The 565,396-nt window shown below is 40.0% G+C and overlaps 139 protein-coding genes across 139 annotated transcripts; 81 read left to right on the forward strand and 58 right to left on the reverse strand.

The window, feature by feature from the left end:
• Positions 1–630: 630 nt before the first annotated feature.
• On the forward strand, positions 631–2,639 carry EAF01_006726 (uncharacterized protein; the record flags this gene model as incomplete). The annotated part of the gene is made up of 2 exons (XM_038914980.1): positions 631–919; positions 970–2,639. The coding sequence occupies 2 exons, from the start codon at positions 631–633 to the stop codon at positions 2,637–2,639; spliced, it is 1,959 nt and encodes a 652-aa protein (XP_038769935.1).
• Positions 2,640–2,701: 62 nt separating this feature from the next.
• Positions 2,702–5,072, reverse strand: EAF01_006727 (uncharacterized protein). Its single transcript, XM_038914981.1, has 2 exons — positions 4,865–5,072; positions 2,702–4,819 (listed from the first exon to the last, which is right to left on the reverse strand). Exons 1-2 carry the CDS (start codon positions 4,899–4,901, stop codon positions 3,069–3,071), a joined length of 1,788 nt encoding a protein of 595 aa, XP_038769936.1. The 5' UTR covers positions 4,902–5,072; the 3' UTR covers positions 2,702–3,068.
• Positions 5,073–5,472: 400 nt separating this feature from the next.
• On the forward strand, positions 5,473–6,921 carry EAF01_006728 (uncharacterized protein; the record flags this gene model as incomplete). The annotated part of the gene is made up of 5 exons (XM_038914982.1): positions 5,473–5,544; positions 5,594–6,190; positions 6,241–6,410; positions 6,463–6,596; positions 6,656–6,921. 5 exons carry the CDS (start codon positions 5,473–5,475, stop codon positions 6,919–6,921), a joined length of 1,239 nt encoding a protein of 412 aa, XP_038769937.1.
• A 977-nt stretch (positions 6,922–7,898) lies between these two features.
• EAF01_006729 (uncharacterized protein) lies at positions 7,899–9,973 on the reverse strand (the record flags this gene model as incomplete). Its single annotated transcript, XM_038914983.1, has 4 exons — positions 7,899–8,084; positions 8,186–8,845; positions 8,916–9,008; positions 9,083–9,973. 4 exons carry the CDS (start codon positions 9,971–9,973, stop codon positions 7,899–7,901), a joined length of 1,830 nt encoding a protein of 609 aa, XP_038769938.1.
• Positions 9,974–11,420: 1,447 nt separating this feature from the next.
• EAF01_006730 (uncharacterized protein) lies at positions 11,421–12,486 on the forward strand (the record flags this gene model as incomplete). The annotated part of the gene is made up of 2 exons (XM_038914984.1): positions 11,421–11,882; positions 12,006–12,486. The coding sequence occupies 2 exons, from the start codon at positions 11,421–11,423 to the stop codon at positions 12,294–12,296; spliced, it is 753 nt and encodes a 250-aa protein (XP_038769939.1). The 3' UTR covers positions 12,297–12,486.
• Positions 12,487–13,279: 793 nt separating this feature from the next.
• Positions 13,280–16,831, reverse strand: EAF01_006731 (uncharacterized protein; the record flags this gene model as incomplete). The annotated part of the gene is made up of 2 exons (XM_038914985.1): positions 13,280–14,460; positions 14,509–16,831. 2 exons carry the CDS (start codon positions 16,829–16,831, stop codon positions 13,280–13,282), a joined length of 3,504 nt encoding a protein of 1,167 aa, XP_038769940.1.
• Positions 16,832–19,128: 2,297 nt separating this feature from the next.
• EAF01_006732 (uncharacterized protein) lies at positions 19,129–23,934 on the reverse strand (the record flags this gene model as incomplete). Its single annotated transcript, XM_038914986.1, has 1 exon — positions 19,129–23,934. The coding sequence occupies one exon, from the start codon at positions 23,932–23,934 to the stop codon at positions 19,129–19,131; it is 4,806 nt and encodes a 1,601-aa protein (XP_038769941.1).
• Positions 23,935–34,805: 10,871 nt separating this feature from the next.
• On the forward strand, positions 34,806–36,052 carry EAF01_006733 (uncharacterized protein). The gene is made up of 6 exons (XM_038914987.1): positions 34,806–35,224; positions 35,316–35,380; positions 35,439–35,499; positions 35,556–35,576; positions 35,704–35,745; positions 35,808–36,052. The coding sequence occupies exons 1-6, from the start codon at positions 34,992–34,994 to the stop codon at positions 35,833–35,835; spliced, it is 450 nt and encodes a 149-aa protein (XP_038769942.1). The 5' UTR covers positions 34,806–34,991; the 3' UTR covers positions 35,836–36,052.
• Positions 36,053–36,720: 668 nt separating this feature from the next.
• Positions 36,721–40,454, forward strand: EAF01_006734 (uncharacterized protein; the record flags this gene model as incomplete). The annotated part of the gene is made up of 5 exons (XM_038914988.1): positions 36,721–36,901; positions 37,045–37,127; positions 37,244–37,620; positions 37,676–39,662; positions 39,711–40,454. Exons 2-5 carry the CDS (start codon positions 37,119–37,121, stop codon positions 40,452–40,454), a joined length of 3,117 nt encoding a protein of 1,038 aa, XP_038769943.1. The 5' UTR covers positions 36,721–36,901; positions 37,045–37,118.
• A 402-nt stretch (positions 40,455–40,856) lies between these two features.
• On the forward strand, positions 40,857–42,283 carry EAF01_006735 (uncharacterized protein; the record flags this gene model as incomplete). Its single annotated transcript, XM_038914989.1, has 6 exons — positions 40,857–40,949; positions 41,007–41,141; positions 41,224–41,550; positions 41,617–41,928; positions 41,990–42,127; positions 42,182–42,283. 6 exons carry the CDS (start codon positions 40,857–40,859, stop codon positions 42,281–42,283), a joined length of 1,107 nt encoding a protein of 368 aa, XP_038769944.1.
• Positions 42,284–46,662: 4,379 nt separating this feature from the next.
• Positions 46,663–47,448, reverse strand: EAF01_006736 (uncharacterized protein; the record flags this gene model as incomplete). The annotated part of the gene is made up of 1 exon (XM_038914990.1): positions 46,663–47,448. One exon carries the CDS (start codon positions 47,446–47,448, stop codon positions 46,663–46,665), a length of 786 nt encoding a protein of 261 aa, XP_038769945.1.
• A 1,593-nt stretch (positions 47,449–49,041) lies between these two features.
• Positions 49,042–50,402, forward strand: EAF01_006737 (uncharacterized protein; the record flags this gene model as incomplete). Its single annotated transcript, XM_038914991.1, has 3 exons — positions 49,042–49,107; positions 49,176–49,426; positions 49,487–50,402. 3 exons carry the CDS (start codon positions 49,042–49,044, stop codon positions 50,400–50,402), a joined length of 1,233 nt encoding a protein of 410 aa, XP_038769946.1.
• A 514-nt stretch (positions 50,403–50,916) lies between these two features.
• EAF01_006738 (uncharacterized protein) lies at positions 50,917–54,545 on the forward strand (the record flags this gene model as incomplete). The annotated part of the gene is made up of 2 exons (XM_038914992.1): positions 50,917–53,430; positions 53,478–54,545. 2 exons carry the CDS (start codon positions 50,917–50,919, stop codon positions 54,543–54,545), a joined length of 3,582 nt encoding a protein of 1,193 aa, XP_038769947.1.
• Positions 54,546–55,335: 790 nt separating this feature from the next.
• Positions 55,336–55,898, forward strand: EAF01_006739 (uncharacterized protein; the record flags this gene model as incomplete). Its single annotated transcript, XM_038914993.1, has 3 exons — positions 55,336–55,482; positions 55,547–55,744; positions 55,800–55,898. The coding sequence occupies 3 exons, from the start codon at positions 55,336–55,338 to the stop codon at positions 55,896–55,898; spliced, it is 444 nt and encodes a 147-aa protein (XP_038769948.1).
• Positions 55,899–56,538: 640 nt separating this feature from the next.
• EAF01_006740 (uncharacterized protein) lies at positions 56,539–57,465 on the reverse strand (the record flags this gene model as incomplete). Its single annotated transcript, XM_038914994.1, has 1 exon — positions 56,539–57,465. The coding sequence occupies one exon, from the start codon at positions 57,463–57,465 to the stop codon at positions 56,539–56,541; it is 927 nt and encodes a 308-aa protein (XP_038769949.1).
• Positions 57,466–58,762: 1,297 nt separating this feature from the next.
• On the forward strand, positions 58,763–62,356 carry EAF01_006741 (uncharacterized protein; the record flags this gene model as incomplete). Its single annotated transcript, XM_038914995.1, has 3 exons — positions 58,763–60,452; positions 60,506–60,580; positions 60,633–62,356. 3 exons carry the CDS (start codon positions 58,763–58,765, stop codon positions 62,354–62,356), a joined length of 3,489 nt encoding a protein of 1,162 aa, XP_038769950.1.
• A 1,528-nt stretch (positions 62,357–63,884) lies between these two features.
• On the forward strand, positions 63,885–65,296 carry EAF01_006742 (uncharacterized protein; the record flags this gene model as incomplete). Its single annotated transcript, XM_038914996.1, has 2 exons — positions 63,885–64,082; positions 64,310–65,296. 2 exons carry the CDS (start codon positions 63,885–63,887, stop codon positions 65,294–65,296), a joined length of 1,185 nt encoding a protein of 394 aa, XP_038769951.1.
• A 550-nt stretch (positions 65,297–65,846) lies between these two features.
• EAF01_006743 (uncharacterized protein) lies at positions 65,847–67,262 on the reverse strand (the record flags this gene model as incomplete). The annotated part of the gene is made up of 1 exon (XM_038914997.1): positions 65,847–67,262. One exon carries the CDS (start codon positions 67,260–67,262, stop codon positions 65,847–65,849), a length of 1,416 nt encoding a protein of 471 aa, XP_038769952.1.
• Positions 67,263–74,307: 7,045 nt separating this feature from the next.
• Positions 74,308–74,601, forward strand: EAF01_006744 (uncharacterized protein; the record flags this gene model as incomplete). Its single annotated transcript, XM_038914998.1, has 1 exon — positions 74,308–74,601. One exon carries the CDS (start codon positions 74,308–74,310, stop codon positions 74,599–74,601), a length of 294 nt encoding a protein of 97 aa, XP_038769953.1.
• Positions 74,602–75,988: 1,387 nt separating this feature from the next.
• On the forward strand, positions 75,989–77,584 carry EAF01_006745 (uncharacterized protein; the record flags this gene model as incomplete). The annotated part of the gene is made up of 2 exons (XM_038914999.1): positions 75,989–77,130; positions 77,194–77,584. The coding sequence occupies 2 exons, from the start codon at positions 75,989–75,991 to the stop codon at positions 77,582–77,584; spliced, it is 1,533 nt and encodes a 510-aa protein (XP_038769954.1).
• A 5,410-nt stretch (positions 77,585–82,994) lies between these two features.
• On the reverse strand, positions 82,995–86,003 carry EAF01_006746 (uncharacterized protein; the record flags this gene model as incomplete). Its single annotated transcript, XM_038915000.1, has 4 exons — positions 82,995–85,423; positions 85,478–85,528; positions 85,596–85,918; positions 85,996–86,003. 4 exons carry the CDS (start codon positions 86,001–86,003, stop codon positions 82,995–82,997), a joined length of 2,811 nt encoding a protein of 936 aa, XP_038769955.1.
• Positions 86,004–102,200: 16,197 nt separating this feature from the next.
• On the forward strand, positions 102,201–104,252 carry EAF01_006747 (uncharacterized protein; the record flags this gene model as incomplete). Its single annotated transcript, XM_038915001.1, has 3 exons — positions 102,201–102,520; positions 102,579–103,224; positions 103,291–104,252. Exons 1-3 carry the CDS (start codon positions 102,503–102,505, stop codon positions 104,250–104,252), a joined length of 1,626 nt encoding a protein of 541 aa, XP_038769956.1. The 5' UTR covers positions 102,201–102,502.
• A 1,186-nt stretch (positions 104,253–105,438) lies between these two features.
• On the forward strand, positions 105,439–105,645 carry EAF01_006748 (uncharacterized protein; the record flags this gene model as incomplete). The annotated part of the gene is made up of 1 exon (XM_038915002.1): positions 105,439–105,645. The coding sequence occupies one exon, from the start codon at positions 105,439–105,441 to the stop codon at positions 105,643–105,645; it is 207 nt and encodes a 68-aa protein (XP_038769957.1).
• A 4,449-nt stretch (positions 105,646–110,094) lies between these two features.
• On the forward strand, positions 110,095–110,931 carry EAF01_006749 (uncharacterized protein; the record flags this gene model as incomplete). The annotated part of the gene is made up of 1 exon (XM_038915003.1): positions 110,095–110,931. One exon carries the CDS (start codon positions 110,095–110,097, stop codon positions 110,929–110,931), a length of 837 nt encoding a protein of 278 aa, XP_038769958.1.
• A 1,721-nt stretch (positions 110,932–112,652) lies between these two features.
• On the reverse strand, positions 112,653–113,603 carry EAF01_006750 (uncharacterized protein; the record flags this gene model as incomplete). Its single annotated transcript, XM_038915004.1, has 1 exon — positions 112,653–113,603. The coding sequence occupies one exon, from the start codon at positions 113,601–113,603 to the stop codon at positions 112,653–112,655; it is 951 nt and encodes a 316-aa protein (XP_038769959.1).
• A 771-nt stretch (positions 113,604–114,374) lies between these two features.
• On the reverse strand, positions 114,375–116,398 carry EAF01_006751 (uncharacterized protein; the record flags this gene model as incomplete). The annotated part of the gene is made up of 3 exons (XM_038915005.1): positions 114,375–115,921; positions 115,973–116,124; positions 116,190–116,398. 3 exons carry the CDS (start codon positions 116,396–116,398, stop codon positions 114,375–114,377), a joined length of 1,908 nt encoding a protein of 635 aa, XP_038769960.1.
• A 2,220-nt stretch (positions 116,399–118,618) lies between these two features.
• On the reverse strand, positions 118,619–120,176 carry EAF01_006752 (uncharacterized protein; the record flags this gene model as incomplete). The annotated part of the gene is made up of 3 exons (XM_038915006.1): positions 118,619–119,239; positions 119,310–119,628; positions 119,683–120,176. 3 exons carry the CDS (start codon positions 120,174–120,176, stop codon positions 118,619–118,621), a joined length of 1,434 nt encoding a protein of 477 aa, XP_038769961.1.
• Positions 120,177–123,002: 2,826 nt separating this feature from the next.
• On the reverse strand, positions 123,003–125,004 carry EAF01_006753 (uncharacterized protein; the record flags this gene model as incomplete). The annotated part of the gene is made up of 3 exons (XM_038915007.1): positions 123,003–124,178; positions 124,231–124,721; positions 124,791–125,004. The coding sequence occupies 3 exons, from the start codon at positions 125,002–125,004 to the stop codon at positions 123,003–123,005; spliced, it is 1,881 nt and encodes a 626-aa protein (XP_038769962.1).
• An 804-nt stretch (positions 125,005–125,808) lies between these two features.
• On the forward strand, positions 125,809–127,626 carry EAF01_006754 (uncharacterized protein). The gene is made up of 2 exons (XM_038915008.1): positions 125,809–127,010; positions 127,058–127,626. Exons 1-2 carry the CDS (start codon positions 125,941–125,943, stop codon positions 127,488–127,490), a joined length of 1,503 nt encoding a protein of 500 aa, XP_038769963.1. The 5' UTR covers positions 125,809–125,940; the 3' UTR covers positions 127,491–127,626.
• Positions 127,627–130,404: 2,778 nt separating this feature from the next.
• On the forward strand, positions 130,405–131,439 carry EAF01_006755 (uncharacterized protein; the record flags this gene model as incomplete). Its single annotated transcript, XM_038915009.1, has 2 exons — positions 130,405–131,018; positions 131,067–131,439. 2 exons carry the CDS (start codon positions 130,405–130,407, stop codon positions 131,437–131,439), a joined length of 987 nt encoding a protein of 328 aa, XP_038769964.1.
• Positions 131,440–133,189: 1,750 nt separating this feature from the next.
• On the forward strand, positions 133,190–140,293 carry EAF01_006756 (uncharacterized protein; the record flags this gene model as incomplete). Its single annotated transcript, XM_038915010.1, has 3 exons — positions 133,190–133,669; positions 133,737–134,396; positions 134,438–140,293. 3 exons carry the CDS (start codon positions 133,190–133,192, stop codon positions 140,291–140,293), a joined length of 6,996 nt encoding a protein of 2,331 aa, XP_038769965.1.
• A 75-nt stretch (positions 140,294–140,368) lies between these two features.
• On the forward strand, positions 140,369–140,614 carry EAF01_006757 (uncharacterized protein; the record flags this gene model as incomplete). Its single annotated transcript, XM_038915011.1, has 1 exon — positions 140,369–140,614. One exon carries the CDS (start codon positions 140,369–140,371, stop codon positions 140,612–140,614), a length of 246 nt encoding a protein of 81 aa, XP_038769966.1.
• Positions 140,615–143,531: 2,917 nt separating this feature from the next.
• EAF01_006758 (uncharacterized protein) lies at positions 143,532–145,286 on the reverse strand (the record flags this gene model as incomplete). Its single annotated transcript, XM_038915012.1, has 4 exons — positions 143,532–143,663; positions 143,729–144,302; positions 144,361–144,979; positions 145,040–145,286. 4 exons carry the CDS (start codon positions 145,284–145,286, stop codon positions 143,532–143,534), a joined length of 1,572 nt encoding a protein of 523 aa, XP_038769967.1.
• A 1,156-nt stretch (positions 145,287–146,442) lies between these two features.
• Positions 146,443–147,457, reverse strand: EAF01_006759 (uncharacterized protein; the record flags this gene model as incomplete). The annotated part of the gene is made up of 2 exons (XM_038915013.1): positions 146,443–146,631; positions 146,672–147,457. The coding sequence occupies 2 exons, from the start codon at positions 147,455–147,457 to the stop codon at positions 146,443–146,445; spliced, it is 975 nt and encodes a 324-aa protein (XP_038769968.1).
• Positions 147,458–149,132: 1,675 nt separating this feature from the next.
• EAF01_006760 (uncharacterized protein) lies at positions 149,133–149,929 on the forward strand (the record flags this gene model as incomplete). Its single annotated transcript, XM_038915014.1, has 3 exons — positions 149,133–149,247; positions 149,307–149,630; positions 149,691–149,929. The coding sequence occupies 3 exons, from the start codon at positions 149,133–149,135 to the stop codon at positions 149,927–149,929; spliced, it is 678 nt and encodes a 225-aa protein (XP_038769969.1).
• Positions 149,930–150,733: 804 nt separating this feature from the next.
• Positions 150,734–150,943, forward strand: EAF01_006761 (uncharacterized protein; the record flags this gene model as incomplete). The annotated part of the gene is made up of 1 exon (XM_038915015.1): positions 150,734–150,943. One exon carries the CDS (start codon positions 150,734–150,736, stop codon positions 150,941–150,943), a length of 210 nt encoding a protein of 69 aa, XP_038769970.1.
• Positions 150,944–152,171: 1,228 nt separating this feature from the next.
• Positions 152,172–153,894, forward strand: EAF01_006762 (uncharacterized protein; the record flags this gene model as incomplete). The annotated part of the gene is made up of 8 exons (XM_038915016.1): positions 152,172–152,394; positions 152,455–152,554; positions 152,615–152,721; positions 152,776–152,853; positions 152,909–153,075; positions 153,129–153,213; positions 153,264–153,711; positions 153,768–153,894. 8 exons carry the CDS (start codon positions 152,172–152,174, stop codon positions 153,892–153,894), a joined length of 1,335 nt encoding a protein of 444 aa, XP_038769971.1.
• Positions 153,895–179,064: 25,170 nt separating this feature from the next.
• EAF01_006763 (uncharacterized protein) lies at positions 179,065–179,785 on the reverse strand (the record flags this gene model as incomplete). Its single annotated transcript, XM_038915017.1, has 3 exons — positions 179,065–179,166; positions 179,210–179,532; positions 179,587–179,785. The coding sequence occupies 3 exons, from the start codon at positions 179,783–179,785 to the stop codon at positions 179,065–179,067; spliced, it is 624 nt and encodes a 207-aa protein (XP_038769972.1).
• Positions 179,786–180,185: 400 nt separating this feature from the next.
• EAF01_006764 (uncharacterized protein) lies at positions 180,186–181,932 on the forward strand. The gene is made up of 2 exons (XM_038915018.1): positions 180,186–180,405; positions 180,477–181,932. Exons 1-2 carry the CDS (start codon positions 180,271–180,273, stop codon positions 181,746–181,748), a joined length of 1,407 nt encoding a protein of 468 aa, XP_038769973.1. The 5' UTR covers positions 180,186–180,270; the 3' UTR covers positions 181,749–181,932.
• A 410-nt stretch (positions 181,933–182,342) lies between these two features.
• EAF01_006765 (uncharacterized protein) lies at positions 182,343–183,910 on the reverse strand (the record flags this gene model as incomplete). The annotated part of the gene is made up of 3 exons (XM_038915019.1): positions 182,343–182,770; positions 182,827–183,642; positions 183,727–183,910. The coding sequence occupies 3 exons, from the start codon at positions 183,908–183,910 to the stop codon at positions 182,343–182,345; spliced, it is 1,428 nt and encodes a 475-aa protein (XP_038769974.1).
• Positions 183,911–184,507: 597 nt separating this feature from the next.
• EAF01_006766 (uncharacterized protein) lies at positions 184,508–185,924 on the forward strand (the record flags this gene model as incomplete). The annotated part of the gene is made up of 3 exons (XM_038915020.1): positions 184,508–184,795; positions 184,846–185,475; positions 185,547–185,924. 3 exons carry the CDS (start codon positions 184,508–184,510, stop codon positions 185,922–185,924), a joined length of 1,296 nt encoding a protein of 431 aa, XP_038769975.1.
• A 960-nt stretch (positions 185,925–186,884) lies between these two features.
• EAF01_006767 (uncharacterized protein) lies at positions 186,885–188,256 on the reverse strand (the record flags this gene model as incomplete). The annotated part of the gene is made up of 4 exons (XM_038915021.1): positions 186,885–186,892; positions 186,970–187,273; positions 187,367–188,105; positions 188,195–188,256. 4 exons carry the CDS (start codon positions 188,254–188,256, stop codon positions 186,885–186,887), a joined length of 1,113 nt encoding a protein of 370 aa, XP_038769976.1.
• Positions 188,257–189,029: 773 nt separating this feature from the next.
• On the reverse strand, positions 189,030–192,524 carry EAF01_006768 (uncharacterized protein; the record flags this gene model as incomplete). Its single annotated transcript, XM_038915022.1, has 3 exons — positions 189,030–192,290; positions 192,341–192,411; positions 192,464–192,524. The coding sequence occupies 3 exons, from the start codon at positions 192,522–192,524 to the stop codon at positions 189,030–189,032; spliced, it is 3,393 nt and encodes a 1,130-aa protein (XP_038769977.1).
• Positions 192,525–192,832: 308 nt separating this feature from the next.
• On the reverse strand, positions 192,833–194,825 carry EAF01_006769 (uncharacterized protein). The gene is made up of 4 exons (XM_038915023.1): positions 193,906–194,825; positions 193,818–193,847; positions 193,437–193,730; positions 192,833–193,285 (listed from the first exon to the last, which is right to left on the reverse strand). Exons 1-4 carry the CDS (start codon positions 194,099–194,101, stop codon positions 192,993–192,995), a joined length of 813 nt encoding a protein of 270 aa, XP_038769978.1. The 5' UTR covers positions 194,102–194,825; the 3' UTR covers positions 192,833–192,992.
• A 1,210-nt stretch (positions 194,826–196,035) lies between these two features.
• Positions 196,036–197,311, forward strand: EAF01_006770 (uncharacterized protein; the record flags this gene model as incomplete). The annotated part of the gene is made up of 4 exons (XM_038915024.1): positions 196,036–196,092; positions 196,152–196,409; positions 196,478–196,625; positions 196,689–197,311. 4 exons carry the CDS (start codon positions 196,036–196,038, stop codon positions 197,309–197,311), a joined length of 1,086 nt encoding a protein of 361 aa, XP_038769979.1.
• An 891-nt stretch (positions 197,312–198,202) lies between these two features.
• On the forward strand, positions 198,203–199,077 carry EAF01_006771 (uncharacterized protein). Its single transcript, XM_038915025.1, has 4 exons — positions 198,203–198,570; positions 198,631–198,671; positions 198,729–198,806; positions 198,859–199,077. The coding sequence occupies exons 1-4, from the start codon at positions 198,556–198,558 to the stop codon at positions 198,947–198,949; spliced, it is 225 nt and encodes a 74-aa protein (XP_038769980.1). The 5' UTR covers positions 198,203–198,555; the 3' UTR covers positions 198,950–199,077.
• Positions 199,078–199,186: 109 nt separating this feature from the next.
• On the forward strand, positions 199,187–200,581 carry EAF01_006772 (uncharacterized protein; the record flags this gene model as incomplete). Its single annotated transcript, XM_038915026.1, has 2 exons — positions 199,187–199,404; positions 199,453–200,581. 2 exons carry the CDS (start codon positions 199,187–199,189, stop codon positions 200,579–200,581), a joined length of 1,347 nt encoding a protein of 448 aa, XP_038769981.1.
• A 326-nt stretch (positions 200,582–200,907) lies between these two features.
• EAF01_006773 (uncharacterized protein) lies at positions 200,908–201,231 on the forward strand (the record flags this gene model as incomplete). The annotated part of the gene is made up of 1 exon (XM_038915027.1): positions 200,908–201,231. The coding sequence occupies one exon, from the start codon at positions 200,908–200,910 to the stop codon at positions 201,229–201,231; it is 324 nt and encodes a 107-aa protein (XP_038769982.1).
• Positions 201,232–201,962: 731 nt separating this feature from the next.
• Positions 201,963–202,756, forward strand: EAF01_006774 (uncharacterized protein; the record flags this gene model as incomplete). Its single annotated transcript, XM_038915028.1, has 2 exons — positions 201,963–202,115; positions 202,166–202,756. The coding sequence occupies 2 exons, from the start codon at positions 201,963–201,965 to the stop codon at positions 202,754–202,756; spliced, it is 744 nt and encodes a 247-aa protein (XP_038769983.1).
• A 153-nt stretch (positions 202,757–202,909) lies between these two features.
• EAF01_006775 (uncharacterized protein) lies at positions 202,910–206,788 on the forward strand (the record flags this gene model as incomplete). Its single annotated transcript, XM_038915029.1, has 8 exons — positions 202,910–202,957; positions 203,013–203,298; positions 203,733–203,760; positions 203,811–204,269; positions 204,323–204,989; positions 205,043–205,131; positions 205,411–206,324; positions 206,586–206,788. 8 exons carry the CDS (start codon positions 202,910–202,912, stop codon positions 206,786–206,788), a joined length of 2,694 nt encoding a protein of 897 aa, XP_038769984.1.
• A 715-nt stretch (positions 206,789–207,503) lies between these two features.
• On the reverse strand, positions 207,504–208,413 carry EAF01_006776 (uncharacterized protein; the record flags this gene model as incomplete). The annotated part of the gene is made up of 4 exons (XM_038915030.1): positions 207,504–207,652; positions 207,712–208,121; positions 208,178–208,262; positions 208,314–208,413. The coding sequence occupies 4 exons, from the start codon at positions 208,411–208,413 to the stop codon at positions 207,504–207,506; spliced, it is 744 nt and encodes a 247-aa protein (XP_038769985.1).
• Positions 208,414–208,893: 480 nt separating this feature from the next.
• Positions 208,894–209,496, forward strand: EAF01_006777 (uncharacterized protein; the record flags this gene model as incomplete). The annotated part of the gene is made up of 3 exons (XM_038915031.1): positions 208,894–209,035; positions 209,121–209,384; positions 209,471–209,496. The coding sequence occupies 3 exons, from the start codon at positions 208,894–208,896 to the stop codon at positions 209,494–209,496; spliced, it is 432 nt and encodes a 143-aa protein (XP_038769986.1).
• Positions 209,497–210,584: 1,088 nt separating this feature from the next.
• EAF01_006778 (uncharacterized protein) lies at positions 210,585–211,867 on the forward strand (the record flags this gene model as incomplete). Its single annotated transcript, XM_038915032.1, has 2 exons — positions 210,585–211,597; positions 211,690–211,867. 2 exons carry the CDS (start codon positions 210,585–210,587, stop codon positions 211,865–211,867), a joined length of 1,191 nt encoding a protein of 396 aa, XP_038769987.1.
• Positions 211,868–212,653: 786 nt separating this feature from the next.
• On the forward strand, positions 212,654–214,535 carry EAF01_006779 (uncharacterized protein; the record flags this gene model as incomplete). The annotated part of the gene is made up of 4 exons (XM_038915033.1): positions 212,654–212,721; positions 212,783–212,963; positions 213,021–213,597; positions 213,656–214,535. The coding sequence occupies 4 exons, from the start codon at positions 212,654–212,656 to the stop codon at positions 214,081–214,083; spliced, it is 1,254 nt and encodes a 417-aa protein (XP_038769988.1). The 3' UTR covers positions 214,084–214,535.
• Positions 214,536–214,694: 159 nt separating this feature from the next.
• Positions 214,695–215,913, reverse strand: EAF01_006780 (uncharacterized protein; the record flags this gene model as incomplete). The annotated part of the gene is made up of 2 exons (XM_038915034.1): positions 214,695–215,618; positions 215,665–215,913. 2 exons carry the CDS (start codon positions 215,911–215,913, stop codon positions 214,695–214,697), a joined length of 1,173 nt encoding a protein of 390 aa, XP_038769989.1.
• A 3,983-nt stretch (positions 215,914–219,896) lies between these two features.
• On the forward strand, positions 219,897–220,928 carry EAF01_006781 (uncharacterized protein; the record flags this gene model as incomplete). The annotated part of the gene is made up of 3 exons (XM_038915035.1): positions 219,897–220,453; positions 220,507–220,817; positions 220,885–220,928. 3 exons carry the CDS (start codon positions 219,897–219,899, stop codon positions 220,926–220,928), a joined length of 912 nt encoding a protein of 303 aa, XP_038769990.1.
• A 549-nt stretch (positions 220,929–221,477) lies between these two features.
• Positions 221,478–222,061, forward strand: EAF01_006782 (uncharacterized protein; the record flags this gene model as incomplete). The annotated part of the gene is made up of 3 exons (XM_038915036.1): positions 221,478–221,522; positions 221,575–221,703; positions 221,762–222,061. 3 exons carry the CDS (start codon positions 221,478–221,480, stop codon positions 222,059–222,061), a joined length of 474 nt encoding a protein of 157 aa, XP_038769991.1.
• A 1,260-nt stretch (positions 222,062–223,321) lies between these two features.
• On the forward strand, positions 223,322–224,369 carry EAF01_006783 (uncharacterized protein; the record flags this gene model as incomplete). The annotated part of the gene is made up of 3 exons (XM_038915037.1): positions 223,322–223,372; positions 223,422–223,665; positions 223,717–224,369. 3 exons carry the CDS (start codon positions 223,322–223,324, stop codon positions 224,367–224,369), a joined length of 948 nt encoding a protein of 315 aa, XP_038769992.1.
• Positions 224,370–225,309: 940 nt separating this feature from the next.
• EAF01_006784 (uncharacterized protein) lies at positions 225,310–226,643 on the reverse strand (the record flags this gene model as incomplete). Its single annotated transcript, XM_038915038.1, has 5 exons — positions 225,310–225,745; positions 225,824–225,966; positions 226,025–226,252; positions 226,304–226,408; positions 226,485–226,643. The coding sequence occupies 5 exons, from the start codon at positions 226,641–226,643 to the stop codon at positions 225,310–225,312; spliced, it is 1,071 nt and encodes a 356-aa protein (XP_038769993.1).
• Positions 226,644–227,342: 699 nt separating this feature from the next.
• On the reverse strand, positions 227,343–228,035 carry EAF01_006785 (uncharacterized protein; the record flags this gene model as incomplete). Its single annotated transcript, XM_038915039.1, has 1 exon — positions 227,343–228,035. The coding sequence occupies one exon, from the start codon at positions 228,033–228,035 to the stop codon at positions 227,343–227,345; it is 693 nt and encodes a 230-aa protein (XP_038769994.1).
• Positions 228,036–228,408: 373 nt separating this feature from the next.
• EAF01_006786 (uncharacterized protein) lies at positions 228,409–230,615 on the forward strand. The gene is made up of 7 exons (XM_038915040.1): positions 228,409–228,699; positions 228,755–228,825; positions 228,884–228,997; positions 229,056–229,540; positions 229,616–229,821; positions 229,867–229,986; positions 230,042–230,615. The coding sequence occupies exons 1-7, from the start codon at positions 228,499–228,501 to the stop codon at positions 230,492–230,494; spliced, it is 1,650 nt and encodes a 549-aa protein (XP_038769995.1). The 5' UTR covers positions 228,409–228,498; the 3' UTR covers positions 230,495–230,615.
• A 4,776-nt stretch (positions 230,616–235,391) lies between these two features.
• On the forward strand, positions 235,392–236,094 carry EAF01_006787 (uncharacterized protein; the record flags this gene model as incomplete). Its single annotated transcript, XM_038915041.1, has 2 exons — positions 235,392–235,431; positions 235,550–236,094. The coding sequence occupies 2 exons, from the start codon at positions 235,392–235,394 to the stop codon at positions 236,092–236,094; spliced, it is 585 nt and encodes a 194-aa protein (XP_038769996.1).
• Positions 236,095–236,269: 175 nt separating this feature from the next.
• On the reverse strand, positions 236,270–237,487 carry EAF01_006788 (uncharacterized protein; the record flags this gene model as incomplete). The annotated part of the gene is made up of 1 exon (XM_038915042.1): positions 236,270–237,487. One exon carries the CDS (start codon positions 237,485–237,487, stop codon positions 236,270–236,272), a length of 1,218 nt encoding a protein of 405 aa, XP_038769997.1.
• An 814-nt stretch (positions 237,488–238,301) lies between these two features.
• Positions 238,302–241,017, forward strand: EAF01_006789 (uncharacterized protein; the record flags this gene model as incomplete). The annotated part of the gene is made up of 3 exons (XM_038915043.1): positions 238,302–238,571; positions 238,624–240,298; positions 240,353–241,017. 3 exons carry the CDS (start codon positions 238,302–238,304, stop codon positions 241,015–241,017), a joined length of 2,610 nt encoding a protein of 869 aa, XP_038769998.1.
• Positions 241,018–242,243: 1,226 nt separating this feature from the next.
• Positions 242,244–242,989, forward strand: EAF01_006790 (uncharacterized protein; the record flags this gene model as incomplete). The annotated part of the gene is made up of 2 exons (XM_038915044.1): positions 242,244–242,776; positions 242,857–242,989. The coding sequence occupies 2 exons, from the start codon at positions 242,244–242,246 to the stop codon at positions 242,987–242,989; spliced, it is 666 nt and encodes a 221-aa protein (XP_038769999.1).
• A 1,721-nt stretch (positions 242,990–244,710) lies between these two features.
• Positions 244,711–245,250, forward strand: EAF01_006791 (uncharacterized protein; the record flags this gene model as incomplete). Its single annotated transcript, XM_038915045.1, has 1 exon — positions 244,711–245,250. One exon carries the CDS (start codon positions 244,711–244,713, stop codon positions 245,248–245,250), a length of 540 nt encoding a protein of 179 aa, XP_038770000.1.
• Positions 245,251–245,939: 689 nt separating this feature from the next.
• Positions 245,940–246,682, forward strand: EAF01_006792 (uncharacterized protein; the record flags this gene model as incomplete). The annotated part of the gene is made up of 2 exons (XM_038915046.1): positions 245,940–246,412; positions 246,589–246,682. 2 exons carry the CDS (start codon positions 245,940–245,942, stop codon positions 246,680–246,682), a joined length of 567 nt encoding a protein of 188 aa, XP_038770001.1.
• Positions 246,683–250,987: 4,305 nt separating this feature from the next.
• On the forward strand, positions 250,988–251,862 carry EAF01_006793 (uncharacterized protein; the record flags this gene model as incomplete). Its single annotated transcript, XM_038915047.1, has 2 exons — positions 250,988–251,280; positions 251,319–251,862. 2 exons carry the CDS (start codon positions 250,988–250,990, stop codon positions 251,860–251,862), a joined length of 837 nt encoding a protein of 278 aa, XP_038770002.1.
• A 7,562-nt stretch (positions 251,863–259,424) lies between these two features.
• EAF01_006794 (uncharacterized protein) lies at positions 259,425–262,390 on the reverse strand (the record flags this gene model as incomplete). Its single annotated transcript, XM_038915048.1, has 5 exons — positions 259,425–259,639; positions 259,761–261,630; positions 261,686–262,021; positions 262,126–262,153; positions 262,251–262,390. The coding sequence occupies 5 exons, from the start codon at positions 262,388–262,390 to the stop codon at positions 259,425–259,427; spliced, it is 2,589 nt and encodes an 862-aa protein (XP_038770003.1).
• An 8,411-nt stretch (positions 262,391–270,801) lies between these two features.
• EAF01_006795 (uncharacterized protein) lies at positions 270,802–273,040 on the reverse strand (the record flags this gene model as incomplete). Its single annotated transcript, XM_038915049.1, has 5 exons — positions 270,802–271,676; positions 271,724–272,337; positions 272,426–272,753; positions 272,876–272,913; positions 273,003–273,040. 5 exons carry the CDS (start codon positions 273,038–273,040, stop codon positions 270,802–270,804), a joined length of 1,893 nt encoding a protein of 630 aa, XP_038770004.1.
• A 1,169-nt stretch (positions 273,041–274,209) lies between these two features.
• EAF01_006796 (uncharacterized protein) lies at positions 274,210–275,521 on the reverse strand (the record flags this gene model as incomplete). Its single annotated transcript, XM_038915050.1, has 4 exons — positions 274,210–274,669; positions 274,729–275,108; positions 275,178–275,282; positions 275,372–275,521. 4 exons carry the CDS (start codon positions 275,519–275,521, stop codon positions 274,210–274,212), a joined length of 1,095 nt encoding a protein of 364 aa, XP_038770005.1.
• Positions 275,522–277,435: 1,914 nt separating this feature from the next.
• EAF01_006797 (uncharacterized protein) lies at positions 277,436–278,459 on the forward strand (the record flags this gene model as incomplete). Its single annotated transcript, XM_038915051.1, has 3 exons — positions 277,436–277,502; positions 277,612–278,040; positions 278,101–278,459. 3 exons carry the CDS (start codon positions 277,436–277,438, stop codon positions 278,457–278,459), a joined length of 855 nt encoding a protein of 284 aa, XP_038770006.1.
• A 2,296-nt stretch (positions 278,460–280,755) lies between these two features.
• EAF01_006798 (uncharacterized protein) lies at positions 280,756–284,846 on the reverse strand (the record flags this gene model as incomplete). The annotated part of the gene is made up of 4 exons (XM_038915052.1): positions 280,756–281,260; positions 281,316–284,386; positions 284,437–284,738; positions 284,792–284,846. The coding sequence occupies 4 exons, from the start codon at positions 284,844–284,846 to the stop codon at positions 280,756–280,758; spliced, it is 3,933 nt and encodes a 1,310-aa protein (XP_038770007.1).
• A 1,425-nt stretch (positions 284,847–286,271) lies between these two features.
• EAF01_006799 (uncharacterized protein) lies at positions 286,272–288,310 on the forward strand (the record flags this gene model as incomplete). The annotated part of the gene is made up of 5 exons (XM_038915053.1): positions 286,272–286,439; positions 286,571–286,979; positions 287,029–287,568; positions 287,622–288,102; positions 288,160–288,310. 5 exons carry the CDS (start codon positions 286,272–286,274, stop codon positions 288,308–288,310), a joined length of 1,749 nt encoding a protein of 582 aa, XP_038770008.1.
• A 3,202-nt stretch (positions 288,311–291,512) lies between these two features.
• Positions 291,513–293,151, reverse strand: EAF01_006800 (uncharacterized protein; the record flags this gene model as incomplete). Its single annotated transcript, XM_038915054.1, has 3 exons — positions 291,513–291,608; positions 291,660–292,194; positions 292,247–293,151. 3 exons carry the CDS (start codon positions 293,149–293,151, stop codon positions 291,513–291,515), a joined length of 1,536 nt encoding a protein of 511 aa, XP_038770009.1.
• Positions 293,152–295,657: 2,506 nt separating this feature from the next.
• Positions 295,658–296,435, reverse strand: EAF01_006801 (uncharacterized protein; the record flags this gene model as incomplete). Its single annotated transcript, XM_038915055.1, has 3 exons — positions 295,658–296,142; positions 296,194–296,312; positions 296,359–296,435. The coding sequence occupies 3 exons, from the start codon at positions 296,433–296,435 to the stop codon at positions 296,009–296,011; spliced, it is 330 nt and encodes a 109-aa protein (XP_038770010.1). The 3' UTR covers positions 295,658–296,008.
• Positions 296,436–296,728: 293 nt separating this feature from the next.
• On the reverse strand, positions 296,729–300,155 carry EAF01_006802 (uncharacterized protein; the record flags this gene model as incomplete). The annotated part of the gene is made up of 8 exons (XM_038915056.1): positions 296,729–297,050; positions 297,099–297,279; positions 297,524–298,021; positions 298,072–298,366; positions 298,422–298,993; positions 299,235–299,628; positions 299,675–299,817; positions 299,867–300,155. The coding sequence occupies 8 exons, from the start codon at positions 300,153–300,155 to the stop codon at positions 296,729–296,731; spliced, it is 2,694 nt and encodes an 897-aa protein (XP_038770011.1).
• Positions 300,156–317,192: 17,037 nt separating this feature from the next.
• EAF01_006803 (uncharacterized protein) lies at positions 317,193–332,304 on the forward strand (the record flags this gene model as incomplete). The annotated part of the gene is made up of 3 exons (XM_038915057.1): positions 317,193–328,139; positions 328,191–331,838; positions 331,948–332,304. The coding sequence occupies 3 exons, from the start codon at positions 317,193–317,195 to the stop codon at positions 332,080–332,082; spliced, it is 14,730 nt and encodes a 4,909-aa protein (XP_038770012.1). The 3' UTR covers positions 332,083–332,304.
• A 637-nt stretch (positions 332,305–332,941) lies between these two features.
• Positions 332,942–334,621, forward strand: EAF01_006804 (uncharacterized protein; the record flags this gene model as incomplete). Its single annotated transcript, XM_038915058.1, has 1 exon — positions 332,942–334,621. The coding sequence occupies one exon, from the start codon at positions 332,942–332,944 to the stop codon at positions 334,619–334,621; it is 1,680 nt and encodes a 559-aa protein (XP_038770013.1).
• Positions 334,622–335,002: 381 nt separating this feature from the next.
• EAF01_006805 (uncharacterized protein) lies at positions 335,003–337,885 on the reverse strand (the record flags this gene model as incomplete). The annotated part of the gene is made up of 1 exon (XM_038915059.1): positions 335,003–337,885. One exon carries the CDS (start codon positions 337,883–337,885, stop codon positions 335,003–335,005), a length of 2,883 nt encoding a protein of 960 aa, XP_038770014.1.
• Positions 337,886–338,072: 187 nt separating this feature from the next.
• Positions 338,073–343,418, reverse strand: EAF01_006806 (uncharacterized protein). Its single transcript, XM_038915060.1, has 4 exons — positions 343,061–343,418; positions 342,328–342,766; positions 338,692–342,271; positions 338,073–338,641 (listed from the first exon to the last, which is right to left on the reverse strand). Exons 1-4 carry the CDS (start codon positions 343,171–343,173, stop codon positions 338,358–338,360), a joined length of 4,416 nt encoding a protein of 1,471 aa, XP_038770015.1. The 5' UTR covers positions 343,174–343,418; the 3' UTR covers positions 338,073–338,357.
• Positions 343,419–344,971: 1,553 nt separating this feature from the next.
• Positions 344,972–346,279, forward strand: EAF01_006807 (uncharacterized protein; the record flags this gene model as incomplete). The annotated part of the gene is made up of 1 exon (XM_038915061.1): positions 344,972–346,279. One exon carries the CDS (start codon positions 344,972–344,974, stop codon positions 346,277–346,279), a length of 1,308 nt encoding a protein of 435 aa, XP_038770016.1.
• Positions 346,280–347,907: 1,628 nt separating this feature from the next.
• EAF01_006808 (uncharacterized protein) lies at positions 347,908–348,792 on the forward strand (the record flags this gene model as incomplete). Its single annotated transcript, XM_038915062.1, has 1 exon — positions 347,908–348,792. The coding sequence occupies one exon, from the start codon at positions 347,908–347,910 to the stop codon at positions 348,790–348,792; it is 885 nt and encodes a 294-aa protein (XP_038770017.1).
• Positions 348,793–350,092: 1,300 nt separating this feature from the next.
• EAF01_006809 (uncharacterized protein) lies at positions 350,093–350,713 on the forward strand (the record flags this gene model as incomplete). The annotated part of the gene is made up of 2 exons (XM_038915063.1): positions 350,093–350,376; positions 350,461–350,713. The coding sequence occupies 2 exons, from the start codon at positions 350,093–350,095 to the stop codon at positions 350,711–350,713; spliced, it is 537 nt and encodes a 178-aa protein (XP_038770018.1).
• A 13,590-nt stretch (positions 350,714–364,303) lies between these two features.
• Positions 364,304–365,973, forward strand: EAF01_006810 (uncharacterized protein; the record flags this gene model as incomplete). The annotated part of the gene is made up of 4 exons (XM_038915064.1): positions 364,304–364,436; positions 364,511–364,794; positions 364,894–365,750; positions 365,868–365,973. The coding sequence occupies 4 exons, from the start codon at positions 364,304–364,306 to the stop codon at positions 365,971–365,973; spliced, it is 1,380 nt and encodes a 459-aa protein (XP_038770019.1).
• Positions 365,974–367,311: 1,338 nt separating this feature from the next.
• EAF01_006811 (uncharacterized protein) lies at positions 367,312–369,507 on the forward strand (the record flags this gene model as incomplete). The annotated part of the gene is made up of 1 exon (XM_038915065.1): positions 367,312–369,507. One exon carries the CDS (start codon positions 367,312–367,314, stop codon positions 369,505–369,507), a length of 2,196 nt encoding a protein of 731 aa, XP_038770020.1.
• A 973-nt stretch (positions 369,508–370,480) lies between these two features.
• On the forward strand, positions 370,481–371,272 carry EAF01_006812 (uncharacterized protein; the record flags this gene model as incomplete). Its single annotated transcript, XM_038915066.1, has 1 exon — positions 370,481–371,272. The coding sequence occupies one exon, from the start codon at positions 370,481–370,483 to the stop codon at positions 371,270–371,272; it is 792 nt and encodes a 263-aa protein (XP_038770021.1).
• An 835-nt stretch (positions 371,273–372,107) lies between these two features.
• On the forward strand, positions 372,108–374,968 carry EAF01_006813 (uncharacterized protein; the record flags this gene model as incomplete). The annotated part of the gene is made up of 2 exons (XM_038915067.1): positions 372,108–373,112; positions 373,271–374,968. The coding sequence occupies 2 exons, from the start codon at positions 372,108–372,110 to the stop codon at positions 374,966–374,968; spliced, it is 2,703 nt and encodes a 900-aa protein (XP_038770022.1).
• A 1,358-nt stretch (positions 374,969–376,326) lies between these two features.
• Positions 376,327–377,365, forward strand: EAF01_006814 (uncharacterized protein; the record flags this gene model as incomplete). The annotated part of the gene is made up of 4 exons (XM_038915068.1): positions 376,327–376,337; positions 376,395–376,512; positions 376,597–376,659; positions 376,739–377,365. The coding sequence occupies 4 exons, from the start codon at positions 376,327–376,329 to the stop codon at positions 377,363–377,365; spliced, it is 819 nt and encodes a 272-aa protein (XP_038770023.1).
• A 1,012-nt stretch (positions 377,366–378,377) lies between these two features.
• Positions 378,378–379,406, forward strand: EAF01_006815 (uncharacterized protein; the record flags this gene model as incomplete). The annotated part of the gene is made up of 2 exons (XM_038915069.1): positions 378,378–378,513; positions 378,562–379,406. 2 exons carry the CDS (start codon positions 378,378–378,380, stop codon positions 379,404–379,406), a joined length of 981 nt encoding a protein of 326 aa, XP_038770024.1.
• Positions 379,407–380,346: 940 nt separating this feature from the next.
• Positions 380,347–382,252, forward strand: EAF01_006816 (uncharacterized protein; the record flags this gene model as incomplete). Its single annotated transcript, XM_038915070.1, has 2 exons — positions 380,347–380,945; positions 381,035–382,252. The coding sequence occupies 2 exons, from the start codon at positions 380,347–380,349 to the stop codon at positions 382,011–382,013; spliced, it is 1,578 nt and encodes a 525-aa protein (XP_038770025.1). The 3' UTR covers positions 382,014–382,252.
• Positions 382,253–384,372: 2,120 nt separating this feature from the next.
• Positions 384,373–385,073, reverse strand: EAF01_006817 (uncharacterized protein; the record flags this gene model as incomplete). Its single annotated transcript, XM_038915071.1, has 3 exons — positions 384,373–384,540; positions 384,591–384,852; positions 384,904–385,073. 3 exons carry the CDS (start codon positions 385,071–385,073, stop codon positions 384,373–384,375), a joined length of 600 nt encoding a protein of 199 aa, XP_038770026.1.
• A 1,528-nt stretch (positions 385,074–386,601) lies between these two features.
• Positions 386,602–390,220, forward strand: EAF01_006818 (uncharacterized protein; the record flags this gene model as incomplete). The annotated part of the gene is made up of 2 exons (XM_038915072.1): positions 386,602–386,727; positions 386,783–390,220. 2 exons carry the CDS (start codon positions 386,602–386,604, stop codon positions 390,218–390,220), a joined length of 3,564 nt encoding a protein of 1,187 aa, XP_038770027.1.
• Positions 390,221–390,609: 389 nt separating this feature from the next.
• Positions 390,610–392,760, reverse strand: EAF01_006819 (uncharacterized protein; the record flags this gene model as incomplete). The annotated part of the gene is made up of 1 exon (XM_038915073.1): positions 390,610–392,760. The coding sequence occupies one exon, from the start codon at positions 392,758–392,760 to the stop codon at positions 390,610–390,612; it is 2,151 nt and encodes a 716-aa protein (XP_038770028.1).
• A 610-nt stretch (positions 392,761–393,370) lies between these two features.
• Positions 393,371–394,125, forward strand: EAF01_006820 (uncharacterized protein; the record flags this gene model as incomplete). Its single annotated transcript, XM_038915074.1, has 3 exons — positions 393,371–393,373; positions 393,476–393,803; positions 393,995–394,125. 3 exons carry the CDS (start codon positions 393,371–393,373, stop codon positions 394,123–394,125), a joined length of 462 nt encoding a protein of 153 aa, XP_038770029.1.
• Positions 394,126–394,394: 269 nt separating this feature from the next.
• On the reverse strand, positions 394,395–397,103 carry EAF01_006821 (uncharacterized protein). Its single transcript, XM_038915075.1, has 3 exons — positions 396,618–397,103; positions 395,425–396,520; positions 394,395–395,276 (listed from the first exon to the last, which is right to left on the reverse strand). The coding sequence occupies exons 2-3, from the start codon at positions 396,236–396,238 to the stop codon at positions 395,119–395,121; spliced, it is 972 nt and encodes a 323-aa protein (XP_038770030.1). The 5' UTR covers positions 396,239–396,520; positions 396,618–397,103; the 3' UTR covers positions 394,395–395,118.
• A 3,049-nt stretch (positions 397,104–400,152) lies between these two features.
• EAF01_006822 (uncharacterized protein) lies at positions 400,153–402,363 on the forward strand (the record flags this gene model as incomplete). Its single annotated transcript, XM_038915076.1, has 2 exons — positions 400,153–400,915; positions 401,006–402,363. Exons 1-2 carry the CDS (start codon positions 400,411–400,413, stop codon positions 402,361–402,363), a joined length of 1,863 nt encoding a protein of 620 aa, XP_038770031.1. The 5' UTR covers positions 400,153–400,410.
• A 685-nt stretch (positions 402,364–403,048) lies between these two features.
• Positions 403,049–404,233, reverse strand: EAF01_006823 (uncharacterized protein; the record flags this gene model as incomplete). Its single annotated transcript, XM_038915077.1, has 2 exons — positions 403,049–403,435; positions 403,523–404,233. The coding sequence occupies 2 exons, from the start codon at positions 404,231–404,233 to the stop codon at positions 403,049–403,051; spliced, it is 1,098 nt and encodes a 365-aa protein (XP_038770032.1).
• Positions 404,234–414,256: 10,023 nt separating this feature from the next.
• EAF01_006824 (uncharacterized protein) lies at positions 414,257–416,548 on the reverse strand (the record flags this gene model as incomplete). The annotated part of the gene is made up of 3 exons (XM_038915078.1): positions 414,257–414,844; positions 414,908–416,430; positions 416,509–416,548. The coding sequence occupies 3 exons, from the start codon at positions 416,546–416,548 to the stop codon at positions 414,257–414,259; spliced, it is 2,151 nt and encodes a 716-aa protein (XP_038770033.1).
• A 10,021-nt stretch (positions 416,549–426,569) lies between these two features.
• On the reverse strand, positions 426,570–427,739 carry EAF01_006825 (uncharacterized protein; the record flags this gene model as incomplete). Its single annotated transcript, XM_038915079.1, has 1 exon — positions 426,570–427,739. The coding sequence occupies one exon, from the start codon at positions 427,737–427,739 to the stop codon at positions 426,570–426,572; it is 1,170 nt and encodes a 389-aa protein (XP_038770034.1).
• A 1,046-nt stretch (positions 427,740–428,785) lies between these two features.
• Positions 428,786–430,798, reverse strand: EAF01_006826 (uncharacterized protein; the record flags this gene model as incomplete). Its single annotated transcript, XM_038915080.1, has 3 exons — positions 428,786–428,806; positions 428,868–429,944; positions 430,073–430,798. The coding sequence occupies 3 exons, from the start codon at positions 430,796–430,798 to the stop codon at positions 428,786–428,788; spliced, it is 1,824 nt and encodes a 607-aa protein (XP_038770035.1).
• A 444-nt stretch (positions 430,799–431,242) lies between these two features.
• Positions 431,243–433,439, forward strand: EAF01_006827 (uncharacterized protein). Its single transcript, XM_038915081.1, has 3 exons — positions 431,243–432,435; positions 432,487–432,532; positions 432,581–433,439. The coding sequence occupies exons 1-3, from the start codon at positions 432,264–432,266 to the stop codon at positions 433,428–433,430; spliced, it is 1,068 nt and encodes a 355-aa protein (XP_038770036.1). The 5' UTR covers positions 431,243–432,263; the 3' UTR covers positions 433,431–433,439.
• A 131-nt stretch (positions 433,440–433,570) lies between these two features.
• EAF01_006828 (uncharacterized protein) lies at positions 433,571–434,880 on the reverse strand (the record flags this gene model as incomplete). The annotated part of the gene is made up of 4 exons (XM_038915082.1): positions 433,571–433,771; positions 433,826–433,875; positions 433,928–434,657; positions 434,716–434,880. The coding sequence occupies 4 exons, from the start codon at positions 434,878–434,880 to the stop codon at positions 433,571–433,573; spliced, it is 1,146 nt and encodes a 381-aa protein (XP_038770037.1).
• A 490-nt stretch (positions 434,881–435,370) lies between these two features.
• EAF01_006829 (uncharacterized protein) lies at positions 435,371–437,650 on the forward strand. Its single transcript, XM_038915083.1, has 2 exons — positions 435,371–435,866; positions 435,921–437,650. Exons 1-2 carry the CDS (start codon positions 435,787–435,789, stop codon positions 437,404–437,406), a joined length of 1,566 nt encoding a protein of 521 aa, XP_038770038.1. The 5' UTR covers positions 435,371–435,786; the 3' UTR covers positions 437,407–437,650.
• A 3,162-nt stretch (positions 437,651–440,812) lies between these two features.
• On the forward strand, positions 440,813–441,958 carry EAF01_006830 (uncharacterized protein; the record flags this gene model as incomplete). The annotated part of the gene is made up of 2 exons (XM_038915084.1): positions 440,813–441,510; positions 441,601–441,958. The coding sequence occupies 2 exons, from the start codon at positions 440,813–440,815 to the stop codon at positions 441,956–441,958; spliced, it is 1,056 nt and encodes a 351-aa protein (XP_038770039.1).
• A 649-nt stretch (positions 441,959–442,607) lies between these two features.
• On the forward strand, positions 442,608–444,286 carry EAF01_006831 (uncharacterized protein). Its single transcript, XM_038915085.1, has 4 exons — positions 442,608–442,848; positions 442,910–443,214; positions 443,265–443,496; positions 443,546–444,286. Exons 1-4 carry the CDS (start codon positions 442,677–442,679, stop codon positions 444,184–444,186), a joined length of 1,350 nt encoding a protein of 449 aa, XP_038770040.1. The 5' UTR covers positions 442,608–442,676; the 3' UTR covers positions 444,187–444,286.
• A 45-nt stretch (positions 444,287–444,331) lies between these two features.
• Positions 444,332–445,724, reverse strand: EAF01_006832 (uncharacterized protein). The gene is made up of 3 exons (XM_038915086.1): positions 445,379–445,724; positions 444,899–445,226; positions 444,332–444,746 (listed from the first exon to the last, which is right to left on the reverse strand). The coding sequence occupies exons 1-3, from the start codon at positions 445,556–445,558 to the stop codon at positions 444,634–444,636; spliced, it is 621 nt and encodes a 206-aa protein (XP_038770041.1). The 5' UTR covers positions 445,559–445,724; the 3' UTR covers positions 444,332–444,633.
• Positions 445,725–446,461: 737 nt separating this feature from the next.
• EAF01_006833 (uncharacterized protein) lies at positions 446,462–447,454 on the reverse strand (the record flags this gene model as incomplete). Its single annotated transcript, XM_038915087.1, has 1 exon — positions 446,462–447,454. One exon carries the CDS (start codon positions 447,452–447,454, stop codon positions 446,462–446,464), a length of 993 nt encoding a protein of 330 aa, XP_038770042.1.
• A 2,792-nt stretch (positions 447,455–450,246) lies between these two features.
• On the forward strand, positions 450,247–451,889 carry EAF01_006834 (uncharacterized protein; the record flags this gene model as incomplete). The annotated part of the gene is made up of 5 exons (XM_038915088.1): positions 450,247–450,270; positions 450,332–450,701; positions 450,764–450,871; positions 450,958–451,086; positions 451,230–451,889. The coding sequence occupies 5 exons, from the start codon at positions 450,247–450,249 to the stop codon at positions 451,631–451,633; spliced, it is 1,035 nt and encodes a 344-aa protein (XP_038770043.1). The 3' UTR covers positions 451,634–451,889.
• Positions 451,890–452,471: 582 nt separating this feature from the next.
• On the reverse strand, positions 452,472–453,623 carry EAF01_006835 (uncharacterized protein; the record flags this gene model as incomplete). The annotated part of the gene is made up of 1 exon (XM_038915089.1): positions 452,472–453,623. The coding sequence occupies one exon, from the start codon at positions 453,621–453,623 to the stop codon at positions 452,472–452,474; it is 1,152 nt and encodes a 383-aa protein (XP_038770044.1).
• A 1,904-nt stretch (positions 453,624–455,527) lies between these two features.
• EAF01_006836 (uncharacterized protein) lies at positions 455,528–457,645 on the forward strand (the record flags this gene model as incomplete). Its single annotated transcript, XM_038915090.1, has 4 exons — positions 455,528–455,633; positions 455,895–456,181; positions 456,369–457,176; positions 457,431–457,645. The coding sequence occupies 4 exons, from the start codon at positions 455,528–455,530 to the stop codon at positions 457,643–457,645; spliced, it is 1,416 nt and encodes a 471-aa protein (XP_038770045.1).
• Positions 457,646–458,477: 832 nt separating this feature from the next.
• Positions 458,478–461,046, reverse strand: EAF01_006837 (uncharacterized protein; the record flags this gene model as incomplete). Its single annotated transcript, XM_038915091.1, has 3 exons — positions 458,478–458,766; positions 458,816–460,861; positions 460,919–461,046. The coding sequence occupies 3 exons, from the start codon at positions 461,044–461,046 to the stop codon at positions 458,478–458,480; spliced, it is 2,463 nt and encodes an 820-aa protein (XP_038770046.1).
• A 1,833-nt stretch (positions 461,047–462,879) lies between these two features.
• On the forward strand, positions 462,880–464,289 carry EAF01_006838 (uncharacterized protein; the record flags this gene model as incomplete). The annotated part of the gene is made up of 4 exons (XM_038915092.1): positions 462,880–462,930; positions 463,007–463,822; positions 463,882–464,170; positions 464,222–464,289. The coding sequence occupies 4 exons, from the start codon at positions 462,880–462,882 to the stop codon at positions 464,287–464,289; spliced, it is 1,224 nt and encodes a 407-aa protein (XP_038770047.1).
• A 503-nt stretch (positions 464,290–464,792) lies between these two features.
• Positions 464,793–465,724, forward strand: EAF01_006839 (uncharacterized protein; the record flags this gene model as incomplete). The annotated part of the gene is made up of 2 exons (XM_038915093.1): positions 464,793–465,266; positions 465,400–465,724. The coding sequence occupies 2 exons, from the start codon at positions 464,793–464,795 to the stop codon at positions 465,469–465,471; spliced, it is 546 nt and encodes a 181-aa protein (XP_038770048.1). The 3' UTR covers positions 465,472–465,724.
• A 908-nt stretch (positions 465,725–466,632) lies between these two features.
• Positions 466,633–470,207, forward strand: EAF01_006840 (uncharacterized protein; the record flags this gene model as incomplete). Its single annotated transcript, XM_038915094.1, has 9 exons — positions 466,633–466,749; positions 466,847–467,122; positions 467,182–467,488; positions 467,583–467,815; positions 467,864–467,966; positions 468,016–468,051; positions 468,101–468,788; positions 468,841–469,943; positions 470,032–470,207. 9 exons carry the CDS (start codon positions 466,633–466,635, stop codon positions 470,205–470,207), a joined length of 3,039 nt encoding a protein of 1,012 aa, XP_038770049.1.
• A 421-nt stretch (positions 470,208–470,628) lies between these two features.
• On the reverse strand, positions 470,629–472,029 carry EAF01_006841 (uncharacterized protein; the record flags this gene model as incomplete). Its single annotated transcript, XM_038915095.1, has 1 exon — positions 470,629–472,029. One exon carries the CDS (start codon positions 472,027–472,029, stop codon positions 470,629–470,631), a length of 1,401 nt encoding a protein of 466 aa, XP_038770050.1.
• A 731-nt stretch (positions 472,030–472,760) lies between these two features.
• EAF01_006842 (uncharacterized protein) lies at positions 472,761–473,611 on the forward strand (the record flags this gene model as incomplete). Its single annotated transcript, XM_038915096.1, has 2 exons — positions 472,761–473,245; positions 473,302–473,611. The coding sequence occupies 2 exons, from the start codon at positions 472,761–472,763 to the stop codon at positions 473,609–473,611; spliced, it is 795 nt and encodes a 264-aa protein (XP_038770051.1).
• Positions 473,612–473,783: 172 nt separating this feature from the next.
• EAF01_006843 (uncharacterized protein) lies at positions 473,784–474,551 on the reverse strand (the record flags this gene model as incomplete). The annotated part of the gene is made up of 2 exons (XM_038915097.1): positions 473,784–474,157; positions 474,209–474,551. The coding sequence occupies 2 exons, from the start codon at positions 474,549–474,551 to the stop codon at positions 473,784–473,786; spliced, it is 717 nt and encodes a 238-aa protein (XP_038770052.1).
• A 1,164-nt stretch (positions 474,552–475,715) lies between these two features.
• EAF01_006844 (uncharacterized protein) lies at positions 475,716–477,715 on the forward strand (the record flags this gene model as incomplete). Its single annotated transcript, XM_038915098.1, has 3 exons — positions 475,716–476,364; positions 476,423–476,787; positions 476,837–477,715. 3 exons carry the CDS (start codon positions 475,716–475,718, stop codon positions 477,713–477,715), a joined length of 1,893 nt encoding a protein of 630 aa, XP_038770053.1.
• A 4,852-nt stretch (positions 477,716–482,567) lies between these two features.
• EAF01_006845 (uncharacterized protein) lies at positions 482,568–483,401 on the forward strand (the record flags this gene model as incomplete). The annotated part of the gene is made up of 1 exon (XM_038915099.1): positions 482,568–483,401. One exon carries the CDS (start codon positions 482,568–482,570, stop codon positions 483,399–483,401), a length of 834 nt encoding a protein of 277 aa, XP_038770054.1.
• Positions 483,402–485,030: 1,629 nt separating this feature from the next.
• On the reverse strand, positions 485,031–485,928 carry EAF01_006846 (uncharacterized protein; the record flags this gene model as incomplete). The annotated part of the gene is made up of 2 exons (XM_038915100.1): positions 485,031–485,594; positions 485,707–485,928. The coding sequence occupies 2 exons, from the start codon at positions 485,926–485,928 to the stop codon at positions 485,031–485,033; spliced, it is 786 nt and encodes a 261-aa protein (XP_038770055.1).
• A 1,472-nt stretch (positions 485,929–487,400) lies between these two features.
• Positions 487,401–488,323, forward strand: EAF01_006847 (uncharacterized protein; the record flags this gene model as incomplete). The annotated part of the gene is made up of 2 exons (XM_038915101.1): positions 487,401–487,483; positions 487,567–488,323. The coding sequence occupies 2 exons, from the start codon at positions 487,401–487,403 to the stop codon at positions 488,321–488,323; spliced, it is 840 nt and encodes a 279-aa protein (XP_038770056.1).
• A 707-nt stretch (positions 488,324–489,030) lies between these two features.
• On the reverse strand, positions 489,031–489,679 carry EAF01_006848 (uncharacterized protein; the record flags this gene model as incomplete). The annotated part of the gene is made up of 2 exons (XM_038915102.1): positions 489,031–489,480; positions 489,629–489,679. The coding sequence occupies 2 exons, from the start codon at positions 489,677–489,679 to the stop codon at positions 489,031–489,033; spliced, it is 501 nt and encodes a 166-aa protein (XP_038770057.1).
• A 767-nt stretch (positions 489,680–490,446) lies between these two features.
• EAF01_006849 (uncharacterized protein) lies at positions 490,447–491,515 on the reverse strand (the record flags this gene model as incomplete). Its single annotated transcript, XM_038915103.1, has 3 exons — positions 490,447–490,819; positions 490,873–491,245; positions 491,305–491,515. 3 exons carry the CDS (start codon positions 491,513–491,515, stop codon positions 490,447–490,449), a joined length of 957 nt encoding a protein of 318 aa, XP_038770058.1.
• Positions 491,516–491,929: 414 nt separating this feature from the next.
• EAF01_006850 (uncharacterized protein) lies at positions 491,930–492,829 on the forward strand (the record flags this gene model as incomplete). Its single annotated transcript, XM_038915104.1, has 1 exon — positions 491,930–492,829. The coding sequence occupies one exon, from the start codon at positions 491,930–491,932 to the stop codon at positions 492,827–492,829; it is 900 nt and encodes a 299-aa protein (XP_038770059.1).
• Positions 492,830–493,495: 666 nt separating this feature from the next.
• Positions 493,496–495,473, forward strand: EAF01_006851 (uncharacterized protein). Its single transcript, XM_038915105.1, has 2 exons — positions 493,496–494,162; positions 494,231–495,473. Exons 1-2 carry the CDS (start codon positions 493,622–493,624, stop codon positions 495,319–495,321), a joined length of 1,632 nt encoding a protein of 543 aa, XP_038770060.1. The 5' UTR covers positions 493,496–493,621; the 3' UTR covers positions 495,322–495,473.
• A 604-nt stretch (positions 495,474–496,077) lies between these two features.
• On the reverse strand, positions 496,078–497,442 carry EAF01_006852 (uncharacterized protein; the record flags this gene model as incomplete). The annotated part of the gene is made up of 2 exons (XM_038915106.1): positions 496,078–496,202; positions 496,263–497,442. 2 exons carry the CDS (start codon positions 497,440–497,442, stop codon positions 496,078–496,080), a joined length of 1,305 nt encoding a protein of 434 aa, XP_038770061.1.
• Positions 497,443–502,266: 4,824 nt separating this feature from the next.
• Positions 502,267–504,814, reverse strand: EAF01_006853 (uncharacterized protein; the record flags this gene model as incomplete). The annotated part of the gene is made up of 2 exons (XM_038915107.1): positions 502,267–504,657; positions 504,707–504,814. The coding sequence occupies 2 exons, from the start codon at positions 504,812–504,814 to the stop codon at positions 502,267–502,269; spliced, it is 2,499 nt and encodes an 832-aa protein (XP_038770062.1).
• Positions 504,815–506,663: 1,849 nt separating this feature from the next.
• EAF01_006854 (uncharacterized protein) lies at positions 506,664–507,176 on the forward strand (the record flags this gene model as incomplete). Its single annotated transcript, XM_038915108.1, has 2 exons — positions 506,664–506,952; positions 507,019–507,176. 2 exons carry the CDS (start codon positions 506,664–506,666, stop codon positions 507,174–507,176), a joined length of 447 nt encoding a protein of 148 aa, XP_038770063.1.
• Positions 507,177–509,750: 2,574 nt separating this feature from the next.
• EAF01_006855 (uncharacterized protein) lies at positions 509,751–511,349 on the reverse strand (the record flags this gene model as incomplete). The annotated part of the gene is made up of 1 exon (XM_038915109.1): positions 509,751–511,349. One exon carries the CDS (start codon positions 511,347–511,349, stop codon positions 509,751–509,753), a length of 1,599 nt encoding a protein of 532 aa, XP_038770064.1.
• Positions 511,350–511,367: 18 nt separating this feature from the next.
• EAF01_006856 (uncharacterized protein) lies at positions 511,368–512,691 on the reverse strand (the record flags this gene model as incomplete). Its single annotated transcript, XM_038915110.1, has 5 exons — positions 511,368–511,384; positions 511,601–511,617; positions 511,673–511,812; positions 511,874–512,373; positions 512,547–512,691. 5 exons carry the CDS (start codon positions 512,689–512,691, stop codon positions 511,368–511,370), a joined length of 819 nt encoding a protein of 272 aa, XP_038770065.1.
• A 970-nt stretch (positions 512,692–513,661) lies between these two features.
• On the reverse strand, positions 513,662–516,037 carry EAF01_006857 (uncharacterized protein; the record flags this gene model as incomplete). Its single annotated transcript, XM_038915111.1, has 5 exons — positions 513,662–514,811; positions 514,870–514,882; positions 514,958–515,128; positions 515,199–515,354; positions 515,902–516,037. The coding sequence occupies 5 exons, from the start codon at positions 516,035–516,037 to the stop codon at positions 513,662–513,664; spliced, it is 1,626 nt and encodes a 541-aa protein (XP_038770066.1).
• Positions 516,038–517,062: 1,025 nt separating this feature from the next.
• Positions 517,063–517,560, forward strand: EAF01_006858 (uncharacterized protein; the record flags this gene model as incomplete). Its single annotated transcript, XM_038915112.1, has 1 exon — positions 517,063–517,560. The coding sequence occupies one exon, from the start codon at positions 517,063–517,065 to the stop codon at positions 517,558–517,560; it is 498 nt and encodes a 165-aa protein (XP_038770067.1).
• Positions 517,561–518,017: 457 nt separating this feature from the next.
• On the reverse strand, positions 518,018–518,814 carry EAF01_006859 (uncharacterized protein; the record flags this gene model as incomplete). The annotated part of the gene is made up of 2 exons (XM_038915113.1): positions 518,018–518,758; positions 518,812–518,814. 2 exons carry the CDS (start codon positions 518,812–518,814, stop codon positions 518,018–518,020), a joined length of 744 nt encoding a protein of 247 aa, XP_038770068.1.
• A 15,293-nt stretch (positions 518,815–534,107) lies between these two features.
• On the forward strand, positions 534,108–534,614 carry EAF01_006860 (uncharacterized protein; the record flags this gene model as incomplete). The annotated part of the gene is made up of 1 exon (XM_038915114.1): positions 534,108–534,614. The coding sequence occupies one exon, from the start codon at positions 534,108–534,110 to the stop codon at positions 534,612–534,614; it is 507 nt and encodes a 168-aa protein (XP_038770069.1).
• Positions 534,615–536,657: 2,043 nt separating this feature from the next.
• EAF01_006861 (uncharacterized protein) lies at positions 536,658–537,761 on the forward strand (the record flags this gene model as incomplete). The annotated part of the gene is made up of 5 exons (XM_038915115.1): positions 536,658–536,781; positions 536,836–536,974; positions 537,054–537,223; positions 537,281–537,585; positions 537,654–537,761. 5 exons carry the CDS (start codon positions 536,658–536,660, stop codon positions 537,759–537,761), a joined length of 846 nt encoding a protein of 281 aa, XP_038770070.1.
• A 779-nt stretch (positions 537,762–538,540) lies between these two features.
• Positions 538,541–538,857, reverse strand: EAF01_006862 (uncharacterized protein; the record flags this gene model as incomplete). The annotated part of the gene is made up of 2 exons (XM_038915116.1): positions 538,541–538,636; positions 538,708–538,857. The coding sequence occupies 2 exons, from the start codon at positions 538,855–538,857 to the stop codon at positions 538,541–538,543; spliced, it is 246 nt and encodes an 81-aa protein (XP_038770071.1).
• Positions 538,858–542,206: 3,349 nt separating this feature from the next.
• On the forward strand, positions 542,207–544,416 carry EAF01_006863 (uncharacterized protein; the record flags this gene model as incomplete). The annotated part of the gene is made up of 8 exons (XM_038915117.1): positions 542,207–542,526; positions 542,584–542,939; positions 542,992–543,167; positions 543,220–543,423; positions 543,473–543,616; positions 543,668–543,907; positions 544,000–544,183; positions 544,247–544,416. 8 exons carry the CDS (start codon positions 542,207–542,209, stop codon positions 544,414–544,416), a joined length of 1,794 nt encoding a protein of 597 aa, XP_038770072.1.
• Positions 544,417–545,002: 586 nt separating this feature from the next.
• Positions 545,003–547,234, reverse strand: EAF01_006864 (uncharacterized protein; the record flags this gene model as incomplete). The annotated part of the gene is made up of 7 exons (XM_038915118.1): positions 545,003–545,232; positions 545,291–545,414; positions 545,478–546,033; positions 546,166–546,392; positions 546,442–546,489; positions 546,552–546,974; positions 547,043–547,234. 7 exons carry the CDS (start codon positions 547,232–547,234, stop codon positions 545,003–545,005), a joined length of 1,800 nt encoding a protein of 599 aa, XP_038770073.1.
• Between the last annotated feature and the right edge of the window lie 18,162 nt (positions 547,235–565,396).

Consider the following 565,396-nt stretch of genomic DNA (forward strand, 5'->3'; position numbering starts at 1 on the left):
TATCTCTATCTAGCAATTTCTAAGGTGAAGGATTGATGTTAGGACATGGACTAGATGTGATAAATCGGAATACAGGAAAGTTATAAAAAACCTCGGTCGAGTAGTCGCCGTATGCAAAAGCCATTAGAATAAGGAGAGTAATCCTACAGGCCTTGGCATTGTTCAAGTAGCTACTCCTAGGCACTGCCATCAATATTTCAATTCCAAGTGATTACGCTGGGCCCATCAAAGGCCTATGAGCATCTATTCCAATATCTAAGGGTATTTGGTACCACTAAATATTTATCGTCCCCCAAAAAATTCTCCCTCAAGAGACTGATTTTTGTCGTAAATTAGCTCTGGTCATCTATAGTGTCTACAGTTTCATCAGGTGGTCGGTTAAGAAGTTTTTTCTATGTAAATATGATCAAGAAGTTCAATGTTCCGAAGTTTGCCTGTCTGCTTTTGCGCTACAGTTTTGAGGTGCCTGTTGCTTCCTTCCTTCTTTAACGTTTTCGCTGTCCCTCCTTCCTAAGGGGGGGATTACAGATATTTTTTTCTTTTATTATTATCTCTCTCTACTCACATTCTTCTTCATCTTATTTTGCTTCTCTTTCTCAAACTTATCTCTTTGGTGTATCGATTATCAGAATGGTAGATTCCAGCGAGTTTGCTCATTATTTCCTTATAAGATGGAAAATCGAAGACGACTCCTTATCTTATATTGATCATGATTATTGGGAAGGATTAATAAATCAAATAGTCGAATCACTACGGGTCAGGAAAGTGTCGGATCGAGGTCGAGACAGACTATTTCAGATGGCTATTGATCGCGCCAACAAGCCACCGCCTGATGGCGATTCAAACCCAAACCATTACAGCCAATTGTCAGAGGCTCGAAGGTTCAAACTCATGATAGCAATTATATGGAATATCTCTGGTATGTCACAATCATTCTTTAATAGGCGCTTAAAAGGCTGATGCATGCAGCTGGTAAGGATTGTGGTCGTAAATTTTACCGTGAAGGCGAGATACGAATGCCTCGCGATTCAGCAGATAAAAACCCCCGTGGAAAGGATTTTAGCGACACTGTATGCTCTGTGCCGGATGATACTGAAGGTTTCTTTTCCTTCGTGATGGAAACATTGAAGGCTGCCAAAGAATTCGCGTCATGTCGCAGTCAGATTCTAGCTCTTCGTCAGTCATCTGCAATTGATTCGAAAAAAAGACAATCAAAAAGGACTTCTTCATCTGTGCGCAAAGAAAGCCCGAGCAACCAGAAAGAACTGAACCTTGATCAAGTGGTATCAATCTCATCAAACAGAGCAGGACATTCAAGAGAAAAATCCTCATCTGAAGCCAACAACTCATCAAGCAGACTAGAAAAACATATAATCGGAGATGCAACGTCGTGTTCGTCGAATATTGCGGGACGTTCGGTCGAAGCAGGACCAAATATTGATCAGCTAATTTCCAATTCATCAAATAGATTGGAATATTTAACTGGAGAGCAATCAGACACGGATAGCTCAGCGTCAACATCAACTGCATACGACCCGTCGGAACGTTCAAATGAGTTTGGGGAAGTTGTTAAACCGTTAGCGGTTTCATCAAATGGATTTGAACACCTAGCTGTAGAACAACCAGAAGTCGATCGTTCAGCATCAATGTCGATGGCATCAGATTCGTCAGAACAGTCAGACCCATTAGGACATTCAATCCAATCGGAGGAAGTTACTGAGCCGATAGCACTTGCACCAAACAACTTGGGACATCCAATTGGACTTTATCATCCACCACTAGTTGGCATTGATATTACAGGTCATGGCAGTCTCATTATCAAGAAAGCCTTCTTGCACAATAGGAAGAAATCGCTCATTGCCCTTGGAGTTCCTTTGGACGTTGTTTGTACACAATCCAAGGACTACATTGTATGTGGACTAAAAGGTTGGAGCGAAGGAGGATATGTACAGGGACAATTGGCTCTTGACATTGTTGGTGTTTGGTTTGAGAAATCAATGCGTCAATATTATTGTCACACCTTGATAGATTTCATACGCGAACTCAGTGCAGGACAACAGTTGAATTTCGGGCAACTTTATAACGCCGCTGGTGGATTTCCCCTCGTGGCTAGCCGAAGTAAATTCGATATAGTTCCAGGAGACGCAGTGGTTGCAACCCGGTCTCAGAACGTTTCGCAGAATTCTTCTTCTCATCGACACTTATTTCAAATCACGAACCAGAATGTTGCTGGTAAGTTCATCGGTCGTGGCGGAGCCAGTACCAGAGAGGCCGAGAAAATTCTGAGGCTATCCATTTCAATCAAGCAGTTTAATGGAAAAGAATACTTTGTGTGTAAGCCTTGCGCACATCAAAATCTTGATCGACAGGAGATGGTCAATCTTGAAAGATGCCGAATTGGTTTGGAAATTATCAGTATATGGCTTTGGGAACATTGGAACGCACAAAACGACTACATCAAATTGCTGGAGTTCCTTTGTGGCCTGAAAGGATCAAATGATCAAATGACATTGGAGGAAATCTATGAAGCCGCGATACATTCTATGAGACGAATGAGGCTGCCATATTCCCACAAGGCTTTCTTCGAGTCGAATTATTCCATAGAAGCAGAATCAGAAGATCAGAAAGACAGATTTTAGAATCTGCTTCAAACCACGTGTTCAAACAGGGGGAGCAAGCAACTTAGTAGTCATATATCTTAGGGTTATGCACAATATGAAGGAGGCAAGACGATTATCACAGGGAAAGAATCGATGACTGAATAAACTTTGAACTATAATACTAGAGAGTTCATTATACCAGAATAAGACTTAACTACTTTGTCTTCTCCTGTTAACCATGACTTCACATCGTATCATGTACCAGAGACTAATCCGATAATAAGTAACAGGTGTGAAGGATACTGAGTTTCTCAATTCGCCAATGACAATATCTTACGGGAAGTCGAGAAATTTACCCAATTGAAAGCAATGCTCTCCCAACACCACGCTAGAATGGTTCAAGAACCACCCAAAGAAGAACGAATATCCATTTAAAGTAGGTGCAAAAGAACACAAAAATTAGATATATCAAAAGCCAAGAAAAGTAACACGTGGAGCATCTCCTTCCTTAGAGCACATCTCGCGAATCAAAGACATATGAACCCTCGTTCCACTAAGATGCTGAATCTTCAACACCTTTTTCAAGACAGTCTTGAACTTTCCAGATGAGAATTTTTCCAAGATCCATTCCCGATGTATAGTATCCGTGGTTTCAATTCCTGCCATGAATAAAGGCCAATGAAGTCTTTCAAAATGTACTTCGTCGCCCTTTGCAAAGATTCTTTGAGCAATGTCTAAGAGTGATTTTAGAGCTCGTTTGACTACCTTAGGTCTTGCGTTGCGATCTTCATTCTGGGTGGTATATCGAAAGTGGTAGATGCGTATCGCGTAGAAGTAACTGAGTATCCAATCGGCGTTAGTCAGAAATCTTGGACGAGTTTCTAAATCCATTGCAGCGAGTTCAAATATAGAGCTGTAAGTTTGTTCGAGTTCACAAAACTGTTGTTCTATCTCGTCTGAAGGAATTTTTGGATCAAGGTCATTCACTAGCTGACACATTATTGCCGATTTCCATGAAAGATCTAGCACTTCAAGATTCTGAGTATCATCAGCTGCCTGATCTGGTGGATACTCTCGGTCAAAGTTCAGAGCCAGAACAGCACGACCCATTTCGACGATTTTCGATATATTCTTTGCGTCGGTGCAAAGATATCTTGCAAGATCCCCACCACGATAGCAAAAGCAAAATCCAACATCGGCGTAAAACATCCAAATCGTAACTCGAGCGAGTAACGATTGGTCGCGAAGCTGGAAAGGTAAAGGAGGATTTGCGTGTCGCTCATTGAGTGGATCTAGATCTAGAAGACCCGCAACATGTTTTTGGACATAATCGCATACAACTCTGCTCAAGAGCATCATTGTACCGATACCCGCATGGATTTGACTTGATCCAAGCATATATAGGAACCAGAAAGCTGCCATGATACTCAAGTGATGTGGTGATTCTTCCTCGGAAATAGCTGTCAGTAAACGACCAATTCCAGCTCGAAAGTGCTTTTGGGCAAGGTCGTGAAGTTCATTATCTTCATCTCTGAAACACAAATCACGAAAGGATATTGCAAGCAGCAAGTGCATAACTAGAGGATCTTGAGCACCGAGACAGATGTATATCTGCTGTGTTGACCAAGTTGGATTTTTGGTGGTGAACTTTAGTGACAACGTCTTCTCGTAATGCTCAACAGCCCGTTTCTCTGATGGTGAGAGTTTTAATGGACTCGAATGGCGTAAATTGGGGAAATGAAGTGTGACGCATCCTTGAGCATAATAGTCATCCTGGAACACAACATTGTCTCGATCCACAAGGTGAAGAGCTCTTAAAGGTTGAAACGGCGATGAAGGGCTAGTAGTGTAAGTGTCTTTGTTTCCTGAGGCGAGTTCGTCAAATATCTCGAGATTGAAGGAACCTTCGGGCAATATGAATCCATGCCCCATACTGGTCGGCCATTCATGCATGCTCCACACATCAGGAAATACTTCATCTTCCACAGCATTCAGAAATTCATTGACTTCTGCATGAGTTGGATGTGGCAGCGATCCAACGATATTTGGGATGATCTGAACTGGAATCGACCTTTCTCTCGCTTCTCGATGCCGTCGCTCCTTCTCCTTTCGAGAAACAAATGGCTGGTATGAGCAATCTAATCCAAGACGATTACACCTTTCACATATCGGATGTTTTTCGTCACATCTCACTCTAGCACGTCTACAAGTCATGCATTCTATACTCGATTAGACTAAAACTTTCGACTCTCAAGAACACCTACCTGATCTAGACCTGATGCCTCTCCTAGGTTGTGACATGGTAGATTCTGTGCTCTAAGTTGGTTCAATGTTCTAGGTGGGGTCCAAGTCTAATCCAAGTGCTCAAACAATTGTTGGAGGTTTCTTTCCAACATTTCCCCATCTATGTGAACATTTATACACAGATCTAGGACTTTTACAAGACACAACCAATGTCATAGTGACTGCAGGCTTGGTTGAGCTGATGAAGTGAGGTTGAGAAAAGGGCTGAAATGATTGGGTGTCATCATATCAGACCTGTCAAGTGGGTCAAATGCGGCTGGTCGTCTCGACTAACCAATCAGAATTGGAGCTCGCCAATTTTGACTTCACCCCGCGATATTGATGTCTCTGAATAAAAGCATGCTATTGAACGAATCGTGGTACACATTTCGATTGTTTACATATATCAATACTGAATTGCTGTGCTTTTTATAGATACCCCTTCATTCCTCGTAAGCTCATTACCGATTGATTTTGCATTAGTTTATTAGTAAGCTACCATTTACTCTCCCTTGTTTCCCATCCGCACATCTATCTATTCAGCAATCAAGCAGCCCACCAAGTATCAAAACAAAAACTACTCTCAAAAATGGATGACGCAAATTTTTTCGGTCAAGCTATCGGTCAATACGATGAGAAATTGAAAGCAATCAATCAAAAGGTAGCAGTCTTCTATCCATCTGCAATCACACCTCATCTCACAATTTTAGATCCACGAAAATCCAGAACTTGGATACAGTGAAGTAAAAGCACACGACAACATTACGTCTATGTTAAAAGAGCTAGGTTACTCTGTCACAACCGGAGCGTATGGTGTACCAACAGCATTCTCAGCTGAGTATGGTAGTGGAGGACGTCTTGTAGTGTACAACGCGGAATATGATGCTCTACCCGATATTGGGCACGCGTGTGGGCACAATCTCATAGCTACCGCTTCAATTGCATCATTTCTTGGTCTTGCGGCCGCAATCAAAGAGCGTAATATTTCCGGCCGAGTCAGGCTTTTGGGAACACCAGCCGAGGAAGGAGGTGGAGGAAAATTGAAGCTCATCGATGCGGGAGCGTACAAAGATGTCGATGCTTGTATGATGGTTCATCCATCCATTAGGGATCCGAGCCATGGCCTCGTTGGCTCTGCTTATAGCACCACGTTGGCAAACCACAAGTTTAAGATCCATTACACGGGCAAGCCTTCTCATGCGGCTATGGCACCTTGGGAGGGTATCAATGCGCTTGATGCTGTTGTTCTTGCTTATAATGCCGTAAGTGTATTGAGACAACAGATCAAACCATATGAAAGGATCAATGTAAGTCCAATAGATGTTTCTTGAGCCACATGTATTCTAACCAACACCAGGGTGTGATTGAATCCGGTGGTACAAGACCAAATATTATTACGGCTAGTGCAGGATTAGTTTATTACATCAGAAGTGCTACTCTCAAAGAAGCCGATGAGCTCAAAGCCCGAGCCATCAAATGTTTCGAGGGAGCTGCTATTGCCACAGGCTGTACCGTTGAGTTTGAAGAGTATGTTTTCAATTTCCTTTTTTGAATTCAAGATATATATTGACATTGTCAGGATCAACACATACGCGGATACACGACCCAACAAACCAATCTGCTACCAGTACGCCCAAGCGATGGAAAGTCTCAAATATGCCGTTACATGTGATTTCAAACATATAGATAATGCGCCTGGCTCAACAGATATGGGTAAGTATCGAATCTCTCCCAAATACGAATCCGATCTTCTAACAAATCTCTTATCTCAGGTAACGTAACATACGAATGTCCCGGTTTTCATGGCTGGTATGGAATCTCCGATACAGCATTTAACCACACTCCTCAATTCACAGAAGCGGCTGCTACAAAAGAAGCTCATGATATTACTCTTGTAACAGCTAAAGCGATGGCGATTGTGGGGTTGAAAATCCTTACAGATGATGAGATTGCGGAAAGTGTGAGGAAAGATTTTGAAGAAGATAAGATCTTGAGGGAGAAACCTAGGGGTGTGGTTTCTGTGGGTGGTGCTTGTTGAGGGAAAGTTCGTTGGGTTGTCTCGCTCATGGATGGGAATGCTTTTGATGCGCATAAGCAAACATACTAGCCTTAACTCAGAAGCTCAATTAAATTGATATGATTGATTTCCCTGCGAAATATCTCCAGCCCAATATCACACATCAGACAATCCCTTCCCTGTCACAAATTATCACTTTCTTGTCCCTCACACACACACTCAATAATCACTTTACATCACAACCCATTTTGTACAGGAATTGTACGACGTCAATCCAAGTCGTATAGACGAATAACATGACAAAGGTTTCTCGTCTCTCGATATCTCATCCCGTATTGCACGGAGGTACTGATTTCTGGTTCGCTTCGTACCTATCTACAAATCTCCTGGGGGTTTCTTTTGGGTAACGAATGTTCCAAATTGCTTGTCTGCTTATCAGAAACGAATACCTCATCATTCCGTATCAGAACACGAGAATTAACCGTGTTAATTTACCCCTTATCACTTTCTTAAGCGACACATACCTAGTTACCTCTTAACCATGAGACCACCTCGTTAATGCTGAGCTAGGTATATAGTCATGAGTATGAGATAGAGTTAATTTGTATCACTTATGAAAATATCCTCTAGTGTGTTGTTATAATTTATAACATGTATTTAATTCATAATTGATTTATTTCTTATTCATTTATTCATTTATATAGTCATTTATATCTTGATTTATTCATTCCTTCATTCATTATTCATAACCCACTCCCTTAAAAAAATCCTAACCTTTTCTTTTCCTTTCCTTTCCTTCCCAATCGCCAAATCAAACCCACACGACACCAAACTTATACCGTAAATCCAAACATACAATTTTATCCCTGTCCCTATCCCTATCCACTCATTCATTTATTCCACCTGTATATACCAAAACATCATTTTCATCTCCCTCCTCACAATACATCTCTCCTTCTCTTCTCCCAATTCCATCATGTCCCCTTTCCCTTTTCTCCTCACTTCCTAAACCCAAGTTTCGGCAGTTTAATCCTGATCGTTATACCAAAAGATAAAATACTCATCACCAACGCAAAAATATACGCGGCTTGTAGTGCTTGGGCGTAGGAATCTATGACTTGGTCTCTGTAATGGGGTTCGAGTCCTGCTACTGCTTGGACGGAGGAGCGGACTGCTTCGATTACCTATTTGTTTGTTAGTTTGTAGTGCTTTCTCTTCCAAAAAAAAATGATAAAATCCTAGAGAGGATACAAAAAACACGTGAAATAAGAATGAACAAAAATACCTTCTCCTTATCCGACCCCACAACATTCGCATTCAAGAATCCCACCAACGAATTCTGCACAATGAGCGAACTGACTGCCACCCCCAGAACCTGTCCCATACTCCTCCACAAAACTAAGGTCGTCGTAACAACCGCTTGTTCCCCCTGTTCACTCACAGCCAAAACACACATAAAGCTTCCCGGCATTTGGAATCCTTGGCCCATACTCGATGGAATCAAAAGTAAAACATATACCCAATTCTGTAGGGAGCGATTCATAGCTACTAATCCTATAGTTCCGATGACGTAAAGAGAGACACCGAGGACCAAGGGGGTTTTGAGGTTGCGAGTCCAGGTAATGAGGAAACCGGTCAGGGTACCGATTGCGCTGGCGGCGATGGAGGGGATGATGAGACGAAGACCGGATGCGGTGGGGCATTCGAGGAGGACGGCTTGGAAATAGAGGGGAATATTGAAGAGGACAGCGTTGATTACGATGGAGCCGAGGGCGTTGCCGATGATGAGGGAACCGCGGGGATTGTGAGTTATGAGGGAGAGAGGCATGACGGGTTGGGGGGCGTGGTGTTCGGTTATGACGAATAGGGGAAGACCGATGATGGTGAGGATTATACAAGTGAGGATTAGAGGGTGTGTCCAGGGGTAGATATTACCACCGAGATTCTGATGAGTGTTAGATTAAGTTGTACACATAAGTAAAAGGAATTTGATAGGCTTCTGAGAAGGTACTTACAATCGCTAGTATGAAGAAAGTGATAGTAGCCATTAGCAACAACGAACCTTTGTAATCAAAAACACTCAAAGCCTCTTTTAAAGTCTTCTTCCCCTATTCAACCCCAAATCACTCGGAAGAACAAAACACGAAACTATCAAGCAAAGAATCAACCCTGGAACCTGAACTCCAAATTCCCATCTCCATCCAAGATGATCCGCAATCGCACCACCTAGTGCCGCACCCGACGCTGCTCCAATTCCAAAAACAATATTCAGATATGATTGATACGCTCCGCGGATCTCGATGGGTATGAGATCACTTGTGATAATCGATCCCATGGACATGACACCCCCCGCACCCAAACCACAAACTGCTCTTGCGATAATAAAACTCGTCATACTTTGAGCCAGAGCACACCAAATTGTCGATACTAGAAACAAAATCATAGAGAAAATATATGGAGGTTTTCTTCCCATCGCATCGGAGAGCCGTCCAAAAATCGGTTGGAAACTGGTGGATGTGAGGAGGAATGCGGTGGATAACCAAGATGCACTATTTGACGCATGAAAATACGAAGTGATAACTGGATGACTCGAAACCATGATTGTAGAATCGAATGAAGATAATGTATATGTTAGCAGCACACCGCTGAAAATGAGCCAAAATCTCTTGACTCCGACACCGCCTAGAAAAGGGGATTTGGATTCCTCGTCATCGTCCTCGATGGTTTCTCGTATACTCCGTATAGAAGCAGAAATGGATTTCCTTCTCGTGCTTACACGACTGGAATTTCGAGATCCGCGTTTGGGGTGGTGATGAATGCGAGAACTTCGAAACATAGATGATTCTTGAGGATTGGTTTCAATTCCTATGGCTGTGAATGATGTTGTTCTCGATAACATCAAATCGAATTCATTGGGATCGACATTCGTTCCTGTTGAATCGCCATCATTGTCTACCAAAACTTCTTCAATCGCAGGTGTATCGTTCCTTGGTGGAAAGAGAAGTGGTGTATTTTCTGTTGCGGTATGGGAAGAGGTATTTTGACCACCCACTCGATGATGATTTTCCGCCATGATTCTCTCCACTATGAAACCGAAAATACACAACAAAGTTCAAACAAAGTCAATCAACACAAAGTAGCCATCAACATATATATACACATCCGCACTCCCAAAGCACACTCGGGGTCACCGCCAAATGGAGCAATCATTTTGTTATCACCGACACCCTCACAATCATCTACAAGGTAATTGCTGACCCCAACTCCTCCACTTTCCTCCAGAGGTTAGAGGGGATGGCAAGTATATAACCCTGTGACCCTCTATATAACGCAATCGAGCTACAAAAATCACTCATCCATTTTGATGCGTCAAAGAAGAATTCACCGAGTGAGTCAGTTCCGCTTTCATACATAGTACATATGTAAGATTACATACAATGCATCTAGAGAAAAAGGAAACAAGGATTTTGGGAATGCATCGTGAGAACAGCAATTGCATCCATCCACCAGTTACCCGTCGCACCATAACGAGTGAAGGACTCTCGTGACGGAGAACCTATCAGGGCGCAAAGTATGATTTTCCCGCTTCGTCTCTTGGGTGGGATGTAGCATATACATATGAGATTTCGATTTATCATACAATTGGACGTTACATTTTCAGACTGAACAGGTCTTATATGATGACTTAGAATGTGACCTAAATGAGCTCCGAAAGTGGTCCGTACGTAGAGCAAGAACATCAATAACTTTATAAATAACATTATAAATAAAAGTCTCTATATTGTATTTAAAAATTAAAATTTATCAAATTATTAATAAATCTATCAAATATATCTCGATCTTTTTTTTTATTGAAAATAATGATTAATAGGTCTTATAGTTATATATTATTACAATTCATCTTTTGAAATCAGTGATATTTGATCAGAATTCTCAGAGTTCTCTAGATTTGATTGGTTGATAAGCCCCTGTTAAGCGACGGAGCCCATTTCTCGCGCTTTAGGGGATGGAATACTCTTCATGTATCCTATGAGCCTAACTAATACGATATAATCGATTATCATCATGCAAGAGGCTTCGAATCAATACTCACACACTTCAAATACAACCCCAGACTTTCTTGCTACTCAAGCATCCTGCATGCAAACAAGGATCCATTGCAGACCTCGAGAGTCGAGAGCCATTACTGTCGAATCTTCGGTTAATATTCGGTAGAATATATTACCCGTTATCGATAAGAGATGCAATGCAATGCAATGCCGAAAAAGATATCCCGGAGCAATATCGGACTTCATATCAGATTCATATCTCAGACAATCCATTTACCAAATATTAATTTAATCTTTTGACCTAAGTTAACTTATCTAACTTATTGCATAACTTATCGTAGCAGTTAAACAAACCATTGATCTTCAAGATCTCTCTCGTTGTCATCTTGGAATCCTCACTCTTTCATTTATCTACCGGTATATCTATATCCCTAAAACTTCAGTACACCTACATCAACACATCTGTCCAGCATGCCCCCACCCCCCCTCCGCATCGCAATCCTCGAATGCGACACCCCCCTCCAAAACACCAATTCCAAATACGGCGGATACGGGGGCGTATTCACTTCTCTCCTGCAGCAGGGAGCCTCGTCACTTTCTCCTCCGCTCCCCTCCTCCTCTCTACAGATCACCAAATACGACGTGGTAACCCTGCAAGAATATCCCTCTCTCTCTTCCATCGACGCAATTCTCATTAGCGGAAGTCGTCACACATCTTTTGATTCCGATGCGTGGATACTAAAATTGGTGGAGTTTGTAAAGGGGGTTTTGGAGCAGGAGAGAGTGAGGATCGTGGGAGTGTGTTTTGGACATCAGATTGTGGGGAGGGCGTTGGGGGGGAGGGTGCAGAGGAGTGAGAGGGGGTGGGAGGTGAGTGTTACGCCGGTGGAGTTGACGGGGAGGGGGAGGGAGATTTTTGGATTGGAGATGTTGGTATGTTTGTTTGTTTCTTTCTATCTGTTTCTATTTCTTTGCTTTGCTTTGCTTTGCATCGCTTTGATTTCATACATGAAATTAGAATTGAGAATTGAGAATCGAGAAACTAACAACCCCCAGAACATATTCCAAATGCACAAAGACATCATCTACGAATATCCCCCCGAAGTCGAACAACTAGCCTACACCGACAAATGCGCCACCCAGGGAATGTACATCCGCAAAAAACTAATCACCGTGCAAGGACATCCAGAATTCACCGAGGAGATCGTGCGGGAGTTGTTGGAGGCACGACATGCGTCGGGAGTATTCGACGATGAGACGTATAGGGATGCGGTGGGGAGAGTGGATAAGGACCATGATGGGGTGAAGGTTGCACAGGCGTTTTTGAAATTTATCATGGAGGATTAGATGAGATTGGGGGTCTTTCTAGATTGGGATGGTTGTGCTAGAATATTAGACGTCCACGTATCTCCGATCAGCGATGGAGTCGTTTCCGGATCTTGAAGCATATGATTAGTAAAGGTTTAATCCCCCCTCCATTCATTGAGCATTCAAATCATGACTATTAAATAATTCATCACTCAATCTATCCTCCACATCCCTTCCCACACTTCCCCATCATATTCCCATCGAAAAACTCTACATCCCACACAAACTCCACCGCATCTCCTAATAATTTGATCCTCTCCCCCAAGACGCTACTCCCTCAACCCCTTTCCACCTCCAACATCCCATACCCCGAAGCGAGACTTTATGAAAACTCCATTCCATCGAGCGAGGAAATCAATACAAATCTTCCGAGTGACATCCACAAAGAATCAGAGTTTCCAAAGCACAGTTTAAAGTATTTCTTTCTCGGGTTCGAAGATCATCTCATCCACATCTTCTCATCTATCTCCTCGCATCACATTCTTCTCATCTCCTCACATAACATCTCACCCCCATCATCACACCACCAGAAACAGAAATAGAAACACAAATACATCAATAAAAATTCATCATTAATAAAACAAGAAACACCTCATCTCACCTCTCCAAATCCTATTTACATATTTACATATCCCCATACATCCATCCATCCATCCATCCCTCATTCATTCAAAGCATAAAAGGAGAAAACCCCCTCCAAAATCCCATCCACATGCTAACCTAACCAACCAAACAACCAACCCATTCCTATATCCCGAGGTATCTCCTTTCTTCCGTGGCGTGGTATAAGTATGATCTCTGCTTCGTGTTCCCATGGTATCAATCAAAAACTCTTCTTTTCTTTTCCCCTTCGTCTGCATCATCCCCTTCTTCATCTTCATCTCCACCTTCTTATATATTAATTTTCCCCTTGCTTTCCTTTGCTTCATCTGCATTTCCTCTCTTCATAACCCCTCGCCCCCCTAATTCCTCTTAACCGCATTCCCCACACTACTAATCCCCTCGCTAATCCCCTCACTAATCTTCGAACTCCACCCTCCCATCCACCTAGGAACCGTCATCGTCAACCTAATCCTACCCTCCACAATCGCCTCCACACAATTAATAATTCCAAAAGCACTCGATCCCACCGCTCTAAAAAGTGCCAAAGCCGCCACCGCCCACAAAAGGAACGTCAAGTAATAATTCGTCCCCAAGTGATCCGGTCCATAAGCTTCACTAACCGCCATTGCCAACGTTCCATTTGCAATCATCCAGACGAGAACCATGTACGTACGCACACTCTTATAGTAATCTTCCTGCTGTTGCGATTCCGAGATAGGAGGAACGGGGACTTCGAGTCTGTCACGGAGATTGCGAAGAGCTTCATCATAGCCCGAATCGATATCGAGTTGCTCAGAGGGCATTTCGAGTTCGACCGTTTGACCTTTTCCAGAAGCGGCTCCAAGATCATTGGACATGACATTGTCACCCTTAGTTCCCCATGTAACATCGTGAGTATTGCAAAAGGCGTAGACTTGAAGTGTACAGATGTAACTTGGAAGAAGAGCAAAGTAAGCACCGGAACTGGTGAACATATGCCAAGGATCGAGATAGAGGAAAGACATGAGGAAGTAGAGGCCTATTGTTGAACAAAGCGATACGACAAGATTCGTGAACAGATTATTGCCAACTACGAGACTTTTGGCATTATCGTGGACTTCTCGGTAAACGATATAAATGGTGGAGAAGAGCGTGTATACCATGATTATCGAGTAGATGATCATGGACATGTAATATAATTTTCGAGCTCCTTGTGGTCGATTTCCCATAGATAGAATGAATTGTGTGGCAGTAAGAAGAACGCAAACATATTTTAAAATATAAAATATATATTTTCCAATACTGTGACCGAATGGATCCATATTGTCAACCGATAACGAACCGGCAATGAAGTAGAATGTGAGGTAGAAATTGGCCAGAGAAAAGTAAGTGAAGAGTAGTTGAATGAATTGATAGATGAATTCAATATGAAGAAGAATTTTCCGTCCAAGGGTGTGATCTGTATGCCATACTTGTTTGAAATGGGCCAGAGAATAAACTGCTGCAAAGAAAGCTCCATTAAGCCATCTTCTTCTTTGCGATACAAATTCAGGAACAGTATCTAAAAATGATCAGCCAATTCCAGAGCAACAAAAGCGATTGAACTTACCTGGCACATCAGTCTCTCCAGTACATCCCTTCACATATTTCAAGACCCATCTTTCATCTCTCTTAGCCACCAATTCCCAACACAAAATACGATCCTCAGCCAAATACATATTTGCCGTAAAGACATCTGCATTCTGACCATGTAGCGTTTCTCCCTTGAAATATTGACTCAAAGGACCATGGCCCGTATGATCATTCTGTAGAGCATGATATCTGTATGCACTCAATGCACCCGGCAAAACAGTAATATAGCCAAACACACTCTCAATAGGCTTATCAAGAATATTCGACATCTTATATTCGAAATTCTGAGACGCCACCAAAGGATTCAGAAGTCCCACCCATCCTTTTCCCTTCATAGCTTTGATTTCTCCACAAGCACCAGCAACATTAGAGTCGGTATCAAAAGCTTTCCACAGATGATAAAGTGAATTGCCTCCAGGTTTGGTACCCACATCCAACATGATACAAATATTCGGTGTGAGTGCCCTTCCAAAAGCATTGAAGAACCAACGATGAGAATTCAATTTCTTTGCATTCTTCTCCTTGAGACAAAAAAGCATCTGACAAGGAACAATTCCCTTCTCAGCACCTTTGAACTTAAGATCCGAATCCAAAGAAACTTGAGTCGTATACTCATACACATGAGCCTGGACTTCTCTCCCATTAACCAAATTCTTCGCGATTCCATCTTGATAAACACCCATAGCAGCCAGAGCATCGAGGGTTCTCGGGTGAATCTTTTGTCTGCCATCCGATATAATAGCAACCACAATCTTTTGCCATCCATTTTCTCCCCACGTTCTAGATTTCGATCGAGAGCAAAAATGTGAGATATTTTTCATAACAGCATGCATCGTTCTCGTAAAATCAATCTCCGTCTCATTGTACATAGTAATACAGATGAAAAGTTCAGTTTCTCTAGCCGTGACTCCCATATTTTGACGTAATTTGTAACCTTTCGCAACAAAATCATCTGGATCGCATGTAACAGCTGTATATCGCATATGTGTGAATTCGATCTCATCTCTTCGTGGTAAGAAACTGTAAAGGATAGTAGGGATTTTACACTCCAAAATCAGTTCTCCGTTAATAAGTTTGACTTCTCGTTTCTTCATTTGAGTCGTTCTATTAGCACCTCTTCGTTCTTGCTTTCCAGAAGGTGCTGGTCCATAATGTTCGTAGTCCTTTGCACTTTCCATATCATCACCTAGTGTCGAATATGATTGTCTCGACCTCATAGTTCCTCTCACGTCCCTCTTTTCCGGCGCAAAAACATCCTCATCTAACATTTCTTCATCATAATCGTGTTCGAGTGGTATATGAATCGTTGCATCATCCCCAAATGGTGACCGAGCACCATGAGCCGCAAACAAAGGAGCCGGGGGTAATGGTCTTCTTGGACTTCCCCCATAAGCTGTTGAAGGTGTACCAGGTCTTGGACTTCCATTCAAGTCCGATGGCTCATATTGATAACCCATTGGAGGCGGCACGTTGAATTCCGAAGAATTCCTCTCCTCTCTAATTGGAGACCAAGTTCGGGTTGGAGAAGCTCGACCAGAGGGTGAATATTGTAGAGGTGAATATGGACGATATGCGCTTTCGGGAGGAGGTAAATCTGGGACGTTATCTATAATTGAAGGTGCTCTTCGATGATCGTCATATGTGGTTGCCGTAGGAGGTCTTCTATGGTCATCGTAGGTATTAATTGATGGAGGTCTCCTATGGTCATCGTAGGTATTCATTGATGGCGGGCGTCTATGATCATCGTATGTATTTATCGAAGGAGCTCTTCTATGATCATCGTACGAATCTGTAGACATAACAGACGCTTGATAAGATCTGCGATCGGAGGAAGTACTAATATTTTTCACCAGTGAGCTTTTTTTACCTATCAATTGCGATTTCAACGTAGACAAAGGAGAGGAAACCGGGTGTCTCAGAGATCTTCGACGAGAAGGGCCATCTGGAAGAACCGGCAAGAGATGCGCGATATCATTGGGGTCATGGGGATTCATAGCTGGCGCGGATATCTCGACTTCTGTTTGCAACTTGCAAGATGAGATGACTTCCTCTTCTTCCTTGGGAGACGCGAGATGCTCTGGGGTCGCCACGGACACGGCTGGAGGGGGTTTCCTGGGAGATAAATGAAGAGCTCGCGGAGCGAGTGGTACTACATACGGACGGGTATCGGGATCATCGTAGGAAGTTAACAAACGGATTTCGGAGCCATGTCGATTGTGACCTGCAGGTATTGAATCATATTCATCTGGATATGTCTCTGAATACATTGGAGGCATCGAGGGCGTATTTGAGCGATCCATATTTAAAATTAAAGCTTATTGTGATTTGGGGGAGTGAATTTTGCGACGGAAATGCGCCAATTCCAAACTTCTTGGGGGGGGGGGGAATGCGAATGAATGTTTATTACTCTTCCATGAATGGATTTGGAATGGTTTGCGTGAGAAGCGAATGTTTGGTGTCAATATTGATATTCTTTTGGGCGTTGGAGTCTCAGAATTGGCTTTTCCAAGGGTTTTCGTGGGATTCAGATTCAAGTTCAGATTCAAATTCAATTCCCAAAATCCAGTTCCAATATTCCCAAAATAAAAGTATAATAATTATCAAATATCATAGACTAAGTGGAGAGAGGAAGTGTATGTAGGTACAGGACGGGCACAGGATAGGAGTGTCTTTCGTAGACACGCAGCATCCAATTTTCCTCTAGGGCAGACAAGGCAAGGCACGCAAGCGTGGGAGGGAACGAGGAAACGAGGAAACGAGGAAAAGAGGGTAAAGAGGGTAAAAAAGAATGGATCAACATCTCCACGAAATGGAATGGCGGGAGGACGAGTTGACGGGGCAACGATCCATTCGACTTAACTGTTTTTTATTTCTCCCAGCCACGTTTTCGCGTTCTCCAGCTATTAACCATGCATACATACCTCAAGCATACCTCGAGCATACATACCTAGTATCATCCCTAGGTGCGTAAGATAGCAAAGACTTGACAACCAACCAACCAATCCCATACCATACCATACCATAATCCCACACTCCGCGAGCTCCGGAGTCCGTACATACATATCACATCTACATACCATACGTACCTACATGCTGCAGGATATCTAGGTACGAGTACACAGCCATGAAAACGGAGTACCGAGAGCATATTACAAATCTATATATCTATCTAAAAATACATTTATACATTTTGTACCCCTTTGTGGATCATTGTCTGTTTGTTTACTTACCCATCTATACACTCGTATATCCATTAGAATAGATATACCGAAGTGGCCGACTCTCTAAGTTATTAGTCCGTCTCGTTATTGTACGATATATCCGAAGTAGATACCGGTACTAAATACTATACAGATAGAATTCTATTCATAAATCATATAAACAATCTACGATGTAATCAACGACGGATAGATAGATAACTAGACAAAGTCCGTGACAGATCTAGAGCTAAATCCACCTAGGTACCTACTATCTACTACCTACGACCTAGTAACGATAGTAATACAAAAATGATAAGATAGGTGTGATATTAGGTACCGGTAGGTAGGGAAAGTCTGTCTCACTGTTCACTGTTCACTCACCTGTCTATGTACACACACACTCATAACCCATAACTCACCCCTCACTTATTTCACTTATTTCACTAATTTCACTAATTTCACTTATTTCACTTATTTCACTAATGTCACTAATTTCACTCATCTCACTCATCATTTCATTAATTCATTCTCTACAGTTCACAATTCACAATTCACAACAAAGTATAAAAATGTAAACAAACAATTCCTTATTCATACCTCAGGTATCTATTTATTACGTTCCCCAACTTCCCATCTATCTCACATTTCCATCCCTCCTTTCCCTTCTCTTCCCCTTGCTCTCCATAAACAATTATTACTACTATATTTATTATATATCCATCCTACCATTAAACACATCCAAATTACATTTAATAAAACAAACAATCAAACAATCAAAACATCAACATCAACATCAACATCAACATCAAAATCAAAATCAAAATCAAAATCAAAATCACCTCAGAATTTCACATACCAGATATCTTTGCTTGCTTGCTTGCTTGCTTACGACAGCTACAACATCTTTCACTCTTTAAAGAAATATCCGCGTTCGTAGGATCGTAAATATACACAAAGGTTTTGAAATTCATCCTCATTCCTCACAAAGTCCTTCTTCCTCGAGACCTCAAATATCTTTCCATCTTTCCCCCTTTCTCTCTTTACTTCTTCTTCTTCTTCTCCATTCAAATCCTCCTCGGTCCTCCTAAATTTTCTCCTCCTCTCAACATGAATAGAATAAAACCTTCCATATCAAAAAACCATACCCGAAATATTAGGAACGTTTTTTATATAATGATGCAAAGAAGGGGGTATAAAGACGATACCCAACGCCCAATGACTTGAAAATAAATAAGGAAAAAATGTTGAGCGTATTGCTCTTCTTCAGACAGATGCTGAGATTTTGGAGAGGATGTATATGATACAGCGAGATGAAGTTCTTGAGATTACCTTCATGAATTTTGAATTTGGGGGTATATGTTGTGAAGAAGAAATTAAATTGACCCGTTTGACAGTTTTCAATTCCATCCCAACGAATTCTCTGCCATCATGGGTGCCGAGATTTGTTGTGTACGTGCTGAATGTCCTGCACTTCTTCCACTTCCTCCACTATTTCTATCGGTTCCTCCAACACCAGGTGTTAAACGTCCACCAGACATGAATGCACCACCAGTGAAAGCACCAGATTGTCTCATTTCTGATGCATTCATGATAGAATTCGATCGACGATGACTAAGCTTACGTTTCTTATATCTTCTAGCAATGAAGAACATGGCAGCACCATAGGCAGCTGCTGCACCTGCTGCTCCAACAATGATCCCTGCTGTGGTACTCTTAACCTTTGGTGAGGTATTTTGAGCATCAGTATTGAAGACACCACTATTGCCTGAAGCACTAGTAGTTGCTGCTGATCCGGAACTATCAGTACCCGTTCCAGAACCACCTTCAAGAGTTGATCCAGGTGTTAAAGGAATAGAAGGATTGATATAGCTAACAAGTGTGCTAACTGAAGTATCTGCATTGTTATAGATAGCTGCTGTAGGTGTATGTAAATCAAGTTCCAATGTGCTGACCAAGTTGGTTGGAATATAAGCGAGTGCCAAAGTTGTAATGTATTCCAATTGAGATTGTGTATTATATGGAATTAGACTGTGCATAACAACTTGTTCTTGCTTAATACCTAATCCATTTGCGATACCTATTGGAAGGTATTGGAAGATTTGTGCTGATGAAAGCGGGTTGGCAACAACAAATGCATAATTGAGTTGGAAAAGGAAACCAAGTTGAATCAAGGTAGAATTTTCTGGACTGGTTGGAATAGATCCACTGGGTGTAATGACCTTTGGTAAAGTGGTGGCAAGTGCAGTATTGGTATGAGTAACTTGATTGGTAGATGAAGATTGAACAATGATAGTTTGTGGAAGCCACATTGATGTAGCATTGTTTGTAGCTGTTGGGTAGATCGTGAGAGGAGCTGTTGTTTCACTAGCCGTTTGAGTCATAACAACTGACGTAGTACTTTCTTGAGTGGGGGAAGCAATTGTTGATGGAGTAATAGTCGTCGATGGAACGGAAGTAATTGGTGCAGTAGTAGCGGAACTTCCAGATGTAACAGTTGCTGATGAGGCCGCAGTTGAGGAAACATCAGTTGCCGTTGTATTTGGAGTTGTTGTGGCAGAAACTGATGTTGCAATACTTGAAAGACTTGAGGCAGAAACGGAGGAAGCAGAAATTGAGGTATCCGTGACATTTGCTGATCCACTGGTTACAGAATTTGCGGAGGAAGTCGATGAAGTAATAATTCCTGTTCCTGAACTGGATGTGGTAACAGTTCCGGTTTGAATGCTGGTGGAAAGGCCAGTCGTAGATACTGCAATCGAGGTCTCATTTCCACTGGCAGTGGTTGGGAGAACAGTTCCTGAAATTATAGAGGAAGATCCAAGGCTGATGGAAGTACTTGATACAATATCTGTTCCAGAAGTAATAGCTGTAGCATTTGGAGCACCAGTTGCAGTTGATATATCACTAGTAATCGTAGCAGATAATTCACTGGCAGTGCTAGAGCCAAAAATACTCGATATTATACTTCCCAATGGAGTAGAACTGGAGGAAGATGGAGTAGTAGTACTAGCTGCAGTGGAAGAGAGATCTGTGGAAGAACCAATGATAGAAGTAACACCAGAAATGACGGAGGATAATAATCCTGTGGGTGATGGACTTTCTGAAGTTATTGTACCAGAGGCAGACACATCTGTTCCGCTTAGAATTGTTGAACTTGGGACACTAGATATATTTGATGTGATTGGTCCAATTTCAGAGGTTACATTGGAAGTAGCAGAAGAAAGCTCCGAAGATAAAACTGAAGTGGCCGAGCCAATATCCGAAGTTACTGATCCGAGAAGAGAAGTAATACCTGAAAGAAGACCAGTTGATGTTGGGGCAAGGGATTCAGTAGAGCTAATTCCTGTAACTGGACCGGTAATTCCTGCAGATGATGCAGAGGCACTCAAATCAGTAGCGGTAGTAGTTGGTAATGAATTCGAGGTCTCAGATGCTAAGACGGAACTCAAATCGGAAGTAACTCCAGATACAAGGGATGAAATCAAATCTGTAGCGGAAGCAGTATTTGAAGCATTAGTACTGCTCATAGTACCTGTAACTTCTGGTCCGGTAGCCGATGCAGTACTTGTAAGTAAATCAGATGTGAGGGATCCAACATTAGAAGTTACTCCAGATAGAAGAGATGATAGTAAACCAGCTGGGGCTGTAGTAGATGCAGATCCACTAGAAACACCAGTTGCAGGTCCAGTAATTCCAGCGGAAGTAGGAGTAGCTGTAGCACTCAATCCTGTGGCGGGTACACCTGTAGTAGCTCCAATAATACCTGCCGAGGAGGCCAAAGCCGAAGCGACAGAATCCGTAAGGGAAATCAAAGAAGTTGGAAGAATATCTGATGTAGCAGAAGATACCAAAGAAGACACGCCACCAACCAAGGATGAGAGTAGATCACCTGAACTGTAAATTGGAGCAGTTCCTGTTGAGGCTCCAGTAATTCCAGAAACTGTGTTTGAAGGTGCTGAGACACCAGTAGATATTCCAGTAATTCCAGCAACAGTTGTAGGTACTGAACTATCTATAGTAGCGGTGTTTGATCCTGAGATATCCGAGGCAGCAGTAGATGGACCAGTAACACCAGCCAAAGTAGTTTCAGAAGAAACACCTGTAGCAGGTCCAGAAATTCCAGCACTTGAACTTGAGGCTGATGATTCTGTTGGTAAAATAGCACTGGTTACTTGAGAGACTGCAGTTCCCAGATCTGATGTTACACCACCAACCAAACTAGTTAATCCAGTGCCAATAACTCCTAAAAGACCAGATGATGAATCAGTTGGAACAGATACTGGGGAAGTATTTGTATCCGAAGGACTTTCAGTGATAGTACTTGAGCCGGATAGAACTCCACCTGGTCCAAAAGTAATTCCACTAGCCGATGAAGAAGCAGTAGCTGAAGTTACCAATGTACTTTGAGAATCGAATCCAGAAGTTGTGGTAGGAAGGATAATACTGATTGGAATTAAACCTGTTGAAGCGACAATCGGTTCCAAAAGATTGGAGCTTGAAGAACTATCTACTGATGCGACTGAAGATGGGGATACAGTTGTACTTGGAGCTGAGCCAGTTCCGGCAACATCACTGGGAGATCCAGATTTGGCAGTGGTGGCTACAGAGGTTTCAGAAGATTCCGATTGAGCAGCACTGGAAATAATGGTTGGGGCTGTACCGGTAGGTACTCCAGAAACACTTGAGACAGTTAAACTTTGAATTGGAGTCTCGGTTGAAGTCGGAACTGAAACTGGCGCAGTTACTGATAACCCAGATCCAGTAGATGCTCCAGTAATACCCTCAACTGAGCTCGAGGATGGGATTGAAGCCTCTGAAGTAATACTTTGAATAGAACTTGGGACAGTGCCTGTGGATGCTCCAGAAATTCCAGCAATTGTGCTTTGGATTGAAGTTTCGGTAGTGCTAGTTTCACTAGATTTTGGAGGTGTACCTGTTGATGGTCCAGAAACGCCAGAATCTTCGGAAACGGACGTGCTTGAGACGCTAGAGACGCTAGTGGCACTGGTGGTTGTGGGTAAACCAGTAGAAGCTCCAGTTAATCCAAGGGAAATATCAATATCAGCACTACTAGAACTGCTAATTGGTTCAACAGCCGATTTTGTAGTAACTGATGAAACTCCAACAAGAAGATAAGAACTGGTGGATGATGGGCTAGATACTCCAGTTATTCCTTCAAGAATTGAAGTAGAGGATGGTGTAGAAACGATTGAACTGGATCCTACAGTTGGTACTCCAGTATTTCCATCCACGGTTGAGCTAGAAGAACTAATGATTGTAGGAACCGATACAACAGTTTGGGATGTACCAGTAGATGCTCCGGAAAAACCAGCATTGGAACTTGTCTCCACAGACTGTACTGATGAGCTAATCAAAGTCGAACTGGGTGAAGTGGTCGATTCAACGGGTGGAAGACTGGATTCAACTCCGGTCGAAACACCTGTAATTCCATCCATAATTGAAGTCGAAGAGCTGGAAATAGTTGGTACAGGGACAATTGAGCTCGAAGAACTGGTAGTCGTGGGTACAGGGGCACTGGTCGTAGGTACGGAAACGATGGTTTGACTGGTTCCAGTTGATGCTCCAGTATATCCAGCATCAGAACTCGAATCAGTACTCAAAACTGAACTTTCCACCGTCGATTGAGCACTTGGCGATGCAGTTGTTTCAACGGGTGAAATCGAAGTTGGAGTCACACTTGTCGTTGGTGGAATCACGGGAACTTCACCTGATCCAGTTCCTAAAGTCACAGTACTCATGACTAGAATGGTTGTGATATCATTTGAAGATATATCACTAACGACAATCGTACTCAAAGATGCGGTACTGGAAGGAATAACAGTAGGAATGCTCGTAGCTAAACTCGAGGACGAAGGTATCGATGTCGTAGTTGTCGCTCCTAAGCCAAGTATGGATGAGAAAGTATCCAAGAATGAATTGCTTGAAGATGCCCTCTTATTTGTCGTAGTATCTTGAGTTCCATCAACTGATGTTGGATCTTTTATGGATGAGAATGAAGATGTAATTGTAGATTCATCTGTCGTATGCGATGTTTGAGCTGGTGTATTGCTTGTAATGGTATTGTTTGAATATATTTGTCTTTTGACTTCTCGTGGAAAGTAATATTTTGGTCGATCCCCTTCTGCGGAGGCAAGAGAGGAAAGAACGACCACGGAGGCCAAGAATAACGAAGGTGTGTGCATGATTGTTAAATTTATCTCAATCTATTTCGAACTTATTATTGAGATATTAGTATTTGAAAGTATTGGACCAAGGTTTAGATCGATCTAAACATAAATTAGTTGAAGTTCAAAGTTGAGTAGTACGACGATGGCGTTGGTTGACGAAGTATGGCCGCGGCCATCAAATATGAAGATTGAAAACTAACTGTCAGGGCGAATAAGTAATAACGAGTGTACTTGACAAAATGTCAAAGAGTGTATCTGTTGATCATTGGCATTAGTATGTTAACTTATTGAATATCGCATGAATATCGCATGAATGATCAACATAATCTAAAAGTCAAGGTTTGGACGATAGTTTGCGAATGAATTGATATCGCGACCTCAATCCGAAGAACGGTCATCATTCAAGTCGAACCAACATTTGCCATCGCAAACACTCTTTTATTTCTGGTGAACAAATATCGACTCACATCTTAAAATTAATTGGACCAAATCGTATATGGATAAATCGCGAGTCTTTAAAGGAGTGTCGTGACGATAAATCGTCAATTGTTGTTCGGGTGGGTATATCCTCCTTTCACAACTTTGAATCGAAACCAAATCATCTACGAGCGACCATTATCCATAAGCCTCCGGAGGCTCTCACGGTTAAAGATGTTGACAATCTCCGATGAGATACTATCGTTCGATTAACCTTCGCTTTTGAAATCGATGGTTGGTGATTGTATTCCTGATGAGGTGTCGAGGGTTGGGTATAGAGAGAGTGTAGAGGTGAGGTCGGAGTGAAGAGGTGGGTGGGTGGGTGGTGGAGAAGGATGGCGAGGAAGAGGTTCAATGGAATGAAGGAATGAATGAGTGAATGAATGGATGAATTGAAGAGGCCTCGATTTCGTGAGAACCTTTTGCCTTGGGGCCTTGTGAAGCTTTCAGTGTGAGGATGAGATATTTCTGTGGATACTCTCAAGTTGTGGAACGTAGGCGTGCGGGCCAGGGAGTCAATTTACTAGAATTATAAAGGTTAGGTAGGGGGAACGTCCGTTGTATAGACCAGGAACCAAAAAAATAGTATGCCAGGGGGTTGTGAGATTGATAGAAAAAACGGGAGGAAGAGAGAGATGGTGTAAGTCACAGTAAGTGTGAATACAAAGTAAGAACTAATAAGTAGATAGATTGAAGCACGAGCACATTTCGAAATGATATCGGATAACCACGGTAGACTTACGGACGATGTGATGGAAGTACGATGGAAGTACACGATACACCAAAAGGATGTATTGAGATGAATGAGGATGAGATTCTATTGTGTAACTATGGTTACAATCATACAACTTCTCTAATATGAGATGACAAGCAAGCAAGCAAAAGGAAATACAATTAATAAGAGGTACAAAATACTCATATATGAAACTAAATCCATAAAATACCAAAGTATATTATTATGGAATTATTTCTATATGCATCTACCATCATAATTTTTATGTATTTTCTATCTAGTCAGCCGTCTTGTCTTTGACTTACTCATTGCCTACGGACTCACTCTGTCTATCCTTCGCTCCTCTCTCTATCTGATCCATTTATCTTTGCCTCCAAGCCACCAGACAATCATCACCTAATTAGCATTTTCCCTTACCCCGTGTTACTTTCGCCTAAATACCAGCCCAGTAACTTGTCACTTTTAGCCTCCAACTAACCAATAGAATCCAACAATTGGTATCTAGCGTGTTTTAGAATAAGCCTTTAATCATATTTTAATATCCGAATACATGAATGAAGGTGTATTATCGTGCTATGAAAACAAGGGGCCAGGTTATACTTGTATGGGAAGGCAGGCTTTGAGGCTTTTGCTTCTTCTTTCCACCTGAGCATCGAGCAACAGTCAGTCAAGTTTCATTTGAACAATTCATAAATCCAAGAGAGAAGAAAGGAAAATAGTCGGCAGTTGTTTCAATGTCAATCAAAATTTGTGATTCAATTACTTCTTACAAGGCTAGACAAATAACCTAGTCGATTTGTTTCCTTACGCATGGAATTATAATGGTTCATGAACATGGTAACTTGGGGATTGACGGTGGGATGGGATGGGATGGGATGGAATAGAAACAACCAATCTGTTTGAGATGAAAATTGCAATTTTATATTAGATATAAAAGACCACTATGAAAACATTTCGTCTCTTTCATAACTTTCATCCTTTTCTTTCCTTTTCTTTGCTTTCCTCTCCTCCCCAAAGAATGGCATGCAGCTCCGCCACTTCCAAACATGAATGTGATGAACAACATCACCGCGCCAATATTCCAACAATTGGTGAAAATCTCCTACTTTATGCATTGACTGATTGACAATGCACATTCTTCTATCGGAAAATAGATTTATTGATTCTATTCAATTCTGTCCAGGCCAATCCTGAAGCCACCTTACTCAATGAGTTAATCAACCGAGATTTTTCCCCTTCATTTCGATATTTTTCGTTTACTCGGTACACCACCAACATATTGACAACCAAACCATAAACATAGACATAATTTCCAATTCGCCTTCTACTACTCTTTAACCTTCAATCTATCGTGAATCGTGATTAAACATCTGACCATCACAACGTAGTTTGTATATCATCTTAATAATTCTCCTGGTGCAACAAGCTAAGTCAAAGTCTATGACCTTACTCAACGCTCAGGTCCCTGGAAAGATTATGGCGTCGATCATTTGGTCTAAGAACCATCTAAGAACCATTCTGTAATGAGAAGCTCTCCCCACATACGGACGGAGTGCAGTGGTACACATATCACAAAAATGGAGTACATACACATCACATCATCACACACACCCTAGGGCCTACTTCGTACACCTGAGCTCTGTGTTCAACATCGATTACTATCCACTCTCGCAATCCACTCTCTCTCGTTCCAATCCAGCTATGGTTAGTTGGATCATGCTCCCCATCTCGCTCTTGTTTCTGTCCCAGGAATCGTTCCTGTATCTAACCGCTAGATCTACGAAGTAGGTACCTTTTCTCCATTCTCCATATCATAATGCGTGTCTGGGTATGCTCTGATTCGTTCATCTGAGCTACTAGTCTTACTATATGTCAATAATTAACGCGCAGTGATTGAACCTACGCAATCCGATCAAAAGTCGACATGACATGTGTACGGGGTCTGAAAATAGATACAAAGTCCTTATAAATATTTTCTTACTTTACCTATCCAACCGTAGGACATGTCTACGGTGCAGAAGAATAAGATGATATTCGGAGATTATGATATCTGAGCAAATCCGAGCAAATCAACTTTTTTTTTTACTTTGCAGTCTGTACCCTTCATATCAATAAGTAGATTCAAAAATCCAGAAAGGTCCGAGGCATGTACATCAATAGAAGATTCCCAAGGGGAAGTCGACGCAATGCGGAAATTATCATCAGATTTACGACCTAAGCGTCAGAAACTTTATATCTTCCCACTAGAACAAATATCAAATATCAAATATTTCATAGTTTACCCTGCTCCCCTCCTCTACCCTACCTGACAAGTTCCCTAAAACTTACATGCGGAAACCATCAATTTAACTCAATTCTCCGATATACACTTACTCACACTTACATGCTTAACTTGCTTAACTCACACTTGGGACAGGAACCGGCCGAGCGAGCGAGCCCTAACCCAAAAAGTCCTCGAGCTAGAACACATACCCATAAACAACCCCAAACCCTTTAGAGAGAAGGCAGAAACCCGCCAAGAACACCAGCGCTACCAACTCCCAACTACAAGCTTGAGAATAAAATTACCATCAGGTCTCTTATGCGTACCGAGCAGAGGATTCGATCTTGTACTTGAAAATTGATGGGTTTCTCGTGTCTGTGAACTGTGGAAACATACAAAGCGTAAATATCTCTCTGATTTGATCTTAGTCGAGATCTTTTTAATTACCGATGGATGTGGTTTATTGGAAAGTATCTTTCTCGGTAGCTGTTCTATCTATCTACCGATATACGCCCTCAAAGATACGATTCAAACGAGAGCGGGCGAATTTGCCTCTGAGCCAGTCTCGATCTTTCTTTCATGAGTAAGTAAGTGAGTGACTGAGTGAGTGAGTCTTCATGAGTTTCATCTACCCGTCTCTCTATCCCACCTTCAACGATAAATCACCTCAACAGACCAAAAGAAATGATATGATATTCCTTTCTCTCATTGTCGAGTTTCCACCTTTCGATTATCCGGATACATACATACATACATACATAGGTACATTACATTCATAACTTCGTGAAGACTACTCAATCCAGCTAGCCTACCTACACATACAAGAATGCAAATCAAGGATACATACCTACACACATACTTACATACACACAAAACCACATACTCCTCTTCCCCGTTCATGGACATGGCGTCATATCCAGTGTTTCATCTTCCGCACATCACAACTCCCTTCGTTCCACATTCCATCCCTTCATCCGTTTGTATTTCAAATTTCACCTAATCCGCCATGTGCATTGTGTATGTATGTACCTAGGTACGTATGTATCGTCATACAAAGGGAACATTCTTCCATCCTTCCATCCACACTACAACACTACAACTAGAAATCCGATACCAATTCCTTCCTTCTTTTCTTCATGTTACCATATCTTTTTCCTGTTTCGAATTCAGCTCCTCCCTCTCTCTCAAAATCCACACTCAAAATCCACAATGAAATGAAACGAAACAATCCCGCCATCTTCTCTTCCCTTCCTCTCCCCCCTCCTCCCGTGCATACTCCCAAACTCCAAAGTCCAAGCACACCACCCATCTCGTTTCCAAACATGAAGGGAAGGGTTCTCCTTGTAATGTGTCTATTTGTTTTTCTTTTCAGGTTCTTGGATTCTTCGAATTTCCAGCTGTGTAGTTTTCACGACTGGGTTTTGGGGTTTGCTGAGGTTTGTGTGTGATGTATATTATATCGTATAAAAACAAGAGAAGAAAAGAGGAAACACATCGGTCTCTCTCGTAGTGTATCTTGTGAGTATAGCTGAAGTATAGTAGTACTGTACTTGGACTATTAGGGGGGTTGAGTTTGCTTTATTCTGATATGTATATGTGCATGTAATCTTACATATATATATATAACTATATATATATACAAAGACTAAAGATCTGATCTAATCAGATCAACACGATTGAATGATCGATACATGGTCCTTATTCTTATTCTTATTCTTAATATCGTCGTACCTATCTACCTATTCACTATTTTCCTATCCAACCAATTGCATCCCATCATTCATTGCGCAAGTCGAAGTACCAAAACATTTGTTATTCATCTATTCATTATTCATTCATCTATCATTCATTTATTCTCGTAATACATCCATACTGTAACCTTACAAATTCAGCACCAGAACCTTACTGAATGAAATTCTCTTTTTCTTGGCTTATCCATCCTCCCCCTTCTCCACCAACTTCTCACCACTTGTTTCAGAAAATGAAAGAAAAGAAACTTTTCAGATGAGATAAGATTTATTATCAGATTTATGATGAGATGTACTTAGGTAGTATGTTCATCCAATCTATCTCTCTATCTATCTCAAACCGAAATTCTTAATTCTGTACCGTGTGATGAAAAGTTTCCATATCCGTTCGTTTAATTGTTCGTCTCATGTTTTTTTTCTGTGCTTCTTTTTGCTTCTCTTGTTTTGTTTTGTCTTGTGTTTCCTTGGTATTGCGTAATGTGTATGATATAGATTGTATGCTGTGGTATGATATGATATGGTATAATATGGTAGAAGCTGTATAACATGTGGAACTATATGGGATACAAAATATGAGATACATAAAAGAATAGGTGTCCTCCCAATCTAAATAGAAATACTGAACCCATTTCTCTCCATCCAATCCAACTTTCTTATACATATGAAGCTATGAAGAGGTGATAAAAGTCCAATTTGCCCTCAAACTACGTCGCCCTCGTGTAGTGATGCTATTCTATTTTACTTCACTGTATACATCACACTGTATACATCATGTACACGAATAAACTGCTAATTGTATACACATACCTCCATCTCATGTCCCATGTCCTTGTTCCATTCCAATCTCACATCTCCAAAAAGCACAATAGACTCAAACATATCATCCCCTCCACGTACCCTATCCTCTCCGAGAAGAGAGATCACAATGTCATCATGTGCTCATAGTCCATTACTCACAAGCTCGGTATTTTACCCTAATCTACTGCATAGTATTGCACTTTTGCGACTCCAGTTCCCAATTCCAGTTCCAAGTTCCAATTCCAGTTCCCAATTCCAAGTTCCAATTCCACGTTCCATTTCCAAGTTCCAATTCCAAGTTCCAATACTCCCTCAAGTTTTCCACATACTTGCTCTCCTATGGTTTCGAAATTCGAAATTCGTATATATCATTAGGACATCAATACGCTTCTTCTGAGTATCACCATGTCACGTTCATTACCTACATATGTACATAGTATATCTGTCTAGACTACCTAGATTGCCTAGATTACAATACATAGCATAGTAAATGAATCCTCGATACTCGTCAACTCACTAATCTCTCTTTATCTTGAGCTTTTTGTTGAAAGGCACTTGTGAATGTTAGATCTCCTTTTCTGTTTCCGCCTCATCCAGTATCATGTAATGTAATAGGTACCCACCGCATGGAGACGAGTGACAAGATATAGGTTACTCTTGTAGAAACTCGGCATGAAAACTGCACAGAACTGCTCATAGGAACTCCCCATGAAAAATCTTCTACTGTGCACCTTCACCTCTCCTCAGAACCTTAGTACCTTAACATCAACACAATCTCAAACCCACATCCAAACTTCCGCTCCCCCCCTCATTCTCCTTCTCAAAACTCTAGATTCCAACCCAAGTAAGATTAATAGATTCAATACTCACCTCACCTCACCTCACTGTATGAACTCGATCTTAAACTTGGATTTAGAATCTATCTATCAAATGCGTACCTGCTTCATGAATCATGCCTAGGTAGGTATTCCTTACGAAATTGCTATCTTGTGATCTGAATTTTGATTTTGATTTCGGCGTGTCTGTGTCCGTCTTTGTTCATATGAATATGAATATTCATATTCGTATGAACCACCATCTATCTATCTATCTCTTTACAATCTAAACATTCTAAAGCGTACAGAAAGTCAAGATCTCCCTCCTCCCAGATTAAAAAGAACCACATCATCTGAACCCTCCTCCTCCCTCTCCCTCTCCATCCCCATCCCTCCCCATCAACAACCACCAGCTAACCCCCTCGATTTACATCTCTTAACTGCCCCCTCCAATGCAAACCCAACAACAACTTGATATCATTGCGTTAGTAATCACATTCTCATATCCAGCTTCCATACTTACGCTACTTGCATCCAAATCAAATTCCAATACAACGAAACTCCCGTGGTCCATCCCAGTATCTCCTCCACCTTCTCTCCTCACTCCTCTCTGCACTCACCACTTCCAAAATTCAAACACATTACAAAAAAAAAAAAAGATTAAATCCCATAAATTCCACGAACCCCATAAACCTTTCAATCTCTAGAAAATATTTAATAAAACCATTTACTTACTGATTGCTCTATCTCTCCTCTTACTCCTAGAATTTGTATCTCTGTATATGAAGCAGTTATTTCATTTTATTCTATCTTCTACTACTTCTTCTTCTACCTACTCTTAATTTTCTGTATGATTACGATATATATCTCCTCCCCCTCCCCCATCCATCAATCCGTCCATACATCCGCACATCCATCCTCCCCTCACCACTAACATACATACCAAACCTAAGATTATACGACAGACCGTCTCATCTCATCTTATCTCATAACTCACCCGATACGTTCCTGTTTGATTAACGAGATCTAATCTCCAAGTTTTGATACACATGTATATATCACATGAAGATGGATTTTGATATGCGCCATAAAGATTTAGGCTGGAATATCAGGGTTTTCGTACACACTGGTATGGGATAAGATGAGTTGAGCTGAGATGATACGAAATGGTATGGGATAGGATGAGTTGAGCTGAGATGATACGAAATGATATGGGATGTAGAATGTGAAAGCTGGACTAGATATTTCACATGTGGTAAGAGGTGGAAGAGATAGTGTGGCATTATTCTATTGTATTCTATTGCATTGCATTGAAGATGGGAACTCTGGCCTCATTCCCATTCATGTCGTCCGGCCTAAGGAATGAGATGAATAGAATCTCCCAAAATCCTATTGGATTCCAAAATAAGAGATCATATACATTTTGTTATCAAACCATGATCCAGACTACATGAAACTCTGTGTAGATTAAAAATGAGATGTATGCTCCACCGGGGAACAACAATGCATCTTGACGTGCTTCAACACTACAGCAATATTTACAGGATGGGGGATTTGGTTGGAAGAGACAAGGAATACGTGCATTTACGGTATAGAAGGATCCATTTATGTGGATATAAAGTTGACGATGGAGTGAGTGCCTAAATTGAAGTCATAATCTAGAACCCGTAACCCGTAAAAGTTAAAGAAGAGACTTGTTACTTGGTTGGATGTAACCTTGACATGCAATCCGACGTGTTTAGGTCTTCAAATGATTAGCCAGAGATATTCCTGTAGAGACATTGGCTGGATAAAAACGGATAATTGAGAGCTTACTTAGCGGGAACCTGATTACTCATATTGTTGGTACCGAAGAAAAGAATGATGCAAACATATCTCCGTTCGACATAAGTGTGGTAACGCAGCCAAGGTGTCAACATCTTAGATCGCAGATGATTCCAGACAATCACCTTGGTTCGTTAGAAGAACTTCTCTGGGCAAGATAAGGAGTATGCTATGCAGTTCAAAAACAAAAGTTTTGACACGAGGAAATTTTAATCATCATTATTCACGGGTAGCCCGCCTAAAAAGATCTTTCAATATACCGTATGCTATGGTATAATGCACTTTGGTGGATCTGATGCAAGACTTTCTCAAAATGGAATCTTCAAATCAAAATTATCACATGATCCGGTACTCATGTTCAGGTGTGATAGTGGCCATGAGAGGGAGAGCTTGGTGAGAAATTGAATATACTCAAGCTGATACCCCTCATTAAAAGGCAGGGCACTAATCTGCAAGCCTGGCGTCATGCTTATCAATCTGATACAAAGGTAATAAATAACATTAAATAGAAAGACGTCAGGTGTGGTGGTGTCAATCATGGCATTCTTCCCTATCCGGCCCGACTTGGTTGCCGACGGAGATCTTGTTGTACCCGATAGATCAGCCGGAACAACTTGCCCGGATATCATTTATATAAAATGTTTCAGACCTTGTTTGCTCCAAGTGTATACTTGTTCTTATTAGGATAACTTGTCCTTGAGATCGGTCATTTTTCTCAAACCTGACATATCGTCACACTGAAAATATGCGGGATGTCAGATTGTATAGGATCAATCTAAGTGGGAAAGAGATTCCCACACACCAAGGTTCCGATTCGTAAATGATATGCAGTCAGAACCCGTGCTATGAAGGAGAAGGTAGATTTTCTTTTGGCACAATGTCATAGCATAGCCTTGCTAAAGAAGAAAGTATGATTGATGGCTTCTCGTCTCCAAAGTTAGAAAGGTATTGCAGATTATACAAATGTTTGTTCAAACATGCCAAGTACAACTTCATGTTTGGGATTGTGGAAGAATCAAGCCGCCATAAGCTAGACGTTATAATTCGTGGGGTCACTGTGAATAAGAGGCTTTATATCTGAAAATTGACTGGTTGACTTGACTTCAAAGTCGGACGAAAATAGGATGAGTTGCATCTAGAGGCACCGCTGGGATGATACCGACATGCCGAGACCCTTTGAAAGTATCATCAAGGTAAGATGAGTGATGAGTGATGCGTGATGCGTGATGAATGATGAATGATGAATGATAAATGATCTCCCAACATTTGGCAAAACCTTATAGTAGATTGATGATTTAGTTATTGTCAGATTGTTGCTTTTGATATTTGGTACGAGCAACCTCAATCAGTATCATCCGGAGATCCGATTAAGAGCCCCCTCGTTTCTCTTACATGTTTTCCCTTGCATAAGCCGTGGGATGCTTTTTTTGATCTCCTGGAAAGAGCTTGCAATTTGTGGTGCCCCATGTTTTCCCATGTTAAAAGTCTGACATCTCATAGGATTGGTGACACTGAGAGAACAGCAAGTGTCCCATGTCCATGCGTGGGGAGAAAAGTAAAAACTCCATTCTAAGATTAGTCCCTCTCCCCTACATATATCAGAAGTAGCTAAGCTCAGATGGAATGAATTATCGGCGGTAGATGCGATAAACATAATGAATCACCTTTTGGAGAACTAGACCTCGATAGATGTGATAGATGTCGTAGGATTGATGCCCGGAAAAGCGGATAGAAGGAGTTTGTAAGGTTGTCAGCCAACTTTATTGGTACCTACCAACTCAAGGTACGAATATCAACATCAAAGATCGGTCTGAAGGTAAGGGTGAGGTCAAGGTGCAAAGTGTAAGATGTAGTGTGCATATATGATGTATGGCTTGATCTTTTGTCTTGGATGACCACCCACCTACATACAGCAAACCCTTGTTGTCGTGAAGACGTGGTTCTTGACAAGTTCCAAGTTCCAGTGATATATGTTGGACTATCACAGAAGCTACCTAGGTACTGTATCTAGAAGGAATGGGGAAGGGGAGGGAGGAGGAGGGGCTTGGGAGACTTGGGAGACTGGGAGACTGGAAGACTGGGAGACTGGAAGACTGGGAGACTGGGAGACTGGGACAAGTACCAAAGGCAGAAAATGAAACCAAGAGAGAGTCTACTTGCCGTGTTGACCTAGTGAATACCTAGCAGGTACATTACGAGATGGCTTCAATTGCTTACATGGCTGTTGTGAACTGAACTGGGAGCTTTTCTTTCTGTGAGCCCCACCATTTGTTCGAATATTAAATATTACCCACCACCGGAAACCTTTGAAAACTTCCCCCGCAGCAGCCGTTGATCCAAAAATTTACATAAAGCCATTCACCCCCTTTCACCTTTCGAAACTTCTGATTCTCTTTCTACGACCTTCTCTCTACATGTCATATATATTCTCACGTCTGAGATTATCAACTACAAGAATTCCAACTCAAGCAAAATTTCAATATAGAAACTTTTCTCGCACAAACGTCATCATGGGTGTCACAAAGCATGTTTTGAAGGAGGGCGAAGGTGCAACTCCTAAGCCTGGAGATACCGTCACCATTCAATACACTGGATGGTTGAAGGACTCTTCCAAGGGAGACACTCTCGAGACTCAAAAGGGCAACCAGTCAGTTCCTCTAGAAGCTCAATTCTTATTGTCATTGTCATTTGCAATACAATACTCTTTCGTGTTTGCATACTAACAACCCGATTCACAGATTCGATTCCTCTGTCGGCCGTGGTGCTTTCGTCGTTCAAATTGGTGTCGGCCAAGTCATCAAGGGTATTTTACCCCGCTATCCAATAGAAGTGACGTTGAATGCTTATTGACTTGGTATTAGGTTGGGATGAGGGTGTTACTCAGATGAAGGTCGGTGAGAAGGCTACTCTGGAAATTACCCCGTAAGTTATACCTACCAATGGCATTGTTAAATGGCCTTGCTAATATGTCTTCACAGTGATTATGCCTATGGTGCCCGGTAAGATTATTCACCCTGTCTTTCCGATCATTCCTCATTCCGAAGGTCGACTTGACGACTTTTAACCACGGAAAAAAGACGGCCACACATTTTGGACGAACGGCATTGCTGATCTTTGTTTCTGTAGCGGTTTCCCCCCTGTCATCCCAGCCAACTCAACTCTTCTCTTGTAAGTCTTAAATCTATTCAACACACCAGATCTGCAAAGTACTCCACTAACAATATTTGCAGTGACGTTGAGCTCCAAAAGATCAACTAAATACGCGAGATTCAAAAGTTTTCGATCATAGACCGCCATTAAGGCGAGAAGGCTCAGGCTCACGAAGAACGAACGAACGAGTAAATGAATACATACATATTGGGTGGTGGCATACGTGAGCCGCCCATTAAGTTGAGAATGAATACCACGTTGTTTCTATGAAATTACCATGCACTTGGACTTTGTGATGGTCATCAAACCTGTGATTATTACATCGGGCGTGAACAGACGAGATACATAAATGGTGAACTTAACAAATCCGCAACGCACCCTTAGAACCAGGGTTTGGGTACCAGCTCTCATGTATAGCTTGTATAGATTGGTTCAGAATGACGAGGGGCTGCGTCTTTTCCAACCTAAGTAGGTAGTATGAGTATGTGATGCCGTCAGTCTACTCATCAGGCATCACGCATGTCAGGGAGGGTCGATTTCGGCGTCGATAGAAGAATATAGGTCTCTTTCAACGAGCCTTATGACTCGAAAATGACATGGTTAATACAAGTCCGACTCATCTACTGAAATAAATATCCTTGAGATGACATAATTTCCATCACCTACGAGTACCATTGTTTTATCTAGAAATTCGAAAAATTGCGTTGTTTGTAACAATAAAATAGCAACTCCACATACAGCGAGTTTTCTTAAAATATTGATACTCGAGCACATCCTCAAGTGTCGATATAATTATTCCCATATAATTGTTCCCTATCAAATCATGTCCTACCTCGTAGATTCCTACTAGGTACGAGGTTTGCCAGGTCCAGTGTCGTTATGTCATTTTGACTCTAGATGTTTCTATTTGTCAGGTCAGTGCTAGAGCCTCAGTGGCTAGGGAGGTGGTGGATTGTGCGAGGCGAAAGGCATTTGATACTGTAAGCAGCCCGCTGCTTCCAATTCCAATTCTTATCAATAAACATTGATCAAAAACCTTTCACATTTCATCAATCCATTCTTTTTTTTTTTTGGAATCAAAAGAAACCCCAAACCACAAACTGCAGTGAATTCCAAATCGTTCAACATCCGACCTCTTTTCGAGAACGTTATTAGCTCAGTTTCCTCTACCTAGGTAATACTGCACCTCGCAAGGCGATAACCCCACAATATTCAACTACTCACGATCCGAGCCTTAAGTTGGTACAATCTAGTGAGCCAGAAGAATACCACCCTCCTTCTAGAATCCTTTATCAAACGCCAACATTCCGTCAATAGTAGATTTAAACGGTGCTGGTAACCTGGGAAAACGTAAACTCTCCAACGCGGATTCTCAGAGGCCAGATAAAAAGATGATGACGGTAAGTGAAAGCTACCCCTCCAAGTCAACAGCTCTCCTAAAAGCTCGAGCTTCAAGCTCTCTCAAAACATCTTCTTTCTAGTATTGCACAGACTAATATAGTTACTCTCTCACCAGGCCATACACACAAAAGATAAAGATATGGAGACTAAGATGCAGGTAGATGAGTCGGTGGTTGGCAATAATGAGATCGATGAATCCCTCTACAGCAGACAACTTTATGTTCTAGGACATGAGGCCATGAAGCGTATGGGTGCTTCGAATGTGTTGATTGTGGGACTCAAGGGACTCGGTGTCGAGATTGCAAAGAACATTGCTTTGGCAGGTGTCAAAAGTCTTACCCTCTATGATCCTGCGCCCGCAGCCATTTCAGACCTTTCATCTCAATTCTTTCTACATCCTGAAGATGTTGGGAAGCCAAGAGCGGAAGTGACCGCACCACGCGTTGCTGAGCTAAACGCATATACCCCGGTTTCCGTTCACAAGTCTTCAAGGTTAGTAATTCATTCTGGCGCGAGGCTAGAATTTTGCTAACAATAGCTCCCACAGCTTAACAGAGGACCTCACTCAGTTCGATCGATACCAAGTCGTTGTCTTGACCAATACTCCACTCAAAGACCAAATCATCATTGGCGATTATTTACATAATAAGGGAATCTACCTGGTAGTTGCGGATACATTTGGTCTCTTTGGATCAATCTTTTGCGACTTTGGTGATAAGTTCACTGTTCTTGACCCCACAGGCGAAGCTCCAGTTAGCGGCATAGTCGCTGGAATCGATGAGGAAGGCTTAGTATCCGCCTTGGATGAAACACGACATGGCCTTGAGGATGGGGATTACGTTACCTTCACCGAGTTGGAAGGATTAGAAGCTTTGAACGGTGCAGAGCCTCGAAAGGTAACAGTAAAAGGACCATACACTTTCTCTATCGGAGATGTTACTGGACTTGGTCAATACAAGAAGGGTGGAATGTACCAACAGGTCAAAATGCCAAAGTTCATTGACTTTAAGCCATTGTCGGTTGCTTTGAAGGACCCAGAACATCTTATTTCCGACTACGCAAAATTCGATCGTCCTCAGCAGCTCCATGTCGGTTTCCAGGCTCTCCATGGATTCCAAGAATCTCAAGGTCGTCTTCCAAGACCGATGAATAAGGAAGACTCCATAGTCATTATTGAGTCTGCTAAGACTTTCATCAAAAATCAAAAGCTGGATATTGAAGTGGATGAGAAGTTAATTGCCGAGTTAAGTTACCAAGCTCAAGGTGATTTGAACCCAATGGCAGCTTTCTTCGGTGGGCTTGCAGCTCAAGAAGTATTGAAGGCTGTTTCTGGGAAATTTCACCCAATCAACCAGTGGATGTACTTCGACTCTTTGGAGTCCCTTCCAACCAGTTTCAAACGGACTGAGGAAACATGCAAACCCCTCAATTCTCGATACGATGGTCAAATTGCTGTATTTGGTCAAGAATATCAAGAAAAGCTTTCCAACATCACCCAATTTTTGGTTGGTGCCGGTGCTATTGGTTGCGAAATGTTGAAGAATTGGGCCATGATTGGTTTGGCGACAGGCCCCAAGGGTAAGATCTTTGTCACTGATATGGATTCGATCGAAAAGAGCAATCTCAATCGTCAATTCCTCTTCAGACCTAAAGATGTTGGCAAGTTGAAGAGTGACTGTGCTGCTGAGGCAGTTCAAGCAATGAACCCTGATCTTAAGGGTCATATTGTTACCATGCGTGATCGAGTTGGTCAAGATACCGAACATATCTTTAACGAGCAATTCTGGTATCAACTTGATGGTGTTACTAACGCTCTCGATAATGTTGATGCACGAACTTACGTTGATCGTCGTTGCGTCTTTTTCCGAAAGCCTTTGTTGGAGAGTGGAACTCTTGGTACCAAGTGTAACACACAAGTTGTTCTTCCTCACTTGACCGAGTCATATTCTAGCTCTCAAGATCCCCCCGAGCAATCCTTCCCAATGTGTACACTTCGAAGTTTCCCTAACAAAATTGAACATACCATTGCCTGGTCTCGAGAATTGTTCGAATCATACTTTGTCAAGCCAGCAGAAACAGTCAATTTATACCTTACGCAACCAGATTACCTTGATAAAACCTTGAAGCAGGGTGGCCAAGAAAAGGCAACTCTAGAAACGATTTTAGATTTTTTGGTTGAGGATAAGCCATTGTCTGTCGAGGACTGCATCAAATGGGCTCGTCTACAATTCGAGAAGCAATACAATAATAACATTCAACAACTACTGTACAACTTCCCTAAGGATTCAACTACATCAAGCGGTACACCATTTTGGTCTGGACCAAAACGTGCTCCAGATCCATTGAAGTTCGACCCCAAGAACCAATATCATTGGGATTTCGTTGTCGCCGGTGCTAGTCTTCACGCCTTCAACTATGGAATCAATACTACTGGTCTCAACTCAAGCACAATTCAAAAAGTTCTTGATAACATGATCATCCCTGATTTCTCTCCCAGCTCTTCTGTCAAGATTCAAGCGGATGATAGTGAACCTGTAAGTTTCATTTTTTTGTTGCCAATGAAGTATGTCTGACAACCTTAGGATCCAAATGCTGGAAACAGCTCATCTTTCGATGATAGCACGGAGCTTCAAAATCTCATGGAAAAGCTTCCATCGCCTAAATCATTGGCTGGTTTGAAACTCTCACCAGTAGAGTTTGAAAAGGATGATGATACCAATCACCACATCGACTTTATCACCGCTGCCAGTAACTTACGTGCTGAGAATTACAAGATTGAGCTTGCCGATAGGCACAAGACAAAGTTTATTGCTGGCAAGATTATCCCTGCTATTGCAACCACTACTGCTCTTGCCACGGGATTGGTTATCATGGAATTCTACAAGATTGTCGATGGTAAAGACGACATTGAGCAATATAAGAATGGCTTCGTCAACTTGGCCTTACCTTTCTTTGGATTCAGTGAACCTATCGCTAGTCCAAAGGCTACATACAAGGGTCACACCGGAGAAGTCTCTATTGACAAACTCTGGGATCGATTTGAGGTTGAGGATATTACTCTCCAAGAACTCATCGACGACTTCTCAAAGAACAAGGGTCTCGATATCACTATGTTGAGTTCAGGTGTTAGTCTCTTGTATGCCAGCTTTTTCCCCAAGGCAAAGTTGGCGGATCGAATGAATTTGAAGCTCAGCGAACTTGTTGAGCTCATTTCTAAGAAGGCTATCCCAAGTCATCAAAAAACGGTGATCTTTGAAATTTGTGTTGAAGATCAAGATGAAGAAGATGTAGAAGTTCCTTACATTATGATGAAGTTGGGCAATTAACAACGATACAATGAAGATGAAGGGGCATACATTTTATGGGATTAAAATTAGAATCGCACGCGAATTATGAATTTTAGCAAATTATAAATATCTTACATACAAACCATAATGTGTTGAATAATGACAAACCATATCTGGATAACTACTCTACTCTGTACGTAAGGCATTATGATTATTTTTATATTAGTGGGTTATGTAATAGACTTAGTAAGTGCTTTGCAGAAGGAATGTAAGCAGACTCGGCAGATTAGCAAGGATGCACCGATATAGCTCCAATCAATGACAAATCTCTCTACCCCGCCATCCATCATCTATCTTCATGCTTCCCATCTTTCCTTTGTATCACTCACTATATATAAAGGGGAACAACATAACCTCTCTCCTTTCAATTCAACTCAATTCATGATTTCTAGACTCTGTCAGTTATCTTCACAGCTTCCAGCATTTTCAAATTTCCCAAGAAGAGGTTTCAGTTCTACTAAAACGACAAATATGGTTCGTTAGCTTTACCCTCTCATGATATAGACATGTACTGACCTGAGAAATACATAGGCTGAACAAAAGATCACCAATTGGGTAGCACCTAATGATAAAACGGGAGAATTTAAGAGAGGACAGTCTCAATTCCGAAATTTTATTAAGAAAGGGGGAGAATTTCCACCCGAGAAAGGAAGATATCATCTCTATGTGAATATACCTTCCCTGTTTCCCACTTCCACTCATTCGTTTGAGGTTGAGCATTTCCAAACTAACCATAAACCCCAATTAGGTATCTTATGCCTGTCCATGGGCTCACCGCGCATTAATTGTGCGCAAACTTAAAGGTCTTGAGGACATCATTCCATATACTAGTGTACATTGGCATATGGCAGAAAAAGGATGGCGATTTGCGACTTCTGAAGATGATGTCACTGGTGAAAATGTTACAGCTTCTCCAGTTGAAGCTCACAATGGATTTACGCATTTGAGAGATATCTATTTCGAAGTCGATCCGGAATATACTGGGAGATTCACAGTTCCCACTCTTTATGATGTGAAGCAGGGAAAGATTGTTAGTAATGAGAGTAGTGAAATTATTAGAATGTTTTACACTGAGGTAGGTTTGGACTTTTTGATTTGTTTCCTGAAGATCTTTGGACAATAGGCACTGATATTGAGATAGTTCGATGACATCATTGCTCCGGAATACAAGAATGTCGATCTTTTTCCTGCCAATCTTCAAAAGGAAATCGAAGCTACAAATGAATGGACATACAATGATATTAACAACGGAGTCTATAGATCTGGCTTTGCTACTAAGCAGGAAGCATACGAGAAGGCTGTTATTCAACTCTTCACATCCTTGGATCGGGTTGAGAAACATTTGAGTGAAAATGAGGGACCGTATTATTATGGAAAGAATATTACCGAAGCGGATGTTAGATTGTTCACCACAATTATTCGTTTTGACGTCGTTTACGTGCAACACTTTAAGGTAGACATTCACCCAGCTCGGCATTTTGATCAAACACGACAATTGCTAATGAGTTGAAAAGACAAACATCCGAGATATTCGATCAGGATACCCATATATCCATAAGTGGTTAAGGAATCTGTACTGGAATGTTCCAGCATTTGGAGAAACCACTGAGTTTACTCACATCAAAAATCATTATACCAAAAGTCACACTCAGGTATGTATCTTTATTTCCTCTGGGTAGGTGAATTTCATGCTAACTCAAACACAGATTAATCCATTCAGTATCGCCCCCGTGGGACCTGAGCCACCTATTTTGAGAGAAGATGAAGAAGTTCCAGCTGTTAAGTGGGCTTTGAGTTTGAGGAAGTGAGATGGTGAGAGATAATGCTGTTTCAAGTTCAGGAAGGAAGTGGGAACAGATGAAAGGTGTAAGTTTTTGGTGTCGTGGTAATGAATATATTTAGAACATTGTCCTCACTTTGGCTGCTGAGTTTGTTTGCCGCTGATTGATACATGAAAACATTCATCTTTGCTCAAGATTCTTTAAAGGTTGTTGCTTTAATTCTCAACAAGTTGGTTACACGAACCTTCCTGTTTGATTTTTTAGGAGTAGTCTCCCGGTTCTCTTACACCTATACAGGCTAAAGATCTGAAAAGGTCTAACTCGCTTGGTTAGGTAGTTAAATCAATTAAATCTTCTACTCGTGAACCGGAACAAAATATCACGTATCTTGCGAGGTCTCTACTGTGCGATTCATAGTTTCTCTCTTCATATCCTTTTCTCCTATTGATTATTCTCTTACTCACTGCCCGCTTCTTTTCTCGGTTATATGTTATCTTGAATCATGCGGCTTTACACGGCGTTAGAGACGAATATCACTTTCGAGAATCGCTGTTGATGTTTGCGTTGTCCTGATTACTCATTGTGTGGTTGAATTGAGGTGATGGGAGTGATGGGGATGATTGAGGAGAGTTGATTTTTGTGAGGTGTGAGGTTTGAGGTGTGACAGGTCTTGTGGTGAGGAGGGGAGTTATCTTGTTGGTGGTTGAGGGTGATGAGAGGGATGCGAGGCAGTGAATGGGGGAAGTGAATGGGGGAAGTGAATGGGGGAAGTGAATGCGTAAAAGGAGGTTCTAATATGAAACACGACACGAAACAATAAGAATTACCTAGGTAGGTACAGAGATAGATCTACACGCGAGAGATTAGACGTGCCCTCGCAGAGTGTATATTCCATAGCAGACGGACATCATATTCAAGGAAGATTACCTAGGTAGTACACAGAAGCATAGCAGCATCTAATTCTACAATAAATCCATACCACAATCGATCAGAATACATATCTAGACTAACTCAAGCTATCCCATACCTTCTTACAGAAACCCCTCTCAATTCTCCAAACGTTACGATATTGACATGATTTCTTTTGTAGCTTGCAACTTGCTTCAATATCTCCCAAGGCTAGGTACAGGTAGGAGATTCGAGATCGCCATTCAATCGATATTCAATCGATAGATACTGGATTGTTTCTTATTAGGGATATTGATATTTTTAAGACTAGAGACTCTTTGATTTTTTGAAATTTGGGAATTGGAACAATTGCTTGAATAGCTGGGTCTTGGGGAGGTGGAGAGGATGTCCTGGGTATTAATTTTTTTTTTCTCTGTCCAAGATTTCTGTCTTTTCTCCGGAGTGTTCTGGATAGATTGGGAGGCGTGGTGAGAGGTATGACGAGAGAGGGAGGGATAATTTGATTTGGGGCTTAGGAGGGCAGAGTTGTGAAGTTACCTGTACTTAAGCTGGTAAATTAGCTATGGCGCATGAACATAGTGAATAGCTTCAATTCAACAGCTACTGCATTGTAAGCTCTAAGCGAAAAAGAACGAGGCTAGTTCTTTTAGTAGACCTTATATAAGGTCTAATACTTCCGATATAGCTAGCTCTTCAGACAGAATACAATATAGACATTTAGGACCTACAGATCGTAGGTGCTACGTCTTCCATTATCCTTCTCAAACCAACATTTAGAGACCATTGAGGCCTGTGGGGTGAGTGAAGGGAGAATGTTTAGACGCTAGATAGTAGACGCTGAATCTAAATAGTATAGATGTTCAAAAATGTCATGTTTCCATATATTTATCAATCTGTCAGTCTGATATAACAGCAATAGCAATTTTCCTTTCTTTCTTTCTTTCTTTCTTTATCTTCCTTTCTTCCTTTCTTCCTTTCATTTGTTCATAGCCAGTCATCAAGGAAGTGTCGAACTCCACTATTCCGTCTTGTTTGAAAGTATAGATTATTTATTTTTTGTAACTTGTGAAGATTGTTATTGGGATTTCAAAGATGTACGTGGGTGGGTAGTTGTGTTGTTGTTTGATTGTACTCTGATGCTTTAATGGATGGTAGCTTATATTTAAGATTGATTTTGTACTTTTAGATTTTAGCTTGGGTGTTTACTTGATGGTATAGTGGTATAGTGTAGTATAGTATAGCACAGTATAGCACAGTATATACAGTATATACAGTACAATGAAGTATTATAAAGGAGAGTATTCTGAGATGAAATGAGAGTATGGATATTTTCTAGGATTTTATTGAGAGATAGATATGATTAATAATATGTATGAATGGATTTGAGATAGATATACGTACACACACTATCCCAAATTCCCATATGTAGCAGCTCATTATCGATTTCTCAAATTGTATATTCGCCTCCTGTGCACATCATCTCCTTTTTCTTCGGATCTTCTTCTTCACCCTAGCTACTATCTATTTGACTCGTAGCATCTGTTTGCTTTGTTCTTGAACAATTTACTCTGTAACCTGTATTTCAGCCCCAAAGTCAGACTCCTGACTCCTGACTCCTGACTCCCAGCGCCCGTCTTCCTCAACCGAGCTCCCTATTCATTATCTCCTGTCCTCTGCTCCAAATTCCAACTCATCTTCATCCAAATCTACTGTTATACCAACCCATATTCATACCACTCCCCCTTGGCTCCCCCTCCGCTCCATCTTTCTCCCCCCTCATCCCTTCTCATTCCCTCTAAATCCATGAACATCTCTCTCCTCCGCTCTAAATCCTAACCCACCTATAGAATCATACATTCTGCTCCTCCCATTCACACGCACACACCTCCCTCTCTCCTTCTCTCACCATTCATCAATCTCCCTCTATCCTCTACCTCCCCCCTCCATTCTTTCCCCTCCCTCCTCTTCTTCGTCCAAGCCTCCCAATACACCACAAGCCAGAAATCTTCATATCACTCCATATCTCTCCATCGAATACACAAATCTACCACACAAATCTTCAAACCCCTTTGTCCAGTAAACAAACCCATTGCAAAAACCTATTACACAAATTCCCCTCTTCTCTCCCTTTACTATACTTCTCTATCTCTCCCTTTCTCCATCTACCATCACATCGTATTATATCATCCATCACATCATCTCTCACCCTATCATCATAAGATTATCTATCAACCTTGTATTATCCATACCTGCAATACCAACCATATCGACCATCACATCATGCATATCTATCACTATCACAAATTTCCCTCCCCTCCCCTTTACTATACTTCTCCATCTATCAACCCGTTTGTCACAACATCCCTTACCATCATCTATCAACCACCCATACATTTCCCAAATTCCCATTTCCAACCATTCCAAGATCTATCCACATCTACATCCATATTAGCATAACAAACGTCATAAAGTTCCTCAACATTCCTAAGATTCCCAAACTTTTAGGGGGAGTTTTGGGGATTGTAGTTTAGTGGATTATGGATGAGAGAATAAATGAAAGAATAAATGAGAGAATAAATGAGAGAATAAATGAGAGAATAAATGAGAGAATAAATGAGAGAATAAATAAAAGAATTATTAAAAGAATTATTAAAAGAATTATTAAAAGAATTATTAAAAGAATTATTAAAAGAACCATCAAACATCAAAGAACCCACGCAAAAACAAACAAGAAATTACCTCTCGCTAAAGGACCATAGTATAAGTACCTAGGTATATAAAGAATTATTCCTGAGGGGAGGGGGGCAGCTTCAGGATTTAACAGACGATAAATAACAAATGAGAGAATACTCCAATCGAGCTGAGTAACCCGTGGGAGGAATGTGAATGTGAGGAATGCAGGGAATATATATCAGAATTCGATCATATGAAATATGAATAGATATATAACTGCTAAGCTTTATATCACTTGGTGGAGATGTAAGCTTTACTAGTCAGTCACTACCTGTTGTAGATATTATGTATGATGTACATGTCGGTAAGAAAGATATCCTGCCCACATCTCATATAATCTCATTCGTTACATCGCGCGAGGCTGATTTTTTTTCTCTCTCTCTGAACATATATATATATATATATATATATTCTGTAGATGGGGTTGAGACCTGGATACTGCTTGAGTTTTCTTGATATATATATTGAGTTGTATCTAAAGAGTTTGAATATTATTCACCCACAATTGACGTAAATCTGCCCCCAGAAGATTTTCCTCCATTCCATCGTTGAAAGTGCCAGCTATGTTTCCCATTCATGTGCGTTCCATATTCGCGCCAAGAGCATAAGGGCAAAAGGAAAGCGAATAACAAAAAACATCATTAAAGGAACATTGCTTGCGCCCAAAAATCCATTCTATTCCCATTATAAGTATGCGCCATCGCTTTGGGTATACCATATAAAATACACCAGCTAATACCCAATTACTCCATGCCTTGACCCTTTTATACAATTCCCTTTTTAACCTTCGTTTGTACCCTCACAGTTGGTAAGGCCCACCCCATGTATTCCTTCTCAAGACCCATAGCGATTTCCTTCAAAGTTCTCTCTTCCCTTACGAAACTTTGTTTGAAATCCACCCATATTCTTAATATATCCTCTGGTTCCATTCTCGGTTCTACAAATTCGAAGTCCTCGTCCAATCTTCCGCATTCCCTTCTCTCCTCTCTAATGATCAGTTTAACCAAGTCGAGATTCGGAAAAGATCGCATTAATGTCGCTTTATTGTATGATTCCCACGGTCTCTTGATTTCTACATCCACATGATCGATTCCAATTGCTTTGACATCATCGAGAAGTTCTGGTGTATGTAAAAAGGTACGAAAGTCGCGAAGGGTTTCATCATATCCCATTGCACGATGCCGAGGAAGATAAAGAACATCGATGTAAGGATTGAAATATATTCTTGGTTTGGAAGTCTTTGTTCCGAAAGAAAGTGTATATACACGTAAAGCTTCGGTTCGTGATTCGTGATTAGCTTGGAGGATTGCAGGCGGTGGAGTTCTCGAACGACATCGATCGATGGTAGGATCATATCGAACTTCGACGGTACGACTTGTGCAGGCATAGCGCCAGACGAGAATTCGAAGTTCAGGTAAGAGTTTCGGGAAGAGATGGAAATCGTGGAGTGGCTCTTGAGACGGTGAAATCATGGTAGATTGTGGTCTGTAAATCATTCGTAGAACTTGAGGATCCATTGATGGATTGTTTTTGATGTAAGAAGTAAACATATTGGCAAAGAACAAGTAATAGAAATCGTGTGAAACGGCTGAATGTGAAGGTATTGTATGGAAAGAAGAGCCTGTCACTATTAGATGATTATACGGTCGGTCAATCTTGAGCGCTCAAGGGAGAGTTATCATCTAGCCTTTAAGACTTGCACTTTTGTGTGTGTTGTATTAGAAGTGAAGTGAAGTAGAGTAAAGTAGAGTAAAGTAGAGTACAATATAGTATAATAGAGTAAAGTAAAGTAAAGTAGAGTAAAGTATAGTAAAGTAAAGTACAAGAGAGATGGAATCAAAGTCGACTGAATGAATCATATACAAGCTCCTAGAGAACACTTCTTGAATTGACACATGCAAGAAGAGACGTCGGAAGGTTAAGGAAGGAAAAGATGTAAAAGCTAAGGAAGGGTATGGGAAAGCCTCACTTAGGACAGGAAGCCGATCAACCAAATGAAAGATGGATATTGTGAGCTGATTAATCTAGACTTCACTTGATTGATCAACGATGGCCGAGTTTGAAAGAGTCCAACTTCCATCCTAGCACACATCCATCCATCGTATCTACGAAGTAGTCGCCAAGACGAAAATGATAGAGATTTCTTGATACAAATCACTCGATCAAGGTATGAGATCAACCACCACGCTTCACTCAATTTAAGCGCATAATCATCTATCTATATTCAGTAAGGGTTGAGGGACCGGTGTATATGAGGAAGGTCAGTGACGTTCCTGTTGTGTGGTTTGGTGTGGTTTGGGTGTGGTTTGGGTGGTGAAATCCTTGTTGGGCAGAAGAAAGTGGTCTGATGTTTTGGTGGGGATGGATTTATCTTACCAAGAGAGGATTGGTTGATGTTATGACTAACAGGGAAAACCCTTTGATGATCAACCAAAATGGGGTGATATTTACGACATGATTTATGTACAAAGTAGGAGGAGGCATGATATGATAATAGATGGGTAATTTATTTTATCAGATATAACGTATAGGAATATAGGTATAAGAAGAAAGTCCTGGTATATATTGATGAATGTATGAAGTAAAGTCCGCCCATTCATCCACTTTCCTTTGCTCGCTTACCTAAGCAGGAAGCATAATTACCTAATTACCTTAGGGAAAAAAAGTCCGGGACCCCAGTTTATAATACCTTCTAGCGTCTGCTCTGTACAACTCCCGCATACCGGGTATGACCTTAGCCTTAAGCCTCGTGTCGAGCATAGACCAAGGCTCTGATCAATAACCCCCCACCAGGGCCACCACCAATTCCACTCTAATAATACTTGTAACTCCTTCAAGAAATATTCCGAGACATTTTAGAAGATTAACGAATTTAAACAAAAATTATCACAAAAAGAAAGAGAGAAGGAAAGAAAGAAAGAAAGAAAGAGAGAAAGAAAGAAGGAAAGAAAGAGAGAAGGAAAGAAAGAGAGAAGGAAAGAAGGAAAGAAAGAGAGAAGGAAAGAAAGAGAGAAGGAAAGAAAGAGAGAAGGAAAGAAAGAGAGAAGGAAAGAAAGAGAGAAGGAAAGAAAGAAAGAAAGAAAGAAAGAAAGAAAGAAAAAAACAAAAAAAAACAAAAAAACAAAAAAAACATAAATCCAGAGATGATGGCGGCTTCAAAAGCTCCTATGCCCTCGGCGTTAACTTTCGAGTTATTGGCTCGTTGCTCTGTAAGCTACCTATCCATTACTTTTCTTTCGCTTCATCACCGCTCTCTAATTGCCTACCAATATGCTAGACAACAAAAGCAAGAGCCGCCAATTTGACTTTACCTCATGGCCCAGTCCAATTACCCATGTTCATGCCAGTCGCCACACAAGCATCATTAAAAGGGTTGACTCCGCAACAACTTGAGGAGACAGGTTGTCGTTTATGCTTGAACAACACCTATCACCTAGGCTTGAAACCAGGCCAGGAAGTTTTAGACAAAGTTGGGGGAGCGCATAAGTTACAAGGATGGAGCCACAATATATTAACAGATAGTGGAGGGTAATTCTGTCCACGCATCAACCTACACACCCCGTTTGAAAACTAACATAATGTCGATAGTTTTCAAATGGTCAGTCTCCTCAAATTGGCCAATATCACAGAGGAAGGTGTACGATTTTTGAGTCCGCATGATGGATCTCCCATGTTACTTACGCCTGAGCATTCAATGTCTCTTCAAAATTCCATCGGAAGCGACATTATCATGCAACTCGATGATGTCTTGGTCACTACCTCTCCCGATGCCGAAAGAATGAAAGTAGCCATGGAAAGAAGTGTGAGATGGCTCGATCGATGCATTACCGCACATGCGAATCCGACCACCCAGAATCTATTCTGCATTATACAAGGAGGATTGGATTTGGAGTTGAGGAAAAAATGTTGTGAAGAGATGGTAGCAAGAGGGACACCAGGTATTGCAATAGGTGGCTTAAGTGGTGGTGAAGCCAAGTCGGATTACTGTCGTGTAGTAAATACATGTACAAGTCTCTTGCCAGAAAATAAGCCCAGATATGTGATGGGGATTGGATATCCTGAAGATTTGGTAGTCAGTGTAGCATTAGGCGCAGACATGTTCGATTGTGTATGGCCTACTCGCACAGCACGATTTGGAAACGCAATCACCAAACATGGAGTTCTCAATTTACGACACGCATCTTACGCGAACGATTTTGGACCAGTGGAAGCAGGATGTGGATGCATATGCTGCAGAACAGGAGATGGCGGTCTAGGTATTACCAGAGCATATGTTCACCACTTAGCTGCTAAAGAGACTGTTGGTGCGCATTTGCTCACCATGCACAATGTTTGGTATCAACTGGAGTTGATGAGAAATGCTAGGAAAGCTATTATGGAAGACAGATATCCCGCTTTCATCAAGAAGTTCTTTGCAGATCTTCATGGTGGTGAGAAGTCTAAATATCCAGATTGGGCAGTAGAAGCACTAAGAACAGTTGGTGTTGATCTAATGGAGTCATGAGAGAAGATTTTAGGATTAATTCAGAGATGAATAAATAGATAGGTACCAATAGTAAAATATTATGAACAGAATTGTTGGGCACTGCATGCAATGACAGTCTGACAAAAAAAAAAAGAAACAAAACCTACCCCTCCCTAAGTAACTAGAGATATAACTTGAAACAACGGCGTTTCTACGAGCATAAGAGATTGAGATTCAAGATTTTATGATTTCATTCAGACGACTTCTAATACATCTCTATCCATATTGAACCTTTTTTTTCATTTCATTACTCTTCTCTTGGCTTCTCATTAAATAACGACACCGAGGCTGAACCGTTAATCGGCAGGGGTTCGCGATCTGCGCCAATACGCGATTTATTAGGGATTCTCTGTCGCATATTCCTTCGTCATCGTCATAGCTTCTCTATCTGGAAACTTCGCGACAAGGAGATTGAATTTAAGTGAAGGGTCGAGAAATCAAGTGAAGGTCGAACTTTCGGCTCTACACAATTTCACTCATTCACCCATTTTCAATGGCATACTCATCGCCAAACGGTGGCAGAAATGCCAGCCCTTCGCCCGTCCAGTTGCCCTCCTCGACAAGTAGTAACGATACTCCAATATCAAATTCACTGAGACGCCTTTCAATCAATAACGCTTCGAGAACTGGTCTTCCAATTTCACCTCATACTTCTTCTACAAGAGCTATATCATATGGTGGCCATTCAAATCTCTATCCATCACCAAGTGGTAGAAGCCCCGTTCTTCCGAGCCCCTTATGCCGAAGTTCCAGCACTGCGAGTTTCGACCAACGTCGCTCATCTACTTCACATCTCTCCCGGAAACCGTCTTTGAATTCGCTTAACGGTGGAGGTTTAACTCCAAACAAAAATTCGATAAACAGAAGATCATCCACACAGTTTGCACACAGGTCACCATCTGTCATGGGTGGTAAATCACTCCTTTCTCAAAGGGAGGAAGACATGCGTGAGCCTTCACCAAGGCATACTGCAGCATCCATCGCAAGTTCACATTTCAAGTCGGAATTGGATTTACAAGATTCGAATGATGGTTCACGATCTGCCGAGACAATTGTTATACTTCACGACTCCGTTTATGGACATCGCTTTTCCCGACCCAAAACTTCACGAACTGGTTTGAGTACAATTGTCGAAAGACCCGAAAGAATTCATGCTAGCATACTTGGAGTGTCTGTAGCATATGTGCGACTGGGCGAGAGACACTCTGAAGGTCAATATCCTCTTCGCCCTGGTATGGAAGCTTCTGCGGTACCTAGTACGCCCTTTCGCATACGCAAAACCACTCGTCGAATGTCTTTATCCTCGCAAGCGATCACAAATGTACATGGAGTAAAGTGGATGGAGGAGTTGAAGATTATGTGTGATAACGCAGAAGCCAAGCTCGCTATGAATGGAAAAGAATTGGCTAGACCTGAGATGAATCGAGGTCCCCATGACGCAGCCCCTTCAAAGTTTCACGAGGGTGATCTCTATCTGTGTTCGGAGTCTTTGGACGCTATGGAGGGTGCGCTGGGTGCCGTATGTGAGGGTGTTGATGCTGTTTTTGAAGGCTCTTCTACCGGATTAGGACCACGCCGAACTTTTATCGCGATAAGACCTCCTGGACATCATTGTTCAGCTAGTTATCCTTCTGGATTCTGTTGGTTAAATAATGTTCATGTTGGTATTTCACACGCTTCGCTCACTCACGGTTTAACTCATGCGGCTATTATCGATTTTGATCTTCATCATGGAGATGGATCTCAAGCAATTGCTTGGGAACATAACTCTCGTGCCAATGGCTTGGCTAAGAATGCGTTACCGTGGAAGAAGACTTCGATTGGATATTTTAGTCTTCATGATATCAATTCATATCCATGTGAGATGGGTGACGAGGAGAAAGTCAAGAATGCTAGTCTGTGTATTGAAAATGCACATGGACAAAATATTTGGAATGTTCACTTACAACCGTGGAAAAGTGAAGAAGGATTCTGGGAACTATATGAATCAAAGTATTCAGTACTACTCGAGAAGACACGAAACTTTTTACGCACACAATATGAGCGGCTTCAAGCATCACCTAATGGACCAAAGCCAAAAGCTGCCATCTTCCTGTCGGCTGGTTTCGACGCCAGTGAGTGGGAAAGTTCGGGTATGCAACGTCATAAAGTCAACGTTCCAACCGAATTTTATGCTCGTCTAACCCGAGATGTTGTGAAACTTGCAGCTGAGGAAGGTACAGGGGTAGATGGAAGGATCATTAGTGTTCTTGAGGGTGGTTACAGTGATCGTGCTTTGTGTACCGGGGTTTTGAGTCATCTCAGTGGTTTGTCAGGAAGTGATCCTGTAGCTCACACCGAAAAGGCATTCACAGGTCTAAACTTTGAAATGGGACAGAGACTTGGTGTAGATCCATTGAGCCCTGGACCACCATCTCCTTTTGGTTTCATGCCATATGATCCGTTGTGGTGGTCTCAAGGTCGACTGGAACAACTTGATGCTGCTATGAATAGTGCACCCGTCCCCGAGGAGCCGAAGATTCAAAGACCTGCAGGACCTCAAGGAAATTTTGCATCTCCTACACAATCCTTCATTGCTAAAGTCGTCAATACTCCTACAGCGCAACGTAGTGTGTCAACGATGGGTATGAGAAATGGAGTGCCAGTTCCGAGGTCTTCACCTCCTAGGCCACCTACTCCTCCACCACCCGATGTTCATTGGACAGTTGCAGCTCATGAATTGAGTAAATTGCTTATTCCAACCGATAGACAGACAAAGAGCTGCCAATGGGAAGATCTTGCTGCCGAAGCTACAAAAGCAAGAAAGGAACGTCAATCATTAGCAAACCCCGAAGGCGCCCAACAACCTGTTAATCCGGAACCTGTTAATGCCAGAATGTCTTTACGAACAAGAAAACCTCCACCAAAATTGCTTGATAGTATCGAGAAGGATGAGGGCAGAAAGCCTGCTGCAAAATCAAACCGTCGAAGAACCGTCCCCAGTACTGCCGCTTCACCTGTACACAAAGTATGTAGTTACGTCATGTCGTATAGTTACAAACTAACAATTAATAGGCCCCCCCCGCTCCAAGCACAAGTCAAGCATCCGATACGAATTCTAGTCAGTCAACGCAAAAGTATACTCGGAGACTTAGTGCCGCATCTATATCCACTACTGCGGCAATGCCTCCTCCTTCTCGACCGGTACCTGCTGCTAATAAAGCACCATCACATCCTCATAGACCTGGTAGTTCTATGAGTGTACGACCAGGATCTGCTATGAGTTCTCGTGGACCTCCTCCACCACCTGTCGTTGTAAAGAAGACAAGAGCACTTGCCAAACCTCGAACTGATGCTTCAAAGCCAGGTCCAGGTCGACCCCGCAAGAAGTCTCCTGCAGTGACTGGTTCTGATAGTAATACGAAGAATACCACTGAGGCTGTTCCAACTGCGGAAAATAGTAACCAGTCCTCTGACGTTGATAGTCTAACTTCTGGTATGAAGAAAATTAAGATTAGTCTTCTGACTAAAGCACAGAAAGAAGCCAAGGAAGAAGAAAAGCATAGGGTAAAGATTGAATCGAGTCAGGAAGATGGGAAACCATCCTCAGATATGTCAAACCAAACACCACCTAGAACGGCCAATTCTGACACGACCTATAATCAATCTGCAACTTCCACACCAATAATGAGTGTCTCACCTGGACCTTCAACCCCTCAGTTATTTGTTCCTCCACATGATTCTGTTCAATTGGATGAGCCTGAACAAGCTCACTTACCGGCTAGCTCACCTATGGGTCCTCCCATGGAACGAAATGAATTCGGAAATGTTTCGGATCATTCATCAAATGACAGCGCGGACAACTTTGTGCCCGTTAAACCTCAAGGCCCGATTCCAAGCACGATAGCACAACAAGAACCACTTCGATGGTTGCCACCGAATACAAACACACCAGCTGCGGAGAGAAAATATGACCTTCCAGTATTTACATCCACCTCCGCCATACCTTTTGCTCCGAATTCCGACGTTGACAATCAAAACAAACCTTCAAACTCGCACGTCGACCAAGATTCATCCCCATCTGAATCTACACAATTAGCTTCCTCGATCTGGGATATTCCTGTCACACCACGGGATCAATAGATCATTCTTAGGAAATTTTCATTTGTATACATAGTGAACTTAATCGACCTTGGTAATCGTACATTCATTCCCATGTTGGTAATAAGCTTCCGGCTTTTCTTTATTCATGATACCCTTTAGAAGGAAGTGCTTGGGGGAAACCGGGGAGGGAAGGTCTGGATATTTGTACGACTATAGAGACTTTCTTGTAGAGAGCAATTAATTATAATTACCAATGTTTTATGGTTTGTGTTACATATGAATTCTATTTTCATGTGGGAAGAATTTGCTTGATACATTCATTACTGGAGATTGAACTAGCTAAGAGCAGTGTATTTGTGCAAAGTACTCGGTAGCCATATCATCATATGTCAGATGTTTTTTGTAAATTAGATAACTCCATGAACTTGATCTTGTCGCGCCCAGATTGCCTATTTGTAAGAGAAAGAATAGGTAGAACTGATTACCACTACAAACCTTTCAATGATTAGATTACTTTCCTCGAATATAACATAATTCAGAATTTTTGAACCATATCCAGATGGCTAAAAGCTATTGACTATTTTACTCTTTCTGTATTCATACATTGAATCTATGGTTGATTTTTGATTCGATTAATTTGGGGTTTCCTCGTACGAACAGGCTGTGGAGGTGGTAGTCACGTGAAGTCAAAAATGACACTAGCGTACCAGCTAGCGAGACATCGACAACTTTTCGCACACAAAAGAATTTTGAAGATTTTATACCTCTCAATCGACAACCGCAAAAACTTTCGACAACCACCACATACAACCCCCTCAATACCGTAATCATGGGTCGTGTTCGTACTAAGACTGTTAAGAAGTCCGCCAAGGTCATTATCGAGAGATACTACCCCAAGTTGACTCTCGATTTCGAGACCAACAAGAGAATCTGTGATGAGATTGCCATCATTGCTTCCAAGAGACTCCGCAACAAGGTAAATTTAAACCTGCAATTGGATGGATTGGAAAATGATAGATATCTAATAATTGGTGCAATAGATTGCCGGTTACACCACCCATTTGATGAAGCGTATTCAACGTGGACCAGTCCGTGGTATCTCCTTCAAGCTCCAAGAAGAGGAGAGAGAACGTAAGGATCAATACGTTCCAGAGGTTTCTGCTCTCGATGTTTCCAGCACTGAGAGCGGACAACTCGAGGTCGATGTCGAGACAAAGGATCTCCTCAAGTCCCTTGGTGTATGTATTTTGCGCAATTCGATATTGATTTTCACATCTGACACTTTTGTTACAGTTCGATTCTATCCCATGCAACGTCACCCCAGTCACCCAAGCACAAACCACCGAGCGTGGACCAAGACGATTCGGCGACAGACCTGCCCGCAGAGAATAAATTTATGGATTTACAAAGGGTATGGGGGATTTTATTGGGAAGCACATGGATCTGATGGCTACTGGCGTATAAAGGACGGACAGGAAGTGTATACAGATCAATGTGAGAGAATTCCTCCCAAAACCAGGTGTCGCCCGTGATTCTCTCTTTATGAGAGATGAGGCTTGATTGCCATCCTTCGGGAAACCCTTTCGATTTTCGTGAATTTGATGATCTAATGATGTATGCTGTGAGCTTGATGCATACGGCCGACATATTAACAGCAAGAGCTACGGTCTCTACACGGGACTTCTTCTCGAAGTACACTTCTCAGAAACTCTACATGGAACCTTCTGTGATCATAATATTTCGATCTTTTCGTTCAAGTCTAGTTCACCCGGCCCCAAGATGTATATACAGAATGCGTTGAGGATTTTATATAGCCATCGTTCCTATGTGGCGGTAAGTTGTGCGTGAACGATAATATTGTATGATTTTAGTCCCAGGAAAATCGATTTGCGGTTGGAATTCGAGGTTGGAATTCGAGGTGCACCAGTAAGAATGGATTCATTGGTTAATCCATGTCATTGAATGTGACAGACGCGGGGTATCATAGTTTTACTCCTTCCTGCCATGAACTCCAGAACTCCAAGTAATGCAATCATATTTTCCAGTCTGTATCCATTTCTGTATCGTCATCCTCTTCCCCAAATAAATCTCCATAATTGGTGCCATGATTAAATGTAGATGTATGACCTTCCAGATCTAAATGTAATGTATCCATCCTATCAGCAAGTTCATTCGAGTCGAATGTCGGTGGCTTGACATCACTCTGTTTGACTTCCTTTTCAACTATTGAAAAATTCGAGACATGTTTTGATGAACCTTGGCCAGTCTCTCCCCTCTCCAATGCCAGGTTTCCAAATTTCTTCTGCTTGTCTTGAGCTTCCTGCTTGTTCAAGTCTAAATTCTCGATTCCGTCCATGACCAAATCTTCCTCTGTCTTAGGTTCATCCAGTAAGTCTATCTTCGTAGCAGAACTGTCGCCACTCCTCTCCCACGCTGGACATTCACTCAATTGAACGCGGACATATAACGCTCTCCTAGCACACGTATCCGAGCACCATTTCTCCGCATCTTCCTTCTTCGCAATCCTGAAATCCTTTGCCTTCCCCGACATGCCCAGTAATCTCCACTGGCCACCTTTATTATCTCGCGGCCGCGGATTGGCACACAGGGTATACCCGCACCGACTATCGAGATTGCGTTCGAGGATTAGGGCATCGTAGTCGCTGGGTTGGAAGGGTCGAAGCATCTCTTTGAAAGCGCGAGCGTCGGATGCGGAGGGGTTCGAGGCATCGTGCGGTGCAGAGGCGAGCGGGAAATCGATCAGGGATTCGGTGGACGAGAGGATCTCGAGCTCGATTTCTTTGCGTTCTTGGATGAGGCGCGCGTGGTAGAGGGCGACTTCGCGGTCGCGCTCGGCTTTGGTGGGTGAGGGGTTGGTGGTGGTGGTGGTGGTGGAGGGGTAGGAGGAGGAAGATGGGGTTTTTTTTAATATTGATTTGGGTTTTTGGAGGGTGGACATGTTTGTGTTTGGGGTTTATTTTATTTTTTATTTTCGTTTCCGTTTTTGTGATCTTCTTCCTGAGTTATGCGTAGGTAGGAAGGTAGGTAGGTAGGTAGGTAGGTAGGTATTTGATATATAGATTGGAACAGATCTGATTTTGTTTGAGCCGAGTCGAGTTGATTGGATTGGATTGATAAGAATTGATGGTTGGTTTTCTTAATCCGTGGATCGATCAAAGAATGGGATTCAATTCCATTTGTTCCGTTGAAGAGTAATCACCTACAGCCGACAGCCTAAAATATAGATAGCTGTGTATGGCATGGCATTGGTTTCCAGTACCTGAGCTCACCTGCAGTTGAGGAAAGAGATGGAATGGAATGATTGATTGATTGGAGGGGGAATTGATGATTGATTTTTTGACCAATGTAATTATATTATACCTGGATACTACTGTTGATTGATCAGTTGTACGTTTCTTACATGAATGAATACATACATACATCGTTTAGGTTCAGCCACTCTTGACCTGTGCCTCAAAGTGCCACATCCACATTCATCAAAGTGCTCCTCAGCAAATCTTTGAATAACCTTGGAATCACTCGCAACCTTGGAAGCTTTCCTTTGCCCACCAGATCATGCAACTACAACTACAGATGGTCTTATAGGTAGAAAGCCCCAGAGTTAAAGGGAAGTCCGCAAAGCACCACAAATCAATTCGCATCCCCAGGCCAGGTACGTACCTAGCATATGTATGCCCGCCCACCTTACGCTACATACAAGCCTTCCACCATTATAAGGTCTCTCTCCTCCAATAAATTACTAGTCAATGATACCTACATACATACACACATACATACATACATACTGGTTTACCTCAGTAATCAATCCTTAATATTTAGTTTCTTTAAAGGAATAATAAAGGAATCTTAAATCTTAACGCTCTGGGTAAGTTAGCAATGTTACACATATTGACAACTTTCAAGATATATCCCGTCTATGACTTCGTTTCATTCATGCGCTGACGTAGACTAGTAGCAGAGTTTAGATACAAACACCGCCCCGCCTCTTTTCAACAGATTCCCGACATTTTCCTCTCTCCAACTGACTACACGCTTTCAATCACCGTACATCTTACAAAAGAAATCTTGTGCAATTGTGTTTCCACCATTCAAAGTTTCATTCCTTCGAATCCACCGCTAGATTGTTACGAACATCATCCGTCACAAAACCGGACTTCGGTGGTTGGTAACTAGTTGGGACCGAGTTACAGCATCAACAATAACTCTGAACCACAACATCTGCCTTTACCTTCAATATGCCCATTCCACCGTTCAAAGTGAAGGCTATCTTTGAATATACTTCACCGCATGATGATGATCTTCACTTTCCGAATGGACAAATCATTACGGTGACGGAGGAAGAAGATGCGGATTGGTATGCGGGAGAATATGTTGATGCTTCAGGAGTCAAACAAGAAGGTATTTTTCCACGCAATTTTGTGGAAAAGTATGAGCCTACCGCACCTCCAAGACCTATGCGTGTCAATCGACCAAAGAAGGAACCCGAACCAGCTTCTCCTGTGGTCGCTTCCGAGCCAGTAAGAGAACCAGAACCTCAGCCGGAAATCGAAACACAGCCTGAAGAGGCTCCTGAAGCTCCTGTGGTACAAGAAAGACAACCTCCTCCTCCTCCTCAACCAGCTCCACAGGCTAAAGCACCAAAACCTGCATCTCCACCTCCAGCACCAGCAGCTACAAAACCGCCTCCAAGTCAAAAGCCAACTTCTCCTGTTAGTGAAAAACCAAGCGGTGGGTCATTTAGAGATCGTATTGCAGCATTCAACAAGGCTGCACCTCCGCCAGCGCCATTCAAGCCCGCAGGTTTCAGTTCTGGAGGCTCGAATAATTTCATCAAAAAGCCATTTGTTGCCCCACCTCCAAGAAAGGATGCTTATATTCCTACACCGCGCGAACCCCCGCCACAAAAGATATACAGACGTGAGGAAGATCCCGAGATTGCAGCAAAGGAGAATGAGAATCAAGAGCAAGCTGAACGAGCAGGATTGGCGCCCACATCTCCAAATAATAATGATGAAGAGGAACAACCTAAGCCAACGAGTCTCAAGGAACGTATCGCTCTTTTGCAAAAACAACAAATGGAACAAGCTTCTAGACATGCGGATGCCGCGCAGAAGAAAGAGAAACCTAAGCGCCCACCCAAGAAGAGAACAGAGTCTCACGAAGTCGCAGAAGAGGGCGGCGAGACTGCTAGCTTAGAACGACCGGATACTGGGGATAGGCCTGGAAAGATGTCAATGGATTCTGTTAGGGAAGAAGAAGGTGTGCTACGAAGAACGAAGTCTGCTCGGGTACCTATTCCATCGATTGAGGATGGAAATGAAGCGGATATGTCAGGAGCAGCTGAAACTGCGGAAGAATTGGAAGATACCGGAAAGGATGATAGCGACGACAAACCTAAAGTCAAACCATCTCAACCTCCTGGTCGTGCGCCAGTAGCGCCAGCCGTGGAACCAGATGTTGGCGAGGAAGAAGGCGCCGTTGAAGAACCTTCGCCTGTTGAAGCAGAAGAGGAAGAGGAAGAAGAAGAAGAGGGAGACGATATTGACCCCGAAGTAAGACGCAAAGAAGAATTGCGTGCTCGAATGGCAAAAATGAGTGGTGGGATGGGTATGCATGGAATGTTTGGTGGTGGAATGCCAATGGCAGCTCCTCTTCCGCCAAAGAAGAAGAAACCATCATTGCCACTTCCAAAACGCGGAAGCACTGCTGGATCAGACGCAATAGTTTCTCCAATTGCTAGTGCGCCACCTGTACCGATGATTCCTCTTCCTGCTATGTCTCGAGTTCGAAGTCCGGATGAAGTCGAGAAACAGGAAGAGACTGAGGAAGAGAAGCGACCAGTCTCATCTGCGCGTCCTGCTGATGTAGTACCGGATGTTGAGGATTTAGTACCTGAGAAGGAAGAAGAATCGGCACCTCCACCGGGTGAATATTTCGATCTCATAGCGTGATTATTCAAAGACTAACTGTTTTTGTAGTTCCAACTCATGGTAGTGGCGCACCACCCCCGCTTCCGAGCGGACGACCAGCTCCTCCTCCTATTCCAATTGATTGTAAGTCATCTATCAGTGAAATCCAATTACTTTGATATACTTACAATATTAGCTCGACCAGTTCCAGCTCCTCCTGCAGAGATTCTGTCACCAGGCGCTGGTTATGAGTCTGATGATGAAATGGCTGAGCAAACACGAAATATGCCATTGGCTGAACCTCCTCAAGCTCCTCCTCGACCTTCCGAGGCACCAGGTTCCCCAAGATCACCAGCTAGCAAGAGAGCTTCATACTTTAGTTCTGAACAATCACCGCAATCTCCAAACACGCCTGGTAGACGTGCCAGTAGAGTGCCGCCTATCCCGCTTGGTATTCCTACTCCAGCTCAAACTCGAGCCCCTCCACCGCCTCCACCCGGGGCTCCATTGAGTAGATCTTCAACAGGCGATCAAAATGTTATTCCCCACTTGAATCCCCCTCCTCCACCTGTGGATGATGAAAAAGAGGATGATTATGAAGGTGATTATGATACCGATATCGCTTCTGCGGTACCACATAAAGATGCTTTGAAGCACACCAAAGAAGCAAGTGTTGACGATACGGCTCTTCGATCTCCAATTGCTTCTCCAACTTTTGCTCCTCCACTTCCTCCACCTACAGCTCCAGCTCCAAAAGCTGTTCCTCCACCATTGCCATCACAACCACCACCTCGTTCATCAGCAGAGGTTCCTAGCGTTGCTCCACCAGCTCCACCACCGCCACCACCTGGAAGAGCTCCAGCTCCATGGGAACCTGAACAGAATGAATATGATCCTTACAATTATGCACCAACGACAACAAGTGCTCCAGTGCATATTGCTCCAGGTACACCAAAGATGGAACCTGTTGAGGATGATTTATATTCAGCTTCTCCACCAAGATCATTTGCTTCGCCTAAACAAGGTCGAGCTCCAGCTCCACCTCCAAATAAGCCTTCAATAAAACAATCTTTGGATCTTAATCGAGCGGCTGTCACTGGTGGTGTAAGAAGATCTATGGATTTAAACAGAATGGCTATGGATTCAGGTTTTATGGCTAATGATATTGATTTGGGAATTGGTAGTCAATGGTGGACTATTAAGAAAAGTCTTCCTCCTGTTTTCCAGGCTCGAAAAGACATTTTGACCGAATCGGAAGATACATCATCAATTTCTGGTACGAATCAACCTGTTGTCACGAGAGAACTTTTTGTCTTATTTCATGATTACTCTCAAACAATCATCGCAGCTCAATACAATCCAAAGGATCCTTCTGATTGTCAACTTGAACAAAAACATGAAGGACCACCTGCTCGTTTACGCCAAGATCAATTGGAAGAAGCTCATGAACGTTTTGGTAAGCGTCTCATTGAAGCAGTAACTGTTAGACAAAATACTATTGTTGGTGATGGTACACCTCAAGGATTAATTCTTGAATTACTAAAACCATTAGCTGGTGTACTTATGCCAGTAGGTACTCGAGCATATGGTGCTCTTGTCTATAGTAACATGGCCAATGCATCGACTCAACAGTTCGATGAGATCCGAGCGGGTGATATTGTTACACTGAGAAATACCAGATTCCAAGGTAAACATGGATCAATGCATACGAAATATACAGCAGAAGTTGGTAAACCCGATCATATGGGTGTAGTCGCTGAATGGGATGGTACGAAGAAAAAGTTAAGGGCATGGGAACAAGGAAGAGAGAGTAAGAAGATTAAGTTGGAGAGCTTTAAGTTGGATGATTTGAGAAGTGGTGAGGTTAAGATTTGGAGGGTAATGCCGAGGAGTTGGGTGGGTTGGGGAGAGGGGAATTAAGTTGTGAGGGGTTTGGGGGTAGATGTGGGTGGTTAGATTGTGGGAGTAAGGGAGGAGTGGGTATGAAGCGATCTTAGGACGGGGTGAATTGATGAAATTTTTTGACACTGAGCATTGTGATATGCCAGCGGGGATTGAGATGGTATGTTGTAAAGATAGTCAATTACAGTGGGGTTTGTGTGTGTATATGTGTATACAGTTAGTTTATTGGGCAGGCATAACATGATTGATTGATTCATTAAAAATCTACATTTTTCTTTTTTTGTAATTTCTGAAATTCATCCCTTCCTCAGGCCAGTAATTCTCTTAACATATATTCTTTACCTACCAGTAGATACACAAAGACAAGCTTTATTACAGATTAAATCCACAAGAACACTGTCTTTTATTTTATTTTATTTTATTTTTTACCCCTGACTATAAACAAGCATGCCAATCAATCTACGGAGTATTATCGCGCCACCCGATCGGGACTAAGACTCTAAGAGGGGTTTGAAACAATAGTTATAGTGGTTATAGTGGTGCTTGGTTGGGTAGTTGGGTTCATGGAGGCTTTTGCGTTGATCTTAATTTTGGGGGGGATTGTGAGGGAGTTTGGGAGGGGGGTTTTTAAAAGGGTTTGGGAGGAGGTGTAGATTTTTTATTGTGGAAAGGAAAGGAAAGGAAAGGATGGGGATGGGGATGGGGATTTAAGGGAGGAAATTGGGGGAGGGAAATTGGGAAGAGGGAAGGTTTGAGGTATGAGTTTGGATGGATGGATAGATGGGTGTATCTAATATGTACTAGGGATTGGGGATTGTATCGGTTGTCGGTGTCGATGTTAGTATCGGTATAGGAAGGTAGATAGGTAGGTAGGTATGGAGATAAATAAATAGATATACAATAGACGGTGAGTATAAATGATCTGAAATGGAATGGCGATATGTTCTAATAGTTACATCGTATCCGGCACCGATGTATGTATATATATATATGAACTTCGTATCTACTTCACATGCACTTCACATGTACATCTATGTCTTCGTATATGAGTGTCGATAAGTAAAGTTAAATAAAGTTACATCAAATACCGATATGAACACTCCATCCATCCATACATATCCTATCAAACAATGGGTGAACTAAGGCAATGAATAGATGTATTCCGTTCGTATATTTCCCTGGCTTTGTTTAAAATCTCGTATTGTCCCCGCTTGATCTTGGGGGAAGGGGAGGGAAATTGTGTTATTTCTTTACATATCATAAGTACGAGTAGCATATCCTAGAGTAGGTAGAATAAAGTGGAATAAAGTGGTATAGACTACAGCAAGTGCATATCATATGCACGGGTTTCTATATTAAGTATATTAAGTACCGGAGATATATGGATATCTAGGTAGGTATACTAAGTTACTGGTAGAGAGGATTTTGTATATATGTATCAATTGATGATTTATCTTTTTCTCTTGACATAATTTTTGGCTTTCGATCTCCAATTCCCTCTTCCTCCTCGATCTTCTCTCCTTTGAATTTAATCACATCACATACAATGAAAACCTCATCATTAACAAGCCTGATGGCTTTAAATACCATCACGCATGCACAGACAGATGCAATTTCAATGCCCATTCGTCACCTGTATGGATCGTTGAGTAAGGTGACTACACCGGTGACGGTGGGCAGTGGGAATGAAGAGATTGGGCAGAGTATTGAGGTCGTGGTGGATTATGGGAGTGCGGATTTTTGGGTATGTTCTGTTTTTTTTTGGTTTTTGGTTTTGGTTTTGGGTGTGGGGATTTTTGGAGGAGGTGAGATTGGGTTTGGGGTTTGAGGGATGGGGTTTGAGGGGGGGAAGAAGGTGGAAATATCGGAATTTTTTAAGATGGAGAGAGAGACAGAGAGAGAGACAGAGAGAGAGACAGAGAGAGAGACAGAGAGAGAGGTAGGGAAAAACAAAAACTAACAAAACTCAAGGTCTTCGCACCAAACGCAACCATAAACTACGGATCCCAATACCTCGGGTTCACCGGTCCATGCAACACCAGTCCTTCCTACTACTACCACCCCGACAACGCCACCCTCTCCAACTTCACCGGATCCTACGCCTACGGCGGGAATTCCAAAATCCTCGAGGCCAACCATTCCGTAAACGATACCCTGTATTTCCCTTCCAGCCCCTCCATCCCTAATATCGAAATCGCGCTCGTCTCTTCCGGCGTCGTACGTCAGTATGTTGCCGACGGGGAGCCCTGTCCAGAACTCTCCTACGACTACGGGATCATGGGTCTATGTTCCTCAACCTCCAGTAACAGCGGTCCGAATCTCAAAACTAATCTCCTAAACCAAGGACGCATTTCCGCACCCATCGCTTCGATGTATTTCGCGCCTCCGCCAGCCGACGCATCGATCACGCATAATTTCACCGGAACCCTCCTCCTGGGTGCGCTCCCCCCCGCGGATTCCTATACCGGGGAACTCACCCCCGTACCTATCGTCACACCGGAGGACGGAAGCGGATATTACATTTCCCAGCCCATCATCTCGCACGCCAATACATCCATCCCCACCGACTACCCCACCGAAACCTGTCTCGTGGATTCCGGCTCCATCGCTCTCACCCTCCCCTACGCATACGACAACACCGCGTTCCTCGAACGTGCCGGCTTCCAAAACTACGAAAACGCTATCGTGTACCCATCCAACTGCGAAGAGATCCCCCGCGATCTGACGCTCGATTTTGAGTTTACCGGTAAGGGAAATGCAGCGGTGAGTGTGAGAGTGCCGTATAGGTATTTGGCTCGAGGATCATCAGGTCCCGGGGGCGTCACGCCAGAGGGTATGTGTGTGTTGAGTGTGGCGATGGGGAGTGGGTGCACGTTTGGGGCGCCGTGGTTTTTGGGCGCGAGTGTCGCGGCGGATGATGGGGAGGGGGTGGTGTGGATTGCGCAGGGGGTTTTGTAGGGGGTTGGATGGATGAGGGGTGGAAAAGATGAGGAGGGGATGAGAGGTGAGGATGTGATAGAGAGAAGTGAACACGGAAGAAGATCAGAGGAGTAGATTGAATGGAAAGATGTCTCTTGATACGGATGCAAGAGTTTAATTTAAATCTAATAGATATTGCCAGGTACTCTTTATTCGGGGACGGAATTTCAGTTAATGGGTGGTGAAGTCTTCACCTGTGTGTAAGATTGCATGTATATAATCCTTCTTGGTCTACTGTTAAGATGGATATTGGAGAGGTTTAGGTAGATTATCCGGAAAAAGAATAAAATACTTCTCATATTCTTTACACGACCATATCTCAAGCGTAGCGAGCTAAAGAGGGTTTGGGGGCTTGCCCCCATAATCTCCATCCAGATGAAATCTCACTGTGAATATCTATGAATTTAACAATACATTTGTAGAGGATGCTTGTAATGATATCTAAGATTCATTTGAATTCTTTCTAAAATGTACATTTGCAACATAATATACACAATTCATTTACTCAATCGATTGCGATTTGCGATTTCTAAAATCCACTCAATCCGTATCCTTCACCACTACCATTCTGTCTTGTAAACGTCTTTCCCGCTGGTAAATAATTTCTCTGCAGTGGTTCTGGAATCTCATCTACTTTTCCCTCTTTCACTGCCACGGCATCTTTATCCGCTGGAATTACTGAAAGTACAATCTTTCCCTTTGCATCAATATATGCATGTTTAGGTTCGACCCACGTTTTACTACCTCCATATTTCTGCGGCTCGACAAATAATAATCCGGCAACTTGATCGTGAGATCTGGGATTACTACTTCCAAGAGGTTTAACATCGAATTGAATGAATCCAGATGGGATATCCGCAACCACACCTCCTACACCGAGTACTGGAGGAGCACCCGATGCGTTCTTGGGCATGACGATACGGGCTTCGACGGGAGGAGCATGGGCTTGTGGTCCATAGAGCGCATGGTTGTATGTCCAGCTGTTATTGCGCGAATAGGATAATCCGGCACTCGGATGGGTTTTAGGAGGTCCGGATTCGGCATACGGAGAACTGGATACGACCTCGACGGGTTTGAGGCGACGGAAAGAAATTAATTCATCGTAAATCTCTGTTTCGTCTTGGGCTCGGGGAGCAGGAGAAGGAGCAAGATCGAGAAAGGCGCGGATTTGGAGATTTAGTGTGGAGATATCGTATCGTAGATGACGGATATAAGTTGACAATTGTTCTTCCGTAACTTCCTCTACAGAAGTGGTTTTGAAATCTCCCAATCCTTCATCATTTTGAACTGCTTTCTTTCTCGCTTCGTTCGTCAGAGATGCAGCACAGGATTCCTTTAAAAATTGTCTGAATTCGGATTTTCTCCTTCCCACCTCCTTTGCTACATATTCTTGAAATTCGCCCTCGGTCAAACCCGCTAACCATGGACCTGAAAACTTCCAGCGCGTATCGTCTTTTCCCTGCCCTGTAATTCCCGCCCGGATACTTGAATTTCGAACCGTCGTATCAATGCTATCATCAAAAACACTTCTATGTTTAGGAATATTCTGATCGCGGTTCACAGAGGCGGATTTACTAAGTCGGGGTGTCGAAATGGGAATATTCATTTCCTGCCATTTTTGTAGAGTGAGACTGTGGTCTGCCGCGGAACCAAACTCGGTGACGTGCTCAAAGGTATCGATAGCTTTGACGCGGATGATGGGGGTGGAGGTGCGCGTGGTGGCTCGTAGAGGGAGGGGTCGTTTGAATCCCCAATCACCTTTTGCGAGGGAGGATGGCGGGGTGCTAATAGATTGATGGATTGGATGGGGGAGCGTCGCGGTATCGGAATCGAAGGTTGCTTGGGAAGAGAGGGTCCCGGTTGGTCGGGGAAGAGGATTGGGAATTGCGAAGACTCGGGAGGCTCGTAGGAGTGCCCCGCCGGGCGACATTCGAGTTGATGCCATGAGTGAAAATTCGAGCTCTTTTGAGCCCTGAAACGGGTTCTTGCAATATTCGATTTATCGCTCTTTGTAAACAGATCTTCTCCTATATCTGGGCCTGCACCCCTTAAATATCGTAGATGTTGTGCGTGGGAAGCAATGGCATTCAAAAGTTATAATTCTGGCGGGACAAAATAATTGAGGTTCGAGATAATTTTTGGGATGGCGCTAGTCTGTTTTGAGACTTTGATGATTTCTAAAACCATGAATGAAGATTTGAATTAAATTTATTATTAAATCAATGAAATTATATTTCTTTCGATTTCTCGAATTAATATCAACCTGACTTTAACGATTACCATTTTTCGAGTTTTGAAGCCTTCGATAGATACATGAAAGACGATGGTATGTCGATATAAACTAGAGGGTTGAATCTTGAACACGCGCATTCACATACAACTCAACATCACTGCAACATGCAAGGTTTGATTTTGAAAAGTAGCATTTCTTAGCTTATAAACTTCTGAAATTTTATACCACATAGTAAATCAGTCCATATCTCGTTCACATAGACCAAAACAACATCAATCATTCAAAACTAACTCATCATCTCCCTCCCTCTCAAACTAGATTAGACCAACTCAGAATCAACAACAAAACTCCTCATGCCATATCATTCAACCTAGTCCTAACCTCATCATCTTCAAAAACCACCAGTTCAATCTTCTTCTTTATGGGGGCAAGCCCCCAAGCCCCCATAGCTCGCTGCGCTCGAGGATGTCATGTATGATATCTTCCCCCTCCCCTTCTTCCTCCACTCAAAATAAGCGATCCATCTCGCAAACTATTATTTTCTATTCTTATTGAGAATATCGAAGAGAAAGCGAACCATACTGAAGATTATATCTCACCGCTGGTCAATATTAATCCCTTTCTTCTTCTCGATACTCTGAATATCCACACAATCCCATTCAACTCGAACCCTGACCATCATTCCGGGTTTGCGTCACTTTCTATCTCAACAATCATCAGAACACCAGCATAATTCAGTATCAAGAAATGAACTCGCTCACCCACGAAATTTATTCATTCATTTCCTCCCCTTAGCAACATATTACCTACAGTCACCAAAATAACACAACATCAGATAAATTTCACATCGAATCATAACCTTAGTTCTGATACATCATAGTGTACAAGTCATGGAGACCCTACATACCTCTAGCTCACAATAGATATCCAGTCTAGTCACTCACCTCCTTTCAAGCTCCCCCCCCCAACCCCCAAAGTTTATTAAGCGCCCCGAGACGGATTCCTGAAAAGATATTCCTGAGTTTAGCGAGCTGCTTTTCTCATATCAGTAACTTAATTCAACAGATAAATTCAATTCTCTCACAAGTATAAACTGGAAGACTTCTCCAGCCATTCTGTTCCACGTCATTCTGTGATTTCTATCGCCCCTTAATTCCCTACTCAACCATGAGATGAAGAATCAGATATCCTCCTCCAGAAGATACCGCAAATCCCACTTACTCTACGTCTCTCTCGCTTCTTATCTCCCATATTTCTATCTCCCAAACGCGAATCGAGATAGCTGTTTCCCGTCTTTCAATCTGATATTCATTAACCATCCATCAAACGGTCTCCTCGCTCCTTGTTTCGTATCATTTGACCGTAGTCGACCGCACAGTGCGCATACCTTGATATCCTTCTCCCTATCATTATTCTCCCTTTACTCCAACCCAAATCATTTCACCTCACTCACCCCAAGAACATAACAAAGTAACAAGCTCCCCCCCACAAACTCCTCAATCACAATCCCTCAATGATCCCCTTCATCAAACCCCTCCCAACATCACCATCGAGTCCCCAAAATTGAGCAAGTAATTAAGAATGAAATTCCCCATTCATATGAATAAAGCCCTTCTTTTTTCCTCCCCTTCCTGTCCTTCCCATCAAACACCCACTTCTCACCTGTAAGAAAGAAAATCCATATGCCATTTTCCCCATCTCATCCCAAGAACTACAATCATCATTATCCAAACATCACACCAATTCACAAAACTCTCATCTCATCTCATTCCTCAAACCCCCTAATCTAATCCACAAAACACAACGAAGCAAATTGAAACGAAATGAAATGAAGAGAAACCCGAAAAGGAATCCGAAGAAGAAAGGAGAAAACGAGCAGTAATAATCACCGAATACCCGCACTGAGTGATGAAATGCCATGTCATCTCATCTCAAATAAATGAAATCAAACAAATGAAATCTACATTCAAACCTCCAAACCCAGATCCAATTCCAATTTCAATTCAGTCTCAATTCAGTCTCAATTCAATCTCAAACATCAAGCATTTCAAAACTTCCAAAACCGCAGAAAAGAAAGCAAAAAAGAAAGCTATAACATAACTCATTAATCTGAGAAAGATGAATGACCATGAAGTACTTAGTGAACACAACAACAAGAAGAAACTTATCTTCTCCCTGAGTCTCCTCGCCTCTTTTCCTCTTTTCCCCTTTCCCAATTCTCTATTCCGCACTCTGTTTCCCCCTTTTCTCCTTCCCCCCTAATTTATTTAGATGTCCAGGATAGTATAGCATATCAAACTACAGGCTATGGAATATTCTGACATATGATAGACGAAAGTCTGATAGATGATAGTCTGACAGATAACAAATGCCGGATGGCGGATGCCAAATAACGAACGACATATGTCAATCTGACAATCTGATAATCTCATAGTCTGATAGTCTGACACAACAATCACAATAACCATCAAAAACAATGACGTCTCCAGATTACCTATGATTCCATCGAGATCATCAAACACACACACATATGATATAAACGCATACATACCCAGGTAAGCGCATAAACACACACACATGCACACAGGTCCATGAAGAAGAGATCATCGATGATTCTGTAAGTCAAGTACATCAAGTTGAGCTAAGATAAGTTGAGTTGAGTTGAGCTAAGTTTAGTTACACACGTTAAGCACGCTAAGTTAAGTTGAGTAGTGCTTACCTGCTCTCAGCGCTTACCTACTTCTAGCGCTTGCCTACACACAGCGATTTCTCTCTCACCTCACCTCACCTTACCTAATCTGACCTGACCTGATCTGACCTGATCCGCACTGCACTGCACTACACTTACTGTACTGTAGTCAAGTTTCACAATCTCAAAATCTCAAGTTTCAAATTAGCTCTCCTTTCCTTTCCTTCTCCTTTCTCTTTCCCTTCTCTTTTCCATTCTCTCCTCCCTATGCATATCAGGAATCTCACTAGAAATAAGTAATTTTCAGAATCTTCAGAATCTCCAGAAATTATACAAACCGCATCGTATCGTATCTTATCTCATTTCATTTCATGATATCTTATCGTGTCAAGCAAGGAGAGAAGAGAAGAGGAGAGAAGAGGAGAGAAGAGGAGAGAAGAGAAGAGAAAAGAAAAATTAGTATTACGAGAACAAACACACATCAAGTAAAAAATAACTTCATACTAAACTGAAAGCTCCCCTGAAATCCACATCTTCACCTCCATCTCCATCCACCCACATTCCCCAAACTCCACTCCACTCCACAACATGATGATGGTGATTGATCTACCAGTGAGTAAGTAGATAAGTAAGTAACTCACCCGCTAGCTAACTTACCCACCCATCAACTTACTAACTTACCAACCCATACCTCAAATCCCCGATTATCAATCATCAATCCTCGATATTCGATACTCCATACTCAAAGCCAGATACTCAAACTCAACCCTCTAAAGCGAATTGAATTCGCATTATTGTGATTCATCACAACGCATAATCGAACGTCGAACATACATACACACACATCAAACCTCCAACACATCCTCCTCCATCCCCATTCCAATTTATCCACCTCCCCTCCCTCAGGAATAATTTTTCACACGTACTTCACACAACATCACATTCACATCACATCACATCCACATCCACAAGTCCCCGAGTAGGATATGTATCTACATGTGCAATATGTAATTTGTATGGATATATACAGCAAGCTTTGTAGATGGTCATGTATGCACATATGCACATATGCTTATATGTATGTATGTATGTAGATCTCATACCATAACTCGCAACCCGTCACCAACTTATTACTCGTCACTAATCAACTAACAATAACCGCTTCCCTCAAAAATCACATGTTCACTCGATCTTCGATCTACTCCTGTAGCTACCAGTGTACGTAGCATTCTACTAGAAATTTATGGACACTGTAGACAGTAGATAGGTTCAGCGTGTTTCAGATGAATGAAAGAAAGAAAATTGTGAGGTTTCTATGATGATTTTATATAGGGCAATGTAGCATCTTTTCTACATTTATATGTGGGGGTGTCTATTTCTTTCATGCTTAAAGGTAGTGGCGCAAAGAAGAGAGATGGGTAGAGATGATATGATATGATATAATTGCACAATAACTTTGCTAACATGTCGGATAAAGAGCCTCTTTCCGATATTTATATGTTGGGTTACCGATCCTAATAAAAAATCTTACCCGCCCTCGGAAGGAAGGATGAATTCCTTCCTCATGGGGGTATGTGGGATGAGGTTCCGGAAGAACTGTGCCACTTACTTACATTATTGATAACGATTTAGTTGTCAGTGATCATGATCACAATATATGATATAATCCATGAGATGACATGACATTACCCACGAGAGAAGAACATCGATCGACAATCCTTCTCAATATCATAAGCAAAAGCAAAACCAATTTTCTCCTATTCCTCCAAAATTGTGGTTCGCTGTACGAAATACCCCGCATCCAAAACCTAAACTGATCACTCTCGCATGACTAGTCGGATTTTTTTTCTTTGGGCGAACCATGGCAAATACCATCATGATGGACAGTTTGAGGCCATTGAATGGGCCAGTTTCGGTGATTCCTTATAGGTGTGGCACAAAAGAAAAGGGCAGCTGCATAGGATGCATAAGATCTGGTCGCCTTTTTCCTTCGGTGAGACATGTGGGAGACCGAGAACGTGGCACTGATTGGAGTGGTCGTGAAGCACAAAACCTGCTCTCTGAAAAATCATCCGCTTTTCATCAAAACTTTTCGATCATCGATGTGTGAAGATTACACCTGTTTTCAACTCTCTCAGATACTAGCTCTCCGATCAAAAGCGACACAGCCCAAGAAATTGGGCAAACCAAGACAAATTTGATTGATCTCCTTCACTTCGTAAATCGTACACTTGATAACGAGTCACATGAAAGTAATAAATATAGCAACAATTCAAGTAAAAACACAAATGGTAAACTGCCACACTTGCAAGCCTTGCATGACCGTTGTCATACGTATGTACAGCGGAAGCGAAGATAGGTGGAGAGATATCAATTTGCCCTGATTTCCGCCATATGTCACAAAGAATGAAAATAGATGATAAGTCTCGAACATTGTTTTTGTTTGCCCCATAACTCTATCGGCCTCGTGTCTTTCTTAGACATACAGAGTATACGAAACAATCATGGCTCAGATGAAACGTAAAACGTATACATTTCCATGGAAGATGGGCCATATGAAAGTTTGATGGAGTGAGAGATAGGCATATCAATTGCTGATAGGAAATCATTGGAGGAAAACTTGTACGAAATATAGAAAAAGCTGTAGGGCAGAAAAATGGAGTAGATTGAGTGGAGTGACTGGTCTTGCATAAATAGGCGCGTGAAAGGCTTTGGAAAGAAATCCAACCAATGACCATTGTTTAGGGTAACTGAATCATACTTTGGGTCAGCACAACCTTGAAGCAAGCCTTCCTTGGGGATACTAATCAACTCAGCTTATAATGGATGTTGCTATTCGTATTGAGGCTGATTATCTTGGTACTCTTCTGTACGTAGGTAGAAATAGTCATTGGTTGGAGTAACCTAATATTTTCAGATGGTCCGCCTTAATGTCCAACATGACTTGTAGGATAGAATAGTAAGATGGATTGATAAATATTCCATCGGGCATCGAATATTCTCTTGGAGACTTTTGCAGGGCAAAATTGGAAAGAAACTGGCCGGTCGCTTGGGTCGTTCATGATAAAGATTTGATAGAATCATTTACAGTTTAGTAGTATACATGTAGAAATTTGGGCATCCAGTCAATCCATTCAATTGAAAGTGGTGACTAAGGTTTCTAGGTTGCAATTGAGGCTGTGTAACATCATCGAGGGCGGATTGAAGGAAAGAGGAATAGCAAAATTCATCCAGATAGAATTTTAATGGTTGATATTTGATGGTTGATGGTTGCAGGTTGATGGCGACAGGTTGAATTATCGGTCCACTAGGCCTAGTCCTACCTAGGTCCATGTCCACCGCCAAAGGAATTTATTTAATCGAGCTGTGCGAGCTGTGCGCGATGTACGACAGTAGATGGAGGTGGAGGTGTAGGTGGAGGTGTAGTCCTTAATCCGAGTCTCATGTAACCTGTTCCGAGCTGTTCGAAGGGTTCATGTGGATTCAATATGGATTCAATATGGATCCATCTTGTAAAAACAGATGAGTAACAATCAGCTACCAATTTTGAGTTGTACATCGGATCGTAGTAATCGTACAGCTAGCTCGTTACCTGGGTAAGCGATTGATTTGTATATGTCATCGTGCACGTCAAAACTGCCACGAAGGAATTGTCGGTGGATGGTGGTGGATGGTGGTGGATGGTGGAGAGAATTAGATGGGAATGTTCGAAAAAGAATCGGTAAGAAGTTGGATTGGCAATCATTATGAGTGGTCGAGGTGGCTCAAAAGGGAACTCCGGATTGTGCTACTGTACTCTGGTTCAACTGGGATAAATTCCTTTGGTAATGATTAACCTTGATTTACTCGAGGATATGGGAAAGATATACCAACTACCTAGAAATGTATATGACCGAGTGCGTTGGATCAATATAAAAAGATATATCTAGATGTACCTTATAGTAGTTTTAGATCAATATAAAAAATATACCCAGAGACGATAGTCGCGTTGGATCAATATAAAAACATATGCCTCCCTAGGTACCTAGGTGTGACATACCCAGGAATCTTACCTAGCCATGTGCCTAGATGTCAATCCACAATGTGATGAGTGCGTGGATAATGTTAGTTTATGCTTTGATTGATGTTGATTCATTGGTTGACGGTGGAAGTGCCCAGATGATATTCCGATACTGTTATCCTATCGGAAACCATCGCGCTACTCTTCAACACAACATAACCTTATCAAGGGTGGATGGATGGATGGATGAGAAAGATGGGAAACATGGGAAAGACGGAGAGACTGAAAGAGACGAAGGAGGACGAAGGAGTAAGTTGTTCTTAATGCCCCAACAATGCCCCGGTAGTCCTTTGAGAAATTGAGAGAATGATTAATTAGCTATGGGTTATTTGCTCATGGATGCAACCTTTAGTCTGGTGGCTTGATCTAGACAATTGGGAAAGGGGCGAGGGGGGATTATTGGAAAGGAAATATAACAATCTACTCGTAGAATATAGAAGAAGGATGAGTAAGAATTGAAACTTCCATATAAGATTTTCTCCACAGGGGTAAAATGGTAAATAATGAAAGGAATTCTTGGATTTTGCTAGTCTCGACTATCAACTCTCAACTCTCAACTCTCGAATTCTCTCTACTAGTCTTGTCTTCAACTCCCAAGTCTCTCCATTCATTCCTTAATTCCTTCAGCCCAATTCTACCATATTCCATTGTTTCTTTCCTGTGCCTCTCGCCTCACTCACTACCTCTGTCTCTCTCTCTGCCTCACAGTCATATCGACCCAACCACCCCCAGAAATCAAAGGCTTTCCCGCTCCAAACCGCCCAGCCCACGCCTTAATAGGATCCAATTCCTGCCCCCATACACAATACATACATATCTAAGTACATATAATACATACTCCTAGCTTCTAGCTCCCAGCTCCTAGCTCCTAGGTACATACGACTATACTTGCCGCACGGAGCAAAATAATGAATCATAAACTTGATTAAACATCAAAAAGAAGAAAAAATATCTCCACCGCTGGTTCCACCGTTCCACCGTTCCACTTTCTTGACTTCATCCATCTCATCACTCCACACTTTCGAAAATCCCATAATCATCAATTATCGAAAGGCACAGAAAGAGTATCCACGTTGGAATTACTTGGATTCAAGGATATTTGTCTGCAACTGTCTCGGAAGATTTTACCCCTCTATCTGTCAAATCACATCATCAATATCAATATCAAAAACGTCTAGAAGCATCAAAACCCAGAGAGAATCCCACTTAGGAACAACAACAACAACAATCCTTCTCCATATTCTTCTGGAAAACCCCATCATTACCAATACAAATATCAGGAATTGGTCAAGGATTATATGGATGCCAATTCATACATCAATTTCGAAACACCACGTTCTATACCCCGTTCTGCTCCACGTTATCGAATGTGTACATACACTACTACTGTCATGTTATGTTAATATCTACCACCGGAATCGACCGTTTTTAATAACTTGATTATTATTACTTTTTTCCAAGAGATTTCTTTTGCATACTATACTCCTCAACAGGTTTTGAATACACCTCATTCACATACTATATTCATTCAAATATACTTGGTACCAATTCACTATATCGAATCTACATTGCCACCGTTTTACTCTTGGATCATTCCATTAGGTATCAATAAATACTAACCCTACTATTCACATACCCACTACACCAAATCTACCCTACTTTTCGCAAGTAAATCAACCCAATTTCAAAATGCCAGACTACATGCGAAGATATACTACCGATCACAGTACGAGTAGTAGAGGTTCCCGTCAGAGTGATGAATCCTCTCGAGAATCTCACAGTACAGCACCAACCTCCATATACAACAGTCCTCGACCATCAATTTATCAATATCAACCCGAGAGACCTATCTATTACCAAAAGGAGTCGATAGATTTATCTCCCAGCGATATGACACCTATAGATTATCCTCGCTCATCTCAAGAAACATATGCATCAACATCTGCATCCCAAGAAGATCTCTATGATGAACCCGAAAGCTATGATCCAGAATACGACGTCCCGGAATATAAAACCGTGGTTGAAAGTAATCTGAGACCATCCACTGCTCAAGATTTCGCCCGATATTTCCCTTCCACAAAACGTCTTTATATCCGTCATGATGATACTTCATATGATGGAAATATGAATCTTCGCGTCGACACCGAAGATGGTCATGGTCAAGATAAAGAAATTATCCAAATCTTTCACCTACGCATGCACGATCTCAAGAATCGCGAATTCAGTCTCCGTCGCTACGAACGCTCAAGTGGTCGCGAAGTATGTCACTCGAGTCGCAAATACGCGAAACCCACTGAGAGAAGACCTTCCGTCTTGACCCGTTCCGTCAGTAATGCCTTTGCAAGTATACGCAAGCCCAGCATTTCTCGACAAAACTCGACAACTTCACCCACCAAACCTATGGGAGGAGTTCAAAGACACGATAGCGGATACGCATCGAATTCTGAATCTGACTCCGATGTCGAAGCATTTATGGCTTCGAAAAAAGCAGCCGCTCCTTCCATCCCTACCAATACGACGAAACTTGAATTCTCAAATTATGCGCAAATCGAAGTTAAGCGTCGAGGCGCAAAATCGCAAAAGAGATACGAGTTTGAGTATTGGGGATACTCATATTCATGGAAACGAGTAGTGGAGAAAGATGGCGAGGGAAAAGCTATTTCGTATCATTTGTTCAAAGGAGATTCTGGCAATGCGGTAGCACATATCGTACCGGAATTGCGATCTAGAGATCAGATTCGAGAGGAGGAATTGGTGGGGGGTTGGGTCCCACCGTGTCAAATGTGGATTAGTGAGAAGAGTGTCTTGGAAAAGGTTACGGATGTTGCTGAGTAAGTATTAATTTTCCTGATCAAATCAAATTGTGTTTTCATAAATCTAACACTTAACCCTAGCGTCATTATCTCAACTGGCCTCATAGCCCTCGTCGACGATAGCATCAAAAGACATTTCCAATCTAAACCCACTTCCTCTCACTCCAATTCCCACTCCCACTCCCACTCCCACTCCCACTCCTACACCCCATCTACATCACCACACACAACTACAACCACACCCTGCACCCCTCACCCCCATTCCCAAGCCCTCTCCTCCCGCTCATCACCCCGCACCCTCCCTATCCCTCCCCTAAACTTGAATCTCGAATTCGTCGGTCCCCGCGCCATGGTTGAACACATGTTCAAAAGACGCAACTCGGGGGGATCAAGTAAATCAAAAGAACACGAGGAGAAGAGAAAACATTCGCCGTTGAGATATGCACAAGGTGCAGGGTTTGGAAGAGTATGATGAAGGAAAATATGATATCGACAGTTTTTAAAGAAATACAGATGCAAATGCCAATGCAAATACGAATGCGAATGCGAATGCGAATACAGATTTGGGAATCACAGTACCGGCCGGGGGTTTAGGTTTCTGGGGTGGGTTTCTGGGATTTGGTTTGGGTTTGGTTTGTTTTCTTTGGTTTGGGGGGTTGGGAATTGGGATGGGGATTGGATGTGGATGTATTGATTTCTTTGATATTCTTTTCATGGAGGATTTATGATTATGATTATGACGATTTGGTTTTGATTTGGTTCTTGGATTGAATGAGATGGGATGGGATATGAAATGAAAGAATAGGATGGAATCTCAAGAAACAGGAAAGAAAGCAGGAAAGAAGGAAACTATTAATGATGGGATGAATAGGATATGACAGGATGGGATAGGATGGGGATACTTAGGTATACAGTACATATATGTATGAATGACGATATTTGATGAAGGTTATTGATATATCATGGGAATGAGCGAATGGATAATGAATAATGAATGGATGGTGGTGAATAAGTGATTGATTGATTTGCTTGCTTTTACTTTGACGTGTTTTCTTGTCTTTTTAATTAATTGTATCTCATCTCTCCATCCCGAGGTCCCGTCTGACACCCAATTCCTCCCCCCCTTTATCTATCTAAAGACTTGTCTCCTCATTCATCTCTTCCAAAGCTCAAGCTTAAACTTAAATCTCAATCCCTTATGATATCATGAATAAACATCCACACAAAGACTAGCGTTACTAATACTCAGAACAAACCAACAAATCCTTTCAACTCTTTCGAATTTCAATCTTTCTATCTTTCTATCTTTCTATCTTTGTCAGAATCGGTAGTTATACTTAGAAGTGATCTAGATTCTTGTTTCTAATAGATTATTATATATTTCAAACAAGGTTGTAAAACATTTGATTTAATAAGAAGTAAATTCAAAACTGTTTATGAGTAATAAGTAGATAGACAGATAGGTAGGTAAATAAATTGAAAATACTAATCTATTTTATCTCATCTCCTTTCCATCTCATCCCATCCGGATCCCATCGATATCCCATCCCATCCCATCTCCTCCCATCCCATCTCCTTACATATACCTCCTCATATTTATCTCCTCATACTCAATTCCTTTTAATCTAATTTCTCAGCAAATCCAAACCCATTCCATCTCATCTCATTCAATTCAATTCATTATAGCTTAATTATATGATTTCAATACTAAATAAGTATTTACTATTTATTATTTGTTATCTATTTGATTAGAAAGATAAATATTTAAGTATATAAATGAGTAAGTAAAAAGGAAAGAAAGTAAGTAAGTAAATCATTAAATACTTATAAATGTAATATATAAAGATTCAAATATCTAGAAAGATAGAGATATAGAGAAAAACATATAAGAAAGAGAAGAAACATATAATTCAATTTGTAATACAAGATATATATATATTCATTTCCTTTCCCATTCCCCCTTCTCCTCCTCGCTTTTTGCTTCTATTTCTATCTCCCTCATATACTATCCTATCTACTCATCTATATTCAAATTACTTTCTCATTTACTTTATATCCCTCTTTCCTCTTTGCTTTCCTCTCCTCTTTCTATTTTTTCCTCTTTTTTTCTCTTTTTCTCTTCCCCCTTCCTTCCTTACTTCTCTTTACTCCTTTTTCTTTTCTTCTTTTCTTCTTCTTCCTTCTTCCCCTCTCCTCCTCTCTCCTTATTTCTCTCCTCCTCTCTCTCCCCTTTCTCTCTTCTCTTTCTCTTCCTCTCTTCCTCTCTCCCTTCCTTCTCTCTTCCCCTATCCTACACATCCACTATCCTACCCATCCACTTATAGATATTCAAAAGTTAAATAATCACCATTCTCCTTCTCTTCTCACCTCCCCCCTCTTTCTCTCTTCCTCTTCTCGCTTCTCTTTCCCCTCCCTCTATACCCTATCTCACTCATTTATTCACAATCAATCTGCCTTTCCTCCTTCTCTCTCTTCCCCCCTTCCCTCCCTCTCAACACCCAAAATCCATACAAATCCATACAAATCCATACAAATCCATACAAATTCATATAAATTCATATAAATTCAAAGATCACATACTAAAAATCTCATAAATAAATCCCTACAGACCGTCCCTAACCCTAACCCTAATACCTAATACTATTCTTAATCCTAATTTTAACTTCTATTTCTAACTCTAATCCTATTACCAATACCATCTCTAACCCCAGCACTCAATACTATTCTCAATACCATTCTTAATTTTAACTCTAATACACAATACTATTCTCAACCCTAACATCCTAACCCTAACCCTATACCTAATTCTACTCTAAACCCTATCTATTCCTACTCTAAAAACATTATTAGTCCTCTCAGTATAAGATATATAAGATATATAAGAAATAAAGAAATAAAGAAATAAAGAAATAAAGAAATAAAGAAATAAAGAAATAAAGAAATAAAGAAATAAAGAAATAAAGAAATAAAGAAATAAAGAAATAAAGAAATAAAGAAATAAAGAAATAAAGAAATAAAGAAATAAAGAAATAAAGAAATAAAACAGATATAAAATAATCGAAATACTTTAATAAATATATTAAGAATCGAAAAGAGAGTAAAAATCAAATATTAATATTAGATAGATATAAAAGCTATAAATTAATAACTTTTCAAATACATTATAAGAAGAATAATATTATAATACATGTTTATTATTATATTCAAATTATTTAATTTAGTTATTTATTATTAATCATTTTAATAATCTGAAATGTTTATATAATAATCAAATTAATAGATTTATTAAAATATATATCTTAATTATATCTTAAAAATTGAATTCTTTATAGCTTTTAAAATTATATATTAATAATCAATTATATCTTAGAATACAAATTTCGAACTTAAAAAGTAGAATTAGTTTTATTTAATTTTGAAATAATATTTTTTAAATTAGATATTTGAATTTATATGCTTATTTCTTTTTCTTTCGATTTACATTTTTATTTCTCAAACTCCTTATAATCCTATAGAAACTCTTTCTTAATTAATATTAATTAAATCTCGATTATTTCATTGTTATTATCATTTAAGTTTATCTATATTTATATTTAATAATATTTTAGTTTTAATTAAAAGTATAAAAAAACTAATACATGAGAATATACTTTTAGGTATAGAAAATTATATATTTTGAAAAGCAAATAAAATCTTAAATCGATATTAAATATGTAAAGAAAACTTAACTATATTAAGGAGAAATTCTTATTAAATAGAAGGTTATAGATATTATATTTTAAAAAGAGAATAAAATTTAAATTGAAGAGAATTCTAATAAGAAAGAGATTTCTAATTAATACTATAATAAGTATGAATTAATAGAATATAATATAAAACCCTATCAAAATGATAAAATGGATTTTAGATTATTAGATTTTAATAGCTTTAATCAATTGATTTAATAATAATTGACTAATATAAATTTAAATATATTAATTAAGGTGAAAGTAATTCATTTGATATTATAATCTACTTATATATAAACCACGTTATATAATACATAAAAGAATTATTTCATTAAGTTTAATATATTTTAATTAGAATTTATAACTAATTCTAATATATACTATAAGTCGAGTATTCTACTTTCTAACTATCTCTCTTTTAAGCTACTCGTTTACATTAAAAATCGCTTTTTAGCTTATTAATAAATTTTTTATTTATGAATGGAATTTATTGAAAACTCATATATATATATATAAATCAGATCATTTTAAGCTTATTCTGAAAATTTTAGATTTTTAGGATTTTTCTGAATGAAGATCTGAAGCTTCAAAATATTAATTTTAATTTGTATAGGAATTATATATGAATTTTACTTTTTTTTAAGATCTTTAATAACTTTTTATTCTAAATTTTCATTCTAAATTTTCATTATTTATAATATAGGAGATTTACAAGAATTAAAAAAATTCTAATTAATAATTATTCATAGGAGTACTTTTAAAATTATAAGAATTATTTTTCTTTATTCAAGTTATATCTTTATAATTATTAATTTTTTTTTTTTTCCTATATAAATTTAAATTTAAAATCTTTACAAAAGTAATTAATTTCTTCTCATTAATTACAATTAAAAAGTAATTAAAGATTTAAAATTAAAATGAAAATTATATATAATTCCTATATAAATTAAAAAATCGTTATTTTAAAGTATCTTTAGCTCTTTATTTAAAAAAATTTAAAAATGTAAATTTTTATAAAGATTTAAAATAATCTGAATTATATATATGTAAATTTTCAATAAATTATTTTGTATTCTAATAGAGATATTAATAAGCTGAAAAAGTACTTTTTAATATAAAAGAATAACTTAAAATAGAAGTAGTTAGAAAGTTGAGTATTCGACTTATATTTTTTAATTATTTTATTAAGTATTATTACAAAGATACTAATATATCCTATAAATCAAAAATCAAAAATCAAAAATCAAAAATCAAAAATCAAAAATCAAAAATCAAAAATCAAAAATCAAAAATCAAAAATCAAAAATCAAAAATCAAAAATCAAAAATCAAAAATCAAAAATCAAAAATCACAAGTCACAAGTCAAAACAAAACAAGTAAAACAAAAAAATATAAAAATGCATTATGTATATGAGTTCTCCCCTTCCTCTTCTTCATCTTCTTCCCTCTTCCCCCGTCTCCATCCTTCAAATCCACTATTTGATTCATTCACCATTCACCATCCACTCTTCATCCGCTTTGTCCCTCCACCTCCACACATCCATCCTACCCGAAATCCGCATTCTCACTTCCCCTTCTCTCCCCTACCATCTCAACAACTACCCTCCCAACAACCACCTAACTAATATATAGCGATTGAAGAAACACACACACACACACACACACACATCCATAAATATGCACGCCTATACCCCCCAAAACTCAGAAAAAAAATCCACTATATCCGATTTCACTCTCCATTTCACACTCTTTTCACATCCATCCCTATTCACATGCCCAATAAAAATCCAAAAGAGGGAGAAGATAACTCTCACAAAAAAGCTATCATTATCATTGCCATTGCCAGTATGTCATAATAAACCTAAAAATCCTCAAACCCAATAAATCAGAAGAAGAAGAAAACACAATACTAAATTCGCAAAAGATATTTTTTTATAACGCTCAATCAACACAATCCTATTTCACTCCCCCCAAAATGAATCCCACGTAACCCAATATAGTAAAATCACCTCGATTCATTCCAATCAAACTCCCACTCCTCCTTTCCTTCAAAGTAAGGAAATGTGTCAATGAGGAGACTTCTCATTCATTAATCTATCTATCGATGGAATCCCCAGTGAACCTTTCATTTCAATGCTCAACTACCCCACACCATTAATTCCAAGCACCAGGATGTCTCTCAACAACTTGAACCCAGCTATTTTGAGGTTGCGCTCCAAATTGTGGAACATTCCAAGGTTGAGATACATCATTGAACGATTGTGTAAAGTTTTCCATGGTATTTGTATTCATCGAAATACTTTCCAAATCATCAATCCATGCATCAAAAGGTAAGACATTAGCTGTTGAATCTCGATTCCATCCTGCTTGAGTACTGGGTGGTGCCATATTATGAGGTTGATGAGCCATCGGAGGATGATATTGTCCCATTTGTTGGAGTTGATTATAATTTTGAGCTTGTCCTTGATTGCTATAGGGAGAATTAATACTTGATGCTGAATCACCATTCCCTGGACTAATCAAGCTAGGTGGATTCGAGTTTTGATTAGGACTTGGTTGATAAGCTCCGTTTGGCATATATGGTCCGCCAGGACCTTGTTGCATCTCCATACCCATATTGTTATTTGAGGCATTGATTGGCGCCCAATTAGAAGGTGGTCTTGATCCACTTCCTTCAACGCCTTGCATTGACTCGCCATTAGGATTATTAGCAGCCGTAGTGGAACCAAGATCGCTGGTGCTACATCGAGAGTTGCGATTTGGATAATCATCTGAATGAGAATCACCTCCAGTGGCATCTTCAAGAGTACCAAATTCCTTCAAATCCTTTTCGAAAACCTTCCATTCATCCAATCCACCACCTTTCCATGAAACATCTTTCTTATATCTCTTGAATTCATTCTTCACCACTTTGTAATATTTCATCATCTGTTCGATTCTTTTATGGTAAGCTTTAGCCATGGTTAACCTTGGCACCATATCTTTCAGAATCTTGATAGGTAAAGCGGATCGACTTTCACCCATATAATCGTTAGGATCCATCTGTGGGAAGTGAACAGAGTAAACACCTGTAAACGCTGAATGGAAAAGAGCGAATACAAATAATGGTGATTCTGGCAGAGCGTTATTATCCTGACAAGTTCTCATAATATCAACAATATCTCTGGCCGACGAGAAAAGTGAGTCCGCACTCTGTTCCCAAAATCCTTCGGGTATATCGAATTTCTCTCTTGGAAATGTTGGTTCATCCAAAGGACCTGAAGGCTTATCAGCTCGAAGAGGAATGAAAGGTATGTATTCTCTATGGAGCATGATTCGACATAAGGAGACAAGAGTATGCAAACTTGCATACGTGGTAGCATTTCGTTTTTCCAAATGTGCATTGAGGTTGTCCTCGGAAAAGGTAAGATTCTCTGGTAGGGCGCTATAGAAATCTTCCAATTCATGTGAAAGTTTATAGAATTGTGTTGATTCATCCCATGGTGGTAAAGTTTCAGTTCGGCGACCTCCATGAAGACTCCACTTTGAGAGTTTCCCCCAAATTTCAACCAAACGACAATATCTGCCGAGTACTCCACCTTCTTGAATTTTGACATTTGTCAAGGTAGCTTTCTCAAAATCTCGATTCAAGTAACCAGTTTGAACTGATTGAGTGAATAAGAATTGATCATCAGAACATGGGAGTTGTACTCGAAGAGTTTCAGACTCAACCATCGTAGGCCTAGCCTTTCCAGCGGAAAGCATCCGATCCATAATGAAACAACTCCAAAAAGTACGTCTTCTAACTTCCTTCTCAATCGCAGTATCACGTGCTGGACTCTTATTCACTTCTGGTCGGTATGAACTTGCGGCGGTTACCGTTTCAGGCTTGAATGTCCTAGCCGATGGATCATCCTCGTAGGGTAGACCCATTGCTTGTGCTAGTCTGGTCGCAATACCTACGTACACCCAAGCGCTAAGGCCTCTAGTTTGACCCCACTCATACAGACCAAGCATTAAGAGTGCCTGGATCCTTTCGGTGGTAGGAGTGCTTAGATCTTTACCCGCAGCTCCAAATATGGTCGAGGTTAAAGCGGTTGCGTAGTAATCGCTGGCAGCCAATGGGTCATTCGGTCGAGGGGAATTTGCCGGTGCATGATATGCGACCAACTCGGGATGAAATCGGGCAGTGAGAGTAAGTACACCCAGCAATAAGATCTTGGCATCTTGAAAGGCGGGCATGTCGGGGACTGAAGTAGGGTCTCGTGGATGCGATGCTTGACGCATGCGATTTCGAAATGACGGAGGATGCAAGAAAGGCATCTCGGTTGAGAAGTTTAACTTGAATATGTCATAAACTTCATCCCAAACCTTTCGTGTTAATATTGTGGCCTCCAAAGGTTCTTCTCCTTGTCGTTGGCTATTTCTGCGACCGGAATCTTCATGCTTTCGAACTCTCTTCTTACTCTCACTTTCTCCTTCGACCTTTATTCCCATGGGTGGATCGGTTCTCTTGGGTGTCGCAGCTGCGGCACTTGGATATGTACATTCTCGGTTCGAGGACTCACAAGCCCTGCATATGGAATTGACACCATTGTTGACACCTGAGCTTGAAATTAGTTCAGGACTCGAATCGATGTGAGATGTATTGCACTTACATTTTACCTTGCTCCGTCTACATCGTGCGCAAGCTATACTAGATCGTACCACTTTACACCAGATATATCAGCACGACCACATCTTTTATTACATAGCACAAGTTCACGATCAACTTACTCTTGGCCGGCTTCTTCTCCTCTATCCCACTTCGGCCACCACCACTACCATCATCAGCCCCTAAACCACTGGCGCCCAATGCGCCGGGGCTGGCAGCTCCAACAGACGTTATATTGGGCCGATGTTGTTTTGGTGAAGCGGGATGAAGATAGGTTGGGTCGTTCGCAGAGGAGAAAGCTTCGGCGTGGGAACGTTTTGGACTAGACGATCGCGAAACACCAACTGCCGAATCCGAATCAGGTGGTGCAGAAGGCGATAGTATCGCGGCGAGAGAGTGAGGTGAGGGAATGTTTGCGGTTGGGGGGGGGGGGTCCCTTGAGACCCTGAACTTGTAGATGGAAGGAGATTTTTTAATATTATTTCTCAAAATGGCCTAGAAAGAAACCCGAAATCAAGTTACTTTCTCATTCGGGAGACGAAAGATTGGAGGGATGGCTGGGTTTGGTGCAGAATTGGTGGGAGGGTGCTAGGTAGCCCTTCAAAGTTGCAATCGTCCACGCTGTAATAAGTCTCGCTGGTGTGACGGCGAAGCGAATGCCGCAGATGCAATGCGAGTTTCCGGTTCAAGGAATACAAAGTAACTTTGACATCAACGATTGGACAATGAAAAGGAAGAATATAGGGATATATTGATTGATTTGTTTGGAAGAAGAGAAGGAAGAAGAAAAATCGAATGGAAACGATCGAATGAAGGAATATAAAATTTAATTTGTATTGTATTTATGAAATATTGGGATGGTTATGGTGGTATTTGGCTGGGGGGTTTATACAATAATATGTAGGGTGGATGGATGTGTGAATGGATGGATGGTTGGTTGGTTGGTCGATGGATTGACTGGTTGATGGATTGACTGGTTGATTGACTGATTGATTGATTGATTGATTGATTTGATCGATCGGTCCAAACTTTGAATGATTTGTATTGTTGATTTCGATGTTGTTGAGGTTTTGTACTCGAGTATTGTGGTACTCTTGTAGGTTTTTAGGTACTTGAGTATTTATTGAGGTTGAGGAGAGGTTGAGAGTATACTAGTCAGTCGTGAGTGGTAAGTAGTGAGTGAACAATAAGATGTGTGTGTCGTTGTCGTTGATATCTCTCCCTTTCTCTTTCTCTTTCTCGCTCTCGCTCTCGCTCTCTTTCTTTGAAATTCACGGATGAGGACGGGATGTGAAGGATGAAGCGAAACAAGAGGAAGCTTTGATTTTCGGTCGGTGGACGATTAGTGTGGGAGGTGTGGGAAGTGTGGGAAGTGTCGGTGATCGGAGTGAAGGGAACTTTCGTGCTTTGAAGATGTGGATCGTTTGGCTGGATTTGCGGGAACCTGGCGAAGCTGGGACGGAAAGGAAGGGTATAAATGGCGGAAAGGGTACGAAGCTCGCGAAGGTATAAAAATGTAAATGGTCTTTCGCAATAATAATTTGTCAAGTCGGTACGGTACGTACACCGAGTGATGCGTGAGTGAGTGAGTGAGTGAGTGCGTGAGTGAGTGAGTGAGTGAGTGAGTGAGTGAGTGATTACAAGATTGATAAACTTGATGGCTAAATTGATTGTTGAATTGAATTACAAGGTATGTATTGAATGGATGATATTATTACTCAAACCAACCCATCAAGTCTTTTCTTCCCGTCAGGATTCTTCCAAGTGCGAGTCGGGTTGCCAAAGAATGGAGAAGCGTTGCAATACCAATACGGACGGGAAAGAATGGAGCCGAAAAATGCTATGGTCGTTTGAGTGGAATTCCCTGGTTTCTTTTCACCTGTAATCAATCGTCTTTCGAGTCGTCGTCGTTGTCTTCTTTTTCCTTGGGTAAATATCAATAATATATCTCCTTACCTCTTACCTCTTACCTACTCATATCTCATGTCTCACGGTGATTAATTGATAGTATTCCGTATTCCGTATTCTGTATTTGTTATTCACCATTCACCATTCACCATTCACCACACACCGGCACAATACGCTTTTCGTAAGAGTGATCACTGCTGGGTGGAGTTGAAAGAGATCCGAGCAAAATGCCACGGAGAGAACGCGATCTCGGCCGGAGAAAAGAGGAAAAGAGGAAAAGGTAAAATGTTGGTTTGTCATCCGATGATTTGATGGAAAATGATTGGAATCGGCTTTTGGGGGAGGGTGGGAACGATTATCGGCCGAGAGGTGCGATTGAAATGACAACACGCTAATTAAACTTAAACCTAATAAGGAATTGAAATAAAGCACGTTCAAAACTAAACTTTTATACATATATAAAAAAATACTACAAGGCTTATTTAAAGTCTTATGCCTTGATATACAAAGCTTATAAATTATATTTTCTTTTTATTTCTAAATCGAAATAGATTATCTACCTTTACTATTATATAACATTACATTTTAATATCATTCCCTATTCGAATTAGTTTTATTACCTTTTATAATATCACATATAAAATACAATTTAATCTAACTAATAATTAATAATATTTATTTTATATATAAATTATATATATTATATAAGAATATTACTTCTCATTATATTATATATCAATTTAAACATTATACAAAACCTATTAATCAAAGTTTCAACCCTATTAAAAAGCATCGAAAAAGACTTGAATCTATATACAACATGACTTTTAAAATCCTAGAATTTATTAATCATTTCGAATTTCATTTTACAGGGGAATCAATCAATTATACATATAATCTTAACGAATACAATACTGATAAACATCATTCCTTTTTAATTAAATTAGTTAAAGCCAATATTACAAAAGAATACCGGCTAGTACAAATACTCCAAGTAATTAAAAATAAGGAGACTAAATTTACAAGTTTTAATTCAATTCTTCAACTTATAAATGAAACCTATCTTACCTACTGTCACGGATCGGCCTTAATCACAACTACGATTACTCATATGCGTATATATACATATACACGATTATATATATATAACTAGTATATAGATATATTCTATAAGCACTTTGCTCTTGATTTTATAATTATAAATTCTAAGAATAAATTATATTCTATTCTTGTAATTCTTTTATAGCAAAATGTTATATTATCTATAACTTATTATATAATTATATAATCATTTAATAGCTGATTAAATAATACCTTATAATTTAATACTTTCTTAAATGAATTATATTAATTTAATATTACTTGTAAAAAGAAAATCTATTCTAAATAATCCTTAATGAAGATATACTCTTTCAAATATTTGAATTACAAGTATCATTATTATATCTATATATATCAACTCTAATATTAATCTATATTAATATTAAAAGTATATCAATCTCTAATTAATTGATCTATTTATTAAAAGTAAAAGTAGTTTTATAAAAGCAATAATGATATCGTCTTAGACTTTAATATTAATATTAATAGAAAAAGAAAGAATAAGGAAAAGGAAATTATTTATCAATTTCAATATAATAATAATATAATTGAGATATAAGTATACTTACTTGTAAAACAAATATAAGTATTTTAATTTCTATAAGAATAGATTACTTAATTATAAGTATAGATTAATAATACTCAAAATACTATTAATCTATTTTATATACTCTTATAATAATTTTATATAGCTCCTTTTATGAAATATAAAATCTAGATTTTTAATATTCTTATAAAATCTATTGAATAGGATGCTTTTATATCTAAAAAAAAAAGAAAAATTATTCTTAGAATTATACTTTGAAACAATCTCGCTTTTATTCAGAAAGGAATATTTATTTATTAATAGTTATTTTTAATTATAACTCACTACTTTAATCCACACCCTATCTACATTTTAATACTATTCTTACAAAAAGATTGTAAATTTCAAAACCCATTAATTTCTTATTAAAACTTAAAGATGATATAAAGTCAAAAGCAAGTTTTTAATAACTATTAGTTATTAAACAATTAGAATTATATATAATATTATTTATTTCGAAATTATAATATTAATTTTATATAATAAATTAGATAAAAGAGAAAGTATAATAACATTTGTACTTCTTATATATCTAAATCCTTTTTTTAATAAGACTTCAATTGGTCGATAAGCTTGTAGCAATTTATAAGAACTTTGTTGAAATTGATTATATATAAATTGAATACAAATATTAGATTATATCTAATAACGCTCAACAAGGTAATTTTGTATTATAATACTAGAAGTTTTAATTATTTATTATATAAATAGAAATTAATAATAATAAGATGCTTTTCCATAATTTAAAAAGGAAAATGTCTAATTTCCTTCAATAAGTTATTAGCCTTCATATTAAAGAATATATTATTATTAAAGATTTTACTAATAAGCTTATAGAAATCAATAAACTTGAAGTTATTATTTAAAAACATAATTGTTATAGATAAATTAGGCATATATTAATCAAAAAGTTTATTAATAATACTTTTATATAAAATATATCTAGAAACACTTTTCAACTATTTAATAATTCTATTTTATTTCTTTAAACTTATACTCTTTATCCTCCTTATACTTCAAACAATTATATAGGAATCTTTAAATTAAGTATTACTCCCATTCTAAAAAACAACTTTAATTACAATACTATAATTCCTATTTCAAAAGTAAACTATAATATAACATTATATATAAATAACTTTAATATTATAATTGAAATTCAGAAGGTTGAAGAATCTGAAGATTTTTATAATACTAAAGAAGGTATTAAAAAGAATATAGATTTAAAAGTATAAATAAAAGCTATCAAGTTTGTTTGTACTATTGAAAATCAATATTTAAATTAAAGTACTTAGATAGAAGTTTCTATTTAAATATAATTTGGAATATAAGGTTTCTCAATTTAATAAAATTAATAACAAGTAATTTTATAACTTTATTTTATATATTATTTAAGAATGAATATTTATTTGAAACTCAATTTCTTATAAACTCTAAAATAAATAATTATACTTTTATTAATAAGATATTCTTTATATTATTATCTTCTATATTTAAACTTTTTGTTTTATTATTTGATATTGTTATTAAAATTAAAAATTATAATCATATAATAAGCAAAACTTTTATTTATTATATATTTCTTAATTTTATAATTGGTATTTGATAATGGTTATATATATTATTTTGTATTATAAATTTAGGATTTTATAGTATAATTTTAAATCGAATATGATTAATAAAGATTTAAATTAAATTAAATTATTTTAATTAATGTTTTAATTAGTTTATAAAATATCTTCCTATTATTTCTTTATTAAAAAATATAGTTTTAATTAGAGATAGCTTTCAAGCTTCTAGAATTAGTTGCTTAAGATAGTAAGATGTTGATAATTAGGATGCCTGATTGGACGATATATATTATAAACTAGATAACAAATGATAAAAGGTAATAACGATTTTATTAAAAATACTTATTACCTTTCCTTAAAACACTAAAGAGATATTTCCAATTCCTATTGAAGTTTAGATTTTAGTAAAATTAAAAAAGAAATCTGCTTTCTTTAAAGCCTCTATTCAAACTACGTACAAATTACTGCCTCTCTACATCTCTAATATATTCGACATTTATATACTTAAATCGATATAATTTCAATTCATTTATGAGAAAAGTAAGAATTATAAGATTTTCATAATTATATATATAGAGATTAATAATGCCATTTTGATTTATTAATCTAGTTAAGATAATAATTATTGAATCTTAATTACAATTGTTTTTCTAAATAATTCTAAATTAGAAATAATTATTGCTTTTAATTATGTTATTGTAAATATTGAAATAGAACTATTAATTCCTAAAACTTATTAATAATACTATTAAGTATTCTCCAAGTATAATTCCAATATCCTATCTCCCTTTTGATTATATAATCACAAAATCATTTTTAAAAAAGAAAATAAAAAAGCCTTCAAATATAATCTCCTATATAAGATATTATTTGAACAATTTAAAATTATTAAAGAATATATTATTAAGAATCTTATTAAAGGATTTATAAAACTTAGTCAAGTACTCTTTATTATATCAATTCTCTTTATAAAAAAGCCAAATAGAAGTTTAAAGTTTTATATAGACTTTCAATTATTTAATTCTTTAATATATAAAAACAAATATTCTTTACCTTTTATTAATAAAATATTTATACAACTTATTAATACAAAGATATATATTAAATTAGATATTCAACAAGTATTTTATTATATTCATATAAATCTCATTTTTGAAAAGTATATCACTTTCTATACTCAATATAATTCTTATAAATACAAAGTTTTGCTTTTTAGATTAATAAACGGCTCTATAATTTATTAATAATATATAAACAATATTTTATTTGATTATTTAAACAATTTTTATACTACCTACCTCAACAATATATTAATCTACTTTAAAAACAAAAATAAATATAAAGAATATATTAAACATATTCTCGAACAATTTAAATCCACCAACCTATAAATAGATTTTAAAAAGTATAAATTTAACATCAAATATACTAAGTATTTAAATTTTATTATCTTTATTAAAAGAATATAGATTAATTCAGAAAAAATCAAAGTAATTACTATTTAAACTTATCTCACTACAATAAAAAGTATTCAATCGTTTTTAAAGTTTTATAACTTTTACTACTAATTTATTAAAGACTATAATATAATAACAAAACTTTTTTACAAACTTATAAAAGTAAACATTAAATTTCACTTTAATAAAATCTATTAGAATATATTTATTATATTTAAAAATAAACTTATCTCTACCTCTCTTTTATAGTATTATAATTATATACTACTTTATATATTAGAAACTAATACATTCAATAATATAATCACTAATATACTCTTCTAAAAGTATAATAACAAATGATTATTAATTACCTACTTTTCGAAAACAATAGTCATTATTAAACTAAACTATAAAGTTTATAATAAAGAAATACTTATAATTATTAAATCTTTAGGCTATTAAAAAATCGAATTTTTCAAATCCTTATACTAAATTAAAATCTATATTAATTATAAAGCTTTTAAGTATTTTATATTAATTAAATAATTAAATATTTATTAAATATACTAGGCGAAACTACTTATTAATTATAACTTTATTATTATATATCATACTGGAAATATCAGAACACATAACCAACAACGTGACATTACATGTTATGCTTTACTCCACATATATACGAAATGTGTAAGTGGGGGTAGTATATATATATAGATATAGCAATTCCCTTTTCATATAAAGAGGGTAGACAGAAATAAACAATTCTTTTACCTATATATATTGTGTATATACACCTTATCAAGTTTGCTCAATAGGAAAAAACAATCTTCTTGTAAATGTACTTGTACATTATACTAACGAGTTGAATTAATAAAATAGTATTAAAAAGAAGAATTATTTATAACAGTTTATAAGAGATAATTAAATGAATATAAAAATTATATAAAAATTCTTATAATAAGATTTAAATATAATTATATATATCGATATATATATTATTATATTACTTTTTGATATTATAAATCGAATTATTAAAATAAATAGATTTTCTTTAAGTTTAAAAGTTTTATATAATTATATAATCAGATTGTATAAACATTTCATTTTCAAAAAAGAATTCTTACTTTATAATAATCAACTTTATATACTAAACACTAATAATTTATAAATCTATCTGATTTATAAAGTTTATAATTCAATCTCAATTATATATCCTAATATATAAAAAATATTCATTTTTTTAACAAAATAATATTATTAGAATAAAATGATTTAAATTATAGAACAATATGTATGGAACTATTACAAATATAAGTATAGCTTTGTTTTAAGAGATTACATTCCCGATCTTCTATATTCATTACCTATTTCAATTCGAATATAATAATATATTATTATGAATTATTATAGTTTTAATAAAGATAAATATAATTATAATAATATATTTATTATAATTAATTAACTCATTAAACAAATAATTTTCATACTTTATTATAAATCAATCAATTCAAGAGATTAAGTTTGTCTATACTTATATTATGTTTATAGGTATTATAGATCTTTAAAGTCTATAATCTCTAATTATAATTCTTAATTTATATTAACTTTTTGAAAAGAATTCAATAATATCTTAGGAATATAAATTAAATATTCAATTATTTATTATTTATAAATTAATAGTTAGATTGAGATTTATAATCAATATCTTTAATAATACTTATAACTTTTTATAAGCTATTATCAAGATGATTAATTTGAATTCTTATTAATAATAAATTACATCTAGTTTATATTTCTATATGAATATTTAAATAATTAATTTCTGTACAAAACTTTATATAGTTATCTATTCTATAACTCTTAGAATTGAAAATCTAATTTAATATTATTAATTGATAATTTGAATATAATTAATATTAAAGAATATATTAAATATAATAAATTAGTTTTTGATTAAATAAAAGAGAATATCTTATATGTATAAGAAAAGATATCTTAAGTAGTTAATTTGTATCGTTAATTAATTGACTTTAATATTAAAGATTGAGTATAGTTTAATATAAAAGACTTTTCGATATAACAATCTTTCAAGAAACTAGATTATTCTACTCAGAAATAATTCAAGATTATTAATCACATTAGAGATTCCTTTAAATTAAACCTATTATCAATTATAAAAGTCCACTGTTACGGGAGCTGCCTCTAGGGTTACGTGAAAATGTCTAGAGATCTCTCAAAATGGTTTAGATTAGATTTCAAATAGGAATTCAATAGTGTTGTAACTGGTTATAATTCTTATAACTATAATATGAAACTAATAATTGTCTTGAGCACGAAGTTTTATATTGTAATGAAACCTATTTCCTTATATAAACCTTCGTATTGAAGTCGACCGATAAATCGATTATTGTAAAGCTGATTTCGATAAATCGGTTTCCTAATTATGTAATGTCCATCCTGTAACTGATAATGATGCTACTGCTTATCTAACCTGTACTCTCTAGCCAATTATCCCTACAGCACTGTTTCCGTAGGTCCTAATATTAAGGCCTTAGGTTTATCTTATAATCCATATTGCGGTGCGGGTACCTCCGTAATATCCACTTTATATTTCTATTTAATAAATTCTATAAAATAATAAATAATTTACTTCTCAAACAAATCCTTAAACTATCATTTCTAATTAATATTACTAACAATATTAAATAAAAAATAGAATATATTCTTATTATTAAGAAAGTATATTAATAATTTAATATAGAATATTATAGTTAAATATAAACAATAATTTTATTTAATACTCTACCTCAAACCTTAAAACAGTTCTATATTTTCTTTACAACTTTTACCTATAAAATCCTTCTTTATTAAGATTCCTTATATATTTATTCAAATAGATTTATTTTTATAAAAATGAAAAGAACGATTATAATTTTATAAACAATAATTAATATATAAATGAAAAAGATTAAAAGAACTTTTTTTATTTATTAAATTAATAAAAGAAATTACAATTTTATAAGTAATTGAAAATGATTAAATAAAACTATATTATTAAGTTATAAACGAATAAATAAGTTTAAAAAAAATTAAAAAAATATTTTCTATAAATAAAAATGATTATAATTGAATAAGGTATAATAGTAAAGATTAGATAGTTTAAATTAAAATATTAATTAAATCTTTAATTAAAAGTGATAATAAAGAAGGAAAGAATAATTATAAATCGAAAAGTAAAATAACAATTAATTATAATTTGAATAATAATAGAGTCGAATTTATGCTCAACCTTTTTTAATTATATTTGAACTGTTAAAAAATTGACTTCTATCTGAATTAAAGCTAGTTAATATTATTACTTCAATTCTTCTTTTTATTTTATTACTTTATTTATTCGATAGTCTATATTCTTTTAAACAAAAATAATCAAAAGTATTTCCTTCGAAATATAATTTTTTAAATCTTTTTGTAAATCAAATTATATTAATAAAATTAACTTTATTAAAATATAATAAAGTTATAATTTATCTTTATCATATTATTATATTTAATAATAACTAATTAATATTAAAGAAACAGAATACAAGTTTGTTCTTTAAATAAATACTTGTATTTATACTTTATATTTAAATAAAATAAATAATAAATTTGATTAGAAATTTGACTAGAAATATAATAATAAACATTATTACCTTTTCCAAAAATATAATTACAAATATAACTAGTACAAACCCAATTGTTCTCTCAAACGTATTATTCCCGCACTAACACTACCTTCTTTAAAAACCTTTTATTCAAAAATCTTAATTTATTAATATTAATAAAGCTAATACTTCAATAATAAATCATATCAAAATTATAATTAGATTGACTCTAACATAAAGTTTCTATAATCTTCTCCCCTATAATTTCATTCCTTTTAAAATCTTGAAAATAATATACTATTAATCAATTTGTTAGCGAACTTCTTTTCATAATTATTAATATAATTGAAAAAAAAGATTGTATTCCTTCTTTGAATTCTATCTTAGAAAACAATAATATAAATATATTCAATAAGTATATCGACAATTAATTACATTCTTAAATATATTATCCTCGATACTTATAATTATACTTATTAGATAAGTCAATTATATATTAAAAAAGAACAAAAAGAAAAAATTCATTTACTTACATCTTTATAATCTGATTTATTATTATTATAATCCTTTAGCTTGAATTCCAGGATATCTTCGTTATTATTTAACCTTTTTACAATAATATATTTATTCTATAAAATAAAAAATATAACTTTTTGTTTTATTATAAATTATTAATAGGATATATTAGTATTGAAAATATGAAAGATAAGATAAACAATTTATTATTATATATACTACTTTCTATTACTTCAATTATACTAGTAATAGTTTACTTTTATTAATATAAGTTTTCAATAGTATTGAAGGTATATTGATAATAAAAAATAATAAAAAACGAAATAATTAAAAAAGAAAAAAAGATTGAAAAGGTTTATATACTCCGAAAATTCAATTATTATTAAAACTATAGAATAATATATTTTTTTATATGCTTTTTTATTATGAAAAAGAAAAGTTTATATTTAAATCAGTTTATTATATTATTTAATTATATAAATAACAATACTTTATTATAATTGTTAATATATAGATTAAATAGACAATTATAAAACTTAAAGGTAAGCTTTTTTAAAAAAAGAAGTAATATCATAGATCGGCCTTAATTATAATTATAATCGCTTATATATATATACATATATATACACGATTATATATATAGCTAATATATAAATACGTTTTATAAACACTTTGCTCTTGATTTTATAATTATAGATTCTAAGGATAAATTGTATCCTACTCTTGTAGTTCTTTTATAGCAAAGTGTTACATCTATCAAGATATTATAAATTATGAATTATTCTAGAAAAAAAAAGAATTTAAATATTTTATTTATCGATTTAATTATTAAAAGCAATGTTATACTATAAGTATATAATACATTTGTAATCATCAATTGAATTAAATAAATTTAATAACGTATTATGTTACGACGGCATCCAACATACCGCGTCACATGGTCAGGAAGTCACGTGATGGACCTAGAGGATCTAGGGGATCGAAGAATAAACATCTAGATCCATAGGATCCAGAGGATCCAGACAAGACAGAACTGTAGGTTCTGCAGAGCAGGAAGGTCTATATAAGAGAACAGATTTCATTACAATGTAGAGCTTCGTGCTCAAGAACAATCATTAGTTTCATTACTATAGTTACGAGAATTGCAACCAGTTACAACCTTATTGAATTCCTACTTGAAGTCTAGTCTAAACCACCTCGAGAGATCTCTAGACACTTCCACGTGACCCTAGAGGCAGCTCCCGTAACATATTACCACAATTAATACAAATAACGATTACAAATTAAACATAGTTTTTATTAATTCTAATTATTTAGATAATATTGAGTATTTCGATTATTTAACTTCAATTAATTCGATATATAAAACCAATCAATTAAATTGAAAACTATTTACTTTAATAATTTATAATTCTATTAACTTATAACTATTTATGGCTTATACACTATTATTCAATGAATTTGAAAAATTAATTATAGAATTTCTTTTAATAATTAAGCAATAATATACTTAGAATTCGACTCCCTAAAAGCTTCAATATATTCTAAATAATAATTCGTTAATAGAGCAAAAGGGTTTTCACTTAACTTTTCAAAACTTAGATATAAAGAAAATAAAAATTAATTTTTCATTTCTTTTTATAATATTTAAATTAATAACTAATAAATAAATCACCTTTTATACAGAGTTCATTATATACAAAGCTTGACTTATAAATTAAATAATTCCCAAATAAGAACATATATAATGAAGGCTTTATATAATCACAAAACTCGAGTTGGTATATTAAATGTAATAAAAATATAATAAAATTAATCAATTTGAATTTGAATTAGAATTATATATATCGATATTGATTCAATCAACTCTTAATATAAGCTAATTATATGTATACTCATTCTTACATACTTCTACAATACTTTTCAATCAATTTAAATAAAGCATAACATCAAGCTTTAAAGCATTAAGCTAAGTTTACTAAAACTACCAATCCGAAATACTCCTTTACCAAAATTGTTAAACAAATTACTGTTTATATTATTATATATAATATATAAACAGAAAAGATAAAAAAGGATTGAAGAAAAAAGCTTTCAGAATACTATCATTACCCTTAACTTACATTATTCCCTAATCCTATATAATATTTATTAATTAATGAAATACATAATATAAAACAAAATATAAAAGATAGAATCTACTTTTATTAAATTAAAGAAAATAATAAGGTGTATAACTATATATTTAATAAATAATAACTTTTCTTATACAAGTATATATTTTTATTATAATTATATTTCAAAGAAATAAAAAAGCTTGATTGATTTAAATACAATACAAAATTTAAAGAATATAGTTTTAAACTATATATAAATATAAAGCAAATAAAAATTGATAAAGAATTATATAATATTAAATCAAATAATATATATATAAAACTAAATATAAAAAAACGATTAAAGCAAATTAGAATTAAATTCTTTGAATTATTAAAATATTCTAATTTGTTAGAATTAATATAAAAAGTTATTATTATATAAAGATTTGAAGATCATTTAAATAAAACTACAAATACTTTAATTAATCTTTTGATTAAAGATTTCATTTTAAAATTGTAATGTAGATTATACTTAATAGAGTTTAGTTTTCTTAACGTATCGCCATTTCAATTACACCCCCGAGAGGTATCAAGGTATGTACGAGGTGGAGAGGAGAGGATACCGGTAGATTGATTATAGGGAGGATAACAGAGTTAAGTTATTGCATTGAACAATTCATCGTGCATTTATCTACAACCTAAGGAGCTAAGGAAGAGACTGACTGTCTACTCGAGTAATTGAATTTGATCAAGTCTGATTCATGGTAGGATGCTAGTCATATAACAGATGTTACTCGAGATTCACATACATACCCAGGCAGATAGACTCATAGGTAGTGTGGAGGAGATATGTACAACATAAATACCTACTTCAACTACATGCAGTTCGATATCAAGGTCAATAGACATCTCCCTCATGGCATGAACATATACATGATCTGTAGAACTTCACATGTACCTACCTAATCAGTAGGTAGAGATTCAGAGACCTTTCATATAAGATCTGTTCTTCTCTGTCCATTCTCTCCCTCTCCCTCTCCCTCTCCCTCTCCCTCTCCCTCTCCCTCTCCCTCTCCCTCTCCCTCTCCCTCTCCCTCTCCCTCTCCTTCTCCCTCTCCTTCTATATCCATTCACCTCTCCAACTCAAAATATCTACCCACATACACTCAGCAAATCATAAGATTACAATATCTTACACCTTTCTTCTTTCTCCATCTTCACTCTTAATCTTATGTAATATGTTGTGCTCAAAGTTACCTGCCCCAGCATGAATCAAACATATTCTTAGAAGATCCTTTCAAAAGAGATATCCTGACTCCTGAGGGGTAGTTGGTTCTTAACGAATAATATTGCTCATCTCTATTGAGTTATAACTAACTATTTGAAATATTCAATAACCTATTCACACACCCACCATCCATACATGAATCGAGACTGCTAAACAACAAATCCCAGATCCCTCATGATATCCTGAACAAATCATCTCACACTCAATAAATCATATGCTTCACGAGTCAATAAACCCCAGTTTTTAAATGTCCTAAATTTCACCCATCTAGATACTTTACCTCCTTTCCTTTCGCAAAAGAAAATCAAAGATGCGGGGAATCTAGATCATCATTTGGACTCGAGAACCCCTACTTGTACGACTGTACACTAGATATTCGACATCTATCTTCTACTTGCTATACGGAGTACATTGATTAAAGTATTCGGGATGGAGAATACTCTTGAGTGACTCGAGATGTCGATTTGGTTACGATGCTTTACGGAATGGCATTTGTGTGGTACGGTGATATGTCAGTTTGTGAATCAGGTCTCTCGTGTAAGGTTATTGATATCCCGTGGATATGGATATCTTGATCTACTGGAGTGTGGTTTGAGAAGGATATACTCGTATAGCAATTGAGATGAGAAACTTCACATGTAGATTATCCTCCCTTTTCACCACTCACTATAAATAACTGTTACCGTTCAACTTCTTACATACATATACATGTACATATACACATGAATAAGCATATCATATCAAACCATATATATGTATTCGAACGGTCTCGCTTTACAATCCTTACAATACCTATTACCTACCTAGATACTCTATTCACCCGATCACCAGATCCCCATCAAAACTTCCCTCCACATACAATTCAATGCTGACAAGTTACCACTCGACTCAATTCAGTCCACTACGTCGTGTTCACACTCTGGTATCACATACAGCGGGTAACGGAGGTATTAAAGCGCAGTTAATGTAGTGCATAGCCAACCAACTAAGCCTACCTGCTTCTTCTCCGCATATCTGCTTGCATCTCAAGCTGCTGTCAAAATCACATAATATGTAAGTACTAGGTAAGTAAATCTTGAGTCTAGAGACTCGAGAGTCTCATGCTGTAGAATGTCTCCTCTTTTTGGTTAAATAGCATACTGTAATAAGTAATCTATGTTCAAATATCTATCGAGTATTTCTATCTATTGGTTTATACCTACTATCACCATACGATTCCCACATACCAGCATAATCACCCATCTCACCACCACCTCCAACCCATCCAAGACCCCAACGGCAAAACACACATAACCTCCAAAGATCCATTCGGAAGTAAGTGATATATCTAAGGAGAGTTAAGAAACACTATCGATAACACGCAATACAATATCGTGAAATACCAAGACTCTTGAGTAACTTGACTTCACCCGTGCACATACATAGTACATATTTTTGAATATACATGAATATAATATAATGTCTGTCTGGCTGTCTCTGAAGTTTGTATACTCCGTACACATCCCATTCGGGATTCAACTCTCCCCACCTCATGGATACACAAGATTGAAAAAGGACTCGAGATATCTGGAGATTTAACCTTATGCAGGGGATGAGGTTCTTTGGTTTCTCTTCGCTTTTCTGGAAGAGAGGAGATCTTCTGGTGGGTTGGGTTGGGTTGTGTTGTTTTGCTTCGGGAAGGGCTAGAATAGAAGAGGGAAGAAGAAAAGCAAAAGCAAAAGAATGAATACACCTTGTGTGGATGCCTGACCTGAATAAGTCGAGTGTTACTCTCCTGCTCAGTTCTAATGCTTTGATAGGGTATGGCATAACATGGCTTGTGAGAAAAAGAAATCATAATTCTCAGCAACGGAGCTGTGAAGAATGAAAACAAATCTCAACAAATGTATCGATGATCATTACATATATCATCAAGAAGGCTTTCATACTATACTGTACACAAATCTCGCAAAATCACTAGATTAAGCAGCTCCTCATATATTTCTTTTTCCAACGTAAGATTTTAATCCATTTTGTATGGAGTTACTCGGCCACTTTTTCAGCCATGGTGACTATCAAGCCCTTTATCAAGATTTGAGATTTGGTGAGAGGTGAGATAGAAATCCAAGCTTCTATCTAAAGTCTCGATTCATGTTTGATACAGTGTGTGATATTTGACTATGTATTTGAACATCTTGAAGATAGTTTGATACTTGAATACTAAGAAGAAGAACATCAAGTGGAAAGAAAGCCTTTATGATGATCTCTTGCCTCGGATTCTATATCTTAATCAAAATCTAATATTAAAACAATCAACCAATATTTCTTGATGAAATCTGATACATTAATTATTTATCAATAAAAGAATCTCAATATTCAATCTCGAAAGAATTAAAATATAAGAAAAGATTTACTTTCTATTTTGAAAAAGATGGATTTCTAAATTCTTTCTATTTTTGTAGGTGTGTCCGGCTTTTTCTCTGGGTCGAGCCTAGGTACATTTTCATCGCAACACAAGGAGGGGCAATGGTAAACGCCCTGATTTTTGATATTCCTTGTACGTCATCGCCATTGGCTCTTTTGCATGTTCTCTTGGCTACACATCAAACTGTTTGGAAGCGCGTAAGATCTTTTGAATAACCGCCCTCCTTAAGAATGGTGATTAGATTTATTCTTTTAGAAAGTCAAGTTGATTGTGTTTTGGATTCAATCTCCCGTTCGGTGTTCATCTTCGTCTTCATCGGTTTTTCTATTGGAATCCCCCACGGTACAAGGTAGTTGATTACAAAGATACGATACTCTGATAGATAGAAGAGGCTATTGATCCTTCACTGTTTACAAACGGCACGGATATTCTAGAAAGTAGATATCTGACAGGTTCGCTCGCAAGAAATCACCATGGCATCCGGACATAACGTAATAACTCTTTAACCATTTCTCTAATCTTCCCATCGCAGATTCTAATATCATATAGGATCCTAAGCTTCTCTATGCCATCAACGGTATCAATGCATATCATATCGAAAATGGCAAAGAAAAATCCATCACCCCAAATGGACCTCAAACCCTCTCTCTCCTAATGGTCCCTACCTCTTCCCCCTTCTCCGGTCTCTCAGTCGCAGATCCTCAATCCCAAACCCCAGAAGAAGACTTCTATCTCCACCTCCATCTCCCTCCCGAGCTCGATCTTCCCCTCCCAGCCACTACCCAAATCTATCATCAACCCCCCAGCAGCTATCTCATTCCTCGATGGGATCTAGGACCCGACAGCGGCGTCTTTACCAAAATCGAATTCCCAATCGTAGGAGCATCGAAAGTTAATCAAGATGATGTCGATACTTTTGAAACTATCTTGGCTCAATGCACAGCTTTCCTCGAGCGTGCACCACCTCCACAATCATCTCGTCCGAAGAAAGAAAAGGCGAAATCTACAAAGGAATCCTTGCCTGCATATAATCCGTCGGATTTCGCGCCAGGAGAAGCTTATGTTTCCGGAAGTGCGAGTTCTCATGCGGGTGGACAGATTGTTTTGGTGGATGAGGAAAATGGAAGCGTGGTTGGTGAATTGGGAGAAGGGTTTAATGTCGTTGAAGATGCGAAAATGAAACCGGGATCGAAAGGTATGTATATTGTTTCTTCCCTTGACATTTCACTCGCATCTCTTTCATATCCCTAACAACCTCTAGATCCAGTTGAAATCACTCTTCCCCAAGATGGCTCTCTCAACATTGGTGTCGCCCCAGCATCTCCCGCTTACCTCGAAATGGCCATGCACCCCGCCTACAAATCCTCCAATCTCGTCTCTACAGCCGCCATGGCCTCCCGTCTCATCGTCACAACCTCCAGCTTTGTTTCCAAAACCCTCACATCTCAAGCCGATAACTATACGACGAAATCCGCTCCCACCACTAAACCCATGACTTTTACTCCCACCACTCACGCTCACATCCGTCGAGTCCATACCTTTACCGAAGGCGCCGCGGGTCTTTCTGCAAAAACCGTAGGCCAAGTAACAAAATACGCACAAAACATCGGTGCTACCCTCGCAAAACGTAATCAGAAAGCTCATAGAGGAATTGCTCCCGATGGTAAACCGGTGGATAATTATAAACCCGGCATTCTCAATAAATCCATGATGGCTTTCTCGACTATCGCAGATGGTATTGATCAAGCGGGCCGTAATCTCCTGGCTTCGACATCCACCGCGGCAACTACGGTGGTGGAACATAAATTTGGACCGGAAGCGGGTAATATATCGCGTAACATCGGGGGCGGAGTCATGAATGTCGGATTGGTTTATATTGATGCGACGGGGGTGAGTCGAAGAGCAATTGTCAAGAGTGTAGCGAAAGGAATGGTGGTTGGGAAGGTGAGAGGAGGGGGTGATTTGATTGTGGGGGGTGGTGATGGGGGTGCGGCGATTACTCAGGGTAATAGTCCGCAGAGTGGGAGTGGAAGTGGAAGTGTGACGCCGAGTGAGAAGGGGAGGAAGAATGGTGAAGAGTCGATTATGAGTGGTGGGATTGGGAGTGGGAGTGGGAGTGGGAGGGTTTCGCCCGAGGTGGTGGGGTTTGGGAGGAGTGCGAGTTCGAGGAAGCTGGGGGTGGGAGAGAGTTTGAGTGGGCAGAATGTGGGGGGGAAACGATAGGGTGGGTGGATGGATGGATGGGGGGGAGATGGAGGGGTTTGGTGGAGGAGGCTAGCTTGCTTGCTAGCTTAGGCGAGAAATTAGATGGGATGGTGAATAGTTAGTTTAGTTGAGCAGTACAGTACAGTACAGTAGCGGTCGATCTCGCTAGGATGTAGGTATCCGGTGGGGAGAACAGGGGGTTCGGGTCGGTAATGGCGGTATGAATTTATATGATTTGATATGAAATGATACAACGGGATATGTATGATATGAAGTATAATCTATAAGAAATAACAACATCTTTATTTCTTTTAGTATTGAGAATTTACATCAAATGTATAGGAGTAGTCGGATGATAGAAATTGAATGAATACAAAAAGGGATTTCAGATTAGAATGAAAGGATCTCGTTAAGCGAATGTTGAGGAGATGGAGATGGAGATGGGGAGGGTGATTCGTTGCATGTTTCTTGTGGATGAGAATTGGTGGGTAGATGGATGGATGGATGGATGGATAAGTGGGCTGAGAGAAGTATGAAGTTTGTAATCTTACACAGTAAGGTGAATTTATCGGGGGTAGATGAAGACAAGTGATTATAAGAGTAAGGATTCAAGTAGAAAATATTTTTCAGTTGTCAGTAGGTAGGTGGCTATAATCATTATATACGTATACAAGTGCCTACTGACTCCCTACTTGGTATATCCAACCCATCGCAAAGTTCACCCGCGGATCGTTTTGCGTGATGTTGGAGTATCTCATGCCCGTGTAACCCCAAGGAGGTATAGAGAGGAGAAAGGTATTTGTTGGATCTCTCCATAGACCGCGAGGAAGTACTTGTTTTTTGAATCGAGAGGAAGGTAGGTGGGTGTGTAATCTCTACTTCGAATTACTGAATTTCTTGGTTTGTGAGGAATCTGTAATGGTAAACCTTTTCTGTCTATAGGATCTTGCGATACGGGGGACTGGGATTTTGAAGCCTTTGGATTTTATGGGCTAGGATGAAGATGAAGATGAAGATGCAGAGCAAAAGGATAAGGAGGATGAGGATGAGGATAGTGAAAATCAAAAAGCTTGGAAATAAATGAAAACACAGGTAGATATTCTAGGAGATTTAATAGGGAGGATTAAAGAGGAAGAGGAGATGAGTTTGGTGGGGATGCAGAGGGGATGCCGAGGGGGTAGAGAAGATTGTGGGGATGATGGGGATGTTGTGTAGGGGGGTGTTGGGTGAGGAGATTGGGGAGACTAGGGAAAAGGAGGAGGAGCAGGAGAAGGAGGGTAGGGATGAGGAGGAGGAGGAGGATGAGGATGCAGGGGATGAAGAGAATATAGAGAAACTCTGGAGACGGAGGAGACGGCGGAGACAGCAGAGATGGAAAGTTGAGAAAATGAGGGAGATCAAGGATGAGTAGATGGTGGGTATAGGGTGTGGGATGAATTAGTCATTTTGAGTGGTTTTATGAGGAAGGAACGAAGGAAGGGACGAAGGTAGAATGAGAGTGAGTTTGAGATTTGAGATCTGTAAGATGTTGTTGGGATAATATTAAAGTGCTTTTTCTGGTTTTCTTGAATGAGCCCTGTAGTGACAAAATTAATACTTCAAACGAAAAGAAATTTAATTTAAATCTTCATATAAATTTCAAAGATATATATTATAACATTAATATTCTTTTTGTTATCAATAAAGTACTCATTTTATTAGTAATAAGCATAATCTATTTATTCTAAGATTTGTTTATTATGAATTTTTATAGAAAAAAAAGAAAATAAGAGCTCTAAAAGACCTTAAAGATTTCAAAATCTTTAAATATTAGAATTATAAGAAAGGTGGATGAAAGAGTATATGTGTAGGAATTAGAAAGAGGTTATAGAAGAGAGAAGAGGAGCGAGTATAAAAGCTAAGAGTAAGTAAAAGTTATTAGTTAAAAGTTTAAAGGAGAGTAGACTCTTTTATAGAATATATTACTTTTAAATTATTCTTTAATTATAAGCTTTATTATTGTACTATAAATATAGAACACATTATATGAATAAGAATTTAAATAATTTTTAATCTATATATAGATAAATTTAAATAAGAATTTAAATTTATCTTTAATTTTTTTGTATTATATATATTATGTTATTATATTAATAAATAAACAATTCTATTATTTATTTATAGTATAAAGGTAGTTATGATTCTTATAGATTTGAGAGAAAAATTTTAAAAAGGAGAGGGAAAAGGAGATCGAAAAACAGATAAAATCTAGAAACTTTTTGTATATAAAATAATTATTGTTTTAGACTAAAGTTTTCCATAAAACTTTGAAAATCCAAGAAATTCACTAAGATCTTGTTGATTAGAATAAGCTTTCTTAAATATAATAATTAGATTAATTAGATTAATAGAATAGAAACGATTTATTCTATATAGTATTAATGTATTGAATATTCCCTTGTAACTAAGTAGATGCTTCGTTAGGTACGGAATTTGCCACCATAGGGGAGATGGAAGGTACAGGATGATAGACTACCTTGCCTTATTGAAAATAAGTTCTCATTGTTGTTTCAAAAACAAACAATTGTATTTTCATTCATAATGATTACTTAGTGAAGATGTTTACACGGCATGTTGAGCTGTTTGTTTAGCGGGCTTAAAATTCTTTCTCGCCATGTTATTGACGAGAGCAATAGGCGAGTGTGGGAGAATGATAGTACCTTTCTTGTTCTAGGAGCAAGCCAAATACGATGTAAGTGAAGTCATACGATAGTTAAGAAGTACTTACTAAGAAATGAAGGTTGATTGTCGAATAATTGCTAAGTAACTGATAGTCTGCCAATCTGCCAATGATTCATTCGTAGGCTCTTGAAGTATAACGTAAGTCATGGCGTAATGCGTCTAATGGCGTAATGCGTCTAATTGCGGGGAACCACTCTATTAAAATCTCAATTACTCAACAATCAACTATAATACAATCTCCAGTATCACTTTCAGATTCATCTTCAACTTCTTCTCCAATATCCTCTTCAGTTTCAGTTTCATATTCAATTACTTTCCCTTTCCCTTTTCCTTTTTTCATTGTCTGTACCTTAGTAGCTTTTTCGACTTCCACTACTGCATCACATAATTCTTGCGTAGAAATATGAAAATGACCCTTCAAAACTAGTCTCTTTCCTTTCTTACGTATCGTACGTTTCTTAATAATAGCTCGTAAATTATTCGCATCGTGTTGGTGAACAATACTTTGAGCTCGAAGTTGCTCACTCCCAATCGTCAATTTTCGAATGTATTGACGAACCGGGGTTGAAAGAGTCGTATCATTTTCAATTGTTGAATTTAAAAGGTTATTTGCTGTTTGTAAGATTGCTACATCCGGGGGTGAGCTATTGACGAAGACTTGGTTAAAAATATCAAATTGGGTTGGTTCTTTGGATATTTCGACTTCGGGGGTAAACTCTCGACCCAGTGTACGGAACACTCTCTGTGGATTAAATGGATGTAACCCAGCTCCCCGCCATGCCGATTCGATATTTTGATGATGGCATACGTCGGCTCGAGCTTTAATATATGCCTCCATCCATTCAATCTTTTGTATTCGTACAAGTTGAGCTTGATTCAAATCAGAAAGTGCTGCGGTGAGCCGTTTTTTCAATGGACCGAAAACCGCAACATCAAGTGGCTGAAGCAAATGCGAGGTATGAGGAGGAAGTATAAGAAGTACAATTCGATTTTGAAGGCAGTGAGCTATAAAGCTTCCACTAATATGAGAATCGTGGCCATCGCAGATGAGAAGCCGATATTTGCCACCTGCTTTTGCACGAGTTGCAGGTTCGAAAACGCGTTTTAGCCATTCTAATCCATGAAGATTGCTTGTCCAGCCCTTTGTATTTGCTGAAAAGAACCAGCTACCAAGAACTTCCTTCGGAATCCAATTTTGAAGGACATTTTTACCTTTAAAAATCCCGAGTGGTGGAAGAATGGATCCATCCGCACAAATACACTCTACCATTGAAATCCACTCTTGACGGCCTGGATGTGCTTGATGTTTTGTACGAAGTGTAGAATCGATAATAATTCGAGTTGATTCCATTGTCCCAATTGAATGTCCAGATTCATCCATATTATATTCGTCTTTCTTCTCAATTCCATAATCCTGAATCGCTTTTTGATACGCGTCAAACCAAGTACTACATGTTTCCCTGGTTGCACCATCCATTCTTACAGATTCAATTCGACGGCCAATAACAACTGTAAGATGAGGATGTCGTTTGATAAATCGTGGAACCCATTCATGACCAAGAAGGTGTTGTGGTGGGAGTTCAAGGGAGTCAAATGAGGGGCATTCCAAATTATAAGTCCGTTTTGAACGTAACTCCTCAGCCAATTCTTTTAACAACTGATGGCCTGGTGAATAGCCGCTAATTGTCAATTGCTTTATCCACTTAAGAAGTACATTCTCTTGTACAGCAGAAAGTTTCTGTTGCGATTGACGTGCTTCAGAACGCGATGAACCCCCTTTGACGCGTCGCGTCACAGTATCTTTAGAAAGCCCCAGTTCTTTTGCAGCTTCATATAAAGACTTATACTTTCCATTTTGAACTCCTAATACTGCTTCAGAAAGTCGAGATTCCATTTCCTGCACTTTTAAACTTTTTCGACGGACCATTGTTGAATTGTTGCTTTTTTGATGGGGTGGTCCCCCACAATTAGACGCATTACGCCATTAGACGCATTACGCCATGACTTACGTTATCGTACTTCCAACTTTTCTCCATATCTTGATTCATTGTATCTACAGCTCAATGTCAGCCCTTTTCATTTATCTTTCGTGAATCCCGGATATTCCTCGGATGACGGCATTGATATCTCGTTCATTATTTGTTGCCTCGTAGTTTGTCAAGGTCTGTAATTAGAATCTAGTTTTGAGTAGCTCACAGTTTGTTTTGTTGTGGGAGTAACGTAAATTCCCTCTGTTTATAGTGAAATACTCCTTCTTAGTAGTAGCCCCTTTAAATAAAATGGGTCTTCTTCCGAGTTGAAACCCTGTTCTAGGGTAAAAACTTCGTTATGAGTAGACTGTTCACGAATCTCATTTGTTCCTTCTAAATTGTGATATTGAATTACAGATCAATAATTTGAAACCAGTAGAATGTTCAGTTATAGCTTGTAATTGACAACGGAAGAATCGTGAGAATGGTGAATTTAGCGAGCACAAAAATTGTGAGTTGCATCAACTTCACTACGTCTTCGCTCATTACATAGGTGTTTCACACATGGTATAACACTTATGCCATGCTCTTGATATTACAATATGAGCGAAGAGTGATTACTTGATTTCCACCAGTAGCTAGGTATCTACTTAGTGGAATAGGGAATGTAAATGCAACGGTCGTAAAGTAGCCATTTAGTTCACAAACATTTGAGACGAGAAGATCTAATCGTCGTAATACATTTATTATCCATGCTTCTAGATAGTGGTTCAAGTCGCACCTTCTTGTGTGATTTCCTGTATACTCATTCTAGTCGTGCTTTCCCCTCTCTTTACATCATCTCGTAGAAGATCAAAATAAACAAGGATAAAGACTATATTAAATCCTGTTGTTGTATACTTCATCCATCGTGTAAACTTCGCTCCATCTTTATATTATGGTAAACTTCACGGTATATTCTTAGTATTATGTTTCAAAATCATCACTAAGTGTAAGCTCATTATTCACCTCACATCGATAGCCAATCGTCTTCTCAGTAAGGTATGCTAGTTTTGAATATGCTACATCCAAAAATAGCGCTGATACCAATATAGCTAGAAGACGCATTGTTAACCATCACCTCAACACTCGATAAAATAAAGTCACACATCTAGCCAAAGCAATCCGCCATGTCGAAGGGTCTGGGACATGTCCCGAATCGCCTCGGCTTGAATTATGGAAATAAAGCAAGTAAAGTGAGGAAACCTCCGCCATCACCTATCAAGATGCAAGATAAGACCAAGGGGTTGGATCGACGTCTAAAGGAGCAACACAATCAAGATAGGAAGACTCAAGACAAAGTCAAGGATTTGAAACGGCACTTAGAGGAACAACGCAATCAACATGAGAAGATGCAAAATGAGATCAAGGAGTCGGAACGACGTCTAGAGGAGCAATACAATCAAAATGGGAAGACTCAGGACAAGGTCAAGGATTTTGAACGACGTCTGGAGGAGCAATACAATCAAAATGAGAAGATGCAAAATGAAATCAACTACTTGAGACAGCGTTTAGAGGAACAATACGATCAAATTGAGAAGATTCAAGATAAGACCAAGGACCTGGAACGGCGTTTAGAGGAACAACGCGATCAAAATGAGACGATGCAGGAGACCCGAGATCAGAAGTTGCAGTACTACAATGATCAAATAGAGAAGCTGGATGAGTCGGTCCAGAAATTGATGAGTTGGACATCGCAGTTAAAGGATTCTATTGCGGAAGATATTGAAAGACAGCATCGAGAAAGAGAGGCCCAGGATAAAATGCAGGATGTCCAACATGCGATGCAAAAGATCCTTGCTACTATCATGGAACAGCAGCATAAGCATATATCGGATATGATTGAGTTTCAAACGCAGTTACCGAACATGATTCGAGGAGAATTATCTCTTCAACAAGCATCGAGTTTAGAACCATGGCTTGGCAGAGACCCAGGTTTTGATGCCAAATCCATACGGTATGAATAGGAGGATGCGGAATTTGCCAAAAATACGGAGATGAGGACAAAAGGAGCGATGGAATCAATGGATTTACAAGAAGAGCGATGGGTGGAGCGTAGAGAGATGGAGGAGTAAAACGGTTAATTCTATTTGTGTTGGACGTTGTTCTGAGAAACTCCGAGTAGTGTGAAGAGAGGAAAGTGGTTCTCAGACTTCACTTCATTCTGGGATATAGCTCTCAATAGATTAGATAATGGATAAACAATTAAAATTACAATTCAACCAGCCCTAACCAATTGAAAAGGACTCGCTTCTTCCAAATTCCCTGTGCTGAGCTGCTCATTGCCATGGTTTGATTCCTTGCGAGATATTTTAACCTTGAAAAAACACAGCACACAACATAATCCAATTATCAGGTATGGATAGTAACAACAATTACCAACAAAATGCCGGCGAAGGAGAGAAATCCAAGAGAAAGGATTTGCAGATACAAATAGCAGACTCGCATCCGCAAATCCAATCACTGCTTGCGCAGGTTACATATTGGCGAAACATTTATGTGCGAAAGATGAGATCGGATTTAGTTGGTCAATCTCATAGACAGCAATTTGATCATTTATCAGAAGATCAAGATATGACTATATAATATGATGACGAGGAGCGAGGGAAAGCGAAGCGAGGTTGAGTATCTAACACTCTATACGCGATGAAATGATACGGACTTGAGGTTGCTAGCCTTGCAGTTATACATATATGAGGTCCACTAGTGAGTGCGTAGATTGACGGGACACTTCTCAACTTTCAAGAAAACTGACAAATTCAATCTTCAATTGTTTGATATTAGAATTTATACTTTGATTGTTTCATCCCGAATAAATGATTGTAATAATTCTTAAAATATAAAATTGAATATATTAAGAGATATCTACAAGTCCATTTTTGGAGTGTTCTGTCAGTCCGTACACCCACTGGTGGTCCTAAGAATAGAAATATTTATCAGCTACAGTGATGCACAGGAAACCGACTACCCATACTACTTTATTATTTCGGGTGTGTCAACAGCACAAGTATGGAGCATCATAGATAAAATTCCCTAAATCAAGAGAACTTCCGGGTCTAATCTTAGCGCATATGTACTCGTATTTTATTTAGGGATTGAATTTGGGGAAGATAACTGAGACGCTCCGATGCAGATGTAAATATTGAGAATGAGAATGACTACATAATCGAATTCACACCACACCATAACTCACAGAATGCAAACGATATACTAGAATGCTGCTGAAATGAAGAAGGTGTGCACGATATTTCGGATAAAGAATGTGTTTCCATTTTTAACAATCATCTAATGCTGTGTACACGTATCTTCAACCTATTGCTGTATGAATCTATACTGAACATTGTTCCCGGGCAAATGAAATCTGTGCTGTCCAGCAAGAAAATTGAAGTTCGCTTGAAAAGATGTATAACCCCGTTCCTAACCCTCGATAATTGTCTATCCCTCCTATTGAGACATCTCGCTGTTGCGCAATTTGAGAATGCTTAATTTTGAAAGGATTGTTGATGCTTTTTTTCTCGTAGTCGCTTTGTTCTGAACTGTATGGTTGAGAATTCTCGAGTGCGGATACAAGTAAGTGCATGTAAATATGCCTTGCCATAACTCATCTGATATCGTGCTTCGTTAACAGTCTTGCTACGGGCCTTATAAATTACATCTTCGTAGAATCTTCAATCCCCAACATCGACATTTATTCTGGAGTAGAAGCTCTGCCCGCTCGCATCTCAGTCAGGTAAGAGTCTGAATTATGGCGGCGAGGAAATTTGGGTAGCATCAGTGGAATTCTGAATAGTGTTTGAGTTGGAGTCAGTGGTGTGGGCGGTGTGGGTGGTGATGTGATATCGCTGCTGTTCACGGTACCTAAATCATTGGACGTCTCAGGTTCATCTCCACTTCCCCCCTCCTGTGATGAAGAAGATTGATACGCCGAGTCAGCAGAGTGAGCACGAGTATCATCACGAGGCTTCGAAAACACAGGTGCTGCTGGGTTGAGTGTAGGCCGTGAAGGCGGAGATTGGTTTGGCACCGTGAGCTGCACTAAAGTTTCGAAGTGGTTGCGACCGATATGGGTATTGAAAGGGTTCGAATCTCCCGCTGCATTTTGTGCCGTTCCATTCCCTAACTGCAAAACTCTCTGTAACATGTTGTGAAATATTTTTCGTGCTTGTTCAGTTTGGGGTCGATGTTTTCTTTCTTCTTCGTATGCCGTTTGAAATTCATGATAAGCTCTGGCGGATTCCGCCCGGAGTTGCCAATCTCTTTCTTGCACTGTCCACAGATTTTGCCATGCCATGTGGAGTTCCTTGTAGCTTTCCTGCAATTCTTGACGTTGCTCTTGACGTTGCTCTTGGGCTTGCAAGCATTTTAACTGTGAATCTTGCAATTCGGCTTGACATTTCTCGAGCCAACTTTTCTTGATCTGGAATAAATTCTTCCAATCAGTTTGGGGTGCTGAGCTATGCGACGACCCATTCGAGATGTTCTCATTCGAGAGGTTCCCCTTTGAGCGGTTCACATTCGAAGAGTTCCCGTTTGAGCTGTTCTTGTTGGAGCGGTTACCGTTTGATCGATTGCCATTCGATGACTTCCCATTCGAGAGGTTCCCGGTCGAGCGGTTCCTATTCGAGTGATTTCCGTTCATGATTGTGACTAATAATGGAGTATTGAATGATAGACTATTGAAAGTTGTTGATATCGAAAATATGATATTGTTGATACTGAAAGTTGTTGATATCGAAAAGGTTATGATGTTAAATAAGTCTTTAGAATCCGAAGAGTGCTTCTTAAATAACAAACATTGCTTGGTGCTCTTTCCTTCTTTACTAGGAGAGCAACCCCAAACGTCAGGTGGGACTACCACATTGGGTTTGGAGTTACAAAGATCGGAGTGAGTGCATTATAAGAAATAGAAGGTTTTAACGTCTGTTTTCACCTATGTGGTTAAAACACTAGTTTTGTATATCGTATTGCTTTCAACATCGACAGTTCCTGATTATAGGTAGCAGTCCAAACTATCCGACATCCTACCAGGAACAAAGTATAAGAAAGAAGCACCCACAAATGACAAACAAAAACGACTACAGCGGGTTTATTTAAGATAGCAATCAATTCTTCCTATATCGGTACATCCGATAGTACGGAATATATGTACAAGCAAAATAACCTCAACGCCTTTCCCACCCAATACCGGGTCCGTAGACTCGCCGGTCGATATCCATATCCATACCCAATGCTTATACATATGCAATACCATAACTCCCAAAAATGCTAGATTCCATTTCGAACGCCGGTATGTATGCCCTTGACTATGCCTTCCCTATATGCTATGCCGCCGTATTATGCAATGCTCAAACGCTATGCCTACCGATGTATGTACCGTCATTGATTAATCATATACCCTGTCCTCCAGCCATTAAGCATCACCGTTTCTTTCCTTCCCATTAATTGCAGAGTCATCGGCACTCGTATCAACAGGATCATGTTCTCGAATCGGCTCCGAAGGCTCAATCGCTTCCTCAGATTCCCCATCCGTCGAAATCGAAAATTCCTCCTGAACAGGCGTCATGGCCGCCACTCCGGCCCCAACACCAACCGTTCCCAATCCATCGGCCCCTTCAACATCCCACCAACTTCTATCGCCTCTTCCTCTCTCCATCGCCAAACCATTACCCGCCTGCGCCTCGAATCTCCTCTGCGCCAGCTCCTGATCTCTTCTCTTGTACGCTTGTCGCGCTTCCCTAGCCATTTCATTCCTCGTTTTCCCCGGCCCATGTCCCTGTCTCTCCTTCCGCTTCCCAAAAAAGATAACCCAGAATTTTAGACTCCCGAAAAATGTGCCCTCCGTTCCGGGAATATGTTTCCACGGCTTCTCACGGGTAGAAAATAACCAACAATCCACAGCACCCTGTGCACAAATAAAAATGGTAGTTAATAGATTAATCGCAAATGGCGGATTGACCGCCAATTTATCATTGAATTGTAAGATGTGGGATACAAATGGGACGGTCCACATTCCCAAGTATACCAAGGGGTAAATAAATAGAAATCGAAGTTGTCGACGGATTTTCTCGCGTGTACGTATCATTTCCGATACGGTCAAATCTTGACCACGGGAATTGACAAGATGCATATCGTAAGGATTTCCTTGTTCTGCTGATCCATTTTGTGGTTGAAGGGTAGCGGGGTGTATGTATACGGAAACATTCGAGTCGAGAGACAATCGTCTAGCAATACTTTCTCTCCATGATGTATTTCGAAATTGAGGATGGGGAAGTGGATTGAGTATTTGTTGTGGCGTTAAGAGAGTTGGATTGGTTATCTCGGGTACAATTTGTGGAGTTGATGCTCCAGCGTATGAGTCAGTATCCGGTGCAGAAATCTCTGATGGAGGAGATACGGAATGAGTTCGATTGCGAGAGTGGAATACTGAAGTCCACATGAATTGATGAGCATTGTTCCTCATATTGGCAAGGGAATCCAAAGTCGATGAGGATTGTTTCCTTCTCTCGGGAACATAAGCAGCGGAAGGACGTCTTATTTCAGTCACGGGTCCATTAAGAATTAGAGCTGGAGGAGGTAGACTTCTTCGCACTTGATTGCGTCTGGTCGAATCACAACTATCTTGAGAATGACTGTTCTCAAATCCACGAAACCTAAATCGTACATAGAAATATATGGAAACATAAACAGTGACAATCGTGATGAAAATAATGTATCGAGGGATCCAACTTAAAGCCAATCGATACCAAAAAGGTCGTACTGGTAGATAACAATATGTTCCTTGAGCAACATAAGCTTCCTGATCATTAACAAAAGCCAGAGATGCCGTTAAAAGTGGAAAGACTATCCAAACGGTGTAAGCTATCCTACGATATGGATAGAGACCCCCTTCGCCAGACGAGGATTTAGGTCTGAAAATATATAATGCAGTATGTACAGCAACCATAAGAACCGAAACATCTATACGCAAATTAACAAGTGTTGATACACATATAGAATGGTATCTCAAACCTGACGCTTCAACTCCTAAAGCTAGAAAAAATCCACTTATTTGACAAAATTTGGAATCATCTGCTACAGGACCATGTAAAAAGATAACGATTGGAAAAACCATAAACCATAAAGCTTTAAACATATCACTTTGGATTAACAACATGATGAGACTAATCGGTTATCAGTACAGGGACATAAAAATGGAGGTGGAGGGGTAAATGGGGTAAAAGCTCACTCATGTCTGAACGAACGTCTCATTCTAACAAACCAATAAAAAGCTAGAATCGAAGAAGCAACACTAGCAGTTGCAAATGTCAATGCAAGTTTTTGCAAAATCAATCCTTCGGATATCGATACATCTTGACCTTCATTCGTTTTATCTCCAATATCTCTCGAGGAAAATTGAAGCACCGTTCGTGCTATGTGTGTTGGGAGGGGTGCCATGGAGAATATGGCATCTGAGTCTTTTCCGTCTCGAAATGAGGGGGAGGATGGAGGGGAATTTCGTTATATGTTATGGATCGGGCTTTTCCTTCCAACTTCTAAATTCCTCCAACATGATCACCAATGTTATTTTACACCATTCTCGTGCTATCTCCTATGCTTTCGAGGTTGCTGTATATTGTATGGTGTGTGTAGCACGAAAGCTTGTTGGTTGTACGGTAGCGTTGACGTCAAAACTAATAGTGCCTAGTTCTTCGTAGATTTTCTTTTATGATGTGCCGGACCGAAAAACTCAAGATCTAAATTCCGAGACTTGTGAATCTATTGTAGTACTTTCTCTGAATGATATAAGTTTTCTTCTTCAAATTTATTAATCGGCGGTACGCGTAGTGGGGATCTGAATGCCTACTTGAAAGGCTGGTCGGAAAGGTGGGCGAAAGAAGCGGTAAAAGGTTCCCTCGAGTTGGAAGTATGCGTACGGAGTTATATTCCCCTATTATAGGAAAGTATTTGGTATTTTTTGGGGAAAAGAAAAGTGTAATAGATCGTAAGAGGACCAAACACGTCAAATTGTGAAGTATGTATAATAATAATAATTGCATGTACTAGATTACCTACAGATAATTGATATTGAAACCTTGTTCCCGTTTCGAGCTGTGGAATTATTGTTGGATTTTTCTTTTCCTTCTTTCTCATTTCGTAGACGCTGTAGATCATTCGAATCCAGCACGAGAGCAGACCGACGCCAACCTACCGGTTGATGGGACACCTGACTTATTTACAAAACTGTGTGATTCAAGACGACCTTCCTCAGGGCCAATATTCAGAAACATTAAGATGAAGCGGGTATTTCAGAACTTTGGGAACCAATTCATTTGAAAAAAAAAATGAAAAATGTGAAAGCTATATGTAGATCGTTTAATATTAGTAGTTCACTAGTTATAGTATTGTAATATGTCGGATCTTCTTGAGTTAGTCGAGTACCCTCACCACTGCCTCTACTTACTCTGTGTGGCAAGCCAAGCCAAGCAATGAAAAAAGCATGGGCGGGATCTCTCTGCTCTGAGTCTCTGTACGTGATTGATCCAGGTATTTTGAGACCGAATAAGTGATCAATCTGAATCTTCCCTTTTCATTCTATGGTGGTCTGAGTGAGTGAGTGAGTCTACCCATCGCTTCCTCTACCTGATATCTAATAAGCCTTGCTTCCAACATGCATAAAATATTCACGATGACGACTGGGCTAAATATCGAGTACGGTCTTATTATCGCCAAATCCATAAAAAAATCTCGATTCTAGGTCGATGCTCTTCTTCAAAATGGATATGGTAGGGGTTGTGTGGTTCCGCTACAAAGGTTCAAAGTTTACAGCCACCCATTTACTTTACCGAATTTTTCCCTGGGGCTGCACTGTTCATGAAGGGGTTGGAGTGATGGGTTTTTTATATATCTCCGATTCCAGGGTCGGATTGGATGGAACTCATTGGACCAAAAGGAAGATAGTCCAAAGCCCTGGGGTATCACAAGAGTCCACAATCACGAATTAACAAAATAAGCTTCGATAGTTGGGTATAGTTATATATCTAATTTACCTTAATCAGCTAAATGGGAAAGAAAGATGATCGGAATCATCGGATACATAGATCCCAGATTATTATTAAGTCATTTGATATTCCTTCATCACAAGTGAAGATACAAAGATCAGCATATTTCCCAAATGTTCATCATTCGCCCACCACCACAGCACAAGTCCATTAGCCGGTAGATACCCAAGTGTTTTGATTTTCACGTTCATGTCCATGTGGTCATGACATGAGAGAGAAAATCCTGCAAAACCTCTTCTTCTTGCGCATTACATCCGCAACCTCCGTTCACCGACAATGCTACCAATTCTCTTCCCCGCCAGCCTAATAAAGTGGGCAAGTTCGTATGAAAGGGAAAACAGTTTGTCGTGAAAAACAACGCAACATCTGACCTTGACCGATTTTATGCGGTTCAAATTGTTTTAATGCATGACAACCCCGCATCGATTTTTTCGTACCCTTGAACGTCGCAGAGACGATCCTGAGGAGCTTAATTGGGATTGTGTACTCGGTCACGTGATTGAGACCTCTTCACCGAGCGGTTGCAATGTCCCAAATCTAGCAACCTCTGCAGGAATTCTTTAGGCTTTGAGATGATTTGTCTCACACACAAGTGTGTATGACTCGTCATTACTTCTTATCTTGCATGTATCAAGACGTCTTGACTCTCAGATGGACGTAATTCGTGTGCTCTGCCAAATTGATTGTAAGTATATGGGACCTCCATCAAACTGCTGCTGAATCGTGATGATTGTGGCGATCCAGGTTCTTCGGTGACAAAAGTACTTGAACTTGAGCGGTCACTTCGATATGTTCTATCCGATTGCTGGGTTAAACGAGCGGATCCGCATTTTAAGTATGAGCCAATACTCAGGCTTGCTTCGTCAAATTCCATATCTCGAGTATCATAAGTTTGATAAGACTGATGATGGTATGATGATGGATTTGATGATCTTTGTAGTGATGATCGCCGATTTGATGATTGAGAACTCAGATATGATAGCGGAAGCATTTGTCTGGATTTCCTCATATAATCAGGAATCTCCGTTTCTTCAGCCATTGGATCTGACATGTCGCCAATGTTGAAAGATTCTTCAGGTCGTTTGAGCTCGTTTTGAGATGGATACATTCTGACCTTGGAAGGGTTGTGGGCCGATGATTTGTATAGACTTGCGTCCGAAGGTTGATTGCTATGCCCGAATAGAGACGGAAGAAATGTGGAGAAGAATGGCTTCGTAGCTGGGAGTGCGGTGCATATCTAGAGTAGTCGGGGTTAATATCACAGATTCTTGACGTGAGACAACGACAGGTAACTGAGGGAATCTTACTATCCCTATGTATAAATTCAATACACTAGATATCCATAATGGATATGAGAACCAAGTTCTATCATATGATGAGTATGTAACGTGTATATACCATATCCTAACAACACCCGAAGCACAGACGACCAATCCAGCAGCGAAGAGGAGGAAAAGCATCAGTTGTTGACGAAAGGGTATGGGAAGGCTAAACACGGTAGGTATAGGTAAGAAGAAGACAAAGAAATCGGAGCAAGTATTAATGATTGCGCTTGAAAGTAAATGTGTTTGTTCATCGATGCAATTTTGAGGCGAGTAAGATAATTTCCAGTAATCCGAAATGGGACTATTGTATATGATCAGCAATTTTTCAATCCTACAGCAAATCTGATCATCATACCTGCAATTGTTGATAATAACCACATCAAAAGCAACTGCTTCACATGCCACCAACACAATCATAGCAATAGCTAAATATTTAAGTAAACCAGTTCCCCTGGACATGACCCGCATCACCAAGATGAGCAAAGATATTTTCGTTAATGCAACAGCAATTCCGAACAAACACTCTAGCAGTAAAGATATTTTGAGTCCAAACTCGGTATCATCTTGTGCAACATCCCAAATATGGCGATTCCATTTCCAACGTTCCTGGGCGATAAGTGCAATGACAGCGCAGACTGTAGTCGGGACGAGAGCGATTAGAAGAAATACATCATCAATACCGAAATGTTTGGATAGATAGATCCGTGTAAAGGTTCGTAAACCAACCACAATATATACAATAGGAAGAAAAACGGCGGTTATTATGAGAAGTAAGGGTCCTCTAGTCACTGGGTCGACATAGTTCGGTTCTGGAAAGGTTGACAGAACTTGAGGTGGAGGGATTTGCATGTTGAAAAATCGTTGAGTATTGAGCCAGCAATGCAATGATTTCAATTCCACCTACTGGGCGAGAGAAAAGGGAAACACTCTACCTTAATATTAGAATAGTTCGCATTATAGCTTGGACCTGGTCTCCATACGCGAAAGTTGTTTTTATCAGACTACTCGCTTGATAAAATGGAATCATTGACTATAAAGTCGTCCATAAATGTGGCTGCCAATGGTGGGATGAAACTAATTTTATCTACTGGTACAGACTGTACGAACGCTCAGATGTTCTTCGGAATACTAAACTCACCGAGAGATAGATTGCAGGCACGTATGGGTGCTCGGACGGTTCCCGTGAAGAGTTCCAACAGAAACAGAAAACGATCTCGAGTCCGAGAAACTAAATGTGGTACGATATAGATTTTTATTTGGAGTTCATTCAACGGAAGATATTTGACTTTCTCGTAAGGGGAGGGCTGATCAAGGGACGGTCACCAGACTACAGATTGACACCTTCCAGCGAGTGACTACTTGAACTGCCACTGCAAGCCCTAGAAATGACAAGCTTTTGTCATTTTCAAAGTATAAGATTGTGGCAAAGAAGCAAAGAAACAAAGAGTATGATTGATGGGGAAATTCGAGTGGAATTACAATGCGAACATGCTGTCTGTGCATCCTTAGTAAGCGAAACAAATGAACAACCTCAATAAGTGTATTACTCCTACATTTGCTTCAACTTCCATGGCATCTTGGTCAAATGGTCAAAGTATAACGATCTAAACTCGCTCTGTACCCTTTTCAGTTTCAGACTCACTAGCGAGGCACCATGACACAAATGATTAGGATCCATCATACCATGAGCTTATGCACAGCATACTGGGCATCATTGAGCGGCTGCAACTTCGCCGATTCTACACTCCAACATGAACAACCTCGGAAGTCCTTATAACCAAAGAGCACCTCGTAGTACGCGGAGTATGACCCAAAGGTAGTATGGTGCTGTACAAACGCAGAGAGCTGATCGTCGAAGGCAAACCTCTGCCGGATTCCTGGGATTTGTCCGACGAATCACATGATAACTGTGCACACATCACTCGATGCTTTACACTGATCGCCGCTTCTCAGATAGCGGCTCGATGGTCTTCCGATGCCAGTAAAACTCTCTTCAATGTGATACTTGATAAACAGTCTTCCAAACACTGGGCTAAGTAAAGTTTGGAGACGCTGTTCATGTCACATGATCATGTCTCGACCTCGGAACTTAAGGCTCAATCAAGCCTTGGGAGTGTGTTGTGAAGTGTTAAGATTCACACAATGGTTTTGTCGTAATGAGAGAGGCTTCAATGGTCGAGTATCGGTTCGTTGAAAAATATGTTCAAAGCGTTCAGGGCATCTCCCAGAGCAGAAAATGAAAAGCTATAATCACAGATGGTTCTGAAGCATATCAAGATGTCAAGTGAGTGAGTATAAATCACTAAGAAACAAGCTTTCAATATGATACAAAGACAGAGACGATTTAATTCGGTTCATAAAATGATAAGTTTGTGGTTTATAAGTTTATTGGGAGAAATAAAGTGTTGACGGCAAGAGATACAAATAAATACTACAAGTGCACTAGTGGCTGTCACTTCATTCTAACTTTACTTCATTCTGACTTTACTTCATTCTGACTTCACTTCACTTCACATTTCATTTATCCCCTCAAATAAGCAAAACCGATAGCCAATAGAACAATCTAAACTCATCAACCCTAAATCCCAAACAGTGACCACTTGTCTTCGTCTTTGTGAAGCGCACTTGGAACTTTGAATATGATTTTTTGTGGCCAAAATCCCTGATCCTCTAAATTCTCATCACAGCATCCAAATAGCGACAAACTTACATGCCACACATCACGAAATAAGAAAGAAAACCCCAAATCGTTGATGCAAGTCAATCCCACGCTCTACGAAAACATACCCAAGAAGCTTGAGGAAAGCTTCCCCATGACACCAAGAAAGAATGTTGCATGGCTCAATAATGAGCTCAATCTAGAGAAGCCAACGATCCCCCCCCCCCCAAAAGAAAACAATGAGGCGTACAACGAAGACAATACATCCACAACACCATTCTAATTTCTTAACAACAAAAACTCTAGAGATACAACCCCAAAACATCCCCCGAACCGATAGGCTTTACCAAACCCGACATTCCCTGTAACCAACCACATACCATCCTTACATTCAACCGATATCACGGGCCGAGACCCCGTTCCTCGAGTTTTGATATAACTTGGAGGGATATCTGTGAACCAATCGGATAATATTCTTAGAGTGTATATACGAATAATGCAGATTTTTCAAGGGAAACGCAGGAAAAATTATATGATCGTCGAGTCGAAGTGACCCGATCTTTCAGATATAGGGATACAGCAAGGTTTTAGGCTGCAGTGAAGGTTATTCAAGGGAGATAAGAAGCTTGTCATATTGTCGAGATAACAAGTCGCTCTTGCAATACCTCAAGAAGGTACCTTAGCTTTAGCAAGACTATCGAACGTGAAAATAAGCGAAAAATTAACGATACAGATTGTTCATTTCTATGCCGTACTGAGGAAAATTAGATCTTGATTTGCAGGTGAATCCTGATCCAAAAGATGCAATGTTGGAATACTTGCAGGTGAACCCCGATCCACAGGATGAAATCTTGTTACATAACAAGAGGAAATCATATCTACAGGACGGATATTCCTTAGTTGGGTATGATCCCCACCAATTCATATATAATAACGCTCCATGTTATGTAACATAACTCCTATCAACTATATTGCTTCTCCTCTGTCAGCATAAGGATGTGGACAATATGTTCAATCTACCATCCATGCCTCCCCACTCCTACCCCCACAACCCTAACCTCGACTCCGACATCTTTTCCAATCTCCTCCAATCTAATTCTATCAACAACACCCCTTCCATCAAATATCCATCTTGGTGCTGTCATCCCCTTAACTACTCTTTTCCATTCAATGTCCTGCTCTCCTTTTACATTTATCTTTTTCCCATACTCGCATTTCGCGCAACCCTCTTTACAGGGTGGCTCGGGATATAGTCTTCCTAGTGGATCATCTACATCTACCTCTTCACAAGACTGCGATGATAGATATCTTCTTAGCTCTAACAAATCCATTTCCGAAGGAAATCCGAAACATGGTCTCGGATCAGCCAATTCCTCACTTTTCCCCTTTGTAGAATTTTTCAGCTCTCTGCAGATAAGAAGCGCGTCTGCCCTTTCACAAGCAATATAAAGATCGACCTCTACCCTCACATTTGCCATGCTCTTTACCTCTTCCCTCAACACATCCCCATCACACCCATCATCCCAAACCACAATTTCCCCCGGTTTCTCCTCACCCAACATTTCAATTACTTCCCTGGCCAAACTCTCCCTCAAATCCCCAGTTCCCTGCTTAAAAGTATACCCCAACACCACTATCTTCTTTCCCCTCAACCCACCACCCATCTTCTTTACAATCCTCTCAACCCATCTCCTTCTCTGCCACTCATTAACCACTAATACACTCTCCCAATAAGCCACCACTTCGTCCAGTCCCAATCCCTCAGCCAAATAAATCAAAGATTTAATATCCTTCCCAAAACAACTGCCTCCGAATCCAATCCCCGCTTTCAAATATTTACCCCCAATCCGAGAATCAAGACCTACAGCTAACGATACTTCATCAATATCCGCATCGATAGCTTCGCAAATCGCGGAAATACTATTGATGGAACTTATTCGCTGGGCTAACATGGCGTTGGAAACAAGTTTCGATAGTTCGGAAGAGGCAGTGGTGGTATGGATCAGTTTTTGGGAAGGAATCCAGTGGTAGAGGGAAGCGAGGGAGTGGGCGGCAAGGGTGGAGATGTGAGAGGAAGAGGAACCAATGAGAATACGATCTGGATGTAAGAGATCTTGAACAGCGGAGCCTGCGGAGAGGAATTCGGGAGATGAGAGAATTGGGAAGATTTCATTAGGACGGTGAATTGCCAGCTGGGGCTTGTTAGTTGCTTTTCCTATATTATGAGAGTGAGGAATGATATACAATGTCTTTGATAAATTCGCCAGTTCGACTAGGCACGGTGCTTTTCTCTACGATTATAGCTCCAGATTTCGCATGTTTTCCAATATCTTGCACAACCGATTCTACAGCCGTCATATCTGTTGCTTTTCCGGAACCTATTCCATAAGTCTTTGTGGGTGTATTGACTGCGATCATTATTATATCTGCTTCGCCCAGACATTTCTCGACATTGTCAGAGAAGAATAGATTTGGTGAGCGTACTGGAATGTGAATAGAATCAGTATGTTCAGAGAAATCTTCAGAAGATGATTCAGAATTTTCAGGCGACGGATCATTGGAAATAGAGAAGGCTCTCGATCCATCACGACATATACGTATAATCTCTGGTAGATTCGGTTCGTGGATTGGTAAGTGTTTTGAATTCCATTGATTGATGCGATAAGTATTTTTATCGACAATTGTGAAATTTATTTGTGGATTTTGAAGCGCCAGGATAGCTGCTGTTGGACCACCTAAAATACAGATGTCAATACAATTCCTCTTCAGGATGATCTAGGAATGCAGGTAGAAAGTTCACATACCAACATATCCCGCACCTACACAACATACATTTTGTACAAGACGATGCGTCGAGTTTTCACTTCTAAGAGAATTTTCAAATGCGATTCCGTCATCTAAACTCAAAGCTTGTAATATGGGACTGAAAGTAAGACTTCCATCAGGTGTCGTGGGCGCGGTTGATATATCGTGGGTAATCTCGTCTGTATCTAGTGGTGTCGAATCCTTGAGTGGCATATTTGAAGAGTTATGTCTTCTTTGAAATATGGAAAATATCTAGGAAGCGTATATACTATTTGAAAAAGCTTGAGAAGACTGAAGATTGAGATCTGAAGTGCTAAGTTAGGACCGCATAAATTGAAGGAAAGAACAGAAATTGTGGTGTTGCTTGGATGTATAGTAAAGAAGAATGATGAGGATAAAAGTATGGGAAGAATAGAGATTGAGAGTATAGACTAGGAAGGAACATATGACAAAAGCAGAAGGCACACTTCCACAACTGGAAATAGTTACCCTCCGTCATATTCTCAGAGATATCATCATGAACATAATGATAAGACTTCCCAAAATTCAAATCACTCATCACCAGGACACAATCGCGAAGAAATCCTAAGATGCTCGACAAAAAGCGATAGCCAACAAATTCTTACACGTTGACAGCAATACTGGTTCATGACTCATCTCGAGACAAACAAGAACGTTGGTAGCACATGTTTTCCCTGAAACTGATTGTCCTCTGATAAGACATTTGATAACTGTATGTTGTCTAGAAGGTGTAACGAACAATGGAACTATTAATTGGTTTCCGAAAATCAGGACCAGGAATTCCCCCACGTGGAGCTATGGTCTTACCTATCATTGGTCGAGTGAGGTTGCACAAACAAACATCCAATAAGACAAAGCTTGGGCACAGCATGGGGGTAAGGATTCACGAAGTGAATAATTAGAATACACTGAGTAGAATGTAGTGAACAGTTGACGGCGGAGGGCAGATAATGGGAATCGTGATATAACAACCTAGGCGCTTGCCTGAAAAGTCTAACCCAGTGGACGACCTTATCAATTTCTTGGTTGGGCACCACTAAAGATATTCTTTCTTTAACATGATAATTAAGTCGATGCTCCTTCATTGGCCACAAAATCTTTGGCATATAATTTCAACACGTTGAATAAATGGATTTGAGAATGAAGCTATCCACAGGTTGTCCATTTCAAAATACATCACCGAAATTCCCAGCCACTCTAAAAGGAAAACATATCCTCCTCGCCACAGAATCATTTGGTCCTGTAAATGGTGTGAGTAGAACGACTTTAAACTTGGTGGAATATCTTCGCAGGAATGGCGTATCTGTCGCAGTTGTCGCGCCTCACAACTCAACCGGAGCAGGTCCGATTGCTCCCACAACACACGATACCAATCATTTAGAAGTGAGATTGAAAGGATATCCATTACCTTACAATCCCGAACTTTCAGTTGTTTATCCTGTACGTCTGTCGCAACTATATGCTAGGACCTTTGGAACAAAACCAGATCTGCTATACCTTGCAAGCCCTGCATCTCTGGGATTTCAGATCTTGTTACAGTTGAGACAGCAGCAGAGAAAAGAACAAGTTCCTGTGCTCCTCAATTTTCAGACAGATTTATCAGGCTATTGCGAGATATTATTTCCAACGCCTTTAAATAGATGGGCAGTTTGGGTGTTTGGAAGTGTACAAAGATATCTTTTCCGATGGGAGGGCGTAAAGACAATATTTTATCCAAGTGCGTCTGTGAAAAGATATCTAGTCAAGGCAGGAGTACCGGTGGAAAAGATGATGAATTTGAGAAGAGGGGTTGATGGTTCTATGTTTCATCCCTCGAGACGATTAGAGAAATATAGAAAGGATTGGGCTCCGAATGGCGAGCTAATCATGATCTGTGTAGCTAGACTTGCACCAGAAAAGGGGTTTGAATTTTTGAGTGAGGTAGCAGACGAGTTGGTTAAGAGAAATTTCCCTTTTAAGCTCATTATAGTTGGAGGCAATCAGAGCCAAAGGGTTGAAAACGAAATAAAAGATTTGTTTGCAGACCTGGCGACGAAGAAAAAAGTCATCTTCACCGGGATGCTAAGAAGCGAAGCACTAGCCTCAGCTTATGCTTCTGCGGATATATTTTTGCATTGTTCAATTACTGAGACTTTCGGTCTGGTAGTTCTAGAGTCAATGGCAAGTGGTGTACCAGTCATCGCAAGAGATGAAGGAGGGTAAGTTAGGCCCTTTTATGGATTTGGGAGAAGCTGACTATTGACAGCCCATCAGACATTGTTGCAGAGAATAGATCAGGATATTTGGTGGCTCCATCAAACCTTGAAGGATTTGTTGAGAAAGTTCTCAAACTTGGCAACGATCTTAAATTGAGATCAGCCATGAGTATTGAGAGTCGAAGAATGGCGGAAGAAGCAACATGGGATAGTATCGGTAATCGTGTGGCATGGAAGATGGCCGAAACATTGGAAACAATCAAATCGACAGATAAAATCTCCAATGATAGAATGCCGCTGTATAGTTTGTGGATGATCACTGATGAACTGAGAAATCTGTTGACATCATTCATCGTGGATGCAAGGCTTCTTGCGGGACTTGGAATGATATGTGGAGCTTGGTTAGGGTTGATTGTAACGTGGATATTAGTCCGAATATTGCTTCGATTGAGGACGAATCTAGATAGATTTCTCAAGTTCTAGAATGGAGCCGAAATATGTGGTTAATGTAAAGTCAACATTTCATGCCACATGTAATTCGATCATCTACCCCAGAATTCTCATAACGAGCGAGGATGGATGCCTAAGAGTTAAGCATCTATATGTTCATGCTAAAGCTCATGTGTTAATGCTTACATGATGTTCATGATCATAGCAAAGAATGTGTTGAATGACAATAAAACCCCAGTGTGTGTGATTAGTTTGATCGACGCGGGCCAGCAGAGATAGGATACACAAAGTTGCTAGACTAACAGTGACGCAAGAGCAGATCAATGCAGTAAGAGTATTGCTAATCCTAGAGGATTGTTCACGTCCTTACTAAAGCATTTTTTCAGGCAAAGCATCGCGAGCGCTGCCTTTGTGATGCGCTTCGGAGGCAATCTTTTCGATATCAATAGAGATTGTTTATGCTGTGACGCAGATAAATCCTACGATCAATGCATGCGATGAAAGCAAGAAGGGAATTTGATAAACCCTTCAAGTATCCTCTCATCTGGCGAAAAGATTGATGGAAAAATCTGTTCTCCAGGTAATTAATATCAGAATCAATGTGAGAATTTGTTGGTCAAAGAAGACAGCCTGCACCGCACCATGTCAGGCGGTGAGTATGCAGAAGGAATGCGCGCATCAAATGAAAATATGTTCGACTTGATTAAAATAGAGTTAAGACAGAAACATGGTACGAAGCCTGCTCGGAGGCCCGTATTCATGTGCCGTGAACTAAAATGCTCCTTCTTACTTTGATCTTGGCTGGTGCTCATATACTTGTGTAAATTTAGCTCTGCGATACAAACGGCCTGCTATTGACCCACTTCGGAGGCTGAGTGTTAAAAATGGTAGCAAATGTCATGCGACGGAAAAGAAATCTCCACAAGCTGACTTGCGTCGGCGATGAACCGAGCGACGAACAAAGTTTCAAGGTGTAACGGTAAAAAGCGACGCTGCAGTAGGAACACGTCAGTAGGATGACTTCAAATTGTACAGGGTACTGCCGAGTCCTGACACGTGAATTAGAAGATAGGTACTCGTATCCTCTGCTCTCATTGACCGTAGACTTTTATCGAATTTTACAAATGATATATTTGCCGACTCCTTGAGTCTTGGCCGATTGACTCGGGCTCAGAAAATGACATTGAATGGTGGCAAAGTGTGGCCTACCCAAAAATGAATACGAACATAGTAAAGCATGGTTAAAATACAGAGAGGCCGCTATGTCTTATACCATGCTATTATCGAATTAGAATTGAGGCTCGTCGATGTCAGATGAGAGACGTGTTGATCCGGAACGATTGGCGCAGCAGATCTCATATTGATCTAACCAACAGTTGAACGATCTCACACAGGGCGCTTAGAGGAAAATTCACGACCTCTCATTTGTTTGCTGCCGCAAGAAATATCTTCAACGAATTTCAATTGAAGAATCCTCAGCCAGTCTTTGGAAACTGGTGTGAGTACACTAATACACCCACATATGTGCGTGCAAGGCGGGAAGACTTGACATCCATCAAAACCATGTTGAGGAATTCGTGTCGTATCCTCCCGCCGTAGAGTAAAATTATGAGGATGTCAGATGATCATTCAAGAAAGTGGGATCATAGAATCCTACCACTTCACTGGTTCATTAGGATTGAAGTTTGGCGGAGATGGGAAAAATTATATGAGGTTATTCACGTTTCGTTGGTTGTCGACGTGAGCTTATTATCATTGACACCGTGAACGATCGTGAAAGGGTCTGTGAAACTTCGGCCAAGTTGAAAATCCGGAGGTAGCAGATATTTATTACTTGATTTGGCTAGACCTGTGAAAGCTCTGTCAGCTTCTAACCGATCAGGTTTAGTTGATTTTATTTCATGCCAAGTTTGATGAGACTCGGGAAGCTTCACACCTCATTTTCCCAGACAAGACTCAGTCTCAACAACTCATTTTGAAAACGCTGGAGCCTTCTTCAATCCAAAGGACATAGCTGAGGTTTGATTGATCGATCATTGTACCTATAACGGTCCTGCGATGCCAAATCCTACCTTGGTAGAACATCCTTTTTGGTGTCGTGGATCATATCTCTCCTGCCCCAGATTAATACTCTGGATGCTTCATTACTCTAAGCGCTCTATCAACGGTATGTATGTATTGACAAGCGTCATCTGTGCCGCCATTATCTGACAAGTCGTGACCTCCTTGTGTCGATCACATTCATACATGAAAAGTCTCCCAATCAACATCATCTGTGATAAGCTTGACCGCGCATCATACGATGGTCTCACTGTCTCAAAATTGCCATAGGACTGACCCTAAGACGTCTCGCACATGCTACACCCCTCTATAAGTAGAAATGCTAGTAGTTCTGATTATGGAACTATCTCTCAGCAGACAGGGCTAAAGTTAACCCCCCAAACCAAGAACCGTCAAGTCCGACACAATTTGTCTGGAGTTGCTTACATGCTTATCCCCATCTTGTATCGACGAGTTGAGATCACCCCCTGGTATGAGCTTCATATCGTTGTTTTTGCCTCCGAATGTCTACGACTTTCTGTTACGGGATTCGTGTTTTTCCATGCTAAGACTGTCTAGCATTTTCATGTGGCATGGCACCTTTAGACTATTCCTATTCTTCTTGTTCCTTTCTTCTTTCTCATATTCATAATATTCTTCTTGGGTTGGCAAATTAAACAATATCATCGCCACTTCTCCCACTTCAATTCTTGGGCAGGCCCATTTCCTCTTTATACCTTCTTTTCATTTTAAAATTGTTTTCTACCTCTTGCTTGAAGCAGGAAATTGTTTGCATTTTTCTTCTCCGCCGGTCGGGTCATTCAGATCAAATTTTACTAATCTTTCAACCATACCTTGGGTTTTTCTCACTCGCCGGTCTCGACCTTTTTAATCAACACCGCCCATTATGTTTTGGCACGCAGCCGTAACGGCGTCACTGCTACTTGCCGGTCATGTTAGCGCAGGAATTATGGATATGAAGCCAGTGGTTCGTCGAGATAATCAGGAGGAGATGTTAAGACGATATATGGATAATATTATTGAAGATCGCCGAAGATCTATCACGGATGCACCGGCGACCACAGCAGCTACGAACATCTCGGACTGGAATACTCAAACTGAGGCAGCATGCACTCAAGCTCTTGATTTATTGAATGGAAAAGCTACCAATCCATCTGGTTTGGCAGCTTGTTATAACTTACCATATGCCGACAACAGTACTGGAGTTTTCAAGGCCGATCTCCGAATTTATAATGTTTCTGCTCCCACAGGAACATTTGCCAATATTCCAAGTCAGGATGTTCAGGTTGGATTGAGTTACGAAGGAGCTACAGTATCGGCTGTTAATATGTCGACGTTGATGGCCAGAAGCGATGGTACATCTATAATCTCGTGGCCACGAGCAAATTCAAAGCGACAATCAATAACAAACACCACCACGGGAAGGACCATAACTTTAGTTCAATCATATGCTTTTGTTGGCCAAATGAATAAGGAATATATTGGCATGGATATGGACAGGTATGTTGAATTCCATGAATTAAAAGAATTACAATCTAATTTGTTTAGCTCAACCATGGAAGCACTATTAACTCCAACGGTGACTTTGACTGGCAGAGATGTCTCCGGTGGAACCGTGAACACAACTCTTAATACCAACCAAGCATCTTTCGTTAATGGTGAATTCTCTACACAAGCCGCCGGAGTTACTAAGACTGTCCTTCAACCACCTATTCAAACTCTCGTCGTCGCCTCTGAATCTCCTTTCGTGGTTCCAGGTCTTAATATTCTGATTTTCCCTATCGGTGGTGTCATCACAGGTGTATGGGCAATTCTATTCATTGGTACACTTTCCTACGGTACCATTGGTAGAATACAATTCAGGGACCAATTTAGATCAAGAACCGCTAGAGCCCAAAAAGAAAATATGTCACGAATTTAAAGAGGCTTGGGATCATCAAAAGGTTTATGGGAGGTGTACAAGATTTATTTTCTGAGAAGGGGAACTATACCATTTATAGAATTTTTGCGCGGGTAATCGAGAAGGGTGGCGTTGGAATGGAAGGACGGCATGTTGAGGGATGGGAATGAGTATGACAGGCCCAGGGTAATCAGCCCGGAGCTCGAGTTGATGGAGCAAAGATTTTTTTCTGGAGCTTGCTGATTGATTCCCCCTCCCCCGGGCTACAAATTCACAAGCTACAATATCATTATTATTTCTTTCTTTCTTCCTATTTGTGGTTAAAATGAAGACTAGCAACATTACAATCACGAGACACGATCATTACCTCAGTTTAGAATGTATAATACGAATCAAAATAATGCAAAATTGAGTTCGTTTGATTTTTATATATACCTCTAAAGCTCGATAGACAATCAAGCTTTACATTTGAAAACTTATAGCAAACCTCAAAAATTCAAAGACGTCGTGATAACAACTACGCCCTTGGCGAACAGCCTTACAATTTCACTTCTTACTCAAGCTCATGAACCGCATTCCTCCTGCAATCCTCCCGCTGAAAATATACGCGAGATTCGGTATTTGCATATTAAAAGTTCATACCACCACGCATTGTCCGTTTCTTTACTTTACCTTCCGACGCTGATCCTGAATTTCAAGTACCGAGATAGATGCCTTACGTACACACATTTGGAGAATGGGATTGGTTACAGAAAAGCAGAATCTGGAGCTTGAAGTTTCAGATGCGCGACGTGTAGGAGATCCGAGCGAGGATGGTGACTCCTGTGTTTAAGATTGAGTTTGAGGGGACCTGAGCGAGTCGCTGGTGGGGTTTGGCGGCTTTAGATATTGGTAGCGATACTGGAAAGGGTTTAAATAAGGGATCAGTTCGTGTGGTTTGAAGAGAGATAAAACGAATACAGATTGAACTGGCCTTGAAAAGGAAAGGAAGGAATTGTGCCATGCACTCGCTCAGACGGTAATAAGGGTCAAGCACATGCGCGAGTAAGTTTAGAGTCAGGTGACCATCACGCTCGGACGTTGTTGATAGCGTGAGTTCGAAGAAGGATTTGGAAGCACGACGGCAATCCACGATATCTCCAATGTCAAATTCTATATTGCTTAGAGTTATTCGATTGCCGGCGGCCTCTAAGGTCGATGATATATCGAAAGAGTGACAACATGCTCAACCAGGAAACATCCCGAATCCTGAACGTCCATCGGCTGCGCCGATGTTGAACAACCCTCGAGCACTAGGGGCTACCCTAGGTGTAAATATATTGTCTGAGCGAGCATGAGCGATCAAAGCATGAAGTACGAAACAACGCATCTCATGCTTATGTTCATACTAAGAATCCCATTCGATGAAGACAAGTATCCATTGTGATGGTGTTTAGTGAAACTAGCATAATCCTTTCCATCTTTACTCTAACAACCTTTTCGTAAGAAACGAAAAGCGTCATTTCTGAGTTGTCCTTTTGAATTCGTTTCCTGTTTTTGTTTTCTAGAAACTCCAACAGCGACTGGATCGCATTGAATCGCTGGAATTAATTCTTTGTGATTGGATTGCTAGTGGTATCATACATTCGTTTCTATATCCATAAATTTCATCCGAACTTCTTGAAATTCCCGTTTGTTCCACAGGACATTGTCTCAGCTGAGAAGTTCATCTTTACGTACCTACTTATACTATACTGCAAGTTCGAGAACGATCACTCAATTAAAAAGGAAAATGGTTTCTGTGGCAGAGTTAGTAACGAAATTGCATTCCAATATTGATGAAATTCACAAGACTATCGCTTTAATCAGCGACACCTCGAATCATGATGCGGAAATTACACTATTAGAAAGAGATCGCGATGAGCAGCTTCAGCAATTGAAGATGGCTCATGAGAATGCGATGAAAGAAGGAGAGGAAGCACAACTCAAACAGGAACAAGAGATCATGGAACAAATCAAGAGAGAAGAAGAGGAGATAATAGAGAGGAGGAAACGTGAAGATGAGGAGAGAAAATTGAGAATCGACAATGAAGTAAGGGAGAGAGAAAAGGTAAGGCAGGAGGAAGTAGAGAAGAGGGAGGCCGAATTCCAAAGTCAACATAAAGAACTTGAAGATGGAATCGATGAAAAAATGGAGAGATTGGAGGATGAGTTAGAGCAACAAATGATAGATGGGCAGAAAGCTTTGGAAACTTTAGATTCCGCGAGAAGGGTATGTTTGTATTCTATATCAAATTTACCTGGTGATTCTCGATTTACTAAAACTCTCTCGAAAACAGGAAATTAATAGACAAATCGACGAGCAACTTAATATTCCGACTGTACTACCTAAAATTCAATACAAGAGCCGCAGAAAGGTTGTATTGAATAACCAAGAGCCAGACCAATTATCGGAAAATCAGAACAGCAAGGGTACTGAGGGGGAAGCGGAAAGAAATCCCATTACAAACGAAGATTTAAGTCGTGATGTGAACGAGCACAAAGATGAAGATCTTCAGAATAATGTAGCTGATACTAAGGACAGTGAAAAAGACCTTGTGGTAGAGCCAACAAAGGACTTAGAAGTCCAACCAGACTCCTCACTCTCAAAGGAGGTCATTCCCCAAGAGCAAGAGGCGCAATCACCAAATATTGAGAATTTTGAAGAACCATCACAGCCTATCGAAGAAACTTCTAGCTTAATCCCCGAGGAGCAGCACATCGAGCTTGAAGAGAAACACCAAGCTGATCAGCAGCCCGAATCTGATGATATCGCGCAAGGTAGTCAAGATCATTCCAAACCAGAAACATTGGAGCCTATAAAAGAAATGACCAAGGAGATTGATGACGCACCTGAGCCTTCCCAAGAGGATACAACCGTTAGGGTAGATGAAACCCCAGAGGAACCAATTGAATTGACTCGTTCAATTGATGCTCTACAAAATGAGACCAGCGACAATGTAAAGCAAATAATGTATCTCAAGAACCGGAAATGATCAAGGATCATATCGAAGATAGCCAATCAACTGAAACTTCTCAGGAAGATGAAAACGGCAGCTCAAAGCAAGACAACAGCCTAGTAGAGGCACCAACAGAAGCCGAGACTGTACCAGTGCTTGAGCCACATGAATCCCCCGAAGACAGAGCAGCCAGAGAAGAAATAGCTAAGCTGAATGAGGAAATTCGACGTGCTATGGAGGAGGAAGCAAATGAAGCAATGGTTCCTCATTCGGAAGCCAAGGATGTTTCTCCGAATGCGCAAACTACAGAATCGGAGGTGTCACATGCTCAAGAGACTATTGAGGCTGAAAATCTTGCCAATGAAAACGATTCAGAGGACAAAGACCTCGTGGAGGAAGATACGTTACCTCAAGACGACAGCACACCAGTTACCGAGGCTTCCGACATTCAGATCGAAAATGATGACTCTGAACCAAAGACAATTCCCGAGACAGTTGAAGTTGAGAACGCCCCAGAAGATCAAGTTGTCTCTGAAAGCAAAGAATCCGAACACGAAAAAGAATCTCTCGAACCAGAAGTGCAATCGGACGATGTAACACATGATCCAGTCCAAATTGAAACCGCAGATCGAGTTCTAGCTGAGGAGCCTTCGGTAGAGAAGCCTTCATTAGAGGACGCATTAAATGATGATTCCCCACTTGAAAATTATGAAGCGTCTCAAAATGAGACATTGGCTGTCGATGAACCTGCGAGTGGTGCCCAACACAGCACAATTGACGAGATGCCCTTGAGCTTGAAGAACAAGGCAATCTCATCTCCTGTGCCTGATGAAGAGTTCGACACTGCTATCAATGATCAGGGTGACTCGGAGATAGAGAATGGAGATATTATGATGCCCGAAGAGCCTGTAATCCCAAGTATACAAGAAGACACTGAACAAGCATCAATTGAGGCGAAGGAAACACACGACGACCTAGAGCAGGTACACAACGAAGAGTCAAACATTCTAAAGCAATCTATGGAAGGAGCCGTTGAGATACCACTTCCAGAACCAGTCGATGCAGAGGTTGAACAACTAGATGAGGCACCAGAGATAATTTATGATGACTCGGAATCTGCCTATGAAAGTGAGAACGCCGCACTCGAGGAACCTGAAGTTCATGCAATTCAAACGCCACTACCTAAACCAGTGGAATCAGAGAGCGCTCAGCTTAATGAGGAACCAGCACTAGAGTCTGAACCCTTGCCAAATAATCTACCAGAAGTTGACAAAGACCAAGAGGAAGCTATCGAATCAACAAATGCTGAAGATGCTGTCTCCGAACCTTTGCCTAATTCTACTGAAGACACACAGCCTACTGTGGCCGAGAAAGATGTTGACGGTGAAGAGCCCACAGATACCAAGGCGTCGGAACACGAGAACGAATCTAAAGACGAGGACGTAATTTCAGACCAAGATCACACCGAGCAAGTTAAAGAGTCTGAAAAGGACCTTGAAGATACTGCAAGCATGGATTTAAAACCTGAAGATACCGAAATTTTGGAGAGCGTACATGCTCCCGAAAGACAGGAAGCATTGCCAGCTGTCTCAGCCGAAGTGGGAGAGGCGATAAGCATCTCTAACGAAACATTTCCACACTCAGAGCCAACTCTAGATGTAGGGTCGGCAGAAATCGAAGGCCATGAGAGTTCCGAAACTCATGTATTAACTACCGATTCAGAATCTGCAAGCAAGGACAATGATGTTGTCAATGAAGCTACTGTTCTGTCGCAAGAGGAGCATCATGTCGAAGATACTGATATTGGTTCTATTACAAACCCTGCAACGGACACCAATACAAATCACGAAATGGAGTTATCTGAAACTCATGATATCGCTTCAGACAACACTGTCGAAGAGACTGAGATAGCTGCCAAGCCGGTTGTTACGGTCCCCGGACCAATCCAAGAGGCAGTTGAGTCTCCTGATGTTGGTACACGTGATCTAGACGTACCAGTCGAAGGCGACGTAGAGACAGACGAGAAACTGGATGAAGAAGCTCCTTATAGCGATTTAAATGAGATCTCGCAGACCGTTGATGATCCTATTCAATTGCCAGGTCACATCAAGTTCCGAATTGGTGAGCCAGCTACTGTTCAGCAAGAGAATAGCAATGCACCAGAGAGTGAGCCCCCCACCGAAGAACAGGAAACTATCCCTGAGATGTTAGTTCCTGACACTGAGGAAAAAGATCTAAAGCTCGGTCAAGAGAGCGAAGAATCGGTGGTAGAGGCTAATAGTACTGCGCCAGTACCAATAGTTGAGGAAACACCCACACCTGGTCCTGAAGAATTTGAAGGCACTGGAGAAGCAGCTTTGAATCTTGATGTTGGGTCGCCGCTTCCTTCGCCCACACTTCAACAGACTGCTGGTGACGATGATGATGAAAGTTCCCACTTAGGTGACGTGGCTCAAGATGAGAACCATGTGAATTCAAAGGAAATAAGCCTCGAAGAAAATTCTGAAGATAACACAACTTCTCCCCCTCACATGATCGAAAGTGTGGAACTAATGGCATCAAGTCAAATACCCTCTGAGGATATTCAAACGTCTGAAAAAGTGATTGAGACTGAGCCGTTGATTTGGGAAAATGAAGCGCCAATACAGCAACAAGTCGAAGAAGTCCCAGAGCAGACAAATGATGATGCTATAGTGGAGACTCAAGAGCATCTTGAAGACAAGGAACTTCCCGCTATTTCTATTGATGAGCCAATGCATCTTGTTGATGAAACACGATTGAAAGAGAGCACAGCAGAATCTGAAAGGCAGCAAAATACAAATTTCGCGCCTGAGACCGTTACCTCGGTACCAGAGATATCTGCCCTGGAAAGCGTGAATGGCGAAGCATTTGAAGTGCCGTCTGAGGTAGAACAAATAAATGCCGAGAGACACAACGATAATGATAAGGACAGCGTTAATGACAAAATTGCCGATGCTGTTCATGAAGAAAGCGAGATCGACGAGACACAAGACCATCACGTTGAAGAGTCTAGAGAAACTGACCATCCTATTAATCTCGAGACAGAAGATGAGTCACACATAAGTCCAAACAACTCAACCAATTCTGAACCCGTCCACAATGAACCCTTACTTCAAGAGAACGAACAGCCTGCTGCTATCGAATCAGAGCAAGTCAAGATTGAACCGGTATTGAAAGTGGCCAATTCAGATATTCTATCTCCACCTCCACAAACACAACACGAAGACCCTGAGGATGTTCGTGCAAGAGAGGAGATTGCTCGTTTGAATGCAGAGTTTATGAAAGCTGTCGAGGAAGAACAAGCTGCTGAACAAGAGACTGAACCTGTCGACATGAGCACAGAGAAGAATAGCAATGATGTCGACAAAAATGAACTTGTTGAAGCAGAGCAAGAGAGACCAAGAAGAGAGAGTGCCGAAGATATCGCAGCCAAAGAAGAAATTGCCTTGTTGAATGAGCAAATGAAACAGCTAAGTCAACAGCAAGATAATGGGGATAAATCTGCTGAGATTCAGGGTGAAAAAGAAAAGAACCATGTTGTCGATGAAAATAAACCTCAAACACTCGAAACGAAAGAGTCATCGGGTACCCTGAACAAAACCCCTCAAAATGAAGAACATACGGAAGAGGAAGATTTTCACACCACACTCATTCAACAAGATGAGCATCTAAATCCTTTCGAACATCCAGATGCAGTACTAAGTGAGGAACAAAGTGCTGAGTCAATCACTGACGAGCCAAGTGCTGAAGTTAACGCTTTACAGTATGAGCATGAAGATCATAATCCAGAAGACTCGGGCTCGGAAGGTGAAAGGACCGAACAAGGTGAGGAAACAGAGAACTATTCTGAAAGCGAAAACGAATGGGATCAATCCTCAGAAGAAGAAGAGGGGCCGCTTCCTTATCTTGAGACAATCCGGGAAGAATCACATGATGGTGCCTCCCGTGTCGGCGAAGATGACGAGGATGACGATGAAGATGAAGAAGACATGCCTAAGAGTAGATTCTTCCATTCACATTGGCAGTATGAGGACTCCGGTGATGATAATGGGTTGAAAGAACAAAGAGATAACAACCCGTTAGTATCAGAGTCAGAAGATCCAGCTAACAAGGAAGTCTCAACAGGAATCCTTCAAGACGAGCTTGGCCATCCAAGCGGATCCAATCTTGAGGTTTCAAATTCTGGGCCGAGCAAAAGATCACATACACCAATGGCATTAATGTTTGGTTCCGATGTCAAAGATACAGAGTCACCTCACGAAGTCAGCTGCACAGATAAATTAATCGATGGCAGTCCAGAGGCACCAATTGAAAACGCGATCATCTCTAATTCTACGGATCTGCCACGAGTGTTAGAGCCAAGTCCTGACATTGAGGAAAATCGTGGAAAGTCCGAGCCGGTGGAAGAGGAAGATCTTGTCGAGAATAACAACCTCACTCCAAAAGCTAAACCTCGACGTCCAGCATCGATGTATCACCGAAATAGTGATTTAAGTCCAGAACATGAAGCAGTATTCTCGAGAGTTTCACAAATTCGAAGCAGTCTAACACCTTCACCGGAACCACATCCATCACCTGTATTGAGTCCTAGAGCAAGATCTGAGAGATTTCCACCGGATGAACACAGAAATTACTTAGATGCCTCTATTAACAACGCCTATAATGGATGGGGATATCCTCAAGACGGTGATCAGCAACAAGATTACAGAACTCAATCGAATAACGATAATGGTCGTAACCGTTCTCATACAGTTGATACAGTTCCATCATTCGAACATTATGCATCAGATGATGGTGAATCAGGTCCTCCGACTCCACCTCAACAACCACAATACTCTGATGCTGTGTCTCAACAACCACACATTAGTCAGATGATGGCAACAGAATTTGAATCGTCGGAAGGATGGTCACATCAAAATGATGATACCCAGGATGATTCAGCAAATCAAGAACAAAACCTGGATGAAATTATCAAATCTCCTAATCTACAAGATGCTGCGGAATTTGATCCTTTCAACCCACAAGATTACAAATCTCCAATTATAAGTCCTGCACATTCATCTTCCTTTCACGTAAGCAACGTGCATTTGGATCAAGAAAATCCTCCAGTTCTAGCACCAACTCCACCATCGCTCATTCCTTCTGAGAAGATCTTGAGCTCCAATGCACCTGTATCGGCCCCAATATTCACGGCTCAGACACCCATTCAGACCGAAGAGAAGTCATCTTCTGAACTACCCCCAAATCTTCATTCCATTCCTTGGACACAGTCAGAAGATCTCTCCAAAACCGCAGCCGTAATTCAGGAAAAAAAAACCCCATCCCCACAACGGAATCCAAGACCTGTTAGTTCCATCTTCGCTCGAACACGTTCTCTATTCGAAGCAGGAGCAAACGATTCAAGTCCACCGCCTAAACAAAGACCGCTTTCCGGAATGAGCATTTTCAATGTTGGTTCACCGAATCGTTCGAACACACCGGTTCAAACTAGACCACATAGTCTTTCGGTCTCGAGTCTGAGAAGTAGGAGTGAGAGTTTGTCAAAGAGATCGAGTTTGAGTTTTGGGGAGAATGCGAATGTTAAGGCTGATGTAAACGCGAATGCCAAAGTCAATGCCAATGCGAACGCAAAAGATGACTATGATCCAGATACAGATGCAGACTTCCTGCCAAAGAGTCTAGATGGCGATGGAAGATTACCTAGTCCGGTCTTTGGATTACCGGGGCATAAAAGTAGTGGAAGTCTTGATGGAGGGAGACTATATGGAGATATAGATGATCCCTTTTTTACGAATGGTGGGGACAAGGGGAGTACGGGATGGATGGGGGGCATGAGGGGTGCGGAGAGGGAACCTCTCTTGAAGGATGGAAATTGACTTGTTCACCCTGTATCTTTAAGGAAACAAAAGGGGTTTAGAAGGACTAGAAAAACGAGATGGAGAGCTGGTAGAATGACTAGGAAAGTGAAGGAGAAGGGGAGAGATGAGGTTGAGAAAAGAACAGAGGGGACAGGAGAGAGGATAATTGCGAAGGGAGATTACAAATTAGCTCATGCATGGGTAGAAGGATGGAGGGAAAGATTGAAGAGAACGAGCGGTTTGGTGGATAAGGTGAGGGAAGATGGAAAGTATGAGGGAGAGGTCACGAAGATTGATGTAGGCTGGTTGGAACAGGGGGTCGGGAGGATGGGGACCTAGAAAATTGGAATGGGGAAACGGAGTAAGCGAGGATTTTGACTTGGAAAGGGGGTTGGCTCACTAGGATATCGTGAGAAATTGGAAAGGGGAGTTTGGCTTAAAGGGGAGTTTGGGTGTATTTTGTATATCTATGTATGTTTATTTGTGTATGTGTATATGCTCTATTTGGGAATTCTAGGTAGCTATTCTGTATGAGATTAAGTCCATCAATCTTTTATCTTCAAGTGTAACCCCATCTTTCTCTTCTCTTCACTGAACTCTTGACCTACCACACCACGTGATACACAAACTACATGATCCATCCCCCCATCGTATTTCTCATCACCCATAGTCCTCGACCGACTTTGTGCAAACCAAAGGCTTTGGTGTAACAACAAATAAGATAGGCGGTATAATCTGGACATTTGCCATGCCAAATAAACTAAATATGTATGTAGATAGATAGGTACCTAATGCCAGACTTCCAGTCATCTACATATACATGCATATGAGACATACATGTAGAATTTGACAAGTAAATTTTGTTTGAAAGAAAGAAAGGGTGAGTTAGGTGCTGTACTGTATAGTGGATATGGACGGAGGAGTGTGCCGATGGGGAAGTGGTAGGTGGTGTGGTGTAGTGCAGTGTAGTGTAGTGTAGTTTGGGTAACTTGGGTTTCGATATTTGATATTTGGTAGCGAGATGCAGGAGTTACGAGGTGTGCTTGAGGGTTAGGAGTATAGGGGATGGTGTTTGTTGGTTGGTTGGTATATTGGTGTTGGCTGTGTTGGAATGCAGGAATTTTCGTTATTTTTATTTCATGGAGATACTTAGGATGCGGAATGCGGGATGCGGGTATGGTATAGAACGGAACGGAACGTTTGGTGTTTTGGTGATTTGGAAAACTGGAAAACTGGAAAACTGGAAAACTGGAAAATTGAGAAAGTGGGAAATTGAGAGATTGAGAAATTGGATATGCAGCTGAGGCTTTGGGAAATGCGAACGTCTGGATCGGGGTTTAAAGGTCGGCTATGCGCGTGAGAGGCGATTGTTGGGATCTTGTATTTTTGATGTATGAGTGATAAATAGAAGGCGCTGTTGGGACTAGATACTATGACTTTAAGCAGGATGCGAGAAGCCGGTCTCTGATGCATATGCAGTGAGGTATTCGGGGTAGTGAGGGCTACTAGAGGGCGTTTGAAAGCGTTTGAGGGACATTTGGGAGGGAACTTAAAGACTAGAAAGTGATAGGTGCTGTGTGTTCGAAACGGCTCTTCTGGATAGCATAATAGAGATTGAGAGGAGAGAGTATAAGAAGCGGTTGTTGGGATCTAAAAATCACAATAACAACGTTGAAAATCTATCAGAACTCAATCGCTGTTCTTGGATCCAGCTAAATTATCCCCTGTAATACGTTCACCACACCTTTTTGTAGAGATGAGGCGCATATTTGGCGCGGTCGATTGCTTGCAGAGCTGCACGCTACAGATATCTCATTCAAGACGGAAGGCTTGAGGAATTATATTTGCAAGATAATGCGTTGCTTTCGGATTGGATCGAAGATTAATTCAAGCTTCTGGTGTGTTGTGAATATTCTAAAATTGCTTGACCTCTGCTTATCTGCAGTCTCCCGACCGGCTTCAGTGCAGAAATCATACCGGTTGAAGAGCATGTATGAATCTTTCCCTCAATCCGATATTATGGGTAGCCGGAATTGTGAATTTGCAGCATGAGATTGATAGGTAGATTTGAAGCTTTTGTAGCTCGCAGCTTTTGAAACATCTGTATACCTATTCCTCGGAGTTGTTAGAAACATGGTCTGGCCACGTGGGTCGTGTGGATTATTCGGAAAGATGATTGCAAAGAACGTGAGAGAAAATTGGAAAGTCGCAGTGGGTAGACATGGCTTCACCACTTAAGGAGTGATTATAACGAGATCGAGTGAACTAAAACCAGTTGAGCATGAGACAAAGCTATCAAACGGTACAAAAGCAAACGGGTGGCTGGAGAGATGTGAGTCTAGAACCAACTGAATAATTTGAGGCGCCCCATCTCAGAAGACTGCAATTCCAATTTTAGATACATAAACATTCAGTATATCCATAAGCTATGATTCATACGAAAAACACGATAGTTCCGGATGGGAGAGACTTCCCTAGCGCAAGATTAGACAAGACAGGTAATGAGAATACTCATGATACATCTCTTCTGCTGCCTAAAAGGGGTCGTATAGATATTCGTTTGCTAGGTGTTTATTTGAGAATCAACTTGTGCTGCACAGTTTTTAAGACGCTAAACTATTTAGAATGAGATATTTGCTTGCCAAGAAGCTTATACTGCAAGGCATTCTATGTAAGATATGCATGACTCTGTATCTGGGTAAAGTGAGTCAACAACCGCATCTTTAGTCTACTTTATCCTCAAACTTCACGTATATCGATCTAGAATGTGTATGACTACACAATCAATATAGTGTGATATCGAATGAAGCGGGGGATTTGAGATTTTGCGGCACTTATGAGACTTTTATTTATGGCGTGATGAACAGAAGGATTGAGAGATTCAACCCCAAGGCTATGAAGCGGTATTGGTTAATTTTCGAATTGGAAACTTACAGATGGCGACATGCATCTGTCTAACAAGATAATAAAATCCCGGATCTGTTCTATTTTATAGGGTGTGAAGTCAAAGTTCTCAGTGACTTCGAATTAGATTTTAGGAAAGGCACCAGAGTTTAACATACAACAACACAATTAAGTAATAGATTCTGAGCTAATGATCTCGGAAATCATAGTATAGAGTAGATCAACCCCGCACCCTTCCTTTTCCGTTAAAGCATGATCCTAAACCTAGGGATAATCACAATGAAATGAAACTTTTGTCTTTGAAAACCCACATGACAACTGATTTTTCCTCATGATACTATTCTGATGCATCTCAAACCTTACGCTTTTCTAGATCAAGCCAGATATTCTGCCAATGAAATAAACCGCCTGCTGTAACACGCTTGGGTGGACCAGGTATTTCCTTACTCGATGCACATAACTTGAAGTCAAAACTACGAAAGAACTAGATAGTGTGTTTGTCAGTAGATGTTAAATTATCAATTGCTTGGTAGCAGAAAAGAGACATACCATCAAAGGACCTTTCATCAACTCCATATACGCAAGGTCCTTGCCTAAGCATATTCTTGATCCATATCCCCAAGTGAAATTGTACTTCTCAAAAAGCTTCGCCTTTTCATCATTTTCAAGCCATCGTTCGGGGCGAAAAGTCTCGGCATCTTCACCATATATTTCCTTGTCGCGGTTTGCAAAATAGGCAGAACAGCTGATTTCAGTACCGACTGGAATTACTTTGCCATCAATTACTAGAGGAGGTTGATGGGCCATTACTTCTCGAGGAAAAAGTACTGGTGAGGATGGGGTAAGTCGAAGAGCTTCTTTTATGCATGCAACATAAAACGGACAATGCTTTGAAACTTCTGCGGCTGTTGGAACAGGCTGTGAAAGATTTCCGGCCGCAAATCCGGCATCTATCTCAGCCACCATTCGTTTATAATCACCAGGCGACGAGAGGATATCGGTTACAATGGAGCTGAAGGATGTACCCGTAGTATCTGCTCCGGCAATTAGGACAACCAAAACTTCGGCCTCCAATTCATCTCGGCTCATAGGGTTTCCTTCGGGTGTTCTGGCCTCGAAAAATCTTTAGATAATTTATAGATTAGCTGGCTGCCGAATCCTGAAGGGCTAAGAGGACTCACGATTTTAGAATATCTACACGATCTCTTCTTTTTCCTTCCTCAATTTCTGTAATTCTCGCATTGATGATTTTATTTCTCCATCTCATCAGCTGACCCATGCCATTCTTCATATCTGGTGTCGCGGTAAAGAACCGACCTAATGGCCCTGATGTTACCCATTCTACAAAGGGGTATAAATGCGCCATGACACCAAATATCTCAATGCCATCATGTACACTTTGAATCAATCCGCCCACATCTTCTCCATTCTCGACAAAGCCTAAAGCTTGCCCGAATCCCACTTCACTGATTGTGTCAAATGCAAAGTAAGTAGCCCAACTTGCCATATTCACAGGTTTTCGAGTCTCGACAAAAAGCTCATTCAGTCTCGTAAGCCATGCCGAGACTATCTTATCAACGAGGGGCTCGGCTTTTATTATCTTTGAGTATGAGTAAGGAGGTCCTATAAGTCTTCGACGATAAGAATGTGCTTGATGGTCGCGAATACTTATAACAGGTTCAGCAGGGAAACCTCCATTGCTGTAGAATCTGGATTTGACTGCATTGCGGTGATAAATGATGGGTAGAGCGAGGGCTGATTTGACTAGGAGAGTTGTGGGTGAAATGCGTATTACAGGAGCTATACATGCAATGTTTATTAGTGACTATCATCTTCAAAGGTAAATGACATCATAAGCACCTTTCGTTTCTTTGAAGAGATTCTCATAGACTACCAACTCGCTTTGATTGTAGCTCTGATAAGTATACCAAAGTCTGGTAACGGTACCCCAGAATGGACCTGGATAGTTTTTAAGAGGATGGAAGAAACGATAGTAGACAATCTGATACAGAAAACTGGCTAAAATCCAGCCAATAATCGAGCAAATTCCATTGAAAAGGGTCAAATAGGAAGTGAGATTTGCTGATATTGTCCGAGGGGTCTCCATTATGATATGTCTTCGTATAAATAGCTCTGACAGACTTAAGATTCAATCAACCTGGTTAGAAAGATTATATGAGTGATGCAGAGAGGTCGACGATTGAAGATTTCAATGTGAGGAGTTCTTGATAGATAGTAATGTATTTACAAACAAGCTTGCATCCTTTTATGAACAATTTCTTCTTTCGTGTATGGCAATGACGAATTGGTCTTACTTCCGTGGGATTTTCGACTCATATTCACTAATACTCACTCACTGTACAACATGAACTCCCTTTACCCCGCTCCATGGAACATTGAGAGCTCATGGCTTGGAAGAGGTCGCTTATTATACTTGCTATGATACCTAGATATGTATAGACGTCAATACTATTCATCGTGGAGTAAATGAAGGGGTAGGCTTAATTCTTGCTCAGTCTGTGGTTAGACGTCTTTGGACTCAGACAGTATTATTAATAAGACTACTTTGATTGAATTGGCTTTAGATGAATAGGTTAATTGGGCGGTGACCAGAAATAGCTACTAACGGCAGAATCTCTGACCGACGTTGAATTTTGAACATACGCGACAGACAGTTAGAAATGATAAATTTCCGCAGATTTCTCTAGCAAAGGTATGTACAAACTGAAGAAAGCACCTGAGTACTTGATTGCTACGTCTGTATGGTTCCAGAGAAAGGATAATTCATACTGACTATAAAGTTGGTGCTACAGAGCTCGAGAGATCTCCCTCGCGTCGCATACACTCGACCACAATTCATTTCGACTAATTGAACCTCAAGCTAAGCCTTTCATTACATTACGATATCGGCATTTAGATTAAGCAATCTCCATGATACTCGAGATGGCAAAACTTCTGTATTATTCGCACACAGTCACGATATCGGGCCCTAGTTTCAAGAAGGATATGTCAATGGACGCATTAGAAATGATCATTGCAATGTGCTGGAATTGATCCCTCTATTCATTGTCTACTCTCTTCCACACCCATTTTAAATCCTTTGTGCCTCTACATGCTTCAGGGGGTATCTCTATAATATATGCCAAACAAGATGCAAACCAAAAATACAAAATAATACAGGCTGAGCAAGTGGTTTTGGGAATGTTGCAACTTGACTCGAAGGAGGTGAAATACAGTTAGCGGAGCTAAGGACATTGATGGTCTTAGGAACATTTGCGCTTCGCGGGGCGACAAGGTGTATCCAAGAGATTGTTGAGTAATGGATGGCTTCTGACAGGAGAGACACCATTAAAATCCCTCACATCTCGAGCCTCCTTTGAGATATCCTCTGTTGCTGGCCATGTGGATTGTTCGTTCTGCCCGCCAATCACAATATTGGCTGCTTTGGAGGTCTGTTGAAGATTGGATGCTCCGAACGCTCGAACGTGTCACCTTCTTTGTAGGCCTCTCGGGAGCACCCGTGGAAGCTGGTTTAGTTGCCCGCGCAGGCGCAACTTGTCGCTGTCCGAAACCGAAGCTTTGAGGCAAATTCTCTGAAATCTGTTGGATATCTGTAGTTGATTTTACTTGGAAATTATTGCAGAAGGTATGTTGTTGTCCATTTGTAGAAAACATCATGACGCAATACTTGCAATTCACGCCTGTCATTACGGCGTGTATTGTACACCTTATCATATAAGATGGCGTCAATTCGTGAAACCTTTTTTGTTTCAACTCCTTTAGGTCGATGCCACTATCCATTGGGTTCCACCGAATCCTGTCCAATTTCTCAGGGTCGCGAATCAATGCCCCATGTGTATTAACCAATCGCCCGTCCTGGCGCAAGAATACAAATCTCTCTCCTTTGTCAGGCGTATAATTTATGGTGTATACCACGTCTTCGAAATTTAGATCTTGGAGTGACGTGGTCGTGGAATAGCGTACGCGGGCGTCCTTGAATCCCTCAGATGAGACTTTGTAACTGGAGTCGACCAGCTGACCCTTCCTGGCCAAGAAGTAGACCACAGATACATAGTGTTTGCCGTCTCTCTGATTTCTCCACGTGTCTTCATTTCTATATCCTTTACCGCTGAAGCGCCTGACTGAAGAATTGATTTCCTGGTAGGTGACTATACCAACTGTATACTTCAAAGGGCGGCAGGTGATGAAGTCTTCCTGGGACCTTAGCCAGACAGCGCCTTTTACAATATGTGCTTTGTTGTGGCGTAGTTGACACATTTTTAGGTGATGAAACTCTATCCGCAGTGCTTCGGAGATATATGTGTTGAGGCACATACTTCTACTCATTATCAAATAATCAGGAACAAATTCTCTATCTTGATTCACTAGTCTTTAGACAACAGCTATCAATCTCTCCATAGGATTAGCGAAACACTGCACGATTTCTTCGTGATAAAGTTTCAGCTCATTCGCCAGACCTAGCATTAAAAGGCAGAATGGCCGCGGGTCTTTCGAGATTCCAAAATAATTGTTGTATCCTTTGTTGAACGAGTTCAAAGCGTGTTGGGTACCTGTCAACTTGTAGGTGACCATACACTTATAGAATCACTGTTAGTATGAAACCAAAAATACCTACTTCGATATGATAGGATCTTGGACTAAAGCATTCTGCACCTGTTCATGTGCAATCGTTGAGCGTCCCGGTGGTACTGGAACGATAACCTCGATTTTTAGGTCTTCGAGGTTTGGTATCATCCCCTTTCTCAGAGCTGGCAAATTGCCGAAGGAGTCATAAATCAGCTCTTTATACACAATCGACACTCAGTCCCGCGAGAGGTCCTCCCTCGTTTTGTTCAATTTCTCTAGCCTTGCTAGCATTGGTTTCTGAAGTGAGGCGGTGACCGGGTTCCTAATGTCGTGGAAAAGTAGCTTCCATAGAGGGAAAAATCGCTCTGTGTTGAATGGTATTGCGCTGTCCAGCAGCATCCTCAATTCGTTAGCAGTCACTGGCAAAGCCTCCTCCTGATTGTTTTCGTTATAGTAGAGTGCTGTCGGAGAAAACTCATCTCCACTTCCCCAAGAGCCCTTCCAGTCGGCAAACAGGAAAGGTTCTGGCTCATGCTGGTGCCCAAGCTTTTGATCGCCGCTCGGAATTAGTAAATCGGCAACCGCACCCCTGGTAGTTCCCATGTCTATGCCCATGATCAATCTACCTTTCGACGCCGACTGATCATTGACGACACTTTTCGATTCCATAGCAGACATTTTCGGAGTATAAATTAGTCCAAGTAGGTAGAACACAAAGGTGCTCAGTGCTGGATGTTACATAGGGATCTGTTATCATCAAATTTTCTTCACCAGGCTATGCCAAGCTAATCGAAATATGTATGCTAGGACAAGTGTAAAGCTTGTGAACGACTATGCTCAGAGACAGTCCTGTCCCGCGCTTGTGCAACTAACGTGCCACATTACATTATAGTAACTATTAGCTAGTGCATATTCCCAGTTTGAATGGTTACACAGCATTAGATCCTTTCTGAATTACTGAGTTGTCACCAAAACAGCTCACCTAATTCGTCAATCCGTACTTTGCCATGTGCATATTCTGCTACATGTTAACTGGGGTCATTCAAGACGCCTTCTTCAAGAGTGCTATACCACCATTAATTAATGCAAACTGGCTTGAAAAGACTGGATGTCAAGGGCTTTCATTTGTATCTGCCTAACTGCAGTGTTAGTGGCGTGGTCTTGTCTCACATACCGATTGTTACCAGTTTTGCAACAAGGATTGAGAGCACCAAAGACTGCAAGATCACCTCACCGAGCTGTTCCCTTGCCTTCAAGATGATAGATCGTTATCCATTGAGATAACTAACGTTCTTCACAACAAGATTTTACTTTGTTGTTTCACATCCAATACACAAGGAAGATAATCTACTTCCCAGACAACAAAATGGCAATGTCAGTCTTTGCCCCAAATATGAGCCCCATTACCGAAAATCTGCCTGTCAGTGCCGCTGAAGTACAGCCACTAATTGGCAGCTCAGCTAGTGAGAGGAATCTTCGTGGTAGGAATTTTGATGCTTTAGACTTATATCTGCCGCACAAAATGCTAACAAAGCCCTAGAATTAATCAAATCGCCTATAGTGGCTCCCACAGTAGAGGAACTCGCATCTCATCCAAGTACTACTGACTCTAGTCTTTCAACCATCACGAATATATCCAAAGCACAGCAAATTACATCATCGGATTCGTTCATCACCATATCATTGCAAGAGCAGATTGCGAAAGCACTAGTTTTGCCAAGACTCAAGCGTCACCATGCTATGCCAGCTTATTTTTCCGTTAAGGGTAACCTCAACTCGAAACTTTCTCATCTTAGGACGCGCCGATGCACGCAATGCGAGCGACACAGGCTGCAATATCTAAAGGAAAGCGCCCATATGGCATGTAATTCATGCAAATATTCTAGAAAAAAGTGAGTCTTTAACACCCAATTTTTGAAGGCAGACAGACTCTTGAACTTTAAGGCATCGGACAAGAACAAGGCCTCTGAGCAGTCCAATACAGAAGTGTCTCAAATTCGGGGTCTAATAGCACTTGAACACAGATCTGTCTATGAACGTCAATCGACTGACGACACAATACCTCAACCAAAATTCGGTGAATTCATTGGCCTTGTCGACATATACCACGGTTTACGCACAGAGACAAACAGAAACATTATGGTCCAACAGGATTGGATTTAGGTATCTCGAAAGGGAAAATGATGCACAATCACATGCCTTTGTGAGGCAAAGCTGCGATATAGACAACATTCGTTCTAGACTCGGTAGAGCAAGCATCAATGACGACAAGATCACCAGTCCTTAGCATGTCTAGAAACATTGATGCTCCAATACACTGAACTGGTAAAAGGTAGTGCTATGGCACCATTGGCTAGGGCCAAAAACTTCTGGGAACCTGTTTGCATTGAGGATGAAAAAGTTCCGGCTTCGAATGCTGGCACAACGTTGGCTAACATTCGCGGCTTATTGGATGTTCCAACTGCGGTACTTATCAGGCACAAGGTTGACTATCCTTTGCTGAAGACGCATTTGAAACCATTGAATTTTTTGAAGGGAGTAGTTGCATACATTATATGCGATTTTACTTTCCTAGGAAGCTCAGCTTTCGGTGACGATACAATATTGTAGAAGACAGCATACCTTTGTAGGATAAGACGCCACCTGCTTTTCTAGAAAGATTTCACTGATCAATTGATTGCAGGCTTTTCCAAGCACGTTGCAGATTTATTTTTGCAGGAATATCACCGGCAAATGGCAGAGACCCAGCCTTTTGAAGACCGCATGAAATTGCGTCGCACGAGCATGTCAGAAAAAATGAATATGATCATGCAGCCCTTGATGCTGGTGATAATACGAACAGTTTTCACGAAAGCATGGCAAAAGTGGGCAATGAGCTGCACACCATCATAGGTTCATACAAAGGAGAGTTTGAAAGCATTTGGGCGCCTCCAGATTCAAAGTTCAACTCAAGTATACACGCCCTGGATGACTCCCAATTGTATCCGAACTTTTGTTACCGAAGGTGGAGATATCCTCGTAACCACATGTTTTGGAGTCAGGTACAAAGCTCCAGGTATAGACTGGAGAGTTCGTTTCCCCGCAAAAGCAATCTTAGCCACACCAACCATGGTAAGATCAATAGCCAAGCGCGGTCGGGAGGAAGATGTGCCGCCTGCTCGGAAGTCTCGAAAATGATCTCCCTTGATTATCACAACGCGGATAAATCATTTTAGACACCTTATTTGAGCTTTACAATTCACTTTACAGCCGTTGTGTTATTTTTTGTCACAGATTAACTTCTGGCATTCTAACGTTACCTAAATTCTAAACACGTATAATGTAGAGCTCAGCCAATCATTTTGCATCTCCTTTTCTTGGCGGGTTGGCAGCAGGTTCGAAGCTCAATTGATATTTCTTTTCATTCCGTTGTCATACTCGTTAAATGAAGGGGCTTACTCATTTAACATTTCGGTACGGCGGCGAGATATCCGAATCGCAATTAATTCTCTCAAGATTAAAGTCTAGTTGTTTCTTGGTTGGGATCGAAAAATAGAAAGACTACCTCGGGTGAGAATAGGATATCTCTGCATGGTGTCAATGATTTTCGTTGGCTTGGTTACAGTGCATTTAGGCAGTCTATTTAACCTTAGTAACCACGTTTCCCAACAGTCATGGATTGATTAACAACAAATCATACTCGTACAACGTGTAAACCGGCAAGTCGCCGGAAAAGCTTGTATTCATTTTGTCATTACCCCGGATTTCCCCAGACTTTAGTCTCTTTTGGCTCTCGAGCCTTGTGACCCCACGTTTTATGGGGTCGGAAATGTTGAGAAATTTTCCACCTACAAGGAGAGTCCATTAGCCGAATCGACGGTCTAATTTCCTCTTTTTGCAAACCTTTGTCAGAAGATAGTAAATCTTAAGTAAGGATCTTAACAGGCCCTCCTTTTTCATTCATTCAAAACAAGGTTTTTATTTTTGGAAAATGGAGAAGGGCGCAAAAGTGGAAAATCGTTCGGAATTAATTTCAGCACATCGGGGTCGGTACTTTTTATGTCGTATTACGTCTTAGGACTTGAATCCACCGAGTGTCCACAGTTCAGTACCCATTTGTGTTTAAAAGTGTACATTCAATATTTATAGATGTCAAAAAATATCGCATGGATATACGTTTCCGGCTAATCTGCAATCATTGGTGGGATGGACGAGGATCTACCGTCCAAATTTCTGTATGTATTCACACTTGTTTGATAGGAAGCGTGGACAAAGTCGTTCACGGGTTCTTCTACGCGGTTGCAGATATACCGAAAATGCTGAACCCCCTTTGAATACGGAGTATTCAAAAGATACGTGATCGCCAGTTGAAATAGTCGATCTTTGCATGTACATTATTTCTTCCTCACCTCTCTCTATTGTCAAAATGAAGTCCTCGGTCTTTTCATTCGTTACTGCCTCTCTATTGGCCCTACCAGCTTTTGTGGTTGGTCAACTTTCTGGTACAGTTGGTCCTACCACTACGACAGCTCAAAAAGCTGCGGTAAAGATCTGTAACATTCTCAACTACGGTGGTGTTGCTTCTGCTACCACCGACAATGGACCTGCTATTTTGAAAGCATGGACAGCATGTATAGGCGGAGGTGAAGGTATGATATCTTAAAGTCTTCTTCGATATCGTCGTCGTGCTATTGCTAACTCATCGCAAGTCTACATTCCTTCTGGAAGTTATGGTCTCGGGACTTGGGTCACCCTCACTGGAGGAACCGGTGTTTCCATTAACTTGGAGGGAACTATCTATCGAACGGGGTAAGAGATCAAATGATTGATCAAACAATCGCGACATTCACTGACGAATATTTGTGCTAGTACTGCGAGTGGAAACATGATATTCGTCGAACACACAACCGATTTCGAATTTTACAGCGGTAACTCTAAGGGTGCTATCCAGGGTTACGGCTACGTCTTCCACTCGGGTCAGTAGTCCATTGTCTTAGTACATTTAAGTCTGTGTGCTAACTGTATGATAGCGGGCACTTACGGTCCCAGAATATTGCGTCTATTTCAAGTTACGGACTTTTCCGTTCATGGTATCGTCTTGGTTGATTGTAAGCATTCACTATTCGTTCTTTTTTATCTGCATCGTACTAATTCTTCTCATAGCCCCTGCATTCCATCTCGTACTCGACACTTGCACAAATGGCGAATTATACAACTTGGTCATTCGTGGTGGCAATGAAGGTGGTTTGGATGGCATTGATATCTGGGGAACCAACATCTGGGCACACGATATCGAAGTTACAAACAAAGATGAATGTGTTACTGTCAAGGTACGGCATCAATATCATGTCTCTAAAGAAAGAAAGTCTCTAACTGTCCACAGAGTCCTGCTAGCCATATCCTAGTCGAAAACATCTACTGCAATTGGTCAGGAGGAAGTGCCATCGGAAGTCTTGGTGCTGATACTGGTAAGCTATGTTTTTTCTCGACTATATTCTCTAACTAACACCTGTCCAAGCAATCTCCAATGTCGAGTATAACCACGTATACTCCCAAAACTGCAACCAAATGATGATGATCAAATCAAACGGTGGTTCCGGTAGCTTCAAAAGTGCAACATTCGACAATTTCATGGGACATAGCAATGCCTACACCCTTAATATTGACAGTGCCTGGACCGGGCAATCCGTCGTAGCCGGCAGTGGAGTCACCTACTCCGACTTAACTTTCTCTCACTGGCACGGTACCTGTGCAAATGGTGCAGCCAGAGCTCCTATCCAATTACTCTGTCCCGCTGCCATCCCTTGCAAGGATATCACCATTTCCAGTTTCTTTGTCTGGACTGATACCGAATCTTCGGAATTGTACAAGTGCAACAATGCTTATGGTACTGGACCTTGTCTTAATTCTGGAACCACTTACACAACTTACACTTCGACTGCAACTGTTACTTCTGTTCCTGCTGCGTAAGTCTTCAATCCTGTTTTTTGGGCTATCGAATTAAAGCTAACTCATCATTAAGTTCGTATGCCTACACCACCATGTCTGGAGAAATTTCCTCGGGCCTAGGTATTAGCGTTAGCATCGCCATCCCAACTCATCCCGCATCATACTACCCAGGTATTGCTCCTTATAGCGCGCTTGCATAGGTTGAACTCCTATTTGAGTAACTCGTTGATTGATGTTCACTGTTAATCGCCGCGATATCGTCTTGTATATCGAACTTTGTGTTCGAAATTGTAAATAATTTATTTCTTGTATATAGTCGCGCTTGAAAATTTGTATATAATACCTTGTTCTGTATTTCTGCTTTAAAATTCTGACAGTAACTCTTTTGTGTGTATGGATTTTGTGATTATTGAAGCTTTAATATTTAATAAATAAATCGGGTACCCTACTTTCAAATCACTTTCCTTTTGAATTACTTTTTATATCAAAAATGGAATTTTTAACTTTCTTATTTATAAATAAAATTTATTGAAAATTTATATATATATAATTTAAATTATTTTTAGTTTATTTTGAAAATTTTAGATTTTTAGGAATTTTCTATATTAAAATCTAGAACTTTAAAATATCGATTTTTAAATTTGTATAGAAATTATATACAAATTTGAAACTTTTATAAAATCTTTAATAATATTTTAATAAAAATTATTAAAAATAAACTATAAAATTTTATTATAAATTTATAATATATTTATTTTAAAGAATTCAAAAAAAAGAAAATTTCCTATAAATTAATATTTAAAAGAATATCCTTAAAATTACAAGGATTATTTATACTATTTTAAATTCACTATATATTATATCTTTATATCTATTAATTTTTTTTTAATTTTTATATAAATTTAAATTCAAAACTTTTAAAAAGATATATAATTTTCTTTTAATAATTATTATTAAAAAGTTATTAAAGATTTTATAAAAGTTTTAAATTTGTATATAATTCCTATATAAATTTAAAAATCGATATTTTAAAGCTTTAAATCTCAATATAGAAAATTCCTAAAATTTTCAATTTTCAAAATAAATTTAAATTAATTTAAATTATATATATTTAAATTTTTATTAAATTAGATTATATATTAATAAAGATATTAATAAATTAAAAAAGTGATTTTTGATATAAAAGAGTAATTTAAAACAGGGGTGGTTTGAAAATAGGGTGGTTGATTTAGTAGGTTATTTGACAAGGGTGATATTCGATAGTCTATTCGTGCGCTAGAAAGTACTCATGCTCCACTTAGAAGTACATCCCATAGGGTGGTACACTACAAAGTGATTAATGAATCATTTTTAGATGACATGTTACATATTTTCTTACTATAATATTGAGCGATTTATAACTATATAAAGTATAATCATTATCAGATTATTATGATATATAATAATAATTAAATCAATTTTGCCCCTTATTATAAAATATAGATTTTAAAGAAATATTGAAAGATTTTTGTTAGGACAGGGATCATGTGACTACGCTAGCGTTGACGCTAGCGTCTTCCGACACTATAGTAATACGTTTCGTAGTCCTAGCTTTTAGAACCTCAAATAATATAACAATAGTATGAATTATAATACTATATTGACTTTATCATTCTTATAATAATATTAACACTGATTAGTAATATTATAGATTAGGAGTTTAACATCTTAATTTTAATTACAATATATAGTTTAAATTAAGATTAATATTTCTTTGAAAAGTTGTAAACTTTTGTATTATTCTAATATAATTTGATATTTGTCTTTATATGAATAAGAGCGGTTGATAATATAACGGCAGCTTTTATATTAACTTTAGTCTACATTTTATTTTTCATTATAATATATATTAAAGATTAAGAATTAATAGTATTTAGTTTGAGCTTAGTATTATACTCTTTGAACTTAAACTTTGTTATATTTTAATAAAGCTAATATCTCATTATCTATTTATTATCTATTAAATACAATAGGATTATTTACAGATTCTTTTATATCTTGAGAATGTTATATCAAAAATATTGAATATCTAGTTCTAAAATAATTCAATAATATTAAATCTATCAAATCTATTATTAAATTTCTAATTCCATTAGAAACTATACCTAATAATTATAAATTAATAATAAATAAATAGAAAAATTACCCTTTTGATATTAATTATATAAATAAAAAGGAAATATAAGATTTCTACAAATATAAATTATATGAATACAAATCTAGTAATTTTTATAATAAGAAATTGTAATTGGATTATACTATAAATTTTAAGGATTTTGAATTAAAGCATTTTCTATTTATTGGAATACAATTATTATACAAATTATAATACAAACTCTATGTATATGAATTACTTATTATAAAGCATACCATCTATTTGAAACGAATAATCAATAAGGTACTAATCAATATACAATATATAATATTTCAATAATAATTAGATCCTAAAATTATAAATGTTCTTAAAAAAAAAGGGTTTCAATTTCAATTACCAAGTATACTTAAAAGAATTATAAAAAAGTTAAAAATATTATTAATTACCCCTAAAATAATTAAAATAAAAGATTCAATTAAATAAGTTATTTATAATCAAGATAAACTCCTACAAGTCTTAAGCATTATATCTAAATTATCAAGTATTAATTTATATTAATATAGTAACAAGAATAAAGGTATTAAGAAGTATAAACTATATATTCCTTTTCCATTGAAATTATTATTATAATAGTAAATACTAATGATTCAAAATCACATTATTAATCTCCCTTAATAAGTAACTATAATTAACTTATTATTTATAAAAGAGTATTATAATTTAATAAAACTAATACCTATTCGATCTATTTAATAATTCAATATTAAGGCTATCCCAATACCATTATAATTATATTCTCAATCTAATCTTTGAAATCTTGATTAAAAGCAATTGATATTAATTCTAATAAAGGTATAAATATGTTACGGGAGCTGCCTCTAGGGTCACGTGGAAGTGTCTAGAGATCTCTCGAGGTGGTTTAGACTAGACTTCAAGTAGGAATTCAATAAGGTTGTAACTGGTTGCAATTCTCGTAACTATAGTAATGAAACTAATGATTGTTCTTGAGCACGAAGCTCTACATTGTAATGAAACCCATTCCCTTATATAGATCTTCGTCCTACTTGGACAGCTGGGACAGCCGGGCGCTCCTGGAGCGCTGTCGTTCCTGAGCTGTCCATCACGGGACACTAATCCCGTGACTCTTGGTGTCCTAGCTTATTCTTTTGTCCTGGGGCTAATCCCCTGGGACATTACTAATCCTAGTGAAGCCTTCTTGCTTACTGTGTTCTGTCTTTCCTAGGACCTATTGTCCTGGGAACTATGTCCTATGTTTCTAGGGTATCCTATGACTAATACTATATACGTGCCTGAGGCTCTCCTGGGTGCCTAGCGTCCCCCGGTATACTGCAGCTGAATCACCGAGGCTTATAGTACCATTATAGCCTATACGTTGGTGATTCTACAGCCTGTTACTAATCCGTTGTAACAAAATATCCTATCAATTCAATAATAACACAATCCCATAACAACAAACCGAATAACTAATTAATAATCCACCTAATAATAACGATAATATAAACAAGGGAGAAGAAAATAATAGAAATGAAAGAAACAATATTCTAAATTAAGGTCAATATTATAGAAATAAAGAAAAAAAAAATTTAGAAAATATTAATATTACTTAAAACACTTTATCTCTTTAGAAACCTATAAATATTAATTAGCTTTTGAATAACCTTATAAAACTTTATAATAAAACTAATAAATATAACAATCAAAATAACAATTTTGCTCACAAATTCTTAATCTTTCTTAACAATTATAAACATATTAATATATCTATATTATTATTAAAGAAAACATTTTCTATTATACTTATTAATACTATACTCAACTTTTACCATATAAATCTAAATAATTTATTTAATATAATAACTAGGATTTATAATTTAATGATGTTTATATTTAAAGGTTTAGAATATAAGTATAACCTTATATAGTAATAGGAAATCATTACACTCAAAAGTATAATAATAGAATTAAATAATAAAGAAAAGATAATATTTCAATACCTATAATTTATAATTACAAAACTTTATTATATATATAAAGAATTTAGTTTTATAATAAAAATAAAAGAATTACTTTATTAAAAGATTATTATTATATATGTTTTAATATAGGTATACTCTTTAGCTTACTTTCGTCTTATTAAAAATACTTTAAGTCTTTTAAAGAAATTATATTTAGCTATTATAATATAAGAATAAGCTTATTCTAATGAAGTCATGATATTCTATACTAATTATAAGTATTATTATGATTGAGGTGGATATAATTAGAATAAAAGTTTTGAACAAGGTAATTAATATTTATTTAAATTATATATAAAGAAGAAATACTTTATTTATAAAAAGAAAGATTATTGATTAATTTGATACAATAAAAAGAAATGTAAAGAATTTCGATGTAAATATAAGGAACAATTCAAAAGTAATAATTTCAATAAAAGCTTTAAACAATTTCTTATCGAATATAAAGATTCTATTAAAGATTCTGATTTTAATATAGATAATGAAGTTATAGTTTATTTTGTATAATTCGAATTCCAAAACCTATCTATATAAGAATCATATTCAAGCTTTATTACCTAAAATAGATATCACGGTGCAAGGGATAGGTACTAGGTAAGATGTATGATATTCTACAAAGAGTGAAGAAGGAGGTGGAGAGGTGTCGACTATATAGAGGGTGGATGCCTTAGGCATCTATATAACTACGTATTGAACCCGTGACATAGATCTATAAATAAATAAAAGATTGTTAAGAACCTATTCAATAAGTTTTTTATATATACTTTAATATATTAATCTCAATTTAAAAGTATAATATATATTAGTAAATATAATATAAGGGAATTTCAAGAAATTATTATTAATATAGCTATAGTATAATAATTAATAATGGATTATAAGTAGTATGTAATATATAAGATAATAATTAAGGATATTACCTTAAATATAAAAATAATAGGAGTTATGAGTATAGTATTCAGAATTAATAAAGTCGAATTAATTGGTTCAATATAATTAAACTTATTATTAGGAATTATCGAATTTCATATTATGAATATAGAAATATTGTTTTATTATCCCTTAAAGATATAAACAGGCTTGATATATATTATAATAACATTCTTGATATAATTATTATAAATAATATAAAAGAACGATTTCTATGTATTTATTATAATGAATATGTAATATTCTTGTAGCATATAAATATATAACAATTTATATAATAATTTATTGATAATAATACATACTACCTTATCAATATAGAATTATAATATCTATACTATTGCTTCAGTTATTTATCAGCATATAGGCTTTTACAAGTACTCTAATAAGCTGGTTATAATAATGTTATATAAGTTAAGATTAACAAATTTATTAAATTTTATTAATATTATTAAAAGTATAGAAAATTATTAGATCGATTTAAATTCAATTTATAAAATAATATTGATTTTAATTATTTAATTATAATAAATATAATATATATTAATATTAATTCTATCTTATATATTATTAATGAAGGTATATAATTCTAAGTAGTATAATGATTAGACAACATTATTGTAAAGTATATCTTCAATATATTTTAAAAATGTTAGATGGATATTTATATTAACTCTTTAGATTATATTATATATGATATTAGAAAGAATTTTGTTAGTAAGGAATTTATATAATATATAGCAATTATATTGATTAGAATGAAAAGTGTACTAATTATAGTTTATTAATTAATCAAAAATTGTTGAATACTATTATATAATTATTAGATAAATATATAATATTATTATTGATGAATTAGAGATTTTTATAATAAGAGAGATGATATTATAAATGACTATTAAAATAATAAATGATACTATAGAATCAGACGGATTAGTTCTAATGTTTTTAGTATTTAGAGTATATTTATGAATAATCGACCTTAACTTATTAGCATTTATAATCCTATAATAGTAAATTGTAATTAAAAAGGTAATGAATGAAATTAATAAGTTATAATGTAAAGAATGTGGGATTCCGGGGGAATCCCGGCCGGGGCCGAAGGTCACGCTTATATAATATATCATGTCATATGATGAGAAACCGGACCTCTTCGAGCCCGGTAAGGGCCCTATAGGTATTTAAAATCCCTATATATACTACCCTTCGGGTAGTAGGCAATAGGGATAACGAATATAATTCAACTCTTCTTATAATACTATGTGATTCACCTCATATGAATAATAAGATAGGTATTAGATATATTAAATTAATATAATGAATTATTTATAATAATATTATACAATCTATTCATTAATTTAAAGGTTTAAATATAAAAAGAACATAAAGACTGAATAAGTCCGTACTATTTATTAGAAATAAAAGATGAGATATATATTATACAATTAACAAGTAGCTCAATAAAGTTTTATATTATCTAATTAAATTATATATAAAAGAAGAGAATTGACTTTAAAATTAACTTTATAAAGAACCTATTAAACTAATATAAGTAACAAAATTAATACAACCTAAACAATCTATTAAAAATATATAAAAGGTATAATTAATATAAATGATATAAAATATATTATATAAATTTTTTTTATTGAAAATTAATAAAATTAAATTAATTACTTTATTGACTATTATATAAAGTAGAAATAAAAAGGAAACTCTTTTAAATTTGTTTAAAAACCCTTAGCTTCTACGATTATTAATTCTTCAAATTGTAATTTCTATACTAATAATCTCTTTTATAAACGAAAATATTAATTATATTGAATTTAAGAAATAAACATTAAACCTAATATTCTATTTCTCAAATAATAATAAACTTAATAATATTAAATATACAAACTACTTCATAGCATTTATTAATAATTCAATATCAATAATTTTCGTTGAATTAAAACAAAAAGAAATTAATAATTTAATAAAAAATAATGTTTTTTAATTTAAAAAGATTATAAATGTACTTGAAAATATAAGAATATTTAATTTATAATTTATTAATGAAATAAAAAATGAGAAAATTAATAAAACATTCCTAAAATCTTGATTAATAATATAAGTATAAAAGAATTAAGGAAAAGATACTATTTTAATATAATTATTTATAATATAACGAGTTAGTTAATGAATTATATTATTAATAATAACTGTGACACTTTGCCATAAAAAAACTGCGAGAGCAGAATATAATTTATTCTTAGAATCTATAACTATAGAATCAAGAGTAAAGTGCTTATAAAGCGCATCTATATATTAGTTATATATATATGATTATGTATATACACGTATATGTATATAAGCGATTGTAATTGTGATTAGGGTTAATCTATAATATTACCTTCTCTTTCAAAAAAGTTTGCTTTTAAGCTTTATAATTATTTATTTAATCTATACATTAATAATTATAATAAAGTATTGTTATTTATATGATTAAATAATGTAATAAATCGATTTGAGTATAAACTTTCTTTTTTATAATAAGAAGGTATATGAAAAGTAAAGTATATTGTTTTATAATTTTAATAATGACTTGAATTTTTGGAATATATAGATCTTTTTAATTTTCTTATCTCTTTTAATTATTTTATCTCTTCTTATTCTTTATTATTAATATGTCTTTAATATTATTGAGAACTTATAGTAGTAAGAATAAGCTGTTATTAGTATAGTTGAAGTAATAGGAAGTAGTATATATAATAATAAATTGTTTATTATATCTTTTATATTTTCAATATTAATATATTCTATTAATAATTTATAATGAAATAAAGAGTTATATCTTCTATTTCATAGAATAAGTATTCTGTTATAAAAAGATTAAATAATGATAAAGATGTTTTAGAATTCAAATTAGAGAATTATAATAATAATAAATTAGATTATAAAGATAACATGGTTTAATACCGAGTGTGTTACGACGGTCCTTGCGAAGTGCCGCGTCATATGACTATGAACAGGTGACAAAGCGTCAAGGAGTTGTAGCACTCCTGGAACGCAGTGAGGTCTATAGCGATTCAGTTTATAAAAAGGTTTCAAGGAATATAATAAAGAACGAAGGTTTATATAAGGGAACAAGTTTCATTATAATATAGAGCTTCGTGCTTAAGAACAATTATTAGTTTTATTATTATAATTACAAGAATTACAATTAATTATTAACCTTATTGAATTCCTATTTGAAGTCTAATCTAAACCACTTCAAGAGATCTCTAGCCACTTCCACATAACCCTAAAGGCAGCTCCTGTAACAGAGTGCACCATATCACCGAATACACTATTTTTACCTCAATTTACACTCTTCAATTTTAACACACGATTTATCAATCATTTATTATATAATCAAACAGAAAAGAAGCTCAAATACTTTTAGTTATCAAAACTATTCAAAAAGATAAGAAACTCAGCATTTGAAAGGCTATTAAACTATATAATATAACATATATAATACTTCTCTATAGAATGAATAGTTTACTTCCTTATATAGAAATTCAAGTAAATAATTATAAAATAACTGATTTAAAAGAGAAGGTGCTTATTTAATATATAATTAATATAAATAATAAAGGATTCTCATCTAAATTAAATGATATAAAAGATATAGTGAATTATATTTTTCAATTATAAAGAGCAAAGAAGGTTGGAAAGCTTTGGGCTTATTAATTTGTAAAGTATTATATAAGATTAAAAATGTGTTTTAATTATATTTATAACTTTCAAAAAGCTTTTTGCGAAGATCTCAAGCTTATTGAAGACTGGTTTTGTATAATTTCGAACATGTAGGCGAAATATGGTATTCTTGATTGCGATTTCTACAACTTCAACGAAACTGGCTTTATGATGAGTATAATATGCCCCGGAATGATTGTAATTAGTGCTGAACGAAATGGTAGAAGAAAAGCAATACAACCAGGCAATCGAGAGTGAGCGATAGTGATTATATATGGCAATAATAAGGGGGATACTATACCTCCATTTCTAATAGTTCAAGGATAAATGCATCTTTCCAATTAATATACCGAAATCGATTTTCCTACGGATTGGGCTATTAAATCTATATCTAATAAATGAACGAATAATGAGACAGAGTTAGAATAGTTGAAACACTTCGATAAATATATAAGAAATCGGACTAAAGGTAAATATAGAATGCTAATACTAGATAAATATGAAAACTATGAATCAATATTATTCCAGAATTATTATAAGGAGAATAATATTAAATATATATATTTACTATTATATTCAAGTTATTTAATTCAACCTCTTAATATTGAATGTTTTAGTACCTTAAAACGAGAATATAGTACTCAAATTGAAAGGTTTATAAAAGCACATATTCATTATATTTTAAAAATCGAATTCTTTATAGTTTTTAAAATTATATATTAATGATTAATTATGAATCAGAATATAAAAGCTGGATTTCAAAAAGTAGGATTAGTTTTATTTAATTCTGAAGTAGTACTTTCTAAATTGGATATTCGAATCCATATATTTACTCCCCTCTCTTTTGATTTAGATCTTTAAATCTTTTAAACATCTCAGAATCCTATAGAAGCTCTTTTTCAATCAATATTAGTTAAATCTCGAATAACCTGTTATCAATTAAGCTTTCTTATATTTATATTCGAAATTGTATTAGTTTTAATTAAAGGTATAAAGAGATTAGTTCATGAGAATATACTTTTGAATATAGAGATTTGTATACTTCGAAAAGCAAATGAGGTATTAAGTAAGTATTGATGTGCGAAAAAAACTTAATTACATTAAGGAGGAGTGCTTATTGGATAAGAGGCTCTTGATATATTATCTTAATAAAAGGTTGATATTTAGATTCAATATGACGAGCGTCAAAACAAGGGTAATCTTAATGAGGAAGTATCTTTTAATAGATGTTATAATAAATGTGGAAAATCAGATTATAATTCAAGAACTTATCAAAATAATATAATAGATCCTAGATTATTGGATTCTTAATAGTTTCAATTAATTGATTCAATTGTTATTGAAAAATATAAATTAGAAAGTACAAATTAAAGTAAAAGTAATATATTCGGTGATATAATACACTCGGTGTTAAACCACGTTATAAGTAAATAAACTTTTTTCTTTTGTTCTTTTTTGGTATATAATTGACTTACTTGATAAGTATAGTTATAGATATTTGTTACGACGACATCCAACATACCGAGTCACCTGATCAGAAAGTCACGGGATTAGAGATTCCCACTGGATCCCACTGCTCCCACCTGGTGGGACACGATGGGATCAATGGGACAACAAAGAACGAAGGTCTATATAAAAGAATGGGTTTCATTACAATGTAGAGCTTCGTGCTCAAGATCAATCATTAGTTTCATACTATAGTTACGAGAATTGCAACCAGTTACAACCTTATTGAATTCCTACTTGAAGTCTAGTCTAAACCACCTCGAGAGATCTCTAGACACTTCCACGTGACCCTAGAGGCAGCTCCCGTAACACTTTGAGCACCATTTCTGCTTCAAGTACCAATTCAATACCAACCGACGATATGGCACCCACCAATACATCCGCGAGCAGTCAGGCACAAGCACCCGACATCAACGATATCGAGATGACCGACGCTCCCAAGGAGATTACCATCAACGAAACACTCAAGATTGCCTTACCAGACAAATACCAAGGAATTCGACAGGAACTCGACACCTTCCTCTTACAACTTGAAATCTACTTCAGATTCAACGAAGACAAGTTCACCGAAAAGGAATCCAAGAGTGTATGGGCTGTATCATATCTCAGAGGAGAAGCAAGCAAGCGGATTCAACCATATTTACGAGACTATTTCGAGCATGACGACCAGGATCGCATGCAACCCACTCGAACAATCTTCAACAGTTTTGAAGGATTTAAGACAGAGATTCGTAGAATCTTCGGGAACTCCAATGAGCTAGAGGTAGCGGAAGATAAGATCTTCAACCTCAAGCAGACAGGATCAGCATTGAAGTATGCTACGGAATTTCGAAGATATGCTGGAACAACCAAGTGGGACGAAACCGCCATTATGAGTCACTATCGTAAAGGACTCAAACCAGAAGTCAGACTGGAGTTAGAAAGATCTGCCGAGAGTGTAGACTTGAACGACCTAATCCAGGACTCCATCGAATCAGATGATCGTCTTTACCGATATCGACAAAGTCAAAGATCATACAAACCCCAGGGAAATCAAAAGCAAGAGCGTTACCGCAAGAATGAGGGAAGACCACGTTACAATCCACAGAGATATGGAGACCCTATGGAACTCGACGCTACGCACCACAAAGGTGGGAAAGATGATCCGGAAAAGAAACGAAGACGAGAAAATAACTTATGCTTTGAATGTGGGAAAGCAGGGCATCGGGCAGCAGAATGTCGAAGCAAGAGAACAGGGGGCAAGAAGGGCAACTTTAAGAATAAGTTCGGCAAGGGCCAACTAAATGCCACCTTCACGCCACAATTGTGTGCTGCTAGCATGACAGGGCTAGCCACGCCACCACCAGCTTACGAAGAAGAGCTCGAAGAAGAAGAAGAGGACGAATGTCTCTCATGGGTAAACAAAGACCCGCAGTTAGGAGAATCATGGTCTATTCGGGAAATTGACCAATGGAACCGTCGTATCTGGAAATTTGGAGATACAGCCGAAGGAACTATGAACGAGGACCTCAGCGTAACAGACGCTGAAGAGGGCGAATCGTATGAGGTTCGGTACGTCGATCAGCATCGAATTCTATGGTTTGGAATCACTACGAACACATCATTCATAGAAAGGATCAGTACCGATCACCTCCAGTGGCCAGACAGAGGAGAGCTATGGGAAGTGTTTTATCACCACACATCTGAAAGAAATGAGAATCAGGTTCTATTTTTATGCAGAAGAGTAGGAAAAGAACACCGGGTCCAGGCTCAAGCCATATTACCACCACCAGTCGTGGGTACGATAATGAAAGTCACTCGAGGGAACTACCGGTACACCCTATGGAGGGATTTACTTGATGACAGAGCTATATCAGGGACAAGCGCTGTCTATCTAGAAGAGGAAGAGCCTCGACGTGTAACATTTGCCGATGAGATCATCCAGAATAGCGAGAATAAGCAAATTACACCACAGCTGAATGCTACAGGACAAGCAGGACAAATATACTGCAGAGTCAAGATAAACGGACAAATACAACAAGCCATGATAGATTCAGGGGCTACAGGAAATTTTATTGCACCAGAGGCTGCAAAGTACTTGGGAGTCCCACTCCAGAAGAAACAAAACCCCTACCAATTGCAGCTAGTTGACGGACAGCTAGCAGGATCTGACGGGAACGTTTCACAGGAGACACGACCAGTACGAATGAATATGACCCAACATTCGGAGGTTATACAGCTTGACGTTGTGCCATTGGGCCAACAACAGATCATCTTAGGAATGCCATGGTTGAAGGCACACAACCCTAGAATAGATTGGTCACAAGAAACAGTGACATTTGATCAGTGCAAGAACGGTCACGACGACACGTTCAAGGCGTCCGCGAGACGTAACACGCGCCAAGGAGAGTTGAACGCGAACAACACCGGCGACGTAGGACACCCAGTCCAGGGTCCTTCATTAAGAGCGAAGGACAGTACACCTCCTCTACAAATGCAGAAGCCAACGACACGGCACGAAATCGCAATTAAGGCAAAGGAGCCTATGATACCAGAACAGTACAAGAAATACGAACATGTTTTCAAAGAACCAGGGATCCATGAGGCTTTACCAGAACACAAGCCATGGGATCATGAAATAATATTGGAGGAAGGCAAGATGCCTGTGCACACCCCAATTTATTCAATGTCGGCCGATGAGCTAAAGACGCTCAGGGAATATATCAATGACAATTTGGCCAAGGGATGGATCAGGGAATCCACGTCCCAAGTGGCAAGTCCAACTATGTGGGTAGCCAAGAAAGATGGTACTAAGAGACTAGTTGTGGACTACAGAAAGCTCAACACGCTTACCAAGAAGGATCGATATCCACTTCCATTAGCTACGGAATTAAGAGATCGATTAGGCGGAGCTACCATATTCACCAAGATGGACCTGCGCAACGGGTACCATTTGATCAGAATGAAGGAAGGCGAGGAATGGAAAACCGCTTTCAAAACAAGATACGGGCTATACGAGTACCAAGTTATGCCGTTCGGGCTAACTAACGCACCAGCTACTTTCATGAGACTCATGAACAATGTGTTGTCACCATACTTAGACACTTGTTGTATATGCTACTTGGACGACATCCTAGTATATTCAAACAACGAGAGCCAACACATCAAGGATGTTAGCAGCATCCTCGAAAGCTTAGCCAAGGCAGATTTGCTATGTAAACCAAGCAAATGCGAATTCCACGTCAAGGAAACAGAATTCTTAGGGTTCACCGTATCAAGCCAAGGGCTCAAGATGAGCAAGGACAAGGTTAGGGCAGTGCTCGAATGGAGGCAGCCAACCACAATCAAAGAAGTACAGTCCTTCTTGGGATTTGTCAACTTCTACAGAAGATTCATCAAGGGTTATTCAGGGATTACTACACCCTTAACCACGTTAACCAGAAAAGATCAAGGAAGCTTCGAATGGACCGCCAAGGCGCAGGAGTCATTCGAGACGCTCAAACAAGCAGTGGCCGAGGAGCCAATACTGTTGACATTTGATCCAGAAAAGCAAATCATAGTGGAGACCGACTCCTCTGATTTCGCTATAGGGGCAGTTCTGAGCCAGCCGGGCCAGAATGAGAAATAGCAACCAATCGCATTCTACTCTCGAAAACTATCACCAGCCGAGTTTAACTATGAAATATACGACAAAGAATTACTGGCAATAGTCGACGCATTTAGAGAATGGCGAGTTTATCTGGAAGGATCAAAATACCCAGTACAAGTGTACACAGATCATAAGAACTTGGTTTACTTCACCACAACGAAGCAGTTAAACAGACGACAGGTCCGATGGTCGGAGACCATGGCCAATTACAATTTCAAGATTTCATATGTTAAAGGATCAGAAAACGCTAGGGCCGACGCTCTTAGCCGAAAACCAGAATACCAAGAAAATAAGTCGTACGAATCATACGCAATATTCAAGAAAGAAGGCGAATCACTGGTTTACAATGCACCACAGCTTGCAGCTACTCATATATTGGAAGACAACCATCTCAGAAACCAAATCCAATCACATTACGACAAGGATGCTACAGCTATACGCATACGCAAGGCAATAGAACCAGGATTCACAATAGAAAACGAAACCATATACTTTCATGGGAAAGTATACATTCCGAGTCAAATGACCAAGGAATTTGTGACGGAACAACATGGGTTGCCGGCACATGGACATCAAGGAATTGCAAGGACGTTTGCAAGAATCCGGGAAATCAGTTATTTCCCGCGAATGAGAACGATAGTTGAAGAAGTTGTTGGAAGTTGCGACACCTGCATACGAAACAAGTCATCACGACATGCTCCGTATGGTCAGCTCCAGACCCCAGACATGCCTTCTCAGCCATGGAAGTCCATCACATGGGACTTTGTGGTCAAACTACCACTCTCAAAGGATCCTACTACAGGAGTTGAGTACGATGCGATACTCAATATAGTAGACAGGCTAACGAAATTTGCATATATGATACCATTCAAGGAAACATGGGATGCTGAGCAACTAGCATATGTATTCCTTAGGATCATAGTAAGCATACACAGAGTACCGGATGAGATAATCTCGGATCGAGACAAGCTCTTTACCTCGAAATTCTGGACTACCTTATTAGCACTTATGGGTATCAAGAGAAAGTTATCGACATCTTTCCACCCACAAACAGATGGTCAAACAGAGAGGACCAATCAGACAATGGAAGCATATCTTAGATGCTATGTAAATTATCGACAAGACAATTGGGTAGAACTATTACCTATGGCACAATTCGCATATAACACATCGGAAACGGAAACCACGAAAATCACACCAGCACGGGCTAATTTTGGGTTTAATCCACAAGCGTATAAAATTCCGATACCACAAGAAGTTAATGCCGAATCAGCAATAATACAAGTCGAACAATTAAAGGATTTACAAGAGCAGCTTACTCTCGATCTAAGATTCATATCATCCAGAACAGCAGCGTACTACAATACGAAACGTAGTATGGAACCTACGCTTAAAGAGGGGGATAAAGTTTATCTGCTACGACGAAACATCGAAACTAAGAGACCAAGCAATAAACTAGACCACAGGAAACTAGGACCATTCAAGATTGATAAGGTAATAGGAACAGTTAATTATCGATTGAAATTACCAGACACAATGAATATCCACCCAGTATTCCACATATCCTTGCTCGAACCAGCACCACCAGGAGCGCCAAACGCGCCATTTACAGAAATTGAACCAGTCAATCCAAACGCCATATACGATGTCGAAACAATACTAGACTGCAAATACGTCAGAGGCATAGTCAAATACTTGATCAAATGGTTAGATTATCCACATACCGAAAACTCATGGGAACCGAAAGAAAACCTCAACTGCCCTGAGAAGTTGGAGGCATTCCATCAACAATACCCGGATCTGCCCAGAAAGAAGGAGAATCCATTGAAGCAAGGATCGAAGGATCCAAAGAAGAACCAAAATCGAAAGAATCGTCACCAGCAACAACGGAGGAACTAGAAGCTTGTTCCTTCTCCTTTTCTAGACGTTCATTTTCCAATCGTTGTTCCTCGGCTTCAAATTCCTCAAGGGCCTCGATGGTATGCAAGTCATGTTGCAACATCTTACCCGCCTTTTCACGAAGAATCTTTTGTTGCCTACGAATTCTCATTCGACGAGCAAAAGCTTCTTGCTCCAGTTTTGCAGCAGCTTCTTCCTCCGCTTCAAGACGAGCTTCTTCACGCTCCACGCGAGCCCAGTTACCAGCAGAATGACCATAAACGTTACAGTCACCACTTCCTACGCTTTTGGCGCATTCACCACAACGAGAACTATTAGGAAGAACCCTACATTCCAGATTTTTATCAACACAACGACTACACCTAAACGGCATAATGATTCCTTTTTCTTTGGAACGAAAATAAATGTTTTTTCGACTGCTAGCAGATTTTTCAGAACGAATGGCTGGCATAATGAGAAAGCAAAAGCATTAGAGAGAGCGAACTCCTGAGTGGGGAAGCTTACTTTATGAACGCTTGGGGCAAGCGCTAGGATAAGAAGGGGATAGTGTTACGACCGAGGTCGTCACATGACTAGATTGATTAAAATATCACCTGACCAAGGTGTCCCACTGAGTCCCACTGAGTAAGGCCCAGTGGGACACAGTGGGAAGCAGTGGGACAACAGAGAACGAAGGTCTATATAAGGGAATGGGATTTCATTACAATATAGAGCTTCGTGCTCAAGATCAATCATTAGTTTCATACTATAGTTACGAGAATTGCAACCAGTTACAACCTTATTGAATTCCTACTTGAAGTTTAGTCTAAACCACCTCGAGAGATCTCTAGACACTTCCACGTGACCCTAGAGGCAGCTCCCGTAACAAATTACTATAGGCTTACTTTTAGCTCTATATTATCTTTAAGTTTTAATAAGAAATTAATAGGCTTTAGGATATATAGTCTTTTTATAAAAATAGTATTAGAATATAGGTGGGATATAGATTGGGATAGTAAATTATAATTGAATATGATTACTAACAAATGAATACTTCTTTTTAAATAAAAATAAGATTATTTTAAAGTATAATCTTAAGAACAATTTTTTTTCTTTTTAGGTGTAAAAGTATTTTATTTAATAGATTTTATAGAAATATTAGAAGTTCGAACTTTATATTCTGTAAAAAAAAGCTATATAAAGTTGTTATAAGAGAGTATAAAATGAATTAATAATATTTTAAGTATTATTAATCTGTATTGATAATTAAATAATTTAGTCTTATAGAAATTAAAATATTTATATTTGTTTTATAAATAAATACACTTATACTTCAGTTATATTAATATTATATCAAGATTAATAAATAATTCCCTTTTTCTTATTCTTTCCCTTCTTATTAATATTAATATTAAAGTCTAAAACAATATTATTATTATTTTTATAAGATTACTTTTACTTTTAACAAGTGAATTAATTAATTAAAGATTAATATACTTCTAATATCAATATAAATAAATTAATATTAAGGTTAATATATATAGATATAATAATAGTACTTATAATTCAGATATTCAGAAAAAAATATTTTCATTAAAGATTACTTAGAATGAATCTTCTTCCTATAAGTAATATCGAACTAGTATGATTTATTCAAAAAGATATTAAATTATAAGATATTATTTAATCAATTATCAAATGACTATATAATTATATAATAAATTATAAGTAATGTAACACTTTGTTATAAAATGTTACGGGAGCTGCCTCTAGGGTCACGTGGAAGTGTCTAGAGATCTCTCGAGGTGGTTTAGACTAGACTTCAAGTAGGAATTCAATAAGGTTGTAACTGGTTGCAATTCTCGTAACTATAGTATGAAACTAATGATTGATCTTGAGCACGAAGCTCTATATTGTAATGAAATCCCATTCCCTTATATAGACCTTCGTACTGTACTGGAGCGTTCAGGACCTAGAGAGGTCCTGGACCTTTGGTCTGTATGGACCTACATTCCGTTATGCCTGTCATGCAGGGTCCATCACGTGCTAAGAGTCATGTGACGCGGTACCGAGGATGGACCGGCGTAACAATACCACTACAGCCAACTTATTAGCAAACTTCTTTTCATAATCATTAATATAATCAAAAAAAAGATTATATTCCTCCTCTAAATTCTACCTTGAAAAATAATGATATAAATATATCTAATAAGCGTATCAATAGTCAACTATATCTCTAAATACATTATCCTTAATATTGTTACGGGAGCTGCCTCTAGGGTCACATGGAAGTGTCTAGAGATCTCTCGAGGTGGTTTAGACTAAACTTCAAGTAGGAATTCAATAAGGTTGTAACTGGTTGCAATTCTCGTAACTATAGTATGAAACTAATGATTGATCTTGAGCACGAAGCTCTACATTGTAATGAAACCCATTCCCTTATATAGACCTTCGTTCCTTGTTGTCCCATTGATCCCATCGTGTCCCACCAGGTGGGAGCAGTGGGATCCAGTGGGAATCTCTAATCCCGTGACTTTCTGATCAGGTGACTCGGTATGTTAGATGTCGTCGTAACATAAAAGAATTATAAGAGTAGGGTATAATTTATTCTTAGAATCTATAATTATAGAATTAAGAGTAAAGCATTTATAAAACGCATCTATATACTAATTATATATACGTGATTGTATATATGCGTATATACGTACATAAGTGATTGTAGTTGCGATTGGGGCTGATTCGTGATAATAACTATATTTTTAAAGAATAAAATAACCATAAGCATTCATAATATTATATAAATATATATATAATTAATATCGAATTTAGTTTGAAGATTTTATATATAATCATTAATAAAGATAAATGTTCTAAAAGGTTTTATTTTATAAGTAGTATAATTATTATATAATATTCTGAAAGTAGGTAACTATTGGTTTAGTACCTACTATAAGCATTATATTAATATCTTTAAAATAATATAATTGATTTACAATTTATATCTCCTGTATATAATTAAGAACAATATAATATTCGGTATTATAAAATTATAAATAGATGATATACTTATTATTATTAATAATAAATTCGTAGATTATAAATAGAGAGAACTCTATAATACTAAATCTATAATAAAAAAGTTTAAAATATTTATATTAAATATATTATTTAAGTTTAATAATAAATTAATTACTTAAAAAGATAATAGTACAATTTATTTTAATTAAAAAAATCAATATAAAAATTTATATTTAATTAAATTAGAACTATTTGATATATAAGAAATATATAGGAAACTAAAAAAATCTGTAATAATAAAGGATTAATATATTATATAATATATTAGAAAAATATATATTATAATAATGTGTTAATTAAAGGTAATTTCTAATCTATTTTATACTATACAAATTATTAATTTTAAAGGAAAAAATGTTGATTCTTTTAATAAGCATATTTAATAATAGATTGATAATTCGGAAAAAAGTCTATAATTTGTTATACTCGATATGAATTCTCTAAAACTGGTTATATTTACTAATATATCCTTTATTAATAATAAAGATTTATTCTTTTAAATTGAATATATTATTGTTTTAATAAATAAGTATAATAAAACTAATATTAATCATTAATCATTTATTAAATGTAAGAGAGTTATTAAAAGTATATTAGTATTAAAACTCTATATTATGGTTTTAGGTTTTAATATTAGTATAGTAATTAAAGGTATAATTGATAAGATCTTTTTGAACTATAAAATCCCATTAGTCATATACATCGATTTTAAATCACTTTATAACTATTTTACAAAACTTAGAACTATTAATGAAAAGAGATTAATAATTAATATAATAACAATCCAAGAGGTATATAAGAAATAAGAGATTATAGAGATCAAATGGATTAATAAAGATTCTAACCTTGTAGATATAATGGCTAAATCCAAGCTATATCAAGCTTTAAAAGGTTTGATTAACAATAATACTATAAAGATTAAGGTTATAAAATAAATTAAAAAAGATTAAAAGGATGGATAATTATATAGGTAAAAAAGATACTAATTAGAAGAATATGATTCAACGATTTTAAAAAGTTGCTAATATTAGGATAGGGATTATGTAATTATATTAGTATTAATACTAACATCTTTCGACATTATAGTAATATATTTCATAATTCTAGCTTTTAGAACCTTGAGTAATATAATAATAGTGTAAATTATAATACTATATTAACTTTGCTATCCTCATGATGATGCTAACAATTTTAAATGAATTTTAAAGATTTTTTAAAATAATATTTAAGAACTATAAAACCTGAATAAGGATATAAATTATATTGTGAAAAAATATATACTATGATATTAATATAATAATTATCACGGATCGGCCTCAATCGCGACTGCGATCACTCACATGCACATGCGTACACATGCACGATCATGTGTATATAGCTAGTATATAAGTGTACTCCACGAGCGCTTTGCTCTCGATTCTGTAGTTGTAGATTCTAAAGATAAATTGTACCCTGCTCTCGCAGTTCTTCTACAGCTGTTGAGATCACTTGGGGGGGGAGTCGTCAACTCGAATTACTATATACAGTACTGTATAGCCTATATAAAATGAATAATATAAATTGAGATTATCTAAAATAAGGTATAATTCTTTCTACTATATATATAATAGAAAGAATTATATAATTTGCTTAAGTATATGATTATATGTTCTGATATAGGCAGAATTTCCATTTATAATGAAAAACCCGGAATATATAATATAAAAAGCGAATTGTACTAACTAAGTCGTTTAAAATCTAAAACCAATTTAACTAAAGATTACTCCTCCTTCTTCTTTTTATCTCCTTCATTCTATACTTAAACTAAAAACAAAAGGGAAGGAAAAGATTGAATTAAATTGAAAGTTATATATAAATAGAGAAAAACCTTATTCACTAAAATAAAATGATTAAGAAAGAGGAATTATTGAATTGATTCGATTGAATAAAGTATTCATATTCAATTGAATTTTGAAAGAACTGAGAATAAAGGGGGGGAGATTTAATCATTATATAAGGATAAATAGAAGTAGATTATTCTTCTATTTCTTTACAAAACTTGAAATATAGGAGATTGAATTCTTTTTGGTAAGGGAATAACGGTTTGAAGCTTATAAGGCTTCAATTTCAATGTATTCTTTTAAAGGTATAAATAGAAATTGAATTTATACATAATTTTTGAAGTTATTTCGTTAAATAACTATTTGGATTATAATAGGCTCTTCAACTTTATAACCTTTTTCCTTTGCCCTTTCGAATCAAACAGATTAGGTCTATTGAAGATAATAGACAGGCCTTTTTTATTTAACAGATGTACAAAGAGAGCGTTTCGTATTATAAGGTGAAGGAGGAGGGCCTAATGAAAGGTTCCTAATGAGAGTAGCGGAGCAGTTCTTTTCGTACGAAGAGAGATGGTTTCGAATTCGAAAAGTATACTGAGCTCTAAGCAGGACATAGTGAACACAAATTGAACTATTGATTTATCAAATTCTATAAACATAATAGTCTAGTTTATAAATCAATCAATTCATTTAATTCTAAAGAAATCAATTATAATTAGAAATCCCTTCTTAACATATTAATTAAAAAAAGATAATATAAAGAATATAGTGTTCTAATTCTTTATATAAATTATATATAAACATATAGTCTAATATAATCTTATTCGTTTTCTCAAAGAATATTTTATCAAATAGTTTAAACCACCCTCTTTATTTTCATACGAATATCTTTATACAAAATCTTAAAAAGTGATCTAATTTATGAATACCTTTAATAAAAAGGTAAACATTAATTAATATTGAAATCATTTAGGGAAGAGAATCGTTAACTTAAATCATTATATATAGTACTATATAGTCTATATAAAATGAATAATATAAATTAAGATTATCTAGAATAAGGTATAATTCTTCCCACTATATATATAATGAGAAGAATCATGTGATTCGCTTAAGCATGTGATCATACGTTCCGACAACAGCAAAGTGTCATAATAATTTATAATAATCAAAAACCATTATATTATATAATTACATAATGATCCTCTAAATTAAGCAGATCGAGGAGTGAACTATAGACTCTCAATAACGAGGTCTCTCAGAGCAGTATAATACTATTGCGCATCAGAGTTTCGTATTTATTGAATATATTGATTGAATTCGCCAGCTGAACCCTTTACATGTTTGATCGTTGATGTGTAGTCCAGACTTTGAAGACCCTGAAGCTTAAAAATACTTGACAGGTTTAGTGGAACATAAAGTTTCATGCAAGGGCAAAAAATATTTAGAGGAAAGTTGAGCCAAGTGTGCTTGTGCGTTTGTGGGTCTGAGATGAAGGCCCCTTGTTTCACTCTGACTATGTTTTGTGTACCCATGTGTTCGTCCGACTTTTAGAGCCGATACCATAATGTAAACAAAGCTGTCCTTAGTAGACCATTATGGTCAGGATATCAATTCATCAAGCGATGTATAATTTCCGATGTGTCTCAAAAGCTCGTGGAGAGTAGAGTACCTACCAACCCCGAACTCCATAAAGTCGTCAATAAAATCTCCGATATCAAGAAACTCGGACATTTAAGATCGAAAGAATTTACTAGCGAAGGGTATGCCTGTTATCATCTAAATGAAACGAACTCTTAGATCCTAACTTCTGGATCTGTGAATCCGTGTTATTGACAGGCATTGTTTTTCTAGATCATCCTTGATACTCGTACTTCGTACGTCTTCCTTTTTCCGTCGTTCATATTTTGATTTACGAGATTAAATTGACCACCCTACTTTCGGGCCACCCCTGTTTTGGACCATCTTTTTACACCAAAAATCACCTTTTTAGCCTATTAATATCTTTATTCATATATAATCTAATTTAATAAAAATCTGAATCTATATAATTTAAACCATTTTAAACTTATTTTGAAAATTTGAAAATTTTAGGAATTTTCTATATTAAAATCTAAAGCTTTAAAATATCGATTTTTAAATTTATATAGGAATTATATACAAATTTAAAACTTTTATAAAATCTTTAATAACTTTTTAATAACAATTATCAAAAAAAAACTATATATCTTTTTGAAAGTTTTGAATTTAAATTTATATAAAAATAAAATAAAAAATAAAATAAAATTAATAAATATAAAGATATAATATATAATGAGTTTAAAATAATATAAATAATCCTTATAATTTTAAGGGTATTCTTTTAAATATTTATTTATAGGAAATTTTCTTTTTTTTTTTTGAATTCTTCAAAATAAATATATTATAAATTTATAATAAAATTTTATAGTTTATTTTTAATAATTTTTATTAAAAAGTTATTAAAGATTTTATAAAAGTTTCAAATTTATATGTAATTTCTATACAAATTTAAAAATCGATATTTTAAAGTTTTAAATCTTAATATAAAAAATTCCTAAAAATCTGAAATTTTCAAAGTAAATTAAAAATGATTTAAATTATATATATAAAAAATTTCAATAAATTTTATTTATAAATAAGAAAATTAAAAATTTCATTTTTGATGTAAAAAGTAGTTCAAAAGAGGGGTGATTTGAAAGTAGAGTATTCGATTTACTTAATGTTTTAATATTTTCGAATGGCGTGAATTTTTGAACGTAAATGTATCTGAACCTTGACTTTACCATGTCTTTTTCTTGCAATATTCTTGGTAGTCTCCTTCGAGATGCGCTGCTTCACGCTGCTTAGACCTGGCAAGTTGTACAATTCTTTTGTGTTATGGATAATGTAATAGTGATTTATGTTCGTTTGACATAGTTTATAGCTCACAGCATATCATGGAATTCTCCTTGAGAATTTGCGATACCTACAAGAGTAGAAAAACGAGCGCCAGCCATCGATTGTGCGTGATATCCCATTATCCAAACAGCAATTACGTCGAGACCAACTCATTTTGGTGGTTATTCTTTCATGGCAGCAAACGCTTTAGTCATTTGTTGGATGATTAGTGTTTGATGTTCTTTTGTTTCAAAAAATTTAGTCCGTCGGGATTTGATTTAAATCGATACTGATATTAATACCTCGAAAAATACCAACTCTTTAAGTCTTTGTACACGTGGGTCATATGAGGAGTGACTATAAACGCCTAAAGATCGATTTTTTATGGCGTTTCCAAGATGTTTCAACATGTAGTGTGAACGCAGTCATCGACCAGCTGCAGGTTCAGACGATATCCTTTAAACTAATTCAATATAGCTGTCACTACATTGAAGTCCGGAATTCTTCCAAGCAAAGCCCCCAACAACCGTGATTGAATCGTCAGTGGAATTGAATCTCACTTCAGCATCTGAGATGGTAGCTATAGATCTTCCAGTGAAGTGCCCGATGATGTAAATTGCAGCCATCTTGCGCAGATAGCGCAGCTGAATGATATCTCTTTCAGGGGCCGGGTGCGTCAATTTAAGGGACGTAGTGAAGGCTAGCGAAATCTCACGAAAAAAAGACCCTACCAACTCTTCCATGATACCAATACTATGAGAGACAATCATGACAAAAGAATCTTGGACCAGCCGACTTTTGATCTCTGTCTTATATAGGTTGTAAGAAAGATCGTTACTAACCGTTCATATCAGATTATGGACAGTTTACAATTCTGTGCACTCCTCGAATCCGTCAGTCATTATTTTGCTCTGAGATAAATTCATCAACAACACTATTGCCATGTGTAAATCGGCTTCAATACGACCACGCTCGTCCCAAGGGCTCAAAGTAGTGATAAGATGTAGCCCATGCCTTGAGATGACCTTTGTGCTTCCCTTTGCCTGCAGAATGTCCGGTGAGAAGTTCTCGGCAGTATCCATATTTGTCCCTTTCTTTTTGGATTTCCTAGCTTAATATCTCAAAACGATCTTAACACCATGATCTTCGAAGGATTCAAAAGAGTTATATCCATAAATAACTAAGGTTTCTGATAGGAGCTGTGTAAATATGCCAAAGCATGTGGTTTGAATCGTGCTAGTGATTTTGTCCTATGATATATAAATCCTCCGCTGGTCATCTTCAATAGCGTAAAGATTTTGAGATATATTTGGAGTCCTCGAAAGATAACAACGTGATACTTAGATACTGATACTACAAGCAAGTACTGACAGTAGCTTGGTAGGGTAAAAGTCCTTTTCAGGCCATGATTAACTAGCGTCGTTGCATCTAGATGAGCTAGCGTTAGACGATTAGCGACATGTGAGATAGGAGGGAAAAAAATATCAACTGGAGGCACGTTGCGATCCAAACAGCTCACTAGCCAATGGTTTCGACACTAGTCCATTTGAATAACTACTCAACATTAGCTGCCCCAAAATCACCACACTGTTCCAGCGTTATGCGGCATAAAAGTTTGATGAGTCACTTCACTTCAACACTTGCGAAGACTTGTTCAAGACGAAAAGCTTATCTTTAGAAGAAAAATAAATAGCATGAAATGTGTATTGACCCTCAGCAATCCATTCCTGTTTCAACAACAGAATCTAGATAACTGTATTGAGCTCAGCAACAAACGAGTGAGAATCCTTCAAACTCTCGACAGCCTGTTTAAGGTGCTCCACTTTATCTAATGCCATTCTCCGTCGCTATACATGTCAGAATATTTCAACAATGTTTCAGGGAACTTACCTCAATTCCACTCCAACCGATCAATCCCAGAAACGTTCTCTCTGGCAAGTTTACACTAACACCACTCAGAATGTGTGTACCCTTCAACGCTACTGCGAATGCTCCCCATGCTGTTTTGGCAGCAATCTCTTTCTCGGAGTCTTCATGAATATTAATTCTAAAGACTTCGATTATTGGGGATGCAAAGATATCTTTTGGTGAGATATCAGTCTCGTATAATTCTGGGCTTGTGGGAGCAGTAAGATATGGCTTTATCTTTCCAATAAATATCGGAAGCTGTTTACTCTGGATAATACCATGAAATGATTCCGGGTTCTCCCATTCTGTATCACATTAGCCTGTCAATTTTTGAAAGGGTCTTTGATCGGATAGCTTGCCTACGCCCACAATTGGAATGAATGAAGACGCTGGTACAGCAACATTGTTTTCGAACAAGATGTATCCGGCTGTGCCAAGTTCGAAACCAGGAGCTGATTTTACGAAAGATCTAATTGCTGGAACAACAGTGTTGGTGAACGCATCAACTGATTCATCTGATTGAACAATTGAAGGCTTTATAAATTCGGTGAAAGGCATCTCGAGGATAGATTTTGGTGATCTGGATACACGAATTGTTGTTTAAGAACCGATTGAAGAAAAGATATATGAAGCTGATGTCAAGTCGACGAAGTAATTCTTATATACCTCGATATCTGTGTCATATTGTCTACTTTAGCTGCGCTAGGCCAATATCGGGACCTCATCGTAGGTATACAAGACAGGGCCAAGAATCTTCTTCAGCCCGTCTACAAGACGAAAACTTAAGAAGATGAATAATGGTACACCAAAAAATACAATATATTCAGGTCATCGTCGTGGAAATAATGAGGTAAGCAGCCAGGTACCCACTTTATGCTTACAAGCAGTGGAACTCCGCTGGAACCACAACGCCTAATCCATTTCGGCTCAAACTACAGAGTATATAATTGTAAATCGGAGTGGAATTCCGCTTTTATACTGAATAATTGTATTTTACTCACGATCAGAAGTTCTAGGCTTAGTTCCATTAAAGTACCATAGATATGACGACGCTTTTAGTCCACCAAAGCAAGACTCGGAAGAAGGCGTGTACGGCCTGCGTCAAAGCAAAACGGAGGTGCGATTTGTTGTTACCAGTATGCTCCAGATGTGATATGAAGAATTTGGGTTGTGTTTATGTAAGTAGATTGTTGTGCCTCATCGTATCAGCAACACCGTGATGTATAGAATGCTGAAATTGTGGATATAGGTGAATGAGGTATCTTGGATGAAATCAACAAGGTCTTCTCAACGTGCTAAACCAACCACGGTTCCTGTGGAGAGCAGTACGACAGCACAGTCTGCACAGATATTTACTGATTCGTATGAGGCATGTCTCGATTCGTTGCCCTACGACACTATACCACTCTTAGATTACCAAGATCAACAATCTAACCTGGATCTCACATCGTGGAATTCCACCAGCAACACCGCCCTTTCTTTTTCACCTGACATATTATTTCCAATCACCAATCCACTTACATCACTTAATCCTCAGACTCTGTCTCCCTCTATCGATCCATTCCCATCACCTTACTCATCTCTTCAATTTCCTCCTCGCAACACCCTTAACCCCGCTCAAATCACCTACATCTCAACCCAACTAAAATCATTCGTATCATCCTTCGCACTGCACTCCCACAACTCCTTCATCCATCCAGTTTCATTCCATAATCTTGGTAAACCCCTACCCACCCCATATGCCGACGCACTATCTATCTGTGCACTTCATACCCTCGGCTCTCCTCATGTCTTCTCGATTCTCGACTCTAATATCTCAGATCTTATTTCATCCAGTGAAAAAGGTTACTGGCGTTCATCCGAATGGCTGATCGTAGTTCAAGTTTTGAATTTATATCAAATAATCCGTCTCTGGTCTTCAAATGAAAGACAAAAGATAAACGCCGAAAGACATATACCATTGCTAATGCAATGGACAAATCAACTACAAATGGAATATGTAGGATTGTTAGCACAAGGTATAGACACGCGACTTCCCACAGACGCTGCCTTTGGTAAAGATAGCAAGCTACAAGATCACGCAGAAAGATGGGTCCTTCTGGAAAGTATACGACGAGCCGTCATGATTAGTATGATTATACAATGCTTATATGGCGGGATGAAGAATGGGTATATAGGGGAATTATTACCTGTATTATTTCACCTACCAGTCGGTGTTGATGCGGGTAAAACATGGGAAAGTTTGGGTAGGCAAGTTCTCAACGAACATCACACATGGGAACATCACTCTGACGATGCAACAAACATCGAGTATGGAGAAATCTACGCATACAAATATTGGAGCGAGGGCTGGACGATTGGGATTGTGGGAGGAGGTGAAATGGAACAGGAAATTTATGAGAGGATGTTGTTGGTAGCTTGTGCTAGTACTAGAGCGATTGAAAGATGGGGAGGAGATGTGGAGTCGGAACATGGAGAGGTGGAATTGCCGGTTGTGGGAAGCTTGGAGATGGATGTGTAGGTTTGATGGATTGAGGACTTTGGGGAAGTGGGAGGTTGCATTTGGAGGTGTTTTAGAATTAGCATAGGCGTTAGGGTAAATGCCGCGCTCTTTCGCTTGCAGGATCGGCAGTCGCTACATATAGCACTGACAATACGTCAACTTATTAGATATTCCACTCAATACGTAGATTTTATGAATATTTTTGAAACTGCAATGATCACTCTCCACCTAAAACCTGAAAGATTTCACAAATCCTGAATAAAATTCGATTTAGATACCCCTCGAACACAGTGAGATATTTTCAGTTCTACTATGCCCCATCAATGAATAACAATCAATTTCGACGAAGTCGATGATCCTCACAAGCGACTAGCCAGCAGAAATTTCTTGAAGAACTAGGATTCCCTTTCTCAAAACCACAAAGTTTAGCTCGTAATTTTCTATCTCCTCTTCTCACACCAATACACTCCTTGCAATTGTAATTTCAATATAATTTCGAAAATCGTTAAATCATTGGATATATACGTTAAAACAAGTACTACCAAAAACCACCAAAACCCTATGCAATTATCCACAAATCACACCCTTTTAAGCCCCCATTAAACCCCCCAATTAAGCCTCCTCACACTTCTCCAAAGCCTTGTTGAAAACCTGCACAAAGTTCCATACATCCTCATATGTATTATAAAGTGGTACAGGCGCCACACGAATAACATCTGGTTTTCTCTTATCGGCGACAATGCCGGCGTCTTCGAGCATGCCTGAGAGAGTTTCTAAACGTCCGGGCTTTAATAGAACGCTGAGTTGTGTTCCTCTTGCTGAAGGATCAGAAGGAGTGATGATGCGGAAAGCGGGGGAATCGGAGGTATTGGTTGATAAGAGGAGATGTTCGAGGTAGGCGGTGAGATGGAGAGTTTTTTGAGAGATCTCAGCCATGGATGTTTGGTTGAAGATTGAGAGGGCGGCGCAGAGAGATGTGAGATCAACGACTGAGGGGTTGCTAACTTGGTAGCCGGAGGCACCGGGTGAGGGACGGAATTCTACAGAATTTGTTAATATTTGTTCGAACGAAAAAGATGAGATAGAAAGAACTTACTGTTGTTCATCAAGAATCGACAACTTTGATCTCCTCCATACCATCCCATCAATCTATGTCTGTACTTTGGCTTGTCTTCTCCTTCACTGTAATCCACCTCTCCATGTCTCTCATGCACATATGCACCTGCGATACTTCCAGGTCCGGCATTCATATACTTATACGTACACCAAACCGCGAAATCGACATTCCAATCATGAAGTTGTAGTGGGACATTTCCTGCTGCATGTGCTAAATCCCATCCTACCATCAATCCCTTAGATTGTGCATATGCTGTAATAGTCTTGATATCGAAAAGTTGACCGGAGTAGTATTGGATACCGGGTAAGAGGAGAAGAGCGGTAGTAGATGCATGCTCGTCAATTGTGCGGAGAACTTTCTCAGTGGAAATCTCATAGCTTCCCTCATCCGGTGCAATCATCACCATAGCTTCTTCGGGATTATATCCATGTCCTCTAATTTGTGATTCGATAGCATAATGATCACTAGGGAATGCTTTCCATTCCATAATAATCTTGCTCTTTTCCGGAGTAGGTGTGTAGAAAGAAGCCATCAATAAATGTAAATTTGTAGTCAAAGTACCCATAATGGCAACTTCGGAAGCCTTGGCTCCTACAATGGGGGCACATTGCTTGGAAGCATGTTCGGCGAGTAATTGCCATTGTGTCAGAGGAGAATCTTCCAAATCACGGAAATGGCCGTGAACAGCAATAGAAGACCAGGTATCAAGATGAGCCTGAAGGTACTCTTGAACACACTTAGGTTGGAGACCTAAACTATTTCCACAGAAATATATGGATGGTTCATCGGAAAGACCTAATGAATCGTGAGCTGATGTGCATATTGTGTCATGTGATGTGATGGCGGGGTATGTCAGTAGAAGGCACAGTGTAAACGAACCTGGTTTTGCAAGCTTCTTTGTTTTGATGTTGGCTTTGGATGGAATAATGAATTGATCGCGAAATCTTCGCATATGATCTTTCGCATCAAGTGACTGCGCAAATTCAAGTGTATTTGCTTTGGATGAAAAGGATGGCTTCTCAACCTTTGTCGATGGCTGTTCTTCCTTTGCTATGGAACCCATTTTGCTGAGATGGCGAAATTCGGTGGTAAAGGTGTTGTGGTATACGTAGTCGTGGATAAAAATGTACAACTACAAGTCTGGTAGTATGTTGCGAAGCAATCGTTTCTTAAGAACCGAATAAGATGGATGAAACTAATCTAATTCAAAAGATTAACGACAACGTCAAGTCTGATCACTTTGTAGGCGATCCTGTTCTTCCTTCAGTCTCGTCGTGCTGTCATCGATATCCGTGTTCCGTCGGAAGAAGCAAAGTTTCCTCTGCATCCGCTCCCGTTTCCGTGTTCCGTCTCCACATATTTAGCTTCCTCCTCCTATTCTTACGCGATAACAAATCACGCGCATGGTATCACTTTTATCTATGAATGGATGCCGGTATTGTGGAAATGTGGAAATGCCCGAAACTCTCCCTGTCGTATATTATACGGCGTAACAGAAGTATGAGACGAGAGTAGAAAGGTAATACTGGTGTCCTTTGTATAAGCAAAAGTAAAAAGTTACAGCATAACGAAAGCCGTGCTTGAGTTAGCATTTTTGGTCTTTTCGTTGCATCCTGCTTCTCCTGCATATTCCTCAACAAAATCTATAATTCCGTTCAGAATGCTCGGTCCATTGAATATCAATCTCTCCGAATTTGGAGTTTCGACAGAGAATGGATTCCTTCCAGATATCAATCCTCTTCCACGATTGAGCGCTTATGTCGAGTGGGAAGATTTAGTAGATGAGATGCCTTTTCTACTCAAGGAAGGGTTGTTCAGACAGCATGCTGATGCTTTGCCTATACTCGATACATCGAATTTACATGAGGAAGATGAATGGCGAAGAGCTTACCATTTATTATCCTTCATGACACATTCGTATATCTGGGGAGGAAAAGTTCCATCAGAGGTAAACCAGCCAAAACCATCATTGACACATTCTTGTACTAACAACCACAGTTATTACCCCCTCAAATATCAAAACCCTTCCTAGTCGTTTCATCCCACCTCGGTCTCCCCCCAACCGCCACATACGCCGGTCTCAATCTCTGGAACTTCACCAGTAGTTCCCCAACACAAGATCTCACCGATCTAGACAAACTCTCCTGTCAACACACCTTCACCAACACCCCCGATGAATCCTGGTTCTACCTCGTCTCCGTCGCTATCGAAGCCCGCGGCGCAGAAGTCATCCCCTTGATGATAAAAGCTATGAATGCTGTTCGCTCCGACGAGCCGGAAATCTTAATATCCTGCCTCGAGAAATTCTCAGCCTGTATAAAAGATTGTGGTAAAATCCTGGAACGCATGTATGAAAAGTGTGATCCCGAGGTCTTTTATCATATCATCCGACCCTTCCTAGCAGGTAGTAAGAACATGTCAGTAGCTGGTCTGCCAAGGGGTGTATTCTACGATGAGGGTAATGGAAGTGGGGAATGGAGAACGTACAGTGGAGGAAGTAACGCACAGAGTAGTTTGATACAATTCTGGGATGCGGTGCTAGGTGTCAAACACGTACCTACTAGACCTATGGGCAAACCACAGAGTGAAACCGTGGAGCCTAAGAAAGGATGTCACGGATTCTTGGAAGTATGTTTATCTCTTTCCCCTTAATTTCATCTTCACCCCATCCCATAAACATCTCACTAACCCCCACCCAGGAAATGCGCAACTACATGCCGGGCTCTCACCGCGCCTTCCTCAACCACATCTCCTCAATCTCTCCCATCCACACCTACGTCGACTCATCCATCTGTTCCTCCTCCGCCACAAAAGCCTACAACACCGCTGTTGAAACCCTCACCGCATTCCGCAACATCCACATCCAAATCGTCACACGATACATTATTAATCCATCTCGGAAAGCGATGGCTCAGGACACGGAAAAAGAAAACGCGGGATTAAATTTAGCGGTTGCGACGACGAAGAAGGGAGGAAAGGATGTTAGGGGAACGGGAGGAACGCAACTAATTCCGTTTTTGAAACAGAGTAGAGATGAGACGAGGAATATGGTGGTGGATGTGGTGGAGAGTCCGTGAGTGAGGGGAAAAGGTTGATGATGTGATGTATATATGGGATGGGATGGGATGGGATGGATGGCGTTGAGATATGGTTCATGATATAGACAATAATACCCAATGATATTTTGAAGCAAGAAGCTTTAGATTTCTCAGATTTGCGGAGAAGTGAATCTATAAGCACGGCATCTAGCCAATACCTTCAGTCTAATAAATCGAACATAAAGCAATTGAGGCATACTATCATTGGATACCCACGTAACCCTGCCTGTGAATTCTGGAACCTACACTACTCAAGGTCTCAAACTCTCCATTCATCACCACTTAACCAACTATTCACCACAAAACCACACGCCCGCTCCCCCCAACCTTTTCTTCTATCCAACATTAACCGAGATCTCACCAGCAATCACCAAAACAAAACTCCGACAAACACATGTCCCATATCATCCCATCTTCTAACGACCTTTATTTTCAGCTGGCTCTCAATCAAGGAAAACGATCTTAGCTCTTAAAAAATATGACACGAGGGTAAATGTGGCGAATCAATGGCTACGGGGTCGATATCAACCAGTTTTCCTTGGGGTTTGAATCTGACATTCTTCACGTCATGGATATGTATGTATATTGAAATGTAATTGCAATATTGACATACTGAAACGTGGTCAAAAGGAGTCAAGTTGAAATATGAGTGATCGCCGACAGATGAGGATAATTTCTCTGCTCAACATCCCCCGTAGATCGACCTTCAACTCTCCAACGGTATATCACATCACATCCTCAAAGGTAAACCCCAAAACTGCCAAATAGTGAATCCCTTGTCATATATAATTTCCATGTACTTATATTATAATTCAACAAACATCAACACAAGCTAGAAACATCATGTACAGTAGAGCACTTCCACAATCCAATCTCAGACTTCCTAGATTCTTTCTTTGACCATTCCGAAAATAGTAGACACTCTCCTAGGATATACAACTACCTATCTACCCACATACAAATTAACCCTCTCTGTGCTGACACATATATATTCAGTAAATATGACAGTAAGATCACAACTTACTCTCTTTTCCCTTTCCCTCTCCTCCATCCGATCCCTTCACTTCAATAATTAATTTCCCAAATTGTTTCCCTCCCTTCATATCCTCAAATAACTCTTCTATCTCCGCTAAATTATCGATTCCTTTTACGACTCTTGATACTACTGGTTTGATTTTATGTTCATTCACGAATTGAACCATTTCTTTGAATTCTTTACGAGATCCCATGGTTGAGCCTTTGAGCTCGAGATTCATTAGGTTGGCGAGCATGGACCAGTCCATTTTGGGCGAGATGGTCATGCCGTATTGGACTATTGTACCGCCGAGCTGTGATGGAAAGTTAGCTTTCTAGTTTGTGAGAAGATAAAGCTTGGTGGTTTGGTTTCAAGGGGGTGAAGTAGTAGAAAGAATAAAAAATACCTTCAACAATTTCGTCGCCTTCCTAACAATATCTCCTCCCGCCCCATCAACAATCAAATCCAACGATCCCTTCCCATACCCCTTCAACAATCCCTTCAACTCCTTCTCCCACCCCTCACTCTTATAGCTCACTCCCCCTTTTGCACCCAACGCCTTCGCCTTCTCAATCTTCCCTTGATCCCCACTACTAACAAAAACATTACTCCCCAACCCCACCGCAAACTGCAACACACTCAACGCAACCCCCCCTCCAATCCCCGTAATCAAAACATTCTTCCCCGTCCCCACATTCCCCTCTCCCCCCTTCACAACCAGCGCTCTCCACCCCGTCAACCCACAAAGCGGCAGCGCCGCCGCCTCCTCATTGCTCAAATGCGCAGGCGCCTCTTCCACCTCCTCCTGCTCAATAACCACCTCTTCAATAAGCGTACCAATGGGAATTATACCCGTCCCGCCTAGGATCTTATACCCGTCTGCATCTTCGGGGCCGAAGGGATCGGAGTGCCAGCCGCGGCCAGGAGTGAGAATCACGCGTTTTCCGAGCCAGGATTTCGAGGCGGCGGAACCGATCTGGGAAACGTAGCCGCAGGCATCGGCGCAGAGAGGGGTGGTGAAAGAGGGGGAGGGGTAGAGATGTTGACGGAGGAAAAGGTCTCGATGGTTGAGAGCCACGGTGTGGATTTGGATTAGGAGAGAGGTAGGGGATAGGGAAGGGGTGGCATGTTGGGTTACTTCGAGACTGGGGCGTTGTTAGAAGTGGATTGAATGGATTTAGGCAGCAATTGTGAGATGAGGTGGTGTGAGAAAGAGAATGAAGGGAAAACATACGGATAGTAAACCTTCCCCGGTTTCCCACCCTCGATCTTCTGCATTGTTAGCGCTCTTGGCATGATGGCTTTTATTCCCTGAAGACCGTTATCTCTAGGCTTGTCGTCCCGTATTACAGTCAATATGAAACAGAATGTCCAAGATACAATCTACACTCAATTGAAGATTCAAATATGCAGAGTAAAACAACAAGGTTATCCGCACCCAAGCATGAAGAAAGATAGATTGATAAGCCACCGCTCACCATATCCCCACTCAGTAAGCTAAAAACCCAAACACCCCCACGTTTCCCGCATTTCCCGCAATTAGCCTCTGTGAGAACCCCGGCCCGCGAAAATGGAAGACAGGGGTGATTATGTCACTCGGTAAGACCTCCATTTAGCCGTGCCGTGCTCTATTCACATGAAACTTTCGGATTCTATCTTGATATTCGACCAGATGTCGTACAGTATCTAATCAGCTATCAGAGGGAGACAGGGGAAGAGTGTTCTTTAAAACCATCTCGTTTGGACATACTGAAAGAAACCACTTTTATGGGGACGACGTGCACTATCAGCGCGTACTAGAGCAGTATTGCAGCATACTCCGTAAGCATGCTCGAGACATGCTGCATGGAACAAGCTGAATTAATGCGAGATTATCGTCTCATATCTCCACAACATATGAGTTTTTCATGCACATTCGACAACTGAATAACCGTGATCAGATCCCTGAACTTTTTGAGTTTTTCGTATCGGAACAATTCTACTCGGACTTCGTACGTTTTTGTTACCAAGACCACAAGGTCCCCAACCAAGAAACTCCAAGAAATTCAATTCTAATCCTCAGCCACCCATTATTTTCTTCTCTTTCCACCACCACCACCATCTGTATCTGCTCTCCTCTTTTTTCCCTCTTTCCTCCAGTACTCCTGCTTTTCCTTCTTCTCCCTCTCCCCCCTCTTCTCCTCATTCTCCGCCACCTTCTTCCGATACACTTCTCTCCTTTTCTCATTTGCAACCTTTCTCTTTGCCACCTTATCATTTCTAAGTGTCATTAATTTTTGCATCAAATCTCTGGCTTTCTTTTCTTCTCCTCCTACTACCACTGCTCTCTTTTGCATATATGTTGGTTTACTCTGTTTCTTCATTTGAACAATTTGACTCTTATATGGAAGTTCTGCAGCCAATGCACGAGGAACTCGTAAAGGATTGAAATGCCGAGCTACTCTTTCCACAGGTTTGTAGTGACTATTCTTTTGGTCTGGTGTAGGTAGATTCTGATCTCTTCGGACTTCACCGGTCAATCGCATGCCTTCCCATCCAATGAGATTAGTGACCGGATTGTAAAATCTGTGAGGCTTGATCGGATACCAAGCCCGTAAGAAAACAATGTCACTCATGAGAATTTTATCTTCAAAGGTGGCACGGAAGTAACCTTCTGGCTTGGCCAATGCACGTTTGATTTGACCTCTGATACCAGAAACTGTCTTGATCGAGGCTCCTTCGAACTTGGCGATCTCCAATGACGTGTTGAACATATCCTTGATGAAAGCCGTATTTTTATAGATCTTGTAAGGAGTACCAGTAAGCTTGAGCTTCTTTACTGTTTCTGAAGATTCATCGACTGTCATAACAGTTCCAGTGGCAGCGATTCGGAAACCAGGGTTTTTGTTAGAAAATGATTGGTAACACGAGAATCCAGTATTGGGCGCAATGAATGGACCATAAAATGTACCAAAACAATGCATATGTTCTGGAGTATACTTAAGCATACGATTTCTTGTTCGATTATCCGAAGTACTGTAGATTGGGAGAGTTTGGAATCTCCTCCATCCTAAGGAGATAATAAGAGGGTCGTTTGTTTTGAGAATCTTCTTGTGCCATCTGTGTCTCTTGATCTTGACTTGTACAAAACCAAATCGATCTTCGGTTGGGGTCAAGCCTCCCACAATGATTGGCATTCTTGGATTAAATCGAGTAACAAATTCAGATGGTACTCCTTCGATAACAATTTTGCCGTACATTCCGGCGCGATAACCCTCAACTTGAATTCTTTGACTTTCGTCAAGATTCTCGAATTCGGATTTATTGATATCGAGTTGTTTTTGAATTTGTGCTTTCTGTGCATCATACCATTCATCCTCACCAAATTCATCATCTCCACCAGCTTCTCGTCTAGCATTAGCTTTATCGTTGTTGAATCCATCTCTGTCTTCTTCTTCGAATCGTAGTTTAAGTTCTTCTTTTCTTCTAGCGTTTTTCTCTCTCTCGGCGTCAATGTCCACTGGTTCGTCAGCTTTGTGTTCTTCACCGGTTTCCAGATCCTTGAACTCTCCATCACCCTCATCATCTTCGTCTTCCTCATCATGCTCATCATCATCACTACCACTACCATTACCCTTGCCCTTGCCCTTCAATAAATCTGCCGTCGCAAAACGTTGTCGAAGTTCTTCGATATTATCCTCTACAGACCACTTTGACTCCAATTTCTCATAATCAAGTAATGGAATTGCTCGGTCATCCATGATTGCATCTTCATCCTCTCTACCAGTCTTCTTGAAGAATTCGTCTTCATCTTCTTCCTGTTCAATATCTTCTTCTTCCTCTTCAATCTCCCCTCTCCATCTTTTGAGCACCTCTGTAGGAGTAAGCGACTCATCGTACATAAGTTTGGCCAAATCTGCAGTTCGGTAAGATTTTCGTTGTCCATGAAGTTTGCGTGCAGTCTCCAACATATTTTCTTTCCAGCGAGCTGCCCCATCTTCATCATCCAAATCTGAATCATCTTCATCCAATTCATCACCAGAAATTGAGCCAAGATCAGAATCACTGTCGGCAAATTCAATGTCGCCACCTGCCTCATCTTTATCTTTCTTGAATGCTTTTCCTAATTTGTCTTCGGTAATTTCTGCTTCATCACCAGAATCGAATTCTTCGTCGCTGGCAACTCCATCAAGGTCCTCATTATCCGAAGCTTGATCTCCTCCTTCGACAAATCTTGCGCGTCTTTGATGTTTTCGTCCAGAATCTTCTTCCTCGGGAACCGACTTGATAGTTTCACCACTGCTGAATAATCTGACACCCTCCTCAGTCTCACCAAGAAGCCTTCTTTCTCCTTGTAAACCAACAATCAATTCTTCACCCTCTCCGCGCTCGTCATCCTCGGCGTCTGCGTCGAAATTAAAACCCTTCTCACGAGTGATCCAAATAGTGTCTCCATCAATTTTCAATCCGCTCTTGTCAGACATTGGCGCATGGAGTTTCTTTTCCTTCTCATCCAAACGTCTTCTACCAGTCTTCCCAGATGCTTTTGCAATCGCTGCATCCATGAATGGTGTAGGGCAAGGATCTGGTAGTGATTCCATAGCAGACACTGAATAATCTCCCAAGCCTGGTATGTGAACCCTTTGACCTTGCGCCGCGAAATTTGTTCCTCGTAGATAACCCGACAAGACAACCGTTCGATCGCACTTCTCATCTTCCTCAATTTTGGTAGGATGGGTGATATCCCTGAAACTATCGATAATGGTATAAGGATGTGTATTGCGCCAAATCAAAGGTCTTGGGTTCTTCATAACAGAGATAAATCTCGACAAGTTATGAATTTCTCGATCCGGATAACGTCCATTGATAACTCCAGACAGATAGAATAGATGTGCACCCTGGTATAATTCGCTCCAAAATCGATTCTTGAGTCGTTTCTTCGCATCCTTCAAAGTTTGTGGTTTCTTGAAAAGATCTAGATGTGTTAGAATTCCAAAAACATTACCCGGCATACCACTCGAAGATAAAATGTTCAGGAATTCCATAGTCTCCATCTCGAAACCAAAATTTCCGTCAATCATTAGCAATACAATATCTGCCACCTTGGATATATCCACCATAGCTTCGAGTTCGTTTGGACATTCTACAAAAGTAAGTCTTTGACGCTTCGAAGTGACCACTGTAATTGGTCCTTGCGGATCTGATAATGTCTCTTTCGCATATCGTTTGACTAAAGATTTGAGAAGAGTCGTTTTTCCAACACCTGGTGGTCCAACAATTGTAACAAGTCGTGGCGGCGGTTCTTCTGGCAATCGATCAATTTGAGGAACATGAAGACGCCTTTCTTTGATCTGCAAAAATTAACAACCTGGCGCATAAAGCTGTGGATGATTGTACATACATCATGCGATCTGGCAGCACTTTTTGCCAATCTTCCTGGGTTTGCGAAACTGAACGCTTTTGGATTGCGCTCTAGTAAACATATTAGCACATAGAAATCACCAATTGGAAGGGGATTACTAACCTCCAGTCTGCTTTTTCTTCTCCTTAGGAGCCCGGTGAGGCCGGTTCTTTTGTTCTTCCATACTTAATTGATTGAAGTAGTTGGAAAAGCTACTTTAATCCGCCGACGACATTGAAATCTTCACCAGATTCGAAATATTTTTTCTACCTAGCATCGGAAAAATTAGCACCGATCATGGACGCTAGGCCCACTACAGCTAGCCTCTCCATAGAATCCATCCTTATCCCTTATCAGATCACAAGGATTATAATAATGGAAGAATCTGGATTTGTTAAAAGTTAATCTATGGACTAGCAACGGCTAGCAACTGCTAGCCGGACACATGGAAGCATCATTGAACCGTAATAGAACCTTGATAAGACGACGACTTGCTTTCGCAATTTTGTTATGGGTATGAGGTACTGCACATTTTATATTCATCTACACTTCTAAGTTATCTGTTCTTCTCTAATCACGCAATCTTCCCACCACCTTCTATATTATTGTAATTCAAGTTTCCGCCCCTGATCAAAGACCAAGCTTTCGTCTTCTATACCTTTTCCTTCCACAAACCCCAGACTAGGGTTAATGCAATTTTACACCCGCCAGCGACCCAGAGCATAGGACTAACACTCTTCGTAACCTTGCTAACCCACCCTCCAACAATCGCACCTACCATGGTCAATACAAAAGCTATCGCTCTTCGATTTCTCTTTGGGTTTTTCGTTAGGGGAGTAAAGAGAAGAGGATCGGATAGTAAATCGCAGAGAAGCGATGTAATGACAATAGTAGGAACTTCTCCCACGCCTAGGAAGCGAGAAGAGACGATTTGACCCGCCGCTTCTGTAAAATTGTTAGAATGATATTGACGTGGATGTGAGCTGGAGTAGAAGATTCTAGATGTAAATTAAAGTAATAGAAAGTGAGAGTAGTTGTGAGACCATCGTAATTGCGACGAATCAACAGAGCAGGAATCGAATAGAGACCCACGTACGAAAACTTAACAACGCAATTGGACCAACCTGGTCCCAATGAGTTCCCAAATCAGCCGGTACATTGCCTTCAATGACAAACCCCTGAACTAGACTGGCTGATAGCAAGATGCAACAACTCTGGATTAAAAACGAAGCAATAAGGGTACTCCGCTGAAGGGGGCCACAGAAGCGATGGCATCGTGAGAAGGTAAAGGAGCCAATACAAAAGAATCCGATGGAAATGAGCGATCTTGCCCAACCGAAAGGTCGATTGTTCTGATCCGAGGCACCGAGAGCTACGAAGATCGTATTACCTGTACCATATTGACAGATTAGAACGCGTCCAAAAGAGAGAGACGTATAAATGGCGTGATGTGTGGAGATCCTTGGTCATTACTTACCAGTTTGCATAGACACGAAGGTCTTGAAAGCTATGATTGATCGTCAGTCATTGTCTCTATCTTCTAATCGTTTACATGTCTACCATACCATTATACAATGTGCTGTCTAGAAATCCCGTGATGAGACAACAAATCAACATCAAAATGTCTGCATGATCCGTGCTTACTTCTTGTGCGAAGTGTTTTTTCATTTTCGCATGAAAGGATTTCTCAGTAGGATCACTGGGTCTCGTGATGTCCATGCTGTTGTGGTGTGGCAATGCCTCTTCAAGCTCTTTCGACATCTTGATCTTCTTCTAGTCTGATTCGGTGAGATTTGTTCCGAGATCTCTTTCAAGTTTGAGAAACTTGAAATTGGGCGTCCGAGGGAGGGAGCGTAATAAAGCGGGCAGGAAATTGAGCTCCTTGGATTCATGGATTCATGAGCAGATAAGCGCCAAACCCCCTCTTTATGAAATGCGCATCAGCAGCGTTTTAATTGACGAGAGCAACCAAGGAGGTCTGATGGAACAATTTTCAAGGGAAAAGCTCCCGCGCGGGCGAATTTCATTAATTTAAGTTATCGAGGTAACATCGTTTCTTGCCAAGCCGGAATATCCTCAATTCGTCTCCGCTACCCGAGAGTGAGGAGGAGGTGGGAATTATTTCTACATATCGTAGATTGCGGGGCCACAACGCTTTCGCCACTACGCCAATTATTTCCAAGATGAGTGAATTAATATGGGTGTCTTGAGAAAGACTCGATATGACATTCGCAACATTATCACCTAAACCTTATCTCCTAAATCTCCCTAATGCATAGAACTCGGGTCAGTCCGTTATCTTAATCTTGCCTTGGCACTCTGCGTGCTCCATAGTCGCTAATACCCGTTGAAAAGCTGTGGAGAACTATGCGAACCCCTTTCCGTAGATGTGCCCAAACCTAAAGACTTTACTCTCAATTTTTACCTGCTGAACCATCGTGTAACAACAACTATACACACCGCTTTGCTTGAACTCAGCACATCGTTTTTTTGTCAATAATGATAAATTTTTCCAACAGCATCACAGGCTGATTTATTGACGATTTCTTGTACAAAAGGGTGGAATACATGTTGTGGATATCTTGGCTTGGCCAGCTTGGCTCTTGGAGCGTTTCTTCAACAAAATTGAAAAGGGCCTTTTTAGCGCTGTAACCATATAAGCAAAAAGTGCAGCTGAAGGCTGAAAATTTGATACTAAAGGACAATTGTCACACCGAGCGGACCTATCAAAATCCTTGTGATCCAGGCCGAGACCTCGAAATACGAGTGGATGTTATGGATATCTTGACTTATAAGGCATAAGAAAGAACTCTATTGAGTGGAGCTGATATTGTAATCTCTTCGTAAGCTCATGCAACTGTAGAGGATGTACTGAATGACTTTGAAGTTTCAAACAATGAGAATAAGCTTGAGGGCAATTATCGCCAAGGGCTGGGTACTGAGGAATTATCCGGCTTTAAATTTTCCTGTAGCCCTTGGTATTACTTTGTAGGGAAGATGAATTTTAATTCTGACAATGCTTGCATCACTTGGTATTGATTTGAAGAATAACGGGCCTTCAAGATACTGGAGCTTGATCCTTCATGTGTGTCTTGGTATTTCTTTGTATGGCAGGGAATTTGATTCATGCTCTTGCTGCAGCTCTTAGGTTTTGGTGTAATCTAGAAATTTGCCTGCATCTGATGCCGATTCTTCATGTATCTCTCGGTATCACTTCGACGGTAGTAATGTACCCGCCGGCACTCACATCAGATTGGTGATAGCCAATCTAATCTATGATATGTGATAAGGACGTGACATTGCGGGATTTTCTGCATCTACATCCTCGTGGATGTAGAATACGACTCAAAATACAGTACCAAGACGTTACATTCTCATCTTCCTTCTGCGAGGTGATCCATTAGGTATCGATCAGTGAAGTCGAGATTCATTTCTTGGACGCATCTCGTCTTCGCTGGCGCTGAATGGACGGAAAAAATAATGTTCAGGCAAATGCGAAGAGGCAAAGAAGATAGATACAGAAGACCGAGACCGAGGAGATGTCGTCGGAGAGATCTATAAAAACCCCCTTCAGTCCCCGCTTGGAGTCACCTCGATCATCAAGCACACCAATAGCACAGTGATATCTGCCATACAATTATCAACAAGATTACTACTTACTCTATATTACACTTGAAATCATTATGGCTCCCATCATGGAATCACTCCCAATCCTCCAAGAGAAGTCTATGGCGACTGTAACTGAGTATTCGGTATGCAACCTCCATCAAAGCAGTTACTCAAAGAGTCAAAGCTAATGATGATTGTCTAGATTCCAAGTTCGCCCGATGGTGCTGTTACACCTTACGATGGTAAAACTCATGTTTTCAACATTGATATGCCCGCCTACTCAGACAAAGTCATGTTGACATTCAACAATGCGGTCAAGCAAACCACAGGGTTTGAAAGCGGTGCAACAAAGTTAAAGAATATGCTCAGGGACTCCAATGAGTTGATCGTTTGCCCTGGTGTTTATGATGGTATCTCGGCACGAGTTGCCCTGCAAGTCGGCTTCCCAGCCCTTTACATGGTACGTTTAAAGTTCCATGGCAGCACTAGCTACCCGTGGGGAAACACGTTGCTAATCTTCGGGTTCAGACAGGAGCAGGTACCACTGCCTCCCGCTTGGGCATGGCAGATCTTGGCATAGCCCAACTGGCTGATATGAAGGAACATGCCGAGATGATTGCAAACCTTGATCCTTATGGCCCACCTTTGATTGCCGACATGGACACAGGTTACGGTGGTAAGTGAAACTGTCCACAAGATCCTTTACAAACAAATAGCTGACCCTTTCGCCAATATGCAGGCCCTCTCATCATTGACAAAGCCGTTAAATCGTATATCAGAGCCGGTGTTGCTGGATTCCACATTGAGGACCAAATCCAAAACAAGCGTTGTGGACATCTCCAAGGCAAAAAGGTTGTTCCAGCAGAAGAGTTCTACATGAGAATTCGTGCAGCCAAAGCCGCCAAAGAGGCCATGAACTCAGATATTGTGTTGATCGCACGCACAGATGCACTACAACAACTTGGCTACGACGAGTGCGTCAAGAGATTGAAGGTCGCTCGGGATATGGGTGCTGATGTTGGTTTACTCGAGGGTTACACTTCGAAGGAGATGGCTGCAAAGACTGTAAAAGAGTTTGCCCCATGGCCAATACTCTTGAACATGGTTGAGAACGGCAGCACCCCAATCATCACCACCAAGGAAGCACAAGAGATGGGATTCCGTATCATGATCTTCTCTTTTGCTGCTCTCGCTCCAGCATATCTGGCAATCCAAGAGACTTTCTTGCGATTGAAGAGGGACGGTGTTGTAGGAACTCCAAAGAACCTGACGCCCAAGGCTTTGTTCGATGTTTGTGGTCTGAAAGATAGTATTGTGGTTGATACTGCGGCTGGTGGTGGGGCTTTCGCGGATGGTGTTTGAGTAGATGTAGTATCTTGTCCATATTCCCTAGTTTGTTTAGTTTCCTTATGTTCTACTCTAGTACCTGGTCGGTACTAGATATGGTGCAAGTATATTATAGGGGTTTCGTCAAATCGTCAAAGTAGATTTTGTTATACACACAATACATCTTACTATTTCTTCTTCTTCATGGATGATATTCTGGACAGCGAATGTGTTTATAATGTGCACGTATGCCATTCAATTGAACCGTTATCATCAAAGTACCCGTGGACCTTCTTGGACAGGAAGGTGTCAAAGTGTGGCGTTTGTGGCACTGATCGAGAGGTGTGTGGCACCGCGATAAGGTTAGGTACCTAGGTACTATAAATAACTCCACTCCACCATCTTGACCCAGATGGGAGGAGGGCTGCGAGTAGATAGCTTACCATCTTGCTGGTATGTATGGGGAAGGGGAAGCTGGTCTTCGGATACCATATTGACTTACCCAATCCAGAACACGCTAAACCCTTTTAAACTCCATCTTTCCTCTTATTTTCTACTCTGTACTCAGGTAAGCAGAAATGTCCAATGCTCTATCCACCTTAGAACTAACGATCCTGCCCATCCACCCCTCCTGAGATATCCTCGTCTCTATTCTCCTGCCTTGTCGAAAAAGCGACGATTAGATTGAGAAATGGATCCCACTTAGTCGTACCTACATCCAGATCTCATTCCAGGATAAGAAACGTGTGTTTTGGATTTGATGAGTTTAGACGGTAGCGGGCTATTGGCTGCTATTGGACCAGCTTTACAGCTGAAGATATGCAGTGGCACCTGATGAAGAATCTCATGCAAGTAACACAAAAAGGGTAAAATCTGGGTAAAATGTACGGAGACTTCATCTCCCCCTATGACCAATCGAGCCGGTCTACTCAATTCTCTGCAGACTGGTATGCCTCATGATAACCTTGTGGGCCGGTCTCGAAAGCTTATCCCCTCCATGATCACAGACGTGTCAACCCAAGAGATGACGTATGAGTAGGCCATTATGAATCGCGATAGAGGTCCCCTCCATCTGCTTGGTAACATGTAACCCATCCCACCTGAATCCTTTCTGCTCAAAATCTATATAAGACTTCATCTCTACCTTCGTATTTTCATCCTTTCCTACTTATAAAATATATATCGACCTACCTAGTAGCTAGCCTTCATAATCTGGATCATTCACTACACCTTCAGACATACGCCACTTCACTAAACCCCTCACAAGCCAAACCATCACCATGTCTTCCTATATTGTACGAACGCCACGTCCATTCCTGTCATATGTGGACATACAACTGACTCACTATACCTAGGTCGGAGTCAAGAAAGACCTTTCAGAGGAACAATATGCTGCGTACGAACGAAAAGTATCTCCAGCGACGGCATAGCAAATTACTTACAAATATTGTAGAGCCAGAAAGGCCATCGAAGAGCAAGGATGCGAGGTCAAGAGCGAATTCAACCGCACCGGTGTCTCGCCAGGTTTTGTGTAATACATTACAGTTTCTTACTTGTGTATTTTCTTTCTGACATCTATGTAGTGTCGTGATGCCGAAAGACACCGTCACAGCCTTAGAAGCGCACGACCATGTAGTATTTGTGGAAGCAGATAGCGAGGTAAAAACCCAATAGGGATAGACGTCAAATGAAGAAATACGACTATGGTCGAGGTGGAATGGGAGTTTATGGAAGCATCATGTATTTATCTAGTAGTAGAAAATCAACTGAAGTGGGAACATTCATACCCTTCTCCTCCAAGAATTTCCTAGGTGTTTGTCTTGTGTTTAGCGAGTCCAGTGTTGACAACAGAAGAACCGTACGCCATGTTGTTACGAAGATTCAACAAATTCCCCGAACCCCAATGTCGCCATGAATAATTGCTTTCGAAATTTGAGCTCTGCCCGGCCTGCAAAGAGATGGCTTAATCGCCCTATTTCAGCCTTAAGATATGCCAGCACCGCCCGTTACCCATCGCCATCGGCTCATAAATGGTCACATCCTCCAAGCTCAACCACCATTGCAGACAGCGAAATCGCGAATCTTGCAAGCAAACCTCTGCATACATTGAGCTTGGCAGACTTGGTCAAGTCCGTGATATCATTCTCGATTGCTCAAAATACTAACCTATTGACCAGACATGGCCGCCCATCCTTATCAACAGAAGCCTTGTTTTCATCTGCGAATTTCACGCTCGATCTCCTTCCCATTCGCCTTGCGCACAGAATACAAGCGTTGCGAAATCTGCCATTTATTGTAGTATCAAATCCGAACATCTCAAGAATCTACAATAATTATCTCCATTCATTATCCACCCTTTTACCATACAAAACTATATCTACCTTGGAGGACGAAATAAGGTTTACGGAGGTGTTGGCAGATTTGGTAGAAACACACTCGCACACAATTCCAACTCTTGCGAGAGGTTTTCTTGAATGCCGAAAGTACATAAGTCCGTCTGAGGTGACACGTTTTCTGGATGAGCATCTTCGTGCTCGGATAGGTACTCGATTAATCGCGGAGCAACACATCGCATTACATCTCTCCTCTCAACCTCACCAAATGGGGCATTCCGAGGCGGAGCCATCATCTTATATTGGGGTTATAGATACAGCTTTAAACCCGGCGTCAATAGTTAATTCATGTGGAAATTTTGTCTCAGAAATCTGCGAACTCAAATACGGCGTCCGACCGACTTGGATTATCGATGGAGAACCGGAGACAACATTTGCATTTGTGCCCGTCCATTTAGAATACATAATCACTGAATTACTCAAAAACGCGTTCCGTGCGACTGTCGAATCTGGTAGGTCTAACGAACCAGTAGTCATAACGATAGCTGCAGAGCCAGAGCTCTCTACGATAAGTGATCCACAGAGTAAGTCTAGCCCGGGTGCATTTCTAGATGGCAACCCCCCAATCAAACCGTTTGAAGATTCCGCTCCTGGTGTTACAATTCGTATTCGAGACCGAGGAGGTGGAATCAGTCCTGAAGTGTTACCAAACGTATGGTCATATTCATTTACAACATTTTCGGAAGAAGACGAATTACCCGGGCAAGGCCATAGCAATGGGAGCATGGATGCTTTGAATGTTTTGTCAGGCGCTGGGGGTGAGAGTAGCTCGATTGCTGGACTAGGATACGGGCTACCACTTGGAAGAGCATACGCTGAATATTTTGGGGGTGGCATCGAAATCCAATCGCTCTATGGATGGGGCTGTGATGTTTATTTACGACTTAAGGGTCTCGGAAGACCAAATAAGTAAATAAAGCCAATACACGGCTTCAAAAATCTGATCCTAGGTGGCAAAACAAGTCTTTTCAAGGATAGAATCCAGCCTTGGTCGACAGAAATTATTGTTGTTGAATCACACCCAAGTGTTTTTTAAGGTGTGGTAGAAGTATAGAAGCGGAGTTTTACAGGGCTACGGAGTGCGTGGATAAGCACTCCCTGCGTTTGAACATGCGCTGGGCGCTTCATTCTCCCTTGAAAACAATATAGGGCAATGGCAACCTTTAATGAGGCTTCTAGTGCTCGTAAATCCATCTCTTTATTTTTTTTGGTATTCTTCTGCAAAGTATTTTTTTCAGTATGGAAGGGCTTTCCAGTGCTTCAGCTGCCTTCGCTGTTATATCCCTCGCCGTCCATTTAGCCGAAAGTGTCAATAAGCTAGTTGAGTTCTGGCAGGCTATTGAGGATGCACCAGCAGATATTTGTGACCTCTTCAACGATTTGAAGCTTTTGTCGGCGGCCCTAATACAAAATGGGAAAAAGTTTGCTCAGCATAGTCCCTATGATCCGATTGCCGAGAGGACCTTAAGCAAATGTCAAAAGAGAGTTCACGATGGCCGCATTTACCTCATTTTCGTCTCGCAAAAGGAAGTGCGCTGCTCTGAAATTTACTTTGAAAAATGAAGAAATCAGAAAGATGCGTGCGTCGGTAGGAGAATCTTTGGTGGCCGTGTAGATGATCAAGTAAGATGCTATTTTGTGAGCTATCCATCCATCATCCTTCAAAAGGAGAGACAAGCAGGGCTATTGAATGTTCAATGAAAAGACTCTCTAAACGAACCTACCACGCCTATTAAGCAAAGAAATTTTCTGATCTCAATGGTGATATTGTGGAAATGGCTCTTCGACATCAAGAAGCTACCTCGAAGGGCATGAGCGCAATTTAGGAGTTTGTAGTACAATACTCGCAAAGCCGCGGGCATATGGATAGGTCCACGTCGTTTCTCCTCTCATATGATACGTTTATACTCTCAGCGGGTGGGAATACTTCAGATGTAGGCGTACCATATTTATATCAAGGCAATAAAATTCATGTCTGTTCCTAGACTACCGACACCGTGGTCTTGCGGAACAATCTATCTGCGCCGTCAGGAGGAGTCTCAGCCAATAATTCCAAGGAACAAATCACTGCTCAAAGGGTTTCTAAAATGCAGTCGTGGGAGGCTGACGGCTAGACACCTATCTTCTCATTTCGAGTCAGGTCCTCGTCGACGAAAAGAACAAGTAGACATGTGTTGGGTTCTCGGGAGACTGTCGAGACAAAAGTTGGCGTAGTCTTCTATCCAGCCAAATGGTTACATCGCCTTGGTGTAAGTGTGGGAATTTGCATGTCAGCAACCGTTGATAATGGTTGGATGTTCACATTTAGTTCCTTTGGTGCTGGTCCCGAGGATGCATTGATTTTCGACCTTTGTCGACAAGGTAATGTCGCCGGTGTCAAGATACTCCTGGATCGTGGCGATGCATCTCTAGAATGTGAGAATCCGCTGGGCAAAACGCCATTATGGGTAGGCCAACTTCGTACAAATTCTTGTAATTGATTACTCACACGTTGCAGATCGCGGTTAATTATGGCCAAGTAGATGTGGCGAGATTTTTGATATCCGCTGGAGCCAAAGATACAGCTACTGGTATCAACCTATGGCGAAACCCTCTTGTACTTGACGCTCGGTTGAAAATTGCCATGGTTGAGACGTTAGAATTTTACTCAAAATCCAAAAACGATGATAGTAAATACGGTACCATTGGCAGGATGGCGATGTTCTACACTCCAAGCAAACAGCTCAATATGACTCAAGAGGAACTCTCCGACAACATGTTATGTGTATTTGAAGCTTTAACTCCATCTCTACGCACTGATAACGCAGCTCAGGCGAAGTACCTTCGAGGAATGGTATCAGATGGTCATGCAGGAAAGCTCATACATTGGTTGATAGGTAGAATCAAGGGAGCTCTCGAAATAGAGGAAGACAGCATCAGTTCCTACTCTTTACTTCACTATGTAATTGGGGCCCGGTTCCTTCATAGAGATCAGCTATCTGTGAAAATGATTATGGAGAGGACAACAAACTTACAGATTTGCTATGGTTACGGGTCTTGGGGCCTATACGAACTACAGACCTTAACAGTTCTTGCTATGTATGACTAAGACATGTCATTCTATGGCGGAGGCTTCTTCAAGAAACAAAACAAGACATGAATGCGTTTATCGAGCGGGAGCTCGATGCTAAACTGTTGCCCTCTATGGGTTGGACAAAGGCAACACAACACACCCATTTACAAGGGAAGGAGAGCCCTCACAATGGGTTTCCTGAATGTGACAGGTGCAAACATCTCAGTGTCTCAGTTGGTATGTATCGCGTTAAGATCGATCTTGAATTCAGATGACAACTTCGAGAGATTAGGACTGGTCGTGCTCAAATGCTCCATTGTATGCAAGACCTGAGAAGGATGGCTCGACCCCGGCCGTAATTGTTGACAAAAGTGGAAATTCGACACCAAACATTCAACGGAAGACGTGGCTACCATTACCTTATCGCTTTGTATGTTCTGATAAATGCAAAGATGGCATTTCTGTTCACGATGCATTCGAAAATGATTCAGAAGACTTATCAGCGTTTCCGATATATGTTTCTGAGGAGGAAAGACTGCGTCTGGAGCATTTACGCTCAGAAGAGGAGGAGGCAAAGTGTCCTACTCATACGATGCCAGGGGCTTTTACTTCATAATGCTCTTTAATGTTCTCTCCAGATAAATCTCATGAATGATTCTTCAAAGCTTCCCAATTGCTTTTCCATATCCCAATCCAAATCAAAAATTAGATTGTTTCCGTGATCAATACTTTCCGAAATCCCTATCTATATCGACCTCGAAATCATCTCTTGTACTTTGAAGTTCAACTTCTTGTTTTGATGATTAATCGATTATTTCGGTTCTGCGTTTAAATCGGTTGACGTGGTAGGCGCGTAATCTCCAGGAGGCCTGTGGATCTATTGTGTCGGCAACCCTGTCATGCATCTTCGCTTCTGCATCCTACCACATCGAATAAAATGATTCGACGTCAGCAAAGGATGCGCGTTTCAGCTGCATAAGGAGGGCGAATTTTGAATTTAATCCTTTGTCAGGCTATGGAGGCAGTGCCGGGTATAAAATGTGTGTGTCTTATATAAGGTTTCTCGCACAATCGTCTTATCTGACTATAGGTCATTATTCCCGCTACTTTTAGCAACATCATTCGTCATAGATAGTCTTTCTAGTGCTTCCGCGGTGTTTGCTGTTGTATCTGTTGCTGTCCAGCTTGCAGAGACTATTCATAAGCTAGTCGACTTTTGGAAAGCGGTCGAAGATGCTCCAGATAACATTGCGAATATCTTTCGAGAACTTGGACTTCTCTCCAAGATCTTGACACAAAGCCACGAACTAGCGCAACTCCACTTGTTTTCTGATATATTCGACGAAGCCCTGAAAGATTGTTGCTCCAAGATTCTCAAACTTCATTCCAAAGTGGAAGACACGAGACGGAGCCTCAGTTCTTCAAAACTACGAAAGCGAAAATGGGCTGCTTGGAAGATTGTGTTGCAGAAGTCTGAAATAGATTCTTTACAAAAGTCTATCTCGGAAGCGAAAACAAACATACTACACATTCAAGTCAATAATCTTTTGTAAGAATTTAAAATAGACGTATGTCGATGGATGCTAACTTGAGAATTGGTAGAGCGCGGGCATCCTCAATATCTAACGTATACCAAGTTTTTCAACAGAGCTCTGAATTGAGCGCTCAAACATTTGGAAGGATGCAAATAACGAAACAGCAGCTAGCAAAGATTTCAACAGAAAATCAGAATCCGTCGAGTCTGTCGGCCAGATGCCATGAGGAAAAGCTAGCGCACTTCCGCCCTGACTTGATAGGACAAACATTAATTCGGCAAGATGATGATAAACAATTCAATCAGCCACCACTCGAATGTGCGGTCGCGGTATCGCCCAAACCAAGAGCGATCGGTTCACGAAAGCGCAACGTCTATGTTTACAGGAGACGTCAGATTACTAGTCCATTCTCGAATTTCTGGAAAGAATCTATTAAAACTACGGAGGAAGTCGTCCACGCATCTGGGGTCAAAGAAACCGTGGAAGAAGAATCTCAACTGATCATATACCCTTCAAAGTGGCTTGCTAAACTTGGTGTTGGATATGGCATCGAGTTGTATATTCTAGCATCAAGAGGATGGCGATACTCTTTCCAGCCCTTTCGCGCAGTTCCTGAGAGCTCTTTAATCTTTCAATTTTGCCGTGAAGGTAATCTTGGTGGCGTCAGAACGCTACTCAGTAGAGGAGACGCTTCTCCTTATGATAGGGATCCATTGGGTCGGACTCCATTATGGGTAGTACTCTCGTTTGGTACATTTTTGAACAAGTATTGACGTACAATATCCAGTATGCCGCTCTCCATCATCAAATGGATATATCCATGTTACTGCTCTCGGAGGGTGCAGATGTACAGGTAGGGGAATGGACAAAGCGAACGTAAGATTGTTTTTAGTTTTTCTACAAGTCCCGATTTTAGGCCGATGATCAGGTCTTGAGCGTTGCATCAATTTGCGATATTCGAATTTTTTGGATTTTTGAATGCACTTGAGATATTCTTTTTTTCTGAAGTGCTCACGCAGCTTGGAATATCTATTTGATCTGGAACGCAGTTTCTGTGCCATTCAACCATTTTTGGAGGTTCGAAAAAGTCGACACACAATTTATTGAACTCAATTGAGGTATGAGCAAACGTTGTGCTAATATTAAGTGCACTAGGAAACCCATTGGTGCTCTCTATCTTGGTGAATGCAATGATGTAAAATTGAGAATTGCAATGGCCGATCTTCTGGGACGTTATGATACAGAAGACGAGGAATTCAAGTACTGTATAATTCAGAGGTTTCTACTTTTCTTTCGACATGGAAAAAAGTTGGGTCTTTCCTACACCGAAAGAAATGAGGCGGCACTTTCTATTGTCCAGCAGATAGGCTTTCTCTACCTCCGAACCCCCGCCGACCTTTGCGGGTTTCTTTGGAGCTACATGTTGCCCTTCCTTTACGATGGCCCAGTACTACAGTGGGTTCTGCACAGTGTACCAGGCAAAATACATAACACAGAGCAAAGACCGATACTGCATGATGCTTTAAAAAAAGGCCTACTGTTGCGGGATCCTTTAGGGACGAAGACCCTTGTTGAAAAAACCACGACGGCAGATCTACATCTTTGTTTTGAAGGTCTATCCAATTATCCTTCAACTTTGGGAGAAACGCCGACTATGCTAGCAATGTACAGTGGGAGGGGGTTCTTGGTCTGGCGTACTGTTTTGAGAGATCTAGAGTTTGATATATCAGACTTCGTCACTCGAGAGCTAGCAGCGATGAAATCACAGTATGATGGATGGACCCAAGATACGCTCATGGAATTATTTGAGAAAGATCCACCTGTTTCCCCCCTTCCCGAACAAGATAGCCAAGCTGTACCCGGTATCCATCACTGTGATAGATGTCAACGACCTATGACTATAGGCAATATACATCAAAAAGTTGATCTTGAATGGAGGCGCACACTCCGATCAATTAGAACGGGAAAAAAGAACGTGGCAATCGTCGATTATAATTCGTCACCGGCAGGAGAAATCGGCTCTACTATCATCGATCGCACTGATAAGAATACTACGGAAACAAGTTTCGGTGAGTCTCCCCCAGAATGTCAGACATCCAGAACCAGATACTATGTTTGGCTTCAGTCTTTGCATACCTATTTTCTTATGCAAAAATCGAAGTTTTGAGGTGGCCTGAGCATTTGAGTCGAGTTGATCTCAACGTTTAGATCGACTCGAATGATCGAGCTTGATTCAGTATCCTCAATTCGTTTCGATGTTCTTGTCAATTCAGATACTTTCAACTTGACGTGGATGGACATAGAACTTCATACTGATACCGAAACTATAGACCTCCTGCCCTATCGTTTGGTATGTCCCCATGATTGTGAAGACGGAGTTTGTGTGGCATGGGAATATGAGGGTTTTAAGCCCCCAAATTTCCCACCGTACATCCCAAAAGAGGAAAGGGAACGTCTCAAACAATTACGCTTAGCCGAGGAGGAAGCGAAATGCCCTACTTACACTATGCCTGGGGCTTTTAGTGTTCAATAATATGAACTGCAGTCCGCCTAGGGATTGCGAGATTGCGAATCTCTTTTTAATTCGAAACTCGTTGAAAAGAGATTGTTATTCAAATCTTCAAAGAGAATGTGGATGCTAACTCATATACTTGGCCAATGCCAAAGTACTTACCTGAGGAGGCTCATAATAGTCATCACTAGTAGGGCCGCGAATGCAAATTGCCATACATATTGATATCGTGGGGTTGACGTCCTCCTCCAGATCGTTTGAAAAGGGCAGCATTTACGGTATTGCGACATGGAGAAGCTGCTTCTTATTATTTTTTAACAACTTTACGGTTAATTAATCGTGTTGAAAAGTCGACGTGAGATATATGGTCGGGGTCGAGGAGGTCGAGGTAAGATTACATCTAGTTTATAGATAGCTTCATTTAATTCGAGAGATGTATATAGATATAAGAATGTATTGAAAGGTTAGTTGGAAGCTACAATGGGCATTTGAAGAACAGTCTTGAAATGTCTGATTTTTATGCTTGACTCTAGAGACCTTAGGTGTCACTTGTAACATGTTTGTGAATGTACACACAGATATGTCAAAATTTGCAGCTATTCAAGCAAGAAGCAAGATAATACATTAGTGCATGGCATCTCAAAACATCGCATGAGTTGACGAATGATCTAAATGAGAATTGCAAGACCACAAGTATTGGTATTTTTCACAGATTTGAACTCCGAACATACATTTCTCAATGATCACCCCGTTTCAACCAAGGGTTACAGGCTGTATGTAACTTTCCCAAAGAGTCCTCCATTTCTACCAACCGCGCGAAGATTTTTGCATCAATCCTGTTGATCATTTGAAGAGTAGCAACGATAAAGAAATCCGCATACGTAGCTATCACATTATCTTTGTTAGCTTCTCTTTATAAATCCAGTTTTCCAATTTCAACTTACGTGTCTCTCCCTCAATAAATGGACCACCCTTAGCTTTTAGCAATTTCCCCAATCCGCAAACGACTGGTTCAACATCTTCCCAACACTTCTCTTTACCTTCCTTTTCACCATACTCGTAAATATCCATACCGACTCTTTCCTTTCGGGTTTCTTCAAAATAGGCACGTGAAGCGTCATTCAAAAGCCCCTTAGCAAGAAGAGGCAACCAGAGTGGACGAATTGAAAGTTGAAGCTTGGGAATCAAGTCTTCGACTTGAGAGAGTTCAGGAGTCTCGATTTTGAGAGATGGAGTAGGGTAGCACTGTTCTAGGAGGGTAGCAATGGTGTTGGAATCCTGGATATAGCCTACTCCTGGGATTTGGATTGTGGGAATTGTGTAGGGGATGCCGGAGGTGTTTGGCTGGACATGGCTGTTTAGAGAGAGTTGTTAATAGCATGATGGATGGGAGGTAAGGGAACTACGAACAGAGACTTGAAGGTTGGTTCTATGTCTGGATATTCGATCCATGTTGTCTTGTAGGATATCTCTTTGTAATTTAGAAGTAGACGAGCTGAGAGGTATTAGCTTTGAAATAAAGCTAGAGATAGGTTGGTTCAAGTACTTTTCAACGCATTGTGTGACCAACTTGCACAGTGACCCTGGCTGGCTAGATCATAGAGAGTGAGTTCCGAGCTGGCTGTTTGAGTTCCGGTTTGAGACATGGTTGTGTGTTTGGTGCTACACAATACTGAATTCCCTTAGGACTTGAATTATTGTAGAGTTGTTTACGAAGATCACGAGTAATCTTTACAATTTGAATGATGGTTTGTCATATGCAGGGGCAGGGTGCAATCTCACATGAGGAAACAGTGAAGAATGACTAATATAACGGAAAGAGCAATGTAAGTTTAAGAACGATTAAAGTACATAATATAGATGTATATCGTAGCTACTTGCTAGTTGGCAGTGATATGTATCAATACACTGTCCGATCCTTCGACGAAATAGTCAACAGGTGCAGCGAGATTGGTTGGAAGTTATAAATCACGTGACTGTCAGCTTTTCAAGGCTTAGCGCGATCTCCCCGTCATCAAGTCTCTCTGGTTTCCACCTGGTGTAGGTAGTGTCAACTCTATCTTCGTATCAACATTGCGTTTCTCTATTAACATCTCCACATACATAATTCTACAAATTCCTTTACTATGGGTTCCGTCGTTCTTCCTCATCTCGTCACCGGCTGGCATGTCGACCAGGCTATCATGTCAGAAGAAGAGAGACTGGTAGTGATCCGCTTTGGACGCGATGTTGATCCAGATTGTATGCGACAGGATGAAGTGCTTTATAGTCTGTGCCCTCTTGCTCAACTCTTCTTTCATTCCCTTCTATTCGATATCTATTGCCAGGCTATAGGCTAACGAAAGTATAACAGAGGTTGCCGAATTAGTTAAAAACTTCGCCGTCATCTACGTTTGCGACGTCGATCAAGTCCCCGATTTCAAGACCATGTACGAATTATATGATCCAGTCACGACCATGTTCTTCTTTCGAAACAAACATATGATGTGCGATTTTGGAACGGGTAACAATAATAAACTGAATTGGGTGCTTGAGGACAAGCAGGAAATGATTGATATTATCGAGACGATTTACAAGGGTGCTAAGAAGGGCCGAGGTTTGGTTGTCAGTCCTAAGGGTATGTCGCATTCAACTTTCCGCCTCTTATCTAGGATCTAGGGAGCAAACGTTTGAGATTAAGGACGAAGGCTAACTCTGCGGCAGATTACTCGACTAGATACAGATACTGAGATGCTCATTACGATGGTGTTGGGGCAAGAATGTATTTGCAGCCTCTGAGTGTGATCATTCAGTGGGCGTAAGGAAGGGCGTTAATGGCGGATTGATCTGATGGAAGATGAATCCAGAGGAATGTAAAGGGTTGGTCTCACACAAAGAATTTTATAATCGTACCTGGAGATGCTAATGCTGCTTAAAGTATGTGAACGTTCCCGAATTCAAGTGGTAGGTCGATTTCTCCTATTTGTTGACGGAAAAGAAGTTTGGTCATATTTTGCGCTCTTTCCTTGCGACCTCGCAAATATTTGTTTTGCGCAAGATACACATCGAGTGCCTTTCCAAATTTCCGCAAGCTGATGGCGTATACATACTATTAAGTAGTGGTACTACTATGCCATATAGCCCGAGAGAAGAATGTCTTAGTTCATCAAACCCAGACCTCAGTGGCGTAATGCAAAAGTGCAAATATCTACATCTTCGACAAGTGAGAACAATTTTCATATTTGAGCTCATTCATAAGATCTCATGTAAGTTAGAATGCTATACAATATGTTGTGTTCGGATGTACAACCGAATATCCGGGGTAAATTCACATCTCAACCGGGAAAAATGATTGAGCGAGTGATATCTGATACCCCTCTTCACTCGGTTCCACATCTTGAGCTTGAACTCCCATGCATCTTTGCATCGGAATGTCAAGGGGGTTACTTCGCTGGAGTTGACCTCCGAGTCTAGCTTCTGCAGTGTTAGCCACATAATTGGATAATTTTTTGCCTCTTGAAATGCGGAGGCACACTTTCCGCTTCGGCTAAAGTGGGAGGCACGATCTTTACTTTTCTATACCCTTTCTCAGATCACTGTTTGAATTAGCAAGTGAAAAGGCTTTTATTATATGCACATGATCCAAGATCCTAGATCTTCTCCAGACGACATGCGTCAACTATACTGGAAAAAGGTTTGTCCAGCTGTATGCCAAGATTATTCAGGAACCCTTGTAACTGATTCTGACGGGTAAGTAAATTTCGCATTACTTTAAAAGAGTCTGGAAAATCCTCAATTATGAGTACCATTGTTCAAGAAAAGCTTTTTGGTCTTCAGGATGAGGTCTCTTTTGACAGCTCTTGTTTCCCTGCTCCCTTTGACGACTGCCCTTCCCCTAGTCTCCTCTGAATCTCCAAATGCACAACCCAAATCACTTTATTCATTTTCCTCCAGCGGAAGTAATGCTAAAGTAGCTGGTCGTCTCTTCAACATCGATGGGAAGATCCAATACTTTGCAGGCACAAATGCTTGGTGGCTTGCACATCTCTCATCCAATAGCGATGTAGACCTATCCTTCTCACAAATGGCCGCTACGGGCTATAAAATTGTACGAGTATGGGGCTTTGGCGACGCAAATACTCCTCCACCTTCCACCAACACGGATCCAAATCTTGTCTACTTTCAAATCCTGAACTCTACAGGAGCGTATATAAATTATGGTGCAGATGGTCTTCAGCGACTAGACTATGTGGTCCATGCAGCATCTAAATATGGTCTGAAGCTGGTACTGAACTTTGTTAACAATTGGGGTGATTATGGTGGAATTGCTGCCTATACCAATGCTTTCAATTGTTCGTCAACATCCTTCTATACCGATGCAACTTGCCAAAAAGTTTACAAGAACTACGTCAAAACAATCGTCACTCGTTACCGCTCTAGCACCGCCATCTTTGCTTGGGAACTCGGTAATGAACCGCGCTGCAATGGTTGCGAAACATCTGTCCTTACCAAATGGGCTTCAGATATATCAAGCTACATCAAATCCCTAGATTCACATCATATGGTTACATTGGGCGATGAGGGATGGTTTGCACCAGCTGATGGAATCGGCGATGGGAGTTATGCGTATGGGGGTGGAGAGGGCATTGACTGGGTCGCAAATTTGAAGATCAAAACATTAGATTATGGAGTATTCCACTTGTATCCAAATAGTTGGGGATACAATTACACATGGGGAAATGAGTGGATTGAACAACATGATAAGGCCGGAAAAGCGATTGAAAAACCGGTCATCTTGGAAGAGTATGGGACGCCGTTCCCGTATAACCATACGGAGACTGAAGGACCTTGGTATGTTTTTACGTTACTTTTCTATTTCACTTTAAGCTAGAGGACGGGAAGTGAATTGAAAGAAATAATGGCTGACAAACTTTCCCTCATAGGCAAGCAACGGTACTTAAATCTGGAATAGCTGCAGATCAGATCTGGCAATTCGGTCCTAATGCAACGAGTGTGCCAGCGGAAGTCTTTGGTGATGTCAATACTATCTATTACAAGACTCCGGAGTATACTACACTTGGGACGGGTCATGCTAAGGCTATGTTGAAGAAGAAGGTATGATTGGGATTAGGTATTGGGGTGCTATGCTATATATATGGTGAGAGTTAATACAATGAAGATTCTTGCTGTGCGGTTTTTTCCAACGTGCTATTCTTCCAACAAAGCTGTGTGTGAAGGTCTACTACTAATAATTCTGCGGACATTGATAAAATCCGAGAAAACTCTTGTGCTCGAATGTCAGGCAAACAGAGACCTTAGGCATGTGTCTCCTGAGGCAATCTAATTCCAATCATAGAGATGCTTTTGTTGCATATCGCAGCGCCAGGCATGAATATGAGGCATTCTACTCTTTATAAGCAAAATAGCTGGAATCTTTGAACCTCAAGAGTCTGTACGAAGTTGCATCCATCCTCAAATTAGCTTGCAAGAATATCAGACCTTAGGCTTATGTTCATATAAAATCGTCGCTAAAGTAAATTGTGTATATTTTTGCAAGATTTCAATGCAAGCTTGAATTAAGCCATAAATCATGAAGTATCGACAGCTTATAAATCCTAAGTAGCAGAAAGAGTAACTTATACGAAGTATTAAATAATAATTAATATTTCTGATCAATTTGCAAAGTATATCCTCATTACCTAGTCCCGGTATTGATGACAAATCCAGGGTAGGTTAGGCTCGGCAAGTGCCTGTGAGAATTCCGAGCCGAGGTATCTTCATTTCGGTATTCCCCACAGAATCACCTCTCTCCCCGGATTCCTTTCAAAAACAATATCAATACCCTTTCTATCTCTCCTTTTTCATTCAATCAATCTTCAAAAGAATTATATATATCAACAACTCAAAATGGCCGTTGAAAGAATCAGCTCAATTGTCAAGCATTTGACTCCTGGTACATCAGGATTGTCTGCAATGTAAGTAAACATTCCAGCCCCTTCATCACTAAACACATGCTTACAACAATTTTGTAAATAGTACCTCGAAAAATGCCGACGATGTTGTTATCACACTTGCAGTTCGCACACCATTAGCAAAGGCTTTCAAGGGAGGATTCAAGGATACAAAGCTTGACTATCTCATCTACGCCCTTCTCCAGAAAGTCAGAGAAAAGTCCAATCTCGATCCAGCTCTTATCGAAGATATCTGCTGTGGCAATGTAAGCACATATGTATATTTCTCTCTTGCAAGGAGACGACTAATGATGGCATAACAGGTCAGCGATGGCAATGCCGCATACAAACTCCGTGCCGCCGCCTTGGCAGCAGGATTCCCCAATACCGCCGCAGCCTCTATTGTAAACCGATTCTGCTCCTCAGGTCTCAAGGCCACTCAAGATATCGCGAATCAAATTGCTGGAGGTAGCATCGATATTGGTATCGCCATGGGTGCTGAGATGATGTCGGTTGGAGGCGACCAGCTCGAAGGTGTTTTCCACCCTGATATTCTCAAGTGCCAAGACGCTGCCGATTGTATGCAACCTATGGGACAAACATCTGAGAATGTAGGAAAGGACTTCAACATCACTCGTGAACAACAAGATAAATATGCGGCAGAGAGTTACCAGCGTGCAGAGCGTGCTCAAAAGGCTGGATGGTTCGATGATGAGATCGTACCAATTGTTGCGGAAGTCAAGGACCCAAAGACTGGAGAAGTTAAGAAGGTTACTTTGACAAAGGATGAGGGTCCAAGATATGGAACTACCTTCGAGAGCTTGAATAAGATCAGACCAGCTTTCCCAAAATATGGTGATAGATCTACTGGTGGAAACTCTAGTCAGGTCACTGACGGTGGTACGTAACACATTCCATAAGCCTCTTTGCAGGTATACATGCTAACATATATTCACAGCCGCCGCTGTTATCCTCATGAAGCGTTCCCGCGCCATCGAGCTCGGCCAACCAATTCTCGCCAAGTTTGTCGGAGCTACCGTAGCAGGTCTCGCTCCACGTATCATGGGTATCGGTCCATCCGTTGCTATTCCTAAACTCCTCGCCAAATACAACCTCACTATCGAGGATTGCGATGTCATCGAGCTTAACGAAGCTTTCGCTTCCATGGCCGTATACTGCAAAGATTTCCTTAAGATTCCTCACGAGAAGATAAACATTAGAGGTGGTGCTATCGCACTTGGTCACCCATTGGGTACAACTGGTACTAGACAAATCGTTACCGGATTGAGTGAGTGCAGGAGACAGAAGAAGAAGATTTTGTTGACTAGTATGTGTATTGGTACTGGACAGGGAATGGCGGGTTTGTTTGTTAATGAACAGTTGTAAGATTTATATGCGATGATGTGTTGATATTTAATGGTTATGGTTTCGGTGCATTGCATTGCATTGCAAGTAATATCAATTTTTTGAAGTTAAATCATTTTTACTTTCAGTTTGTTTGTATTCTAGATCATGATTCGATGTGAAGGTTTCGTTTATGTGATACATACAGTAACTAGATGAACTTGTCTAATCCATTTACTGTCAACAAAACGTTCTGTGCTTCGCCTTGGGGAATTCTGACACTCTGTTCTGTTATCGGCATCTCGTTTGGACTGTTTACTCATTGTGATTCAAAACATGAAATGACATCCAGAGATATGTTGAGATGATAGAGGGTGGAATTGGCCCAGGTATTCGATGTCAGTACGGGAATCGAGATCTAATCTTAAGACGGTATCGCGGTTCCATACAGAATGAATAGGTTACCTAGGTATTATTCGCACTACAGTTTTCAGTCACCCATTTTTCAAAGACTCAAGTCTCCGAGCACGTAAGTTGGACAGATATATTTTGACCACAATTTGCGATGTAGAGTAAGTATTGGACATACTCATTGAAGCTCTTTTACACTATCTAGCACTTCACTCATCCGGTAAACTATCCTTGATATCCATCTAGACAAACTGCAAGCACCCATTGTTATTTCCAATTCTCTCGTCCAAGTTCAAAGTACTGGTGTGCCATGATGGAGCAAGCTCAGCCTCGAGCTCCTGTCCACCACGCGCCAATCTCACATTTCTTGCCGACGCACCGAAATTACCACCGCTGTGGCCGCCGCCGCCAGGAACCTGTAAGTTCTGACCAGGCCAGATCTGATCGGGGTTGGTGATGTTGTTATGTCTTGCGAGTTCCTCGTACGAACAGTGCGAGAAGCGGTCGGCGATGGCGCGGAGTGTGTCGCCTTGTTGAACAGTGTATGTAGAGCCGCCGTGGCCGCCGCCGGAAGACCAGCGTAAGCTACCATTGTCGTTCTCGATGTATTTGTTCAGACTGATGGTGCTAGATTGGTAAGAGCCATCTGTGCGACGGCACTGAGCGTGCAGATTATAGTCACCGTGAGTATCGAGACGAACTTCATTAGACGAAGTAGTGAAGTTTCCACCAAAGTCACCTCGAGCACGCTCATCACCTCGAGAACGTTCCTTGCCCCGGGAACTACAACTGCTGCTGCGGCGGCGGTGATGTTGAGGTGGGGGACCGCCGTGCTGCTGATTGTATTTCTCGCGCTTCTGTCGCTCCTCTTGTTCTTTCTCCCACTTCTTCTTCTCGTCGTGCTCGTCCTTCCAGTCACCTACTGCGTCTTGTGTCTTGTGTCCTGCAAAGGCACCGGTTAAGGCGCCGATGATAGTGCCTGCAGCCCCATGACCTGCTTGTCCACCTAGCTTGTGTCCACCATAAGCACCGGCTGCACCACCGGCAATACCACCCATGATACCACGGTCACCCTCTGGGTCACCCTCACCGCCGTACTGGTTCTGGAAGCCCTGGTTGTGCGAGTTGCGTCCTGAGTTGGAAGAGTGCGCTGCTGTACTTGGGTACTTGGATTTGTTAGTTTGGACAGCAAACCCCAAGGAATGAACTTACCTGCTGGTATTGAGAAGGATCCTGGCCATAGCCTCCCTGGCCGCCGCCATATGGCTGTTGGCCCATGTGTTGCTGCTGTTGGCCATAGCTATTGTTCTGACCTTGCTGGTAGTATTCACTAGCCTCGCCTTGGGGCTGTTGCTGCTGGCCATATCCTCCTTGCTGGCCGTAACCTTCTTGCTGACCATATCCTCCTTGTTGACCATATCCTCCTCCTTGCTGACCGTATCCTCCTTGATTGTAAGACATATCGATGGTTAAAGAGTGATGAAGGTGTTGATTAGGAATGTATGATTTGCAAAATCGCAGTCTAGCTTTCTCCATAGAGCCATCTCCTTATATAGTCCCCCAGCTCCCCCCTTGTGGGGCTACCCTATGCTGTGCCATCATGCATCATTCATGAGTTGTCTGCAACAAGCCGACACCGCCACGTTCCGCGCAGCCGACTTTGTGGGGTTGTGCTACGGTCCATCGTCACATCAATCCACCTCAGCCACAACATGGGCCAATAGGGCAGACAGTCTGACTCGGGCAGTCTGAGGGCAGTGGAACGCCAAGTCCATACCCAATCGAATGAACTGCCGATATTCCGTTTAACATCCCGGTGAGCCAGTCAGAACTGGGAATTTTGAACTATTTTTACTTCTTCCAGTGCATAGGCTACTCTACTGGTCAGGTGATTAGCCACGATGTTTCAATCATTCTTATTGTGCTAGTCGATGATCAAATGACGCTTTCAAAAGAAGAATTAGGTATCAAAACAACTAGATTGATTGAGTCGAAAAATCAAGTTAGATACGTTGCGAAAACTCTCAACACATTCATTGCGTATACCGTATTCATTTGGTAATTCGGGCTGTACTAAAGTAGGGGTAATAAATTTAAGCTTGAATTAGATTACTTTAGAGAGGGGCAAATCGATTGGAAAATAGGAACATTCAACAGAAATAACCTTGTATTAATGAACAATCCATCGAATGAATGAATCAAACAGGTTGAGTGTTTTCCGTAACTATTCCAGATTCTAGACGAGCCTTATATTTACAATTACCGAGGCCGATTTGGTCGATATGGCCAAAACCCTAAAAATAGATTTCTACCTGAAGCAAAAAAATTCTAAAATTTGTATAGTGTAGCCATAGAAAACTTGGAAAAAATATTTGTATCATACAGAGCGCGATCTCATCGTATATTATTATAAAAACTATATATAATGTATCTTTAATTCTTCGAATAATATAATAGCGATAATAATATTATTGAATTATAATACTTATTTTAATAATAAACCTTACTTTCTATTAATTATATAAAGCTTATATTATTACCTTAATATATATAATCTTATAATAAATAAATATATTTAATATAAATAAATAATTTAATTTATTTACTTTTCAATTAAAAATCTTTTACTTAATTTAAAGAAAATTAATAATATTAAATTATATAATTAATATATTAAAATAATATTTAACTTTATTATAATTAATAATTCTTTTTTCTTTTCACTAATCTTTAATATATTAAATTCAAAATATTTGTAGAATTTATTAAAATTTATATTCTTTGAATTATTAGAAGTTAATAAAAATCAATATATTAATTTCTTTTTAACTTATATAGTATTTTCTATATAATATTTATTAATATTTTATTAATTAAAATATTATTTTATATATATAAATTATTTAAAGTGTTTTGAAAAAAAAGATTTAATATAAGATTTAATATTAATATAATATAAAAAGCTTATTAATATAATAATGAGATTATGTTTTATTCTTTTAAATTATATAATGATTTTAAAGATTTATATATTTATTTACTTTTTCTTTATTAATTTTTAATAATATTAGTAATTAATTATATATAAAAAATTAAAAAAATTAAAAAAATTAGATTAAATATAATGAATCAAGAGAATTTTTCAATTATTTTAATAAAATAAAATAAGAAATAAGAAAATACATTTTTCATTAATATAATAATAAATTTTAAAGCTTTTATTATTAATTCTTAATATATTAATTTCTATTACCTTTTTTAAATTAATAATAATCTTTAATTTTCTTTATATTTTTAATAATTCTATTAAAAAATATAAAATAAGCTTTAATTAAAAAAAGAACTTTCTTTTATTATTTACTTTAAAACCCCTAAATATTATATTATTTTTAAAGTATTATATTAGATATTAATATATAATTAATTCTAAATATTTATATAATAAATTAGGAATATATATTAGTATATATATGAATTTCGATTTTATAAATGCTAATTTATTAATTAATTAATTAAAATTTAATTTAAAAATTTGATATTTTTTATAAATCGATTGAAATTATTTTAAGAATTCATAATTTAAAATATATTAGATAATATATTTTGAAAATAAATATAAAATATTAATATAAATGTATTTTATAATTTTAATTAAAAAAATTATATTATAAGATAAACTTCTTTTTCCTTTAAAAATAAATATATAATAATCTTTTATTATATTCTTGAATATATTATAATTTAATATCATCTTTTAGAATTTTAAATTAATATTAATCTTATTTATATTATTCTTTAAACAAAAACTTTTTATAAAGTTTGAACAATGAATATTTATTTTTAATATATTTTATAAATATATTGTAATTATTAATTTTAAAAGCTTTTCTTTAATTATTATATAATAAAATAAAATATATAATAATTTTATTTTTAAATATAAAATTATTATAATTAATTTTAAACTTTTAATTGAATCTTTAAATATTAAAGTATTTAATAATAATTCTAATTTTAATCTTAATAATGGATTTAAAAAATATTATTTAATATTATATTATTTACAAATTAATTCTTTATATTAAGATAATAAAATTTAAGATTAAATTATTATAATTATATAAATAAAATTATATTAAAATGAATAAGAAAATATTAAAGAAAGTTGAATATTTATAAAGTTTGAAAAGAAGAAAGAGTATTAAATTACGAAAGCAATTTAGTAATAGATATTAATTTTTATTCCTATACTCCTGAATACTAAATACACTTTTTCATCAGGCAGAAATCTATTTTTGGGGTTTTGGTCATATCGACCAAATCGGCCTCGGTAACAATCCCTGCTTAGCGTAATACAAATTACCAAATAAATACTGTGTCTATGTGTCTTTACCCAGGCGATAATATAGAATACCAGCCACTTCTCTTCAATTCTATAGTCGTATGGATGTGGTGGAGATGTGGCTCAGGGGGGAAATATTTGGAGTAAGTTCGGAAGCGAAGTGATGGATGTCCCTAGATGTATTCCATGGTGTTCTTCGAGAGAGTTCGATGGGGTTGGAACTTGGTTGTACGTCTTGATGGCTTGGTAGAGAAAGATGGCTGTGCTTGCCTCTAGGAGCATGCGATAGATTCGGGGGTAACATGTGAGGAATTTGTGCAACCCGGTACAAAACTTCAGAGATCTATGATGGATGAGAATATTCTCGTTATCATGACCTTCGAAATTGTGACTCCCCTTCTGAAATCTTCTATCGATGTTTATCGGCAAGGTTTCCTTGTGCCTTTTCCTTTCGTAGGTAGGTATCTTGCTTTGTAAAATTTGTTTCAAAATTCGGAAGTCCAGACGGTCAACGTATACCCTCCGATACGGAGTTTTCTGACTGGTTTGCTTGCATATCATTTCGTGATGGTTAAATCCCTGATTGTGATATTACACTGTGCGAAACAAGTAAACTTCGAATGAATATAAATTTCACCCAACAGCAAGATGGTTGGTTCAGTTGGTCTCCAACAGAAACCACGGGGAACAAGCGTTGTTCATTTAGTCCGGGTGACCAGAGAGGTCTTTATTAAGTATTAAAATGATACTTACTGTACTCTGTAAGGTTACTGTCTATAATCCGATGACAACAACCATCTCACAATATGCGGCTCGACAACAGACAAAACATATTAGAATCACCGATTTTTGGTACGAACCCTGAAACCTGGATTCGAATGCATAGATTTGCTGCCTTCCAGTTATCCTCCAAGCTGGATGACAATTCAGAGGGCATCAAATCGAAAATTGCGGATGGTTCATGATTCCTCGACAGCCTCGCTCAGACAACACGCAAGTTTCTCTATCCGAAATACAATTCATCTCATAGAACAATCCAAACTTTCAACACACTTGCAAGCAACTCAACAAAGAGAGCAACGGCCAATATCACAAAAACGAGATGCCTCGCCAAACTAAAAAAGGCACGTCGGCAAAGGATGTTCCTCTCCCTCAAACCATCTTTTCCCAACCACTCTCAGCCTACAACATCCCACTCATAAAACGCATACTCTCCATATTCTATCAACAAAGCACTTTCAGACAGCGCGAACCACGGATTAGCCTCCTACACAAGCTCGCGCGTGTCGAACTAACTCGAACAAACAAAGAGAGAGATGCTGTAGCTCAACTTCTTCGCCTCGATATACCCATCACTAGAGCTGCTGTGAAAGCAGGACCTCATGAAGAAGACGTAGATGGAGAGCTATCGGGGGTAGAAGAGGGCACGGATTGTGAAGTTTGTTTGCGAACTTTACCCCCAGAAAGCTTTCCCCAGCAGCATATCGTAAACAAATGCGAACACAAGACACATATGTGTACGTCGTGTCTCGAACAAGCTGTTGTGGCGAGCGTAGAGAGCAACCCTTGGGACAATATACCTTGTCCATACTCCAGTTGTGAAAGGATGTTGGAATCGAGTATCATGAGGAAGTATCTCAAAGGGCAGCTACTTGAGAAGTATAAACCTTCAAAATGCTGGCCGCTGTTGAAGAAGCTAATTCTCACACCAGTTATAACAACTACATAGAGAAGTTGGAGATCCGCAACCTCCCGAACTTTCGATGGTGTTTAAGTCCCAAATGTGTTTCTGGTCAGGTCCACAACGAGGGACCGAGATATTTGAGAGTTATCTGTCATGCTTGTCAATCCGAGAGCTGCTTCCTTCATCAAATTCCACGAGGTGAAGGAAAGAAGTGCACGGCCTGCGATAATGCTGTTTCTCAAGATGAGGGGCGTGCAAAAGCACTTAGGATTACGAAACCGTGTCCAAGATGCGAAGTACTGACTATCATGGATCCAATAAGATGTGGCAGGGCAGTATGTAAGTACCAAACCATCTCTAATCTTGTGATGTGCATTTTGCGTGTACTAACACTTATACTCTTTAGGCCGCTGTAAATACTACTGGAAAAATTTTAGTGCAGGTTGGTGAGATTGGTTTATTGCTCTTCAGTCCCACCTCTTTATGGCTGGAAATGAGTAGGAAATGTGATGTCCCACCTGCTCTTAGTTTTTTTAATTCTTCAGTACCTGTGCAGCAATAAATTGGCTTGAAATTCGAAGTATCATGGCTAGCTATAAATGAAAAGGAAACATTCACCTTGAATATGTGTTGTACAAGACAAGTGACATAGATTTGACTGGCCCCAATGTCCAGATGCGCATGCATGGATTCATCCAATCGGCTTTGGTAGCACTAAAAATCGCTTGAACCCTTCCCGGGAGACTAACCTTTAGCTTGAAGATCTAGTGCCGAAGTACGCTAAGATCGATCAACGGCTAATCCTTGGCTTCTCCAGAGTGATTATCAACAATGACGCCTAGGATATGGACTTGTTTGGAATGGACCCTTAGGTCTTGATGAGCTAATAGTCTGCTGGCAATTGCCCCGAGCTCTTCCCAACACTTTCCTTCTTTTCACAACAGATCCGTAACTGAGCTTCATATTGGCATACTTTAAACCAAAATAAAGTCATAGAAAATGTCTGGCCTCCTCGATACAACTCGCAACTTTTCTCTATACAGTGTAAGAATAACAGCCCCGAGTCGACCAATGGCAGTTTCTCACATCTTTACAGGTCCCCGCAGCATGGCTCCTGGCTCACTTGCCTCATGTGTACGCTGTCATTTCGTCTAAATGCTTTGATAACCGCTCCCCTAGAGACTTCAAAAAGAGTCTCGAAGATGATCAAACGCTCGATAAGGCTGCACGTTTCCCTAGCCCATACTTCTCCTTCATTGAATTGAAAACTAACATTTTCCCAGAAAAAGAACAAAATTCGACGAGCCCACGCTGCCGGGGCCAATGGCTACGAAAGTATCGGGTTTTTCGCTTCTGCAGTGGTAGCTGGAAATGTCGCGGGACTTTCCCATTCAACATTGAACACCCTTACTGGAGGATATTTGATCAGTCGCGCGGTTTACAACTTCATTTATATAAATAATGAGACTCAAGGGGCAGCAGGAGCAAGAAGTTTGGCGTGGCTTTTCGGAATTGGACAGATTGTCACACTGTTCATCAAAAGCGGGAATGCCTTGACAAATAAGGCGGCAAATTTGTTGTAGCTGGGTGCGGAAACGTATGAATCACATGGATCTGCGAAGTTCTGAATGACTCGTCCATAGCGAACTGTACATACTGTGACAATGAAAGTAATCATTGAAAGTCGTCTCAAAACCATTCGATAGCTTTGATTGAGCCTGTCCCGGAATCGGGTGAGGACTTTCGGACATTTCATCATCTCTGTTTGAAGGATGAGATACTCTGGGTTAAAGTAAGAAGCATGAAGTGATTCTTCTGAATACCACTTCGCCCAAGCAATAACAAACAAGTGGTCATCGTCCAGGTTTCTAAGCATAGCTTACTTTGGCCTCGGACTCAAGATCTTAGATAGGACTATTGTTGATTACTCAAGAGGGTCAAGTAACCTCTTAAAAGCACCACAATCGCGTGATGATCTCAACCAGATTGTTAGAGCCAATATAGCAACAAGGGAACACATCACCATCTCTCACCAATCATGTGCTTACTCATGAATATTCCAAACCCATCCATGTTCTCCATTTGGATATTAAAAGAACACATTCTTGAATTTTCTCGTCTGAAAGAATTTATTGGCCAAACTAAAGCTGATCTATCAGCAAGTATTAGCAACAAGGATCTCCACCGAAAAATTGGCTTGCTTCGTTGTCTTGGAAGGTGTATTCTTTCGTGCCGCAACAGAAAGTCAGGATATATGCTTCAAGCTTTTAGTAATTGATACAGGACAGAGGAAAGGGAGTTTGATCCAAGTCGCAGGCAATGGGTCGGTGATCGTGAAAGAGATGGTATGATTCGTGAATTAGATGGAGTGAGTACACTTGGTATTAATCAGATGCAGGAAGAGATGGAGGTAGCTAGAATAAACGAGGATATGTAATCATTACATAGTAATTCGCGGAGAAGTTCAGCAACCATCACGTGGTCTGACTAGCTAACCTATCTTGCCGAGCTTGCCTGCGGTCGTCATGAATCATTAGACGTGGATATACTTCGTACCATGGTCTAATAAGTTGCTATCGACTACTTGAGAAAAAGGGGTAGAATGTCGAGAATCTAGATGCTTCATCGGCTTCACTAACTTTGAGCCGTTCCAGAATATCGTAGGATTCCTTTGGTTCTCTCGAAATTCGGCGGGTCTTCACCCGCGCCGATGCACCAATCACTGACGTCACTACCTCTTATCGAGCGGGCTTGGATAAGGGAAGTTTTGGAAGTTCACCTGCTATATATATATTGTAGTAGTTCAAGATGATTCCCTCAAGATTACACAAGTACATCAAAGAATGGCCATGTCTAACAACACCATACCAACAGTCGAGGGGGGCAAGAGGATAGTAAGTTGCCAATATTCATGTCGCTAAACCGTTGATTGACGCTGTATAGGTTTTTACAGGAGGTAGTGGCAAAGCAGGGCGCCATGTTATCCCATATCTACTCTCCAAAAGACACAAGGTCTTGAATCTTGACCTCATTCCATTTCCCGATCCATCTGTTGATGTATATACACTCAAAACGGACCTCACAGATTCAGGTCAAGTTTTCAATGCCCTCACATCTCATTTTAACATGTCCGGATACTATGAAGGACTAGTGCCTGGTCCTCCAGATGTGGTTATACATTTTGCTGGTACAATCTTCCGTTCTTCCTCATCGTGTGTACAATGCTAACTAGCACCAGCCTATGCCCGAAATATGCTTGTACCTGATAGCGAACTCTTTCAAGCCAACACTCGCAGTACATACAACATAATTGAAGCAGCCAGCAAACTTGGTGTGAAGAAGGTCATAATAGCTAGCTCCGAAACCGTGTATGGAGTATGTTTCGCACAAGGAGATACTGATTATCATTCCTTTCCTCTAGAAGAAGATTATGATGTTGAGCCCGAAGATTCTTACGCTTTATCTAAAATCTGTGGCGAGAAGACCGCTCGTACATTTGCGAAACGGTTTAAGTCAGATATCTACGCGTTAAGAATCGGAAATGTTATTGAACCACATGAATATGAAAGAGATTTTCCAGGGTTTATGGAAGATCCTATGTGTAGGAAACGAAATGCTTGGAGTTATATCGATGCAAGAGATTTGGGTCAAATTTGTGACTTGGCGATACAAAAGAATGATCTAGGCTTTCAAGTCTTTAATGCTACAAATGACGGCATCACCATACCTGGGCAAGAGACGACAGAAGACTTTTTGAAGAGAGTTTGTCCAGGAACGAAGGCTACAAGAAATTTGGGAGAGAGGGAAGCACCGTTGAGCAATAGAAAGATTAGAGAAGTATTGGGATTCAAGGAACTCCATGATTGGCGCAGCTATGTCAATTCAGAGTAGGGAGAAGTTTTACTTTGAGGTGATAAAATAAAGGAATCAACTTGGCTTTGGAAGCCTCTTCACATAGCACTATTTACCATCCCAAACTCTCATGCCGTATGCAAAGGCGCAGCTATATTCAGTAGTGAGCATACCTCAAAATGATACCAGAAGTTCTCAGTATCTGTTTACATGGTTTGATTTGAAGTCTGATGCTGTCATTAAATGCCCGGCCCACAACCTTGGTTCTAATTCCCCATATTTCCTTGCCACATTCCCACCCCACTCTGGTACCACAGCTCCCACCTTCGCACCCTTCTACTATATACCCTGCACCCTGAAACTCTCGCCCCCGCCCTGACAGATTGTTACAATATATACTCAAAATTCAGCCACCTCCTAACAATAACACAACATCTTTGATGGTCTAACGGTCATGATTTCCGCTTGTCAATAATATTACAAGTCGCGGGAGACCGGGGTTCGACTCCCCGTCAGAGAGTTCAGTCATATAGAATTCAATGAATCTCATGTTCATTTACTCTTTTGGTGACATTTTGCGATTTTCGTGGTGTTGCGAAATTTTATTTCATCAAATTTTTAGCCGAGGCGATAATTTTCGGGTGGTGCGGGAGGCGAGGGAGGGTTATTGGGGTGTGGAACTTTTTTTCTTTCGAGTGGGGTTTCTTGCTGAAAGAGAAAGCGGCGATTGGGATGAGAACTTTCTGATTTTGATTGATCTTGATACTGTCGCGTCTAGTTAGTGCTAGACGGAGGTTGCTAGGAACCATCTAGTGAAGCGAGAAATTCCATCGACATAGCGAAAATTGCTATCCCAAAAGGCTGTTATGGAGGGCCAGTTCATTGTGCTTTACTTGAAAGCCTTTTGTTGATGGCCTGAGTTATCAGTCACATTCTGTTTTGAAAATGTCAGATGGACAAGGAATACCATCCATTTTCTCTATGAGTGCCATTCAGCTTTGCTTGTAGCTGGGCTTGTTGACCCTGAGATCATTCTTTCTTGGCTCTCGGCACGGCTGATATATTCGTTCAATTCTTGTGCTTCACCTCCAGTAGCAGTTACAATTGTAGTCGTCCTAGATGCAACTCCACTTAGGAAGTGTGAAGAGCCTTTAGTGTAAGAGTTGTTTTTTCCCCTTCCTGCACCTTTTAACCGATTACTTGGAAGGACCCCGCTTGTAGTGTCTGTTATGATATGTGGTGCGACGACAAGACTGTCGATGATGGATTTGGAGAAGGGTATACAGGACAATATGATGGCGAAAGAAGAGTGTAGGTTTGTTGTTAAAGCCAAGTTAAATGAATCCCACGTATAATTTGTAGAATCAATGGTGTTGTAAAGATAGACTATGCGGAGAATAACAAGGGACAAGGTCCTATTATTGATGAATTTAGTCACATATCTTTTGATAGAGAACATAAACGGGCTAATGTTTACATAAGACAAGTCTTACAAAAGGTTTGGCGAGAATAGAAGTATTGTCAGTCTTTTCTTGGAATCCTCCATTCTCAAGCCATTCAGAATATACACAGGAAGCAGACCAATGAAGACCTGAGTCAACGCATCTACTACCGCGTTGATTGTCCAAAAGGCTCTCTGTGGAACAGCAATTGAGGTTAGAATGTAGAACTCGAAAGACTTGAGGGTATCTTACAACGTTGATACATTGCCCCGGCTCATACACCCAGGGATCTGGAAGCTGGCATTGCAGAGCGATCACAATTATACTGATCAAGTTCCATGTTCCAATCCAGACAATGCTTCTATGAATCAATCGGCGTTTCTTGCTTCCTTCTCTAGTGAGACAAACGAAGAAGTAAAGACTTGATAGCTTGGTGAGAAAGATTGCTGAGATATACATGATATTACCAGTATATTGAGCCTGTGAGTTCTTAGTGCTTGTCGATACTTGGCCTTATCGCGGTTATCTCACTATATAGAAGCAATTTAGCTCACTCTGAAGGACAGTCTCTTGTTTTTGCCCAAGTCCATGAGCAATTTGTTCCGATGTGCATATGCATTGACCGACCGAGGACAACTAATATTACGGATAATTGTAAGTCCAAAACAAGATCACACAGAGACCAGAATGAGAACGCACTGGATCTACATACCATAGCAATGAGACCCAAATAATCATCAATCTGGAGTTTGCGAAGAGTGCCGTATTTGGTAAAGATTTTGGTCGAAGCTATGATAATCATAGGTACCATTACAATCCACATAGCGACATTTAGAAGTGGCCCATGATTATCGGCAGTTACTACCGCCATCTTGCCCAGATAAGTAGCTACTTGTCGGTGTCAGTTTTGGATTGTTGACAGTGGGAGGTTCAAAAGGTTCATGTAATCGACATGCTGTTGAAAAATTACGAGAAACTGAAGACTTGCATTCAAAATATGAATTAGCTTCACTGCGTGAGAATATGATTGCTCCTAGATCCTATGGTCAACATCCATTTCCTTTGGGTCACAGATTCTCATTGCTCAAATAGTTCGAGATAAGAACCAGTATTGTGGAATATTAGTCCGCATGAAATTAGAAGCTGGACTGCAAGGGAATTCAAACGTGTGCTGTGCCTCACTTCGTACTCTTTACCGAATTTGCGAAAGTCAACATCCGATTGGAATTTCAACAACACTTTAGCAATGTAGTTTACAAATCTATAAACACAGGAGGCTTAATAATATCACGCTTTTATTTTCAACACCCGATCGATACACGCATATTAAACATTGACCAATGAGCAAATCGAGATCTAATTTATTTTCTTCTCGTTGTCTCCGGATAGATTAACCCTGTCCGAATACGTGATGCCGAAGTGCTAACTTAACTGTGACATGGATCAATGCTAATCATTCTAATTTCGAAATGCATGGTGTCAATTCCCGTCGATCTGTGTTCTATCGGGGAGGTAGGCTCAACTTGTCCAGGCTCTTGTTGGACCTTGAAGCCACACCTGTTGTGAGCGCTTATCCATCAGAGTGCTTGCGTGCTGTAATGTAATAATGCGGCTCAATATCACATTCTGCATCTGCAGGCGCCTGAAAAGGTACCATTTCTGTCTTCACCACCTCGAACCCAACCTTTCGCAGCAAGTTCCCCCAACCCTTTCTGGTGTAAAGAAGATTTCCAATCCGCTTTCCCATGAATGTATGCTCAATACCTCTTGCACACTCCCCATCCTCGTCAAACATATGTGGCTCTGTTGGAAAGTCCTCAGCTACCATGGTCCCGAGAAAAAGGTAGCCTCCGGGAGCAATCCATCTTGACATCCTTTCAGCCGCTATTTCCATTTCCTCGCGCGAAAAGTGAAACAGTGAGAATATCGCAAAGGCGCCTTGAAATTGAGGTGGAGATTCAGGGGAGAATTCAAGCATGTTGGTCAGCTTGAAAGTTCCCCCAGGGACTTGTCGCTTGCTCAGCTCGATCATGACAGGAGAAAAGTCAATCCCATATAATTTGCGGCCACTGCTCACAACGAGGCTGGATGTTGGGATCCCAGTTCCACTGCCGATATCAAGGACCGTCGTATCAGGGCTCGCAGGAAGACGAGTCAGACTCTCGGTAATGAACGCTATGAGACCTTCATCGTGTCCGAAACTATGCTCGTATCTGATTCCTAAGTTGTCGTAGAAATCGGCTGCTGGGTTGATAGGTGCCATTTTATTGATTGATGATGGATGTTTAAGATAAGTTGAGATCACTTTATTGTCTGGATGATAGAATAAACCCAACTTTTAGTGATCCGGTCTCACAATGTAATATATGGATAAATACTTCCGACATTACAAGCCATGGTCTGCTCTCGGTTACAGCGATGAGACGCTATCATATCCCCTGTTGATGTTGCAGTTAGGCCTCCGCTTTCCCGCAGGGCCGGAACCAGGGACGTTAAATTTGGGCAAGTAGAATGTAACGCATGAAATGCAACTCGCCGTTCTTGTATTTGATAAGTGGGTTAAGCAATCTAGGCTCAATGGTTCGTCTGATTGTACGAATCCATGATGGAACATGGCATGGCTTGTGGAAAAACTGCATCCGTTATTGAGCGATACCCCCCTCTTTGTCTAACTCTGATTTACTTTCTCTTTCTTTGAAGTGACATTTTGTGACACTGTAACGATAATGTCTTCCTACGAGCTTGCTGAAGCTAAGCCTGGTGTTTTGCAAGAAGTCAAAGTCACCACTTCATCCGGAATTACTCTTGACCAAGAAAATGGAGGCATGAACCTGACAGAGCGAGGGAAGTTATCGGAGAAAGACTACGCAAGTAAAGTCCAAGATGAGGCAACTCTGGCTGTATTTGGAAAAAAGCAACAGCTCAAGGTACGATCTCACTCGGCTAAGCGTAATTATAGATCATTGACCACTGAAATTTTAGCGAAGATTTAAATCTTTGTCTTCCGTGGGCTTGACTTGTGGTTTGATGTTGACATGGGAAGTTATTTTATTGTAAGAATCCCAAACAATCCTTTCCCCTCAAAAGTGCTACTTGACTTACCATATAAAGTACTCTTCAATTTGGTTTACAAAATGGCGGCCCTGCCGGATTGATCTATGGATTTCTAGCGGCATGGTCCGGAGCTATGCTTCAAGCATTAGTTATGGCTGAGATGGCATCAATGTGAGTTAAATATTTAGAATCTTGATATAGTTAAGGATATAGTGCTCACCAGATATAGGATTCCGCTCGCTGGTGGCCCTTTCAATTGGGTTGCTATTTTGTCCCCTCCTTGGTGCAAGAAGTTTCTCAGCTACTTGGCAGGATGGCTCACTGTTATTTGTTGGCAAGCCTTTGTTGCAGAAACATGCTATACTGTCGCTTCATTGATCCAAGGCCTCCTAATTCTCAACTATCCAGACTATGATCCGAAATTGTGGCAAGCGACTCTGCTTTTCTATGCCATCGCTCTCTTTGGTGTTTTCATTAACACTTATCTGGGCCGTCTTCTACCGCGTATCGAAGCTATGATGCTTATTTTGTATATTTTGGGATTCATTGGAGTGCTCATTTCCATAGTTTATTTATCGCCTCATACACCCGCCGAAAAGGTCTTTACTACTTTCCAAAATCTGGGTGGATGGGATAGCATGGGTCTTTCCTTTTTTGTTGGATGGATCACATCTGTCAGTTCTTTCGTAGGAAATGATGGAGCTGATCACATTGGTATGCTTGTCGTTTTTCCTATCGAATAAACCTGGACCAGGACCAAGACTGAGGCTAATCACTCATCCTCTATAGCCGAAGAAATCAACCAGGCGTCAAGAGTCATACCTTTCAGCATTTGGTTCTCAACCTTGTTCAATGGCATACTAGGCTTTTCTATGATGGTAGCAGTATTGTTTAGTATTCAAGATATCGTTGCCGCTACTCAATCAAACACTGGGTTCCCTTTCATGGAGATATTTCAGACGGCGTTGGGGTCGACAAAAGGAGCCAACGCACTCGTAAGCATTGATTCATGGCTGAACGCATTGTTCTAACTCGGGCAGACAATCGTGATTACCGGAGTGAACGTTTTTTCCGTCAGCAGTGTCTTGGCCACAGCGTCTCGAACTTTATGGGCCTTTTCAAGAGAGAATGGACTGCCATTCTCTCATCTCCTTGTGAAGGTAAGAAATGCCGCATCTCTAGGCTCTGAATAACTTTAGCTAATATCAAGTATAGGTTGATCCCAAGACCCGACTACCAATCAACGCGATCATAGGAACGCTTATAATCAACGTACTACTAGGACTAATAAGCGTCGGCTCATACACCGCATTCGGAGCATTCTATTCTGTTGTACTGGCAGCGTACCAGTCATCCTTCTTGCTAGCGGCCAGTGTAATGTTGGCAAAAAGATTAAAAACGCCAGCGTCCGAGATGCCATGGGGTCCTTTCCGACTTAAGAAGTTAGGTGTACCCATTACGATTGTGGCTATAATCTACACTATTATCGCACTGTTTTTCTCGTTCTGGCCTGCTTTCTCGACGGTGGACGCGGCAAACATGAATTGGAGTTGTTTAATTTTTGGGGGCGCCGTTATCTTTAGCATGATTTTCTGGCTGGTACATGGTCGGAAAGTCTATGTAGGTCCTATATGGGAGTTTGAGGGTCAGTTCGTTAGAGCCAAATGATGAAACCCAAGAGCGAGTTTAACTACTCATGTCATCATCAACTCAGATTGTTGTTTAGTCTTGTGAGATAATCAGAATTAGAACGAAGAAATCATCTCGGCCCTCTTTTAGGCCTTTATGCCAAAAGAAACCATCACGCACCACTGATCCAGATTTCTATTCGTGACATGATTACTACACTGCCAGCAAATGTGCTCATAGACACAGATTGACATTGGACATTGAAATTAAAATCCCGTGTAGAGAGCCCAACAAAAGACAAGGTTTCAGCCGAGTGTACCTGTCGAACAACACATACGAAAAAACTCAACTGATAGCAACAATGCCCTGGTAAGTCCAAAGAACTTTCCTGGCAAACAATAGGACCCACAACATTGTGCGCTTGTGAACTAGTACCGCGATGTCTCTAGCGTATCTCTAATCTATCACACCCCGGTAAGCTCAGTAACAGGCTATATAACGTACCAACAGGTCGGTACGGTCCGGCCCCTTAGCCAGCATCCCGCATATTTCTGACGATGTTTATTGGTTGAGGCTTGTTAGCTCTCCACTTAAGAGATTTGATTTATTCCTTAATGAGGATGGTAGTATTGAGATTATCTCACATTCTGTGGAACTGCCTGATAGTAGTTGTGAATGCGCGGATTTAACAGTGGTTTGTTGAAATACAGATGATCGACTTCCGTTTTCCCGAGAACTTTCGGGATCCCTAGTAGTTACCTTGCTCAAGATTGTTCTGGTCGTCTGGATTTTGTTCTTGTTCTTGTTCTTGTTCTTGTTCTTGTCAAGTTTTAGGAGATATTTGGGAGTTATAGACTACTAAAGCGTTGGATAGAATTCTAGGACAGCTTAGCAATATGATAAATTACCAAGGACTTCAAATATACCTCATTTATCGATCCTGGATAAGTTTGTCCGATCCGAGCGTAAGTTCTCAACCTTCAATTGCCTTCAACATCATCATTTCTCGTCCCGCATTTCAACGCTTTCTTCGCCACGTTCCCTTCAGGCAATGTGCTCAGATATCATTTGTACCTCTTGGGGATCTTAACGACCTGGTTGAAAAGGGAGAAGCGATAAGATATGACCGACCAGTAACACCAGCTTGCGAGTAGATTATTGCGTTCAAAATCATGAGCTGTACGTTTGTCTGAATATTCGTCTGCTTATACGTCTGCTCCATCTATAACAACTGTAAGAAGAACGGCCCATCATAATTGGGCTTTCACCATCCACCCTCGTAAATGTGACTCTACTATATCGAGATCGGTGCCGATATTGCTACAAGTACGCAACATTATGAGAGCGTTCAGCGAATTTGGCTACGCTTTCTGCGATGCTGTAAATTCAAGTCTGTGTGGGATTTAAATTACCAACCTGATGTACACCTTTTACCCAAGCCAGAAGGTCCTGAATTTGATTATCATCTGAGGTTGCACGAACAATTTTCAAGGTACACAGAATTCAAGCTACGTACCATGTAACGATATCATTTGCCCCTGACAAGGAGGTTTTCTGAACAACCTTAATGCTTCAAAACATTGGTTGGTCGGGGTGGATTCAAAGGTTTATCTAGTTAAATAGGAGGCCTTATTATTCGATATGATAGTTTAAATATGGCTTAAAATCAAGGAATCAGCATAGACCTTCTGAAAATCGAACGACTCGCTCTAGAAGGAACATGGAGCACCATACCAGAGGACTTTGCAATCAGTAAAATACCTTTTTAGCCCCTCTGCGTATATATTAATGCAAGTCTCAATAACAAGAGGCACAAAACCGACCAACCCCCATACGTTCGAATCCGTCTTTCTAGTAGTGAAACAAGCATAAGATTTCATTATCAATCGCAAACTAAATGGTTGCGGGAAAGAAAAACAAAGCTATAACAAATTTGCTGCTAAGCCATATCAACACAAAAGTGTGTTTGATATCTTCCCAAATACTAATGAACATGTATCGATATTTTGCGGGAGCTCTAAGATCTTGGTTCAGGTTGGTGTGCTGTGGTTTCATTCATATTGAGAAGGAATGGATAGCCATCGAGCCTAAAAGCTTCTGTAAATTATATCGAGATTTCAGAACGCATCTCCAAGGCGCTCGACGTGATTGGTGATATGATTGATTCTGGGAAGAGGCAAGTGGAGGGATAACCAAATTAATATACCAGGAGCGCCTTGGCAAGATTGTATAAGGAGGTCTTTTCGTATTTGAAAAATTGTACGGATTAGTAGAGAAAGACAGGCAGAAGTAAGTGTTCTGTGACGTGCAAAGTTCAACAGATTGTTAAATTTTGTTATAGTGAAGGCATATTGATCTTTCAATGGGGATTTCTCTGATCGTTTCGCTAATAGAGTAAAATGTGTCAAGGATGTGGCATAGGTAGTATATCATGAAACCACACTAGGGGTAAATGGAATCTTCAAATGATGATTATTGAAAATCGAGATGAACAAAAATCTTAGACAGAAAGTTTGGAGCAACAACGACAGGCACAATTCGGAGCAGGTATAGCAGAATGGAGAGTATTGCGACAACAGATGCTTGAAGGTGGGGGTATTAATATTATTAGTCCACGTTAGAATTTTCTTGTTTATCCTAAGTGATATCCAACAAGACATGCTTAAAATGTACTAGGAACCATGAATCGGGAGCCCGGTATACGAGCCACTGGGATATTGAAAGGAATCTGCGGCACCAGCAGTTGAGAGCATGAAGATGCGGAGAAATCTGAGTCTATAAGTGATTGAAGAGTGAGTGTATTCCTTAAAGACGAAGGTCTTCTCGAACGAGTTGTGGGAGCAACCCCGCTCGGTCAAAAACGAGAATATACAAGCTCAATAATCTGCTATTCTTTGCAAGAACTGGAAATATTCATCAAAACTTGACGGATCACTTGAATGCTTTACTACACTCGCCTTGAGTAGCCACGCTTGTTGCTATGAGACTTAGAGGATGGCTAGAATGCAATAATTGCACCATCTTATGGATTCAAGGAGAAATCGACCACAAATACCCCTCTAATCTCTTGGCACTTGCTGGCTCTATGACCGGTGCTGCTATATTATCGAAAACGACTCTAGAACATTAGGTAATGCCCTCGAAGCAGACGAGACCGTGTCCAATAATGAGCCAAGACATCAAACTACAGGAATTTCGGGTCAGTATAGAAGTTAGTCTTGCGCTAAGTATCAGAATTATAGAGCAATAGAAGCCTCGATATGTCTTGGAGCAGGTGTCTATATCATCTTGATATATATATGAGCAGGGCGTGGTCATTGACAATACGTTCGTACATAGCCGCATATTGAAAAGTGCAAAATGACCTGACATCACATTCCACCACTCAAAAAACAATGTAGGAAGATGTGCCTGCTTGATCTGCTCAGATCGATTTCGACTGAAGCCGAAATTCTGTAATGCGGAGGGCATTTTCAAGTGTTTGAGACAATAAAGTATATTCTTGTAGTGTCGAATTCCAATGTTGAAATATGTCTCGTCTGATAAAAATGGAGAGTTATAACTAATTGTCTGTGTTGGTAGGTGCAGGGATGGATGAAATCTTCTTTAATCGGCAGATGACAGCCAGAAACTCATCCCAATTTCCCCACACTTTGAATCCCAGGTATGCAACAGACCAAGTTTCTATCTTTACCATGTGCCTTACCTAGTACCTCCAATCTCGTATGTCATCACCTTCTAGTTCTTTCTGGACAAGCCCCTCTTGATTGCGAACCCATCTGCATTTTGTAGCCTCCTATTTAGATACGAGGTACGAAAGATGCTATGAGGTTTTAAGATAACAAGAGAGTTCACACGTACCACTCTAACTGGACACATATTGACGTTTTTAGTCAGACTAGATGATTTGGTTGTAGGTGACTTTTGTGTGATTGACACAGACTTATGGCCTAGAACTGAAGGTAGGCCAGTCATCACTGCACTCAAGCGTGAGTCTGCATAGATATTTGCAGAGTTTGGCTCGAACACACAAGGAACACTCGAGCCAAAATATATGAAAGTAACAGAGTAAAGCTATATAGGATTGCTTCGATTCTTCAAGACAATCTTAGACTAAGCTAGCCGTCAAAACACCAAAACACAATTTCCTGACGATTTTGAAAAAGCTCCACTACAAGCTCAAGAGTGAAATTGAGATAATTCTTATCTATATGCAAAGAACATCCCAAAGATGGTGACAATCGAGAACTTCAAGATCGTCTCGTCACCTGGAAAGAAGAAAAAGAACGAAATACTCGGAATATGTGATACAAGCCGATACATCGCGATGGATCTGGAGTATGGAGAGTGTTTGATTATGCAGACGCGCCGAATAAATAAATAAATTTTATTCAGCAAAGTTCCTTATCAATTATTAAAGGGTGTATTTATCCACACTCCATCATCACTTAACAATAATCCATCCTCTCCAACCATGACCTCCATCAGCAATGTTATTCATCATTCACTAATTCCACCCACCCACACTCAAAAACTCACAATATCACTCACACCCAAGAATTTCGCACCCGCAATTTTCCCTCTCTCACGTGCCTTTTTTTACGCATTCACCGCCTTCCTTTCCGCTCTTCACCGCTTTCAAGACAAGACCAGCAGAATAACAGCCCATCCCATCATCCATATGCAATGCTCTTGACTCATGTGCCCCGCATCACGCCCTTTCCTGCTATCATTCTTGACATTCTTGATATTGATATCCAGCTCTCTGGGTCCTAGATAAAATCCCCAAACCTATTAGATTCTAATCCGATTTTCTGTCTTTCTCATCTTCGATTGGGTATCTTCGATTGGTATCTTCAATTCAGATAACCTATCGATTGTTTTGTTGAGATCACATATATACCACCTGGTAATATAACATTCTAAGATTACAAAAATGGCGAAAGAAGCAATAATTCGTCATGCACGTCGTGAAGGTAAGATTATATCAAAGTCCATACAACTATTCCCTCCTCAAATCCTCAAGTCCTCAAACCCCATCTACCTCTCCCCCCCCTCTCAAAACCCCCAAACTAACCCCCCCTCTCCACCCAGACATCCCCGGAATCCTAACCCTCATCCACGAACTCGCCGCCTACGAGCACGAATCCGCCTCTGTACTCGCAACCCCCTCTTCCCTCTCCAAAACTATTGCTTTCGCCCCTTCTCCCCTCATTTCCGCTGCAAACACTACTCCTTCAACCGGAGACGCTATATCTCCTACTCGACCTGCGCGATGTTTACTTGTGTTTCCTCCCTCTCCCTCTTCTTCATCTTCTCAACCCCCCGAGCCAATAGGCATGGCACTCTATTTCTATAATTACTCAACTTGGCGGGCTTCAGCGGGAATCTATCTCGAGGATTTGTATGTACGGGAAAGCGCGCGGGGAAAGGGATATGGATCGAGATTGTTGAGTATTTTAGCGAAGGAGGTTGTGGATATGGAGGGAGGGAGATTGGAGTGGAGTGTGTTGAAGTGGAATGAACCTAGTATTAAGTTTTATGAGGGGAAGAGTGTGGGTGCTAAGGCGATGGATGGATGGCAGACGATGAGGGTTGATGGGGCGGCATTGGTGAAGCTGGCGGAAAAAGCTAGGTAGTTTCAGAGGAGATAGGAAGTGTTTTTGGAGAAGTCAAGGGGCGTCTTAGTTACTGAGCAATTGTGATCACATGAGAAAAAAATCAGAGACCACCTGTGTGAAAATCACTATACAAGACTTTTCTTCCGCCTTAAATAGCAATGCTAAAGATTGAACAGTAAAAGTGACACCAGCTCTAATATATCAGTTGTTGTGTTTCACGCTTCACTGACTTCCTAATCTTTCTATCCGTAGTTCCTTGAGCTAACCCATCAGCTTGCAACTCGAAGAATTCAGCATCTTTCGATGATGGCTTTGTGATCTCTCCCGCAGCGGATGGTGAGCGTTGTCCTCCCCAAGTTATTGTATATTCTTTAGTATTCTCATCTTGCACCATCTTTGATGAAAGACTCCAGATCATACCGTACAGCCTTCGCATCGCTCGTGTCCTGTTATGTTGTGGCGTATTAGAAGCTTGAGAATCATCTAGGTCAACTTTCGTTGTTTTCTCGTCCCAAACATCCGCGTTAAGTCTGGCTGGTTTGTTATATAGTGAATCCATCTTTTCTCCAGCGGACTTAGCATCTTCATCTTGATTTCGGAGAACGGCAGGCTTTCTTCTCGGGCGTGGAGACTCAATCGATTGTCTTCCTTCTGCCAAATCTTTCAACCTATTCCATTCGTATTCAGGTAATGGTGGTAGAACTCGTTCTAAAAGACTTGCCCACCATGTGCGTTGCATATTTTCCTTCCGTTTTTCTGGAAGTTTACGTCCCCATGCATTCGTTGACGGTATATCTGGTGTAAGTTTCTTAATCCTCCCTCGCATCGATTCCATAGGATTGGTTGCTTGTTGACTCATGAGAAACAACTGTATTTCTTTGTTTTCTCGGCGCTGTCTTTTGGGCACAGCGTTTGCTTGGTCTATCTCAACATCTTTCATCGCATCCAGATTCTTTAAAATTTGACTGTCGATAATTTTGGACAGTTCTGTGTCATCTTGTGGTAATTCATCCTCTCCAGGTCGCAACAATTCAGTGATTAATTCTCTCCTTCTGTGTCCTGCTCGACCATATGTTCTCAATAAAACATGCTGTAAATCTGGTATACTCCCTTCCAGATTTACACGCTCTAGTAAATGTAATTTTGTGGCATTCTTTTTGGATCTTTTCTGCAGTTTCTTCACATCAACTTTAGATCGTAAATAATCGGTTCCCCAATACTTGGGATTGAGTTTTCGAGGATCGGGAGGGTTGAATCGTTTGACGAGAAGATCGTGGACGAAAGATCTTGCTGCAGAATCAGGGAGATAGGTCGCTTCTCTTAGGAGAGCTCGATATTGTTTGCGGAAACGTGGTAGGTATTCCTTTACTTGTAGTGGAAGTGGGTAAACGTTTTTGCTTATGGACGGCATTGAAGCTATTGAAGCTGGGATTTGTCAAAGGCAAGCAGTATTTAACAATGTAAATTGTATTAAACGAATGAATAGAATCAACGAGAAACAGAACACTTCCTGATCCTTTGGGTAGAGTCAAAAGATACCTGGGTAGTTGCCAAATTATTGCATTGAAGGTTGATGAAGAGAAATGTTGTTGTCGCCTTTAAATATAGGCATTCAGTCGCGTTGTTAGGAGGATATGATATTCACCTACAGAGTACAGTATAAATTTTAAATTGAACGAAAGGTCTTAGCATTGAGTGATGGCTCATATGAAGATATTCGTGTCGACAGCGAAGAGCCCTGACAATTGTATATGCGAATGTACGTATAGAGCACGAATATAGTTATTATGCTCGAAGTATATATGTATATTCCCCTTTGCTGAGGTCGTGTCGAGGAGTGCTTACATAATACTCCCCATTACATCTTTATCCACCCAAAAGGTCATTCTAGCTTCGCGAACCGTCACGTCAAAGTCCAATTAAATTTCCATCCATCCCCCCACACCAAATACATTCCATTAATACACCAATTCTCAAAACCACTTTACATCTCCTCGCGCTTGATACACGAAAGACACGTCGACCTCACCCCTGTTTAGATATTGAGTCGCGTCCCCCTATCGTCATTGATCTGAGTATCATTCATTGTAGGTGAATGCGCTCAGTGAACATTGAATTGATAAAACTCCTTGATTCAAGGATCTTACCGTCCTCGGTGACGCGATTGGCATTCGACTAATACACATCGTCGCAACATCTCGATATCTGTCGATATCTCTTATTCTATGGCAGCGACGAGAATTAAATCCAATCCTCTACCTCTTGCGAATACATCCGAATCAAAACAAAATCATCTGCCGCCCGACACACATTCTGCAAACAGTAGCGCCCACGATCGTGGCCAAGATTCGACTCGATTTCGATCCGAAATGTCAATCAGTATGAGCCAAGGGTCACAGCCTGGTGGTTTAATGATGCAACCAGGTGGACCTTTTCGTCAATACGACTCAACCAGTGCCATGAATCGTAGAGATATGGCACCTCAAATCTATTCGGTGGGTTATCTTCGGACTCATTGTGAATTAAGCTGTTACTAATCTTTCACAGGCCGTATATTCCGGTGTCGATGTATATGAAATGGAAGTTAATCGTATAGCGGTCATGCGACGGAGAAAAGATAGTTGGCTTAATGCTACCCAGATATTGAAAGTGGCAGGAATCGAAAAAGGAAAGCGAACAAAGGTCCTCGAGAAAGAAATTTTGATTGGAGATCATGAGAAAGTTCAGGGTGGGTATGGAAAATATCAGGGAACTTGGATTAGATTCGAAAGAGGTGTTGAATTTTGCAAACAGTACGGCGTAGAAGAACTTCTACGGCCACTTTTAAGCTATGACATGGGTCAAGATGGAGGTATTGCAGGACAAGGTGGCATTGATACTCCAACGAAGGAACAAGCAATGGCTGCACAAAGAAAGAGACTTTATAATTCAGGAACCGAAAATCGTAATATTGGACAATCCGGAACATTTTTTAAAAATATTTCGAATCAAGCCTCACTCGCAGTCGCAGCAATTAGCAAAGCCCGATTTGATTCACCTGTCCCCAGGAATCGCAACGGTAGCGCAAGACCTCTTACTTTTAGCAGACAATCATCACAACAAATGAGTCAAGAGACTACATTCCCGAACTCACAACAAAGTATACAAAGCTTTGTTTCTAACGAAGGTTTAACGAATGGAGATTCGGCTTACGCAACTCAATCGCAATTCCAATTCTCGCATACTGGTAGAGAAGATGGTGATTTCCAAGAGCCGCCACGAAAAAGACGAAGAGAATCTCTCGAGCCACTGAATGATAGCCAACAGTCGATGAATGGTGGTTATAATATGTCATTACGAGAGCCGTCTCCAACCGAACCTAATGATTCATTCTTCTATCGTCAAGAGCTAGGCCTATCACAAGAGGAAGAAGCCCCAATGCCGTTACCACCTCTACCAGAAAATCAACACAACGGAAAGAAGGGGCTGACTCTATTGTCACTCTTTCATAATGAGAATTCTTACTTGGGGACGAATGAGCACAATGACCAGGAGGCGTTTCGTACTATGTCCGGTGTAGAACTCGATATTCCTATAGACAAATCAGCCAATACTGCCGTTCATTGGGCCGCTACTCTTGCAAGATTACCTGTTTTACAAAAGCTTATTCAATCCGGCGCAAGCATATACCGAGTTAATCTCAGAGGAGAGACTGCACTGATGAGAGCATGTTGTGTGGCTAACAATTTGGATCAAGGGAGTTTCCCGGACCTTCTCGAATTACTCGGCAACACTATTGGATTCCAGGATAATCGTGGACGAACAGTCCTACATCATATAGCTGTCACATCAGCTGTCAAAGGTCGTAGCCCTGCTAGCAAATATTATCTTGAATCACTTCTCGAATTCGTCGTTAGGAAAGGTCGTTCATTTAATGGTCAATCACAGAACAATGAACCTAATCCTCATGCCATGGATATTGGTCGGTTTATGTCTGAAATGGTAAATGCACAGGATAACTCGGGCGATACTGCTCTCAATATTGCAGCTAGAGTCGGTAACAAAAGTATTATATCCCAGCTCATGGAAGTTGGAGCAGATCCTGAAATTCAAAACAATTCCAAGTTACGGCCATCAGATTTCATTGGTGGCTTGACAAACCCTGGAGATCGTTTAGGTCTTGCAAGTCCTGATAAGAGAGGAAATAAAGCCACGCGTGAAACTAGTGGTGAAATTATTGACTGTAAGTTTCTGTCATTTTACTACCTACCTTTAATCCTTTCTAATATAATTTCAGCAATAAATGCAACACTCCAATCAACATTGGAAGACTTCGGAAAAGAAGTAGAAGCTAAACAAGCTCAAATCGACTCAATTCATGCCAAACTTCGCGAAGCATCTGCAAGCTTAGGAGAAGAACGACGTGCCATGGAAGCAAAACAAGAACGTAATAGACAACGTGAAGAACGTGATCTGAAAATCGCAAATCTCACTCGAGCAGCAGAAGAAGAAAGTATGAAATTACTTCAACTTCAACAACAATTCAATCAACCTACTTCAGATCTGGACCTTGAAATGCATCTTGGTGATGCAGATAAATCTTTGGCGGTTCCACAAATTCCTGCAGATATCAATAATACTCCTACGAGGAATTCGAATCTTAAAGTAGATCATGCGAATAGACAAGCGTTGTTACAACAATTACCTTCTCTGCATATTCTTCAAGCGAGAACTCTGGCTTATAAAGCTAATAATGATAATTTGGAAAGAAGTGTTCAGGAATTGAGAAGTAAAGATACTGGCAGGATAGCAAAGTATAAGAAAATTATTAGTTTATGTACGGGTGTAGATGTTTCGAAGGTGGATAGTGTTATTGAGGGATTAGCGAGAGCGGTAGAGAGTGAAAGTGATGTCGATTTAAATAGGGTTCGAGAGTTTTTGACGAGGGTTGAGGGGGTTTAAAAGGGAGTTTCGATTTCTGGTGGAGCATTCGACAAGAGAGATGAGATCTGGAATAATGTAGAAAGGTGTGGAAAATGTGCATATATAATGGTATTCTGTGGATTCGGTCTAGTCTGCATGGTCGGCGTTTGGGTGGAAGGTTCGGTATACTCATGTGGATATGATTATATGTTGGGGCATTGCATTACTTTGTACATGGATTTTGGGAGGGGAAAGGAGGGTTTTCTTGCATGCAGAAAGACTTGTATCTTCTATCTGTGCTGTGCTATAGATATATGGTAGGAATAGAACGGGACGGGATTAGTAGAAGTTATCACCTATTTAATGGAGATTCTGAGTCTATTGTCTTTCTCTGAGTTGTATTCGGTTTTGATTTTAACGTTATCACTGCAATGTGTGGGCGTAATGTTTGAATGTACAGCGAAGGGGATTTTCATTTCGTGGTGCTTCTTCCCTCAGCCGAACTTCTCATTGGCTCTTTGAGGGAATGGATTCTGCTAAACACCAATATCTAAGTGGGAAAGGTCCATGCAAACCTTCATACATGATTCCAAATTATAAGGAGTCATGTCCCGAAGTGTGATATTCTTAGTGGACTACTTATCAATTGAGGTAGGTGTGTATATCGTTTGACTCACTGCGGTGAGAAAAATATACTCGTTGTAAGAAACTCTCAGATTGTGAGGCCACCAGTCGGTGGGTTTATGGAATAACAGGATCCTTTTGTAATCGAAATTTGTAGGGAATTTATGCTTCGATTGTTTGATATTAGAATCTGTACTTTTGTTATTTAATCTGGGATGATGAGGTTATCTCTCGTTTCGGAGTATTTGAATCTGTATACTGAGAGATTTTGCTGAGTCTCTTTTCGCAGTGTCCTGTTAGTATGTGCAGCCAATAGTGATCTCTATCATTCGGTGCCGCGTTTTTCAGTCTGATTCAAAGGGTTTCTTTGCAAAGATTAAAACTGCTCATATATCCAAATGCGAATCATCGACGAATGAATTAATGACTGTTACGATGTAGACACCTAGAATCATCCGTGTTGCATGCTTTGGAACGACTCATTTGTACAACATTTTTTCTTTCGAGTCATTTTCTTCCATCTTGGTTCGAGGATTTTGCTTTTTAAGGACTCGAAGTCCCCCTAGGTGTGGATTTCTTCTTTTCCACTACCAAGTTTCACAACCTTTTGTTGAGATTACCGAAAAAAAGCAAAGGCAAAAATGGAAAACAAGAACTCAACTCCCTGCAGCAATTTTATACTTGGAGACTGCGGAGCTGCGATTGGTCGTCAGTACAGTAGAATAATGGGATCGAAACGAAACTACAGAGATGATCTAGAAGCAAATATTCCGGGACAAACTGATATAGGCGCTTCTTGTAGAGATTTGAATAATCGTACATCTCGTCCCAAATCTCGCGGTCCTGGTAGTCGTCTTCCTCACCCTCCTATCCCTTCTCAAGCTCAGATTTATCATCGCTCATACCCAGACAGACAGACTGGACTTGAGAATGGGACAGCTCCTTATTCCACGCAAATCACACGTTCCCAACCAGATACACAACCACCAATGCGATATCCCATACCATCTACGAGCCCTCAAGGTGCTCGTGCAGGTTCTCGGGGAATAGCTACACCCGGTAGATCTAGTCGTCTCAGTAGCTCATCGAATCAGATAGCAAGTAAGAGCTCTACTAGATTCCGTGAGCCAACTACACGGAATCATATTCGTGGCAAGCAAAATATAAGAGCTGAGTATGGAGAGTTTTTATTAAATCGTTCTTGTGATAAGTTTCCTGATTTTCTGATTCGGATCATTAATTTTCTTGATGTAGATCGGGTTCTACGATTCTAAGGCCGAATAGCTATGCGTATGTCTCTGCTAATGATTCTGCAAGATGTGGAACTGCGGGAAGTGTAGCGAGTCATCGGCTGGATAGCTCTCGTTCTGGGAAGGAAGATGTTTGAGATATGGAAGTTTTGCTTGAACGTTGGGAAGTTGTGGTTTTTTATCTTATGGGAATATTTGGGGTGAGAAGGAGGAAAAGGAGAAGTTTAGATAGAGAATAAGGAGTCAAAGTGATGTGAAGTGTGGTGAGAAGAAGGAAAAAAATGTAGCTTGGATGCTTGTAAATTGGGATTTGTAGACTAATCAATAGAAAAGAAAAGTACGTGCAAAACCTTTGCAGAATAGTATCGAGAAATAAAACTACAAATGAGTAATTCGAAACGAGAGAATCGAATACACTTTTTGTGATTATTGCTGAATTTTAATGGAGTCAAAAGATATGAATCCTCGAAATTTGAAAATGGGATTTAAGTCAAATTACCCTGTCATATTCGCTTGAAATTTACCTCTTAGAGATTCAACTTCCCCTGGTTTGAGGATATGTTCTGTTCAACTATCATACTTTTTTGTGGAACACATACATTTCAATCTACGTTTGAAAGCAATCACGAATGTTGGATAGATTGAGACAAATGGTGCGGAGATTCAAGGCACAGAGGTCGACGCCGTGAGGATGCCGGGAGAGAGACTGTAGGACATATCGGACAGAATGAATATCAATACCAAGGACCAGCTCCATCAAATTCGTAAGCTCAATCAATTTTCTCTCCCGGTAGAAACTGGAGTTTTTTTTTTAGGTCCCGTGCTCGATGGGAAGATTCTACTCCCCCTGTTGATTATGGTTCTCCCAATCCTCCTTACTTTCCTCCTTACTTGCCTCCTCCTCCACTTTACGGTACTCCTCGCGAGGCTTCTTCTCCTCCATTTGAGCATGGTCGCAGATTTACATCTTCAAGGTCTGAGAGTATTGCATTGGTTCCCCGTAATCAGCACAACATGGTGGCAGTGAGGCATACAGACGCAGATTCAAGACGACAAACCGCCGCAGGTAGATTTCCCGGGAGTTATCCTCCTTCCTATAGATCAGCTGATGATACAAGCTTTCACCTCTACCCATCAAGAGAAGCCTTTTGTTCTCCTCATACATCACGCGAAGGGGGTCCCGTTCTTCTTGTGCATCAATAAGGAGGCGAAGTCATCGTTATTCTTATGGATCACCAGAGAGACCTCACACTTCTTCTTCGAGAGCTGATGAAAGTGGCTATTCATTTTAATTTAGCTGGGGGAGTTTCCTGTCTTAAATATGAAATTCTTTTGTGTCACTGGAGTTTTAAGTCATACCCTTGAGCCTTCCTATTCTATTCACTGATGTCGCCAACTTCAGACCCAGATCCAACAACATTACTGCACAGAATGGTTTATATCTATCTGCCACAGATCCACCAATTCATAGATACAGTTGAAGTGATAGGATGTGTTTGGAAAGTTTCAGAAGCTGTGATAAAGGGATATAAAATCAACATATGAGGGAATTGAGAAAATTTAGAGATAGCAGGCCAGAGTACTCAATTATCAACGGCATGAAATTATAAAACTCCTCATGTTAGTCGGAAGATCAAATGGGCAGCTGAAAATAGCGGATATGAATGTCAAATATGACAATCATCGCATGTGAATCCTCAACCTTTAAAATTCGAACCTGAATTTCGAGTCAGATTTGCTCGCCAGGTCTGCCCAGAATTCACCTACTTCAAACTCGAGTTCCCAGGCTTTAATCCTTCTATTTATCAACTACTTTCCATTGGAAACCAAATCTCATTTAAATTTACAATAATCAAAAATGTTTCGCAATTTGAAGAAAACACTCCGAAAGCACGCCTCAGGAAAAAAACAGTCCGAAGATGGTGAGCCGCTCCTTGCAGAGTCTGAACAGCATAGACCTTCACACCAAGGTACACATCAATCTAATGTGAATGCTTCACCACTCCCCTTTCTCTCTTTCGGTAGACATCGAAAGGATAGAGAAACTCTCAGTGCTTCATCAGTACAAGAAACCAGAGTCCCGCAGACGAATCAATATGCCCCCCTGTCTTCTCATCGTCCATCTCGTCACAATCGACGTTCTACTTCTCGTTCTATTCGAAGTGATGAGAATAGCCGTCTATCTACATCTACACGGGCCGAAAGTGTTGTATCAAGCTCTGGTAGTCATTGTACTACATCCAATATGAACCGTGCAAGTGGGAATCCCAGAGTGGTAATTCTACAAGGTAGATCATCTAGAGATGAGCATCGTCCCTCCTCTGCATCAAGGGATGAGCCCCCCATTCTTCCATTGCAAGATCTAGCACTGTCGAAAGGTCGATTATCAAGTAATTAAACTCTTCACACTGTCGAACACCTCCCCTAGCCCCCTTTCCAACTAAACCCCAAATTTGTCGAGATATATATACATGACCGGGTTACCAACTCTCAGTTCTCAGACTCGGGTACCGCTATTCTTCACTTCGAACTATTTAAAGAGAGAATCTCCAGCGTCGACGTTGCCATGAGCAAAATAGATTAATATGTGATGATAGATGCGCCTTTTATATCCTGGGATCATATTAGTTCATTAAACAGATAAACTATTTCAGTACGAGAGATTTGGTAGGAGAAATCATTGTCGGCTATGAAAGGATTAAGGGATCAAATGATGGAGATATTAAATGTGCAATTTGCAGTCTGGACTTTGAGGATGAAAGGATAGGATAATTAGGAATAATGAAAAGTATGGCTTTATACTCACCTTGATTAAAAGAGTAATTGAACAATTGAAGATGATAAATGTGGTTGTTTGTACGCTATGGTTGGTAGATATGACAGTCATCAAATATGAATCATTGACTTCAATTTTCAATTTTCGAGTCAATCCCTTTTAGCAGTTTTTGCTTACCACCTTTCGCCTTTTAGGGACTCGAGTTTCCCTGGCTTTGAGTTTTGCTTTTTGTTCTTTACACTCAAGACACTTTTCTTCGAACACTAAATTCTCAATCAACTCTCGATATCAATACTCAACAAAACTCAACCATGGGATTTCTCAGCATTATCACGGCAATTACTCCGGGAGACTCTCGGCCCCGCGTTGCATCCCCACGACGTGAAGATAACAGTAGAGAAAGGAGCCAACGTGCTCCTCCTTTTAGTCCCCCCCGCTATGAAGCTCCTCCTCCTCCTTCTTACGAATCCATTTCAACTGCATCTACGAGACCTAAGGGTGTTGTATCAAAGTCTGATAGTCATCGTGCCACAGCGAGACCGACTGGAAGTTTAGTTGCGCCTAACAGGCCATCTAGCAGACCGCAATCTTCTCGTTCACCACAAAGAGAGAAGCCTGATTCTTCGTATACACTAAAAGACGACCGCCGATTTTCTCAGGCATCAGCCGAGGAGGCCCATCGTTATCCTCGTACTTCAGAGGAAAGTCGCCGGTCCTCTAGAAGTGAATCTGATCTTTCCCAGAAAATGAACCAGGACAGGCGACGCTCTACCACGGGAATCAGGTATGAAAATTCTGCAAATTGAGGGTTCCATACATATCAATCTCTCTAAGGGCCCTCGGTATTCTATGAGAAGTACTAACCTTCAAGTGCAAATCCGAAGGTACTTCTCGGTCCCAAACTCCCCATGAATCTTCAAATGTGGATAATCATACCTCGGGTACTTTTAATCGCCGCAGAACTGAAGCTTCACATATCCCGAGAAGCTCTGAGCAAGATCGGGCCACTACTGGTTTTGCAACATACGATCAGTGGTGCACTCGCTCCGGATAAATGCTTAGGGTTATGTCTTCTAATTGGCTTGTGAGAGAACATCAGAGGATTGTTAGTTGAAGGGTTGATGGGGGAAATTTCTATCAGGGAAGATCCGTAAAGACCATGGTAATGATGCGAAATGAGATGATATGTAATGGTGAATCTACAACTTACAGGTTCTGAAAGAAAAAGAAGAGATATAGATCAGATTCAAAGGAAAGAATACACAGTAGAATACAACTAGCATGGCTTTTTATAATGAGTTTGGAAAGACCAAATGAGAATCAGAGACCAGTGAATATCTTTGATGTAGAATCCCCACGAGAATCAAAGAGTTATGATATGATATGACTTGAATTTTCCATATGCGTTCTTGCAGTCAAATCTCTCATTCTGAATATCCGTTAATATTTTGGGTCGCCGTTGGAGTCATTTCCTCTCCATATATTTGGATTTGTTGATATCAAGACTCGAAGTCTCCAGACTTTAACTTTGGTCTTTTTCAGACCATTCAAGTTTTATCCACTCACAACTCGATATTCAATGAAAACCGACCATGCAGTTAACAAAACTTATAAACAAAGTCAGATACAAGAGACCAATAAAAGATCCACAGTCGTCCATCAAAAAAGTATCAAATGATACAAATGGAACCCCGTCAAGAGCACAGTGAGTCCCAGTGATTGGAGTAGTGTAAGTTGTATTTTGGTGGCTGATATCGAGGCCTTATATATTAAGCTAGTACTTATAATAGCCAAACTATCCACTGGAATATGTATAGGATATATTGACAATACTAGCAATATATGGGAATACTGTAATTTAATGAATTTCTAAGGGTTTCAGCCAAATTTCCATAGGAATTCAGAAATATTCAATAAACTTCTTCTCAATTATATAATATTGAAGCAATTTCCATTGGAATTTTCTTAGAATTTATCGAATTCCCGTATTTACGTATCCTATCAGTGATGTGCATATGAAGTAATAATATTAATAATTCTAATGATATAATATTCGATAATATATATTGAAATAGGTGATGGAAAATGTAATACGTTTCACTATAATGGGGCATATAGAAAATAAATCATATACCATCTCAATGACTGGGCTCATTACGAGACATGTTCACCATTGTTTCCTCGACTTGATGTACATGTATTTCTCTCTCTTAAGCTTTGAGCTTATTCACAAGGTATTGCCGAGGTTGCATCCAATGAGGAAGTCTTAGCAAGAATGGAAATAAGTCGCAGATAAGAGCTCAAGGAAGAAAATCTGAGGTTGAAGTTATGAGCAAAAGCAAAATAGCGGAGAGCGGAGCTATGTAGTATTTGGACATGCTCACAGAAGTATGACGTCTCTCAGAGCCTATACATTTTCTCAATACGATTGTCCATGGTGTCATCTAGTCTCGCGTTGTAAATAGCTCTGTGTAGAACATTGATTGAAAACTTATCACATTCGAATAGAAAGTTGTCTGCGCCTGTTGCCAACTTCTGAAGAAGAAATAAAGACTCTTCCTCCTGGTTGTTTTGGAATATCTGCAAGTGCTGTTTCCCTAGAAATTTGTTATAGATTTGTCGAAGTTTCCGGAAAGTTTCTCCCTCTGGCTCGAGGCACCACCCTGAAAGGCATTGTCTTGTGACGAAAATTATTGTGCATCGGCCTAGATGATGTGGAGGTTGCTTTCTGTTTTAGAAACCAGTTAACACAAGCAGAATGCAATAAGTCTTTCACTACGGGGGCTTCATTTAAACTTACCCTCTGTAACAAACAATGAGCAGCTTGCAGAGTATTGATCATAATGACAGGACAAGGGCCTAGCCACAGAGTTGCAAGGTCTCCATAGCGCCGAGCTAATTCGTTGCATATCTTTGCAGGTGTAGCATTTATTCTGTACATGCTGAAGAGGGTTCTAAAATAAGGTAGGCGGCGTGGCCCTGGGGGAAGTTGAGGATGTAGCGTATGTCCCTGCCGCATCCAACGAATTATAAAGTAACAAACGATGACGGCGGCAGATGTCAAGAATAAACAGCCTAGAATGAAACCATTTCTTGGAGGGCTTGACATGTTCGGAGTTCCTATCTTAGGTAACGGCAACTAAATATGGACGAAAAAAGTCTTGTACTAACAATTTAGATTTTCTGGTAGTCAAATTGTTTTCTGGTAGTTGAAATGGAGGTATCCCAGGCTCAGGGGAAGTCGAGTCCTTAAGAGGTAGATTTGAACGGTCATGATGAAGGAGGATTGACTCAAAAAGAAGATTTGGTATGCTAATAAGTAACCAAGAAAGAAACGGAGTTGATGATTTGATTAGCAATATCATTCGAGCTCGTACAGAGTCCTTGCAGCCACATCAATATGCACCTCGCTATCTTCCGCCTCTATTTTCGGATCTCAATGCAGACGCCTGTGCGATTGCAGCTATAATTGATGAAAAAGATGGACCAGGTAAATTTGGTGAATGTGCGGAACCTCAGTTGTTATATGCGGATGTACGATACTGATATTGGATGTTGAAGTTTGATATCGAATCTTTTTGGGTGCTCGCAATGTATAATCAGAGAGTGGGATGGCATGTATCTCAGAATGAGATAGATCACTATTCTCGTACAAGAATTGGAGGGGGAGACCGGCTTTCCTCATGTACGGTTCGTCTAGATGTGAAAGCTCTTTACCTAATTCTTTGTAGGCCATCTTGATTCTCTACATCGCGATCTCTTCATTTTTCTAAGTTACCGACATACACATAAGCACTTCATTCACATCGCTAAATTCGCATGTTCAGATGACTCAATCCCTATTACACTAAACTCAGCATTTATTTGCGACCCTGCACCCGTGAAAGTTTGGAAATTAGATATAGTCGACATAGTTTCGAGCTGCCTAGTATCAATGATTGCTATTAGATAAATAGCACGTAATGACACAGACTGTCATAAATTCTAAACACTTATTGACATTCTTTGATTTCGAGAATAATGAACACTTGAACCTATTGATTGCAAAAATATCAGAAGGGTTATCTGCGTGAGCAAAATGAGATGCTGCGGGGTCCTTGAGTAGTGAAAGTTGAACGAGATATAGACATCAGATTGCTATGTGAGCAACTGAGGCACCTCAATCTTGGGAATATCGAGGAATACAATAAGCCGAAGAGAACATGTGTAAAGGATGCTTTGAGATAAATGGAAAATGGTATAAAGTACAAATCATTTTCTGCTGAGTTCCGGATGCATCTTTCTTTCACATCCTTCGACGTCAAAAATCAAAGCATCCGAGTCCCGATACGCGAGTCAAATTTACCTTATGAGGTAGAAGAGTCGGATATCTGGAGTTTTCTATGTAAGTCAAGACTCATCAATGTACTGGCATTTCCCTAGAGTCATTCCTGTCCCTGCTTGGATTATTTTCTTCGAAAACTTGACTACCAACTGTAATCTTTGAATATTATCGACCCCCAGCCCTTCATCAACCTCAAATTTTTTCCAAGTCGGAATCATTATCAATTTTCCACTATGGAAGTGTATGCATAAACTTGCGGCCGTAGTTTTTTTCTTTCGCCTAGAGTCATCAAGAATGAGTCCTCGATATTTCTTGCGATCCAAATTAATCATTATGAGTTATGAATGGGAATTTTAGGTATGATTCGGGTTAATTCAACAACTTATTCATACATTGAAGACTTATTCTACTATTCCCTGGATCGTGTGTTTGTATTTCGACATTTGAGTTTTTAATTTTGACTTGTCTTAACATCCAAACTTCTCCCTAAATTAAATATTCAAACCAACATCAACATCAAAATCAAAATGTCAAGACAAAGCAGCGTAAACCATAACAATAGATTCGTCTCTATAAACCAATCTATGGGCCAACTATCAACCGCCTCACATCCTCGCGATTCAAATAACGGATCGGTCGCTGGAACTTCAGATTCACAATGATCATCAAACGATTGTGGAAGAGAAAGAGAATCGAGAAATATTTTCGGAAAGTACCTGTCTTCCAGAGGACGGCAGGAAAGAAGAGAAAACAAGAAATTTGTAAATCCTCGCGAAGAAGAAGAAGACAGATGTTCGGCTGAAAAACGCAGAAAAGAATTCGAGAATAGACATAGAGACGAGGAAACGAGACGCAAAGAAAGATTGCCAAGGATATTAGAAGAGAAAGATATAGTACGAGAGGAAGAAAGAGCACAAGAGATAGAAAGAAAATGGTGGTTGGTATCAACCTGATCTGGAACGGAAAGAAAAGAGAAGACAATAGAGAGAAACATCCTGAAGAATAGCAGAATTACCACTGAGACAAAGATTGCGAATGGCAGAAAGAGCAGAGGAGGAAAAAATCCAAAGGGATAAGTCCCGAAAGGAAGAAATAGCACGAGAGCTAGACAAATTGAGACGAGAAGACTACATACAGGAGGGAAGAAGATTGTACGAGAATTATAGATGTAGAGAAGGAGAAAGACTGGGAGAGGAAAGTCAACTTTTGCGTTTGGATAGTGCATGGGAACATGGATTTGATGTTCGAAGAGAAGATGTCCGGAGATGGGCATTAGGATTGACATATCGACCAGATGATCATCCTGTCGTGCTTTTTTTTAAAGTCGGGTGGGAAGTCGTCCTTCAATACCGTTACCGCGACAAAGGCCTTCTGGGCCTCAACTTCATCGACTTGCTCCACCCTCTCAACACTCTCAACCACCTCAGCCTCCCCGACCTCCTCCTCCTCCTCCTCCTCGTCGCAGTCACCGTCCTGCTCCGTCTCCGCCCTCCAACACCATTCCTCCACCTAGAACTCAATCTGAACACATTCCATTGCCACCATCACCACCATCACCACCATCACCTCGCAGGTCTCGCCATCACCACAATCCCGACCTACCTGAACCTCGCTCTTCAAGCCGCGGTCGAAGTCATTGCTCAACCTCAAAGCACACCTTGACAGCAACAAATATAGCCAAACACAATGAAATCAATAAGTCATCCATGAACAACAAACCAGCCGCCCCAAAAACCTCCCGATCTAAACACAAAGACAAAAAGTTTATTTCGAGAACGTCTAGAATCAAAACATCTGGAAAAGCTCGAGTGAAGGATTGTATTCAAGTAGGGGCCGCTGTTGGGAGAGCTGGAGCCGAGGTTGGAAGAGGGCTATGGAACGTAGCAGTAATCGTCGCTACTGCAATTTGAGACTAAGTGTATATACCGGTATCTCCTTTACTTCCTCATGTCAATACTATTTCTCCTTCTTGTTTTTTCGAGCCCAACAAATGCATAACCCACAAGGATCGCTTGATCCGAAGCTCAGACTCATCAGAACTATTACTTCGTCAAGTTGGATATACATATAATCGCCACAACCATGAAGATATATGTGTACTGGGTATGTATCTGCCTATGCCTAACAATATTGGGGTGTTAATAATGGATAAAGATTAAGCTGGGTTCATATTTTTATGTTACAAATGGATAATCTTAATGAAGCATCTTGAAATACTATTTCCATGAATTTACCATTGTGTGTCTACGCTATTTTTAGCTTTACACACTTCTATGTCTTCATTTCGAAGGGTGATAATCATACTACACTGATAGTTGAATATCGCCGATCTTCTACAGGAAAATTGCGTGTATCTTTTCTCAAACTCTCACATTTCTACTTCCTTCCCTCGACCACTCCACTTGGCTCCCCCATAACTTCCTCATAACCATCTGACCCCCTCCACACCACCAGTCCCATCACCCAATATCATCTTCCCCTTCCCTCTACGCCCCATCAAAAGTGGAGAACCACACCAAGCATACCTACATATCTCCCACCCCCTCCCCACAATAACCCAACGCCACCCCCCAGACATGCAACAAAATCCACCTCAAGCAGCACTAAGCATAGCAAGTATGCTATCTCAATCCACAAGACCAATCCAGCTAGCGCCTTCGCTTGGAGATCTACAGTGAAATTCGCAATGTAGCCTGCATGAGAAGATCAGTTGCATAAATAGCAACTGTGTTATACTATTCACCATCTCAGGTTCACCCGAAGCAAGTCAGCGCGAGTATACTGAGATATGCAGCAAATCACTCCTCGAGTAATTTGAAGCAAATAGAGTAGGAAAGACAAGGTAAAGAGATGGCATCTAGGTTTGCGCGAGGCAAACATCATCAATGAGGTTATCGACCACCATCATAACTCTACACTGAGCCCATTGTTTTAACTCCAATCTCCCTTTAATATCATCACAACGCGACAAGAAGTGAATGGGGTGAACACCAACCTCGCACCTCGTCGCGCGTCGTCTCTTCCCCTCAAGAGTCAAAACTCCAACCCCTATAAAAACCAGAAGATCGCCACCGGAACGCCCGAAACACCACGACCTGCAACAAAAACATTCCCAACCTCTCTCCCATCCCAATCAACACGCAAACCGCTCTTCATTTTCTATGTACCATCCCATGATTTGTGCAGCAACAATAACAACCACAAAATAGCCTGAACACCCCTAGCACCGCGCTTACTAACCCCGCGCGCACCCACCAATCACTATTCTCTCACCAACCATCGGCGTGTCCGAAAGTGGAAATGAGACAGTTGGTCGGACGTCTTGTGCTGTACGAGGCAGATCTTAATGTTTTTCTAGAGTCACAGTCAGAGTCAGATATGGATCTATCGATTCAATAGATGTATTATTGATTTAATCAATCGATGAATAAATCAATAAACAAATATCCCATCCTCGAGACATCTCGACTCGTAAACTCCATATGAACTACCAACCAATGAGAGATTCGGAGCTCGTCGTGGCGTGTCTGGTCGGGCATACCGAGACTTGTAGATGTGCAACAAAGACTCTCCCTGTGTAGGTATTTCTCTGAAGAAACCATGAGGTTGGAATACATATCTCAGATTTTACATAATACAATACACACGATACCATACGATAACATCATATTCAACTCCACACGTACTCGAGACTTCCCTTGGTTTTCCCAAAGGTAAAACTAGGTAATATACTGGTACATCTAGCCACACATCCAGCGCCGACCTTCCAACTTCCAGATCCGAACGGAGATACCGAGCATTGTAGATATGCAACAAGAGATCTATTTCTCTATTTCTTTGTTCCAAACCCATTGACTTAACACACCACACATCCCAACTCCCCATAAATCCAACCACCAAGTTTCAAACCTCCCCTTTCGACCTCTTAAACGAATATAGTCTCAGGCTGCGCTCGCAAACATATACGGACAGACCGAGAGATGTAGACATGCAACAAGATCTGTATTTTCTGTTTTTTGAGGACTGGATTGTGGTGGTTCGAGATTATTAACATGCACTCGTATGATGTACTATGATTAAATTATACCTAACTATTCAATTCCTTCTCAGCCTCTTAATTCTACTCCGTAGATTCTAGTCTAGTATCTATACCCAATCCCAAACAACCCAAACCTAAACGGCCATACCGAGAGATGTAGATATGCAACAAAATCTCACATCCTCATCCATCCCGCATCCAAACATCTTGAGACTCTACTAGCTCTCTTTCAGTTTGTTGATTCTGATCTGGATTTAGTCCCAAACATTTTATATACCAACAGAAATACGAGATTCTGTAGACATGCAACAAATCTTCAAATCTTGTAATTCTGACCCATCTATTCTCCATCGTAACATCTTGAGACTCGACTATCTAGCAGCTATACAATCTATTCAATTACGAGCTTCTCAACTGTTCCTCTTTCGACCTATTGATTCTAGTTTGAATATAGTCTCAAACATTGTGCGTATACAAGAAGATACGAGATCTGTAGATACGCAACAAATCTTCAAATCTTGTAATTCTGACCTATCTATTCTCTATCGGAATATCTTGAGACTCGACTAGCTAGCAGCTATACACAACCTAATTCAGTTACGAGCTTCTCAGCCTTTCCTCGATCGGCCTGTGAGTTCTATTGTAGCTTGAATCTAGTCTCAAACATTCTGCGTATTGATGATATACGAGATCTGTAGATACGCAACAAAACCTCTCCTCTCAACCACTCGAGCCTAGATTCTAGCTTTGATTTATTAGTCTCAAACACTCTGCGTATACACAGAGATACGAGAGATATAGATATGCAACAAACCTTTCATTCTTTTTTCATTTCCTAAGCACTACTCGTACTTATACGACCGGTAGGTTATATACCACACTCCACTCACAGACATACTGTGAACTGAAAAACTCGTATGTCAAAAATATACTCCATCTTCAAAACTCTTGATTAAATCAAATGACAAATATTTTCATCTAACAGATCTATAGAAGCATTGTGAGATCTTTGAATCATAACAGATCGCTGATTTGTAAGACTATTAATATATTTATGATTTGTTATTCAATTTCAAAATAATAGTATTTTCGTAAGATTTTCGATCCTGGCTAGTTTGGTGCATGTATCAGTTTTTCCATCCACGCTCTAATTACGCTGTACGATAGAGAGCACGCTAATAAGATCATAAGGTTAGGTGCATTAGGTAGCCAAAACGATTGGACATAAGTCACATAACTTAACTAATCCACTTCGGCTTGTAATAAAATACGCACAACACTTCATTCAAACTGACCTCTTTCTTCTGCGTGTTTTCCACAATGTAACAGCACATCCTACACAACGCCAAAATACGAAATGATTAGTGGGCATGATGTTATTGAAGTGGAGTAATATATGTAACCGATATCCCTACATCGTGCACGCCCCTATATCGTGCACACTTTTATTTCTTTTAAAAAAGATATTCTAAATTCAATATATAATTAATCAATCATTGAGTTCTATTAATAATTATAAATAATATATTATATTACTATTTATTTCTTATAAAGTAATTAAAATATAAAAATAATTATTATATATAATATAATTTCAATATTAAAATTATTAATAAAAAATATTATATATTAATTTATTTATTAATAGGAATAACGAAAATTGATTTTTTTTTATTAAATTTGAATATATTTAAATATAAAGAATTGAAAAAATTAAGTTTTTATATTGTAAATTTGATATTATATCAATATATTATTCTAAGTTTTTATAAATAATCTTTTTTAAAATAAAAATTAATTATAAATCAAGTATTTTATAATAATTTTTAATTTTTTTAATTATATAATATTATTAATAAATTAATTTTAATTAGAAAACTAAAAAAAAACTATATTTTATTAAATATACAGTAGTAAATTCATAATCGATTCGGTCTATATAGCTATGCTAAGATCATGCGATGCGCCTGTATATAATTCTAATTGAATAAGGTAGATGGGAAAAGAAAATAAAAACCCACCCCCCCCCGAACTTCCCTATTAAGACCCACGGGCAAGCTCCCGAGCAATCCTTTCAAGTCTTAAATATATATATATAATCAATTATTAAAAGAATTATAAAAATTAAATATTAGGATTATATAATTAATAATAAGATATTTCTAAAAAAGATTTTTCTTTTAAATTTATTAAAAATAGAACTAATTTGAATATTAATAAAAAACAGAATATATTATAATATTGAATTATAATTATATTTAATCTGTAAAATTATTAGGAATATTATAAAATTTAAGGACTTTTTTAAAAAAAAAATTCTTTTAAATATGGATTTATAATTTTTTTTTAAAAAACTAATAAACTTATTCATCAAGAAATTAGAATATATTATTTCATTTATTATTTTTTCATTTTATATATTAATTTATAATATAATAAGTTATAATTTTTAATTATTTATTATTATTATATTATAGATTTTCTAATATATAAAAGTTTAATTTTCTAATTAAAATCCAAATAATAATTTCAGATTCTTAAAATCTATAAAGAAATATTTTAATTTTTTTTAAAAAGAATTTTAAATTCTTTTTATTTTTTTAAATATTATATATATTTTTGAAATTGTATTTAAAACTTAATTTTTCATATTTTTCAAAATTTCAAACTTTTTTTCAATAATAATAATATAAATCAATTCGAAAAACTTATTTTTAATAATATAGATTCATTCCAATATAAATTTTATTAAATTATTAATATCTTAAAATATTATTTTTTAAATCAATTAATATTCTATTTAATATTTCAAATTCATTAAAACCTAATTATTATATTTTATTAATCTTTAATTTGTTTTTTATAAATTTTGATATTATTATAAATAGTTTTGGATTTATAATCAATTTTTAATTTAATAAATTAAAGCGTGCAAGATACAGGGTCGTGTACGATGCAGGGATATCGGTTATATGTATATGTATATATATTGTAGGCCGCCGATCTCTAAACCTCTCTAGCCTCTTGGTTCTATTCTAGCTTGAATCTACAGAGTAGTCTCAGACATTCTACGTATACATAGATATACGAGAGATGTAGACGTGCAACAAATCCATATTCACCTCTCTATATCTTCATCTCTCTAATAATTATACACCGTACAGAGTATTTCTAGGCCTCAGATCTCTAGTCTCTTAATCCCACACTAATCTTAGTCAGCTTCAAACATTCCATATACGAATGGAGATACGAGATACGAGATACGAGACGAGATACGAGATCTATAGACATGCAACAAGATCTCTTCCAACCACCATATTAAATTTGATCCAAATATTATATATATAACTATATGTATATATATACAAAACGTATATACGAGACCTGTAGATATGCAACAAATCCTCTCACTTACGTATCTATTTCCTAATCACAGGAGCTCCAAATCTCTTTTGATGATCTTTTTAACCTAGCCGCCACATTTTCCGCCGAAGTTATTAGTCAGCGTCAAACACTATACGTAGTTATACGAACAGGAACACGAGAGAAGTCCGAGTAGATATACAACAAATCCTCTTATTCAAGCCTCTCCTCTAACAAGTCCTCTCAACCTCTCTAGCCTGCTTCTTCACTCTAGCTTCAATCTTAGTCTCAAACATTCTACGTATAAGCAGAGATACGAGAGATGTAGATATGCAACAAAATTTCCCACGGTGATATTTTCCAAGCATTAGGTTTCCATGTTCTGCCACCTCTTAATTCCACACGGAACCTGTTAGTCAGCTTCAACACATCCTGCGTATACACAAAGATACGAGAGACGTAGATGTGCAACAAATGTTCCATTATTCTTCTATAATTTCGCGAATCCTATATATCTCCACCTCTCCACCTCTCCACCTAATATAACCTCTTAATTCTACACTGTCTAAACTTACTCAGCTTCAAACATTCTGCGTAAGATCTCACATGAACGGGAATACGAGAAATATAGAGACTCTCTAACATCTTGTCTTTACACGGAACTTAGGGCTCGTTCTGATCGATTTTATTTTTCTTTGATGAAATCTCTAATGATGATAAAATGGCAAGGGTATTGAAATATTGAAGCTAATATATATTTGAGTAAAGCTAGTATATTGAAAGTAATATTAGAATATACGAAATTGAATTGAAAATGAAGGAGATATCGCTTTTTCTCAAATATATTTATTATTACTCTATAATACCTCAAAAGCTACTATTAATCACTATATAAGAAAAGTTAAAAAAAGTTAATATATTTATCATTTTAATATTATGAAACCTAATATTTATCAAATCTAATATTACATTCAATAAATACATTCATTTAAGCTAATATATATTAAGCTCAATATTACATTCGGTAAATACAATATTAGACCTAATATAGCTAATATATTAACTCTAATATCGATCCGAACGAGCCCTTAGTCAGCCGCACACATTCGACACCATACATTAAGCAAAGATACGAGAGATGTAGATATGCAACAAAACCTCTTATTCATCTTCATTCCCAGATCTCACATCTCCAATTCTTCTCTCTCAACCTCTCGAATCTATTAATTTTGTTATATCAACTGATCATCTGATTCCAAACACTTTTCATATTAATAGAGATATAACTTATTATAATAATCAACCAATATATCCCCTCCTACTACCCTCTTTAGCTTCTGAACTTTACTACACCAACTAATCTTAGTCAGCTTCAAACAATCTACACACAGACACAAATACGAGTTTCTATAGATATGCAACAAATCCTTTCTTGTAAACCATCCCCTTCCAACCCTTTCCTCTCTCGATCTCTCTAGCCTCTTAAATTACACCAACTAATCTAGTCCCAAACACTCTACACACAAACAAAGATAAGATACGAGATCTATAGATATGCAACAACCCCTCTCCTCTCCTCCCCTCTCCTCCCCTTTCCTTTCCCTCCCATCCTATCCCACATCACCAACTCTAATCACACTCCAATCAACTCCTCCACCTCACTGGCTCAATCTCAATCTCACTTACATCAACAGGAAACATCAGTAGAAGTAGTAGAAGCAGTACTCACCAATCTCAAACATAAACCCCCCAGTTTCCTTTCTCAAAATCCAGAAGTCAAAAAATGTAAATAAATAAAATTAACATGAATCATATCGTAATGTGATTCCCTATAAACCGATCGTCATTGATGACAATGAGAAGATAACAAGACAAGATATCAATCGCAACAACCCACCAAAGAACTTCCTTATCATCCACTCCATCGCCTATTACCATCATCATTCCCTTTTCACACCATTCATCCATCCATCCATCCATCATCACCTCATGCAAAATAAGAAATTAAAATCAAGAATCATAACCCCCTCCTCCCTGTTTTCTTTCCCTTTCTCCTTTCAACCCCTCTCACTAAGTATAAATACTCTCCGTCCAACTGTTTACCTGTAATCCCGTTTCCGCCATAGGTGCATCCTTCAAGAATTCTAAGGGCATCCAAACCAAATGTCCCTTGATCTGATCCAACTTCTGTCTGATTTCCTGTGGTGGAATCATACGATCATAAATATGACCTGAACGAATACCCTTTGGTGGAAGGAATTTATCATAATCATCAAAAGTTTTGACTGTAGATGGTTAGTGAGAGTGAAATTAGAAGGGGTGGGAAATAGGAGGCAACAGAGAAAGAAAATTAAGAATGGCTAAGCTGCAATGGGATAAATGATAGGAAAAGAGAAAAAAGCATACCAAAGTTATCTGGATCAGCATGAAATAATTGTCTAAACATCTGAGTATTCTTTGTCGCTCTACCCACCCACATATCCCAAAGCTCATCACTTAATGGGTCCTCAACAAATCCATACGTTTCCCCCTCGTCATGAATATCATTAGGAATGTTTGGTGGTTGAGCATTTGGATCATCATCTGCATCCAAATCTTGTGGTAGCAGTAAACCCAAATGTTCACGCCAAAGATATTTTCTTAGCGTAGATGCATGATAACCTGCTTCGTATGGTTGTCCATTCATTGTACTTTGAACAGTTCTTGTATCCGTCATGACGATTGAAAGTTCACTGTCATGAATACCCAATTGTGAACGATCGTTGAGATTTGAACTTCCACAAATGACTGTTCTATCATCAACAATGAGAACTTTGCCATGGATATAAAGTTCTTCCTGAATCCAGTTATCGGCTTCTCCCGCAAGATCACCTTCCCATGGCTCATCAACCAAATTTGGTTGCATGTGCATAGCGTTCTTCGCCACACTATCGGTACTATTTGGTTTGTGATCCGCACCGGCAGCTTCTGCCTTTGCTTCGAATTTTCTCTTGGCATCCGTTTTTCTTTCTTGAGCCTCGTCTCCAGAATCATCATGGTGTATAGCACGTTCGAACTTATCTTTTAATTCATCATGCTTTTCAACTTCTTGAACTCCTTTCCCGTGAATACCAGAGTCCATAATTTCCTCGGCTTCTGCTCTTTGTACATCTTGGTACTTGACACCAGATTCTTCCTCTTGCTTCTTGATTGCTGGGGTAACATTCAAACGATCATAAGATCGTAAATTGAAGAAGAAGATATGTTGTTCGGGTTCAACACCTTCCTTTCTAATTTGTTCGAATATTGAATGTTCGCCTCGACAAATAGATTTGTACTGGTAATCCATAATAGCTCTCGTACCTGTCGCTGCATCATCTCTAAGATCACCAGCAAAACCTGGAATAGAAGGAATCAAAACGATGACTCGGAATTTTCTACCTTCTTTTCCAGCTCTGACAACAGCATCAACAATCGCTCTTCCAATAGTATTTCTAATTGGAGCTTGTTGATCACCCGTAGCAGTGATGAAGAATTGATTTTCGATATAAACATAGTGTTGAGCGTTTCGAATCAGCTCACTATAAGCATTTTGAATGCTGTGTTCCACAAGAATACCACTGGACCAATCGGCACTACTTCGAACGACTTGAGCGTGAACCGTTCCTTGCTGTCCTAATGATTTCGTACTCAGTGGTGTGAGCGGATGATTGACGTAATCTCCAACTGGATGTTTGGGTCTTTGTACTCCAACCAAATCTTCATTCTCACCGTCTCTACCTTCAAGAATTAACCAATTGAATCGCTCATCACGTTTATATTTGTCTCGCTTGACAAAATTCCATCTCAAAACAAAATGTTCCGCGATATCATAAACGCAATCTCCGACAACACCCATAGCAACATCATGCCAAGGCATACGTCCATATTCAGCTTTCGATAACTCATTGGCTTTCCAATCTTTGACATCTTGAAAATCCATAACACGGTTGTTATTGAAATCTTGTCCTGGCCAAACTTCAGTTGCAATTCCTTCTGGATGTACATCGGCAAGAGGATGTTGATGATTATCCCATCTTCCAAAACATAGATCTAAACCACCAATAAATGCCAAATTGTAATCAATTACAATAAACTTTTCATGATGAGCCCAGTAAAATGTCATATCAGCCGCATTTTCGAGAACGTTATGATCAGGATGTCGCATAATCTGAATATTTCCATATCCTGGAGTTCCTTCGGGACACAAAGCTTGAAGGGCATGTTTCGTATGTTCAGAATTACAAGTGAGAGCAGCCTATCAAATTGAAGTCAATAAACCAAATCTCGAGTATTTCAATCGCAAAACATACCTCGACTTCTCGATACACAATGACGAAAATCTTGACTCCAGCTTCTGCTCTGCGCTTAAGGATTTGATCCAAGCGCCATTGTTGATTATAGTATGGAGGTCGGCGCAAAAATAATTCGGGAGACAACCACCAATCCGCAATATATATGGTTTCCTTTGCAGCTTCGAGCGCAACTGATACAGCCCAAAAGTAATCGCGTCCATCCACATACCATTTTATATTATTCCCTGGTCGTTCTGGCGCAAATGATTCGAAACGATGAGATTCTGCGATTTTGGATCTTTTTTCATCCGTAATCTTTTCGTGTTCTTCGTCGTGACGATGATTTGGATTAAACTATGTGGTGATTAGGATTTGTTCGTAGATCGATGGGAGATGAGGAGAAGCAGAAGTAGTAGTAGAAGAATCAAAAGAAGCACAAATGGGAACCGGAAACCTACCAAATTTCCCAATTTGCCAATTTGATGTCTATATTCCATGGTCAATAAACAGCAGCAACGAGCAACAAGCATCCAGCTTTCCCCCTCTCCCCCTCCCCCTCCCCCTCCCCCATTCTTCAACTTACTTCTTCTGAATCAACCCAACCTTCATATCATGAAGTTTCGTATCATGCAACTTCTCTCTCAAGCTCGCAAATGGATTCTTCATCTTCTCCTTCAATCCCGAAGGATTCGATCCTCCATCTGCAGGAGAAACGGTTGACATATTGAAGGTTGCCGATTGCTGTGTCTATCTTGGTACTTGTGAAATAGATTGATAGGACTGTGCCGCATGAATTGAGATCGTGAGCCCGCACGTATGAGCTGAATGCTTAGGTATACTGATGAACCCTAAGTCTGCGGATGTCAAGGACAGAAAGAACAGAACCCTCAATATTCTCGACCAGCCGAGGAAAACTTCTCCTCGGATTGCGAAGAAACTATCTCGATTCCTTTTATTTTATTTTTTTCTTGAAAATCGAATGGAACTGACGAACGAGGGGTTTAGAATGGGATGGCGGGGCACCCGAAAGAATAAGCAAGCTACCTATAAGTCAACCTTAGATGTTCCCACCATTTTCCCAGAGTAGCCTTATCAAGCTTTGCCTTGCTTAAATCTTTGAAATACGTCACTATGAGCCTCGTAACACGACCAAACCCTGGAATTTAAGCTTAATTTATCTATCATGTGTTGGAATTTATTAGAATTATTTCACGTAACTTAACTTATACGATGGATGGACTAACGTAGTTTATCAGTGGGTCGGCCATATCAGTGGATCGACCACTTTTACCTCGAATTATTATTTTATATTCAATATGCATTTTCTTTATAATTAATTATGAAAATTCATTCTAAAGAAGCATATATAATCCTAATTATTCAAGCTATTAAGTCAAATAAAAAATTATTAATTTAAAAGATAACTCAGCTTTATGTTACGGAAGCTGCCTCTAGGGTCACGTGGAAGTGTCTAGAGATCTCTCGAGGTGGTTTAGACTAGACTTCAAGTAGGAATTCAATAAGGTTGTAACTGGTTGCAATTCTCGTAACTATAGTAATGAAACTAATGATTGTTCTTGAGCACGAAGCTCTACATTGTAATGAAATCCCATTCCCTTATATAGATCTTCGTACTCTGATGTTGGTTGGAGTTTCTTGGAGTCCTGGCTCCCAAGGACCTCCTTGGAGCCCTGGCTCCTGGGGACTTCACCACGTGACACTTGTCACATGGCATTCTGTTACCCATCGTAACAATGGAAAAGTATCTTTTAATTGATATTGTAATAAATACGAAAAGACAGATTATAATACAAGAATTTGTCAAAATAATATAATAGATTCTAGATTATTAAATTCTTAATAATTTTAATCAATTGATTTAGTTGTTATTGAATAATATAGCTTTAGAGTGACAATTCGAGGTAAAAGTGGTTGATCCATTGATATAGCCGACCCACTGATAAACTACGTTAACTATATTTGATTTTATTATATCTTTTCATGTTACATCTTACTATACTATATTTCATTTTAACCTCCTCCCGGAACTATCTCACCATCTAAATGGCCTCCAATTGTTAAGAATGTGAGTTTCTTTCAAATCCCACCTTACACTGTTTTCACCCAAACGTAATCAACCCTCAACCACAACGACTGAAAACGGGGTGTACCGCCAAACAATGGAGTGAAAACAGCCTGCCAAGAAGGACATTCCCGTGACATCCGAGATTCTAAAGCCCCCTGGCCTGGTCAATATTGGTTACATAACAATCCAAGTACGGCTGCTGGTCGTGTGCTCGTGTTGATTTGTTGGCTTATGCTGTGATTGTATTGAAATATGATTCTTAATATCAAGTCAGGAGAAATAGTGAGTAGTATGTGGACGAAGTCGTTCACTAGCTAGGATTCTTCCTTTGATGTGATTTACTACTATCAATCATTCTTGGTCGTCTTCTGGGAGGGCGGAGACTGCATAGCCTGCATTTACCCTCCTCTTGATATGGTATTCTGGGGCACCAATCTTCACATAAATCTATCCAGTGAGGAGTCAAGTGAGTAAGAGACCAAGTAGATTGCAAAATCAGATTAACCAAAGTCCGGGAATCCGAGTTCATGAAGTTGCCTAGAACTCAAAACCTATGCATTGGAACTAGTCTCCCCGCTTACATTGTGTAACGCTATGGAGAATTTGGTACCTCGAATAAATATGATCGAAAAGTACGTTGCGACAGGAAAATCAGTTGCACTGGTAGCCCCCTCTGTTGAATGTCTTTTAAACACTGTCCAAAGGGCGTTGTTACCCCCCGCAAGGAGAATGACCGAAGAAGAGCGAAAATTGCGTGAGAAGTCTCGCCGTCAATCCCTGGCAAAGCTTACAAGCAATTGAACAAGATATGCGGAAAAACTAAACTTACCCTTCAGCATCTGAGTTTCTCTGGGAGTATATTCACAACGCGCACTAGTTACTTCAAGATGAATGATATCTGGCATTCAAAGAAGAAGTAACAGCTCCAACATACTCTCACATTAAACAATAAGCTACCCATCGGTTTTGAGTCATAGAATACTGATATTTGCTCTTCCTGTAAATGAACAGCAAGTTGAATGATTCGGTATATTCACTACTCGATTGCTGAATCGTCTATTTTTCAGTGACTCTTCATGACTAGATTTACATTTCCTTTCGCTGGATTATTCCATCACTTGACTTCACAACTCACATCTACATCTATGCTTAGATTCAGTACAACCCCTTCCCTCCATTCTTCAATCTACACTCCCAAATCTAAACACTCTGCGCACTACCCACCTCTACCCAACGTGTCCCAATCCACAAACCCCCAAATCAAAACAAACTGGCCATCCATAACAATCCTCTCCCTCATCCACATCCTCGGCATCCACAAAATGTACATCACCATCTACCAAAACGGATACATCTCACAATTACTCCATCTCTACAACTATGGTCCCTATACTCTCCCCGGTTCCACCAACCCCATAATCACCCGATTCTGCGGGATTCCTCCAATAGATAAATTGCTCACTTGCTGGCGTCATGTTTGCAAATATCACAGATGGTTCTACTCCCCAACTTTCTTTATATGCGTTTCAATTTTCAGGACAACTGGTTTCTGTGATTACTGTGTTGATAATTGAAAGTTTGAGAGAGGGAAATCGAGGAACGAGTTTAGCTTTGTGGGTTTACCTTCTTCCTCTTCGAATTCTGGTATCTATATCAATTCCCTCAATCTAATTAGTGATCAGTTTTCTTCCTTGCGGTCTCGCAATGCAGATTGTAGGATATGGATTTATCATGCCGGTTTATTGTTGTATGCATCTAGCTACTTTCTCTACCGTCGCCGCGGAAAACAAAAATCTAGCAAGAAAGATCAGTACACGAAACCTCACCGCAGGGGCAACACTACCAACATCTATCTCGATAGGATATATTCTCCCGTCCATATTAATGGCTTTACCCTTCCCCTCCACAATCACCAAACAATGGTTTGGAGGCTTCTGGCAGGGGTTTCCTTTATGGATTTGTATACTTCACATTCTTCTGGGAACCGTATATCCCAAATCCATCTTCCAATCCCAAAATCCTTCAATATTTCCAACACCGAAGAACCAAAATAAGCATTCTCATCTCAACCCACCAATCCATACCCACCAAATCACTCTCTTCCACCGCACCTACAATTTCGCCCCCATAGTACCAGCAACTTGTCATCTTCTCCCTCTTACCCTCCTAATCTGTAACAAGATCTTCCACTCTCTATTCCCTCCAAAATACCACTCCATCACATTCCCTCGGATTTTTGTTCCTCCATCTTTTTGGTCGCCAACACAGATAGATCCTGTGGAATTAACAATCTCAATCTCACCCAATTCCACAATTTCACCCTATACAACCAATACATCGGATCGAGCGCTGCGATTTTCTGGGCTATGATGTTGAATATCAAATTTCACTCGAGAGAATACATTAGGTGGAGAGAAATCGGTAAGTTAGGGATCAGGAGTTTGGGGTAAGGGCTTGTTTGAATGTCAATTCCGATCAGAATCCGTCAAATTTTCTGCTTTTTTCTATTATAGCGGATTTTGTGTTTTAAAAAAGATGGATTTCGAAATTTCGTTTTTTTATTTGTCTATCGCTTTTAATATAAAATTTGTAGAAATAGAAGCATAGAAAGTAAAATTTATATATATTATTATATAAGGGAATTTGAAATTTCAATTTATTATTGTTATTTAAATAATTAAATAAGTAGTAATAAATTTATGAGGATAATTTCAATTTAATTAATATGTATGTAGAGATAACATTTTATTTAATTAAAATTAAAATTAAAATCTAAACTTTGATTTAAAGAGCTTAAAGCTTTGAATTATATTTACTATAGCTTTTAATGATATTTACTACAGCTTTCAATGATATTTACTACAGCTTTAGATTATAAAAGTTTACAAGAGTTTACAAATTCGTGGATTTTTTAATTGATTGAAAACAATAATCATTTTTTCTAATTATCGTTTCAATCTACATTTTCTATTTTCCTATACAGATTATTGAAAAATGTAGATTGAAATACAGATTGAATTTAAGATTTTAGAAAGCCTATGAAATATTCTGTTGATTTGTAAAAATTGATACAAAATCTACTCTTCTATATTCAAATAGAAATCAGGAATCTGTTGTCAAAAAGAGTGGATTATTCAATAGAATCTAATTGGATTTGTGCATTCAAACTACCCCCAAGTGTGTTTGCGGGACCGGCAGCAGTGGTGCTGTGGAGTTTGAGGGAGAGGGATTGGAGGATTTTGGGGGTCTTAGGGGAGGGGAGAGAAATGAAGGGGAAGGGAAATGGGATGATGTAGGAGTGTAGTTTAAATGTGAAAAGATATAGAAAGGAGTTATTATTGCTTTGGAATTTTACTCGAGACCCTCTTTGTGATTTTCCGAGCTTGTGATTGAAAGTTATGTTTTGAGGTAGTTTGTGTAATGAGTAAAGTCCTTCCTAGAACTGAAACCACTATTCTCCTCGGCTTTAAAAAGGGAGGATGAAGAGGATATTGATGCCCCCTTCCCCCTCCAAGAACCCCCTGAGAGGGAATATCTCAGCACATCTTTTATTTATAATACCCACCTACCTACAAAAATAAACACAACCCATTATAAGAAATACATTACAAATCCCCATTAACCAATACATTCCCTCATCTCCCATCTCCCATCGTCCTCTCCATATTCACATCCACATCCTCTCCAATTCTTACAATTCCAACCATTCCCACAATATCTGCCCCTCCTCCCCTTCCCTCCACCATCTACTCTACAATCCTCAACACCTTCAACATCACCATCTCACCATATCTTTCCTCTCCCGAGTATCCTCCTCCCAAATGCAATTACCATGCCGTATTCCTTCACCATGATCTTTAGATCTCATTCTTAAGGATTATTTTTTTCTGTACAGAAGAGTATACGGTACAGATAGATATACAAATAGCAAAAGATCCCATACTCATTTCGCACATGATGAAGATGATAATCCTGTAATGAAACTAGAGATTTGAATCTCCGCTGGGATGCGATAACCTAGGAAATGGAAATGGAAATTGCGAATGGAAATGGGAATAGAGAATCCACATCCACATCCAAAGGATCAACTCGAGCACTCCGAGGAGTATACCGCTACTGTAGTATAAGATTACATTTACAAGCAATACCGTTGAGATGACTCCATCCACAACACTACTTGGTAGTATCGCATCATCATGATCTTCAATCCAGGACTTCAGGATTCCAATTCTCATCTCTCATCTCTCCTACGAGAGAAATAATAACTTGATCACCTCCCGAGTCCCAACTCTCAACTCTCAACTCTCAACTTCTAAAACGGAAATTCTAATACATGGTATTACATTATATCTTTCAAACCCTTTATATGTCCCCCCATAGAACAAAAATCAAACTCAATACACACCTATCTACAAGAGATATATGGTGTGATATGATATGATATGGTATTATTTTAACATCTGAGGGGAGACCTCCCGAGGAGTATTAAAACGAACTATACTAAAGAATTATAATAGAATTCTGTTTAAAAGATAAAAAACCTTATTTTTAAAGAAAACCTTATAAATAAATCCAGATCCTTGATTTTATAGTATTATAATTCTCCTATATATTCTAAATAATTATTTCAAGTTTCTTTATCATATAACTAATTAACTATTTTGTGTCCTATATAATTAAACCTTTTAAAGTATTCCTCCTTTATTAGTCAAGGTACTTTATTATATTTCAATTATATACGTGTAATTATAAATAGCAATTTCAAATAATTCAAATGTTCTTAAACAAGCTTTATTTATAACATTCTAAATATTTGTTAAATAGACTTGATAAGGTATATATATATAATAGGTATAATTAAAAGGATTGTTTATTTCTATCTATCCTCTTTATATAAAAAGGGAATTACTATTATATATATATATACTACTCCTACTTATACACTTCGTATGTATATAAAGTAAAGCGTAATATGTAATATCACGCCCCTAGTCACGTGTTCCGACAATATTCATATATACAAATAAATTTCAAAAATTCAAAAAATTCTATTTTTTTAACGAATCCTTTAATTCTAATAGTTATTATTTCTCTCTATTTTTATAATAAACCTTATATAATTAAAAAAACTTAAATACCTTCCTTACTTAATATATTAAAATATCAAGGTATTACTAAAAGTAATTTACAAAATTAGATGATTTTAAAAATGAAATAGATATAAATATATCATAATGAAAGTTTTCAAATAACATAGTTTATTGTTACGAACAACGCAACATAGGCACGGGACTGGGCACTAAGTCACGTGGTTGGCTCAGTCTGCCTCAGCAGGATAGACACTAAGCCATGAAAGTATAAACAAATTAGTACTGAGTTATACTGATTATACTAAACAAGAAGGTTTATATAAGAAAATAGGTTTCATTACAATATAAAGCTTTGTACTTAAGAATAATTATTAATTTTATTATTATAATTATAAGAATTACAATTAATTATAACCTTATTGAATTCCTATTTGAAATCTAATCTAAACCACTTCGAGAGATCTCTAAACACTTCCACATAACCCTAGAGGCAGTTCCCGTAACATTTATCAATGAGTAAATCATATCAGTAAATGGATCACTCATTTTACATATAAAATTTGTCTATACGTAACCATGCACTTTCTTTATCTAATAATATAATTTGAAAAAATCTGAAAATATTGAAATTCAATTATATAAATATTATAAAAATTTAATCATTTATTAAAAATTTGAATTATTATAATAATTATTATAAAAATAATTTTTTTGTAACGAAAATCGTAACAATTTTCACTTTTTTTTAGAATATAATATAAATATTTATATAAAGAATAGATTTATAAAAAGTTGATTTTTTATTATTATTAAAAATTCTTTTCTTTTTTTTAAAATAATGATTAGTTATTAAAATAATAATATTTAAAAAGACCTAATTTTGATGTATTTTCAAATGACCCATTCACTGATATGACCCACTCACTGATAAACCACGTTAAACAAATATCAATAAATTCAATCTTAACTCTTCAAAATCCAACAAAATAAAAGAATTAAAGACTTACAGAGAACATCGCATACAGGTATTAAATCTTTCGCTCTCCTACAAGAGATAACTATATAAAACCTCTTACGCACAATGAACCATACCTCGCCCATTTCACATTTCACAAACCACATTCTCATGGATACCTACGAGTAAATTTAAACTTCTCCCAAGACTCCATAGCTCACCATCCCATCCGCAATCCACACGAATAAAGTTATACCAACTACCCACCTACCAACCATACCAAACTCATCACTCCCAAATCGCCATTTAAACATCCCCCCCAAAAGTCGATGATAGGAGCTTAGTGAGATAAGTACGATATCCACCATAGAAAGCATAGTGCATACTGTATAAAGCGAGTACAGTATTTCCCCTTTAGAAAAGACCCGGAGTTCCATGGAGGAAGAAATGATATCTTGACGAATCTTACTAGCATTACATCTGGAGAATCTATCGATTGAATGTTTTCAAGTCAAGATTTGATACCTAGAAAGTAACACATGCATACGTTATTAGTTCTGACTTCATTGAAGTTCTCTCCTCAAATCTCTTGTTATCGCAAGAGTCAAATCCATATAAATGTAAATACAACACGCCAGTGAACAAACAACCAACCTATCAACGAACCAACCAAATAAACAACAACGAAATCTTACAGTGCTAAAGGCATTGATAGGCAATAAAGATCATCAAATAAATACACCGCCTGCTTTTCCACTCTACAAAAAATCATCCTCTCCCTTTGAATATGAAAGAAAAGCCTCAGTCACTCCCTATAGTGGACCAATCAAGCCTTCATTCCACTCCCCGCTTCCACTCCCCACTACTAATTCCATTCATTACCAAAACCGATCCATCATCTCTCTCAAGCAATTTTACTCATTCATAACAACGATATCCATCCTTAATTCTCACCAGCTAACTATCCCTTCTACCACACACCCCTTAATTACAAGTCCTTCATCTACTTCTTCTTGCCCTTCCCCTTATCACTTCCACTCTCCTTCTCTCTTACCAACTTCAATAGTAACTCCTTAAGTTCTCCCACTTCCTTCCTCAACTCTCTAACTTCACAAGTCGCCTCATCACTCTCGACATTTGGTACAACACCCTTAACCCTCTTTTCCCAACCCTCACCTTCGAAATCTACTTCCCCATTCAATTGTTCCCATTCCTCTACTGTATCATCATCATCGTCACCTCTTTGTCTATTTCCCTTGACTCTGATAGCACTTCTCTGTTCAAACCAAGCTGCTATTAACAGTAATGGCGAATAAATGATTGCCATAACATAATCATTGAGTTTAGCATATCGTTTTCTTGGCATCCACCATTCACACGGAAGAATGAGGAAGAAGATTTCGATAAGATTAGTTGGCGCAATAAAGACATTCTCATCTGGAGCTCTGACAAATTGCATGGTCTTTTGAGAGAAGAGTGCCATATATTCATCAATGGCATTATCCGTAATATCCTCATAAGCAGAGTTGTAAAGTGCAATAAGGATATTGAGAAGAACTACCATGATGAGGAATGTGAAGATATAGTAGAGGATAATTCCGAAAGGTGGAGCGAAGTTATCAAAACCGGAGAAATCTGGTGATTGCATGACAGCGTTGGCCATTGCTTGGAGGATGAATGAAGCGGAGTCGGCATTAGAATCGGCCATGTCCATACCAATAAATGCTTGTAAGAAACCGATGATGATGACGAAGAGGAGAGCGAAGAATATGAGAGATTCTTTCATCATTACTTTGATAACGACAAGCATAGCTCCAAAGAAGCGAATAGAGTCGAGGTAAAGTAATAATCTCATCCAGAACATTGGTGCGGAGAAAGCTATGAATGTTAGTATTTTGCAACCATTCAACAAAATTTGAATATACCTAAGAAGTTATAACTAAGCTCATTGAACTTTCCTCTCTTCCCATCATCATCTTGCAGTGGGTGACCAAGAGCAATAATTCTCGTAATTAAACTTGTCGTTAGCAGGGCATAAAGAATTACATTGAAGACATTCCAGAATCCAATATAATATCTTCCAACCTTCCAAAACTTGCTAACCTCATCACATATGAAACCAGCTGTGAAGATATAAAGGATAATTTCCACAATATCCAAATCTCCACTTGGATTGACTGTATTTATAGCACCCGTATACAAAGCCAAATAGATCAATGAAAAGATGATCTGAGTAGCATTTTGATATACAGGTGCGCGCATGCGATCTGGATCAACATGAGTCCAGTAATATGTATTGTCCTTTTTCTTGTAATCGACGAATTGAGAAGGATCATTCTCATCTTGTACGAGCCATCCTCTCCAGAGATAATTGACGCATTTCTGATATCCCGAAGAACCAGTAACACGTAAAGCATGGAGATCGACTGCTCTTTCGATAACATTCGCCGGCGCAGTTTGCTCTCCATCGACCAATACCGAATATCTCTTCAACAATACATTTTGTAAAAGATACTCCTGATCTTCTTCCGTTTCGATTCTAGCCAAATGTTAGTTTCATTCTTTCCTGACTCTGTTCCGCTTCCGCTTCCGATTCTATATCCAAAATACAGAAGTGAAAAACTCACAATTGTTTCGCAATAACCTCACAAGCCACCGCTCTCACATTGTGTAAATCCGCATCCCAAAGCTCCAACATAGCCTGCTTCTTAAACCATCTCTTACAGACCAACAATGCATATACTACACAAGCACCATAATCTTTTCCTCCTGCCTCTTTTGCGGCTGCAATCACCTTCCTAGTTATGATTTTCGAATGTGCGCATACGATATTTGCTTCTTCGAGTTCGCAGGGTACAGTTTCTTCAATGAGGTAACGAAGACGAAGCGCGGTTTTAGTTACTTCGAGAGGAGGAATGGCGCTGGGGAGTTCATCTTCGCGGTATGAGGGAAGAACTGAGAATTGTTAGTTGTTGGGTTTTGTGAGTTGTGAGTTGTGAGTTGTGAGTTGTGATTTGTGTGAATGCGCAATTCGTTATGCGACTCCAGGGAATATAAGTAAAAGAGAAGGGACTTGCGACGACGAGCTTCATCGCGCCAGAGATGTTGATCTGCGCTATTCATCAAAGTATCAGCATCAGCATCAATTGCGTTGTCAAGATAATCAATAGCTCCAAGCTACCATACATCGCGGGGTTCACACACCTTCCATCCAAACCGAATAGTTTTCTCCATTGAACCATTTTGAATTCAACGAAATGCAATCTCTCCCTTCTCAATTGCGATTCCTTTCCACGAACCACAATCAAATCGTCGTCGAAACAACTGTCTTCAAAAGCAAAAACGACTTATCGCATTGATGTATTTACTCCAAAGTTGTTGGTTGTGCTAAGTTATTAATTCGCGTTCGGTGCAGTGTGCATCCACTTCCAAGGTTTGCTTTCTCTCAAGCCTATTTGGATTTCTTTACTTGGCACATAGGCGGTGGATAGGATAGCACCTGCTCAGTGAGCCGAGCCAGGTGAGCTTAAGATTTTGGACGTGGTGCCAGCGAAAGAGTGAGTGAAAAGGCATTTTGTTGATTGTTTTGATATAAAGTGATGAATAAATAGACTGGTGAATATAGAATTTGAAGATATACTTTTGCTTATGATTAATGTCTTGGACCGCGATATATGTGAATTGAGTGACTAACTGTACTACTGAGTAGGTAGGATATACGATAGCCCTGGAGGGTCTAGCTATTATGTGGTGTGAGATCATTTGTGGCGCACACATGAATCCAAGGTAATGGAAGGTAAGGTTACAATGATAAACCTCACGAGCCACATGAGCCACAGAGCCAATGAGCCACACGCCAACAGAAAGAAAGCTTCATAGCCACGAGTAAACCACCCGGGCGCTCCAAGTACCGACCTCGGTAAGGTATCAAAGACATTGATTGATCAACCACATCGCACAATTAAACAATAATAAGCTCTGTTGTCTTAGATACAACTTCATTATCATCATAATCTTTGAATGGTATCAAACTTTAACCCTTTATATATATATAAAAGCAAGACACAATTTCAATCTATCAATATTCTCCCGTCCCAACCAAATTACATGACAACCGAACGTATTCCTGGTATCCAGCCTGTTTGTTCCGTGTGAATCTAATTCCGCAAGATATTTTGAAAACAAAACCCAACATGTGACGCCGGCGGGGGTAATTCTCGATACGTGTTCATACTCCATATCGTAAGTAGAACGGCGATATCTCACCCTGGTATCATATCCATATATCGTACAAAATTCTCGTATACTTTTCGGTGTATATTTTCCCTCCTTTTGGAAGCCCCTTCATCGAGTGACTCCGAGCCGAGAATTGACGTGCTTCGAACACCACGGATCGGTATAGCGTAGTCCCCTATTGAATATTCCTCTGTGAATTTCTATTTCCTTTCCATCCCAAAATTTGATTCTGTTCCCATTCTCCCGGCGCAGAGTGTCTATCCGCACTCGTCACCGTAACCTTTGTCTCTTTCAAAATATGTTTCTGACTTTCCCCGTCATCTTTTTCAATATCCGAATCCCCTAGTTGAACGAAAGTATCCAGATTGATATCCGATCTCTTTCCTGTACCATGTTGAGTGCGCGGTACATTTCCATTCTTTCCTGATGTGGGATTGTTGGAATTTCCGGTAGTACTGAGATTGAGGAAGGGAAGTGATAGGAGAGGACGAAGGGCAGGGAGAGATCCGGCGAATATTCCCATGGCTTCTTCGATGATGGACCAGAGTCCTATGCGACCGGTACCGAACATGAATTCGGCGGGATCGCTGTAGAGCGATAGATATCGGAGTCGAACGATTGTTGCACAGCTCGCACTGAAGATGAATTAGTCTCCAGTCATCTTCAAAATACCCAAGAAATCAAATGAACTTACAAAGCAGCCAATCCCAAAATACAAGCCACCGAAACCTTAACTCTACTCTTCATCTGAATATTTCTCAACAATACTGCTGGCAAGATCGCCAAAGCCCAATCCGTTGCAATCTCCACCGCGGAAAAGAACAAACTAACATCACTGTTCAGTTGCAAATTGCACACTCCATTCGACTCCCCCCATAGCGTGTTAATCGGATGACATATATTCGCAATGCCTATCATGAAAATAAGAGCAGAGACAGCGGTCATGATCATAATACCCCAGACGGTATAAACATAGCGACGACGAGTATCAGCAATACGGAGGAGAGTTACTGCAATGCTGCATTTGATAGCTACAGCACCGGTAGCGTAGAAAAATTCAGCAATGAAGAAGAGCTATATGATTATCAGTATTGTAGAAACCCTAGAGCTTACTCCTCAGGAAGAATAATAAATAATAAATACCTTAGTCCCCCTCGCAACATCATGCGCACTCAAGTATTTAGCCTTCTGACCACTCCCATAGAAACTGCATACAATACACAGACTACTCGTGACAGTAAATAGCAACTACTCATCCATTACCATATTAGCATCAAATCCTCTTCCCCAAACACTCCTTTCCAAAAAGTCGAAAAAGGGAACACATAAAAACATACCAAACCAATCGCCATAACAATATCATCTAAACCCCAAATTTTCCTCCACAACCTCACGCCCGCACGCATCGAAAAAGTAATCCAACACAACGCCAGCAACAAAACCGAGGTCCAAAATAATGCGACGCCATCCCCTGCGATCTTCGACATATTTGCGGTTCTGCTTCGTCACACTCCGTCGATATATCGGCAACCAGCTGATCTCAAGATCACGATCAATTAATGATCACACCACACACACAAGCCGGTCGATAGATAGATAGGTAAGTAAGTAAGAATCTCAGATAAGATGAAACCCAAGCTGTCAAAAACCACAGATCCGATACTCAGAGTGGAAAATCTACGCATGCATATTCGGAAATCCAATCACTCCACGAATACGAAAATAAAGTGCAGCACGAAGTCCCGTTAGTTATCTACTGAGTTTCCGCTTCCCAGTCGTGATATATGGAGAGATGTCATATCTCACAATGGACACAAGAATATCAAATATTCCACATCCCTCCCCTTCATGATACTGCAGATTATTCCCTGCGCGTGCAGGGCTTGTTGATAAGTGGAAAAGTGTCCGAGAATACATAATGAGAGACTCTCCCGGCTCGAATTATATGGAGACCACGTTCTGGTTATGTCTCTTTGGGGAGCGTTCATAGAGAGAATTTCCAAGTGTCCTTGCTCGGCTCGATCTTGGGTGGATCCGAGACCAAGTTCTGAGATTCTGAACTTCTTTAGTGTGTGGTATTTGGGTAGGGATGTAATTCCTGCTTTTTATGTACGGTGTGAACGTGCAGCGTGGTATAGGTATCCGGATGTATTAAAGTCTAGAGTGGAAGAAAAACTAGTATTCAAGTGATTCATCATTATGATAGGGTAATGCAGAGTTAGTGAGTCTTTTCTTTTCGACACCCCCAGTGCAGGCTGATATATCATTAAGTAGAACTATCGGTAATAAACTTCTTGTCTGTATTCATTTTCTTTTTACTTCGAGATGAATTTTCATAATTCACAGCTGTTTTATGAGGAGATACCTAGGTAGTATATAAATCAATAGGAATTATCGAATTAATTATGGAATCGTGAACAATAGACTGTCGAGACTCGAGAGTCAAGACTCAACTCATCAACATCAGACCATTCGATTCAAGGGGTAACGAATCGCACGCACATCCCCTTCCCGCTTATTATTAAGAAAGCATGTAAGAAGCAAAAACGCTCTCAAAATCTCGCTGAAAATCATTTCCATGTGTTTTCATTGGGAGCGTGGGTTATGATCATCATCTTCACCAGGGCCTCTCTTCTTAAAGTTTCCCTTTCAAGATCGTGACAAGAGGTCCTATCCAAGTCAGAAACTTAGCAAAAGTGGGATCAATGTCAACAGTGTACAACTCGCAGCAGCAGTTACATTTACAGTAAGATCGACCATCCCCAACCGCACATGCAACGGTTTTCCACAAAATCCATAATACCCAAAGATTAAACAGTATGGGGATATCCATGAAAAAATCACGCACAAACTGCGTGGAATCCTAGAAATCTAATATGAAATATATTAGTACTCTTCGTAAGCGATGAAGCTTCACATATGTAAGTACATCGGCGATATTTGTTTTGAGACTCATTCAGTACTCAGGTTGGTTAACACAAGCGTGAAGTTTGTAAAATCCCATGCTCTTTCACCAAGTCGGATATCTCAGTCACAAATTCCCTCGCGCGAACGATTTCTCGCCCATGAGTCCAATCTTATTTCGTTCCACCCTAAAATTCATCTAATTCGTAGCCCACGGCACTTTATCCTCCTCAAGAGGGCCAGCCCGAGGTTCCGCATAAAGTGTCAAATACTCGGAGTAGCCCCGTTTACTACTAGTAAGGGACCAGTGCCCCACTAAAAGTTGGCATGTCCATTATTGAGGGGTTGTTTAGTTTAAGCTTGCTGTTGTCTTTAAACATTTCTTGTGATATCAATTGTGAATTTCCCATAGTCTTTCCCTCTGTACCAGAATCCATCACATTGTGCTTGCTACTAACGAGACATAAACACACATCGTACACATACATATACACATCATGTCTGAAATCATTGTCAAAGATGCGGATTTATCCAGCCTCAAAGGGAAAGTTGTCATTGTAACAGGTACGTACAGCCATCATATATAACTACCACGTAGACGAGTTCTCACCACTGCGTACCTTACATCCACTCCTCACAACCCCTCATACTCACGTACAACCCCTCACTCTAGGCGGTTCTTCAGGAATTGGTCTCGCAACCATCGAACTCCTCTTATCCCTCGGTGCCTCCGTCGTCAGCGCAGATATCAACCCTCCACCCACTCCCGTCTCCTCCTCCTCCTTCCTCTTTGTCCAAACCAATGTAGCTATCTGGTCTTCGCTCGCTGCTCTCTTCAAAGCGGCCGTCGAAAAATTCTCTCACATCGACTACGTATTCGCCAATGCGGGAATCGGTCCTCGAGGAAACTATATCGCTCTCGACACTGACGAGAATGGAGATCTCAAGGAACCAGTCCATGAAGTCTTGGAAGTAAACTTCAAGAGCGTAGTCAACACCACTTGTTTAGCAATCCACTATTTGAAACAAAATGCCCAGGGAGGAAATATCGTCCTCATGGGATCGAGTACTGGATTACAACCATTGAGAGCACCCGATTATTGTACGATACTTTCCCCTCCCAATTTCCCAAGTATCGACAAATAAACTAACAACCCCGCAGCCGCAGCCAAAGCAGGAGTCCTCGGTTTCGGCCGCTCCATCCAACGAACCATCAAGGCCGCAAAGCTCCCTATCCGAGTCAACACCCTCGCACCATCCTGGACTTCCACCCAGGTTATGCCCAATCTCGATGGTATCATGGCTGCCATTTCCCACAAGGCGCAATCGTGTGATGTTGTAGCCAGAAGCGCCGCATTCTTGATGACTACAACCGATAGAGAAGGAGATATCTTATACGTATCCAATGGACGTATCACAGAGATTGAACAAAGTATCTTGGCACCCGCTTACGCGACGATCAAGGGTGATGGACCAACTGATGATGAGATTTTGGAGCGAATTCTTGGATTGGGTGCATAGGATAATTCATGAGGTGCGATTGGCGTGGATGATTCGGATATTTAGCATGTCAGTACTTGGCACATATGATTTGGCTTGTTTGGATGAAGAGATACCATATTTATGTACTCGAGTATGTATGCATTAGTTATGAATGAAATTTGAGCTCTTCATGACCATTTTGCTATTTCCATCTCCTGAACTGGTATACATTGACAATAATACTACAACTCATAACCTTGCTTCTCCATGAAATTTGGATGTCCGACATTGAAATAAAATACATCGGCGATTATCCTTCACACCTATCTACCGAAACTCAATAAGTACCGTTCGAGTTATTCATCGGCACCTGAGACGAACGTTAGGGATCTAGATCCTCCTATCCGCACGCCCTGCCAATTGTCAATCATATCCATTTTGCATTCGCACACAACCCAACCTTCTCCACCAAAGCACGAATATCAATATCAGTATCAATATCAAAAATAACGGAAACTCTAGCCGAACTTCTCAAACACATAATCCCCAGTCATAATCCAAGTTCCAATAGTACCTACTCCAAAAGCGAATAATCATGTACAGAGTACCGTACCCCTTACACACACCCATCCTCCATCCTCATCCATCCTCATCCAGACAAAATACAAACCCATCCTTTCACAATGTTTCACCTCCCCAATATCCTTGATCGATCATTGATCACACAAACATATTCCCCAATTCGTTGCACTTATCCGCTCCTAAACGTATTCTGTAGGTAATTCGGAAAGAAACCCGATAGATGATATCCTTGATGCAGCGTTCTCTAGCGTTGTGACTTGTGAGCGGATAGACTAGTCTCCAATCCGGAAGATTAATCTTGTGTTCTAGCGAGTTTTAGAATGAAGTTCGAATATACCGTACGTGAATTTCCTCCTTAGGATGATGATTCCGGGAAATTCAAGGTATCGTGGGAAAGAATCATGACTGAGTGGGAAGAACCGACGGGGGGTTCTAAAATTGGATGCTCAAGTCTTCCCCGTGTATGTATGTATGCATGAGATAGAAAATCAAAAGAACAACAAATTGATATACACGAGTATGTGTACTCGAAACCCCGGAAAAAGGTCAGAACTTTCACACAAACGATATAAAATATGATGAAGTAACCTTGACTTACTCACATGCTAACTAACTAGTAACTCCTACCGCGTGCATCCAGTACCGAACCAAGCAACTCCACCCCACTACCCAAAGAAGCCATATTACTTCTCTTATAGTTCTCTTATAGTCCCCTATCCTGTGATATAGATATCCAGCTCCAGGATTCCATACCGACTCCATATCACCTAATAGGACGATTTCACAGGTAAGTAAGCAAGTAAGTAACTCAAGTCAGGTAGAACACAATGCCGCCCCCTGTGCGGAAATATTGGGAGTCCAGACTCCACAGTGCCACTACCCACTAGCATCTTTTTCTTCAGCCTCAAAGCTCTAATTCTCAGCTTCCTAAATCCTGACAGCAGATTTCTATCACAGCTACTGTATGGAAAAAAGGAAGTTTAGAAGAGAATACTCTAGATTTTCTTTTCTTTTCAATTCCTGTTTTCCCCACACTGGGGTGAATCGAAATGGGCTCGTGTATCCATCTATCTTTCTTTCTGTGTTGATAAGTTATTCTCATCAGATTCTACAGCTCCTATGAATCGCACAGGATCTCGAGTACCTCTTTCACTCTCAATCCCTTCTAATGCCCCCAATATTTCAAGATCTTCAAAATTTGAATATTAAACAACAAATTGCCGACCAATAAAATATAGATCTACTCTCTGCATGAGAAGCATACTACGTTAACTCGAGAGCTGTAGTTGGACTTCGATGTCTAGAGAAGGGGTGGTGTTTGATACTAGCTTACATAGAGATTGTATATCCATATCCGTATTCATAGTCATCAACAATCTTTCATACCCGATACTTGGTATCTAATTGTCTATGCGATGTACTTTTGCTGGACTGACTGACCTCCATCTATCAACATTTAAAAATCTCATGATGCAGCCAACAGATTGGATACCGGACTCTTTGATTCTTAAAAGACGGCTCAATTCGGTATCTTGGAGGAGGTGATATACAGATCTAATGGAAATTTGACAAAATTCAAGGTACAGAAGATGCTACATAGCACGCGGAGAATCAATACAAAACGAATTCAATGACTTGATATCCATCAATTACACAGTATCAAAACACATCAGACAGAATGATGAAACCCCCAATAGTAATCTATAATATACAATCTACCTGCGTATCGTATCTACTTTGCTATTGATAACATTCATGATCTACCCTTCGTCCTAATTTTTTTCTCCAATTCCTCAATCTCTTTTTGAGCCTTTTCCTCCTCTGCCTTCATCGCCTCCAATTTCAAATCTTCAATCCTCTTCTGTTCTCTTGCAAGTTGATCTGGTCTTCTAATCGCGATATCCTTTGGTTTGTAATCACTGAAAAGAGCTTTGAGCACCTTTTCAATAACAAAACACGCAAGATAATCCACAATCATTGTAGTCGTCATAACTACTTTGAAATCATATGAGAATGGGACCAATTTCATCTTCTCATTCACCTCAGGAATGAATTCAGTCGAGCAAGAGAAAGCGATTGCGGATACACCAATGATACCGTAGTACATTCCTTTGTTTTCGGAGATGGCTTCACGGAATGGACGACCTTGATAATTGATTGCGAATGTCGAAATTTGTTGGATTAGTTGAAGAAGATAGACAGCGCTGTTAAGGAGTGATGGAGCGAATTCTCCTTCGAGATCAATGTCTGGATCACGTCTGAAAAAGTATTAGTACTTGTTACGCGAGTGAAAATGAGGAAACTATAGCTTACGGAGCAATCTTATCGCAGAAACGGGCGATGTAAATAAGTGTAACGATATGAACTGCAAATTGTCCAAGGATAGATCCAATGATGTAGAAGTTGAAGATATTTGGCTGTGGTCTTTCTTTGGATAGACCTTCCACGGACTTAGCCCGGGAAATTGACAAAAAGCAAACACTCATGAGCATTCCACTGATTGTCACTTGACCATCACCAAATTTGATACCTTCTAGATACAAAACACTCAAGCTGTAGGCGCTAATGAGACAATTCAAAGCGAGAATTTTGTACATTTGAATGGTGGCAACAAGTGTACAACGACCTTGACGGATGATATTGGGGATGGCAATGACGTTACTCAGTTTACTGGTGAATGGAGCAGCGACGGATGCATCACCAAGCTTGATTGTAGGTGGCTCGTCGTCATCCATTTCTGCCTCCATCAGACTTTGAGTCATTTTATCGGCAAGACTAGCTGCTTTCTTCTGTGCATCATTCAAAGTCGGCTTGTTTTGCTGACCATTAATCAAAGCTTGAGCGCCAGGCGAAGTAATCGTTTCCACGTCATCAGTTTTGCTTTTGTTGGCAGCTGTTTCCATGAGAGCTACTGAAATACCCTTCTTATCGGCTTCCCGTTGAATAGCTTTCTCGTAGTGTGGATTTTTAGGTCCGGGCGGATACAAATGTGCAATCAATATGGGTACTGGAGGGGTTGGTTGGTTGAATCGTGTCATCATTTGACATTGCTTCTCGTAAAGTTCCTTCATTTTGTTGTTTCTAAAATGTTCGGCAATCTTGTTGAGATCCTCTTGCGAGCCATTGAGTAACGCAATACCAATATGAGCTTGCTTCAAGGCTCCAACGTCGTTTGTTCCATCACCAGCCATGAGAGTATGATAACCAAGATCTCTCAAGCCGGTGAGAATCTCTTCTTTTTGTTTTGGAGATACACGAGCATATACCCATGCGTAACGGTAAATGGTAGAAAGTGCAGATTGATCCTTGAATTTAGACAAAGCGTAACCAGTGATACACAAGTCATTATTCTCGATAATCTTCTTGTCAATAGGCCTGGAAGGATCAACAGGAATGCTGATACTATCATCAACACTTCTCCATACAAGCTTCTCTCCTGAATCATCGTGTTCTGGTGCATCAAGAATGAGAACATCTCTGTCCACAATTTCAACTTCTCTGGCAACATGGATGGCGGTTAAAGGATTATCACCAGTGATCATAACGACTCGGTGACTACTTTCGTTGAGCATTTGTACAGCTTTCTTCGCGTCATCCTTGAGAGGGCAATGTAAGACTAAGAATCCAGCGAAATGTAATTCGCTCTCCACTTCTTCACGCTTGAGATCGTTGATTTTGCCAGAGCCAAGTTCAGACTCGGTGGAGAGATATTTGTAGGCCAAAGCGAGAACACGCGATCCTTTCCTGGTAAAGTATTTGTAGGTTTCTTCGTAATCCGCAGGAACCTTGACCAACATTTTCATGATGGTTTCAGGAGCTCCTTTGACACCAACGAAAGTAGAACGAATCTTCTTACCAGTTTGGGTATTGAGAGCGGTCAATGAGGCGACAGAACTTTGACGTTTAAGGGCAGAGGAGAATTGGAAACGGCGTTTGATTTGAACCGAAGATGAGGGTGCACCAGTTTGAACCTTGCTAGACAAAATATCATTTCGCCCAAGTGTCCAGCCCAACGAAGTCAATGTAGCTTTCTCCATAGGATCTCCGACAATATCACCCTCATCCAATTTGACTAGGGCATGAGCCGTAGCGAGCACATATGTGGTCTCCAATGAAGCTTGTAAGACAGGAGTGATATGGCTGTGGGCACCATCGTTTTCACGGGGGGTATCGGTGCCGGAATGACCTAGACCTAGACCAGCAATACCTTCAACGACTAAATCTTCTCCAGTCAATGTACCGGTCTTGTCGAAACATGCGACATCAACGCGCCCAGCAAATGGAATTCGGAATGGCTCGGTGCAATAAATAGCATAACGGCTAAGAGCTGCCAAGCTAGTATTGACTGCAAGACTGAGCTCCATGGGCAATTCCGGGGGCACGACACTGGTGACAATCAAGACGCAATCAAGCAAAAGCTTGGATCGTTTTCTGTCCTTTCTCACACCTTCATCCCAAACATACCAAGATGCAGCGATTGCGAAAATCAATAAGAAAAGAATGAAGAACAATGCCTCAGCATTATTGGCGGATACCCGCTCGGTAGAATAAATCATAGTTCGAACCAAGCTTCCCTGCGATGTCTCGAATCCAGTTTTTACAACAATAGCCATAGCACCATTGTCTGGGGGAGATGGAACGCCCGAAGCGATCTTTGGCCTTTCCTCGTCGGTATTTCCATGTGTAATTTGTAGAACTTTTGTTCCTCCATAAAGAAATGCATTCTTGTCAAGACCTTCCGGCTCTAGAACTGCATCGCTGGGTCTGAGTTGCACTGAATCCTTCAATAGAGGGGTACTTTCTCCAGAGAGCATAGCTTCGTTCACAATGGCGCTTCCTTCAACCAAAATCATGTCGCAAGCTACACCACTATCCTCCTTTGTTCGACCAACTGAAACGAGATCTCCTGGTAGAAGTTTATCGCTTTGTGTTTCCTCCCATTTGTTCAATCGGTAAACGAAGATGTCGTATGGCTTGATACTCATTCCTCGGAATTCGGTCAAGGTCCTTTGGCGTTGCCAGACTACAGTACTCTCAAATCCTACCAACATGACCAGGGTAAATAAGGAATAGTACCAGTAATCATCCAACATCCATAACCCAACACAAAAGATTTGGAAGACGAAGAATGGTGCGACTGCATGTTCTTTGAATAGTTCTGAAAAAGTAGGGACCGGAATATCGAAAGTGTTATCGCCATAATGTTGATGAATTCTGGAAAGCTCAGATGCCGAATCGATACCTCTAGATTTTTGATATGTCTCCAAAAGTGGCTTGGGCTCTTGATCTATTGAGTATGTCAAGGGGGCAAACGAGTTCTTTGATGGATCGTAGAGAAATCGACGTTTTTGAAAGAGGAAAGAGACATTGCTTTTTCCACCAGCCTGAAGAGGAGTTAGTCAAGACGACTGTGGGAGAAAAACAATCAACCTACATTATCTCTGTCTATTTTACAGAAATCCGCAGATCCAGCATTCGTAACAGGATGAACCTTAATGAGCTGGGCAGTTGAAACAGACTTTGCGGATGTCGAAGTGAACAGAGATCTCAAGTTAATATTCCAATGTGTGCTGAGCCATACTAAACTTTGCGCCGTGATGATTGTCCCACACCACACAAAGGTCCATTCCTGCCCGCCAATATGTTTATCGTATAAATCTTGCGAGAGATAGTATCGAAAGAAGACAGGCCATATAATCGCGAAGGGCCAGATATAAGTATGCAACCAAAGCGGTACTAAGATAAGTTAGAATCGTGCATCAACTATTGAATGGCGGGGGTTTACTCACATGGATTATGCAATGTTGCAGATGCAATCATGGGATTATCCACTAGAGGCGCCATTGCGCAGGTTGGTAAGTGAAAGGGTTGCGTTGAAGCTATTCACAAAATTCTCCAAAGCATAGGTGGCACTGAGTTTATCATCATCAGCTAAACTTTAAGAAGTCGGAGCATCGGAGCTTCATTGTTCGCTTAATCATATTTCAACGTGAGTGCAGTATCACGTGCAAGGGCCATTCTGGTACATTCCTGCTTGATGTTTCTAATTGGCCTTCAACAATGTTATTTCTCTGGAAGATAAGTGAAGTACAGCAATGTTTTGAATCATATACTTGTGACCATTCTTTGAGCAAGACTGATACCCAATGATCCATCACAGGAAGCATCACCTCACAATCCAACCAGATGTGTTCCTATCAAAAATGAGGCATATCGACCTACATGGTGTGTATATCACTTTTGGTTCTCAGAAATCTTACCAGGTAATCTCAAGGTACCTGCTATATGAACATTCAATGCATTTGCTTTCCTTAGCACAATTACTATTAATATTTTTTACAGAGCTCAGAAGATGTTGTTATCAATTTCTTCGATTGATATGCCAATCAGAACATTGAAGCCACATCTCCTACACGCATTATATACACACATCGGCAAACAAAACTCAATCTCAATCATTCAGCCCGAACATACAGATTTGACATTTGACATTTGTTTAGTAACAATGCACGGATACTTTGCCACTACACGCCGCAATCGGGTGTTCTGAGCTTCTGGAACCCATGTTCTGAGCTTCTGATGGGTTCCCACAAGCCTGAGGCTATCTTTCCTTCGCTCACCGATATATCGCCGACATGAGCCATGATTACTTTCCACCCCCCCGATAGGCCATCAAGTCTCTAAGGCTGAAAGTCCCCGCATCCCCTACTCCATTGCATATCCAATCCTCGGAACTCCCCTTATAGATGGGCGGATGTAGGCGTGAAAGCTACAGACCGACTCAAATGTATTGAGTCCGGAACGATAGGTTATCTATTTAGCGCTCACCATATCTACCGAGCTACCAGAAGTGTATCAAGATGATGATGAAGGATGTAATTATCAAGCAACACGATATCAGCCGGGGGTAATCTACCATATTAGCATGATACTAGGCCCATCGAGAGGCTAGGTCCGGTGAGGATTATCTTTTGGAACGTCTAACTGGTAAATGAGGGCCAATATCGGAGCTGCCAAGTGGCCAAGCCAAAAAGTTAGCAGCTTGGTTGCTTGGCGGTAATCAGCACTTTCACACGAACAAATAGAATCTTCAAATTTTTGATTATCAGAAAGATAAGACTTTTCAATGCGGGCGAATTCCAGAGGGGTATATAGTTATTGCTGTGGTACAGTGTCTTGACTCCATTGAATTCTGTGTTCCGGAACGAACCGACCAAAGATCCAACTACACTCCATTTTAACATCTCGTTGAGAATTTCCTGGTTGATCATGGTTGGTTGGGATACCAAACTCAACGATGCTGTTGCTGCCAGCATCGTTGGCAGAAGATTTCGTCTTGAAGGCTCTGGTCATGTAAAGTCGAGAGAGGGATCAAGGTTTCTGACAGAAATTCGTGCTGGATTGGCGACCTTCTTCGCAATGGCATATATTATTTCTGTATGTTCTTATCTCTATTTTTTCACCTAATCCAATCGTTCACGATCACGGGAAGGATAGTCTCTCCTTCAAAAGTTTATTGCAGGCTAGGTTGGCTCGGTCGTCGGCATCAGCTGACATCGAGAATTCAGGTTAATGCCACCATTCTCACAGATAGCGGTGGAACTTGCGTTTGTACTGATACGACTGATCCTACTTGTGCCACCGATGTTGACTACAAACTTTGCCTTGGGGTTATCCGTCGAGATTTCATCACTGGAACCGCTGCCATCTCTGCTCTAACGTCATTTTGCATGGGACTATTCGCAAACATGCCAATTGCATTAGCTCCAGGGATGGGTCTGAATGCTTACTTTACTTACACGGTTGTTGGATTTCACGGGCTTGGGCCTGTTTCATATAGACTTGCCCTTACTGCGGTCTTTGTTGAAGGTTTTGTGTTTGTGGCATTATCGTTACTTGGATTGAGACAATGGCTAGCGAGAATCATCCCCGCTTCCATCAAACTCGCTTCTGGAGTAGGCATCGGTCTATATTTGAGTAAGCACAATATTACCATGAAAATAGTTCGATATTAACTATCGAATAGCAATTGTTGGTCTTGGATACAGTGCAGGTCTCGGAGTTATCACAGGGTCTCAGTCTACCCCTCTTGAACTTGCAGGATGTGTAGCTAGTGCCCTCGACGATACTGGTGTTTGCCCTGGATCAACTAAAATGCGTTCGCCTACTATGTGGATTGGAATCTTCTGCGGTGGTTTTGTGACTGCAATTCTCATGGCATATCGCGTGAAGGGTGCAATCATTGCTGGTATTTTGTTGGTAGCGATCACCTCCTGGCCAAGAAATAGTCCGGTCACCTATTTTCCACATAACAATCCTACCGGTGATGCCAATTTTGACTTCTTTAAGAAAGTTGTTACCTTCCATGGAATTCAGGAGACACTTGTGGCACAAGACTGGAACGTAGCTGGGGTTACTGGTCAATTTGGCCTGGCTTTGATCACTTTCCTCTATGTTGATATTTTGGACTGTACGGGAACACTATATTCTATGGCACGCTTTTCCGGCGCTATTGATGAAGAGACTCAAGATTTCGAGGGTTCAGCTGTAGCATATCTTGTTGATGGTGAGAATTACTTACCTACTTTCATTTCAATCACACTAATTTTTTTCATGCAGCTTTCGGCATTTCTATCGGCTCACTTTTTGGGCTATCACCGGTTACGGCATTCATTGAGTCCGGCGCTGGAATTTCTGAGGGTGGTAAAACTGGTATCACTGCTATGGTTACAGGCCTTTGCTTCTTTATTTCGATCTTCTTCGCGCCTATTTTCGCTTCTATTCCACCATGGGCTACGGGGTCCACTCTGATTATCGTCGGTGCCATGATGTGCAAAGCTGCTAAGGATATTAACTGGAAATATTGGGGCGATGCACTACCAGCTTTTCTTACATTGGCTGTGATGCCATTCACATATTCCATCGCGTACGGTCTAATTGCCGGTATCATATCATACATGATTATCAACACCATAACTTGGGCGTTGGAGAAGATTTCCGGTGGTCGTATTGTACCATACGATAAGGAGTTCAAGGAGCCATGGACATACAAGATTAAGGGTGGTATTCTGCCAGCTTGGGTCGTAAGAGCTTCGAAGGGGTAATTTCTTGAGACATCCTTCAAATTGAGAAACTAGATGCTAACATTTTCTATTAGAAAGAAAGACTTTTGGCACGAAGATCCACCGATCAACACTTCATCAACGGGTTCTTTCTCGGCCGGGGATTATGCGGATAAATCACATGTTGAACCTAAACCCGTAACACGTGCCATTGATGAGTCGAAGGCTGATGAGAAGTTGGCTTAATACGTGTCTTTTTTTTTTAGATTTTGAAAATAATTGGTAGAGTGTGGTATAAGGACAGGGAAATGATTATTGGTGTTGAATTGAGCGATTGGAGATACCTGTTGGGAAAAATATGGAATGCGAGGGTTGAGCACCTTCCTAAATAATTATATTACTTTAAGCAACCATCTATTAGCATTGCTTATTAATTTGCAATCGCAGTCTCAATTCCGCCGGCCTTTTAATCTACATGATGTTGCAACATCTACTCATACTACGGTCTCTTGTCATTCTTGCGAGAGTCTGGTTTGTCTAGATGGAAGGAAAGATCTAGAAAGGTTATTGTGCACTGATGGATTCATTTCCAAACAAACACGTTATAATTCTATACTGGGCTCATATCTAGTTTTAAAGACTAGAGGAAAATGCAGTCTTTACGTTCAAGTATGGGGAGGTTCGTGTAGCGAAACGACTTTGAGATTGATCGAGCAATCAAACTTCCTATTATACATTGTCAATCTAGGATGAAAACAAGAGACATCATATTGTTCAAAACAACATCTTATCTCCTATCACATCGGATTCGTCAATTAGATCTTGACAGAGGTAGGCTGTCACGAAATCATTCCCTAGCTGTTGTGCAAGTAATACTAGTCAGTACCTACAGATCTGTCAAGATTGGCTGTACAACTGTTTAGCAAATCACCGGGCATGCAACGATCAATCAAGCGGGACGAAAAACAAGAACTGGCTTCCTATGAACAAGACTGGTAGTTGTGGGAAGAGCAGAAAGCGATTTTTCTATAAGATTGGTTTTGATTAAGGTCCTTGACCCAACCTAAACCCTCTATTTAGCCCGTAGAAACTGCTAGGACTTCAATGACATTTCAACACATTCGATAAGCAACTCTCTATCTTTTCGAAAAGAAAATCGCCCTAACATCAGTTCCTCGAACGTTTAAGGATGCCGTTCCAGTAAAGCGTGCTCTGGAGTCTATCGCTACATATGGATAGACTCGCTTTACATCGTACAAGATTCAATGAAGACTGGTAGTTTGAAGTTTATCCTACGAGTGACGAATACGGATGGGCAAAAAGAAGTGGTGTATCATCAGCCTCGGATTCTACCGATGGTAATGGCGGACTTCGCCGAGAGAGGGATGCTGTTTCAATGGAACTGATCGGACTCGAGTGCAGCTAGCCTTCAAATTCAAGATATACCTGTGCCTAGAACTATATTTGATAACATGGTGTTAAGAACACCCGGTTAGGTACCCGTGGCTGGGTTGTCTAGAAACGTCTTCTCCCACCTTTTACAATCCATTTATGTGCTTCTCAGGTGTGCTCTGGGAATTTTGAGAGTGAACCGCTTGTGAGACTTCTCCTTTCAAGATTTCACTCAAGTTTAATGAATATCGCCGCAGGAAAATTGGATTCTGTGGAAGTATAGGATTCCGCGCGTTCTCATCAACACCTGCCAGATTGTTGTTATATTGTGAAAGCTTTCTCTCGCGCCAACTTCACCAAACCAAGTGACAAGCTTGTTGCATTATCTGGAATAGAAAACGCAAGGCTACGAAAATGGAAGATCGATACATTGCAGAGTTCTGGTGAAGAAACATTGTAGTCGGAATGAGGCGGTTTGTGGTAGATGGAGAGCGACATAATGGTCGACCATTACGCAAGATTTTTCTCTATCGGGATACTTCTTGATATTGGGTTGCAATCGACGGAGTCATGAGTCCGCTTAGAGGATGGCGATGATATATGTTTAATCGGTAAGGAAATGAGGAGCGACTTTCCGGAACAGACATTTGGACTCATAGACGATGAGGAAAGAAGAGTCATAAAGTTAATATGATCTCCTGTCTAAGATGATCGTTCAGAAGTACCAAAGAATGATTCTCAACTGTTTCTGTCGTCCCATTATCAATGTAAGGGAGGCATTTTGCTTTCCCAACAAGTGATTCTATGCGCTAGCTTCATTTTACGACTGGGCTTAAAGTGTATCGGACCAAATGGCTCGACAAAACCAAAGTACATTGAATGGTTGATGGCTCGTCGGCATAAGTAGGTTGACGAGGTAGCTAAGCATGACTTCAAATACCCAGAAGCTATGAAGAAGTCAAGCTGGGATGTTCTAGCTGCTGTTTTGGGGATTTTACAACTGGATAGGACGCTAGATCTTGGAGGAGACGAAATCGACAAGAATAGACTTTTCACGGCGTAGGATAGAACCAAGGATGAGAAGATTATTCTTCAGTAGCCTAGTCTAAATGTTTGAAATGATCAAGTACTTGGATTGAATTCCCGATAGTTGACTGATGTTCATGATTGCACTGCTTTGTGACCCTGAAATTAGAATAAACTCTCAATACACTTGGAGGCTTACAATGGGTGCCACATTATCATCCTGATGATGAACCTCAATCTTCTGAGCGGATCAATAGTACATTGAATATCTCGGAATAGTACCTGCATAAGTGACGGTTCGATCTCCACTCCCCGGGAAACAGGCACTTAAGTACCATTATCTTAGAACTACAAGATATAGCAGTTCTACTTTATACCACGCTTCTGGAAACTCTCTGAACATTTATCTCTCATCGATCTGGTAGTCACCTACACGATTCCATATCTATCATCACATCAACAACTCTGATATTGAAATCCGTGGATTCCTCCTATCAGAAAAACGATTTCATCCATTCCTGAGAGTCTCGCAAGCCATTGCAATACATCGTGGAACAACAGGCTTTAATTTATTTACTTTCAGCACTCTTTCAGCGACTTCTTCTCACTATCAATAAACGTAAGTACGAGTTACCAACTACGTCCCAACTTGTTGTTGAAATACCCATCATAGCATCTCATAAATACATGAACAAGTCCCCATCAAAACAGCTCTACAAAAACTCACCATCTCACCATCTCTGCAAACTCACCATTCATCACAAAAACAAGACACAATAAATCAAGAGGTATAAACATAATTTCCAATCCACAAATCCAAACTCCAGTTCTATACACACGATTCACTTTTATCTTCTACTCCTCCGCTAATAATACCACCACCTGAGAAAAAAATATGTATAAACAACAACAAACAACAAACGACAACCTATTCGTGTATTCTGAGCACCGGTAATGATCTACTCTGAGAATTAACCGTTGCGCTACAGCATACTGTGGTATCTTGAATGACAAAGAAAGCGCGACAGATTTAGTTCTTTTGTTCTTGAGCAAGTTGTTCTCCGAACATGCTCTGGACTAATTCTCCACCTCTGATAGCGAGGATAGAAAGGAGGGAATCGGATAACTGGGATATGTTAGTATTTATTCATAAATATACAAGAGAAAAGAAACTTACCCCGTGCGTCGACTCATTACAACCCTGTAACCAGAGTCCTGCACCATGTTGTACCTTTCCATCGACCACCTTGACTCTATAATCTCTGGTTACTCCCCACTTGCCCTTTACAGGTCCATTCTCCCCCTTGACATCACTTCCTTCGCCTGTAGCGAGCTCCTCGCACCCGCGGAGAATCTCAACATGTGCATCTCTTCTATAACCAGTAGCGGTGAAAATATAATCTACATCCAACTCCTCTTCTTCCTTCTCGGCTCCCTCCTCAGTAACAATCTTTAGTCTCAAAGAATCGTTGGAAGGAGAAGGTGTAGCTGAAATTACTCTTCTGTTTACAACGATAGCTGCCCGGGGGGTAGCACCAGTGCGTTCGCACTTGATACGTTGAATGTAGAGTTTATCATAGAGATGCTCGAGGAGTTCAAGACGGACAACACCATAGTTTGTGGCGCGGTCGAGGACGATACCCGCAGCACGGAGGTTAGAGGGGCGGTTGTAGTGAGGGGTTACACGATCGGGGTCGAAAATTTCATTCACACTGCAATTGTTAGTTTTATGTCTCTTGATAACGAGAAAGAAAGAAATCTTACAAAGGACTATCATCACTAGGTCTCAAACTCTGGCCTTTAACAATCAACTTAACAGTAACACCGGTCTCCTCTCCAAAGCGTTCCCATAAATCATTGTAGATTTCTGCAGCACTTTGCCCACTGCCAATAATCGCAAATCTCAATGGTTTTCTGGTCTCTTTTTGCAACTTCTCAATCTTTCCGATGCTAGTAGCATATTGCGAGGAGTGCAATACACAAGGCTTATTTTGCAAAACAGGAGGAACGATAGCCTTTCCACCAACAGCGATGACAACGTTTTTAGCTGCGTGTGTGACTGTCTCTCCAGAAGATGAGGATGAAGTAATAGTGAAGCCCGGAATCTTTCCATCTTCAGCCGAAGGCGATGAAGGAACAACTAACTCTACATTTGCACCATACTTCACACAACCTTCCTTCTCGAAATGGCTAGCGCACCAGCGCAAGTAATCCTCGTATTCCATACGAGAAGGTAAGAAAGTGCTCAAATTGATAAAGGTATTCAAGCGTCCCTTGGAATGCAAATAGTTGATGAAGGTAAACTTGGATCGGGGATCACGGGGTGTAGCTAAATCCTTCAAGAAGGAGATTTGCATGCGAGCACCAGGGATTTGCATACCGGCGTGCCATGCAAACTCAGATTGCTTCTCGAGGAAAAGAACCTTTGGTGGGGGTAACGAGGATTTGGAGTAAGCGTCGTGGAGAGCGATGGCAATGGCGAGGGAGGCTGGGCCGAATCCAACACAGATTAAGTCGAGGGTTTCGGTTGAGGAGTTACTAGTAAGAGTTTCTTCTAGAGAGAGGGAGAGATTGTTCATCTTCAGAGAAGACATGAGTTTCTCGCCATTGATCGCAACGGGACGAAGTCCCTCGGGTGAGTTACCAGTGCTGATTGCTGAAGGAGCCATTTCTCTTACTTCGATTCGAGAACGAGTATAGATTTGTATATGAATGTAACGTGATCAAAACTACTGATCAATTGATTTTATATGTATGTTGATTTTCCAAACTTTTGAGGGTGATCCGAATATACTTTTATTCGGATATCCTTAACGATTCGTATTGCCCAAAAAACCAACACCGAAAGAATATTCCCTCTTTCTTAAATAATGCTATTCCAGATGCCAAAAATTGTACTTTCCTAAGAGATATAATGATACCTCGACCCCAAAAATCTGCTTTGCAATCCGAGGATTCTGATTGGAGATTCGATATTCCTTCGAAGTCTCGTGCAACTGCCGTTGAATACAAGTGTGAACTTGCCGTGCGTCCGATACTATTAAAGCTGTGCGGATTGGTACGAAGCCGTATGGGTTTGGCGGTAACTGCGTTTGGTGGTTTGGGGGAAGGAGTATGTCGGTTAAGAAGTTCAATTGGTTGATTGACGAATTGAACTAATTTGTACAGTAGCCCAAGATTATCGATAATTGATAAAGTGTATATCGATGACGGAATGACCAAGATAAGACTGATATTTGAGGTAAGGAGGACTTATTTGGGATATCTAAAAGGATAATTGTAGATGAAGGAGAGAGGCGATGAATTATGGTCGAATAAACAGATGGGCGATCAGTTTAAAAATAAAATCAAAAAATAATTTGATATGTGATCTCGATAATGATGCAGAGAGGGAAAAGGGCGAATAATAAAGCCTGATGGATAAAAGTAGATGACAGAATTGACCAAAACAAAGAAGAGTCCAGATACTTATTGTAAAGGATATGTGTATCTCTCAGTCAACAGAAAAATGTAAATGGGATTTCTGAAGTATTGTGTAATAGAATCTCGAATCATTAATTCAGTTACCTGAGCAAGAACATGGGGGACATCAACAATAAAATCTCAGAACATGTATGCCAAGATTTCTCATTGTCATTGGTAGGTATAATGGCAGGTTAGCATATGTGTATTTTGATTCTAGACATGGACCTTTTCCTGTTTATTATGGGGCAGCCAAAGATCATTCATGGATGATGAGAATGATGTTGTAGGGATGGCGAATATGAATGGTGTCAACGAGGATATGGAAGGTAGATTTGTGATTTGTGCACGAAGTATGAATAGAATGGACTGACTCGACCGATATTTGACATGATATGATCTGTACGTTGTCTGATTTTCTTGATGTGTACATCGGACATGCTTTCCTCTTTGAACGCTACATTGTAGACGTTTTCTACTTCTGGATATTATAGGTTAATCTTCTCGGTTGCGTCGCTAGAGTTATGTGAATGGATTGATCGTACATAGCTGTACTCGAGTAATCCTACCGGTGAATATCCACTAAAGCTACTCCAGTCCCCAACAAGCTGTCAATGACCTCTCTGTCACTACGCGCTTACATTTGTTCGGCACGAAAAGGTCGTATGTAGCATGTGAACGTGTGTGCGGGGTGCTCGTCGTAGCTTCTTCTAGTAGTAGATGGCGACATGACTTTTTCGTTAAGAGGACAAACCAATGAACAATTCACCTCGGAGACAACTTTTCTAAATTCTCCACTTAGAGTTGCCAAGAGAAATTATCAGATCCGTCCCGAAATTTGTAAAGGCATGACGGATAAATGCGGAGCAGGGGGGGGGGGAGGGTTGAGAAGAAGCTCATACGAAGATACATACCAAGGTTCGAGCTACGGAGCAATGGTACAGTGATACATACTTTTCCAACCTGTTGAAACTTTCCTGAAGAATCCCTCTCATTCTCCACTCACCGACATCGGTCCACATTGTTTCGTACTCGTTATCAGATCCTTTGCTCCAATTAGATTCTCCACTTCAATCAATCTAGTTGGCCAATTCCAGAAACTAGCGATGAAAAATTTTTATCAGATGAAAAAGATAATCATAATCCCTGTTAATCTCTACATTTTCCTGCCTCTGGTAAATTATACTAGAAGAGTGCGATGCAGCTTATATAGTCACCATGCAGATCTCCTAGATTCAAATAGGCATGTCCGAAGCGATGGGAAAACTTGCTGGCTTTGAATAACTAACTCGATATGGAGGAAAGTGGAAGGACTTCTGTCGTCCTAGATTTCGTAATGTGGCATGATGCAGGTTGGGCTCGACTTGAGATGTGTAACCTCAATGGGAGAAATGATGCAGTGGAGTCACCACGTAAGGAAAACCAAATCTACTCGGTACCGGAGAATCAGATGGCAAAAGGGAATGGCCAATATGTAAAGTGGATTAGAGCCCTGCATTATATTATTAGCGTTTGCACCAAAGTGTCGACTTGTGAGGTATCAGCGGCGGTGTAATGATTGGTGTGGATAATTTTGGAGATATCGAAAACATGGCATCATCTTGTTGTGTAACTTGTGTTGGAATAGACGATGCGGGATGAGGATTGTCACGACGATACGAGATTCAATAATATGTGAACAATGTTTGTTTGCCTGGTTGGAAGGAGACACGAGCACTTATTCACTAGTGGTTGGTATATAAACAAATGCAAATCTATGCTGAATTCCTTTCTTGAACGTTTCGACTCCTGCATTATCTTCTGATCTATAAGCCGTTGAGGGTTGAATAAACGTCGTGTTAGCTGTCCCTAATTCATGTCGTGTTCCGTACCATCGCTCAAATCCCACCTATCTATGGTAATGGAATCATAGTATTGTACAATTAGATATGAAAAGCAAGTCTGACGCTATGCTATAGAAGTAAAATGAACGTTAAAACTCGCATTAACCCAAATCCTGCGCTCTGATCATTTCTTCGTAAATACCGCCACCATTTATCAATTGCTCGTGCTTCCCTTCTTCCACTATTTTGCCACACTCGAAACTAAGATGCATTCTGCATTTTGTACACTGGTAAGACGATGTGCAGTCATGATAGTAGTTCGTTTACGAGAGACAGTTTTGATTGCTTCTTGTATCTGAGCTTCAGAATACGAGTCTGTTGTATGTTAGTGTTTGATCTCTTGGCCAACAAAATAGAGTCCTTTACCAAGAGCTGAAGTGGCTTCGTCAAGCAACAGAATCTCTGGGTCGCGAATGTATGCTCGGGCTATCGCACCTCGTTGCTTCTGCTCTCCAGACAGCTGAGAACCATTTATACCGCATTGTCTAAAATTGTTAGCAACTTTGTGAAATCTAGAAAGAATTTACACACGTTTCATAACCATCGGGTAACCCGTTGATAAAGTCATGAATCCCGACAGCTTTACAAGCAGCTGTGATTTCCTTCATTGTCGCAATATGACCTGGCCGAGCCCCTAACCCAACATTGAAGGCCACACTACCGGAAAACAAGTCAGGATCTTGAGATACGAGACTGAGTCGTGCTCGATGTTGAGACACAGGAACTTCTCGGACATCTATGCCATCAAGAAGAATCGCGCCAGACGTTAGATGGTAGAATCGCTCTATCAATGAGATGGTTGATGTTTTCCAGCTCCCGATTTTCCTACTAAAGCAACTGTCTCGCCAGCTTGTACGGTAAAATTCAGGTTGGTGAATATGGGTGTATCGGCGCGAGATTTTTAGGCGAGACCAACATTTCTAAACTCGATTGCACCAGAAGGAATTGGAGAAATGTCATTTGAGATCCTATCCGGAGAAGAAGTCGCAGGGTTCAAATTGTTAGTTAGGTCAATAGTTAGTTTTTTATTAAAGACTCGAGATGCGGCGCCCTTTGCCCTTCTAATATCCGGCGCTAGACTGAATAGTTGTCCTGCGGCTTGAGCCGAGTACAATTTAGAATACAATTTAGCGGGGAGAACAATTAAAAATTGGCGAGATGAATAATATCCCTCTTTCTCTGGCTTGGCTCCCCACCAATAAGCAAGAGAATATATGAAATATCTGTACGCTGATTAGCTATTTGTCTCTCTACCGAAGGAGGATACTTACGTGATTGCTAGCGTGAGAGCAAGAAGTATATTGCTAAGCGCCGTGTTCCTAGAAGTCTGCTTTTGATGCTTATTGACTGCGACTTTGAACTTTGATGAAGTTTCTCGTTCTATTCCAAGTGCAGAAATGGTGCGGATTGCTCCACAAGCCTCAGTTACGAATGCGGAAGCGTCGACATATGCTGCTTGATTCTTTTCCTATATTTGAGCCAACACGCGTATCCAAAAGGACCTCGCAAGGAGAATCACTGGCGAAGTACCCAAAAGAACAATCGCGATTTTTCAAGCCACAGCATGTGCTAAGATAGCCCCACCGACGACCGAGACAAAACCGGATATCATAGTTCCGATAATCACACCCGAAAGTCCACTCAAGTGGCCGGAATCCATGTTCATAACAGAGATAATGACCAGAGGTAGATCTACCTGGCTTCAAAAACCATTTCATATCTTGTCTCAATATTGTTCGGAAGGATAAATCTTGGGTTCTCATGATCGAAGTTTCGGAAACAATTCCAAAGCAGGACCTAGAAGTTGTATAACCAAGAGGTGCAACGATCGCAACAACGAAGAACATTAGACAGAAAAAATCTACTCGAGAAGATGAGACAGGGCCATTGACTAAAGACACTAAGTTACCGAAAACGATAAATGCGCCAATGACCAAACCTCCCGTTGCAGCACAAGCCACGAATGCAAATAAAGCAAACAGAATTTCAGATTTCGTTAAAGCAAAACAGCGCCGAATTATTGCAAAAGTTCCGAAAGATCTCGAGAGTTCAGAACCACCTTCTTTAGGCGAGTCTTGTATAGATTTATTCTCATAATCAGAAAACTCGTCAGATGGGGTGGATAGTTTTTCGATGGATGAAAATTTAAGGGATTCAACTTGTTGGCTTTTGTGAGAAGAATTTAGTCTTTGGGCTTCGACATTAGAAAATCATGACTTCCCTGTTCAAGAACCAGACCTTTACCCATAACGATGATATTATCCGCAGCCCTCACTGATGCAAGACGATGCGCGACCACGGTAGTTCGCTTACTCGAAGATCTTGCTATTGCAAGAGAGCTCAAGATAGCCGCTTCGCTGATTGTATTAAGTGCATTAGTAGTTTCATCTAATATTAATAGAGGAGGGTCACCAACTAAGGCCCTAGCAAGGCATAGTCGCTGTTTCTGGCCTCCAGAGAGCCTCGTACCAGATAGCTCACCAAGCCAAGTATCCAATCCATCTGGTAGCAATTCAATGAATTGCGAGGCATCAGAAGCCTTCGCAGCATCTATGCACTTCTCTCCTCATCTGTTCCTCTTCCAGTGCAGTTACTTTGTAGCCATATCTGATATTATAGTAAATAGTTCCCGAAAAGACTGCTGGATCTTGATCAACCAAGGCCATCTTCTCGCGGAGACTAGCCAAATTGTATTCAGGTATTGTATGGCCGTTAACTCGAACAGAGCCTCGTGAAAGGTCATAAATTCTGAAGAGAAGCGAAGTGATAGTTGATTTGCCACTTCCAAATACGCCTACAATGCCTACAGAGGTTCCAGTTCTGATTTCAAAATTGACTGAATCCAAACCAGTGTCGAGTGGGCGTGTTGGATAATAAAAGCCGACATCTTTAAACGTAATGCTTCCTCCTGTATCCAGTGTCTCGCTGTCATAACTAATTCCCTCCTCGGAGTACACATTAATTGGTATGTTGGGATAATCTATAAGATCAAATATTCGCTGCCTAGCAGAAGCGACATTTGCAAAGGATTGAACGAATGGGCCTGCTGCTCCGATCACAAATGAAGCGTCAAGTATTAGAAAGACAATGGCATATACAGTTCCTGCACTGCTAGACGAGCCAGAGTTGATCATCTTAGAGCCTTGCCAAAATGCCACAGCATTTGCTGAAACCTTTGTGTTGTTAGCACTGTAAGACAGAAGATTCCAACAGTCTAGACTGAATATGGCTTCAAACTTTTGAAAGTGGCAAAATATTCACAGAATTCGCCCTTCCAAACTATTCGAAACATTTGATGAGACTCAACATCTAAATTGAAACCCTGTGATCAGCAAACTGCAGTGGGGACGATTGGAAGTTATGAAATGGGACTGAAAGCGATATAACCGACGCAATAAAAAACACACTGCCAAGCATCAGTGCACCCGTCACACCTTCTTTTGCATCGTATCTCATTGCAAGAATTAGATTGTTGTGATGAGAATCTGTTAAAGCATCAAAAGCATCAAAAGCTTGAGCCACTTGTACTGCCTTCATAGCCCCTTTAGCGATTGAATTTGCGATTGTATTACTCTTTGCTGCAGCCTTGGCGTATTTATTCAATGTGGAGGTACCAACGACAACAACCAGTGTCATAGAGGAAATTACCGCAGCAAAAAGAGCTCCAGTGAGACGAGCGTTGAAAACAAACCCTAAAATAAATGCTTTAACAAAATAACTGCAAGATTGCAGAAATAGGCCCACTTTCTCAGCTGTACCAGCTTGGACTGTTTGTGCGTCTGCAGTCAGACGACTGGTGATCTTGAAATGGTTAACTCTAATCTTCCTACTGAATACGCGGTCTTACATCTGGACATTGAGTCTCATAACATGTCTGATCAAGTCCCAGAGCTCTGTCGACCATCTGTATCCATAAACCTCGCGATACTCTATCGCCAACGATTCCCCAGCAAAATGCCCAGCCCCATGTTACTATAAAATAAGCGCACGCTGCATGGTTAGCAATTGCTGTGAGACTTTGAAAGATTTAAACCCTAACCAACAGCAACCAATTGATAGACTCGGGAAATAACTTCCTCCCCGGAAGGCGGATAGACATCAATAATGCGTGCAAATATGATACCGATTATAGGAAGAGCTGTGATACCGAAAAGTTTCGTCTGACTAGAACTACACAGATAATGAAGATATAATGACGTGCCCCAGCAGCAATTGCAAATAGTACTCCACAAAATAAGATGAACCGAGACTGAAGGTCGTCCAAAGGTCTGAAAAGAGCGACATAAGAGGATCCACGTCTTCCTGATCTTAGTGAGGTCCACGATCATTTTACTGGGTTGGCAATGTTGGCATTTCCCCCATCTCCTGTACTTCGGGACATATTCTCCGTCATTTAAAGATGGTGTATACAGGTTATAAGTCGGGTACCCTACTTTCGGGTCACCCCTCTTTTGAACCACCTTAAAAATTTACATTATATAATATTAAAATATTAATTATTCAACAATTATTCGGCATTATAATAAATACTTGAGGATACACTTTTATTATCATTATTAGTATCTTTTATATCAATTTCATAGTTTCCTATTTCAATTTGTATCTTTCTAATCTCTTTAATCTTAGAAAACTTCGAATTTGGATTAGTTTTCATCTTGTATTTCTTTTTAGAAACGATTTACTTTAATTAATACTTTAATTGCTTTATTTAATGCCCAAATTATAGAATTTTATAATTCTTAATATCGAATTCCTTAATAATCTTTCTAAAAAACTAACAATAAGTATAAAGATTGGTTTCTTTACTTCGAAGGAATATATATATATATAATCTTAAATAATTAGCTTTTTAAAGTGTTTTAAAAGTTAAAATTGTGGATTCCTTATTTTATTAATATATAGGATTATTATTAAAAAGTAAATTCTGATTTGTAACTTCTTTATTACTATTCTTAAATAATAATCTGAATATAATAAACTTAATGCGATTTAAAGGTTATAAACTTGAAGCTTTTCATTCAATTAGTATATTATACTTTGTTAAATTGTTTAATTGTGCTTTCTAATAGTATATAAAGAAATTAGTCTTTTCAATTATTTTAGAATTTAATAAAGAGGTTAATTTATTGAGGTAGTGTTTATATACTTTTTTGAAAGATAAAAAAACAAATAAATCAAAAGGCTGTAGGATATATAATGTATATAGTAGAAGGAATAAGAGGTGTATATTATACTTAAAGTGTTTTTATATAAATTCAGTAGTTTTATAACTTTTATATTTGTTTAATATAAAGAGTTTTAATTCATTTGATAAAGAGAGGGTTGTTTAAGGTATAAAGATCTTTTTAAGTTATTCTAAAGTAGTATTATTTATAATCTATTTATTATTTATAATAATGAAATGCCACTCTTTATAGGATTTCAAATCAACTGGAAATCATTATTATTGTATTGATTTCCTTTTTAATATAATAAAAGGATTAAGAGCTTTTCCTATAGCTAAGATATACTTTATAAATGATATCCAAGCTTTAAAACCAGATTCCTTTTTCTAAATAAAACAACGTTCTGAGCTTCTTAAAACTAATTCATTTAATCCTTAATTTTTTTGTATACCTACTTCATTTATATTATAACAATATTAAAGTTTAATATAATGAATTAAAAATAAATCCAACTTTGAAAATTATTAACTAATAATATCGACAATTATATCTTTATGTTACGGGAGCTGCCTCTAGGATTATATGGAAATGTTTAGAATTCTTTCAAAATAGTTTAAACTAAACTTCAAGTAGGAATTCAATAAGATTATAATTGGTTGTAATTCTCGTAATTATAGTAATAAAATTAATAATTATTCTTAAGTATAAAGCTTTATATTATAATGAAATCTATTTCCTTATATAGACCTTTATTCTTTGTTATTTTATTGATCCTATTGTATCCCATTAGGTAGGAGCAGTAGGATCCAATGAGAATCCCTAATTCCATGACTTCCTGATCATATGATGTGGTATATTGAATGTCGTTGTAACACTATCCTCTTCCTAGCTTAGTGCTTATCTCAAGCATTTATAAAATAAGTTTTCCCTACTTGACTAATTCCGTAATACCTTTCTTTCTGTTTGTTATAATATCCACTATTTGTTCTTCAAAATCTATTACTAATTATAAAAATATTTATTTTTGTTTTAAAAATAAAGGTATTATTATATTTTATAAATGTAATTACTATTTGGAAAAAAACCTTGAGTATCAAATGCTTTTAAATGCTATATATTGTAATGAATATATAGAGAGTATAAATAATGATTGTTATAATATATATAGTTATTCTATAAGTAATTAATCTTATATTAATTTTAAAGAGGAGTGTCTTAAGTTCGAGAAGGAGAAGGTTATAAATACCATGGTTGAAGCAGCTGCTCGGCTTATTCGACTATAAAGGCAGAAGTATGTTTTATAGGAAAAGGCTGGTAAAATGCTTCAATATAACCTTTATACTATTGAAGCTTTTAAAGAGTTTGAGGCCGAGAAACAGTAATTAGAAAATGAGTATATAAAAAAAGAGAAGGAACTAGTATTTATCTTTATTACTAGTTTTAGTAATGGTTTTGTTACGGGAGCTGCCTCTAGGGTCACGTGGAAGTGTCTAGAGTTCTCTCGAGGTGGTTTAGACTAAACTTCAAGTAGGAATTCAATAAGGTTGGTAACTGGTTGCAATTCTCGTAACTATAGTAATGAAACTAATGATTGTTCTTGAGCACGAAGCTCTACATTGTAATGAAATCCCATTCCCTTATATAGACCTTCGTACTGTACTGGAGCGTTCAGGACCTAGAGAGGTCCTGGACCTTTGGTCTGTATGGACCTACATTCCGTTATGCCTGTCATGCAGGGTCCATCACGTGCTAAGAGTCATGTGACGCGGTACCGAGGATGGACCGGCGTAACACTATCCCCTTCCTATCCTAGCGCTTGCCCCCAAGCGTTATATAGTACTAATTTACCCCACTTGGGATTATAGCCTCCTATATGGCTTTTGTTCCTTTTCCTTCTCATTATGCCACCTATTCGATCCCGAAAGTATAAAGAACGTGTTGAATTAGCTTTACTGATTGAAGCTTGTGGCATCACTATGCCTTCGTGTACTTATTGCGACAAACATTCTCGTCGTTGTATAATTTCCAAGGAAAATTCTATTCGCTGTAGCGAATGTATTCGTCGTGGGCAGAAGTGCGACATAGCTGGTCCCTCTGCTGGCGATATGATGAGTATTATTCGTGAGCAAGAACGATTAGATCAAGAGCGCGAGGCTACTTTATCTAAACTCCTTCGTTTGGACAAACAACAGCGCTTCCTTCGCAATCGCGCCTCTGAAATGATTCGCCGAGGTCTGAAAACAATGGATGAGTTGGAAGAAGTAGAGGGAAGAGAAAAGTTGGAGAATGAGCGTGTGGAAAAAGAAAAGGAAATGGCGTCTGCCTCTGTCGCTGGTCTCAGTGATAATTCCTTCGTTTTCGACCCTTCTTCTTTGGATCCTTCGATCCTTGCTTCAATGGATTCTCCCTCCTTCTGGGCAGACCCGGGTATTGCTGGTGGAACGCCTCCAACTTCTCAGGGCAGTTGAGGTTTGTTCTTGGTTCCCATGAATTTTCGGTGTGTGGATAATCTAACCATTTGATTAAATATTTGATTGTGCCTCTGACGTATTTACAATCTAGTATTGTTTCGACATCGTATATGGCGTTCGGGTTAACTGGTTCGATTTCCGTTAATGGCGCATTCGGCGCTCCTGGTGGTGCTGGTTCGAGCAAGGATATATGGAATACTGGGTGAATATTCATTGTGTCTGGTAATTTCAATCGATAGTTAACCGTTCCTATTACTTTATCAATCTTGAATGGTCCTAGTTTCCTGTGGTCGAGTTTATTGCTTGGTCTTTTGGTTTCAATGTTTCGTCGTAGCAAGTAAACTTTATCCCCCTCTTTAAGCGTAGGTTCCATACTACGTTTCGTATTGTAGTACGCTGCTGTTCTGGATGATATGAATCTTAGATCAAGAGCAAGCTGTTCTTGTAAATCTTTTAACTGTTCGACTTGTATTATTGCTGATTCGGCATTGACTTCTTGTGGTATCGGTGTTTGATATGCTTTAGGATTAAACCCAAAGTTAGCGCGTGCTGGTGTTATCTTTGTGGTTTCCGTTTCCGATGTGTTATATGCGAACTGTGCCATAGGTAATAGTTCTACCCAATTGTCTTGTCGATAATTTACATAGCATCTAAGATATGCTTCCATTGTCTGATTGGTCCTTTCTGTTTGACCGTCTGTCTGTGGGTGGAAAGCTGTCGACAGCTTTCTTTTAATACCCATAAGTGCTAATAAGGTAGTCCAGAATTTCGAGGTAAAGAGCTTGTCTCTATCCGAGATTATCTCATCTGGTACTCCATGTATGCTTACTATGACCCTGAAGAATACATATGCTAGTTGTTCAGCAGTCCATGTTTCTTTGAATGGTATCATATATGCAAATTTGGTTAGCCTGTCTACTACATTGAGTATCGCGTCGTATTCGACTCCTGTAGTAGGATCTTTTGAGAGTGGTAGTTTAACCACAAAGTCCCATGTGATGGACTTCCATGGCTGAGAAGGCATGTCTGGGGTCTGGAGCTGACCATACGGAGCATGTCGTGATGACTTGTTTCGTATGCAGGTGTCGCAACTTCCAACAACTTCTTCAACTATCGTTCTCATTCGCGGGAAATAACTGATTTCCCGGATTCTTGCAAACGTCCTTGCAATTCCTTGATGTCCATGTGCCGGCAACCCATGTTGTTCCGTCACAAATTCCTTGGTCATTTGACTCGGAATGTATACTTTCCCATGAAAGTATATGGTTTCGTTTTCTATTGTGAATCCTGGTTCTATTGCCTTGCGTATGCGTATAGCTGTAGCATCCTTGTCGTAATGTGATTGGATTTGGTTTCTGAGATGGTTGTCTTCCAATATATGAGTAGCTGCAAGCTGTGGTGCATTGTAAACCAGTGATTCGCCTTCTTTCTTGAATATTGCGTATGATTCGTACGACTTATTTTCTTGGTATTCTGGTTTTCGGCTAAGAGCGTCGGCTCTAGCGTTTTCTGATCCTTTAACATATGAAATCTTGAAATTGTAATTGGCCATGGTCTCCGACCATCTGACCTGTCGTCTGTTTAACTGCTTCGTTGTGGTGAAGTAAACCAAGTTCTTATGATCTGTGTACACTTGTACTGGGTATTTCGATCCTTCCAAATAAACTCGCCATTCTCTAAATGCATCGACTATTGCCAGTAATTCTTTGTCGTATATTTCGTAATTTAATTCGGCTGGTGATAGTTTTCGAGAGTAGAATGCGATTGGTTGTCATTTCTCATTCTGGCCTGGTTGGCTCAAAACTGCGCCTATAGCGAAATCTGAGGAATCCGTTTCCACTATGATTGGCTTCTCAGGGTCGAAGGTTAACAGTATTGGCTCTTTCGCTACTGCTTGTTTGAGTGTATCGAATGACTCCTGCGCCTTGGTGGTCCATTCGAAACTTCCTTGATCCTTCTTGGTTAGGTTGGTTAAGGATGTTGTAATCCCTGAATATCCTCTAATAAACCTTCGGTAAAAGTTGACAAATCCTAGAAAGGACTGTAATTCTTTAACTGTATTTGGCTGCTTCCATTCAAGCACTGCCTTGACCTTATCTTTGCTCATCTTGAGCCCTTGGCTTGATACGGTGAATCCTAGGAACTCCGTTTCCGTAACATGGAATTCACATTTGCTTGGTTTACATAGCAAATCGGCTTTGGCTAAACTTTCAAGAATGTTGCTGACATCTTTGATGTGTTGGACCTCGTTGTTTGAGTATACTAGGATGTCGTCCAAGTAGCATATACAACAGGTGTCCAAGTATTGCGACAGCACATTGTTCATAAGTCTCATGAAAGTAGCTGGTGCGTTCGTTAGCCCGAATGGCATAACTTGATATTCGTATAGCCCGTATCTTGTTTTAAAAGCGGTTTTCCATTCTTCGCCTTCCTTCATTCTAATCAAGTGGTACCCGTTTCGTAGGTCCATCTTGGTAAATATTGTTGCTCCGCCTAATCGATCTCTTAATTCCGTAGCTAATGGAAGTGGATATCGATCTTTCTTTGTAAGCGTGTTGAGCTTTCTGTAGTCCACAACTAGTCTCTTAGTACCATCTTTCTTGGGTACCCACATAGTTGGACTTGCCACTTGGGACGTGGATTCTCTGATCCATCCCTTGGCCAAATTGTCGTCGATATATTCTTTGAGCGTCCTTAGCTCATCGGCTGACATTGAATAAATTGGGGTGTGCACAGGCATCTTGCCTTCCTCCAATATTATTTCATGATCCCATGGCTTGTGTTTTGGTAAAGCCTCATGGATCCCTGGTTCTCTAAAAACATGTTTATATTTTTTGTACTGTTCGGGTATCATAGGCTCCTTTGCCTTGATTGCGATTTCATGCCGTGTCGTTGGCTTCTGCATTTGTAGAGGAGGTGTACTGTCCTTCGCTCTTAATGGAGGACCCTGGACTGGGTGTCCTACGTCGCCGGTGTTGTTCGCGTTCAACTCTCCTTGGCGCGTGTTACGTCTCGCGGACGCCTTGAACGTGTCATAGTGACCGTTCTTGCACTGATCAAATGTCACTGTTTCTTGTGACCAATCTATTCTTGGGTTGTGTGCCTTCAACCATGGCATCCCTAAGATGATCTGTTGTTGGCCCAATGGCACAACGTCAAGCTGTATAACCTCCGAATGTTGGGTTATGCTCATTCGTACTGGTCGTGTCTCTTGTGAAACGTTCCCGTCAGATCCTGCTAGCTGTCCGTCAACTAACTGCAATTGGTAGGGGTTTTGTTTCTTCTGGAGTGGGACTCCCAAGTACTTTGCAGCCTCTGGTGCAATAAAATTTCCTGTAGCCCCTGAATCTATCATGGCTTGTTGTATTTGTCCGTTTATCTTGACTCTGCAGTATATTTGTCCTGCTTGTCCTGTAGCATTCAGCTGTGGTGTAATTTGCTTATTCTCGCTATTCTGGATGATCTCATCGGCAAATGTTACACGTCGAGGTTCTTCCTCTTCTAGATAGGCAGCGCTTGTCCCTGATCTAGCTCTGTCATCAAGTAAATCCCTCCATAGGGTGTACCGGTAGTTCCCTTGAGTGACTTTCATTATCGTACCCACAACTGGTGGTGGTAATATGGCTTGAGCCTGGACCCGGTGTTCTTTTCCTACTCTTCTGCATAAAAATAGAACCTGATTCTCATTTCTTTCAGATGTGTGGTGATAAAACACTTCCCATAGCTCTCCTCTGTCTGGCCACTGGAGGTGATCGGTACTGATCCTTTCTATGAATGATGTGTTCGTAGTGATTCCAAACCATAGAATTCGATGCTGATCGACGTGCCGAACCTCATACGATTCGCCCTCTTCAGCGTCTGTTACGCTGAGGTCCTCGTTCATAGTTCCTTCGTCTGTATCTCCAAATTTCCAGATACGACGGTTCCATTGGTCAATTTCCCGAATAGACCATGATTCTCCTAACTGCGGGTCTTTGTTTACCCATGAGAGGCCTTCGACCTCTTCTTCTTCTTCGTAAGCTGGTGGTGGCGTGGCTAGCCCTGTCATGCTAACAGCACACAATTGTGGCGTGAAGGTGGCATTAAGTTGGCCCTTGCCGAACTTATTCTTAAAGTTGCCCTTCTTGCCCCCTGTTCTCTTGCTTCGACATTCTGCTGCCCGATGCCCTGCTTTCCCACATTCAAAGCATAAGTTATTTTCTCGTCTTCGTTTCTTTTCCGGATCATCATTCCCACCTTTGTGGTGCGTAGCGTCGAGTTCCATAGGGTCTCCATATCTCTGTGGATTGTAACGTGGTCTTCCCTCATTCTTGCGGTAACGCTCTTGCTTTTGATTTCCCTGGGGTTTGTATGATCTTTGACTTTGTCGATATCGGTAAAGACGATCATCTGATTCGATGGAGTCCTGGATTAGGTCGTTCAAGTCTACACTCTCGGCAGATCTTTCTAACTCCAGTCTGACTTCTGGTTTGAGTCCTTTACGATAGTGACTCATAATGGCGGTTTCGTCCCACTTGGTTGTTCCAGCATATCTTCGAAATTCCGTAGCATACTTCAATGCTGATCCTGTCTGCTTGAGGTTGAAGATCTTATCTTCCGCTACCTCTAGCTCATTGGAGTTCCCGAAGATTCTACGAATCTCTGTCTTAAATCCTTCAAAACTGTTGAAGATTGTTCGAGTGGGTTGCATGCGATCCTGGTCGTCATGCTCGAAATAGTCTCGTAAATATGGTTGAATCCATTTGCCTGCCTCGCCTCTGAGGTATGACACGGCCCAAATACTCTTAGATTCCTTTTCGGTGAACTTGTCTTGGTTGAATCTAAAATAGATTTCGAGTTGTAATAGGAAGGTGTCGAGTTCCTGTCGACTTCCTTGGTACTTGTCTGGTAATGCAATCTTGAGTGTTTCGTTGATGGTGATCTCCTTGGGAGCATCAGTCATTTCGACATCGTCGAAGTTGCTTGCTGGGGCCTGTTGGCTTCTGGAAGAACTGTTGGCTGCCATACTGGCGGTTGGTATTGAATCGGTACTTGAAGCAGAAAGGGTGCTCAAAGTGTTACGGGAGCTGCCTCTAGGGTCACGTGGAAGTGTCTAGAGTTCTCTCGAGGTGGTTTAGACTAAACTTCAAGTAGGAATTCAATAAGGTTGGTAACTGGTTGCAATTCTCGTAACTATAGTAATGAAACTAATGATTGTTCTTGAGCACGAAGCTCTACATTGTAATGAAATCCCATTCCCTTATATAGACCTTCGTACTGTACTGGAGCGTTCAGGACCTAGAGAGGTCCTGGACCTTTGGTCTGTATGGACCTACATTCCGTTATGCCTGTCATGCAGGGTCCATCACGTGCTAAGAGTCATGTGACGCGGTACCGAGGATGGACCGGCGTAACAGGTTTCTTTATTTTCGATTCTTTTTCCTTGAATCCTTCGATCCTAGTTTCAATAAATTCTTCTTCCTTTTAAACAGATTCAAGTATTACTAATAGAACACCTTCAACTTCTCAAAGCAGTTAAGATTTATTCTTAATTCCTATGAATTTTCGGTATATAAATAATTTAATTATTTGATCAAATATTTAATTATATTTCTAACATATTTACAATTTAGTATTATTTTGATATTGTATATAGCGTTTAGGTTGACTGATTCGATTTCCATTAATAATGTATTCGGCGCTCTTAATAGTACTAATTCGAGCAAGGATATATGGAATACTGAATGGATATTCATTATATTTAATAGTTTTAATTAATAATTAACGATTCCTATTATCTTATTAATCTTGAATAATTCTAGTTTCCTATAATCGAGTTTATTACTTAATCTCTTGGTTTCAATATTTCATTATAACAAATAAACTTTATCCCCCTCTTTAAGCATAAATTCCATATTATGTTTTGTATTATAATATACTACTGTTCTAAATAATATGAATTTTAGATTGAAAATAAGCTGTTCTTATAAATCCTTTAATTTTTCGACTTATATTATTACTAATTCAGCATTAACTTTCTATAATATTGATATTTGATATGCTTTAAAATTAAACTCAAAGTTAGTATATGCTAGTGTAATCTTTATGGTTTCCATTTTCGATGTATTATATGCAAATTATGTTATAAATAATAGCTCTATTTAATTGTCCTATCAATAATTTATATAGTATTTAAGATATATTTTCATTATCTAATTAATCCTTTCTATCTGATTATTGATTTGTAAATAAAAGGCTGTTAATAGCTTTCTTTTAATACTCATAAGTACTAATAAGGTAGTCTAGAATTTCGAGATGAAGAGTTTATCTTTGTTTAAGATTATCTTATCTGGTATTTTATATATACTTATTATAATTCGAAGAAACATATATATTAGTTGCTTAGTATCCCATATTTTTCTGAATAATATTATATATATAAATTTCGTTAGTCTATTTATTATATTAAGTATTACATTATATTCAACTTCTGTAATAAAATCTTTCAAAAATGATAGTTTGATTACAAAGTCCCATGTAATGAACTTTTATAACTAAGAAGACATATTTGGGGTTTAAAGCTAATTATATAGAGCATATCTAAAGGACTTATTTTGTATATAGATATTATAATTTCTAATAACTTTTTCAATTATTATTCTCATTCGTAAAAAGTAACTAATTTCCCATAATCTTATAAATATTCTTGTAATTCCTTAATATCCGTATATTAATAATCCATATTATTCCATCACAAATTTCTTAATTATTTAATTCGAAATATATATTTTCCCATAAAAGTATATAATCTCATTTTCTATTATAAATCCTAGTTCTATTGTTTTATATATATATATAGCTGTAGCATCTTTATTATAATGTAATTAAATTTTGATTCTAAGATGGTTATCTTCTAATATATACATAACTATAAGCTGTGGTGCATTATAAATTAGTGATTCGTCTTCTTTCTTGAATATAGCGTACGATTTGTACAACTTATTTTCTTAATATTCTGGTTTTCAGCTAAGAGCGTTAACTTTAGCGTTTTCTAATCCTTTAACATATGAAATTTTAAAATTATAATTAATTATAGTTTCTAACTATCTAACCTATTATCTATTTAATTACTTCATTATAATGAAATAAATCAAGTTCTTATGATCTATATACACTTGTACTAAGTACTTTGACCCTTCCAAATAAACTCACTATTCTCTAAATACATCGATTATCACTAGTAATTCTTTATTATATATTTCGTAGTTTAATTCGGCTAATAATAGTTTTCAAGAATAAAATACAATTAATTGCTATTTCTTATTTTGTCCTGATTAGTTCAAAACTATACCTATAGTAAAATCTGAAGAATTCGTTTCCATTATGATTTACTTCTCAAGGTCGAATATTAACAGTATTGAATCCTCGGCCACTACCTGTTTAAGCGTTTTAAATAACTCCTACATCTTAATAATCCATTTAAAGCTTTCTTAATCTTTTCTGATTAATATGATCAAGGGTATAGTAATTCCTGAATAACCCTTAATAAATTTTCAATAAAATTTGACAAATTCTAAAAAGAATTGTACTTCTTTAATTATGATTGACTGCTTTTATTTAAGTACTACTTTAATCTTATCTTTACTTATCTTAAACCTTTAGCTTAATATAATGAATTCTAAAAACTCTATTTCTATAATATAGAATTTATATTTACTTAATTTATATAGTAAATCGGCTTTAACTAAACTTTCAAGAATGTTATTGATATCTTTAATATATTAGACCTTATTGTTTAAGTATATTAGAATATTGTTTAAATAGTATATATAATAAGTATCCAAGTATTATAACAATATATTGTTTATAAGTCTTATGAAAGTAGCTGGTATATTAATTAGCCTAAATAATATAACTTAATACTCATATAGCCCGTATCTTATTTTAAAAGCGGTTTTTCATTCCTTGTCTTTCTTTATTCTAATTAAATGGTATTCGTTTTATAAATTCATTTTAATAAATATTATAGCTCTGTCTAATTGATCTTTTAATTTTATAGTTAATAGAAATGAATATTGATCTTTCTTTATAAGCATATTAAGCTTTTTATAGTTCATAATTAGTCTCTTAGTATCATTCTTTTTAGATATCCACATAGTTAGACTTGTTATTTAGAATATGGATTTTCTGATCCATCCCTTAGCCAAATTGTTATTAATATATTTCCTAAGTGTCTTCAATTTATTAACTGATATTGAATAAATTGGAGTATACATAAACATCTTACCTTCCTCTAATATTATTTTATAATCCTATGGCTTGTATTCTGACAAAACCTTATAAATCCCTGGTTTTTTGAACACATATTTATATATTTTGTACTGTTCTGATATCATAAGCTCTTCTATCTTAATTATAATTTCCTACTATATTATTAACTTCTATATTTATAGAGGAAGTATATTAGCCTTCATTCTTAATAAAGAATTCTAAATTAGATGTCCTATACCACCAATATTATTCATATTCAACTCTCCTTGGTGTATATTATATCTCACAAACACTTTAAACATATTATTGTAATCATTCTTATACTAATTAAATATCACTATTTCTTATAACCAATCTATTCTAGAATTATATGCCTTTAATCATAGCACCCTTAAAATGATCTATTGTTGGCCCAATAGTACAACATTAAGCTATATAACCTTCGAATATTGGGTCATATTCATTCATACTGGTCGTGTCTCCTATAAAACATTCCCATTAGATCCTATTAGCTATTCATCAATTAACTGTAATTAATAGGGGTTTTGTTTCTTTTGGAGTAGAACTCTCAAGTATTTTGTAGTTTCTAATACAATAAAATTTCCTATAACCCCTGAATCTATTATAACTTATTATATTTATTCATTTATTTTAACCTTATAGTATATTTGTCCTACTTATCCTATAACATTTAATTATAGTGTAATTTGATTATTCTCACTATTCTAAGTAATTTTATTGGCAAATGTTATACATTAAAGCTCTTCCTTTTCTAAATAAATAGCACTTATTCCTGATCTAGCTCTATCACCAAGTAAGTCCTTTTATAGGGTATATCAATAATTCCCTTAAATAACTTTCATTGTCATATTTACAAATAATAGTAATATTATGGTCTAAGCCTGGACCCAATGTTTTTCTCCTACTTTTTTATATAAAAATAAAACCTAATTCTCATTTCTTTTAGATGTATAATGATAGAAAATTTCCTATAGCTTTTTTCTATCTAACTACTAGAGATAATCAATACTAATTCTTTTTATAAATAATATATTCATAATAATTTTAAATCATAGAATTCGATACTGATTAATATATCGAACCTTATATAATTCACTCTTTTTAGTATTTATTATGCTGAGGTCCTTATTTATAGTTCCTTTATTTGTATTTTCAAATTTCTATATATAATAATTTTATTAATCAATTCCCTGAATAGATTATGATTCTTCTAACTACAGGTTCTTGTTTACCCATAAAAAACCTTCGATTTTTCCTTCTTCTTTAAGCTCTTTTTTATAAACTGGTAATAACATGGCTAGTCCTGTTATACTAATAGTATATAATTATAATGTAAAGATAACACTAAGTTGATCCTTATTAAACTTATTCTTAAAGTTGTTCTTCTTACCCCCTATTCTTTTGTTTCGATATTCTACTACTTAATACTCTACTTTCTTATATTCAAAGCATAAGTTATTTTCTCATCTTTATTTCTTTTCCAAATCATTATTCCTATTTTTATAATATATAGCATCAAGTTCTATAAGATCTTTATATCTTTATGAATTGTAATATAATCTTCCCTTATTCTTATAATAATGCTCTTACTTTTGATTTCCTTAAAGTTTATATAATCTTTAACTTTATCAATATTGATAAAGATAATTATCTGATTCAATAAAGTTCTGAATTAAATTGTTCAAATTTACACTCTCAATAGATTTTTCTAACTTCAATCTGATTTCTGGTTTGAATCCTTTATGATAATAATTTATAATGGTGGTTTCATTCCATCTAATTATTTTAGTATATCTTCGAAATTCTGTAATATATTTCAATATTGATTCTATCTGCTTGAAATTGAAGATCTTATTTTCCGCTACCTTTAGTTTATTGAAGTTTCTAAAGATTCTATGAATCTCTATTTTAAATTCTTCAAAACTGTTGAAGATTGTTTGAGTGGATTATATGCGATTCTAATCGTCATGCTCGAAATAATCTCGCAAATATGATTAAATTTATTTACTTATTTCTCCTTTAAGATATAATATAGTTCATATATTCTTAAATTCCTTTTTAATAAACTTATCTTTATTAAATCTGAAATAGATTTCAAGTTATAAAAGGAAAATGTTGAGTTCCTATTGACTTCCTTAGTATTTATTTAATAAAACAATCTTAAATGTTTTATTGATGATAATTTCCTTGAGAATATTAATCATCTTGATATCATTAATATCAAGTGTTTATGTCTGATTGCTTATAGATGTATTAGTGAATGTTATATTATTAATTAATATTGAATTAGTATTTGAAATAAAAAGAATGCTCAAAGTATTATAGAAACTATCTTTAGAATTATATAAAAATATTTAGAGTTTTTTCGAAATAGTTTAAATTAAACTTCAAGTAGGAATTCAATAAGGTTATAACTAATTACAATTCTTGTAATTATAATAATAAAACTAATAATTGTTCTTAAACATGAAGCTTTATATTATAATAAAACCTATTTCCTTATATAGACCTTCGTTCTCTATTATCCCATTAATCCCATCGTGTCCCACCAGGTAGGAGTAGTGGGATCCAGTGGGAATCCCTAATCCCGTGACTTCCTGATCATGTGATGCGGTATGTTGGATGCCGTCGTAACACTTTAATATATACTAAATCGATCTTAACTTGTCTTTTAATCCTAATCTTTGAATTCCTTTAAAGAAAGTTCTGTACTTATTGTTTTCCAAATGTAAAATTACTTTCTTTAATATTAAGGAGGTACTCCTTAATTTTACAAATTTACTAATATAAAAGATTAATATTCAAAAACTCTTAAACTAATATCCAATCTATTAATCGTTTTTTCTATATCAGGATTATCTTTTATATACATTGTATACCTTTATTATAAAATAAATAATCATTTATACAATTTTGAAGAATAATTTTTAGAATCCTATAATTCAAAGCAACTTATCAAATTAAATGTCTATTCATTATTACATGTAAAGCCAAATTAATATCAACTTTAATATATATCTTAGATATAATATAAATAATAATATATTAAAATTTTAAATTAATTGATTCAAGAATTATAAAGTTATTAAAGATTTAAAATAGAAGGTTGCTTTCTATGGTGAGTTTTTTTAAGGTAGCCCAAAAGAGGGGTGGTTCGAAAATGGGGTACCCAGCTTATACCCCCCAAAATGGCGATTGTGCAGCGGCCAAAGACCGAAGCGGCAGAAGTGGCCTAACTCTCTCTAAGTCGAGACCGCCTTGTTTTTATTATATAGACCGTAGATATCTTCATATGAAGTTCATCTACTAGTTTGCGTACAGAGAAATTCAATTTTGGTTCGAGTGTGTGATGATCGGATCAGCAAAGAGATAATGAGCAACAACGGCGTCAAGTGATAGCCGAGTAAAATTGGCGTGATCACAATAGAACAGAGGTTGTTGATGTAGTAAGGGACTACCTTTGCCACTAAAATGATTCTGCTATACAAAGGAAGGAGATGGAGTATGGAAAAGGTCAATTGCATCGGCATTGAAAACTGCGCATCATTATTTAGCCTCATCTTACTAAAGGAGTTGTTTCCCCTGAGGCAGAATCCATAAATGAAGGAGGATCAACAATTTAAAATATCCCAAGATCCTAAGGCATGCGATAAAAACAGAAGAAAGTCGCATGAGTCCATTGAAAATACATGATTCGCCACAAAAATGGCACAGAATCTAAGCATTATCTCAGGATTCATCTAGCGTGATAAATTTTGAAGACTGATATTGATTTGATATCTTCAGTGACATTCCCCTGATTTCAAAGAGAGAATTTTAAAAGATTTCCGGATCCCATTGCATTCGAAAATGGCTTTTCCCAACTTTGGCTCGTTTTGGCTCAGATATTGATAGTGTGAAGCCCTCGGCTTGATCAGCAAATGGGACGTAACTTTAGCACTGGCTAGGAGGGTCGCATTTCATGATTAGCTGCAACGCTTGAGACAGTATGGAGTAGTGCCAATTTTTGATATATTGTCGAGTAAGATGTACAATCCTACATGAAAGCAAATTTAGTATTGCTATTCCATTTGCTCCGAAGATCGGTTTCTGCGGATCAGATTAGATGGAAAATTTTCATCTGATAAGATTAAAAACTTGAGAGCATTAAACTAGCATCAAGGACCCCACCAATCTCACCACCCTTGTTTGGAACCTACAGCTCGAGCCTCGTGCAGACTGCAGTAATAAGCATGACCGACCGTTGCTGACCAGGGTTATTGCATTATTAGCTGAGAAAAACTTGAAATCCTGCATTGATAAAGTGGGTGGATGTGGTTCCAGTGTGTCCAATATAATAAACCCCCTTGTTTGCCATATACCTGGTGACTGGCCGGCAGTTCAACGGGTATTTGAGCCTGTGAGTATCGAGGGCATGTAAAAACAACAGAAGCTTCCAGTAATACGGTACAATCAACGATGGCTCAAGTTTGTATGCTCCTGGATATGGACGACGTTGTCATTGTGCGGACAGCAAAAAGTGAGTAGGAATCGAGTGTCCTTATCTTGCTGCTGCTGCTGCATGATTAGAAGATGACATAATAATAACGCTAATCTTTGTGTCACGTGATAGATGTGTCTCTCAATTCTTCGATCAAGTAGGTGTGAGCGAGGGGTGTGTCCCAGTCTGTTGTGTATATGTGCGCCTCGATCGTTAAAAAGATTAGAAAACGACGTGTAATATGATATATCATTCATATTCTAAGCCTAACATGGATGTCCGATGCAGACATAAAATATCAAAAAACGTGATCTCCCACCAAAACCCAGAAGGCTAAAGTTCTTTTCCGCCTATAGCGCGAATGGTAAGATCTTACATGTTTCCTCTGTCCGCCTCGCCAAGAATTAAGAGTACGAATCGTACTTGGGTCGTTCTCCTTCTATTCCTCACCTGGAAACAGATGACGCTATCAATTTTGCCTATTGTTTCCAATTTCTCCAGCAGATGGCGCGTATTTTGAGTCGCCTTACCTCTTCCTTACTTACTAGCTAGGTACTTCCATATACCATCCGTTGTTGTCCCTATCACCTCTGAGCATTCACACATGGAATACAACATCTATCCACTTTTACCTTTTATCTCCGTTAATAGTAACACAGTAGCACCGCCAGTTCATTCAATCAACCAATCCTGACTTCTCTAATGGTCATCATTCAGATCTCTTGCTCTATGACTAATTCAATGTTAATATAAATCAATCATCTTGGCTCTTTCTACGGTAGGTTTCTCAACCCACGTGAATAACACAAGGGCTCGTTGTAGTTAATACACCATCGTTACAATCACTGTCCGGCATGAAAAAGAAATACAAATACCCCAACAGTGACCTAACATTCAAAGAATCTTCTGTAGCCACAGGACATATAGAACGACCATATGCACTTACAGCTGTCCAGATTATGAGGATCGACCTGCATGATGGATACAAAGATTTCGAGTTTGAATGACCCACCAAGACTTCTGTCTGGGCCACAACTTCTACATGATTTGATCCGGTGGGATGAATGCGAAAATTCTTGTGCAATTGACTTCACTAGTCACGACAGACGAGAGAGTTACCGTTATCGAGACATACGAGCTTGTGTGACAGCTCTCGTTACACGAATCCAGTCAACGATCAAAGGTTATCAAAAATCTCAACAGCAGCATGTCATTCCAATTTTGCTACCGCAATGTCCTGGGTTATACATCTCTCAACTCGCAATCTTGCAGTCGGGAGGCGCCTTTTGCCCTATCAACCTCGATGCGCCGAGGGATAGGATGCGATTTGTCGTGGGGGACGTTTCTGCGAGCATTATAATTACGACACCGGAGTTTCAAGACTCGGTTTCTTGGGAAAATGGCCCCAGAGTTATTGTCGTCGATGAGTTTCCCATTGTTCCCACAGAATCGGAAGAAACAAATGAGCCACGTGAAACCACCAGCAACGATCTTGCATATGTTATGTACACTTCTGGTTCAAGCGGAACCCCAAAAGGAGTTACGGTCAGTCATCTAGCTGCTTCACAGTCTCTTTTAGCTCACGAGAGTCTTATTCCCAATTTTAAACGATTTCTCCAGTTTGCCGCACCATCGTTTGATGTCTCTGTATTCGAGATTTTCTTCCCTCTAACTAGAGGTCAAACATTGGTTGGATGTGATCGTAGTCAGCTACTTAACGATTTACCGGGCATGATCAACAAGTTAGAAATTGATGCTGTCGAACTTACTCCAACTGTTGTGGGTGCTTTATTACAGAAGAGAGCCTATGTACCCAAACTGAGATTTCTGATGACGATTGGTGAAATGATGACGAGACCAATCGTGGAAGAATTCGGTGGATCTGATACAAAAGAGAGCCTTCTTTATGGAATGTACGGACCGACTGAAGCAGCCATTCATTGCACGATTCACCCCAAAATGGAAGCAAGTGCTAAGCCGGGAAACATTGGAGTGCCATTTGAGACTGTATCTGCATTCATAGCGGAAGCAGCCTCTGGGTCTGAAAATGAGCAGGATCTCAAATTTCTTCCCCAGGGCGAACTCGGAGAGCTTATCTTAGGTGGCCCGCAACTAGCAAATGGCTATCTTAACAGAGAAGAGCAGAATAGGGCTGTCTTTGTGACAGTGGCAGACAAAAAATACTATAGAACTGGTGACAAAGGTCGAATTCTTGAAGATGGAAGTATAGAGATTCATGGCCGTATGAGTGGTGGACAAGTTAAGCTACGTGGTCAACGCGTCGAACTTGGGGAGATAGAAGATGCAGTCTACAAACATCCGGGCATTAAGACTGTTGTAGCACTTGTGATAAGCGGGGTACTGATTGTGTTCGCTCTCACAAATGAAGAAGAAACTCACTCTGATCAAGTTCTGGACACCTGCTCACAGTGGCTTCCGAGTTTCATGGTCCCAAGCGAGATCATTCTTCTACAAGAATTCCCTTATCTACCTTCGGGAAAGGTAGATAAAGGAAAATTGAAAGCGGATTACCAGCAACAACGTGAAGAAGGGGACGAGCAATTAAACCTCACACAATCCGAAGTAACCGTGAGAGAAGTCCTGCGCGAGATACTTGGCCCATTTCCCCCAAATCTACGTTTGGCGGCGGCAGGCCTTGACTCACTTGTTGCTATCAAAGTATCCAGAGAACTTCGATCGCGAGGATTCAATGTTGCAACTTTAGCTGTTTTACAAGCCGAAACATTAACCTCGCTAGCGAGACTTTGTGAAAATTGTCCCCAGGTTCCAAGTCCAGGCAAGGCCCAATTGGCCACTACGAACTCAGAAATGCACGCTATGTTGAATGGCAATGTAAATGACGTCGAAATTTCTTACCCATGCACTCCGCTTCAAAATGCAATGCTCGCTGAAACTGCTCTCGACGGAAGAGCTTACCGCAACTGGATCGAGTTATATTTACCTGGACTCAGCGATATCGGCAGTCTCTATACAAAGCTACACGACCTCGCGGATTGCAATCCAATCTTGAGGACTGGTTTTGCAGAGTCTTCTGATGAAAGTGGATATATGCAGTTTGTATGGAAATCGTTTCCCGAATCAAATATTAAAACAGTGGACGTGTTTACGTACAGTTCTGGGATTGAAAATGCGTCACTTCATCGCCCCATTGTTTTCGAGATTCTACCTACTAAATCCTCTCTAAAACTCTTGATCCATATTCATCACGCTTTGTATGATGCCTGGTCGATAGATCTTCTGCTTGATGATTTGAATTGTCTGTTGCAAGATGAGATTCCAACTCCACGGCCGTCATTCGCCGATGTTGTGGGGGGTTATCTCAATGGCAGCCTCACTTCTGATTCTCAAGTTTCTAAAGATTACTGGAAAGATCATATTGCAAACCTCGAGCTTAGGCATTTACCAACTTTTCACACAAGCAAGGTTGCTTCCGCTAGATTGGCTGTGGCGCATCACTCAACCAAACTTTCAACTTTAGATGTTGAACAAGCCGCAAAGCAACTGGCTTCAAGCCCACAAGCTGTTTTTCAAGCAGCATACGCTCTGATCCTAGCCTCTTACTTAGGATCAGCAGATGTTTGTTTTGGCACTGTTTTTTCTGGCAGAACTATCCCCCTTGCCGGAATAGAAGACATTATAGGACCATGCCTCTCAACCTTACCGATCCGTATCGATACCTCCATAGCTTCTACTCTCCAAGATCTCGTAGAGGAACTAAACAGTATAAATAGGAAACATCTCGAGCATAGCACCCTCCCGCTTCGCGAGATCAAATCAGTCAGCGGTTTCGAGCCTCGACAGCCGTTATTTGACACACTCCTGATATGGCAACAGACTCTCCATAGTTATGACCACAGCAGAAAGAATGTTATTCTTATCGACCAGCTTGATCAACTGGAGTTTAATCTGACTCTTGAAATAACTCCTACGTCTAACACCATTCAATTCAAAGCAAATTTTCAACAGTCGATATTCCCAGAAAGCCAGATAAACATGCTTCTGCGTCAAATTGAAGATGTCGCGAAAACAATCATTCGGCATGCAGCATCGCCGTCTATAAACGTCTTTGATGAAAGTAACTCTGAATTACTCTCTTTGGAGAATCACACACCTAGCATTGCCCTTGGACCCGAGACACTGACATCTCCAGTGGAAAGAATCGCAGAAGAAGATCCCGATCGCCCAGCAATTGCTTTTGCTAGCAGAATCGAATGCGACAGTTCAGATGTTCAATACATGAGTTATGGTGCTTTGAATAATCGTGCAAATCAGCTGGGCCACTACCTATCTAATCGTGGCGTTCTGCCAAATGATATTGTTTGCGTATGTCTCGAAAAAAGTCATGATTTCTATGCCTCAGTACTGGCTATCACGAAACTCGGTGCAGGTTATCTCCCAGTAACTCCAGATATTCCATATAGCCGGTTGCATCATATCTTAAGTGAGGCCAAAGTAAAAGTATTGGTTGGGCATTCCTCATCACGAACACTGTTGGAAAAATTTACGGAGCAAAAGATTATTCACATCGATGAGGTGGATTTGGGTCAACAATCTACGAAGAATCTGGCCAGCCCCTTCAAGGCGAAGAACATCTCATACTGCGTGTTTACTTCGGGTAGCACTGGGACTCCAAAAGGAGTGCTTGTCACGCAAGGTAATCTTCTAAGCAACCTTGACGCCTTGGTGGAGATCTATCCGGCAAATAGCGAGTCTAGACTTCTTCAGTCATGTTCACAGGCCTTTGACGTGTCTGTTTTCGAGATTTTTTTCACGTGGAGAATTGGTGGATGTCTGTGTTCTGCCGTGAAAGACGTTTTGTTTCGAGACATAGAACTCGCGATTCGTGTTCTGGAAGTCACTCATCTCAGCTTGACACCTACTGTTGCTGCTCTGATAGACCCACTTGAAGTCCCTAAAGTAGAGTTTTTGGTTACTGCTGGGGAGGCTGTGACGCAAAAAGTTTTCAATACATGGGCTGGCCGTGGACTTTACCAAGGTTATGGTCCCAGCGAAACAACTAACATTTGCACTGTCAAGCCACAAGTCACCTTAGATGATCGTATTGACAATATTGGTCCTCCTTTCAAAAACACGTCAGCTTTTGTAGTTGCTCGCAACGCAGAGTTCTCCTTGGTACCAAGAGGTGGCGAGGGCGAATTTTGCTTTGGTGGCTCTCAGGTCTTCAGAGGATACATGAATCAAGCTCAAGAAGAGGGAAAGATTATTGATCATCCTGAATATGGACGTCTCTATAAAAGTGGCGACTTTGGACGTCTGATGTCAGACGGATCTCTTGTTTTCACAGGCCGAAAAGATGACCAAGTCAAGATCAGGGGCCAACGAGTTGAACTTGGCGAGATTAATAATATCTTGATATCATTACCAGATATTGGAGATTGTGTAACAATAGTTGTAAATTGGCAAGGTAGTTCACAACGCTTAGTTTGCTTTTTTACGACACGGCCAACAACATCTGGGGATCTTCTACCTCTTCGCGTTGACCCAAGTATTATTAGCGAACTGTATAGAATATTTGAGTCAAAGCTCCCGAGTTATATGATACCCTCAAACCTCATTCCGGTTTCAAATCTTCCATCGACATCGCAAGGCAAGATTGACAAGCGCCGACTGATTAGCTTGTATAAAAGCTTTGAGCTCGCGTATCTTGACTCAACTACTAAATCTTTAAGGTCTTCTATAGATCATCAGTGGACAGAACTCGAGCTTGAGATTCGATCCTCGTTGAGTGAAGTTTCAAAGGTTTTAGTAGAGGATATTGGTCCAGATACATCGTTCTTTAGCTTTGGTATCGACTCAATTTCGGCAATTGCATTTTCCCAGAAGCTACGTCAGATAATCGCAAAACCAATTAATATTTCTGATATTTTGAAACACTCTTCTGTAGTCAGACTTGCAGAGCATTTATCAACATCCGATGAGCTTGCACGCACCGACATCTTGATTGTTGATACAAACTTAGGGCTCAGTGATGACTTTGTAGCATCTACTTTGTCCCAATTTACCAACCCTGATAGAGTTGCGATAAGCGTTTTACCTTGTACGCCTTTGCAAGAAGCTATGCTGTCCGCGGCCGAGTCTTCCCCAATCGCTTCGTACAACAACCATGTTACGTTCGATATATTCGGTGATCTTGAACGACTTTGTGGCTGTTGGCAAGAAATGGTTCGGAGACATGAAATTCTACGAACTTGTTTTCTCGCGACAGAAATTCAAAAATTCCCTTACGTTCAAGTCGTCTTGCAAGACTTTGGGCTCGAGTTCGAGTCTCTTCATTCTAGCACTTTGAAGGCTGCCATTCTTGAAGTGGAGACGCACTTATCACACAACAATAATACCCCACCCTACAAAATTACCATCCTGCATTTGAATGGTCAAAGGCGTCTCTTAGTCTCAATGCATCACGCACTTTATGATGGAGTCGCCTTGGCAATTATTTACGATGAAATTGAAAGGATGTACAATGGTTTACCTCTACTTCCCGAAGTTTCCTCTACTCCATTTCTAGAGTACATGAGCTCAATGGATATCGATTCCTCCGATAGTTTTTGGGAATCTACCTTAAAAGGATACTTTCCATTTCGCTTCGAAGATATGCCAAATCTGCCTGGCCCGGTTGAAATGTACAGCTCTCGCATTCAGAGACTGACATCGCAAATGCCTCTTAGCAGCGTCGAAAATTATATCAAGAAGCATAGTACAACCTCTCTCGCGGCTTTTCATGCGATCTGGGCTAGCGTCATGTCTGAACTGTTTAAGAGCACTGATGTTTGCTTCGGCAATGTAGTCAGTGGTCGTACTGCCCCAGTCGATGGTATAGAGAGACTGGTTGCGCCCTGTTTTAACACAGTTCCAATTCGTTTGGAAAACCTTCACAAATCCACTTACCTTGAGGCATTCAGAAAATTACAAAATGCAAATGCCAACTCCTTGCCATACCAATTCACTCCTCTACGACGACTTCAGTCAAAGTTCAGTCCCGATGGGAGTCGTCTATTTGATACGCTTTTCATTTTACAACAACCGTCGAAGGAACTCGACTCTTCTATATGGTCCATTGTGGAAGAAAACAGTGCCATGGATTTCCCTTTAGTCTGCGAAATTATACCCAAACCTAGCAACGATACCCTTGAGATTGTTCTTCATACGTCTAATTCTTTATTTTCAGATTACGATGCAAATATTTTAATACAGAGATTTGAGGATTCATTACAAAACGCCCTGGAGAACCCTCGGCGTCAAATAATTTCCTCGTCGGCGAAAGCGCAGATCCTCGTCGTTGACGATGAAAGAAAGAAAAAAAGAGTGCAAATTTTGGACTCTCAACGCCAGGACGAAGCCATGAGTCCACTTGAACTAGAAATTCGAGATATAATCGCAGGATTTACAGACGTTCGTGCTGAAAAGATCGCTAGGGAAACTAGTATTTTTAGATTGGGTCTTGATAGTATCAGTACAGTTCAGGTTGCATCTCGCCTGAGAGCTCAAGGACATAATATCCTTGCCAGTGATATCCTACAGCATCCTACCATCGCGCAAGTTGCTTCGCATCTCGAACAAAACGAGTTTTCAGTGAAAGAGGAGGACATTCAGTATGATTTCGCTTCTTTTGATCAAAAACATCGCGAGCCAATCTGTTCGAAAATTGGAGTTTTATCTAATAATGTTGAAGCCATCAGACCCTGCACAGCTGTACAACAAGGCATGCTTGCTCAAAGTATGCATTCCGGAGGGCATGAATATATCAATAGCGTATCTCTGCAGATTCTACCCGATCACTCACTAGAAGAAATCAAAGATTCTTGGACTAAAATCTGCAAGGCTCATGAAATGCTTCGGACAGCATTTGCCCAAACTGAAGATCCAAGTCATCCGTTCGCAATGGTAACATTCAAGGAAGACTCATTCATGCTCCCGTGGTTAGAAAGTGGTGCCCAAGCACCCTCTGAGGACAATGATCGTCTCCGAAACCCATGGAACATGACCATAGACAAGAACGGGGACAAAAATCTAATTATTTTCACTGCACATCATGCACTTTACGATGCTCAATCTATGCAGATGATTTTTTCGGACTTTACAAAGCTATATAATCGTAAGGAAGTGGCAAGTCGACCTAGCATCAACCCACTTTTGGGCTCAGTTCTACAAGCATCCGAAGGAGCTCAAGATGAGAAAAGAACATTTTGGCAACTTCCCGAAAATAGGATTGTGGTCAACAAGTTCCCCGATTTAACCCCCCTACGTGTCACAACACCTAGTAACGCAGTCCGCGAAATAAAATCTTCGGCTTCACTGAAAGATCTCGAGAATAGATGTCGAGAACTTGGAGTCACTATGCAAGCAGCTGGGCAAGCCACTTGGGCGAGGCTGTTGATGGCATATACTGGAGAGAATACTACAACTTTCGGCATGACGCTCTCTGGTCGATCCGTGCGTGATGATGCTAACTCAGTCGCCTTCCCAACTATTGTTACACTTCCGGTCAAGTGCAACGTGATGGGCAGTAACGGCGAGCTGTTGTCCAAGACTATGTCATCTAATGCACAACTTCATAATTATCAATTTACGCCACTGACATCAATTCAAAAGTGGTCTGGGTATCCTGAGGGACGGATTTTCGACACCTTATTTGCGTACCAAAAGCTACCTAAGGATGAGAAAATTCTGAGTTCGCCATGGAAAGTAGTTAAAGAGGAAGCTACAGTGGACTACGTCGTATCTCTAGAAATTCAGCCCTTATCATCGGATGAAGTCACAATTCGCTTATCATTCAGAGAAGATATCGTACCCGCAGCTCATGCTGAGCTCATTGTCAGACAATTTGATGCGTTACTGCTAGATATGCTCCAAAATCCAGATCATCCTTGCAACATAGCGCCCGAAGCTGGAGTTGAGTTACTCTCCATTACTCCTGCACAGGATCCTGTTCTTCCGGAATCAGTGACCCTTCTGCATCAATATGTTGAAAGAGGTGCCAAGACATGGCCAGGCAAAGTCGCACTAGAGTTCGCGACTTGCCTTCAGCCAGGCAATTATCAAAGTCAAAAATGGACATATCGACAATTGGACGAAGAATCCAACAGGGTAGCTCAGATGCTCCATACACGTGGATCTACTCCGGGCGAGATAATTGCCATTTGTTTTGACAAGTGTGCTGAGGCTTCTTTCGCAATTATTGGTATCATGAAGGCTGGTTGTGGTTATGTTGCACTTGATCCGAATGCTCCGGCTGATCGTTTGAAGTTCATCGTGGAGGATTCTGCTGCCAGTTTAATCATTAGTGCAGGCACACCAGCCCAGACTTTGAGAACCTTTGTAGAAGGGGAAATGGTCGATCTGACTGATCCAGCCACACTTCGTGATTTTGCCCCTGAAGCCCCCGAACTTTCCAGAAAAATCACTCCCGAGGACATATCCTATTGTTTGTACACGTCTGGAACAACAGGAACACCGAAAGGTTGTCTGCTTACTCATGAAAATGCGATTCAAGCGATGCTTGCATTTCAAAGATTGTTCTCTGGGCATTGGACCACTGACTCGAAGTGGCTACAGTTTGCTTCTTTCCACTTTGACGTCAGTGTCTTGGAACAATTTTGGAGTTGGAGTGTTGGGATTTGTGTAGCTACGGCTCCTCGAGATTTGATATTCGAGGATATTCCAGTTGCGATTCAGCAACTAGGTATCACGCATATTGATCTAACCCCAAGTCTTGCACGTCTATTACATCCAGACGATGTCCCATCATTATGCAAAGGTGTTTTCATTACTGGTGGCGAACAACTCAAGCAGGAAATTCTTGATGTATGGGGCGAGCATGCTTGCATCTACAATGGATATGGACCAACTGAAGCTACCATTGGTGTGACTATGTATCCTCGAGTACCGAAGAACGGTAAACCTTCCAACATTGGCCCTCAATTTGACAACGTCGGATCATTTGTTCTGAAGCCAGGAACCGAGCTACCAGTTCTAAGAGGCGGTATTGGTGAACTTTGCGTTTCTGGAAAACTAGTCGGAAAGGGATATCTCAATCGTCCAGAACTTACGATTGAAAAATTTCCAACGCTTACCAATTTCAACGAGCGAGTATATCGCACCGGAGACCTTGTTCGAATTCTGCACGATGGCACCTTCCTCTTCCTCGGTCGTGCTGATGATCAAGTCAAACTTCGGGGTCAACGCTTGGAGTTGAGCGAAATCAATGAAGTAATTAAGAAAAGCAGGAACGATCTAGAAGAGGTAGTCACCTTAGTTCTAAAACACAAAGCACAGGCGAAAGAGCAGCTGGTCACATTTTTTGTCGTATCAGGAAAGAACGAGTCGAAAGATAGTGAAGTAATTCCCTCTATCAGAGATGCCTGTAGCTCGCGACTTCCAGGATACATGGTTCCAACACATTTCATCCCAATCAAAGCACTTCCTCTCAACGCAAACAACAAAGCGGATGCGAAACAACTCGCAGCAAAATTCAACGATTTGAGTATAGAAGATCTTCAAAATATGAGTTCCCACGTGCAGCACCATGCAAGATGGACAAATAGAGAGAAGAAGGTGGTAGAAATCATTGTTAAGGTGTTTCCCATCGAGGTTCCCCAGTTAAGACGCAGTTCGAATATCTTCCAACTCGGTCTCGATTCCATTAGTATGACCGCCTTTTCGAGCTCCTTGAGAACCTCGGGGTACAATAATGCCACCAACGCCACCGTCAGAAGTAATCCCACGATCGGGAAACTGGTTGAAGCACTTCTTGCTGCCAGCACGAATGATGGCAGAGAAGACCCACATCTTGTAACAGCTCAACTAAGAATTGCCGGGTTTGCACAGCAGCATACAGTCGCCATTTGCAAGGACTTGGCGATTTCACCCGAACACATCGAGAGTATCGCACCTTGCACTCCTGTCCAGGAAGCAATGATCTACAGGCTACTTGAGAGCGATGGAGAATTGTATTATAACCACTTCCATTACCGATTAGCATACGGAGTCAATCCTGAACGCCTTTCTATTGCGTGGGATCTTGTCGTTTCTAATCTTCAGATCTTGAGAACCAGATTCGTTTTAACGGACGATGGCTACGCCCAGGTGGTTCTCAGACCCAAGGAATCTTCAAAGCATTGGGAGTCGGTTACCGTATCAGAAACCTTGGACATTCTTAAGAAGCCGTGGTCTTTTGATACCAAAAATAACTTAACGCTCAGTATTTTCCATGGTCTTTATGATGGAAGCAGTCTGGGAATGATTTTGGGTCATCTTTGCGACGAATTTCGCCAATTACCGAACACTCAATATGGACCGGATTTCCATTCATCGTTGGCTTATGGGCCGCTATCAATAGTTCCCGGAAAGGAAGCATTCTGGAGATCCCATTTACAGACATGGACTCATTATTCTTTATCTCATGACTACACATATCTAGGAACTCGTTTGCACTCTCGTACACTTGACCTACAAGACTTTGAAATAAGACGAAAAGCCTTATCTGTTGCTCCGCAGGCTATAATCCAAGCAACATGGATCTCAGCTATTCAAAAATTAATTTCTGCCCGGCTGACGACAATTGGCATGGTCACATCCGGCAGAGGAATCGATCTCGAAGGAGTCGAAAAAGTTGTTGGACCTCTTCTCAACACTGTGCCCTTCCATCTTCCGATCCAAGCTGGCACTCAAATTTCCTCGATCATACAGGATTGTCACCGAATCAACATGGAAATGCAAGAGTTTCAACATACACCATTGAATGATATCAAAAAATTGGTTTCTGTTGCAGCTACAAGACCACTCTTCGAGGCTCTATTCGTATTTCAACGTGCAGATGCTAACGAGAAGCAATTATCGAGTATACTGGAAGAGACACTCCTTTCCAGGGAGTCTATAGATGCAGATGTAAATCAATAGGAAGGATTTAGAATAGAAGTCAAGCTAACTATCATATAGTATCCGATAGCACTCGAAGCTACTCTGAATCACGATAGTACCAACCTTGTGTTGAAGATGGTCGTAGATAGCTCAGCTGTGTCGGAAGATTTGGCAAGCCTTGTGTTTATGAAAATGGTTAACACTCTTCGAACTATTCTTCCCGGTAACAATAAAGTGACACGAATCGTTGAGAATGAACGGTATGATGATCTCCGCGTACTTCTTTCAAAAACCTGTCGTCAGCCGGGCTTTAGGGACAATTCAAGTCACATGCAGCCATCTTCGGGACCTTCTTACCAACCTGTGCACTCAGGCCAAACACTCTTAGCCAAAGAAAAAGGTGATGTTGTTTGCAAAGAGATTGCAATTTTGGCCAAAGTTGATAAAATAGATATCCATGATCCTAGATCTATATTTGAACTTGGACTTGATAGCATCGATGTAATCAAGTTATCTTCACGTCTGCGAAAGAACGAGATTGTGATATCTGTCAGCGGAATTATTAAATGTCAAACGATCACCAAGATTATAGAAGCTGCGATGCTTTCCAAAGGAATCACATCTGACACTTTATCTACCGAGAGACTCGCGGATATTAGTCGCAAGCTTGGTGAGTATTTAAAGCCTAGGCTTCCTGCAGACCTCGAATCCATTTTACCGGCCACGCCTTTACAAGAGAGCATGTTAAAAGAAATGGTCGCTTCCAATTTCAAAAGCTATTTGACCATCCAGGTTTTCGAACTGAGTGACAAAACTCAGGAGAAAAGACTGTTGGACGCTGTGGATCTTGTTATTGAAAATTCGCCAATTCTAAGAACGACCTTTCTTGAAGTTCAAGACCCACAGTCTCCCGTCATCTATGCACAGATTGTCCACAAAACATGGGAAAAGATAGACAGAGAATATCCGGTTACTGGAAAAGATCATGCGAGCCTCGAAGAATTTTTGCAATCAGTAGAAAACAGACTCAGAGCACGCATGTTGTCGATAGAGCGCCAATTGTTTGGAATAATCCCTGTTCATTTTGAGAACAGGAGATTCATCGTAATGGGGATTTCACATGCTCTCTACGATGGGAAATCACTGCCGATGATACACGATGATATCAGCAAAGCTTACAGGGAGCAAACGATTAATAGTCGTCCAGACTATAAACCGTGCCTCGCAGAGGTCTTCAATGCTGACACTCATGAAGCAAAAGATTTTTGGAAGGCTACACTGTGGAACTCGCCACCAGCGATATTTCCAAAGCAGGAGTTATCAACAATTGACGAGACTACGACTCACCGACATGAGAAGCATTCCGAGTTCTCTCTAGAGAAAATCAGAAGTTTCTGTCGCTCTTCTAATATTACACTGCAGACTCTGGGACAAGCATGCTGGGCTTTGGTTCTCGCAGAACTCATGGGTCAATTTGATGTTGTGTTTGGCACTGTGCTTGCCTGTCGTGATACAAGTGATACGGCAAGCGAAGTGAATTTCCCACTGTTCAATACTGTGGCAGTTCGATCAGTACTTCGCGGAACTGTGGGTCAGATGCTTCGGGATATGCAAGGAAAGAGTGACATGACACGTCAATTCCAACAATTCCCCCTTGGGAAAGCTCAAGCACTCGCGCTTGGCTCTCGAGATCACTCAAACAAAGATACCACTTTATTTGACACATTATTCACATATCAAGGTGCTCGACTTGAGAATGAATCTGACCCATTGTATTCGTCATTTGGTGGTTCCTCAGATGTTCAATTCGCAATTTGTGTTGAAATGGAGGTTGAAGATAAAACTGATCGTCTTTACTGGACAACGGCGTGTAAGTCTGTGGCTAGGAATCTCGCGCAAACTAAGGACATTCTCGAAAAATTAGATAGGTTTCTTGGAAGGATCATGGCAGACAAGGAGGAACAGATTGTTACAATTCACAGCGACGGAGTCTCTGTATGCGGATCTTCAAAATTTCAACTTCGAGAAAGTCCCCATCTGCAGAAAAACTCCAAAGTATCTTGTGCTTGGTCTCAAATAGAAATGGATCTCCGAAAATCAATCTCTATCGTTTCAGGTGTCCCGGAGAAAGATATCCTTAAAGACTCGACAATCTTTCAATTGGGCTTGGATTCAGTTACAGTCCTCAAGCTCCCAGCACATCTCAAGAACTATAAACTTCATCTGACTGTTTCGGAAATTATGAGACATCTCACAATCCAAGATATGGCTGATTATTTGATCGGGAAACAACAACTGGATTCAAATACTCCTGCAAATATCGAGGTCGATGTTGATCACATCCTGGTTCAATCTACGCCATCCATTGACCAGGTCCAGCTCAAGCAATTGATTGATACTTCTGGCGAGATTGACTACATTATGCCCGCAACGGCAGGTCAAACGTATATGATCAGAAATTGGCAAAACTCTCAAGGATCTCTCTTTCAAGCAACTTTTGAGTTCAAGTTATCTAGTGGCTACGATCCACATTTACTCGATTTTGCTTGGTATAATTTACTACTTCAGCATGATATTCTACGAACTGGCTTCATTGACTTGGAGTCAACCATCTTTCAAGTTGTTTACAAAGAACCAACAAGTAGAATACAATATGTTAAGGAGCGACCTGATCTTCAACAAGGATGTAGCCTTCAAGATCCACCAATAAGTCTTTATGTCATCACGCCGCCAGATACGTCGGAACAGATCGAAATGCACCTAGTTATTCACCACGCACTTTATGACGGAATCAGCATCTCTTTGTTGTTTAAGAAATTATTGGCTTGGTATAATCACTCTGATACCATGGCTAGGTCCACGTCTGCAATCGCCAAAAACAGATGGAAGACATTTGTGGCCACGGCATTACAGGAAAAGAGTAAACCATTCGTGAGGGATCAATGGATTGAGTATCTTGGCAAGCCTTCCTCTCGCCAACCAAGCCCTGATCTTGATCTCGAATTCGAGGTGATAGGACCAGGAATCAGGAAGCCTAGTCGAGTCGAAGTTTTCAAACCTAGTGTACCAGCCAAAGGTGTCAAGACACGAGCACAAAATGCAGGTGTTTCTATTGATCACATTCTTATCGTTTTGGCGTCGACAGTCTTAAACAATCAACGACATAAGAATGATGAGGATGCTGAAGAAGGTCTCATCGTTGGTCTATATTTAGCCAATCGCTTTCCATTTTCACGAAATCTTTCTACAATGATGGCACCCACCCTCAATTTATTGCCAATCAAAATCGTGCTAATGGATCGAGATGAAGATGAAGATGTAGCGATATCAGAGTTGGCCAAGAACGTGCAAAAGGACTTAGCTAAGATTAGTAGAGGAGGAATTGCTAACGTGGGGCTAGACGAAATCTACCAATGGACGGGGGTAAAAGTACATGGATGGATCAATATCGTTAAAAACATTTCTGATCACGGTGTGACGATAGATGAAGATGACTCCGATGAGATGTCGGATTGGGAAGTTGTCGAAGACCTGAATGGAAACAGGGCAAAGGAGCATGAGAAGCCCCAAGGAGAGTCCGGTCTAAAGTCTGTGAAGGATAAGGAAAAAAATACGACTGGAATTGATCTTTTTCAACCACTGTTTGGTTCGGAAGGATATGCTAGAGTGGTAAGGCCGAAGAGAGATCAAAATATGTTTGTTAGGAAGGATCCGGGGGCTTATCCTGTGAGTTTTGATTCTGATTTTCGATTTCATTTATTGACACTCTTTGTCGTTCCCCTATTCTTCTACTGCACCATTCAAAAAACAACTCACTAATTTTGATTACTTATAGCCATCAATCGATATAGAAATTCGCTATCATCCTGACAATGAAACAATCGATGTTGGAATCTTTGGGCCGGATGATATGTTTAGACTTCAGCAAGCTGAGGAATGGATTAAAATGCTTGCAAAGTTGTGCTTTTGAGATGGGAGATCAAGAAATTCATTATCGTTACAGGAATAAAGGGGGGGGGGGGGTTCGTTTATTGATATTCTGGTTTGGAATAAATGCTTTAAGCGATTAGATTAGATATTGATTTCTGTTTCCTTGGCCATGGAGTTATATGCTATGGCTGGTAGAGTTCTTGAGAATCGGTCTTGTGGTTAGATATTCCGCTGAAAATTATAATGTTGATTGCATGTATACTCATGATCGCGTCTCTAGCATTTTGGATATTGAATACTCGCATATGGTAGATTCTGGAGACGAGCCATCTCTTTCAATTGTCTGTAAATATGTATTGTGATACACTGTTACATTGTCTGGCTTATACTGGTTCTTATTATTCATAGGATTCACAATTTTATATAGTATTCTACTCATTTTCCTGATTAATACTCCGTTGTATGTATGTAAGATCATCTCTATCCATGAATTAGACGACGATTACTTTGTAGTATGATGTTTATGATTATGTCTTATGATTGTTGTTAATGTTTGATTTGTAATAAGTTAGCTTTATTCTGTTGAGTGAGTTATGAATTTCAAGATTTGATATTTAGAATTACCAAAAAGACCATGTTGATAGTACCTAATATGAGTAGTTAGACATCTTTTCGTCCGGTGATATATAATACTTACTATCCTCGCTAATTATCATATGTAAACTTCAGACGGGCTAAGTAAGGTAGATTACCCCACTACTCTCTTCAATGATGACGCCAATGATTTTACGGACCGTGTCGCACCTTCAACCAAAATAAACTGATCAAGACTCATATCAACATTTTGTACTGGTATCAATTCAACGACTTCTCCCCAATACCATACAAAGAGAGTAATCATGTCTCTCGCACAATTACAAAACCTGTTACCTCTCCCAGAGGAAGATCTAAAGCAAGTTATAGACTACGCAAACACACTTTCCAAACCCGCCGCTCGAGACCATTTTATCGATCTACTAGGAGAATCACCCGGAAGCATCGAATTCATCTCTTCATTCAATTCGAGACGACAAGATCCTACTGCTGCAAAAGCCGCTTCACAGGCACAAACATACTCACAAGCATCAGCACAATCTTCAACACAAGGTTCTACATCCGGGGTACCTAAGTCAACTCGAGGGCCGAAAAAAATGAAGGCTCCCATTCATACACCAGCACCACGACAAGTTCAAGAGACATACACAGGACAGGGAACAGCATACAAAAAGAAAGACGAAGATGACTATGTATCGCGCAAATCCACACCTGTATCCTCCTCCAAAGCCTCAGGATCCCCCAACGCCTTCACTCTCGACCCTGTCCCCTCCGCAATCCAAGCACCGATTCCTCGTCCCCCTCCCTCAGCAGCCGGCACCCTAATATCCGACTTCAGCAAGAAATCCAAATCCAGCGCCTCCTCTCGCGCCGCCTCCCAAAACCCCTCTCGCAATGCCTCGCCCGCCCCCAAAACAAAAATAAACATCACCGGCGGAAATGCCATGCACGGCGCCTCAACCGTGCTCTCCGATCTCGACGCCGCCATCCGCACGCTGGAAATCTCAACCAATTCTTCGCTCGCCTCGTCCGATCCCGCAAAACGGAGATGCAATTGCATCGCCACGCGTCATCCATTGTTGGCCGCGGCCCCGAATTGTCTCGCGTGCGGAAAAGTCATCTGTGTGAAAGAGGGATTGGGACCGTGTACTTTCTGCGGCGCAGATATCCTCGGAAAAGATGAAATCCAATCTATGATTCGCACATTGCGGGAAGAGCGCGGAGCGGAAAAACAACGCCTGGATGCCTCCTCGCATCGTCGCGCAGAGGTCTCCCGTACCCCGGCCCCCTTCTCCGCACCGAAATCAAATGATATGACGCCTGCGGAACAGAAGGCGAAGGAACATCGTGATAGATTGTTGGGGTTTCAGGCACAGAATGCAAAGCGCACAACGGTGAGAGATGAGGCTGCGGATTTTGATACGAGTCTTGCGGCGAGTGTGGCGGTTGGTGGGGGAAGTGGGATGGGTGGGATGTGGGCGAGTCCGGCGGAGAGAGCGAGGGAGTTGAAGAGACAGCAGAGGGTGCTGGCGGAGCAGGAGTGGAATGCGAGACCGGAGTATGAGAAGAGGAGACAGGTGGTTAGTGTGGATTTGGTGGGGGGGAAGATTGTCAAGAGGATGGCGAAGATTGAGGCGCCGAAGTTTGAGAGTGAGGGGGAAGAAGAGGAGGAGGATTTTCAGGTCGTGGAAACTACGGTAGGGGGAAATGCGGGAGGAGGAACGTTTAGTAGGAATCCGTTGTTGGGGGGTCTGATTAAACCTATCTGGACCGCGAAGAAGGTAGAGGGAAATGGGAAGGGAAAAGAAATTGAAGGAGATGGTGGTGATGGCGAGGGAGAAGTTGTCAGGAAGAAGAAAACGTGGAGGAGGGTACAAGATGACATGGATGATAATGAAAATATTATATTAGACGGTGGAGCTTTTGGTGTGAGCGAAGGCAAGGAAAATAGAAGAGAGGGCGCAGAGGAACATGCTGTTGGCTAGACCCGCATGATTAGACTCGTATATAGACACAGTAGTGTTTAGACAATAGAAAAAACATTCAACCTGCAACTCACAAGCGGATTTCTCTTGATAAGATGAGCTTTCATATTTGTGTAGGTTGAGTTGTACTTTTTAGCAGTGTGATATCGAAGCTGGAATCTTGATTATATACGATAAGTAACACGCATTTACTATCAATTCGCATTTCGAAACGTTATCTCACTGCGTGTTGTTCATATAATCGTTCGTCTTCTAATAGCTTTTGGAAGCAACCCCGTCTAAGTTCCTTTTTCCTTTCTTTGGTCACCCACCCAGCATTCCTATGTAAATCCTCTCATCATACTAAAGTAGACGATACAGTCTCTCCCTATGGACAATCACTCACGCCTTCAATTCCTCCATCAACCCCTCCAACGTCTCCCACCCCTTCGTCCCCTCCCAGAAATCCCTTCCCTTGCCCATAACCCCCCTAACCGCACTCCTCGCCTTCCCCTTCCACTTCCCCTCCTCCCCAAAATTCTCATACGCACCCACCAACCTCTCCGTGGTCCCCACAACACTCATCCACAGCTCCTCCTTCTCCAACCACCCCTCCTCATTCATACTCATCCTCCACGCCTTCTCCGCCGCCTCCAACGCCCCCTTGTAATCCCGCTGCCACAACCGCAATTTCTCCACCGTCTCGTACAATTCCACGCGTTTCGTAATCAGAGGAATGATATCTCGATCCATCATTTCAATTACAGCTCGCGCGAGCGTTCCCCGTTTGGGCACCCAAATGCCAGTTTCCCCCGAGGAACCAACTTCGTCTGTTTTATCCCGGCTGACGACTTCGATCACGAGAGAAGAGAGAATATCCATATCGATTGCGTATTCGCCGACGCTGGGTGCACGAATGCGCAGGATATTGCGCAGGCCCATGAGGATTTCGGGGAAAGCGGGGGGACTCATGCGTGTCGCGATCGTGATGACGTTGTCCCAGATTTTCCAATTGCCGTGGGCGATGGCCGCGCCTCGTTTGTAGGCCATGAGAGCTTGTCTCAGTGTTTCTTTGGGATCGTTGGATTTATCGCTTTTGTCGAGCGAAAAATCAATTTCTTCGTCATCGGGGATCTCGGTAGATGCTTCTTCCTTCTTCGCGATTTTTTGCAAGGAAACAAGTTCGTCGTGTTTGGATAAGAGTGCGGACCCAAGATTGCTGTATGTTTTCGCATCGGTATCATCGATCATGATACTTTGCTGGAAAGCAATAACAGCACCGTCCCAGTTTCCAGTTTTGAGATCAATATCGCCAAGTCGAGACCAGGTATCGTTATTTTGACGATTTACAACTACGGAAGCGAGATAGGCTTCGCGGGCCGCAGCAAGATCGTTCTTTCGCGTGTAGTAATCTCCAAGCGTGCGTTGAGCACGCGCATAACGGTGTCTAGAGATCTCCCACGCGCGCTGCCAGCATGCTGGATCTTGATCGAGATCTCCCAGGATACACCAGAGACGGGGCGCGTGGGGTGGAGGGGGAGTGCGCATTTCACCGTCCCATTGCTCTTTGACAACGGCATCGGCGTCGATGTCGTATTTGTCCATTTCTGGGCCTTGGGAAGAGTAGTAGAGTTGTCTTCGGACAATTTGCCGGGCTTTGTCTTCTTGAGCCACAGAATGATAACACAATGCTACTTCGGCCCACATCTTTAGTCTCTTAAAGATTTCCAGAGCGCTGACAAGGGAGCCGGCATTAGACCATGCGAATGCGAGTTCAGTTTCGATTTCCCATCTCGTGGGTGTGTTAAGTTGATTGACGTATCTCAGTCTCTCGGTAACCGGAGCAGATTCGCCGGCTTTGGCTCGTGGAAGGAAAGAAGTTACTTGAATTTGTGGTACCCCGTCAGCATCCACTGTTGGTGTAGATTCTTGTGTATCGGCAATAATTTGATCCACGATGACTTGTAGTTGAAGAACAGACCTTTCTTGGGTTCTAGATCTGTGGGCTTCGATTCTACTTCGGACCAAGAGAGCTTGTGTGTAAATTTGCCAGTTAGTGGGTTTATCCGAGAGAACACGGACAGCGTATGGTAGAATCTCTTCGCTATTCAACTTGTCAAGAGGAGACAGAGTATCTTTGAGAGTAGCTTCTGTTAATAGAGCAATTTGGTCCAGAGGATGAAGTTGTGGTTGCTCATCTGGTTTCACACCAGCTAAAGCTGCTGGCAAATTGGAGTTATCTACTTTGTCGGATGGTGTTTTGGCAAATTCAATGGACTCCAATAATGTGTCATCGTTCAACTCCAATGCTTGAGGACCAGTTGTGCTTTCCTGCTCGACATCAGATGACGGAGCATTTTCCTCTGATTTTTCGGCCGATTCCACAACCTTGGTACTCGCATCATCCTCTCTACTCTTGGCAAAGACAACCAGTTGGGAAATATCCGTCTGCTGAAACTTTGTCCTCTTGCCCAAAGCTCCAGAAAGAGCATACTCAAATCCCGAAACCTCACTAGCTTTCTTCACATTCTCTCTAGCCTTCAGATCCAAACCTTCCATAATATAAATCTGGGCTTTCTCCAACAACAACATAACCTTCGCATCCGTTCCAAACGGACTTTCCTCTACAAAAACCTCCTTTTCTAAAACCTTCAAATCCTGTTCAATCAAATCCTGCAAGACTGTCGAATCACTCATTCTACCATTCATCGAATATCCACTCAACAATCGTTGATGATAAGCGTTGATTCTAATCCTCATCCACTTACAGTCCCAGGTTTTCACCCAGGAACGTCTTGGGAAAACCACTGTAAAGATATATCTCGCCAGGCAGAATAATTCCACCTTGGGAATATATTGATAAACACTCACACCATCCACATCCAAACTCCTGAGGCATTTCTCTCTCAACTCATCGGCATTCCATTCCGAGCTTTGGAAAACATCTCCGAAATCTACTGAAGGTCCCGTAACATTTGTTTGGAGGAATGCGTTAAACGCTGCTAATCCCGTGATGAATGTGTAAAGAATGACTTCCCGATTTTGAAGATTTGCATCCTTGAGAGCAAGAGTTTGATCTTCCTTGGAAAGATGAACATTCTCTGCCAAGATTTGTATCAGAATTTGCGCAGTAGGTGTGCGGAGGACGGCTTTGTAATCTCCATCGAGATAATGGGTGACAATTTCTGATACAGCTTCAAGTTCTTTTAATTGCTCTAAATTGAACAATAAAGCATCCAATGTACCACCTTTACCGCCGGTAGACAGATCTGAGGCGAAAGACATATTGAATATGTTTTTGTTGTTGTTGTATTGGGCTTCAATTCTTTTTTTTTTTTTCATGTGGGAAAATTTATGAAGGTCGGTTGAAATGATTTGTAAGCGATGATTTTCAAACATCAAACAGTAAATACTTCGTAGATCAGGCTTCATATTTCATGTAATCCCATGTGCCGGCATACTCCAAGATCCAATTTTTGAAAATTCACATATCATTCGAAAAAGGTCGGGAGAGAACTCACTCATAGCATTCATACGCTGTCAACTTTTACATTGATGTTCTTTTGATACTATTTCTACTGCAAAATGTACTTATTTGTTCTTTCGCTAGCTCAGCGAGTAATCCTGTCAGTCAACATGATCTTCATGAATTGATAGCTGACTAGTAAGAACAATCCAGCCTGCAATACAAAATCGCTATTCAGACAAAGCTATCCATAATAAAGAGAGGCTCAATCAGACATTATCATATAATCCCTCATTTCTTTCCCTTCTTCTTGGTGGGAACAACTTTGAAGCCAGCAGTGGGTTCCTCCTTTGCTGGACCCTTCTTGGCGACTTCACTCCATCCACCTCCACTGGACTTATCATTCGATCCAGTATTGGCAGGCTCAACAATACCCTTATCAGCCAATTTGTGGCGACGAATGTATTCCTCGGCAAAGCGACGGCCGTCCATCACACGGGAATTAGTATACACAACATCTGCAATAATACTAGCTTCATCTGGGAATGAAGACAACATATTCATGAAAACGTCAACTAGAGATCCGTTAGTTTGGCAAATGCATCTAAGATAAATTTCAACTCACCATCAATATCAGAATTAAGACCTTCTTTACCACTTAAAGTAGCCTTTGTCCATTTCTTGAACTCTTCATTCGCAGCGTTGCTACCGGCCTGAGTACCAGCCATAGGTACGTTGCGAGCGGATGGTGTTGGTCGTATTGTTCGTGCGGCAGGACTAGCTACAGAAGCAGTGCTAGCAGCACGAACCGGGACAGGTGAAGTTGCAGCAGACGGTCCTGTTGGAATCTTAACCTTTCCAGCGGCGCCGACGGTAGACCAACCTCCTCCCATGGCAGGAGTGGTTACAGATGGCTTGCTTGCTAGATCAGCGTAGCGTTTACTACCTGCAACGGGAGAAGGTTGAGATACTGCTGCATTAGCCGCAAGCTTCTTTTTGCGCAATTCCTCCTCTCTTTGAATATCTGCGAGAGTCTTCTTGGAAGAAGTGGCAGTTACAGGAGTTTTGGCAGCAACCGGCTTGGCCCAAACAGATGAGGCATTGGAAGGAGTTGTAGGTGTTGCTATGGCTCCCCAGGTAGACGTGGTTGGGAGACCTGGAGCTGGTGCAGCTGGTTGACTAGTAAGCATCTTCATTTCTTGTTCGTGTAAAGCACGGCGAGCAGCAGCGGCAACCTCCTCTGCTTGAGCAGCCTTCTTTGCTTCGGCTTCTTGAATCTCCCTCAGAGAAGGGCCTTTAGGAGCCTCGACAGGTTGAACAGCCCATGGTGCAAGAGTTGGTCCAGCGCTAACTGCTTCAGGTGTCCCAGAACGCGATTGGACTTCTGCATGTAAGGAATCAGGCAGGCCGGAGCGACCTCCTCGTTGTGCCGTTGGGGCAGGAAGAGGGGTCGTTGATTGTGCCGGAGGTGGGAAAGGCATTGGAAGGCTGGTATTCACCTTGGCCCAAGGAGATTCGGGTTGAGGGGCAGAAATTGGAGATTGTTTGGCTGGTGCGGATGCGGTTGAAGCTTGTTGATCCTTGATTTGTTGAGTTAAAGAGATAACCTCAGGTGATTTTGGTGTGGATGTTTCCTCTACCACATTCTGTTCTTCTTGGAATTGTGATTGTTGCTCTTCGGGTTTCGCTTCAGCTTCAGTTCGCTGAGGAGTGGGATCTTCATTTGTGGAGGATTGTGCAGCTTCGTCCGCATCATGCTCAGCTCTAAGCTGATTGAATTGTCGAAGACGAGCTACAAAGCCTTCGGGATCATTAGGCTCTGCTCTAGGAGCATCTCGTTGAGCGCCAATATGTTGAGGCTGGCCAAAGAGTGCATTGATTTGTTGAGCTTGAGAGGTTGGCGCACCGACTGCTCCGGGTTGTTGACGATCTTGGAGACCAAGGCGAGATAAATCGTCATGAAGAAACTCACTGGACATACCTCCCATCATCTGCGACAGACCTGGTCTAGGGCCGGACTCGAAAAATCCACCAGGCATTGGAGGTTGAGGTGGCATAGAAATTGGCGATGTCATGCTGCCGAAGCTGGGTTGACTTTGCAAGCTATGTGCACTTGAATGGTGGTGCAAGGTCGAAGGAAGGCCACCCATCTGCATTTGCTTCATGTTGACCTGTTGAGCCGCCAAGAACTCCCTCTGTCTCGCCATGAGGTACTGTTCCTCTTGCTTACGTCTCTCTAGATTGTTTTGCTGCTCAGCGGTCAATGTAGTACCGAAGCTTGGGAATGCTCCGGCAAATGGAGGTTGAACAGATCCGGATTGGACAGTGGGGGCTGTAGCGGCGGAGGCAAAAGGGGTAGCTTGAGTAGTAGGAGGTCCATGCTGGATGCCAATCTGAGGCACAAGGAATGGTTCACGAGAGTTTCCAATGCGACGAATGAGCTGACCAAGGGGTTCAAACTCGGTATCTTCCTGTTTTCTGACCGAGAGATCGGCAGTGAAGAATGAGGCTTTATACCAATCGTGCATTTCCAGCCCAGACCACGGACCTTGAGGCTGTCCTTGAGAATCGAGATAGATCCATCGCATTCTATCTGGCATAACCATCATACGTTGTTGAGAATTGGGAAGTTGACCATGTGCAGAATCAGGCCCAGTCTGGGCTTGTTGGTAATTAGATTGAGCCGAAGGAGCTTGCGGAATGGTTGCACTAGGCTGAGAGTCCGCCGCTGAGAATGGCTCCTGGGTGCGAGGTTCTGATCCATAGAAATTACCATGATGCAATTGGGTTCGGCCAATCGCTCCAAATGCACTGTTTTGTCGTATGTCTCCTATTTCACCAGAATTGTCGTTCTCTGTACCTTGCATCTGAGCCTGCATGGCAGGAGGGAACAAAGATCCAAGCTTACTTCCACGCCCGATGGAACCCATTGGGTTTCCATGCCCAAACATACCCCCTCCCATAGAGCTATGGACCGGCGATGGTATCTCACCCATAGATCCAAATATAGAGTTTCCAAATGCGCTTGGGAAAACAGATCGACTTTCACGGTCCGGTGTAGAGACCATATTGTTATTTGTAGGCCAACCCCCCATGCCACCAACATTACTCAATGACGGAAGTCCCCCTAAAGCTGCGAATGGTCCCCGGGACACACCACCTACAACACTAGATGTTTGGCTACGATCGCTTCCGTCGAAGGCACCACTACCAAAATTTCTGGAAAGATTACCAAAAGCATTTGGAGTGTGCTCTGGGATACCGCCTAATGGTTGAGGTCGCTCATGAGAATTGTCATCGTCAAAGGAATTATCATCGTGTCTACGTTCCTCGGGTGGGCTGCGATACGGGTTAGTATCGGGACTCAATGGCTCATTAAAATGTTGTCCTTGTGGTGTCTGGTGGCTTTGAGCACGTAATTGGGCATCCCGAAAGCCAGGCATATCAGACATCCCGAAGTCACTCGACAGTCCACGGATTGGAGTATCAAGTCCTGGAGCCTTTCGCTGGGGATTCAAGGTTGGGCTAGTATCTTGACCACCTCCGAGACCAGCGCTGCCGCTAGGAGCATTATCCTCGCCAAATGGATCTGTATCAGTTCGAGGTCTAGTTCTCCATGAACGCTCGGCAGGCTGCGATGCGCTTTCCTCCGATTTTTCTTTCGGCATAAGATGTGCAAGTCGACTCTCTCCTCGAATACTTCCAAATCCTGGTCGTTTCTCACTAGGAGTTGTCGGAGTTGGCATCGCAAATGCACCGAAGGTTCCCATTGGAGTCATCGTTGCACTTGTGGTCGTTGGTCCCCAGGGGGATAGTGGCGCACTTCCCAAGTTGGCACCGCCTGTATTAGAACGCATCAAGGGACCGAATGGTAAGGAACTTTTGGGTTCTTCCACTCTATCGTCGCCATCATCTTTCAAATCCGTGAGTTTACGAGTAAAAAAAGGAGAGGCCTCGTCTCGGGGAAATCGACCAGTCCCAGCAGGAGATCCTAATCCAGCAGCGAACGGGACTGCATCGCTCGTCTCCCTGCGGCGCGTACCAGGTCTGCTTGAGGCTGGTGAAGAAACGGCGAAATTGGAGTTGCCAGAGCCGTGAGAAACCGAGGTTTTGCGACCATTTGTGTTAGATCCTTGTTCGTTCGAGCCCTTATTCTGATTCTGAGGTGGTGGTTTCATGGGAGAGTTAACATCGGTAGTGAAAAGCTAATGTAGAGATTAGTATCAATTACTGCGGCGAGCTGCCAGGTAGGTAAACTGACGATTTTCTCCTCTTCAGTCATTTCTTCCAATGAAACTGGTCTCTGACTGCCACTCATATCCCAGCATGCATCTGGACCATGAGTCTCTCTACCATCGGTGACCTTACCCCATGCCCGACCATTTGTCCCATTCGACTGACCAGGGTTCCAGCCTTCAACATAAAGTCTTGAGACGTCGCCATTACGCGCGCCGGAATCTTTAGCCTCTCGATGTTTCTGGTATAAATCCAATAATTGATTTTTCGGATAACGAAGATCTGCAGGAACAGATGGCTCATATGATTGAGGTGGTTGTTGTGGTACGTCATCGGAAGCTTCGAAACTGTGTGCTGGGAGGTTTTCTGCTTGTGCGGATAATGTATGAGGAGCGTTGGAAGAACGACGGAAGGTCAGCGTGCCACTTCCACTTCCGTTGGTAGATTTAGTATCTCTTCTGGCCCTATGATGTGAGATCACATTAGTAACCGGGTCTGATTGACTCAAGAGACGACGGATGTCTTCGACGGTGATTGAATGCATTTCGAAATTGTGATCTAACCCCATGAAGGGTTTGGTGGTAATGACGTCTGGAATTTTCAAAACCACCAAATACCCCAAGAAAGTAATTGGATCAAAGGGACAGAGAAATCATAATGAATGTAGATATAATTTTTACCAAAATAACTCAATTATATCAATAAAGCGATTGTAACCAACTCTCAAGAAAAGAAACTGTGTGAAGGATCAAACATACCATTCATTACCACGAGCACCTTCGTTCCTACCCGTTCGAGAATCGCGACTCGAACCTGAACCTGCAGCCGCTGCTGCGGCAGAAGCAAAACTTGACGGCATTTGCGAAGGCATATTGATTGTGTTGGTAGCTTTCTCTTGTTTTCACAATGAGGAAGGAAGTGTGTAAGATGTAAAAGTTTTGATCGCGCGGCGACTTTGTAGATTGATTGCGGATAATGCGCACAAATTTAAATATGCACTAAGTATTGTTCAAAGATTGTAGAGAAGGATTAAGTTATCTTCAAATGAATATCTTGAGATATTGATTTAAGATTGAATTTTCTTCGTGAATCTGCGGGGGGCGAACGTTTCTTCTGGATATTTGAGGAACCTCGAATTTCGTACAAAAAAAGCGAAGGAAGTTGTTAAGGGCAAGAAACGTCCAAGGTCAGTAGCTCCAAGGAGTTAGTACGCTTAGAGTTTAGCGTGCACGTGATTTGCACCAAAGTAATCATCCTTCAACCGTCGTCCTTGGCCAACTTCATTGGCGAAGAAGACAATATGAAGCTCAGATATATATGCGTACGTATGTAACTGTGAGAAGTTCTTTTACTCCTTGTTCTATACTATGAGTACGATTTAGAAGAACCTTTACTCTCTTCCTACAGAGTGATTTCATATTTAATATCTTCTTAGATTTCTCGATATCTTTCCACATAACCTCATAAGGACAGTTTCTCATACCCATAGTCATCCATATATAAGAAACTTACTTTGTCAATTTTCCTGCTTTCATCGCGGTTTTCCTCGAGGAACCGGAGGAGCAAAATTCTTTGATACCGGTGATATCTTCTATTTCTACAGATATCTTACACTCAACATTCTTGGTGAGTTGATAGTTTGATAGAGATATTTGTATCGCTAGATCTCCCACACCATTCCGTATAGCTTTTGCATATATTTCCTGTCTTTATATGCTTTTATTCTTGTCTATCAATTGATCCGATTTTTGCATCTTTTTTATCTATTGCCTCAACCATTTCTATCTCTCTTGTAGGTGTCTACTCCGTATTTGACTCCTCCATTTCTTGAGCTTATCAATTGACCAGAAGATTAAGCGAGTTATAATTAGGCTTTCTGTCCTACTTTGATAATAACGGCATTTATGTTAGCAAGTACCAAATTTCACTAATTGGATATCATTTCTAGTATCTCCAATTCTCAGTTCCATCTTTACCACATGTCTATTAAATCATCCTCGTATTACTTGCTACATCTGAACACGAAACTTTCCTGTTTCAAGGAAACCGGTGCTAACGGTCTTCCCATCAATCAATCAATCAATCAATCAAAGAAACATGTAACATACCACAAGGAAAAAAGAGCAAAGCTCAAAGAAGCTTTTACTTATCTAGACTTGGGCCCTGGAATGCTCTGACGAGACTGTTTCCGCGTCTAACAAATGATTTAGATGGTTCTCATTCGCTACCTACTCCATCGTACATGATTTGAAAAAGTCCGGCTGTCGGACGATCCCATACTTGGGAGCCAAGTCATATCAAAATGTTTGCTTGCTCACCTGGGAGATCAATACGATGATCTCTGAGTACCTATACAATCATGATTCCACCTATGGAACTTTGTATTCGTAGCTCATGCGAACATCTAGTTAAGCTATTGGCTGGTCATCATACAATCTATCACGTTGCGCGGAGTTTGACCACGAACAGGTGTTACAGTTTGTCAAAATTCCTCAACAAGCTTGAAAAGATAGATACATCTATCGTCAGAAGATATCTTGACTCACATATGACTTGTCCATTGTCGTATCCGGTATCGGGTGGCACAACAGTAGAAGTTTGCTTAGGATCTTTCCTCCCTCTGTCTCCGCAACATTTCTCTTTATTTTTCTCCTTCTGATTTCATATCTATGCAATATAACGTTGAGTCAATATCCAAGCCCAAAGCGAAACCTTCTATCGACATGCTTCTCGAAAATATTGGTCTAGGCAGATCTCATCGTGGTTCTCGACATGCTCGTTCACACTTAAGTAACCATCAAGGTTCAACATCCGGCTGCTACGATACTCGCCATGAGAAGAACGGTGTTCATTGGGAGGGTTGTCCAAATTTCAATCCTAACGCCAGACAACTGAGTCCTAGAGACCAATTGTCCATGGACAGAATGATACATTCTCCTAGAGGAACTCTAAGAATGGGAGACCACTCACCCTCCTCGACGGGGTTATCTTTACCTTTACTTCAACGAAATCATTCTAGTCCCACTGAAAGATATTTGGAAGGATCGGGTGGTCTAGAAGCCCTTGCAATAGGAGGAATAGGCCCAAGATCTAGAAGTATTGTCCAAAATCCCGGAGGTCTTGAGGCTCTCCAACTCGGTAGACAAAATCCTCGCGATCGAAATCATATTTTAGGCGCAGCACCACGGGGCCTAGAAGATTTTGAAGAACTCGATAGAAGGAGATTGCAATCAAATGTAGGTTCGGGTCAACATGAAGCATTCGAACACCTGATAAACCGCAACATGGCGTCCAGAGCATTGAATCAAGAACATCCCAATCCACGCCGGCAGCATCTACACGAAGACATTTATCCCAATTCTAGTCTTCAAATGCCTCGGTACTACAGCCCACGAGCCCCAATTTCACGAACACAATTCCAGGACCTAGGACCCGGCCCTCCCGAATATCTCATGACGCCAGATTATCAGCCAGCCGCATGTTACCCCAATTCTCCCCGCCTGTCCCAACGATCTACACCTAGAATGGTTTACGACGAGCGAAATGAAATAGCAATGAGGAGTCCCCATCCCCACCACATCAATCTCCATCAAAGTCCCAGTCCTCTGATGTACGGCGAAATGGACAGCCCACTTACATCGTCCCGGTATGGATCTATTCACTCTCGTTCTCCTTTAGGGGGTGGAAGCAATGCAGACTTACAACGGGAGATGACTGAACAGCGCTCGATGAGAATGGAACCATCTATGATGCCTTATACTACTCATGACCGTAGCCAGGGTGGTAGTCGAAATTATGGTGGCCCTTTGAATACAAATTACCAATCTCCATATGTAGAAGATTGGGTTAGTGAGGTGGGCATGGGACCGGACGAAATGATGCAAAGGCAAGCTGCAATGGAGGGAGGTGGGTTCTTCTATGATGAGAGGGCCGACATCGGTCTGGATGATGGGTATGGGAGATCTAGATTAGTTTGATTTGGGGGGGGAATATGCAATTGAGCTGTGGAATTAATGCTATCGGAAGTCGGGGAGATAAGGTTCGATGGGATTGACGTCTGGGTGGTAATATTATGATGAGCAAGATTACAATGTAAACATTGGTCGCATAACTATTTCTCTTACCTCGAATGATCGAAGTGAGGTTCGACGATTGCCTGACGATTGCCTACCCGACAACTGTCGAATGTCATAGTGGATCACTTTCAATGTCACAAAATGCCAAGGGGGTATAATGACTCTTGTACCTCGTGACCATGTCCATGATTTCTACCGAAGAAATTTCGGACTCTCCAGTCAGTATGTCCTCGGTACTGAATCGGCACCGAATGGGGAAACGTATGGTTTCTCAATACATACACACGCCACTGAATCAGAACGATACATAGGTAAATTTAGACATGGTTAATCCGGCTCCCTCTCATGCATTTCCTATCGTCCTATCGTCGCCGAAAAAAGATGACGAGGCTCGAAAGTGGAACATACATACTGCATAGACAACAGGACAACACATGTGTTCATTTGTTTGTCCATATAGTTACAGCCACTATGGCCATGATTACGTACATGATAGCGAAGATGTATCCTAGCGTTGACAGTTGCCAAGAACGGAAATTCGGCATTCGTTGCGCAAGGTGGGTGGCTCGGGGGCTGAGGGTTTGTGGCTTGGCAATAAGGCGTAGAGTGGCATTCTGTTATTTGGAGGATCCGAGGTTGATGACGTTTTCTACTTCTTTATCTTATTGGGCTGAGTGCGGATGATGGGTTATTGATGAAGGGGCTGGAAGCGAGAGGAGAGGTTAGGATGCTCAGTATTATATTATAATAACACAGTGGCTTATTATTATTGTTCGGACAAATTGATGAATGAATACCTGGGTATGCTAAATTACTCGCTAGATTCGTCAAGCTTCATACTGTATACCTATTGATAAGGTTATGAATACGAGTGCGAATAATATTGTAATGAATTTATAGTGGGAGACTTTTGATTGGATCATTCTCAACACTCTCAGCATCCCATCATCCACGGTGCAAAAGAACAGATGAACCATCAAACGCTGCAAAAGAACAGATGAACCATTCATACCCGACGCTCCAAACATACCAGCCAGCCAGCATGTCAGGAACCCATGATCGTTCTCCCAAGAAGCCTTCTTCAAACTTCTAGAAGGAATCTATTGCATGATTTGCATGACTAACCTATACTCGTGGCGCAGTAGATTGCCCCTCACCACGGAACTCGGAACATGACTTGCCAATGGACCAATCAGCGTTGTTGAATAAGCCCTACGCTCTCCACTCATACAGTCAGCTATGCCAATTAAGGCTTTTAGGCCTGAATGGCTCCAATCCCTTGCAAGGCTGCAGGTGATCGATTCACTGCCCTAATAACTGTGCCTCAATCATTACTTATTATTACTTATTATATAATCCGTGCTGTGCTCTGCTCTGCCCTATATAAGATCCTCTTACCCACACCCCCTCTTCGACTGCTTTCTCCTCTGCTTACATTGTTCAGACGTCCCATCTCATCTAATTCAATCATCAACCTTGTCGCAAACATCATCAAACACATCAAACCCCAAAGATATAATTCAAACAGAATGTCCAACCAGGACTTTTATGGTGGTGGAAACCAAAATCCCTACCCACCACATCAGCCCTACGGTGCCGCTCCACCTCAACCATACCCTCAACAACCTCAATATGGTCAGGATAACACCGCCTATCCTCCTGCCCCAAATTACTCTCAAAATCCCTACCCACCACAGAACCTTCAACCACCATATGGCGCACCCGGTCCTTCTCCAGCACACTCTCCAGGTCCCTACGGAGCTCCTCCTCAGCAATCTCCCTATGGACAAAATCCCTATCCTCCAAATGATCCATACGGAAACCAACAACTGAACGCCTACACTGATAACCGTGGCTACTCCCCAGCGCCTGCTCCTTATGGTGCGCCCGCTCCCTATGGCTCTGCACCCCCCGGTGCCGCACCAACCTACCACGAGCCCGGCGCTAATCTTCCACCCCAGCAACTCGATGCCAACGGTCAGCCCGTCGAAGGCGATCGTGGGCTTGTATCCATGGGACTCGGCGCCGCAGGAGGCTGGGGTGTCGCATCGCAAACCGGTCGCGGCACCATGGGAAAACTTTTGTATGCAGCTGGTGGAATGATCGCTGGACAATTTCTCGGAAACAAAGTGAAGAAATATAGAAAAGATCATAACAACCGGGATGTAGAGTACTATGAGGATGCACAGACTGGTCGGGAATGTTCGCCGCCAAGAGATGGTGAGGGATCACAGCATTCGCAACATGGTGGGTACAGGGATGAAAAGTATAGTGGTCATGGAGGATATGAAGAGGATAGGCATTCAAGACATCATGATCATGGACATCATGGACATCATGGACACGAACATAGAAGTCATTCGAGGCATTCTAGCCATTCTCATGGGAGACGTCATGATGATGATCGGTATTAGGGGTTGATTGACAGTGGAGCAAGGTGCAAAGAGACAAGATGCGAATGATGAATGACGACGAGAACTATTGAAGGGAGTGGCAAGGCACCGAACATGGAACGGAAGGAATGGGACAAGAGGCTCGCCTCTGCGAAACAGTTATGATCGGTTATTCCGATAACTGGATCTTGAATTATGGCGGAATATGGCGTTGGATATGCTTTTTTATGATACAAAGACGGGACGAATGCACGACGATATTTCAACGAGTTCATTTCAGATAGTTAGCACTTTGGTGCGATATGATGGAGGTGGGATGAGTAACAAAGTCCAATTTCCAATATTAAAATCCATCTCACCATCTTTATTCCTGTTTTTTGTTCACTATTTACCTTGGATGTGAGATATATGAATACTGTAGAGACTCTGAGTCGTTCTCCGAAGAGCAGGTGAAGAACCATCAAGTGACATTTACTTGCACCTACTTCCAGCTGTTCACTCTATCCTTTTATTATTGGACAGACTAATGCAAGTGCATGCACTTTTCTATGGACCGATTGATCTTGAATATACGATAGTTTTCAATTCTGCGGGGCGTTACATCAACCATTAAACCAATCATGAGTTTACAAGTGCAAGACAACCATTAGGCTCAACACCCGTGTTCATGGTACAGCTGCAACAATCTGCACGAAGCGTTGTTTCAATATCGGTGCTTCATTTAGTAGAGATTCCGTGCAAAAGACTACATGCGCCTAACTCTGATTGTGAAAGGAGATCGATCATAGTTCCTTGTTCATATGCATACACATCCGAATTCTACCGGTAGCACTCTCGTTTGATAATCACTGCTACACATCTTTGGTTCAGCCGGAATGGTTCGAATCCGCCCTGTGGCTATCTATGAATTGTACCACCTTGAGTTGTAGATTGGTGAAATATATGGTGGGTGACGTTCAGACTTCATTGGATCTAACTGTTGAATCAACGAATTACTGCATCAAAAGTCTAGATTGGACTACATCACTCCAAAGATCTGGGGCTTACATCAGCTGCTATGCCGTAAAGGTTAAACTATCAAGTGCCAATCACTGCCTGTGTATCCTACGGGAATGACTCAATGCACATGCAACACTGAATGCCTATCTAAAACCAACCTACAGCATCGGGGATAGTAAAAATAGGTACCCCGCCGCTGCATGATTCTAGCGCCTACCAGGGAAGCTTTGGCATTATCATATGTATACAAAGTCAATATCATTGAAAGATATCAACTCGTGATCGAATTCTCCAATCCTGCAGTCAACCCCCCAGATGCAAAATGCATCCCCAATACACACCTTATCTTTTCGCAATCCCCTTTCTCGCCTCCTATCCATCACCCGTCAACGCAGTCCCAACACACTTCAACCTAACTGCCATCACCGCCTCCAACAACATCTCCATCTTCCAATGCTGGCAACTTACCGATCCTATCATCTCCACTGAGCAGCCTGGTTATGGTGCCGAGATGCTTTATCAGAATCTAGGCGCGATGGGAAACGCGACTTACGGATACCTGCCTGCTAATTTCCCCGGTGCTGCACATGTAGCGCCTGCTGCGCAGTATGTCTCTTCTCATGACTTCCCCTCTTCGCGTCCGCCTCATCCAAAAATCACCAGGGAAATTAAAATTTGACCGAAAGTTAGATACGTACTTTTCCTCTCCGGCCAAATGATCATCACCATCCCCGAAACAAACCAATCCGCAACGTTTGCAGCGGGCGCCAATGGCATTATTGTGGCAGCGGATACGCATGACAAGAGTGCGAATGGTCATGTGACGGCGTCGGGGGGTGAACCGGTTGCGACGCTGCAGATACCGTTTTGGGGGGGTGTTGCGCCGGGATATAGGGTTTTGCATGATGGGATTTGTGGGGGGGAAGAGTTGGAGTTGAGGTAAAGGGAAAAGGGGAGGAGGAGAAGGATTAGTTTGAGATGAGTAGGTGGGGGGTGGTCATAGATGGGGCACGTGGCGTTTGTCTTGTATTGATACTTTCTTCAGAGTTGTCGCGTGCATGCGCAACATAGCTTGACTGATTATCTTCTCATATCCTTCTAAACGGAAAACATATATGGTTCAGTCGTTGGGCGGTTTCATCTCCAGGATCTGAGGAATCTGACCTCCCCCATTTTTGATTTGCGTGGCCCCTCTCCATGTCCAACAACACATCGAACATTGAACCCTTATTCCACTGCATACTAGCGAGAAGGACGCACTTATCTCGGCATTTCTTGACCAGAAAGTACCTTTTACTGCACTGGGAATGGGAGCTGCATCGCGAAGTCTTGCTTTCATCATGTCTAATTCTTCCGATAGACACGACAAGAGCATTGGTTTCGAGCACAACCCTTTTTGATTTCTCTACCCATTGTTTGCTCTAATCCGTCAATCCTCATAACTTCCAATTTCCTCCTGCTTGCGTAGTTTCCACATCTCCTCCACCAATTGTGTACCATTTTTGCCCTCGTTTAAATTGTACAAGCCACAGGAAGATCCTGCCCGTGTGTTTATTCAATCGCCTAGTCATCTCCTGTCGGACCCATCTATCAGGTGTGCCTAGGGTTTTTGATGTTGTTCTCCCTGCTCTTCAGTTTTCTTCTGCGAGGATTATACTCATTTTTGTGCACTGTTAGGATAATAAAAGGTCCGAGGTTATATTCACTACTCCCTTTTTAACGAATATTCTGAACGCGTTTGATCGAACATTATCAACTAAAAACGTTTTGATTTTTTCATTCGTCAAGCCCTATTTCAGAATGTAGATCACTAGTGGGTGCATAGATTGAAGGGTCACTTCCCAACTTTCAAAAAAATTGACAAATTCATTCTTCGATTGTTTGATATTAAATTTATACTTTGATTGTTTCATCTTGAATAAACAATTGTAATTATTCTTAAAATATAGAATTGAATATATCAAGAGATCTCTACAAGTTCATTTTTGGAGTGTCCCGTCAATCTGTACACCCACTGGTGGATCTATCACAGGGACTCATAATGTTGATATTTCAATACAGGAAACTAACCATTTGCCTCCAAAATTGTGCTCTAAGCATGAACTGCAGACAAAACATCAAGTTTCTGTTCATAAAGTCTCACTGTGCCTCTTCTCTCAATAGTACCTTTGACAGACCTCGCCATTGGAATTGCTTCATCCGTGATTAAGATCATATATCTAGTAATCCTAGCAATGTACGGCACAGGTTTATTCTCCTCCTCAACAAGCGGCCATAGCGACTCAAGAAAGACATCTTTATCCTCAGATCGGTTTCGCAACTCCACGAGTAGAGCTCCCTTGGGACGTCGTGTTCCAACAAATAGAACAGCAGCAACTTCTGGATGCGCTGCGATAATACGCTCCATTGTTGTGGGATAGAATTATTCGGCTGTAATGAAAGATTGCATGTCATCTGCTCGGGCGCGGAACTGCCGTAGTTCAGGATCATCTGCATGGGGAGAAAACAAATCTCCTATAGGATAAATGGGGTTCTCAGGGAAGATAGTGAAGATTGACTGTTTGTATCCGTCAGGACTTTCATTGAGGATATATATTGCTTCGAACAAATCTTCAGATTGGTGGCGGAATGTCAAATGCTGTGCTGGATGCACACGCATGTATTTCCAAATCTTCGGATTCCAAGGTCCAGTAGGATGAACAGTATACCAGAAGCCTTGCTCGGTTGATCCAGTAGCGTAGTTTTTCCCCAAAGGAATGCAAGAGCCTTAACTGATATCTAGGCTTGTAGACTTAAAACTACGGCAAACACCAGATTGTTTCTCTGAATACTTGTAGTCAATTTGATGAGTCAATGAGCCATCATCGAGATATCGCAATTGACAATCCCCGGCAACAGACTGAGAGTTCCTCTGGTTGTGAAATCCTCATTGCATTCGATAAGTTCCAGTAACATCATTGCATTCTTAAAATCTCGATCAACAGAATAGAAAGGTGAAGATCCCTAAATATTTAGCTCGGCAAATAGACAACCACAGATGTCACAGCCTCCATAAAACATACTAAAATATATTTGCTTAACATAATTTATCAGTACATACACCATATCAATACATGCACCACTCATTTTATATATAAAATTCGTTTATGTGTAATTGTGTATTTTTTTTATTTATAAATTAAAATTTCTGAAAATTTAATATAAAATATTTAATTATATATAAATTATAAAAATCTAATTAATTTTAAGAAAAACTTAATTTATAAAATAGTTATTATAAAAATAACTATTTTGTAACAGAAATTGTAACAATTTTTACTTTTTTTAAGATTTAATAAAAATATTTATATAAAAATTAAATTTCTAAGAATCTATTTTTATATAATTATTTAATATTCTTTTTTTTTTAAAATAATAATTAATTATTAAAATAAGAATATTAAAAAAAACCTAATTTTGATATATTTTGAAATGGTGTACATACTGATATAATACACGTACTGATAAATTATGTTATATGAATCACGGATTGGTTCTATTGCTAGGATGGGATGTAAGACTGACTTGGCATTATTTATATGCTGATGTCACACGCGAGTGTACACTTCAAGCAGTTTTCTCGTTCCTCATAGAAGAACAATGTCTGATTTGAGAGTTCGTACGATACGCAGGTAAATTGAAAAAAGAAATGAGGCTAATGGTGTTCTGTACTAGCAGCTAATGCCGATTTTCCAGATACACAGGTCTTACAAATACCCCATAGGGAATCCTCCAATCGAAAACCGAAGCCGAACTTTCGAATGGAGAAGTGGTTGAGGACAAGGATTATCACTTACTCAATGTGCTTTGCCCTTTGTCACGACGGCGCGCCGTGCCTAATAAAGCAGATGAACTGGATAGAAGAATAGGAAAATGAACAGCGATGCCATCAACTTTGCTAGCTTCCACGATTACATACCCCAAAAAGCAATATACCGGAAATCTATGGCTTTTATCCAAGCTCATTAAACTCGTTAATTTGTGCGCTTCCGTCGGGATTGATATTTTGGAGGTTGATCACAGCACTTTATTCCATCTGGCGATCAAATTAGCTGGTCGTTCAACCAAGCAAACATTTGATCAAAATCCGGTGAACGAGAATTCTGATCCATATTCAGGATTGTTCCTCAATCCTACTCCAGTCATCGCAATTTCGACGAGCGAAGCGAAAGCATCGAATCGATTGTTCTTCGGGATCTCAAGAAGAACCTCGACTTAATCACTCTTTCCACATTCAATCTCTCACCCGAAACTAGTCAATGTGCGGCTTTTGTGTTGCCATGGAGGTGGAACTAATAGCCAGGTCAGACTGAGTTGTTAATTCTGCAACGACAATTCTTTCATCTTGGGATCACGACCTAAGATGGATTTGTCGCAGAGGATGAAGTTTTCCTACAACGCACTATGTGAATGAGTTATTCACTTCTATATCGAGAAGTCATTCAACGACACTATTGGACCGACCCTAACATTCCAGTCTTTGAAGCAGGAGAAAGCCATGTGCGCTTGGTATCGGTTTGGGCCACATTATCCAACGTCCGCCTCTATTTACTCAAGCACAAGTCAGTGTCAAACCCCAAAATGAGGACGTCGACCTTTCTCGAGTTCTTTCCGAGGAATCCAGTTCTATTTTAGAGGCTGGGGAAATCGCCCAGTCTGCGAGATGTAAGAGTTTGTCACTTTGATGATGTTTTGGTCTTGGTTATAGAATATTGACCACATCGATAGAAGTGATTGATATAAAATTGTGATGGGTTACCAAGGCGGTGAAACGGCAGAAAAAAGACTTGCGATGCCCAACTGTTGGTAAGATTATATCAACCTACCATTGTCAATACTTCAAGTATTCATACTGTCTATTTCTTGGTCTTTTCACATCAAGAAGCTGTCGATGGATAAAAAGCGCAAATCATGAAATTGGAATATGACGCCGTTCATCTCTTCCACACATCATTGTCAAGACTTGCAGACTTCGGCAGCCTGAGTCTACAGGGCAAATAACCCAAGTTATACCAAAAAATCATTTTTGGATTTACATCTGAGAGCTCCATCGAGATATATGTGTCCAAGGCAGATGATTGTTTGATTCGTGGTGGTTGACATGCAATCACTGGGATACTTTTCACCAGTCTTGGTAACAAAATTCAGAAGAGAGCCATGTTGCATCGATTTGATTGTTTCGGCACTTGTGGGGTATCCTTCAATGCTCCTAAGCACTATTTTTCAAAGCCTTGTTGGCCGGTGTCGGATTGATGACTGACATCCTCGCATAGCATCGGTAAGATGGGGTTTATATGAAGTTGTTGATAACATAGTTTAATACCGAGTAGGCTATATCACTAAATAGGTTACTTTCATTTCAATTTACATCTTCAAATTATTAAATCAATTAATTTAAATTATTAAAAATTTAATAATTTAGAATTTATTATATTATAATCTAACTTTCTATACTTACTATAATATTTATTTATTAGGATTTCTTTTATTTTAACATTCATTGTATTAAATTTAAATATTAATTTTTTATTAAGATAATATATTAAGAGTTTTTTATCTAATAAATACTTTTCTTTAATATAATTAACTTTTTTATATATATTGATATTTATTTAATATTTTATTTACTTTTTAAAATATATAAATCTTTATATTCAAAAGTGTATTTTTATAAGCTAATCTTTTTATACTTTTAATTAAAATTGATATAATTTTAAATAAAGATATAAAGAAACTTAATTGATAACAATTTATTTAAATTTAATTAATATTGATTGAGAAAAAGCTTTAGTTGAGTTGTAAAGGATTTAAAAGATTAATTGATTTAAATTGAAAGAGAAAGGGGTAGATATATAAATTCGAATATTTAATTTCGAAAGTATAGTTTTAGGATTAAATGATATTAAATCTGTTCTTTGGAATTTTGATTTTATATTTTAAAAAGTGATTGATTTTTTATATACAATTTTAAAAGCTATAAAGAATTTAATCTTTAAAATATAATTAATAAATATTTTAATAAATTTATTAATTTAATTATCATATAAACATTTCAGATTATTAAAATAATTAATATTAAATGATTAAATTAAATAAATTAAATATAATAATAAATATATATATTTAATATCATTCTCTTTATGATATATTTAAAAAGCTTTTGATTTATAACTTTTATATCTATTTAATATTAACATTTAATATTTATTATTTTTTCAATTTTTAATATATTTATTAAAGTATTTCTGTTGGGCAGACTTGATAAGGTGTGTATATACAATATGTATAAGTAAAAGGGTTGTATATTTCTATCTATTCTCTTTGTATAAAAAGGGAATTACTATATCTATATATATGTATTACCCCCATTTATACATTTCATGTATATGTGGAGTAAAGCGTGACATGTAATGTCACGTTGTTGGTCACGTGTTCCGACAATTTCAATTATTTTAAATCTATTTCATTATTTATTCATTTATTAAACATAGGTTTAATAATCTAATCTATAGAAAAATCGATTTTAATATATCAATTAAAAAGATAAATCTATCCTTGAATTATTAGAAATAAGGGAATAATTTCATTTTTTTTATTTCTATATTGTTACGCCGGTCCATCCTCGGTACCGCGTCACATGACTCTTAGCACGTGATGGACCCTGCATGACAGGCATAACGGAATGTAGGTCCATACAGACCAAAGGTCCAGGACCTCTCTAGGTCCTGAACGCTCCAGTACAGTACGAAGGTCTATATAAGGGAATGGGATTTCATTACAATGTAGAGCTTCGTGCTCAAGAACAATCATTAGTTTCATTACTATAGTTACGAGAATTGCAACCAGTTACCAACCTTATTGAATTCCTACTTGAAGTTTAGTCTAAACCACCTCGAGAGAACTCTAGACACTTCCACGTGACCCTAGAGGCAGCTCCCGTAACATATATATTATTACTATAGCTCATTTTCGATTATCTAATTGTACTATTTTATTTCTACTATTTCATTTAATATTAATTATTATTATTACTATATATATAATCCTCATTATAAAATCTGTTTTATTAAAATTATAAAAATCTTTATTTAAAATGTTATATTTCGCTTATATATTTATAACTAATTAAAACCACTTTTCAAAAAACTCAGAATTCTTATAAAAAGCTTTTTGAAAATTATAAATATAATTAAAATATAATTTTAATTCAATTTAATGTTTTATAAATTGATATGCCTAAAATTTTCTAATACATTTTATACTTTTCAATTCAAAAATATAATTTTTTATATCTTTTATATTTTTAAATTTAAATAAAAAACCTTTCAAATTTATATTAAAAATATATCAAATAATCATTTTCTTTTCTAAATTTATAATCTTATAACAATTCACTCAAATCTCTATACACAAAAAAAATTATTTATTTTATAATAAATTATTATACAAAATATATTATATAATTAAGTAATTTATCAAATACTTAGTTTTTTGTTTTTTTTTAAAGAGCTTCAATAATTAAAAGTAAATGTACTTCTTTATTTATAGATTTCATAACAAATAATTAATAAAATATATATTAAATATAAAGAATATAAATTAAGATAAAAGTAGTCCACTCGCTGATATAGCCTATTCGGTATTAAACTACATTATAGGTGTTACGACGGATAACAAGAACTACAGGATTAGCATCACGTGACCATAAAAGCCGACAATCGAAATCGACTTTCGACTTTCGACTTTCGAAACTCGACCATCGGCTTTCGACAATCGACTCAAGAGTTAACAGAGCAGGAAGGTCTATATAAGGGAACAGGATTTCATTACAATGTAGAGCTTCGTGCTCAAGAACAATCATTAGTTTCATTACTATAGTTACGAGAATTGCAACCAGTTACAACCTTATTGAATTCCTACTTGAAGTCTAGTCTAAACCACCTCGAGAGATCTCTAGACACTTCCACGTGACCCTAGAGGCAGCTCCCGTAACACTTTGAGCACCATTTCTGCTTCAAGTACCAATTCAATACCAACCGACGATATGACACCCATCAGTGCATCCGCGAGCAGTCAGGCACAAGCACCCGACACCAACGATGTCGAGATGACCGACGCTCCCAAGGAAATTACCATCAACGAAACACTCAAGATTGCCTTACCAGACAAATACCAAGGAAGTCGACAGGAACTCGACACCTTCCTCTTACAACTTGAAATCTATTTTAGATTCAACCAAGACAAGTTCACCGAAAAGGAATCTAAGAGTATTTGGGCCGTGTCATACCTCAGAGGTGAGGCAGGCAAATGGATTCAGCCATACTTGCGCGACTATTTCGAGCATGACGATCAGGATCGCATGCAACCCACTCGAACAATCTTCAACAGTTTTGAAGGATTTAAGACAGAGATACGTAGAATCTTCGGGAACTCTAATGAGCTAGAGGTAGCGGAAGATAAGATCTTCAACCTCAAGCAGACAGGATCAGCATTGAAGTATGCTACGGAATTCCGAAGATATGCGGGAACAACCAAGTGGGACGAAACCGCCATCATGAGTCACTATCGTAAAGGACTCAAGCCAGAAGTCAGACTGGAGTTAGAAAGATCTGCCGAGAGTGTAGACTTGAACGACCTAATCCAGGACTCCATCGAGTCAGATGATCGTCTTTACCGATATCGACAAAGTCAAAGATCATACAAACCCCAGGGAAATCAAAAGCAAGGGCGTTACCGCAAGAATGAGGGTAGACCACGTTACAATCCACAGGGATATGGCGACCCTATGGAACTCGACGCTACGCACCACAAGAGCGGGAATGATGATCCGGAAAAGAAACGAAGACGAGAAAATAACTTATGCTTTGAATGTGGAAAAGCAGGGCACCGAGCAGCAGAATGCCGAAGCAAGAGAACAGGGGGCAAGAAGGGTAACTTTAAGAATAAGTTCGGCAAGGGCCAACTTAATGCCACCTTCACGCCACAATTGTGTGCTGTTAGCATGACAGGGCTAGCCACGCCACCACCAGCTTACGAAGAAGAGCTCGAAGAAGAAGAAGAGGTCGAAGGCCTCTCATGGGTAAACAAAGACCCGCAGTTAGGAGAATCATGGTCTATTCGGGAAATTGACCAATGGAACCGTCGTATCTGGAAATTTGGAGATACAGACGAAGGGACTATGAACGAAGACCTCAGCGTAACAGACGCTGAAGAAGGCGAATCGTATGAGGTTCGGTACGTCGATCAGCATCGAATTCTATGGTTTGGAATCACTACAAACACATCATTCGTAGAAAGAATTAGTACCGATCACCTCCAGTGGCCAGACAGGGGAGAGCTATGGGAAGTGTTCTATCACCACACATCTGAAAGAAATGAGAATCAGGTTCTATTTTTATGCAGAAGAGTAGGAGAAGAACACCGGGTCCAGGCTCAGGCCATAATACCACCACCAGTTGTGGGTACGATAATGAAAGTCACTCAAGGGAACTACCGATACACCCTATGGAGGGACTTACTTGATGACAGAGCTAGATCAGGAACAAGCGCTGTCTATCTAGAAGAGGAAGAGCCTCGACGTGTAACATTTGCCGATGAGATCATCCAGAATAGCGAGAATGAGCAAATTACACCACAGCTAAATGCTACAGGACAAGCAGGTCAAATATACTGCAAGGTCAAAATAAACGGACAAATACAGCAAGCCATGATAGATTCAGGGGCTACAGGAAATTTTATTGCACCAGAAGCTGCAAAGTATTTGGGAGTCCCACTCCAGAAGAAACAAAACCCCTACCAATTGCAGTTAGTTGACGGACAGCTAGCAGGATCTGACGGGAACGTTTCACAGGAGACACGACCAGTACGAATGAATATGACCCAACATTCGGAGGTTATACAGCTTGACGTTGTGCCATTGGGCCAACAACAGATCATCTTAGGAATGCCATGGTTGAAGGCACATAATCCCAGAATAGATTGGTCACAAGGAACAGTGACATTTGATCAGTGCAAGGACGGTCATGACGACACGTTCAAGGCGTCCGCGAGACGTAACACGCGCCAAGGAGAGTTGAACGCGAACAACACCGGCGACGTAGGACACCCAGTCCAGGGTCCTCCATTAAGAGCGAAGGCCAGTACACCTCCTCTACAAATGCAGAAGCCGACGGTACGGCAGGAAATCGCAATCGAGGCAAAAAAGAAGCCTACGATACCAGAACAGTACAGAAAATATGAACAGGTTTTTAAGGAACCAGGGATCCACGAGGCTTTACCGGAACACAAGCCGTGGGATCATGAGATAATATTGGAGGAAGGCAAGATGCCTGTGCACACCCCAATTTATTCAATGTCAGCCGATGAGCTAAAGACGCTCAAAGAATATATCGACGACAACTTGGCCAAGGGATGGATCAGAGAATCCACATCCCAAGTGGCAAGTCCAACTATGTGGGTACCCAAGAAGGATGGTACTAAGAGACTAGTTGTGGACTACAGAAAGCTCAACACGCTTACAAAGAAAGATCGATATCCACTTCCATTAGCTACGGAATTAAGAGATCGATTAGGCGGAGCAACAATATTTACCAAGATGGACCTACGAAACGGGTACCACTTGATTAGAATGAAGAAAGGCGAGGAATGGAAAACCGCTTTCAAGACAAGATATGGGCTATACGAGTATCAGGTTATGCCATTCGGGCTAACCAACGCGCCAGCTACTTTCATGAGGTTAATGAATAATGTGCTATCACAATATTTGGATACTTGCTGTATATGCTACTTGGACGACATCCTAGTATATTCAGACAGCGGAGTTCAACACATTAAGGACGTCAACAATGTCCTTGAAAGTTTAGCTAAGGCTGATTTGCTGTGCAAGCCAAGCAAATGCGAATTCCACGTTACAGAAACAGAGTTTTTGGGATTCACCGTATCGAACCAAGGGCTCAAGATGAGCAAGGACAAGGTTAAGGCAGTGCTCGAATGGAAGCAGCCTACCACAGTTAAGGAAGTACAATCTTTTTTAGGATTCGTCAACTTCTATCGAAGATTTATTAAAGGTTATTCAGGGATCACAACACCCTTAACCAATTTAACAAGAAAAGAGCAAGGGAGCTTCGAATGGACCGCCAAGGCGCAGGAGTCATTCGAGACGCTCAAACAAGCAGTGGCCGAGGAGCCAATACTGTTAACATTCGATCCTGAGAAGCCAATCATAGTGGAAACGGATTCCTCAGATTTCGCTATAGGCGCAGTGTTGAGCCAACCAGGTCAAAATGAGAAATAGCAACCAATCGCATTCTACTCTCGAAAACTATCACCAGCCGAGTTGAACTACGAGATATACGACAAGGAGTTACTGGCGATAGTCGATGCATTTAGAGAATGGCGAGTTTATTTAGAAGGATCAAAATACACAGTACAGGTGTATACAGATCACAAGAACTTGGTTTACTTCACCACAACGAAGCAGTTAAACAGACGACAGGTCAGATGGTCGGAGACCATGGCCAATTACAATTTCAAGATTTCATATGTTAAAGGATCAGAAAACGCTAGAGCCGACGCTCTCAGCCGAAAACCAGAATACCAAGAGAATAAGTCGTACGAATCATACGCAATATTCAAGAAAGAAGGCGAATCACTGGTTTACAATGCACCACAGCTTGCAGCTACTCATATATTGGAAGACAACCATCTCAGAAACCAAATCCAATCACATTACGACAAGGATGCTACAGCTACACGCATACGCAAAGCAATAGAACCAGGATTCACAATAGAAAACGAAACCATATACTTTCATGGGAAAGTATACATTCCGAGTCAAATGACTAAGGAATTTGTGACGGAACAACATGGGTTGCCGGCACACGGACATCAAGGAATTGCAAGGACATTTGCAAGAATCCGGGAAATCAGTTACTTCCCACGAATGAGAACGATAGTTGAAGAAGTTGTTGGAAGTTGCGACACCTGCATACGAAACAAGTCATCACGACATGCTCCGTATGGTCAGCTCCAGACCCCAGACATGCCTTCTCAGCCATGGAAGTCCATTACATGGGACTTTGTGGTTAAACTACCACTCTCGAAAGACCCTACTACAGGAATTGAGTACGACGCAATACTCAATGTAGTAGACAGATTGACAAAATTTGCATACATGATACCATTCAAAGAAACATGGACTGCTGAGCAACTAGCATATGTATTCTTTAGGGTCATAGTAAGCATACATGGAGTACCAGATGAGATAATCTCGGACAGAGACAAGCTCTTTACCTCGAAATTCTGGACTACCTTATTAGCACTAATGGGTGTTAAAAGAAAGCTATCAACAGCCTTTCACCCACAAACCGATGGTCAGACAGAGAGGACCAATCAGACAATGGAAGCATATCTTAGATGCTACATAAATTATCGACAGGACAATTGGGTAGAGCTATTACCTATGGCACAATTCGCATATAACACATCGGAAACGGAAACCACAAAGATTACACCAGCACGCGCTAACTTTGGGTTTAATCCTAAAGCATACCAAACACCGATACCACAGGAGGTTAATGCCGAATCAGCAATAATACAAGTCGAACAATTAAAGGATTTACAAGAGCAGCTTGCTCTCGATCTAAGATTCATATCATCCAGAACAGCAGCGTACTACAATACGAAACGTAGTATGGAACCTACGCTTAAAGAGGGGGATAAAGTTTATTTGCTACGACGAAACATTGAAACCAAAAGACCAAGCAATAAACTCGACCACAGGAAACTAGGACCATTCAAGATTGACAAGGTAATAGGAACCGTCAATTATCGGTTGAAACTACCAGACACAATGAATATCCACCCAGTATTCCATATATCTTTACTCGAACCAGCACCACCAGGAGCGCCGATTGCGCCACTCACGGAAATCGAACCAGTTAACCCTAACGCCATATACGATGTCGAAACAATACTAGATTGTAAATACGTCAGAGGCACGGCCAAATACTTAATCAAATGGTTAGATTATCCACATACCGAAAATTCATGGGAACCGAAAGAAGACCTCAGCTGCCCTGAGAAGTTACAGGCGTTCCACCTGAGGTACCCACACCTGCCAACAAAGCCTCGACCTCAGCATCGGACATCACTGGTAAAGAAGAGAAATCAAAAGAGGAAGGGCTAGTAGGGTTCGCCGCTGCCACCGCCGCCGCGTCCGCCTTTTCCTTTTTAACACGTTCATTTTCCAACCTTTCCTCTTCTTCTAGAGCATCGAGCTCATCCAATGTGCGAAGATCACGACGAATCATTTCCCGCTCCCGTTTCCGTAAAAAAGCCTTTTGTTTTCGCAAACGCAGAATTTTAGCCATCGCCTCCTCCTCCTCGGCATCTAGCTTCTCGCGCTGTTGCTCAATGGATTCATAGCCGGAAGGCATCTCGATACCAGGACGACAGCGACCTTTTTTAACGAATACACTCAGAACAACGAGCCGATAATCCAGGATCCACAACACACAAACGTTGAGATTGATTACATAAATCGCAGGGATCGCGCTCTTTACCAGTACGAGCGACACTACGGGATAAATGTAGAGAATCGTGAACAGATAAAGATTTAATAGCAGGCATAATGAAATAAACACAACACTCATTAAAGTCATACAACTAGGTGGGGAAACCACGCTATATACACGCTTGGGACAAGCGCTAGTATAGGAAGGGGATAGTGTTACGACGGATAACAAGAACTACAGGATTAGCATCACGTGACCATAAAAGCCGACAATCGAAATCGACTTTCGACTTTCGACTTTCGAAACTCGACCATCGGCTTTCGACAATCGACTCAAGAGTTAACAGAGCAGGAAGGTCTATATAAGGGAACAGGATTTCATTACAATGTAGAGCTTCGTGCTCAAGAACAATCATTAGTTTCATTACTATAGTTACGAGAATTGCAACCAGTTACAACCTTATTGAATTCCTACTTGAAGTCTAGTCTAAACCACCTCGAGAGATCTCTAGACACTTCCACGTGACCCTAGAGGCAGCTCCCGTAACAATAGGTTCTATGAAGAACAAAGAATCTGCAGGCGTTCTGAGGTTTGGCTTGTTATGAGCCTTATCGTTGTGATAGGCGTATTTAGTAGGTGGGGGAAGCTCAAATACTACCTACCACCACGCCTTTCACTTGACAACCTCCCGATCCACATCTTCAGCACAAATGTTTGGAGTCGGCTTGTACCTTCATTGGGATTGGAATTGCCTTGACTTGGCAAAAGAGTCATCGATGGTTGTCATCATGTACGGAGTACTGAACGTTTGTCATCCTTCCACACTGTGATGGTCCAGACCATTCATTATTGCTTCTCCACCAAATGGTTATCGATGACTCCTCATTAGTATAATAGAGTTCATGTTCCCCTCATTTTCTTCACTTCACTGTTCATATCTACACTTCATTACTTCACCAATTACCGTCAAAGTTATCAAAATGGGAGAATTGCATACAAAAAAGTTTGGGGAAGCTTCCCTGAACGACTCAAAAACATATCAAGCAACGCCTTTTGGCAAAGAAATGGCCAAGCACTTCCTTTTCGAACCAGGCTGGAGGAATTTGAATCATGGTATACTTATCCAATCCCAACCCCCTTCCCCCTTTCCCCGCCCCCAATTCCAATTACCTAGCTCACGAAATTAGGTTCCTTTGGTACTATTCCTCGTGCCATCCGTGAAAAGCAAAGACAGTATCAAGATGATTCGGAAGCTCGTCCAGATGAGTTTATCCGACATACATACCCTCGGATCCTCGATGAGTCACGAGAAGCTTTGGGAAAGCTTCTCAATGTTCCAACTGACACTGTGGTGTTCGTACAAAATGCGACTACTGGAGTCAATACTGCATTAAGAAATTTGGTGTGGAATGAGGATGGAAAAGATGAAATTCTCTACTTTTCTACAATATATGGTGCTTGTGGTTTGACGGTATGTACTACCCAAAAAACCTCAGTGTGATTCTCCATGACTGCTATCGATTGATAGTTCATCATTCAACATTAAGTCTAACTTCTACTCGTGTTATAGATCGAATATGTTTCGGAAGCCAATCGCGGCCTGGTCCAGCCCAGACAGATTACTTTCCAATATCCCATTGAGGATGATGAACTCGTTGGACTATTCGAGAAGGCAATTGAAGCCTCAAAAGCAGAAGGCAAACGTCCTCGAGCTGCTGTATTTGACATAGTAGGATCACTCCCTGGATTGAGAGTTCCTTACGAGAAATACATCGAGATCTGCAAAAGGGAAAGCATGTATTCCATCGTTGACGGAGCCCACGGAATCGGTCACGTTTCACTCGATCTATCAAAGATTGATCCTGATTTCTTCGTCAGCAATTGTCACAAGTGGCTCTTTGTCCCAAGAGGCTGTGCAGTATTTTACGTTCCAAAACGAAACCAGGATCTAATGAGAACAACCTTACCTACATCACATGGCTTCGTTCCTAAAGGACCTAGGCCATTCAATCCGTTACCGCCAAGCGCCAAGAGCGTGTTTGTTAACCAATTCGAATTCGTTGGTACGATTGACAACAGCAGTTATCTCTGCACCACCGAAGCAATCAAATGGCGCAAAGAAGTTTGTGGTGGGGAAAAAGCCATCATGGACTACTGTAGCAATTTATCACGAGAAGGTGGTCAAGCCATCGCAAAAATATTGGGTACAAAGGTTCTGGATAATAGTACCAACACATTGACAGATTGTTGTTTTGTCAATGTATTACTGCCATTGGAAATTGGAACATCAAATATCGCCGCATTCTTCAAGATCAATGAAGATACCAAAATGCAAGCTTACCATTGGATGTTGAAAACGTTGATAGAAGAATACAAAACATTTGTCGCCATAGCATTCGTGGACAATAAATGGTGGGCTAGATTAAGGTATGTGATAATTCATCTGTTCTTTGATTCGTGATTCGTACCTTCACAAAAGCTTTTCCACATCATATGTTTAAAACCTCGTGTTCTGCAACAAACTAACAGTCCACTCTCTTACAGTGGACAAGTATATCTCGAAATGGAAGATTTTGAGTGGGCCGGCCATACACTTAAAGAACTGTGCGCACGAGTTGGGGATGGCGAGTATTTGAAGAAGGGAGAATAAACTTATTTCTTACCATTCTATGCCTTTTCCAGAATTAAAACGTGGGGTTGGATGGTGAAACACCAAAATATTAGTTTGAGCTTTGGTATGATTTTGGCGTGGTCAGACTCTGAAATCGGTCCCTGTATGCTTCGGTCCCGCATTGTCAATTATCTTTTTGGCCCTGTCTTCAATACTTTTCCAGGAACGCAGAAATACTTGTGATGTTGGTCGCCATCGCCATCGCCATCGCTATCACTGTCGATGTCGCTGTCGCTGTCGCCAACTTCGAAATCTTCTGATGGAGATCTCGATACTTAATTGTACCTCACATTGTCGTTCTGAACAAATCCTAACCTTATACTTGGTATCTACGTAATCACCTGTCTCAAATCCATTTCCTTTCACCTCAAGGCACTTTTTTACCCGGTCTCTTCCCCAAATAAAATTTCACAACACCTTACAACGCATCACGATATAACAATATCACAATATCACCAAAGCACCTCAGTCTAAACTTTGCCTTTCACTTCCCTATAGTATCACGCCCCACTCAATGGTTCCAAATAGATCATTGAGCACGAGCATTGCAATTTTTCACCACCTTTTTTTGAGTGCCGTTTGCAGCTCTGACGCTCTTTTTCAGATATGGATCTGCGCAGGGACAATCGTACGCATGGCTAATTAGTGCACATCATTTTGTCGTTTGTAAGGCATTCTGTTCTTCCGCAAGACTTCTTTCTCGGTGGCAGGGAAGCAGAAAGTCCCTGGAAATGATGCACGGATGGAAATGCTGCTAGGAAAAATTTATCTCCAGTGACCATATCAGATATATTTGTGTGCGTTCCTGCATCATTGAGTTTAGAGTTTCTTCCAAAAGTTTTTTCTGACCTGTTTTTACTTTCGTTCCTGTTAACATTACATGCAGTGCTGCTTTGCGGGTTGTAAACTTTGATTTCTGGTAAATCAAATGATCTGCTCTCTAGCCAAATCTTATCTATACCTTCATACATTTATTGCACTTTCGCACTTACAATATCCCCGGGTTATTTACTTGTTTATTGTTTCCTGTTTCCTGTTTACTACTTTACTGTTCACCGAAACAAATTGAATCCATCAAGAGCTCTTTGATTACTTGAATCCTGTCAAACTTGGGATATTGTTTCATCGATCCGAAACCTGGAAACATATTGCCTTTAAGCCTGTCTGTTCGAAACTCAAAATATCAAAGAGTGGGCTTTGACAGTTCCATTTCTCTTTCGACAGAGAGTCCTATATCTACATAAAACTTCTCTTCATCCTTTCAAATACTATAAAAATCCATTCGACCACTCGACCATACGACACTCCGCCACCATCATGTATTCGCAAAACACCTACACCCCTATGCCCGAGAACGCTGAGGATGGCTGGCCCTTGAGATTACGCCGGCTTAGTCGCTCTGTTCTCTCCCGCCCTTCTCAAAAGCCCTCTGGTTCTCGAAAGGCACCTCCTCATCTCCACGATCGACCTATCTTAGTCGGAAACTCGGAGTCAGAGTTGTTAGATATATTATCTTCGACAATCAATACCACACCTGCTCTCAACGCTAGACCCGTGCATCAACATCAACGTCAAAATACTCTGGAAGATCCTAGAAGGTTCAATGTTCTTGATCATAAAGCGCCTCAGAAGTCCGTTTTGTTCAGAGCCAGTATATTTGGAAGTCTCAAAAAGAGAAAGGCTACTCGGCCAAGTACCAGTCCCAATTCAGCCCTCGCGACCAGAGAAACACCCACACAGTGTAGCATCAATCGGGAACGTACGTCTCTGGACATGGTCAATAACCACACTTCCAATCTCTATAATGATTCCAGACCTGCAACACCGAAACCCAAGAGCAAATCTAGGGACAGTTCTCCTGTCCGCGCAGCAAAATCGATGGGAAGAAAATTATCAATGAAATTTTCGAGAAAGGTAAAGAAAGCAGAAAACGAAAAGGCAGAAAACGAGAAAGCAAAAATTATGACTACGGAAAATGATACGGAAAAAAGTATAAGCTATCCAATTGATATCAAAATGGTGATCCCGGATCCTGTAGAGCTTCACCCCGCGGTTGTAGTTGAAACACCTACATCTGAACTTTCGTTTCAAGAAAGGCCTCTACGAAGTAATCTCTCCCGTAAAGATCTTCGACGACCCAACACATCCGCATCAACTTCCACCTCAATTTCAAATTCAGCAGCATCAACTTATGGTATTGCACCTCTATCAATCAAGAAAGCATACTCCACTTCAACTCTTCGAAGTAATCAAAGAATTGCTACGGACCTCCCGGTAATGGAAGCACAGGTACTTCGATCACCACCGCCCAATTACCACGCTTCGATGGATTTTCCTATGAAGTTAGATAAGGTCCCTGAAGTCGATTTAGCTCAACACCCTGCCCTTTCTCGTGTATCAACATCTAGAGCATCTCAATCACAGCCTGAGTTGGAGCGATATACTACCTCTTTTAATAAGTCAGTGTCGAACGAATTTCAATCTGAAGCCGAATTCACCTCCTCTGTTCGGCCACAAACCCGCAACAGTAATGCACCTCGTCCCTCTATGTCGACAACTGTTCGTCCCTCGCTCGATCCTTGTGGTACTTATGAGATAACATCCGAAAACACCCATGATACTGTCGCTCCCCTCCTCATCCGCAAGGGACCTGATGACACGACCCCAAAACGTTTATCTTCGCTCAGGCGCTCGCTCTCAGACTTCAAGTCATCACGCTCTACACCTACTCGTTCCCAAACACAAGGGGTTGATCTTTCTGAACAAATGGGTCTAACCCCAAAGGTAGAACGCTCAAGCAGCACGCGCTCGAAAACTTATTACACGTTAGGGAGTACAGAGGCAGCCGTTCCAGGCGTAAGCAGGAGTGCGACTGTTAAAAACGCGAAACGCAATTCAACGTTGTCAAATCGAAGACAATCACATGCTTCTATTGAAGCTCCTCTTTCTGTTTTGCCTTCTCCTACATCTTCCGAACCCCGAAATTCTATTGCAACTATCAGAACTGTACCCTACGAGATAGAATTTCTACCCATCAAAGCCAGTCCGAGTCGTGTGAAGAACGCTCCTAAACCTGATACATTGCGATCCCAAATCAACGCTCCGGTTCTGATTGAGGAGAAGAAACGTGCCCAAACACCGCGTCGATCTAAGAGACCCGATTACTTGAAGATGTTCGATGTGCCTAATTTGATGATGGATTGTGGGGGTTATGACGAGTATAGTTATTCCGAATATACGTACTCTGAATATGCGCCGTACTCAACGGGAGAGATGATCAAGAGAGTTTCCATGACGGTAACAAAACAGTGCTCTGATTCTGGAATCTCGAGAGATGGAGAATTTGAGAAGTTTATGGAAAATGCGAAGAAGGTGGCTAGGGAAGAGAAACCGAGGGTGATGGGGAGAGATGGGGTTGTGGGGGAGAATATTAGGGGGATGGAGAGGAAGAGAACTGTTTGGGGGAGTTTGAGAAGAAGGGATCGTTATGAACCGAAGGCTGTGAGAGCTTGAATGCAGAGTTATGAGGTATATCATTCGTGCTTGGTCACGATGAGAGATTGAGAGTTGGTGCGGAGCTGTAATGGCAGTAGTTGTGATTCCACAATTTTCCTTTGTTTTTGCTAATATAATATCCTGTTTGTTTACTCGATTCACATTCTGTTATATATCAACACTACTAGTATATTCATACTTTTTATTTGTCATCTTACTATAATCTATAAAGATTTGTTAAAGGTCATAATCGTGTATTGGTGCATTTTCCAATAGTTACGCATGCAATGGTCCGTGTCAATATTAAATCGTGCTGAACCAGAGATGAAATTTCTTCATCTCTTCCTTGATAAAGTTACCAATAGATTCAGTTGCGGTGAAGTTGAATCATCGTGACAGCCAAAAGCATCCTTTCGTGTTGGGTAGAATTGGTGGCTGAGATGTTCCATTTCGAATTTTCCTCGTCATTACACTTCTCATTGAAAGCGAATTGAAAGCGACGGACATTTAGAATGGAATATTCCAAAATCCTAACTTAACTCTAAACTACAGATGGTGATACGCTTTTGAATCTATGGCTGAAATAATAATCGAGAATAGTCTTCCATTCGAAGGGTGGCTGTGGAAAGAAAAGACAGCCACTATTTACAGTTCTGCAAAGAACAAAGAAAAGAGAACCCCTGTTTCAACACCTTCTGTTCCCGCCTCAGGAAATGAACTCACAATCATGATGTTTCTGAACCTGTTCTTCAGAAGATGCATATGTATGCTTTGGATGAACTATTGGGTTCATCTTTTTGAGTAAAGAATTAAGAAACACAGTGAGACCAGATAGAACTCTGAAGAACTTTCACTAAAAGAATGGAAGAAACATCCAAACATTTGAAGTTCTCATATCTATAAAGTAACTCCCAGAACCGCTCAACTATCAAAATCCAGCAACTCAAAGGACATCACAAGTTCACAACACACAGCACACAACTTCTCAACCATGGTCTACGTTAAAATCTCAATCAGCGTTAGCCGGGACATCGAATGCGATTGCACAACCAGATACAACGGACTCAGTCACGAAGCTGTCTTCCAACGCCGCTTCAACCCCGAAACCAACGACTTATACGTCGATAATCCCGCCGACATTCTCGGTGCACTCGGCTGCTGCGGTGCCCTCAAACTTAAATCTCGCAATGCAGAAGGCGAAATGACTATTGACGAAGGATCACACGTAGTTGCCATCGACAGCGCATGCAGTGCCAACGGAAAAGAGCCTGTTCGAGCTGCGTATGGTGTTTATGTGGGTGACAAGACACCTAATTGTGTTTCTAAGCTTCTCGACGAAGATCTCCCACAGACGACTCTAGTCGCCGAACTAGTCGCCGTGCGTGTGGTTTTGAGAATGGCTGAGCAAGTTCTCGATGCGTATATTGCGCGGGGTGCAAATGATGAGAATGATATGGATGCACCGAGAATCTCTAAGATTCTCATTCTTGCTAATTCGGCATATGTCGTCGATGGATTCACGGATTGGATTTTCAAGTGGAAGGGAAATGGATTCAAGACTTCGACTGGGAAGCCGGTGGTTAATGCGGAGATTTTCAGAGAATTGGAGGCTTTGATTGAGAAGTTTCATCAGTTTCATATTCCGGTGTGGTTTTGGCTGGTGAAGAAGGAGTTCAATACGTCGGCGGATGCGTTGGCTAGAACGCCAATTTATGGTGAGCAGAAGGTTCCGGCATTGGTCCCGTTTGTTAGGGATTTTAAGAAGTTTCCGAAGAGGTGTTGAAGGGTGTTTGGGAGAGAGGATTAGTGAGAGAGGGTTAGTGATATTGTCAGAAAATTGTTTTGCTTGGGTCGGATATGATTATTACGGGATATTGTTTGCACCGAGGTAGTTTTTTGTGGTTTATGGTCAGAGAAATTTCGTTGAGTCGGGAAGCAGGTGGTTGATGGGCGTTAATTTTAATTAGACTTTTGGTTTCGTACATTTCATTCATTATCTTTTACTATGAAAACTTTATCTTGAATATAGTTACATTGCAACTTTGACATTACTTATAACATGCCATTGTTAGTGATTCTGAGTAAACTCGAGGAAGCCTGTTGTTTATGACCAATCTTTCGTGACCTGTTGAATTACCCCCCGTACCATTCATTACACCCAACAAGCAAGGAAAGAATGACTATTGTCTACCGATGCTAGCCTATGATTACCATCTTCCCTAGGCTAACATGCAATTTTAGGGGGAACGTACCTCCCATTTTCAGCTGCTTTCCCAAGCAACTCGACTCGTCAGACGAGCTTCACGTGAGGGAAGAAACTTGGGGATTAGCGCAAATGAATCGTCGGGGGCTCGTTATATAAAATTCAGTATGTGTCTACCTTCGTAAATCACTTGGATGTCATGAACGCTTCAGGTGAGTCTTTACTTCCTTAATCTCATTGCGTATTGGTAATGGGAAGGTGGCAATTGCTCGCTGCTAAGCTTTGTTTACAAAAAGTACTTTCGAAATTCATTTCCATTCTCTCAACTAATTGCACTTCTTCAAAAAGATTGCAGCATTATATTCAATTTTGGAAGATTATACGTGCTTTACTTGTGTCTTCAGGATACTTCATTATGACTGACCGATTTCCCATCGTCGATATTTGGAAGTCTTACAAAGAGCTGGAAAAGAGGTTTCTCGGGTGGCTCGTGAAAACAGCATCTGCAACAGAACAAGATCTTGAGTTCCCTGAATCTACGCCTCGACTTAAATACATCAAGAGACTTACAGAGGTTGTCATTAGCGAGAGACATGAGCTACCAAGTAATGTGCGAGACGATCTAGCTCAAGTTATATCTAAGCGCAAGGAGGCAGCGAAATGGTATGGACGTTGCAAACGGGAAGATCAAGGCCACAAGCATTATCTGGATACACTGCAAGGCATATTGCAACTATTCGAGGATCTCTATTCCAAGGACCCAAATGTGGCACTGGATGACGAAACTAATCGGAACCCCCAAATTGATTCAGAGACCACCAATGATGAGGGAGTCACCAATAACCAATTCGGTAACTTGGAGATTGAAAGTACTCACATGTCATCCTCTGATTCGGATAGTAATGGAGAGAGAAATTCAACTGGTGGTAGTGCAAGAAATTTCAGAAGGCCAAAAGCAAAGAAGAAGGGAAGGAATGGTAAAAATCCAAAGAGTGGAAAGATCAGACAGAACGCAATGGAGATACCGACTGAAGAACAAACTACACCATTAGAAGTAGATGCTTCCGATCCCTTCGACGAATACCTGAGAGTTTACTTCTTTCTCAAAGATATGAATGTCATGAGAAATTATGTACTCGAACAGTGGAACGATTACTCGATCGAACTTCTCAGTCTAGCAAACGTCTCGTTTGTAACGAATCAAGCGATGGTACTTGTCAAGTGGGCCGAGGAAGGTTTGCTTTCCAATCTACCAAGTGATGAACAGAGCTATGAAGGCATTGCAAATATCATGTGCCCGGATGTCAACAAGTTGATGGAGAAAATCAAGAAAGCAGGTGCCACTGACTTCAACGAATTGATGCATCTCGAGGATAAAAGTGACAAAAGCCAAGAGCATAATGCTGTGGTTAGAACTGAGGTTAGTGCATCTCAATATTAATTGTATAAAGTGTTTCACATTTGTACACTCGATACTCATGAGAAAACGAGGAACTCATCATCCATTCGAATCAAAATGGTTCAAATCACACAAGTGCTGATGTCTAATTTCCTTTCTTGCTAATAAATTTTGTGTAGGAATATCTATGTTATACCACGTGGTCGGTACTATCTGAATGGCATAGGGAGTTTTCGATGGATCAACACCAAGGAAGTTCTAATCATCGAGCTGTCCCGCCAGAAGATACCAAAAAGGTCACCTTGGAAGATAAGATTAGTTTTAATCGCAACATCTTACACGAATTGCTTTACGAGGTCTGCCACCTCAGGGAAAATAAGATTTCAAACGAAAATAGGAACGACTTTGAAGATGCGTTCACGAAAGGTATTCGGGATTTTCTGACTACCAAAGAAATTCCAATATGGCTAGTCTTCGCGGCACAGATCATTTGCGACATCCGGTTCATTTTGGGGAAGGAAGTAGTGCGCTGCCACGACGAGGTTGTTTTGTTTTCTAGTCGTATTCTACGGCACCTGGAAAGTTGCTTCTGGACAGCTGGTATTCACTATTTGCATGATTGTTATTTGAATCCTTTTGATTTTGTAACGTATCGGCTTTTCAACGATCTGCGGGATTACGATTTGAAAGACTGGATGAGTCCGAGTTTTGACCCTCTTCCCGCTGACTTGGAGCATGAGGAGATGCATCCTACGCCAATCTCAAAGAACAACCATGAGAAATTCTCCTATCTACGCCGGAATCCTGTTCTGTGTGGGACGTGGATCCTTGGACGTACTATACTATATAATGAAGCGGGAGTTTGTAATGCAGCCTTTGAACCTAGTACAATAAGCTGTGTACATCTTTACAACGCACTTCGTCAAGAGTCGCGGAAAGATTCGGATGAATATCCCAAGTGGAAAGATATGGAATTTCTCATCTTGATGCAATCAGTGGATCGATTATTCAGTCAAAGCGATGAGCCTTCCAATTCAAATGACTATGTCAAGAGCTTTGAGAAAAAGATTCTAAAGCGAGGTCCAACAGCATTAGGATTGCAGCATATTTCAATGCTTGCCAAAAAATTTCACAAAAAATCCTGTACGCTGATCAATTGTGATCATCATGGGTACTCGGCTAGGTTTGCAGACTTTATCAACGCAGTATACAACGACAAATTGGATGAGTTACTCCCCAGTTTGAAAAACATCTTCCCAGGGAACCAACTTTCTCCTGGACCTTCAGATGCCCCGCCCAGCAACATCTCGAACTGTATTGAAGATCTAAATAACCGAATGAACATGGACTTCTTAGTCAAGAATTCAAGAATATGGGGTAGAGTAGAATATCTCCGTGTTATGACTAGACTGGTGGAAAAAGAAGCTCTCTTTCTGTACTTCGATTGGCATGGAATTTACGTTACATGCATGCATTTGCTTAAGAGTTTGTATGAGGAGTTCCGATCGGATATCGATAGAGCGGCGTCTGGAATTTCTCTTTTTCCCAAGCCTTCGGAGATGGACAAGGTGGCTCACTTTCTATTGAAACGGTTAGGTAAGAGTGAGAATGATAGAAAAGATACCGTAGAAAAAATGCGAAAGGTTTTCGATAGAAGAATTCGTAAGATGAGCGAGCCAAAGGAAGACGACAGCCAGGTGATCAGGGCCGTGCAAGAGTTGCGAAAGGTTTTCAATGAGAGACTTGATAGGACCCCGAGCGGGCCAGAGGAAGACGAACACCTGGTGGTCAGGGCGGTGAATTTTTTCTTAGCCAAGAGACCTCGATACGAAGCTTCGAGAGTTGAGATGGAGTTGAACCGTTCGTCGCCCTACTAGATGACCGAGGTGATCCAGTGCTTCGGATACGTCTCAACGCGCAGAGTAAGTGTTGGAATTAAGTATTAAAAATTGAAAAGAATTGTACTTGTTATTGATCATGTAGAGATAATTCAAAGATGTTGAACCATGATACGCGTTTGTGATAATTGCAATTGTGAGTGCACGAAGTCATTTGACGATGTCTCTCCACGAATAGTCAGAAACCAAGCAGCCCCCCAAAGCATACACATTCTAAATACCAAAGATAGGTAATCAAACTTTAAAGCCAGGAACCTCAAGAAAGTAGTAAGCAAAATAGAGAACAAATGCGCTTCATTACAAAGCAGCCACATTTCGTGATACTCCTGTGGTTTTATATTATTTTATTTCATTTGACTTGGAATCGCGCTTGCGCATGCTTGCATGTTGCCAAGCTTTGAGTCAGCTTGGTGCGTGTAACATCGATTCTTGTGTGGATTCCTGAGGGATCTGTAGGGCTTACTTGGGGGTTGTTGAGTGTAGTGTGATTTTGGTGGAAGGGGGGTTGATATTGGAAGCGAGATTGTGAATTGAAGAAATGAGGAAATGAGAGATACGAAGAAAGTGAAAGTTTAGGGTAGTGTGGTGTTGTGCGGTGTTGTGTAGGGGGAGATAGGTTGGGATGGGATGGATTGGGCGAGTATGAGAATTGAGAAATGATAATTTCTGAGAGGGGGAGGGAATGAGAATGGAAATCAGAATGAGGATGTGAGGGGAAGGGAGATTGGCGATGTTAGGATTTGAAAGGTGTGGTTGAACGCCTTGATCTTGGGTTGGTCAGATGCTTGGTTCTGTTCTTCTAGATTGGAGAGGTTGTAGATTGATGTGCAAGTGAGAGTTGGTATTCTTTGGATTTTTCGTGCGAGGGGCCAAGTTCTGTAGGAATTCCATGGTTGATGAGCTAAATGTGGCGCTCGTACTGTGAAACAAGCTTTCATTTCGAGTAATTGTTGATGTGGGAGATGGGGTCGAGAGGAGTTGAGAGTCATTTAGGGAACTCGAGAGGAGGAGTAAGTGTCTTGAAGTTCAAGCTGGGAGCCGACGAGATGGGAGGCGAGATGGAATTAGTGACTATTTGTTCAGGAGTTGAAGAGGTAATGGTGTTGATTGAGAATGAGGTTTGGCGTGGTGGGGTGGTTGCGAAAAAAGTATAAGTAGATCGCAATATCAATGTCGAAGAATGAAATGTACACAGCACTCCAGTCCTTTATTCCATTACATTCCACCCTCTTTCCAGTTCCTATCGCTTGCACGGTCATTGACATCTTCTTTCATTCGCTTCAAATTCCAGATACCACGTTCATTCCACCTCTCGCTATACTTGCACAGTCTTCAAGATGCATTACCAGTAAATCTTCCGTCTAGCACTTGTCAATCACAGATTACAACTAACATCCCTTCACAGAAACTTTCTCATCGCCACGCTCGCCATTGCAGCCCCTGTTTCCCTTGCCCTTCCTCTCGCCGACCCTGAGCCCGCAAAAGGTACTCCGGCCACAACTAAGTTACCCGAAAACCAAAATGTCTACGCTAAGCCGACTTGACTTTCAATTCCTATCATTGACCCTACCAAACTTTCCATCTTTCCTACTCCTGCTCCTACGCAGAAGCCAGAAACTGTTACCACGAAAGGTGAGCAACAGGATGGACAGGATTATGCTACTAAGACAGTGAAGGAGGGGGAGGGCGGACCGGCGCAGAAGTAGTCAAGTTTATACTACGTATGCTCCTAAAAATCCAGAGGCCTAGGGGAAGGGGAAGAGCCAGAGGGATGTTGAAGAACTAGAGAATAGAGATGTGGCAGATTTGGATTGGGATTGGGATATAAAGGGGAAAATGACAGATATGAATGTTGAATTGGAGGAGAGAGCTGAAGGTGGAAAGCCCACTGGAGGTTTTACTGGAAACCCTGATCCGGCACCTGCACCTAACGCAGCCGCAAAGCCAACACAGCATTTTACTGGGAAACCGGATACTGAGCCGGCTCAGACAGCTACAGCCAAACCAACTCAGCACTTTACTGGTAAACCTGACGGACCCGAACAAACAGCAATAGCTAAACCCACTGAAAACTTCAGCGGCAAACCCGATGGACCAGATCCAACTGCCACTGGAAAACCAACTCAACACTGTACCGAAAAGCCAGATACACCACCTACCAAAACAATCAAAACTATTGAACCTGTTAAGACCTCTATCGCTTTTACTGATAAACCAGAAAGTGTTCCAAGAACCTTCACATCCATGTACAATATTGGCGGTCAGGCGACCTCACGTTCCGTTCTTGTCAATACTTATGGACCGGCTAGTAGCAGTGTTATCGTGGCTCCTGTGCCAATTGGTACTGGAAAGCCTGCTGGAGGAAGAGGATTTTAGGTCTTGCCGTCTGAAGAAAGTAGGTGTTGTTGAATTATATGAGAGAGAAGGAGTGAGTTGTTTAGATGAGTGTGTGGAGAAGGGGGCGAAGAGAGGAGTCCGCGGGTGCTGGAGAAGATTTTTCTTTATCTCTGTACTGATTTTGCTTTGAATTTGAATGACTGATTTAAGGGTATAATTTTGGGTATTGTTTGATTCGGATGTGTAGAAATAAATATTGACTATGATAGATATTAAATATGAAAAAGATGCTGGGACGAAGCGCTTGTAAATAGGGGACAATACGTGATGAGCATTGATGGACTTGGAAAGGATATATATACAAAAGTAACAAACTTGACTCGTTATCATACATCGCCTCCATGTATCTAAATTAGATGTTTTCATCTAGAGCTGAAAGATAAGGGAAGATCTTGCAACTCTCGAAACTTCGAGATTGTTCCTGTGTAGAGCAATGCATTATAACCTATCTTGTGACTAGTCGAGTAGTGATATCGAGACTGGTATGTGTATTTCCAGTAGAACAGATAGCCGAGTTGCATAGGTATCGAAGAAACTGTACTTCATCTCTAATCAGGATACAACCTGAGCATACTCGGAGCTCCAACCAAACATAGTGGTACATAAGAGAAATGTTGTATCACGCCGGTGCCCGCGATATAGGAAACGACGCCACCAGTACTCATCGATGGCACATATTATGAGATGGCATGATATTATGAAATCCTTCGAAGAATGGCCAATCAAGGATGGAATAAATATAGCAGCTTTCTTGGTCAATCCATCGTTTTTGTGAGACGATATTCGTTATCAATCACCCAGGCCTACCTATACCTATATATATGGAAAATTCAAACACCGAGGCCATCCAAAGCGTTGAGATATGACGCTAAGAAATATTTGCTGACTAATCTCAAACCCCCACATTTCCCGTGGGTTTGGTGTCTCTTTGAAATTGAAATTCGGATTCCAACATCAAAACCTCAATTCTCCTCTAATCATAATTGACAGCATGGCTGTACAAAACGGATCTGGATGTGTCAGCAGTGACCCAAATGCTAACTCAGCATTGGGAGACATAGAAAAATGGATCAAGAATAGAGATTCCAGCAAGAACAACAGCTTAGTCGCCGCTGTGGTGGGATGTGGTGAGTCAGAAAATTCACGTAATGAGGAAAATCACTTACAAAATTCAGGAAACATGGGTAGTTCTATTCTTACTGGCATTCTTGCTGCCAATTCATTGCCAGATGCAAGGGATAATACCCCAGTTTCACATATCATTGCTTGTACCAAGTCAGAAGCTTCAGCTTCCAGAGTATACTCGGCATCAAAAGAATCCAAGGCTGCAGATAGACTCGCCGTCTTTTATGATAACAACTTAAAAGCATTTCAACTAGCCGATGTTATTATCCTGGCGTGTAAGCCATATATGGCCGAGGAAGTTCTCGGAGCTCCTGGTGTTGGCGATGCTCTAGCAAATAAACTTGTCATCTCAGTTTTGGCAGGATCAACAACTGAGCAGTTGAAGGAATTTGCGTTCAAAGGTAGCTCGGACACAAAAGGGTGTGCATTCGTCAGAAGCATGCCAAATCTTGGCGCACAAATCAAGGAATCATCAACGGTTATCTCAACTGGATCGGAAACCATTTCTCCAAAATACGATGAGGCTATGAAATGGATCTTTCAAAGTATTGGCCAATACACATATGTACCCGACAATGTATTCCAAGTTGCAGGTGTTCTTGCCGGTTGCACTCCAGCATGGTTCCTTACTGCCTTTGATGGAATCCTCGACGGTGCTGTTTCTGAAGGAATGAGACGAGATACCGCGACTGAAATTTTGGCTGGCTCTATGCTCGCAGCCGCAAAGTTAATACAGAATGGTGAACATCCTGCTGTTCTCAGAGAGAAGGTTTCATCTCCCAAGGGTACCACAATTCAAGGTCTGAAAACTATTGAGAAAGGGGGTGTTCGATCAACATACTGTGATGCAACAATTGATTCGGTTCAACACGGATTGAACATGGGCAAGAAATAAATCCTTTCTTGTCTTTGTTGAAAATTGCTTTGAAGCTTGGTGATCTGACACGATATTTTCCTCGAGATAGGACGCTTGAGCACTCACGCCATTTACTTCTCGCTCTACTTTTCACTGGACAGAGATATAAATCTGATAGATGGAGGTCGGGCTTCAATAGAATAGAATACTGTCTGAATAAACTAGATTTCTATCGAAGTTCTTACCAACTCAGGTATATAGTTCCTCGGGTATTTTCTTTTGATCAATGACACTAAATTTCTAGGGGCTCAACAGATGACTGGTCAAAAGGCTCAAAGTATACACTCTAAGACTCCGACTGAAACCAAAAAAGTTCCTATTTGGGTGTTCGTTCTGGCTGCTAATAGCTGTTCTGGATATCTTTCTAGAGTTTCTTTACAATAGTCTGGCATGATGAAGTCGAATGATAATAATCGGCATACAAAAGTGCCTTGACAGAAGGTTCGCCAGCACGTTTCTTGTACCAACTACCCTGGCTGTTTCAAGAATCAGACGTCTACTTCGTAGACATACCCCCCTCGGTACTCCTTATCACGGAAACCGAGAAGCCAAACGATCGTCGAGTCGATCTGTACTTTATCATCCAGTTACCACTCCAATCCAGATTCCTATTTTGGATTTATGCACATGAATGTCACAATAAACTAAATGATAAGGACCCACCCTCCCGATAAGGCAATACTCTGATATCGATGTGCGGGGTCGAGATGCCATTACGAGGTGGATGCATGCCATTATACCAATATACACCCGATGATACACGAACCAACTGTTGTGTAGAGTGATCGGGTTGATAAGTGAGAGTCTCCGGATATATCACAGGGTTTATACTATGTAGGACCCAGGTAATGTTTACTTGGAGACTCTTGATCTCTTGGTCTTTCCTTTCATCTCGAGTGTGCTATCTATCTTCATTGAAATGTTGTTACGACGATCTTCTAGATTTCTTTCACTTGCACCAAAGAGATATCATATACCATCTCTCAGATACTGTTCTTCTATCACCTCAACTATTTCTACTCAAAATGGGTTTCCACATACACCCACCCCCACCCCTCCTCACACCAGTATCTCTCCAACCTCAGAGCTTCCACCCCTCTCCATAATGCCCCTTCCTCTCCTCCTGAAATCCTACCTCATAACCTCAATTCTTGCTTCCCCAAGAATCATCAAGTTCTTTCTTCCTCTCCTCAACAAACTCGCAAATTCCAGCTCCACAATCTTAAATCCCGATAGAAATCCAGTGTTACATATGATCGTTCGGAAATTTATATACGATCATTTTATCGCTGGGGAAAATGCTACTCAAGTGAGAGCTCGGGTGAAAGAAATGAAAGGATTGGGATTCAGCGGAGTAATATTGGGATATGCGAGGGAAGTCAACGTTTCTGGTGGAGAAGTGGGCGGAGATGTATCAGTGGTGAGCAAAGACGTAGGGGAGAGAGCCATTAGGGAATGGAGAGATGGACTCATGAGTACGCTGTCTTTACTACAACCTGGAGATTTTCTATCACTCAAGTAGGTTCATTTTTCTTCTCTTAAATATCAATATCAACATCAACATTTCCCATTTCAAAAACCCAATCCACTAAACCTCCCATCCCCAGATTCTCCGGCGCAGGCCCCCTCGTTCTCCACGCCCTCCAAAACTCCCTCTCCCCACCACCCCTTCTCCTTCAATCCATGCATCTACTCCTCCGCACCGCGGCCTCTCAATCCGCGCGTATCTGGCTCGATGCAGAACAACAGGACTTACAACACACAATCGAGTCATGGACTATCGGTCTCATGCGCATCTACAATACCGGATCCCAAGCATTACTCTACACAACCATGCAAGCGTATTTGAAATCCACACCTTCCAATATCTTGAGATGTTTACAACTCGCACAGAAAGAGCATTGGGTACTGGGCATAAAATTAGTCAGGGGTGCATATATTGCTACCGAGAAACGAGAGTTGATATGGGGAAGTATTGAGGAGACGCATGAGGCGTATAATGGGATTGCTGCCGGTTTGTTAAGTTTATCGTATCCTGGGATGGCTGTTGAGAAAGACACTGTATTTGGAGAGAAAGCAGGGGGAAAAGAAAAAGAAAATGCATATCCACGAGCAGAATTATTCCTCGCCACGCACAACGAAGAGAGTATCAGAAAAGCCTATACACTTCAAAGCTCGCGAATCCTATCCGGAAAACCCACAATCGAACTAGCGTTTGGACAGCTACAAGGGATGGCCGATGAGATTAGTTGCAGCTTACTACAACTCCGTCGAAAAGAATCCCAGGGATCGAACCTTGCATCACTAGTTTCCAGAAGTCTTGTGAACACAGAGGAGAAATCCAGATTAGCGCAGGCGTTAAAACCAAAAGCATATAAATGCATGGTGTGGGGTTCCACGCAACAGTGTCTACAATTTCTTTTGAGGAGGGTAAAAGAAAATGGAGATGCGCTGGGAAGGACGGGGTATTGGGTTGAAGGATTCAAGAGGGAGATATGGAGGAGGATGAAGAGTTCTTCTGGGATGAAGAGGAGGAGTGTTTTGAAGAGTGCTAATGAGGGGATGAGTCAGAAGAGGGTTCTATAGAGAAGGTGTGGTTCTGTAAAGGGGGATCAGGGAGAATGGAGTTGTTTTTTATGTATGGAGAAGTCTAGAGTTGGAGTTTATGATTTTCTAGAATGGAGAGGAGTTGAGCTTACTTAGGGAATATGTTATATGTTATGAAAATCCAGATTTTGAAAAGCTCTACATACGACAGAGTGACCATCACAATCTAATTAGTTATGCCAGAAGTCACGTTATGATTCGTGCACCCCAAACCTGAACATAACTGGCAAGCAGTCTGATTGAAATATAAAAGGACGGGGTCCTGAATATAACTGACGAAAGATTGGCTCGATTGAGTTATGATCTTAATAAGCCACTTCAACATGTCAGTGGTTGGGAAGTTAGAGGGGGATTCTGAACGAGGTTTAAATCAAAAGGGGAAGAAAAATATGGGAAGATGTAATGGGATCGATGAGGCTAAACTTTTGAATAGTTAAATGTAGAGATTATCAGATAATACTAGATATTGGAATGTTAGTATTGTTTGTATAGAGCAAGGTGGAAAGATCTTTCTAAAAACAAACAATCCTCGACCAGACCTTACAAATATTTATCTACCTCCGTTTTATTTCTTGAGAGTCAATTCTAATGATATACCAGCAAGGCCCATTCCCAAAAACTTCAAAACCGAAGTTACATTCTCGCGAGTCGTTCGAGGTATATTCTAATAATGAATCTTTCTCGTTTCTAATTCCAGTCTGCGATCCCACTCTATCATTTCGCAACGAATCTCCAATGCATCCCTAATCATCATCCCCAATCACACTCCTCCCCTGCACCCCCCCATAATTCCCCCTCCTCTCCCCCCTCTTCCTCCAATCCAAATCCCCAAAACTCCTCTCGACAACCGCATCTCTACCTACCAAAAACGTCCCCGGAACAGATACCTCCATTCGCATCTCCATTGCTCTTCTGAAAATCACATCCCAACTCTCGAAACACTTCTCTCATTTCCTTATGATGTGGGAAGAAGATCTCGAGTTTCCGCGCGAGGATATTTCTACATCGGATAAGACTTCGAATTGTAAATTGTAAGGAGTGTTTTTCAATACTGCTGAGTGAGTGGTCGGGGAGGGAGGGAGAGACGAGGAGATTTATGGAGTGGGATGTGGAGAAGGGGAGGTGGGTTTGGAGCGTGTGAAGAGCGAGATTGTAGAAGGGACACTGGGAGCCGCAGTGGAAGGTCATGGGGAGGGCGGGGATAGAAATGGGGGTGCCGAGGGCGTTCGGGAGGGTGATGGAAGGGAAGAGGTGCCCGGGTTGCAGGGCGAGGGAGGGAGATAAGACTTGTTGGAAATGGGTGTTGGTGTGGTCGATGGGGTTTTTTAGGTGGGAGGGTGCGGTGGCTTCAAATTGAGTGGTTATGGCGGCTGGTTGGGAGGCGAGAGACATGGTTGGGGATTTGGATGTATGTTCATTAGTATGGTGTGGTGTGGTTGGCGCGTTTGCTTTTGTGCTGCTGCGATTCTTTGACAAAATGATGTTGGAGAACTGGAAGTATTGATGATAAATATAAAGAAACTTATCTCTATATTTTCATCTCTCCAATGAGGATATCATACATCTTTATAACCCCTCGGAGCCACATCGATACTCATTATTTCGCGTAGATAGATGAGCTCTAAATCTTTGATTCTCGTCGAGGATTGAAGAAGTCCTTACCGAATTGGTCGTTTATCCAATAAAAGTCACGCGTATACGAATCTGTTGAAGTTGGTCGGAAGAGAAGTTGACAGATCTTCCATTATTAGTTTCGAGGCGTGTAGAGCTAGGGTGGCTATTCTAATCAACTATGATTCCAAATGCCGGATTGATTGATTTTTGGTTGTGAAATCTTACATGCGTATAAGCATATTGTCGAGTTTTCGGTAAATGTTGATGACAGCCCTATAGTTGGTTACTTTTTGGGTAGTTCAACGCGCAATAGTATGGGATACTAGGTAACGTCCAATAGGCATATATTGTGTGCTTGTAGAGATCCAGAGATAACAATAAGCAGGGAATAGGTATAGTCTTGCATCTCTAGGGTGAATGATCACTCATTGGATCATAATATTCACCTAGTAGGTGCCATGCATGAGACCGCCATCATAACTAATGGGAAAAAAACTGCTCTTGTGTGAAGTATTCCTAAACGAGCTCAAACATTTTTACATGAGGTCTAGCCACTATGCCGCAATTTGTGATGCTCAAGACTAGTCATAATTTAGTAAAATCTAGATGCAAAATCTATAACGAATCCACTCCTTAATCATGCAAAGAATCGATCTTAAGAGACACCCTCGTGCGTCATATGGTCCTGAAAATTCACCCCCCATTTGAAGAAACTCATACGCGTCTACCACATCCCACGCATCGTCAACCAAGTATCAAGATCAGTAGGCCATTCTTGATGCATTCTTAACCACGGGTTATTCTCTCCCCGCAAATAGTTCCAGCCATATTTATAGTTTTCTCCTCTCCGATGTGCACCTTGCCAAAAACTATCGTATTCTTGTCGGAATCTCTGCATCATATCTCAGCCACTGACAATCCTACGCACAAAAGGAAACTTACATTAGGCCCGCTATGATTCCAATCTTTGAACTTGGAAGGATCAATTTGTCGACCTTGATGATAGGCCTTGTAAATCTTGTTATACTCATCCAGAGTTAAACGTGGATATTCCCATGCATGATTTCCGATTCCTTGACCGTTCCAATCTTGGGGTTGTTCCCAATCAACATATTTCCGTGTATGTGGATCATATCTTTTGAAATCTCTTGAAAATGCTCCAGTTACTTCTTGTTTGTGCTTATATTCATCGTGGTATGAATCCCTAATGAAGAGTCAGCTAGATCAAATGTGATATCATTGCCACAGAAATTACCAATTTTGCCATCGATCGGGACTAATTCTGCTTCCTTGTTTTCCAACAAAGATATCTGGCCCCTTGTTCATTACAACGTTATTGAGCCTTCCTAGAAATCCTCGGTGACCACGACCTTTGGGACCATCTTTGGGCCAAATGAATTGTAAATTTTTCTTCTTTCCAGGCATGGTAGAAATAAGAAATGCTCTCTGATGTGTAAACCAACCAAACAAATGACAGAAACGTCTGGATAAAATATCAAAGACCATCGCATAATGACTACTGCATATAAAGGTTTCTAGACATAGGTTTGACTCGGGTTGGACTGCACACTCTCAGAGCTTGCTCTTTGAACTGTTGTCAAATTAATAAGGCTCATTTGACCAGCATAGCAGAGTATAGCAAGTTAGATAGTTTGTGAGGGTTTACTAGCAATTAGAATTAGATCCTTCATTTTCTCCACACTAGAAAGGAGTCATATTCAGTCATGTTCATGACAGCAATCTCTGAACAGTTCATTGCTTATTCTACAAACAGTATATATTTAGAAAGACAATCTTAAATGGTGGGAGAACCAGCAGTATAGTTTCACAGGATTGAGATGAACAAAGAGAATATGACTAGACAAGCAGCAAACTACTTGTATGCTATCTTGTCATACCTTCCACTGAAAAGTATGAGTAAGGTTAATATCTGCATGCCATCTTATACCACTTAGTAAGCTTACAGTGAAGCAAAATGCAGAAGTTTGATATATCTCATCATGTCTAGGTAATTTTGTTGACGGTCAAAATCAGTGACTAAAAAGAATTGGGCGAGACCCAAGCTTGAATCAAGATGCTGAGATAGGTCGAAGCACGTGAGAAACAAATGGGCTGGCAAATTTGTGGAGCAGAACGCGGTTGGGGTCGGGTCGGCAACACATCGCGTCTACTGTACAAAGGACTAGAAACTTTAGATGAAAGTAAACATCACAATCAACAACCTGTTCTATATGAGATTCTTTTTGGATTTCACTCGATCGAGCTCAATCATTTCCAAAGACTTCAAATGGAGAAATAGGGGAGCCAAAACTTGGACAATAAATCTATTCGAAATTTATATCAACATACAGGGAATTGGGGTATTCAGAGATCCTGCTGCGCGTCAAATCGAACTATTTGCAACATTCACCCCTTGGAAAAAAGAGGACCCACCCTTAAAGCTATCCAATACCTCTCCTACTCGATTCCGAAGTCCTGCCAATGCTCCAAGGCGAATTCCACGATTAGAAAACCAGTTTTCTCAGCGATTATCCACCGTTTGACAACGCATCGGAGTCGCGAAACGAAACATCAACTGGGGGTTATTGGCGTTGATTAGAAGGACTTGATTTGATTATTTGTATTTCTACAAGGCTAGAGTGACGTTCCGAGGTTGAAGATCGATCGATATTGTGGCATTCACTACGAGAACCTAGTCTTGATCACGCACAACGATTTGGCGACATATGCCGATTCCCCCTCGTCTACATGGTGTGTGCTATATTCGAAATGACCTGAATTGGAAGTGAAGCCCAGGCACACCGTCTTGATCGCATATTCAGCTAGCCTAAGGCACCAGTTCAATACCAGAATCTTGAGACTCGGAGCGCAATCAACTAAGACTCGCATTCGTTAGGAAGAGAGGAGACGCAGAAGAACAGACCTGTATTAGTCTGTGTGTCTTGCCGCAACGATGCCAACAATAAATGTCTTACCAACCTCTGCTGCGGAATTGCAGGAAATTGCAGATATTCTTGCGAAATCAAGAAAGGTTGTGGTTGTGACAGGAGCTGGAATCAGTACGAATGTCGGAATACCTGTATGTGGACCGCAACCTAGATTACCCTTTGAACTACTGCTAACTCAGCAAACAGGACTTTCGTTCCGAACATGGACTTTATTCCATGATACAAGCTCAATATGATGCTGCACTGGAAAATCCACCTTGGGAAATTAATGATTATGATATTGATGATCGACCGAAGAAGAAAAGACGTGTCACGGAGCGCTATTATTACGAACTTGTGACGGCTGATGGTGTAAGGGTAGAGCTGCCACCTGAAGAATCATCCGAATTGCCCTCTGAGCAACCCTCTGAGCAGTCTTCTCAGCAGTCTTCTCAGAAATCCTCCCAACCGCAATCAAAAGAAGCTTCGGCGCAACCAGAAACACCTGCTCTAGCTCCATCGAGAAGAAGTTCTCGCAGGCATACGTCCTTGGTACAGGATAACCTCAAAAGTGAATCTCAGAAACCGAGTGTGAGAAGTCCAGCTGCTATAGACTCTAATGCCCCGACCACAAGCGACAATCTAATATTACCCCTGAAGCGTCAAACTCGAAACGCTTCTTCGGCGCAGGACAATTCTATCAAAGAATCTCCAAACCCAAATTTGAAGGGCCAATCTGCTCATAATCTGCATGATTCTCTCTCTCAGGCTACATCCACCAATACACCACATTTGTTGCCTCTGAAAAGGCAAACGTCTAAGTCTCGAACCTCTATTCTGGCGCAAGATGGCGTCAAGATTGAATCGCCAAAACCTAACATCAAGGGCAAGTCTTCCAAACTTCGGGCTATTCGAGCTTGTGATAGATGTCGAGTTCGAAAGATTAAGTGTGGTGACACCCGACCAAGCTGTGAGCCATGTGCCAAATCCAAAGTTGAATGTATTACCACCGAAACCCCCAATCGACGAGTATCTCAAATTCAAGAGACTAAATCTCATGAAGAAATAAATCCATCAACAGAAATGGAACTCGATTCGGAAGGTTCCAATATTGAAGATAATGCTTCACAACAATTACTTCAAGAATCGAATGAATACTCGTCTCAATATTCATCGGAATATTCTCGGTTGCCCCAGGACTTGGAGTCAATTGACAATAAACAGAAAAGAGCTCGACGTTCACTCCGAACAAGCTCTCCCTTCTCTACAGCAAAGGAAGAAAATTCCAACCCAACAAGAATTTCTTCCGATTCTTCCTTAACAAATTCATTACGACGTGAAAGTCGTCTTCGGTCGACGATTCAAGCCTCAACCACCAATCAAAAACCTATTCCTTCAAACCCACGAACCCTTCAAAGGTCCTCATCACTTATACCTTCTGTCGCCAATTCAATTATTGAAAGCAAGACTTCACGACAATCAGTGAGATCACGAGCTGATAGTTTACCTCCACAACTCACAGAACAATCCTCTTCACTTCTCAGGAAATCTTCTCGAAGAAATACACCTGCATTTGAACTTTCCAACAGCAAACTCTCTTCATCCACAAATACTGAAAGTGCATCTACAACTGGGAGCGCCACACCTTCAGTTTCATCAAGTGATTGTAGTAGCAACAACAACAACAATAACAAACGAAATTTATCAAGTGAAGTCAGTTCCGTCACAACTGCTTCCGAATTTGAAGAACCTCCTTCACAATCATCTCAATCATCTTCATCACGTACATTACCAAATCTCAAAGGGAAAGATCTATTTGACTCAGTCATTTGGTCCGATCCTTTCTCAACCTCTATCTTTTACATGTTCATCTCCAATTTTCGTCGCAGAATTAAGAACGATGTCAAGTCTACCACCACCACCCACCAATTTATCCGCTCTCTCCGAGACAACGGTCGCCTCGTCCGGAATTACACACAAAATATCGATTGCCTCGAAGAACGCGAAGGACTCACTACGGATCTCGAACTTGGCGCGGGTGATCGCACGCGTTTTCAAACCAAAATCCAAGGCAAATCACTCACGGCAGGAACAGATGAACGAGGAGGAAAAGAAACCCCTCCTGCAACTGGAGTAGAGTGCGTTTTGCTACACGGGTCACTTCGTAAGTTGCGATGCGGTGTATGCTCGAAACTTACCAGTTGGGATGAAGAAGATAGGGAGACTACTACAATGGCTGGGTCTGCTCCAGATTGTCCTTCTTGCATTTCCAGCTCTATATCACGTCAAGACAAAGGTCGCAGAGGTTTGGCTGTGGGGAGATTGAGGCCTGATATTGTTCTTTATGGAGAAGAACATCCGCACGCAAATTTGGTTGGGCCATTAATTATTCACGATCTGAAATTAGGTCCAGATGTCCTTCTTATACTTGGAACTAGTTTGAGAGTTCATGGGCTCAAGATTATGGTTAAAGAATTCGCACAAGCTGTACATGCCAGAGGAGGAAGTGTCATTTTCGTTAATCAAACCAAGCCACCCGAGAGTCAATGGGGCGATGTAATCGACTATTGGGTAGAATGGGATTGTGATGCATGGGTGCTGGACTTGAAAGAGAGGCGAAGTGATATCTGGCAGCCATATACAAATGTCACACAAAACGTTGCCAGCAAGGATCCGGTGCCTTCCAAGCAGCGTAATCCATCTGATAAGATACCACCATACCGTCCACAGTGCAAGAGAGACGATAAGACAAATGCAGTTCATTTCACATTCAAGATCCTCGACGACCTTCGGAAACTCAAAGATGCCGAAGGGAATGGATCGGTACGACCTATGTACTGGGTGCCTTTTGATCGTAGGCCTTTCAGAGCTTCCACTGGCCAAATACCAGAAAATCAACCGATTAAAAAGTCTCGAGCTTCAGTATTACCCATCAGAAAAGGTCGAAAATCTCTCCCAGCTTCATCATCTATCAAAATTCCTACAACGGCCACAACTAGCAAATCCCAAAGACGGAAGACTATCCCCGACAAAACACCTGCGAAAACGCAACCAACTGAACCACATCGCAGTGGTGCCTGGCTTGAAGATTCTCTCTTGAAAATTGTCCGTAGACTCACCAACAACACGCTCTCTGAAGACCTTCTAGAAGACTTACGCGGCAGAGTCCCATTCGAACAACTTGCTGAAAATGTACCAGGGAACAGCATAGGATACAAGAGATCTTTCTCAGATGTTGGCATCGATGGTGCTTTGGAAGGAATTGGTCTGCCAAATATGCGCGGACTGTTAGATTCGAGTATTAGTATCAAAGGAATGAGTTTGAGTAGCTTGCCTCCGACTGGATCTCTAGAATCGGGAAGGAAAGATTTGGGGAAAGAAAAGGGAAAGATGAGTGATAGAGGGGAGAGGGAGAGTGCTACTTTGCCGCGAGAACAGACCTCCCAAGAAGATCAGAATACCATTGTCGTGCAGTCCAGACAGGTACAGGCCATGAAACATTCGTATGGAACGAGAAGTAAACGGAATAGTATGGAGATTGGTGTTGAGGATATGGGTGTAGGTGGGACTAGCAATGCGGAAGATACAATTGTCGTTCTTACTAGGGATAGGATGAGTATTGGAGCGGTTTGTAATGATAGATGATTGTTCGGTCGATCGTTAGGTGATTGGCTGGCTGGATGGAACTGTATTTACTGGACTCGACTGAAATGGATTGGACTGAAGGGAATGGACTTGATGCATTTACTGGATTCGCTATCTAGGGACTAGCTGGGAGGAGAATATATAGATAGAATGTTTTGTGCTTGGTCAATGGATGGATGGATGGAGGAGTGTAGAATATGATACCATGAAATGTAATTGAGCACTCTTTTTGCGAGGAATGAATTACTTGAGATGAGAATAGGTGATGCACGTATTTACGAGAGTTGGTAGTGAAGTAATCCATAATTCATTCATTCAGCTGGGAGGAGATATACAATCCCTAGATTGATAATGTAGATGGAGAAAAATGCTGCTCCTCCCACCTAGGCTTATGAAAGCCCCCAAATCTCCCCCCACCTCCTCCAATCCCCCTCAATCGGCCCATCCAACCTCCCAACCCTCGCACCTTTCCCCGTATTCGCCTCCGGTAAACAAATCCACTCCCTCACACTCCCGGGTATCTCTTCTCTCACATGACTTATACAAAGAAGTGCTTGATTCTGACTCAATCCCTTAATCCTTACCCTCCCTTCTTTTAAGATATTCGATTCGACAATCCTCGTATATTTCAATTTATTTTCCATTTCATTGACAGATAGTTCATGTTGATGTTGACTATGAGCGAATTCTTTTTCCTCGCCATGAGCGAGGAATAAAAGACATCGATCACGAACTCCATCGTCCATACCGCTGAATGCTTCATCTAGAATAACCAAATCTGGTGCTTTAATAATAGCGCGTAGAAAGAGTGCTACTCTCTGAGATGAGAATGGCATTTCGCGGAACAAGATATCATTAGCCCATGATAATGATTCATTCTCTTTACCTTGAGCGGTAGCTCCTCCTACTCTCAAATCTCGTTCAAACCATCGTAATGCTGCATCGATGCGTTCATTCGCATTAGCATTTAATTTTGGGATTCCCATAAATGTATCTGCCCAAGCATTGGCGAGAACCTTTCTCAAAGTCAGATTGCGAGGAATATGATTATGAATCTCGGGACTGGAGTGACCAATTCTGGATTGGAGATCAAAGATCGATATTCCAGGCTTGCCAGGTTCTGGTAATCTAGATTTGCCAAATAGACGGATGGGAAGGGAGTAGGTCTGAGGGTGATCAGAACAGATCAGAGATAGAAGAGTTGTTTTTCCAGAACCATTTGGACCAAAAATACCCCATCTCTCACCTCGTTTGACGTTCCACCATAAACCATCTTTTTCAACACCATTTACTGTCTCCGTCCAATTACCAAGAACAGATTTATCTCCATACTTTACTCGAGCACCTTCCATCTCTATGAGTGCCTCGCCCGTTGCTGGTGGCTTAACGTCATTCAGAGGGTAACCATCACGGCTCATTAGACCTGTCTCTTCTTGAAAATCCTCTGAATTCACCATGGAAATGCCACTTGTAGCTACACTTTCCTCAAAACTAGGTTGTTCAATCCCCTCTAAAGTCAACTTCCTCCCAATCTCCTTCAAAGACGATGGTGTCAAGTGAAGATTCAAACCATCGTCCCAATCCCTACTCCTCTCAACATGCTCTCTCAATTGACGCAAAACATCATCCTTTGGTCCCAAGAAAGCAACTTCACAATTCCCCTTCAAATACACCAAATCCGTAATCCAATGGGGTATTGGATCCTGCGGTCTCAACGACAAAACAAGTCTCGGAGTATTTGCCTTCGCCAATCGATGCAACATCGGACTCAAAGTTAACAACGTCGGAGGATCCAATCCCATAAACGGTTCATCCAAAAGCAAGACTTCTGGATCCTCCAACAACGCTCTCGCAATTCTCGATCTTCTCGTTTGTCCATTACTCAGGTTCGATACCGGCATATTCAATAACTCTCCCAATCGTAAATCATTTATCACACGAACGAGTATCTCAGGATCAAATCCAATTCCATCTATCTTCATCGAAGGATTAAGTTCTGTATTCCCTTGTAAATAATCCCACACACAAAAATCTGTACCCTCTCTCCTCGACTCATATCTCGCACTCAGATATGCACTTTTCGGAGCCTGCTTTCCCAACCCTTGTTCCCCATCAAATCCCACATATTTGATCGCTTTGCGCGGAGTTCGTGGCTTGGAGACATCGCTGCTAAGGTATGGATATGATCGTGCTGTTGGCGGAATACATAAAAGACCTCCTCTAAGAATCTGCAATAATGTAGTTTTTCCAGATGATGAAGCTCCAAGTATAGCCAAATGTTTCTCCCTTTCCGCAAATGAAGGGATTTCAAAATTGAATTTCTCAAATAGAGCAGGATTCGCGTGTCCAGGAAGATGATGAGATGAATTCGGATGATGTCGATAAAATGTGCCATTGTTGATCCTAACGATTGGCGGATGAGTTGTCCTTGTACTTGTACTTGTACTGGTGCTGGTGCTGGTGCTTGTGCTTGTGCTTGTGCTTGTGCCATATCGACGCAGCGGCAAAGCCTTGTGATTCCATATCATCCGTCTCCCCATTGCGTCTTGGTATAATTGGGATTTCCATCTTGAAGAAAAGAATTGAGTCACTTGTGAAAAAGGGAAAGAGAGCCGACCCCGGAACGCGGGGAAAGCTTTTGATGATCCACCATTGTAGCGTGTACCTGGACTTATTACTACAAGTTAGTATTTATGGGTAATTTGAGTGTACATCGAATAAACCAGAAAACGGAATACTTATTCTTACTTTGCTATAGGAATTGAATCAACACACCAAATACACCTAAAAACGTCAAATGAAATGAATAAAAGTAGGAATTCAAAGTCATTCTATAATACTTCGTACCTACTCAGGAATAGGGGATAAACAGAAACCAAGTAACTTATCCATCCTTATCAAAACCTTAGCTAGCGGCGCTTAATAATAACAATTCCGACCTGTTCCATCGCGCTTACACGTCTTCCATAGAGCAGCCTGAAGCTCGACAATAAACAGCTCCTCCATTATAATACAATTCAGAATACAGCTTTCCAACCACAACTCTCAAGGAGTATTTTCAAACTTACTACTTCTTTTCGCCATCGACGAGTTCTACGCTTTACTCTACTTCATCTAACTTCTGAACTTAAATAAGAGAATAAATTCATCATGGTAAGTTTCCTATCTCATTCCATTCATCTACACACCCACCATATTCCCAACATCCACCCTCTCCCTCCCTACCCAAACCCCAAACTAACCCCCCCTCCCCAGGCAATGCGCATCGCCCCCTCCGCCTCTCACACCAGCACGCACACTCTCCTCCAAGGCTCCTCCCTCGGCGCCCCTTCCGCCCCCGGTCTCCACGACACACTCCGCCACGGCGTCGGCCCAACCCAAAGCTCATCCCTCTCCACCCTCCCCGACTCCTCGCACCCCCTCGAAAACCGTCTCAAAAAATGGGAATCCACGCAAGAAGCTCTCAAGATGGCTTCTCTGCGCCGCACCTTCGGCATGAGCGAACCGATTCGTAGAGGTATGGAGTTGAAGATTACGAGAGAGGGGGAGTGGAGACCACTTGCGCTGGGAGGTGGTGGTCCGGGTATGTGGTTTTTTTTTCTCGTTTTTTTGGGTTTTTGTTATTGGGGTTGTGTTGTGTGATACAATACGATACGATACGATCTAGAGTAATATCAAATTGCGAAATGGCAAACAGAAGACCGGCTGCGAATGGAAATAAAATCTCAATACAAAACCAAAGATCAAGAGCTAACATACCATCTACAAATCTAGGTCTCCACGAAGAAATTCTCCGAGGATCCGACACGACGATTAGCTGGGAAGATGTATTCAAAGGAGACGAGACAAGGACAGTACCCGGTTTCCACGAGGAAGTGGAGAGGAAGGTTAAGATGGGTTTTTAAATTACATGTTGGATCTCTGTCTCTATCCTGACTCTAACTCATGATGGAACGGGTTGTGGATATGGATTTAATACAAGCAATCGAGTTTGATGGATGCATAAGTTCATCTTGCAACAAGAATGAAGTTCATGAATGGTAGATGGGCATCTGGAGAGGAAGAAAGAAGAGTGCTGCTTGCTCCCTTGGCTGCTTACTTGCTTGTATTTTCATCTTCGTATCACGTAAATACCAAATTCAAAGATGTGATAACGCTCAACGAAAAATATCACACCCTACCATACCACTCCTCCTCGTAACCTCTATGAAATGTGACCAGAAATTTTTGCTAGAAGCTCTCGTCAAAGCAGTCACGTCAAGCAAATAAACGTTCGCTCTTGCGATCCAGAACATCATCTGTCCTGTATTGTTCCTAACGAATTCCTAATTTCCCTTTCAAATATTTCACCTTTACCAAACGCTAACCATGTCGCTCGCTATCAATCAAATCAAATCAATCAAAAAAATCAATTCGCCATTCATCCCTCTGTTCACCCCTCCGCCATCTCTCTCACTCCATGCACAGAATCCTGATGTCCTAAAATCCATATATGATCACACATCCATCTTATTATACACAACACAGCATACAACCCGCTCTCGTTCACGCTCACTCCGCCCCCAACCGCTCAAATCCTTTATTAACAAAGCTTCACATCCGATATGATGCCTTGACCCTTTTATTTGAAAAACGCTCGACAAACCGTATAAAGAAAGCAAAATAGGGGAAATGTCACCCTTCAATCAAATTGAACCCGAAACGCCATTTTCTCGCTCGTAATGTGCCCATTGTATTGGGTGACTTGGGTTGTTATGTATGTGCTTGGTTGTATCTTTGTTCAATGAATTGGAGAATCATGTATACAAATAGATTCCCCTTTCGACGCTTTCCATGGACAGCATTCGAGTGTGTAGTTTGTAATTTAAACGAATATGGTGACTTTTGAATGATCGGATTCAGAGTATAACACATCTGCACCCAGCATTGCTTTCACCATCTTCTCCTCCTCCTCGGCCCATGGACTTCGCTTTTGATGCATCTTCCTCATCGACTATATCCTGGGGTCTGATAGTCATGTGCACCACATTTGATGTTTCGGGGTTAAATTTACATGCTGTGAGGAGAGGATGTTAGCTAAATGTAATGTAATATTCAGATATCCCAATTGTAATAACAAGAATATCTCAGACTCAAAATATCAAGAGCCTCTGATTTCAAATCAAGGCACTCGGACATGTAAATTGTAAATCGTCAAAACATACCTTTCAAAGGATCTTTATCATCCAACAGCCTCCCAAAGAATATCAATCGTATACTGGTTGGACTACTAGGCTTTGTTTCCCATTCATCTCTCCATTCCCTTAATATTAACTCCTTGAGCGTATATACACTAATAGTAAGAGGATCCTTCTTTCCGTTTTCTGTAACACCGGGTACCGCAACAGAGCGTTTGGTCAAATATTTTTCATCGATCTTATATGGATGGCGCGCGCCCGATGTAAGCAGCAAGGTAATCAAGATTCTGGGCCCTCCATCAGCAGGTGGTGGTGGCGTTTTGGTACTGTCAATCGAGGGACCGATAGCTTCTGAATTCATTCGTGGTCGCAAAGTTAAAGATTCTTGAGCGTCGGAGGATGATTCGGTAGCAGGGGCTTTACCTTCGCTTTTCGACATTGCTGGTGGCGGCGCAGGCGCAGGATCAATAAATGAGGTTTCTTCGTTCGTAACGGGTTGTGCGGTCAATGCTTCTTGTGATGTTGATCCACCATTGCCAATCGAGGCATTTTGTTTTGATGAGTCCACCATCTCTGTCGTCGAACGTGTTGTTTTTGTTGTTGTTATTGTTGTTGTGGGTAAAACTGAAGATTTTGAAGGATAGGATGGATAATCGGATGTTATTGGCGATGTTTCCGGAATCGAAATATCATTTAATAGACCCGACGTCCCTGAGACAACTTTTGAATTTTTCGAAGCGTCAAGTTCATCCATCTCGACAGGAGCCGTATTTGTATTTAATGACAAGTTTGTGGTTTGAATAGGATCAAGTCTATGACCTGCGGGCGATGTCGAAGTCATACTGGTGAATGGAATGGATTGGATTGGATTGGTTGGGTTGGGTTGGGTTGTTTCTGAGGTGCAGGATGAGAAGTGGAAACGGGGTATCTTAGCATCTACCGCCCCATGTAAAATGGATGGTGAAAATGGGGGGATCCACGGCTTTAGGCGGAATAAGACGGTGATTGATTGATGTATCTGGGGAAAGCCGTTTCTTTAATGTACGAAGTAGCGTGTTAGTTTGAATGAGCTGGAAGTGGAAATGAAGGTATTCCAAGTATTTGAGAGATGTTTGTTGTCTACCTAGTATGCATGAAGAAGAGGTTAGAAGAGGCATATCAAATGTGAGGACGGAGAAGAGAATACGAAGGAGGAGGGAGACATAGCAACAAATACATACCAAAGACAATATTAAGGACTTTGATGTGAACACTTTACTTGGTTGGCTTTCATCAATTGGTTTATTCGTGGTATGATACTTAGGGATCCATTGATGATTGTTGCTCCTTTGTGATGAAGATCTGGAAGGTTATTCTTCGACGTAATGGTATCAAATGTTGCTGATATTCTTCGAGTATATATTGAGCATGCGTGTGAATGTATGGAGGTAGGGAGGTAGGGAGGTAGGGAAGTAGGGAGGTAGGGAAATATGTATTGATCAATTGATTAACTTGTATCTCGCAGATCAATTAATATATCGATAAGTCAACGCAACAAACAATCAACCAATCTATATTGATGTCGGTCAATCGTGAATCTCCTTCCAGGTAAATAAAAAAAATCTGCATTTGAATGGATTGAATCGTCCCAGGCAGTAATGAGTAAGTACCGTACCTCAGCGTACCCAGTCCCAGTCCCAGTCCCAGTCCCAGTCCCAGTCCCAGTCGACTTCACTCCGATCTCTCTTCACGTAATGATTGTTTTCGGCTGATTCCCTCCTTTTCTCTTCTCTCCTTTCTGTTTTCAGTCTTCACTGACTTATGACTTGTGACTTATGATTAACCTTCACTTAACTAACCTTCCCAGCTTAAGGTTAAAGTTCGTATGTAGGCAATTACCACCCCAGGGGTACTAGCTACTTCCGGTCCGGTCCTAGGTAGCGGGAGGTATTAATTACTTTGTAATTCATGATTAATCACTTGAAAAGAAATCTGGGGAAAAGATCCAAAGATCCAAACATATATCACTTTATTACATCGCCTTTATCAATCAATCATCAAGTCTTGTAGGTAGTGTCTCCTCCATCCATGCCATCTACGAAGCTATGCAAGGGCAATGAACCGGTTTGGAAGATATATCTACAAGAACTCATGTCAATCACACTCGTCCTGACTACAATCCAACTCATTACCACCCCAACCCTCATGGCTAATTCATGGATCATGTTCTACAACTGATGATAAGTCCAGCTTGTGCTTTTCTCATCGTCAATTCCTACCCCCCCCCCCCCATAAACAATTAAGAACACAAAGTCGCATCTTGTACTTCTGTTTCATCTATTGCCCGAGGATCCTAACTCATATCGTGATAACAAGATACTGCTTCAATCATAAGGCGAAAAGGCTCTAATATGTTCGTGCAATGGACGATCATACCAGGACAACAATCACAACAATTACACCAATTGTAAGTATAAAACATAACCTTCTAATTCTCGCGAATTTCGACCAAGGGGGAGATTCCAAGCGACCAAAGATGTGTACCAAACACGCACTGTTTTACGCTCAGGCGCATAGAACTTTCCGTGTAATGTTACGCACATTAATGAACAAATATCTTTCACACATAAATTACTGTGTAGGTTGTTTGCGTTTGAGTTTACAAGGAAATTTGTGCTGGAGCCTGTACAGTATTGCCTTAGTTATAGGCCTTTCTTCGCATTGTTTTGCGGATCGCTCGGAGAACGAGTCGAAGTTTCAATGGTTTCCATTCCGTTCCAGAACATGTCTATTCTCTTTGCTTAGACGGTGATTGACTTTGCTATTACTGGAAAGAGGATCCAATATCTATGTGGATTTCGCATAGCTTTCCGATGGGCAGAGTTAAAGACTGGGACTTTAAGGTTCTAGAGATTGTCTCCTGCGGACTTATACTTTTTCCATACACAAAAGCAATGTTATAATGAGCATATTCCTCGTTCTTTCCTATCTCTACATTGTCAATACGAGGTAATTTTAATCTTGATGGTGACATGAGGAGAAATGCTCAGCAGCATTATGTTGAGAGTTTGATACCACAGCGGAAGATGTTCCTTCGCCGCTCATAAGCAACTATGCTGAGCGATTTTTGATTGATAATCTATCACGATATACTTTTGGGACCTGAGTTTAAAGAGCGTCTCTTCCCTGGCTATTTCCAATCTGAAGATGGCATCCCGTATTAGCCCTTGCGGCGCGGCAAGATCATCTAGGTATGCGATCCTGCAACAACTGAAGACTCTTATATCATGTTAGGAACGGCCCTCACCACGAAGCAACAAATGCAATCTCCTAACAACGTTTGCAATCACCCTCTTGATGTTTGACACTCACTTCTCACCGGTCCCTTTCAACTCTGGCCGTGGCGGTTACAACGGACCTAATGATGACTCTGAGGATGAAAGCCGACAAATTTGACAACTGTTATGCTTCTTGGGTTATATCAGATTGTATAGGCTCGTCAAACTGCAAATGGGAGTGGCGAGATATTCACAGTCCCCTCCTGTTCAAAGCGTACCGGGTGAACAGGTCACACGGAGTAGCCAACGAAGATACAGGAGTTTCGATGACTATCAAACTATGAGATGATCCTAACGTCATTGCAGAGAACTGAACTACGGAGCACATCAAACCGACATTGAAGCCACTCTCGTTCGAACTTGGCTATTTCAGGATCCAAAGGGGATTCACAAACCCCTCAGTTGACGGCAACAACTTTTCACCTCGTCGAAACGTTACTTTTCTAAACATACAAACTCTCGTAAAATTCATCATTCAGCCGAATTTAGCGCCGCCCTCTTATTCAGAATTGCTCGTGGGCTTTGCATTTCCATTTTAATGCACGACTCGCTCTCTCTTTCGTATGAGAAATCTATCATCGCCCATCCACTTTTCATTATTTCAACATCAAGGTCTTGACTGACGTTCATCACTGAACCTGATGAGCTCGGATTGAAACATCTAAGTTCTACTAAAAGTCAAATTTTAATCGGACCGCCTCTCTGTATATCAGGACGCCTGGAAGAGAGGAGGGCGAGAGAGGAAGGAGAGAAGGAAGGAGAGGAGAAGGTCTAGATTTGTGTTTGGCGGCAAGGATGATGGAATTGAATGGATGAATGGATGTATTTCAAGAGTTACGGTCCGAAGCTCACATATTTTAGTATGTTATGACCAAAAGCGTGGTAGATATAGGATAAAGAGCTGGGAAACCGTCGAAATTTTGATATGAAGAAGATATAACCATGAAAACAGCCGTGTAATGTTTAGTCTACGAAGTTTGATGTGTAACTACAAGACTTCATTTACCACCTTGAGTTGACCAAAACTATGATCACATTTAAGAGTTGCTATACATTTCCCAGGAGGGAACTTTCCTTGCGTTCATTGAGATTGTGTTTTGAAAACTGGCATTGATTTAAATGATTCTTGGAGATAGGAATACCTGTACTGTGATATAATGAATTCAGGAAATCTTCGTGTATACAATGTATAGAATAAAAACTTGGGATATTATACTAGGTAGGTATTGAGTATAAAAAATAAGAGATCTGTTTGAGTTTGCTTTGAATAAATAGGATTTATAAATATATATCTTACAATACGTACATTCATCGAAATCATAAATCAAACCTCACTCTACCCAGTTATCAACTCCCTCAGCGTACCGAAAGTGCCAAGCCGGGACATTGCTTACTCCCACAAATTCCAAATTCAGGGTTTCACTGTAATTACCTACTCGTAGTACGAGATGTGTCGTCCGGATGCGCCGCAATTAATTACGAGTACTTTGTATTGCGATAGAGGACAGAATTGCGATGATTTGTTTACATGGAGTATTTTGTTGAATTGTTCAAATAACGCATTTTGGGATGGCGTGCGGCTTTTAGATTGATACACCCTTGTTACTCTGGCTCTGTCTGACACCCTTCGGTCTAGCTCTTTCTGGTCGCAAGCTCCTCGTACTCGCAATCAGTCGCATGCTTCTCATGCGCCAAAATGGCGCTTCGAAACCCTCAACATGTGTTTCCTAAGACATCATCAGATGAGCATTCAACCACGCACTCCGGTTCGAGTTCGTCGAGCACAGCTTCTGCAGATAGAGAAGTCGTGCATCTGACGCCGGATTGTGATTCGGATGAGGGGGCAGATGATAGTGATGATGGTTCGGGTTCGGATTTGGATATGGGATTTGGGATGGGGATGAGGGGTGGAGAGGGTATGCAGAATGATAGTTATAAGATGCACAGATGGCAGTCGGTGGATAGGGAAAAGGGAAAATTCAAAGAAGTTCAAAAGACGGATTTGGATTTGGATAATGATATGGATTCCGATGACGATGTTTATCGCGATGAGAATAGTCGGAGGAGGGGTAGTTTCTCGACTGTACAATCATATCAGTTATATACGCCAGATGAAGAACGAATCGTGGTGAGAAAATTCGATAGGAAATTGGTGGTTTTTGTTGCTTTGTTATATATGTTGAGTTTTTTGGACAGATCAAGTATGTATATTCACCTTGTTCCATAACAACTCTTTCATCCCTTCCTCGTTAAGAAAAGGAGTTAACCATGCTAACAATTTCTTTCTTCAGATATCGGGAATGCGAAAATAGCTGGTCTAGAACGAGACTTACATTTAGATTCGAATAAATATGAATGGGTTATCACGGCATTTTATATCGCATATATCTGTTTCGAATGGATGAGTATATTATGGAAGATTATACCAGCGCATATCTATATCACGGTGATTGTCCTCTCATGGGGAATCATTGCATCGTTGCAATCTATCGCGACATCTTTTGCAGGGTTGCTTGTTCTTCGAACATTATTGGGAATTGGAGAAGCCGGATTCACTGGAATCCCATTCTATCTATCTTTTTTCTTCAAGAGAGAAGAATTAGCATTTCGGACGGGGATCTTCCTGAGTGCAGCTCCTCTCGCAACTTCCTTTGCAAGTTCTCTAGCATGGGGAATTGTGAAACTGGGAGAACGTTCTCCGATTGCACCATGGCGACTTTTATTTCTCGTCGAGGGATTCCCGAGTGTTCTAGTGGCGCTTTTCGCATGGCATCATATTCCTGATAGTCCCAATACGGCTTCTTACCTCACTACTCGCGAGAAGAAGATTGCGCGTCTGCGTCTGCGTCATGAAGTTACTTCGTCCCCCAATTCCAAAACCAAACCATCATCCGGTCTCAAAATCAAAGAAGTACTTCTTACTTTTCGCGATCCGAAAGTTTACCTCACAGCCCTCATGTTTTTCTTCTCCAACATGGCATTCAGCAGTATGCCCATCTTCCTCCCCACCATCCTAACGCACATGGGGCATTCTCCCTCCACTTCACAAGCCCTCTCCGCACCCCCCTATCTCCTCTCTTTCCTCTCCGTCCTCCTTACCTCCTACCTCTCAGATAAACTCCGCTCTCGCTCTCCCTTCCTCATCTTCCACGCTCTGCTCTCTTCTCTAGGTTACACCCTCCTCACTCTCCCTCCCCATCTTATCTCCCCCACTCTCCGCTACATCGCCATCTATCCCGCCTGCATGGGATTTTTCTCCGTCATCACAATTCTCATAACCTGGACCCTGAATAATCAGCGCTCGTCCTCGAGACAGGGAACGGGATTCGCAATCATGCAGATCGTGGGTCAGTGTGGACCGTTGGTAGGCACGAGATTGTATCCGGAGAGTCAGGCGCCGCTTTACAGAGAGGGAATGGGGGTTTGTGCGGGGGTTATGTTGATGGTGGCGGGGTTGGGGCTGGTACTGAGATGGTGGTTAGGGAGGGAAAATGAGAGGAGTGGGGGAGGTTATGGGAGGTTGGGTACAGAAGCGGGGGAGGGGGAGGGTGGTGGAAGTGAAGAGGAGAGGGGCTTGGTGGCGAATGAGAATGGGAAGGTGAAAGGGAGGGGGAGGGAAGGGAAAACGGCGTTTTTGTATATGTTGTGAGATGGTTGGGATATTTGGGATACTTGGCATTAGGATTTGTGAGAATGAAGTTCTTCTCGATGATGTGATACTTTTCGATTGTGATTGTGAGGCATCGACCAATATATTCACGTAAACGTTTTCTTATTTTCCTCGTGCGTGTACATGTTTGTATCCTATCATATCATATCATATCATCTCTACATACTTGTTAACCTACATGAGGTGGAGGGACAGGGGACAAGTGAACCCAGCCTAATGCCAGCGTTCCACTCTGTGTCTAGGTATTTCACGTCTAGAACTCCATGTCTATAATCTAGAATCCAATACATTGCATAAGGAATGTTTACATTATAGTTAAAAGGGAGGGTTTGATGAAATCCAAAATGAAAACAGCTGATTCGGGTTCTTTCGGTAGATAAGATAGGTCCTGAGTTATGCGTACAGAAGTATGTACCAGAATTGTCATTTATGTTTAGAGCATCTGGTAGGTTGAACGTATAAAAAGGTTCATAGTCTGAGAAAACTTTGATTGTCATTCGCTGGTTTAGTATATAGTATACTACGACTGAAACACTTCAATCTACCATTCTATTCATATCCAACCCTCACGCAACAAAAACCTAACCACTTTACCCCCATCTTCCTATCTTCCCATTTTCCCTCCTCCCCTTCTTCCTTCTTCTCTCCCACCCTAACACACAATCTATCTCTCATCCCCCACCCTCCCCCCAATCCTCCACCACCTCCTCCTCACATCCCACCACATCCCCTCCAACTCTCCAAACTTTCCCAAGCCCTTGATTTCCAACCTCGCCCCTTCCACCAACCACTCCTCCAATTCCACAAAACAGCATATGAAACGCCTCGCTTCTTGTCTCGATCCCTTCCACATACCTTTCGATCTTCCGATAGAATTTGCAGAAGAAACGAGAAGGATTTCCAACCCGGAAAGTTTCGAAATGAACGGTTTCAAAACTGTTATCACGGAAGCGAGAATATCTGCATCCATGTGTGTAGATGAAGTAGTCAGTTGTAAGTATTTAATTTTCCGAGTTGTATTGACTCCAAGACGAGTGAGTACATCATGCGACTAAATTCCAATTTTATCAGCAAATCTCTACTCCCATCCCATCTCACCTCATTTCATGTCACTCTCGCTAGAAGGAAAAGTACTTACCCGTCGCCCATGTCCACATACCCCATGACACCAAGAATTCACACAATGCTGATGTCTCCACGCTCCCTTGACCCTCTCCCCCCATCTCCAACTCTTCTCGTAATCTCTCCTCCGTTGATCACGCATCTGTTTACAGCATGCTGCGCAGTGTAGATCTTCGATATCGAATACCCAGTAGCGTGGTGAGCTGTAGTTGGCGATACAGCGGAGGATGCAGTAGTCGATGGATTGGTCTTCGACTTGGCTGTTACGTTTGGAACCGTGGATGGTGAGGTGCATTTTGTTTGGGGAGGTGGAGAGGAGGTAGTGCAGGACTGAGGATGCGGGGATGAGGGGTCGGGTGGTTGTGTTGGTTTTTGGGATCGGAGGGGGTGGTGAGGTGCTGTTGGGGAGAGATGATGGGTTTGAGGGTAGGGAAGAGATATGGGAGTTGGAAGATGGGTAGCCGAGTATCTTGAGTGTTTTCCGATGGGATATTCCGGAGACCCAGACGTCGAGACCGGGGGGTGGAGGTATTCGGATGGTTGGGATGATATCCCGGAATGGAGAGTCTGTTTTGGGATCTGTTTGGAGGAATGGTTTGGGTGAATAGTAGAAGTTGGTTTGGTCTTCTTCGGAGAGGAAAATTGGGAGTGAGTCGTGAAATGAGGGGGATATGAGTATTTGAGGGGTGGAAGACTGTGAAGTTAGGGGTTCTCCTGGGAGACTCATATTGGAATGCTTAGGTGATTGTGGTTGCGGTTCTGGTTGTAGTAATTATAGTGGTTTGGTACTGCGGGGACAATTGTTAGTCTCGGTCGTAGAGGTAATTGTATTCTGAATATTTCGAACAGGCTTATTACAATTTTGATCCTGATTATGGAAGTATTGGTGCTAGTAGTGGTAGTGATATCCCAGTGGCAGTAGTCCTGTTCCTTCTACTGATAGACAACATTATGATTTATACACTACAAGCGGTATCGATTGAAGTGCAAATTGAAGTGATAATCTTCCATTATTTTTGGATGGCGGTTTCCCGCAAATTTCGTCTCATCTGCCAGGTTAAGACTTCTCAGATGGGAAGGATAGATGGAAGTGCAGCGATGTTCAACAAGGCAAGTGCGCATATCATGTCGTCAATGAGGCCATAAGCTATAAAATCATTCTATTTTGCAAGCGACTTCCCTAGAAACCCAGAAGTAAAGTTCTCAAACCTGATTGCTCTTGTTTGCTTAGTTTTTAATTTTGGAACAGGTGCGATATGACTGGTTCTCAGAGGCAGACAGATTTTATCTATCTGGTTTTAGAGCAAGTAACCTGTGAGCGGATGGATGTCGTTGCTATTTCTGCTAGCTGCTATAAATGAACAAAATAGAGTTCTTCGTCTTCTATTCTTTTTCTCTAACACATGAACACCATTTATCGATCTTAAGTGAGCCCCATCCGGTGGTCAATTGCCATGCGAGAATATCTATCCTCCATCTACAAGTATTGAGACAAGTGAATCATCGACATTTCATGATCTAATCACCATGCAGCTCTCAATCTTCCTCCTCGTGGCCTTTTCGATATGTCAAAAAATCAATCAACGGACTCAGCAAAGCATCTATCGAGAAACCTAGAATGTCACTACTATTTACACGACAATAGCATAGATTGAGAAAGGTGAAACGCTTTTCGAAAGCAATTTCAACTCCTCCATAGGCTTGATAACTTGCTGTTATTCTTCTTTGTCAGAATCCCGATCAAAAAAATCAAGTGTCCTAAGCGTTGATGAACATTTGAGTGTGTGAGAAGTTGAGATGAAAATTGCACGAGACAACAAGGTGGTTTTGAATCACAATTCAAGCACGTCTTCTACTTGGCTTCAAAATGATGAACTCAACATAGTGTAAGAGCAGCTCCATCAGAGAATATTGCGTGTTTAGGACTGTTGTGAGGTGTTATCACTCTCTTTGGGCCACAAGTCAAGCTTGAACGAGGGTATATATATCGCTCGGCGGGCCAGGAGCATGTTCAAGAGTACGTCTTTCATCTTCAAGGTGGCCATTGTCATTTTTTATCACCACTATATAAAGCTTGACAGTCTTTGTGACCACTGGAGACTTTCTATCAGAAAGTAGAGCCTTCACCGCTAAAATGTTGGATCTTCAAGGTATAGTGATATTTGTACCTGCAGGTATATGAACGAGAAGACGCGGCGCTATTGACCTCACGACTGTGGGAATGTAGAGTACCGAAAAGATGTTTGCATGTAAAGATTTGTGTAAGTGATTTAGCACATTCATTCTTTCGCTTGTGTGTGATCCCTAGGTCACCGCATATTTGAGACCATTAGTAGGTGTACAGACTCAATCTCGCGAATAACTTCATTCAGAATGGTTGACCTGCGAATCAAGGGCCCTGATCGACTAAAGTGTGTGGCTTGCTGGCTGTTTCTTGACATATGGACAAACGAAATTTCATTTATCAATTCTCAATTTAATATGCTACAACTATTAACACACAGTACTTCAAGGGCAATGACCATAGATTCTCCAGCTGGCCTCGTTTCTAATGAATCATATATTGGCCGATAAAGCCTGCTCAACGACCACTGATCTGCTATAGAAATGTAAAGCTGATATAGCTGTCAAGTCATGACCGTTGAATAGACGCACTTCGACTAGATACAGCCAATGACTGTATCATCACATGGAAGATATATGATCAAGGACACACAGTCTTAATGAATTAAATGGAATCAACTGTATGAATTGAAATGAGCTTTTCATTATTGATTTCACGGTAGGCAGTCCAAAGAGCAATTGAAGGAAATGATCCGACAGCGATATAGGCACATCGTACAAGGTATTCTCAGCCTTTTGCATCCTCTATGCCGAGTCAAATAATTACACGTGATTCAGCTAACCAGACGCTGTGTAAGTAGACGCGCAAAGTTTTCATCTAAAGACCTGTCAATTATTGCGAACGCCGAACTACTAAGTTGCAATAATCCAGCGATATTAAACGGCAACTGAGAGAAACTGCCCAGCACTAACCTAGCTGTAACTTCTAAGGAGTGTGGGAGAGATATGGAACAGATGAAAGCTACCACACAATCATCGCCTCCATCCCACATCAATGTTCACAATAGCCACCACCACTTGAAGACTCATCATCTCATATTATTAGCCGGTCAAATTCCGGCCTATTTTAAAATATCATTGCAGTCAGGTACAGTCATGCCAACGCAGCATTCAACAATGAGAAACTCAATGCCATCGAGCCTCAGCCCATTCAGCTGTGCAAAATATTTATGGTCGGCAATGTCCTCGTTGGTAGTTTGCTAGGCCACGGTGACCGAGGAGATATTTGCAGATGGGAATATAATCTGATACACGATTGAAGCAATAGAAATGACTATAAGTAGGTAGGTACGGAAGTGGCGTTTTTGTAATCAATATAGCTCATTACCAGACAGCCTTAATTAAAGAATCTGTCCTGTTTGGGAAATATCTCGTTCATTGACACTAAGTAAGCAACAAGTTTACGGATGTACAAACATCTGTTGATATCTAATCTTCGACTACATATTGTCCAGAGTAATAATTATCTTTCAAGTGATCCCTGGGGTATGAGGACAAGTCCCCTGATTAAGCGATCAAGGGTATGAAGAAGCTTTTGACCACCATCACCAATCTTTGTATAGCTGTTTGTTTCCATCAGATCCTATTCACTTGTTTGAGAACCATTTTCATTATTATCTTACGTCAAATATGTGAGATCCTTTGAGATACATTTTCGCATGAGTACCACGCCGCACCGCCACATAAGGATTCAGGCATAATATCAACTCCGCCCCATACAAAGTGAGCATACACCTCATTAAGCCAGCAGCTACAGCATATAGCACCTGTTGGCTAATTTTATCTAATTTCCTTCAATCCTATCGTACACTTCCATTCCTATGGAAACGAAACCGTTATGCTGGGACCCAAGCTCTTTCTTTAACATCAGGACATGGCGGGGCGAGAATTTTGATGGTGGCGCAGACAGTTTCAAATTTTTTTGATCCTACCAAACCGTAGAGCTGGCATTCACCTACACCTAAAGAAGCTGACAGGTAGTAGTAAGAAGTCTTGATTCTAGATCAATGCATATGAATAGTGTAGTAAAATTCGAAAAGGAGGATAGCGAGCCGTGGTATTTTGATTTAATCCCAGGTGTTCCTAAATAAAGTCTGAACCACATCGGTTTTATTACTATCCCTGTAATTGAATGCATGTATTTCTAGAATAGCTAATGTAATATTAAAAGGCTTGGATACTGCGCTTCATTCTTCTGCTGTTTGCCTCTTATCTTGGTAGCTAGAAAAGCAGCCTTGCGAAATTTCTTCTCAATTACACGACTAATATGTCGTATTATGAGTCCTACGATACAAGAACATGTTTTTATATGTCTAATCTCTTCTGAGTAGCATCTTTCCTGGACTTCCGAGATGCCCACATAAGGTATAGCTGTGAATTCCAATAAACTGCTCTTTTAAAAAGCGTCCTCTTTGGGTAATTCACCAACAATGGTTAGTCGCCGAGGTATACTTACGAGGCAAACATCATAGTAGCCTGCGACCAGTTTCCCAGGCCCCGAGTTATGTTTGATCTCGACTCCTGAGGCACATGTGTTTCCAAACTCAACATTTCAAACCGGCATGAAGCTCTCACAAAGCAGCCTCATGATCATGAAAATTCTCACTTCAATACTGTAATGATTCACACTTGTGACCGTCTGTAATATTGAGTCACTTAAGTTTGAACACTGGAGTCATTGAGCGTGTGCTGAGTCTTGTATACCAAATTTATCGCAATGCAATGGATCTCCGAAGCTGTTGTTCTCGCCTACGCATCACACCCCTTTCTACTTTAGGCTTCCACCAGGCTACGTCAACTCAACGCCCTGGTATACGTATGCCCGCTTGTCACAGGAATAAATCGCTTGAAGTATTGAACGATATCACGACCTCGGTGAGAATGTGAGGAAGGTGCCAGCATCTATCTTCAACAATACAGCTTTGCGCTATTAAAATCATGGTATCAACATAGTCAAGGGTGTAACTTTTAAGACACCCTTGAAATTGTAACTTCTGCCTATTGAGACTGCCTCCAATGTTGTCTTGCATTCTGCTCAAAACTGCTGTGACATTGGGCTTGCTTACTCCTTGCTCGGATTCAATTACCGGCAGCCGTGGAAGGCTCTAGCTTCAAGAGTGAAGGGTAAATTAGTATGATAGTCATCGATAGCATTGAAAGCCTACACATAATTAATTACATAGTACATAAATTAGCTTGGGCAAACAAGATCTACTTCCAATCTCAAGACACACATACTAGCCTATGTATCTGCTCAATCGTTCTACTCTCCAATTATTCATTCCATGGACCTTCCCGATATGGGAATCATTTTGGTCGCTCGCGATCTTCTTACTCACCCTCCTTTACAGATACGTCTAAGCTTCAAACTCTAATGTATTTCTTATTTCTACATCGTTACCCTTAACAATTCAATGGTTTGCCCCACTAGAGAACTTACACTTGACACTTCTCCGGCTTATTCCTTTCTCAGAGAGATACACTCTGACAGTTTACCTAGACAAGTGCTAATTCCAGGGCCTCATAGTTTCCTACTAACTGGGTAGCAATGGACCCCCTTAACAAGATGCCAAGCTCATGCTATCCTATCTCCCAATCGACACGACCACGAATACATCATGACTCGATGTCATTCGACAACTCATCGCTGGCATTCCATCTCATCTCACTAATTCACTTGCTAATTGACCAACAATACGCTCAGACTTGAACTAACCAAGGTCACATTCATCCCCACATCTATTAGCATGGCATCTCGGCCGATTCTACTCTAGTGCCCGTCCCCGCCCAGCCAAGTAATTTCGAGGTTGCAGCTAGCGAAGATATTCCCGGTGCCGCAACTAATTAGTCACTGGCGCGAAGCTTCTAGTAACTATCTACGACCCTATCGATGCACAGACTTTGAGATTGAAAGATGAAGACATCCTTGCAACAGTCTTGGCAGATCCAAATCTGTGTTCACATTAACATTTTCACAACAACTTCGTACAACGGCCATTTCAGGATTTTGGGTTGGTGATGGCCCGAAATGATTTTCCAATTGCAGTAGAGCTCCACAAAATGATGAGTCCGAGCTAATCATCTCGTCATCTAAGAGTGGGGGCGCGCTGTGCAGCTACTGTGAACCCGGTCTGGATCCACTCCCCCAACCTCCACTTGGATACAACACTTGAACTTGCCAACGAAGTTGACCATACGGATGGCAAAGCGTCATCTCCATCGCGATAATCTAGCCTAGAAGATCTTGAGATTCCTCGAGGTCTCGCAAATTACCCATCAAATCGAAGGGTTGTGCATCTATCCACACCATCGCTGACAAGCTGAGACTTTGCCCTTGATTTCATCGGTACCCGCACAAAATCACAGGTAATACTGTCAGTAGTGGAAAAAGACATTCTGATGTTAGACATGATTGGAGTCTCCATCATCATCGACATGATTATCCTTCTTCTCATTTTGTATTGATGAATTAATGAACTGAGACCGTGACCGAGACTTCTCGATTTCTGATGACCGATGTGGCCCGACATGGCAGGAAGTAATATTCCATGTACAACATAAGTCCATTTTTTGAACTGACAAGTAGGAGAGCCGATATCCCTTATTGGAACTTTCTCCGTATACACAGGCAATTCAGACTATCTCTACATTGAGACGAATTCCAAACTTGATTAAATGCCACTGGCGCCTCGATGAATATGAAGTGATGAGAACGAAAGAAAGCACTACCTGATAAACCTGAAACTCATACGCCACTTTAATAACCAAATATTCATAGTATAAACCAGTAGAACACAGCAAAAGTGCCACAAGACCACTGCGCAAAGGCCCGTTACCCGTAGACATTACCATAAACGTAGCTCTACATTTGCATATGCATTGCAGGATGCATGCATACGTACATAAAAAATACTTGTCCAGTCACATAGAACTGCAAACAAGTACCGTGACAGCTGTAATCCACCCAGTTTTCAAGTCCAAGATTCCTCAGGTGCGTTGCACCTGAACGATATTCCCAAATTTCCTCGTTCTGAACCCCATCTTTAACAATGTTCACCTATCTAGAACTCCAAGTGAAAACGGCTCGAAGTAGAAATTAGTTCCGAGTTCACTCATTCCAATATACGCAATCCGCAAAGGGTCTCCTTCCTGTCTCGGCCCTGCTCCAGCTCATACAAGACAATATAAGTGAACAAGTGAAGAGATTTTTTATACATCCCGAGTATTTGTGTACCCCAACCTCCCAGTCTTGTGTACCGACCCCAGCCCAGTATCCATTAATCACCTATTCTTCCCGTAGCACTCGACCACAGTACCGCATCACAACATACCCGAAAAGATCCACTTCCTGTACATACATACCGTACATCAATGTTTCATAGCGTATAATACTAGAGAAAATGATCCGATTCCCGAGTCTCCGAGCATCTGCTGTATCTCGTACAACCTTTTCTGCGTATGATGCGCATACCCATACCTGGATCTCTCTAGTGAATTGTGCTTAGAAAAATTAAGGTTTGGAAGTGACTTGATCTCATCAGGGGATACAGTTGCATAACCTCACTTCAGCACACGGTAACAATTGATGAATCGAAATACGGAACTAGGAGATTTTAAAATGCGGTCGCGGTTTCGACCCAAACTGCTGGAAATCCTATGTTCCTTTTGACTTGTGGGCCGCTATTTTACACCTTTTCATCCCGCGCTGTCTATCTTCGCCGTTCTTGCCAATCGAAGTGCTAGTATTTCTGAAGAATAATACTATTCCGAGATACTCATCGGTGTTTCCGAAGCTCAACTACACATATTAGTCTTCAGATATCCTCCCGCTTGCTCGCTCCTTTGATTTCGAGCAGAGGAATCTTCCGGCACCTTCAGCACCTCAAAATGCATCTGTGCCACTAGATGTCCAATCACTTGTCAATTCTTTGACTGATAATCAGAGATCCCATCTACAAAAGCATAGGTGCAAACTCAAATTGGAAGATCTCGCCCATATCATATATATGAAGGCAGGATTTCGCGGCGAAAATAAGACATTGAAATCGCGAGATCTTAAAGAAGAATTAGGTTCTAGACACATATGTCGGTCAAGGTTAGTGTGATCGTACAAAGATCACGGGTCTATTGCAGATTGAGTTTGAACTAACCCTTGGATCTGGAGTCGGAGATCTTCTATCAGGGTACAAGTGTGTTGAAAGCATCTAAAAGGAAGTGATGCTTGTCACGGCCAATTCCCATAGGATCTTCACACTAGAAGTAAGCCAACATGAAACAAGCTCTATTCACCTTAAAAATTCAAGGTCTCAGGGGAGATATGATGTAAAATCTCTTATTAAGAATTAAGTAACACAAGGCCAACAACCAATTAAAATGCCTGGGCAGAATATAGTAGATAAACATATAGTAAAATAAAATTTATTCTTTCATCTCATCTCATCTCGTCGATCTCCTTGTCGTTCCCATCTAATCCGTACTCAACTCTCTACCGAGCGAGATCTCTCATTCCCTTGCCATTAAGATCTCGCGATACCATACAGATGTGTACCCCGTAATTCCACAAAAATCAAACCCTTGCTTTAGTCCAAATCCCGCAAAATGTACCCAGCACATCCATCCGGTCCTCCCAAATCAAGCCACATCAGATGCAAACAAAAGAATGAAAACAAGTATTTTTTGGTGACCGAACAACTCCTCTCCTATGTGAACGTTTAATGCCCACTGCGGCTTGGCCACTACCGTCCGTGTGTCCAGTCCAATACAAATGGAAAATGATTGACCCGCTAGCTATATAAACCCCGAATGACAAATAAAACGTAACGGAAATTGAAATAAACGAAAGGAAAACAAATTGATGTCTCAACTAATTCGACGGACTCGCTCAAATGGTATCTAGTAACGATAAAGATATATCTCCTCAACACCTCCACTACGCAGCAGATTGCAAATCAAAGCAAAGGCAGGCTAAGTAGCGATAGACAAATTGTAAAGAAACCAGAAGGCTCAAGATCTCTTCTGGCTAGATAGGAGACAAAGCGGCAGCGAAGAGAGACCGTGACAAATCTGCCAGCCCACCCTCTTATTGTAAAAAGCTGACTGTGGAGCAATAAAGCCGATCTATCGATGGACTCTCAAAGTAATGATAACCCGTTATTGACGAGAACACAGGAGTTACGCATGGGCATTCTTGTGTCCAATGTATCGCAGAGTAAGGTGTATTGACCAATCCACGCGAAATGGGCTAAAATTCGTGATGCTCGGGAGTTATTTGCATGCAAGCAATATGCACGATGCAATGCAAGCTGTGCATACTTCTCCAAATCGTGTAAAGATATGCCAAGCAAGCAAGGGTGGGTTCCATAGCTAGGGATGATTTCCAAGATAGGTAGGTAGGTCTTGTTCATCTGATATGTGTGCCAGTGATGATGCCATATGATGATATGAAACAAGACCTTGTTCGTAATTCCAGGAAAGCCATCGAATAAAGCATATGTAGCACTGATACGATTAAAAAGTCCAAAGCAAGAAAATAGGGAAAAATAACGCAAGGTAAGTGGCCAAGGGAATATTGGTATATGCTAGTACGATAAAATGCAGTAGATAGCAACTGGATTGATAAACGCCACACCACCAATGATTTTTAATAAGTCCAGCCAGAGCCATCCTGTCGCCCCTTCCCATCCAGAGAAAACCATACGCAATGAAGTCTAAATTAAGTATTGAGAGAATATTCGAATTCGGGTGTGGTAGTGTCGTAGTGCATCAGGTGATACACGAGTAAGATAGACAAGGAGTCTGAAGATAGATAGTCATGCATGTAAACAGTAAGAAACAAGAAAATAAGCGGGTGGCGGTAACATGGTGGTATGGTGGCTGTGTTATATGATGAAGATGATTGCGTAGAGTGGGATGAGTGTATACATTTGAAGAGGGTGTGGAGGATGAATGTAGCCATTAGAGGATTCAGCTGTATATCGGTATAGTATAGTCGTAATAGGTAACATGGTTGTAGAATAGTGGCAGTTGTAGGCAGTAGTGGATATTGAAGTCGTAAGAAGCCACGGTAGTATACTTAGATCCATCGAAAGCAAGTATCATCAAAAGCAACGAATAAACAGAAGTGTTTCGTGAAACGCAGGTCGCTTAGAGAAGCAAGTACAACGACAAAACAACCAAGATGTATTTTTGTATACCTTGAATGTAGATAATGGTCGTTTCGAAGGTAGTGAATATGCTGATAGGTCGATTTGTCGATAAGAGATAAATTGATGTGCAGCAAGGGTTGTCAGGGTGGTAGTGCATGGATTCATGCAAGGTATGTTGATGCATGAATGTGCATGTGAGGGTAATACGAGATAACTTCTGCCGAATGAGCATCCATCATCTTGCACTAACCCACTTTCATGCCCCATGTTAAATCAGAAACACCCCATGACCAATGGATTCCATCGCTCGAAGAACGGTAGAGAAAGAATGAAAAGCACCACAGCACAAGACACCCACTCAACGCTCTCATACACACCCACGAAATCCCAGGTTCCCTATCAGATGTGATGTAATGGGCCCATAATTTGACTTCATCAGCTTCCACCTATCATCCAATAGGACCGCGTAATCGATTCACGATTCAAGTACGCGGTATCTGCTGACTCTGCTGTTGATGTTGAAGCGAAGACAAAGCGCGATTTCCACTACCCCCGCCAGCCATTGAAGCATCTACAACGTTTCTCGGCGTCTGATGTTGTTGACCTTGACCTTGATAATCAACCCCTGTACCCGAAGTGCCGGCGGCAGTCGCGGAACTATTTTCAAGATAATTCGATAAGTCCCATGAGCCTCTAGCGCTTGCTGCTACGGCTGCCGCATTTCCAAGTTGTGCTTGATATTGTTGTTGTGGTGTAGGCATGTGATGTGCAGTTCCTTGTGGCCAATGACTCGATTCTTGTGCACCTGCAATCCTTAGATCAGGGGGGCCACCCTGATAACCTATCGATTTTTGACTTTGCGGTGAAATTGCTCTTTGCGCGGGAATGTTGGAATTGTAAGATGTAGAAGTTGTTGATCCTGATATTGATCGGGGTGAGATTCCTCCATGATGATCACTTGCGTACGGTAAGCCTGCAGAGGAAGCTTCCGTAGCGTAACCAGTGGAGCTGACAGGTGTCAGAAGGGCAGGAGCATGTGTGGGTGGAAGAGTTGAAGCAGGACTGGCGGACTATAATTCATTATTAGTATTCAGTTTGGACCAAGAAATTAATATACCGTGATGCGTGCTTACATATTTGCTGATAATTTTCTTCAAAGCTGGACCTAAATCCTTCCAGTGGAAGACCTTGACATCCTTTTCAATGTTACGAGGTTTAGGATTAGGAAACGCCATGATGACTTTGAAAAATTCCTCGCTGTCAGGCTTTCCTTTGGACACAGTTGCGGGTCGGAAACCTTCCAGATTTCTCCGTATCCTGTTCTTTTCTTCCACGGTAAACTTTGCTGCGACTAGTGATTCCAGTAGAGTAATAGTATCCACGCTTGTGACATAACAATCATTCTTTTCTTCCCAGTATATGCAGCTGATTACAACCGATTGAGGTGGTCGTTCATCGGCTGAAATAGCGTTGAAAGTTGTCGTGATCGTGCAACCAGATTGTGATCGTTTGAATTGAACAAGCCGCCTCTTTGATTCCCATTCTTCTGCAGTCCAATTGTTTACCATCATATCACCCAATTCTCCGCTAATCTCCAATTTCGCCTTATTTGCGTACATTGGGTAAGGATTGTACGTGTGACCTGCATGAGGTGTGGCACCCGGACTTGAAGATTGCAAAGTCGAAGTTCTGATCAAGGCTGGGTTGCCGGGAGACGGCAAGGATGACATGTTTGATCGATGCATCGAGTTGGATGGCAATCCAGGGCTTCGCGCCATACTTGAACCGATCGTCGCGTAGCCAGAGTTCCAACTAGATACGTGCGGAGAATGAGCTTTCAGGGTGGGTGGCGACGCTGTTGAAGAACTTCCATATCCATAACCCATATTTCTAGGCGCTGACTGGGTTGAGTAGGCACCGGATCTATTGTACTGAGGCATCATGCCACTGTAGGCAGAACTTGCTTGAAGGTATGGTGAGTATGAGGATGGCGAGCCATCACTTGAAGAGAATGCATAAGGGAATTCCTCCTTTGGCTTCAGCTGTTGGGAGTTTCGTTTGGGTGGACTCCTCATCAATTCCGCAGATTCAGTCGAGATTTTCCGCTTCCTAGTTCCCTCGAGTGAGTGTACATCACTTTCGAAAGTGAAATCCCCGACATCGACCTTGGAAATAACATCTCCATCACCTTCCATGAACATTGATACTGGTACTCTAGAAGAAGACCAATTTGTAGATGCGAATTGAGGAACTTCACAGGCCAAGATATAAGTGCAAACCCCTCCCGACTGATTCATTTTTCTTACTGAGGCCTGGCATTTTTGTTGTCCAAACACCAAATAAAAGGTCGGCGAGTTCGAGGTTAATAACTCGTACAAAGTAGTTATGTAGACGCTCACTGGAGTACCCTGACTTCCCCGCTGGGGCGAGAAAGATGTAACTTCGGGTATCGGCGTAGACCCAACATTCAAGTAAGGTCCCGATTGCTCATCGTAAGTAGTACGTGTGCTACCCGATCCATAACCTAGTGAAGTCATCTGCCCGGCATTATGGTAAACTGGTGCCGGAGTAGATGTTGGAATTGAAGATTGCGTTCCATATGAAGAGGTTTGGTATGGAAATGCATTCTCTGGATATGATCGAGAAGTTTCGTAGCCTACTTCAAAGTTAGTGATTTCATCGTTCGCATAACCATCATTTTTCAAGGTATGAAGCTGTTCTTCGCTGTACTAACCATGAAGCTGTGGTGGTTGCGGCTTCCCGTAGGCAGACATTGACAGGATATCTGTCGGGGAATCCGCCCGGGGCACAAGGGCTCCCTCGTACCCTCCTTCGTGTAAGGCTGTAGTCTCTGGTGATGGATAAGTTTCGTCAATTATTATCGGTCTACCAGAAGATAGGTGTTCGGACTGTGTGGAAAGCATTGTATTAGCAGGAGGAATATCTTTGACAGTGTAATGTTATGGAATACACGTACGTCGAACAAGGTGTAAGTTGAGTAGGCCAGTTTGGCGGTGGGAGGGGAATAAGGCTAAAAGATGCTATCGACACCACAAGGACGCTGAGTAGAAGCTTTCACGAATTGAGAAGTTCTACTATTGATTATCGAGAGTATTGTAGAAGGCTTTGGTCCATAGAAATTGTAGAAAACTTAAAGTGATGAAGTTGTGAAGAAAGCAAGAACTTGAGTGTTGTTACGCTGCGTATCTATATGAAGATTCGAGGAAATGTATTATAATCGGTCAGAGAACTCTCGATGGAAGTGGAGTATCTTGAAAGATAGACTTAGGTGACAAAGTATTGGGTGGATAGTAGTAGTCTGTTAGATAGATCTTGGTACCCTAGATCTCTTAGGCAGAGTGGCTCCTTTTCTGTTTCCGTTATTGGGAAGAAATAAAGTTCGATCGACAACGACTTAAAACGATTAATGATGAGATGCCGAGTTTAAGTAACAGAACTTGAGTAGAACAGGCTAGTCGAGGAAATAGTTTCAGAGCTGAATGCTTTTTCAACAACGCTTGTTTTTCAAGATCTTGACTAGCGATCTTAAGTTCCCGCACTCTAGAAATAACTAGGGCAGAGGCGTAAATCGTCTGAACAAAGTCTCGGGAGCATGAAACTAAAATAGTAAGTGTCGATAACGATTCTAAAGGAAACTCTGTGGATCAATCAGCCTGAGTAACTTTACAAATGAAGAGAACAACAGTATTCTCAAGATGGCTTGACGAGGGGCGTTCATAGCTTAGTCGCATTCATAGTGAGGGTAGGGTGCAGGCACGTACAGGACAAAGAAGTTGAGGTTTCTTGGATGTTCGATAGGATTTGCGGATTGCCAGAAGATATGCAGCCACCCGAATGGTCGAACCTTTTAAGAGAACCTGTTCGTTGCGAGGCAAATGTCAGTATTCCTATATCAGAAGCATGCCGTCATGACGAATGTGCTGGTGACAAGTTGTTAGGAAAGGTGGTGTAGTAGTGAGTAGGTAGTAAGTAGCATGTGCACATCAACGAGTGTATACCAAGGGTATAACGATAGCCTAGTGGTAAGGTTGCGTGGTGATTGAGGTGGAGGTTATGAACTCACCACCCTAGTCCCGTATATAGAATAGCACATATGACTTCCCAGATGCAAGGATGCGGATGGTGCGAAAATAAGAATAAATAAAAAGGGTAAAGCGTGAAGTACATACAAATGGTGGGTCTAGAAGGCACTTGCAGGTTTTATGAGTAACTTAAGTAACTCGTGCTGGGCAAAGAAGAATGGCAGTAGTCAGCTAAAGAGGTAAAGCGTGCGTGTGGCCTTTTTCTTGATTGCTCAGATCTCGTGTATGGTGCAGAGGCGGCTGATGGATGGCTGATCTGCTGAATGTGGTCACACCAATTTCAACGATTCAGGAAAATGCTTCAAACGCCTGGAAAAGGCTGGGCCAAATCAAAGGCTTTCTAACTGGTTTGTTTACTCTCCTCGGAAGAGAACACGATCAAGTCCGTTGATCGGATTCTCGGTATAGTTTCGAACTTTTGATATACTATTTTCCGGCTCTGAATTTTATCCGATTGTGTATTGTTATAAAAAAAAATTAAAAATAAACGGTTGACGTGTTGTTTGGGATGGAAATGGAGACTTCGAACCGCAGGATTCGGATGCAGGCTAGACACGTTCTTGATATGGGTAGTTGAGTGTGGCTGTTGCCTTTAGAGGATTTGGAATGAGGCACTGGTGCTTCGTTGACTCCGAGTCCGAGCAGGATAACTTTGTAAAGGTTGAGAATATGCGGTCGATATTTTGGTGTACTGCTGCGCAGTTTTGGGTGCTTGCTAAAATCTTGAAACTATAGGTTGAGATGTAGTGGGGAGAAAAAGGGCTGATCTGAAATGTAGAGGCTGTAAAAACGATATATTCTTAACGCAGAAAGGAATATATATAAAATGGTATGATATAGTAAAGAACGTGTCGGAAGTGAAGTGGCAGTGATCGCCAATTAGTACTTTTATCGAAGGTTGAATTTGATGAGCGAGATATGAAAGATGCGAAGTATGCAAAGCTTTTTCTTGTTTTGGAAAAAAAGAAACCAAAATCGTCGAGATTTGTGCATATGTGTAGAAGACCGAGGTGGACAGTATAGGATCAGAGGAGGAACATTAGAGTTTGGCTGAGAGCCTTTCTCGCATTCGACGCTGACTTCGAATATGGCTTGGGTAAGGGAGAAGAGTGTTGTTGTTTGAACTGAGATGTAGGATGAGTACTAAATCTATGACATGCATTCCCTGATGGAGGGGATAACGAATACGTTTTCTTGCATACGACCGGGTTTTCTTTCTAGGAGGAGTATAGACGTGGAGAAGATTTGGGACGTAGGAAAGTGATGACTTCCTTAGCTTTGAAGAATATGAAAGCCAAGGTCAAATCTAATCGGGTTTGGTCGTGTGCTTCACTCGATGAAAGTAGATATCGATACTGTAGGTCGGCGACTGCGGCTTGAATTGATGATGAGATCGAAATGTGAATTGTACTGTATGCCGATTTATTCAGAATGTGGAGAGGGAGGCTTTTGACATCCAGCTTTGGATTAGATTGGACCGAAGTTGCTTGCTTTTTTTTTCTTCTTTTTTTTCTTCTCTCTTTCTTTTCCTTTTTTTCGTTCTTGGGATTCTGGTGGTATGAATTTAAAAAAAAAATGACAATTAATATTATTTACTATTTATTTTTGAGAAAATAAAAAAAAGACTGGTACGAAAGTCACTAGAAAAACAATGGATGGTGTAAGTTACCAAAAAATTCATTGATGGGAATGTAAATGACAGAACCTTTACTCTAAGAGGCGGTGACATTTTTCCCTAGGGAGGTAGTGGAATGAAGACAAGCCTACAAGGAAAGCAAGCCCACTCAAGCTCAGGGTTACAAGTTCGAATAGAATTCTAACGAGGACCCTTGTTCGGAATAGGATTATGCTTTGGGCATAGGAGAACTTCCGCTTTTCGGATGAGTTTCCTCTTTCTTACAAGTCCCTGCCGAAAGATCTTTTTATTTTCCTTGAGCCTACTTCGTACAGGGAATTATATGGGGAGGGGGAGGGGGGATCGTTCTATCACAAGGGTTATCGAAATTTCGAAAAGGAAACTTTCACCCTGTTCATCATTTTCTACTTGACATCTCCCAAGCTTGGCTGGCTACTTGATAGAAGTATTTCGGTAATCAACTCGACATGGAATAGATCCACGGGTGAGATGGATGGCCGCGAGATGAGATGTTATTGTCGTACAACGTGCCTAGGTCGTAGCTGCCCCTGCTAGGCCCATCGATTCAATTGCGGCGAAGCTACTTAGTGGATCAAATAGGGCCACGACTAATGTAAAAATAGTGACAAATTAGAAGCTTTCTGTCTCTATAAGCCTTTTGAAGGCCAATGACAAGTTGAGAGATCCCTCCTAACTCCCTAGAGCTCTACCCTGCAAACTCTGTTGTCTTCCCTGAGCTGCCCTTGTTTAGAAGCTATCTAGAAGCCACGGGTACAAGGGAATCCACTGTCCGGAATCCCCCAGAACCTTGAAGGAATATACTGCTCCTCCGCTTTCGCAGAATAATCGAATGAGATGCATAGGATTTTCTAAAGTAGAAAAACAGTAGAACGAAAATCGAATGAATTGATGATGATTGAGGGGCAGTCGTTTCATACTTTATTTCGTTTCCAATTAGGGCTCAGGAATGATTACTTTTTGCTTGGGCCGATGAAGGGGTATTCTCGGTTGAGCAAATGATGTTTAATTTTGTTCTCAGCACAACACACACAAGGACAGTAAAAATCAATAGCGTTACTCTTCATTATGACGACTAACTTATACATATAACTATACATAATTCTTATTTAATCACATTCAATCTTTCTATTGCATTTCTCGTACTATACTATACACATTCATCATATTCCACATCACAACTCGTGGGAAATCAAAGAAGTGTAACAAGTACCTATCAAAAGCTCATTGTAATTCTGAAGGTCCATTTGCACTATGCAGAGCTGTACGAAGTACATGAATGTCCTTCGTATGTACAAAGAATACCAAAAGTGCGGTATCTACCGTTCATTCATGCCCAAATGAAATCTTCCGAAGAAACTATCATCTGCCCTTTGGCAACTTGCATCTTGCATACAATGCTTGCATAAATGAGCGTCACTAGACTTTGTACATACAGTATAAAAGCACCCTTCATTAATATTCATGCTTGGCCAATTGTGAGACTTATTCCCTTCCTTTACTCGGCACTTGAGAAGATCATTCATTTATCTGAGAGACTACTTTGCTACCTTGTCAAGAACTCATCCCTGGCTATCAATTCCCATTTTTTGATATAGCATCTCAGGTCTATCGATTACTATCTAAGTCCGACGATCTCATCATCTGGATCCGATTTTAGCTTCTGGTGAGCTCATCGGAATCGTCAATCTGAACTTCATTTACTATTCTCTCCCGTAGTGCTGGGTCTGCTTACTATCGTTCGTAGTGTAGGCATAGGCAATCCCCTCGGAATAGACGCTAATACCCAGGAAGTTTTTGCGCAATATTGTACAGCAGCTCGAGTTTTTTTCGACATATTCTCCTGGCAACACAAGCACAAATGACCACTTTGTCGGAGAAAGAATTCCTGCCCTTCTCTGGTCGTTTGAGTCGCTTTCGTCGGGTTCGGTCTAGAGCTGGGTAAGGCTAGCGGGATGGGCGTGGGAGGCTCGACTCTTTCAGGAATTAATGGCTGTCACTTCTCATACTGAAAAGCTTGGAGCGAGAACTGGTGTTCCAAGAGGCAATATTACTGCTGAACTATTTAATCGCGAAGTGGATTTTCCCGACCAAGTTTAGATGGTTCTAATCGAGATTTTTGATGAATACATTTTCCATCACCAGTGTAGTTGAGAGATGCCCTTAATGATGAATAGGCGTTGGGGTTTTAGTTGACGAATCACGGCAGCAGTGTAAAGCTGCTGCAGACAAAAGATCGACGCCTGGATGTTCGGGAGTGTCATAATGTAGATGACCTGAGCGAGTGCTATGCCTAGGTAGGTGTGCATATTGTGCATGTTAAACAGGGCTAGAAGTAGGGTCACTAGGCACTGGACGCCACAAACGACAGGCCTATTCGGAAAGGAAATCCGAATTCTCATTTCAACGAACAATACGTACCTCTTTTCCCTTTTTGTCCCCGGTGTAGCCAGATTGATATTCTGACTCTTTCCTTGTTTGGTTAAAGAGCTGGGATGGATACTGGGGATTTTATATCGACTGTTGTTCAACCATGGAAAGCTTTTCGCAACCTTACGAGAAAACCGCAAGCCTCCCGTCGTGACCGTCGGAGCACAGATAAAAATTGTATTCACCGCTGCTGTGAAATCAAAGAAAGGGAGGAATAATTACATTACCCCGTATTTTAGTCTTCCTACCACTGCAGTGCTTTCTCTTCTTCGTTACACTCACGTATAGTTACTTTTTTTGCTCCCCAAAGGAAGTAAAGAGGAATGCGTACTACAATGGTCAAAATACTCGCGACCCGCCTCTTCCATCCTCGTAACTCATTATCCATATACCTAACCCGAGTCATCTCGTCTGCTATTCAATCATGTGAACTATTAATAGAAGGAAAACCACCACAACAAATAACTCGATCTTAGTGGTGCAATTTATGAAAATATAATATCAAATATCTTTTCTGACATACCTAATAATGAGAGAACTGACCAGATCATGCGGGAGATTCTCCCAAAGTAACCCCGACCTAATCCTAGTCAAGTAGTAAATTCAGGAGATGTGGATGATGCTCCCTTTGGTCGTTTAAATAACTAAATTGTACGATTGGATGAACACCCTGGGTATCAGTCGTGGCTGTGCTTGTTTTGAAATAATTGACTCCTCTCGTGTGGTTGAATAGATGGGATTGGGCAGCTGCTGATAGATATCAGCATTACAAGGGAAAGAAAGAGTACTAGAACGTGATTAGTCACGAAAGATACTTAGGTACGAAGCAGAGAAGAGAAATGAAAAGCTGCTTTTACATAAAAAAAGAAGAACCCAATCTTACCTCCTGTTCGAAGTCTTGGTCGTACTGTACAAATGAAGCGATCAACAATCTAAGTAGAAAATGTTGTCATTGGGGACGTAAAGTTAATCTGTCCAGTTTCATATATTCCGTTTCAGGGGATGTATCATCTTGCTAAAGAATATTCCTTCGCTCCTTCCAATTTTCGAAATGGATGATCTACTCTGTACTCTATGTATTAAGCCTATCTCTAAAGTGGCAACGATATAGGGCTTTTCATATAGATATATCAAGATGCAGCTACTATCAAGGTAGTAGAGTTATTTTTCTTTTACTCCCTATCTCATTCCCTTGCTCGCCATCTTCGTGCGTTAAGTTGAGAAGCCTTCACACATACATCAATCAGTTAAGTATCTATCGTATTTTTCCAACAAAAAAACGACGGACTTAAGGTACCAAGGAATAGTAAGCTTTAGTTCATATGACAGCTCGCGAGTTAATTATAATCCCAAAACTAGGGACTAACATAGATAACTTTTCTTTCTTCCTTGGGGAGTGGCTTCAATAGTTTGAATTGCTAAAGAGATTCCCAAGAGGAATCATTAAAATAACAATATTTCGAGTGTTTCCTTGCTTCATCTCATAACCAATATCAATCATTTTCGCAATCACTGGGCTCGAGAATCCGTAACTCTACCGTCGTAGTACACGATATTGTCGAATCCATCCCATTGTTGTACTTCGTCCTACCTCATGCAAGGTCCCATACTCATACCTCATTACCGACTTGCCTCGAAAGCTAGATTGGCCTTTCGGGTGTGATGTGAAATAAAGTTACGATCATCTACTAGGTTTTTTCTTTGTACAACCTACGCTTGTATTCTATTATGCCAGGGAGCAGGCCAGCTCGTCGCTTGCGGCACCAAATCACTGGACGAACACCACACCATACACAACAACGTTGACGAGTGGTCCAATAAATCAGACGGAGCCACGATACAATACTTAATAAAGCTCACATAACCTTCAGTCAGACCAGATATCAGTCTTTATTGCGCCACCAAACTTTTGGCTGACAGTTCTCAATTATTTTAAGCTCCTCTTTCCACTCTATCTTTATTTTCTATGTGATGCGTAGCTCATTCAACTAAGCGCGCCTTCTTAAGATACTTCGATTACTACGCCACCAAGGCAAACTCCGTGTAATTTCCCATATGGCTACCTGCATGACCTACTGCCTTGCACAAGACTTTTCGTTTCTGAAAAGTCGGTCGGCACCATCCGGGCCTCAGAATACGTCTGGTCAATTCGCCAAGAATCATCATGTATCGATTGTCATTTTCAGCTGATCTCGTTGATTTCCAACAGCACGATTCCCATCAGCTGCTATTTTCTGATCTTATTGTTGCATGATCTAATTGTTGCGATAAGGCTTCTGTTAATATGACTGTGTTGGTACTTACCAGCAAAGAATATAAAACTCAGAAGGCTTACTTTCCATCTTTGATTCTATTTGTGTTTTTTCTTCCATGCATAGACAAGTAACAGGGCCTTACATCCTTGTGCCACAGCAACATCTTACCAACCACGGCTCTGGATCCTCAAATCATTTGATCTTTCTACGCTTGGCTTACTGCATGAAGCCGAATTTCGGTTCCTGGTCGTCGGGTTGATCACAATTTCATGTACGCACCTGTTGGCAAAGTGCTGGCCTAGACTACCATTGTGTGCTGCATAACATCTAAAACAGCAAGCTGAACTAACTGACGACCTTGCATTGAAAACGATCAAAAGCTAAACTGTTTGCGAAGGGAAAGAAGCAAAAGAAAGGACGCTTACCCTGTCCTGTACGAAGACTCCACGTGGCGAGGACGAAAACGGAAATTGATGACGATAGCATATAGATGTGTTCCCGCGCTCGCCACGTGGATTCTAAGCAATTTTGAGAAATCAACAATTCTCTCAGGCCGTTCCGGGCGAAATTATAACGGGAAAAGGGCGGTATGCAAGAGAGAATTTCGAGGGCGGTATGGGTACACGGTATGTGATCAGCCTTTTCTTTCCTGTCCACTTGGCATGTGCATAGATGATTGATCCACGAAGCATAACCGTCTTCGCGGGATAGCGACAGGGCTTTGGGGTTTATAAATGATAGAGTGCCACCAATATCCCTTGGAACATTACGGATAGATTCATATTTTCTTCCCCGTGGGGGATCACTCGGCTTGCTGCGACTGCGACGGGAGGCAAGGATGGAATAAAGGTACCACAAAGTATCAAGGCTATCAGCGATGCCGGCCCATTGAGAGCATCGAAGGTTAGCACGCTTATGAAAAAGAATATGATCAATTCAGTAGGTGCTACATAACTATCGAGTCAAACTTTACTCGAGCCCGCACTTTCAAGTACAAGCCTCTTAAACAAGTGTAAGACTCAAAAGAGGAAGAGGTAATGTACAGTAGAGAGCGTGTCAAGAATATAGTACATGCGTATCTATGATGTACACTATACATCCGTTGTACTTTACACATCATATATTTCTACTCGTGAATGATGAGAAAATCTCAATTCACTGTCATAGAATGGATTTGGAAGCTGAGAATTCAAGATGTGCAACAAGAGATCTCACTCTAGACTATACTGGCTCAATCTTCTAGGTATAGTGAATTGACTTTCGTTTCCGCTATATACAATTGATTCATAAAACGGGAAAGAAATCGGCGAGGAGATTTGGGGAGGTCTTGCCATGATATTATCCCATCTTACTTCAAAACTGCCCATCCCACTTCGGACTTCTTGCCTGGGTATAGACAGGTGAATGCGAAAGATACCTGGTATAGGTAAACTCACAGTACTTCTTCGGGGTGAAGTTTCATTTCCCGCAAATGTGCCATGCATATTCTCACCAATATCCCTCGTGTGAGATTTTCCGCGAGGCCTTTTCATGGATGCTTTAAAAACTTTGATTTTCTGCTAGTGAAAAGAATAGTATTGGATTATTGATCTTTATTACTCTCACGCTCACTTTTACACTGTTTTTGAGGAGTCGGCGACGATAAATGGTCTTGAGTGCTAGGCGAAAAAAATATCACCAGTTAATTTGAAGTTGAACTTCATATTACCAGAGATCTAACTGTCAATGCATCATCTAAATGCATGTGATGACAGGAATTATAAAATTCTTCAATTCATCAACCTCCTTTCCTCACTACTACCCCAATCAAACCAAACAGCAAACAATTCTCACCCACAAAATGCAATACGACCTCAGCTCTCGGCAGGCAGCACGGATCCCCAATCCCACCCCCTGACCACGCACCCCCATCAGCAAAAAATTTCCCGAGAAGATGCACGAACCGCACGCACGCAATCACGGAACATGGGAATGTGATAGCGGAGTGCAGGAATCAGAATCTTACTCCGTGGAATTTCTTCATTTGTGTATGATTTGCCGATCACAGTCGTAGTCACTATCACATTGCATGTGCAGATAACATATGTGTGTGAGTGATAGAACATGGTTTAGACGTGGAGTCCGGGGCCAATTTCTCCTTTGGGATAGCAGCGCCGTGGGGGCTGGAATTGCGGGGGTTCTGGTAGGGGCGGGGAGACGACACGACATGTAGTGATATACTTTTTGATACCTTGGCGGAGGAGAGCGGGATTGTGTCTTTTGATTGGATGTTGATGCTAGCACATATTGTTGAACGGTGGTTGAGATTGACTCATAATAATCTGTTCTTTACCACCCTATGAAAGAGGTACAATTATCTACTTTTCTTGAATGCTTTTCTTATCCATTCTAATCTCAAATTCATGTAGGCTTGAGAGAGTTTTGTCTGGGGTCTATGTAAACTGTCAAAATCACAACGGTTCCCCTCCAAAATATGCAACTCCGTTTCATTCCCAGCGTCCATCAATCTCGTCGCATATTTCATGACTTGGTCTCTAAACACTTCCTCCCTTCCGACATCAATCCATGTTGGTGGTAAATCATACAAATTTGGCGCACAGGCTGGCGTTACATATCTCAGATGCTGTGACCGATGATAGGTTCTCCGGACTTTTTCTTTCCGTAGAGCTTCTGAAAGAGTTGTTTTGTCCCTCGCATCAGCGTCTAATATAAGCTGGAGGTCGGAATAATAGTCTGGAATGATATAAATGTCCGGCTGATAATAATCCCATACAGTTTTCCTCAAGACTGTAGTGGTCCAGAACTCCCCTTCGTCTTCGGTATCTTCTTTCAATTTCATAACCAAGCGATCATCGATTACAGGGCAGACTAAGCACTGTGCCATTAACTTTCCCCCTTCATGTAGTCCCATATCGACTCCATCACGAGCCATGATTGCAGTTGCGGCAGCAAGCCCTCCACCTAAAAACTGCCCAGCTATCATTATCTTCGTAGGATCAATGCGCAAATTGTTGGCCTCTTTGAAAGCGTATTGAAGACCACGATAGCAATCTGTTAGTGGAGTGGGGCACCAACACTTGTCCAGAAGGCGATAATCGATTGTGAACAGCACAAGATCAAGTTGTTTGATCAGATCGAAGAAGCCGGATATACCGTCAAGGGGTCCATCGGCCATGAAAGGGTCACCGTGAATGAAATATATTGCCGGTCTAAGGTTCAAGGATGTGGCGGTTTTGAGTTGTAAGATAACGACTTTAATATCTCCATAAGTGTTTGGAATTTCTGAATACTTTGAAACGACCACTTTCGTGGCAGATATTTCTGGGTGGTCGACAAGAACAGCATCTGCAGAAGTTTTCGGTCGGGAATGCCACTGACGAATCATGTTGGATGTTCCTTTTGTGAACCAAGAGCCGCCGCGTCTCATAGACCTTTCGTTCCGAGCTTTCTCGCGTTCATGGGTATCAGGTGGTGTATGAAAAGGCTTTGAAGGAAGGTCTTTTGAGAAGGGATGTTTTGACATGATGATAATTACTTCCGTTGTAGCAATAGTCAATTTCGAAATCAGAACATGCTGCTGGACCAATGAATTTTGAAGATATCTCGAGTCTGTATCACAGTTTAAAAAGTAAGAGAATAGCAAAAATGTTTCCAAAATTTCTGAACTTTGTCAGGCTCTGAGGTTGTCATGAAGTTCGAGAACACTGGGTGGAATTACACTTGAGGTTACTTGCCCATAATTGAATTGCGTTCTTGCCCTGAGATCATAGTAAAATGCACAGATCCGAACACAGAGGAGTAGGTGCGATATGGCTAAGGTTAGTACTTGGAAATGCTCAGGTTGTAGGGCTATTAGATCTAGAGACATGCTAAAAACTCAATACTGTATGGCACTATATGATCTGTGAAAATGAACGACAAGTGCTCATATTTACGATTCTTTCTAGGAAATGTGTGCATTTCCAATTGATCAATCCAAGGAGGAAGGAACAACAGTGAGCTAGTGATTATACAGTATTCCTGTTTATTCTTCCATTTTTCATGTACAAAATCACCTGGAATAGACAAGATAAAAGTAAAGCATAGTTTAAAATGACTAAAATGACTTTGGCAATTTTAGGTGTCTCAATTCACTTGAAATAAAGCTGCTATAGCTGTGTACACGTTGAAGAACGCACCTAGTGTATTACTGTTGTGAGAAGTTGTCCGATTTGTAGAATGAGGAATAATAAGCAGCGAAACTTGATAATCGAAGTGAAACACATTCGCAAATAAAATCCAGTCCTTTGAAATTCTCAGCAACCTAAACCGGGTATAGTACTACTCTAAAAATGACTCCTCCCATCTTCGCCGCCTTCCACAGAGGCAGCGTGTCCGACTATAGTGTGAGCTTTCAATATTTGAAAGGCTCTTAATATTAAGACTGAATCCAGAATCTCAAACCACATCAACTTTCCAATGGGATTGAACAGTTGAAGGTTCCAGCTGCCGGGTTGTATCTGGACTATTCAAACCCTTCAATCCATCTCCTAACCATTTCACAATCCCACCTTTCGGATCTCTTCTCAGCTAGCATCCCCTTAATCCCCTCTGCCATCTCATGATTCTCAAATCCTGCCGGATATCTCCCAATTTTAATATCATTCAATACAATGTGACGCTCGGTGCGGGTAGTAAAGGGGATAATGAGCTCAAACGCTATAATTCCCAAGGCATAAACGTCTAATTTAGGGCAGACAATAGTGGACTTTCCCGGAGGCATATAAAGCTTTGTACCTGCTTGCTTTGACCCGAGACGAGAAAGCTGTGTTGAGGGATTAAGCTCAATAGCTCTAGTAGATGGTCCAGTAGCAGGAGTAGCCGTAGTTTCAGCAAGTTTGACTGCTAGTCCGAGATCGCCAATGCACGGCGTAATGTAAGCTTTGTTTTCGTCGGCAGATCCAGTACACGTGGGACAGGCGCTTCTGCTGACGTCTATTAGGTCGTGCGAGGGAACGAATGCTTCCAGGTCCTTCTTGGCGGATAGGAATATATTGGCGGGCTTGAGATCTCTATGAACCAGGCGTTTTGCGTGCAGATATTGGACTCCATTTAGGATAGCACCTAGTATTCGAATTGTGGGAAGTGTATGAAAGCAGTGGCGGATAGGAAACTCGTGACCTGGTTGTGGTGTATCCGTCGAGATGTATTCCTCTAATGTAAGAGGATAGACAGTAAATCGGATGTATAGAATGCGAGCTCTATTGTCATGTGGAGTGATGGCATTGCCATTGTTGTTACTTTCATATTCTTCCTCTTCATCTTCGCTTTCCTCTGGCGACTTCGCGCCGGATCTTGTCGCGGTAGCATTTGAAACATCGAAAACGATACCACCATCACCACTATTTGTGAGGACCTGGTCACTGCTAGTTTTACCCCGTCTTCTGTTGTCTTTATTAAGTTCTTTCTCCATGTCCAAGCGCAGATCATTCATGCCGAAAGTGGGGTCTTGCTGCATCCCAAGTTCATCTTCTGATTGTTCAACCTCACTCATAGACATTGAGAGATAGCTCGACTCGTCCTCGGCATTCATTAAACGCCTTGTTGACGGAACAATTGCATTCCCCATCTCAATCCAACAACCATAGTAGTTGACAATATTGGGGTGTTTATGTTCAGCTAATGCTTTCACCTCAGACAACAGTGCCGCTGTGTCAACCTTGCGTAGCTGATCTGGTGTAATGATGACCTACAGGAAGTCAGCAAGAGACGTCTTTTTGCAACTTGAATCGATTGGGATGGTCAATTAAATTGAGATCCTCGACACCCGAACAATGACAAATGCTATGCTCAAGGGGCATAATTATTCTTACTCACCTTCTTGATAGCGCACTCTAGGTCATCAACTCTGTGTTTTACTTTATAGACTGCTCCAAATCCTCCTTTGCCTAGCAAGCTAATCTGCTCCCATTCTCTGTTGTAAATTGACCTGTATTGAAAAGGATTTGTAGTCAAAGCAGCTGACGAGAAAGGGTTCTTGGGTATCATTGCAAGATTGAAATTTTGCGGCTGGTCGAAATAGGACATTTCCATCGATGAATTAGACGCTAATGGAAGGATGGAGTTTTGGCTAAAGGTTGAAGTCTGTACACGCTGCGATGCAATTTGAGAGAGAATGGAATCGAATGTTGAGAGATAGCCCTCGCGTAGAGCTGCAAATTGTCGACCTGCAAGCTCGTCTGCTCTGGGAAGTACGCCTAACCTTCGAAGCTCACCCGCCATATGGCTAAAGAGCCGTTGAGTTGAACGCTGGATCTCTGGATGATTCTCCGGCAATTGATCATCTGGACCACGAACAGAGTTCGCGCTGGTCAAAGCTTGTGCTTTACATCTTGCCTCAATTAAGGAGAGGTAAAAAAGAGTGGCTTGCTGGTTGTTTGATTGTCCAATTGGCAATCCTACATCGCCAAATCTCATCATAGCTGTAGAGGGAGATTGAAAAGGGAGGTGTATATCCTCGGTGGATGAATCATAATGAGACTTTTCATCCGTTGTCTCCTCGTCGCTAGAGAAGGTTCTTTTCTTGCCAGTAGTAGAAGACATGATGTTCCTCTCCTATTTGGTCCTTGGACGACTTTCAATATCGAACTGAGGTCTGAACATTGAATTGTCGATATATAACAAACGAAGAAATTGGAGAATAAGAGCAGTATAGAACTGTTACGAGAGGCAAGTATGTGATATGTCTTTCTTATACGTGTCAAATTGGCTTTTGATTGCGATTTCTCCTTTAATGGAACCCTGTCAAGTGAAGGGCTCGAAGAAGAGAGTGTAGGCTACAGGATATGAATACGCCCTGAGCTCTAGAACAGTCATCGAAGCTTCTTTCCAATTCTGGAGAGTTGCGCCCTGTAAAAGTGGGTCCATGGCTCAGATACAGCACGTGACAAGGTCATGCAGAAAATCAGATGAATCATGGCGGTGAAACGCGTCAATATCAGAATCTCGATTTCTTTATCACAAGAAAGAGATGTCTCAAATGTTCCACATTGGAAGAGGCAGTAATACAAAGGCCTTGGCTGATATGAAATAAAACTTGAGTTGCGAAAACACTACGAGAACTTTCAAGCTAGTTAACTCTAACAATTCTTCCCCAGATCAGACATCACTGGCTTTTCTCTCTGCGGAAGTGTTGTTCGCGCGCTGTGACAGACAGAACGCATATGGCTGCATCAAGTGGTTTGTCTTTCATTTGAGAACTACGATCGAAGAACTAGAGACGGTCATCTAGTTACTGCCCATCAAAAGGCTCGACAAGAACATATCAAGGAAGCACTCGTGGTGAATGCGTCCCTTGACAATAGGGCGCATTACATTATCGTCTCATCGTCCCATCTTACAACACTCTTTAGACGATCCCGCTACACCCACTTCAGTGTCTGCTGAAGCTTTGATTTGGTCAATCAACGTCTTTCTACCAGGACAAACTTTTCTGCGTCCACGAAACGCCGCGCTGAAGGATTATGGTGAGCACACACGGACGACTTCATGACATCCCATCCACTGAATACTTTGATGTTGCTTGATGATATCGACGAGCAATTATACCGACTATCGATAATAGACAGAGCATTTCGTTGTATTGTTCTTCAATCACGCCGCTGCACCAGTACACAAGAATCGCTTTCATTACGGAAACCACTTGAACAGCTTGGCACGCGTGGTCATTTCTGCCGTTGCAGGTTCAAAGTTGAAAGCGATTGAAACACCTAGGAGGAATGGTTATTCACTACTTGCTTGCCGAATTTTACCTTTGCAAAGAGACTCCAGTCCCGCCCATTTTGTTGAAGGCCTTATTACGTTTTCGAACAAAGAATCAATCTTACAACAAGCCATTATCGGCAATGAATTTAGTCGTACCTAATATTATTCACGTTGACTTTCAACTTGTCTTGCAAAAAATCCCGGTTTTCCGCTTATCTTATTTGTTCATAGTAGTTACCAACGGGCAGCACCTCTACTTTCCAAGGCTTGGTCCCACGTCAAGTATTAGGATTATCATTAAAACATGAGAACACTTCCATGGAAGAAAAAGAATGGTTCGACTACACTATCCCTTCCAAGGAAAACCATTGCGTCGGTCGGCAGGTCTACAAAGCGCCTTCGTGTTGAAGCTTCTCTTTCTGACAGCGATGATGATTTCAACTATCCACCTAAGCGGATCAAAGCCATAAGCCATAGTTTGTACTCTTGTAGGCATTACTCTAATTCTTAGGCTGATTTTGATCAAGGTCGTGAACCATCTACATCGCCTCCACCAGAACCTCCCACTGAAAGGTTTGTTCGATTTTAAAATCTATTCGTTTGTGGCTAACCAGGTAGTAGTTTCATGGAGGAAGGTCGAGAGCATGATGATAAATATCGTATTGTTGAAGACGAATTTTTGACAGTTGCAAAGTCGTTCACTGTACATCTACACACAGCCGAATATAAAAGACTTGGAAAAATGGCCAAAACACGAAATGCTGAAGCCATTAATTCGATTTCAAGGCCTGTGGTTGGTAGAATGCCAGATGCAACAAGGCGTAAAGCCGAAGAAGTTGCAAGGTCGAAAAATCAGCGAAAAGTTCTAGAGAAATTAGTTGGCAAAAATGAAGATGGCCTTTCTGGTGATAGTGACGAAGAAACTTTGCCCTTTGTTGGAACATCACTTTATGGCCTGATGACAAGTCCAAAGAAAAGAGGTATATCACTCATGAACATCTCTTCTCCAACCAAAACTACAAGAGCAGCTGCGGGATTTCGCAATCCCACTAAATTTAAGACCTCACAGCGCGTGTCCTCTCCGACTATCAAAACTAAGACTCAAGCTGTGGATTTAGATCTAGATGCTACAGCTTCCGAAGACGATGATGATCTAGATGCACCTATTTCGGTTCCCAAGTTCTCACTCTCTAAACCAATCCCTGGGAGAGATGCTGTTAATACAGAGTCAGAAGCCATGTTATCGACAATCTCAACAACAGCAACTCCGAGTAAGCTGCAAAGTTCGAGTATTCCTGTGACTCTTGATGCCAGTGTTTATAACCCTACCAAAGCTCCGATTGCTGATCCGTCCTCTAATTCATCTATCACACAAGATAGGATAGCAAGACGAATTGCGCAGACGAAACTTAGAAGAAAACAGGAGGAGGAAGACAAAAAGAAGCTCGACATCATACCGACATTCTTATAATTGATCAACAATCATATGTTGAAATTATCATTACGATTTTATATCACATATCATTCACGGTTCTCGCTGAAAGCTTCATTCATGAACTTTGAACTAAATGGTTTATTACGATCATCGCAACTACAAGAGGTTTGTGCACATCATGATGCCTTGAATGGAGTCTCGTATGGTGCTTCGGCTTGTGGTGTGATACGCGCGAGATGCCTGCGTGCTCCACCAGACCAATCAACAAGAGCGGTATGAGTTGCCACTCTGTTATCCCAAACAACTACAGTTTTTGGTGCCCACTTGACTCTTACGTGGAAGTCGGCGCCTAGTGCAATATGATCATACAGGAAATTCTACAAAACAGTTAGATAATCGTTGATATATTGTAACATTGGGGAGGAAATTACCAATAGTACATCGCTTTCTTCTTGTTTCAATCCTATGATTTTTCGGGTGACTTGAAAATAGGTCAGTGACGAACACACTAAGTGAAAATCGCTTATACTTACATTGTTTGTTAACGTACAATGCCTTTTCTCCAGTCACAGGATGCGTTCGGATAATAGGATGAACGTTCACGACAGGCTCCCTACGAGCAATGCCATTCCTATAGCGAGAGGCGTTCACTTGCTCGATACCTGAATGTGTCGCAGAAAGTCCATGCAGACGTTCTTTAAATGCATCACTGAGACGATTATATGCTTCGACACCATTAGCAAAGAGAGTATCCCCTCCAGTTTCTGGGACGTCAAGAACATATAAGAAGGTCGTTCCCGGTGGCTGCTTCTCATATGTGACATCAGAGTGCCATGCTACACTATTTGTTCGAGTCTCGAAGAAACTATCAGCAGTTTTGTCACCAGCTGCTCTGTGTACTAGGTGAACTTCAGGATGATTTAGTGGAGCTCCTGATGTGGGATGGATGTGAGGTCGTCCGAAATAGCTGCCATATTTAACAGCGTCTACGATTGGTAGATCTGCAAAGTCTTGATCTCTGAAAGCTACGACCTTTCTCTCTGCGACAAATCGAGCCAATTGATCTTTGCCAGCATTGCTCAATTTGCTTAATTGTACACCTTTGATTTCTGTGCCCATCGCGGGTGTCAGTTCAACTGCCTCAACTCCCGATGCGAGTAGTTCTGGATAGGTTGTATCGGCATCCAATCCATGGTCTCTGTGCTCAAAAGATTCAAGAGGTGGGTATGTAATATCGTCCCAAGTTGGGAGATAATGTGGATACTGAGTCTGGGCATTAGAAGAGTTTCGTCACTCGCAATGAACTATGGTGAACACATACCGACGCAGGAGCAAATTTGCCAAGACCTTTCTCTTCGGCTTCTTTATCAAACGAGGTAGGAGCAAGCTCTTTATAGTTTCCAAGCTCATCGCGACTGAATCTATCAGTCACAGACTTCTTCACTTGAGTTGGAAGAGAAACTGTTTCTGTTGCTGAAGGCGCCATTGTTTTTAATAGGGTTGTTATTGTAGTGTTGCGATTGTTGGATGTATAAGTTTAACTCTAGCTTTCTTGATCAGACGGACATTTGAAGGACTTAAATACATCTGGCATGGCGCCCATTCGCAACGTCAATGTAGCTCATTCGCCAAACCTACCACATTCAACCCGTCGATTCTTGATAACGACATCACCCAAGGTTCTTATTGGAGCTTGCTCCTCAATTACCACTCCGCAAGATCTAATGATAGATAACAATCAGATCGTAACTCGCTCGGGACACCCAAGACGCAAGCAAAGACAGATGACACGCAATTCGGTGTAGTTGATCGTTGAGATATCAGAGTGGTTATTGGTCAATGAAAGATGGTGCAATTGTGCTTAGCGATCACGAATGTTGTTTGGGAAATGTGATAACAGAGTGGATATATCAGGAATCGAGAGTAGATAGTTGCATTTATTACGCATCACCTATAGAGAAGATCTCTCTACCTAGGACCTCCATCCCCGAACTCTCCCACTGACTAACCTACCGAGCCTACCCAGATGAGAGTTGATTTAGCACGTGATTTACAGCTGACATAAGTCACGTTTGTTCTTGGAAGAAGCTCTCAGCTCATCTGAACATGCATTGGACAGATTTTGAATTCGAAAATTTGATTTGAAGCAGGACAGGCTTTTGAATTGCCTTCCATCACTCATTATGGCTCATAAACCCCGTGAGCCTGAGTGCTGAGAAATCAAGTGCCAGTATGGTCGTTAAGACTATCCGTACCAATTGGTAGCCCGCCTTCGCCACCCTAGTGTGTCTAGCGGCGTCATTCTCTATCGTTTATCTCTGCGGGGCAACTTTTTTCTCTTTTATCAAAATCCCACCATCAAAAGAAAAAATACTAGAAAAAGCCCGCCATCATGTCTGCTATGGATGTTGACGACGCGCCGGTATCTATTGCCTCCAGATTTCAGACACAAGAACCAAAAACTGGTGCTACGTAAGTTTCTTCTTCAGGAATTCATTCAAGTTCCTATCGCTGATAGTTTCAAAGTATTCTCTGCTGCAACTGTGGCGCTCCTATCGATGGAACTACTTCCGCCGGTGCTCTCTGCTATGATTGTGTAAAGCTTACCGTCGATGTATCGCAAGGTATTCAAAGAGAAGCCACTGTACACTTCTGTCGAGATTGCGAAAGATGGTTACTCCCACCTCAAACCTGGATCCAAGCCTCCCTCGAATCCCGAGAACTCCTTGCCCTTTGCCTAAAAAAACTTAGAGGTTTACATAAAGTTCGAATTATCGATGCGAGTTTTATCTGGACGGAACCTCATTCTCGAAGAATCAAGGTCAAGCTCACTATACAAGATTCGGTATCGGAAGGTGTCGTTTTGCAACAGTCATTCGAGGTCGAATATGTAGTTGCCTATCAGCAATGTCCCGATTGTGCGAAATCTTACACCGCGAATACATGGAGAGCTTGTGTGCAAGTTAGACAAAAGGTTCCTCACAAGAGGACCTTCCTGTACCTGGAACAATTGATCTTGAAGCACGGTGCACACAAGGATACAATTAACATCAAGGAAGTCAAGGATGGTTTAGATTTTTTCTTCGCAGCACGAAATTCGGCGGAAAAGTTTGTCGACTTCTTGAACTCGGTTGCCCCTATTACAGCGAAGAAGTCTCAAGAACTTATTTCCATGGACATTCACACATCTACGAAATCCTACAAGTTCTCCTTTTCCGTCGAATTGGTACCGATTTGTAAGGATGATTTGGTTGCACTTCCAATTAAGTTAGCAAAGTCGGCTGGAAACATTTCACCTCTTGGTCTTTGCTACCGAATTGGTAATTCTATCAATATCCTTGACCCACAATCTCTTCAAACTGCAGAAATCAGTTGTCCCATATACTGGCGTGCACCATTCAAGCCTTTGGCTGATGTTCAGGAATTGGTGGAATTTGTCATTATGGACATTGAGCCCTTGGGTCCTACAAAGGGACGATGGGCTCTTGCTGAGGCTACTGTTGCTCGTGCATCTGACCTCGGATCAAATGACAAAACCTTCTACACGAGAACACATCTCGGAAATGTCGTCCATCCTGGGGACTCTGTTATGGGATATATGATGACTGGTACTAATTTCAATAACCCCCAATATGACGCCCTCGAAGAATCAAACAACTATGCATCGAAAATTCCTGATGTAATGCTTGTCAAGAAATTGTACGCACGAAAGAAGAAGTCCAAGAACAGGAACTGGCGCCTCAAGCGTATGGGTAAAGAAGAAGGAGAAGTCTTGCCCCGGAAGCAAGATCAAGAAAAGATGGATAGAGATTATGAGATGTTCTTACAGGATGTTGAAGAAGATCCTGAGCTCAGGCAGACACTTGCTCTATACAAGGCTCAACAGGCTCAGAAGGAAGCGGATGCTATGAGTGTGGCCGAGACGAGTGATGGTGAAGATGAGACACCAAAGATTGATATGAATGAGTTGCTAGACGAGTTTGATGAACTCAACATGAACGACCAACAATGAGTTTAACTATTCTCTGATGGTATTTCTTTTATATCCTTGGGTGGCGTTGTTTGGAAACGGCGTTTGAATGTTGTTTGCACAACTTAAAATGGTTATGAGGTTGGGAGGCATGCAGGGAACAGAGCACCCGGCTAAGCTCGAGGTAGTGAAGTGGTAAATCAAATCCTACATGCTAGTGCACCATATTTCAAGATGTATATTATGGATTGCAAAAAAAAAATATGAACATTTAGCGAAGTGCAAATTGATTATCCAGTGAACTCCACTTTTTTTTCAAATGATTGTTTTAAGAACCAAGTTCCCTGTGAGCCAATGATTTGTACGTTGTCTTCTCTTGATCTTTTTAAGGAGCATGGGATCATTCTCCTTCTCTTTATCAATGCGTGCCCGGTCAGTGCCAGGCGCCCAATCCGTAAAATGCAGACTTCCATAACAAATATGGAATTTCTCACAGTGCAAATCATGCCTTTTTTGTAAAGGATGGATGCACAAAATCATACCCGCTATGTTCAACGGTCCCCCTCAGATACATAACACATACTCCGTTATAGTACTATGTAGGGCTGCGATTGTGATGGGCGAAGTGAGTGTGTGGTGATGACATGAAGAGAGATCGAGGACGAGTAATGTAAAAATAACTAGTTGGAGGAGGATATTGAAGATACATATCATGAATGCGTGTTTGATAGAATGCTATTTTTGGGAGATGGTTAGTTGTCGTTTAGGGCTGGCTTGGATTTGGCGATATGCGGAGAAGGGATAGGAGAGAAAGGGGGTGGTAGAGAGTACTGTACAGGGACTTCAGAATCCGATGATCATGATCGCGATGCGAATTTTTAGCTCGAGCTTCTAGGTTGGCTGGGAGCGGCAGAGGGATTCACATAGTTGTGGAGAGAATTGGTGGAGATGGGTAGATGGGGCCGAAGATGACAAGTCTGCTTGACATATCTGATAGGGGCGATTCAAAATACCTAGTTTCTTGTACCAGAGAGCTAATTGAGGTATTAAAGGATGTAGAAAATGGTATAGATTATTTTTTGATACATAAGACGACCAATTGACCTCTCTGATTAGTTGAATACTGGCGAACTTTAATGCATCAAATTCCCAGACCATCTACAATACTGAGGCACAGCTAATTATCGAACACCAAAATCACACCAAAAGTCATACAAATTATCAATATATTTTTCAATAATAATATAGTATATATATAATGAATTTTATATAAATCTCTTTATTTTCAATTGAATTCTAATAAAAATAAGATTATTTATTTTTAGAATTGTTATTTATTATAAAATCTATATAGAAAGTTAGTATAAATTCAAAATATTAAAATTTACTAATAGAATAAGCGAAAATTAAGAACTTTTGTTTTGATATTAATTCAATTTTATGTACAATAATATTCTTATATTTTAAAATCATAAAAATGTTACGGGAGCTGCCTCTAGGGTCACGTGGAAGTGGCTAGAGATCTCTCGAGGTAGTTTAGACTAGACTTCAAGTAGGAATTCAATAAGGTTGTAACTGGTTGCAATTCTCGTAACTATAGTAATGAAACTAATGATTGTTCTCTTGAGCACGAAGCTCTACATTGTAATGAAATCCCATTCCCTTATATAGACCTTCGTTCTCTGTTGTCCCATTGATCCCATCGTGTCCCACCAGGTGGGAGCAGTGGGATCCAGTGAGAATCTCTAATCTCGTGACTTCCTGATCAGGTGACTCGGTATGTTGGATGCCGTCGTAACAAAAAAATCAGTTCTGGATTTCTGAATATTGAATAAAAATATATTGAGAATTTTGATTGATTTTAATGATTTTGAATATTTATGTTTTATAATTAAAAATAGAATAAAATGACTGTTTTTGGTGTGATTTTTGGAGCCGACGAACAAGATGGCAGATGGAAATTTTCCAAGAGAGTGAACAATTCGCTTCCAATCATATTCGAATCCTTCTTGCGGCGACGGGTAGACGCATGAAGGTGCACCCCCCGCCCCAGACAGATCCAGTGGTTTGTTTGTACCGATTGAGTGGTAGTAAATTTTTTAGTACACCGCTAGACAAACCTAATGTCCCAGAATTCGACCAGCCTCAAGATCATGGAAATTGCAAATCCTCATCCAGCTTTCTGAATATCCTCACAAATAGCTTGTGGAGGACATCGCTGCCAATCGAATTTGGGTATAGATCTATCATTTCGCTTGAGCATCAACATGAAGATGACATTCAATGGGAAAGGTTCTTGATAATTTCTCAAAAATTCAGGTTTTGCTACAGTGCTCGCAGTAAAAATGGCCCGGAGTTTTGCCACGCCATTTTGAATGTCCCCTTCTATTCGATGTATACTTGCAAGAGCATTGCGGAGTGAAGCAAAGTAGAAGTTTGCAATGTAACTCTTTTGCATATAGAAGGCCTAACGAATCGTGGAGCATCCAGGCATTCAAAAAGCTAAAGTAAAGAATCGTAGCTCAGGGGAACATATCAAACGGAGTGCCATCAGCATTATTTGATGGATCGTATCTCCTCGATGGCCTTGAGAGTAAGTAAATCTGCCGATAATATAAAGACTTTAAGCAACTAAAAGCTGATCACAAATTCATATAGATGCATTATCAAGGGAGTATGAATTGCCGGAGGATTTACACTTCGAGTTTTTTCTTCGCAGAACACAGTTCATAGGTGAGGATGCATTAGTCGGAAGCGTGTTTGATGGAGGAGAAACAGTGTATACTAAGTTTTTTAACGACGAGGGCGTTGAATTCGTGTGTAGTGGAATTTTTGACAATATATGGCAGGCGAAGGCAAGGAGGGGTAGACGATTAGAGTCAATGTCGAGCTGGGTGAGCTGGGGGGAACTGGACCCTAACAAGATGGCATTAGAGTGAATGGGAGTCAAAATTCTGAGCTCTTCAATTCGCAGTTTGTAATTGGTAAGTTGAGAAAGTTTTAACTTGGTCTTTAATTGTCCCAGCTGAGTTCCAACATCATGAAAGTGGCTAAAATCCTTGGTTGACAAGTGCATCCAAAATTCATAACATGCTCATCTTTCGCCAACCTCTTTTCGCTTCCCGGAATAGACCACTGAGTTGATCGATCCCTTGGATTCAATTGACACACTCGCGTGGATTAGAAAGGTGTAAATGCGCCTACCAGATAATCAAGCACTTGGTTGCAGTTACCTCATTATATTTTATCAACTGTCTTGCTATCATCGTACCAACCGTCATGGGCACTTTCCATGTTAACACCAAAAACACAGAAAGAAAATCTGCTACCTGTAACTACCAGATACAAATAACTCTACATCATTCCAGGAATATAAATCAAAAATACTCTTATCTATCAGACCAACGTAACCATTTGACCCACTCTCATCCAGAGAGAATCACCGAAAATGGGCTCTGATTCTATAATTTCAATCGGCTCTAGTCCACCAGATTCCAATGAATCTGATACTACACTTCCCATGATCTCAGACCTTAGTCCTCCAGGTTTCAATAGATCTGATACCACACTTTCCAGGACCTCAGATCTTGGTTTTCCAGATTTGAATAAGTCTGATACTACACAACCCAGGGTTTCAGAGTGTTCTCGTCCAGATTCCAATAGGCTTGATTTTACACTCCCCAGGATGCCGAGTCTTAATCATTCAAGTCGTCCAGATTCCAATGGGCTTGATTTTACACTTCCCGGGTTCTCAAACCTTCCGACTCCCAATAACTCTAGTACTCAGCTTCGAAACTATCCTAATCCTTTAAATCCCAATGACTTCAGGGCTCCAGCCCCTAACGGCCTTGGCCCTATAGTTGAGAATCACTCTGGTGTTCTTCGTCTTCCAATCACAGATGGACACACACTTGACTCTGGCCCATCAAATCCCCCCAAACTGATTCTCTCGCAACCATGCATTTCCTGCAGTCTTAATTCTCCTCAGGGTCCACCATGCAATAGAGTTCAGCCTTGCTTTAAATGTGTCAATTCAAACACATTCTGTTCGTTTCCAGCACGCACTTCTTTTGTTGAACCAGGTTCGATTCTACATTTACCCCTCACAAATACACTGGCTGCTAACAATAATATTAATGTGAAGATGTATTATATATTACAGTACATCTACCTTATTATCAGTCAGTCAATTTTACATCTTGTCTCTGGTAAAATCAACTAACGCAATTAGCATAGATCTGAGGAGTGCAGCAGAGATCCATCTAATAGACAAAATCTCGTAACGGCAGTCCAGAGCACAAAGACGGCGGCGAAACTTATAGAAGATCTACGGTGTAATCATCCTATATCACACACTGTACCTGAGCACGAACTGACAGACCAAGTAGCTTCAGCATTAATAGCGATTGCTCCAGTCCCGAATTACATCTTTTTCCGGTATTACATCCAAGGCAGGGAGATATGGGCGAATGATCATGCGTTAGTGAGAGACCTGAAGTGGGGAAATGATGATTATATAGAATTGCGTGCCTTCAATATTCATACGGGAAGGGAGTATCATGGATGTATGGGAAGATGGTTTCAGAGTGTATGAGAACGTGGGAAAAAGGAGTATGTTTTGTTCTCTGCGCTATACACCCACAGCGAGAATTTGGAGACCTAAGCAATTGTCCAGCGAAAGATTGAATACTCGCAACTTTCTTTGCTCTCATTATTCCTTATAGACTTACAAAGGGGCTGTGGTGAGGTGGTTGATCCAATTTCAGCGGGAAAAGACCGGAAGACGAAACCTTGAGGTCGAGAAAGTGTTTGATTTGAAACTTTAAAATCAACATGATGGATGTCACGAAAATTAGATCTTCCAATCTGACTGCGCGATGTGTTGCGAATACTATCGTGTGGTTACTGAAAAAGGCACGTGATTATCACGTCTTTCTTTAGCCGAGTCTATGATGTCTGAGTCTTTTGCATTGATTGTTGTCATGAATAACAACAAACCAAATACCGGTAGATATCTCGTAGATTACGATGGTAAAATGGAGCGGTTATTTTACAAATCAATTATAAAGCAAAAAGATGGAGTATATTTCATCCATGCAACGAGAATATACAAGGTATCGACAATCTAAAACCACTGACGTCGTTGATTAGATTAACGACTTGAACAATATGACGTAGATGTCTTTATCGATCCTGATTCTTCTCCGTGCTTAACATTTCGATATAAGAATACCATATTTCAACATCTATTTCCTCTTTTGCATATTGACTTCGAAAACTACAACATAATCAATCAAATTAGTTAATTCAATATGGCACTTAGTCAAGCAGCAGCTCTCCTCGAGAAAGTCGTCGGTCATGATGTCAATGCTGTCACCGAACAAGATGTAACGAATCCAGGACGGGACCGTCAAAAGTATGCGGATCCAAGTGGCGAGACTATGAAAGCTCTATGTTGGATGGGGAAAAATACTGTCAAGATGCGTAAGTTTCTCCAATGATTAGTATAATCATCCCACATCTAATATCTCTCTTCCATGAATAGAAGAAGTACCAAAACCAAGAGTCGTTGAAGATAGAGATGTCATTCTAAAAGTTACCGGAAGTACTGTATGTGGAAGTGATCTCCATTTACTTCATGGCTCGGTTATAGAGTTGGAGAAGGGAGATATTCTCGGTCATGAGTTTTGTGGTGAAGTTGAGTCGATGGGCCCAGCTGTTAAGGGGTTGCAGAAGGGTGATCGTGTGGTTGCCAGTTTCCAGATTGCTTGTGGTGATTGTTACTATTGTCAAAAGAAACAATCATCGCAATGTGAAAAGACGAATAGTAATACCATTGAAAATGGAATGGTATGTTCCCGTGTTGATCGTCAAAGGATATCAGATGCTAACTTCGATAGTATGGTGGAAGAACTGCAGGAATGTTTGGCTACTCTCATTTCACTGGTGGATTTGCAGGTGGTCAAGCAGAATACGTCAGAGTACCATTCGGAGATGTCAATCTTCTCAAGCTTCCATCAAATGTTCCAGATGAGAAGGGTCTCTTCTTATCAGATGTCATCTGCACATCTTGGAACTGTGTTGTCGATACCGGAGTCGAGAACGGAGACGTAGTTGCTATTTGGGGTGCTGGTAAGTATCTATGATCAACTAATTAGTCAATCATTCTAACAAAATTTAGGCCCTATTGGACAAATGTGTGCAGAGTTTGCTTTCATGAACGGGGCATCCCGAGTCATCATGATCGATAGTAATTGGAGATTGGACTTTGTCAAGTCTAAAATCCCCAAGGTAGAACTACTCGATTATAGTAAACTCCCTCGAGGAACATCAGTCACCTCCAAACTAAAGGAGATGGTTCCACGAGGACCCGATGTCGCACTCGAGTGCGTAGCAGGTGAATATGCTAAAGGCTGGGCCCATTACTTCGAGATGATGCTCGGTATGGAAACAGACACATCCGAGATTATTAACGAAATGATCACATCCGTTAAGAACTTCGGTCGATGTGGTATCACCGGCGTGTACGTCGGCTACACAAACCACTTCAATATCGGATCTTTGATGGAACGCGGTATCCGACTTATTGGCAATGGACAAGCTCCAGTACATATGTACTGGGAAAAACTTCTTGAAATGATTGAGAAGAACGAATTTGATCCTTTGCAAATGGTATCTCATCGGGTTTCATTGGATGAACTTGACGATGTCTACTATAAGTTTGAGAAGAAGGAAGACGGAATGCAGAAAGTTTTTGTGCAGACAAAGTTTTCTGCGCCAGCTGCCCCGGGTACTCCAAGTCTTACAACTTATAAGAAGTGAGGGATGAACGGATGAATGGAATGTTTAATGATGGCTGATAATGATGATGAAAACATGTACTTAGCAAAAGCGCAATATATCAATATTTATTACGAAGCAAGAATGTTCTTGTGTAGAGATCACATGTGCGTATTACAGATGTTCAAGCATATCAATGAGCCATTAGACCATGATACTAGGTAAAATTGTTATGATTCCAGTGAATCCCGTGTAATTTTCCACTCACGTCTTTCTCTCAGTCAGACCTCTGGTAAATAAATTGAACATGAACACCATAACTCCTGAGCCATCGCCCATTTCAAATCATCTCATTTCCGCTCCCTCCCACTGCAACTTCAACTCTTTAGAGTTTTCCGTGCTATTGTCATTTCTTTCCATCGTAAATCATCTCAAGCTCGTTCCCTATATACATTCCACCCTTCATTTTAACCGAAAAATACCAGCCATTTAACAAGTAGCCATCATAGTAACTAATGCCGCCTTCTCCGCACTTGTGACGGTAAGTTTATAGACAGATTTGACCTTGATCCACATTTTTGCATATGTGCACCAGTACGAAGCTATTGAACCTGTTAGCATATTTTCATTCATCTAAATCCCCCTTCTCCCTCCGCTTTTTTCTTCTATGCAGTTCCGAATCGAAGCGCTTTGGATAAGTCGACAACCGAAACAAATCCTCAGACAAACGACTTAAGACAAGAAATCAACTTACTCAAAGAGGGCTTGAACTCTTCCGGTCCACTGTCTCCCTTACTCTCATTGACATTATCGGTAACAGCCAACAATTGTGGGTTGACAAGGTCGTTAGCAAAAGCCTGGCGTTGAGCCGTAGTCCATGCAGAAGCACCTGATTTCCAAGCGTTACTCAAGGGAACAAGATGATCGATATCGAGATCGGAGGCGGCGGTCCAGGTGGCACCATCGTATGGAGATACCCAGGTTCCAGATGTGGCAGCACAGGCGGAATTAACGACGACATTTTCACCGTCGCGCTTTAAAACGGTCTCACGTGTATTGCAAGTGCCGGAGATAGTGTTCCACTAGAGAGGATAGTGTGTTAGATTGGGGTTTGGGCAAATCGGGGAGGTGTGTGAGTAAGCTAGAGAAGGTTGAGGGAAGGGAAAGGAGAGGGTGAAATGCAAGGAATGAGATGAGGAGATGATCGAATGAACAGAGGAACAGAGGAACATACAGTAGGGAACAAATCTCTCGCATAACCATCTTGACTTCCGGCCGCAGCCACAGTCAGACCGGCAAGCTCGGTATTAGCAGTAGCTGTGGTTGGTACTCCGGTTGGTTCTGGCACTGGCACTGGAGTTGCTTGGACGAGAAGTCCCGTTGCTAGCACGGTGAGGAAAAGACCTTTAAGCATGATGAAATGAAGTTTAACTGTGAGAGTATACTTGTATTATCGAATTGAGGCGAAGGATGAAGAGAAGAACATGAGATGGCAACACCAGTCTTTTATAACCAATTCATACTGAATACTGATTAGAACAATGGGATATATCAGCATATCCCCATCTTAAATTCTGGGGCCGATTTCTGGGCACGGCGGCATGCGAACATCGTTGCGTTCACTCCGGATTCTTTATCAAGAGGACGCATTTCAAATCAGCGTTCACATGTTTATCATCCACTCCATATCATCTTTACCTCTTCCCAAATCCATTTTCCCTTTATCCTATCATACCAGATGTCACCCACACGCCTGTGAACTATAATCTTTACCATGGTGTTGAGCTTCCCAAAGCAGGCATTTGACCCCATTAACTCCCTTTACACATTCTTGGCACGCACAAGGCTTGAAGACCCTTTTTCACGACAGCGACAGTGTTCTTCAAAGTTAAAAGATACAGTTGATAAGCATCAAATCATTTCGGCACATGGTCTTGGCTGCTTATATTTCATACCTTATGTGGAAGGTGGGGAGGTGCTTGGCATAAGGTTACGGACGCCGCCTAATGGTTGCCGTGAACTTGCATGGAGAGGGTGCATCTTATAGTCGTGGTAAATTGGAATATACTTGAAACATACAAGAATTAATACACGAATGAACTTGTCAATGAAAGATAGTAAAGATGTATACCTTCATACTTTCGTATTAACCTACCTCTAACTCGAATTCGTCAATGCATTTCCAAGATGCCGATCCAGCGTCTCCAATCTACTTTGCTAAGTGACGTCCAATTGATTCCTCAATCTTTCTTTGTTAATGAACCAGTCTTCATCCATTCTCGTTTTCCATTCTCTTTCTCCATTCCATCTACTTGAATCATCCAGGAACTCTGATGGAGCCAGTCGTTCGGAGGTATTCAACCAAGCCCTCAACTTGCCCATCGAGATCTGGTTCCTTGCAATCGTTTGTGAAATAAATGGGGTGAAAACACCTGAAGCGGCGAAGGGTCTCTATCATATCCTCCCTTATTTGCCTGAGCTCTAGATCGGCTGGGTCTGTCATGATACTACCAAGGAATATTGGGTTTCCCAGATGTGCAAATGTCCTATCAAACCTCCTTCCGGGTGGCAGATCCAAAGTGTTTCGCATGAAACTCACCACATCGTTAAAGATCTGCATCTGTTTGTCTGTATATTCTTCCAGGGACAAATCCTCAAGGTTTGGTGTCGTATCCATCCGCAACTTGACCTGCGCGTGAAATGGAAGTACACCATTCATTCCTATGAACCCTCCCATTCCCCCACCGTGGTTCCCTTGACTAGCTAGAAACAAATGCAGTGCTGCAGTAGCGCCATCTGATAGACCACCTATGAAGACATTCTGTATACCTACAAGATTCGATTCTCTGTCGACAAGTTGTTGGATGGGTTCCATCATCTGACCAAGCGCTTCGAGTATGTCTAATCGCTCTTCCGATTGAACGGTTTCTGAATATGCAGTCCATAAATCGACCATCTCATCAGTCGGATCGCTCGTGTCGCTCTCTATATCCTGCACTAACCAGGGATAATCAACTTCGGGAAAGCACCAATTTGTTCCAGGAAATATGGACATGATGGTTTCACCATTCAGTCTTGCTTCCATGAATTCTTTTGCCCAGCCAACGGCAGTATCAAAGACGTCATGAACAAGAATGACGGAACGGGTATGATAGGTCCCGATTTTTCGAGGAATGATCACGGATCCGTCCGGATATACTTGTGCCCCTAGACGTGTGGATTCTTCTGTCTTAATATCATTTTCATCAACTTTTGAATCTTTTCTCTCCTCCGAGGGCTGTTCATTCGATTGTTCAGCGGCAGCATTCATTGCAATTGGGTTTAGATCTTCAGAAGTCTGGTCGATGTTTGAGAGGTTGACTACTTGAATTTTAACAGTTGAAGATATCGATTTGTTGCGTCCAAAGTTGATTATGCCAATGCTAGATTAAATCTTGAAGAGGTAAAGATACACTCGGAGGTCGAATATACCAATGTTTCTATTGAATGCCTGAGCAATTGTACTTGGTCGATTATGCTAATACGCAATTAAATAACATGAAGAATGAAGAAAATACAGTATCATCCAGATGAAATGAAGTAGGTACCATGGTTTGTGTGGTGTCGCTACTTCCCAAGTGATCCTACCTATACCTAATATTTGGATGGCAGCTTCGAACATGTTCAGGTGCTAATTTGGTCAATGGATCTGACGAGATGAAGCCACATCTGATTCTGGGAACTAATTTGGTTACTTTGAATTGTGTGGATTGCTGGAATGGAGTGATGCATTGGGATGGTTTGAATGCTTGAGATGGTTTGGGTCAATACTTGAGAACTTTAGTTCTAGATACTTGATATGAACGATTCCTCTCCATATTGAAACTACCTATCTCATCCCAAACTGCTGTAAACCAGTGACAATCAAAATCACATCCCCACTAATGAAGGGAAGGAGTAGGTCATACATAAATGTTCCATTCTCTATCAACACTATGTTGATGAGTATACTTCAAGACCTAACCACCACAGATAAATTGTATGATGTACCTGTCTCGAGCCTGTATAATGTTGTAGAGGCCGACTCAAATGGAAGCAACTCAACTCGGTGATATCGAGGTATTCTGAGGTATCAACAGTTGGTATGGCGGCCCAAGCTTGCCCTGAGAAGTTCGGTATTCGGTATTCGGAATTGTCGTCAGATACCAAGATAATCTCATCAAAACATAAGAATCGAAGCAAATCCAGAAAATTTGTTTCCCCATGAGACAATGAGTACTCGTTTGCTGAGAATTGCATGAAAAGTATGAAAGTCGAAGGTTTATAGGTGTTAAGGTCTCAGACTATCTGCCAGCTTCATAGACATCGTTTGATTTGCTAATTACACTCGAGTAGCTTCAAAGATTATCACTGACAATCCATAGATGCGCAAGAGAATGACGACGATACTAATAACTCAATAGCACCTTCAGGATTCTCACCATTCCTTCCGGTTTCAACTTGATATATATCCATTCGCTCCGCACATTATCGAATCTTTCATTGCGATCCACGAGCCTGTTCAATTGCCGATCTGAAACTTCCTTCAAAGCTTTCTACCAAATAATTTCGAAGCCTGGACACTTTTACCTGGACGATGTCCTGACTCGATCTGGCGATTATCTTGCTGTGTGCTGTGTGCTGTGTGCGTGGATTGCGATTCGTCAGTTTGGACAAGGCTACATAAACACTTCGACAAAATCAAAGGATTACTAAACGATTCACTCAATATCCATACGCGTTATTCTCTCACCGATGCCTGCGAATTTCGGAACTTATATACTTTGAGAAATGAATGTCCGATATCCAGCCCGTTCCAATTTGCTTTACCCTACCGAGTATCGGCCAGCTTTCCAGTAATTTATATTTGAGTGGTCTGAGGTGGCAACCTGCAAGACGAATCGCCGGTGTGGGCTCATGTCAAGGACTGTATTGGATTACGAGAGCGATACGGCAGTCATATCCGTTCCGTTGGGATTTCCAGCTGCAGTTTTCTGCATGACAGGTAAGCAATTACTTTATATGGATAGACGACCGATTTCCACCACTATATGATAGACAGCAAGGACTGGTGCAAGGGCAAAATCGAAATGCGAACCCGACAAGTGATTTCGATTGTCAGCTATCAATAAACGAAAGTCTTTAGGGGATCTTCAAGCATTGCAGTCAGTCGAACACATGAACTGTGAGCCGCATGCGCGTTTTCTTTGGATGTCAGTGGATTCTTTCGAATTTCGAATAGATAGGAGTCGAAATTGGTGTCATGTACATCGTTTAATGCGGCAATGCGAGTGGGAACTTCGACAAGCAAAGTGACGGGGGCAGGTAAGCGGAGATACCGGAGAGAGATCATGTCTTCCCGCCCCACAAATTGATGGAGCAAAGTCCAATGTTTTTGACGCATGGTTTTTACAGAAACAGAAGTTCGATTTGTTTGCATGATTTTGTGTGTGCAGGTTTTTTATCATTCTCTTTGGATTGTTTTACGTCAGCATAGTCAGCACTATACTGCCATTAGCATCTTCCCCCACGCTATCTCCTATCCAAGTTTTCACCTCCTTCATCGTTAGCGAGTTTTCTCGGGAAAAATTGCTTCGAAATGGCACCCTCTGTTTCCTACTTCATTCTTTAAGAGGACTTAATGTTACGTAGAGATACTTAGAGCTCAATGAAAGTAGCAATTACAGCCAATGTCAATTGAGGAAATACATCTACATGGTTCTCCGCAGCTGTTACTAGGGTATTTTACCATCGGCAGGACTTTCAACGAATGATGTTCCTCCCTACTGGGGTGATTGTGGGACAAAGCTTCATAATCAATACCATCACCATGTGCTGTGCCTCTTAAGGACTTTTAGCCCTGTACACTTTTGAGAAATTGGATATGGGTCCTTGTCTTATCTCACAAGAATGGTTACTGCGAGGCGAGATCTCCCAAATCATTTCTGACGGGTAAACGTTGTTCAAAATGTCTTGGCCCTCTTCTTTCTTATTGTTTTATTCTCTCTTAAAACAAAACTTTCTTTTTTCTTTGGTTTCGGCACATCACATCTTGACAAGCTATTTTCGTCACATCTTCAAGCCATGGACGCCTTTACTCCAGCACAGGCGAGTTTAAACACGTTTCACAGCTTCACACATTTTCAACTAACATGTTTCGCACCCATAGACGACCGAGCTCGTCTCGCGCATCGGTGCCAAAAAAGCCCGTATGAGAATTGATAAAATGTTCATCAACTCTTTCATGGGAGGATGTCTCATTTCTTTTGGATGCGCTCTTGCTCTCTCCACCAATTCTTCCCCATGGTTTCAAACAAATGCTCCAGGTCTTATCCGTACTATCTCTGCGATGGTCTTCCCTGTTGGATTGATCATGGTTGTCCTTACGGGAGCCGATTTGTTCACGAGTTATTGCATGTACAGTGTGGTCGCTTTATTGCATAGACGCTGTAGCTTTTTGGATTTGTTGAAAACCTGGGTTGTCAGTTTCTTCGGAAATCTGGCGGGAGCTTTGTTTTTCATGGCTGTCCTTACTGGTTGTAAGTATCCGCGCTCAACTTTGTCCGGGATCGTGGATTGTGGGATGCTAACAGACGATTAGATGGCGGCACATTCGAATCTGGAGCATACAAAGCAGAAGCTCTTTCATTCGCAAAGGGAAAAGCAGTTACTCCAGAATGGCATCAAATTTTCCTCAAGGCAATTATGTGTACGTTTGTCCTCTCCTGTGTGATTTTTCATTTCCACAGAAGCATGAACGATGGTTCAAGAATCTTTACTCACGATATTACACAGGCAATTGGCTCGTCTGCATGGCCGTATTTCTCGCCATCTCGTCCCGCGAGGTTCTCTCCAAAATCGTCGCTATCTGGTTTCCTGTGATGTGCTTCGTCGGTTTAGGAACTGATCACGTTATTGCTAACAGTTCGTATTCCATTTCCTTAACATTTTCTTTCCATGTATGAAATATCGCTTGTTGTGCAAGTGAATCAGGCGCCAAGCATGATTCCCCTGCCAAGTCATTGGCGCCAGCCCTACTAGTCCAAGCCACTAACGCGTCACTCCAGTGTACTTCATTCCTCTCGCCATCTTCCTTGGAGCACCTGCCCCCCTTACAGTAAACTACTACATCTGGAAATCATTGATCCCATCTCTCCTCGGCAACATCGTCGGCGGTGGCGTTTTCTGCGGTGGTGTATACTGGTATCTTTTCCTTGCACACGAAACTGTACCAATTCATTTCGATACTGTCGATGCAAACACCGCAGTCTATGAACAAGGTGGTCCAATTCAAAGACAAGTTACAATTGAGGGAGCAGGAACAGGTTATGGACATACCCAAAATCCAGAGGTGGTTCCAAACTCAGGAAACAATGGAAGGAGTGGAATTGCCAAGGAATTGCACCTCGGAGCAGTTGAGAATTTAGGGAGAAAAAAGGAGGGAAGTGAAGGAAGCAGTGGAAGTGTTTGATTGAGGATGGTTATGGGATGAGAATCTTGGACGAGCGGAACGAAAACTAGTATGCTGAAGACTGGACTTGAAAAGGAGTTGGAAAAATAGGTTAAGATGCGGTGATACCATATTATTTTTTTGATACACGGCGGTACGTTTAGATGGTGCGCTGTTGTATAATGATTTGAAGATTTAGCTATTTTGTGTATATTTCACTCTTTTTAAAATCAGTATACGTGTAATGATATCATAAATTTCTACTTACAAATGATTCGATCAAAATCTAATCTTCAACATCCCACCAGTAGGTGTATGGACCAATGGGACACTGCAAAAATTGACTTGTGAATATTTCTTGATATATCAATTCCTATATCTTAAGAATTTTTACAACTGTTCTCTGGAAATGAAACAGTTGAAGGGTAAATTCTGATATCAAACAATTAAAGAATGAATTTGTGAAAAAATTCGAAAGTTAAGAAGTGTTCTGTCAATCTATGCATCTACTAGTAATTCCCAACAATTCGATATTTTGAATACATCTCCTCCATGTAATGACGGAATGTCAAATAAGTTGTCAAACAGAATCTCAAAAGTGGTTGTTTGTATCGATTGTATATTTTTCTTCCTATATCATTACAAATTGAACGCCACACCATTTGCCAGCCATTGTTTCGCTCTCTCCCATTCCCATCTCATCTCGTGTATATTCATTCATCTTCGTTCTTGCCTACATTCTCTATGATCCCACGATCACTATACTTCTCTTTCATTATATCACGTACACATCCACCATCTATACGTTTTACCGCACTTCCCACCAAGATTAATAGCTTAAGCTAGCTCTAGATCCCATCTAAAACATCATAGCTTGTCGTCTAATCTTCTTCGCCGCCCCAGATGCAGCATTGCAAGCCGTCTCTTGCGTTTCACATTGTTCCACTCCACCCGCTAAACTCCCACTATTCGCTGCGCTCGCACAGGCATTATGTTGCACACTACAACTTCTTTGAAGTGCTGCTCCTTCACCCACAAATGAATTTCCGTTAACCGAGAAAGGGCGATCACCTGCGGAGGAAACAACTGGCGGAGGCGCTCCACCTAGTGTTCCAGTGAAAGTTTGGACGTTGGTTCCTGTGGCACTAGTTGCATTAGGTGAACCCGTCGCGATGGCGGCGACGGCGGTAATTGTACTTGTTACAGCGGCGGCACATTCACTACCTGTAGAGTTTGAAGTTGAGTTACTCGAGGAGATAGAAGTGGTGGTAGCGATAGAAGTGGAATTTGCCGAAACTCCTGCGACAGCTGCGGTGATTTCTTCGGCAGTGGCATCGTTAACTATGAGATTTTGTGTGAAGATACAACCAGGTGAATCAGCTTCGTCATCACAAGTATTACCAGCAGCAGTTGGATCACCAATAGTTCCTGGTGCGAATGTACCCGAAAGAAGAGCTTCTTGAGGATCTGCCCCAATAGAAGCAAGCTGTTTAGCAAGTGAAAGAACTATGGCTTTGTTGGTAGCAGCAGCGTTTGGTGAGGCTGGATCTTGATGTTGTTGAATGGCTTGAATCTCGGGATTGACGGCAGTTTCGTTGCAAATGACAGATGCAACACCAACTGATGCTGTGTTTCTCTCAAGTGCTGCATACATTAATGCATCAGCCATACCGGTGACGTTATTGGCAGCTTTTGCATTGGTGAAAGCTTGATCAGCGGTAGCTTGATGAAGACAATCGGGGTTGGTAATTGTTCCAGCTCCAGTCATGGCAGCCGCATTACCCAAAAGACCAAAGACTGGATCTTGGATCTTGTTTGGATTATTGATGTTTAGATTGACACGAACACCATCGAGGAATCGATTGTGGGAATGTTCTTGAGGAACCTCACGTCCTCTTAGCATTCGCTTTGGTATCGATGGAAGAGTGAACGTGTTCTTGGGTCCTGCGACGGGAGCAGCAGATACAAAGCTGAGAACGGCGATCAAAAGGGTTGCGGTTTCGTACTTCATGATGATGATATTGGTGATTTAAGTTGATATTGATGAAAATATAAAGTTCGTAAATAGATAGTAATCGACAAATACAAGTGTAAAGAGAAGGGCCGGCCTAAGTTGAATGCAAAGTTATTGCAAAAGTTAAGATTTAAAGAATGTATGAGAGTTAAAGTTCTCAGAACTGAACAAGAAGAGAATGTAGATAAAACTGAAAGAAAGGCTGCGAAACTGATGAGGAAAAAATGGGATATACTTGGCAACTGGATAGATCTTATATCTTGAATCATTAACACCTTAATCACTCAGTAACATCTAGACAACGAGGAAAGGGCTGTATGCTTCGTCTCTATCACCCTGAGTTTCCACACGTATGGATTTCTGAACCAATTCGTAGACCGTGTAGGGGGAAGAACATGGTCAAGGATCTAATTTTCATCTGATGAATCCTGCTTGTTGAAGCAAGCGCTCTGAAAGAAGCTTTGATTGTTCTAATAATACGTTATGGTATATCGAATGTAAGTCTGAAGCCTAGAAGATGTATCGATGGTTGTCCTGGCTGGTCATGGTACATGGGACGAAGCTGGTTCTTGCATGGTAAATGGCTCCCTTGGCACTGAGATCTTTGCACTAACAGTCTCAGATAATGATACGGGGTAGCTCAACGGCCATTTTGACAGCCATGCAGGGTCCAAATCTGACATCTCTGAAGAAGATAAGTCGAATGATGACAGGACATTCGCGTCAAGTCAACCACCATCAAAAGCTGGGACGTCGAAAGCATGATATTCCTCTAACCGTCTCATCGCATCAAGATGTCACGTTTGAAGAAATACTCGTGATTGGATAAATTGATATGATGGCGTTGCTTTGGGACGAGGGGTTGTCGCAGATGTAAGATCTGATTCCAAGCGATGTCTCCAAACCCTGCCTGGGGTGATCACACGTGACCTTCCTCAACCTTTTTTGCAAGCCTTCATACTAGGTATGACTAGGTATGCCTTGGTATGCCTTGGATTTTATCTGACTTGACGGTGTCGCAAAGTTCAGATGCAACGGGTACTGAAACTCGTTTGCGTCTTCTTTGGGTTATAATATGTGTCGGGCAGTACCCGTGATTTATCTGAAGTATTGATGGCACATCGATATCTTTAGTGCATACATCATGTTGATGAACTATTCTTTCTTTGCCCTGCATTGTCACTTCTAGTTGACGGCCAAAAATAAACAATTAACCTTTAACCTTGCAGAAACCATCAAGGGCCTTTGGATTTTAGCATGGTCTTTTTCTTCTAAACTCCCAAATTCACCTCAATCTGATAAACAAACAATGTCTAGTCTGTTAGTCGTTCGGCCTTCATTCCCAAGAACAAGATCTTAACGACCTCTGGAGTTGCATCGAATACGACGTTGAAGTCACCTACCTTATTAAGCACAGGTCAAGGATCACTCGCACGTCCATTATATCACATCGATTGTGTAGTGACATCATTGATAATCGTCTCTTTCTGATGAGATTTCGATCTCTTCAGTATCGAGAATCTCTACCAGTGGTAATTTTATAGATGGTTTATTATTATTGGCTGAGATAGGTATCCGTATTGGGAAGTTCCCCTAACAGCACCTGCCAAGAAGGATCGATCATCTTGCATTTCCATTCATTCGTCGTTGAAATTTCCTGCGGTTCACACTATTCAAGATCTTGAAGTTTGGATGATATGATGATATGATTCCAGCCATTTCCAGCTGGACAATGTGAGATTTTGGTATTCTGAATTTCTGGCGACAACAGTAAATTCCTTGGAACATTCCAACTGTACCATTCCCAAAGAGCCAACCTCCACAGCTTTCCAACATCCATCTCCCACATCCGACAGCCATTCCGGTCTAGATAAGCAAGATCCTGAATACCGAGACCCAAAATGGCGAATGAAGAAGAAGAAGAGCAAGATACTCGTCCAGTGGGATTCTGGCATCGCGATTTAAACGCGACGAGGAAATATGTGGTTAAGAAATGGATTATTACGAGTATGTTGCTTCTAGTTTTGGGTCTTTGAGTTGGTTGGATGAGTAGAGATTGGGTGTGCGGGGTTTCCATTGCTAGATTGTAGTTCAATCACATGAGAATTCAGGATGGATAGACGGTCTTGGTTACTTGAAGGTCTTTATCAAAATACGGGCGGATGATTACATCTACTCCGCCGTGCTGTAGACTCGCGTTCTCTATCGTTGTGCTTTTTGACAAGATGTTATCTGACTCCCTCTCTCCCTCTCACTAACACCACGCAGCCGTCATCCTCTCCATAGCAATCCTATCCATTCTTTCTATTTACTGGAGCGTCCTCTTCCACGTCGAGGAAAACCTCTCGGCGCTAGTAGTCTGGGTAGTAGATTTCGATGCACGAGTTGCACCTTACACAGACACAACTCCAATAGTTGGACCCGCGATTGTAAAGGCTGCTGAGGCACTGATTGCTCCTAAAGGTGCGCTGGGGTGGGGAAGTTTACCGGCTAGTGATTTTGGATATGATCCAATAGAGGTTAGGAGGAGAGTTTGGGAGTTTGGAGCTTGGGCTGTGAGTTGTGTGGTTTCTTTCTTTTGTGGGTTGACATGGTGTGTTCGATGTCCGGATTGCAAATATTTAAAAGTTTGAAGTATTTCCATCAGGCTGTAGTCCAGACTGATGCTTAGACACATTGAACTTATCTCGAGCACTATACTTCTCAGAGTAGTTGATGTTGCTCCATACTAACAATACCCAGGCAGTAATAATCAATGCAAACGCAACAAACCTCCTGCAAGACGCCGTCCAAAACGGCAATTCGACTTTTGATCCCATGGGAATTGCTCAAATAATCTACGTCCAAGCACGAGACGAAACCACCTACGCCAACTACGTCACACCACAGCTACTTCAATTCCAGTCCTCTGTAACCGCCATGTTCGGCCAGCAATGGGCTGCACAAGTAGCAGATCAAGCAGCTGCTAATCCAGCCATATTAACGAATATAAGAAACAGTCCCCAGGCAATCTCACCCGGGATCGGTTTCTCAACCTTCAATCTTTGTCCTTTTACTCCGCCTGTCGCTACGCCCGCTGTCAGCATCGGCCTCATTTATTTAATCATCATCTCTTTCTTCTCCTTTTCCTTCTATCTCCCTGTCCATACAAAATACATAACTCCTCAAGGCCACCGACCCCTCCACTTCTACCAAATGATTATCTGGCGCTGGCTAGCCACCATCGTCGCCTATTTCTTCCTCTCCCTCTTCTACTCCCTCCTATCCCTCGCCTTCCAGATCCCCTTCTCAACAGGTCACAAATCGATCACTTCAGTCGAAAGCGCCACGGCTTATGGAAAAGGCACATTTGTGGTTTTCTGGATGCTCAACTGGGTAGGTATGGGCGCGTTAGGTATTGCCTGCGAGAATGTGACTATGATTATTGGACAGCCGTGGACCGCACTTTGGTTGGTCTTCTGGGTTATCACAAACGTTTCGACGAGCTTTTATTCGGTTGATTTGGCGCCGAGATTCTTCTATTGGGGGTATGCTTGGCCGTTGCATAATAGTGAGTTCTTTGTATTTCTTATCTTTGTCTTTGGTCGTTCAGAGGGACGACTACAATGTCCGATTACACGGTTCGATACTAAGAGCTCTGGACGTTGAATTTGTTTGAATCCCGAATTCGTTTCGGCGCTTGCTTTCATTGTAGTATTGAAAGCCTTCAGAACATTGTAATCTCTTCAAGCAATTCCGCCCCCCTCCCCTTCACACACACACATCCAACCCAACCCATAACTAACAACCCCACCCCCACTCCAGTCGTCGAAGCCAGTCGCCAACTCCTCTTCGACCTACACTCCCGCGTCGGTCTCAATTTCGGCGTCCTATTCGCCTGGGTCGCAATCAACACTCTCTTCTTCCCCTTCTGCTGCTACTTCATGCGCTGGCAAACACTAAAAGGCCAGGAAAAAACCATGGATAAGAAAGGGAATGCCAAAGAGGATTCTGAAAGTAAGGGAGCGGAGGAAGCTTGATAGGATGTTATCTGCGCGGGAGTCAACTGATTCTTGGGATTTAGATTTAGATATCTTACATCCCGAATTAGAGATTGGGGAGTACATCAATATGATGCCAATTGAAATGCCATGTACACGTAGGTGTAGTCCTACATGCATGGTATCGAAGAGTTGGAATTAATCATGATGCGGCGATAAAAGCTTGTACATGTACATATCAGATGAAAGTACAGCTCTTGTATAAATAATGATAACGCGGCAATAGCCAATGACTCGCTTTAAAATTGGAGAGAGATCGGGTGAAGCAAAACAGCACCCAAGAAACCAAGTCTTTTGCCTGAGGGCTGACAACAGGCCCGTGGAAAACGTAGCAAATATTTCAGGAGTGAGTGCAAGATTATTCGTATCCTAGTGCCATGATGAATGAATATCTCGTTAAATTTTGTTTGCATTTCCTATCGTAGTATTCTCTACCCACCTATAGTCCTTCTTCATCTTGTGAAAAAGTCAATATTTTGAGTATCCCATCCTGTCCCTAAACAGAATCATGCTGGCCACCAACCATAGCCGCTTTCTTCCCAAATCATAATAATAGTACTCATTTTTTATAATCCACCATCCAGTGAGACGCTCCCATTCATAAGTATCAGTTCTCCAGAAAGAGACCGCTCAGTGCTATACTTTCGTGATCGCCTAGCAACAAAAACGCGGAAGCAAAAGGTAATATACCACTATAATCAATACCAAAAAGCTCCCTTCATGTGATTCCACCATCAGATATCATAGTAGAGAAGAAAGAAATTCAATATGCGTAAATGTTAAAAGAAAACAACCCTCAATTCATCATCATTTATGCAAGTAACTCAACATCCAGTCCGATAGAACGCATGAAGAGGTTGACATTTGCGAGTCGTTGGATAGACATAACTGGAGGTAATGTCTTTGCAAGCCCAACAGTCTCCATAACACGATCCTTGACAGCCATAACTAGACGTTGTTGCTGTTCAGGATTGGCACCGATACCAATAGCTGCGAGGAATTGCCAAACGTAAACATCTTCGCCAGTGTTGACGGTACCAGGGAAAATCTCTGGAAGAGTAGGCTCAAGAGCATCGAAAAATGCATTGTGAGTGGATAACCTAAGGAATATGTTAGAATTGTACTAATACAAGATAGAAAATTACTCACCAGTCATTCCATCCACGCTCATCAACATCTCCAGCTTGCTTGGTGATCTCAGCCCGACTGAGAATCATAGTCAATAGACTTAGACCAATTCTAGTACGTGCAATCAAATCAATATTAAGATTAAGGATAAGTCCCAAAACACCAGTAGTGATTTGGAAATCCGCATCGTGAAGGAATCCAAAAAGGCTCGACATGACTGTGACTTGGAAGAGATCAATATTTTCACGTGTCTCAGCACTGAGTTGAATTCCGTCGGGGCTAGGCACAGCCAATCGAACGACATCAAGTTTATCAAGATGAAGAATAATCATGGTCAAGATGGTAGCGCGTTGTTCATCAGAGATATGTCTGAAAACTCGAGGAATTGCCTTTTTGCCCTTATTGAATGATAGAAAGGCAATGAAAGGATGAACAGTAGTTGCGCCAATTGGTTCATGAATTCTCAAATTACGCCATAGTTGCCTGTTGAGGAATTCTTGTCGTTCATTCCAGTCTTGATTCAAACCGGCGATTTGTGGATTGATCTCTTCATGGCCCAATGGTCTGGGTTTAGAGCGTTCATGGTCCTCCAGCTCCATTAATGTGTTGTACACATTCTCGATATCAGTCAATATAGACTTTCTATTGCCACCACTGACGAGGTTGGCCTTGCGAGGGTTGGGTGAATTTCCAGGTCTTGGTTCATTGCTATCGGTTCGTTTGATATTCAACAGTGGCTTAGGTGTCTTTGCGTTGCTGAATGAGATCTTTCCTAAACTTCCTTCAATGACCAATTGCTTATTCTTTGGCTTGTTCTTTGCAGCCTCCACCGCTCGTTGCACTTGCTGTTCCATACGTTGTACATGATTGTCACCACCGCGAGCTTGTCTTCGCATGTTATTATGACGATTGCCGGTTTGGAAAAGATATGTTTGTGCGAAATTGCTCAGAGGTTGATGTGGGTTTTGACGCGGTCCACCTCGAATCTGACTATGAACTTGATAATAGAAGTCCTCGGAAAGAGAAGAATCTATGCCATGTTCATTTGGATTTCCAGTAGCGGTGACCAATTGCTGCAATTGAATACGAGTAATAAAGTTTTTGTCTTGGGGCGTCATCAAGCCATTGTCTTTCGACAACAAAAATATCTTGTGGTTTCGCTTTGCTCTCTTAGCATCCTCCAACAAGAATGCGGCCCGCTCTTCTTCCGATAAGTTTACCAATTGCTGTGGGTGAGTGATAACATGTCGATTTCCAGAAGCATGTGGATGATGATGACCACGTTGCGCACCGTGAAGTTGGTTGGCAAATCGGTTTATATTTTGCATATGTGCCGGTTGAATTGGGATGGATGGAACATTTGCCTGACTGGTTGGAACTTGAGGACGTTGCAAAATGTGAATTTGTTGCTCAACAGGAAGCTGGCGTTGTTCCGATTGAGGTGGGGCACTGGCTGGAACCGGGAATTGCTGCTGTTGCTGTTGTGGAGCTTGTAATGGTGCTTGTTGGTGGAAATTTTGATACTGTTGAGGTGGGGGCTGTTGATATTGAGGTTGAGATGGTGGCATTGGTTGTTGCTGAACAGTTGCTTGAGGTTGCGATGGCTTCTTAGCTTGAGCTCTCATGGCTGCTTCAACTTCTTCCAAACTCATCATCTTTCGGCTCGGTGCAGATGTACCGGCAGCTGGAGGAGTGGCGGCTTTTGGAGCTTGTTTTGGAGCAACACCCCAGAGATTTGCATCAACCTGCATATCAGGAACATATTCCGACTCTTGATATCTCTCGTAGCCAGTTCTAGCGGGTCTTGACGTATGCTGTTGTTGAGAGTATGAAGATGTGGCTGGAGTTGTCCTAGACACTACTGGTTGTTGTCGGGTGTATCGCATTTGTTCCTCATTGATAGCATCGGAGACCTTTGCCGTTTGTCCAAAAAAGTCGAAGTTATTTCCAACTGGCTTGCTTGCAACAGTATCGCCCGCACCGCCACCAAAGGTATCATTATTGAAATCATCACCGGTTTCTTGAAGCTGATCTCCTAAACCATCATATGTATCCTCGAAGTCGAATCTGCAGGATAAAAAAATATCAGCTTTTCATTCTTGATCAAAGCCAAACAGAACTTACGCTTCATTATCGTTTCCTGTGCCAGAAAGACTTGCAAATGGATCCGCATGTTGACCAAAACCAGGAGCTGCAGTATTATGGCCCCTCTCATGAGGAGCTTGACTGGGATCAAATCCAAAGAAAGACATGATTAAAGAAATCGCAAAGCCGTGGTTTCCATTAATAAGATACGACGATCAAGAAATTATTTGACGCGTGAAGTTGTAGTTCCAGAGATCAATTCTTTTCTTTGACTCTCGAAGAAAAGGTTAGATCAGAATAGATAGATAATACAAGCTTCAATGATCCGGTGAAACAAAATTGTTGGTGAGCAGTAAGTGAGTAGTACGAAGTTGAATGATACAACGAACACAAGAAAGAAAGAAAGAAAGAAAGAAAGAGAGTGGTCTTTTCTATTTTTTGGGAGGTTTTTGTTGCGTTGGTGGGATGATTGAGGGTGACGAGATGGAAAGGTGGAGGAAGGGAGATGTTACTAGAAGGCAATAAAGCTTCAAAAATTAAGCGTGGGTGGTAGCTGATATGAGTGGGGTAGAGAAGACAGAAGACAGAAGACAGAAGACAGAAGAGAGAAGAGAGAAGAGAGAAGAGAGAAGAGAGAAGTAAGAAAATAGATGCCTTGATTCTATGGATCTAGCCTTGCGGCCCGGGGTCTAGAAGGCACTGGTAGGTTAGATACCTGTGAGCTGAATCCGAGCGGAGCGAGCTATGGGGGTTTGGGGGCTTGCCCTCATAATAGACGATAGTATCTAATGACAATTGTTCAAACCAGCAATTGCACTACATATACAAGGTTAGGAGGTAATTATATCATATAAACATAGAATGACGCTCCGCTGGCCCTCCGGGAGCCACTGCCGTGGAGGCAGACTAGATAGATTACAGGAAACCCTGATATCTGCTTGACAGCGAATGTGTATTGTTTAGACTATATCTAGACATGGTTTTCAAACAGAGTAACAATACATTTTATAGTCAATAAAATACTAAATCGCAAAGTCTTTCGTTCTTACCTTTGGTACCATATGTGAGGTACTAGAACCCCCTTGTTATATACCCGATTAGTATGAAAGCATAACTGTCAAGAAAACATCTGCCGTTGTTGTCAAAATTGCCAAATAGTATAAAGAATATGTATATCAGATGGTCACTTGCAGCAGTATCATATGTTATCAAATAGATCTTAAAGGCCTTTTTAACTGTATTAATAACAGGTACTCGTCGCCCTGACTGTAGATGCACGTTGCCGAAGAGCAGTGAGGAATGAGGAACCATCTGACTGTGCCACTCTTCCAAGGGCTCGACTGTCTCGTATTTACAAACTTTATCTGGGGGAAGCTAAAGGTCCCGACCTCGATAATAACAGCAACTCACCAGGCAATTGGTGGTCCTCGAAGGAAAAGGGAAATCCTCCCTTGCGTAATCATTCTAGAAAAAGAACCCAACAAGGATAAATTTGGGCTAGAACTAATAAATCTTACTGGCCTATAATTTGCATGCTTGTTGGGGCTTTTGGAATACGCAAGTACTAGGTACACCAAGTATTTACTTACTGTACACGAGAAAGATTGACCTCCTTTATTCATATTTACACGTACTTCTCTCTCCTCTTCTCCCATCTCTCTTTCTCCCATCTTCAAAACTCCTTCGCCAGTGTGTGTTTTTTATATCACACAGTTTCTATCATTCGTTCCTTTCCTTCTTCTCCATCTTCTTCCCATCTTCTTCCCATCTTCTTTTTCTTTGGAATTCAATCCTATCTTCATAACATTGAAGGTTCAATTAAAAGAAGATAATAGAAGACTATTTGCTTTCGCGACATTCGATTGGGTTGCGGCTAAAAGGAGTCTACAACTGCTGAAGATTCCATTCGTGTCCAATTGGTTAGTGAAATAACGGTTGGATTGATGAAAGCCGCATCAACGAGAGTTTCAAAAATCTCGACATAAAAAACTTATCTCATCATGGCTACTGGAACAGCCAGATATTTGAGATATATTCTCTTTGCATTCTTTGTAAGTATTTTGGGGGGACATGCTTGGGATACCAGAAAGTCCTTTGGATCCACCCATTAATGATTTCTCTCCACAGGGTCTCGCCATCGTCTACTTTATATCATCTTCATCAGACCAAAGATTACAAACTGCGCAGCAAGTCTTCACAGATAAAACTGGTATTCCTACCAAGGCAGGCACTTCACCAGGGCACTCTGCTGAAGATTCGACGACATCCGATGCTAAGACTTCTCCAAATACTCATGATCTTCCACCTGCCACCATCCCAGGAGAGCGTATGAATGCGACATTCGTCACTTTGGCACGAAACTCGGATATTTGGGAAATCGCACGATCCATTCGTCAAGTCGAGGATAGATTCAACAAGAAATTCAATTACGACTGGGTTTTCTTGAACGACAAGCCATTTGATGCCACATTCAAGAAGGTTACTGCATCCCTTGTTTCCGGAAAGACTCATTATGGAGAAATCCCAGAGAAACATTGGTCATTCCCTGACCATATCGATACCGACAAGGCTCGCAAGGTCCGTGAAGATATGGCACAAAGAAAGATCATCTACGGTGATTCTGTTAGTTATCGCCACATGTGTCGCTTCGAATCTGGTTTCTTCTTCCAACAAGAATTGATGTTGAACTACGAATGGTACTGGAGAGTTGAGCCATCTATTGAACTTTTCTGCGATATTGATTATGATGCATTCAAATTCATGGCCGATAACAAGAAGAAGTACAGTTTCGTTTTGAGTCTTTACGAATATGTCGAGACTATCCCGACTTTGTGGGACAGTGTCAAGAAGTTCATCAAGGCCCATCCAGAGCATATTGCCGAAGGCAACTCAATGGGTTTCCTTAGTGATGATGGTGGTGAAACTTACAACCACTGCCACATGGTACGTTTTGGTCATACAATGATGAGTTGCGTGAACATTTTACTAACACAGTGTTGCAGTGGTCTAACTTCGAAATTGGTAACCTCAATTGGCTCCGATCAAAGGCCTACACGGATTACTTCGAGCAACTCGACCAAGATGGAGGATTTTTCTATGAACGTTGGGGTGATGCACCAGTCCACTCCATTGCTGCAGGTCTCCTCTTGAAGAAAGAAGAAATTCATTTCTTCAACGATATTGCTTACTACCATGTTCCTTTCACCCATTGTCCAACAGGAGAGCAAACAAGACTCGACTTGAAGTGTCACTGCAATCCAAAGGATAACTTTGACTGGAAAGGATACTCATGTAAGTTTTCCTCTTCGTTCTAAATATGACATTGTTCTAATTGTCCAATAGGTACATCACGATTCTTCGATATCAATAAGATGGAGAAGCCAGAAGGATATGAAAACCAACAAGACTAGAGTCACAGTCTAAATTAACTATAGTATTCGTGTTCGAATGCATTTTCTAGGGAGCAGCATTGGTGGTTTGGGGATCGATGATATATCTACTAGGTACTATTTGGCATGATAGGAAAGGGGGTACGGGCGTTTGCATGGGGTAAAAATCCAACTGAAACGCTGTATATGTTAAGATGGCCTGGGATAGGATCTGGCTTGGGAAGTAACATCTCTTGGTTTCTCATCGGGTGGTAGACAAATTTTGAGATAGATTTTTACAATAAGGCAGGCAATGTCTGCATAGTGAGAGAAATTATATACTCTGTTTGTATAATGTCGAAGTTCATGATTGTACACGCATCAAGATCACCCCTCTATGGTAAAATGCCGTTTCAGCCACGTCACGTGACCGCTTAAGCCACACCAATCACAATCCATTGGCAATATCGAAAGCTTTCTCTCCCCTCACCTTCTCGTCGTCGACGAACGCGATCATTCAACGATCTCCGCACTTGGTCCTCACAATGGCCGCCTCAATACTACAACGGCTCTTAATGCCGTCCATACGGTCAACAACCTCAATCTCTACCCTTCGTCCCACCACACAATCTATCACGAATCAGCTCAAATCAATCACAATATCCTCGTCGCGGACATTCTCCTCAACCCCCTCCCACGCCGCAACATACAACCAAGTCCGTCGCGGTTGCCGTACTGCACAAGCTATGCGTAAATCTGTTTCCCCTGCCTTATCAACAGTCCAGGCTCCAGCACTAAAGGGCGTAGCATTGAAAGTCGGAATCACCAAACCAAAGAAACCGAACTCGGCAGAACGTAAAACGGCCAGAGTTAGATTGAGTACGGGAAGAGTGGTTACGTGTTATATTCCGGGTGAAGGACACAATGTGCAACAGCATAGTGTGGTATTGGTCAGAGGAGGAAGGAGTCAAGATTGTCCGGGGGTGAGATATCATTTGGTTAGAGGAGCGGGAGATTTGGTGAGTAGATTTATTTTTCTTTCAGAGTTCTAGGAGGAGGTTGCTGTGTATTTGGGGAGTCAAGTTGAACGGGAAAAAATGGGAAAAGATGACATGTCGTCTTGAATTTATGCTAATGTATTCGCAATCACAGGGAGGTGTAGGAAATAGAGCAACATCACGGTCGAAATATGGAACGAAGAAACCAAAGAAGGCGACTGCATGAGAGCGTTGATGTAGAATTAGCCGGAGGTGAAAGATGGAGTTTAGAGGAACATTCACCCTCCAAAGAGTTAGAGAATGAACGATAATATATCGAACGGGAGGAGGACTATAGCCACTAGAATACACGGAGGCATCAAATGAGCCTATAGGTGGTTTATACAGGATTTCCAGCCTCGTGCGTTGAGACGTCGAGAGCGATTGTACATTACACAAAATATCAACGATCTATGCATAAATATGGATAAAATCTAATGTTCGGAGGAACACGCTGAGGAACAAAATTCCCCAGTTGGTTTTGAGTTAGGTGCCCATGGGAAGTTATTTCAACCCACTCAGAAGACCGAAGAAGCCTACAGATACTTGTGGCTTGAATCGATTGACTCGCCTTTGGGTATTTGAATAACCTCACATCATTTACATCTTTGCAGAACTCTCGTTTGGACAGAAGGTAAATACGCCATCGATCAGCATCTTATTTCTGATGAAAAGCAAGGAGCACTTCGGTCCGGAGAAACTTGTTTTCTCTTTTCCTTCAGAATCTGATGCAAGGGCATGAAGCTATACCACAAGCGTGTCTGAATACTTCCGTCCGAATAATCCGGTTGGTGCGCAAGACATTGACCTGTTTCTCCACCAAGATCAACATTTCTCTGGATTTCTGGCCTGGCGTCATTTTTACTTTGTATTATTTCATCAAGACTTTCCGGGGCAGCTCGGTCGGGAAAATATTATTGCTTTTAGCCAAACGAAGTGCTCCGTTATAATGAAGCATCTGGTTGGCTGTCTGGGTAGAGTGACGATCGTTTACATTGTTTACCCCGCATGTTGTGGTTCGGAGTTGTACCTTTATATGTGCCTGTGCCTGGAGATTCCTCGTACTGGGCACATATCATGGGTCTACTAGGTATGTAAAAAAAAAATTAATCTTCGCACTGCTGTGAGTGATGTGTACTGACACGGGGCATTGAAGTTTTCGATTCGGAGAATGTTGTGCACGTCGGTGAGGGGGAAGATGGCGAAAGTGGATAAACTTCTTCGTATCCATAGGTATTGTATATAAAGGTTACATCCGGTGTAGGTTCACATTTTCCTTGCTAAGATACTTTATCTTCCTTTACATGTGTGTGATTATAACTGCACTCGCAATTGGGATATTGCAATCATGAGGTTTCTACATGCTTTTACGGCAATTGCTTGCGCGGCTCAAGCTGCAGCATTGTCAATTAATATTGGCGGTGAGAACATGGTTGTCGAGAGAGATGCTGGGCTTCAGGATGTTGTAAGTTTCGACATATATTGACATCCCTTCCTCGGGAATCGGATCAAACAATGGTCAATTGAGCTCCCAATGCATAGTACAAAAGCTAATTGAACAGGTCACATATGATGAACACTCTCTCAAAGTATACGGAGAACGTATATTTGTTTTCTCAGGAGAATTCCATCCCTATCGACTCCCAGTCCCCGATCTATGGCTTGATATATTTCAGAAAGTGAAATCACTTGGATTCAATACAATTTCCTTTTATGTTGATTGGGCTTTACTAGAAGGAAACCCAGGACACTACACTGCAGATGGAGTGTTTGCTTTTGAGCCTTTCTTTGATGCCGCCAAGGAAGCGGGTATCTATCTCATTGCTCGTCCAGGTCCTGTGAGTTCATACTTCTCTATCTTCCGACTCCAATCTCGTGCTAATATATACCCACACAGTACATCAACGCTGAAGTCTCTGGAGGTGGATTTCCAGGATGGATCCAACGTGTAAGTGGTGTTCTACGATCTCAAGCTCCAGATTATCTCAAAGCAACCGACAACTATATGGCAAACATCGCCAGTCTAATCGCCAAATACGAAATCACAAAGGGAGGACCAATTATTCTGTATCAACCAGAAAATGAATACTCAGGATACTCAGGATATGTTCCAGGTGGATGGCCAGATCCAGTCTACTTTGCATATGTGAAGAAACAGGCTAGAGACGCGGGTGTTACGGTGCCATTTATCAGTAACGACGCTTGTAGGTTATTGTTCTTTTTACTCGAGTCATGCGATATAAACGAGGAAGAGAGAAATATTTGGTGATGGTGTTGAAAAGAGCTAACATTAAACAGATGCGGGTGGACATTTTGCACCAGGTGACGTGGTTAATGGAACTACAATTGGAGATGTTGATATCTACGGTCATGACTCTTATCCATTAGGATTTGATTGTGCTCATCCAACTACCTGGCCTGCTGGGAACTTACCGACTTTTTTCGCGGCGTCTCATGAGCAACAAAGTCCAAGTACATTCTATTCCATCAATGAATTCCAAGGCGGTGCTTTTGATCCTTGGGGTGGTCTTGTGAGTCTCTTTTCTTATGATTTGTTTGCCGTCACTCACCTCTTATAGGGATTTCAAGCATGTGCTCAACTCTTGAATGAACAATTCGAGAGAGTCTTCAACAAGAATGATTTTGCTTCGGGTGTTGCTCTTTTGAGCTTATATATGATTTGTGAGTCTGCGATATGATTGCACATGTATAAATACTAATCGTTTCTCAGATGGCGGCACAAACTGGGGTAATCTTGGTCATGCTGGTAAGCAACGGAATTCTGCTCTATTATTAGCTATTGCTCACATTCTTAGGTGGCTATACATCTTACGACTATGGCGCTGCCATTACTGAAAACCGCGAGATCACACGTGAAAAGTATAGCGAGTTAAAGCTAGAAGCCAACTTCCTGAAAGTCAGCCCCGCATATCTCACTATATCTGTTGGTCCAGCTGCCAATGGTACACATACCAACAGCAATGCCATCACCACTACTCCACTCCTTGGCAATGGAACCGTCACAAACTTCTATATTGTTCGCCACTCAGATTATCAAACTTTGGCTTCTACAAACTATAAGTTGACTGTTACTACAAGTCAAGGCGCTCTTACTATCCCTCAATTGAACTCAAGTCTTACTCTAAGTGGTAGAGATTCAAAATGGCATGTAACAGACTATGACATTGGAGGAACAACACTCCTTTACTCTACAGCAGAAATTTTCACCTGGAAGAAGTTTGATGATAAAACTGTTTTGGTCGTCTACGGTGGGCCAGGAGAATCTCATGAATTGGCTGTGGTTACAAAGAGCTCAGCACAAGTTGTTGAGAGCTCAGGTATTACGAGCAAGAGTACCAATGGTTCGACTATCCTTAACTGGCAAACATCTACTACACGTAGAGTGGTTAAGCTCGGTAACGTATTTGTCTACATTTTGGATCGAAATACTGCGTACAATTATTGGGTACCAGACTTTGCCAGAACCGACAAATGGGGTGCATTGTAAGTGTTCGAATCTAGTTTTGGTCTCACATAGCCGCTAACACAAAATCAGCGCTTCAAGTATCAAGAACACAGCTTCCGTCATCGTAGAAGCAGGTTACCTCGTTCGATCCGTTTCAACCCAGGGTTCAGATCTCCATATCTACGGTGATCTCAACGCTACCGTCCCATTTAAAGTAATCGGTGCTCCCAAAGGAACCAAGAACCTTTACTTCAACTCCCAAAAAGTATCTTACAAGACGGATTCTACAACTGGTGAACTCTCATCAACACTCACCTACACAGCTCCCAAAATCTCTCTTCCAAATCTCTCAGCTCTTTCTTGGAAATATCTTGACAACCTCCCTGAGATCAAATCCTCTTACGACGACTCAGCCTGGACAGTCGCCAACAAAAACTCAACAGCTAACCCCTACCTCACTCCTCTCCTAACCCCAACTGTCCTCAATGGTCCAGATTACGGCTACAGCACCGGAGTTTTGATATTCCGCGGTCACTTCATCGCTACCGGCAATGAATCCACCCTTTACATCTCCACTCAAGGAGGCTCCGCCTTCGGCTCATCCGTCTGGCTCAACTCAACCTACATCGGATCCTGGGTCGGCGCCGACTACGCCGAAGCCAACAACTCTACTTACACTCTACCCAACCTAAAAGCTGGCTCTAAGTACATCTTCACCGTTGTGATCGACAACAACGGTCTCGATGAAAATTGGACCGTAGGAACCGAAGAAATGAAATCTCCACGAGGAATCCTCAACTACGTTCTTTCCGGCCACGCTAAAGATTCCATAACATGGAAACTCACCGGAAATCTCGGTGGTGAACAATACATCGATCAAGTGCGCGGTCCATTGAATGAAGGTGGTCTCTATGCTGAACGTCAAGGTTACACTCAACCTTCTCCTCCTTCTTCATCGTGGAGTTCTGGATCGCCTCTGCAAGGAATCAAGAGTGCAGGTGTAGGATTCTGGACAAGTACCTTTAAATTGGATTTGCCAAAGGGTTATGATGTACCCCTTGCATTCAATTTTGCAAACTCAACAACAACCAATGGAACAAGTGATTATAGAGTACAACTTTGGGTCAACGGATGGCAATTTGGAAAATATGTGAACAACGTTGGACCGCAGACAAGCTTCCCAGTGCCGCAGGGTATGTCTTTTTTTTCGTTTTCCTTCCCCATCCCCATCTTTATTCTTCTTAGATATGTACCAAATTACTAACTCACACCTCTCCACAGGAATTCTAAACTACAACGGTCAAAATACCCTCGCCATCGAACTCTGGGCTCAACAATCCTCCGGCGCTGCAATAACCAATTTCACATTGACGGCTGGAACACCTGTACTTACGAGTTTGAAGGCGCCTAGTTTGGTGGACAGTCCGGCTTGGAGCAAGAGGAAGGGTGCTTATTGATTTGAAAGCGAAATTCGGGGGAGGAAGAGAAGTGTAAATAGCAGCGGAATGAATGGTAGTGTATGGAGGAAGTATTAGGTATTCATACGAGAAATTATACATATTCAGCCACTTGTGTACTTGTGCATGGATTTGTTACCAGTTCCCACAGCCTCATTTGTGTGGTGACTATCACCTGTGAATAATTTCACAAGGAGTACAATACGCAACAAATCATGCAACCAGAAAAGAGACATGACAGGCTTCAAACAATAGTCTTCGTAAGAGGTATCAAAATTGAGTATCTGGATCTTTCGCCAATATGCTACATATCCTTTATATCGCTAGCACAAATGCATATGATAATGTACAAAAAATCTAACAAGATGCAATGATTTGTACAATTCCTTCAAAATTCCTTCTCGGTCATCTGATTCAGAATCTATGAACGACGTATAATAAGAGTAAAGATGGCTCCTACAAGCACTGCTCCCCCAGCGGCACTTTCTAATGCTATGATCGTCATGTCTCTTTTTGGTATCGAAATTTGTTGTGTACTCCATAAATCTATTGCCGCAGCTTTCCCGGCTTCCATTTTTTCTTTCCACGATTCTATGTTTCGGTAATCGAATGCGGGTTTCGAATATGGTATGCTTAATTCTGCAGTATCCATTGCTGCTGCTGCTTCGCCAATTTCTGGAGCTGGCTCGTTATTTGATTCGTGATGTGATACTTCGCCTTCCATTACAGCAGCTACTGCTTCTACCGCTGGTTCATCCAGAGCCTTTTCTGCGGTTTCTTCTTCCAATTCTTGAATACCAGATGCGACGATCTCATCCAAGCTTACTTCTGAACCCTCTCCCCCACCAACTTCGGCACCTCGTGTAGCTGTCGACATGGCAAAGGTCTTCTCTCTCTCTAGTGCCTCTCTAACTTTGTCTTCAAATCCTGCGACCAATCTTCTCCTTCTCCATGGCTCAAATCCAAATTGGAATACCAAGAATAATAAGACGTTCACTCCCATTAATCCCCATGTTCCCCATGTACTCATTCTTCGAATCTTGTCACTCCAAATCTGTTCCTCATGATATCGTGATAATATGCTGCTACTCAATTCTCCTGCTGCTTTCTCAGCTTCGCGTTCTGCGTCTGCGAGTCGAGTAGCTGCTTCCTGAACTGCTTGTTCGTTGGTATGATCCATACGGTATAGATGTGTAAAACGCTCGAGATCGGCAGGTGTCCATGTATCTTTCCTTGCTAATAAAGTTGTAACCTCACGTTGAGAAGAAGCACGATCTGCGACGGTGGTTTTGTAGTGTAGTCGAGTACTTCGGACTAGGTCTTTGGAATTGGCAACTTGGGTTTCGAGATCGGTGATTTTGTTCTTGAGGGCTTCAATGCCGGAGTAGCCTGTGAGATCGTTGATCCGTTGAGATGCTATGAATATGTTGCCTTGCATATGATCCATGAGATGGGATAGTTTCTTGGTCACTGCCAGGCGTCGGCTTTCGAGGGTAGAAGGAAGCTCTCCATCCTTTTCGGATTTGGGAGAGGGAGAGACATCTTGTTCGCGGGACTCCGGAGTAGGAGTAGGCTGTTCGTCGACTTGGGGTTTAGGTTCTTCAGGCGGAGGTGTAACCTTAGGTCGAAGATGAGGAGGCGGTTCTATTATAGGTCTTTGGTCATCTGCGAAATGTCGCCGCAGACTAGGAGAATAGATTTTACATTGTAGACAGATTGACGATTTGACAGAAGGTCGAGGAGAGATTCTTAAAGTTCTCGATATGGAGACTGAACCTGAGTCGATTGCAAACCGAGGAACGAGCCTTGTCAATGGTTGCATTGCAATTGACAATTGTCTTTCCTCCTTTTTGGTGAGGAAATTGAGTCGAGCTGAGGACTTTGTTACTCTCTTCCCTTGACCTTTTCCCTTTATATCAAGTGAGAAAAGAGAATGTTCGGTCAAGATTCCCTAGTGGAGCTCTGACCCAATTGATGGTGTTGGTGGGCATTGATAACCCTGCTCGCCCTGTAAATAAAATGTTAGGGACTTTAATACGGTGTCTTTACTGTATTTCTTCACCGCTTTTATGATGATACAGAGGGGATTAATGATTGATAGAGGGGCTCGAGGGGCTTGAGGGGCTTGAGGGGCAAACTCGGGGTATCAATAAGACACTGATGAGAGAAGTCTCAGACATTGTAAATAAATTTATTCAACCCCACTAATAACTTATAACCTTATACAACCAACTTCAATACATTCATATACGCCGTATTATTTGTATATAAAAGAATCCTATTTATATTTCATTCTCTTGTTTGTTTATAGACTTTTGGAACCCCCTCATCCTATCAAGGTAAGTTTGCAATCTCAACAAAATCCAAACAATGGCGCGCTGTCTATCTCATCTCAACTTCCTACCTTTCATCTTGTCTGCCAACTGCCAACTACCAACTACCAACTACCAACTGTGCTGCCATTGATTCGCATTCCCAAGACAAGTCGACGAGAGCCAACTCCAATCGCTAATCATATCACCCAGACCTCATTACTCTTTCAGCCTCTTCAACATGGGATCAACTACTCTCCCCGCTATGCAAACCTCCCCTAAATATATCTTCTTCACCGATTTCGATGGCACAATTACAACCCGCGATTCCAACGATTTCATGACAGACAATCTTGGATTTGGTCAAGAACTTCGCAAGCAAGGAAACAAAGATGTCCTCGATGGTACCAAGACCTTTCGCGATTCTTTCCAATCAATGATGGATAGCATCAAGACTCCATACAGCAAGTGTATACAAACTCTTATCGAAAACATCAAATTAGATCCAGGGTTCAAAGAGTTTTTCGAATGGGCAAGAGAGATCAATATGCCAGTTGTTATTTTGAGTGGTGGAATGGAACCAATTATTAGAGCATTGTTGGAACATCTCTTGGGAAAGAAGGAAGCTGCCGAAATCCAGATTGTCAGTAACCAAGTTGAAGTTAGAGAAGGATTCAAGAGTCTTGATGAGGAGGGAGGTTGGAATATAGTCTACCATGACGAAAGGTATAGTCTTGGCTCTGGGAAGAAAATCCAATGAAGGTAAAGCTAATTCAAAATAGTCATTTCGGACATGATAAATCCAGAGAGATTAGACCATACGCCGCACTTCCAGATGATCAAAGGCCAACCATGTTTTACGCTGGAGATGGAGTATCAGATCTTTCGGCTGCTAAGGAGACTGATCTTTTATTCGCCAAAAAGGGCCATGATCTCATTACCTATTGTGTTAGAGAAAAGGTTCCATTCACAATCTTTGAGGATTGGACCTCTATTTTGTCAACAGTTAAGGATGTCGTTGCTGGTAAAACGACTGTTAAGGAAGTCTACGCTGCTGGTATCAAGGACTTCGAAAGTGAAAACAAGGCATAGACTTACATTGGGCTCAAGATTTGGTCCATAGAGCATAGACTGTTCATTAGAATTAGAATTATAGAGATGCACATAAGAATATACAAATTGCTTTCTCTCCTGATACCTTCTCTAGAGTAGTTGGCAAAACATGTTATATTCATCTACTGGCTCACACTTTTCTATTCCACCTTCAGTTTCTCGGTCTATAAACCATTTTTACGAACTCCTGTTTCTCATAATCTCCGTCAACAACTATAGGAACCCTTCCTAATTCCTCAAATCCACAAGCAAGATATGTTGGTTCCCCCATTGCACTCGCCGACAAAACAAGAGGCGCATTATCACGTGTAGATCTCTCAATGCCCCATTTCAAGAGTTGTGTAGCATAACCTCGACGCCGAAAGTCTGGATGAGTGCCTAACAAGTGGAGATAAAAGTCATCACCATTAAACATCTCAGTATATTCCTTTCGGGCTTCATCAATAGCTTTGAGAAAAGCTGCATTGTAAATGGGATCTATGTCTCTCCGAGCGTTTGCACCGGCTGCTTCCATTGCTTCGCCCACTTGATGAAGTTAGTTCCGAAGGTCTGAACTTATTAGGGGAAGAACCGTACGCGTTGGAGGATTGTATGTTTCTCCTTTTGCTTTATACATCCGTCGATTCACATACGAAGCATCCCATATAGACAAGGCAGCGAGTTTCCAACCCGAATCTTCTTCAACTTCCAGAATCATCGTTAGGTAGTCTGGAAACTTTCCACAAACCATGAGCTCAATGTAGAGACGAGAATATTTGTAGAGATCTTCGGGATATTTATCACGATTGATGTATCGATATCGCCATGGTGGATCAGAGCTTAGGGAGGCTATCATACCAACTCTGATGGCTTCGATATCTTTGGGTTCTGCTTCACGAATGCGTGATTTGGCAATGGGTTTGGAAGGGGGTGGTGCCATTGTGAGAGCTAGAACTTGACGCTGTCTCGCCAATGTCAAATGGATAGAGTGGTCTGGTGGGAATGGTCGAGAGTTAATCTCACTCGTAGATTTGTTAATTTGGTAAAGATGTAAATTATGGGCAGGTCGAAAACAGTTGTTCAACATGCTTACATCCTTGGAAACACATGACTCATCTGCAATCATTAGATTCACACATACAGTTGGATGCCTCGTTCACCCCACTTCTGGTAGATGTGAAAGGCATGGCACAGTTGTCTTTGCTCATGTTTCAAATCCAATAGAAGCGCTCAAGTCCTCGAAACAGCTAATGCCGAAGATAGCCTGATCGTTACAAATACCCGGGAGTCATCGTTTTGATATGGATGCTTATCGGGAATTTGTGGGCTAGAAGAAGAAACATCCCCAAGACTCATCAGACTGGTAGCAACCAAAACGCAATCTATCGCCGAAGTCATATAATCTTGATCCTAGACTCGAAGTTATTAAAGGCGGAGGGGCGGAATATATCTACTGAAGATGCTCGGGTCGGCGGGATTGTCCTTTCGCTTACTTAGACACTTTGAAGTGGCTCAATTCACGGGATATTCATATGATCTACCAATGACCATGGAAACTTATTACACGCAGGATTATGTTGAATATGTTGAATATGTTGAATACGAGAGCATCACATGATAGTCGTACTATCCTCCAAGTAAATATCACTTCTCTTAATACTTATATAGTAACACTTATTAACTCAGGTACAGGAGGGTTTGGTATAAATGGTCCAAAGGATCCCTTTAGAAATGGAAGGTTTGCCGATGTCATGTTGTGCGGGGTAATTCTTCCCCAGACCCCAAAACTCCTTCAATGTTTCAACTATTGGCTTCTCTAGGAGGACTAATAATAAAACTCACAAGCACGACGACATCATATGAATACATGAGAATTTTGTACCCCCAGACCGAGATTACGCACGATGGTTCTACGTTATACAGATTCCAAGTCATTATGTGTAGGAAGGTCTCCCGAAAAGAGGAGTATTCCATTGATGATCACACATGCCGTTGTTAAACATATAAATATTCATCCATCACCGGGTAAGTCTTAGATATAAGATCTTACATACTTTTTCACATACTCCACGAATACATACTCAAACTTCTGTAACACGTCAACATGGGAAGCATTGAAGTTCAAAATCCTTTATCATCGTCCCAACGAGTCGAACCTGGCTCATTCCAACTACGACTCGCCAACCTCCCCAAATCTACAGCTGAGAAATCCATCGATACTACAAAGATTGCTTCAGATTTCGTTGGTCGCTTTAATCAAAATATCAACTCTGCTGAGCTTTCATCCCTCTCTACACTCTTCATAGAAGAATCATATTGGCGCGATCAATTATGTCTTTCGTGGGACTTTCACATTCTACATGGCCCTTCCAAAATCCTCGAGCTCTTCAGTAAAACAAAAGGCTCACGCATCAAAGCCATCACACTTGATTCAAGCTCGGAATTTCGTTCACCAAAATTAACGTCGCTTGATACTGATGGAAAGACCAATGTTATTCAGGCTTTCATAAAGGTTGAGACGGATGTTGGCAAGGGGGCTGGAATTGCTAGATTAGTAAATGATGATGGAACGTGGAGAGTATTTACGCTCTATACTTTTCTGGAAAACTTGAATGGTTATGAAGAGAGTGTAGGAAAGAAGAGACCTTATGGTGTGAAACATGGAGAGAAGACGGAGAAGGAAAATTGGTTGGATAAAAGAAATCTCGAGAAAGATTTTGGTAATGGAACTGAGCCGACAGTATTGATTCTTGGTAAGCATTTCAATTGTGGAAGATGGGAAAGTTCACGTGCAATGTTAACATTCTTCAGGCGCTGGACAAGGTGGCTTAACAGTAGCAGCAAGACTCAAAATTCTTGGTGTTACATCACTCATGGTTGATCGAGAAGAACGAATTGGTGATAATTGGAGAACAAGATATCATCAACTGGTTCTTCATGATCCTGTTTGGTTTGATCATCTTCCATATCTACCCTTCCCTGAGAGTTGGCCAGTGTTTACTCCCAAGGATAAATTGGGTGAATGGTTTGAAGCATATGTCAATTTATTAGAACTTAATGCTTGGACTCAAACTACCATTACCAACACTTCATGGAGTGATCAAACCAAACAATGGACAGTCACTTTGGAGAGAATCAGAAATGGCCAAAAGGAGACGAGAGTTGTTCGTCCCAAAGTATGTCATTCCACAATCGGCCCAATGAATAGTTACTAATTCTCTACAGCACATCATACAAGCAACCGGTGCAAGTGGAGAGCCAAACTTTCCTTCTCATATCAAAGGAATCGATACTTTCAAAGGTCGAGTGGTTCATTCATCCAAATTCCCTGGAGCAACCGAATCTCGTGGTCAAAACAAAAAAGCAATCGTGGTTGGTTGTTGTAATTCTGGCCATGACATTGCTCAAGATTTCTACGAACATGGTTATGAAGTAACCATTGTTCAAAGATCAACTACATATGTGGTTAGTTCGGAAACAAGTGCAGATGCACAAGCAGGTCTTTATGGAGAGAATGGTATTCCGACTTTCGATGCCGATATGATTTTTCACAGTATGCCGAATCCGGTACTCAAGAAGTTGAATGTTGAAGGTACCAAACAAGTGGGTAAGATTGATGAGACATTACTTCAGGGTCTTGAAAAGGCTGGATTCAAACTTGATAAAGGGCCGGATGGTTCGGGTCTTTGGATCAAATATCTGCAACGTGGTGGTGGCTATTATCTGGATGTAGGATGTTCTCAACTTATTATCGATGGAAAGATTAAAGTCAAGCAAGGTCAGGAAATTACAGCTATCAAGGAAAACGGTATGGAATTCGCAGATGGGACATTGATCGAAGCGGATGAAATTGTATTCGCAACAGGATATCTGAATATGAGAACACAATGCAGGAAAATCTTTGGAGATGAAGTGGCAGATAGAGTTAAGGATGTTTGGGGATTTGATGAAGAAGGAGAAGTTAGAACGATATGGAGGAAGACTGGTCATGAAGGATTTTGGTTTATGGGTGGAAATTTGGCTTTGTGTAGATGGCAGAGTAAGAGGTTGGCGTTGTTGATTAAGGGATTGGTGGAGGGTATTACGAAGTATGATGATATTTGAGTATTTATGGCGACGGCGATAGGATATATAAGGGAGTTTATAGCTTTGGTTAATGGGATATCAAATTATCAAACTAGTTTAGAGAGGACTTTCTTCATTTCCTCGAACGTTCCAGTTGTACTCGAGTATACATCGGCATGTCGGGTCACTATTGTAGATGGCTTGAAATACCCCGGCTTATATTCGGGAAAGTGACTGAGAATCTAAGAGCCTCATGTTTGAGAAGTTAGTGATCCGTAAAGATTTAGCGAGCTGATATACTCGAGCATACTTTGTATGTATATATGTAGATCCTACTTACAAAACACCCCCACTATATGCATTCATCACAAATTCAAGCATCTTTTCTGTATGCATACAGCACCCCGCTACATCCATTCACAGCGCATCAAAAAAGAAATTTGTATATATATACACACAAGCTGCACCTCTCAATCAAATAACCAGGTCGCTTAGCTCAGTTGGTTAGAGCGTGGTGCTAATATCTCATCTGATTCATCAGTACATGTGGTACGCCAAGGTCGGCGGTTCGACCCCGCCAGTGATCAATTTTTGGCATTTTTGGACATCTTTTGACATTTCTTGACACTCATGTTGACTTCCAGGGGTCGATTTTTGTAAAGTCTGTTTGTTGGGTTTCTATCTGTGGACAGGTCAATTTTTCTAGGGGAGAGTTCAAATTGAGGGTATATGTGAACCAGTAAATTGCTTTCTGGCAATATGTTTATCTCTTATGTTAATCGATTTCTTTTGTCTCTTGCATGAGGATTGTTTTGATTCTAAAATACTTGAAGATAGTGAACAATTAAAGGAGTTGGAGTAACTTCAAATTTTGGAGGGGTCGTTTTAGAGGACCCGTGGTGGGGGTGGTGAATCGAGTCAATGATATTCTACCTATCGAAAAAAATAAAAATAAATAGAGCCAAAACAAATTTCATCACGCATAAAATCCCCACATTAAAAAGGAAGAGAAACTTTGCCCATTACTTTTTCTATTGAGCACGCAGGAAAATAAACAGATAAGCAACCACAACGAATTCCAAAAAGATTTTGTTTCCAAGGGACATCGGCAAAATAGAATTCAAACTGACAAAACGACATGTGCAGGATTTGAACCTACGAGGCCGAAACCATAAGATAACCGAATTATTCATTCAAGTCTTACCCATTAACCACTCTGGCAACATGCCCGAATCTAGTGCTTCATTTGATAAAAGAAACTTGCTTGAGCGAATATATATTAATCTCATCTATGAAGGACGATCTCTTTGGACTTTGTTCTTCCTCTTGAATCGTTATGCGTTGGTCCTCTAATGGCTGAATGTGCTCTTCTCATATATATACGTAGTAGGTACGTACGTATATATACTTTAGGTTGGTGAAACCATCCCTCGTATCATGAGAGTGCTACACGTCTAATAAACCCCAACGCACGTCTATAATAACTAACGTAGATGGCTAGAAAAAATAACACATGGATGATCCACACTCTATGATAGACTGTTCACTAACAATGGCGACTACTCCGTATAATTAAGTTTGATTACATTTCTACTCATCCATCCTACATTCCCTTCAGGATAGCATTCCCATACGAGAAGAAAAAAAGGTACGCTGGTATCAAAAAGCTATCTACTATTATCTATCTGTCTATCATATACTCGCCGTCTACTTTGCAGAAGATATACGGAGGGAGGTATATGGAATAAGTTATCATATCACCTTCGTTAGCTAGGATTAATTTGTGTAGGCAGAACGATTCTATTGGTGGCAGAACAAAAGCGGTGTAATACTACTCATTCCGGGCACAAGTACCTGCGTAGAGTAAAAATCCAGGGAGGAATTCCGGACCATCGATCTAGAAGGCCGCAAAACATTTGCCAGATTCCCATCCCACACGATAAAAATATTTTCAACTGCAAAAGGTTTGGGTTATGGGCCTAATCCGGGATCGAACCGGAGACCTCTTACATATGAATTTGGATGACCCAAAGCAAGAATTCTACCACTGAACTATCAGGCCAATTAATATGCCTAAATTTTACTCTTTTAGTATATATATCGTTGTCAAAGAAAAGCTTGATGCGTAAGCGAAATGGTTGGTTAAAAACTTGTCAGTGGGGCCGAGCTGAGTTGTACCCACACAGGAGCGGGGGAGCGGGAGAACGGCTCCACCAAAATAAATTGCTTCTAAAAGCCTTCTATATTGCTACATGATTTTCACTTAAAATGACATCGTTGTCCTTAGGAGGTTTTTCTTCCTTGAATAGATTCAGTATTGTGACTGAACTTGATTCACTAGCAAGTGCGTCTTATTTTCTGTGCTTTAGTGCTAGAAAGATCAATGCCGATGCCAATACTAATGCTAGTGATTGCTATTTGTTATTTACTTCTTCCGTACCTAGAGATATACGAGCTTTCCATTTCTATTAAGCTTTCTAATCTTCTTGATTCTACTCTATTCATTGTCTCCAGCAATCCTCCTGTCAAGCTACCAAAAATCCTCTCACGTTCCATCGACTCAGGACCATGCATGTTTATTACAAATGACTGACTTCATCATCTTCATTGCCTTGAGAGACACAGTCTTGCATTTGAAAGCAACTGCACGACCTTGTGATGACCAAGTGGAATTGCAACAATCAGCATTGAGCAAAATACTACGAGAGACTGGGGCTAGCGCGCCTGAATAGATGAAGTTTATTTGATGTACAGGTTTATTCTAATGAACTGGACTTGCAATATGGTCCGGAAAGTTGTATTATATCATGGGTGTCTTCACCCATAGACTTACCTGAACCTTGGGCAGACTATGGTCCAGCAATCAAAAGGATTGGAACATACAACTTCTTCCAATAAATATTTACATCATCTCAAAGGCTCAAGTAATTTTGTTATTAGATCGATCCAGAATTATGCATGCTTGAAGTCGGGAATAGTGTCCTCAGAATTTCAAAACTAGAATCTTAAAAATGGACTGCAGTCCGGACTATTGAAAAGACTGAATTGAAAACGAGCTTCTCGCACATGGTTCGAGTTTATCAACGATTGATATCTGATAATCACTGCGGTCATTCTCGATTATGATACTAGATTGGAATCTACTGAGTTCAACAGAGTTGTCATCGATACATTGCTATCTTTCCTCCTCGAGAGAGCTGGTTGTACAGCTTGGCCCTACATGATTTTCATCTACACTTTGGTCATACTATTTCGATATAATATCATGAAAGAACAAAATTCAAAGTCGAACGATGTCAAGACAGAGGCCATGCATTGACAATGTCAGTGTCCAGTAACCTTATTTTAAGTAAACGGCGGCTGTGGATCGTCATCGTATCTACGATTACCACCAATTCACTAGCTTATGTTTCATATTTTAACTTTAAGACTTCGAATCTACTCTATGCGATTGTTAACTTTAGTTCTCGTATAATACTAGCGACATAGGAATGGCCGAGGAAAAAGGGCAGAGAATAACCGACAATCTAGTACCATCTCCGAAAATAGAACACCTTTATTTGCATACCGGAACTCAATCCAGCTCAAGGTATCGTATACCTTCACCATCAGGCAAATGTCAAGACACATTGACAATACTGTATTGTCTCAAAAATGACGTCTAGAGGGACGTAGGATTATACTCGATCCCGTTTAATGCTGCTCATAAGAGAATTTTGGTGGATACGGCTATCATAACGATGGCTCGCTATCGAAAAGAGGAGTATTCGTTCATCGAGATGCCGACATTGTAGGGCTCAAATAGCTTGGCTTCGATCCGTTAGATCCATCCATAATACGAATATCCGATCGAGAGAAAGAATATGCTTTTGCGAAACGCTTAGGAAAGTTTTGGTGGAAAATAGCGCGATAGAGACAAAAGGTTCAATGGAGTACAACGTGTTACGAACGATTGAAACATTACGGAGCCAACTGTTTACGAACCGATAGATGTTTGGTTAGTAGATCAAGAGAGACTGGTTGCTTGAAATTCAGTATGAACAGGAAAGATAGCACACTGATGTTAGGAGATCGATGGTGACTAAGTGTAAGAGTAGGGTTAAAGACTAAAAGTGCATGGTTCTTGAGTGCTAGCGTACACGAAGATCCAGATTTTCCTGAGGAAATGCCGGCGCGGAAGTCACAATGTAATACTGTGGCGCCAATATCAATATGAATGCAGAAGATACCAAATCCGACAGAAGATACACATCTAGCCGGTGCCCGAAAAGACATCCAGAAATTTCAAGATACATGGCAATTCTCTAAACAGTGTCTTGGTGTGGAGACACAAGGCTCAGCTTCTGCAGGAGCAAGGATTATATTCTTCTAGAAGTATTCTAAGCGTTGATCATGAGCTGGTCAGCATGATCATTCGCCGCAAATGTACAGCAATGGGAATTCCGCCACTACTCTACCAGGAATGGCTCATGATACCTGTATGCCATTGGTTCTATAAACACTCCGTGATAGTTTTTTTCTTTCTAAATTCGAGTAATATCATCTACCCCGCAACCCAAACTAAACCTGCCAGCCTTGCATCTCCATTCCCTCTTGTTTGCTTCCCGGCAAGCGATATCCGTATTCCAAGACATCAGCACCGCATTAAACTTCTGAAATATTCACCATCTCCAGTCTTGTTTGTGACGTAAACTTAATCAGGCAGAGTGTAATATTTCTTGGCTTCATGTATGGTGACGTCGATCTGATTCGCTGAGCCTTGTGATAAACAATTACATGCAGCCATGGTCCATGAGTTGAAGAACAGTATATATATTAAAGTCGTAAAACTCTCGATATAACCTTAGAATAGCATCAAGATAGATGAAAATAACTAACTTCAAGTATCACGATGGCGGCACATGAATATTATAATCCTTCTTCACAAGCAATACCAGGTCCAGGTATATTGAAACCAACTGCTGGATATCCCACATCGGCATATCATCAACGAGCACAAGATGATACTGCAATGAATGAACGACCAGCATATCCGACACCTGCTGTCTACAATCCACGAGATTATTCACAACAACCACCATATCACCCACCTCCACCGCAAACTACGGACTACAATTCAACTCAACCCCCAGCTTACGGGTATGAAACTCCGTCTCAACAGCCTCATCAACGGGATGGACGATATCAATATCAGGCCGTAGAACCACACTCTTACCGAAACCTCCCCCCTCATCTTCGTCCTCGACGTTCCATATCTGAACCACCCGATCCCCACCATCTCGCTCAACACATCCCCGATTATCATCACCGCGGACGTTCAACATCTTCCTCTTATTCTTCCTCACTAGAAAGATCGCGATCACGAGCGAGAAATCGGGCTCACTCACGTTCTCGAGCTCGATCTACAAGATCGATGAGTCGATCTCGTCATAGACATTCACATACACACTCAAGAGCATCCAAGACTCGAGCTCGAAATTCTCATAAAGATAGAAATACATTTTTTGGAGCTTTTGGTGGGGGGTTGATTGGGGATTTGATAATGCCTGGGTTGGGGACATTGGGGGGAGCGATACTGGGAGGGGTCGGAGGTAGGGAAGCTGGTAGGAATGGACATAAGAATGAGAAGGGCGAGAAACCGGAAAGGAGGAGGCTTTTTGGAGGAAAAACTTATGAGGAGGAATGGAGGGAGGGAAGGATTGCGAGGGGCGAAATAAGTGGTTGAAGGATAAGGATGAGAGAATGGGGCATATGTATAAACCATTTAGAGATTCTTTTCTTGATGTATGATTATTTTAATAAGATACCATTCGTCGCTGCAATGTTTTGGTTTCGAGATGCCTGTATATCATATTCTTGACCATCAGTCTACATCTTGTGCTAAATGCAGTATGAAGTTGCCATCCTATGGAGGTAAGAGGATTACTCCCCATAACGCATTATTCTTTTGCAGATCGTCAAAGCCAAATTAAAGAAAAAGATATCTTATCAACAGACCAACCAGTACGAAGTAAAGAACCCGTTAATAAAGTTGGAGATCTTCAAACTCCCGGACCTTGCGGGAGCCAACATTAGTTAGCTTCGCTTAGCCTGACACTAGCCCCTTCATTCCCCACCACAGCGGTCCAATTACAGTTAAATCTGGCTATAAGGGCCTAAAAATTTCAAGGCCTCAATGCCCGTATTTAGCCTCGTTTTATGCCATCAGCCTAAAATTTCATCACGTGAATTTATGGGATTATCATGTGATAGGCCAAAAGCTTGGGCCACTACCACCAAATTTATTGGAATATTAGTACTATAATCTCTTATATAAAGGAATGCCCGTTTAAGTCAATTTCACTGCATAAATTTTCGAAAGGTTGGAAAAAAAAAGCCCGTAAAGCACGTGCCCGTATAGCCAGGTTTGACTGTAATACCCATTTCATCTCCACTCACACCCTCTAATTTGTACGAAATTTATTGAACGGATTACGCAGGAAATATTTCCATTAATCAAGAAAGACTTAGCAAATCTAAATTCATTTGCCACCAGTATCATAAATGAAAAGTTGAAAAAATAGCGTTTCAATGAACCACATGTTCACCTCAATCTCACCCAAGCAACCTGCAACTCCACCACGATGTATTCCTAGGTATCGTCGTATCCATCTATATAGCGGAGCAAAAGGAAATTGATCACTGGCGGTTTCGAACCGCCGACCTTGGCGTGCCAAACCTTGCTGTATGAACAGAGAAGATATTAGCACCACGCTCTAACCAACTGAGCTAAGCGACCAAACCATTGGTTGATTTGATGGAAGGGTATAGGCTGGGGCAGTACATGTTCAGAATTTTAAAGGAGTCACAGAGAAGAGACGAGAAAGAGGTGGAGGTGTTGTGGAGACAAGTGGATGGTGGGGAGTAAGTGGAAGCAGACGAAGGGGTTGATGTAATGGAAATAGGACTCACCTGGAGGCGGCATTGTGATATCCTGAAATCCAATTGTCCATACATCAGCCACCATAGACATAGAAGTTGTTCACTCACACAGAATGAGAACCAAGATGATGCGAACAGCTAGACAGACGTTCATGATAAAGGGTGATATCCATTTTTGAATGACTGCTACTGCAGCGAAAGCAAATCAACAATAATGATACATGCTTTCTCGTATACAATAAAGAGAAGATGCTCCCCAAGATGGAGCCCCGATAAGCGAAGAGTAGTAGTAGACAGACGCCCCAAAATACAAGTTCGTATACTCATCTTGTTCCATTCCAAAACCAGCGTGCGTAATTGTGTGATACCTTATGCGCCAATGCTATTTCCGTTCAACACTGTATAGAGGAAGAATAAATGGTGGGTGAAACTTTCACTTTTTGGCCTTTCTACCACGTTTCTTGGGCTCCGCCTTTTTCTCCTCTGGCTCTGGTTTTGCTTGTTCCTTTTTGTCTTCCTCTTCGTTTGGTTCCTCCGACTTTGGCTCTTCTGACGTTGGTTCCTTATTTTTGGATTTCTTTGCCGCAGGCTTCTCTTCTTCTTCAGACCCTTCATCATCCTCATCCGCTGCCTCATCACTAACGTTTTTTCTCTTTTCTGCTGGGGGCTTTGGATCTAACTTTTCTTGTTGTCGAGCGCTACTTCGCGTTCCTTGTCTTTGTACCTTCTTTTCCTTCTTTGGTGCAGCTTGTTTCTTTTGAACGGGTGCCTTCTTCTCGACTTGTTGGTCTTCTGTCTTGTCGTCCGATCCATTTACTTTTCCATCAGCGGTCTCCTTGCCATGACCGTTCTTCTCCTTCGCGGACTCTTTCAATTCAGCAGCTTTCTCCTCCTCGGATTTCTTCTCAGGTGCTCCTTTCGTGGGTTTGTCTTTAGATCCGGGTTCATTTTCGTAATCACCTCCTTCAGCTTCATATTCTTGACCGATCTTCTTGGCCTGAAGTGATAGTTTGTAATTAGTATATGGCACCACGTAAGAGGAATTTGAGATGAAAACAATGATGGTTGGAACCTCGGAATACTGGTTGCTAGGGGATCAGATGACTTACCTTCCATGCAGCCATCTTTCCTTTACCACTACCATCTTTATTTGTTTCTTGCTTTACTTCTGTTTTGGTAGATGTTAAGAACGGATCGGACACAATCAAAGTCAAGGGAGATTTTAAAGCGGTCTTGGGATCACGAGGGGGGAAAGGAAAAGAAAGTTCTTTACTTTCAGTGATGTCCTTCTTGAGCTTGGGATCAGTTGGTTTCCCTTTAGCAGAAGGCATATTTGCGATGGCGGCGATATGAATCCAAAGTTTTATATAGAGAAATCGTCAATGATGAATGCCTTGATGGATGTAGATTGTATGCACACGGAATATCCTTAATTTTAATTACAGATGACAAAATAAATGGAATTTGGTTGAAAAGGCATAAACAATGAGATCGGGAAAGAGCGAGGTTGGGAAAGAGGAGAACCAAATCAATGTCGTCAGTGTATGGCGCCTGCACCTGCACCTGCACCTGCACCTGCAAGGGATAAACCAAATAGGGGCTAATTATAGGCTTGTCTTTGTTTTAACGACGTGATGAGATTGTGTGCTGTCCAATATCCAATTCATGCCAAGTCAAATACAACTCGATAAACTTAACCTACTCGTCTAAATTATTTGCATATAAGTAACGAGAAACGTGAATTGTCATGCCCCGATGCTCTCTACCAAGTACAATTGAGTATCAAAGAATGATCCATAAATGATCCTGTATTTGACATTGAACAGATGGATTGAAGCCTAACACCTTTCACCACCATTTCGCACCGGATTCAACTCAAATGCCTGAATTAGACGGGCATTTGGAGTTACTAGATGGACCACTCTCATTGACTGAGCTCGCCCACGCCTGGAGTCACCTAGTTGGAAGGGCTCTGATCATTGAATCACTGTCAAATTGCATTCCTCAAGTGAGAAACTCCTACTGGATTAGATTGTTTTCTCCTCACTCATAGAACTTCTAACAAGGAACGTCGTACACGAATGCGATTGGAAAAAAGCATGTTGACATTCATTGATACATCAAGTACCCTCAAACCAAGCCTATCTTCCCTCCTCAACTTCTGCATCGTTTATTCTCATTCTGTTCATCCATCATACGAGAAAGAAGTAGATGCATACCTGCCTTAGATGCTGAGAAATATCTGTGGTGTGAAGGAGCATTGAAGTATAGGTAAGATGGCAATACCAGACAGAGCCACCGAACCATGGTGCACTACATCAGATGAACAAGAGAATTGAAGTGCGATGGCTATACGCGTTGACTGACCTAGTGGTCTAGAGCATCTCCTCGCATAATCAATATATACTAGTTCCTACATCCAGAATTCTTTGGCCATTTTCATTAACTTTAGTTCGATAAAAGTTTGTTGAGCTACGCATCACATTAGACAAAGAGGAATGCATTTGGAACGTGCTGGATATTATGGTTCTTGAAGACCCTCCAGGATAAATATTCATAGAATGTCATTCACTAAGAACAGTTTAATGAGTCTCTATTCCACCCCATACTTCACTATGAGAACACTAGATTAGATTAAAAATCCATTCCAACTGCCTCGGCACGGTTCGGCGCGTCTCCAACAATATCGACGCGTACAATACTTTAGTCTATGTGAATGATAACCATCTGAAAACAACTTTAATGGTACAACTTCAAGTACGGCGGGGAAAAAGTAACATCAAGCTCGAATAATTAACACGAGATGACGCATCGACTTCATTCCGAGTCGGCAAAGAAAAGGATGTCGACGGTCAAGACTACGAAGCCAAAACCATCTTATGAAGAGTAGGTTCTCTTAACAATCTCACAAGTCACATATCAATATTGTCTTATACCTTAGAATACCATATCTAACCAAAGTTCAACAGCATGCTCGACAGTCCTATAATAGACCTCCACATCGGACCCAAACGCAAAAAATTCAGCATCCACCGCGGACTCCTCTGCGCCAAATCTCCCTTCTTCGCAGACATCTTTCTAAACAACGATGAACTCAGCGAAGAGAAAGAAGACCACTATCTACCCAAAATTAGCTCGGAACATTTTGCCATCATCATGAAATGGCTATATCGCGGTACTCTAGACGCTGGATTCGAAAACGAAGGAAATAAACCAAGTTGCGCAGCAATAGAAGTCTACGCATTGGCGCATCAACTAGGAATGACAGAAATGATGGATAAAGTGTTGACTGGCTTAGGAAGAAGATATGTGGAGAAAAGGTTTACGCCGAATGTCTTTGCGATTGAGTTGGCGTTTGAGTTAACGGAACCGATAGGCCCAAAAGATCGGGATTGCGGACTGAGGAGATGGATGGCAAGATGGTATGCTATTATGCTACTTTTTCCAGAAGGAGTTTCGTCGACGGCTGGAAATAGTATCTCGGAGGATAGTTTGGCTGATTTGGGATTGAGGTTTCCGTCTCTATATAAAAGTGTAGTTAGACTTTTGAGAGGGGCGGAAGGATGGAAAGATGTTAGGACTAAATTTTATGATGAAAAAGTATGTTCTTTTCATGAACATGAAGCTGGGGATAAAAGTTGTGAAGATGTAGGAAAGTTTTGGGGCATTTTCAGAAGTAAGGAGACTGAGGCTGGGTGGATGTCAGTGAGTAGAGGGAAAATCTAAGAGGAACCTGGATGTATGTATAGTTAGGATCTTTGACGGCGCATTGGGTGGAAGGATGTTGTACAAATCATTATCGATCATGACACCCGTTTGGAGTTTGAGCCTAGGATATGTACAAAGCTCTAAGGTACCATTTGCTTGAAATCATTTTGCCCAAATACAATGAAGGTTACATATGTAGATAGCCATATGAAATTTACGTCACATAGTGTCTGTAGCTAAGTTGGGGGCTACGAAGGTACACTCCAGTTCCAGATAAAAGTATGCTCGCGTGCGCGCCGCCGAGGAAAGCTTGTTAGTCAAGTACGATTGTTCTTGTAGATTCTTTTTGGGAGGAAGTATTTAAAGCCTAGCATAGATCGCTCATTCGAACGGTGCTTGGTTAAAAACAACATGGAAGACTTTCACCAATTAGAAAAACAAACAATGTCGTAAATCGTCCTTCGTTGAAAGTGCGAACCTTGATCTATGAACAGGTTCATCGTCCTGCCAATATAGACTGCACAAGCCGCACTGATATCGACCGCAAAAATCGCAAAGAGGGGAGAATTCCGCCGTCGCAGTAACACCACCAAATACAAAGTATCTCCATGCCGTAACATTTAGAAATTGACCACCACAAGCCAATTAACCATACATAATAGTAATGATCCCTTGAAGATCCTGCCTCCTCTCAAGCCGTAGTCCTTCACCTCTCCATCTCTTCACTACTTCTTGGCTGGGTACTTGGTCTTGAAAAGGTACGAGCTCAAGTAATAGTCTCCAACAGCCAAAGCACCCACAACACCAGCCCACGCACCCACGACCTTCCATGTCAACTCTCCCTTGGCGTATTTTGAGTATGCTCCGAATCCCAATCCAGCGCTCAATGCTGCCACGGCGATCGCATTTCCAATCACGACTGGGTTATCACTGTTCTCTTGAACACGGCTCTTGCCCTTCTTCGATTTCTTGGAAGCGGCATCCTTTGCAGCGCGAAGCTTAGCCTCAATCTGTTCAGCTTCTTGCTCGAGACGGTTGGCTTGTGTCTCGGTTTGGACTGGCTGTGATTGGAAGTCTGAAGGAACAGTGTGCACCGAATCGGTGTCGACGTCAATTAAGGAGGAGGTGGAGGCACTTTCGGTGGGGATGACAGATGGTGGGGCAGGAGCACGTTTCTGTGGTGGGATGATTAGTTCTTGACCTGAATGAGTAGTAAATATCGTCGGAGGTAGAAGGGATTCCTTTGACGACGATGAGAAAGGAGACACGGGTGGAGAGGATACAAAGTAAATATAGAGGAGCTTAAGAGAAATTCAAACATACCTCCTCATCAGTCTGTTGTGGACCTGAAGCTGCTGCTTGTGCGTAAGACATCTTTGATATGGTATGATTAGGTATGATGGATGAAAAGATGTACGTTTGATGTAGGAATTTGCGGATGGTTTTCCGAGAGGATGTTGAGTATATCAAGAAGGATGTTTTAAGTTGACGAGAAATAGCTGGAGAAGTATGGAAAGGATAAAATGTCGTGTGCGAACAAGGGAAACATGTGAGAAACCGGGAAAGATTTCGATGAACGTGTGGCTATGGCTTGTGGATGTGGCTCAAGCTGGATCTTCTCGCTTAAAGTGGATTTTCATCTGTTGACGTAGGCGGCTCATCAAATGGAACGAGATGGATTCTAGACTGTAGACTGTAGACTGTAGACTCTCTCGACTCGAGATTTGGGTATGAAAGCACGCATACAACACAAGAACCAACAATGAAAATGTCCTAGCACACACGATACTAACCTTATATTATCTCTCAATATACGTTGTCGGCGATATCAAAATGATAAGGAAATGGTAGTTGGGGGAACTTTCGTGATCATAGATCCGTGCCTAATCAGTACATGGTTTATTCTCTATTGACTAATAGGTAAGGTTACTCTTGAACATAACTGAAGGTTCTTGTCAAGTATCACAACACTGCATACTGCATACTACGTCTCCCATCTACTACATAGGTACAAATCGACAACATTCAAACTATTATAGTGGAGTCTTCATATATCATACATACAAAATAACAGGAATGCCCAAAAGTTTCGTCTTTTTTTGGTATTACATTTGTACACTAAAATTACAGTCTAAAAGGACTTATTTCTTTGTTGTAGCATCATGGGCCGCTCGTGGTAATAGTTCTCCCCCCTCATCCCCCGAATTTTGTGTAGACTCAGGTGTTGTGCTGTCTCGACTATCCCTATGTTTCTCTTCTGTTGAACTTGAATTGGACTCGGTAGCTCTTTGCGCAATTGGCTTTGTTGGCTCGGATTTTCCTTCGGACTTCTTCTCGGTTGTTTCCTCAGGTTTCGTTGATGCCGAGGCCTTTTGTGACAACGGTTCTGAGCCACCCTCCTCTGATCCATTTGCCGCTTCTCTTGCTCGAAGTTCCTCCTCTATCTCATCCTCCTCGTTCTCCAATTCTGATGCATACATCTCTGGATGAGCTCGGAAGCAATCTTGCATTCCCCTAGATATTATTAGTCATGATCTATCGTCGACGTTCCAGACCTGCAGACTCACTTGAACTTTTCTATACATTCAACACCCTTTGGCTCTTCAGTAGAGTGAACAAAACAGCTAAAGGCAGCTTTGAACTCCTCTCCACAAGGTCCATGTGCCATTCCTCCCAAACAAGGACAATCCCAATTGATTTCACCAGTTTCCGGGTTGAATGCGCCTTGTTGACCAGCTTCATCTTCTAGTCCTTCCATCTCTCCTTCCTCCTCAGCTCCATCTTCTGCAGCAACTGCTTTCGCGGCCGACTCGTGTTCCCTCTTCTCTTGTTCTGCTGCTAGTTCAGCTTGTCGTTTTCGCTTTTCCTCAATTACCGCATCGAGAGTGGGTAAATCCGATTCTCGAACTCTGTGTATTGATTCATCTAATTTTTGAATGGCTGTTGTGCCAATCAGCATCTCCTTGAGATTCGCCTCCTAGTTGCTAGTATTCTCATACCTTCTGGTTCTTCGGCGAAAACATTGCTCGTGTTATACCAGTAAACTCCTGCGCCTGCCAATGCCCATCTTGCAGCACTACTTTTCCAACTTCGGGACTTTTGTGAGGGTGGTGCTGTGCTTAAGAATCGTCGAGCCGAATTGGTATTAATGACAGATTTAGACTGTGGTCGTGAGCATTTCGGCGCAACTCTCAAAACTGATTTGAACATGCTGGGCTAAAGTTGGGAAAAAGACTGCGAAGATGAAATTACTCAAACGAAATATTAGGAATCTCAAAGAATAGCAGACTCGAGTTATGAACGGCGTGTTTGTAAGCATCTCTGGATTTTCCGAATCACCGAATCAAGAAAATATCTGGATCATGTGATTGTCGATAAGATAAGATATCGTCGCAAGTGTAGGTTCTTAACCTTCTCATCCCACCAAGCAGAATGTTTAGTTTTCTCCTACTTCCTTATTGTAGCCCCTCATGATAACAGCGCTAGGTAGTTTACACTGCCAGATATAGTCTTTTCATTTTCTTCTCTTTGCTAGGACATTACAAGCTGAAAGGTTAATGGTCAATTTCGTTCAGCATCTACACACCTTCCCTCTCCTAGAACCTTCACCAACGCTATAAAATTATGGACTCCCAAAATTTTGTCACTTGGCATCCTGCTGATATATTCTCCGATCACCCAGCGGATCATAAAGAGTTCGCGCTCATTGTCTTGAATCAGCCTCTGGAGCTGCCTTCTAACATCTACAAGAAGTTGTGGGATAATGCTGTCTACCATATCGCAGCTGATGGTGGTGCAAACCAAGTTTATGACAGGAATCACAAGAAGCCATTCGATGGAAATTCCTTAGACCCAGCCCTCCAAGATGAAAGAAAGGCTGAAACCCATCTTGACATTGATACTATCATTGGCGACTTCGATTCCATGTCTCCCAACCTCTTCAAATATTTTGAGGATACTGGCACCGAAATCATTAAAGATGGCGATCAGTATTCCACAGACTTTACCAAAGCAGTGCGATATGTCAAAAGTTTTGAGCAACCTGTTGACTCGGAAAGGACTCCTCCATGTTCCCATCGTCAGAAGAAACTCGATCAACTCAAGCAATTACCCAGACCTCTCGATATCATTTGCCTTGGAGGTTTAGGTGGAAGAGTAGATCAGGCTCTCTCACAACTTCACCATCTTTACATGTTCCAGCAGGAACCAAATTATTCTAAGGGCAAAATGTATCTGGTTTCTAGTGAAGCTATAACTTTTGTTCTCAAGGCTGGAAAACACAAAATAAAGATCAAGGAAGAGGGCAAATTGCTGAGATTGGGAAAACACATTGGAATATTACCTGTCAAAGAACCTTCGACCATAACCACGCAAGGCTTAGAGTGGGATGTGACAGATTGGAAGACAGAATTTGGAGGTGATATAAGTACTAGCAACCATGCGAGGGAGGATTGGGCGACCATTGAAACGACAAAAGATGTAGTATTCACCATCGATTTTGTTCTCAACAAGATGGATGAATAAGATCAACTTCGCCTGGACTAGCGATTCGATGATCCCAAGGCCTGAGCACAGACGAGTGAACATGATTTCAGTACCCCTGATTTGCCAAATACACTTTAAGGCGGTGTTCGCAAAAGGGGAGTCAATCTTGTTTATATTGTCCACACCCTTCATTGTTCTGGACGAGCAATAAGGTGAGACCAGTGTGCTTTAGTCTTGGGCGCCGTTGTTACCCATCAGTCTGACTCTCACGCGCATATATGCGCTTCTCCTAGATACCCGTCTTGTCCATTAGACTCCTAGAACATAATATCTCGTTGTATATTCTCGATTGCTTGTTTACTTTCGGTGACAATTCACTTCGTCATCATTTATCATTCCACGAACCAAAGGATTCTAGAAAATCTATAGTAATTGAGTCAAAAGCCAACTTGGCAACATCAATGAGTATTTATACATACATATACAAATCCAAATCTTTGGAACGGTTCTTCATAAATACTGTCAGACTGTATTTGATCAAACATCTAACTAGTAGATCTCTCTTCTCTCTTTCTCCACGAAAAACCCCATGTTGCCAATGGTCCATTGCCCCTCCCTAAACTATTCTTAGGTTAGCGCCTTCCGATAAGGTCAAGCCCACCATCCCGATAAGATGCAACAACCAAATTTTTCTTCTTTCCGATATTTTTCCTTCAGAGTCATATTCGATTGATTCCGACCTTCACAACCCATATTCCTTTCATTCAATCTTCACCCTCGCTCTCTCATATATCCTCATATCTTCGCAGATTCTCCTACCAATAATTCAAAATGGCTCCTACAGCTGCTGAGATTGAACCTCACAAGGTTTATGACACTATTCTTACTCTGGATTTTGGATCCCAATACACTCACCTTATTACCAGACGTTTGCGCGAACTCAATGTCTACTCTGAAATGCTTCCATGTACCCAAAAGCTTGCAGATCTCGAATGGAAGCCAAAAGGTATCATTTTGTCCGGAGGACCATACTCAGTATATGAGGACGGTGCACCACACGTTGACCCCGCATTCTTTGAACTTGGAGTTCCTATTCTCGGTATATGCTATGGAATGCAAGAGATTGCTTATAGAATTAGCAAAGACAACGTCATTGCTGGCACAGCCCGCGAATACGGACATGCTGATTTGAAAGCAAAGAAGATTGATAACGGACATGTCGACCAATTGTTCGCAGGATTAGAGGACGATGTTAAAGTCTGGATGAGTCATGGTGATAAATTGGGTGCATTGCCAGATGGATTTCATACTATTGCTACAACTACAAACTCTGAATACGCAGCAATTGCGCACGAGAGTCAACACATCTATGGTATGGGAATTTAGATCTATCTATTTGGAGAATCGTTTTCCCCCGAATCAAAACTAAAGAAACTCTAGGTCTTCAATTCCACCCCGAAGTTACCCACACCGAAAATGGAATTCAGCTCCTCAAGAATTTCGCCGTCGGTATCTGCGGAGCTCGAACAAACTGGACTATGGCAAAATTCGTGGATCAAGAGATCGCTAGAATCCGTACATTGGTTGGAGAGAAGGGTCAAGTCTTGGGTGCTGTCAGTGGAGGTGTTGATTCAACCGTCGCTGCAAAATTAATGCACGAGGCTATTGGAGACCGATTCCATGCCGTCCTCGTCAACAACGGTGTTATGAGATTGAATGAGTGCGAACAAGTACGAAAGACATTGACAGAAAATCTCGGCATTAATTTGATTGTCGCAGATGCATCTGAAGATTTCCTCGATGGCCTTGCCGGACTCGATGAGCCAGAAGCAAAGAGAAAATTCATTGGAGGCAAATTCATTGATGTTTTCGAAGCCGAAGCCAAAAAGATTGAAGATGCAGCAGCCAACTCCGACAAAGCAGGCAAGATTGAGTTCTTCTTGCAAGGAACCTTATATCCAGATGTTATTGAAAGTATTTCGTTCAAGGGCCCTTCCGCGACTATCAAAACTCATCACAACGTTGGTGGTCTTCCAAAACGCATGACAGAGGGTCAAGGACTCAAACTTATCGAACCTTTGAGAGAATTGTTCAAGGACGAAGTTAGACAATTGGGAAGAGAGTTAGGCATTGCCCATGAACTCGTTATGCGCCATCCTTTCCCAGGTCCAGGTATTGCCATTCGTGTCTTGGGGGAAGTTACTCGTGAACGTGTCGAAATGGCTAGAAAAGCCGACCACATCTTCATCTCTATGATCAGAGAGGCAGGCCTCTATGATAACATTGGACAAGCTTTTGCAGCTGTTGACCCAAGTAGAGCTGTTGGTGTTATGGGTGACAAGAGAATGTATGGAAACATCATTATTTTGAGAGCAGTTCAAACCACCGATTTCATGACTGCCATCGCATATCCTTTTGAGAATGCATTCTTGTCTCGGGTTTCTACAAGAATTATCAACGAGGTTCACGGTGTGTGCAGAGTCGTGTATGACTACACTAGCAAGCCTCCTGGAACTATCGAGTTGGAATAAATGTCAAATTTTGTGTTTTAGGCGTTACCTTGGTACATGCATACCTTTCGATTATAGATACTCCAAACCGGTATTAAGAATGAAAAAAACCAGAAGTTATAATTTAAGAATTTCAATATTATGGGAGTTTGTGATTGTGTATGATAAATTGCTGATGTAAAACAACTTAGCATGGATAATGAAGATGTATTACGCGGGCATTGATATATCTTGCCCTTAAAAGGTAGGTATCATACCACCTACTCGAGTAGTATCACTATGGCTTGAGGAAGATCTCATGTTCGACCAACCACGAAGACAAGATAATACAGCTGATTTCAAGGTCTCCAAGGTGTAAGTACCTTGGTAGGTAGGCACGAGCCCTCATAATTACACGGACAATAAATACCGATGGCCAGGTTATTTTCATGTTCACCAAATATAGATATTTATCATGTATTTTGTTATAAGTTAGGTATTAGTGAATGATTACCTAATCTTTCAAAATAAAGTTCAATTATTATAAAAACATGAAATCATATAGTTAACTATTCATTCAGTCTTATCCTTGGTGAATGTTTGATTGTTTCCTTTCCATACATTTCCATTTTTCCCTATGCACAGCCTCCTCCCCATAAATCCTCCCTTCCAACCCATTTGATCATCTCCCATCTCCCAACATCCGAAACAGTAGCTCGGCATCTATGCGCCTCTATTATGCTACTTTATACAACAAAGACCGGGAACGATTATCTAAAAAGAAAAGAGAAAAAGACTCTATTGATGAGGAGCCATTCCGAGGGAGTTGTTTCCTCCGTTGAATGCGACGAATTGAGACTTGAACATAATGTCACCGTAAATTTGAAGGTTGGAAGTTGTGGCTTGGAGACCTCCGAAACAGGCTGTGAGGAATTAATGTTAGCATATTGTTCAAAAAGAAAGAAGATCAGGTCATCACTTACTAGTACCAGTGTTATCAACAGGAGCATAGTTGATATCAGAACCACGGACAGTAGCCATGTAGGTTCCTCCAACATCGATAGCCAAATCTGGTAAAGTGGCAGCGCAAGGGAATGTAACACCGCCGACAGTTTGGTTGTTGACAGCACCTTGAACCTTGCTATAGTAACCATTGACAATGTTGGCGTCAGCCAACATGAGAGTGGTTCCGGTATCAGCGATAGCTTGTCCGTTTGGTACAGCAGTCTCGGGTCCTCCTCCAACAGAAAATTTGCCGGAGCTGAATTGCCAGAATCCTTGAGTGGTGTTGACAGCAGCCCAGGTGAGGGATCCATTGAATTTGGTAGAATCAATGTTTCCGAATTCGTAAGATCCAGCAGCGGCTTTGCGGAGATCGGCAGTGAAGACTGGCTGAGCGAGACCTTGGGACATGGCGTTATCGAAGAAGGTCTTCTGTTGAGCGGGCTTGACAGTGTTGAGTTTGGAGAATGCGAGACCGACAAGTCCGTTGGATTGGGTATCGGAGACGAAGGATGCGGAGATTGCGGTGGCCATCTCAATTGCTTGCCCAGTGACAGTGGCTCCTCCAATGTTGACAGTGTCTGTACCAACGTTACCAGCGGCTCCGGATCCATCACCGTAGGAGATGGACCAAGTAGCACCTTGAATTGCCTTGAAGCTTGTCGATTTAGAGGCATCATAGTTTTGGTGACCAGATTGGGAAGCGGTTGCGAGTTGAGTGCTGAAAACCCAGAGATCGGATGATCCACTATCGAAGTCCATATTCATGACTTGTCCACCAATGTTGACTGGCGACAAGTACTCAACATCTCCACTCTCTGGTGTAGCAGTAACAAGACCAGTTCCTGCGCTACCGCTACCGCTTGCGGCGGCGGCGGCGGCTACTGCCGTTGTGCTTCCAGTGGCGGCTTTGGAGTTTCCTTCTGGGAAGGCAGGGTTGGCACCTGAGTTCATGGCCGCGACCAATGATGCTGGGAGAGTCATGGAATGCTTGTTGTATGCTTTGATAAGAGCTCTTGTACCAGCACCAGCTGTCCGACCGACATAATTAGGGTTTGCGACTCGCTCGACTTTGAAGCTTCGCTTTTGTGCTGGATGTGGAGCGGCGAGGACCAAGTTGATGAGTGCGAGGACATAGAATGCTTGAAGTAATGAAGGCATATTGAATGATTGGTAGGGCCACGCCAGGTGGTTGTAGAAAAAGAAAAGGGTGGTTGGCTTGTGTGAATGAAAGACTAATGCGATTGCTTGAGATAGACCAGACCACAAGAGAAAAGATCGCTGGAAAATATGAACTGAGAATGAAAAATGGATGCCGGCCCCAATATTATTATGAAGAAAATGTAAATAGATATATGAACGATGACTGGAAATGCAACTAATAAAAACAAGCCAAAAAACCTGGAGTATTCCAGGTATGGAGATGGATAGAGATAGAGAGAGTAATGGAAACTAAAACGAAAACACGCGGCTTTTCACGAAGAATAAGTAGTGAAAATATGAAGTTTGCGCATGAAGCTCTAAGACTACTTGATATGCGAGTTTGAAGACATGGTTCAAACGCCAAAGCTGGATGCCAGACACAAGCTGCGGCATAATGGTGGAGAATGATACTTATTCAGGAAAGTCCCTAACGTCTTGAGTAGCCGGGTATGCGTGTTTGATCTTTCTCCTGGCCTTCATGGCGATGTCTGTGCTTGGAGGAAGGCTCTGGGATGGACATGCCTTTCTACTACGGAGTACTTGACCCTGGTTCTCGATTGTCCTGTATGGTGGGAATTTTGGTATGAAAAAGGAATTTAGAGGTACGGGGTTGTGGATAGTGGAAGTGGAGGTTGTGGATTGAGAGAAAAGGTTACAGAAATCAAATGACCATACCTAGATTAGAATAGTCACATCCAGTCAAGTCTGAATACGGAGATCTTGCTAGACTTTTTGGGCAATCTGACATTGGAGACAGCTCATAATTGGATCGTGTGTGATACGCCCTGGAAAGTCACAACCTGGTAGACCCAAATTCGTGAAATAGAGTTGTACAAAGAGGCAAATTGATGGTTAGATTAGTAATGTTATGGACCCTGTGAGATTCAGGGGAGCTTGGCAATGTCACTGGCGACGATTTTCTTTGGCTGATGAGGATTTACCTATAGAAGAGTAGTCTTTGAAAATCATTGAATTAGCCTCTCTGATTCGTACAGAATCGTACTCAAGTGGCTGTTCATCTTCCATAGGGATAGACTTAGCGTTGAGGCTGACGTTTACCTCAAATACACCAAACTTTTTGAAGGCGGCGGACTCCTTCATAGTTCCATACTAAGGGATATGAAGGGAAGTGTTTAGCGATAAATGTCTTAGTCCCCATTGATTGGTTCCAAATTTGGCACCGTCTACTTCCCCCTGAAAATAGGGCAGTTAGGGCGGTTTGGTAGACTGATAATTTATGAAGCACTTGTATTTGAAGGATTTAGTGGAAAGCATCGACTTAGATGTGGGATTCCGTTCGTTTGAGATATCTAGAACCTCGAAGTTCGAATATATTCTTCCGAAATAAATGCCGATCATTCGGGGATTCTGGAGCACTGAATGTGCCGGATACCAAGAGAATACTAAGAGAACAGGCCTTTGTTTAAATCACGATCAACTATTTCCCCATAAACTCGTATGAAGTTTAATACCTATTTTCACATCAGTATGTATCACATTGAATGCCCAGCAATGAATAATTCTCGTTCCAATATAACTTTTGACTTGGTCAAATCCATTTTCAGATCTCTTCGGTAATGATTTGCAGATTTAAGCTACCCGACTGTGAACAATAAACCCAAGTGAGGCTAAGCTTTTCGATACATCTCCATTTTTGAATTCTCAGATGAATGCAAAACGATGGAGGCGCTTATTGTTATCCAAGTTGACTCGGATGCGTTTCTTCATTCTCGGATTCTTTGGATGTGATTGTGCAATGTTTCGAAATCTCAGAATATACGGTAGGAAGGAATTTGATCCGCACGCCACTGCCGTGATCAGATCTAGAAACATCATTTGTGTCGATTGGATTGTTCTGGCTATGGAAGGAATCTTGAAGCCATTATGGTGTATGTGTTTACAAAGCAGAATGTATCATCCTTCAAGAACTAAATACTAGCATTCGTGTCATCTCATCATCACCTTCGCGTACCTCCTTCATCACATCTTGAAATTTTGGCGCTTCATTAACTTAACTATGATTGTGGCCGCGACACAGCGGCCAATACTTTTAGATCTCATCGGTTGACGAATTAAGTCTCTCTCTAGGGTCATAAAGTGAAAGCATCCCCCCGCCATCCAAGCTTGAAACTACATGTACTATAATCTGAAACGTCAGCTCTTGGCCACCAATGATCAAATCGGAGCGTGTATCTGAAAGGGGGTTTGCGAATTCTTGGAAATGTCTCGCGTTGATTCGATAACGGGGGATATTTTTCTTTCTTTTCCCGTATTTCATGAACGGAAAATTATACAGTCATTGCTAAAAGATATTGTAGATCTTTCGGTTCAATTCTTTCTTTCGCTGTATAAAATCACATGGAGAAGTTTCTATATGATTTCATAAGACCTTGTATTGTAGGGGCCGGTTCAAACCCTGGTGACATGGTACTAGAATATTTCTTTTTGTGATTTTTGATTTGCATTGTATATGACTTGTCTGACTTGCTTGCTTAGTTGATTTCGAAGTCGTAGCCAAAGAGACCCCTTCTTATTATGTTCTCTACTTTCTTGATTCTATTATTCCTTTCAATTCTTCGCTCCAGATTGGTAAAGTTACCATCGTGCCTTTATTGTGATGTGATCCTATCTACCCCAAAAGATCTCTCATACCAAACTAGCCACTCATTCTATCCAGTCTACTCCGTCTTCGTTGTGCTCCTAGTGTGCATTTGGAAGAGAGATTACGTTGTGCGTGCGTGCATTCGCTTCAGAGGCCCGGACAGGCCACCATGTCACCAAATTATTGTCAAACCGTTATCGTCTCCAAACACTCCCCACAACCACTCACGATGGATATCATACAAATGCCACGAAGCATGCGTATCCTTGACCAAGTCTAAGATTTGAATTTGAAAAACAGATCTATTGAGATAGGATGAGATCAAACGTCGAGGTATATCCTCGCGCATTCACGCGTCAAACATAGCCTTCTATTGAAACAACAACACAGCTTGAATGCGCAACTGCTATGGCTATGCAAACTAACATGAAGTTCTTATGAATCCAAAGCTTGTTTGGAACTTTATCTTGGTACTAGAGAGCAGGAAGATTATGTTACCATCGTTCGACACTGATCAAGAAGTATCACACGGCTTCTTGGGTGTTTGTGTTGAGTGAGGGCCTGTTTCGTACCTTTGAGGCTTGAATGTTCTGGTTCGTCCGAGGACAAAGTTATCTTCTCAATCAATGTTTCGTGATTGTTGGAACATCAGCGGCAGTAATATTCTGCATAGGTTAATTGTGTTTCGAGGGCTGGAAGAGGCTTCAAGTTCTGGCTTCTTAATCATCATGGCTTGGATAAATCACAAAATATGACTCTATCGATACATGACCGTTCGATACGTAAGCACAAACCACCTTGCAGAACATTTGTGATTGCGTAGTCTTGATCCAAAAGAGTTCTTCGGCAGTCTTCTTGTTATTAAAAGGCACGTTCATATTAACCATGGAGTAAATAATGGATACTACATAACCGTTATTACGTCGGCGCAGCTGTTATTACGAGCCCACCCCCGCAAAGCTTGGTTGAGATGGCGTAGGCATCTACTATTCGTATACGGTCTGGATTCTTAATACGAGATAATCATCTTCGCCTCACTGAATCGTATCACTTACTAAGGTATCATGAGAAATGGAACATATGCCGAGGGGTCTAGTTTTGTGATGCTAAGAGAAACGGCGTGCTCGGAGTTAATGAATGACTGTCCCCTCATCAATAATTCTTTGACTATGAAGATGCCTTTTCTGCTGTAGAGGCTTGAAGGTTCCCGTGGCCGCAATCTCAATGATGAGTAGAAAGTTTTCTATGTTCCTGTCAACGACCATTTCACCAATCTAAGATTTGTCTTATGTTGGCGATAATACAACCCACTCACTCTACTCTATTGAAATGCAATAGTCATTTTACATCGACGGTTGACCACTTTTATTCTTGACAAGCTTTATCTTCATACAGATGGTGGATCGTAACTGTTTCCACACGGTAGAGACATTATAGATCCTACCTTTGCATTCATTTGGTTCTTGAACTCTGCCTCGATCCTCCAAATTACACCTGTTTCGACTGATATTCGGATACCAAGCTTTTCGGTAATGTGAAGACTCTTCCGAACAACACGAGTATGCGAGCAAATACTTGCCTATCCGGAGATCGTGTTGAAGAAGTAAATCCATCATTGGTTCCTCGGTAATACCTAGTAGAAACAAAAGCTTTGGTTTGATGTACTGTCTTACAATAGAAGTATGACCTGGACCAAACTTATCCCAGTTGACACAATATGTAAATACTGCAACATGTGACATTGAAGTACGGCACAAGTATTGAGTTTCCTCATCCGAACTTTGGGCTTTGCCACACACAGAAAAGACTGCTTGTCAAGGATCAGCTATTGGCAACTAGAAGGTCAGTTCGTTTTCTGTTTGTAGCGTAGATGTTTTCTCGGTTGTAAATATCTCCGAGATCTTGTAACTTCACTATCACTGGTAAAACCATATTTGTTTCTATGCTGTTTTGTTTCGCCAAGTTGTTCTGATGGCTTGATTCAAGACTCTCACCTGCGCTATTAGCCGGAGCATTCTACGAGCGTTACGTTGGAGAGACGGAGCGTCCTTGAAAACGGCATGTCTAGGGAAATCCGCTTGTCAAATTGCTACCAACATAAAATATTGCCATATCCTATCATAACAAGCCCCCCCCCCCTCCCCCGCCTTATCTGACATGATACAACCTTGTTCCGGCACCTATGCATTAACTACCGTCTCTCCACTTGGAAATCCAGCCTCATATTGCAACACCAATTTAACACCTGCTCCCGGTGCTAACCTCACATTCCAAAGGACTTCTCCACTCTTCTTCAATTCTGCATCGGCCGTTCCCCATGCATCGGATTTTTTACTTCGACGGACAAGTTCACCTCCACTACTAGAGGCTCTCTCCCTATCTCTGTCTCTTTCCCGCTCCCGACCTCCTTGAAGCATCTCATCATCCAAGTTCAAGCCCGTAGGAATTCTATCACCATCAGGCTTCAAACCTCGAGGGACCAAAACCTCGACTCGGAGTCTCTCTTCTTCGGAAACAGGCACCTGATCCATAACTAACAGACTGACACCTCGTTGCATTCTCGTGTTGCGTAAGGACAAGGAACGTAAGAAGACATTGCTGTCTTCTTTTGAAAAGATCCCGCTTTGCGAACGTCGTACCTCGGGCTTGTTATACACGACCTTGATAGCTGGATCAACACCGAGGTTCAAGCTCAGGCTTTCACCAACAGAACATCTCGGGAAGGTAGCCTGACCTAGAAAGCTTCCATCCAAATTCAATCCCACTGGGCCTGCTAAGAGTGGAATTTTCGATGAATTTCGTAATTTGGCCTTGAGGAATGCAACCGTTCGAAGCTTAGGTATGACTACATGCTCAAATCCAATATTCTTAAACTCAATTTTGGCAATCTTATGCTTAAGGACAGAGTTCGAGGGCATGAGGGTTTTGAGACCAGGAAGATCATAGGTGGTAGACATGCCGGACTCTTCCCAAGCCCCTTCTTCGAATGTAAGGGTGGGCTTTGGTGAAAGAAGACGTTGATTCAGTGGGGTTTCGAGAGCGCCGGTAGGATCACCTATCTCTGATCCAGGCGCGGAGACATTGGCGCTATGCTCTGAATGTATGAGAGGCTGGACGCTACTAAGGAGAGGGTTACCTTGAGCTGGTTGGTTGCCAGAGTTCTCGGCAACAGACTCGGAGTTGTTGGTTGGAGATGGACGCAAGGACCCAAATAAACCACCGCTAGAGACGGGATTTTGGGATTGACCAGGGGCCCCAAATAAGCCACCAGTAGGGGCAGGATTCTGGGATGACACATTAGATCCAAACAGAGCACTGGCGCTGGGCCCTTGAGATGGTGCAGTAGATCCAAATCCCGCAACTGGTGGAAACAAATTTTGTTTATGGTGGGCCGAGGTGTTGCCAAACAAATTGTTACTCGGGAATCCACCTTTGTTTGCAAATGCATTGTTGGTTGGCTCGAATCCGAAGAGGAGATAGCGAGGTTGCTGGAGATGTTGATTATTTTTATCAGCCCATTCCGTTCTCTTGGCTGCAATTTCACTGGTACTGAAAAGAGCGGCTTCGGCATTTCTACTACCTCCTTTCAGTAGTCGCACGTTCCATGGGGGCAAGGTTGGGATGGATTCATTAAAACTAGTAATGGATGTTTGAGAAGTTGAGAGAAGAACTTTGGCATCGCGCCACGTTTCTGAAGTCATATTCTTCAGCTCGGCCGCATATTCTAATACACCCGTGCTAGTCAAGGTATTAAGGCTGAGATCGTAGCGTGGAGACCAAGAAACTTCATAGGTAATGTAAGAAATTGAGAGGCTGATGATATCTGTAGCTCGACGGCTAGAGACTTGGTAGTTGTTGACAGTCATGTCACTAGCTACCGAGCTAGGACGGGATGATCCAGATGTCATAGCGGAGCTCGTAGGCTCAATACTAATTGTGACACGATAAACTTTCTTTGGCCAGAACAAACTTCTCTCTGACTTGATACGTAACTTTTCTTTTGCCGACTCGGCATTCTTTCGAGATCTGGTCGCTTGAAGCTTAATTTTTTGCTTGAATGCTTTCCGTTGTGCCTTCGTTCGTGCTTTTGTTAATTTACTTTTCTCTTTCATCAATCTAACAATTTCATCTTGCGTAACTTCCAAAGCAGCAGTTGCAGCTACATGTTCAACATAAATCTTCTCGCGTTCATCGCGATATGCTTTGATGAGTTTCTCGAACTGTTCGGGCGATGGGGGATTATCGCGAACTGTAGCACCATAATCCTCACAAATCTTCAGACGACTCGCGACAGAATTGATCTTTTCGGTTTCTTGGGCAAGCAAACGATTCACTTGCTTGATTTTGGTATCGACAAGCTTCATCGATTCATCCTCAGAGTCGGAGGAATCATCATCTGTTTCTTCCTCAAGCTCAGAGTCGGATGAATACACTTCTTCGTAAACATCACGGTTAGGTAGAAGATCCACCGATACCTCAGTGATGGTGGCTGAACCATTTCCTTCAACTTTGATGGAGTGTTCATCGATGGTTGGAGCAAGTCCATCGATGATGATTTGATTGGTTCCGGTCTAAACTCCGTCAGCATAACGAACCACGGTATGTATTCAAATTTCTTACCTGTAATGTGATATCTCTGATATCACGAACGATTTGAGCTCTAGTTGGAAAGATCAAAACACTTCGAGTGCTTAAATCTCGAACACGAAATTCTTGTTTGCTTGACATTTTGGCCTAATTTTCTGGGGTTGTTGTCGACGCGTGTTAACCCGTCGTAGAGTGGGGATTCCGCTGGGGATTCAGCTACAGAAAATTTCACGGACAATGAGGAGAGTGTTAATAGTAGATTTTGATGAAGGGTAGAGATGAAAGAAAAGATGAACAGAGATGAGAAGTTCCTTCTTCCCTCAAATCCTTATATTCCGTTCTATCGCCCGACGCTCAATTTTGACGTCCGATGTTCATATTTTGGTAGAATTTAGGGTATCAGTGGATGTCAGGCAACTGAAAGCTTTACCTTTTGCCCCGCATATTGATGAACTTACGATTTGTGTGGCCAATCAACAATTATATATCACGTTGGAACCCGCGGCTGTGTTCCACTGCGAGGCAACACGAACAAGGAAACGAAGCAAAAATGGAAAATGTAAGACAGAATAATGGCAACTTTTCGGTTGAGTCATATTTACCTGGATAGGCGTGAATAGATAATCAGCCTGAGTTTGAAAAGGATAGATATTAAGAAAATTCAAAGCTGTAAAGGTGTCTCTACTGCGTAGCTTTTATATAAAAATCTCTATGAAGTGCTCGAATAGCGGACAAGAAGAGGAGAAGGGGAGAAGCATTATTAGGTGTGGCGATGTCCTATTCGTTGTTTGTGGCGAGTACTTCGTAAGGATGGATCTAGTGTATAGTGTATTTGAAAAGCGGTGAATCATTTCGTCGTGGCAGAATATTCCAAATTCACTTCTCCTCTCATTTGGTTCAAACCCTCTCTTCTTAAGCACTAGGTACCCCTTCTTTCCCTCGCTTGATTTATTCCGTGTTCTTGTTTGTTCCCTTCAGAAAATGATAATACCTCTCAAAGTAAACCCATAGTTAGTGCCTGGATTAAGTTGGGTTGTGTCATTGATTTGATTGAAAATAAGCCACCAGACACCACGAGGAATTTGTCAATCTGAATCAGACGATACCAATCAACATGAGGGAATTTATCTATACAGCTATGGAACGAGGAAACGACTTTTATGTGGTAAAGATCGAGCCACAAGCATATTTGCCTATCAAATGCTCCCCTTCCCAACCAATAGAATCATCACCTCCCGTTCAGCGGTTTAGCATTGCATGCAAGAGGGAAACAAGATGTTCAGAGTATGGCTACATGGACCATTAGCTACTTTCAGTAATACCAATCATAGACTATGAGGAAATTCCCGGTTCTAAGCACGACATCGTTAATTGATGGTTCGTAAGCAGATATATTTCCAAGCAGTTCTTAATGTTGTATATACCTACATACAGATCTTTCTCCATCAAATTGGAAGAGTATTTAAAAGAGATCCCATACCAACTCAAAAAGTCTCATATCAGGCACTTTTTGCACATTCACCTCTAAGAACTAAGGAACCTCTGGGATACAAACATTTCGTAGTAATATCAAATCCATTCTTGAGTCATCATGTCGAACATTGTCCTCGTTCCCGGTGGTGGACCCAATACTGGACTCAACATCGCTCGTGTTTTCTCATCGAAAGGATCATACAAGACCGTGATTGTATCGCGGAATCCATAAAGAAGGCTCATCAAGGCGACTGATCTTTCCATCCAAGCCGATTTCACCGATCGCAAAAGCATCAAACACATTTTCGATGAAGTGAAACAGAAATTCGGTGTTCCAATTGTTGTTGTTTACAACGGTTAGTCTTTATATTCTAGTATTGGAGTCTCAGTGGTCCAGGCTACAACTCGATTGTTCGAGACTATCAACATTGAAGTTGCTACACATAGTTGATGCGTACAAAATTTTTAAGCAGTCTGAATATCGAACACCCCGAAGCCAAATCAATGAAAACTGTTGATGAATAGAAAAGCCGCAGCATTAACAGTCACTCCTGATCCTCTCTCTATGCCATTGGAAAAGTTTAATGAAGACCTCAACGTAGTCATTACTTCAGAATATGCTGCTGCACATGAGGCTGTAGAGGGATTCAAAACTCTTCCCGAAGTTACTAATAAGACATTGATTTACACCGGAAATATACTGAATCGTCAATTCATCCCATCATTACTTGCCTTTGGCATTGGAAGTCTGGTGCAGCTCATCTTATCCAAAGTGCTGCAGAAGTGTATAAGAAAGATGGATACAGGTGCGTGAAAATCATACGGAATTGTAAATGAATTTGAATTGACACATCAAAGGTTCTATTGGGCAGACGAACAAACGACAGAGGGAGCGTCTAAAGGAAACGCAATTGATGGTGAAGCACATAGAGAATTCTACTATGAATTGGCGACGAGTGAGGAGCCTTTGACTTGGGATGCCACTTTCGTAGCTGGAAAAGGCTATGTTGACTTCAATTGGAAATTCTAATGATTGGAGATAAATCTCCGAAAGGGCCTGAGATCAAAAAAGTTATCATATCGTTATCATGTGGTTCAAAAGCAAATGTCGAACGAAAATCCTTACCATTTGTTGCTAAAGGCTTACGGTTGTGTAAAACTCTCTTTAGCAGGATACCGAGGATACCGAGTGTAGGTACCAATTATTATCGTTGTCATTAATCAGTCAACCACCTGATGATAAATATAGAATGAGTATAACCGGTAGACTTCTTGAATCATAGTTGTGTGAAATCTGCACAGTACCTAGGTCACCCCTACGACTCACGTGTAGAATGGCATGACCACGTGACTCTCAACGCCATCAGCATGTGCAGAAATTGAACCAGAAACAATGTAAAGCAATGAGAACTTTAAGGAAGCACAACGCGTCTCGAGGGCATCAAATAAATAAAATACACAAAAAACAGGTAAACATTGTGTATTCTGCGTGTGGACAATCAGAATGAGTCAGCCATATGTGCAGTGATTAGCAATGAGGTGGGTGGCAAGTGATATTCAATCAAAGATACAGATCAACCTTACTGATATTCTGCTTCCAGCCATCCGGTGTGTACATTTATGTATATACTTACTTGTGCAAGAAGTAACTGTCAGATAGCTGGCGCTTCACAACGGTAGAATTGCAAAATTCAACCTTTTGGTTGGTCTTCTGATTCGATTCAGAAGATCCCAAGACGCCCATGAACAATCTTTGATTGATATGTCTTCGCTTTCCTAATTCCGACCCTCCTAATTTCAAACCGCCTCTCAAACATAGAAGTAGGAACAAATAATCTCCCGCCTGGTTCACTATTTCCCGAAAGGATCGGATCATGAATATCCACCTGTCAGCAATCCATTTGGACGAGTATCCAACAGCCTTGAGTTATCATATTTTTGATTTGATCACGGTCCGGGCCAAGTTGGTGCGTTTTTTGACTCTAATACTTGGTATACCTAGCCATTGAGAACTTTCGGTATGGTTGTTATTGTTCTCTTCTTCGTTGTACTAAGCAATTGAGGATTCCTATCCATGCTTCCCGCTCAAGACAGATGACACAGCTCATGAGAAATGGCAGATGAAATCGATTAGCAATCTATGCATGAATGTATCATATCTATGTCTTGAATTCATGAAAGTTCATTCTCATTCCAATTCTATTCATCATAAACCCAACTCAGTACCCCCTTTATATTGTAGACGTGGGACAATGAGATGGCATATTGACTATTAAATGTAACTTCTCTATTGCAGTCTATAAAGAGCAAATTACTTCCGAATGGACTAATTTGACGAAGAGATTCTCAAAAGTATCAGAATGTCAAGTGTCTTCTGACAGAATCCAATCCTTCAATTCGCCTTTTCTTGTCTCACAATTTGAGTTCCATTTGCGATTTCCCCATATGATATATCATCTGAAGTGGAACATGATTAGTTGAGTGCTATGCACATTCATCATCGGCTTTGTGTGTCATGGTACATGAGAGGATCCGGTTACGAATTTCCTGGTTTGGAGCACATTGGTTGAGTTCATCCGGGTCGCCCAAATTTGTATGCCATTTTTCTTCAATATTATCTATAGTTGAGCGGCAAAAACTTTTCACACTGCTCCCGAGTTGGACAGGGTCCTACCCATAAATTTTAAAATTCATCCATTTGCAAGGGATTCTACCCAAGCGACTTTGCATCATAAACCCACGCAGGAGTGTATCTTCCAACTTTGAAGTATGGCTGGCACTACAGGTAGCTACTCATGGTGTTTATGCTCATCAAATCTACCAAGGACCACGTATTAGGATAATTATTGAGCCCCCATATGAACATCTCAAATGCGACAATTCTCTGCGATTGTTACAAGGGAAGGTTCCAAAGTTCAAGCTGTTGAAAATCATACGGAGATCTGAGTACAATATACCAAATTTTGATAAAAGCTTCTTTATTATTTCCAAATGATATCTTTTAACGCCGATAACCTAGCCATATGCTCTTCAAATTGTGTTGTGTAACATGCGACTGAAATTATCAGGACATCCACTCGTGTTCAAGACACTCCTCAACTGTCAACCTTTTTTCAAACTCTTTTTCCAACATTCTCACCAAAAGATCTAATACTTCTTGACTGATAGGTTGACCCAGTGGACCCATTTCCATATCGAGGGACACTTTGTCTTTTTTGATCATCGAAACCGTCTTTTGCTTCCTCTTTCTCTCATCATCCGCTGGCTCAGCGGAATCGAAAGGAAGATAGCCCAATAGGCAGTGGAAAAGGGAGACTCCTGCTGCCCAAATGTCTACCTCGAATCCTAGACCAGTAATTTGAGGTTCATTACTGAAGCATTCCGGTGCCATATCTTGATAAGTTAGCAAATAAACCGACAGCAAGTGTAAAACCCTAGTTGGTAACGAACTAGCACGGAGGCACGGTGGTTTGGGTAGGGTTTTGATGGTTCAGACTCTTTCTAATTAGGAGTAAGTCAACTACCCCACTTTCCGACCACCCCCTGTTTCCGACCACCTAAAAAATTCATATTATCTACACTTAAAACTTTAATAACTCAATAACTATTGAACTTCAATGAAATCGCCTGTAGAATCACTTTCTATAGCACTAGAGCTATCATCTACCTCATCTTCACGATCTCCAGCTTCAATTTGTGTACGCCTTATAGCTCTAATCCCTGCGAACTTCGAATTTGGAGATACCACAACCTTTCGCCTTTTTCTAGGTAATGCTTCATCTAATTGATATTCTAGCTTTCTAATCTTATTCTCTGCCTCTAAGAGTTCATAATCCTTAGCATCGAATCCTTTTATAATCTTGCGAAATAGTAATCTTCGTGTTGGCAAATCGATCTCCTTCTCTTGAATCATTATATCTCTATATTTTCTGATATCGGCTCCTTTTTGAGGGGTTTTCCATTGAATAAACGATGAATATATATTCCATTGAAGAATAGGATCATCATCAGATTCAGGATTAAGTGATAAAACCTCTCTATTGCTATTTTCAAGCAAAAGTCGACTCATAAGAGGTTTAGCCATATTTTTGGGCCAAAGACCACTAGCTTGCCACCCAGACTTGATATTTTGAATAGTTAAACCTTCTATTCTAGCCTTCTGATAGCAAGAAAGGAAATTGCGCTTTCCAATTGGTGAGGAATCGGATAATAGACTTAATTTATTAAGTTCGATTCGATATGCACTTTTTAGGGGTGAGAACACAGATAAATCGAGTGGTTGTAGTACGTGTGACGTATGTGGTGGGAGAAATAAGAGATATATGTTGTTATTAAAGCATTCTAACATAAATGCTGTAGTTTCATGGCTTCCGTGTCCGTCCAAAATGAGGAGTCTTGAATTTTCCGGCTGAATAGGGGTAGTTTGAGGGATATAGATCTTTTTCAGCCATTCTAAAGCTGTAGCATCTGTAGTCCATCCATTTTCTGTAGCGGTAAAGTTCCAACCCTTGAATAGAGTCAAATCTGTTGGAAACCATTGTTGTTGAACTGATTTTCCCTTATATATTACAAGGGGAGTAATGCTTTTTCCATTGGCTGAAATGCATTCTATAAAAGAGGTCCAAATTCGAGATCCAGGTTGCTTTTTTTGAATAAATCTTCGATCAGTGCTTCCTACTACTAGTCCATTAAGACCCTGACCCTCCATTATACCTGCTTCATCCATATTCCATCTGTTGGCCGGCTTAATAGCCTTGATTTCAGGGATTGCGAGGTTCCGGAACCACTTCTTAATAATATCAGATGTAGCACCTGAAACTCGTGCAGAATCGATTTGATGTTGCTTCTTAGTTCCAATATTAGGATGCCTTCGAAAAAAGCTATGTATCCATTTCTTTCCAAGTGAGGGATCCTCCCCTCGTACAATAAGGAGGTGCTCTGCCATCTCTCTGATTTGACGATGTGTAGGGCTAGTACCAAGAGCTTCCTGTACTAATATCCATTCTGCTAGTCGATTCTCCTGAATTGGAGATAACTTTTGAAGTATTTGGGCGCCTTTTTGATGCGAAACTCCACCATATATTCGATCGTGAAGTGTGGTACGTGGAACACCATAATCCAAGCTAGCTCTTCGTATGCTTGCTCCATTTGTAATCGCTCTAAGAGCCTCTGCGATATCTTCTTCGGTATATCTATTCTTCATATCACAATTATAATAATATCAAAATTTCAAATCAACTGATTAAAGCATTGTTGAGTTATTCAAAGTATAAATTTTATAATTACTCAAAGCGGTGTGGTTTTTGAGGTGGTCGAAAAGAGGGGGTGGTCGGAAAGTGGGGTAGTTGACTTAGTATCAATTTGAAATTTTAGATTCACTAGAACCACCATTGTGCTTTCAAATATTGATATCTTCTCAAAATCAAGTGCAGATGGGATATGGTGGGAACTTACAACTAAATGTTCCTTTTCTATGATGAAGTTAGCAAATAACATTTGAGAGTTTGTATCGTATGTTGTACGCACCTTGAGGTCATCTTGTTTCTTTTGCCACCTATCAAAATTTCTGCCAAGCCAAAGTCTGCTATCATCATACGACCACCCGAGCCGCGCCCAAGGATCATATTTCCTGGCTTTATATCGCGATGCAAGATATTTTTAGATTTCTATCAATCGAATTAGCACACTCTTTACCTCCAGTTGAATTTCTTGAGCCGGGGTTCCTACCAAGTATTCAAGTCCCAATAGGATGTCCTTAAAGTACCTCTTCATTCGAGTTTCTTCAATGTATCCTTTCTCAATAATCATGTTGAACATGGTCTTTTCCCCCAAATCCATAACCATTCTGCTTTCTTCATCTATACATGCGTAGAAGTCATGAACACGAAGAATTGATGTGTGATTCAACTTCTTTTGCAAATTCCACTCTCCTTGCAACGATGCCTTTTTTGTACATTTCAATTCCATCTTGACGGCAAATAACTTGTTTGTAGCTTTTTCCGCAATAGAACTCACACTTCCATAACCGCCTTTACCAATAACTTCAAGAGTTCTATATTTTTCGTGGAATGATTTTTTAATGAGATGACCTTGTTTGAAGGCAGCTTGAGGCGAATTTCGATGTAGTTTAGCTTGTCTTCGGTGGCAGCGTCGAGTTGTTCCTCCCAGAGGTTGAAGCTTGGATGACGAGTTGAAACCACCAACGTTAAGTGACAATTGGTTCGCGCCTACGATGTTGAGAATTCAGCGAGTCTATCCCATATACATCTGCAAAATTGGGGTAAATTGGCAGGATTGAATTTGTACAAGACAGAGAAATGACATGCGTGATTTCAATTAACAACTTGATGTGGAATGATAGAGGGGATAGTACGAAGATAAAGTTAAATATAAAACTCACCAGTATTTGCTGTCAGAGAAGGAGCTGAAGTATCTGGAGTATAAGACAAATTTTGCCATTTCTTAGGTGTATAAAAATTCTCTTCGATAGGCGAAGTATTCGTAGAGGCATTTTGATAGCCCATGAGTTGATTTCCGATAGTCATATTGGATGAAGTCTTGAAGTTAATGATGTTGCTTCCAAGTCTAGGTCTTTCGAATTGTAATGAGTGAACATATTTGAGGCATGGGGGATATATATTTATGTTCTAGAAATTCCTATCTGGACTGCTTTCAATTGCACTTTCCTTAATATGGATTAGGAATAATAATCTACTCAGAGAAATCATGATGTTATGGTTGGAGCTAGGGCTTCTTAAGTCTTTTTAGTCCCTTCAAATTCTATGCCCCGATGACTACTGGTCAGTCGGAATATGTCGAGCCAAAGAAACATCAATTTGAAAGTTTCCAATTGTGCAATTTTCATTCGGATTATGCGTTTCAAGGACCTTGAGTATTATTTTGTGACTAGATTGTTCATGATAGAACTTCCTTGCGTATCCCTCTGATCCCCTCATCCTTTCACTCATCTGTCAATCGCCATGACTAATGGTGGCTCAAACTTAAGCATACGTTAAAATTAAGCGCCCCCTAATTTTGAGCCGGAACCGAATTTAGAAGAAAGCCACCTTTTCCCCAGGCTAATTTTTTGATCGGCCCCACGTTTCTCCAAGTATTGTTATTGTCTGTAATGGCACATGAGCTTCGTATGTTTAAACGCCGTGTGATTTATCAAGGGAATTTCACTAGTTTATATTAGAAAGTAGGACGTACGTAGTTTAAGTGTTTTCATTAATGCTAAATAGCGAATAGAGTATGTAAGCACGATAAAACAGCAATTTTATGTTTTGAACACGAAATAGAGAAACGGATACAAGTATTATGTAGAAATGAAAATGTAGCATTTTCATGTTACTAGGATCTCAAAATATTAATGAGAGGGAATCCGTGTAACTTGATGAGCAAACTGGATATAAAAACGGATGTCGCCATGTGATAATGCAAGATGTTCCCTAGCCTACTTTAAAATCATAAATTCTTTGTCATTATCGTGATCTCACTCTGTCGTCACATGGTTTACCAAACTGTACTGCTTGGCCGAGGAGAAAGACTCCTTCTATTGGGAGTTGGAGACAATGTGTGGGGTACCTTGGATTGATCCACAACGACACTAGGTTTGAGCTTCTTCTCTTCGATTATGCCTATGATCGATGCCATAATATTGGGATCTTGAGCGACCTCTTGTGAGGTGAGAATTGTAGGATCCTCTTTTATAGGTCTAGTTCGACTAGCATTCCTAGATTTTGGCGATACAGGACGAAATGATGTTGTGGAAGGTGTCGGTACAGATGGAGATGTTGGTGGAGTCAAAGGTCGACCACTTGAAGTAACAGAAGGTTTGGAAGGGATGACTGGTGTCGGTATGGGGGTTGGAGATTTGATTGAATCTTTGGGTGCAGTTTTTGGATCTGGGAATGGCGTAGGAGTTCGATCGAAAGTAGACCCTGAGACGGAGTTATCGAGTTTTGCGGGTGTTTTGATGGTAGGCGGTGTTTCAGACGATTTATCTTTTTTCTTTCCCAGCGTGGAGAAATATGCGTGAGGAGACATCGGTTCGACTGGCGAGATTGGCGTTACAGTATTTAGAATCTCGTCGATGCTGGAATTGGTAGGGTTGTCGCGTTTTCCTCGAATTTTCGGATCAAGTCTTGGCGGGGACTTCGATTCCGACTTCTTTGACTTGACTTTCGTGTTCGGTGTAGCAGATGCTGGAGAAACGGTGCGGGAACCTTTTGAGGTTTCTGAATCTGCTTTTTCAGGAGACGATGACTTGGGATCGGCAACGAGCTTGGCCTTTGGTCTGATACTGGTGTCGACAACAAGGAGCTCCTTTTCTCCCCGACCTAGAAGACCATAAACCTTAACCTCTCCACCGCAAATCCCCAGCACTGCACTTGTTCCAGTGTAAACGGCATCATCCTCAACACCGGTTCGATTGGCAAATACAACAATGATCTCGCCCTTTTGCTCAGCTCTGATGACAGGCTCAAGTCTCGCAAGCCAATAGGCAAGCGTATCCATATCGGGTTCTTTCGGCTGTCTACTATAACTTCGAACATCTTCTCGTGTTCGCCAAGCCATGGAAAGTACAACAAGATTTGCCTGCTTGTGTATGATATGATAGGCAAATTCCCAAGCACTCCAAGGGGCTTCGAATTTGTATGGACTGTTTTGAGCAATGTCAGCAGAGGCAGATGAATCAAGATAGAAGTGAAAGTGCTTACTTAAGATCCATGCCTTGAAAAATGTTAGCAAGATTTCTATGTTTTCGGATATTTTACTCACGCTCAAATGATTTGGTTGGCCACTTACAAATTCCTATAGCAACATTGCCAAGCCCATCAATTTCGCCATCGAAGAAGCCGTCCGGGCCTTCCAAAGCCCATTTGGAATCAGTATGATACAAAAACGACTTTCTATAATTCGATATCGTTTCTCCATCTTTATTGACCGTAATTGCGCTGTTATAATACTCGGGAGAAGCTGGCACCAGGAATGATTAGCGGGTCAACATGATCGATGGGGTGGTATTTTGGCAGAAAATGTAGCCTACCTGGCCATTTGGGGCTGATGTCAACCTTTTCAGGATACCCAACGATAACCACACATTCGTATTTTAGGGCCGTAGTGCGGGCCCAGAGTGAAGAGATACCCGATGTTGTAGGTTCAAGGTATGGAGAAATATGTTGGAGCGATTTGAAGTTGTATCCTGTGCGTGATTAGCGTCAGAACCGCAAGAATACTGATTTCGAGTATGAAGGGTATTTTGACAAAAGAAAAACAGCCGAATTTCGTTCAGCTGAAGCTTTATGGATTCAATTCGAGGATGACAGCTGTGACGGACTTCAAATTGAATTCACCCAATGACTGGAGGTGATATTGAGCGATGAAAGCTCAGTAGTCAACCAGTAAGTGGCCTCGGGATTTTGTCATTGTAAATATTATTTGTGATCTATATCGAGTGAACAGAAAGATGCGGTGCTTGTCGAACATGATCTGTGGCCATAACATATTTCTCTTTCGGTCAAAGCCGCGCTGACATGGAGTCAAAATAACAATGAAGGGCAGTATTGCGGTCCGAAGTCGTACGGGAATTAAGGTGTGTCATGAGCGTACCACGGTGATCAAGCGCAAATCGGTTTCAACGAATGATCAAATTGCGTTGCGTGCACTGGCAATCAAGCTGATGATTTCTTTTGTGAGAGTCGAGGCCGAGAAAGCAGGCAGTATTATGATAAAGCGAAAAAATGGCTTACCCGAAAATGCTAATTCAGGCAGTACAAGTAAGTCTAAATCTTGCACATTTGCTTTAGCTAGGACAGCATCGGCTCGAGTTAAGTTATTGTCGACATCGCCCAAAACTGGTGAAAATTGAAGACATGCAATCTTCATTTTGATCTAATTTATCTCTAAACACAAACAAAAATGTGAAAATTTGGACGACAATGATAAGTTTCAAAATGAAGAAGAATAAGGTCGCACAAAATTGGGATCCCCCGCTTGCCATATATAAACGGCCACCTACCTAGTAGGTAATGCAGTAAGCAGAATCCTCCGATTGGTTCCATATTCAATGACTTTTAGCATTGGATCTGAACAAATCATTCAAATGGTATGGATGTGTTGGTTTTCAAGCCATCCAACTGTTGTATTCACGCAACATCAATCAACCATGCCTTATTATGTTCATATACATAGCGAAGTAAGCACCTTTGACCGCTGAGCCTAATTCAACCACTGAGTTGAATGAGAAGTGAGAACATGTATAATCGTGCCGGTAAGATGAGGATCCTATACCGAAAGAAAATAACCGCCCGGAATGCGTTTAATGCACAGTCACTGGAAAGGTTTGTGCATGAGATATTGAATGTAATAGGTATAACGGTAAGTTGGCCAACTAATTGAAAACATTCTTGATCGAGATGCACATAGATACTAGAGAAATCTTAGCGCCCGGTATAATTCGATTTCGAGGGGTTATGAACTTGATCATGCTAACCTCGCTGTTTGCCAGCTGCACTCTTATCATGACTGGGATCCTGAGGAACTATAACCTAGTCATTACGTCCCGTGTCATGTTTCTTCAGAGTGTTATTGGCTACACCATGTTAATCTTTTCCGTAATCAGGGCTTAGTGCAGAAGCAATACAAAATTGATATCCCACAAGCACTGTGATTTGTTACCGTTCCCTCGGGTCGGCGCTTAAATATTGGATACGAGCAGAGGATCATGAAGTCTACCAACACCTTGGGGTCGATAGACTTTTCCCCATAAACACGTAGAGTGCACAGTCAAATACGGGCCGCAAGGTCGGTGGAAATTCAAGCTCATAGCGTCTTAATGTTACCGGTTATCGTCTCAAGTCGAAGAATAATCGAATAATTCTGTTCTTCACTAAGTGTCACCACAAACAATAATGCCCTCAGACGAACAAACATCGAAGCCTATAGATATACCAAAAAAACGGAAGTACCATCAAGATGTATGCATTCTAAGCTCCACATGGAACCTCCCAGCTAATATACAGCAGGACTCTGGCGACAGGGTTGGTGAATATAACCCTCAAACTGGGACAAGGAATGGCCGGCACGGCTCGAGAAGATTTCAGACGACATGTGACACCATAGACAGAAACACTGCAGCGACATCAAAGGCGACGAAAACAGCTTGGAGAATTGAGCTGTGCAAAGTCAACTGCGAAAAGTTGATGAATATTAATCCTTGTGGAAGTGCAAGGATGGCGAAAAGCATCTTGACAAGTATGGTCAATGAGGAACTCGACGAAGGCGAAATGGCGGATACCGAAGACATTCATGAAACGACCTGGAGAAGACATCAATCAATGCGGTGTAAAAACAAGCTTAGAATGAAAGAGGCTGAGATGGTTTCAAACTGGACCTGCAGTCACTACTGACGTGGAGACATGTAGTCGCGGTATGCTGGTATACAGAAAGGGCGTATTCAAGAGAAGCAGAAGTATGATAAGCAGAACAGGGTGAAGGGACTGCATTTTGACATTCCATCTTTGGTTTATGAGATATCTCATAATTCCAATCCTTGAACATTGGCCAAAGACATGTAAGACTTTTCGAGGAAATTTCCAAGACATTGACATAGCCAGGAACCTGTTTGTGAAACTTGGTCAAAGCCACTGGTGAATTTTTCGTTCTTCCTATCAAAATTGAGATGCTTGATGTTCGCTGTCGCACGAACAGCCGCCCCTTTTTGTGCCGAACCATACTCCAGACTCCACGCTTACATTACCAAGAAAACAACAGTTGCCCAATATTCATACACACTCCCAAACCTAAATTCATAACTACCAAGATAGCTCTTCCCGTACTAATGATGACCTGATTGCACCAAATACGTCACCTCAGAAAGTGTATGACAGCCCAACAAAAGGCAAAAAATATCATCACCCCAATTCCAAAAATCCATTTGTCCTGCTTCGCACGTCTCTCAATCATGCGGATAGTATCGCCAGATACGCCCAAGGTATTTGCCACACTATACAATCGTTTTTGTGTCCCTTTCAACATTTCTCTCTGTTGTCCCAAATCACCTAAAACTGCTTGCCCACGAGCTAGGTATTCATCCAACGCACTATGCGTATTTTGAAAGAAAGATTGTTCTCGTAAAGCATGTGTTTCCCTTGTATAATCCCCACTGTTCATAGAAAGTTGACTTCCACCGGGTCCACCCTCTCGTCTCCACGGGCTATCCCGAGCAGCGGTCGCACTTGTTGTACTTGCATAAGGATTCTCGGGTGTAGATGCATGATGTGGTCTTCTCCCAAGCAACTCACTCCTATCTATCTGTGTTTGGTGATCTTCATTTTGCGATTTGAGAGTAGCAAACTGGGAGCGGTATTCTTGTAGTTCAGAGCGGAATGTAGTTAATCGTTCATAAGCCTTTTCCTTCTTGGAAGGATTGAGTTCGGCAGATTGGAGGGAAGCGTAAGAATCAAGAGTTCTTGAGAAGGAGGTTAGAGATGAAGATATTTGACCGAGTAGAGATGGAGTGAGGGGTTGCGATTCAGGTGGAGAAAGAGAGGAAAGATCCCGACGAAGGGAGGTGGATTGTTTGAGTGCGGTATTGAAGAGAGTGTTCTATGATTGTTAGATTGCGATCCTGAAGGAAATTAAGGGATACATATACATACCATTATGAAGGATTTGATAAGTAAAAGAAACGAAGGCCCTTGAAATTAACTGACAGTAGGTAGGCAAAAGAAGTGCGTGATGCGCTTTTCGAGTTACAGTAATGATGAGACTAGTAGCCTTATTTGAAAGTTAAACGTGGCTCCTCGAATTCTTTTGATGTGGCGGTGTTAATTGAGTTCAGGACGTCCACGGGTGGCTCCACTAGGTTAGCAAAAGGCTGAAGACAAGGCTGAGCAATGATTCTCTTAAACTTTGTCACTATTCTTTAGACTTGTAAGAAAGTTTACCTAGCAGACTTCGAACAGAAGAAACAGCACATCATAGAACAGATAGGTCATGCTGCCACACAACCCAGGCCTCTTCCAAAGGGCGAAAGAGCGCATTTCTTCGATTTTTGGGATTTTTGAAATTACTGACTTAAGAAGAAATTGTTCGAAAAAGTGCCAAGAATTTTCAAGTGAAAAGTGGGGCTCATACCTACCTCCTCCTGTGGGTGCACGGACTCACGGGACAGCTTGTAAGAAATCTCTATGGAATTCTTTGAATTTGAGATTTATAATTACTAATAATTATGAAGATTTTATATAATATTAGAATTGAATCGAAATAGTTTAAATTGAAGGTTTTCTCATTGAGTATATAATCCCTCATCAAAATATCTTATGTAATATCTAATTATTATATACGGAAAAACATATATAAAACATATGACATTTTCTATAGCTAATATTTTGTTACGATGGGTAACAGAATGCCATGTGACAAGTGTCACGTGGTGGAGTCCCCAGGAGCCAGGGCTCCAAGGAGGTCCTTGGGAGCCAGGACTCCAAGAAACTCCAACCAACATCAGAGTACGAAGATCTATATAAGGGAATGGGATTTCATTACAATGTAGAGCTTCGTGCTCAAGAACAATCATTAGTTTCATTACTATAGTTACGAGAATTGCAACCAGTTACAACCTTATTGAATTCCTACATGAAGTCTAGTCTAAACCACCTCGAGAGATCTCTAGACACTTCCACGTGACCCTAGAGGCAGCTCCCGTAACACTTTGAGCACCATTTCTGCTTCAAGTACCAATTCAATACCAACCAACGATATGGCACCCACCAGTGCATCCGCGAGCAGTCAGGCACAAGCACCCGACATCGACGATGTCGAGATGACCGACGCTCTCAAGGAAATTACCATCAACGAAACACTCAAGATTGCCTTACCAGACAAATACCAAGGAAGTCGACAGGAACTCGACACCTTCCTCTTACAACTTGAAATCTACTTCAGATTCAACGAAGACAAGTTCACCAAAAAGGAATCCAAGAGTGTATGGGCTGTATCATATCTCAGAGGAGAAGCAAGCAAGTGGATTCAACCATATTTACGAGACTATTTCGAGCATGACGACCAGGATCGCATGCAACCCACTCGAACAATCTTCAACAGTTTTGAAGGATTTAAGACAGAGATTCGTAGAATCTTCGGGAACTCCAATGAGCTAGAGGTAGCGGAAGATAAGATCTTCAACCTCAAGCAGACAGGATCAGCATTGAAGTATGCTACGGAATTCCGAAGATATGCGGGAACAACCAAGTGGGACGAAACCGCCATCATGAGTCACTATCGTAAAGGACTCAAACCAGAAGTCAGACTGGAGTTAGAAAGATCTGCCGAGAGTGTAAACTTGAACGACCTAATCCAGGACTCCATCGAATCAGATGATCGTCTTTACCGATATCGACAAAGTCAAAGATCATACAAACCCCAGGGAAATCAAAAGCAAGAGCGTTACCGCAAGAATGAGGGAAGACCACGTTACAATCCACAGAGATATGGAGACCCTATGGAACTCGACGCTACGCACCACAAAGGTGGGAATGATGATCCGGAAAAGAAACGAAGACGAGAAAATAACTTATGCTTTGAATGTGGGAAAGCAGGGCATCGGGCAGCAGAATGTCGAAGCAAGAGAACAGGGGGCAAGAAGGGCAACTTTAAGAATAAGTTCGGCAAGGGCCAACTTAATGCCACCTTCACGCCACAATTGTGTGCTGTTAGCATGACAGGGCTAGCCACGCCACCACCAGCTTACGAAGAAGAAGAAGAGGTCGAAGGCCTCTCATGGGTAAACAAAGACCCGCAGTTAGGAGAATCATGGTCTATTCGAGAAATTGACCAATGGAACCGTCGCATCTGGAGATTTGAGAATACCGATGAAGGAACCATCAACTATGACCTCAGTGTAGCAGACGCTGAGGAGGGTGAATCCTACGAGGTTCGGTACGTCGACCAGCACCGAATCCTATGGTTCGGGATCACTACAAACACATCCTTCGTGGAAAGAATTAGTGAAGAACACCTTCAATGTCCAGGCCAAGGGGAGCTATGGGAAGTATTCTACTACCATATATCTGAGAGAAATGAGAGCCAGACTCTGTTTCTTTGTAGAAAAGTTGGAGAAGAATATTGTGTCCAAGCCCAGGCCATATTACCACCACCAGTCGTGGGTACAATAATGAGAGTAACTCGAGGAACCTCCCGATACACCTTATGGAAAGACTTACTCGATGATAAAACTAGATCAGGAACGAACGCCGTTTATTTAAAAGAAGAAGAACCTCGATGGACAACATTGGATGACGAGGTCATTCAGGACAGCAAGGATGATCAAATTACACCACAGCTGAATGCTACAGGACAAGCAGGTCAAATATACTGCAAGGTCAAAATAAACGGACAAATACAGCAAGCCATGATAGATTCAGGGGCTACAGGAAATTTTATTTCACCAGAAGCTGCAAAGTACTTGGGAGTCCCACTCCAAAAGAAACAAAACCCCTACCAATTGCAGTTAGTTGACGGACAGCTAGCAGGATCTGATGGGAACGTTTCACAGGAGACACGACCAGTACGAATGAATATGACCCAACATTCGGAGGTTATACAGCTTGACGTTGTGCCATTGGGCCAACAACAGATCATCTTAGGAATGCCATGGTTGAAGGCACATAATCCCAGAATAGATTGGTCACAAGGAACAGTGACATTTGATCAGTGCAAGAACGGTCACGACGACACGTTCAAGGCGTCCGCGAGACGTAACACGCGCCAAGGAGAGTTGAACGCGAACAACACCGGCGACGTAGGACACCCAGTCCAGAGTCCTCCATTAAGAGCGAAGGCCAGTACACCTCCTCTACAAATGCAGAAGCCAACGACACGGCAGGAAATCGCAATCAAGGCAAAGGAGCCTATGATACCAGAACAGTACAAGAAATACGAACATGTTTTCAAAGAACCAGGGATCCATGAGGCTTTACCAGAACACAAGCCATGGGATCATGAAATAATATTGGAGGAAGGCAAGATGCCTGTGCACACCCCAATTTATTCAATGTCGGCCGATGAGCTAAAGACGCTCAGGGAATATATCAATGACAATTTGGCCAAGGGATGGATCAGGGAATCCACGTCCCAAGTGGCAAGTCCAACTATGTGGGTACCCAAGAAAGATGGTACTAAGAGACTAGTTGTGGACTACAGAAAGCTCAACACGCTTACCAAGAAGGATCGATATCCACTTCCATTAGCTACGGAATTAAGAGATCGATTAGGCGGAGCTACAATATTTACCAAGATGGACCTACGAAACGGGTACCACTTGATTAGAATGAAGAAAGGCGAGGAATGGAAAACCGCTTTTAAGACAAGATACGGGCTATACGAATATCAAGTTATGCCCTTCGGGCTAACTAATGCACCAGCTACTTTCATGAGACTTATGAACAATGTGTTGTTACAGTACTTGGACACTTGTTGTATATGCTACTTGGACGATATCCTAGTATATTCAAACAACGAGGTCCAACACATCAAAGATGTCAGCAACATTCTTGAAAGTTTAACCAAAGCCGATTTGCTATGTAAACCAAGCAAATGTGAATTCCATGTTACGGAAACAGAGTTCCTAGGATTCACCGTGTCAAGCCAAGGGCTCAAGATGAGCAAAGACAAGGTTAAGGCAGTGCTCGAATGGAAGCAGCCGACCACAATCAAGGAAGTACAATCCTTTCTAGGATTCGTCAACTTCTATAGAAGATTCATCAAGGGTTATTCAGGGATTACTACACCCTTGACCACGTTAACCATAAAAGATCAAGGAAGCTTTGAATGGACCGCCAAGGCGCAGGAGTCCTTCGAAACGCTCAAACAGGCAGTGGCCGAGGAGCCAATACTGTTGACATTCGACCCTGATAAGCAAATCATAGTGGAGACGGACTCCTCAGATTTCGCTATAGGGGCAGTTCTGAGCCAACCAGGTCAAAATGAGAAATAGCAACCAATCGCATTCTACTCTCGAAAACTATCACCAGCCGAATTGAACTACGAAATATATGACAAAGAATTACTGGCGATAGTCGACGCATTTAGAGAATGGCGAGTATATTTGGAAGGATCAAAATACACAGTACAGGTGTATACGGATCATAAGAACTTGGTTTACTTCACCACAACGAAGCAGTTAAACAGACGACAGGTCAGATGGTCGGAGACCATGGCCAATTACAATTTCAAGATTTCATATGTTAAAGGATCAGAAAACGCTAGAGCCGACGCTCTTAGCCGAAAACCAGAATACCAAGAAAATAAGTCGTACGAATCATACGCAATATTCAAGAAAGAAGGCGAATCACTGGTTTACAATGCACCACAGCTCGCAGCTACGCATATATTGGAAGACAACCATCTCAGGGTCAAAATCCAATCACATTACGACAAGGATGCTACGGCTATACGCATACACAAGACAATAGAACTAGGGTTCACGATAGAAAACGAAACTATATACTTTCATGGAAAAGTATACATTCCGAGTCAAATGACCAAGGAATTCGTGACGGAACAACATGGGTTGCCGGCACACGGACACCAAGGAATTGCAAGAACATTTGCAAGAATACGGGAAATCAGTTACTTCCCACGAATGAGAACGATAGTTGAAGAAGTTGTTGGAAATTGTGACACCTGCATACGAAACAAGTCATCACGACACGCTCCGTATGGCCAGCTCCAGACCCCAGACATGCCTTCTCAGCCATGGAAGTCCATTACATGGGACTTTGTGGTTAAACTACCACTCTCAAAAGATCCTACTACAGGCATTGAGTACGACGCGATACTCAATATAGTAGACAGGCTAACGAAATTTGCATATATGATACCATTCAAGGAAACATGGGATGCTGAGCAGCTAGCATATGTGTTCCTTAGGATCATAGTAAGCATACACGGAGTACCAGATGAGATAATCTCGGACAGAGACAAGCTCTTTACCTCGAAATTCTGGACTACCTTATTAGCACTCATGGGTATTAAGAGAAAGCTATCAACAGCCTTCCACCCACAGACAGATGGTCAAACAGAAAGGACCAATCAGACAATGGAAGCATATCTTAGATGCTATATAAATTATCGACAGGACAATTGGGTAGAGCTATTACCTATGGCACAATTCGCATATAACACATCGGAAACGGAAACCACAAAGATTACACCAGCACGCGCGAACTTTGGGTTTAATCCTAAAGCATACCAAACACCGATACTACAGGAAGTTAATGCCGAATCAGCAATAATACAAGTCGAACAATTAAAGGATTTACAAGAGCAGCTTGCTCTTGATCTAAGATTCATATCATCCAGAACAGCAGCGTACTACAATACGAAACGTAGTATGGAACCTACGCTTAAAGAGGGGGATAAAGTTTATTTGCTACGACGAAACATCGAAACCAAGAGACCAAGCAATAAACTCGACCACAGGAAACTAGGACCATTCAAGATTGATAAGGTAATAGGAACGGTTAATTATCGATTGAAATTACCAGACACAATGAATATCCACCCAGTATTCCACATATCCTTGCTTGAACCAGCACCACCAGGAGCGCCAAATGCGCCATTTACAGAAATTGAACCAGTCAACCCAAACGCCATATACGATGTCGAAACAATACTAGACTGCAAATACGTCAGAAACAAGGTCAAGTATTTGATCAAATGGTTAGACTACCCACACTCAGAAACACATGGGAATTCAAGGAAGATCTCAGCTGCCCTGAAAAGCTACGGGCATTCCACCTGAAGTACCCACACCTGCCAATAAAGCCTCAAAATCCGCTTCGGACAACTCAGGCAAAGAAGAATCGAAAGCAAAGGAGTCGTCGATAGGACCAGCAACAGAGGCAGACGCCATTTCTTTTTCTCTCTCAACACGCTCTTTCTCTAGCCTTTCCTTTTCTTCCAGAGCATCAAGCTCATCCAAATATTTAAGGCCACGGTCGGCCATGCGCTGACGCCGCTCGCGCAACAACTTTTGTTGTTTCCTAAGGCGAAGGATCTTCGCCATAGCCTCTTCTTCCTCCGAACGAAGGCGTTCCTCTTGACGATCCAAGGCGCGCCAATCGCCTTCCCGAGGAACTTCTCGATCCCAATCCTCGGCCAAAGGAAACTCAGCATCACAAGAAGAACGTGCACGCACGCATTCAGAACAACGAGAGCGATCGGAACGAGACAAATCCTTAACACATCGATAACCATCCAAACGACAACGCGAACACGGAATCATTTCGACACCACTAGATTCAATAGCCTGAGCAAGAAGGATTTGTTCCTTACGTTTTCGAACAGTTAGGTGATTAGGGGAAATAGTGGTGATAGGCATAATGAAAGAGCCCAAGACCATTTGATTCACCGGCCGGGTGGGGAAATGGAGCATTATAAGACGCTTGGGACAAGCGCTAGTCTAGGAAGGGGATAGTGTTACGATGGGTAACAGAATGCCATGTGACAAGTGTCACGTGGTGGAGTCCCCAGGAGCCAGGGCTCCAAGGAGGTCCTTGGGAGCCAGGACTCCAAGAAACTCCAACCAACATCAGAGTACGAAGATCTATATAAGGGAATGGGATTTCATTACAATGTAGAGCTTCGTGCTCAAGAACAATCATTAGTTTCATTACTATAGTTACGAGAATTGCAACCAGTTACAACCTTATTGAATTCCTACATGAAGTCTAGTCTAAACCACCTCGAGAGATCTCTAGACACTTCCACGTGACCCTAGAGGCAGCTCCCGTAACACTTTGAGCACCATTTCTGCTTCAAGTACCAATTCAATACCAACCAACGATATGGCACCCACCAGTGCATCCGCGAGCAGTCAGGCACAAGCACCCGACATCGACGATGTCGAGATGACCGACGCTCTCAAGGAAATTACCATCAACGAAACACTCAAGATTGCCTTACCAGACAAATACCAAGGAAGTCGACAGGAACTCGACACCTTCCTCTTACAACTTGAAATCTACTTCAGATTCAACGAAGACAAGTTCACCAAAAAGGAATCCAAGAGTGTATGGGCTGTATCATATCTCAGAGGAGAAGCAAGCAAGTGGATTCAACCATATTTACGAGACTATTTCGAGCATGACGACCAGGATCGCATGCAACCCACTCGAACAATCTTCAACAGTTTTGAAGGATTTAAGACAGAGATTCGTAGAATCTTCGGGAACTCCAATGAGCTAGAGGTAGCGGAAGATAAGATCTTCAACCTCAAGCAGACAGGATCAGCATTGAAGTATGCTACGGAATTCCGAAGATATGCGGGAACAACCAAGTGGGACGAAACCGCCATCATGAGTCACTATCGTAAAGGACTCAAACCAGAAGTCAGACTGGAGTTAGAAAGATCTGCCGAGAGTGTAAACTTGAACGACCTAATCCAGGACTCCATCGAATCAGATGATCGTCTTTACCGATATCGACAAAGTCAAAGATCATACAAACCCCAGGGAAATCAAAAGCAAGAGCGTTACCGCAAGAATGAGGGAAGACCACGTTACAATCCACAGAGATATGGAGACCCTATGGAACTCGACGCTACGCACCACAAAGGTGGGAATGATGATCCGGAAAAGAAACGAAGACGAGAAAATAACTTATGCTTTGAATGTGGGAAAGCAGGGCATCGGGCAGCAGAATGTCGAAGCAAGAGAACAGGGGGCAAGAAGGGCAACTTTAAGAATAAGTTCGGCAAGGGCCAACTTAATGCCACCTTCACGCCACAATTGTGTGCTGTTAGCATGACAGGGCTAGCCACGCCACCACCAGCTTACGAAGAAGAAGAAGAGGTCGAAGGCCTCTCATGGGTAAACAAAGACCCGCAGTTAGGAGAATCATGGTCTATTCGAGAAATTGACCAATGGAACCGTCGCATCTGGAGATTTGAGAATACCGATGAAGGAACCATCAACTATGACCTCAGTGTAGCAGACGCTGAGGAGGGTGAATCCTACGAGGTTCGGTACGTCGACCAGCACCGAATCCTATGGTTCGGGATCACTACAAACACATCCTTCGTGGAAAGAATTAGTGAAGAACACCTTCAATGTCCAGGCCAAGGGGAGCTATGGGAAGTATTCTACTACCATATATCTGAGAGAAATGAGAGCCAGACTCTGTTTCTTTGTAGAAAAGTTGGAGAAGAATATTGTGTCCAAGCCCAGGCCATATTACCACCACCAGTCGTGGGTACAATAATGAGAGTAACTCGAGGAACCTCCCGATACACCTTATGGAAAGACTTACTCGATGATAAAACTAGATCAGGAACGAACGCCGTTTATTTAAAAGAAGAAGAACCTCGATGGACAACATTGGATGACGAGGTCATTCAGGACAGCAAGGATGATCAAATTACACCACAGCTGAATGCTACAGGACAAGCAGGTCAAATATACTGCAAGGTCAAAATAAACGGACAAATACAGCAAGCCATGATAGATTCAGGGGCTACAGGAAATTTTATTTCACCAGAAGCTGCAAAGTACTTGGGAGTCCCACTCCAAAAGAAACAAAACCCCTACCAATTGCAGTTAGTTGACGGACAGCTAGCAGGATCTGATGGGAACGTTTCACAGGAGACACGACCAGTACGAATGAATATGACCCAACATTCGGAGGTTATACAGCTTGACGTTGTGCCATTGGGCCAACAACAGATCATCTTAGGAATGCCATGGTTGAAGGCACATAATCCCAGAATAGATTGGTCACAAGGAACAGTGACATTTGATCAGTGCAAGAACGGTCACGACGACACGTTCAAGGCGTCCGCGAGACGTAACACGCGCCAAGGAGAGTTGAACGCGAACAACACCGGCGACGTAGGACACCCAGTCCAGAGTCCTCCATTAAGAGCGAAGGCCAGTACACCTCCTCTACAAATGCAGAAGCCAACGACACGGCAGGAAATCGCAATCAAGGCAAAGGAGCCTATGATACCAGAACAGTACAAGAAATACGAACATGTTTTCAAAGAACCAGGGATCCATGAGGCTTTACCAGAACACAAGCCATGGGATCATGAAATAATATTGGAGGAAGGCAAGATGCCTGTGCACACCCCAATTTATTCAATGTCGGCCGATGAGCTAAAGACGCTCAGGGAATATATCAATGACAATTTGGCCAAGGGATGGATCAGGGAATCCACGTCCCAAGTGGCAAGTCCAACTATGTGGGTACCCAAGAAAGATGGTACTAAGAGACTAGTTGTGGACTACAGAAAGCTCAACACGCTTACCAAGAAGGATCGATATCCACTTCCATTAGCTACGGAATTAAGAGATCGATTAGGCGGAGCTACAATATTTACCAAGATGGACCTACGAAACGGGTACCACTTGATTAGAATGAAGAAAGGCGAGGAATGGAAAACCGCTTTTAAGACAAGATACGGGCTATACGAATATCAAGTTATGCCCTTCGGGCTAACTAATGCACCAGCTACTTTCATGAGACTTATGAACAATGTGTTGTTACAGTACTTGGACACTTGTTGTATATGCTACTTGGACGATATCCTAGTATATTCAAACAACGAGGTCCAACACATCAAAGATGTCAGCAACATTCTTGAAAGTTTAACCAAAGCCGATTTGCTATGTAAACCAAGCAAATGTGAATTCCATGTTACGGAAACAGAGTTCCTAGGATTCACCGTGTCAAGCCAAGGGCTCAAGATGAGCAAAGACAAGGTTAAGGCAGTGCTCGAATGGAAGCAGCCGACCACAATCAAGGAAGTACAATCCTTTCTAGGATTCGTCAACTTCTATAGAAGATTCATCAAGGGTTATTCAGGGATTACTACACCCTTGACCACGTTAACCATAAAAGATCAAGGAAGCTTTGAATGGACCGCCAAGGCGCAGGAGTCCTTCGAAACGCTCAAACAGGCAGTGGCCGAGGAGCCAATACTGTTGACATTCGACCCTGATAAGCAAATCATAGTGGAGACGGACTCCTCAGATTTCGCTATAGGGGCAGTTCTGAGCCAACCAGGTCAAAATGAGAAATAGCAACCAATCGCATTCTACTCTCGAAAACTATCACCAGCCGAATTGAACTACGAAATATATGACAAAGAATTACTGGCGATAGTCGACGCATTTAGAGAATGGCGAGTATATTTGGAAGGATCAAAATACACAGTACAGGTGTATACGGATCATAAGAACTTGGTTTACTTCACCACAACGAAGCAGTTAAACAGACGACAGGTCAGATGGTCGGAGACCATGGCCAATTACAATTTCAAGATTTCATATGTTAAAGGATCAGAAAACGCTAGAGCCGACGCTCTTAGCCGAAAACCAGAATACCAAGAAAATAAGTCGTACGAATCATACGCAATATTCAAGAAAGAAGGCGAATCACTGGTTTACAATGCACCACAGCTCGCAGCTACGCATATATTGGAAGACAACCATCTCAGGGTCAAAATCCAATCACATTACGACAAGGATGCTACGGCTATACGCATACACAAGACAATAGAACTAGGGTTCACGATAGAAAACGAAACTATATACTTTCATGGAAAAGTATACATTCCGAGTCAAATGACCAAGGAATTCGTGACGGAACAACATGGGTTGCCGGCACACGGACACCAAGGAATTGCAAGAACATTTGCAAGAATACGGGAAATCAGTTACTTCCCACGAATGAGAACGATAGTTGAAGAAGTTGTTGGAAATTGTGACACCTGCATACGAAACAAGTCATCACGACACGCTCCGTATGGCCAGCTCCAGACCCCAGACATGCCTTCTCAGCCATGGAAGTCCATTACATGGGACTTTGTGGTTAAACTACCACTCTCAAAAGATCCTACTACAGGCATTGAGTACGACGCGATACTCAATATAGTAGACAGGCTAACGAAATTTGCATATATGATACCATTCAAGGAAACATGGGATGCTGAGCAGCTAGCATATGTGTTCCTTAGGATCATAGTAAGCATACACGGAGTACCAGATGAGATAATCTCGGACAGAGACAAGCTCTTTACCTCGAAATTCTGGACTACCTTATTAGCACTCATGGGTATTAAGAGAAAGCTATCAACAGCCTTCCACCCACAGACAGATGGTCAAACAGAAAGGACCAATCAGACAATGGAAGCATATCTTAGATGCTATATAAATTATCGACAGGACAATTGGGTAGAGCTATTACCTATGGCACAATTCGCATATAACACATCGGAAACGGAAACCACAAAGATTACACCAGCACGCGCGAACTTTGGGTTTAATCCTAAAGCATACCAAACACCGATACTACAGGAAGTTAATGCCGAATCAGCAATAATACAAGTCGAACAATTAAAGGATTTACAAGAGCAGCTTGCTCTTGATCTAAGATTCATATCATCCAGAACAGCAGCGTACTACAATACGAAACGTAGTATGGAACCTACGCTTAAAGAGGGGGATAAAGTTTATTTGCTACGACGAAACATCGAAACCAAGAGACCAAGCAATAAACTCGACCACAGGAAACTAGGACCATTCAAGATTGATAAGGTAATAGGAACGGTTAATTATCGATTGAAATTACCAGACACAATGAATATCCACCCAGTATTCCACATATCCTTGCTTGAACCAGCACCACCAGGAGCGCCAAATGCGCCATTTACAGAAATTGAACCAGTCAACCCAAACGCCATATACGATGTCGAAACAATACTAGACTGCAAATACGTCAGAAACAAGGTCAAGTATTTGATCAAATGGTTAGACTACCCACACTCAGAAAACACATGGGAATTCAAGGAAGATCTCAGCTGCCCTGAAAAGCTACGGGCATTCCACCTGAAGTACCCACACCTGCCAATAAAGCCTCAAAATCCGCTTCGGACAACTCAGGCAAAGAAGAATCGAAAGCAAAGGAGTCGTCGATAGGACCAGCAACAGAGGCAGACGCCATTTCTTTTTCTCTCTCAACACGCTCTTTCTCTAGCCTTTCCTTTTCTTCCAGAGCATCAAGCTCATCCAAATATTTAAGGCCACGGTCGGCCATGCGCTGACGCCGCTCGCGCAACAACTTTTGTTGTTTCCTAAGGCGAAGGATCTTCGCCATAGCCTCTTCTTCCTCCGAACGAAGGCGTTCCTCTTGACGATCCAAGGCGCGCCAATCGCCTTCCCGAGGAACTTCTCGATCCCAATCCTCGGCCAAAGGAAACTCAGCATCACAAGAAGAACGTGCACGCACGCATTCAGAACAACGAGAGCGATCGGAACGAGACAAATCCTTAACACATCGATAACCATCCAAACGACAACGCGAACACGGAATCATTTCGACACCACTAGATTCAATAGCCTGAGCAAGAAGGATTTGTTCCTTACGTTTTCGAACAGTTAGGTGATTAGGGGAAATAGTGGTGATAGGCATAATGAAAGAGCCCAAGACCATTTGATTCACCGGCCGGGTGGGGAAATGGAGCATTATAAGACGCTTGGGACAAGCGCTAGTCTAGGAAGGGGATAGTGTTACGATGGGTAACAGAATGCCATGTGACAAGTGTCACGTGGTGGAGTCCCCAGGAGCCAGGGCTCCAAGGAGGTCCTTGGGAGCCAGGACTCCAAGAAACTCCAACCAACATCAGAGTACGAAGATCTATATAAGGGAATGGGATTTCATTACAATGTAGAGCTTCGTGCTCAAGAACAATCATTAGTTTCATTACTATAGTTACGAGAATTGCAACCAGTTACAACCTTATTGAATTCCTACATGAAGTCTAGTCTAAACCACCTCGAGAGATCTCTAGACACTTCCACGTGACCCTAGAGGCAGCTCCCGTAACATATTTATAGTTTTTTATTATATAGTTTTAAGAAAGATAATTAGTTTCTACTCATTCTATTATATTCTTTATATGTTATATAAAAGCTTTTTAGAGTCCTTTTTATTTTTTCTCTATTAATAGTATTACTTTTATAATAACATTTCTATAATATTTATAAAGATTTATTCTATAATCCTACTACCTTCTACTCTTTTATATTATTTAAGTTAAATTTATATATATATATATTTGAATGTATTATATTTTTATACTTAATAGATCTAGTATATAAATTTAAAAGATGCTTAATAGATTTTCGAATTTTAATAGAATTTTAAAGTTGATAAATATATATTTAATATAAATTATACTTATTTATTAAGTATCTTATAAGTTCGTATACTTATTAGTACTCCTTAAAAGCGCTCTTATTAATACTTTTTAAGAGACCTCTCATTATACTTCGAAAGAGACATAGTATTGTTTTCAAAAATTATTTTTATTATTTTCTAAATTAATAATCGATATTTATTTTCTATTTCAATTTTCAATCTCAAATCGAGAGGGATTGTTGAGAAGCTGTAGATATATATTTTATCTTTGATGTGTTTAATTCATTATATCTTTTTAAATTATATTGTTGTTCGATTTTGAAATAATAATGTTTTGAAGAAAGTATCGATTGTATCGGTTTTTAGTGTGTCCTTTTTTCCGTTCAGAGTGCCTAGATCCGTCCGTGTGCCCCGCGGAGGTCCCTTTAGCACGTACTTCTAATCTGATCAATGAGACGAAAATCCTGAACATGAGGGGTCATTCAATTGACAGATTTGACAGAATGAGGCTCCTCGTGCAATGGCAACATGCAAAGACAATGTATACAACGACAGCATATACAATCAAACAATACTGCTTACTCATGAGGCAATACAGACAAGCAAGCAATACCGGGAACAACCTCTACATGGTCTACCACACTCAATAATACGCGTATCGAGCAAACCTCGGTCCGTACAAACCACTATGTTGTTGTTACTAAGCACTTATTATTGTCCACTGGTGCACGTCAAATTACGAGCATGCATCATATCATCCCACAATTGATTCATTTTATATTAGGTACTACTATGTACAAACGACAAGACCATAGGCAGACTGGTAGATTACGAGGGAACCGCAACGGGAGAAAATCTTATTCATATTTACATTTTCATCTCTACACCTGGGTACCTACTTATACTTGGCAATCCTCAAATGACTGGAATACTTGATTGGCCATTACACACCTCCATCCTACCTACCTCGAGCCGACCTACTGACTATCTTTCCCTTGCACATAACCGGTTTCTACATTCAGTGACTCTCTTCCTCCTTTCCTTCCATCTAAAGTCCACAAGCCATTTTTGGATGAGTCCTCAAATCTCAAAAGGTGTACATAGATATCCCTAGGTATGTGCTTTCCTTGATTCAAAAAGAAGAAACAGATCCTACTTCACCTAGCACAATTGACTTGTCCCTACGACTTGTACAACACCTCAACCTTCTTCTTTTCTCTTCTCTTCCATCCATTCATTTTCTTCCTAAATACTGTATTAATTATTCTTACAGTCCTCTTATTCTTTGTTGATTTTACTGGAACGGATGAGAATACAAAATACCTCTATACAATACCTTGATTGTTGCCTAATCACATATCGACAAATCCCTCTTGATCGTGGGATAGAGGGGTAGAAAAGCCAAACTTTCCAGTTACACCTATCGCAAACATCGAAAGGTCTGCTACATCCCTTCAACATCCTCTCACAAAACGAGTGAACATACTGAACACATTCAGCTCCCGCCCGCACAACCCGAAAATCCTTTGCTTTTGCTCTTGCTTCGTCATTGGATCCTGACATTGTATAACAACGACGCATTTCCCTTTTTTGAGCACTTTAAGCCAAAAGAGGTACTTGAGTGCGTGAGGCTTCCAATACGAGTGGTCGCAAAACGTATATCTATCCGCTTTCTTCTGAGAGAACTCATTTGCGAGAACTCATTTGCTGACCTCTCCGAATTAGAACCTCTCCCTCTATTTTCGATATCAAGATGACGTTTCTCTCGACGACTTATCTCATCCCCGGCATATTGCTCAACCCCGCATTCGTATTACACCTCATAAATACCTTCGTTTCGCATCTCTTACCACCTCCTCCGACGATATCAATATCTCCACATCCGATATTCGAAAGTCTTGGCCCACTACCAGGTTCGCAATGGGCACTTGATATGCATGAAAATGATGCGTTGTGTTGGAGATATACAGCTGTCATGGTGGTTATTCAAATGTGGATATTTGGTCGGGTTAGTGGTAACAGGATCTCGATGAAAGATGCCAAAGCAGGTAGAATAGAAAGGGAACGAGCACGCAGAGAACGAAGTGCTATGATTGAGGCCGAATCAACATCTGCGAAATTAACAAATGGGCTGGATGGCACTTGTGAAGTAGAGAATGGTAGGTTAGGAAAGGCAGACCTACTTAGACGACATAATAGAGTATTAGAAGCTAGTGATGGGAGTACTACGGAAACGAGCGAAGAAGAGATCATTGTATAATGCTGAAAACTTTTACGATCCTGGCTGATATGGCGTTTTTGGAAGGGACACAATAGATGGAAACTGCAAAACGAGCACAATTATTGCATGGGTAGAAATGATTGTTACGAATTTCATTACGGTTTGGTATTGTTGTTTCTCCGGTTGAAGGGAACATGCACTGAGGAGTTAATTGGAGCTGATACCTAAGAATAAAGCATGGTCTATCGCATTCAACGCATATCGTTAAATTTTGCCTTTTTGATGCGATTGTCCTGTTGGACAGTGAATGGCATTCCTTGCCGAAAACTATGGTTGAATATATACGCCAAATCTAGATGGACTCACTATTTCAAGGATTCAATGGATGAGTGTAAATACCGGAGAAGAACATAGTATCTCTTGAGCCTGAATAATCAATGCGGCTACATGCATGCCTTTGATTGGTTTTCGACCATTCCGAATTCGAGACTAGGCTCTCGGTGATCTGGGCCTTTGAATGGGCTACCAGTTTCTGAGCAAGTATTTGGATAGTCACATAGCTTGTCAGTACATTAGACACTAGTTCAAGAGCGAACTATCACCTCATCTTTCCGGTTATTCTGGACCAATTTTTGTTTTCCAAGTTACCTTAGAAACTGTCCTGACTCAAGGCACCAGTACGGTAATGTGACGTTCATTCTCAGTCAACACCTTTGAAACCCACTCACAATATCTCACCCATGTCACAATATGCTCTTCTAGGAGAAACCTTGAGGGGGGACGTTGAGACTTCTGAAGATACAGAGAAACTTAATGATAGGAATGCAACTCGAGATTCGACTCTACTCGTTTAGTCAAATTATCTGGCAATCCGTATCCAGATCTTGGAAATGGAAACACTTTTGAATATCGTGTGTTGTCCCGATCTCGAGCATATTCAGCGCTTTGGAATATTTGCGGGGGTCTCTCAATTAATCTCTCTCTCCGTCTTCTACCGTCCGCGCGCTCTCTCTCTGCCCAGAAATTGCTCCTTCGATAGGCTGGTCTCTCATGTGTTTTGCCTAGTATGATGAAATGCCGTGTTGTAGTCAAAGCCAGACAGACGTGCTCAGGAATGGATGCTTTATCGTTGCCCGAGGGAAGTCACATTCAAGAGTCAATCTTAATACTCATTTGGCCAATCTACGAGATCTATCTATCTAGATTTTTTTTCCCCCTTACAGATTGATCTCTCCATGGCTGCGGTGAACAAGAAGGGCTCCAATAACACTGCCACTTATCAGCTACATTGCATTCGATGAAGAGATTCTAAGCCATGATGAAGGCCCCAATCCAGATTAAGCAAAAGTAATTGATAAGTCTCAAAATGATCAAATGGTATGCTATTCTTCAGGGTGGAGATTAGGCATGAGTGATTCATCATTCGTGCCTCTTGTTTCTGTCGCGCTTTGGGCTGTAGTGTATGCCAATTAAGGAACCACCTTACACCTCTATGTTCTTTTAGGGCGTTGATAAACCTTCTTATGACAACAAGTTTTCTTCATCTGGTTCACAAGATAAACTGTTGAGTCAGTCAGTATGTATAATATCCGCAATCACAGTCGGCTTTGCGGGCAATGGCAGAGTTGCATTTACCCGCCCAATTTATCCAGAGAGCCTTGATATTGCTATTAGTTTTACCTAGGTAATACAATCCGTATATTATAGGGTCTAATCTAATTTAATAGGTGAAAATTGATCGTCTCACTGCATTGCGGGGTGCATGATAGACGCTGTACCTAGAACACTAATATCTTGTGACTATCAAACTTCAAAAAGGGGTACCGTGGATGATTCTTACCTGCGGGGAACATGCAATAACGCCTATATTCAATATCGCCCGGACAAATGGACAGGGCAAAATATCACCCAATTCGTTCATTGATGAATGGAGTGACATTCAGTAATTACTAGGCTGATAGTTCGCCTCCGTCGCCGATTTTCACCATGTATAAAGTAAGATAATTCTCCCCATCAAGTTCAAGGATCAACATCAACCATTCGAACCTTTTAATCATCACGCTTAACATCTTCATATTCATCATGGTATCATACAAAGCTCTTCTCACTACTTTTGCTGCTGTTACGAGGGTCCTGGCATATCCAGCTAATTCAAGTCTTGAACTCGTCGATCGAAGTGGGACGCCTAGCTCTACTGGAACCAGTGGTTCGTATCTCTATTGCCCCGATTAATTCTCTTCATGTTGATCTCACTGATTAGGTGGATACTACTATTCCTTCTGGACAGACGGTAGTGCAGATGTTACTTACACAAATGGTGCTGGTGGCGAGTACAAAGTCCAATGGTCAGGAAATGGCAATCTTGTTGGTGGAAAGGGCTGGAATCCTGGGAGTGCTATGTTCGTTCAAATATCTACTTGCTATTCCATCACGACTATGACTATTACTTTTGCTGACATTCATCTCAATTACCCATAGGGCTGTTACCTATAGTGGCACGTATAGTCCAAATGGCAACAGCTATCTTTCCCTCTATGGCTGGACAACATCGCCTCTTATTGAATACTATGTTGTCGAGAACTTTGGCACATATGATCCAAGCACTGGAGCTACCTTGAAGGGTACCGTGGTTAGTGACGGAGCAACTTGTAAGTCAACATAGTCTCATACCTAGCCACGCAGTGACTTATAGTAACAACTTCCAGACAAAATTTATCAAACCCAACGCGTCAATCAGCCATCTATTATCGGTACTGCTACATTTTATCAATACTGGTCTGTTCGACAATCGAAGCGAACTGGTGGCACCGTAACAACCGGAAATCATTTTAATGCTTGGAAAGCACTAGGAATGAATATGGGTACTTTTGATTACATGATAGTCGCAACAGAAGGTTACTTCTCCAGTGGATCATCCGATATAACTGTCGGAAGTTCAACAGGAGGTGGTGGGAGTGGAACTACTACCACTGCTCCTGCTTCTTCTCCTACAACATCACCAGGTGGCACCGTAAGTTTAATCTTGACTGGAACTTTGAAAATGTCAAAGACTTTTTACTGATACACGATGTGATTTAGTGCGGTGCTCTATACAGCCAATGTGGCGGAGTTGGATTTACGGGTTCTCAATGCTGTGCATCCGGGACTTGCAAGTATATAAATTCTTATTATTCTCAATGCTTGTGAGATATGGCATTTCTTTGTTTCAGCCTCAGAATACCCAGTGGTGGATTTTAAGAAGATGTTCCCAACCGACTGTCCTGTCTTGAAATTGGTCGTTCCATATTGGTGCGGAAAAGCAACGAAAACTATCTGGAAATGTTTGTTCACTTAATCGTGTCTTTCCAAGGACCAACAAATATCAAATCTGTTTTCCTGGAAAATTTAGTGCCTTTTCCTTCCTTTCAGTCATGAGAAAAGCAGCATAGCTTGCCATTGCGCCCTTTTATGACAAGTTTGACAATCATCACCCTTCATTCTGTGAATTGCCCAAACTTTATATCCAATGCCACTAAAATGACTTCACCAGCGATTCCTTATAAATCTTCTCATTTGCCTCAATGTTTTATCCGGAGTGTATCGTGTATTTTATTTTTCAATCAGATTAGAGTATTCATTACTGTCAGGGCAGACTCATGAATCACATGCCATGGTTAATCGAGCAATTTGTGATCGCAAGCGAGATGGGAAATTAGTCAACATTCATCTAGAAGCTGCCCAAAACCAATTAACTCAAATCCACCAAATAACCGATTTCGTTGATAGTCCTATGTTGCTTGTCTCATAACGAACGAAATTCCCCTGCAATCGAAGAATGAAAAATAAAAACCCGTGTTCAGGCCCAGCATCCGCCGAATCCATTCTTAATCAATAAGACATTGATGAATTGCAGCCAATAAGAAGCTGCAAAACGATTAGCAGGCTTGACAAAAGTCTAGAAAGAATGAAAAGAATGATATCTTACTTTAGAAGCAATATGGGATTCCTGAAATGTAATTGCAGTAGTGAGGGCATGGACCACTACCAATCTGCACAATTTGCCCGCTAATAGCGCATTGTGACTGCATTTCCGTCAGCATTTGATGATACATCAAGGAATGACAGAGTATGTGTGTGACTTAATAAAACTTACAATGCCATTGCCTGGAAATCCGTTTACACGAGGTCCCGAACAGACATATTGACCGAACGGAATACTGCCTCCATTGAAGGGGCATCTTCTAACTTGCGCAGTGGCACTGCCGGCAAGGAAGGCCAAAAAAACTGGGATGTAGAATTGCATTTTGAATTTTGGACTGAGCTCCTAATGAATGGCTTTTTGATATGAATTGTGTGATTGAGGTCAAGGATTGTGTGATGGATGGCTAGACGAAGCGAAAGCTTGCAACATATATAGGGCAAAGTTGTTCGCTATCCCTTACTTCTTGTAATTAAAATACTCTATTCTCATTTTCTGAGCTTTCTGCATTCTTTGCATTTTGTTCACGAGAGTACCACATTCTTTTCTCCCTTTTCCGAGATCACACTCAGAAAGTGCGCTTTTTTACTCAAAGCTTAGCTTAGAGCTGATCTCATTTCCAACACAGTCAATGATGGGCCACAGGAATGCTTCCGCCAGGGCCATGAGTATCATATGCGATTGATGACCTGTTATAGTGACATGTTTCAACGTGAATCACTTACTATTTACGTAACTATAGAGTCGATCTCGATGAAGTTATGTCGAATGAGCTAAGGGCGGTAGTATAAAATGCAAAAAAACATATCCGGCTTGGCAAAGAAATGATCTCTCTTCATTTGTCATTGAAGGTTTTAAAGACTTCGATGCATTCCTGATGCCAACCCCCAGATCAAAGGAATGACTGTCTCTTCTATTACACATGCAAGGACTTCACAGTGGAGTCAGCGATCATCAAGTCAAGGAATGTGTACGAATGATCAGCCCTATTTTCTCGTTTTCATTCACGAAATCGAAATGTGCTGCTTCAGAAAGTATTTTTGATGTGGGATTGCAAGTAAATATCTTTTGATTTTTAAGATACATTCAAATGAGTCAAGTCTCGACATATCTAACCAAAAGTGAGTATCTATGTAGCTTTAGATACATCATGGAGATCATATCATGTCCTTTCCATTTTTGTGATGGCCTAACTACATTGATTTAATCTTTACTGAAGAATAAATCATGATACAGCTATTGCAGCGATCCAGCCAGCAAGCAGTGAAACTGCAGAAAAAAGCTGCAAGTGCTCATCTTAATTTACAAGGACTAGCTAAATTTTCTCCAACAACAACAAATTATGGTCACTATAGATGTGCACGTGGGGGTGAAGTGTTGAAGGGATATTATGATAGGAATGCTTGTAAACATTACTGATTTTTATTTCCGCGGAAATTATGTATTGACTGGTGTTGAAAGATAACATTCCAGTAGGACTGCAACTCATGTACTAAAGGTTATCTTTTTTCCCTGAAAAGTTGCATGTTTTATTTTGCGGTATACGGAGAGCTACTGCTCAATGGTAAACGGAGGAGAAGTGATAATCATAACAGGCTTAAAAGAGGACCAAGGTATTTAAAAAGGAGTCCACATTGACCTCAGCAAACACCTCGTTCTCGAAGAAGTCGTTTTTCAATTAAGCCTCTAGATTCCAACTTCAAATGGTGGTGTGGACTTTCTGTAAATCTTCAATCAAGTAATGGTCATAGGCAAAGGGGGTAGCCTGAAAAATTTGGCCCCAGGCTTTTCCGTACTCTAATGGCAAAGCTTTCCTTTTTGTCCTTCATCCAAGGGCTAGTAACCTCACGGGGATTTCTTTCAATAGTTTGATTGTTCATAATATATAGTAATTTATAAAGCAAGCAAGATATTTCCTTGGACAAAATTCGATGGCTTTGTTTTGTTACTGCTTTGATTCTCCTTTAAACTTCTGTTTCGGTACCTTTCAGTCACCGCCCTTTTCTCAATTTTTCCTCAGGGTTTTTCTCATCATTTGTCTAGCGCCACGTTCTTATTCCCCTCCTTACAAATGTTTACCCATACTCTCATATCAACCTTTATACTCTATCTTAACCCGTTATTTCATTACATTAATAATCTCTTCCCAATTGGGTTGGGTGATGTATTTGGTGAATGAGTGGACCAAATCGGGAACTTTATTCAGATTATCAACACGCTCGCTTAAGAATTGAAATGTTAAATGTTAAATAGCATCTCGCTAGCAATGGATTTCTTTTTCGGGATTTCGAGATATATCAAATTGATGTGGCTCCAGACAAAAAAATGGAGAAAAGATCCGCCCTGATATGTGATAAGAATCAGTAATTCGTTATATAGAATCCCTGGAGTAGGACTCTTATACTTTGGTGGTAAATTCTTACAAATAATGAAAACTCTTATTTACAGCAAGTCGTTATCCAGAGTGAAAGCGGATTGTGCTTTTTAGATTTCTAGGCGATTGCGTGTAGGCTTAGTGGTAATATAAATCGGGGCCTCTCTCGCGACCGACAGAAAAAACCGAACACCAAAAATCTACACCTTAATTAAATTTTTATAAATAAACAATGTTTCAAGATAATCTCTTCAAGTCTGTAATGGTAGCTATCTGCTAGTCAATGACTTTTATTAGAACATTTAAGAGGATTTAAAACACAGATTAAATTAATTTTGAATTTTGAAAAAGATTCATTTTCAGATTTTCGTTTATTTTGCAGGTTTGGTGTTCGGTTTTTCTGTCGATCGCGAGCCTCTGTAAAGTATCTTGTGGGGTCGGTGCTTACCCGGCTCGCCTGGATACAAGAATTGCTTGGTATTATCAAAATATCGGTATATGTTAACGTTCTTTCATCGAGATAGTGAATTCTTGTTTGGATTTAGTGTAAAAATATTTCCGGTAAGCATGCTAATACTCCTAAGGTCAGTGATGCCTGCTAAAATCCGTATCAAATTCTCCTTTTTCTCTTTGCCAGCCGTCGATAATACCAATAAGCCAGTCCGTTATTCTGCCCAAGCAGAAAAATGACGTTTTAGCGTAGTCTCCTGATTGCCATCTGCCACAACATATCGTAACTAATGATCTTCGAACAATTTGATTTAGTGCGATGAATTGTAATTCATGATTATCTAGTGCAGTTTAATTTGTGACTCGTAGCACGAGACGAAGGGTAACCTTACGAGGGTGGATGATGTATCTGGGTTGGCTCTACGTAAGCGAAATAAGAGGCGGGAAATGAGTCCTCTTTCAAAGAACTTCTTAATTGAATTATAAATTTATTTCAAGTCAAATACTAAGTTTTGAAAAGATCATACGAAAATTTGAGCCTTCTTTATATGAGCAGTAAGAGCTATATGTATCTAATACAGTATTGAAGAGAGATTCGAATGATCAAAGTCCTTCTGAATGGTACTTAACTTCCGCCTCTTATTTCGCTTACGTAGAGGTTGGGTAGTAAAGAGCCCGTCAAGATCTTAGCGGCTTGGCATTCAGCCCTTTTCCCCTAATAACTGAAGCCTAGGTGTTTCTCTTTACTTATAAAGCATCATCCTCTCTTTCTACTTCTAGTCTTCTCTTCCCAAATTATCGAACATTATCTTTCTTCGCTCCGATTGTATCTACTGTAACCGTTCAAAAATGCAGAGATCTAATGCTACATTGGTCGACGGCCTCTCTAGTAGCGGAGCAGATTACTCGGCAGGCAACATGGCCACAGCAAAGCTACCCACCAAAGAGAAAATGTGCTCTGATTCAAAGCAACAGAAATCAAGTTCATCTCAACATTCCGACGATTACACATTCGATGGTTTAACGGGATGGAGGCGGTTCCGAATGTTGCGTCCTGGTCGAGGAATGTATTATGATATTCGCCGTCGACTACCATACTACCAGAGTGACATTTCAGATGCTGTAAATTACCGCACTTTTGCGAGTACTGTGCGAATGTACTTTGTAAAGTTCGAGTCCCCAAGAGAGTCCTTTTTTAGAGATCCATGCTAACAATGTGTAAAAAGCCTGCTTCCTGCCTTAGCCTACACTTTGGATATGAACCGCCGAACTAGTGGTTTTTACGGAATCAACGAATCACTTCTTTCATCCGCTCTTGCGGCAATGATGTTCAGTACCATTGCCGCACAGCCCTTGACTATCGTTGGTATCACCGGTCTGATATCATTGTTCAACTACACCATTTACGACATCATCAAGATGTACGATGCCTCTATATATCCCCAGTTCATGGCTTGGACTGCCATTTGGGCTGCAATTTGGCATTGGCTAGTCGCCATCTGGAATCTTTGTGATTACATGCGTTATGTCACCGATTTCTCTAGCGAAGCCTTTGGCATGTATGTTGGCATTGTTTATATGAGTGAGTTCTCCAGTATTTTCCTCTTTCAAATCTGACACTGAGTGTTAAATAGTTAAAGGAGTCGAGGAGCTAGTCAGTTTGTTTGATACGTATGGAAGTGTGGATGGGTACCTAAGCTGCGTTATTGCTATCCTCTATTTTGGCACCGTATATGCCTTGGAGAAGCTTGGCCGTGGAACGCTGGCAAAGCCATGGGCTCGAGGTGTACTTGCTGACTACGCATATCCCGTGAGTTTCAACAAAAATGTCACCTCAAGTCGTTTACTGATAGTCTTTCCAGATTGCTACCATTTTCTGGGTTGGATTCTCTCACATTCCAGGAACAATCAAAAGAGCAAAGATCAGTGTTCTACCCATTAGTCGCTCCTTCTATCCGACGCAGCCTCGAAATTGGCTTATAGATTTCTGGAATCTCGATGCAAAATGGATATTTGCCGCGATGCCCTTTGGATTCTTAATTATGCTTTTATTCTATTACGATCATGTTTGTATTTGTTCCTCGGATCTTCGCTCAGAGTTGACTTTTAAAATAGAACGTCAGTAGTTTAACTGCACAAGCAAAGCAATTCCCTCTCAAGAAGCCAGGCGGCTTTCACTGGGACTTTTTTCTGCTCGGCTGCACAACATTTATTGCAGGAATCCTAGGTATACCGCTTCCGAATGGCCTTGTTCCACAAGTAAGTTATATTCCACCATTTGAAGACATCAATCTCTGACCTTATTGGCAGGCACCTGTACACACAGAATCACTCACACTCTACGAAACCGAAGTGAAGATTATTGTTACCGAAGAAGGCACGGATAACGAAATCCGTCGCCCAATTGTCAGAGCCGCAAGTGTAGTTGAGCAGCGCGTTTCGCATTTTTTGATGGGTCTCGGCATAGTTGGCACCATGACTGGGCCCCTTCTAATCGTGCTGCACACGATGCCACGCGCACTGTTTAGTGGTGTCTTTTTTGTCGTCGGTGTAAGATGCATACTTTTTTTTTTACACACTCCTTCCCCTTTGAGATCTCCGTTCCTATTTAAAGTTATCTAACCACGGATCAATACAAATAGTGGGGTTCAATTGAGACCAACGGCATAACGCAGAAGCTACTATTTCTCTTCAGTGAACGCCGCTTCATTCAGAGAGGAGAGCCTCTTCTCCGAGTCAAAAGGAGCAAGATTTGGCTCTATTTACTGTGTCAAATTATTGGTGTGGCTGCCCCAGTGGCAATCTCACTAACTATTGCTGCGATCGGTATATTTCCATCGCCCGACGCTTAAGAATTTCAAGACCACTAACAACAATCTTTCTGTATAGGCTTTCCAATCCTAGTCTGCATTCTCATCCCCTTCCGATGGGCCGTAATGCCACGCTTTTTCACTGTCGCAGAGCTCGAGATTATGGACGATTTGACAGCCAATAATGAAGTCGTCTTGGCAAGTTTAGGCGGTGCACCGAAACTTCCCGAGAAATCGACGCCGGAGTAGTATAATTTAGAGGGAAGATTTGATGAAAGAATGAGTGGGATGCCAAGAAATAAGGAGGGTAGCCATCATCGTTAATTCGAAACGGAGGAGTGTGTGAGATATAGGGAAATTCATTGGTTGAAGGGTGAAAGGACCTGAATAATTCCCTTCGTTGTTGCATAAGAACCGCAATCGAATTAGAATAAACATGAAATGTATTTCTAGACGGAATTCCTCTATAGTGGTAGATTCTTGCACTTAACGCAATTGTTTCTATCAACTCGCTTCAAAATCGACTTTTAACCTAGAAAGAATGTAAAGCTCAATTTCCTCTTGTACATTAAAGCAAATATCAAGCTTCATGCGAAAAAGTGATTTAGATACTCCAATTTATACTTAGGATTTGAAAATAAGAAAGGAAGTAGAGAGGGGAGATGAAGGAATGCGAGCTCTTCCTCAAGCCTTCACGCAGCGATATTTGAAAGGGCATCTCTTGATCAAGATAACATGTTATCAAATTCGTAACAAACAATCACGCTTTATATTTAAAATTAGATCTTTAATGAATCCAAGCCTTATATATTAACGAAGAGGCAAGTAAACTGAGTCAAGTGGCAGATGGACGTGCTCGCCTTCTCACGTACCGGCAACACAACTCTCCGCACAGACAATCTTTGTCGAGGCCCTTCCAATACTCATGTGAGTAGTCTACCGTAATCTCCTCTCCAGCTTCAATTCTTTTAGAGACCAAGACAATACGTTCAATTCCCAGCCAGTAAAATTTCTGGAATTGGCTATTCGGCGCGCATGAATGGTTGACAAAGCGTGTGTAGTTACCTATTCAAAGAAATCTGTTAGACATAGACGAGACAATTTGAGGCAAAAATTAACGGACCCATTCGTCCTTGGTATATTTGGTACTGATTCTCGGTGCTCTTGCTCTGCATTACATCTTTACCTTCCAATCCCTTGGTAACCAGTCCTACGAATTCGCCAATTGCCGAACCGCGAGCAAATTCCTAGGGCGCATATTTGTTAGCGGAGCTTTGAATAAGGTGAGACTATGCTAGCACGGTACTTACGCTGCGTGCGATAATGCCGTTGTTCATTCCCCGTGGAGTACGAAAAACCTGTACAGGAGGTGGTGCCTTGCAGCACCCAAACAACTCTGGAAAACAGCGGCATTCATTGACAGAAGAGTTATTCGATTGCAAGCATCCGCATTCATGGCAAGATACCGTACTAGAATTATCCACCATACGCGGATCTTCATTACCCCAAGCAGCTTCATCTATTACGGACTCCTCAATGTGCGAAAACTCAAAATCCGGGTCCCACTGTGTGTAGGTGGATTTGAGCGTAACAGGTTTCGCTGTGTCGCAGACAACCCAGTCATGTGGATGTCCAGTATATGCCGATTGAGATTCTATGCCTATGAATTTTAAGAGTTTGCGCCATTCGGGATGTATTGTATCGGCTGCTACTTCTAGGCTAGATTGAAGTCGTTCGAGCCTTGTTGTGAGATTCTTTTCGAATCCTACACGATATTTGCAGAATCTATAAATTCCGGAGCCAGCAAAGGCCAAGCAGGCCCAGCCACCTGCATCCTTGATTTCTCTGTATCCTCGCCAGATTGCTCTGCCACATGTCAGTTATTGTTTCGTAATATCGAGGGATTTGATAATATCATTGGTGCCAAAGTGAGTAATTACATAAATAATGCGATCATCGACCTTGGATGTGGAAACCTAGACATGAGGTAATACGCACAGTCTGTTCCTCAGCTCTTTTTCTGACCACTTGAGGATTGCACAAGCCTCCCGGAGAGCAAGCATCTTGGTCTCTGTGTTAGATAAAAATGGGTTCTGGATTCCGATTTCTTTGACTCGATAATCAAAGCAGTCAACCCAATGAGCTTGAATAATCGTTTCCAAGGAGCGACAACGGCGTGTTACTGTTGTGATTTTTAAACAAAGCGAGTTAATGGCTCGAAAAGTCTATTGAAATGTCAGGAAGCCGAACTGGATATTAAGTCATCAGACGAACCTCAATATTAGGCCCGCCACGTGCGATTATTGGTACACAGTCACTGTCCTATTGAAAATCATTAGTCCAGATGTAAAATATAATAATTGGGGGTTTGAGGCTGGAAATACTAGCAAAATTGGGGCAAGCTCAACGTTACTGTATATCTGTTTCCATACTCCAGCAACGAACTTTTCAACCGAGGATGGCTGCAGTTGATGAATGCCATGGTCATTCCTCTTCTTTCTCTGAGGGAACACTCGAGACTCTGTCTGCAATTGTCTAGTTGAGCTGCCTGTCTGGGATGATATACTAGAGTCATCTGGCATCTCATCACAGGCGCCTCTTTTTATCGTTAGTCCTCCAATAGTCTTCCGCCTTTTCTCAAGGGAGGAAGTTTGGTGAATGCTGGGCAGCTCGGGCACTTTGTGGGATGATTCATCCCCCTCCATTATCGTATGGTTAGGCAACAGAGGAGGACATGTAGACACAGGTATTGTGCATTGTTGGTTTAAACATCCTTGTGCTTCTGTTCGATCTAGAGAAATTGAGCCCTAAGCCTCGTTTTAGAAATTTACTGATGAAATAATTGAATAGATGCGGACTAGATCATTTATCTTACTAAATAAATTGGTTGGGACTTGCGTCCCCCAAGTTCATCCTGTGGCACAGATGGATCGATGCAGATCTCAGCATGTATCTTCAGATAAGTGGATTGTTGAGGTGGCAACGAAGCTAATGAAGCGTTCAATTCGACAGTAAAGTCGTGGCGTAGGATGGTGACTAGGTCCTGAATTGCTTTAGAAGGTACCATGGCTATAACTTGAGGTCATGAATAGAAAATGCCAAATGATCAATAATTGTACGTCGCTACAGCAATGATTCTACCTAGGCAAAGCTAGAAAAGAAGGTGAAGATATAATCACGTGATCATCATCCGCTCGGACCTCGACTTGAAGTCTGATCCTCAGAGCTATACGGAGGTCGCGGTCATTTTGAAAGAGATTTTCTCATTTATAGAGGCTTTACAGAGCAGTATCCTGTATCATTTACCAAATAGAGTGAAATAAGAGAAATTAGTAGTTCAATTATAGTATATGCCTCTAAATTACTCCTTATTATTATTATTATTATTAAAGATATAAAACTTTCTTTTTTTAAATAAAATTATATAAGTTAACTATTTTATTATATTTTTATTTTTTCTTAATCTTTTAAATATCCTTCTAAATACTTGTTTTCTTTTTTTAGTTTAATAACTTTTTATATATACTTAGGGATTTTGTTAATTTGTTTTTAAATACTATCTTGAGATATATTATATTAATAATTTAGTTAATATGATTTATTATCGAGTAGTCTATATTATTAAGTAGTCTACTTTCATCTTAACTTATACTTTTAAATTCATAGTATTTAATAACAATTAAATCGACTAATTAAAACTACTAAGAATTTAATAATTTAATGTCTATTATATTATTTTAATAAATTCCTATATTATATTCTATCTTCTTACATTTATTATAATATTGATTAAAAAATACTTTTCCATTAAAATTTCCTTCTTTTGTATACTTATTATATTAAATTTAAATATCAACCTCTTATTAAAATAATATATTAAAAACCTCTTATTTAGTAAACATTTCTTCTTAATATAATTAAACAATTGATATATTAATACTTATTTAATACTTTATTTACTATTCAAAATATATAATTCTCTATACTTAAAGATAAATTCTCATAAATTAATCTCTTTATACAATTAATAATAAACTATTCAAGATTTAACTAATATAAATTAAAAAAGATCTAAAAGATTCATTAATTTGAATAAAAAAAAAGTAAATATATAAATTCAAATATCTAATTTCGAAAATACAACTTCAAAATTAAATAAAATTAAAACTATTCCTTAAAACTCTAATTCTATATTCTAAGAAATAATTAATTCTTTATATACAACTTTAAAAACTATAAAAAATTTAACCTTTAAAAATATAATTAATATATACTAATTATAACTTACAAATTTACTTCTATTATATCTTTCGATATTAATAATAATTATTACTATATATGTGTGTTGGGACAGGGATCATGTGACTACGCTAGCGTTGACGCTAGCGTCTTCCGACACTACAGCAATACGTTTCGTAGCCCTAGCTTTTAGAACCTCAAGCAATATAACAACAGTGTGAACCATAGTACTATATTGACTTCACCATCCCCATGGTGATACCAACAATGTGAGATTATAAAGCTTATTTTATCGAAATTATAGAATAACTATTCAAAATGTTATATTTCACTTATATATTTACAATCAATCAAAACCACTCCTTAATAAATTTAAAATCTTTATGAAAAACTCTTTAAAAATTATAAATATAATTAAAATACATCTTTAGTTTAATTTAATACTTTACAAATTAATACGTCTAAAGCTTTTCAATATTCTTTATATCTTTGAACTTAAGAATATAATTTACTATATCTTTTATATTCTTAAATCTAAATAAAAACTCTTTTAAATCTATATCAAATACAAATTAAACAATTACTTTCTTTTTTCAATTCTATAACTTTATAATAATTTACTCGAATTTCCATATAAAGAAATAAACCTTTTATTCTATATCGAAAAGTCATATAAGGAATATTATAAAATATAATAATCTTTTAAATACTTAATTCTTTATCTTTATAAATAATTTTAATAACAAAGAGTATATAAGCTTCTTAATTATTCAGATTCATTATAAGTTATTAATAAAACATGTATTGAAAATGAAAAATATAAATTAAAATGAAAATGAAAATGAGCTATTTAATATCATAGACTACTCGATGATAAATCACATTATTACTTTTTTAGTTCTTCTTTTGTTATTAATTAGTGTTTCCTTTTTAATGGTTTTTGTTTTCATTTATTACTATATAGGTTTAATAGTATTGAGATTAGAAAAGTTGTCCGACTATAATAATTTAAGAATTTAAAAGAACTCGAATATTTTTATTTGATAATAAGAGAAATGTGTAAATATATAATCTATTATAATTATAGTATTAGAAGATTCTTTTTAATATTTTTTATAAACAATAAAAATGAAGGATTTAAAATGTTTTATTGATATCGATATTAATTAATGACTTTTATATCAGGCTTATAAATATATACTTTTATAGTCTTTATATTTTTTCATTTAGACTTTTAATTCGAATAATTAAACTTTTTAATTAGTATTTGTTGGTATTACTATGAGGATGATGAACTCCATATAGTATTATGATTCATATTATTGTTATATTGCTTGAGGTTCTAAAAGCTAGGGCTATGAAATATATTATCATAGTATTGGAAGATGCTAGTGTTAATATTAACATAATTATATAATCTCCATTCTAATATTAATAACTTTCTAAAGTTGCTGGATTGTATTCTTCTAGTTAATATCTCTTTTGCCTATATAACTATTTATTCTTTTAATCTCTTTTAATTTATTCTATAATTTTAATCTTTATAGTATTATTGTTAATTAGGTCTTTAAGAGTTTGATATAGCTTGGATTTAGTTATTATATCTATAGGATTAGAATCTTTATTAATTTATTTAATCTTTATAATCTCTTATATCTTATATGCCTTTTGGATTATTATTATATTAGTTATTAGTATTTTTTTATTAATAATTTTAAATTTTATAAAATAATTATAAAGTGATTTGAAGTTAATATATATAATTAATAAAATTTTATAATTTGAGAAGATCTTATTGATTGTGTTTTTAATTATTATACTAATATTAAAGTCTAAAATTATACTATAGAGTTCTAATATTAATATATTTTTGATAACTTTTTTATATTTGATGAATAACTAATGAATGATATTAGCTTTGTTATACTTGTTTATTAGAACAATAATATATCTAATCTGAAAGAATAAATCTTTATTATTAATAAAGGATATATTGATAAATATAATTAATCTTAAAGAACTCATATCAAATGGAACAAATTGTAAGCCTTTTTTTGAATTATTAATTTGTTATTAAATATGTTTATTAAAAGAATTGATATCTTTTTTGTATAGGATTAATAGTTTGTATAGTATAAGATAGTTTAAAAGCTATTTCTAATTAATATATTATTATAATATATACTTTTCAAGTATGTTGTATAATATATTAAATTCTTTATTGTTATAGACTCTCTTAGTTTTTTATATACTCTTTATATATCAAATAATTCTAATTTAATTAGATATAAGTTTTCATATTATTTCTTTTGATTAAGGTAAATTATATTATTATTTTGTTAAGTAATTGAATTATTATTGAATTTGAATAATATATTTAGTGTAAATGTCTTATACTTTTTTGTTATAAATTTAATATTATAAAGTTCTTTTTGTTTATAATCTGTAAATATATTATTTATTTATAATTCTATAATATTGAATGCTATATTGTTTTTGATTATATGTAGGAGATATGGATTATAAGTTGATTGTATTATTTTGAGAGTATTAATTCAATGTTTATAGTAAATTTTAAATTAGTAGTTATCTACTTTTAAAATACTATATAATAATTGTATTACTTATAGAATAAAACTTTTTAGAATGTTTTTCTTTATTAATAATTATATATAGAACTTTTGAACTAAATTTGATATTGATTATGTATATACTTATATAATATTATGAATACTTATAATTATCTTATTCTTAAAGAATATAATTATTATTATTAATATATTATATTATAAATAATTATATTAAAATAGCATCTTTTCTTTGATTCTTTTATACTTATATTATTAGTTAAGATTTTGAAAACGTTTTATTAATTTCTTTATTCTTTATTTTATTAATAAATTATAAACTGAATATTTTTATGTTTTTAGATATATTTGTAATCGTTACGAATTGAAAAACGTTATTTTCCATTATATTATTAACCTTTTTTCATTTTAATTTGATAAAAATCATTGATATTAAATTATTAATAAATATTATAAAGTAGTTTGTATACTTAATGTTATTGAGTTTATTATTATTTAGATGGAGAATATTAATTTCAATATTTGTTTCTTAAATTCAATATAATTAATATCTTTATTATTGTTTATAAATATCGGAACACATAACCAACAATGTGATATTATATATTACATTTTACCTCATATACATACGAAATGTATAAGTAGGGGTAGTATATATATATAAATATAATAATTCCCTTTTTATATAAAAAGAGTAAATAGAAATAAATAATCCTTTTATTTATATATATTTTATATATATACCTTATTAAGTCTGTTCAATATTGATTAATAATTAATTAAATTTAATTACAAAATAGTAAAATCAAATCTAATAAAAAGAAATATCTTTTAAAAAAACAAACAAAATCATATTAAATTAAATTTATATACAATTTATATAGAAAGATTAGAATATTATATTCTTCATACTATCTTTTCGAATAATATATTAAAAAGAGATTTTTAATTATAATTATAATTTCTTTAGAATAATTTGATTTATATCAATTCTATTTATATCCATTATACTTTTATATATATTATATAAAACATATTTAATATAATATAATATCAAATATTATTATTTAATATGATTTTTAAATCCCTAAAACATTTCTATATAAAGTAGATTTTACATTTTAAGGAAAACAATTAAACTTAAGTAATTTCAATCTTATAAAATTCTAAATAAATATTAATATTATTATATAGATTATCAATTTACAATTCAAATAATATAAAGGATAATAATTATAGGACAAATTTCAAAAGTAATATAAAAATTAGATTGAAGTTATTTTTAAAATTATATATTATAAAGTATTTAAACTCTTACGAATTCAATTTCTTGTTTATAATTTCCAAGTTTAATAATCAAAGAATAATTTCTTTATATAATTACAAGGTAATATTTTGATTAAAACATCTTTTAATAATATTATCTTTTCAATTATATTAATAAACATTCCATTTCTTATATATATATAAGATATAAATTATCTATATATATTACTTAATAATCTTATGAATATTTTAAAATAAAATGATAAGATAATTTCTATTATATAAAAATAGGAATATTCTTTTATACTTTTAAATTAAAAAAAGAAATCGATTATATATAATCACTTAATAAAAATAAAATTTAAGTAAATTCATTAAAGATTTGATTATTTATTTATACAAAAACTTGTAAATCTTTTAAATTGAGTAAAATATGATATTAACATTTGTATAATTAAAAAACTTAATAAATTCTATAAATATTATTAATTTCATACAAAATCCCCTAAATAATTAAAATTTATAATTAAAGATAATATTGGATTCAATTATTTTATTATTCTTAATATCTTTTATATTAATAAAAACCCAGTTTTATATATTATTAATAAGGTAATTATATATAATACTATAATATTTATATAAGATATATTTATTAAAATAATATAGAATACTATTCGAAAATGTTGGATTAATATATACCTAGGATTATTAAATTATATATTATATGATATAGGTACGAATTTTATATTCAAAGAATTCAGACCAAACTTAAAATCCCTTTAAATTGATATTCGAGAAGTCCTTGTTGAAGTTTATAATGTAATTAGAAAAGTTGAAAGATATTACTTCTTTATATAATATATATATAATATATTTAAAACTGAATTAAAAGATGACAATTTTGATAAAGAATCAATATTCAAATAATAATAAAGTTAGTAAATAATATTACTAATTTAAATGAATTTATTTTAATATTACTTATATATAAAGCTTATTCTTAAATGATATTATATAATCTATTATCTTTATTAATTTTAAAACAAGTAAATATATATCATTTTGCAATAAAAAAAGTATATAAAATTTATATAAAATAAATAATTCAAAATATATTTATTATTCAAAATAATCTAATTATATACAAAACATTTAATTTACTCTTCAATTTGTTAATATAAATATAAAGAGAAAGAAAAGATTGAATAGGATTATATAAATTACTTATAATTATTAATTAAAACTATATAATTGATCTCTCTTATAGCCTAATAGAATTTCATATAATAATAATAAACCCGTTTTATAAAGAAGAAGTACTTAAGGAAGATTAATTATTATTTATTTTAGAAATATCTTCAATAATACTTTTAAATATTGAAAATTCAATATTTTAAAATTACAAATTATAAAGTTTCATATAAATAATTAAACAAATATTTATATAAGCTTCTATTCAATATTTGATTTTTAGAGTAGAAATTCCTAGAATTTCATTATCTTATATAATTAATATTAATGATGAATATAATTAACTTCTTACAGTCATATAAAATGATTAAGATTTAATAGAGATATTTATTATAAAAAAAGAATAAAAGATATTGGATTTTATAATAGAATTTTATATAAAATAAATTATTATTATAAAAGATTTATTATTTGAAACTTTTTAAATATAAAAGATTGATAGTTTGATTGTAAAAGATATATTTGAATTTATTAAGTATAATTCTTTTATATATATTAAAAATTATTCAATTTATGTTTTGTAAATAAAGTAAAAGGATGTATAATAGATTCTTTGTATAAAAAGTTATATTTGATTATATAAGTGTATAATAATTTAGATAAAGAATTAATTCTAACTTAAGTATTTATAATATAAAAATCAAGTTAAAGAATCATTATAGCTTTAGCTTTTATATTAGTAAGAATGAATATCAAATTGATAATATAAGATGTTATATAAGTATATATATAATCAAAAACACTATTAAATCGAATCATATTAGCAAAACTCTCGAAAAAATTTCAGAATAAATACTTAGATAATATAATTATAATAGTTAAAAAACTATTATATAGTATTATGAAAGTAGAAACTTATTAATAAATAATATATTAAAAATATTATTAAAAAAAACTCAATATAATAATATTTTTATACAACCTTTATTTATTTATTATTAATATAAAAGATATATGATTTAGAATTATAGGAATATAAATAGATGATATATTTATTTTAGTAAATCAAGAATTCATGAATTTAGAGGATTTAAAACTTAAAAGTATAAATATCAAAGTAAAACTAAGTAAATACTTAATATATAATTCATTTTTAATCTTTAATAATTATATTATATAATAGAATGAAAACCATTTAATCTTTATATAAAAAGATTAAAAAAAGAACCTAACAAAAGTTATTAATTCTAAGTAATATTACAAATAAAAAGATTAAAGTATATATATCATAACAATTTATTAATTAGAAGTATTATATAATCTATCTATTATTATATAATATTAAAATCTATTAAATAATAATATCAAGATATTCAATAAAAAACTTAAACAACAAATAGAAAACCTTAATTGAAAATTTTTATTTATCCTTTTTATATAAGATTATATGAAATTATTTATTTTTATTAATAGGTTTTTTATAAATAATAAAGATTTAAATAGTCAAATAGGTTTTATTATTATATTAATAAATAAGGATATATTAAATAAGAATATATTTAAATTAATTAGGAATATTGTATATTATAATAATATGAAAAGCAAAAGAGTTATATATGATATATTAATTTATGAAATATATAATATAATAGAAGATATAGATATTAATTTTATAATAAGATTAATTCTATAAATTATTATTTTTAAATTAAATTAAATTAATATTCTAATTATCATCTGTACAGATTCGTACTTATTATATAAATATCTTATTAAATTGAATATAATAAAAAATAAATAATTTATAAATAATATAATAGTATTATAATAATTATATAAAAGAAAAGAGCTTATTAAAATTTAATAAATTAATAAATTTGATAATATTATTAATATAATAATGAAAGAAAATCTCAATAAAATATTAAAGAAATTTATTGATATCAATACTCTTATCATATATATTAAAGAAAAAGTAGAAAGAAAAAACGGAAAAGTGAGCATTCTAAAAACTTGAAATAAAGTTGTAGAATTATTATAGAATTATAAACAAAGCCCTACAATATTTCTATAAGGTTTCTCTAATTAAAACAAATTCAAATGAATATATTATTATTATTAAAGATTTAGTAAATATCCCCATAGGAATCCCTTAAGATTATAATAATATTCAGAATAAAGGAAATAAAGATTTTTAAATTAAAATATTAAAAAATAATTAATATAATGATATTTAAACTTTTAAAAACGATTATCAAATTAATAATATATTAGTACAATTTGATAAAAGTATTGAAAATAGAGATAAAAGAATTCTATAATATTTAGACTATTTACTATAACATTAATGAAAAGGTATCGGAATGGTTTTAGGAAGTATTAAAAGCTTTAAAAGAGGATATAGGGAAAGGAATATAAGAAATATTAAAAGGATAATAAATATAATTATATATAAATATACTAAAAGCTGGGTTGACATTTATATGATATATCAATATAAGCGGTCTAATTAGGAAACCTATTACTGTATATATTCTTCAGAGTGTTCGAATTAATTTCGATATTATAAATATAAAGAAATATAAGAATATATTTGATAAAGATATATTAAAGAATATTAATAAGGAAATAAAAAAGGTTAATATAGTAGGAATTAATAAAATATTAAATATTAAATTTATTATTATAATTAAAACTTGAAAGAGATATAATAAACTTATAAAGAACCTTATTTAAATTAATACTATCTTTTCAAATATAAAGATAAAATAATCTATAAACTAAGTTATTATATATAATATAAGGGTAGAATAGGTCGATTTGAAAAAGGGTTCAATGTAAAGAGGATTTGAGGCTATCTTTATAGTAAACAATCTTAAGATTAACCTCAATATAGATCATTTGTTTTGACTATATAAGAAAATTATTAGGGAGAAGGAAATATTATTTATCATTATTATTATACCCTCCCCGAAAACAGCAAATTAGGCTTTATCCGATGGTCTATTCTATAATAAAATATAACTGAAGATTAGTCTTTATAATATAATATATTCATCAAATCAGTATTATAACTACTAAGAACTTGAAAATTATAAATTATTTATATATATTAGATAAACAATATATAGCAATTATATGGGAATTTATTATTTAGATTAATATGAGAATAAAAGAATCGAGAATAAAGGAAAATGAAAATATACTAATTATAAAGGATATCATAGAGTATAAAATAGATATAGCTATTACAAACTAATGAAGAAATTCGAATATATAAAGCGAATGATATCTTTCACCCTAAATTACTTTATAATAAAAAACGAATACAATCAATTTAATACTTTAATATAAAGAAGTCAAGAATCCGGCGTCATTCTAAGTAATTAATTTACATTTACTAGTTTATATCAGTTAATATTATTTCAATAATAGAAGATGATATAATACAAACAATCTAGAATATTATCCCCGAATTAAGATTAAAGCCCTAGTATTATAGAAGCAAGATAAGAATCTACCTCGAGCAGCAATCCATTTAATAATTAGAACTAATCTCTAGAATCTCTATAATACTATATTAGAATATTATTATATTATAATATAATATTAATAAATAAAGATCTATAATAACTACATTTCTATATTATAAAAAGGTTGTATAATATTATATTATTATAGTTCAAAAACCTTGAATCAATCCATTTAATAAGTTTATTTATAATAATAATTAACAATAGTATTTTATTTACAAGTAAAAAAGCAAAACCAAAGTAATATTATATATAAACAAAATCTTAAATATTTATAAATGAATATCCAACACTTTTATATATAATCTTTATTTTATCTACCTTAAAATCCAGAGTGGGAATATTAAATGGTAAATACAAATCATTAATTTCTATAACTCTATTTTATTAACTAGATATAGAGCTATTGGATCATTAATCTTACTAATAATCTTTTATTAATTAAAAAATCTAGATCGAGAATATATAATTCTAAGCAATTTTAATCTTTATTATCTATTCTAAGGGGGAATAAAGATAATATTTATAGAAATATATAATAAGAAACTTATCGATTTTTGTAACCAATTCCTTCTTATATTTATTATTTTAAAAGAAATTATAATATAAAATAAAAAAATTCAAGAATTTATAATAAATCTTATTTAAACTTTGAATAGGATTCTAAATCAAATCTATTTCATTATTATCTACAAATACCTAGATTTAGGTTCGGATTATATTTCATTCCTTATTAAAATCGTAATATAACCATATACCTTTGAATTACCGCTAAAACCCCTATAGAAAGCCATAAATATAGACAAGTTTAGGAACAGCATTATAAACAATATGTCAAATATTATACTATTAGAGATAACAAATGAGATTAATAATTATATTAATAAGATACATTATTATTTACAAATGGCTATAGATAATAATATATTTATAGCGATTATATCTTCATATTCTAAGTTATATTAAACGAAATATTATATAACATTAATTAAACAAACTTAATTACTTTATCAGGAATACACTATTAATCCCTTTCCTAATCTCCATAAGGTTTTCAATAAGGTATAAAAACTAAAGAAAAAAATAATTTAGAATAAAATAATAAAATATTTTTGAAAAAGGATTGAAATAATAATAAAAAAGAAAAATAATATATAAACCTTGAAAAAGTAAGTTAAAAATAAGAATTATTTACTTAAAATAACGTTTTAATTCTTTAACCTTTATTAGAAAAATAAGATAATAATATTTAAAAATCATTTTTTTATATTATTACTAATAATAAGTCTATTTAATATAAACTAATATATAAAAAACCTTTTCAAATACTTTTCTATAATAAATATAAAGTTTCAACTAATTAAAGTATATTTTACTAGAATAGTAATAAGATTGAAATCCTATAAAACATTGAGATTATTAAGAATTATAAATTTTATTATCAAATTTATATTAAAACTTAAACTAAAAAATATCCATTATTATCACCTATTCTAAACCTGTATAGCCTATAAATACTACTTAAAGGTATTTAAAAAAGTATATACAATCCTTTTCTATAAACCAGAGAAAAATAAATAATAAATTATATTATATTATCTAATTACTCTTCTAAATATTCTAAAAAAACTTCTGAAAAAAATTATATTTAAATAATTATTTTATATTACGAAAATCTATAATTTCCTATTCAAATTTCAAATGAAAAGATAATTAGAATAAAATATTATTATTATTTTAAAAATATTTATTAAGCAAATTTATATAATATAAAATATTGAATTAAAGAAAATTATAAGTATATTTAATCTAAATATATTTAAAATCTTTAATAATATCTTATACTCTAAACTGATTTATATTTTAAGGAATAAAAGAATACCTATTTGAACAATCAATTTTACAATAAGCTTTTTTAGAATAAAACTAATAGTATTCAAATAGATAATTATATTAGTTTTTAAATGGAAATTCTAAATAGTATCCTCTAGGGCTTCCCACTAAATCTGATTCTTTTCTTATTTTATAATAATGAACTCATTAATATTTATACAAGAACTAAACAATATGTCAACATAATAGGTTTTATAGATAATATTAATATTCTTATATAAAGTAATATTACGGTAGAAAATATATATATTCTATATAAAGTCTATAAGAAATGCATATAATAGGTAGGACAATATAGTGTATAATTCGTTTTAGTGAAATATTAACTACTTTATTTCATTTGATATTTCAAACTCTATAATATAAAAGCTTCCCTTTAGCTTAACTTCATTATAATGATATTGAAGCCAAGTATTGGGGTATTAAATCTTTACCTAAATTCCAAGCTATATTGAAGAGAATATATTTAGCAAATAAAAGGAAAATTGATTAATCAAATGTTTATTCTATACAGAACTATAGCATTAACTTAAGAAATCAATTTATACTTATCTTGATAAATATACAAAATAGTAATACTACTTGTAATAACATATATATTATTTATATAGTATACCCTAGTGATTATCAAGATAATAGCTAAATTCATTATTCCCAATCTTCAAAGAGAATAGAATACTTGTTTCTGAATAATCTTTAATGTCTATAGAGTAATATTCATTTATATATTATATATAAAAGCCCTTACAAAACTTCTAAGTATCTATTTAAATAAGCTATAAGTCATGGTAAGATTCAAACTAAAAGGAATAGGTATACTGAAATTAATTCAGAAAGAATATAATAGAATATATAGAAGATATAAATCTGTAAAAAGATTGAAGAGAATTTGTATTATTTTCGGAAGAATGAAGTTCGAGTGGGCCCTGTTCAAACTGAAGTATAATAAGGTTATTGGGAATTGTAAACAAAAATATAAAATAAGAGAGGATAGTAAATAGATTTTATATTAAACAAATGTAATAATCTATTTTCGATTTCAAAGCATAGTAAATTAAATAACTATATAAAGAAATACTCTTTAAAATCATTATAAACCTAAAACGCCTATAACTCTGGATTACCGAATTAGTAGGGATCGGTTTAAGATCTATAACGGTTTTAAAAAAGGGATTAGTTTAGTAGTATTAGGTATTAAAATAGAAAAGATAGATTTAAAAGGTTTCCTTATAAAACGGAGAGTTCCAGGATATATACTAAACTATATATAATATAAATAAAGGAATTAGATTGTTAATCATATTATATTTTACTATATAAGTATAATATTATAATAGTAAAGGCTCTAAATTCAAGTGTGATAAATGTACAACTTTATATAAGATTTAAAATCACTTAAGGGGACAGCTATATAGCTTATTAAAACAAAACTATTTCTTTAGTACATATTTTCATTAGAAATATTAATATATAAATACTAAAAATATAAATCGAAATTATAAAAATAATCATAAAAATATAGCAACATTAATAAAACTCTATTAAACCTTAAACTTCATTTTCAAAGAATTGAGATGTAATTTTTATATTAACCTTATTATTATTATTAAAATTCTTCCCCTAAAAACTATATTATATTAATTAGTAATAATAATAAGAAGGATATAAGAAACAATTTATAATAATATAATATATATTAATAAATTGAATGAAAAAGAACGTAATAGATTCTATAACCTTGGTCTATTATATTTGTATAATAGTTTTAATGGTAACGGAAGTGCGATATAATCTTTTGATTATAATGTGTATAATAGTCTCAAATATATTAAAAAGATTATGATATTCGGGAGGAATCTTAGTGGGTTAATTGATATTAATAATATTGGTGATAATAGGTAACTTTTTATGGGTATAAAGGTTATAGGTGGTCATAAAGATATTAAGGTTTTAATTGTTATTATAAATATCAGAATCATTTATAATCCTTTATATACTCTTCTTATAAATGATAGTGGTATATAGAATAGCTATTATAATATTTATATAATCTATAGGAATTTATATTAATAAATGTTTTATTAATTAGGAATTTTTAAAGTTAAGATCTGAAAACAAAATATTTATATTATGATATATATTCTTTTTAATATAATAATAAGGGTACTTCTTATAAGTATGAACATAGATTATAATGGGATTATAAGTAAGTTGATATAAGTATTTGATATAATAGTTATAAAGTAAGTGTATAATAGGATGAGAGTGGAGAGGGAGCTTTTGAGTATTTATTCTCTTTTTAAAAGGCATTTTGAAAGGGTATTATTTTGAAAGTAATAGATTAAAATTCGAGTTGATAGGGATAAAGGGATGATAAGGTAGATATAAAATAAAGTATAATAGGATATTTGAGGGAAAATAAGGGGATTTATATTTTATTATAAAGAATAAGACAAATAATAAATGAGAGATTAGGTAAGGTAAATAAAAAGGAAAAGAATAAGGAAGATAAAAAGTAAATAAAGAAATATGATTGTTGTAGAATAAAGATAAATAATTGTAGGGTTATATTATTATAATAATAATAATATCAATAATAATAATAAAATCATTACATTATAAAAAAAGGGAAAGGGGGTCTATATTATCATATTAGATAGAAAAAGGTTATATATTATTAATTTATAAAATAAAAACAAAACAACCATAATAATATTATCTTCGAAAGTATAGATATTATAAACTATAAGTATTAAATAAAACAGATATATAATATAAACAATTTGATAAGATATTAAAGGAGAGTAGGTTTTTATATCTTTTTTTTATCTACTTTATTCAATTAAATATAAATATAAGTATATTGTATAATCTTAGTATAGCTATATAGATCAAATCGATTATGAATTTACTACTACTACTATATATTAAAGAATAAATGAAATAAGAAATTCGTATAAAAATTAATTAGATTTTCATATAAATATAAATTATAATTGAAAATAGAATTAATAATTTTTTATTTTTTTTATTTTTTTTATTTTTTTTATTTTTTTTCAGTTTTTTTTTCTTTTTAAAAGTTTTCAATAAACAATTCAATTCCAAATCAGAAAAACATAAAGAAAACCTAAGGATTGTATAACAATAAAAGGAATATACAAACTAATCAATAATAAATGATTCCTTAATAAAACCAGAATTAAATAAAAGAGAATGTTTATAAATATTAAGAGTTTTTGAATTAATTAATAAAAAAGGAGTAGGATTTTATTTAAGAGAAGTATAAGAAAAAGACAGAGATTAATATTGTTTATTAGTAATATGAGGATACAGATAATTGAATTATATATACCAAATTCTATAATCTCTTTATTTATAATTCCTATAATTATTATCGAAATGTTTCTATATATAATAGCAATCTAAAAAGAGTACAAAATCATAATAATAATATTCCTTATAAAAATCCTTAATAAAAATCCTACAATTCTGTATTAATAAGTTATTTATATATAATGTTTATATTATATAAATTTGCATAGATATAATTCAATTATATGTATATAAAACAGGATTATTTAGTATTATTAAAAAAGCGAGTTAAAGATTAGTATGATAATATAATATAAGAACTTACTTATTAATAAAAAAAACAGGATTTTGATTTTGATTTGTTATTATATTTACTATATTATATAATTGAAGGACCTTATTCATATAAATATATTAGTATATTATATATAATATAGAACCAATAATAAGTATAAGATAATTGATAATACAAACTACTTATATCTTAATAGAAATTAATATACATTTCGAATAATTAATTAAATTCGAATTTTCTATAATTTTAAAAGAATTAATATAATATCGAATTTAGGTATATTATTCAATACATCTAAAGAATATATATATAATGAAATAATTTAGATTTTGATAATTTTAATGGTTTTTTAGTATAACATTTGATTGATTTAAAACAAAGTTTATTATATTTATTTAATTTATTATAGAAAATGAGAATTGGATTAAGTAATAGGGTGATTGTTTATTACAAATTCCAAACACTAATCTAATTTATACGAATTCTATTTATATAAAAAAGAAAGTTAAGTTTATATTGAAATGTATAATTAATAACATAATATTATATATTATATTTTACCTTATATATGAAATATGTAAGTGGGGGTAGTATATATATATAGATATAGTAATTCCCTTTTTATATAAAGAGGGTAAATAGAAATAAACAATTCTTTTACCTATACATATTGTATATATACATCTTATTAAGTCTGTCCAATAATAAAGAAGATTGTTAATATAGGAATTATAACTCAAGAAATTAATAATTATAAGGACTAAGAGTTTTGAATAAATCTAAGAGAGTTTCCTTTTTATTCTTGTTTTATATAATAACTAGTAAGGTGTTTAATCTAATTTTATTAATTTTTAATAAAGTTATCTTTCTTTTCTTTTGTAATATATTTTATATTACTTATATTATATATACTTTCTATATATTTTTAATAGGTTGTTTAAATTATATTAGTTTTATTATTTATACTAATTCAATAGATTCTTTATAAAATTGATTCTAAGATCAATCTTCTTCTTCTTCTTTCATATATAACTTAACTTAAGTAATACAAAACTCTATTAAGTTATTTATTAATTATATAATATAAATCTTATTTTTTATTTCTAATAAATAGTATAAATCTGTTCAATCTCTATATTTTCTTTATACTCAAATCTTTAAATTGATAAATAGGTTATATAATATTATTATAAATAATTCATTATATTAATTTAATATATTTAATATCTATTTATTATTTATAACTTATTAATTTCGCTTATTGCCTTGTTAATCGCAATCTATTATTATAAGATTATAAATATTAATAGATTAAGATTAATTATTTGTAAATATACTTTAAATATTAAAAGTATTAGAAATAATTCATTCAATTCTATAATATTGTTCACTACCTTAGTAACTATTCATAATTTTATTTTCTTTATTATAAAACTCCTTAATTTATTACTAATAATATTATATACTTATCTAATCACTATATAATAATGTTTAATAATTTCGATTAATTAATGAATTTTAATTAATATACTCTTTGTTTTAGTTAATATAGTTGCTATATATTATACGAATTCCTTACTAATAAAATTCTTTTTAGTATTATATTTAATATAATCTAAAGAACTAATATAGATATCCATTCAGTATTTTCGAAGTATATTAAAGGTATACTTCATAATAATATTTTCTAATTATTATATTATTTAAAATTGTATATCTTTATTAATAATATATAGAATAAAATTAATATTAATATATATTATATTCATTATAATTAAATAATTGAAATGAATATTGTCTTATAGATTAAACTTAAATCGATCTAATGATTTTCTATACTTTTAATAATATTAACAAAACTTAGTAAGTTTGTCAATCTCAATTTATATAACATTATTATAAATAATTTGTTAAAATACTTATAAAAATCTGTATATTAATAAGTAATCAAAATAATAATATAGATATTATAATTCTATATTAATAATATAATATACATTATTATCAATAGCTTATTATATAAATTGTTATATATTTATATATTATAAAAGTATTATATAAATATTATTATAAATGTATAGGAATTGTTCTTTTATATTATTTGTAATAATTATATTAAAAAAATTATCATAATATATATTAAGCTTGTTTATATTTTTAATAAATAATAAGAATAATATTTCCATATTAATAATATAAAATTTAATGGTTTTCAACAACAAATTAATTTATATTAAATTAATTAATTTAACTTTATTAGCTTTGAATATTATATTTATAATTTCTATTATTTTTAAATTTAAAACAATATTCTCAATAATTATCTTATATGCTATGTACTATTTATAGTTTATTATTAATTATTATATTATAATCATATATATAATAATTCTAAAGTTTCTTTATATTATATTTACTAATATATATTATGCTTTTAGATTAAGATTAATATGTTAGAGTATATATAAAGGATTTATTAAATAGGGTTTTAATAATCTTTTATTTATTTATAAATTCATTATAGATAATAAAGCTTGAATTTGACTTTTATACAAATGAATCAAAATATAAAAAAACTAAGGAAAGATTTTCTTGAAAAAACCCATTAATCTTTACTATATTTGAATCAAAATATCATTCTTTATTTTTTCTTAAAATCGCCGAACTAATATTTATTTGGGTTAAGGAGATATTATTGTTAATATTAAGAAAGGGGGTTTAGTGTATTTATATTAAAACTATTAATATCAATACTATTAATAATAGGCTTATTATATCGAATATAATTAATAAAAAAGGTTAAATTATAAATTTCTATAATAATTTAGGCTTTTTAGTATTTGAAAGCCTTATAAGGGGATTTTAATTATAAAAAAGAAGATTCTTAAATATAGAAAAATAAAGAATGA

Source organism: Botrytis porri (genome assembly GCF_014898465.1).
Source record: "Botrytis porri strain MUCL 3234 chromosome Unknown BPOR_008, whole genome shotgun sequence".
Classification (NCBI taxonomy): domain Eukaryota; kingdom Fungi; phylum Ascomycota; class Leotiomycetes; order Helotiales; family Sclerotiniaceae; genus Botrytis; species Botrytis porri.

Bases quoted from the DNA above. Each gene is read 5' to 3' on its own strand.
- EAF01_006733 (XM_038914987.1), top strand. From the start codon at position 34,992: ATGTCATATATATTCTCACGTCTGAGATTATCAACTACAAGAATTCCA. The intron at 35,577-35,703 runs GTAAGATTATTC...TTGTTTCTGTAG, and splicing joins GATTATGCCTATGGTGCCCG to CGGTTTCCCCCCTGTCATCC. The intron at 35,746-35,807 runs GTAAGTCTTAAA...CAATATTTGCAG, and splicing joins GCCAACTCAACTCTTCTCTT to TGACGTTGAGCTCCAAAAGA.
- EAF01_006727 (XM_038914981.1), bottom strand. From the start codon at position 4,901: ATGTCACAACCTAGGAGAGGCATCAGGTCTAGATCAG. The intron at 4,820-4,864 runs GTAGGTGTTCTT...AATCGAGTATAG, and splicing joins AGGCATCAGGTCTAGATCAG to AATGCATGACTTGTAGACGT.
- EAF01_006764 (XM_038915018.1), top strand. From the start codon at position 180,271: ATGACGACGCTTTTAGTCCACCAAAGCAAGACTCGGAAGAAGGCGTGT. The intron at 180,406-180,476 runs GTAAGTAGATTG...TTGTGGATATAG, and splicing joins AGAATTTGGGTTGTGTTTAT to GTGAATGAGGTATCTTGGAT.
- EAF01_006851 (XM_038915105.1), top strand. From the start codon at position 493,622: ATGGCTCCTACAGCTGCTGAGATTGAACCTCACAAGGTTTATGACACT. The intron at 494,163-494,230 runs GTATGGGAATTT...AAGAAACTCTAG, and splicing joins CGAGAGTCAACACATCTATG to GTCTTCAATTCCACCCCGAA.
- EAF01_006831 (XM_038915085.1), top strand. From the start codon at position 442,677: ATGGCACTTAGTCAAGCAGCAGCTCTCCTCGAGAAAGTCGTCGGTCAT. The intron at 443,215-443,264 runs GTATGTTCCCGT...TAACTTCGATAG, and splicing joins ATACCATTGAAAATGGAATG to TATGGTGGAAGAACTGCAGG. The intron at 443,497-443,545 runs GTAAGTATCTAT...AACAAAATTTAG, and splicing joins AGTTGCTATTTGGGGTGCTG to GCCCTATTGGACAAATGTGT.
- EAF01_006786 (XM_038915040.1), top strand. From the start codon at position 228,499: ATGTCTTCCTACGAGCTTGCTGAAGCTAAGCCTGGTGTTTTGCAAGAA. The intron at 228,998-229,055 runs GTGAGTTAAATA...CACCAGATATAG, and splicing joins ATGGCTGAGATGGCATCAAT to GATTCCGCTCGCTGGTGGCC. The intron at 229,987-230,041 runs GTAAGAAATGCC...TATCAAGTATAG, and splicing joins TCTCTCATCTCCTTGTGAAG to GTTGATCCCAAGACCCGACT.
- EAF01_006754 (XM_038915008.1), top strand. From the start codon at position 125,941: ATGGATTTGAGAATGAAGCTATCCACAGGTTGTCCATTTCAAAATACA. The intron at 127,011-127,057 runs GTAAGTTAGGCC...GACTATTGACAG, and splicing joins ATCGCAAGAGATGAAGGAGG to CCCATCAGACATTGTTGCAG.
- EAF01_006771 (XM_038915025.1), top strand. The intron at 198,672-198,728 runs GTACGAACGAAA...CAAATATTGTAG, and splicing joins TCAGAGGAACAATATGCTGC to AGCCAGAAAGGCCATCGAAG. The intron at 198,807-198,858 runs GTAATACATTAC...ACATCTATGTAG, and splicing joins GGTGTCTCGCCAGGTTTTGT to TGTCGTGATGCCGAAAGACA.
- EAF01_006821 (XM_038915075.1), bottom strand. From the start codon at position 396,238: ATGACTTCGACATCGCCCGCAGGTCATAGACTTGATCCTATTCAAACC. The intron at 395,277-395,424 runs GTATGTTTTGAC...CTCTCCTCACAG, and splicing joins TGATAAAGATCCTTTGAAAG to CATGTAAATTTAACCCCGAA.
- EAF01_006829 (XM_038915083.1), top strand. From the start codon at position 435,787: ATGTCTGCTATGGATGTTGACGACGCGCCGGTATCTATTGCCTCCAGA. The intron at 435,867-435,920 runs GTAAGTTTCTTC...ATAGTTTCAAAG, and splicing joins GAACCAAAAACTGGTGCTAC to TATTCTCTGCTGCAACTGTG.
- EAF01_006827 (XM_038915081.1), top strand. From the start codon at position 432,264: ATGAGAACACTTCCATGGAAGAAAAAGAATGGTTCGACTACACTATCC. The intron at 432,436-432,486 runs GTTTGTACTCTT...ATTTTGATCAAG, and splicing joins GATCAAAGCCATAAGCCATA to GTCGTGAACCATCTACATCG. The intron at 432,533-432,580 runs GTTTGTTCGATT...ACCAGGTAGTAG, and splicing joins CCAGAACCTCCCACTGAAAG to TTTCATGGAGGAAGGTCGAG.
- EAF01_006806 (XM_038915060.1), bottom strand. From the start codon at position 343,173: ATGCCTTCGCAAATGCCGTCAAGTTTTGCTTCTGCCGCAGCAGCGGCT. The intron at 342,767-343,060 runs GTATGTTTGATC...CTCACATCATAG, and splicing joins GGTGCTCGTGGTAATGAATG to GGCCAGAAGAGATACTAAAT. The intron at 338,642-338,691 runs GTGAGTTGAAAT...ACGGATCTCTAG, and splicing joins TCTTAATTCTGATATTGATG to TTGACGTTTTCATGAATATG.
- EAF01_006832 (XM_038915086.1), bottom strand. From the start codon at position 445,558: ATGCTTAAAGGTCTTTTCCTCACCGTGCTAGCAACGGGACTTCTCGTC. The intron at 445,227-445,378 runs GTATGTTCCTCT...TATCCTCTCTAG, and splicing joins CGAGAGATTTGTTCCCTACT to TGGAACACTATCTCCGGCAC. The intron at 444,747-444,898 runs GTAAGTTGATTT...CAGGTTCAATAG, and splicing joins AGAGTTCAAGCCCTCTTTGA to CTTCGTACTGGTGCACATAT.
- EAF01_006769 (XM_038915023.1), bottom strand. From the start codon at position 194,101: ATGTCGAAAGAGCTTGAAGAGGCATTGCCACACCACAACAGCATGGAC. The intron at 193,731-193,817 runs GTAAGTAATGAC...AATATGGTACAG, and splicing joins CTTCGTGTCTATGCAAACTG to GTAATACGATCTTCGTAGCT. The intron at 193,286-193,436 runs GTACGTGGGTCT...ACAATTTTACAG, and splicing joins AATTGCGTTGTTAAGTTTTC to AAGCGGCGGGTCAAATCGTC.